The 468,000-nt window shown below is 43.5% G+C and overlaps 1 protein-coding gene across 1 annotated transcript; it reads right to left on the bottom strand.

Annotated features, from left to right (window-relative positions):
- Positions 1-33,315: 33,315 nt before the first annotated feature.
- On the bottom strand, positions 33,316-428,245 carry LOC114684187 (Down syndrome cell adhesion molecule homolog). The gene is made up of 11 exons (XM_028858685.2): positions 428,111-428,245; positions 320,651-320,968; positions 305,447-305,593; positions 106,602-106,748; positions 102,459-102,737; positions 98,527-98,802; positions 93,235-93,531; positions 92,241-92,516; positions 66,766-67,044; positions 55,005-55,124; positions 33,316-33,965 (listed from the first exon to the last, which is right to left on the bottom strand). Exons 1-11 carry the CDS (start codon positions 428,151-428,153, stop codon positions 33,757-33,759), a joined length of 2,391 nt encoding a protein of 796 aa, XP_028714518.2. The 5' UTR covers positions 428,154-428,245; the 3' UTR covers positions 33,316-33,756.
- Between the last annotated feature and the right edge of the window lie 39,755 nt (positions 428,246-468,000).

Here is a 468,000-nt window from a genome sequence, read left to right as displayed (position 1 = left end):
TTGTTTATTTACATTTTATATCTTTAGAGAATTTATTCATATGTCCAATTCTGATATTCTTTTGTTCCTTGATCACATGACATCACAGTGGCCCTGTACAAGCTAACTTTTCTAAGAAAGGTCCTGACCCTCACACTTTTATCATCTTTCTATACCATTCTTTGCTCATCAATATAAGACCCAGTATGGGGCAGAGGTAACTCCAGCTGATTTAACTTTGTTGCTGTATATGTCACGTAATTGCCTGAGCGTAGAGTAGGAAGAGCTTGTGATCCGATCTGCAGACAACTCCTCTAACCCACTAAATCTTGTTGACCATTTAAAGTTTACTTTGTTATGAGTATCTTGTTCTTGAGTAAGTACAGGGGCATAATTTTAAGAATATCTCAGAGCCTCATAAAGAGACCTCTGGCTTCTTTATGTGTGTCACAACCTCCAAGGCATAAGGAAGGATAAGTAGCTAAGGCTATCTCCCTAAAAGCAGGAGGGGTAGTATGCTCAGGACTTTCCTAGGGAAGCTTAGAAGCAGTATTCCTGGGAGAAGGCATAAATGATTCATAAGGAATTTCCATCAATCCACTATGCCACAGTTGTACAAATATTAACTGTCCCCCTCCCCCAGCATACAACACGTGGAGATCAAAACCAAAAGTGGCATGGCGGCCATCAAGCCTCTCATCAGCTGTTCTGCTTTGTGACTCTGGCCTTTCCCCTCAGATATGGTTGTGCCACAACAGGACACGACAGGTTGATGATGGTGCAAAGGCTGCCACACTCAAGAAGGGTGCAGGCTTCACGGCACCTTCCTCTACCACATGTGTTAGGATCTCTGGGAATGACTTGGCCTTTGCTAGTTGTTCATGTAAATGAGAATGGATGCCATGGAGGTGGGGACACAGCAAAAGGAAGGCTCTAGATAAGCCAGAGAATCATGGCAGCCATACCAGGGAGTCAAGGGAATACCGGGATAAGTACCAAAGATGATAGGGATAATTTTAGCTGAAAAAGACAATCTGACCTCTTCAAATATTCTATGATCCACTCAATTTTCCTCTCCCAAGAGATTGAAGTTGTTATAACCTTTGAGTAGCTAATTGGATATAGCCAATATATAAACTAGCACAAGCAATTTTAAACAAGATTGGTTAAATAAGCATAAATCTGGTGTTGTGGACAGATATATGTATTTTACTGTCTCTGGCAATGTGCACTCAGTCAGCCACTGTATGAGCATGTAAACAAGAAAGGAAAAAGAGAGAATTGATCCTCCATGGAGACAATTACAGCTGCCTTGCAAGAGAGAGCTGAGCTGTTACAGCTTCATCTTATTGCACATGTATGGTGTCAAGATAGAGACACACATGCATGGCAAAGTCCCTGGGATAGGGAGAGATTGCTGGGGAAAGACAGCATGCATCACAATGACATACACACTTCTATTAATTCTATCAATAAATATCTATGCCTAAATGGGCAGAGAGCAATAATTGGCAATAAATAACACCATAAATTCGAATTTGAAGTTGTGGCAATTGTCATGAATAAAAAAATGAAATTTGCTTTCATGCTTTCTGGTGTGGTGTGAATATGAAAAGCTCCCTGCAGGCTCTTGGTTTTGAATGCTTGGTCCTCAGCTGGTGGCATTGCCTGGAAAGGCTGTAGAACCTTTAGGTGGTGGAGACTTTTGAGGAAGAAATTGTTGTGGTGGGCCTTGAGAGCTTTTTGTTTTCTGAGACAGGGTTTCAGGTAGCCTAGGCCAGCCTTGAACTCACTAAGCAGCTTAGGATGACCTTGAATTTCTGATCTTCCTATTTTTACTTCCAAGTGCTGGGATCTGACGGGCCTGTTGCTCTGTGTTCAGGTTATGCAGTGCTGGGGATTACACCCAGGTCTTAATGCATGCTAGGAAAGTACCCTACCGACTGATCTATATCCCCAGCTCCAGCCATGGAGGTTTGATAGCCTGACCTCACTCATGCATGTTCTCTGCTTCCTTCCTGAAGATGCAGTGTGACCAGACACCCCAGGCTCCTCCTGCCATGCCTACCCTGCCATAGAGATGGAGAGAGCCAAGTGTTCTCAAGTCACTTCCTGCCAAGTATTTGATCACAACAAAGAAGAAAAGAAACGGCTACATTTTCTCAAATGACCATCAGAGACAACAAAATCTCCCAAATGACAGCTTTAGGGTGAATATCTCAGAAAAACTATGTCTCAAACACAGAAGCATATATTGACACATGCATGAATGCATGCAAAATAGACATCTACAGAGCATATATGATTTAAAAATGCTAGAAAAGTTATATTTTCTATTTATATATGCTAGAAAAATTCAAAATTAAAAGAGACAGTGGAGTTTTTGTCTTAAATTGAATTACTTGCTATGATATTGAATCTCAAATGCAATTGATGCTGGACTTTTGACACATGAACTCTTTCAAGGAGGCCTGTGAACATTACAATGCACATATGTGTAACATGCCCATTTCATATACTAACTACTTGCTCAGGTTATTTGTTGATAAACACCGAGAATATCCGGTTCAAAGGAATTTAGGTCAAATACCTGAAGGGGATGACTCCTTCTGACTCAGCCCTGCCTTTCAGTGGTGGCGCTGCATAATAAACATATATGTATATTTGCATAATGCATATGTAATTCTCTTCCTGTTACTGCTTTCAACTTTCATTCCCATTTGTGAACCTGTCTTGACTACTTTCCGCCCTGTGTGTGTGTGTGTGTGTGTGTGTGTGTGTGTGAAGGGTGTCAGGGAGGCTGTAGGAAGCTTGCATAAGGAGGAAACTCTTTCCACAGGATGAACTTGTATGATTTAGATTTAGAAAAGCCCTTCTCCATAAGGAGTAGAAGCTGCTTTAGGGAAGACTGAGTACATTCACCTCACACTGGCTACTTGCTGGATTCCTTGCCACAGCCACGAAGGGGCTGATTTGATTGTAACCATGAGAAACTTGTCGGGTCCATCAAGGGCAAGTCCAAAGAAGCATAAAGCCCCTCTAAAGTTGAGACTCTAGAAGTTCCTCATCATCCCTTTGTTTTATTTAGCAATTTATTAGCACGGCCATATCCATGTTCCTGCTCCTTGGGGCTCTAGTAGTTTCTTCAGCAAGCAGCCAGACAGATGTCAGCTGCTCTCCCCCAGTGGGAGAACTCATGGCAACCTGGGTGGTGGGTTCATGTTTGTTTTTTTCAGTGTGACTTGTTCTCTCATTCACTTCTGTGTGGGTTCTGTGAGCAGCTGTTGGAGCTCAGTGTTCTAGGTTTTCTTAGAAGGGTGAAGGTGACTTTATGTGCCAGAGCTGGACTGGAACTCAGTCCGTGTGATCCTGAAGAGATGGCAAGAGCCCCAGACCTCCTTACACATTTATTTCTTTATAAATCTTGTTGGGATGCTCAGAAAGATTCTGCTAGTCAGATGACTAGAGAACTTGAGGAGAAAATCAAATATATGTAATTTATAAATGTGGCTTAATACAAAATGAACAAAGTTAAGATGAAAAATGAGCTGTTTATAAATGGGAGTAAACATTAATCAAAATCCCATTAAAGTACTTACTCGGAGTTGCTAGATTCTTAGATGGAATAATAAGGTTTGTGTGCTGGACTAAAAGTTAGGGAAAGGGAGACTATAATAAATGGTCACATTAATTTCTAACTCCAAAGTAATACTTTAAATATTTTTTCTCATCTAAGAAAAATGGGAGGTCTCTAAAATCCTTAAATGGATATACTTCAATATTAGAAAAAAATATAATCCAACTACACTGAGACCACTATGACCGATTAGGCCAGTGTTTCTTAGACTTCAGAGAAAGACACACATAATACAACTTTGCACAAGTATGGAAGACACTGTATGCTGATATCTATGTGATGATGGGCATTTATGTCCCTCTGCTCCTGTAAACGCACCCTCATTTTCATGCTCACCTTTCAGACGGACTCTGCAGGTATCCTGGTATATGCCACTTCATAGCTGTCTGTGTAAATGCACGATTTCCTGGCACGCACCCACATGCACACACACTTACATGGATAATGTAAGTCTAGGTAAACTTAAAGCAATGTAGGGGGAAAAGGTTTTTTTTTTCCTTAATTTTTCTTCTTAAAATTCCAGGTTGTACACTGTGGTGGTTTGAAGGACAATGGCCTCAAAGGGACTGGCACTATTAGGAGGCATGGCTTGTTGAGTAGATTGGCCTTGTTGGAAGAAGTGTGTCACTGTGGGGTGGGCTTTGAGGCCTCCTTTGCTCAACCTACACCCAGTGAGGTAGACCGCTTCCTGTTGCCTGCGAGAGTCAAGATGTACAACTCTCAGCTACTGCTCCAGCACCGTGTCTGCCTGCACGCCATGTCTCACTGTGATGGTAATGGACTGAAACTCTGAAACTGTAAATGAGCCACCCCAATTAAATGTTTTTCCTTTATAAGAGTTGCCACGGTCATGGCGTTTCTTCACAGCAATTGAAACCCTAACTAAGCTACACACCATCATTGTGAGGAAGTCAAGGCAGGAATTCAAGCAGATAGTAACATCCACAGTCAAAAGCAAAGAGATGAATGCATGCACATTTAACACTCAGATAGCCTTCTCTACATTTATACAGACCAGGGCTCAAAGCCAAGGAATATTGTCAACCTACTTCTTAGATGGGTATTTCTGTATCAGTTAAGGCAATGAAGACCATACCCTACAGACCTGCCCACAGGCCAACCTGATCTAGACAACCCCTCATTGTACTGGTTAGTGTTTTGTCAACTTGACACAAATTAGAGTCATCCCAGAAGAGGAACCTCAGTTGAGGAACTGTCTCCATCAGATAGGCCTGTGGACAAGTCCATGGACCATTTTATTGGTTGATTATTGATGTGGGTGGACCCAGCTTTTAGTGGGTGGTGCCATTCTTGGGGAGGTGGTTCTGGTGGTCTAAGAAAGCACACTGAAGAAAGAAACAAGCCAGTAGACAGCATTCCTCCATGGCCTCTGCATGAGTTCCTGGCCTGACTTCCTCAGTGATGGATTGTGACGTGGAAGTGTAAGCCAAACACACTCTCCCCAAGTTGCTTCTAGTCAAGGTATTTACCACAGCAGTGGGAAGCCACTACACTAGGGTTCACCGAGACTCTCTTGCCAGGTTCTACATTATGTCAAGCAGACAGTTAAAACTGTGCCTCACAGGGTATAGCACCAGTTCACCTTTTGGCACTCCAGGCCCCCACTTGTAAGATGCTTGCAGGTGCATTGACATCCAACAGCATTGGTGAGGACCATGTGCTCCTTTGTGACTCTCTTCAGCTGCCTCGTGAACCACAGCACTCAGGATCTGTCTACCTCTCACACCTCTTCTCTCACTTCTTCCTCAGAAGTAGTGCCAGTGAAGAGTGATACAAAACAACCTTTGCCCCAAGTCCACATGCAGAGCACATAGAACCAAACACATTCATGTTCTTATAACACTCTATTAGTGTAATAATGACTGTCTGGTTATCCATCTCAGCCCTGTTTTTCAGAGCTGTGATTTTTGAAGGTTTGGAATTTTGAGTAAAGGCAGTATCAAATCATCCTATGCAGGTCATGGATGTTATAAAAGAAGGTGGGCTTTGGACCTACATGTCCTGATGTTGCTTTGCTTATAAGCAGTTAATATGGGAAGTGATCATATGCTTGACATATATGGTTTGGCTCTCATAGCTTGCACATGTGGCTGGCGTTGGATCTTTGGAGAGAAAGGACAGATGGAAGCTGTGACTGGAACCCTCATCTCTACTCTTCTATGATGCTCTAGATCTGGTTTGCTGTCTCTTTTCTTTTGCTTTCCTGTAATCACATGGTCCATGTCCTCTTTGTACTTCATTTAAATCTCTGTAGTTGACACTTCTTAGGGCCAAAATAATACAGTTCAGTTTTCTATGACTTGCTGTGGGATGCTTTCTGTATACTGTGAATGTGTGTGGCTCTCACTGGATAATAAATAAAGCTGCATTGGCCTATGGCAGGGCAGGATGGAGCCAGAAGGGAAAAATCCAAAAGAGACAGTGAGAGAAGAAAGGTGGGGGAGACACCAACCTGCCATCCAAGGAGCAGCATGTAATGGGACGCAGGCAAAGCCACGGAACACGGGTGATACATAGATTAATAGAAATGGTTGAGTTAAGTTTAAGAGCTAGCTAGAAAGAAGCTTGAGCCATTGGCCATACAGTTTGTAATTAATATTAAGCCTCTGAATGATTATTTTATAAGCAGCCGTGGAACCGCCGGTAGGAGAGATTGTCTGGACCGTAGGCTGGTGAGACCGAAGAAACTTCCAGCTACAATGACTTCTGCTTTTGTACCCTGAGTGTTGTTCTGGGTATTTTTCTCTGACAGTACAAAGTGCATGGGAGGCATGTTGTGAACCTCAAGTTCTGGTCTAGCTTTAGCTTTAGTTCCTCTCTCCAGCTAGTGTCTAGAATCAACTAAATTCTCAGTCTCCTTCTAATTCTGACCTCTGTGAGCTCAAGTTTATAACTTGTTCTATGCCAATTGTGGCCATATATCTTATGCATGAAATCACCGTCACTGCTCTGTTTGTGTGAGAATATAACAGTGGTCATGCTAGGAGGATCTCACGGTCCACTACTAAGATCCCACAAAGATGCTCACAAGAGCAAAGCATGTGGAGTCTAAATTTTGAATCGTTTTGTGACAAAAGTTGTGCATTACTATGGGACCTCTATCTTCATCCCTACAGGAATTCAGTATATGGATGAGGGCCAGACCCTGGCCAGAGAACAAAGACAGATGAGACCCAAATTAGTGGCCTCACTTGGCTCCCAGTGTTTGCTAACCATTTGTGCTGACTCCTACAAAGAACATTAATTCCCTTATAGTGTGTGTGTGTGTGTGTGTGTGTGTGTGTGTGTGTGTGTAACACAAGAGAGGAAAGTGTCAGTTTGCAAACATACAACCATTTATTTTCTCTCACATTTAGCTTGAAGAACGCCGTGTCAAGACCTATAATCAAGGCTACAAGCACTATTGCTTAAGTCTACCTGAAGCTCTTTCTGAGTGCTTTTAATCACAGAAAGCCTAGCAAAGGTGAGAAACAGAATTCAGCCCTCAAGGGCCATTTAGAGGGAAAAAATGGTGTCTTCCACGTGAGAGTCAAAGGCTGCCTTCTGTTCAGAGAGACACTCTGTCCTCTCTACATCCTTCCAAATGTATATTTGCAGGCGAGTTTGGCCTTGCTCCAGATGATAACGCAACACTTTAATGAGGATGCATCAAGATGTATTTCTTTTCAGAAAAAAATCCATTTACACCAGACTAGAGGCCTTCATCCTCATATGAGAGCTTGTTCCACCAACTGTGACAAACATATGCTTGTATCATTCATGAGGCTAAGGAAGAAAGCTCATTGTTGCAATTGGTGATTTTTCAATTATTCCCAAGTAAAGTTGTTTGGCTAAAAAAGTCAAAATCTCCATAGCCCAAGTGATAAAGTAGTCTATCAAGGTTGGTATCCTGTGGTTTGTGGTACATTTCCACTGTTAAATGTCCTTTACATGGTGCTCTCGAATACCAACTTATTTATGTCCATGCACACTCTAGTCTACGAAAGCACTGTAAGCCTTGAACTTGGTTGCCCATGTTTCCTGTCTGCATTTTAGAAACTGCTTTCGGGGGGCAAGTGACTGGCAGCTTCATTCCATAAGTATCTCAAACACGAATTCCAGCTTTAATCCAAAGGGAGACTTAATCAATACCTGATGTCTGAATGACCCGAAATCTGCCTGTCTTAGGGCCCAGCTCCCTCTCCAAGAACATCTGAGCAGTCTATACCTTCCTACCATAGTACAGACCCCTTTAGCCTGTGGCAGAAACACCTTCCTGTTCTGGCCAGTCTCTGTGACTTAGCAGTATATTGTTGATTCAACTATTTGATTGAACTTCCGATTTTATGAGGTGTATTCAAGTTTAATACACATGGGGCCTTGGACCGAAAGCAAGGAAGAACCTAGTCCAGGCTGAGAGCACAGTAAGGGTCCCAGTAGGCTCCTAGGGCTGGGCTGCATGGATAGAATTATAATCTTAGCGTTCAGTAAGTTCTCCACACCTCTGTTTCCTCATCTCTTAAATGAGTTAGTAATAACACCCATGTCTGAGGATGAATCACAAGTCAGAATTTCTTGACATCCTTAGACAGAAGATGTGAGCCTATTTCCTGCCAACAAGGGAAGTTTATTCAAAGGGAAACAAAAACCTCTTGAGACCTCTGGATGCCTTCAGCCTAAAGCTGACCTTGAGACTTGCTGTGGTATTTCACAGCAGTGGATCTTGGGCTGCAGAGAAGCAGAATGTGGGAGACCTGTGCCAGACACAGTGGTTTAAAATATATATATTTTATTATTTCAAAATGTGACACTCAAGAAGCTTTTTTTTGGGGGGGGGGCGTCTTAAAAGTTCCAAAGTTGAAAGCTTAATATGTGACTCAGTTGGTAGAATGTTTGCCTAGCATGCATGAAGTCCTGGGTTTGGTCTCCTGTACCACATAAACTAGGCCTGGTGTTGAACAGAGGTGACAGCGAGGACATGAGCCATTCCCAGCTACACAGAGTTTAAGGATACCCTGAACTGAGCCATATGTGAGACACCGTCTTTAACAAACCTTCCAAATTTCAAGTGTGTGTGTGTGTGTGTGTGTGTGTGTGTGTGTGAGAGAGAGAGAGAGAGAGAGAGAGAGAGAGAGAGAGACAGACAGAGAGAGAGAGACAGAGAGAGAGACAGAGATAGAGAGAGACAGAGAGAGAGACAGAGAGAAGGGACTAGGCTTGTAGCTCAGTGATCTAGTACTTGCATAGAATTCCTAAGGCTTGGGATTTGATCACTAGAACAATAACAACAACAAAATTAAATCCAAATTTCAATATCTGTTTGCTCTTATGTCAGAAACTATGTATGCTCTGTCTGGTAGGAATCTGTCATGACCACCTAGTGAGACATTTGAACCCTTTCTTGTACTATTAACCTGGGGTGGGGGGATTCAGGGACTGTCAAGGTCAGAGACCCAGAGGAGAGTCTTTGTCATAAGCTGTCCCCTCAGTTCTTAACTTTATACCCATGGATGGTGCATCCCTCATCTGAGAAGCTTCTTTTGGTAGAAGATGATGGTTAACACAGTGAGATCCACAACACTATGCAGAGAATAAGAGACTGTGGGATGTTGAGCTCTAAATGAGACACCTGTATCACACCTACCTCCAAGGCACAGGGATCATTACGGAAGGGGCGCAGACAAGAGTTAGAGAGCAGCAGGAGTGGAACTGGCCAAACGTGGCAGTGCAGCCCCACGCCTGAACTTACGGCCGCGGTGACTGCAATGCTTAAGAACGGCACAAGACAGGCAGGAAAAAAATTCCAATGTGGACCAGGGAGAGACGCATTAGGACCTACCCCTCTCTGAGGAGCTATTGGCAACTGACAGCTGCTGGAGGAGGGAGAGTCAGTCTCTCCAGGGATGCAGGCCTGAGAGGATACCCACGCTCCCTCCAGTCGATGGCTCCGTACCCATGCACACACAGGCGGCACTGGAAGGACTCAGTGGGAATTAAGAGAATGTTTTAAAAAGAGAGAGCACATGCATCTGGGAGGGGAAAGTGATGAGGGGGTAGGGAAATAATTATAGGAGTGAGAAATAGGGTGAATTTGATCAAAACACCTCAGATACTTGTTTGGATATTAAATAAATTTTAAAAATATTTTTTTTTCAATAAAAGAGTCAACATTTGAGGCTCCTACCCAGTGCATCTCACTTTGGAGTTTGAACAGTGAGAATTCTGTATGCTCATTCAGCTCTCTTGTCCCCATTAGGGACAAACTAGCTCAGGTGTGGCAGTCCAGGTGAGGGAAGTGAGATCTGGGCCAGCTCACACTCATGAGAGCCTCTTTGTAAGCAGTAGTACACAGACTTCTGTAGTGGACAGCTGTTCTGTCTATGACCTTAAAGCACTGCCCCTAGAAATGTAGCAGGTAACTGCTCTGCCCGCCTATGACCTTGAAGTCCGTGCCCCTGGGGCCTGGCCTGGCAGTGACCCTTAAGACCTGAGACTCAGGTGGGCACCCTCTGTTCACTGCCTTGTGGTTTGGATGTGGGACTGAGACAGGCGAACAGAACAGGGTTCCAGAACCTGTGACAATTTTCTTCTGTACAGTGAGTTTTTCTCCCTTAATAAATTCCTTTGCCCTTTAAGCAGACTCTGTGGATTTCTTGCTTTATCTGGTGCCCATTGTGGGGCATGAACCCACAACCCTGGGATTAAGAGTTCCATGCTCTACCAACTGAGCTAGCCCTAAACAGCAGGAAGCAATTCTAAGAAAACAGTGCCCCTCTCCCAAATGTTTTATTTTTCTCAGGGTTATAGATAAGTGGTTTTAGTTGGGAGGGGGAATAATAAAATTTAGACTCAGTATTCTTTTTAAGAAAGGAAAAAAGGGGATGGATAGGTATAGGATATTAAGGTAGATTATTGTATGTACTAGTAAACTAATTTAGCAAAAGATCAGCCTTGGATAATTTGCACTGATATGGGTTGTTGTATATGGATACAAATGTAAACTATTTTTATATTCTCATTTAAGATAATTTGTATATTGATAGAAATACAAACTATATTTGTCATATTGTACATATGTTCCCACTCCCGTTTGAAATATTTTGTATATTGATACAAATATAAAATCATATTTATCATACTGTATGTATGTTCTACCTCTGTTTAGGATATTTTGTATATTGATACATATTAAGGATATTGTTGTCATATTACATATTGCACAATATATTTCTGCCTCTGATTAAGATATTTTTTGTAGATTGTCACAAGTTCAAGGTCATTGTCTCAATACTGTACATTTGTTTACAGATTGTTTATTTCTCTAATGTGAAGCCTTAGTCTTTAAGTTATTTAGGTTGGTAAGAATTACAGGTTAATAGTTACCTATGCCTGTCATTTCTATAGTTACATTAGTTAGGTTCTCCAGATTTACAGATACATAGGTCAGATGGATAGGTAATCTTCAAACACTTCATAGACCTAGAGAATATGGCATTTAAATGTTTCGATAACTTAGAATTCCATTGACGTGAGACATGATTGTTCCTGGCAGTACTGATCTGATCCGGAGAGAATGTTGAGCTTCTAAGATATTTCCGTTTGGAAGTTTGTCTTCTTCTTGGCACAAGATGGCCTGCTAGGCGAAGAATTACCCTTGCCTGGACTGCTGGCAGTACAAATGCTCTCCTTTCCAGACGAATAGGACACAAGGAAAAGCAACTACTGAACTCTGCCAAGACAGGGTGAGATGGTCTTTTAAAATTCCTGCTTCTAAAAATGGCCTGTCAGATATTCTAGGCCTGTAGCCAAAAATGGATGCCCAACCTTGCTGAGAAACATTAGGTGACTGTCCAGATTGCCAGCTGTTTCTGTCTATTCTTGCAAAATTTCGGAAATTGCTTGCTTGCATTTTCTGTTTTCTCAGGTATTATTATGCCCCTTCTCAGGTCTTTGATGGGGTTAAAGACTAGATAGTTACAGTTATGAGCCTCTCATATCTTAGCTAAGAACATTTCAGATATTAAAGTTAGATTTTTTTTTTTTTTAGGATAGGACAGCTATTGGAATAATAGCTCTGTAACATGCCATTTACCTATGTTCTGGACATCTCTGGATTTTAATATGTGTCCCTTGTTTGATGTTCTTGCTTGTTATATTTTTATTTTTTGTTTAGGTTATTAACTTTCTCCTTTCCTGGATAATACTTGATAATCATTCCTATTGTATATAGTTTTGTATTAGGTTAGGACTTTCTTATTTAGACAAAAGGAGATGTAGTGGATAGCTGTTCTGTCTATGACCTTGAAGCACTGCCCCTAGAGACACAATAGGTAACTGCTCTACCCGCCTATGACCTTGAAGTCCGTGCCCCTGGGGCATGGCCTGGCAGTGACCCTTAAGACCTGAGACGCAGGTGGGCACCCTCTGTTCACTACCTTGTGGTTTGGATGTGGGACTGAGATAGGCGACCAGAACAGTGTTCCAGAACCTGTGACAATTCTGTTCTGTACAGTGAGTTTTTCTCCCTTAATAAATTCCTTTGCCCTTTAAGCAGACTCTGTGGATTTCTCGCTATAGACTTCAGTTGAGAGTTTCAGAGCCAGGACTGTGGAGAGTTGGATGCTTCAGGGACATGCGAGCCTGCCAGCACTCAGTGGGGAGGAGGAAGTATTTGAGTCATGGAGTCAAGCTGGCAGGTGGGCTGGCCTTAGTAGCCTCTGCAGGGAAGCTGAAGTCACCAGAGGGATCTAGTAAGGAAGATTTACCCGTGGCTCCTTCTCTCCAGGATCAAGTGATTTACATGTGGTGCCCAAACAGCAAGGCCACCCAGCCCACAGCTTCTCTTTTCCATGCCTAGCCAAATCCAGCCAGAAAGCTGAGCATCCCTAATCCAGACAACTGAACTCCCAATCCTTCTGGTCATGAACATTTGAGGTAAGGGATACTCAACTTTTACTGGCTTTGCATGGTCTTAAATGAAACGTGGCTATTCTTCAGTGACATCCACCTGAGGTGGAAGCAGTGTCCCTGGGAAGATTAAAAGCCTTTCCATGAGTTTCTGGAAGCTTAGCCTTTTCAAGTGATAGCATGCCTGTGCCCTTCTCACCTGGGTTCTGACAGTGATGTCAGCCCCACATGAGGTGACAGTTCAACTGACTTCTATTGAGAGGGGGGCAGCGATTTCTCTCTGAAGAACGGTGGATTCCACAATGCACGTGACATGTCTCATTCACCATCTAATTGTCAATCTTTTAAACTCTCCCCATGAATGACTTCAGAGACAGAGAACAGTCATGTGTCAGTGCAGAATCAGGCAATTATGATGGATTTCTGTAGCTCCTCACCAGCCCTGTCTGTCTCAAAGGCTTTCAGCAGAGAAGACTATGCACCATTTCAGATGTCAGATTCTAAATTCCCTGGTGCTGAAAGGTTATTTGGTGCTCTTGTATAAGAGATGGAATTAGTAGGTTTTCTTTTTCTTTTTTTCCAAATGAGAAGACACAAAGGCAGAACACACTGGAAATAGAATACTGGGCTACATAAATTTCCTGGAAGAGAAAATGCCAAGGACCGTCCAGTTGGCCATGGTACTGACTTAGATGAGAAGTGGGTTTTCCTATGCTCTGAAGCTGAACTTTCTTAAATATGAATTTGTTATCTCAGCAACACTAAACTAAGATAAACCTAAGTTCTTAGGGACAAAGGGAATAATTCCAAAGGGGGAGGAGAAAATTGGGATGTATTTCCTGCATAAGGGAGAGCAATCATTCAGGCAGGCAGGTGTTAGATGTGATTAATAGTTGATTCTGTCTAGAATTCTAGAGGAAATTCCAAAATGCCGTTGATGTAGAAAAAGAGCTCACTAAATTCTCCACAGAAGGCACAGTGTTTGGGAAATAGAGAGCTCTTTGTCTGATGCTGCTGAGAGTCAGGGTTGCTTGGTGCCAAAGCTCATCCCATCCACGTGGCACAGATCCCATGGTACCTCCTCGCTGCTTCTTTTCACTTTAGGCTCCACTGTCCCAACTGTGTTCCTATCCCCTGACTTGTGGCCCCGAAGGTGGGCCCTTATTACCTATCTTCATGTAGTGCCTGAATGACTCCCCTGTGTCTGGGACTTTCAGTGCTCTGGGCCTCCCAGATCACTGCTGCTCACTCTAACTTGAGCTTAAGACTCAATCCTGTGTCTAGAGTGCTACACTGAGTATTGTTATTTGTTCATGCCAATTTCAGAATGTTGAGAGATCTTCCTGCAGATGTCTGGTCACATTTTATGCTATAGAATTAAAGCAAGTAAAAGACACACAGAGAAAAAAAAATAGCTTTACAAGATGATATTTTCAGCAAAATAATTGGTTCATGGAGATGGCTCAGTGGGTAAAGTCCTTTCCAGGAAAGCATGAGGACGTTATTTGGATCCCCAATGCTAACATAAAAGCCAGATGCAGTAGCATGCATCTGTAATCCTAGCACTCCTATGGCATTGATCGGGGGCAGAGACAGAGGAATCCCCAGAGGCTCATGGGCCAGCCAGCATGGTGCATACAGTGGTGAACAGCAAGAGATCCTGCATCAAACAGGGTGGAAGATGAGGAACAACACCTGAGGTTGTCTTCTGACCTTTCCATGTGCACTGTGGCACGTAGTCATCTGCATTTACACAGGAACGCACCTGCACATGAGTGCTCGTGCGCGCGCGCGCGCGCGCGCACACACACACACACACACACACACACACACACACACACACACACACGGGGTGGTAGTGGTGGTAGGGTGGGGTGGGAAATCAAGTCTTCAGGAGAGGAAACATGCTGAACTACTGGCTAATTGGGTCTCTTGGCTTTGGGTATTTCTGGGATCAAAAATGTAGAATCTGTTTTCCACACAGATACACGCACACATGCAGATATGTTCTGTCATGCATATATGTGTGCATATATATTCTTTTTTTTTTTTTTTGCTAGTGAAGAGGAAGCAAAAGGGAATGGAACTAGCATCCTTATCATTTTCCTTATGTGTATTTAAAACTGGGTGAGGGGGTGAGTTATGATCAAAATATGTTGTACAAAATATTGAAAAACTAATTTAAAAAAAACCCCACTGAACAGTCAGTTCTGGGTTTCAAAATAGGATGTGACTAGTGTTTCTTCCGAGGCTTGTTTCACATCATACCCATAAATGGCAGACACAGATGCAAAATGCAGTCGTGGAACTCTCCAAAATTATGAAGAAATGCTAAGAGGACCACAGCAGTGCTTTAATTCAGCGTGGGTAGTTTCTGAGCACAGGGCCCCTGGGGTAAGCACAGGTCACCAAGCCAGCTGTGAAGCCAGCCTTGACTACAACATAGCAACCATTCAGGGTTTTAGAATATTCCGTTTTTACATGTTATTTCAGTATTCTATCCCATGGCCTCTAAAGGGCCAGGGCTCTGAAATGGATGAGTACTTCTATAGGAGAAAAGGGAGACACAAAGAAAGGGAGGACTCCCTTGGGATAGCCCCTGCTACTTCCTACCACATTAAGTTCCCCACAGGGTCCTAGATACAGTGACGCACCTTGGTAGCATACAGGTGGGGGTGGGCTCTGGAAGGTCTGCCTTGCATTTACATCTGTGATGGTCATTTCATCCCTCCAACCCCAGAATGCTCAGCTAAAGGAAAACAGATGATGCACATTCCTGAGGCCCAGTGATTTTAAATGACACAAGGAGACCCTTTGTGATCGACTAGACTGCAGTGAGCCTGGCCCCTCTCTCACTGTGGCTCTGATTTTCTTTATCGCACATGCTCCAGTCCAGGTCTTATTAAAATTCACAATTGCACCAGAGTGGAGTATTCTCTATTTCCTCATTAAGTCTCTGCGCCTCCCTTGCAGTTTATTTGTTATGACACAGATCTAAGAGGCCTCAGAGATGAATTCCAAAGGAATGGGGGTGGGAGTGGCTGTGAGGGAAAGAATGCAAGTCGCTGAAGGCATCCTAGATCCAAGCTGATCAAGCAGCAGCATCTCTGCTTAGAAATCCCGAACATCTGCAGTGAGAGCCACGCACAGCTGGAGGTGAGCGAGGTGAGGCTGCACACACGCTGTAGACCTCAGTTTCTGTACGCCCTTGTACAAAAGCACCATTTATAAAAGAGTGAGACAAGAGAGGCTGAGGTGAGACTCACCAGGATGCACTATGTACATACATGGGTAAAATGGCTGAAGTCCAAAGAGAATTAATTTAAAAGAAGCGAGCAAGTACAGCCTTACTGTGACTGCTTGCAGAAGGACTAGATTCTGCCCTGGCAACTTCTCCATAAGACAGTGAACCCCATGGCTGTTCGGCATCCAGAAAACCTGACCAGGCATTAGTAATCTATGAGCAGAGAGATGTGAGTGGCAGTGAGAATTCTGCCCCTCCCCATCACTAGCATTCCTGTCCATGTGCCCAAAGGCATCATGTTGCCCCAGCAATGGTTCAGCTGCCAGCACACAGCTGTGAGGGAAAGTCAGTAGAGGATTATTCCAGTGACCATCAGTGACATTTACTGACATGTATGTCATGTGGGCTACCACTGCCTATTGGGATGATGGACACAAAGTGCAAATCCTCAAACCAAGGCTGCATGGATGCGCTGAAGCCCTGAGGTGGAAGGACTTCATTTCTAAGGAGACTAAGCCTTATATGGAACATTGCCATGCTATTGGGCTATGACTTCATTCCTCCTGAGGACAGGGAGTGCTCCTGGGCTTCCTGGGTAGTTAGCTAAGGTTTCTAGAACCCAGCTCCACAGTTCTCTGTGCCTACACCTCCATCCACTGTGCATGCCTCACCTGTACTATTCCTCATTGGTACTCTCCTTGGCCTGCACTTCCTCCCGGCAGCACCTGTCTCCTGTTTTTCCCACCCTTACTTCCCTCCACAGGAATAGACCCACATGGGGTGGGACAAAGACATGTATGGATGCCTGAGCTACCAGCGTCTGTTCTCTCTTGTTTTTAAGAGTTGCTGCTGGCAGTGAGGGCTGTAGCAGGTGGGTTTGACCTCTCCCTTCCCTTGATCATAGGTGCTACCAAATGAGGAAGCCTTATGACTAGACTCCTCTGACTTGGGGAAGGCAGACTGCTATGTCTCGTTACTCTGCAGGGGCAGTCCGGAAGTTTCCACAGATAGAAGGAGGACAGGGGTGGTTGGTGAAGAGCATCCCTAGTGTTCTGGTGAGCTCCAGGTTCTTGCTCCTTAGGGTCATCAGAAAGTGCCTACACCCTCCTCAGGGCAGCAGGTACCACAGGAAAAATGTCCCCTGGGGAGCAGGATACTGGCACGTCCCCTGTTCAGTAGCAACATGAGGAGAGGCACCTCACAGTTGAACCAGGAGCCACTTCTCCACAGGCAGACAGGGAAAAGGGCCCCTGTGCAGGCTGCTCCATATGCTGAAGTGATAGCAGAGGCTGGAGGTAAAAATAAGATTAAGAGTTAAAATGGTGGAATTTGGAGCGTTGAGGAAGCTGAGCAAGAGGGCTTGTAGCTGGGTAACGGTGACTGAAGATGGGTTAGAATCGTGGTGGGGTTGAGCCTGTGATGGCAAAGAACAGACAGGCCCTATTGTCTTATGTGATGTCCTTTCTTCTAATGCAGCTAACTGTAGCAGACTGAACTGGAAGGGGGGATGGCTTCTAACAGGAAGCTTCCACCTAGGACACCACCCCAGACCACTTCTGAGACAAAGAGGAATGGACAGCAGCAGCCAGAGCTTGGAGGTGGTGATAGACTTCACTTACTCTTAACTGGGTACCCAGCACATGAAAAACCATGGGCACATGTGCAGAGTGTGTGGACCCACCACTGGCCCATCACAGCCAGAGAATTAACCAATCTGGACAGGAATACCTCACTTTTTTCCAGTTTCTGGCATGGCCCTATAAAAACTGAAAAAGGGAAATTCAGTTACCACCCCCCCCCCCCCCCCCCGTAAATAACTCCTGTACTCAGGACTTCCTCTTGCTTTTACTTAATTTCTGATCATCCCCAAATTCCAATAAGCTTGCTTTCCAATTTATGTACTCCCCTGAGAACCTGTTAGCAATCAGCTTTGGTGTGAGCTGATAATAAACAATAAACTTGGAGCCCCTGCCTCAGGCCAGTCTTTGAAGTCTGTTAGTGACCAGCATCTTAGGGTCCTGGACCAAGTCCAGCTGGGTCAAGAAATGTCTTGTCACTCTTAAAACTCCCAGAATCACAGTGGTTAAGAGAGTTCTGTATACTTCTAGAAAGACAGGTGGAAGTCCATAGCATGTGGACTGGAAAGCCAAAATTTGTATGTCAGCTCTTTGATTTCTTACTGTCTCGGGGCCTTAGGAGGTCAGTGTTAGAACTGAGAGTCCCATAGAAACTGGGACAGTTGGTCACCATATGTGTGACCTTAGGTCAACCCTTAATTAAAAAAATGAAAAATGACTGTGTGTGTGTGTGTGTGTGTGTGTGTGTGTGTGTGTGTGTGTGTATGTGTGTGTGTATACATGCACGCGCACGGGCAAGAGAGTGCATGTATGTTGTATGTGTGTGTGCACATGTGTATGTGTGCACTTGGGTGACTTGCCACAGTGTGCTTGTGAGGTCAGGGGACAACCTTGGGTTTCAGCCCTTACCTTTTAATGTATGTACTAGGCTCTCCAGCTCTCCAGCTTCTGGGGATTCTTCCATCTCTGTTTCCATTCTATCTTAGGAGCATCTAGACTACAGTGCTGAGAGAGTGCACACACACACACACACACACACACACACACACACACACACACACATTTTCGGATCTGTGTATAGCATCACACGGGTCTGGGGATCTGTCGTCAGGTCAGTTGTGAGCATTGTGTGTAGTCTGGGACACAGACTTGGGGGTAGGGGCACTGACTTGAGGTGTTGAAGGAGAGCGGGGAACTGCAGATCTGGTGGGCAGCTCCACCCAGGCTGCCTCATGCCTGGAAGGGGTAGCGGGGTAATTTTACAATTGCTCAGAACAGCCCCGCCGGCAGAAAGCCCCAACCCATCACACGCTTGAGACCATGGTAGACACGTTTTAAAAGAGGCTGGGGTCTCCCTGGAGTTTTAAGCTCCATCATAGTCTACCTTATAAATTCCACCCTTGGTGACCTTGTCATTTAAAACTGTGCAGACAGCCTATGTACTTGGTTGAGTCTTCCTCTGAAGTGCTGTGGCCTGCAGCCTGACCTGGAGAGCTCAGGGCTCATGGGCTCTGTTGCAAACTTGGTTCCTGCGGCATCTTGGCTTCTTCCTGCAGGCTTACAGCATGCCTGAAAAAAAATATCCTGCAGTGGGAAGGAGCTTAGCTGCTTAAAGAGAAATCAAAGCATGGATTCAGAGACGGGGAAAGGGAGAGGCTTTTGCCTTTAAGAAGTGAAATAGAAAGACCTGTAAAGCCAGGGCAGTGTGTGGTCCATGTGGAAAGCTGGAAGTAAACGTCTCAAGCTGGCTGCTATATCATCAACGGTCCACCGTAATTGCTTTAAGATTGCACACTTACAGTGGACTTGTTTGATTGATGGCTGCTAACACAATGCAATACATGGCCATTTTACATTCCCCACTGAAGAATCGACCCTGCATTTCTCAATCCCCTGATGGCTTTTCTGTGGTCTCCTTTATCTCTGCTGCTCATCAGAGAAAGGGCAACACACACATTAAGACACCCCTGAAGTGCCAGGTGACAGCTCAGTGATGGCTGCTGAGCTGCGCTGGGCCAGGGCTGACATCCCCAACCTCACCACTAATGAGAACATTTGAAAGATTACTGACATCTTCTGCCCACAGAGGTTGCCGGAAGTAATTAAGCGCTGCTTCCACAAAGAGCTGCTTCGGAACACACAGGACTTGAACGGAAAAGAGCAAGTGACTGGGTTGAAAGCTGATGCTACCTGGGTTTCCAAGTCCCACCCTTATGACTCCTTCCCTGCTTGCCAGGCCAGCTCTAGGATTCATAAAATCACCACACACACCCTCACTCTCCTTCCAGCTGTATTGTGGGGAAGCAGGGGACCATCTGCAGGTTGCTAGGCTCCTAGGCATCTTGGTCTGCAGCATGCTGTTTATCCTCTTTCCCATTATCAGGGAAGCAGGGCATAGGATGCTCTGTTGCCAAGGAAGCTGACCTTGTAAAGGACCAGATGCACAACAAGCCATCAAGAGCAGGACTATGTATTCCCCAGGCTAGGGATGCGGTGGGGCACACAGAGCACTAAAAATCACATGACATGCAAATAGTCAACAAATACAAAGAGGCCTGACTGGAATAGACTGTGAAACATTTAGATGTTTCCAGTTATGGGAAAACAGACACACAATCATAGTACTGAAGAGCACAGTATTTGCCAGTGTGTCTGAATTTGGGGGGCGGGGGTAGTTCCTATCATTCCCATGCTTTCTGCCATGTGAGTCAGCCCTGATGGAGTGTTTCTTGTTTCTGTCTCTTATATTAGGGGATTTTTGCATTACTATAATTAAAGGCTGATGTTATAAAGAAAAGGTTATTTAGGTCACAAGGTTAGATATCCTGTGTGTGAGTGAGGGGCACCACAGAGAAGGCACAGCCATCTATTCCATGTCCCAAAACTTGGGGACTGTGCAGTAAGGAGTTTGAAAATTCATTCCTTTCTTTCTTTCTTTCTTTCTTTCTTTCTTTCTTTCTTTCTTTCTTTCTTTCTTTCTTTCTTTCTTTCTCTTTCTTTCTTTCTTTCTTTCTTTCTTTCTTTCTTTTCTCTCTCTCTCTCTCTCTCTCTCTCTCTTTCATTCATTCTTTCTTTTTTTTTTGGATTTTTTCAAGACAGGGTTTCTCTGTGTAGCTTTGAGCCTTTCCTGGAACTCGCTTTGGAGACCAGGCTGGCCTCAAACTCACAAAGTTCCACCTGCCTCTGGCCCCTGAGTGCTGGGATTAAAGGTGTGTACCACCACTGCCCGGCGGAGTTTGAAAATTTCTTATCAAATAAATCATATATATGTGGTTATGTGACCCAATAAACAGTATAACTGGAATTTATCCTGGTTTTCTGGATAAGGCTTCAAAACCCTTTGGAGCTCCCTGAGTTACCAATGCATTCTGTTATCTTCCTTTCAGCCAAATCTGAGTTTGTGCTGTTGAAGTGACTCATGATGGGACCAACTAGTTTTCAGGCTTGGGTTATCTATCCCAGAAAGAACAAGTCTACAATTAGAGGGCTGAAAATTCAAACCCAGCTTTGACATCTGAGAACAGGAGCAGATGGAGTTCAAGTTCACACATGTGGCTAATGATTTAATCAAATCATAGTTCTGGAACATAGATATAAGCTCTGGACATTAAGACTCAGATTCCTTGGCGGTGGTATAACAATATCCTCTCAGGTCAAACCTTCTTTCATGTTGGAGGGAAGCTGCTTAGAACTTTCAGGATGTTCTAAGTGCTGGTGAAACATTCCATATTGCAGGGAAGCTTGTTAAGCTCATGAGATAAACAATTTAATATCTCCAGGAAGTCCCTGAAACTGACCAGAACAAGGTCTGACAAGTTCAGCTGGCTAGAAGAAGCTCAGACCAGCTGAACTGCCTAGAAGAATACTCCCTAAGCTGCTGAGGTACTGGCAAGCTGCACAGTGTCCTCCAGGTTTCCAGCTTTCATGAGTGTCACTCATGCTGGGGTGGGCTTTGGTGATACAGCTGTCTTCGAGTGGTTTCTGTTTCTGTAACTAACCCTTCACCCATATTTCTGCAAATAATCCCAATAAAGCTCATTGGTTCACCAAGTTGTACTTGGATGATTGTTTGTTTGTTTATGTTGGCTGCCTATCTGTGGTGACTAGACATTTGTTCTCACCTCCCTAGGAATAGTGTCACATAGCAAGTGACCACATCAGTGTTCTGGGATAGGGACATACCCAAATCCACAAGCACAGGAGCTCCTGAACTTTGAACTGAGGACCCTTCCAGATATTGTCACATGTCCCCATGTATCTGGCTATTCATTTGGATCCTCTGTAATAGTGTCACTGAGTACAATTTTGAGTTCCATAAGTTGTTCTAACAAATTATCAAACATAAAGAGGTTGTGTGACCTTTAACTCAGAACTTGCCAGGCAGAAGAGGAGGCCATCTGAGAACTCCAATTACTGCTGGTGTCTGAAGTGAGGGAAGTCTTGCTGGGACATGATGCTAACTCCAGGTCGTTAGTGTGAGAGTTGAACTGACTCACAGGACACTGCCTGGAGTATAGAATGGCATTAGGATGTAGACCATTTGTCAAACAGAGGGCTTTGATGGTTAGCAAGCATTAGAGAAATAGCCAGTGCTAAGGTGAATAAAAGATCCTTTGTCCCCCACTGTCTTCTTGTGTCACCCCAGCACAATAGGAGCAAGCAGTCCTGAATGAAAAGACTTGATGCTCCAGGCCAGGGGAGAGCAGAATATCACAGTTTAAATTGGATTGACCATTGTGATGGGCTAGAAGATAGCCTAGAGTGCATCTGAAGTCAGTGACAGGAGAAAACAGAACGAATCCCTTCCTAACCAGGACCAGATGTTTCAATAAGTTTGATATGCAAACATATCTGTACACATAGATTTGAACAGTGTTCAATGATTGCTTTAGAGGTCTTCAGCTGATGAGACCCATTGGTATTATGGAGGGCGAAAAATGCACTTTATTCATTAGCTACCAATTGAAATGCTAATAACATCTGTGATAGACCTTCATAGTGTCATCTAGGATGGTGCCTGACCACACATTGAGGAACCATGCCTAGCAAGGTGACACATAAAAGAACCATAGTGGTACAGCCTTCAAGACCCACATCTAGCAACCAACTTCCTTCAGTTAGGACCCACTATGAAATGGGGGAGGCCTAGGCAGCTCACCATTCTCAAACTGAAAATCCAAAGACTAAACTCCTGGCTCTAGTGATGAGACCTGAACAGCATCACACCATGGCCAATGTCATCATGGAGGGAACAACCCAATACCATGTGGCATTGTCAATAAGATTTAAGCGAAAGGCATGACTGTGAACTTGGAATGGCAGATACTTTCTGACCATGTTTCCATCCTAGCAATGGCCCATTCTGCATCAAGCCCACACACAAGGCACAGAAGATGAGGCTGTTGGCCTGCACACCTGAGATGGGAAGTGTCCCTCTTTAGCTGTGCTTAGAAGTCTGCAGAAAGCAGAGAAGTGAAGGGAATCCACATCCCGAAACCTCTCAGTGTCTGCTGTCTGTGGTCTGGTGTCTCTCCATCCTATAGCACACACTGGCTAGAACATGCTAGTTTCCCATTTCCAGAGTAGCTGATTTCAAAGGGCATGAACACAGGACATGGTCTCCAGGATCAATGAATATGAGATCAGGTTCAAATGCTACCTAGACATGCACTAAAATACTGCATACCAGGCATGAAGATGGAGATGGAGTTGTGTGCATTTATCTAGAACGATAACCTTGACAAAGCATCTGTCTCCTGTCCAGTGATGACTCTCCCTTTTTGATATGTCCCCACCATGATGACATCTGCCATAGTGTGGTGCAGTTTAGGGTTCATCACCAGAATCAGGACCGTAGTCTTTCAACTTCCAAAATTATGACCTGACTAGGTTTATAGACAGTTAGGTATCTGGCATTTCATTATGTAACTAAAATAGACTAAAGTTACAAACAAGAAAATTAGAATCCCCAGAGTACCTTTTATCTTATAGCTCTTTCTACAGTATAGATGAATACCTCCACTGTATTTAAAAATTTTTATGTATGTCTTTTTAATATAATATAATGATCATGTAGACCCACAGTTCTTTGATATGAGATGAGCTACAAACTAGCTTCCCAGCTCTGTGATGGCAAGGTTCTTGTTGGCCTGTGGGTATGTGGGCCATTCTCCACTACTGTTGGCTTTAATATCAATAGCTGAGAGGCAAGGCATAAAATGTGGACATCAGCATTGTGTTCTGAAATCCACTGGTTCAACAGTGTGGGAATTTAGACGAACAGGAAGAATGTGTGTGCAGAGCTCTACTGTCCCCACCCCTGCCTCTGCCATTCTGCTCAGCCAGGTCTGAACTGCAAAGAGCAGATGGCTGGTTCCTGCCCTGATGGCCTTGGACACCCCACCATGACTTGCCTTGCATTACAAAAGCTCATCAGCAAATGTGCTCTGGGGATGCTGACTTTGGATCTGTCCTAACACAAGCATTCCAGATTGTCTCTGCAGAGGTCATATCTGGGTGTCCTCAAGGGAGAGGAGAGAGTCGTGGCCCCAGTCTGTGCTCAACTATGAATGAATCACAGGAGGGAGTTTTCCAAGTTCACCTTTCCAGGAGTGCATTGGCATGCTTACAGGACAGATGATTAGACAGCTCTTTTCAGCTGAATTTACAGAATAAAACTGGCCCAGGGGCCTTTGAGGATGACATGGGTACAGAGCCAGCCTACTTCAGTCATAAATAAAGTTGGGCATTGTTGTCTGCATCCTTTCCAAGATGGATTTAGTTTAAATTAAATGAGTGATTATAAAGATTAAAAGAAGCAAGAATATAGAAGGACCCAGGATCTGGCCAGGAAACACCACTTGGACCTTCCTGTTCTCCTGATGAAGACAAACAAGCTTCAGCAGCAGCCTCAAACAAAAGCAGTTCCTTCCTTCTTTTTTTTTTTTTTTTTGGTTTTTCGAGACAGGGTTTCTCTTGTGTAGCTTTGCGCCTTTCCTGGAACTCACTTGGTAGCCCAGGCTGGCCTCGAACTCGCAGAGATCCGCCTGGCTCTGCCTCCCAAGTGCTGGGATTAAAGGCGTGCGCCACCACCGCCCGGCTCAGTTCCTTCCTTCTACCAGCAAGATCTGCTGGTGCATCCAGTCTCCGGCCTGGAGACATGAATGCCAGGCTGGAGCTGAGTGGGAAAACAGCCATTCAGAACAGCCAATAGGCAGCTGCTTGCACACACATGTGGTCTGTTTGATGGCATTCATGTTACTGTCTGTATTCAGACACAACGATGAAAGGCCTTCCTTTGAATTGTTTCAGCTACATAAATAAGAGGGGAAAGCATAATATCATTTTCAAATGGCATAAAATTCAATTGTCTGAGAAAAATTAATAAAAAATATCTAAGCATCAGGTAGAAAAAATCTATCTCTTTCTTAGGGGACATCAAGAGCACCAGAGGCAAAGGGAGGTAAGCTTTGCACTTGGGGCCATCAATTTTAGATAATAGTAAAAGGGAGGATGATTAATAAAGGGTTAGAGGAGGAGAAGAATGTACTTTAGCATAGCTTCAACATAAAATGCAAATATTTAAAATGCCATGATTCTGATGCGGAAATTAAAAAACAAATCAAGAAGTCCCCAGGATGAGCTCAGTGGGTAAAGGCACTAGCCATGTGCAAATCCTGTGACCTGAACTGGGTAACTGGAACCCACATATAATAGATAGAGAGAACCATCTCCACAAAGTTGTCTTCTGCCCTCTACATGTGCCATAGCATGTATGACCCTCCCCATCTCACATCATGCACACACATTAATAATACTAAAAAAAAAAGTCTGCATGAGTGCCAAGGTTATGACCACAGCAGCTTCCACCTATGAAGGGTCAACCATAATTCTCTGACCCTCTACTGCCAGAGCATGCCATCCCAACTCCTGAACATACAGGTAGTTAATCCCATCTTACAAATGAGAAGCTTGGAGCTTTTGAGAGTGTTATAACTTGACCCTAGTTCACACATGCTGTGGGATAATGCTTTTATATACTGGTTTAATTAAACGCTGATTGACCAGTAGCCAGGCAGGAAGTATAGGTGGGATAAGCAGACAAGGAGAATTCTGGGAAGAGGAAGGCTGAGTGAGGAGATGCCAGCCCACCGTCCAGGGAGAAGCATGTAATGGCACACAGGTAAAGCTACGGAAAATGTGGCGACATATGGATTAACAGAAATGGGCTGAGTTTAAGTGTAAGAGCTAGTCAGTGGAAAGCCTGAGATAACAGCTGAGCAGTTTAAATTAATATAAGCTTCTGTGTGTTTACTTGGGTCTGAGAGGCTGTGGACTGGGCGGGACACAGAAAAACTTCTCGCTACACACACAAGTTTCTCATAGGTGGAACTGGGGAGCGAAACCAGATAATCTAACCTCAGACCTCAAACTGCTAATTGCTACAATCCATATTAGAAATTGCTAACTATAACAGTCCTGAAAATCATAACAAAAAAGCTCTGTTGAAGTACAATTTACATTCATGTTTTTACATCACATAATACAGTAGGGTTTGTATATTTACAGAGTATATATATTTAGATCTTGCTAAATCTAGAATATTCTTATTATATGTACTAATCTAAGTAGGGGCTCCTCTCTCAATTTGCTTTGTCATAAAGATCTGAGGGTTCTAGTAGCAGAGTAAAGAAGGCTGTCTAAGAATAGATGAAGCTCTACACGAAAGAGAGAGTAATGGGTTATTTTCTTTCCAGCCTAACATGACCATGAAGACATGGTGGGACTTCAGAAGCAGGTTTGAGAGTTGTCAAGACCCCAAGATCTATCTGGTAGAAGTTAAAAGACCTGGTGTGAACATAGATGTGCACACCCAGGAACACACATATGCTAGTTGGTATCTTGTCAGCTTGACACAAGTGAGTGTCATCAGGGAAGGGGGGAACTTCCATTAAGAAAATGCCTCTGGGGTTGGGGCTTTAGCTCAGTGGTAGAGTGCTTGCCTAGCAAGCACAAGGCCCTGGGTTCAATCCTCAGCTCCCCCCCACACACACACCAAAAAAAAAAAAAAAAAAAAAAAAAAAAAAGAAAAAAAAAGAAAATATGCCTCTATCGGGTTGGCCTGTAGGGAAGTCTATGGGGCATTTTCTTAATCCATGACTAATATGAGAGAGCCTAACTCACTGTGGGCAGTGCAGTTCCTGAGAAGGTGGACCTGAGTTTGCACAAAGAAAACTGACCAAGCCATGGAGAGCATGCAGCACTTCTCCACGGTTCCTGCCTCTGCTCTTGCTCAAGTTCCTGCCTGTCTCCCCAGTATGATTGGGATGTATATGCCAAATAAACCCTTTCCTCTCCCAAAGGTTGCTTCTGGCCAGTTTTCTGTGACAGTAACAGAAAGCAAAGGAAAAAGCCATACACTCTGGCATCAGAGTTCTGCCCAGGCTGAGCATGAGGGAAGGGGGTGGCAGGTCAGGCTGTACTGCGGCCTGTGGGTTGCTCTGGGGCTACAGGCTTCATCAGATCCCAAGAGTAACTGTCTCTCCAGGGATGTTCCTACCCCTGTTTGATAAGTGATGTTCTTTCATGCTGCATGAGGGGATCAGAAAGGATTGAAGCAGAGAGGCAGACAAAAGAAGAGCTGCTTGCTCAGTGTGAGCTGCTGCAATCAGTGTTCCTCGAAAGATACAGCCAGTGGCAGAGCTCTGGAGGGGGCAGGTGCAACTTTGGCACCTGAGGGAAACATTAGGAATGCCTTCCGTTTGAGAGCCCTAGTAGTTTGGGAATTATTTTCTCAGAAAAATCACCACGTTCCTGAGACTCCAAATAGCCCCTGTTACAGCAGAAGAGGCTTGGTCTGGGTGCCTGGTTTGCTTTTTGCATTTGCTGCCCACGGGTCTAGAGGTAGTGTGGCCTGAGAGCCCAGGCTTGATCAGAGGCAGGGCCCTGCCATTTCTGTGTTTGCCACCAAGGCTCCTCTAGTGTTTGATTTTTTTTTTTCCTGAGAGGATTTTTGGTAAAAGATAAATTAGAACTGAGATGGCGGTGTAGACTCAGAAGCATGAATGCCAGCTGAGTTGGAAGGCTTTGCACAGATCAATCTTCCATCCTGTTGATGGCTTTCCCTGACAGTTCCCCACAGTCTGCCTGTTATCTGCCAGGCACCTTGTGCCTGCTTCCTAACAAAAGAGGGCTGTGGTGGATGTCTGTCACTAAAACACCTTTTCTGACACAAGTCACTGTGTGCAGTAAGCAAGCTGGACAGAAGGGTAGTCAGTGCTCACACCCAGTTTCCTGCTGTAACCCCATAGTCCTCAGTAACAAACAGGTATACATTTTGCAAATGTGTTTGAAGCTTAGCTCCAACCAAACCCTAAGTTTCCCTCTGAGCAGCCACCTCCATCCCCTCACGTTGCCCAAGGAAGTGGCAAGCTCTTCCATTTAGAAATAAGTGCAGCCCCTATACGATAAGACCAGTTAACTAGAATATATAAAGAACTCAGAAAAAGTGAGTCATCCAACCAATAAATGAGCAAATGAATAAACAATCCCTCTTTTGAAAAAAAAAAAAAAAACAAGTTAAAAACTACCAACAAATGCATGAAGATCATTCCCCTAGGCATCAGGGAAATGCCAATGAAAACTACCTTGACATTATTTTTATCTTACCCTAGACAAAATAGCTTGCTTCAAGAAAACCAAGGACAACTAGTGCTAGTGAGGAGTTGTGGGAAAGGAGCCTTCATACAAAGCTGGTGGGGATGTAAATTAGCGCAACCACTGTGGAAATCAGTGGGGAGGTTCTTCCAAAACTAGAACCAGTATGCTTGGATGACACAGCTATACTTCTCCTGGGAATATGCCCAAATAAATCAAAATTAGCAGACTATGGGGATGCCTATTCACTCATGCTTGTTGCAGCAGAATTCATTACAGACCAGCTATGGAACCAATCTAGGGATCCATCAAGAGCTGGATGGATAAAGGACATGTAACACACACACACACACACACACACACACACACACACACACACAGGCACAGTGGAACACAGTGGAGTTTTATGAATAAGCAAGGATGTACAGAGAGATAGACAGAACTGGAGATCATGTTAAGTGAATTAAGACAGAACCAAACCCCCCCCCCAATATTACATATTTCCTCTCATATGTGGAATACACACACATTTGAAAGTTAGAGGGAACCACTTGGACTGTTTGAGAAGAATAAGGAAATTAGTGGACAGGAGGCTAGGAGAGGGTAAAGGATGTGGAATGTGGTTAAGGCACATGGCTACACTTGAATGAATTGTCATAGTGAAGCCTATCACTTTGTATGATGAATATACATTAATTAAAATAATGGAAATAAAACTGAGCAATAGAAAAGGGAGTACACTTAACAGATTTATTTGCAACCATGCAATCCTTATATTTATTTTTCTTCCATTTGGAAGTCTCTGGAAACTTGGATTCTTCCTCAAGGGTAGAAGAGGCTGGCCAAGAGTCTGGAGGTGTTACCCCAGGGATGACAGTTGGTCATGTCATGGGGACCATGTGAATGGTCTCTGAAGCTGGAGGTTCTCACTCCTCTTCCTTCCTCCTGTGCTCTGGCATTTATGTTTTCTTCTCTAGAATGATTTTCCTGAAAGCTCCTGTTTCTAGAGAGTCATTATATTTTCCTTATCTCCATAGCCCATGATTTTGTTGTTTTATAACACACTAATTTTATGGTTTCAGAGACCCCAGGACTTGGCTGGTTTGAAGAAACACTTCCTAGCATGCCTACAGCCAACCTCTGCCTCCTCCCTCCCCCATGTAAATCACATGGAGATACCTCTTGCTCCAGTCTGTGAACAGTGTGCATCTTTCCCCTTCTCCTCTGTTCTGCAATGACCCTTGACCAGCCTCAAAATGCTTTAGATGCTCACATGCTGCAAATCACAGGAAAATGTAATGGAATTCAGCTACTATCACAAAAGCTACTACTTGGAAAAGTCAAGGACTTTTCTGAAGGTCAAGCCATGGCTTAAGAAGTCTTGGTGATACTTTAGCTTATATATATATATATATTATATATATATATATATATATATATATATATATAAAATCTGGTTCCTAAAATGATTTTCTTGTGTGATTCCATGAACTCCTAACAGTATATTTATCTAAAATACCTATCAAGCATTCAAGGCCAAACGATCTCCTGGACTAAGGTAACACCCTCATGGAAACAGCACCTGTCTCTTAGGTCAGGCAGATAGCTTTATTTTTTGTACAATTAAGGTGAGACCCTCCTTTCTTAGACAGCCTTACTAACGTTATAGACTCCTAACTTCTTACATAACCATTTCTAGGAATGCAGACTGAGCACATAAATTCCCTTTCTGATATACTAACAGATCATTAGTTCTCAGTTGACCTCCTCCTTTACCACTCCCCTATGGGGTGGTAGAAGAAAGCCTGGTGGTCACTGCCTGAGGAAAACTCTTGTCTGCCTTTATGACCCTGTAAGAACTCAAGCCTAGTGACCTTGCTCAGTCAGAGGATTGTTATTGCTTGGTTTTATAACTGAATACCTGAGAGATGAGGGAGCTGAGAGGTATACGGAGACTTAGAGGAAGATTTGAGAGAGGACTTGAGGACAAGATGGAGAAGAGACAAGAGAAAGGAAGAACTAGATGGGTAAGAACTGGAGAGGAACGAACCAGATGGGGAAGATTAGATTGAAGGGCTAGAAGAGAGTACCAGAGGAACGAGACAGAAGATGAGGAAGGGCCAGATGAGGAAGAACAAGTGAGAAAGAAGGAGATGGGAGAGGAGCTGAGATGGGAACTAGATGGATGAGAACCTAGATGGGGCAAAATTAAGATGAGAGAATTAAGATGGAACTTAGAGGGGACAGTAAATAAATGTAGAGAGAAATCAGGCAAGAAAGGAGCTAGGCATGAGAGCAGAATAGAAGCCTGTAGAGAGATGCTGTGTGCTCCACAAGACCTCGTGCTGTTAGGTCTTGACAGATGTTTGGTGGAATGCAAAAATTGTTTTACAAATTAACAAAGTAACTATATTATAATTACATATGATTTTCACCATGCAAAGACCAGCTGGTGTCAACATGGCTCCCGGGGTTCAGGTTAACTGAGTATTTCAAGACTCACAATTTAAAAAAAAAAATCTTACCATTCTAAAATTCGCTGATCTCACAGTTTGTCTCTTGGTTTTTTCACATAAGTTTCTCCAGAACAGAGTCAGGAAGCTCAAAGATCATGCATTAGATAGGTACGGAGTATATATTTCAAAACCACCTCATTTCAGAATTGTGGTATGCCTTGCCACACAAAAGTTTAGCAACTAGCTTGAAATTCATATTTTTCTGATAGAATAATGGACTATGATAAGTTCCTAGTGCATAGCGTAGGTACTGAGCCATATAACAAATCTTTGAATTACACATCACACCACACACACTAAAAATGAAGTCCCCTAAACAGATGTGGCTTCTTAACTATCAATAACAACATTAAGTCTCTTCAAAGCAGGGAAAGTCTGGACAAAGCCTTGTTGTTAGGAGGAAATCAAAGCTTATCCAATAGGAAACAAGTCACAAGTGGACACAAGCCGTATATAACCACACAAGCATTGCTCAGGGAGAGATGGTCCACTCTGTGTTCTTCCTCTGAGTGTTCAGTGACCAATGTGCAGAGAAGACTTCCCAGGGAGGAGCCCTCTCCCACCCACTGGGTCGACCGCACAGACCCTGAGCTGGCACCCATGCCCCACCCACACTGCAGCTCTGTGGCTGCCATGAGGCATCCAGTTGCTAGCGGTATGTTTCTACATTTATTTATTTTACTTGGACGGGTGGAGGGTTAGCATGAGGAGTATGGGGGGAGAGCATGGGGAGTGGGGGAGAGTGTGGGGAGTGGGGGAGTGGCGGAGAGCATGGGGAGTGGGGGAGAGTATGGGGAGTGGGGGAGAGCATGGGGAGTGGGGGAGAGAGTGTCGGGAGTGGGGAGAGTGTGGGGAGTGGGGGAGAGAGTGTCGGGAGTGGGGGAGAGCATGGGGAGTGGGGGAGAGTGTGGGGAGTGGGGGAGAGCGTGGGGGTGGGGGAGAGCATGGGGAGTGGGGGAGAGCGTGGGGAGTGGGGAGAGCATGGGGAGTGGGGGAGAGCATGGGGAGTAGGGGAGAGCATGGGGAGTGGGGGAGAGCATGGGGAGTAGGGGAGAGCATGGGGAATGGGGAGAGTGTGGGGAGTGGGGGAGAGCATGGGGAGTGGGGAGAGCATGGGGAGTAGGGGAGAGCATGGGGAGTGGGGGAGAGCATGGGGAGTGGGGAGAGCATGGGGAATGGGGGAGAGTGTGGGGAGTGGGGGAGAGCGTGGGGAGTGGGGGAGAGCATGGGGAGTGGGGGAGAGCATGGGAGTGGGGAGAGCATGGGGAGTGGGGAGAGCATGGGGAGTGTGGGAGAGCATAGGGAGTGGGGGAGAGCGTGGGGAGTGGGGAGAGCATGGGGAGTGGGGGGAGAGTAGGGGAGTGGGGGAGAGCATGGGGAGAGCATGGGGAGAGCATGGGAGTGGGGGAGAGCATGGGGAGTGGGGAGAGCATGGGGAGAGGGGAGAGTATGGAGAGTGGGGAAGAGCATGGGGAGTGGGGAGAGCATGGGGAGAGCATGGGGAGTGGGGGAGAGCATGGGGAGTGGGGGAGTGGGGGAGAGCATGAGGAGTGGGGGAGAGCATGGGGAGTGGGGAGAGTATGGGGAGTGGGAAAGAGCATGGGGAGTGGGGGAGAGCATGGGGAGTGGGGAGAGTATGGGGAGTGGGGGAGAGTATGGGGAGTGGGGGAGAGTATGGGGAGTGGGTGGGGAGTGGGGGAGAGCATGAGGAAGTGGGGGAGAGTATGGGGAGTGGGGGAGAGCATGGGGAGTGGGGGAGAGTATGGGGAGTGGGGGAGAGTATGGGAGTGGGGGAGAGTATGGGGAGTGGGGGAGTGGGGAGAGTATGGGAGTGGGGGAGAGAATGGGGAGTGGGGAAGAGCATGGGGAGTGGGGGAGAGCATGGGGAGAGCATGGGGAGTGGGGGAGAGCATGGGGAGTGGGGGGAGAGTAGGGGAGAGCATGGGGAGTGGGGAGAGCATGGGGAGTGGGGAGAGTATGGGGAGTAGGGGGAGTGGGGGAGAGCATGGGGAGTGGGGAGAGTATGGGAGTAGGGGAGTGGGGGAGAGCATGGGGAGTGGGGGAGCAGGGGAGTGGGGAGAGTGTGGGGAGTGGGGGAGAGAGTGTCGGGAGTGGGGGAGAGCATGGGGAGTGGGGGAGAGCATGGGGAGTGGGGGAGAGTATGGGGAGTGGGGGAGAGCATGGGGAGTGGGGAGAGTGTGGGGGTGAGGGGAGAGCATGGGAGTGGGGAGAGCATGGGAGTGGGGGAGAGTGTGGGGTGAGGGGAGAGCATGGGGAGTGGGGGAGAGTATGGGGAGTGGGGAGAAGTATGGGTGAGTGGGGAGAGCATGGGGAGTGGGGAAGAGCATGGGGAGTGGGGGAGAGCATGGGGATAGCATGGGGAGTGGGGGAGAGCATGGGGAGTGGGGAGAGCATGGGGAGTGGGGGAGAGCATGGGGATAGCATGGGGAGTGGGGGAGAGCATGGGGAGAGCATGGGGAGTGGGGGAGAGCGTGAGGAGTGGGGGAGAGCGTGGGGAGTGGGGGAGAGCATTGGGGAGTGGGGAGAGCATGGGGAGTGGGGGGAGAGTAGGGGAGTTGGGGAGAGCATGGGGAGTGGGGGAGAGCATGGGGAGTGGGAGAGTGTGGGAGTGGGGGAGAGCGTGGGGAGTGGGGGAGAGCATGGGGAGTGGGGGAGAGAGCATGGGGAGTGGGGGAGAGTGTGGGGGTGAGGGGAGTACATATACCACAGCAAGCATGTGGAAGTCAGAGGACAACTTGCAGGAGTTGATCTTGGATCCTCTCCTTCCACCACGTGGGCTCTGGGGACTGGACTCAAGTTGTTAGTCTTGGCAGCAAGCGCCTTTCCCAACGACTACTTCATAAAGGGAATCTGTGGCGGAGCCGGTTTCAGTGAAACACAGGAAACAGGCTTCCATAAGAGTATCTGCAAGGTCACGTGCTGGACTCTTCCACAGTAAGATTAGTGCTTGAAAGAGTGGGTACTAAGGCCCACCAATCAAACAGAGTGCCAGAGCCTGAAGTCAATGACCTAGAGAACCAACTCCTGACAAAAATGCTCTTCTACACCCAGGGTGTGGGGAGCCCCTGGTGGCTGCTGACAATTCACTGGCATTTTTCATTCTTTTCAAAAGTATTTCCAGTGCTGAAAACTGGAAACATCAGCTACAGATAAACCTGTTTTGTTTTGCTCTGAGACAAGTATGCATTGAACCAACTGAAAAACTCAGCCCCCAAAAACCTATGTAGGTAAAACAAAGCATTCTTCCTCCTTACTTTTCACAGTGAGGTACATGGACTTGCTGACGTCTGCGCCCACATCGTTGCTGACCTTGCAGAGGTAGTAGCCACTGTCTTCTTCCACAACATGCTTGATCAAGAGTGAGCCATTACTCAGGACCTGGATTCTGCCATTCAAGGCAATTGGCTGGAACTGGGGGACCCCAGCACCTGGGAGAGAACCACAAAAAAGGAACCATGATGCCAAGGAGTGATGATTAATCTTCACTGCCTAAGATGTGACCGAAGAATTCTCTCTGGATGTATCTTTGAAGGCACCCAGAGAGCTTCAGCTGAGGAAGGAAGGATTCTGTGTGGCCAGGGTGGTCCTAGGAACTAGGATCCTACTGATTACAAAGGGAGAAGGGCCAGCTGACTGGCAGCATTGTTTCTTATCAGTTTCCCAGTCTGCTGACATGTAAGAAGTCCCAGACACACATCCCACTGCCATGAACTCCTCAGCGTCTACCTCAAGGTAGATGCTATCATATCAAATTGTGGGCAAAAATCAACCTCCCTTGGTCACAGTGGTAAAACAAGAAAGAGGTGTACAATAAAAATAAAGACATGAACAGCAAGATCAAGTTCATTTTGATACAAGGGCGCTGAACACACCTCACACGGGCAGTCTTGGGATGTGCCAAGTCACACCTCCTTTCCTATAATATTAAAATCCTTATGTAGAGAAAACCACATTTACCTAAAATGACAGTATTTCAGAGAATGAGATTAAAAAGGAGTGCTTACACACATTTTCTCCACAAAATGCCAAATTTGATGAGTGTTAAGCAGCTGATAAATTATTCAAAGAAATCATAGTTAGAACAACCCCAGAGTAGATATTGTTCATCTTGTGAACAAAATTCCTCTGTTCCCGGGATTGAATGTGAACGTAAACAGGGGAGTGCTCCTCTGGGGACATGCCATTTAACACCCCCCTGCACATGCTGCACATGTTGGAGGCTACAAAGAGCAGCACCAGCTGTCACAGTGCAGAGCCACACTACACTGTCAACATCGTAGGACGCTGTTGGAGGACGTAAGTCAGGTCACACACATGCACAAATACCTGAATGTTCAGTCACCAAGTGGGCCCCGAAAATGGCAGTGCTGTTGACAGTGTCCTGAGATAATGGCCTAGAAACAACCCAAGCAGGACTCTGGCCAGGTAAACAGAAGCCTAAACTCAGCACTCCTCAGGAATCTCATAACCTCATGGCAAAAATCTGTTTGTTTACTCTCTCTGGCAAAAGGCTTCTAAAACCCGATGAGCCCAAACAACCTGCAGCAGATGAAGTCCCCACACTAACTCTGTGACTGTTCTAGCAGTCCTGCCACCTCTGCTCCCTGCCCTGACAAAGCTGACCAGGCTTCCCCCCTTGACAGCTGCTGTTCCCTACCCTCCGGGCCAGCCTGGCAGCTACACCACTCCCCTGGATTGTTCTTTCTACCCACAGAGTAGTCTAGTTCTGTGGTTTTGCTGTGCTCGCTTACAATAAACACATGCAAACAACACACACACACACACACACACACACACACACACACACACACACACACAGCTGAAAGGTACTCTACTTCTGCTAAGGGTGAAGGAAGCCAGAAAAGGAAACTGTTAGTCTGCTTAGCATCACAATTCTGTTTTCTTTAGAATGAATCTGAATATTGAGGTCCCAGGCAACTAGCTAAACATAGTTGCAAAGAATTAAAATGCCTAGCCGGGAGGGCGGTGGTGGCACACACTTTTAATCCCAGCACTCGGGAGGCAGAGACAGGCAGATCTCTGTGATTTCAAGACCAGCCTGGTCTACAAAGCAAGTTCCAGGAAAGGCACAAAGCTACACAGAGAAACCCTGTCTCAAAAAAAAAAAAAATTAAAATGCCTAAAAATGAGATATGAGCCCTGGAGAGTAATTTACCTTTAGCACGTGGCAGAGCAAAGGGAAGGGCTAGGAAAAGCTGTGAACTACTTCAGTCTCCTCTTTGGACCAGAAACTACCAGAAAGCTATATGACTAACCCCTCAATAAAGCAAAGAAAAAGAAGCACAGGAGAAACAGACTCTATCAGAAGCAGAGGAAACTACTGGGCATAGGATTAATAATTTGCATAAACAGATGGGAGATATTCAGATGAAATATTAAAACTATTAAAAAGATACAAATAGAAAAGAAAATGCAACTATTATCTGTGCAAAATATATTTATGAAGCTTATTATCAGAGTGGACACAGGAGAGGAAATGACTAGCTCAGCAGAATTTATCCATTGTACAACAAAAAGAACAAAGGGGGAAAATACATGAACTCATTCAAGACTATGAAAAAACGAGCATATTCTGGGTAATTATTGTTTTAGAAGGAGAAGAAAGAAATAGATATAAAAATGATTCTTAAATCAGAAAAATTTAATACCAATATCAATTGATTTGATTTAATGAAATTTATAGAGTGTCACACTTAGAAATAGCAGGGCAACTGACTCTAGAGCAATCTCTGCAAGAGATAGAATGCCTGAGCATCAAGAGTCAGTGTTCCAGAGCATCAAGAGTCAGTGTGCCTGAGCATCAAGAGTCAGTGTGCCTGAGCACCAAGAGTCAGTGTTCCAGAGCACCAAGAGTCAGTGTGCCTGAGCACCAAGAGTCAGTGTTCCAGAGCACCAAGAGTCAGTGTGCCTGAGCATTAAGAGTCAGTGTTCCAGAGCACCAAGAGTCAGTGTGCCTGAGCACCAAGAGTCAGTGTTCCAGAGCACCAAGAGTCAGTGTTCCAGAGCACCAAGAGTCAGTGTGCCTGAGCACCAAGAGTCAGTGTTCCAGAGCACCAAGAGTCAGTGTGCCTGAGCACCAAGAGTCAGTGTTCCAGAGCACCAAGAGTCAGTGTGCCTGAGCATTAAGAGTCAGTGTTCCAGAGCACCAAGAGTCAGTGTGCCTGAGCACCAAGAGTCAGTGTTCCAGAGCACCAAGAGTCAGTGTTCCAGAGCACCAAGAGTCAGTGTGCCTGAGCACCAAGAGTCAGTGTTCCAGAGCACCAAGAGTCAGTGTGCCTGAGCACCAAGAGTCAGTGTTCCAGAGCACCAAGAGTCAGTGTGCCTGAGCATTAAGAGTCAGTGTTCCTGAGCACCAAGAGTCAGTGTGCCTGAGCACCGAGTCAGTGTTCCAGAGCACCAAGAGTCAGTGTGCCTGAGCATTAAGAGTCAGTGTTCCAGAGCACCAAGAGTCAGTGTACCTGAGCATCAAGAGTCAGTGTGCCTGAGCATTAAGTCAGTGTTCCAGAGCACCAAGAGTCAGTGTGCCTGAGCACCAAGAGTCAGTGTTCCAGAGCACCAAAAGTCAGTATGCCTGAGCACCAAGAGTCAGTGTTCCTGAGCACCAAGAGTCAGTGTTCCAGAGCACCAAGAGTCAGTGTGCCTGTGCACCAAGAGTCAGTGTTCCAGAGCACCAAGAGTCAGTGTGCCTGCGAACCAAGAGTCAGTATTCCTGAGTATCAAGAAGACTGTTCCTGAGTACAAAGAGTCAGTGCCTGAGCACCAAGAGACAGTGTTCCTGAACACTGCTAAACACATGTTGAAAGCCTACTGGGAGGTATTTGTAGGAGGGCTTTTGGGAAGTGTGTAATTCAGGAGGGTGTGTCCCTTATCACTGGGATGAGTGCCTTTGTAACAGTGACCCTGGAGAGCCCTCCTGTCCACTGTGAGAGTACAACAAGGAGTCAGTAGTGTGAAGCCCAGGAGGAAGCCCTCAGAGAATCTGGCTTGCTGGTTGGTGTCTGACCTCAGATGCTCAGCCTCCTGAATTAGTGGGAGAAAAAATTCTGCTAAGTGAGTCTTTGATCATGTGGCAGAGCAACTTGAGGGAACCCAGACAGTCATCAGAAGACATAGTACTGCAAGTATTGAAATAAAAATCTCAATCAATGTTATAAGATGAAAATAATAGTAAATATTTATCTCTGTAGCAAAAATTAAAATTGATGTCAATGTGAGAAATATATCTGGATAAGCTCCAAGTCTCCTAGTATTTGAAAGCTAAACAATGCATTTCGTTCTTTCTTTTTTTCCCCCAAGACAGGGTTTCTCTGTGTGTCCTGACTGTCCTATAAGGCACTCTGCAGACCATGCTCGCCTTAAACTCAGAAGATCTGCCTGCCTCTGCCCACTAATTGTTGGGATTACCACCACCCAGCAACAATGCATTTCTTAACAACTCATGAGTCAAAGCTGAAACCACTAGAAATGTTAGAAATTACTTTGAGCTGAATAAAATAAAAAGAAAATATATTAAAATGTGCGGTATGTGCGTTAAAGCAATACCTCCATGGTCATACATAGCACTGAATGCTTGTATTAATTCTAGAAAAGGAAAAAGGACACAAACCAAGCATTTTGCTTAAGAAGATACTACAAAAAGAGCAAATCCACACACAAATGAGAAGGAAGAGACTCATAAGGAAGAAAGCTGGAACCAATGAGATGAAACGGAAAAACACCAGAGGAAATAAATAGAGACAAAAGCTGATCTCTGGAAAGGACAATAGAACTGATGAATAGACAACAGAATAGACAGAAATCATAAACAGTTATAATGAAAGAAGCTGTGACTACATCTAAAAAAGGCCAAAAGCAAAATAATGAATAACTTAATGCCATTAAGTTTAGCAACTCCAGTTAAATAGATAAATTACCTTAAGAAATGATCACGATTCATTAATTAATGAAAGCTATCTGATAATTTACCTACTGTGGTTTTAAACACGAGAACTCTTTGATGGGTGCTTTATAGCAATTCAGTTAAAATTAAATGGGATATTCCCATTTTCTGTGAATAATTCTAATCCCACCATCTGGAGAGATGACATCCTTCGTTTTCTAGGATGACACATAAAAATTCATCCCTGTTTTTACACAAAATGAATGTCTGGTTCAGTTACAGAGAAGCTGTGGTGTGGCTAACACCTGGCAAGCAGCTATTGTACAGTGATGGTGACTTCCGGATTACTCCCCCCCTTTTCTTCCTCCATCCCGTTTCCCTTTTCTAGGATGGGAACTATCATGTTGCAAGCCTGCCATGGCATGAGCTGTCTTACCACAGTGCTCCTATAGGAAGGCACTGAGGGTCTGTGACAAACCAAATCCTGCCAACCAAGATATGAGAGAACATGAAAACCCTTGATGTGACTGCATCCCCAGCTGGCTAGTGATAAGACTTCCTTCATGGGGTGGAGTGATGGCTGATGCTCCTCAAGTATGGGACAGCACATAGTAGGCATATTGGCACTGTTGTGTTGATATTTTAATTTTGCTATTATTATTTAGTCATCCTGTGATTATTTGACCTTGTTTTAGGGCCAGTGCTATGAACAAATCCATCTACTTTATCCATCAATATAGAAGATGTGGAACGATAAGCCATCTGTATGGCCAACCTTTGGAGTGACATTCTGAATCAAAAGGAGTGTGCACTTAAATGAGAATATACATTGTTAAATTGCTCACTAAAGAAAGATCTACTTTTATTTCTGCCAGTGCTGACTGCAGTTTTCTTTTCACATGTGCACTATTAAAGTTCTTAATCTTCCTTAATGTGATACTATCTTATTTTAACAGGAACCTTATTAATTTTTGCTCAAAGATGATTTTGAGCATGTTTTTTTATAAATAATTCAGAAATTTTTGCTGTTTGCAAGCAATCCCTTCAAATCTTTTGCTCATTTTCTGCTATACCTTTGCCTTCCTAGCATCCCAAAGTACTTCAGTTTTAAAGAAAATGTCACATTCTTCTTTCACAAATTTCATTTTTGATTCTTGTTATTTTAATAAGATTTTGATGGTGAATATTGTCAGCTTCCCTTTTCATGCATGGAAATAGAACTTTTCTCCTATATAAGTAGATTGCATTTAAAGGATTTTGTTGTATACATTATAAGATAACTGATGGAGAATGTGCTCCTTTAGAAAAGGACAAAGGATTTTACTGAAACATAAAAATAAGAGAACAAGTGGTACATGCCTTTAACCCCAGCACTCGGGAGGCAGAGGCAGGCGGATCTCTGTGAGTTCAAGGCCACTCTGGTCTACATATCTAGCTCCAGGACAGCCAGGGCTACACAGAGAGACACTGTCCAAGCAAACAACAAATAAATAAAAATGAGACAATGAAAAGAACACAGAGCTATGTACCAGTGTCTTCTGGGTAAGGCATGTCTGACACACGCACTGCATCTGTGGTCACCTGTACAAGGCCAGCATGGGATCAGTCCTGATGAGAAGTTCAGCATGAAGGAGGAAGCCGCTCTCAAGGCTCACACTCAGAGTTACTGGCTGCTGAGGGGAAGGACAGCCATCTTTCCTTGTGGTCGTGGTTGCTAGTAGGCTGGCCATGTTACACCGAATGGCTTCAGGCCCCCTTGCACAAGGTCAGCACCAGACTCAGGGGCTATTAATAATAGCTCCTTAAAAAGCAGATGTCAAATTGGAAGGGATAGGAGTTGCCGGAACGGGGAGAGTTGGAGAGTTAGTGGGGGTGGATAAGATAAAATACATTATATGGAAGTATAAAAAATTTAAAGAATAATAAAGGTATTATCTTTTTGATGAAGGGGAATTCTTCAATTTTTATTCAAGTACTTAAATGTGGTCCACTTTTTTACATTTATTATTTGTGTGTGTGAGTGTGTGTGTGTGTGTGTGTGTGTGTGTGTGTGTGTGTGTGTGTGTGCACAAGGATATGCAGGCCATTGCATGGGTGTGGAGGTAAGAGGGAAACTCTTGGGAGTTCTCTCTTTCCATTGTGTGGGTCCCAGGGATCAAACTCAGGTCATCAGGATTGGCAGCACACATTCTCTCCCACTGAACCATCTCGCTGGCCTTTGTCCCATGTTTTGAAAATCTGTTAAAGGCTCCTGGTGTTTTACAACAACTGGAGTGAAATGGAGAGCTAAATCCAGTGTAACACACATGAGCTAAAAACTCAGCTGAGGAGAGAAATGCTCAAGCATGTGTGTGTGTGTGTGTGTGTGTGTGTGTGTGTGTGTGTGTGTGCACGTGTGTGCACATGCACATGTGTATGGGTACACACACACACACACACACACACACACACACACACTGGACTGAATATTAAGACATTACAAAGAGTCATGGAATTTATACATAAAACATTGTTTTAAAAATTCTGAAAATCCAGTGAAATTCTGGTGGACTTTGAGAAGATCATTCAGATCAATAACACATACTTCATATGTTCCTCAAAGAATACTCGCTAGAAAAATACTTTAAATGGTGGAAAATTTATATAGAAGAATTACAAGGTAAACAGTGGGGAAGGGTGATCTATTACTTCCTATCTGGATGGCTATGAAACTGTGCATTATTTAAAAGAGCTAATGAAGATGGAAGTACAGTCTAAGTGCATTTGAATAACATTAAATCTTCCCTTCATTGGGAAAAAAATGAGCCACGTTGAGGGACTGCGGCACGTGCAGCTCTGAGCATGCCCACTACAGGGAGCCAGAGCTTGCTACCAGCCAGTCTGTCCACCGAGAGGACCACAGGCACAGAGGCTGGCACTCATCAGATGCGAGGAAGCGGACTTCAGTACGGCTTCATTGAATTCGCAGACCTCTCCTTTAGAGACATCATTACTCCAGAGAGTAAAGTGTAAATCAGTGTGTGCAATATGCACGCTGGTAATTCTCTTAGCATAAGGTAAGACCCTGTGCAGCGCCCAGGAGACGCACTGTCAGCAGCAGTGGTTGGCCATCAAGAGCTGTCATTTTTCCATGGCTAGCCTGTGGGTCAAGTGGGGACAGCTCTAAACTTCATCACAAGAAATGAAATGTTAAAGCATTTTGTAAGTCCCAGACTGGGTTCCCAATCTTTATACAGAAGATGAGAAATATTTGCACATAGGATTGCTTGTGAGCAAAGAAAACGAGCTTACAAAAATGTGAATATAAACACTTACAAATATATTCGAATAAACTGTTTGAAGAGCACATTCATAACTGGCTATCGGGGTGGAGGGGTGGGTGAGGTGGACTGAAGCACCCCACAGTCGGGGAGGGAGGGAGTCTCTTTGTTCTCTTGACCGTACCCCAGTGGAAGGCTGCTTGCTATTCTTTCTGCCCACCAAGGATCAGAGTGTGTCCTTTCATCCTTGTGAAGAGGGGGTGTTTTCTTGAAGAGTGAGTGGTTTTTAACTTCAAAGAGAAGTTTCTGCTCCTTGAGAATAGTTGGTAGGCTTTGGCAGTATCCCTCAGTGGTAGACTATGGTATAGAAGAGTAAGATGAAAAAGAGCCCGTCCTCCACAAGTTGCTTTTGGTCACGGTGTTTATTACAGCAACAGAAAGCAAATTAAGATCTTGGCTGTCACCAGGTTCTGGGTTCTACCTTATGAGTGAGGGGCATTCAAAATGACATGGAAGGAGCAAGGAAGGAGAAGCCACCGTTCTCCTGCACAGGGGCAGGGGTACAGGCAAATTCTGTATGTAAGATTTTTAGTCCCTTTGAGGATTGTCTGTAAAATCACAGCTGCAGGCATGGATATGAGCAGCTTCTCAAGGTACCTACATTTCTCAGGCAAGCATAGGACAGCTTTCTTTGTCCCATCCATCTTTTCTTAGATGCTGTGCTCTCAAGCGCCCATAATTAAATTCTTCCTTAGCATTGAACCACCTACCAACTGCAACAGCATCTAGGCAGTTTTCTCTTCAAATTTGAAGTTATGTTCAGTGGATAGTTCAGCCCCCTCCCTTTAATTCCATTTTTTTTTCCTGTGAAGAAACCTGTTCACTTAAGATGATGAAGCTTCCCTGGAACCTTCCCTGGCACGGCAGGTAGGTAGGGTGTGAGTTTGGTATACCCATGTCCTGGTTGTAATTGTGCATTTAATAGGAAGGAATTCTTTCTTTATCCCAGAGACTCAATACTGGGTCTGCACTCAGTTACCGCAAAATTAAACTGTGGGGCAATCACATTCAGCACTTGCTGATGTGGCCTGTGCAGGAAGTGGAGGTGGCTAGATATAGTGAATGCTACCTCTGCTTTGCAGTGGGATTCTGGGAAGTCCTGTATCTGGGTCTGTTGGCCATGATCTGCACCACAAATGTGCTGGATAGTTTTATGTTAACTTGACACAAGCTAAAGTCATCTGAGAGGAGATACCCTCATTAAAAAAAATCCTCCCCAAAATTGGGCTATAGGCAAGCCTATAGGTCATTTTCTTAATTAGTGATTGATAAGGGAGGGCCCAGCCCATGATGGGTGGTGCCATCCCTGGGCAGGTGGTCATCCTGGGGTCCACAAGAAAGCAGGCTGAGCAAGCCATGTGGAGCAAGCCAGTAAGCAGCACCCACCCCTTCATGGCTTTTTTTTTTTTATCAATTCCTGCCTCCAGGACCCTGCCCTGTTTGAGTTCCTGTCTTGACTTCTTTTGATGATTAATAGCAATATAGAATTGTAAGCCAAAACAAGCAAACAAACAAAGAAAGAGAAAAAAACAACAACAAAAAAACCTTTCCTCCCCAAGTTGTTCTGGTCGTGGTGTTTTATTATAGCAATAGGCAGCAGAAACCTTAACTAAGACAACACCCCTACAAAAAGGCTCTCCAAATGTTTATATTTGGTATGGATGCCTTTACTCACAAGAAGACTGTTAGAGAGTTCCTAGAGAAAGAACAAAAAAAAAAGAGGAAACCTTGAGGAGTGAGAGGAGAAAGGAGATGAAGTTTGTCTGGAACCCTGGAATGGTTGCACTGGGAGCCTCACTAGGTTGGCCAGCTGCTGACAATTCCTCCCTCTCCTGGCCCTGAGTCTCCACCCACACCAGCTCAAAGAAAGAAGGCTTTTGTGTCTGCTGAGTTTTTCTACTACCCACGGAAGGAGATAAATGCACCAAGCACCCCTTACTCGCTGTTTCCAGCCCCTTTCAAAGAACTCACTGCTTTGTGAGGCTCATGGTTTTCCCTACTTGGGAAACAAACATTGCTGCCTTTGTTGTATGCTCAGACCTATTACTAGGTTTTCAAGTTAGTTTCCTTCTTGGGGGAAAGAGAGACGTCACTGTTTGTTTCCTCTTCGGAACCTTGAGATACCTTGCTGTGTCAACTTAGGATTCACGTGGCACAATCATGCTTAAGCAGGGGACAGGGACACTGGTTTTAATACCTGCACCAGGCTGTTGTGTTCCAGAAAAACAGCAGCACAGGAGAGGTCTAACCATGAGATAATTCTGGGCAACACAGAGAAGGAGCCGGTGCAGTGGGAGCCCTGGGTAGCAATTACAAAGGCAGGAAGTTGGGCAGGTGGAACTCTGGCTGGCCAGTGGCCTTCCTCAGCCAGGCTTCTGTTAGTACCTTGATTCTGGCTATCTTCAAGAAGAAGAAGAAGGAGAAGAAGAAGAAGAAGAGGAGGAGGAAGAGGAGGAGGAGGAGGAGGAGGAGGAGGAGGAGGAGGAGGAGGAAGAGAACAGAATTAGATTGATCGTTCCCAAGAAGATGGCTAAGAAAAGACTTGGGAATAATGCAAGTTCAAAAATGCAGGTTCAAGAATGGGGATTTGAAAAAGACATATCTAAGCAAAGTCCATACAGCTGGAGGTCAAGGTCTAAGTGTAAACAGCCCTGAGGTAAAGAAAGGGGGCTAAGTGCCTTGACAATGAAGAGGACAGATGTTCATGCTTAAGACTGGACATAATAAGACCTGCAAGGTGACAGGCACAGACATGGGGGGGCATGGAGGACCAGGAAGCTGTGGGTCACCCTACCTGGGTCATATAGACTAATTTCCCTTGGAGTTATGTTAAAATTAAGCCCCCCAACCACACAGGGAGTCTTCACTGATGGCCATGTTTGCATTTGAGCATTTTTTCTTTGGAGGGAAATGGATTTGTCTATAACATAAAATAATCTGTCTCTTGTCCAGCAAGGAGGGAGTGATCCCAGTAATTCACCAAGGTCTGAACTTGGGGCTAGAAGAGACCATGTTCTACAGCAAATCTTCTCAGGACACCCAGGCCTGTCCTCTTCTCTGTGTTCCTCATACTCTGAGACAGAGGCCTTGAGTTTCTGGAAGGTCCTAGGGAATACAACCTTGACATTGAACAATAGGGTTTGGCAAGAGCAAGGGAGAGACCCTGGAATAGCCCCTGGTACAAGGAAATTCCAGAAAGGGTGGGTGACTTGGGCATTTTGACCAAGTGTGTGGAGCCCAGAATTTGTTTCTGGTCTAGAATTTCAAATTTTGTATGGTGAACATCCAGATAACTGCTGCGAATCTAGTTTTATTTCTATGAATTTAACAGAAGACAAGTCTCCATTAATCCTATAAGGGGTCTGTAGCCTGAGGAGAAGAGTCCTGCTAGTGGGGTGACATGCAGTAGGGGTTAGGTTTCTGGTGATGGGGTGTTAGGTATGGTCAGCCCTCAGGTGGGCCACACTTCATGAGTCTAGAAGCGTGCGACCTTCAACAGTTTGTCCAGGGTAGGAGGAGAACACAGTGAAATCAAAACTTCCACTACCAGATAGGGACAGACTCTCTGAATTTTCCAGGGAAAGCTGGGGTTGGAGAGATTAGATCCTTAGGTGAATGACTATAAGAGCTGGAAGGACACGGGGAAGGAGCAGGAAGGGAAGTATAGTAACAGAGAAACAGGCAGGAAAAGGAGGGTCCCGGACAAGAACAACTCAAGAGAGAAAAAGGCTTTATCTTGGCTTACAGTTTCAGAGGGTCAGAGCCCGCCATGGCTAGGAAGGTATGCAAACCAGGAGGGAAGACAGGGAAGTAGAGGCAGGAAGCTGGCTGATTGCAAGCATCCACACCCAGGAAGCAGGAGAACAAAAGTGGGATCAGTCTATAAGCCCTCAAAGCTCACCTCCAGTGACATACCTCCTCTAGCAAGACTCCCTTTCCTAGTTCTTACAACCTCCCCAAACAGCACCACCACCTGGGAACATTTCACATCTAGACCATGGCACCATTCCAGTTTGAACGTGTGTGTGTGTGTGTGTGTGTGTGTGTGTGTGTGTGTGTGTGTGTTATGTGCACTGAGGAAAGGAGACACAGGAGCCTGAATGAACAATGTCCTGACCTCCCTTGTATCAAGACAGGGAGATATGAGGGTCACAGAAGGGCAGGAACAAGGGGTTATTGCTGGCAAGACCTTTTACTCATAAAACCAGAGAGGAAGAGATAAAACTGTAGGCAATAGCTGCTGTGCACCCCCGCCCCCCAATAAACCTCACAATAGGAATGGGCATGTAATTGCTAATACCTAAATGGAAACACCAGCTGTAGTGCTGGTACGAAGTCCTTATATTCTAATGATTCACTGGCCTTTGAGTCAACCCCAAAAAGTCTCCAAGTTTTCCAGAATAAATTTTCAGAAATGCAATTTCCTTGATTAAATTCTTCATGTAGGAAGAAAAGTCAAGCAAAGGAGACCTGATGAGGCAAGAGAGATGTATCTGAATGTGTGTGTGTGTGTGTGTGTGTGTGTGTTGACATCATTAGAGTTTCCACCCTCACAGCGGTGGTGCTGGGGCAAGAATGGGTAGCTCAGTTCAATAGGGAGAGGACTAAACCAGAGTACCATGAGTGCATGCTAGTCCAGGTGACACAGTGTTTCAAGCCAGGAGCCATGCTAGGCATCTGGCTAACCACGCAGTAATGATGACTCTAGCCATGAGAGGAATGATAGGCGACGTGTGCTGACTAGCTGCAGTCAGACACTGTAAGCAATGCTTTCTGTGAATTTCTCACCAGATCACCACTTCTACCCCATGTCTGGAGACAGGGTCTCATTTTGGCACCCAGCCTGTCCTGGAACTCGATGTGTAGACTTGAACTTGTGGCTAATCCCATGCTTCAGCCTAGCAGAGTGCTGGGACCACAAGCAGGACTCACCACACTTGCCTTACGCATCATCACTGTATTAATCTCTTCATTCTGTTCTGCACAGGAGGAAATAGGCTCACACAAACTGAGCAGCTTATAGCAGGGATATAGCAGATAGTGCTGAGGGACTGATGCTGTCCATCCATTCTCTTTGACCCCTGCATCACTTCCTTTTCTAAAACAAAATTTAAAGCTAATGACACTTTATGTAAGAAGAAGGGTTTGTGATTGGAGGGTAGAGGCATAGAGCAACATTCCTCTCCACTTCCTGGGAGACACCCAGAAGCAGATCAAAGAAAGAAGGCTGAAAACTGCAAACTCGGTTTTGTAAGAACTAGGAAAGAGCTATGCACCAATGATAAAATGGGCGTCAGCTGACAATCCATGTGCATTGAGCAGAGGTGCAGATGGGGACAGGGAGCTGGGTGCTGCCCACCTTGGCTAGCATTGACAAAGTAGGACCAAATTTGATGAGGCAAAATCTGCCTCGAGGGGTAGTGTGTGAGCTTCTAGGTGTGAGCTTCAGAATCAGACAGGCAGCTTTAAGTGACTTCTCTCTAGTCACATGAACTTTCTTTGAGTATTCTTACAGATTCCAAGGTCTAAGAATGGCATTATAGGAAAAAATGGAAGAAAAGAAATTATTCAGTTGAGGAAATTTCACCAGAAAATATATGTGAATTACATGCGGACTGGACAGTCATTTGTCTATAAAGAGTGCACTGCTAGCCGTTAAAACTGCAGGAAGAAGGCAGGGAGCAAAATGATATTGTGAAAGACAAGTCGCAGAGTTCACAAAGGAGCAGAGCTTTTGTTAGAGAAAATAATAGAAACTGGAAAATATCAAATTAAAATGAGAACACATGAATAGTACCTCAGAGAGAAGAGTGACGGCCGCAGGTGACAGGGGATGATGCCTGACCAAGGGGACTGGAGAGTATGGAGAAGAGGGCTGAAGAGCATGAAGAGAATAAATATTTTTCACAAAATAATCTAGAAATGAAAAATGACTTGAGCCCATATTAAATAGGCATATCACATCTATAGGAAAAGTGACCCTGTATGAACAGCACCAGGGACACACTGTAAACATCTTGACTTCACACTGATTTGGTGTACACAAGAAAAAAATCAAGTCTCTTCTAAAGGAAAACGAGGCAGCAACATCCTCTTCCACGACAGAGTATGAGCCACCGAGCTCCCAGGAGAAGGCACTTTGTGGTGAAAAGGCGGATGGAAGAGTTTGGATGGCCCTCCCAAAAAATGCTGTGGCTGAGAGACTGGAGGGGCATAAAACAAACCCAAGACTGTGGAGAACTGAAGGGGGCCTGTGGTACCAGGTAAGAAAGTGCTCAGCAGAGAGAAAGAAAGGAGAGGGTAGTAGAGGAGACAGACAGACAGACACAGAGACAGAGACACAGGAAAAGAGGAAGTAGATGGAGAGAATAGAACAAGGAGGAGAGAAAGGAAAAGAAGAGATAGGCAGAGAGGAGGAGGAGCAAAGGAAGAAACAGTGAGAAAGGAAAGGAGAGAGAGAGAGAATGGGAGAGAGAAGGGAGAGAGAAAAAGGGAAAGAGAAGAGGGAGGGAGAAAGGACCGAGAGACAGAAAGAGGAAGAGAGAGAGAGGAAGAAGGGAGGGAGAGAGATGGGAGGTGCAGGGGGAGGGAGGGAGGAGAGTGGAGGGGCAGGCAAGGGAGGGCATTTAGGACATAAGGCATTGTTGCTATGGGAACTCACGGCTGCTTCTGCAAAGAGAAACTCCTTCCCTCCTTCCCAGCCCAAGATCTGCTCCCTGGATGAGTCCGTCTCTTCTCTCACAGCTCAGGGCAAAAGACCTGGGCACATTGCCCACTCCTCGTTTCCCTCACACACACACCCTGCCTGCCAGCCAAGAAAGCCAGCTTCCGAGTCCTCGTCCTTCTACCCTGCTTCAAGCCTCACTGTGACAAATGTTTCTGAGCAGGTCGAGTGTGTTTCCTGCCTCTTTCCCATCTGCTCTGGGCACACGCCAGCTCCAGTGTAGCCCTGTTGTGGCATGGGCTGCTCTGGCTGCCTCCAATGTTACAGAACAGAGAACACATTATCACCTCCAGCACAGCGGCCCATGACCCTTGGCAAAGCCATATGCTCACGGTGATTGACAGAGGAGTCTAACCTTGCAACACCCTGTCACTTATTTGGCTCTAGACACTGTGTCCCCCTTGATGTTTCTGGAACATTCCAAACGTCATACCTGTGATGGCTAATCTTGAGTGTCAATTTGATTATGTCTATAATTAACTAAAACCCAAGCTTCTGGGCATAATTATAAGAGATTTTGGTGGTTTTTTTTTTTTTTTTTTTTTTTTTTTTTTTTTTTTTTAAAATAAGATTATTTTAAGTGGGATCCACCCTAAATCTGGGTCACAGCTTCTGGTGGCAACCTACATACATGGAGAGGGAAGAAGGAAGCTTTTGCTTTTTGCCTGCTTGCCCTCACTCTCACTAGCAAGTTCATCTATCCTGTTGCTGAGGCATTCCTTTACTGGTATTAGAACCTACTTCTTAAGGATGCCAACATAGACTAAAGATCAGATGAGACATCCAGTCTTGTAGACTGAACAACTAAAGAATTTTAAGCCTTTTGGTAGTAAGACAATCATTGTTGGAATAACCACATTACAGTCTGTAAGCCATGCTAATAAATGCCCTTTATCTATCTATCTATCTATCTATCTATCTATCTATCTATCTATCTATCTATCTATCATCTATCTATCTATCTATCTATCATCTATCTATCTATCTATCTATCTATCTATCTATCTATCTATCTATCTACCTATCTATTATCATCTATCATCTATCTACCTATCTATCTAGATGATGCCTCCATTAGATGGCCTGTAGGCAAGTCTGTGAGACATTTTCTTAATTAGTGATTAATGGGAGAGGTCCTAGCTCACTGTGGATGGTGCCAACCCTGGGCAGGTGGTAGTCCTGGATTCTGTAAGAAAGCAAGCTGAGTAAGCCAGGAGGAGCAAGCCAGTAAGTAGTGTTACTCTATAGTCTCTGCATCAGCTCCCACCTCCAGGTCCCTGCTTTGCATTTCTGTCCTGAATTTCCTGAATGATGGATTATAAGCTAGAGGTGAAACAAACCCTTTCCTCTGCAGGCTTCTTTTGGTCTTAGCATTAATAACAGCAATGCAAAGCAAACCTAAGACATTACCCCTGGCAGGACCTTAATGATCAGTACTCTATCTTTGCCCATATGAATGGTTCCCATCAGCTCTTTCATGCCTTTGGTAAGTTCCCAGTTCCTGATCCTCCCTGGTAATATTATTTTAACTGCAGACTCCTTCCTGCTTCTTCACTCCCAGGCATGCTCAGACCTTTGTCTGTGGACATTCCTGGATGATAGGAAATCTGTGGACAGTCACTGAGAGCAGAGAGTGCCCAGGGTCTCTTCTCTCACTTTAGCAGCCTTCCTTCAACTCCTGGGCAACTTACAGGGCATAGGACAAGTCCCTCAGACCGTGCCCGAAAGCAGTTTTCTTCTGTTATAAATGGAAAATGTGCAAAGAATGTTGTTTGGCTATGACTGTCAGGAAGCCCAGACCACCAAGCAATTGAGTTCGTGTACTGAAGTCTTTTAGAGGAGATGATGTTACTTTTATGCAAAAAGTAACACCAGGGGATGGAATGTAATGCCATATGTTTTGTATCTTCAGAACCAAGTTCAAAACTGTAACAAGGTTACTTTTCAGCTAAGACTGTTTAATTTCTGCTGTAGGCACCCTATGCTGCTTTGATGCACCCACGAATCCTCAGCCCTGAGACCAGTTGCTGTAACCTGTCTCAGGGTCTGGGGCTGTTTATCTGCACTTGCTCTGCCATTTAAAAAAGAGATTTACTTTTCCCCAGTCATGTCTCTCAGCACTGTCCCCCTCCAGCCACCCCCAACCCGATCCCTCAAGTTCCCATGCCCACCTGGCCCCAGTCCAACCAGGGGGATCTCTATTTCCCCTTCCCAGGGAGAACCATGCATCCCCTGCTTAGGCTCTCCTTGTTACCTAGCCTTTCTGGGTCTGTGGATTGCAGCCTGGTTATCCTTTCCAGTTAATGTCCACGTATGCGTGAGTACATGCCATGTTTGTCTTTCTGGGTCTGGGTTACCTCACTCAGGATGATTTTTTCCTAGTTCCATACATTTGCCTTCAATTTCCTGATGTCATTGTTTTTAATAGCTGAGCAATACTCCATTGTGTATATATGCCACATTTTCTTTATTTGTTATTCAGTTGAGGGACGTCTAGGTTGTTTCCAGGTTCTGTAGCTTGGTCTATATGTGGGACTCCCAGCATTGGGAGCAAGAGCTGTCCTTGAACTGGCTCTTGAGAATCTATTCCTCATGCTAGATTGTCTTGCTCAACCTGAATACAGAGGGAGGTGCTTGGTCTTAGGGCAGCGTGATATGTCATGCTTTGCTAAAGCCCATGGAGGCCTGGCACTTTCTGAGTGATTACGGAGGAGGAGTGGATTGGGGTGGGCAGAGGGGAGGACAGGGGAGGGGAGACTGTGGTAAGTAAAATTAATTAATTAAAAAGATTTACTTTTATTTTATGTATATGAGTATTTATATGTCTGTGCACAATCTGCATGCTTTCTGCCCACAAAGTCAGAAGAGGCAATTTATGACCCCCTGGAACTGGAGTTACATATGGCTATGAGGCACCGTGTGGGTGCTGGGAACTAAACCTGGGTCTTCTGGGAGAGAAGCCAGTGCTCTTAACCTCTGAACCATATCTCCCAGCCCTGAGCTCTGTCATATTTAAGGGAACTGGACTTCTGCCTCCACTGACTATCTGGACTATTTGAAACATATTCCATCATTGACATAATTTTTAATGTGTCATCTTTATTGCTTCAGTAAAATAATAACACAAAACATTCTTCTATTAGTTTGGAAACCATTAAGAATCAGGCATAAAATGCAGCATTATTTTTGTTCTAGGAAGCAGGCACTACTTCACACTAAGAAAGTCTGTACAAATGAATAAAATGCTGGCAGACTGTCAATGTGTCTAAAAGCTATAAAAATTGTTTACTCTTTGAGGCAGCAATTCTACTTACAGAAAATAATCCCAGGGGAAAAATAAACACATCTACAAAGATCAATGTAATGGAACACAGCATGACATTTTCTAAGAATAAAGAGCTGAAGGAAAGCAAAACTCAATGAAGTACTAGAGACACCTGAAATCTAGTAAGATACCGTGCTATGGCGTGATAGCATGCCTAAGTACAGCACAGCTTGCTGATTCCTTTATGGTGTGGGTGAACTGGCATGGCTGATTAGTGATGAGGTTCTGGAAAGATCATTAAATGGAGCAAACCTAGGTTAGAGAAGTAGTCATTCCTCCTGGCCCTTCCTCCGTGGGAATGTAGCAGTTGTTCCTTAGCTTGGGAGACCTCTCTTGAGGGTTACAGAAGCTTGAGGGAAATTGCATAACTCTCCTGAAGGTCTGAGGTTAGGGCCTCTGATAACTTAGGCCAGCCAGAAGAGAGCTTGTCATTTGTGATGACACAGGCATGAGCCGAGGACATCATGTTGAAGGAATATGGAGGGACTCAGACAGGTTGTAGGACTTCACCCAGTTATGGATTATAAAGCAACTGATCTCACAGAAAAGGAAAGCAGAGTGTGGTGGACATCAGAGGCTTAGGAGGGAGGCTAGGGTGAGTCTAATCAATGGACTGCAGATCTGACTGGAACGGACGGGTGCATTTTGTCTTTCTGTTTCACTGCAGGATGACTCCGTAGCAACAATCCACCATGCATTTCAGAGCAACCAGGGGAAAGGACTTTGGCATGTTCTTGCTACAAAGAAAGAATAGTGGGTATGCTGATTCTTCTGATATGATTGTGACAATGCACACAAGTGTGAAAAATGCACATTGTATGCTACATGTGTGCAGTTACCTGTCAATCAAAAGCAAAACTTAAAAGCACAAGTGAAACTCTAGTGCTGAGCTCTCTACACAGGGGGAAGAGTAACTCATGTAAGTCTTTGCAAAGCCTACCTCCACCTTCATTTTTCAAGATAGAGTTTCTCTGTGTAGCCCTGGCTGTCCTGGAGTTCACTCTGTAGACGAGGCTGGCCTCAAACTCACAGATCTGCCTGCCTCTGCCTGTGTAGTGCTGGGATTAAAGGTGTGTGCCACCACTGCCCCGCCTGTAAACTTTGTTAACTCTGGCAGTGCTGACTTGTTAATATAAACCCACACAGACTTTTCAAATGGCATATTGAATATCAATATCTGGTGCCACCAAAAGAGATCCACAGCATATTTTTAACTGGAAAATTATGATTATAAGACAGAGGGGATCACATGATCAGATGTTAGGAACCATATCTATACATATCTGCTACTGAGGACAGGCCTGACAGCCCTGACTAAAAGCAACAGCAATCATTCTTTTGTTTTTCAATCAGCCTGTTGTTTGTGAGATATTTCACCTTCTAGAGACTTCTTTTTTACACTGGTTTCCTTTTCTCTCTCCAAGAATCTGAATTTCCATGGGAAATTTATGGATGAAAATTCAACTATGATTTAATGTGGGTATCAGTGATGACAAAAGATAAAATTTTTTATCTTATATGTGAGTAACATCCTAACCAGTCAAGGAGTGTGTATTCTGTACAGAGTGTGCTCACAAACAAATAAGACACAGAGACATGCATGAGAGCACCAGGTCTCAGAAAGTCCCCAAAAGAAATGTCAGTCAACAAGGAAGGAAACTTTTTAAACACATTTAGTAATCTAAATATGCAAAAGAAAAGGGGAAGCCATTTTCACAAGAGTGTAGAGATAACAAAACAAGGAAAAAGAACTTATCTATTGAAGAGAAAAAGGGACACATAGCCTGACACTGTTGGGGGCAAACTTCCCCCAGCTAAAACAGACTAAGGGCCTTCCATGAAGTCACGCTAGGTCACTTCTAGGAAGTTACCTGCACAAGACAATTACTCTCATGGGCACTGAAGTGGATAAAAAGAGGTTTGTTGCAGAGGTGCAAACGTCTGGAAATAGCATCAGGGAGAAGCAGAGAATGCATGGGAGTGGCAACATTAAAAATAATTTTGACGGTAAATGCCAAAGAAAATGTTCACACAATCAAATATGCTGTGGATAGGAGCTAAATTAAATTTGTTCTGTTTGTCCATTTGAATATGATCATGCAACATGGGGCTCCAGAGACAGCTTAAAGTAAGTCTCAGGGGAAGAGACAAAGTAGCAGCTTTTATCTTTGAACAGGTTGATTCCCACAGGTGGAAGGAAGAAGAGCTACAACAGGGAAGGTTTTTCTTTCTTTCCTTTTTAATTAATTATCTTGCTCTCCTAGTCACTGCCTGAAGCCCTTTTGGTCTCTCAGCTGATCTACACCAAGAAGGTGACGGCAACTTCACCATTTGCTTTTCCTTCCATTGTGGTTGTTTACACAGGAAGAAAATAATTTACTGTAAAAAGAAATGCCTAGAATGCAAATTGCAGTTAAGCGAACAGGGAAACAAATATACTCACGATGATTAAACATGAATAACACATCTTCGCTGGGTGGGAAAAAGATCATGACTGACTGGCTGACTCATTTTTCAGTAGATGCCTGGTTCTTGGAGACTGGATGAATAAATCACTGAATGTGAACAGAGAATTTCCCTGTTCGCAACAGTTGGGGGAACTTGCCTGGAGAAGACTGTATCATGAATGGAAATGATTTTTCTGATGTCTAAAATGGTATTACCTTCAGCATCCATGGCACACATTGCAATTTTACAAATGCTGAGCCATCATCCCCTTGTACAGAAGGCATGGGGCGTGAGGTGTGGGAGCGGGGGAACTCCTGTCACTCACCTGAGGACTGTTGCTGAAAGTATCACCTTGGGGTGACAGTAAGTACTGTTCTAAGTTATCCAGATAAATCTGAAAAGTCAGTTATTTTAACTTTAGTTCTCTAAAAAAAGCACAGAGCACCAGGTATCTAAGGAATAATTTCCAACAGTGAATAATTCCAATACCAGTGCCTCCCTCCTTGTGTTGTGTTTGAGTCGCTAAGTAAACTGTGGTCATTATACAGACGAGAAGGTAGTATTTCCCAGGTGTTGAAAGTCTTTCGTGATTTGAATGATAAGTCCTAGGTGATCCACTGGGGTGTATATGAGAAGGATTATGAGAGAAGATGGCATGTCTACCTGCAAGAAATATCTCCAAAAGCACAAGTATTATTGACAACATGCTGTATGTTTATCACACAATAAACAGTTCAAATCACTTCATACCTTTTGAGAATTTCCACACAATTGTAGGCACAGGATAACCCTCTGCAGAGCAATTGAGGATCACTGCTTTGCCGTAGATCCCATCCTGGTCCCGGGGCTGCACCACAAACTTGGGAGGAACTGAAAAGAGAAATGTTGTCATTCAGACAGGGCCACTGATTAAAGCTGTGATATTATGAAACAATTATCTCTGTAAACCTTCAAGTAAAAAGAATGTTTCACACAAATATAAAAGCAATAGCCATGTTTGCAGTTCAGGACAAGTGGGAGAAACAGGTTGGGTCCTGGAGGGTCTTCTACAAATTGTTTTTAGTGGAAATTTTGTTTTGTAGTAGGGAAACTGGCCTTTCATAGATGTGAGGGGCACTGGCCAACCCAAGGACGTGTGACACTCAAGGAATTCACTCCACACAGAATAGAATAATATCCACTGTATAATGAAGAGGTAAAATGTATGTTGTTCCCCAACATACATCCCTTGTACTTATCAAGGATGAGTGTTTCCTCAGTTAGGAACTGGTCAAAGTCTTGCTGACTTTCTTCTAGCAGAGATGAAGGGACTGACAAGCACTCCCCAGGGGCAGCAGAGATCACGGCATGGTGATGCATTTTGCCCCAGACATCTCACCAGGACACACGAGCCACTTTTCTAATAGATATGCAGTGGGCAGGGCCAAAGTATAGCCATGGAGGTTGGTTAATGGAAGGTGCCAGGATCACTCTAGTGTACTGACAACCCATGAGATTAAGAACCTGGTTGTGTAGTGAATTCTGGAAGGTGCTGGATAGATCCATCTTGACATAGAGCATACTCAGCTCTTTACTTACAACCCAATGCTTTGTGCTAAACTACTAGGAGGTTAGTAGTGTTTGAGTCTTAATGAACAGGTCAACATTCTTCTAGAAATAGTGCCATTTGACAGTGGCCTACTCTTAGCACATCTGCAGCAGACTGGAGATCCCCTGTGGGGTGGACCCTCAGTGAGATAGCTATGTCCTGTGAGGGAGATGGGTTACATTAAACATGCGATAAATAAATGGTGCTCCATTCCTTCCCATACCTGGTAAATTAATCTTACTTGTTTTAGATGCTAGAATTCCCAATATTGAGACACATGTGTGGATCTTGGAGGTTCAGAGAGATGGGAATTCCAGCTAGCACATGCTATAGACTGGAGGTATCTAGGATCTCACTGAAATAAGCAGTTTAGAAACATGCTGTATGACTCAAGCCACAGTGAAGACTAGTTGTACCATGAAGTAACCAAGGATGTAGGAACTATATCAAGACCAGAGAAGCAGCTGGAGGTAAAACTCAGGCTAATGTTTCTGTAGAGAACAACTCTTTTTTCCATTTTTTAGTCCAGTTCTTTTTTTTTTTTTTTTTTTTTTTTTTTTTTTAAGAAGACATTAAACATGGAGAGGTAACAGTGGCAAGGAAGAACACAGCTCAGGATGAACACATCAGTCTCTAGTTCTGCTGATTCTTGCATTTGACCTTGTAAAGTTTACAAAATGGCTCAACTTCCTAATATGTAAATTAGGGATAATTGTGGTACTCATTTCATAGGACTGTTTTTCAGGAGAAAACGAGTTGAGATTCAGAGAGTTCAGGACTTTGTTGGAAGAAAGAAATGATTCTAAGAGTTGCTTCACTTAGTAAATTCAGATGCTCAGTTTTGAAACAAGTACTCCACATAGCAATGGGATCCGGAATATTTGTAAACTGACCAGCAACTTTACTTCATGTAAATAACATTTTGAGAAAAATGAATTGAATCAGATGTATATATACTTAGAATGAATTAATAAAAGTCAAATGCCTTAAGGCCAGGAGATTATTCCTAGGAAAACACTAGAGATTATACATGGCTATTTTTCTCTTTCTTTTTCTCATTTCTCCCCCACCTCCATCTTTCCTCCCTCTCTTTCTTCCTCCCATCCTCTTAAAAAAATATTTCTTTTAAAAATTTAAAAATTTTGCCTAAATGTCATGTGTCTAGGGACCAAGGAGGTCAGAAAAGGGCATTGGACCCCTAGGACTGTAGTTACAGATGGCTGTGAGCTGTCAAGTGGGAGCTGAGAATAGAACCTGGGTCTTTTAGAAGAGCAATCAGTGTTCTTAACTGCTCAGCCATCTCTCCAGCTCATGTTGTTAGTTTTGTTTTATTTGAGACAAGGTTTTGCTATAGAGTTCAATTTGGTTTCAAACTCTCTACCCTCCTGCTTCTGCCTCTCAAGTTCCAGGATGATGGGAGTACCACTGCATGTAATAAAAATGATCAACAATCTTCAGGGTAGGTTAAAAATTAAAACACCACACTAGACTCATGGTCCATGGTGTGTGAGGCAAATCTGCAGCTAATTTTGCCGAGAGGAAGAGTTCTATTTTTACTGGATGAGACATCCAGCTGGTACACTCTCCGTTATCACTCATCCATGACCCTCCACTCAATTTGGCTTTAAGCTAAAAAATTCTGCTTAAAAACTCATCAAAGATGTCTATATGGGATATTAACACATGGTAAGTATAGTGTAATTACAGATGGAAATGGTCCCTGATCAGTAGAACAATTCTCCTATGTCATTATTCAAGAATTTTCCACAAACTGGCAAGGATAGCCCGTGGGCTCCCTAAGTAGGCTTTTCTCTCTCACAATAGAACTCCCTCCTCTGATTTCCACGTTGATTCATGATTTCATGAAAACCTGAGAAACAAATAAACAGGTTTCTGAATTTTTATGGTAAAGAGAATAACTAATGGCTCAATTGTCCACTATTCATATACAATGCTACTTGAGACACCACGGAAGGAAATATATACTACTGAGCTCATAACCAAACCATATCCTAACCTTTCCCATCACAGGGAGGATGGGAACCTCATGGGCATGAGGTACAGTCTCAGATTTTGCTTTTCTTATCATCTCCCAGGTGATGCTGAGACTGTTGGTCCTGAAGTCACACTTTAATAATCACTGTTCTGGATGTCTCCTTAGAAAGCATCAGGTATGAATGAGCTCTAGCTGATCACAAAGGCAACTCACTTATTTAAGCAACTTTTAATGCTTTCTTTGATCTTAATCTTTCCTACTCTCTTACTCTGGAATGCAGGATTTACATCCCAACTAAATGATTTGCAGCCAGTTCTGAATACACCTTGCTCTCAAGAGAAATAAAAATAGGTGGTGAGGGCACTATTGTTCCTTATCTTAGCTGCCTCTGTTTATCACTTCTGTCTGGTGCCATTCCTGTCACCAGTGCCCCACTTGAATCCCTTCTCCACCCAGCGACATAAAGGATGCTTGGAAAGCCATCACATGCTCCCACTGGCCCTTGATCAGGCTCAGGCTCCTACACTGCTTTGCAGGCTCTTAGCAACCCCTGGCCCCACAGGCTTTTCTGAAGCCATTCCAAAGTTCTTCCCATTCACTGGTCCCCAGGATGGTCTTGCTTTGGGCTTTGACAATCTCTCCATGACCTTTGTGTTTGACGTATGTCATTTATCACTGCTTCCATCTCAGCTGAAAGCTCACCCCTCTCTGGACCCTCCACCCTCACCCTCATCCGTACCCCCCCCCACACACACTTTTACTACAGCTGCTCGGTGTTGCTTCTCTGATTGACTGTCTCCCACATCAGGTTCTGCACCCTGTGAGAACAGAATCTAAGTGCAGGACGTTCACTAAGCTCAGGGGATATGGGGGCTCTTCTGGTAACCACATGCTTCAGCCAAAAAGTTTGTTAACTCCTTACATCCCTTGAAGTCACAGGGTAACTCACACTATGTATAGATAAGAAGGTCAAGGCTCAGAGAAGTCAGCCATGTTTCCAAGCTCACGCAGACAGTGCATATGCAGCAATGTGGGCCTGGTCACTCTACAGAAAGTTCTAGCATTATGTCTGCACCTTCCTTTTCTCCCTGAACCCGCTTACATATCAGGGCCCACAGAGTGCATTCCTCTGTGAAGTCGTCTGTGATCATATCAAGAACACCAATCTCCCTGTTATCAAGGTATGTTTTGCTCTTGTAATTAATAGCCTGTCACTCTAAGAGTCCCAAACCACCCTCTCAGTGACAGGCAATCTCAAGACCTCTAAACTTCTCATTCTATTTCTCCTTTTCCCAAGCTACATCTCAGACCAAGACTTTAAAGCATGTAAGAGAGAGACATTCCTCAATTCCAGTGAAAGATTAAAGTAAAAGGCACAGAGCAATTTGCTATACCTTTTTTTTTTGTACTTTCATGTGATGTATCAATTTAATGTTTGCATCTTTCATGAACCAAGTGCCAGATTGTGCTCTGAAGTTATTGACTAAGGCCCCAGTTTTCAATGTGGAATGCTCTCTGAACAGTGACAGTGAGCAGGAAGAGTCTTAATTTCACCTAAAATTTCTATTTCCATTTATTCAGTACAAGCTGTAGCTAAAGCAGTGATTAAAAAGTTCCTGACTCAACTTGGCCATTTACATCAAAAGCTGGAATTCTGAGCACAGCTGCACAGTTTCCAGACCCCAGAAAAGGGCTGCCGCTTGCAGTGGGTGTGAGCCTGGAGAGCACGCCTTTCCTCAGCTACTTTGTATTAAGGACAGAGGGGATGGGACCATCAGGAAGACAGCTCAAACACCCAGGACAGTGGTGGGCTGGCTGCTCCCTTGGGGAGATGTGTCATCAGCCCTTCTCACACAGACCTGACACAAATGGCCACCAAGGACAACAAAGGACTTTCTGCAATGACCCTGGACTCCGGGTCCTTCCTGCAGCCACCGCCTGGGTCCCATGTCTCTTCTTCTCATGGGGAACAGGGAGTCTTCTGTTGTAGGCCTCTGTGCTTGCCAGATCACATCATTCCAGAAGGTGATCCATGCTTCTAATTGATTCCTATGGCCTTGAGACTTTCCTTAGGACCCAGGACCTTGAGTGTGTAGTCAAGTCAGCCATGCAGCTGATCTTCCACATGTACCTCAATTAGCACCTTCTGCTCTCTGCCACCCTCCTCCCTCACAGGCAACAGGCTTTCCAGAACATGTCTTCCTTGCTCTCATCCCTTCTAGTGGCTGTTTGCTAAAACTTCAGTCCCCCCCCTTTTTCCCCTTAGGAATCACTGCATGTGTCCCCTAAACCAAGTGAAGTAGCCCTCCTTCCTTTGGCGGAGGGTATGCTGCTTGCCATGTTGCTTGGTCTGTTAGTGTCTCTGTCCTACTGGTCCAGAAGCTCCCTGCAGCCAGATGAGCTTCTGTCACCTCAGCGACTACTCCAGGTGCTGGCAAGTATGTATGCCAAGTAAATAGTTGCTAGTGATAGAAGAAGCAAGGAATGAAATAAAAATACAAAGTATAGTCATTTGAAAACAAGTATAAAGTATCAGATTTACAAATATCCATGGTTGTTTTAAGAATTTACAGCCAAGAATAGTTTCTTTTCTCTTCAGAAAATAAAACACAAAAACACTGAAAACATCACTAGGAAGATTCTTAAGAAACCAAAACAAAGACTGCCATGGATAAAGACTTTAAGAGAGAAAGTATTCACTGAGCTTCATATCCGACATTTTTTTTGGCAGTTTCTTTAATTTTAGTCATTATCTTGATGAAATAATGAGACAAAAATAGTCAGAAGAGGGGCTGGAGAGATGGCTCAGAGATTAAGAGCACTGGCTGCTCTTCCAGAGGACCTAAGTTCAATTCCTAGCAACCACATGGTGGCTCACCACCATCTATAATGAGATGTGGTGCCCTCTTCTGGCCTGCAGGCACACATGCAGGCAGAACACTGTGTACATAATAAACTGAACTTTAAAAAACAGCCAGAAGGACCTTGAAATTGGTTACTTGTAGGGTTCTTTGCTTGTTTCATCAGATTTTACATTTTTTATTTATGTGCATGTGTAATTTGACTGTATATATACTGATGCACTTTATGCATGCAGTGCTGGAGGCCAGAAGGAGCATCAGATCCTCTGGAGAAGTCACTGATGGTTGTGAGCCTCCACATGGGTGCTGGGAATTGTACATGGGTCAACTGCAAGAGCAACCAGTGCTCTTAACTGCTGAGCAATCTCTCCAGACTCAGTAGCCAGTTACAAACTATTCAAGGTGACTTGATTTTATGACAGGACAATGACCTGTCATGAAACCTTCATGATAGATATAAATTCCCAAACTGGTTATGTTGTATTTTTTTAGTTCAATTTTAATTGAGATTCACCATTCCTCCCTCCAAACCCTCCCACAAATACTTACGTGCTCTCTTTCAAATTCCCGGCCTCTTTTTTTCCATTAATTTTTATTGGATGCATATATTCCTAAATATAACCTGCTCAGTCTGTAATGTTATTTGTTTCTGTGTTTGACCATTTGATATTAGATTACCAATTGGTGTGCTTTTCCCCTGGGGAGACTATGTATCCCATCCTCAGCATTCCTGTAGTTCTTTGTGTATAGTTGAGGCCCCGTGGGCTTTTCCCCATCCACTCTGGATGTCTGTTGTTGACTTTGTTCAGCTCATGTTTAGGCTGTCATGTTGGTGAGACTTTATGGGTATATCTTATGATATTACTAGGAGAATATCATAATATCTTATGATATTACTAGGAGGCTGAAATGTCTTAGGCTTGTACCCTCACCTCTCCCCGCACCATGACGCCTGTGACACTCTCTTTGCTTTGTTATTAGACAAACATGTGCTGTGGATTGAATGCAAAACGTCACTCATGTACTTGGATGGCACAGCCATATCTGAATGGAATGTCAGAAGTCATAATGCCAGCACAGCTACTTGACAAAGATCCAGCAAAGCTGAGCCACATGATGGCTGCCATGCCACTTTTGGTTTTCATCTCCACCTTTCACATACTTGGGGCACTTTTAATATTTGAACAATTTGAGGATATTGGATTGATGGAAAATTTCTTATGAATCATTTACGCCTTCTTCCAGGAATGCTGCTTCTAAGCTCACCCTGAACATACTATTCCCGCCCCCCACACTTTGAGGGAGATATCCTTATCTACTTGAAGGTCTTCCTTATGCCTTGGAGGTTGTGACACATAAAGAAGCCAGGGGTCTCTTAATGAGGCTATGAGACATTCTTGAAACATCTATCCCTGTACTTACACTGGAACAAGATATTCAAAACAAAGTAAAATTTAAAAGGTCAATAAAATTCAGTGGGCTAGAGGAATTGTCCACAGTTGAGATTACAAGGCTCTTCCCACTGTACACTAAGACAATTATGTGGCATACAACTCTGCCCTACATAGAGACATATTGATAAGTAAAGTATGGAGTGGAAAGATGATAAAAGTATGAGATGTTAGGTTCCCTCTTTTAGAAGTTAGCTCATGTAGAGCCACTATAATGACATATGACCAAGGAACAACAAAATGCCAGTACTAGACATATAAACAAATCCAATAAAGATATAAATGTGAACAATGATTGTATTATGTCAGAATTTGAATAATAACTACAGTAGCTTTAGCCTGAGGATTTTTCCTGGGCACTCTGACACTCTGACCACTAAGAGTTAATAATACATTGCTTGAGACATGGCAAAATGCCCAGGGTGATTGAAGATTTTGTTTTGGTCTAGTGTACTTGAAGCAACCAAAGCAACCAGCCTGAGCACACACTGTCATATGCCTCTAGATTCTCAAAAATTGGGTTATGGGGTTAATGAGTAAGAATGATAACTCTGTTTATTAATGATGTCAAAACTTGAGGGAAAATGATTGGAAATGATAACTCTGTTCTTCCATAGTTTATTAATAATGACTAAAAGATGAACAAAAGCAAGCGAAATACATGTCCAAAACCAAAAAAATGATATGATCTATGTTTTAGAACATCATGAATGTATCCCTGTTAACTAAATTCTGTATAAATAAACACTCTGGCTGCTAGTCAGTCAGGCTGCAAGATTCTCCCGCTCACCATGGCCTGGTTTACTTCCTTCTCCCACAGACTCCTTACACCCTATGCAGGACCCATCCACTACCATGGATGGCTCCTAGCACTTGGACACTGGAATCTTAGCTGGAGGTACTGTTTTAGGAGGTCATGGGGACTTTGGGGTAGGGGACAAAGCTGGTGGAGGGCTGTCACTAGGAATGACTCTCCATGCCTTTTAGCTCAGCCCATCTCTCACACAGCAGCAGTGTGATAATTAAAACCTACTACTGTAGACACTTCCTATTATATATACACATATATAAAAAAGAATTAAAAACAGAGTTACTATATAACATGGCAACAGTGCTTCTACTATCCCATCTCTGTGGGAAATTATTAACTTTTTCCCCAAAATCACTGATAAATGTCACAGTACCAGGAACAGTCTTTTGGAGTTGTTGGCCAGTGAGGCTATATAGATCCACAAATATTATAGGTTATTGCCAATGCTATTGGTTGCCCTCCAGAATGTGACAGTAAGACCCCATTACTGAAGACACCCCATGTTTGAATCATAGAACATGGAGATGTCAATCTGGGGCACACCTGGAAGCATCATCCCTACTGGCTAGCTTACATAGTGCCAAAAGTTCTATGAAGGCCAACAGAGGAGAGCAGTAATCATCAGTCTTACCAAGCTATGGATCTTGGGAGCTACAAATCAATGACTGGCCTGGCAAGACATACTGACTGGTAAAATTGTGGTTCAAACATTGTGAGAGTAACCAACTGTTTTATGATGGGATTTAAGGCTCACCCCACAAGATGAAACCTATACCTGCATCATTATTGGGCCAGAAATGGACATACTATTAAACCAGTTCCTAATGACTTATCATTATATCCATAGATATGTGTATCTCTCAACTCTTACCAGAGAAGCTTGAGCAGCTGTGGGTCTCTGTGTTAGCCTATTTATAGCAGATGGTGATTAACATAGAGATCCACAACTGATCAAGGTTCAGAGAACAAGAAAACGAAGACTTCTTAGTCCTGTTGGGATATCTATGTAATATACCTCCTCCCAAGGCTGAGGGCAATTATGGAAGAGGGGACAGAAAGACAGTAAGAGCCAGAGGAAGCAGATGAATATAAGGAAACAATGTCCCCAGGATACTACAGGCCAACTGCACTTATTAACTCACAGTGATCATGACCGTATGAACGGTATGCTTAAACCAGAACCAAAAGGAAGAAAAAAAAAAACAGTATGGAGAGGGAATGTGGACATCAAGTTCTACTCCTGGCTGAGAAGTTACTGGCAATTGATAGCTACTAGGAGAGGAACAGTTTTCTGTAAGGGTGCAGCTCCTTGTAAGTGGACCACACTCTATAGGAAAGCCACACATCCAAGAGTACATGGGCAGCACAAATTGAAATTGATGAGTGTTAAAGAAAAAAAAAAGACACAAAAGAAAAAAAAGAGTCACAAAATTTGGGGAGGGGGGAGGTAAGGAATAGGGGTGGGTAGATCTGGGATGAGTTGGGGAGAGGTGGATAAGGACAAAACATATTGTTCAAAGTTTTCAAAGAACTATTAGGAAAAATAAATAAACCAGTCTATGTCAACACCCTGGTTAGAGTCTCTGGGCATGAAGAGTAGACTTGTGAAGTAACCACATGGTGAAAACCCAGAGCACCAACAAAGGACACGTCAGAGTCAACCTATAAGCTTCATGAGTAGTGATGAGTGGTAGAGACCTGGTCCTCCTCTAAGACGACTGATTCCTTAGCAGCCTTTCCAGCTCCCTGTAACATTGTAAACTTTGGCAAAATATGAGAATCATTTATCAGTGATTTTGGGGGAAAAGTTAATAATTTCCCACAGAGATGGGAGACAGATCTATTTTCAAAGATCATCATTTACTGGATCTGGCTTAGGATCAGAAATCACACACATGTGGCCTTTAATGACATGGGAGTTGCATGTTGCAGTTCATATGAGATTCTGTCCCCCACAGCACCTTGTTGTCTTTGACTTTTCAAGTCACAGTGGCCAGTATGTGACACACATTCCATCCTCATAGCTCTGTTACCCACCTGCCGACACACTGCACACTTAACAGAAGCTAATTTTTGAAGAACAAGTCTATGACTAATGAGATTTAAATCAATCTGTAACTTGAAGAGTGAGGTCAACTCTATTTAAGTTGATGTTGATCTTGGCCAAAATAGTGCTGGTTGCTGTTTCTACTATTGCAAGTAATAATAATAAAAATAATGATAAAAACCCAGCATTCTCTTTTTTTTTAAATCTACTGTTTTTATTTCCTGACCTCGATCCTTCAGAGTAGATTATATTGAAGACAGTCAAGGCACTGTTATATCCTTCACAAACAATGGTAATTCTGCTTGGAGGAAGAAATGGGAAGCAGAGACAAAATGAGGTTCCTATTTTCATTTATCTTTTTAAAAGTAGGGGGAAGGGAAGAAGTTTCCTGATTCCCATAGTCAATGTGTATCTGTTGTTTATTTCTAAATGAAGATCTGGTTTTCTGCTTATTAATTATAAGAGTGGTTTTGTTTGGTTTTGTTTTATTTATTTTCCAAATGTGTGAAGTTGGCTTCTTCCCATGACTTCCAGGTGCACAGTGTTCTCTGTGCTTTGTTGGTGAGCATTAAGAAATGCATTCATTTCTGTCAGAAAAGGAGAGGTGTCAGAAGACACAGCTCCAGACTAAGGAAGGACAGGGGACCCTCTGCTCAAGGAAGACTGTTATTGATGGTCCTGAAGATAATAACCGCACAGAGACCCCAGTGTTTTGGGATTTAAAGGAGCAGATGATCAGTATTCATGTAAACCCTTCCTTCATAGTTACCTTCTCAATGTGCACAACTATTGCACCCTGAGAGAACCATGAAATCGTTTCAAATCTGTGCTTGACAGGGCGATGGGTAACGACTACTGTGTCACACTTACAGCCTGAACCATCACAAGACTCTGGTGTCTGCAGCAAAGATGTGAAGCGAAACAAGCACATCTGAGGAGAGCTGAGATCATGGCCAGTGTTTTCGATATACTAGGCTATCCTGTTTTAATTGCTGTCCATAGATACGATGACAGTAATCTTAATTTAAACCATCACAAAAAGCTTGACGTATTCAACACTAAATAGAACTAAGGAGCAAAGAGGGTAGTATTTGTAAAATCACTGCCATGCTGTAGCTCTTTAGAAAAGCTGTGATGATATATAGCACTGGTCAATGTTATTTTTAAAGGACTTATTTTACTTTTAATTATGTGCGTGGAGGGTTGGGTTTGGGGAAATCTGTGAGCGCAGGTGCCATGAGAGGCCAGAGGCTTCAAGATCCTGGAGCTGGAGTTACAGTTGTGGCTGAGAGCTACTGGACCAGTGCTGGTTACAAAACTTGGTCTTCTGCAAGCACAGTACACACTCTTCACTGTTAAGTTATCTCCCAGCCCCGTAAGTGTTCATTTCAACAGCTATGAATCCAAATGATAAGATATATGATTAAAGAGCCTTATACAAAACTAACATAAGAAAGTCAGGGCTAACAAAATTTTCCCTTTAAAAACACGTGTTGAGTGGAAACCCTGCTTCACCAGACTCCACAGCCTTCCCTTGCATATGTTACCCAGCTGTATTATTGGACATTAGAGCTTAGACAAACGTAACTTTGTTTCAGAATTTAGAGGAACTCCTTCTTGATTTGTATAACTGTGCTTCTTCTCCTCCTTTTTCTTTCAGTGTGGGAATGGAGAATTTCCGTTCCTGATTCTTTTCAGAGTATTTAGAGCCCTGTCGCTGTGGGATACTGACATGTGGGCGTCACCTCTCCACTCACCTCTTACAATCAGCTGACTCTGGTGTTCTACTGCTGCGGCCTCATTCCGGGCGATGCAGGTGTAATTCCCATTGTGCATCAGGGAGAGGTTGGAGATCCTCAGGGAGCTGGTGAAGTCAATGTTGTCAATGGTCACCCCGAGGCTTGCCGGGATCGGCCGGCCATCCTTCTGCCAGGTGATGGTGATGGGTAAGTCCCCTGAGACCACCACACATGGGATGAAGACCCTCTGCCCAATGGAGAATCTTGGGAACTCAAAAGGTTGAATGAAAGGTGGAACTAGGAAGACAAAAGTAACAGAGGGAAGACAATAATAAGTGGCTGGTACTTCACTCTATCTTAAGCCATTTCCCAAAGAGTGTGCAGTGACCCATGGGTACAGCCCAGGAGTCTATGAGCTACAGAACGCTGGCAAGAGGACCTTTGTCACTCAGATTTCCTCAGCATGCTGAATGCACAGCAGAGCTCATTCATCATTCAACAAATATGATTCATCTAATTTCACTCAATACAGCTTTAAACAGAGAATTTATTTTTGGCTGGCAACGTTTGAACTGTTCTGCCGTGTGAAGACCTTAAGAGTGCTCTGGGCCTGGTGTGTCTGTTTTTACACATGGTGTGTGACAGAGGCTCTTGCTCTCCTGCTTTGCTACACTGGCACTGCAGGGCAAGCAGGATCGTGGGGTCCAGTGTCAGCACTCAAGCTCATTTCCATGTCTAACTAATAACAACCACACGTTGCAGCTACTTATCTTAGGTAGTTTGGGTGTTCCTCACCCCTTAATCTCACATGTTCCGTATATAGCATTTTAATTTATGAACGGACCCATGGCAAGGTGCTTGTGTTGTTGGAATGTGTTGTGCTGTCAGTCTGTCCACTCAGGGACCCAGCGAAACCATCCAGACGGTTCTTTCTTATTTTAATTCCTCCATAAACTGTTTGTCTTCTTGCCTCAAGACCATGCTTCCTTATCACCTTCTTTGATGACCTAAGAGACTCTTAGTCAAAGTAGAGCCAAAGGAACCAGGTTTGAACCCTAGGAATGGGCAGTTTATTAATATACTGTCCATAACCTCCCTGCAGGTGAGGAAATGGAGCCTCCAGCAAGGTGCTTTGCACTTCAATTTGGAATCAGTTGGTCTTTTCAGGAGGGCTCAAGCCATCTCCATCTGGCTGAGATTGGAGCCTGTATCACTAGCCATTATTGTATTTTTTGTATGCACTTTTTTTAAGTAAAAAGAAACTTTTTTTTTTTTAAATATGAAGGCTTGGAAATAACATATGATACAAACTAAGCTTCTAAAGCTCAAAATGACTTGTGGTAAAAAGACACTATGCCAGATGAATTGACAGAAGGGGAATCAAACAGCAATCTGGTATCCATAGGGTCTGTTTATTAACCCACTATAGATTTAGTTCTATCATCAACTCAAGGGAGATGTAAGGGACACAGCTGAGAAGTCTAAGCAGAGAACCAGGTATTCAATCATTCATTCATTTAAAGAAATGTTCAGTAGGCACCTGGCACGTGCTTGGCCCCCACTGTATGCGATAAGCCTAGGAATAAACATAGTGTGTGCAGTATTCAGGAAGACATAGGCAGCAGATAGCAACACAGCGGGGTCATGGCTACTTGGGGACTTGACATTATTACTGATGCTGCTACATTCTCTCAGAAGCAGCTGCCAGAACTGCACACACGGCCCAGAGCTAGAGGGTCTACTCTTTAGGAGGCTTGAGTTTCATCTTAACTAGCTTGAGTTTCATCTTAACTAGAGAAATGTAGAAACAAAAACAGTTGAAGGTACCAGTAAGCACAGCCAATGTCCAAAGCATTGGTTTCTCAATGTCGGTTCACAGCTTTGGGGCTACAAAGAGCTGACCTGATGCTAACAGGCAGGGCCTCAGGAGGATGTGCTCTGGGGTGCTATAGACAGGAATGGGCAGGTGAGAGGTGATGATTCACAGCCTCTGCAGGCTGGGAAAAATATCAACAGGCAAGGACATTTGTATTTCTTTACATCTTTACATCTTCTTTACTATGTGTTCAGACAGTATTGACAGTGAGTGGATTTTAATGCTTTGTATTATAGAGGATTGCACTGTTTATGCTTGGTTTCTTACACACAGAACCCCTGTGGTGGTCATACTTAGACAAACACTGGCCCTTACTGCTGGCTTGGCACATGCCCTCAGAATAGCAGATCAGTTCTCTAAGACAAGAGCTTTGGAACTGGCCTGAATAGTTGCCCATCTAGCTGTGCTATTTAAGATCTCCATTTAACCAATCTCTGGGCCTTGGTTTTCCTATCTATGAAATGGCAACCAAAGCCTCAAGTCCTTAATCAGTCATCATAGCGATTCAATAGCCTGAGGCAGCATCTAAGTGAAGTTTTAAGTGTTTGATTCAGTTCATGTGCCCTTAGGAGGAGAACAACAAAAACACATTTAAAGAATTAAATTTCCCTAGGAGTGTTAATAGAAAGGAAAAGCATATATGTGTTTATTTTCTATCTACCATGACAAACATGGACAGTAAGGCGTGTGTGTGTGTGTGTGTGTGTGTGTGTGTGTGTGTGTGTGTGTGTTCTTATGAGAGCATGTATGCACATAGACAGGAGAGCAACCTATGCTATTGTTCCTCAGAAGCAGCTTTTCTGTTTTGCAACAGGGTCCCCCTTTGGTCTGGAGCGCATCAAATATGTCAGGCTGGTTGGCTAGAGAGTCCCATGGACCCTCCTGTCTCTACCTCCCTAGTGCTGGGATTAGAAGTGTGCATCACCATACTGGTCTGTTTCGTGTAGGTATCAGGGATTCAACTCATGCTCTTATGCTTATAAGATACGCACTTTCCTGAGACATCTTCACAGCCTAATGAAGGCCTTTTTATATAGCCATTTAATGACAAAACAAGTTTAGGGGGTAGAGTGCCAATAACTGTGAACTATAGCAATGATCCCTTACACAGGGAGAGTTTTAAGACAGAAGAAAGATACGTGCATTTTCCAACAGTAGAGAGAAAAAATTAGGTACAAAGGAAGCAGCATTTAAATCCACATAAAAACCAAGACAGGGACTAGGGAGATTACTCAGGGGGTAAGAGTACTTTCTGCACAAACGTGAAGATTCAAGTTCTAATCCCCGTTATCCTCGTAAACAGTCAGGCATGGCCTTGTACGCACTTGTAACCTCAGCGTTTTGTGTGTGTGTGTGTGTACGTGCATGTGCGTGTGCGTGTGCGTGTGTGTGTGTGTGTGTGTGATCACTAAGGCTCCCTGGCTGCCCATCTAGCTCCAGGTTCAGTGATGGAGACTCTATCTCAAGGGAATAAGATGGAAGATGGTGGTGTAAGATATCCAATGTCCTCCTCTGCCCTCCACATAGGTTTGTGTACCTACACATAGATGAACATATGCTACCTGCACACACACACATATACAAACACACACCCCAAAACTGAATGCTTTTCAAAAATCTGAAATACTTTATCTCATCAACACATGAAATTATAAGGGACACCATTACAGTTTCATAAGTAATTTCAGACATGGCTTGAAGCCACACTTCTAAAATGTAAGTCAAGGGGCATGCATTCAGCATACCAAGAAGCAAGACCACAGCTGGAGAGATGGCTCAGTGGTTAAGAGTAGTGGCTATTCTTGCTAGAGGTTCAGTTCCCAGCACCCACATGGTGGCTCAAAACCATCAGTAACTCCAGGTCCAGGGTTCTGATGCTTTTCTCTGACCTCCATGATTACCAAGCACAGATTGGAACATATACATACAAGGAAAAAAAACTCATACACAAAAAATAAATAATTATGTATCCCAGAAAACCAGTGCCAACAATCTCATTCATGCATGCCACTCAGACGACAATCCTCTGCTCTGAACACCTTATTTTAAACTACCATGACACCCGGTTACCCATCAATCACAACTTGATCTAACTAGATGCTGAGATACGAGGGGTCCTGACAAGGGCTCAGAGAAGAGCCACAGTGGGAGCTAAGGGGAGGTGAGAAGTCAGGCATGGGTCGGAGCACATGAGATGTCTGGAGTTGGGAGTGCTGTATTGGAACACACTGTCCCTGATTGTCGGTTTTTCTGTAAAAATCATAGACTACAATTGAGACTGAATTGGAAATCATGGCTAGTATATTTAAGAAGATAAGAAGTGATATTCAAAACATAGTGTCTTTATAGGAAAGTCCAAAATTGCTAACATGCACATTTGATTAAAGAAGCAGTGAGTCAGGGGAAAGTCCTTCCCCAGATGGCCTCAGTCAGGTTTGTTATCTGATACTGTGCTGATCACCTGCTTTATTAGAACAGACCACATCTTTAAAGCAGATTCAATGTCTGAGCCGATTAACTACCCACCTCACTTCACTGCCGCTACCCCTTGCTTCAGCTAGAGTTACATGTTCAATGACAAAATGGTTAACATTCTGTCAAGGGTCCAACATGCAGGTCTTGCATTGGTGAGGTATTAAAACTTAATTCCCAAATTGAACCAAGTAATAACAATATTGATAAAATAATCATTAATAATAATAATCATCATCATCACCATCATCATCCCACATCTCTTTTCATAACTTTTTGAAGATGCTGAACCGCATGATCAGCATACCCTGACTGTTCACCTAGTTCAGAACATCCTCTTAAATGAGGCAAAGCTCCCACATCCTGTTGACAGCAAAAGCTGGCAATATTACAGGAGTGGAGATTCTGAGTGTGATATGCACTGGGTTTTGACATAACCTTTCTGCAAGAAGTATGTAAATAACGGTTAAATGTCACCCATTACCAGGTTTGTGTATTTGGGAAGGTGGGGGCTGAGAGCCTTTCGTGACTGCAAATGCCAGCTTCCACTCTTATTCCTTCCAAACTCATATGAGGGGTGTTAAATCAAGTTGATCCATTTCTGTTTTCACCTCCAACAATAAAAACTGTATTCTGTTTAAAAAAAAAAAGAGTCTGGCACATTAATAAAAAATCATGGGTTGAGTGCAGGTCAGTCTTTGATAATTAGAAATGAATGCTATCTCAAATCAGAGTTTGGGGAGTGGGGTGGAAGGTGGGCATGCTCACGCTTGTGAACATGTGTGAGGCCAAATATTGATATTGGGATGACTTTGTTTGGTGGCTTCTCTACATTAATTTTTGAGACAGGGTCTCTCAGTAAACCAAAGACTTAGCATTTTGGCACCAAGTCCTGACATCCCCCTGTCTCTCTTACCCCAGACACAAGGGTTACAGGTGCTGGCCCTAACACCCATCATTCTATGGTGCTGAGATCTGAACTAAGTGCACAAAGACCTTTGCCTTTTAAATCTTCTAGGACACAGAACACCTCTTTTCTCAGTCCTTTTCTTCCTACTTTCTTTGCCTGTTTTATACACTGTTGTTTCTTCTTTTTCTTCAGGACATTTTCTATTTTATTTGTGGGGGGGCATATGTACACATATGTTTGTGTATGTGTACACATATGTGGTAACCAAAGTACATGTATGTGTGAAGAAGTATCTTCTTCAATCATTCTCCATTTTAATTCTTTTGAGACAGCATCATTAAACCTGGAGCTATCTAGACAGGCTAGTTGGCAAGCCCCAGGGTTTTTTCCATCTCTGCCTCCTCAGTTCTGAGATTACAGGTGTGTGCTTCTATGCCAAGTTTCGAAGGTCTGATCTCAGGTCCTTATTCTTGTGTGGCAGTCACTTTGTCAAATGTATCATTTCTTTAGCACACTACCCTGCCCTTTAACAAACCATCTCCTTTTGGGAGAACTGCATCTTCCAAAATCACCCCTCTCTTCAATGTCTATACATTGTAGGAAGGCAATTCCTGTGAACGCTTTATCAGAGTTCAGTCCCAATGACACACCACTTGATTGGTCAGATCCTCATGAGACCTGCTCAGGACTTGCCCAGACACCTCACTGGCCACTGGCCATGCGTGTGCAACTACATCTCCAACACAGCAAATATCATGAAGCTGCTGACCTGCTGGGCTTGAGGCCAAGCGCACTAGCCCCAGGCTGCTCACACAGAGACTTGGCAGGCTTTAAATCTCCCTGCCTGTAGAATATGGACTCAGCAGACCATAGTACATAGGATACAGCTAAGCCCTCCACTCACACTTCAGGAACCTGTGGTTTAAAGACTACTGTGAAATGCATGGTGTTTATGGCTCATGTGACTACTGATTTATATAGAAGCACCCAGAACAGCAGGAGGTAGACCAGTGTTCTTTTTATTTCCCACATCTTCTGGAATAAAAACCTTACACATTTTAATTGCATAATGATTTTTTTTGAAGAAAGCCCTTAATGATGATGGCAGACAAGATTTTATACTCCAAGTAGTAGATCATGTTGAAGTCCTTAAGAATGACTTAAAATAGAGAATGAGACTCATATGTTTGAGACGTCACAGTCAAGACATAAATAGGAACAGGCATGTAGGGCATCTAATTCCTGGTTCTTCCCATCCATGGGGGAAATGGTGGCAACAGATGGCCTCACTCACATGGAATTCACTCCCCTGACCTCTGACCAGCCACCAGCGTGGGCTCGCAGTGAATGAGGCTGTGGGTGGGGTCTGCACCTGCTCCAGGAGAAGGGTATCAGTCCTAGATTTAGGATATGACATGAAAACAGAAGAATGTTGCCCCTAAAAGAACTTAGAGGTCAGACTGAAGCACATTCACAAAAGCTTGGCTCTGTGTTTGGCCTCTCACTCTGAGCTGCCCCTGGGCTTCAGGATGAACTGATATTAAATGACACTCTGATGTTGACCTAGAAAAATAAACAAGGACAGTGAGAGCCAGCAGGGCATCCTGAAGTTCTGCCTGCTGTGGGAAAGGCTGGGGAAGGACGAAGCATCCTGAAGCATGGTAGTGAAGGCCCCTCGGGATTGAGCTGCAGGATTTCCTCAACATTGAATCTTGGCACACTTTCAACAGTCCAAATCATGTAAAGCATAAGATGTTAAAAATGCCTGCTTTCCTTAGAGGTATTTGTGATGTAATTAAGTAGGATTTGGGGGTATATTTGAAGAAATTTTGGGGTATATTTAAATTCTTTGAGGCTTGCTCAAATGAGAAACACACCACTCTAAAAGCTGTTTTCCTGGAGAATCTGCCTACGAGAGGATGCTATATACAAAAGAGAACATATATACTTCGTTAGTAACTACCAGGCACGTCTGCAGTGCTGTGGAGGCTGCAGCCTTCCACCTTGGCTGTTTTACCTACCTCGTACTATGACTGGGAAACAATTACCATACGAGCAATCTCTCCTTCAGCCTGACCCTTCTACACCTGAGCAAACAATGTCTTGCTACCCTTCTTAGGAACGGAAAAGGAGGAAAAGATGCTGGGAGGCAGACACAACTTTGAACTGCTGGAGACTGTTTCTCATTACCTTAGAAGAAAAAAAATGACCTGTGTTACTGTGCTTCTTTGGCTACTTTTACTTAGCTTCTCTGAGTTCAGTAGGAACTGAACTACAACCTTTCTCTGTAATGTTTGTAATAAATCAGTGTTTAAATGGCTAACCCTGTTACGAAGACTGATGTCAGTTAGCGCTCAAGCTGGAGCCTGTTTTGAGCTACTAGACAGGGGAAGAACTAGAAAGCCTTCAGCAGGATGTGTGCAGCAGAAGGTCTGGAAAGTAGCATTTCTCCCCCACTTCCCTTAAAAGGCTCCAAGAATTAATGGGAGAAAAATATTTAAAATGTTTTAGAAATTTTTATAAGTCCTTAAGGCACACAGTAGGACTGTAATAAGGAGAAAGGGAACTGTTCGATTTTTTTTTTTTTTTTTTTAGCATGAAAGATGCAAGTGAGATGTGAAGGCTGACAAAAGTGTGGGCTCTGCAGGTTTAAGACAGATGTGCTCAGAGGACGGGCAGCTCCATCTTTCAAAGCAATCCCAAGATGCACGGCAAGAAAAATGGGATGCCTAGAGTACTGTCACCCAGATGCCCCAGGGGAGCTACAGGGAGCATGAATGACTCCCAAAGCAACCTCTCACTTGTGGAAACTTAGACCATGAGAACAAATCCTCATCCTTGTGTAGTAAAGTCAGCAGAATCACCGTGGGCGGGGAGGAAGCCTTGCTTCCTTCTAACACTGCGTCACTGTTCTGATTCAGCGGTGTTAACCTGCACCGTCGCTGTGGTACGAGACACCACCTGATCCTCATAGTACAGGGGAAAGAAAACTCCATCATAGTTTACTCATTTACACAGGAAAGTCCTGTCTGACGGGCTGGAAAGAGGCTTTCATTTGTTTAGATGTACTTCCTGTGTGTGTTGGTCTGGGTATGTGTTTGTGCATGCAAGTGTGAAGGACAGCCTCGGATGTCATTCCCTGTTTGTTGATCTAGAGTCTCTCATTGGTTAGGCCAGCCTGGGTGGCCACTGAGCCTCAGGAATCTGTAATCCCTAGCTAGGATGACAGCCCATGCCACCATACCCAGCTCTTATTGTTTTATTTTTATTTTTTTGTTTGCTGTTGTTGTTTTCGTGGGGTTGGGGAATGGAGAACAAATCCTCATGCTTGAAAGGTAAGCTATTTCCTAACTGAGCTTTCTCCCAACCCCTAGGGGGACTTCTGATGCACACATACAAAATAAACACCTAGTGAAACTATGAAAATAGAAGATATTCATAGTCAACCTTGGTAATGGAAGAGAAAACCAAATGAAAGCACAGTATTTACACCAGCTCTGTCTCCAGCAACCGAAAAGGCAGCTGAGAGCAGTCCTGGCTGTGATACAGGGAAAGGCTCTCTCTCACATGGTGGGAATCTTGGAGACTGATTAAAACCAGCTAAACTCTGTGACCTATGAATTCTACTTCTGTTCATAATTTCTGTGGACACTGCACAAGACATACAGGATTCCCATGCTAGCATAGACTCCAGAGAGCTGGGACCATGGGGACCTGATTAGTTTCTGCATTTTTAGTGTATGTATTTGCCTGTGAGTGTGAGTAAAGGCACAGAATTTTGTTTAAAATAAACATTTCCTACATTTAAGTGTGTGTGTGTGTGTGTGTGTGTGTGTGTGTATGAAGAGTGATACCAATGTTACTGGAATTTTTAAAGACAAGTTAAAAGAAAACAAGATAGGCTTTGTCTGGACAGATGGCATCAGCGTGGCCCCCACACAAAGTTGACAAAAACCAAACAAAAATCCCAATGGGCAGCACTGTCAGGGACTTTGTTCATGAGTTCCAAACCATGGCTCCACAGCTGGCTATGCCTTCCAACAAAGAGGCCCATCTTTCATGATGGAGGTGTTCCTCTCCTGTTCCTCTGAGACATCAGTAAATGCCCAGAGGGCTGTGTTTCTTTGAGTGTGTTCTCAAAAAGGAAAAGAGATGCTGAGCTCTGAGCACACAACACAGTTGATCAATGTGGTGTTAGAGATGACTTCTCAGGAATGCATAGGCTCCCTGTTTCATATAAGGACTTTGTTGATTTCCATGGACAGAGGGGAGAGCTGCTGAGGACTGCCCTGCATAGGAGAACTGGTCCTGGAAGAAGGGGAGGTTATATCCAGCAGGGGGAAGCATTATTGATATGCATGTCCATGTAGAAAGAGAGAGAGAGGACCTGGGGTGCAGCAGGCTGAGCCTAGAAGTCCCAGGGTGCAACCTGCAGCATGAGAGGCATCATGCGAGGCTGGACTCCATCAATCCCAAGTTCATCAACCCCTCAAAGAGTCTATTATGATATCTTGGTGTATGTATGTAAGCACATACTATATATAGTACTTATGTTTATTGACATATGAATGCAATGTATACATGTATATTGGTATATTTTACCTCATGTGTTTTATTAGCACATTAATATATCTTCCTATTTACAACTAAAAATAATATGAATATTATTGGCCCACATTCATACATAAACTACATATTTTCAATTGAACTTATATACTGGTATAATTTATTTATATTATATTAATTCTCTCTATATATAGACAATCATACTGCATGATTTTGAATAATTGAAAGTTTTTTTTTATTCTGATTTGAAATATCATTATCAGGGACTGGAGAGATGGTTCAGTTGCCAAAAGTACCTATTGTTCATGAGGACCTGAGTTCAGTTCCTACCACCTATGACATGTGGCTCACAGCCACCTGTAACCCTAGCTCCAGGGGATCTGAGGCCTCAGCTTTAGCTGGCACCCATACTCAAATCTGCACATGGACACAAGCACACACATACACAAACACACACACACTCACACAGAGGCATGCACACATACATGTACACAGATAGACATACAGACACAATTAAGAGTAAAATAAATCTTCAAAAACAAGAAAATAATATATCTTTACCAGAACACGATGATCAGTACTACCTGAAGGTTTTTTTAGTGTGTATGCCTACATGAGCATAGGCATTTGCATACATGTGATGTATGCACAGATATATGCATACATGTGCATATTTGCAGAAATTAATTATGACTTTTACAAAGAAAACATATTTTTACTCATTTCATTTCTTCCTGTCTCATCACTAATTGCTTCTACAAATCTCCCATGTTCAGCAAGCATACCAAATATTGGAAAACCCTTCTACATCGAAGAATTTCCACTAAATCAAAGAACTGGATGTTTTGACATGACAGTGAATTGTACATGTGGTCTCCTTTGCTTTTATCCAAGGGAAAGCACTTGGAGCCAATTTTAATGAAACATTCAATCAAGTGTTTCCTTGAAAGACACCTGCTTTCTCTTCTAGAGGGGGAGAGTCCTAAGTAAAGCAGCCTCCGGGAGGAAGGCTTGTGAGCAGAGATGTGTAAGCTGCATTCCAAGCTCAGCTCTGACACCCTACACTGACCAAGACAGGTCAGTGATGGATGCTCTGAGCAGACCTCCACGGGAGCTGAAGAACTAGCCCCATTCGCTCCAACACGTGGGATCCTTCCCCGAGGAGCTGGAGAGAGGGATCTTGACAATCCCATCCTGTCAGCCATCTTAGACCCCACTGCAGTACTGATTTAAAGGCAAATCTAAACCCCAGCTTGTAACACTACGTTACCACAGGTCACACACTTGAATTGTTGTTTCTTCTGTATTCATTACTATGTATTCCCTAAGTATCTGTTGGAAAATCATTGTAAACACTTAACAGATATTATTTTTTGGCCACATACAAATGATCTCTGCCAAGAGGACTGAAAGAGAAAATAACCTGAAAATGCTGTGCTTTCTGTGAAAGATACGAGAGTGTCTCTAGCAACTGGAGAGAAAGCAGACTCTATCTAAAGGGCAGAAGAATGTGACAGCCATTAAGAGAAGAGTTTCAGGCCAACAAAGCCGAGTCTGGACACTTGTAGCAATTGATGATGGTCAGGGTAGGACAGCAATGAGCAACTGTCAGAGACCTTGAGGGCCACCTGCCTAGGGTGTTTCTGTAGGCCTGGGCCGCACGACCACAGTTGTCAGAAGGTCTGGAGAAATGACATCATTAGAAGGTGGCATCCCAGCTGCTCACAGAGGGATGGAACTTGCAGACCCACTCTCAGCAACATCTCATTAGGCAGCCCAGGCTAGCCTTGACCTCTACATCCTGCTGCTCTTGTCTCCTGAGTGTTGTGACTGTCAGAATTTGCTACCATGCCAGGCTCAGCACTGTTGTTGGTGGTGACAATGAGTGTGTGTGTGTGTGTGTGTGTGTGTGTGTCTGTCTGTCTGTCTGTCTGTCTGTCTGTCTATGTGCTCATGTGCATTCATGAGGAGACTGTATCATTCTCTACCTTATCCCCTGGAGGCAACGTCCCTCAGCAAACTGGAGCTATGTGGACACACAGCAAGCCCCAGGGATCCATCCTCCTGTCTCCGTCCTACAACACGAGGGTCATATTACTGGTGTGTGCACGCATGCCCAGATACTGAGGTGGGTGCTGGGGATTCAAACTCAGGTCCTCATGAGTGCACAGCAAATACTTTTACACGCTGATCTAGCTATCCACTACTTACATCTCCACTTTAATTTTCTCCCTGTTGTCATCTTAGATTTGGTCCTCACACTGTTTTCACCCTAGTTTCTGTCGTGATTGATTTGAAATGGTCTCATTCTATAAACCAGGCTGGCCTTTGACTCCCATCCTGATCCTGCCTCAGCCAGGCTCTACGTTCTGAGAAAATATCATTCTCAGCTTTTATGGCAGCTTCTTCACAGGCTTTGTAGCCCTTTGCTCCAACCTTGACTCCTCGGGTGGCATGAGCAACTACTGAAAGTCCCAACAAGGGTGTGCTGGAGTTGACAGCCTTCACCACACTACCAGACACCTCCTCTCCTTTCTCCCGACTCTCTGATCATGCTTCAACTCCGTGACAGAGGCACTGTGAGCATTAATTAAGATGACACATAGGGAAGTGTTTTGTAAACTATGAAGTTTTATATCAATATAAATAGAAGGTGACACTTATTTTTTTTTTTATCTAGCAGCCAATTAACTTTCTTGGCACTGTTGGTCTACAGCAATTAGAACACTCAGTTAGGCAGCGTTTGAGTTCAGGGAGGCACTGACTGGGGAGAGAAAATGCTTTGAGATATGTTACATGAAACACTGCATGAGATGAAATGAAGGGAGGGTCCTGACTTTCCCTTCTGCCTGTGCATTGGGAGTCAGCACAGCCATACCGCCAAGTGTGTTGAACATATTTCAGAACTGCTTAGCCTCAGCCACGATCAATAATTAACAGATTGAATCATCAGTTGTTGAAGGATTTTCCTCCCAAATGTCCAGACATATGCAACAAAATAAACTGAAGGGCCATGACTATTATTTTTAAAAAGATATGCTGAAAAATATTATTTTCTCCTAATATCATCTAAATACACATGCACTGACACATTCCCCAAGGAAATCGACAGAGGTGTGTGTGTGTGTGTGTGTGTGTGTGTGTGTGTGTGTGTGTAAGAGAGTGTGTTTGTGTATATGAGTGAATCTGTGTGTGTATGTCTCAATGTCTTTGTGCATATGTTTATGTGTCTGTCTCTGTGTCTTCGTGTGTATGTATTTCTGTCTGTATGTCTGTGTGTCTTTGTATATCTGTCTGTGTGTTTATCTGTGTGTATGTCTGTATGTGTGTCTGCATGTGTTTGTATGTATGACTATATGTATGTTTGTGTTTCTGTGTGCTTGTGTGCATGTGTCTGTGTGTATGCTTGTATGTATATATGTTTGTATGTTCATGTGTGTGCACAGGTACATGTGTGCATGTATGTAAAAGACAGAGGATAACCTTGGTTATTTTCCCTCAGGTAATATCCACATTGTTTTCTTTTGAGACAGGGTCTCTCAGCACCCTGGATCTAGATGAGCAGACTAGAATGAATGGCCAGTGAACACCAGGTATCTCCTTATCTCTACCTTCTGTTTGAGGATAACAAGTATGTGTCACCACACCTGATTGTTTCTTATTAATTCTCTGAGATTTGTACCATGTGTTTTGATTATATTTGCCCTTCCCCAACTCCTGCTGATTTTCCACTAGTCTCTAAACACCCAACTCTGTGCTCTGCTTTCTAAAAATATCCATCAGCTCCAATTTGTGCTGCCCATATATTCTTGGATGTATGGTCTTCCATTGGGCCACCGTAAACTTGCCAGAGGTTGCAATCTTAAAACTCTCTCAGTAGCTATCAATAGGCAATAGCTCTTCAGCCAATGGTGGGATTGTTGTGCCCCTCATGCTGGTGTTGGGTCGGGCTTGAGCTTGCTCAGGTCAACAGTGATAAACAGCTGGCGGAAGTCTACTGGTGCAAGAGTGGCGCAACATCGCAGGAGCACCCAGCACCTTATCTTTGAGTTCTGAGGTTCCAAACTCAGGTCCTTGTGCCTGCCAGGGAAGCACCACACTGACAGTTGTCTCCCCTGTCCGGGCAGCAGCTTGTGAAGCTTCATACTTACTCTTCTGGAATAATTCAATAAAGCACTAGCCATGCACTCAAGGGGAGGGTAACAGGGCCGATTTATACAAATAAGATAGCAAGAGTGTCTTCAGGCAAAGAGAACATTCATCTTTTTCACCAACCGAGCAGACTCTTCAGCTTCCTTACCCTTAAATCTCATAGCTGAAGGTAGGAAGAGCTGTTTGTTTTAAAAATGTCTTCATGGACAACAATCTCACTTAATATGTATGTTGCATTTCAAAAATGCTTTAAATGCAAATTTAGATGCACAGAAGTCAATTTGGTTGGGCCTTCCCAGACCCAGAGTAAAAGCTAAAATTGTTAACTGTTCATAACTGTTACCTGTATGAGCAATTAGAAGTCACTTCCAACAAGAAATGCCACAGGTACCTTCCTTCAACCAATAACAACTACAGACATCTTGCTAGAGTATATACATGTGAATACAGCCCAAACCATAGAAAGCCCTTAGCTATCATATCAGCATCCAGAAGATTCTCCTTTATGTCAAGTCCTACACAGGCTTACAGAAGGTTGCCCCATCCACTCAGCCTTCCATTTCCTATTTCAGTGTCTAAAATTTTATTTGTCTATCAGGTGTGACCAAACCTTTGAATATTGCAACATGACATTGTCATCTTGACATTTTACACTTGAAGACCACATAATCAAGCACCAAATATATCTTTAAAAAAACTTATAACATTTTAAGTATGATTTTTTTGCATGGGATGCATTCATTCATAGCTCTTCTAGGCTGTGTTAAGTTACATGTGACCTGAATGCTGGACACAGAAAAGGTAAAATCAGATAAAAGCCATGTGAGATACCCTTCTGCATCAGCTGATAGCCAGAGGTGTCAATGTCTGCGGTGACCTGCACACAAACAATCTGCATGCAGTACCCATCTGCTTCAGCTGCCAACAGGACACAGCCCAGAGTTACCTGGGAGGGAGCCCTCCACTGAGTGCAGAGCCATGCCTTGTTTGTAGTGCTTTGACCACCTGTCCCTCTCTTCTCATCATCCCATAACCAGGATCACATTGGCCTGTGGGGATGTCTGTAGGGGATTACTTTGATTAATTGATGTAGGAGGGCTCAGCCACTGTGGGTGGCCCCAGGCTGCATAAGAAAGATAGCTAAGCAGGAGCCTTTGCACAGTGTTCTTCCATGATCTGCTTCAAGTTCATGCCTGAGTATCTGCCCTGACTTCTCTCAGTGCTGGACTGTGACCTGAAAGTGTAAGTCAAATGAACCCTTTCCTCCCCTGAGTTGCTTTTGGTCAGAGCATGTCACCATAGCAACAGAAAGGAAACTAGAGCACCATCAACAGAATCCATAAGTTTCCAGCATGTTTTTACAATACCAGCCTCCTGATAAACTCACTGTTCAAACTCAGTTGTTGGTGGAACATGCTATTCTCATGCTGTGGGGTCTGTGGGGTGACTTAATCTACCTTCTAGAAGGCATTCATTCATCAGAGACAGGTCAGGGATGGCTCTTATGTACATGTGGCTATCATGGGTCAAATACACACTGTTTGGTTTGGACACAACACACATCAGAGGGGTTTCTGACTGTCTGCATAACTGTTATGGGATGTCTTTCTGTATGCTGTGAATATGTGTTGCTCTGATTAGTTGATGAATAAAGCTGCTATGGCAGGGCAGGATGAGATTAGACATTACGTTCAAACTGAAGACAGAGATGAAGAAGGGTGGAGTCAGGAGAGATGTTCTGCTCAAGAAGCAACAAGATGCCAACAGACCGGTAATGCCACTGCTGCGTGGCAACATATAGATGAATAGAAATGGGTTGAGTTAAGTTATAAGAGGATATCTAGCAAGAAGCCTGACCCATAGGCCATACAGTTTGTAAGTAATATAAGCCTCTGTGTGTTTACTTGGGACCAAGTGGTTGTGGGACCAGGCAGGACACAGGAAAACTTCTGACTACAAATGGCACCCAGATGTGGTAGCAAGAGTTTCCACCTAAAACCCGAGAGAGCTTAAGAAGTAGTTATAAATGCAGCTGAGAGCACCTTCCTAGTTCATGTCACTCATGGCAGGCTGCTGTACAGAGATGTGTCCCCTGGCCAAGGCAGGCTTCAGCAGCAATGTGGTGGATTCTTGAGAGGTCTCTGATGAGCCTGGGCCACAATACAAAGAAGCTTCTCCCAGGTGCTGCCTGCAGGCTTGGGAGGACAGCCACTGGCTTAAAAACACAGGCACACTATTTAATACTGCTTTCCAGAACTGGGGAGGTAAGCATCACTCATGGTGCCGTGACCATGTTGAAAAGCCAAATGGGGTGGAGTCAACAGCTAAAATTGCTGCACAGCTTAGCAGTTTAAGATCTCTCCTGGCCAGAAAAGGAGTATAGATACACAATAAGACAGATTCAGATGGAATAAAACTACAAATGGTTTACAGGGTGTGTATAAGGTACATAGGCTTGAGAGAGAGAAGAGAAAGGATATTGATAGTCATAAAAATAAAATAAAGTCTTAAAAATAAAATAATATATAAAAAATAAGTTACATAAAGATGGAAATCACAGAGAGAGAGAGTCTGGTTGTGTTGTCTTTGGGATTTTTAACTGCAGAAAGACATTTGATTGTAGGGGCTACTAAGTTAAACCAATATGTATCTCTTAAAGTTACCTTCACTTCAAAATTTGTGTCTAAGGACATATTGCTTTGGAAAAGAGGTTCTGCTTTTGTTTCCACAGAAGATGAGAATCTGTGGATTGCTTCCAAGCAAATATGGTCTGATCAACCAAGACCCCCTGAAAGGTCTCCCATGATAGCCATGGCCCAGGTGATCCAACATCCAAAACAGCTTCAAGGCAATTGGTTGAGATGATATAGTCTCACAGAATACTACAGCCAAGATTTATGAATAATTCTTAATTTTCTCAGGATCCTCATAAGATTACCAGCACCTCCAATCAGCAGGAAGTAGTATGAGATGCTATGCCCAAATTTCCAAAATATTGTTTATGAATATTTTTATTTAAAGTAGGTTGATTATAAATGAAATCTCTTTCTAAAGAAGAAAAAGGGATATAGATATGATAAAATAAAAGGGCAGATTATTGAATCTACTTTTAAAGAGCAACAACTTGTTTTAAATGCTTTACATTGCTATGGATTTTATTTATTGATACAAATTTTTTTTCAATAATGATAAGATATATGTTTATTTTATATGGATCAAGGACAAGAAATCATGCAAAATAAACATTACTCCAGGGACATTTTCTTATCTTCCCACTTAATCCTGTATCAGCTGCTTTTTACCTCTGGTTAGTGAAGCAGAGAAATGAGTATTTGAATTCTATTACTGATTCTTGAGCACATGTACAGGTTAATCTGTTAAGTTGGTCTAGCCAATAGTCAGTTTAGTGCTCACATGTGGGTGGCTCAGGATGCAGAGGGTGTGGGATGGCACTCTGCTACTTTTCTTTTTCGTCTTTTAGTCCATATTGATACAAATTTAAAGTTAATTTTGTTATACTATATATTTCTATTTTTGTTTAAGGTATTATGTTTATGAAACTCATTTAAAACTGTAATATATAATTAAATACAGAATAATTAGTCATTTATGATAATCAAACTTATTGTCATGTTAGTTAAGTTTTTAGGCATTCAAAGATATATTTGAATTAGATAGATAATATTCAAACACTTCAAAGACCTACAGAATATGGCATTTAAAATGTTTTAAGAACTTAGACTTTTCTGGACAAAGACACACATCTGTTCCTGACAGCACCAATTACTTCAAAGAAGATGATGGGCATCAAGAAACCCTTTAATGGAGCTTGCTTTCTTTGTAGCAAAATTTAGCCACTGGGCAAAAAAGTGCCCATGCCTTGACTGCTTGACAGGATGTTGTATAAACTGGACATACAGGACCAATAGGAATGATGACTGAATTTTGCCAAAACAAGGTGAGATGGTCCTTCAAGTTCCTGCTTTGCAGAGGAGACTGCCAGACATTCTACAGGACACAGGGAAAAGTGACTGAGAGACTACAGACTGAAGATAGATGCCCTAACACTGCAGAGGAACTTTGGGTGACTGTCCAGGTAGCCAGCTGTCTTTGTCACTTCAAGAATTATGGAAGTTGCTTGCAATGTACCTCCTATTTACTCAAGTAATATTATATCCTCCTGGAGTCTTTGAAGTAGTTGAAGATTAGTTATAATTTTCTGTCTATGATAAAAGATAAATTAGATATGAAACTTTAGACTCACAAATATAGAATTGATAATCGAATATTTTCTTTAAATTTGCCAAATACAAATAGACTAGATATTGTAACTGTAATTCTTGCTTGATAACTGTTCTATTATATGTAATTTTACTATGTTAAAGTTAAAAACCTTCCTTTTTGATTAGACAGAAAAGGGAAAGTACTGTGGGATGTCTTTCTGTATGCTGTGAATATGTGTTCCTCTGATTGGTTGATAAATAAAGCTTCATTGGCCTGTGGCAGGGCAGAATAAGTTTAGGTGGTACATTCAAACTAAAGATGGAGAGGAAGAAGGGTGGAGTCAGGGGGATGCCAGCCTGCCATCTGAAGGTGCAACAAGATGCCAGCAGACCATGTGGCAACATATAGAGTTGAGTTAAGTTATAAGAGCCAGCTAGCAAGAAGCCTGACCCACAGGCCATACAGTTTGTAACTTATATAATATAAGCCTCTGGGTGTTTACTTGGGACCCAGTGGCTGCAGTACTGGACAGGACACAGGAAAACTTCCAACTGCACAGAGCCATGGTTTGATTGTGGTGCTTTGGCCCTCTTATCCCTTCCCTTTCATCATCTTGTAACCATGACTCCCACTTGGCTTCTACTGCCTGGGTGGGTTTTCTGTATACTCAGGGTTGGTTTATTATATGGATGATCCTCAACCACTGAGTACTGTTGTGGGATAATCCTTTTGTACACTGTAAAGATGTGTCTCTGCTGAGGCAGCTTCTTATTAGTTTAATAAAAGGGCTGAATGACCAATAGCTAGGCAGGACTTCTGGAAAGAGATGGGAACTCGGGGAAGAAGAAAGGTGGGATTTGCCAGTGAGGCAGGGAACAAGTTGGACTTACATTATGGAGGAAAGGTAACAAGCCATGTGGCAGAACATAGATTAATATAAATTGGGCTAATTTAAGTTTTGAGAGCTAGTTGGGAATAAACCTAAGCTAAGGCTAAGCTTTCATACTTAATAATAAGTTTCTGTGTTATTATTTGGGAGCTGGTGATGTAAAGAAAGTCTGACTACAATGGTGCCCAATGTGGTGACTTCTCAGAGCTGGGGTGAATAGGTGCAGCTCCAGGTCAATGCCCACAGGCATGAGGCTAGACTGTCATGAAAAGGCAAACAGTGGCTGCAGCCCAGAACCAGTGAGGTACCCTGCTGGACTGACCTGAGTGGGGTGGAGCCAGCTGCCTATGCCATGCGCTAAGCAGAGATTTGTGGCGGGTAACCTGGCCATTTAAGGTGTGGCTCACATGGTCAGAGAAGGCTACAGGCACACAGAAAGCCAGTTCCAGACCAAGAATACCTCTGAACAGGGACAGTATGCTTGAAAATGTGCTTAGACACCAAAGAAAGAAAAGAAAATTAGTATAGACAGTCATAGAAAAATAGTTTAAAAATAATAAATATAATCTTTAAAGAAAGAGTACATTAATATAAAAAGAATAAGCTATGTAAAGATGGGAAATACACAGGGTGTCTGGATCCTATATAACATTTTATTCGCTTTAAATTTTTAAATGCCAATGAGCAAGAAAATGACAGCTGCAGAGAGACATTGTACTGTAGGAAAAACTGCTGAATTAAACCAGCCTTTTTATTTTAAAGATGTCTTAACTCCAGAATAGAAGTCAGGGAATGTGTTGCGTTGGGGGAGAGGTTATACCTTTGTTTCCATAGGAAACAAAATGTTATAGATTCCTTCAAAATTAATAAACAAAAATCAGATTCAACATGGGGATACATCATGAAAATCTTGGCTACAGATATGAAGGAAGAAATCAAGAAAAAGTACAAGATGGGTGACATGATAAATCTTGTTGGCTACAGAGTCCTCATGACTTATTACATGCCATCCTTTCATATGGCATGGATGGAGATTTATATTACAGTTTAGTTATACAATCCAAACAGACTCATAAAGTTGACAGATGCCTTTTACTTGCTCAAACATAGATCAGAGAATCATCTTTAGATGACTTTTGTATACCACACATTCCATACTTGTATTAATGAAGATATGTATATTATCTTTAAAAGTTTGTGTGTTTTCAGAAAAAAAGGACCAGACACCAATAAAAACAAGCAGCCCAGGTGAATCAGCCAATAGCTATGCAGGAGACAATAGGTAAGACTTCTAGAAAGAGATAAGAATGAGGGGAGGGAGAGAGATGGGATTCACCAGTGAGACATGGAGCAAGTTGGATATACAGTATAGAGAGAAGGTAATGAGTCACATAGCAGAATGTAGATTATTACGGGTTAATCTAAGTTTGAAGAGTTAGTTGGGAATAAGTTTAAGCTAATTCAGAGCTTTGATACTTAATAATAAGTCTCAGTGTTATTATTTGGGAGCTGGCATTCCAAACAAAATCTGACTCTAGAGTACAGTTTATTTTCTAAGAGATTGCCCTGTGCAAGGGCTTTTCTTATTGGGCAGTTTTAGTGAGTTATATAGACAAACATTCTGAAATCCCTACCCATCCCTCTCAGGATCTTGTAGCAGCTCGACACACCTGCTGCATTTGTTCTCCTCTCACTTGGGAAGCCAAGCTTCTTCCCAGCTCTTTAGGTTGGTGGAAGGGCATGGTCTGTTGAGGTGTTTTCTTTTCTAGTGGCCACTGAAGAAGCCCCACACTCTGGGATATCAGCAGAGTGACCTCTCCAGGTTCCACTCACAGGGAATAGTCAGGAGAGAGCTCTATTTTTTTTCTGGTTGTAATGAACATGAGAGTCCATAGATATTAAATCTCTAGTCTTAAGGAGAGGTTGCTCTGAGGAAGGTGGGTCCTAGTACAATACGGATCATGAAGGAGCTACAGATAAAAAGCTGGAATCATGACCCAAGATCTAGATGAAGCATCTCTGCAGACTTGCCTAATTTCACCATTCTATTCCTTCATTTAACAGCGTCAGGAATTCCAACTATAAATCATAAGTGTAACATTTTAGTTTGGAATCCTGTACTTTCCCTAAGAAGGTTGAGGAGAACACAATGATGATGTAAGGAATTTAAAAGGGTCAATTTAAATGTCACAGTCATTATTAGACTTTGACTTTATAATGGTTGACAGGCAGGTCTTTATGTGAATCTGACAAAGGGGCTGATCAGATTATCAGCCTGCATGAGGGATGGCTTATCTTGTCACATCCTGGGTACAGCAACACACATTGTCTACCGGCTGATGCTTTTCAGTCTGCATGCTGGATTCCTGAGTGCTAGTGTCACTCACAGCTGTCTCTCTGTATCCCTTGGTTCCCAAGACCTGAGAGAGCTGAAGTCTCTTCTGTGAAATGGTCTCATACTGGCTTAAAGCCAGCTTATATCCTCTGTAGACTCGCAGTCATTTCTAGATAACCCGTAATGCCCAAGTAAAGGAGCAGTTGCCATATATTATTGTTTAAGGAATAATGACAAGAAAGTTTTACAAAGAGATGGCACCTGGGGCAGGGTGTAAAGCTACTGTGAGGTGTGTACACACAGCATTCACACGAGACTTGGACAGAATGCTTAGTAAGCATAAGATTTGCTTTGGGGAAATTTCTAAAATATTTTCAAGTGGTGTGTGTGTGTGTGTGTGTGTGTGTGTGTGTGTGTGTGTGTGTGTGTGTATAAATAGGCTCAAGGTCAACATCCAATATCTTCCTCTTTTGCTCCACTTTATTTGTTGAGATAGTCTGTCGTGCACTTCACTGATTTAGCTCGGCTTACTGGCCAGCAAACCTCAGTGGTCCTCCTGTTCTCAATAGTCAGTGCTAGGATTGCAAATAAACGTCATGTCTGATTTATTTTTTTAATGTGGGCTCTGGAGATCAAACTCAGGTCTTCACACTTGTGATCTCTCCAACCCTTGGTTTTCAATGATCAGTTTGCTGATCTGAAGATGAGGAACCCACAATTGTGGAGAGTCTACTGACTATTCCTCCCTAATTAATGTACGCATTTGTAGAATGTTTCAACCTCAGCACTTCTGCAACTGGTCTAATTTTTTCTTTCAGGCTTTTTCCCCCAAATCTTTTGCTTATTCTGTAGATGGAAGGCCTTTTTTTCTCCCACTTTTCATACTAAAATCTGAGTTACCTTGTGTCTTTCATTCTGTCATACTCACATTGGACCCACCAGTGATGATGTAGAATTTGAATCTATCATCCAACTCAAATACGTGTTCCTGGTCTATACTGTTGCCCTCCTCCCCATGACTCAGCCTTTGCCCTGCATGGCCTCTTCTGTTCTCAGTCCTGGACTCACAAATGTCCTTGCCTGTTCTAAATCCAATTCAGGTTTTTTGGCTTCTCTTTCCAAAATCATTGTCAAGCTCTTCCCAATTCAGAGAAGCAGCCCAGGTCCTCACACACCAAATCCTGGCCTACCATATGCTCTATGAAATGGCCTTCTACCATGAGGCATGGGCCCATTATGTTCTTCATCTTCTGCAATCAGGGTGGCTTCTCTGCTTCCCCCAGCCTGCCAGGAGCATCCTCGACCTTTGTTCTGTCTATACTCAGTGATTATACTGCTGCACACACCTGCACTCCAACACTTCACTCTCTCCAAGACCCTTCATTGACCACATCCTTAAACACTGCAAATTGAAAATCTAGCCATGTCTGCCTGCCAATAGTCACTGCCCAAAATGGCACTGTATTGAAATGTAGCATGTGATAACAGTTTCCTCTACATATCCTCACACTGGAATTGATAATTTTGTACTGCATTATACATGCTTCATAGAAACCCCTAAACACAAGGCTGCTTGGCTAAATCCTTCTCTGAAATCATGCATATTGGTTATAAGACCAGGTATATTATTCTTTTGAGCCGAAGATATTTTGAGTTGGTTTATGACAATTAACAGCATATACATTAGCATATCAATTTATGATGGTCCAGCAAGTTTTAAGACTAAAAGTTGATTATTCAATTGGCCCTTGCTTAAATTTGTGTCATCTCCAAAATTTAGTACTAAAATATTTACATCAATTTATATCTAAATGGTCATGTTTCCATCAGGTGCTCTTGAAGGAACAATCTTGCTAGCAGACAAAGATCAATGGGAAGAGCAGACACAAGTTCATTTGTTGTAGCCTTCATTATAACTGATCATTAGAATTTAACCATAAGAATGGGTAATTCTTAACTAGCTACATTTTAAGCGATTTTAAATATTTTCAAATATAGCTTAAAAATTTCTGTGGAATCTGCACAGGTGAGGGGGTTCACAAGAAGAAAAAGCCTCTTCCATTATAATGCTGAGATGTCACCGGCCTGCCTCTCTGTGCGGGCATCTGCACTGTGCCGTCACAGTGTAGTAGATGAGACACTGGGGCCTCAGCATCAACTATGGCGGTGACACTGAGACACAGCCGTGATCATCAAGGGCTTCCCACCATGTACTCCAGGGGGGGGTGTATTTCTGGGTCTCAGTTGGTTTTATTTGATTGCTTGATGGAAAAATGGCCAGGGTTCTAAGCAGCATGAGAGGACAGTCATCTGTAAGGAAAGTACAGTGGCCTGTGTGAGTTCAAACAACTAGCTGCTTTGCTCATAAAATTCCAACTGCTTTCTGCCTAGAATGGCTCCCTAAAATGATAGCCATGCAGACTTGTGTATTTGGCAGACTCTGTTGGAAGAGAGAGGCTAGAGGTTGTCATCTCCTGGAATCACAGATGATGATGATGTCACAAATAAAAAACCTCAAGTTCCAGTGCCTATGAGATCACGTGATATTAATAATGTGATATTTTGATGTCATACAACGAATTGTGTTAATATTCAAAAGAGCCTCACATCTCAGTGAGCCAGTCATCTGCAAATGTTGAGCCAATCAGGAGATGATGTGTGGGTGAAACCCTCATCTGAGGGTGTGATGTATCTTAAGAAATCGAAGTAAAAACATTGAGTGATGTGGCTCCCACGTCTCCATGGCAACATACCCTTATACTACTGCTGTGATTTAGTTTTCTGCACAGTCATGTACATACTCAGGTGTTTTATGGCTTATGTATTTATCTTTTGTATTTGTTTGATGACTGCCTCTCTGGAAGAGAAGAGCTCCTTGATGGAAAGCTCATGTTCTCAGTCACTACTACATCCAGTGCTCAGGGCTGGTACCCAGCAGGGCCAGATGCTTCGTAAGTGATGAAGGACTGAGTAGCACAGAAAAGGACCTTGCTTTCATCAAGTGCTACTCTGTTTTATCAAGGATTTATAATTATTTTAGGAAAAATTAAGGTATGAAACAATTTAAGAAGGATTCAAAATACTACAAGTGTCTATTATACAACATATGACATATTTTTATAATGAAGGATTATTTTGTGTGAGTACATGTGTTTATAGATGTTCCTAAGAATAAAAATAAATCTGATATGTTTTGAAGAAAAGGAGGTTGGGGATATCCATGTGAAATTTATGCGTCTTTGTTACTGGGATACTAAAAGACAGATCCTAGCACCCTGGGAGAAGTCTGACAGCTCAGGGAGGCAGCTCAGCGTGGCTGGAGGGTGCTCACACCATATGTACACTGTTTTAAAACACATCAGAACCTTCTTCATGGTGTATTGCATGTAAAGTATTTACACTGATGCGATACCTTCACTTTCTGCTTGGCGGAGGGAACTGGCGTGGGAAGAGACGGAGGGGCCCCCTCAAGCATCTGCTGTGTACCCTTGGTGGACCTGACACTTCATTGCTTGTGGGCAGAGGACTTAGTATTGCAGAAACTGCAGAGACTATCCTGACTGTTGGAAGCCAGGTCAGTATATGACATGATGTAATGGCTAACTTAGTTGGAAAGACTGTCTGGGGAGCTGTTAAGCCATGGGTCCTCACATGAGCCCTAGGGATGCTGGGTCCTTCTCTTTTTGTTCACTCAAGGTGAGTAACTTGTCCACCATAAAAAAAAAATCTTTTGCCATTGGGATTTAAAGATCTTGCTGATGGTGTCTTCAGAGGAAGGAAGTCACATGTTCTAAAAATGATCTAATAGAAAACTAGAAGGCCCAGTCAATAACATGTCTTCTGGAAACTTCAAAGCCACAAACTCACCTTCAGAGAAAATGGCACCAAGTTCAAGTCCTGTGAGGATCCAGGATCATATAGACAACTGTTAAACACACCTTCATCTATCAGTCTTCATGGCTACCCAACTCTACTAAGATTCTGAGATGGCCCCATCCCAAGAGCTAATCTCACCACAAAGCCAGTCTTCGGAAGGAGCTGTGTGGGACAGGGAGGGGGGCAGGGTTACCTTTCACTGTCACGTGGACACTCTGGCTCGTGGAGAGTTGTGGCTGTACCAGCACGTTACAGGTATATTCCCCCTCGTCAACTTCTTTCTGTACATCTGAGAGTTTCAGAGTCCCATTGTTTTCAAAGGCCACCTGGCGGTGGTTGAAAGGAAGCAGATTAGCGTTCTTGTACCACTTGATGGAGTAATATGGATAGCCAATCACACGGCAGTGAATGTATGTGTCCCGCCCGGCTATTGCAGTGATGTTTTTCATCGGTCTGATGCTTGCAGGGCCTGGAGAGACACAAGGAAACTCTTGAAAATAATTTAAGGGCACATCTCATGGAAGGAAATGGGTACACTTTTCCTTTGGTGAAAACCAATTATTTTTATGTAAGCACACCCTTTTTTGTCTCAGTTTCTCGCATTTGGCATTTTCTACTAAAAACATTTTTTCCCTTTTACTACCCTCAACTGAGTCAATGAATGCTGAAATCTTCTCATCAGCTACTTCTATGAAAATATTTTGAATTACAAGATAAAAAGCAGTTTAACTAACGTAACTAGTCTACACTGCACCGCCATGCTCTTCTGGTGAAAATGCCGACAGCCACTGATTGACTGTCAGGAGGATAATGAAGATGGAGGTTATGCCGCCGCCGCGTTATGGATGTGAGTTAGGTACCCTGGATGTGAAGGCTTACCATGGATGTCATGAGACGGGAGAAAAGGAAGGAGAAAAAGGGCATGCAGAGCATAAACCAGAAAAGAAGGATCAAGTGGATAGGTGTAAAAGGACAGAAAGTAGACAAGCTGACTACAGAGACCAAAATGCCATTTTCCACACCGGCCCATGAGCGCCATTCCTGAGTAGGGAGGAGAGGGCAGGGAGAAGGAGGGACCGCTCCTCCCTCGCGCATCGCATCGCAAGGCTCAGCCCAGAGCATGCAGCACCCTGCCCCCGCTACAATGAGTCGTGTGTGTTTGTTCGAGGAGCTGATTTGACAAGCACCTCTTACGTTTATTCGAGCCTGGTACAGGACGACTCCGGCCGAGTTGTTGGCGGTGCAGCGGTAGACACCCCCGTCCCGGACCTGGGAGCTGGAGATGTTCAGGTAGCTGACCACGTTCCCCTCAGATGTGATCATTTGGCTGATGCGGTGGCCACTGCCCTTGAGGATGGGGTCATCGTCCAGGGTCCAGGTGACCGTGGGCAAGGGTGTCCCCTTCACATTGCACACGAGGGACACCGGTTCTGCAGGGCTCACCACTTTCTCGCTAAAGGCAGAAATGATTTTGGGAGTTCCATCTGCAGGGAGACAAAACGAGAAGGGAAGTGGCACATGCCCACCGTAAACTGCTGCCAAGTTCATTGTGTATTGCTCTGGATGAGTGGGTGGTCAGCACCTTCCCAGGGGGCCCTGCTGCAGGGAAAAGCCAGTGCCTGGGAGGTAACATCTCCTTCCCGAGGGCCTTACCAGAATGAGATAAATGATGAGAGATCCCATGACTGAAGTTCAAAGCATGCATGCGCCCACCCGAAGCCACAGACGAGGATTCTGCACCCCCCAGAGCTGCTTTCTCTATTTTCCCCCCAGTGTTTGTAGAGATTGCCCATAGTTTAGAATAAAAAATAAAGGTACTGGGAGAAATACTCTTAGCCTTATCCTCTTACACATTTCATTTCTCCTCACCGGGGTTCCTGAACCCTTACTTCTTCACTCCAGCTCAAGTGTTCGTGGCTGGAGGAGGCCCTCAGACAATTGCGGGTCTCCTCTGTGCTGGTTGGTAGCCTAGCACCCTCGGGATGCAGACATTTTACTTCTATGTTCGGTGATGAGAAAAGACCTTTGAAATGTTAAAGAAAATTCTTTCCCAGTACCATCAGCATTATATATTATATTTACATCTATGTCTCTTTAATTCTCTGGAATCTAGAATATTCTGGAATGTTTCATTTCTTGACTTGAAAAATTTAGAAGAATATTTTTTAAGTCAGTTACAAATATTGAGTTTGTCTTATATTTCTTCATATTTAAGTACTTGTCCATTTCTGCCAGACACAGCATAGGGACATTTTAGGTTGTTTGGTGGACTGATTGGTTGTGTTTGTACCTGGAGATTGAACCTAGGACTTCATGTTTGCTAGCCAAAATTATGGGATTCTTTTTTCTTTTTATTTTTTAGCATTTATTCATCATTTTTGTGTTTTTTTTTTTTGAGGAGTGTCACCCAAATTTTCTACTCATTTTTCTTTTTTTATATTTTTACTTTATAATTAACTTAATTTCACAAAACAGCCATGGATTCCCCCATCCTCCCTCCTCTCATCCCTCAGGCCTCTCCCCCAATCCCCCCCCCCATTCCTACCTCCTCCAAGGCAAGGTCTCCCTCCCCTGGGTAGTCAGTCCAGCCTGGTAGACTCAGCTGAGGCAGGTCCAGTCCCCTCCTCCCTATACCAAGGCTGAGCAAAGTGTCCCAGCATAGGCCCCAGGCTCTAAAAAGCTAGCTCATGTACTAAGGACAGGTCACGGCTCCACTGCCTGGGGGCCTCCTAAACAGTACAAGCTCATCAACTGTCCCACTTATCCAGAGGGCTTGGTCCAGTTCCATGGGGGCTCCTCAGCCACTGGTTCACAGTTCATGCGTTTCCACTAGTTTGGCTATCAGACTGACTTTTAGTTTTGGATTTGTGGATTTTGTTTTGTTTTTTTCAAGACAGGGTTTCTCTGTGTAGCTTTGGAGCCTGTCCTGGAACTCACTCTGTAGACCAGACTGGCCTTGAACTCACAGAGATCTGCTTGCCTGTGTGTCCCAAGTGCTGGGATTAAAGGTGTGAGCCACCACTGCCCAGCCACAATTTATTTAGATTAATATTTTTAGGTTTTTCATTCTATTTCATGTGTATGAATATTTGCCTACATGCATATATGTATATCACATGTGTATAGTGTCCTCAGAGGCTAGAAGAAAGTGTCAGGTCCTCAGGAACTGGGGTTACAGGCTGTGGTGAATCACCATGTGGGTGCTGGGAGCCTGGGTTCTCTCCCAGAGCAGTCAGTGCTTTGAACAGCTGAGCCATCTTTCCAGCCCTGACTTCTAAATTATATAAGGAATACAAGTAAATATTTGCTAATTTAAAAGGATCTATTTGTTAGGTGTCCTTTGCAAATTACACAGGATATCTGTCAGACAATCATACAATGTACAGAATACCTGGTAGTGTGTGAGTCTAAAACAGTTTCTCCCAGGTGGTCCCCTTTATACTTTGACTTTTGCGTTTCTGTGTGCTGTCTCTAAATTAGGAACAGTTCTGTATTCCTTTAACACATTTATGGTTTAATATTATACATTCAAGTCTAAAATATATATCAAATTAATTTTATGTAAGTTCTAGATGTTGGTTGAGTTGTTTATTCACATTTATATATGCACATGGCTGTTGTTGGCTGTTGTAATCTTTATCTGTTGATTATCTGTATCCTTGTGAAATTCAGTTGACTACCCATGTGTGGACACATCTCAAGATCACACCTACCATGCTCCATAGTGAGACTTCAGAACTAGTGGGAGGAATCCTGCAGCTTGGTTATTTTTCCAAGCTTGTGCAGTTTTTAGTCTTTTAGCCTCTTATATTTACACTGTAAATCAACTTCCCACTATAAGATCCCTACTTTCCCATGTCAATGTAAAATTCATATATATAGATATCTATCATCTACCTATCTATTTTATACACACACACACACACACACACACACACACACACACACACACACACCTTTAATAAGGTCTCACTATGTAGCCAGGATGGCTCCAAACTCATGACCTTCCTGCCTCAGCCTCCCAAGGGCTGGTTTTCCTTACGTGTTCATTCTTTACAGACTTTATATTTTCCTTTAAGTCATCATATACATTTCAATTTGGAATGATATACTTTGTTCACTAATCCTAACTTATGGGTAGCCCTAAGTCTTTTTCTGTTGTCTGCTTTGGTTTTGTTTTGTGAATTGGTGTTGTTTTCTTTTTAGTGTCTTTGAGTGGCAGAATTAGATTCCCATCCACACTGCAGTCCATGTGCCAACCAAAGTTTTCTAAGATGACTTCGTGAAGGTGTGGGTTTTCTTCTGTATCTTTCCTTCGCGTACCTTCTGCTCCACTCTCCCATGGAGGTGCCTGCCCCTCTTAGCTCTGCAGGCTTGGGCACTTGGCTTTTCTTCTAGTTTCTGCACCACTGGACTTGAGGTGTCCTCAAAGTCGCGTGGATGCTGCCGTCAGTCTATCCCTGTCCCTTCTTCCCAGTGACCAGTCCATCACTCTGTTCACTCTGGGGTTTTCTCAGTTCTCTGTATGTTGTCTGTCCTTTCAAATGCCATTTTCATGTGCACGAAAGCTCGTCTTATAGGTGCTGTGTCTTCACTCCCAGAGCATGAATCTCTTGTTTTCCTTGTTTAATCACAAACCCACCATTACAGGTTCCAGGGAATTCGGCCTCCTGGCAAAGTCTCCTAGACTTTTTACTCCATCCACAGTCATGGAGAGTCCACTGTATGCTGAGATTATTATAATCTTAAATTAATCCAGCTCTTATAATGGGAACCATAGGAGCTGCCTGAGAGAATGATGGTCAGGCACAGTTGTGCATCAAATTCTAGATATGTATTCTTTCTTTTGTGACATTGGCCCTACCACCTCTCAGAAGAAAGAAAAATGAGATGAATCTTCTCATCTTAAACAGAAAATGACTTGAGATAAATAAGTTGGGGAGTGTTCTCAGCACACCAGCCCTCTTTCTCTTACAGTGACTGGCCTTGTGAAGATGAAGGCAGACATTATTTTCCCAGTGAGACCTGAGTGTCTTTGGGATCGGCCTAGCTGTCACTCTGATAACAGGAACCCTTTTGACATCATTGTGGGTGATCAATATGCTCTTTACGTTTTCTTAGTTACTTGAGACAGTTACCGAGGTAACAGGACCTAGACAGGTAATCACTTCCTTTTCTTTCCCAGAGAAGCTAAAAATAGTGACTCTGGGAGGACCCGGGTGCATCCTGACTAGCAGCTCCAGCTCCATGCAAATTGATTACTTTTTGCTCTTAATTATTATGTGTGAAGTGGTGTCAGGCATTTAACACCAGGGCTGTGCCTTCGAGTCCTTTCACCCCTGCGTTCAGACCTCACTGTCTGGAGCAATGCTTGCATCATCATTGCTGAGCGTGCCGCTTCTTACAGAGCAGCTGAGGCTAAAGGCACAATAACGGAGCTGTTCTCTTAGTGTCAGGCAGATTTAACCTACTCACACCTGGTAATGGGTTTTCCTTATTCTAACCTTGGGCTACAGAAAAGTAATTTCATCACTTTCACCAATTGATAATGGATGGATTTTAAATGATAGCTAATGATACAATTCCCATCAAGACACACACATACATAGACAGGAGCCGTTTCAATTATCTGGTGATAAATATATGCCTTGCTTAAATGTCACCTGTCACAGCTCCATTCCCTGGATGATGGATGAGCTTGAAGATTTAAGTACTCAGTAACTAATTAAGAAAAGCAAACAGAGCCCGAGTTATTCTACCCCAAGGCAATTCCTTACACATTCCTCACAACTAAGTCTGGGGACATATTGACCAGGCTACAGACAATGGCACCAAGCAGAGGTCATATTTTTGTCCAAACAAACATCCTGCTGAAATTGAGATTATTACTGACACTAATTTCTTCTTAAGTGTGGGACAGTCCTGTCAATGCCCTACAGCTCAGGGAAGATTTGCTCATATCTGGAGACATTGTGTGTGTGTGTGTGTGTGTGTATGTGTGTGTATGTGTGTGTGTGTTCACAACTTGGAGGAGGAACTATTGGCATCAAGAGAGTTGAGGCCATAAATGTCCCTAAATATCCCACAATGTACCTATCAGGTAGACCCCAAACAAACATTCTATTCATGCATCCCACAGCCCCCAAACAAGGTAGTACTGAAACTACATAACTAAAAAATGAACTGGCAAATAACCCAAGGCTCTAGTTTCAAGTGTTGATCTTTTGGCAAGTAACTTCAAACATCAGTGGGAAACATTCATACAGTTCCAGATCACACTTCTTATCCAACACTGTGTCACCCTCCCTTATCAGAACACTCTCTCCCCCTTGCCTGATCTAGTGAGGTCAGAGTCAATAGATGGAGAGACAGGTAGTGTGGCCTGTCTTCTCCCATTTAGTGGGCCTGCATGGCTCTCTCCCCATCCCATGCTGCCCTGGATTCTGTTTGGAGTGCACCCTCCAATGCTGCACACTGACCTTCAAGGACCACCTGGACATAGTCTTGAGCAGACAGCTTATCGTTGCGCACAAAGCACTGGTAGGCGCCCCCGTCACTCTTGACCATGTGATCCATGATAAGGTTTGCGTGGTTCAGTCCTGTGATCCTCACATTTTTCCCAGGATTGAGGATTTCACCATTTCGATACCAGGAGAGTTCCTGGTCCTCGTTTCCTGTCACGCTGCAGGACAAGGAGACCTGGCTGCCCACGCTGCTTTTAACCTTCCTGGGACTGATGGTTGCTTTCAGTGGCTCTGGGGAGTTAGATAAGAGAGAGAAGGAGGGTAAAACATCACTAGGTATTGACACTGCTTAAATAATACACTGGGGTGTTGCTGAGGCCAAGGTGTAACTGCCAGAGCACTTCACTTGGATTCCACATCAGTTACTTGGGGGTTCCCATGTTAGTGCTATGTTGAGGGACCACATCAGTGTTATTTGGGGGTAGATCTTTGCTTGGATAGACTCTCCTTGCTGTTTTTTTTCTGGGCCTCTTTCTTCATATATATCAAATAGCACAATGGTGGACACACTTCTTCCTCAGAGCACACGTGGTAGTTTTGATCCACATATACTAAGAAATGTAGTATGCTACTTACCAACAGGTTCATGAGTATGAAAATATAAACCCTGCTGGTGGTTTTGTCCATTCCCACATTTGGGCCAGTGACACATGGCTACCAAGAAAAGGACTGGGTTCAGATGTGTGACCATAAGTGCTTTGCTTTAATGTATGGCTCACTCACAGGAACCAGGATAGAAGTCCCATCTTTAAAATTCCTCTTACCAACTCTACAAACCTACCTGAAGAGAAGATCATCTAGACATCACTTTAGCAGGTGCCAAGGTTTACACTCACAGGTGACACACATGAGCAGCTATTCTGTGGTATAATTAGCATGTGCCAAAAACAACTAGATGTTCCTCAGAAGCAGTCCCCACAGAACTTTGTCATCCTCACAGCCAGGAAAAGAAAGAGTTACTCAAGGGGTTGATATGTCTTAACCAAATTCACAAGACATATGAATAGACTCAATAAGCCTCATCTACCTTTTCCCCCAACGTCTCACCCTTTTAGAGTATAAATCTTCAGCTCTCAAAGTGTGTGGATTGACCAAGCAAAAAAGAATGATTGTAACAGCCAAGCAGAGTGGCATATCAGATGTGCAACAAGGACCAGGAAGTCCTTAGATGTCAAGAACTGGCCCAGAGAGCAGAAAGGGGGTTTCAGAGAATGGGGACAGCAGAGATTAGAGGATGGAGCACAGGTATGCCAGTGTCTGATTCAGTCTGGATGCAACAGAAACTCTTACAAGTATAAACGTGGGAGGCAAACTGCAAAGGCCATTTGAAAAAACTTTATAAAGGGGCCTCAAGATTTTGGAACATTTTTAATGCGTACGGATATCTTGCCTGCTTGTGTGTCAGTGTGTCACATGCATGCCTGGTGCCACTGGGGGCCAGACAAGGGCACTGGAGCCCCTGGAACTGAAATCACTGATGGTTGTGAGCTGCCATGTGTGCTTGGAATCAAACCCAGGGCCTCAGTAAGACCTGCTACTGCTCATAACCGTTGAGTTATTGCCCCAACCTCAAGACTAACCTAATCAATTTAGTTAAATCCTGCCTCAAAAAGTAAGATTTAGTAGCAAAGTTGGAAGCACAGATCATTGGGAAAAGCCTGAGTTCAAACCCCTGTACTACAAACAAATAAACAAATGGTTATTGAAGACTGTTGACTAAGTAGATGGAACCATCAACTATCTTCAGAAGAATTGATGGGTCACATGATGCTGAACACTGGGGTGGAGGAAGGTAGTCATCAAAGAGGCATTATAAAAGTGGAGTGGAGATAGATCTTACAGTCAGCCCCATAGCAGTTCAGAACCTGAACCCCATAGCAGTTCAGCACCTGAGAAGAATCAGTGCCCAGGACTTGGCCTGGCTAGGACAATGAAACAAAGCCTTGAGGAAACACAAGACTTAAACCTTTCTTATGGGAGTGAGAGAGGAAGATGTTCCTAACAAGAAGGGTTATTTGGGAAGCAGAGTTTGTGGTGACTCCATTCTGGCTCTGTACACCATTCTGTTGAAATGTCAGCTGAGCATCTGCATAAAGCTTGTATCTACACTTATCTGTCACTTAGGAAGAAGCCAGCCATACTTATGGGCCCAGAACCCAGTAGAGTGCTTTCCCTCAAGATCAGAGCGTCAGGAGGGAAGATGTGATATTCCACAGGCCGAATGAGCCATCCAGAGGAAAGAGAGAATCGTTAAAAGGTCCAAAGGACTTCTCTGGATGTGGCAGAGGCCTGTAATTATAAAAGCCAACATAGAAGGAATCTGTAATTCTGCACCGATACCTTTGAAAACACAGCCAGTGGTAGACATCTTTAGAGAGAGAGGAAGCAAGACAACGCTGGGAGTCAGTGCTGAGGACAGGGGGGGACGTGTCTTGGGATGATGCTCTGTGCTAGAGGAGGGAAGATGAGAGGTTTTGGACACCTGAGATTAGAGAACAGGTCAACACTGAGAGTGTAGCGTAAACAAGGTCACTTGTACTCTGACACAAAGGGATTATCTAATGATTTGAAAAAGGAATTTAGATTCATCAAGATATATTAAAGCAAAAAAATAGGTACACATGACCAGAGTTTCACTGAGATGCCCTAAGATACAAAGTTACTTCAGGATAGAACAACAGAGAACTGCATTAGCAGGGGAGCATTTGGAGTCTGTTGTCCCAGCTCTGGTGGCTGTCTGATATTGAATTGTTTTATTGAGATGAGACACAGCTCTTCAAAGAGGAAAAGACAGCTGTGAGGCAATACTCTCCCACTACTACCCAGCCTTAGCCTGAGCTTGATGACTCTGAAAGTACAGCTGATTCCAGATAGTCATTCAAATCTCTGATTTAAACACATTCACCTAAGGTACCATGAAGGCATGTGGGCTACCTATGGTTGATCCCATACTTAGGTGCTGGGTTGGAGAAAAAAAAAAAAACCATGCTAACACATGCTAACCCAGCACCTCTATCTTAAGGGTGAGAACCTTGAGGTTCACCCTGCTTAGCTCAATTTCTCCAGTTCAAAAATACATTTTAAAGATAATCGCGGGGTTTTGTCAAGGAAGGAACATCTTATCTAGCTGTGGTTTTGTTGCACCCTTCTGGGCGTGTGAGGTTGGCTAGTTCACTTTGTTTGGGTTTCCATATTAGTAAATTTGAAGATGTCTAACTAGGTCAGAGTGCAGGCCACAGCTACACCTCCTTGCTTCCCAAACAGGCTGTCAGCATCTGCTGTACATTCCCCAAGGCCATGGCCAGGATGGAGTGAAGAGGGACCTTGGAAAAGATGAAAAGAACATTCTCTCCACGATAGTACAGGGTCAATAAGATGGCTCATCCGGAGAAGCTGCTTGCTGCCAAGCTTCACCATCAGAGTTTGAGCTCTAGCACTCAAAGGATGAGAGGAGAGGACCAGTTCTTACAGGATGTTTTCTGACATCCACACATGAGCTATGGCACGTGAGTACCACCCCAGCACACACAAAACAAATAACTGTAAAAGGAAAGAAAGATAAAGAAAGAAACTGTGCCCAAGTCTAGTGTCTGCATAAGTTAGAACCTGCATTTCTGCTGATAGCAGTCCCCTTGAGAAATTTAAAGTAACTTCTAGAAAGAGGCTAAGATAAACCATTTGCCTGACTTCCACCACGGAGCTACCAAAACCAGGCTGTGTAACCACGAGGGCAATTTTCTGTCTGCCGGGCAGGGTACCATGGATGTAGGTCAAGTGCTGTGAGGTCAGAAGAAGGCTGTGGGGAAAGATGAAGATTAGCTTTTGTCCGACACCGACCATGCGGCTAGTGCCACCTTTTCCAGCTACCTTCCAACTGTCCAACTTACGTTTCACGTGCAGGCGGCCTATCACCTTGGCAGTGCCGTATCGGTTGGATACTTCGCACACGTAGCTGCCTGAGTCTGAGGGGCGGCTGTTCTCAATAAGCAGCCCCGTCACTGTCTTCTGGAACCTCCCAGAAAGTTCCAGGGGCATGTTGTCCTTCAGCCAGCGGTAGTCTGGCTCGGGGTGCCCAAGCGCTTTGCAAGGCAGCTCCACACGCTGCCCCGCCATGGCTTTGCGGTGGTCAAACCCATCCAGGATGGATGGGGCTGAGTTCGCTGGGTCTGCAGAAGAAAAATGAAACAATCAAAAACCAAGGATGGGGAGTATGTGTGGCCACTGAGAACCACACGTGGGCTTTCAGACAGCATTCCTGTACCTTCTGTCCACTGTGGCCACAGATCTCTAAGTCAGACAGACAAACAGATCTATCCTCTTCATAACTTACAAAAGTCTGAACCCTTGTCAGAGCTCTGGCTGATGATTCTTGCTTTGTAGGAAATACCCAGAGTCAGCGTGCTCTGACAGGAGTTGTCAGCTCAGCCAAGAAGGGGTTATCTTGTGATAATGGAACACATCACACAGCTCCTCTCAACAATGGCAAAGAGAGCTGTTAAATTAGCAAAATTCATTTCACAAGATAAAGGGGTTTAGTATAATATTTCTTTATTCATTTTTAGATGTTTTAGACTTATTTACTTTTGGTTAGTAGTATTAACTGTACATATATTGGGCATTTGGTATAATATTTCAACACATGTATGCAGTTGGTATTGATCAAATCCAGGCCTCTTTCCATCTTCTAATAAACTAGTCTACGTTCAGTTTGATTTTGTTGTGTAACAGTCACATATGGACGGGAACACAAGGTTCTTGTCTTTCCCTGCCTGGCTGGTTTTACTTCACATCCCTACTTTTGTTCATGGAGCTGCAAATATTGAGGTTTCATTTCTCTCCACAGCTCAAGCACACCGTACTGTGTGTGTCACATTTTCCTTTTTTTTTTTTTTTTGTTGTTGTTGTTTTCTGTTGATGGCCGAAGTTTATTTCACATCTAAGCTAGTATAGGAAGTTCTAGATCAATGTGGCCATGCCAGGATCTCTGTCACATGCCAATGTCATTTCCTTTGGGTCTATATGCACAATAATGGGAAAGCTGGATCACACAGCAGATCTGATTTTAGCTTTGCAAAGACTTCCCATGTTGTTCCCTGTGGTGGGTGCACTAATTTACATTCTCACAGCAGGAGGGGGAGAGAGTTCTTGTTTCTCTACACTCTTTCTATCTGGAAGAAGATACTTGTCAACTATTCATCTGACAAAGGATCAATTTCCAGCATAGATAAGGAACTACGGAAACTGAACAAACAAACAAACAAAAACCACTTGAAGTATTTTTAAAATCCAAATAATAATCAATTTAAAAGTGAAGAGATGTTTATCAAAAGGAAAAAAATACCAAGTGACAACAGGTATCTATCAATAGCCAACAGGGAGATGCAGATCAAGCGGTAGTGAAATTCCATCTCACTTAGAAAGGCTGGTAAAAGATAATCATTCTCTCTCCTAACAGCCAAGGCCCTGGCTGGGCTCAAAGTTCCAAGAAAGCAGCTAGGTGTACAGTTTCCAAAGACGGCAAAAGGAAGCAGCAGACCCTCACCTCAGACACCCAGAAGTTACAAAAATAGACAATGTACCATGTCCCCAATATCCTCCCCTGACAGTATCAAAACCAGCTCATCTTGAAAAGCAACTTACTTCCCCATTCTACCCCTAAGGAAACCCTGCCACCTTCTTTACTCTTAGCTACAAACCCCATTCCAATCATGTACTACACATTCTCTCCCACCTTGGTCATGGTATGTCTAGGCCTTGAAGTACCCAGAGTTTAGAACAAGCACCCACAAAGTTTGACCCTAGAGACAGAAAGGTGAACAGGGAAGAGGGAACAACTCCCCTGTTTTGTAGTTGTTACCTCAGAATTGAAACATTTCCTTCAGGAGGGAGGTGGGATGCTTCCAAGATTCAGGAAGCTCCTGAAACTTACAGGACTTAGGAAGCTCATGAAAAAGTCCCAGAAAGACTAAATAAAAGGAGAAAGTAAGGGGACCATGAGCACTGAGAGAGAAGCCAGTCTCTCCTGTTCCAGATTCCAGCATGCTTATTTCAAGTATCCCCCAAGCCTCACTGTCCTGAGTCAACCTGTCCCCTGGCTCTGGAATGTGGTAAGGGCAAAACAGCAAACAGTCAAGGGGATTAATCGTTGCACCACTGAGAACAGATAGAAGGCAAACTACTTCCAACCCAGGTCACTATACTTATCCCATAATATAAACGTGCCTGCAGTGGGAATGAGAAGCCAGAAGTTCAGGCATGGGAAGCTCGGCCATGGAGAGAGAGCTCAATGACAACTCCAGCTGATGCCTCAACTTTCCCAGTTGGCTTCTGCTGAATGATGTGAGTACCCAATCTAATGACGTCATCTTTATCTATTGCTATTTGCTCTTTCACCCAGAAACCTTGTTATAGGAGGCATTCTGCTGTCCCTAGAACTCTCACAATTAGGAGCTAGAGCCAACTAACCAAAGAGGGCTTCCCTACTAGACATTTTGCTGTGTGTTTATACACCCCTTGTTTAATATACTTTTGTCTGTGCTCTCTATCAGACCACTCTAGTCATGCCTGCTGGGTGTGAGCATCTGCTTCTCTCTACCCACCTCCTGTTTATTCCTTTACTTTTGCTTGCTACCTGTGTATCAAACTCACCATTCAGAACACAAAGCATCACTGTCATAAGCCATTCTAGACTGCACGGAACAGAGGGCAAGGCTCATCCTGGCTTAGGTTTCAGAGGGATTTCAGTCTGGGGTGCACAGCTGTAGAGTGCACAGTGGCACCTTCTCACACCACAGCAGAACAGGAAATGGAGAGTAGACTGGAAGCAGAGGCAGGCTCTGACTGCAAAGGCCAGGCCTGAGACCTTAGTACCCTACTTCAGCCTCCTGAGATCCACCTCTTAAGGTTTTCTCTCCCATTTCCCAGGGAACAAGTGTCCAAAATATAAGCCTACAGTTGACTTCTGAAAACTACAACATTCTGCTTCTGGACCTCAGAGGCCCATGGCCATCCTACAATACAAGATGAATTTAGTATAACTTTAAGAGTCTCCCTAAGTTTCACAGTCCCAACATGGTTCAAATGTACAGTGTTTCTCTAGAAACTAAAGGCAATGTCTTCACTGTGGGCCTCTGTAAGCATTGTACCTCAAAAGGGAAAGACAGAGTCTAGCAAGTTAAGAGAGGACCAAAACCCGTCCAAATTCTAGTATGGTAAACACCAAATCCTGTGGTTCTCTGGCCTGTATCCAAGGCGAGAGCTCAAATAGTCTTGCACATCTCTGTTGTTGTAGCCTTGGCCTCCTGCATCACACATGACTTCCTTCTGGGGCCAGTCCAACCCAGCACCTGCAGCTTCCCAAGAAAGATCTCCCACATTCCTGGCATCTCTGACACTCTGGGGACGCACTGCAACGGGAGCTTCACCTTCCCACCTTCATGTGTAGTCTTCTGCACGGAACCTGACCACACTACACATTGTCTGGCTTTCCAAGCTTTTCTTTAAAATGTTGGTATAAATCTCCATGCTCTCCTGACTCCTGTACCTGACAAAAGTAGGGCCGACACCATGTTCTGACGCCTACTTAAGGAGTAGCCATGAACCGTGTCCACAGCAGCTTCTGAGTGCCTAGGTGGCTGGCCTGAAATGAACTCTTCAAAGTCCTGAAAAGAGCTTTGTCCCAGCAGGGCCTTTGTGACTAGTAGGACTGGAAGCAGGCTGGGGCTGGCTGTGTCCCTCAATGAAAAACAAAAACGTATAAATATGTAAGACAAGGGCACAGAACACACCTTCCAAAACTGAAAATCATTTCAGTCAAAAGAAGGTACAGTCTCCTAAACTGTAAAATGAGTTGGAGTATTTGTGTTTGTATTGCTATGTGGATGCTGGCTTAAAAGACACTTGTGACCTATAAAATTCGAGGCAAAAACTGCAGGTTTCCACTTTGTTACAAATCCTTCCATCTGGATAAGACATCAAGAACTAACAGAAGGGTAGCAAAGAAAGCCACAGCCCTGGGAGAGCGCTCTCACCTGATACGAACAGTCTAGCGCTGTTACTTTGTCTCGTCTCCCCCGTGTATCTGTGCCGCGTGATGCAGCGGTAGTTGTACAGTCCATCCTCGTTCTGTACATCTTTAATATACAAGGCTCCCGTGGATGTGATGAGAAATCTAGATCCTGAAACAGAGAGAAGCAAGGGCTTCATGAAAACATGGTAGAAACAGACCCCTAACAACTTAGCATTAAATCTGTAGATCAGTGTGTCTCTCCACCCTCATCAGAAAAGCTTCATTACGAAGTAGACATGGTTAACACAGAGGCCCACAAGACAAGGGGCAGAGAATGAGACTTCAGAATGCTCATCTGTAAACAAAACACATACTCCTTACCCCTCCCCAATAGCTGAGGGGTCTTGCAGAAGAGGGGTCATCCTGTAAGAGCCAGAGGCACTGGATGGCTACAAGTATCTCTGGATACAGCAGGGCAGATGCAGGAAAGCTGTGACAGCTTGAATAAAACCTGGCCAAGCTCAAACCAGACCAAATCCCAGCATAGGGGGGAGCTGGGCACAAAGTTCCGCTTCTAACTGAGGAGCTACTGGTGACTGGCTGGGAGAGGGAGGGTCAGTTTTCTTTAAGAGGGCAGCCCCTTGTAAGTCAACCACTCTGTAGGGGAAGACCATACATCCAAGAATATATGGGCAGCACAAATTGGATTTGAAGTTTGAAAAATAAAATAGAACACAAAGTTTGGTGGGTAGGAAAATGATTGGATCTGGGAGGATTTGGGGGTGGGAGGAGTATGATCAAAATGCATTGTCTGAGATTCTTAAAGAATTAATAGAAAAAATTAAAAATAAATTGAAAAAAAAAACTTGACCACATTAACAAAGTCCTCTGAGAATTACTTATTCACTCAAAGAATCTTCTCACAATGATTAAAAGCTGTTATGTATTTACTTAGGGGTCCAATCTGTTTCAGCTTTTCAACCAGAGTAAACTGGTATGTTTTCTTTATTATATTATGTACATACTGTCTAGATAATTTTGCTTTACTTTCTTCAAAAGAAAGCAATGAGAAATCTTTTACCTCCTATTGTGTGTCATTGTATGGCAAGTACCACAAGTACCTCTTATTGATATATACTGTGCAGAACAGAAACATGTTTTCATTTTCAACATATTTTACATGGTTGTGTAATGCTCCAGTAACACCTTCTTTTGAAGTGCAGTGACAGACAAGAGGACAAAGGGGAAACATGTAGATTCTGTCATCTTCTGAGCATGGAGCATTTCCCGGAGAACTGGCAGGCCATCATCTGGGAAGACATACGTGGATGGCCATCTGTGACGGCTCTTTAGCAGGGGAGGAGTGAGTCCATGGTGGCAGGACCAGTGCTGCACTGGTCCTGGGTACGATCCCTCTGCACTGCTAACTTGGCACATGAAGAAGACTCATAGGACATTATTTCAGGAGAACTGGAATCTTCTATTGCTGCGAACACTTTCTGAGAAGTTTAGAGAACAGGGAAGGAGCTGACCTAGCTCTTCTTTTATGACCTCTCCTTTGCCACTAGCCACTGAATTCCATCTTGAAATTGATCGACATTTAAAAACTGAAAACAAGGTAGAAGAATAGAGGCTTTTCATCATCAGAGAGCATGAGAGCCTATGGCTTCTGGGTCATCTCAACTTCAAGGTGTGTGGAACCCTTAGGGGACAAAGAGAACTGAGCAAAGCCCCATGATGCATTGTCTCCATGGTGTCAAAGACTCCTCTATTGTCCCCTGGCTTTCTGCTGCACTCAAGAGAGGCTCTTGAGCCACGTGCAAGGATGGTTTGTTCAAACTCTTCCATGGGTTATAAACTTCTTTTGACATAAGCAAATAAGCAAACATGGATTATTAGAGGCAATAAAATATGTCACCCCCCTCTCTCTCTTACACTTACACACACACACACACACACACACACACACACACACACACACACACACCTTGACTCTTGAGAACTGCCTGGTAACACAATTGCCCAAAGGCAAATTTTACAGTTAACATTATTTTTTGGTGTAGGTTACATGGACAGACTATAGAGTTCTAATGGAAATACTTCTCAGCTATAGTTTGTAAATTCTGGCATGTCAGACACTCAGCAAACCAGAGTCACCAGGATAATGGCAGTGAGCAGTCTTTGACTTTGAGGTTGTCACTGTGAACATCATTGATGGCTGGATTGCACTATCTTGGTATCATGGGATGTCTGAGAAACACTTCTGCCTTCTCAACATATACTAAGTGGCTCCTGAGCTCTTCAGTGCTTAAGCCCCTGGACCTGATCTCCATCGCTCTTCTGCTTCTTGCTTCTCTGACTGTTGCCAGGGTTACCAGTATCCCTGTCCTCACACTTGTGTGATGTGTTTAGTGTCCGGAGTGAAGGAGCAGGTGTACAGTTATGACTCTGAATAGGCTGTTGGGAGTTCTTGAGCCGCCTTGCAGTCACTTAATGTGAGTGTTATTCTAGGGCCACTAAAATACGTCTGTGACAAAGCCCTCATCCCGCTGGCCTGCCTAGATGTGCCAAACAGGTTGATGGGGGTATTTCTATCTAGAGATACAGGATTATCTCAGAAACTGGACATTTGCATAGTAGTGGCACTGCAGGACCCCTTAGGATGGGGGGTTCTACATCCATGTGCTTCCGTGTTGTGGTGCTGAGGTGTGGAAAGCCCACAGGGCAATGAAGCTAAGCCGTGGTCTGGTCCAGTTGCACCAAAGGCACAGATTAAAAACATCAGATGCACAAGAGCTCTGTTTTAATGTAGTATGGGTAGTAGAAAGGCTCAGGTTTAACAGCTAAGCTGCAAAAAGCTTGTGTGTGTTGAGCTGATTATCAATGCTCCTGTGCTATGTGTGGGTGAGCAGGTAACCAGGGCCCAGCAGCATGCTCATCCCTTGAGTTAGCAACCATCAGAGCTCCAGGAATGCAAACTATCATAAGCCACAGCCATATCATTAAGGAGCTTCTATCCTAAACAGCCTTGAGTCTTAGGATTAAAAATATGAAGAATAAGAGAAAAGAAGTTGGAATTTATCCCCAAACCTGTATGTTTTCTTTATAACAGTCTAAATGTTTAACTACAGCCAGTATGATATCTAGTATTAATTGATATGCTCACTCTATTTGGCTACTTTGGATCAGTCTCTAATAAATAATCAATTTGAAAGCTCTTTTCAATGGTATGAGGTAGACCAAGCTTCCTTACTTTGAGAGATCTCTTAGGGTCACAGAGAAAACCCAGGGTCCAGAATCCAACAGATATGAACAATAAGCTATCTTGTCACTTTCCTGCCATGTGGTGTCATTCAAGACATTCAACTCTCTAGACTTTGGTCTGTTCTTCTAAGACAGGCAGGAGATCAGTTCTACTATTGAAGGTTGGCTGATGGTACAGATGTCAGGCAGACACCTCAATTTCCAGGTGATAGCAGATGGTCATAAGGTATTGTATATCCTGAAGTAACTATGAGAGAGTAAGCTTCAAACAGCTCATCATAAAGAAGTCTATGCATATGGGATATATGTAAATGAGCTCATTTTAATCATTTCACATTTTGTACACATATACATAGAAAAGATTATACCTCATAAATATGTGCAACTATGATTTGTTAACTAAAATAGTATTGATAAGAATAAGTAAAAATAAACAGAATCATTCTGATCTGATAGGCACTGATCAACATGTGTATCCAAGTTGTTCCCATGAACACTGACACAAACATGGTATGGTTCCTTTTTTAAAGGTATTTTTTATTTAACGTATATCTCTCACCTCCATTCTTAGCTCTTTGAGAGTTTTGAGTTTCATACATGATGATTGGCCTTGCAAGACATGCTCACTGGTGTAGCAGTGAAACAGACCACACAGGAGTACCCAACCACTTTCTGACTGGATGTAAGCCCAACACCACAAGATAAAACCCAAACCTGATATCTTATCAGGGCCAAGGGCATATGGCTAGATAGATAATAGGAAGAACCTAGCACTATTGTACTGCTAAATGGACACAATATTAAACTGACTCCTAACGACTCATTATTCCCTTAAATCAATACACCTCTCGCCCAGTATCTGAGAAAATTCTGTTTTCAGCAGATAGTGACTTACACCGAGACCACGACTTTCCAGGGCACAGAGAATAAGAGACTACAGAATCTCAGCCCTAAAGGGAATATGTGTGCCACCCCCACCCTCTAAGGCTCAGGGATCATTGTAGAAGAGGGAGCTGAGTGCAAGAGCTAAGGGTGGTGGGTGACTACTAGAAGGTATCGCACTTAGCAGGGCAGCTGCACATCGGGTCTCACAGTAGTTCATTGTTATGGTTTCAATCACAAGAGGCAAACTCACTTACTAGAAAAGTCTAACCATGGAAATGACATGGAAGAGACTTATACCACAGTTCTGCCATTTGACCATGAGTACAGCTCAGCAAAATGCTGCCCTAGCATGCATGAAGTCCTGGTTTTTGATCCCCAGCACCACAAATATACATGTGTATGAATATGGTATGGTATATGTGCATATGTTCACATATGTGTATGTGCATATATATTTGTGTGTATGTATTTCTGTCTTTTGGTGTCAACATGGCGAAATGTGTGCCAATCCCATGAGCCAGTGTTATATGACCTGGCTGTGTTTTCTGGGGTAATAAAAGATGTAATATGTCCAATAACATTTTTATACATCCCAATGACAGGCTGTGGGTCAGGAGAGTCACATAGACATCTGTTAGACATTGAATGCATATCCATCTAAATTGCATACAGAGACACTCTAACCTACAGTGTGATAGTACTTGGAAGTAATGGTTTGAGAAGGCAATTAGGTTATATGAGAGCATGTGGGTGGGGCTCTGCCATGGGGTTTGTGCCCTCATATGAAGAGGAAGTAAAGCAAGCTCATCCTCTCTGTGGTGAGAATACACAGTGAGGAAGCAGCTACCTACAAGCCAGAAAGGGGTGTTCAATAAGAAATGATTCATCAGACACCCTCCAAAACTGTGAAATAAGAACTATATAACTGTTATTTAAGCCATTTATTTAGTGCAATTTTATCACAACAGCTGTCTTCAGAAGCCTTTGCATCTGTCCAGAGGAATCGTGGTGGGAAGTCAGGGGCTTTCTCTGATGTCATTGTCATGTTGCTTCAACTGGCAGACATAATACGTACTATTTGAACATGAGGTACGTGTCAAGAAGTCCTGAAAATTAGTTATTCTGCACCCCTCATAGTGCAGCCAATAGCAGGGCTCTCTTTTCCAACCTCTAGAGTAGTTATTGATCCATCTGCATGCCTGCTTTGCACTGCATGATGCGTGTGTAGAGATACTTAGTGCTAGGCCTGCATCTCCAGCCCATTTCCCACTCAACATTCAGGATTTTTGCAACCATAAAGACAGAGAATTGACATCTCTAGATATTGTGATGAAGTTCTACCACATCAAATCGTCCCTAGGTGTCAAGATGGAGTCCCATCACACCAGGTCACATGTGCTACCTATGGAGGATTGTACTGTAACCATACCCTGTAGACTCTCCTCTATTCCTCCCTCTCCTATCAAACCTGAAACTCCCCCCTTCTTTCACGTGCTCTCCTCAGAATCTTTGAGCCCCATGCTCCCTAGATGCCTCCTTTTGTATACTCCTAGTCTCAGCTCCTACATTGAGTTTTTAGCAGTGTTGTTCACATTCTCTGTGCCCAAGACCTCTCCTTACCCAGGCTGAGCTTTATCATATATTGATGGGAATTAATGTTGTTCATACATATGACTCTGGTTCAGTGTCCTTCTCCTCCACTCAGAATAGCAAGGCATCATTGCATGTTGTTCAACTTCTTATCCCCATTACCCAGAACAGCATGTGGTTATACCATCCATCTATTTGTTAAATAGATATCCATGTAAAGCAATCTGTCATCATTGCTGCATTTAAAATTCTTTCCTAGGCTCGGGAACAGCTCAGTAGTGAAGAGCTTGCCAGACAACCATGAGGAGTATGGTTTGGATCTCTAGAATCCACAAGCAGGTGTGGTGGCAGCCTTAATCCTAGCACTCAGAAAGCAGAGACAGGGCATTTCAGGGCAGGCTGACTAGCTTGAGTAGCTAGAATCAACAACCAGATTTAGAAAGAGACCCTGTCTCAGAAAATAAAGTGGGGAGTGATCAAGGAAGACACTGAACATCCAACTTGAGTCTTCACACATATGTGCACACACATGCCCGTGCTCCAGATTACATGTGTGCCTACTACATACAAACAGGCACACAGATATACATACATACACAGCAATACATATACACATGTAAAAACATCTTCTATTTAGTTTTAGGTAAAATGAGAGAAAGCTAAGATATACCATTTTATAATCAAACATGATTATTTTCTCATGTACAATCCACAAGAAAATACTTCGCCCCTCTCCTGGAATGATCTCAGTTTATTACCTGAAAGCAAGCCCATTTTAGAATTTGGATATTAATTATTCTTTCATTAGACTCTCTGGCTTTTTGCTGTGCAGCTGGGCTAGGTCTTCAATGGGGCTGGTACAATTTACAGAAAGATTTTTAAAAGCATGCTTGATTTTTTTCTCTCCAAACCATTTCTTCAGTTTGCTTTCTTTCTTCTTTGCTACTTCCGTCTGAACTGAGCCAATAATAATTAAAAGAGCAGATGGCTCTGCTAATCAGATGCTGCTTGGTAATGCCACATAAAGAACCTGTCTAGGCTTTGCCTGCCACCTCGCTCCGACAGCTGCACCCCCAAATGACAGAACTTTCCCTAGGTTCCTCGAGACAGTTTGCACAGCAGCGTCAGGAAATCAGGGGACCGGAGTCAGAATCTAAGTTCTAAGTCTATATGGTTAGGAGCTGATCCTGGAAATGAATGTATAACTTTTTAGAAATGGGAACGCTCAAATAGCATTAACTAAATTAGAAGGGGAAATAGGGTGACTTTCAAGCTTTCAATTTCTCTTAGTTCAGATGTAGGTCAGAGAGGAATTAGACTCCCGGCAGGGCTCTTCTGTGCCCTCTGCTCTCTGTGTTAGAGACACCAGCAGGAGCTGCAGATGGGACCTCAGAGAACAGCCTGAGGACGATGGCTCCTTGAAGAACTGCATTGGCAGCTTCATCTGGGAGAGCTGAAGGAGGGGTGAATTAAGATGACTGGTATGGAGGTACGGCTAAAACATTCTTCATCTAACATTATATGCCGAAGTTCTCCAAATATGACCTTATTTGGAAACCAGGTCATTGTAGATGGGCTACTTCAGGATGAAGTCACACTGTCGTGAGAGAGCCCTGATGCCCTGTGACTGGGATCCTCATAGGAAGTGAAAATTCTGGCACAGAAATACCTGAGTACAACAGGAATCCTCATCAAGCCAGAAGATACTATGTTCTCAGTGAGGGCCAGAAAAGACCTCTGGGTGGGTGAGGGGCTCTGTTGCAGGAGAGGTCCCTAGAGAGCATGACTGACTGAAGCAGGCTGCACAGGAGCTGGTCTGTGTGTGGAGGAGCAGCCTGTCTCAGAGACTGATGTTCAGAACACTCACATGAGGGAATAAGAGAAGAGGGCCAAGACATGACCCAGCAAAGGAGGGGGCAGGAGACAGGGGCCCAGGGCAGTGACCAGGAGGCCACAGAAGGGAGACTTTGGAAACCACAGTTGCTACTGCAGCCTCAGCCCTGTGCTTTCCTACTGCATGACCTGGGATGTGCATAGAGCTTAGGGTCTGGCTTTCCTCATCTGCACCAGGGCTACGTCAGGGTGATGTTATCTTCTTGGAAGCATTGTTGCATGAAGTGAGAACTTGGAAGAAAGCCAGGCTGTGTCACCATCTATCTAAGAAAGATTCTATTTCTAGACCAATAATAACATTAAATATCCAGCTTCAACAGCTATCAATGTACAAAGTAAGTGTAAAGAACGCTCTAAACTGCCGGGCGTTGGTGGTGCACACCTTTAATCCCAGCACTCGGGAGGCAGAGCCAGGCGGATCTCTGTGAGTTCGAGGCCAGCCTGGGCTACCAAGTGAGCTCCAGGAAAGGCGCAAAGCTGCACAGAGAAACCCTGTCTCAAAAAAAAAAAAAAAAAGAACGCTCTAAACTATTCCCCAGAACAAAGTCAAAGACTAGGTTAAATGATAAGATGCCACATTCTAAGAACAGATGATCTGATATTATGAAAATGTCAATTTTCTGAAAATGAAAGAAAGCAATTGATCTTCCTCCCTTTCTAAACTGCATTGATTAAAATATGCTACTCCCACCAAGGAGATTAGAAAAATCAATAAGACATTTGAGAATATGTAATCTTGGTGAGGGTGAAGGGAAATGAACATATCTTACAGAGTATTTCTTGGGACCAACTCATGTGATTATTTTTAGTCATAAGTATTGTACATACTTCAACCCAGTGGGTCCTCTACAAGACTCTGTCCAAAGTAAATCCTCAGACACAGCCACATATTAATAGATAGCACTGAACTGTAGTGCCCTCTGACTCTTTAGAAACAGTAGAATGCTAACTGAGGGGTAACTGAGTAAAACAATTAATATGCTCAAACTCACAGTGATTGAAAGGAGAGTAAGGCAGAGCTACCACAGTTCTGGAAAGATCTCCAAGGCAGTCTAGAGTAATAACAACATGATACGTAGATCAACAAACTACATATGTATGTGTCTAAGCATAAATTTGATTATGCAAATGAACACAGGTATTGAAGTAGCAGATATTTGCTGAAGTGAGCTGGGAGAGGAGCTCACACCCCATGCTCTCTTACACACTCTAGTAGCCTGCTCCTAGAGGAGTCTGGGGGTGTGGCACATGGCACATGCAGACCAAAGGCCTGGTAGCTTAGAGACATAGGATAATCAGGAAGGCTGGGATAGGCAAGGTGTGTCGAAGGTGACTTGATTTTCTCTTGCTTTCCAAGCTGGTCTACTGGTGGGTGCAGATGTAGCAGAGAGGGATGCCTCCAACATTCCTTTGACCTTTGTTATCCCTGCCCTCCAAACACCTAACTGGCCATGCTCCCACCTCCTCACCACCCACGGCTGCTTCGCACCCTACGACTTTGCACCTAACTGCATTCACCATCATGGTTCTTCAGTCAGAATGTCAGCCACGACAGAGGCCTCAGGGAGCAAAGCCACCCTCTTGCTTCCCCTGGTTCTGCCCTTCCCCTTACTCTCTGCATTAAATGATTGGACATTCAAGATACACAGATCCTGTGGTCCCCCCTGCCCCACCCCACCCCCGAAGAGGAGGAGGCATTCGAGTCCAGGCAGTGACCTCACCTTGCCACTACTCTTTGCTGTAATCTGTGCTGTTGAAGAAAGCATCATCAAGGCAGCCAATGCACAGCACAGGCCAGGCTGCCTGGAAAAGTCACGGCACTGGAAGTAATGATACACTATAGTGGGGGCATGTGGACGCCTAGGCTGGCTTCTAAGTCCAGAGTCCTCCAGCACAGACATGTTAAAACACTCTGGAAGCAATCTCACAAAGACATTTTCCTCCTGTAACTAAGATTTGCTCAGTGTACTTCTCCCACAGTTAAATGAGGCTCAATTACACACTGCTAATTTAAGCCTGCATACTGCATTCAACTGTGCACCTAATTACCCTGTTTAGTTTGTTAATGATCAGAGCTTTGCCTGTGCAGATCTTGGAGTCTACCATTAATCTTTACTCTAGTTAGATTTCTCGTGATTTTTTTTCCAGAATATATCCTTCCAAAAAAATTAGATTTTAAAGGGATTATTTAAGGATTAACACCACCACCACCAAAGACGCTCAAACAACTTACACAGTTCTCATTCATTCGTATGAGGAGGGGACACTTGTCACTCGCTATGGGCCACTCATGTCCAGGGGAAAATGTTTTAGTTGGAGACAAGAATAGCAATTAGACAAAGGAGAGAAAAGTGAACAGTGGTTGGTGCATAAGTGCAAAAAAGAACTAAGAAATGAGCCAGAAGAGAGTGAGTGCTTCCTCAAGAGGGAGAGGGGCCAAGGGGGAGAAAGAGAGAGAGGAGAGAGAGGGGGGAGAGGGGAAGAGAGAGAGAGAGAAAGAGAGAGAGAGAGAGAGAGAGAGAGAGGGAGGGAGGGAGGGAGAGAGAGAGAGAGAGAGAGAGAGAGAGAGAGAGAGAGAGAGAGAACAAGCAGAGGAGAGAGATATGACTTGTGACTTGAAGGGAGTTTGGCAGGGTAGAGAATCCAAGGGCACTAGGGAGGCTAGACATGATCAAAGCTTAATGTAGACAAAGGAGGGAATCCTATCCATCTGTATAATTACGCAGTCATCATAATTTTTAAAATAAATACTTCTAAAAAGTTAAATCTAGATAGTTATAACTATTAAAAGCAACATGTTCAAAAACGAACGAACGGTGGAAGGAACTGAAGGGGAGCGCGGAACCTCAGGGATGGCCTCTCCAGCTCTCAACAGAACAAGCCACTGTCCATGTGCAGCCATGTTGGCCTCTTTCTGCCGCTGTGATAAAATACCAAGGCAACAACAGCTCAGGGGAGGAAGGGTTTCTTCTGTTTACAGAGTGGATACAGTCCCTCATAGCAGTGGGAGCCTACCAACTGCCTGGCGGTCAGAAAGCCGACGACAACAGGAAGGGCCACGCTGCACACCTCCAAAGCCCACCCCAGGGATGCACTTTCTCCAGCAAGGCTCCATCTCCTAATGCTTCCATAGTCTTCCCAAACAGCACCACCATGGGTGGGGGGCGGTGTTCAAATATGAGGGGGGCATTTCACATCCAAACCACAATGGAGCCTGTGATGTGCTGGGAGAGCTGTTCTATCTTCCTGGCTCCTCAGCCTCCTCAATGCCACTGATTCATTCAGAGAAAAAGCCACCAATGTCCATCCTGCTGCCTCCCGAAGGATGCCTCATGTGGTCTCTCCCTATTTAACACTTACTATCCTTCTTTCTGTAAACACAGGAAAACTGACCCATAGCTTAGAGTCTTTGGGAGATAATTGCATCAACCAGTAGTCAGTATATTTGCATATGTACATATATGGCTGGTTCTATTGACTTTACATTTCAAGGTAGCAATACAAATATTCTTTACACATACTTTGCTTTAGACAAACAGGGCTATTTGAAAGACAAAAAAGAAGTAGGAGTGTAGATGGGTTAGGTGATTGCAGGTAATCCTGAATGCAGTCCAAGAATAACCTGGTATTGTGAAGCTTTGCATCCATGTCTCTTCTGACACCAGGTAGGTAATATATTCTCAACATGAGAAAGGGGGCAACTGCTGGTTGCCAGAAAGGAAAGATGGAACGATCCAAAAGGATGAGGCCATTAGAAAATATCCGGTTGTGTGCATGCCGTTCCAGAAGGCCAGGCCAGAGAGTGAGGAGAGCATAGTGGTTGGGGATGTGGAAGCCGCACCTCTGCCTTGATGGGTGGGAGAAGAGTACCAAAAGCCCCAGGGTTTGAAGCCAGGGTGGAGGTAGGTGACTGCTATTTCCTGATGGTGAGACAAGAGGTAAAACACAATGAAATGGGCAAAATTGGGTGGAAAACAGGTGAGGCAGATACAGAACTCACAAAGGGTGGGGAATGCAGCCCACCATGGATGGCAGAGGATGGATGGAGAAAGTCAGAAAAAGCAGAAAACGGCTTTTAGGATATGGTTGAATTTTCCTGAGATAGGTTAATTCAGAGTTGGTCCTTTAAGGGGGAGCCCTGGTACCTCCCCCTGCTCTCCCCCAAGGCCTTTCTCCCATGTCTTAGCCTGGCAGGCATCTAACTTGAGGCTCTCATGCTTAGTACTTTATTTTTAGAGCCAAACCATGAACTCATTCCATTGTAAAGAGTGCCTTTCTCCACGGATTAGTCAGACCATGATCATTAATATTTTATGAGTCTATATACAATGTGTTCAGTTCCACCTAACGGCTTCCAAGAAGGGAAAAGCACACAAAAGAGTTAAAAATGGGGTGTGAGTTCCCTGCTCTGGAGAAAGCCCACCCTGTCTTTTTATTTCACTTTACATATTTTCCTTCCCATATATTTGCACTTAGAAACAGTTTATATTAGCTTTTATATCAGCAGGACACACTTTCTGTACCAGTTTTCTCTAGCAAGTCTCATATAGTAAAACCACTCTGTGCCCTTCACACACCCTCAGAGCAGAATATGGTAAAGTTGTCCATGCCTTTGATGCAATCCAACATGTTTTTAATAAAGGCAGAATTTCCCTACAGCAAAGATGAGTGAAAGTCCCCAGTGTTCCAAGATAATTCATCCTCTTCTTGAGATGGAGCGCAAAAGAGTTTCCTCAGATGTATATGTTACTCACCTTAATATCTCTGAAAATTACTCTCCTGTCATGTTGGGAAAACTTCAACTTGTCACTTAAATAAGAATAAAGTGAAGCCATTTTAAGTGACTTGCAGTGAGGCCATCTTTTTTTATTTCTTGATAGTAAATTTTAATTAGAGGATATCTTTTAAAATAACCAATATTTTATCCTAAGAAATAGTAAAATGAGGACCATAGAAAAGAGCATTATTTCTCTTAAGTGGGCACCACTTATTTTTTTTAAACTATGTATATGTGCATGTATTTGTGTGTACATCAACAACAAACTTCCATCGTTGATAGTTTAGTATTAATACTGATATTAAATACTTGGGCCAATCTCTCAGATCATGAATCTCACACACAATAGGCAGGAGCCTGACAACCACATCCCAGACAAGTCCTCCAATCATTTTAACCTTACAAACCTGGTAAGGATCTCACCACAGAAACTATAACTTCAGGCTTCCACGAGTTAAACCACACATCCCATTCTGAAGGGCTGTGACATGCTACAGTCACCGGAGGGACAGGAACTCCCCCAGAACCTTCTCATGTAGGCACAGATCATTACTGTTGCCTACATTGCCATTTGGGGACCTCCCTGCAGATTGTCACAGCACACCTATCATGGAAGGGGAAACTGGAGAGCTCAGGCTTGGGAGGATGGAGGAGCGAGAAGACAGGAGTTCAGGTGAGGGGAGCAAATGAGAATCTTATATCCTAAGAAGACAATCGTGCTCATTCTCCCAGGCAACTTAGTCAGGGGTCCTTGGGAAGGAACCCTTTGTCACCTGCCCATCACTGACTCCATCTCCCTTCCTTTTCAAAGTCTCTTGGAAAGATGCCGATGTGTGTGCTCGGGAGGAAGAAATTGATGGTGCCCCACGTAACATCTGCTTATCCAGTCTCCTTTGATGCCCATGCTCCATCTCACCCACGTTGGAACTCAGCCTCTGTGCTGGTGGGTGGGTAGATCTCAAATATTCAGCTAAAAGCTGAAAATGTTGTCCATGTGTTTTTCACTGCACAGGAGTGAAAATTCTAGTCTCTCAGTCAGCATTAGACAGCAGCAACTTTAGATGGACCTGTAATAGCCAGGTAAGAAGAAAGAGTCCTCCTTTTCCTCCTGACAGATGTGAAGGAGATTTTCATGACTCATGGAGAGAGGCTGGAAGAACTTGGATGAACTTCATTGCTGTGATAACCCTCTGCATGTCTGCCATTGGCTACACCATTCTCTAGGTGAAGAGGAGTTCAAGCCCAGTGTGAGCAACAGTGAGTTTGAAGAAGCTAGCCTAGGCTACATGAAACCTTAGCTAAAATAAAGCCCATGAGAAATGATATTTATACTTTTTCCACTAAAGGTGAAAAGAGGGATTTCTCCAAGGAAATAGCTTTATCATAGAAAAATGCCAAGGGATATAACACCGCTGTTGGATGATATCAATTGCAGAAATCACCAGGCCTGAACTGTGTGGAGCCCCGGCCCCTCCACGGCTGCTGCCATAGCTGTAGTTTGATAAGCACAAGTATTGCTGCTGCCTTGTCATGGTTATAGGGATGAGTGGAAGAGTGGGTATTACTCCAGATAAGCTCTGAAGAAGCCAGTTCTGCATTTAAAAACCTGCATGCATGAACACCAGGCAGACAGCTGGAGGCAGATAGAATATCACAACTCGCTTCACATGCCTCCTGTTCACAATAAGAATGTCAAGGTGTGTTTGTCACTTCTGTCACCATGACAAACATCTGAGCAAGACAACTTGAAAAGATGAAGTTGAACTTGGTTCATGGTTTCAGGCCATCGTGGCAGGGAGGGTGTGGTGGGCAGCTTACAACATGGTGGACAGGAAACAGAAAATGCTAGGCTGTCTGAATTTTTGCTTTTATTCTCTCTCATTCCATCTGAACACTGGAGAGGTAGCTCAGGAGAGTAGCACAACATGTGCAGAGCCCCTCAGAATGGTAAGAGAACAAACAAAAACCTTCTAGCTCTATCTGGGACCCTACCCTGGGAGGAGGTGCCACCCACATCCAAGGCAGGTCTTCAATTCCTCTCTAGAAACAAACTCATGGGGGTTTGTTTCACTGGTCTATGAGCTTCTCAACCAATAAAGTTGATGCTCAGGATTAACAGCCACATAATTCTTGACACAATGACTCAGCCAGTAAAGGCGCTTACTGTGCAAGCCTGAATACCCGAGTTCAAACCTCAGAATTCAGGGTGGAAGGGGAGAACCAACTCTTGAATTTGTTCTCTGACCTCCTCACATGCACCTCTCTCTCTGTTTCTCTCTGTGTCTCTGTCTCTCTCTGTCTCTCTCTCTGTCTCTTTCACACACACACACACACACACACACACACACACACACACTACAGACTCTCTCACACACACTAATAAATAACCAAACATGACAAGAGAGCAGCTCAAAGAGGAAACAGAAGAAAATCTGTGTTGAGTGAAATGAAACAACAGCTTGAGTGTATTTAACATTTACAGCTTTCAGGGAGTCTGATGCGTCTTTGTTTCTTTCTCTGGGGCAAACAATCTCATCAAGCCTCCTGCTGTGACATATCCCTGCCTCTAGTGGGATTTTCTCTAGGCAAGTGCAAGAGTGAATACAGTTCAGTGGTGGGGCACACCATGCCTGCACTAGCACGTGTCAGTGGCCCCACCCCGGTGCCACATGTCACGTGACACACACTCATTCAATCAAGGCTTGCTCAAGAATGCTACCTAGAGAACAGTGCCAGCCTATTACTTCTGCTGGAAACTCCTTACTGCAAATGTCTAAGGAACTCTTCACTCCAGAATGAGCAGGATACGTGGCTGAAACCTGCTTATAGTTGCAGTGGGACTGTGACTCTGGGTATCTGAGATGAGAGTCAGTTTGGGGTTTCTTTGTTCTTTGTGGGGGCAGGGGGAGGAAGAGAGAGAGATACAGAGAGTCAGACAGACAGATAGACACAGACAGAGACACACAGAGATACAGAGAGCTTCTCTGTAGCAGACATGCAGAAAAGAATGGAGCCAGATGCTCTTCAAAGACAGTTGCTGTGTCACACTTGAAAAGTACCTTCCTTCCCTTAGATTCTCCATGATCATCTTACAGATGTTTAGTAAACACCTGATGAAATTCATTCCTTTACTGTGGCAACCCCCTCCTAAGGCTTTGCTCATTTAATACATTTCTAAATCGGTTACTTTATTATGGAACAAAAAGAGGAATCCCTGCCTTTTAAATCTCTGGTGTGTCCCAAACAAGAGAAGCCTAGTAAACTCCTTTTAAATGTCTCAAACTCACAGCAATCTCCCTGTCTCAACCTCTTAGTGCTGGGATTATAGTGTGAACCATCATGCCAACCTCAATGAACATTATTTTAAAAAATAGTTAGAGACTTTAAACACTAATGAAACAATCCTCAGATGTTCTGGTTACAGGTGGCAGCCTTCTGAAACTGAAATATATTTGGAAATAGTTACAGATGATGGTGGGCCAGAAAACACGGCTCTTACAAAGCCTGAGCTTGAACTGATTTCTAAGAACACACCTTAATAAAATGTAGAAAATGATAGCATAGGAATATGCGGTAGATAACCATCAATACATGGGACGGGTAACCACAGATTCTTATGAGATCTCAGTAAAGCACTTGGCAACAAGCTGACAACCTGTTTAGTCCTAGGGACCCACAGGGTAGGAGAGAACTACTTCCTCTGCTATCACTTGTCATGATACGCATGCATACACACACACACACACACACACACACACACACACACACGCAGCCACACACATTCCTCTAAATAAATGTAAATGTAATGGGAAAACTATTTAAAGATGTCGACTTTCTGGATACAGGTTTCCTGAGCTGATGATTCGAGGTGGCGAGCACCAGGCACAGACCCAGTTCCCTTCTGTGTCTGGTCCATACACTGAACCTCTCTCCCTGGGTCAGCTGATCTCTAGATAATACTCTGAAGAATGCTTCCTGCTGCACCAGACAGCATCAGGAAAAGAGCAACCAAGAGACCAGGCTTGGCCACCGGAACTCCAGATGTTCAAACCCAGACACAGATGAAGCAAAGACTGAGCCTATGCCACCAGCAGCACCTGTGTTCAAGTTCAAGTCCCACCCCACCAAGTGAAAGGACTCTCATACTGCACCACCTTGACGTGGTGGAGTGACTCATCGAGCAGACACACAATCATTTAACTAACACATAGAAGGTGGGAACTCCTAATGTCTCACTACTGTGAGTGAGATGAAGCTTTATACACAGATCTTTGCCCACATTTCTGATGATTTCCTCAATATGGTTCCATGAAGTCCCTGGGATCCAACCTAATTCCTTTTAAAGAAAGACATTTAATGGGTAGCTTGGTGACATGAATTATATAGTAAGGTTATTGAGTGGTTTAATGATCTATGATGGTGATCTACTTAGCGTCTAAACACAGATGTATACCCACATTATTTATCTACCTCACCTAGAACATTTATGAGCACAGAGAGGGGAAGGGAAGTGCTGTGATCTCTGCCGATTGACCCAGGGATTCATATCACTTCTTGTTTTTTTTTAACCCATTTGATCCATTTATTCCAATGATGCCTCAGAATGCAATTATGTACTTGTCTTTTCAGTCATCAAATCAAACAAATATTCTAAAATAAACAGAAATAATAAGTAAAAAATTTAAGTATATATGTACATAAGAAAAGAGACAGATAAGAAGACATTATAAAACATTTGAAAAGTACAAGATTTCAACTTCAGGTCTGTCTTGACTCAAATCTCATGCTCTAACTACTGCAGCTATGGCCTTAAGAAAGAAAGTTTTAACAGGAGACAGAAATGGAATTCAGTGATTGATAGTCCTCCAAGTAGATGGAGGCTTTCTGCATATCACTTCTTTTAATCCCTCAATTCTGTGAGATGTGCAGGATATCTGAGGTTATAGGGCCAATCATTTGGGGATGAGGCCACACAATCTAGATCTCCCTGATTCTGAGGAACACTTTCCACTGCATCAGACTGGATTACTCCCATGGTCAAGGTAACAAACTGAGGCACTTGGCTCTCTATAAGTCAGCCCTTCCTGTGCACAGACCCCCAGGTCTGGGAATGCCCAAAGCTGAAGATGAATTGGGCCTTGTACACACCATGTAACTGGGGATCAGTGGGGACTTGAGGTAAAGTGACAGGCAGGAGGAGGAGGAGCTTATGACTCAGTGGGCTTCAGGTCTTTGTTAATTATTTCCCAGGGGGATAGAAATGGGAGCTTTAAGAGTCAGTGGCTTTTACATGGCAAAATGTGTGACAATTCCTTTACTGTCATAGTTCATATAAGTGCATCGAGCCTCATTATTCTAGTTTTCCATGAGATTTCCTAGACTTGAGAAGAAAAAATATAGTTGAAAGTTTTCTCCAATCTCACCTGGCCTAGTGGTTCCACAGCCTGCTTATAAAATAATCACTCTTATTTTATAAGCAACTTATATTAATTATAACTGCTCAGCCATTAGCTCAGGCTTACTACTGACTAGCTTTTACACTTAAATTAACCCATAATTCTTATCTATGTTTAGCCACGTGGCTTGATACCTTTTCTCAGTTCTGCCTTGTCATCTTGCTTCCTCTGTGTCTGGCTGGTGACTCCTGATTCTGCCCTTTCTCTTCCCAGCATTCTCCTAGTCTACTAACCCTGCCTATACTTCCTACGTGGCTACTGACCAATCAGCATTTTATTAAACCAGTGTACAAGAGCATTATCCCACAGCAGAAAAATCTTGATCCAATAACCAAGGTTACAACATCAAGTTTCAGCCTCCTCCTCCTCCTTTCCCTATCCTGGATGGTTCCAAATAAATAATTTCATGTGGGACCAGATTTTGAACCTGAGAGAATAATTTTGGGCATTCTTTTGTTATTTTTATTTTAATGAAAGTCAAACTTGAAAATCAGAATTTTCCCTCCTCAAAGGTCAGGTCTATTTTTACTCCCCTTCTGGATATGTTTTTAATCAGATCTTCTGTTCTCATTGGTACCCAGCCTTGTTACAAAGCAATTTTATCCACCTGCAGAGTATAACATTTTCCCTATTTTAAGATGAAAGAAGTTCATAAATACATATATTTTCTTAGGTCCACTATGGTGGGAGTATGATTTGCAGGTTTGTACTTGAGTTCCATAATTCTCCAAGAAATTTCTTTCTTTTTCTTTATCTTCAATCACAATTCTTTTTTTAAAATATTAAATCCTGACATATTTATCTTTATATTAATGAACTTTTTAAAAAGTGTGCATTGAAACAACTTTAAAAGGGTCGACTTCTGTGAACAGAGACTCCTGGGCAGAACCCTGGGGCTGGCTTTATCTTGATCCTTTTGTCTCATCCTTCACTCTGAGGTCCGCATGTGAAGAGAAGGGTTGGGGATGTTGGCATTTGCCATGTGGCTCTTTGACCTCATCATCTGTTGTTTGAATAGCTCTTGTACCAAGCAGACAAGATTGCTGATGCCCCAAATTTGAGCCTTGGAAACTACATGGTGGCTGGAGAAAGCCTGCTCCAGCAAGTTGTTCTCTGACTTCCACACGCTTATGTGGCATGCTAAGTGGGCACTCAGATACCTACACTTAAACACATACACACTCTTGACACCAACTTCAGGGTTTGGGCAGGAAAGGGTTCTGTGCTGGAACTTGAGTTCCTTATGGTTCATAAATGGGCCCAGTGCCCTTTGATGATTCCACCTTTTCATCTGGAGTGTGAACTCATCAGGTGCTATGACACTAACCACTTCACAAGGCTCCTTTGGCATTTTTAAAATGATAAGGGAAAGTCCTAAAAATGAGACCTATGTCCATATATTCCATTTGTGATGTGACTTTGCCTTGGATCACAAATTCAAAGGGAGGAGACTCTATAACTTTGTAAAAATCATTTGTTATTTCTGGCATTTCCTGTGGAGATAAGATGAAGTCCTGAGTGAGTGTGTCTTGTTGACCTGAACATAGCCATGTCAAGGACTCCAATGCCTCAAACCCATGGAAATTTCAAAGTTTCTCCCTTCCTAGCCTCCAGGTCCCACTACCTGTCTCAGAGGATTGGAAAGGCCCAGCAATTTAATAAGATAAAAGAAAAATATGTACAAATCAATATTGCAATGATGGGGACAGATATAAGGACATGACTGGCGTGTAACTAGGTTTAGAAGGGCTGACTCCCACCCCTGTACCAACAGTGTTGGTTCAATTGTGCTGCCCAGGTGAGGTACAGGGCCTCCTCTCCTGAGTTTTGCAGTTGGTGGGGGTCAAGGATGGCTCTCCCACACTTATGACCACAGGACCAGCTCTCCAACTTGCCTCAGGTGTTGATGGGTGTGTAGGGGGAACAAGAGACACTTTCATTACTACCACTGGCTATGAGAAATTGAAGCAGATGCTGACTTCACCTTAAGAGCTAAACTTTGCACTTCTCAAAGAAAGCATTAAAGAATTAAATTGAGCCACCCTTGGAGTAGGCAAAGACATTTTACTGGGGACACAGTGAAAAGTGAACTGCAAAAGGAAGATCTTTATAAAGTAAATTTAATGACGATGATGACAACAACAACGAAAACCTTCACTTTTTCAAAAATACCATTAAGAAACCAAGAAAGCCAACTCAGGTTCAAAGGAGACACTCTCCAAGCATTGCAAGAATTCAAGGATTCAGCTCTAAGACAAATGTCCCAACTCAAAGCATTCATAATATTTGAAGAAGCACTTCAAAGAAAATATAAGAATGGCCATGAGCATATTTTAAATGCTAGTGTATAAAAATGCATAATAAAACCACAGTTTGATACTAAAGAAAAAAATCATCTTCCTAAAAACCAAGGCCCCAAACTGGGCTCAGAGTTCCATAAACCCTGTTATTTGTATAGTTCCCAGAGGTAAAAAACCAAAAACAAATAAAAACTAGCAAAACACAGCTGACCTCAACCTGATACCAAAGGTTACAAAGGCAGATAACAGTCCCATCCTCACCTGCACAGTCGCAAGCAAGCAAGCAAGCAAGCAAGCAAGCAAACAAACAAACCCCTGCTTACTTTTCTCCATTTTGCCCTTATTAAAACGTTCTCTTTTCCCTTCCCGGCTACAAACCCTACTCAAATCACATACTGAGTGCTCTGGATATCTGGACAGCCTTGAGGTACAACCTCTCTCAGGGTATTAAAGTCAGCTTTTGCTGTTGCAGTAAGTGTGAAATTTCATTCCTTGCTTCCTCTTGTAAACTTAATCCTTGAAGATACAACTGCACATCTCCAGGATGAGCTACAGCTCTAATGTGTTGGTGAGAGAGTGAAACAATCACATCTTTCATCTGTTACTTACAATCATGCAAAAATCCTCATTAATAAGCCACATACAGGGAATTCAGTCTGATGGCTAGCTCATGCTACTTCTCTTCTGTGTCGTCTTCTAGAATGCCAGAGTTGAAATCATTGCATTCACTTCATCACTCAACAACAGGTGGTGACTTGCAGTTTAAAGGACATGGATTCAGAAAACTACACAGGTGGGCACATCTTTAAAAAATATTACTAAAAAAAGTTCATACTATCCAAGTGCAGAGATCTTGAAGAGGTCATTCACTTGCCAGCATGAGCCTGACTACTACAAAGTTCCCTGACAAGCACTTGGGTAAATCACTAGGCTCAAAGCTAAGGGGATTTCCCCAGATATGGCACATGGGAAGGAGACACTGGCTTGTCTGGCTTCATTCATGAGTAGGAGTCACAATGTTCCTGCTCTCAGTCACATCTATCCACAGTAACAACTGCAGGGCTCAATGTCTACCTGGACCTTCCTCCAGGGTCAAGGCTACAGAAAAGACAGGCAATACAGGGAAGAAAAGGGAGGAGCAAACCAAGAGACAAACACACAGGGTCATTTTGGACATGTTTATACATGGTTGGCACTCAATACAGCTTATTTATTTATATCAAAGCTGCGCATTGTGTCAAAAGGAGTCAGACTTTTCCAGTCTGAGGTTGATATTACAACTGAATGAGGGAGTCACAATTTTACCGTCATTTTTTTTTTTAAATGAAAAAGATAGATTTTTAACTGGCTTATACTTTTGGGCAAAATAGTAGCATGATGTATCTGACTGGGAAAGGCACTGGCAAGTGTAGCCTCCTTGTTAGAACTTTCCAATAGGGGTAAGTGCCACTGCTGGCTTATGATGGCCATTACTGGTTGCCAATTTCACTGCAACTGGAATTAACTAAAACCCCCCAAATAGAGGGCACACCTGTGAGAGATTTCTGCATAATTTGAAGTGGTAAGATCTATTTCTAATCTGGATCTTTGAGGTAGGAAGAAAGACACACCTTTAATCCAGATCTTTAATCTATTTTTAATAGGGGCCATGCCTTCTGCCGGAAGCCTAAGTAAGGACATGGAAGGAGGAAGCTTTTGCTCTTTTCTTGCTTCTTCTTGCTCCCACTAGCAAGTCCACTCCTTAGCTGGCATTAGAGTCCACTTCTTCAGGACTCCAGTGTATACTGAATATTAGCTGAGACATCCAGCTCCATGGACTGAGCAACTACCGGATTCTTGGACTTTCTGTTCATAGCTAGCCATCATTGAATTAGCTGAACCACAGTGTGTAAGACACTCTAATAAATTCCATGTGGTGATATTTTATTTGTGCTGAAATGTGGTGATATTTTATTTGTGTGTTAATAAATAAAGCTTGCCTAGAGATGGGGGGGGGAGGCCATCCATTTTAAGTAAACAAGAAGTTAGGCAGCACACGCCCTTAATCCCTTAGCAGGCAGGATCTCTGTGTGTTCAAGGTTATACTAGGGAGCAGAGCCAAGTGTGGTGACACATGCCTTTAATCCCAGTACCAACCATAGAGTCCTGGAGGTCTGTACAGACAGTAACAGAGCTGTGTAGGAAGAAGAAGTGAGGTAGTTGGGCTAAGAGTCAATGAGAGGGCAGAAAAGCAAGACATATTAATATTAGCCCGGGTAGACAGGATCTATATTTCCCTGATATCTCTAAGGCTTTAACCCAAGTTTCTGGCTTAATGTTTTTTATTTAATAAGACCATTTAGAAATTCATCTTCAATTACCTTTCTAGACATAGAGAGAGAGAGAGTCGTTCTATAAATTCTGGTACTAGAGAGAACCCTGACTAATACAAGCCCTTCATTTCTACAGACAGGTAGTATACCAATTCACCATGCATTTAGAGAGGCGTTAGCCAAATAGTGAAGGGACTAGGGAACTTCTCTGATCAGAATGGTCACACTGTCTGGTGGTAGGGAAACAGACCTCACGTTTACAAGGACCATGTTATAGCTGGTGGCATTGACTAGTAGACAGGGTGGTGGATAATGGACATGAAGTCCAGAATCCTTCAAGGATGAGAGAACCAGGATAGGCTTAGATATCATAGACATCACATAGGGCCCAGAGAGCCCTGCACAGCTACCCCTATCCCTGAATCACAGATCCTATACATTGGCAAGGGACTGCTGTGTGATACAATTTGAGTCAGCCAGGTGAGACTTAGTTGGGAAGTTTTCCTCAGCCTGTAGAGGCCCTTCCTCTATCTAAACCAGTGGTTCTCAACCTGTGGGTTAAATGATGCTTTCCTGGGGGTCACCTAAGACATATGCATATCAGATATTTATGATTCACAACAGTAGCAAAATTACAGTTATGAAGTAGTAATGAAAACAATTTTATAGCTGGGTATCACTATAACATGAGGAACTGTATTAAGGGGTTGCAACATTAGGAAGGTTGAGAACCACTGTTCTAAATGTTTCTACTCTCGGCACAATTCCTATAGTCAGAACTCTCTATCTCCGCATGCAAGATCTACAGACTGCACCAGTTATAGATTCAAATTTACCAGGAAAGATATGCAGTTATGCTGAACATGGACAGAAATTTTGCTTGTGATTATCCCCTAAACGAGTGGTTCTCAACTGTTATGAATCATAGTGTAAATATCTGATATGTAGGATATCTGATATGGAACCACTAGGAAAGGGTCTAATCCCAAAGGGTTTGTAACCCACAGGTTGAGAAACACTACCTTACAACACACAGTGGCTACTTGGCTAGTATTTGCAGTGTGTCTAGAGATGACTCAAAATACATGAGAATGTACACAGGTTGCATGAAGAGCATGGAACATCCTTGGACTGTGATGTCGGAGGATGTGCAAGTGGTATAGCACTTGGTCCCAGCTTGCCCTTCAAGGCTGCTTCCTGACCACTTCCCTCCCCTTTCTATGGTGTCTTCCTGATGGTCCAAGCTGTGTTGGCTTCTTCCTCTTTGGAAACTTGGTCTTCTTTGTCTTCGCTGATCCCTCAACCATCCTGGTCAGCCCGAGTTCCTTCCTTTCTTTGCTGCCCATGTTTTAACAACAAAGAGGAAAACTATGGTTGTATGATTATGTGGAAAAATAACCTCAGTGGTGACCTGTGCCTGGTCTGTACTGTATGCTTAAAAGACACTTGCTGAATTTACCAAGCTGATGAGTGAGCACTCCCCTGGTCATCTCTTAGGGTAATGCTGTTACTTTACCAAGGTAAAGTCGTATACAGAGGATGGGAATAGGACTAACATGTCAGCATTCCATTTAAGCACAAAGTAACATCACACAGGAAAAAAATGATAACTCTTCAATTTGAGGTTAAAAAGCCAACTATTTACAAAGAAAATTATGGGGTTGATGTTAAAGCCAATTGACTTAGCACAATTAGTTAAATAAAATAATAAAGATGTTATGTGAAAAACTTAAAATATTCCAGAACTGGTGATGTGGTCCTAGACTACTCTCTAGTGGCTGGTTACAGAGCAAGATGCTTTCAGAATAAATTCCAGATTTCATATTAATAGAAAAAAAGGAAGGGTAAATAGCATTGACTTTGAGTCATGGAGTTCTTTATTGAATATTTTATTTATCCAAAATATGCTGGAGAATTTTTAAAGCCAAGGACTTGTATACCTAGTTGTTCTTAGAGGAGCCAGTTAAAAGATGATGGAAGATGTAATTTCCATGAAGATTGTGTCAATGGAATGATGACGATGCCCTGACCTATCTGAAGCACTTGATTATGTCCACAATTGTGACATTCATGCTTTTATTCCCTGTGATGGTTCCAAACCAACTGGGAGATTTCCCCAAAACTATTCCCTGAATAGAATCTTAAAGTTGTAAAGGTTGAGTAAAAACCTTTAATATCCTTTTTGCTGCTGTTTTGCTTTGCTGATGTATGTTATTTTAATAGTTTTTAAGATCCCATTCCTTGTCATGTAAAATCATTTTCATGACTTTATGATATGGGAGCAAGAAGGTGGCCTTAATCAGCTATAATTCTATAGTGGAGATTTTACAAGGAAATCATTAATGTCTGAGTACAATAGAAAACACACTAGAATTCATTTTAGAAACCTGACCACAAACTAAGTGTTGTCTCTAACATCATAGGGCAATCATAAAACACTGGTATTTGATTAAGACAAGAAAAATAAAGGGCACACAGAGATGGGTCCACATCCACTTCACAAGGAGGTCACTCAACTTTTGTGATATTGTTTTAGCATTAAATTAATCTATTTAATTATCTGGCTATTTCTATCATAGTTCTTGGGTATAAACCATCTTCAAATCACTTTAACTCAATAAATAATAGTGTGCTTTAATTATTATTAATCAAAAGAAAGATGGGTTTCTGAAAGCAAACTCTGCTAGATAAATCAGTCAATGGAGACAAAGGACATGGCTTATTGCCATCATATAAATCTTTGGTCATAGACATGATCTCATTCACTCCTAAGGGCAACAGTCTTGTGTTCTCATGACTGCCATGTATGAATACACAAAATGATGCTTCATTTGATCCAGTCTGCTCCCTAGAACTCTTCAGTGATGTAATGGCTCACAGAGATGTGACATTGGGACTCTTTTCTTTTTCCTACACTGAGGACTAGATTGTCATACTTTCATGGGGGTAAGAATTAAAAACTATAATAACCCAAATGGGAGGAGAGAGCCTCTGCTTGCATGAAGTAACCAGATGATACCAGAGAATCAAATGGATTGGGCTGAAGAATTCAAAACTACCCACCTTGGATTTCAGGATATTATTTAGTTAGAAGGTGTCTTAGCTGGCTTTAACCATTAATTTGACACGAACTAGAGTCACATTAGAAGGTAGGCTCAATAGAGGGATTGCCCAGATCTGATTGTCTGATTGTCCCATAGACTAGTTTGTGGGTGTTGAGGGGGCGTGTCTTGATTCTTAATTGATGTAGGAGGTCCAGCACAAGATAGGCAGCTAGGCAGGTGGTCTTGGGCCATATATAAAAGTTAGCAAAGGGACTGGAGAGATGGATCAGTGGTTTTAAAGACTTTCTGGGTTTGGTTCCCAGGACTCACATGGTCATTCACAACCACCTGTAATTCTAGTTTGTGTTCTAGTATTCTCTTCTGGATTCTGTGGGCATCAGGCATGAATGAACATGGTATATAAACATGCATACAGACAAGAAACACATACACACAGAATAAAAATAAATACATCCCTGAAATTTTGCATGGCATCTAACCATGGGGATAGCTTGCAGGGGGGAGCCTTTCTCTGGTGGCAGCTAGCTGCTTCATGGACACAAGGCTCTCATTACCCTCTGTGCTCCTACAGTGATTACACAGAAAGAATTCTACTAACACTCACTTGGAACAAAGAAAGGGTATAAACAATCTAGTTGGTCAGTGATGGGAAACACGGTAACTGATTTAAAAACCATAAGAAGGAGAAAGGATAAGGAGTATAGGATAGGATGGCCTGAGATATTCCCTGAGTGACAATGTCAGGTAAAACAAAATAAAGTGACATAAGGGAGAATTGAAAGCTGGACACAAGCATTCAATGTACTTTTGCCAAAAGTTCTAATATCTAAGAAGAAAGAGGAAACAGAAAAACAAACAAACAACCCTGTATTTCAAGCTAGAAAAAGAGCTCAGGTGGTATCAGGTAGTTTATCTGAAAACAGACTATTAAAACACACATTGAAGACATTTTTAAAGCAGAAGTTAAAAATCTCATCTAGTTTTCAGGCTGATAAAACAGGTTTATAGAAATGAACAACATTGACTTCAACATCTAAGGAAAACACACCATCCTCTGGGTAACTTCTGTGCACAGCTCTCCTACCTTTTGTGTATAAAAGACAAGGAAGAAAATGTATCAGTATCACAGTCTCACCAGGTATATCATCCATGTATGCAGAAAAATGTTACTCTCATAGATATGGCACTCTATGAAAAGATTAAATACAGTAACTAAGAATATATAACATGATTTAAAACTAATACATCTCAATGCAATTGTCAAAATATGTGCAATGATATGCTAATAAAGTTTAATAAAATCAGTTCTACCATCACCATCATCACCATTATCATCACTCTAAGCAGTACTATCAGCAGCTGCAGCTCCAAAAATTACCATCATCATAATTATCACCAACATTATCATTATTACCACCACAATCACCAAAATCAGTATCATCTCACAATTAAAATTATTATAATCACTATCATCATCACCAAAATCACCCTCAAAATAACTACCACAACATCATCATCACCATCATACTCAACAACATCAACACCATTACCATCAGTTGCAGCAGCATCAGCATCAGCATCAGCATCAGCATCAGCATCAGCAGCAGCAGCAGCAGCAGCAGCACCATCATCATCACTGCCACCATGGATATCATCAGCAGCATCATAGTTATCACCATCAACACCATCACCATGAGCATCACCACCACCACCACCATCATCATTATCATCACTAACACCATTGACATCATCACCACCATTATAGCCATCAAATCAACACCATCACCATCAGCTGCAGCAGCATCATCATCACCACCACCATCATCGTGTAAAGCTCTACATTACTCCTACTGAAACAATGAGCTTCCTGGAAAAATATAAGAAGCATAATCCTATTAAATTTCTCAATTCTAATGTGAATGCTTCTTTATTCCTGGCTTTGAGAGTAAGAGAAGTGTACATGTTCCTAATATTAGGGCAAACATGGGCTCCACAAACCCTCAAAATGGCAGTGTCACTGACAATACCATGGGTTGTAGTCTGGGTTCTCAGCTCAGGCTGGATTCTGACCAGGTAAATAGCAGAATTGATACTTAAATCAGCATTTCCAAGAAACCTTGTAAAGTACATTTCTGTTTGTCAAGGCCCCCATTCCTGTTCATTCACCTACCATTTTTTATAAGAACAAAGAGTTTGGAATGTTAGGATTCCTAGCCACTCTCCCAGCTATGTGACCACACATGTGCTGTCCAGTAGCCAGGCAAGATGCTTAGTCACCCTAGGGCCTTGTGTCCTCCTGGATCTGTGCCCTGCGTGATCACATAATTTGTGTACAGTGTGATCACGTAATCTATGCATATGTGTGGTATAGCTATGTAAGCCCCTATGCACATGTGTGGGGTAAATCTATAAAAGTGGGTTCCACATATCCCTCCTCATCTTCCTGCAGGATCTTTTCATAGGCCTAAGTACCCCCTTCTATTTCCTCCCCTTAATAAACACTTATAGTGGGTTTTGTTGTATCTTGTGGCTTTTCTTGCACAGTAAACAGTGCCACTTAATGAATAACATTGAGCTGCTTAATAAATAACATTGGTACAGTGAACTACCTCTTGGAAGAGTATCTAGTTCCCTATTAACTCAAATAAGCTTCCTGCAGATCAAAGTCCTATGCTAGTTGCCAGTCTATTCTAGCTAACTTGCTTTCTCTCTCACTGCAACATAACTCCTTGTAACTGGCAAGACTCTCCCCGCCATTGTACTTTTCTCTCGCTCCCAAGAGATAGCCATGGCAGCTTTGAATTCACCCAAATGAACCTTTTCTTTTCATTCTTGGGGTGGTCTGGTTTGGTTAGCATTGCTAACACCTAGGAACTTTGAGCAATTATTCCTGAAGACTTAACACATGACCTGCAAATCTTTTCAGAAAAAAATGATTATGGAAATATAGTCACATAGAAAAAGTTTCTATGAAAAACATGTTAAAGGAGTAAGAAGAGATGAAATAAAAGCCATTAAGAATAAAACAAAAGAACAAGAAGTCTACTGTGATGACTTCATAGCTCAGCAAGACTCATATTTTCAGTAGTGTTGAACAATTTGATGAAATGATTATAACACCACAGTTGTTGAAATTATCTTGGTGATAAATTATACATAAAGTTCTATTTTCAAATATATCTGTAATCATCCAGAAGATTGAAATACATGGTTATACATGCACATAGAGGTCTGGCTGCAGCTCTGTGTCTGTAGTTTGCAGTTCTGTGGTTTTCTTTGTGCCTCATCCTTCATATTTTCCTAATTTTCTAAAAGTAGAATACATGAATTTATAATAAAAACCACATTTTAAAAGAAGGAAACAATTAAAAATCCTAGAGAACTGAGAAAATCAATAACTCAATGGAATAAGAGAGAGAAGAACTGCTAGAAATCCTGCACATTCACAGAGAGCTGCTCCTATGGAATTCTCCTTTGTTGAGAGAGCTACAGGATCATGATCATAGTCATGATGGTCCTTGAGGTGCAGGAGCATTACGAGAGTTGGGTCACATGTAAGCATGACAGGGATCTTAAAGGGAGAGATCCATCAGTTCCTGGAATGTCTTTGGAGATAGAGAGCATAATGGCCACAGACAGCCATGAGAGGCCCTGATGGGAGAAATAGGAACCTCTAGACCCCTCAGTTCTCTGTAGATTCCAACAATAAAGCCAGTTTAGAAGAATGGGCAACCACCCTATTATGTGACCTAGCCTGGCCTAACCTGCATGCCAGAAGTCAATAAGGCACTGATCAAAGTTGACTATAATTGAAGGCTATCTCACAGCTGCAGGGAGAAGGAAGGACACTGAAGAGAGACTGCAGGGACATGGCCTGATATTTGAGAGAGAGAATACCAGCTAGATGATTCATAAAGTAACAAGAATAAAGAGAAGTAAATGGTTTATACAAAACAGGGCATTAATAAGGATTGAGCTATGTCCTCTCACAATTTATATGCCCATGTCCTAACCCATTTTAGAATGCAATCTTATTTTGAAAGAGTGCCCTTGTAGATGCAATTAATTACACTGTTTAGGATGAATCCTTACACAAGAGGGAGTTTAGACACTAAGAATGCCATGTGGAGATGAAGACAGAGATGGGCTAATTTCATGATTTTGCCAGAAACCCCAAAAGCTGTAAGAGAGGCCCTGGCCAGGTCCCCTGTATTATTTTTCTGTTTCTCTGACAAAATATCATGATGAAAGGCAACCTAAGGAACAAAGAGCTTATTTTGGCTTATGGTTCCAGAGGGATAAGAATCCATAATGCTAGGGAGGCATGGCAGCAGGCAGCCAGAGCAGGAAGCTGAGAGATCACATCTTCAACAACAAACAAAAAGCAAAAAGTAGGGCAAAGCTATAAAGTATCAATGTACCTCAAGTAACATGCATCTTCCAGCAAGACTGCATGTCCTAAAGGTTCTATAACCTCCCCAAACAGCACCATCAACTAAGGACCAAGTGTTCAGATATCTGTGCCTATGGGGTCATTTCTCATTCAAATCCCCATGCCCCCCCCCACTCAGAACATCAGAAAGAGTCAATGAAGCTAACACCTTAACTTCAACCTCTAGCATCCAGAATCATAGCTAACACCTTAACTTCAACCTCTAAGCATCCAGAATCATGAGACAATGTACTTCTGTCATTTAAGCTACTTGGCTTGTAGTATCTTGCTGTAGTGGTCTCAGGAAACTAATGGAGCCATGTAATAAAGAATGAGCCATCTCCTGTAATCAGATTGGTGACTACCCAAATGTCATCAGAGAGCCTTCATTCAATAACTGATGGAAAAAATGTAGAGGCCCATAGCCAAGCACTGGGCCGAGCTCCAGGAATCCTGTTGAAGAGAGGGAGGATTATCTGAGCCAGGGGGGGTCAAGGTCATCACAGCAGAATTGACAGAAACCACTAACCTGGGCTCATAGGAGCATATAGACTCTGGGCTGACAGTCAGGGAGCCTGCATGGGACTGACCTAGTCCCTCTACATATATGTGACAGTTGTGTAGTTGTTCTATTTGTGGGATCAGGGCCTGTCCCTAACAGTTGAGATGGATTTTGGGAACCCATTTCCCAAAATGAATTGCCTCACCCAGCCTTAATACAAGGGTAGGAGCTTAGTCCTACCTCAGCTTGATATGCCCATGAAAGCCCTGCCCCTTTCTGAACAGAAACAGAGGAGGGATGGGGCAGAGGGGAAAGAAGTGGGGAGGGAGAGGAACTGTGGTTGGGATGTAAAATAAATGAAAAAAAGTTTAGTTAACAAAAAAGCAAAAAAAAAAAAAAAAAAAAAAAGAGTGAGCTTGGGGACAGCTGCACCTGTGGGCACCTCCATGCAAGTGTGGTGTTCTCAGTAATTTTCCACACAATATGTCAACCTGAAAACTGCTTCAGTAGTGCAGAAATGTACAAGAAACCACAAATGCTCCAGATGCTGAGACCCAGGAACAATGGTTGGCACCACTACTGCCCACAGCACAGACACACTCACTCTCCTGCTCCTTATCTGGCTTCCCCTAGACACTGACATTAGAAGCTGAGTTACCCTGGAAACCAGGATGATAGGACAGAGAAACCAGGCACCTATCTCTTCTTGTCAAAGATCGTGCTGGCCTTCAGGAAGCTTAGTATTTGGCGGGGCAAATTCAGCTTACTCAAGGATAGAGTGTGAGAAGCTGTCAGCTTATACTGTGACCAATTACTACTTTAATAGAATTATTAACTGAGAAAAAGACACCAAGGTGGGGAAGAATATCCAAAGCTTGTGGATCTAAAGACAAATGTCAAAACAATTTCTCTGGTGACCAGACAGAAACCAATAGCTCTATAAGAGGGGCCGCTTTTGTTTTCCTGGGTTTCTTGTAGAGAGGTAGGCCAGTCACAGATCTAGAGAGTTGCCTCCTTCAGAAACTGGGCTATAGTTTCTGTGCCAATGAACAGCTGTGTTTCAGATGTCTTTGTGTGTGCACAGGGAGGATGGGGACATTTCTCAAAACAATACCTAGCCTACCTGGACCCTTTCATCCCCTTTTCCCCATGGACTTGGATCCAGGATGATAGCTATGGTACACCCACTGTCACATGACCTGCTCACACCCAGGGCAGACTTTCATAATCAGTTTCTCCACTCTTTTCTGGTGAGTTCAGATAAGACCTGCCATGGATATAGTTTGGATGTATCTCCAAAGGGGTTTGCTTACAGGCAGTTTGGTCCCCAGAGTAGCCCACATGAGACATGGTAGAATGAATTTTTAAGAGACTGGACCCACTGGGAGGTAATTAGGTCTCTGGAGGCATGTTAACCTTGGAAAGGGATTAATGTGAATCTTGGACTTTCAGACTCCACAGCTCTGAGGTAAGTAAGCCTCATTTTACACCATGCTTATCCTCAAGTGGATTGCTTTAGCAGAAGAAAATGGACTAACCCAAGGCCCAGAGCACTTCTCAGCTTTGTAGTCCAAGCAGACACTTACAGTGGAATGGATCTGGCATTCAAAACACAATTTATTTCATCTTTAATGGCATGTACTCCAAAGGTCAAAAATGTATGTTAACATACTTACATATTTTAACCTCATGTATATGAATTAAAAGCCTTATTTGAAAGCTAGTGTGTGAAGTCTAACTTTAGAACATTTTATATATTGTTATTGTATAGATTTTTTAGATAACAAATTGCTAAAATCACATTGTTGGTTTTTTCCCCCCAAATGTGACAGCCTCAAGCTAAAATCTCAATGTTGCAGGTTTTAAGTCTTGCAGAAAATCCACACTTTCAAATATGCCATCAATGTAACATGCAGTAAACCCCATACACGTGTCTATAGACACAGAACACTGTGGCCTAATCAGGTCCTTTGCTAAGTAATTACCATGACACGGCATTAGCAGCAGAGGGGAAGTGTCTTCATCTGAGTGCAGCTCCATGAAATGAGTCTTGATGCAGTAACTACCATTTGTCAGCATGAGTGCAGAGGCTGTTGACAGGCTTGCCGTCTCCCTGGCAACACCACAGTCCCTCTTCTTTTCCAGTAACCTTGGACACTAACGAGGCATGCGAGTCCAGAGGGCATAAAAGGTATTTCTAATCTGTTTCCCTGTTTCTGACTTGACCAGGCAGAGGCACTCAGACTTGGCTGGAAGCATTTGAAGCAGAGAGGCACCCACTCCCCAAATCTGTCTCTGCCCATGAACATATTAAACAGAAAATATATTTGTGTATATATGTATACATCTTCATTAACAAAAAACAGTACTAATTTTAAACTCATTATCAGAGAGAGGGAGAGAGAGAAGAGAGGGGAGAGAGAGATTAATTTAAACCATAAATGGTGTTAAAGTAAATTAAATGAAGGCCAGGTCTAAAAAATATCCCTAAGTAAAAGTGAATAAGTAAAAGCATTTCTGTGTGGAACTTCAGCACATGCTGAAAGTACCTTGAGCATTTGTTGTTGAAGCATTACCAAGGTTAAACAAAAACAAACAGCAACACAAAGAAAAAGAAAGAAAGACAACATCAAGGGCAATCAAACACAAACCCAACATAAACTCATCTGATCAGAAGTTGCCAACAGTCTCCTACCCCCAGAGTCCTGGTATTGGCATGAAGCAGGCAAGACTGCTGAAGGATGCATCAGCTCTCCTCCCAACTCTTCACTTCTGCCCTATAAAATCCCACACCCTGTTCATTCATCAAGTTTAACCCACATCTCTTTTAGAGCAGTCTAGTTCATAAAATACTCTATGTTCTTTAAACTCTTTAAGCATTTTATTCTGCCTCAGTTTATCCTGTTAAAATTGAATATTTAAATTTCTGCATTTCATATGTTTATAATAACAAACACCCAAGACCTAAAATGAAGTAACAGATACATTCACATCTCAAATGAAGACCTCATGGAGCCAAGCACCCCTTAAACATCATGTGAAATCCTCACCTTTAATATCTTAGTCTGTGGCTCCCTTTGAAACCAAGGAAGTAAAAGCTTTTAAAAGACCGAGGAACAAAAGTGAATAAGATACTAGAAGATGGAGAGAACTTCCATGTGCATGGGTTGGTAGGACTAATATTGAGGTATCAGTACCAGACATGGTGACAAAGGCCTTTAATCCAGCACTCAGGAAGCAGAGGCAGGAGGATCTCTGCTGTTTGAAGTCAGCCTGGTAAGGTAGTCAAATTTAAGCAAGGTCATTAGGTGCATTCTAATCCAATGAGACTGGTGTCCTTTCTAGGTTTAGTAGAAAAACAAATGCATACAGAGGGGGAAATGACTGGAAACACAGGAAGAAGCCAGGCAGGAGCCTGGAGAGACACCCACAAGCCTGGTGGGGCCGCCAGGATCATGGGAACCAGCAGGGGCTGCACAGGGCAGGAAAAGAGCCTTCTTCAGAACCACAGGGGTGAGTATGGCTGGCTGACACTTTTGTTCAGAAGTCATAGCCATGAAAACTTTGAATACACACTTGTCATTGTAATCTACCCACTTTGGGGTCTACTGAGTCTTTCATACCCCCAGGTTCTGTGCCTGTAGATTGATCCAATCATGGATCAAAACTGTTTTAGTCTCTGCCTCCTTATTCAGGGGTCATTTTGGGGGTATTTTCCTAAGGAGGGGGTCTAGGGGAGCATAAGTGATATGTACTTAAAATGGGGGATACTGGGAAAGGAAAGTTCAAACAGGAGTAAGATCTGGGGGGGGGCAGAGACGGGATGGGGAGGGAGGGTTAATCAAGAGAAAAAATGCATGAAAAAGCCACATGGAAACTTACTGTTTTCTAAGCTAATTACAAATATAAGTTAAAAAAAATAGTCAGACAAGGCATACCTAGCATGGCTGGGTGATCTTGCTCTTAGATGCTAGTTTATTAAACAAAAATTCCAGTCCCCAATGTGGGGCATCTCCTCATAAACTGTCAGTCAAGAAAGACTCAGAAGTTCCCCTAAGTAATAAAGGCTCCCATGGATATTTCCAAACCCATAGTCACATGGACAGCCTTGGTTAAAGTCAGTGGGTCACAGAACCAAGTGAAGAAACATGAATGTGAAAAAAAAACTGTGAGGGGGTAGGAAGGAGATGAGAGTGAACAGAGCACAGTCCACAGGTGCCAAAGAATAATTGTCAAAGAACAAATGTAATCCATAAAGAAGTTTGGAGTTAAAACGTACCTTTAAAAGGTACATATGTACTGAGCATGCAGACTTTCATTTGTACTGTTATTTTATCCCTAAAATGCAGTGCAAAGGCTCACCACACAACATTGTATCAGGTACTGGAAATAACCCATTGCTGTGGGGTCTAACTGAGGGTGTGTAGATTCTTGGCAAATGCTGTACCATTTTATACAATGGATGTGAGCATCTGTACAATTGCTCTTTTTGTGTCTGAAGCAAACCATGATTCCTGTGGAAATCAATGTAATGACTAGCAATCACTCTGAGCAAGCACAGCCAGTGAGCACTGAGCACAGCCAGTGAGCACTGAGCACAGTCAGTGAGCACTGAGCACAGTCACAGCAATCAGCACTGAGCAAGCCAGCAAGCACTCAGCACAGCCAGTGAGCACTGAGCACAGCCAGTGAGCACTGAGCACAGGCAGTGAGCACTGAGCACAGCCAGTGAGCACTGAGCACAGCCAGTGAGCACTGAGCACGCCAGTGAGCACAGCAGTCAGTGAGCACTGAGCACACATGAGCACAGCACAGCATGAGCACTGAGCAAGCCAGTGAGCACTAGCACAGTCAGTGAGCACTGAGCACGGCCAGTGAGCACTGAGCACAGTCAGTGAGCACTGAGCACAGCCAGTGAGCACTGAGCACAGCCAGTGAGCACCCAGCACAGTCAGTGAGCACTCAGCACAGTCAGTGAGCACTGCAGCACAGCCAGTGAGCACTGAGCACAGCCAGTGAGCACTGAGCACAGCCAGTGAGCACTGAGCACAGCCAGTGAGCACTGAGCACAGTCAGTGAGCACCCAGCACAGCCAGTGAGCACCCAGCACAGCCAGTGAGCACTGAGCACAGTCAGTGAGCACTGAGCACAGCCAGTGAGTGAGCCATAGTGAGCACCCAGCACAGCCAGTGAGCACTGAGCACAGCCAGTGAGCACTGAGCACAGCACAGTCAGTGAGCACTGAGCACAGCCAGCAGTTAAGGTGGGTATGGCTTCTGTGCCAACTTACTCTTTCACCATCATGATGAGAGAGAACCGGGTGCAGGGGATGTAGTGATAGGTGGCCACTCTGTGATGGGAAAACGGGGCCCCTGGGTCCAGAGTTACTAATTTTAAACATGACACTATTAGCTTTCTAAATCCATAAGTACAATAGCTTAAGTTACATTTTCCCAAAAAAGATATTTTGCAAACACTTGAAAACATTCACTTAATAATGAAACATTTTTCCTCTGATGCTATGACATGGCAGCTCAGGTTTTGATATGACTTTAAGCTCCTTGACATCAGACATGTCTTATGACCAGCTTTACTTCCCAGCCCTGCTGAGAAATAGATTCTAAAGTTCTTGTTCATTTCATAAACTTAAGATAAAAATACATTTTTTTCTGCTTTAATAAATTCTAAAGCATGAATTACTTCAAATCTCATAGTTCCTAGTCTGTGTTTAGCATAGGTCCATGTGGCTGCACATGCAAGTGCATGTACTCATGTGTGCTCACACCTATAGAGGCTCATACATACATATAGGCAAATACACATATACTTATTGGTACACATGTGTGTCTCTGTAACAGCTGTGTGCATATGCAAGAATATATACACATATCTGCCGTATATGAGGGAAGACAAGGGAAGTTTTTAATTTATTCCCTTTGTGTCTGTCTTTACATCACCATCTCCCAGCTGTCTTCTTGACTTCTCTTCTAGAAGGGTCCTGTGGTCCTCTTAGTCAGGCCTAAGTCTGATAGTGGGGACAGCCTCCCACCTCAAGATGTCTGATGGAATCACATCTGCCAAGCCCCTTTTGCCATCTCATGGGACATTCATGGCTCTCAGAATTTAATATATGGTCAGTTTTAATGGCTGGGGCAACCTTCCCTCATTCGTGTGAGGTGAAGTGATTCATTTTACCCTAAGGAAGAAGCCAAGCAGTGAGCTGTAAACAGGTTATCACAGAGAAGTAATGAGTATCCTTTGCTTTGCCATGAATACAACATGTTAAATGTCAACACAATCCTGTGGCTGAGGCATCATCATCCATTATAAGGTGGGGAAACTGAGGCCCAGAGTGTTCCTGAGCTTCTTAGATGGAGTTTCCTAGAACTGGGCCCAAAGCCTGCTCCCTTAACCTGGATGCCATGTCTCTCCTCTTGTTTATTCTTTCATGTTTATGAAAAGCATTTGTCCTCAGCTATCAGCATTTTACCAGTACGGCAAAACTCAGCAACATTTCTCTTCCATGAATGTATACCTCAGAAGTAAAATGAGACCATCAGAAATAAAATGAATTGGCCTCTGACACCTGGTGCTGACAGCAATGGAGCTGTTAGGGAACACAGAGAAGCTGATGTCTGCCCACCGGGCCCTGTCCTGCTGAACAATGCCACATCTGCAGCCCCCTTATACAAATCTGTTTTCCTTGGAAAACCATTTTTCTATAGTCCAGTCAAGCACAAGGGAAGGCAGGAGCTTGGATAGGGCTGGCATACTCACACTGTCTGCTGGTAGCAGGCATGGGCTCAGTCTTTCATGTCCTCCCTTTTTCCCCTGGCGAGGAAAATAGTGAGTGAAGGACTGGGCAATGTCACCCAAGAAAGATGATGTCACCTGAGGTGGACTCCATCACCTGATGTAAAAGTTATCACCTAAGAAGTTGGCCCCCTTTAAGGAGGACAATATATCTAAGGTGGATGATGTCACCTGGAGTAGATGATGTCATCTGGGGTAGATAATATCACCTATAAGTTATTTATCACTAGAAATAGACAATGCCATTTGAGGTAGATGATGCCACCTTAAATGGACTTGTCATCTGAGGTATACATTTCACTTGAAATGATGTTGTCCTGAGGAGAGCGACACCATCTGAGGTAGACATTGCTGTTTAAGATTGACAGCAACACCTGAGAGGGAATTATCACCTGAGATGGACTACATTGCTTGACCCAACATAAGACAAATCTAAGTGTTCACCCTAGAGGAGCCATGTCTTTCAGGGGATGCTGGGGGCTCTTTTGGTTCCAAATAGCTTTTCATCCTAGCCCCTTGGATTGCCTGTCCTGAGCCTTTAAGCCACTACCCCAGGCACCTGCCTTCTTTTCAACTACACCATCACTGTCTCCTCGTCAACAGGATGCAGTGTCAGGCACACAAGTTTACACATACATGCCACACAGCCACTAGGAGATGACACCATAGCAGTCATCCTGATGAAAATCAGTCAAGAGAAGCTTACCCTTTCATCTGGCATCTCCAGAACCTGGAGTGGCAAAAGTTCCCAGACAGAAGACCCACAATCACCATGCCAATTCTGGAAAGCTGAAGATGTAACCATGAGCAAATGTAATGAGTCTACCAACTAGCAAGGGTCTCTGAGTTAAAATAAAACAAAACAAAACTGTCTTATACTTTGAAAACAGATATTTTAATTTAGGCTTAAAATCAATTAGTTGGACCTTTTGGCATGGTCGCACTCTGGGGTGTTAGCTCAGCTACATGGTGGAGACACAGGCTCTGCTGTAATCATTCCTCATAATGGAACATTATACAGGAAAAACAACACGAGCAATTTCCCCTAATCAGGCCATCGAGTGAAAATAATTAAGCAAAATAATGCACACTAATTACAAAAACTGATTCTGATGGGCCGTGTTTAAGGAAGCAGGGGTGTGCTTCTATTTAGACAATTACCGATTATTATAAATTCATATTGATTATCAGCAATATTCAGTCACAAGAAACACCTGGTTCCACAGTAAATATATATGGAGACATGGAGAATGTCCCACCTCCACATCCACAGGACTTCCCCCAGCTCTCAAGAGCTTGGTGACTTTGCAGCAACCTGACCACAGCTGTGATTGCGCCTATTGCAGAGGGAAGCCAGCAGGAGATCAATGAGAGTTTAGCCTAGGATGCCTGCCTTCGAAGACTTCCATTTACCTCATGATATGCTAGAAAGTTTCCAAATGATGAGATGGACCAGCAATGCCCAAATGTCAAGGGCACAGTGAGACCTTTTCATAAGGTCCACGAATGTATCAGACAAATCATCATGTTCTGGGACTTAGGTTACAGCCTCCAAGCATAATCAGCATAGCTTAAATGAACCTTTCAGAAGCTAGCCAGTTCCTGTTCATATTAGCCCTGGTCCAACCCTAGTCACTGGGACTTCTGATTAACTTGCAGAGTTCTTTCTGGCTTTTAAATGATGTAATTTTCATTTGACTTATTTGAGATTACATACTAACAAAACAATACGCTTTCTGCTTTCATATGTTATATGTGAGTCTGTGATTAATTGGTTTAGTTTCTGTATTAATACAAGATACAAGGCCTAGATGAAGGTTTTTGCTTTATATCCTTATAAATGTCTGCTTGCATCTCTATTGTTTTTGGAAGCCAAGGCCTTTGCTTCACTGAATCAATTTCACACCTTTGTCAGCAATGGTGTGGGAGCCATTGTATGGGTCTTTCTCTGGGGGAGATCTGGTTTGTTTATCCCTCTGCCTATTGTGGAGCTTTCTGATGTGCTTGTGTCAATCCAAAATGTTTCTAGATCAGTAGTAATAATGCATTTCTTCATCTAGAGGTAGACTTATTATCCAGAAATCTACAGAAAGACTTAGAGACATGCCCTGAGATGCTCAGCTTATACAAGAGGCAGTCAATCTTTGATGTCTATGAATGCTGCTTTCAGGACTCTCTTATGAGACAAGGTCATGGATGTGTAGCACCCTTTTCTAAAAACACATCATTTTTTTGCATATTACCTACACATACTCTCTCATGTACTTAGTTCTATCTAATAAAACAAAAAGCTAAATAAACTAGCATTGTACTGTACCATTTAAAAATGGCAAGAAAAATCTTAGTATTTTCAATGTTGACATGTTCCCCCCCTGTAGTGGGTAGCCATTCCAGCTTGGATCTGGAAGTTCTAACCCCCATTGAGACTCTGGCCACTGTCACACCTACGAGGCGGGGCCAGGGGAGGCACCTGGAGACCCAAGAGCTGGATGGGCCAGCGCTCTCTCTGTGCGCTCTCTCTGTGTGCTCTCTCTGTGCTGGGATGCTGAACGGTGAAGGTGGACTATGCAGAGCTCCGGAGAACACCGCTGGATTGCGATACACCTTCCCCAGACCCTGCGACCTACCTTTCACTTAATTTGTGAATTACGCCATTAAATAAATATCCTTTTAACTACGTGGAGTGGCCAAAATTAATTTCTCCAATACCCCCCCCCAAAAAAAATATTTTGATCTGAAGTTTTGTGGAATCTACTGACACCTAGGATTAACTGCTAACTTGTATTTTCTGGTTGCAGTAACACCCCCCCCACACACACACACACAGAATTCTTAGGATTAAATGCTGAAACTCAGGTCCTCTAAACAGGGTGGCTGACTGCCCTGGTGAGGCTGGCATGCAGTGGCATGTGTACACGCAAAAAGACCCCACTCCTCACTAAATTTACCTTTTGCTGAATGGGTGGTTAGAAACAGACCTGGGGCACGTGCCAGAAGCCATGTTTGGTAAGTTTGTCTGTAAATGAGAAATGATGTCGGGGCCAGTTTATGAGCCTAGAGGAGCCAGCACAAAGCAAGACTGCTGCTCCCTTGGGAGAAATCAATTAGCCATAGAATGTCATGCCCCACATTAGCTTCACTGGAGAGTGAAGCCCTGTGTGGTTGTCTGGATTTTACGTCTGTGAGGCTAGATTGAATGTTTCTGTTGTTTCTTCCAAAACAGGCTACAGAACCCATCTTTTATTATGGCAGACCTAAGTTATTGCACATTTGGAGTTTCAAGAAAGGACTAGTTTTCAAATGGATTTGCTTGTGCATATATATGTACATACATATTCACATGCTTGTGTGTATGCATTAACTATATAGAAAATGGTCTGTTAGACCAAATGAAAATATTTCTAAACATATAATAAGATGCAATAGACACAGAAAATGGATTTTATTTAAGTGAAAGAATGGTTATTTGTTTTTCAAAGTCCTGAAAAGGCTCATCGTCAGGAATGTGGAAACAGCTCTTTTAAAATGAAATCTCAGTACTGGAGCAAGTCTATAAATGATACATGAAGACCCCAACTCTTAGCCACCCCCTAGGTGAGGTCTTTGAGCAGCCTCATTGGCAAGTGGGGAGCAAAGGCACCCAAGGGCTTGAAAGTTCCCAAGTTCACATTCCTGAAAGGAAGAGTTGGACTGGAGTGGCAGTCTGGCCTGAGTCAAATCCTCAACCTGACCTGTAGCACTATTCACGTCTTAGCTGACTGCACACCCGGCCCAACACAGACCTGGCGTCACCATCCCATTCCGTCCTCTCCAGATGGATACCAAGGCCTGATTTACTTGACATGAAGTCTTTTTAGGAGTAACATATTTGGATTAGGAAGCTGGAGATACCAGGTGTGAACTGTTGTCTTCACAGACTGACCATGACTGAGGCACACAGTTGTTACTGGGGTTGAGTTTGTAGCATAAGATAGTATTTGAGTCCATTTTCAATCCTAAATTCCTGCAATCGCATTTAATTGCCAAACACAATGTAAACTATATCCTGAGATTCCTTCCAAGCAAAACTACCCCAGAACACAAGCCAATGGAGATCGTGCCTGGCATCTTGCACATATCTTGGAAGCATGGAAGCAGCCTGAACCACAGCAAGTCTCAAGCTTATGAAGCTGGTAAGTGAACCATGAGTGAAGAAGGGAGCTGCATGAACATGAGGCAGCAGCAGATCACAGAGGGACAAGCGCTGCCCACCTGCATAAGCCCCCCAAACTGACTCTTGTGATTCATTATGGTCTTGGACAATCTCAAGGACAAAGGTCTCACACCATTAGGCTTACCACTTCACAAACAACGTTCTACAAAGTTCCTGGGTGGACAAACAATTCGTTTGCTGTTGTTTGGTGTCAGCAACGGAACAAAGGAGCACTGACCAAGCTGAGTGTCATGCTTGCTCTCAGAATGCTGTCAAAATAAGTAGACCTTGATTTTCCCAGTCCCTAGGGACTGAGTTGAGGGTAAGAGCATGGCCATGGACAAGCTATGTGCTCTGAACAAGCAGGACTTGAGACTTCATTATCTAAAATAGAGATTGCAGCCAAGATCTTGTCCCCAATTTGTTTTAGTAACAAAAACAGCTGATGCTCAGTGCCCCACAACGTGGAGGGCTAACTATGTAAGGGTAGATCCACCACTGTACAGTGAAGGGATATTCCCCTTACACCTCAATCCCCTGGGCTTTTTTCTGCCAAGGTCACCCATGAACTTCTTGTTCTGTGAGGTCACTCCCTGTCTCTTGCCTCTAAGACACTAAATGAGCTTCAGCATAAAACTAAATTTGCTATCCTCCTATGAAGCCTCCTAAACACTTGTGTGTCTTTATATCCCCTCATAGCTTTCTGTTCCCCTTTTGTTGTGGGGCCTGTCCACACAAATCTCAGTGTGTAGGCATCTCCCTCACTACTGGTGCCTCTCCTGCTTGGGGCTTGGCTCATGTGGGTCTCTCTGACTGAATTACTCTACAGCTCTTGGATGCCCTTTTCTCTCTTCTTCCCTGGTACACTACCCCCCCCCCCATCCTTTCACGTCATTTGTGTGGATTTCATAGTGTTCCCTACAGGATATGACCATGTGGCTCCCTTGTTTGATTAATGTATGTCTTCTCCTTTTAACCACATCCAAAGCATGGAGGTCATGAACAAAACTGAATAATTTAACCTCCAAAGGAGGAGGAGCAAAGGGCACATTTTTACAGGACTTGTTAATACAAAGAGCAATTTACACTATGCAGATGAGGAAACAGTGTTAGGAAATGTTAGGTCATATGTGTTCATGTTAAAAACATAGCCTGAAGATTTGTATATAATACCTATATATGATCCTCTGTCAGACTACGCACAGAACCAGCATGGAATCTGTCTCAAATAGTGGTGTCAGAATCCTTTGTTAAGTTAATTTTAATCTGCATGTCCATGTGTGTGCTTGTGCACATGCTCACACATATACGTGTAAATATATGCATTTGTGTGCTCAGGCATGTTTGTGTTTGTGCAAGCATGAGTGTGGACATGTGTGTACTTGATGTGTATGCTCATATATGTGTGTATATATGTGTACCTACGCTCATGTATATGAGTGCATGTGTGTGAGTGCTTGTATGTTTGTATGTACATGAACAAAAGCATAAGGCCAGCAGGTGCAACACATGATTCTCTCTCTTGTCAGACACCATGTGGTTGCTGAGGAAACAGTGTGTCAGCCTTCTTCTCACATCTGTGTGGCCATATCATGGGGATGAGATATGTTTCGAAGGTTGAGTATCCTCTAATTTATGCATACCACTTAACTGTGTAACTTCTTTTACCAGCATACAACACTAGCTCCTTTCATAATATGAGTTTCAAACAAAGTTTAATTAACTTTATATCACTGTGAGCATAAACACATATAATGTTCCTGGCTTGGATTTATGCTACATTAGAGTGTCCATGAAGCCATTGAGAAGCCTTTCTTTCAGCAATATTCAGTATCTGGCAAACTGTAACATCTCCTAATTAAGAAGACTGCTGCATATGGCTTCACTGAACGTTAGCAGGCTTGGAACTCCAGCTGCATTCTGGGATGCCAGTCGGGTGGTCTGTGCCCCCATCTGTGTTCCTGCTGGGGAAGCCAGACTCGTGTGGCACCACGTCTCATGACTAGGGTCCTTTGTTATTGAGATAAAAGTCAGGTCTATGTGATCAGCTGTTACATAAAAAAGGAGTTCATCAGTAGTGTGTGTGTGTGTGTGTGTGTGTGTGTGTGTGTGTGTGTGTGTGCATATGTGCTTCTGTGGGTGTGAGGGTGCACGTGTCTGAAGAATATATGCACAGGTATTCATGCCCATGTGGAGGTCAGAGGTCAGCCTTCAGAAGCCTTGTACTTTGATATTTCTAGGATTTATTTTTATTTTAAAATTATATGTATGCATATGTGTCATTGTGTAAGGGGTTTGGAATAGGGGACCATGAATGTAAAAGTCAGGGGTATCAGAATCCTCCAGAGCTTGAGTTAAATAAAGGCAGTTGTGAGCTAGCCATCACGGTTGATGATAAATGACCTCTGGCCTTCTGCAAGACCAGTGCACATTCCTAATGGTGTTTGAAGCAGTCTCTCCCTAGTTTGGAGATCACCAAGTAGGTGAGGGTGGCTTGCCAATGATCCTAGAGATCTGCCTGTCACCATATCCATCCCCAGGGCTGGATTTGCCACCCTGCCTGGCTGTTCGCACAGATCTGGGAGACTGACCTCAGCCCCTTACACTTGAGCAGCAAGACCTCTACTGACTTAGTTACGTCACCACTGGTTTTAAAGAGTAAAACTCACAATACTGGGGCTGGAGAGATGGCTCAGCAGTTAAAAGCACTGCTTGTCTTCCATTGAACCCCGGTTCAGTTCCCATCATCCACATGGCAGTTCACAGCAGTCTCTAACTTCAGTTCTAGGGAATCTGACTGTGTTCGGGCCTCTGAGGGCTCTGCATGTATGTGGTGCATATATGTACATGAAGGCAAAACACTCATCAAGAGAAATAAATAAATATTTTTTAAACAGCATAAAACTTCAGACTAACAATCTATGGCATGCTGGGTCAAGGTCATTCCACTAGCAAAACAAACGAACAAGACACCAGTGTCCTCACACAAACACCAGAAGTGACATGTTTACTGTCTCAGCAGAACTTAACTATGCTTTACTAATAACCTTAACTCTTTCCCCTCACACTGTGGAAATAAAGCTTAAACAGAAATATCAGTGAGTTTCTAATTCCATTTGAGGCCCAACTATCCAATAGTCACAGAGAAGTGACATCATGATTCCCTAAAGTCCTGTGGGTCCCACATATTCCTGAGGAATCATCAGACTCCTATAAGTCAACAGTGCCAGGCTGGATTCAGATGGATTCCCTCAGGAACCACGAGCAAAAAAACATTCTCTCTTCCTTAAATTGTCTTGGTCACAGTGCTTCATCACAGCAGCAGAAAAGCAGCTAACACAGAATGTGAGGAGGGTCTGGGAAGATGCCCAGAGAATTCATCAGTTTAACATGAGATAAACAGTACTCAAAGCTGATTTCTGAGGAATTGTTACTTTTCACAGGCTAGTCTGTGGGAAATATGTGTAAGAACAATAGAAAGATTTAAGTTACTTATTGAAGTGGATTTTTAAATAATACCACATTCAGCTCTTATTTCACTTTGTGAAGTTTTTGCATTAAAAACAACAGGGGCTGGGACAATGGTTTAGTTCACAAAGTACCTACTGTGCAGGTGTGAAGACCTGAATTCTGATCCCCAGCATCCATGAACAATCTGGGTACAGAAGTTTGTGTCTATGCCTTAGCACTTGGGGCAAATACAGTAGATCCCTGGAGCTTGCCAGCCAGCCTGACTGACTCAAAAACCAACATGGAAAGAAATAGATAACTGACGTCAATCTCAGTCACCACACCCACGCATGTACACATGCACATGTACTTCCCACATGTGCATACACAAATGATCATATAGGTACACATATAATACATAATGAATTAAAATAATTACAATTATCCTAATAAACCAAATTTTACACAAAGCATGAAATACACCAGCTGACCGCCAATGGGAAGTTCCAGGTTTTATTCACACAAAGTGTATGGTGTTTGTGCTTCAGCAGACAGTGGGAGGCACTCTGCCTGAGACACCAATCTGTGGGAAACTCCACTCATGGGAGAGAAGAGAAGAAACACCAGGGTTGTCTCGATTTTCTTCTTTTTCCTTTTTTGATGCATGAGGCAAACAGCTCTGTGTCAGAGCTGGCACCCAAGTAACCCAGCTGCAAAGAACGTCTGAGCTAGGATCTGTGCCAAGTGCTGTACTAGATGCTGGAAAAATGGGGGGAAATCTGCAAAATCCTGGCTTGGGCTGAAATTAGTAGCTTGTGTTCTAGTTGAATTAGATATAATCAGATAATTCCATATTAAATTTAAAATGAGTTTTTGTGTTAGAGAGGAACATGGCTTTCTCACCAGCTTCTGAACACTATATGTGTGTGTACATATGTGTGTACATGTGTGTGCACATGTGTGTGTTCACATGTGCCTGTGTGTGTTCATACACATTCTGCATAGTCCTGCACACATGTACACTATCACACATATGTTATTGCTGTATTAGATGAAGTTCAGTGTATCAGCTGTGCATCTGGTTTCTAAGCTCATGGACACACAGATGACGAACAGCCTCCCTCTCATTCAGGAAGCATGCTTTCCTGAGGAGAGAGAGGAAAATCCACTGAAAAGTGGCTCTCACAATCCTGTCACCTAGTCCCAGTGTGACAAAAAACAAGCCCCTGGCATGTTACTCTGGAACAGGCCATTCTGACAAGCAGACGCGTTCAGAGCTGGTGGATTTTGTAGTCTGACTGGCAATGACCTCATTTATCCTATGTACACAGTCCCAACAACAACAAGAAAATGAATTTTTTTCTTTGCATTTTCAAAGCCACATCAGAAAGTTTTCACCATCTTCTGCCATTTGCTGCCGTGTCTGGTGGTGCAGTTTAATTCCACAGCTGTGATAAAACACTGACCAAAAATATCTCACAGGGAGGTATTTCACTCTCCATTTAGAGGTCATAGTTCATCACTGAGAGAATTCAAGGCAGGAACTGGAGCAGAGGTCACGAAGGAGTGCTTTTTACTTTCTGGCTCCTAATCTTGCTCAGGCTGCTTTCTTGTGCAACCGAGGACCACCAGCCCAGGCGTGACCCCACCCATGGTTACTGGTTCCTCTTCATCAATCAACAATGAAGACTGTTGTGGGATATTTGTCCACTATGTGAAGATCTATTGGTGTGACTGGTGTAATAAAAAGCTGAATGACCAATAGCTAGGCAGGAGGTATAGGTGGGACTTCTAGACAGAAAGAGAGCACTCTGGGAAGAAGAAAGGTGGAGTCTCCAGCCAGACTTGGAGGAAGCAGGATGAGCAGTATGGAGATGAGGTGATGCCACATAGCAGAACATGGATTAATACAAATGGGTTAATTTAAGTTATCAAAGCTAATTGGGGACAAGCCTAAGGCTAAGCATTCATAATTCATAATAAGTCTCCATGTCGTTATTTGTGGGCTGGTGGTCCCAATGGAAAAGTATGACTACAAATGGCTTCCACCATGCTCCATGTACACAGAGCCACTGATGCAGTGTACAAAGAAGCTGCTATTGTAAGAGGCCATGCTATGCAACAGAGCACTTGTGGGAGACTAGACAGAAATGCCTACCACAGTGTGGACCCCAAATCTTCCCAGTGGTGGGGCAGTAAACACTGCCTGCTAGTACTGCTGGCATGAGGCTAGGCTCATGGAATGGAGGAGGGCAGAGCCAGCTGCCAGAGCCACATGGCATACCCTAGTTTAAACCTTGGCTCATGAGACAAGACAGAAAACACAGAAAACCTCTAAAAAGGTACAATTAAAAATATGCTTAGGTGCTAAAGAAAATGGGTACAGATAGTCATAAAAATAAATAGTTTAAAAATTATGAAGTAAAGTCTTTAAAGAAAGAGTAAAGTAATATAAAAAATAAGCCAGGTAAGTATGGGAAATAATATAGCACAGGGAGTTTGGACCTTATATGCTTTGTTAATTTAAAATTTTTTGAATGCTAATGACTAGAGAATGACAACTTCTGAGAGAAATTGGATTATGAAAGGGACTGCTAAACTAAACTAGCATATATACTTTAGAGATGTCTTGGCTTCAGAATGGAAGTTGGAAAACATGTTACATTGGGGAAGAAGTTTTGTTTTTGTTTCCACAGGTGAAGAAAAGCTATGGATACCATTAAATTTGGTAAAGTTTAAATTCAAACAAGAGAGACCTCTTGATTAGGAGAGGTAATAGTTCATAAAACAGTGTGGCTATTCAACCTAACTAACTTATAAGACTAACAGATGCCTTTCATTTAATTATATATAACCTCCCCAAAGTTAGAATTGGTGCAGGGTTTTAATTTTTGTCTTCACAAGGAAAATAAAAACATCCAACTAAGAAATCTGAAGACCACTGGACAAACAAGTCATCTGAAGAAGGATGAATCATTCAGAGAAAATGTCCTAAGAAAAAGAGTAAATTGGCCTAGTAGTACAGCACACTTCCAACAGGATAAAATTTTATGACTCTCCCCAAATGTTTGTTTCTGCTGTTCTTTACAGACATTTAAGGTAAATGGTCTTTTGTAGTCCCAATTCAATTAAAAATTAAAGCTGGCTTTGGAGGTGGAGCATGGCTCTCTCCTTCTCTAAACTCAAGCATGCTTTTAAAAAAAAATCCAAAATCTCTGTCTCATATCAGAAGAGCCACCTGGGATGGAACAGAAGAAAAACTGAAATTAAGGGACTTTTCTACTTCCACTAATCCTATAACTCTTTGATCTTATTTTGATTCTTTAAAACATTTATTGAGATATAAAAATATCTCAAAATTTATAATATATATACATATATATTTAAACTTTCTGTCATGATATTAATGGTCATATAGAGTACTAATTCTAAAAATAGGCTTCATCTAGCTTCCTGTACATGATTTCAGGCTTGAGTCTGAGGCAGGTAACTAAGATTTAAGCTTGTGTACCCCAGGTGTATTTAATTGATTGCAGTCCTTTAACCTCTCTGAGACCTGCTGCATACGACATTTAAAATGTTTAAATTTTTTTTTTTTTTGGTTTTTCGAGACAGGGTTTCTCTGTGTAGCTTTGCGCCTTTCCTGGGACTCACTTGGTAGCCCAGGCTGGCCTCGAACTCACAGAAATCCACCTGGCTCTGCCTCCCGAGTGCTGGGATTAAAGGCGTGCGCCACCACCGCCCGGCTAAAATGTTTAAATTTTCTGCAGTAAACTGTGACCATTCATATCAGTGACCTTTGAAGTCTCCAAAAGGATGATGGGGTCCCACTACAACAATTCCACCCAAAGATCAGCTTTGGACTACAAACTGCTCAGGACAATTTCAAGGTGGCTAGCTGAGATGATCTACCCTCACAGACTACTCCAGCCAGGACTTCAGATAAGCCCTGCACTTCTCTATCATCCTGAGACTGGACACAGGTACTTCTCCTAGGACTTGACCATTATCCCAATTTTCTCAGGGTGTCCTAAAGATGCTGTTATCCCCAGACAACAGAAAGGAGTCTAGAAAAATGACACCCACATTCCCAAGAGGTGGGGTGGGTGGTTTTTGGTTGTTTGGTGGATTATAGATGTTTGTCATCATCTAGGAGAGTTAAATCCAAGTTATTATTGGTCACTGTCAGGGTGGAAACTAAGCCAAAGAGATTAGATTCAGGAGTCATGTTCTGAAAAGAATAGAGGGGATTCAGAAATGGTAAGATAAAAGGGTAGATTATTGAATCTGCTTTTAAACTAAAAAACAACTACTAGTCTCAACTATTTTATACTGGTATGGTTTTTTGTATGTTAATACAAATTTAAGGTTATTTCATTAGAACATATTCTATATGTGTTTCTACTCTTGTTTAAGATAGTTTTTGTATATTGATATAAATTATTGAATCAATTTTTAAACTAAAAAACAACTGCTAGTTTCAAATAGTTTACATTTGGTATGGATTTTTATATATTGATACAAATTTAAGTTTGTTTTTGTTAAAAATACTCTATATGTGTTTCTACTCTTGTTTAAGACATTTTTGTATATTAATACAAATTTAAGGTTATTTTGTATATATGTTTCTACTCTTGTTTAAGGTATTGTACCTATGCAACTCTTTAAAATGTAATGTATAATTAAGAAATACAGGTTAGTATTCATCTATAATAATCAAACTTGTAATCATGTTATGTATGTTTTCAAGTTTAAACAGAGAGGTAGTTTAGGTATATAGGTGGTCTTCAAATACTTCAGAGACCTACAGAATATGGTTTTAAGATATTTTTAATAACCTAAGACTTTTCATGACAGTGAGACACATCTGCTCCTGACATCACCAATCCACTTCAAAAAAGCGGATGGGCATCAAAGACCCTCCCTCCATATGGAGTTTGCTTTATTTGTGGCAAGGTTAGCCACTGGACAAAGAAACTGTCCTTGTTTCAACTGCTGACATCATGCTGTTCAGACTGGACGAGCAGGACACAAAAGAAGGTGACTACCAAGCTTTGCCAAGACAAGGTAGGCCAGTCCTTCAAAATTCTTGCTTCACAGAAAAGTCTGTCAGATATTCTGGGTCTGAAAGTTGAAGATGGATGTCCCAACAGTGCACAGGAACCTTGGGTGACTGTCCAGGCAGTCAGCAGTCTTTGTCATTTCTATGTTTTGGAAGTTGTTTGCTTTGCACTTCCTGTTTACTGAGGAGACTAGCTGAAAATTCTGGGGGAAATTAGAACCATACATAATATTTTTATGTGTATGAGTGTTTTGCCTGTATATATGTATGTGCACCACCTACACACCTGGTGCCCATGGAGTCTGGAAGATGGAGATACTTGCCATGGAGCTGAAGCTACAGACAGTTGTCATCTGCCATTAGGTTGTGGGGAATCAAACGTAGAACCTCTAAAAGAACATTTAGTGTCCTTTACTGCTGAGCCATCTCTCCAGTCCTGACAAATAATATTAAACTCTAGTTAAGAGTAGGTATGTCAATTTCTCAGGATAAAAGCTGATGGTACCTGGAAATTATTTCAAAATATATCAAGACATAAGATAAATCAACAAATAAAAGGATTGATGAATGGATATCTAGTAGGTAAAGCAAACAGCAAATATTGACTGTAGAATATAGGGAGCAGTTTGTGGATGTATATCATTTATTTTCATTTTTATGTCTTAAAAATTCATAATAAAAATGAATTATGGAATCCAGTAAAAGAACTGGTTATCTCCATTTACTCTGCTTAGCTGTGGTGTTTGGACTAAAATAGCTGGGGAACTTTGAACATAGCTGTTATTGTTACAACAGTTAAAATACTACATCCAAAGATGAAGAGCCACAGCTGAACAGGGGCTGCTGTGAGGAGGACTGGTCTTCTCTAGGGATGAACCTCCTGATAGGTTACCCAACCCCAGTGGTCAGCCCTAAATACATGTACATATGAGTAACACTAAAAACACTCGGCAGGTATTGTCTGTCTCTCAAATATACGTATGATTCATATACATATATACATATATATACATATATATATGTGTGTGTGTATGTGTGTATGACATGCATAGCATATATATGGTGATAGGTTGTTTAAGTGGCATATATATATATCATTTATATAATTTATATATATAATGTATGTGTACTTGTGTTTAGGGCTGACCAATTGGGATTGGATATAAACATAAATATGTAACCATAATAATTAAAGAAAAAAGGTCATGAGTTTGAGGAGGAATTGTGAGGGATATGAGAGGCATAGGAGGTGGGAGAGGGAGTTGTTGAAATGATGTAAGTATAGCAGTCACGGATGAAATTCTCAAAAATTTTAAAATGTAAATGAAGAAATTGATAGGGGAAATCAGAGATGGGTCATAGAGTGATATTTGTAACAAGGTACCAAATGATTCAGATCCGTTAATGAACTAACATCATGACCTAAATGGGGCAGGAACCAGTACAACTATCCTCAAGTAAAGCTGGGTGGGGCTCATACCCATTTTCACTGCCCACGGCTGATATCCTAGAGGTGAAGGGCAGGTATAGCCTATCCCTGTGTAGTTACAGCTAGCCATTACAACCACTAAAACAGCCTGCATCGTTCATACTCCTAGAGAGTACATACTCAGCAGCACAGAACAAAAGAGGAGAAACCACAGGCAGAAAGTCTAAGGCAAAATTGGGTGTGGTGCACTACGAGTCTAAAAAATTTTTCTCATGTATCAGACATCCAATTTTCCATTATTTTGTCAAGTGCTAAACTGCCTCAGCACTCCGGCATTCAGAATGTATAAAGGCATAAGAAGTAGGTGTGCATACACAGCTATAGCCATTCCTTCCTGCAGAGCAGATAAGCTCAAGGTAGGGTCAAGAGCATCTAAGTGACAGAAGACAGAGTTTATAAGAACATAGGGTGGAATCTGCCAGAGAAACAGAAGAGATGTGAATGTCTGTCCCTCCTGCCTCTCAGGAAAACCAAAGTAAAGCAAAATGTAAGAGACAGAGGAGAAAGCAGAAATCTGGTGGCAGGTTAGATCAGACAGTATCCAATGGCAGAGACAGCAAGGGTTTACACAGCATGATGAGTAGACCTACAACCCAAGACAGATCTCTCACTTTTCTTTTCAGTACTCGAGAAAAAAAATGTCAATCTTGAAGACATTATGTCAGAAAGAAGTTCATTAAACTTTGGCAAGTGGAAGCAGTAGAGAGCAGAATATACTCCCAACTTTGTGTGATGAAACTAACTTCACGGGATTTTTCCACCTGGAGTCTCAAAGGAAGCCAGAGTAGAGATTTAAGAACATATGGAAAATTGTTCACCAGCTCGGCTCATACCAGAACCCGTGTGATGCAGCCAACACAATACTTGGAAGAAATCTCATCATCTTGTATATTGTACAAACAATGTGAATGAAAAGAAATAGTGAAAGCAACTGATTGAAAGCTTTAGAAGGAAGATGGAGAAAACCCACACCGCAAGCAAGAGGAGTCAAGAACAGAAAATACACATGAGACTCAATGCACTTGTAGGCAGCCTTCAGAGCCACCAAAGACATGGGAAGCCACAGGAAAGGGGTAAAAATACAAGTCCAAGAATCCGTATTAAACAGGCTGAACGGATGTGAGAACTGATAAATAAATCTAAAGTTTTAAAATAATTAATAAAACATACATTCTTGGTTAACCATGTAAAGGAGAACAATACATGAAATGAAAAAGGAGAAGCAGAAGAGATAGATAGTAAGGGGATGGAATGTTCTAGCACTCAGCTTGAAAAGAGGAAATTAGAAGCATGCATATTTAAAAAGAAGAGGGTAATTATCATTATTTGCATACAATGAAATTACATAAATGAAAAATGCATGAGCACCAATTGGAAAGCTGTCACAAACAGGTAATTCTGCAAAGTGACTGAGACAGTCAAAGGTAGAACGAGGCTGCCCACATGTAGACAAACAGCACTCTGGCATCTGGATTTTATATTTCATTCCCAGTAGGAAAAAAAGGAATGCACATGAGGAATATATAAGAGTCACATGAGCACCTGACATAGAGCTTTGTTAAGAGGACATTGAAGATGAGTGCCTAGAACACCAATATTATCATTTTAACCCAAGAAGTCCCAAACAAGCTCATGTGTTTTTATATTTGACCCAGCTGGCATCACTGAGAGAGGCTATGGAGCCTTCAGGAGGCAAGGTCTCGTTGAAACAATGAGTCAGTGGGAATCAGGTCTGAAGGACCATAAGTTGTCCCCACTCCATCTGTAACTCTCTGTTCACTGGTCCACCAATGTGTAAGCAAGCTGTCTTTGGCTCCTACTGCTCTAGCTGAAAGATGAGCTCCAGGTTCAGGGGGAGACCTTGCCTTAAAGGGTTCAGTGGAGAGTGGTAGAGGGGACACCTAAGACCCTTCTTTGGCCTCCTATGTGCATGTGTGTACACCCACACCTACATGGGCATAAATGTGCACACACATACACACACTCAAAATGTTCTTTTAAAAAAGAAACAAAAAGACAAAATGTGTAGCTTATATTAGTTGTGTGTGGATAAGACATGGTTAAACACCAATCACTATATTTGGCTTCTGACCACCACACCCTTTCATCTCAATTGTCAGAACTTTAAGCCTTGGTGGTCCCCTGGGACTCCTGCCCTGGAGCTAGCGACCACACACCTTTCAACTGGTACCTCCCTCTGTAGAAACATGTCTTTGGGCTTACCATTATCCCAACACAATTCCTGCTTCTGACTCCCCCTCCACCCATGGCATCACTCAGAAGAGAGCTCATCAATTCCATGACTTCATCATAGCTACATGAATATGTAGATTACTCCAACTCCCTCCTCTGACATCAAAGTTCCAATCCAAGCGGCTGCTGATCATCACTGCAATGGCTCTGTGAGATGCCTCTGAGATTCCAGAAAATCCCTGTCCACAAGGACGAGAAGGGATGAATAAGATAAATGGGTTAAGTCACCTGTCTGTGGGAGAAGACAGAGAGCAAGGTCTGAACAAGGTAAATGGATTCTCGCATGTGCTCTGTCTGAGTCTAGTCTTGGTCTGCAAGTCCCTCATCTACCGGACTGCCTCTCTATTCAACAGGAAAGTGCTATCCAAGTGGAAAGGATGAAGCATTGGGATTCTTCTGTCTTCCTTAAGCACTACATCTCTTCTCTATTTTGCTTGAAAATCACACCCCGGGCTCTCTCACACTCTCCATCCTCACATGTGGCTCATATCCAAGTGCACCTGGACTCCTTCTTCCCCCATTCCTGTGCCTGCATCATCTCATCCTCTAGCCAATAAACAGAGTCAACTTTTAAACACATGAATAAGATTATGTTTTATTATCTCCTGCTTAAAACAGCTATGGCTCCTCTCAGTGGCCCCTAAAATAAAACCCAAAGTCCTTGCATGAACAAGACTCTCAGCACCTTCACAGGTCAGTTTATACACCCCATAATTGGCTTTCTGTGCATCGTTCTTCACAGGTAGGAAACACACTTAGTTACTTTTCCTGTTGCTGTGATAAAATGTCCTGACAAAAGCAATGTATGCTAGGGAGAACTTGCTCTAGCTCACAGGTCAAGGGTGCAGTCCACCATGTTGGGGAAGACCCAGCAGCAGGAGCTAGGGCAGCTGCTTACATTGTGTCCATAGTCAGGAAGCAGAGGAGTGATGAATGCTGGTTGTTGGCTATCTTTCTCTACTTCCAGGGTCCCCTGCCCAGGGAATGCTGCCATCCATAGTGGGCTGGCCTTCCCACTCTACTTAACTATGATCTGATAGTTGAGGATCCAGTTTAATGGCTTCAGCATACGTGTTGCTGAAACTTTGATACTGAAGAAGAAAGTCTACTTCCAAGGAGGGGTAAACTGGGGCACTGAGTGCTTGAAAATTCTGACTAGGTTGATACAAATCAATTCTAGTATCTGTATACCATTACAAATAATCAGATTAACTTCCTCCATTCATTCCCTCCAGAATAAAACCATGTGCCTTCTTCAAATGTCATTGCAGCCAACTGGTGATACTTGAGGGAAGAGCATTGACCCGGACAACATGATCAATTATAAACACTTTTGGTTAAGGAATACTTTCAGTAAGATTGTCATCATCTCAGGTCTGTTTGCTTTTAACACATGGGAGAAGAATAGCAGGCCCTTGCTGTTCTATGTGACAGAATCATGCCCACGAAAACCTCAAAAGGACTAAGATATGCAGACATGGTCACAGGGCCTGCCATACAAAGGCAACTTTTACTTCATAAGCAACACCAGCCTCCCACAGTCTATGTGAAACTCCAAACAACTGGATGTTGAGCAGAAGTTAGCCAGGCTTTATGCTCTCAGCAAAGACACAAGGCAATGTGCGTCCTGGATCCACCTGCCCCCTGAAGCTGGAGGCAGATTACATCCACCCAAGTCTAGACTTGAGTCTTCTCACGCCCAAGTCACCTTTCCAGCTTAAAACACTTGGATTAATAATGTTCTAGCACCATCAGTTTCCACATGACTGTTGGTCACAGCCTCCTCAGCCCCAGGTGGGAGGGATGGAAGAGTCCCTGACATCTAGATAAACCTAGAGCAGGAGTCCCACCTCAGTGTTAATGAGCAATGGTATCTGTCCTCTGCCTCAACATTCAATGATGGGGAAATCACTACCGTTAAGCAGCCTATCTCCACTTTTTAAAAAATGTTTTTAATGCTGATTTCTTCTTTCCATGGACATAAAACCTTTTCCTGACTTCTCTTCCTGCCTTCTCTGACCATGCAAGGAGTGTAATCCTTACAAAGATGGCTTTCTGACCACACAGATAGTCAGTACACTAGTCTGCATGTCCTCATTCCACTCAGGGACTCTCAGAGATCACGAGACCATTCCTCCAAGGATACTATATTGCTCTGGGACCCAACATGCCACTGTCACATGCTGCTAGTGACCTGATACACTTGCAAAGACTTGGTTGTGCTGGTCAAGATCACTGACATTTCCCAGATGCGGCTGCATTGTAAAGTACTTAGTTGGCTCTGGTCATCTGTTTGGTTGTCTTTTCTTCTTGTAGTGCTGGGGCTGGATGCCCCCACCCCGGTCCCCAGGCTCCTGCCTGGTAGGTAAGCTCCATACCCCAGATCATGCCTCAAACAGTTTCTTTTTAGTTTACATTTTCAATAACTTTAAAATAACTGAATCTTGAGAACAGAGAATTTAAGCCAATGAAGAAATATCTAGCTGACATCTAAAGCCATTTATTTTGGCCACCAGAGGGCTCCCACATTTATCCTTAACTGTATTAATCTGTATTGAAACAGCCAGGAAAATGACACTTAGATGTTCAGCAAACTCATCAGAATGTGAGATGCTTCCCACCCTGACACGTAACTTTTATAAAACCATATGATTTATCTTCCTTTTTGTCCAATGAAAAGCTCCTTAAACATGCCCAGCACATCATATGCACAACCATTTAACCCCTAAAATAATGACCTCGGTTTACCTCCATGCATACAGTGATTGAAGCTTTTGCTGCTCACTCTTGGCTGCATCCTTGTACACCATCAGAGCAGGTGCTTTATTTTCAGAGGTATGTACTTCACTGAAAGCAGACATTGAGAAGCCTGAATGACAGCATGGAATTAATTTTCTTATCAAATTGAAAATGAATTTTAAAGAGATAATGCTTAATGTGGGGGGGGGGTGAAGCAAAGAATCAGCACTTTTGTACATACTAGAAATTAAATCTGATGGTCTTGTGTGTTGGGAAGAGTGATGTGTTAACTCTGCTGTACTGTTGTGCTGCAAAATGAGGTTTTAACAAGCAGTGGCCTGTTGAGGGGCTGATTAAAGAGAAAAGGCTGATGTTGGAACTCTTATCAGGAGTGTTGGAAACAGTAAGAACAAGGGAGAACAAGGGACCTCCAGACTAAGCAATGGCAGACTAGTTTAGCAGTGAATAAAAAAAAAAAAAAAAACTTGAAAAGGAAGGGCAATACCACTGAGAGACTCACAATGATTCCGAGTAACTATGGTATGTCCGTAAACACAACTCCCCTTCTCTGAAACCAGGAACTAGAAGGGCTGACCATGGAGACCTACCTTGATTTGGCCCATAGAACCCTGGAGCAATTCAGGGAATGGAGGTACCAGGCATGTGTAAATTTCACAGTGAGGTAAGAGCTGAAACCCCAGGTTCTCATTTCCTACCTCCCTAGCCGCATGGCCATTCCTCACTCAGATTGTCAGGAGTCAGGCCGTTTATTTGGGAGCTGGGAGATGGTACAGGGGTAAAATGCCACACAAGACCTGAGAATTGGAGCTCACATCCTCAGGTCCCAAGAAAAAGCCACGTGTATACGGCAGCCTGCCTGTGATCCTAGCTCACGCAAGGTAGAGACAAGCGACCCAAGCCAGGCTGCTAAATGTGTTCTGTGTCAGTGACCTATAAGAGACTAGCCGGAATGTGAACTTCGGTTCAGTCTCAATATAGACATTGGAAAATATTTGAGGAAGACCCCAACACCAACCTTGGGCTCACATGTGTGTAAGCATACAGGGGCACGTACATCTGCCACACAAGTGCACTCACATACAGGAAGAAGGAAAGGAAAGGTTCATCTTGGCTGAGAGAAGCCTCAGTCAGTAGGGCACTTGCCATGCAAACATGAGGGTCTGAACATTATTTCAGAACCCACACAGGTGGCAGAAGGCTGGGGGACAGTAGTCTGTCTGCATCTGTCACCCCAGCATGGAGAGGTGGAAACATCCTGGAGCACCACATAACTGAGCACCATATATCTGGAGTACAACATGTCCTGAGCACCATGTGTCTGGAGTACCACGTGACTAGAGTGCCACGTGACTAGAGTACCACGTAGCTGGAGCACCATGTGGCTGGAGCATCACATGGCTGGAGCACCACATGGCTGGAGCACCACATGACTGGAGCACCACGTGGCTGGAGCACCACATGACTGGAGCACCACATGACTGGAGCACCACGTGGCTGGAACATCACGTGGCTGGAGTATCATGTGACTGGAGCACCACGTGGCTGGAGCATCACGTGGCTGGAGTATCATGTGACTGGAGCACCATGTGGCTGGAGTGTCACGTGACTAGAACACCACATAGCTGCAGTCGGGAGTATTTACATGGTTAGAATAGACCAGACCAAAACTTTTAAAATATGATGAGGATGGGGATATGAGCTAAGCAACCTCTATATGTGAAGTGGTTAAACACAAGTATGATTTAGAAAAATCAAAGTAGAGGCCTGAAGACATAATAAAAAGGATGACAGTAAAGTCATGTAGAAAGGGAGGTAGGGGATGCAGTCTCAATTTTGTTGTAAGTTCTTTATAACCATATGTCCTGACAATGATCAAAGGCAGAGCCAGTGAGCGGAACACCAGCACGTGTCCGTCTGCCCCCTCACCTGACCAGCTGCCTCAAGCTGCTGTTTCCAGAGCAGTTAACTGTATTCCATCATACGATGAGCCAAAATAAACCTTTCCATCACTAAAAATGATTCACAGACAGCTCTCCACAAAAATGAAGTACAGATACTCCATGCAATGGAGCTTTAATGGATTCTGTGGGGAAAGGTATTTTAGAAAAACCTAGTTCTCTACATGTAGGAAAATAACTGAGCAAATCTCTTCCAACATGTTTAAAATTCTTATCCCCTGGGTATAGAATTGTAGGGGCCTCCTACTTTTTAAATACTCGTTTCTATTTTCTGAATTTTATTTTATTTTAATTTTACGTGCATTGGTGGTTTGCCTGCATGGGTGTCTGTGTACCATGTAAATCTCTCATGTCAGCAGAGGCCAGAAGAGGAGGGTGTCAGATCCCTGGGACTGGAGTTACTAACAGTTGTGAGTCACAGCATAGATGCTGGGACCCAAGCTCAGGTCCTTTGAAAGAGCAGACAGTGCTCTTTACAGCTGAGCCACCTCTCCAGCCCTGAATATCTTACAGTGCATTCTCTTTCTAGCTTGTTCTTTTTCACCTGAATAACCCATAACAGTGTAATTGGTATACATGCTATAATCAATGTAAAATAATTAAATGGATATGTTTGTATTTATTTCAAATTTACATGGAGAAAACAAGGCTCTTCCTTCAGTGCAGAAAGCTTTTCTACCAATGGAGGGTCAGTAGCCTCCAAGAACCAAGAATTATTGTTAAATTCAAGTCTGTCTTGAAGGAAAAGATCAGGACAGAACACCCAAGAGCCTGGAACCCGCCTATATCTGTGCTTGAGACACAGCAGCCACAGAGTCACACGGAAATCACCTGCATTGTTTGCTCCCTGCCTTACCTAGCAAAGCTGTTATATCCACAGGCAAACAGAGTGTAGGAGCGTCTATCAACCCCTCTACCAACAGGCTCAATGCGTTTGAGTCCAACCCTAAGGTCACTTACTCATGCAGCTTGAAGGGATGCTTGTAAACCTGATGTTATTGGGGCAGGGGGATGACTCAGTGGATGAAGCGCTTGGTGCACATGAGGGCCAGAGTTTGGATCCTTAGTCCCTATGCCAAAGTCAGGCATGCGGTCTGCTCCTGTAATCCTAGTGCTGGGGGATTAGACAGAGACAAGAGGATCTTGGGAGCTTGCTAGGCAGATAGTCCAGCCAATCAGTGAGCCCAGTTCCAGAGACCCTGTCTTAACAAGTATAGTGGAGGGCAAAAGAGGAAATATCCAGTGTTGACCTCTGGTCTCCACATTTATACACATGCAGATCTCACACACACATACACATACATACATATATATATACACACACACATACTGCACACACCACATACACACATACACACACACACATGGCACACACAACACAAACCACACATACACACCACACACCACACACACACACACCACACACATACATACACACACACCACATACATACACACACACACCACATACATACACACACACACACACCACATACACATACACACACACACACAAACACATACACATGTTATTAAGGTTAACGAAAACTTATCTTAACTCATTCATTTTGGGATGGCCTTGTCTGTGAAAAAAATCACTGTGAATTCTCTTATTCCATCTAATGGTGGTCTTTATTTACATTGTAGATGTTATCATTATCTTCTCTCTCTAGAAGGGATGGTGACTCTTTATTGATTCATCTATCTTTCCACGTATCAAGAAGGTAAGGTCACTGGTATGGACCCATGAATAATGTCCTTCTCAGAGGTAAGGTTCAGATGCTGGACATGAACTCTGACTGGTCAGTGCTCCCATCCATGGAGATTGTCTTACATCACATGTAAAAACGCAGCCTGTTTCCATGGCAGAAGAAGACTCATGTTCACAATGAGAAATCACTTCTCCCAGCTGGCAGGGACACATGACTCAATGATGTCTAGGTCTGTAAGGATACAATATTTCCATCTGAAATGAAGCTGTACCTCCCCTCACCAGCTAGAAGTAGCAGAAGGGACTCTTGTTCCCAGAAGAGACGCTAACCCACAGTGCATGTAGTGGATTGTTTTCTAATCCTCTGCCACATGATTCATGGGAATTTAATACTTTAATATTCCACAGCCACCTGATTTGCTGGGTCCTATTTGTGAGGCTTAATGAGATGATGAGACCCCAGAACCACGCTGAGACCGAAAGACAGCTTTATTTGGGGAACGAACTGCTGGGCTATCTCCAGAAAAAGGGATAACAGATCCACCACAAAGGGAGCTTGGGTTTTTATAGGGTGGTTTGAGTTCGGTGGGAGAGTGGTGGCAGACAGCATCATGGGTAAAGGAACTGCTGTAAGCAAACTTTTTACATTAGGAGACTTCTGGTTATTAAGAGAGCAGGATGTGGGATAAAGGTCAGGTGACTTTTGAGAACTGCAAACATTCTGTTTCCATTTCTCCCAAAGAGGGCTGGTTCCCACACAGGTCATTCATCCTGATGTCTTAGGGAATTCCATTTTGGACCAGCCTAACACTATTTTTCCTTGGTTTTGTAGATGGGGAAAATGAGGCATGATCATATAAGCCACATCTGCACCCAGATCAGGCAGCTCAGAAGCTCGGAGCCTACACCAGATCCACAGAACTCTATACCCCCAGAGCTGCCATCAGATCCCCAGCTTGGATGAAGGGGCGCCTGCTGTAATTTCCCCAGTTTGGCTCTGCTGAGAGGAGGGCAGATCTCAAATGTGGGGTGCTGATCATCCGTCTCTTTGTGGCTGTTTTTGGTTCCATTATGTCATTTGCACGTGCTGAAGAAATGAGCTCATGTTTGTGCACACACAGGGGATGTGGACACTGTGTCCTTCCCCGCTCACAATTAGAAGGGAGGATTACATCACATTTCAAAACATATGCTCCAGAGAGCTTTTTTTACCCACCTTTAATGATATTTTAAATTCACTAAGAACTATTTAAAACAATTCTAAAGAAAATAATTTCTTTAAACTAAAGAAAACTTTGGGGAAGTAATCATGTTTTATTTTATCATATCACATGCATGTGAGCCAAGCACGCTGCACTGGCTACATCCCCAACCTGGAGCCTAAATCTATATAAGTTTATTTTCTTTTTCTTTTTTTTTTCTTTTGGTTTTTCGAGACAGGGTTTCTCTATGTAGCTTTGCGCCTTTCCTGGAACTCACTTGGTAGCCCAGGCTGGCCTCAAACTCACAAAGATCTGCCTGCCTCTGCCTCCCAAGTGCTGGGATTAAAGGTGTGCGCCACCACCGCCCGGCCAAGTTTATTTTCTTTACATGGACACACACACACACACACACACACACACACACACACACACACACGCACTTTGACTTTTAGTAGCAAGATCACTCTATAGACTCTGAGGTTTGAAGTGATCCAGCAGGTAGTTCAAAATCAGATATGTGGGCCATTGATGTGTGTGTGTGTGTGTGTGTGTGTGTGTGTGTGTGTGTGTGTGTGTTGTGGTACTTTATTTAAAATGCTTGTGTGTTAAGTGTGCATGTCTCTATCCAGTTATCTGAAATCTTCCATTCCATCCCCCTCAAAGATAACTGACTCCCAGTGTGGCTCATGGTCTAGAACCTGGGTAGCAGCTGATGCCTGTGACCATGGGTGTTGATATGAGAAGAGTGTATACACAGTTCCCCACACTGATTGGCATGGGCATGGCCATGCACTTGATGTGTTTGCTGCTGAGGTCATGTGGGCCAGTCCTCCCAACAGGTGTTGATCCTATTTCCACAACAAATAAAACAGTCACGTGGACAATGGTTTATTTAGGCAGAAGTAATACTGGTAAGTCTAGGAGGAGAAAGGCATAGTTTACCAAACCAGCAGAGACAAAAATCAGCTATAGCAGCTTGGTTTACCTGCCAGCAAGAATTTCCAGATGCATCTCAGGTGTGAACTTGACAGCCACACTCAAATAGAAAAGCAGGTCATCTGCACAGCATGAGAGATGGGCGTTCTCCTTGAACCTGATATGGGAATCCCTGAGGAAACTTACAGAGCATAGGCAGCCACCAGGAGCAGGAGGGGGTGTGAGGATCTACCTTTGCTGGAAGAGCCAAACCAGTGACAGTCAGGCTTCCTGCCACTCCAGAGCGGGCACTCTGCCCCCTTGGCCAAACTACCCATGTCAGCTTCATGGAAAATGTGTTGTCCATGAGGTCAAGGTCATCTGTAAAGTGACCTCACAAGCCTATGGGACCAGGAGTGTGTGGGTTCTGCTGCTTTTAATTATGTTATGTATCCAGTCGTGCCTGCCCTCCAAACTTCATGTGCTGAACCCTCAATGTCCTACAACACAGATGCATTTGGACTATGTCCTTAAAAAGGTGGTTGAGGTTAAAGGAAGCCATGAAAGTGAGTCTTAATCCAATGTGCCTGACCTCCTCCTCAAAGGCGACAGAGACCAAGACACTCAAGAGACAACCGTGTTTGGACACAGGGAGGACACAGCCATTGCTGTGATTTGGATGCTGTTTATCGCAAGGTCTCTGTCAGCCTGATTGATGATTCGCAGATGCTAGCACCCTTAAGAGGGACCTACTGTGAGGTTCTTGGACTTTAGGGTGTGTTCTTGTTCAGGTGGTTTTGGAGGAGGATTGTACTAAGCCTCGGTCCACCCAACATTCTCTCTTCTTCTGTAAGCTCCCACCATGGGCAGTACCAACACCTGGCATATCCCAGAGGACCCAAGTGGGAACTGAACAAGGTAGGAGCCAGCTTGAAGTGCCGCAACCATAAGAGAAGTAGGACTCTTTGCTTCATCAATAGCCTGCCCTGGGTTTCTATTATAATGTGGCATAATACTCTTACAGCTATCTACAAGCCAAAGAGGAAGGAATGAACCCCAACCCTGCTTCAAACTCCAAATCCCTGTGAAAATAATTTTTTCTTGTTCAGCCACACATTGCTGCTGTTATGGTAACCCCCAATGAATGCAGATGGCCCCCAGAATGGACTCATAGGGTATGGAGTGCAGCTAAGTGCTGAAGCACTTGCCTTGCGCCCACAAGGCCCTGGGTTCCATCCTAGCACTAAACAGAAACAAAACAAAACAAAGCAAAGCCCTGAACACACATGCATGCCTGGAAAAATGGTCCAAAAATCCGCTGGCACACTCCTTTGCATCAGGGGCGCTCTATTTGAGATAAAAGGCAGGATTTCTTTTTTCTCTACAGATCACATGCACTTTCTTTATCCAAATCTTCATAGGAGTGATAGACAAATAAACATAGAGCCAAGCAAGCTCAGAATGGAGGCTCTGCCACAGGAGTTCCGCCCTCCTCCTGCCTGGAGTCCCCACAGCCCCTGGGGCTCCCAGGGAGCAGGGTTTGAAAAATGCTGCTTCCATCCTGGTGTCTTGCAGAGATCTAACGTGTCAGCAAATTACCTCCAGTTCCCACATTATCGTTAATCATGGGCCTCATGGGATGACAGTGTTCCCCCAGACATGATAAATAACAATGACCCAGAGGCTCCTGTGTGCAGATGTGTGCCTGTGTGCCTGCAGAGGGGGTGGGCATCCAGGAGAGATAGAGAGAAACTTTGTTCTTAATGCTTCTCTGGGGCTTCCTGCAAGGAGGACAGTGCAGACTCCAGGAAGGGCACTCACAGCATCCTGCCCAGAAGCCTTTCCAGCGTCCCAGAGGTGCTCAAGGACATTTGAGTATTTCCAGGTCTATGGAGAAGAAATGCCCATCTCACCAAACAATGAGTCATGCTGTCACCTTACCTATTTTGGGTTTTACAGAGCACCGAGGTGAGGCGAGGCCTCTAGAAATTCCCAGTGAGCAATCTCTGCATTCTCCCTCCCTCTGTCCAGTTAGGTGGCAACAAGCTTTCATTGACTATGTATTAGCACTTCAGTCAGCTCCTCAGGGGCCCCTCACTCTCGGGTTGACCTTGTGTTCAGTCAGCTCCTCAGGGCCCCTCACTCTCGGGTTGACCTTGTGGTTGATTCAGGGTCTTAGCAGTCAGGGCAGTGTCCTTCTGAGGGCACTGAGCTCTTGCTGACACATTTCCCAAGGCTGGGGGCAAACAGCCTAACTGGGTTGTGGTGAGATGTGGTCCCCAGGCTTCTGTAGCACTGGGCGGGCCTCCTGGAGATGCTGGCCTTTCTGCCTTTCCCACTCTCTCCTGGCTGTGCTGCATGCTGTCATGTGAGTGCAGCTGCTCTTTGTCCACAGTCAGCTTTATCTCCGAGAAGTGGAAGGTTCCCTTAGGACCTCAGCCTGTACTCCAGACTCTGGAGGGTATTTAAACTACCCAGAATGCTTCTGTTTACCCCAGAGAACAACAACCTGATTCTACAGAAGCCTCCTCTGTGCATCTGCTTCCCTCACAGGATGGACTGGGAACTTCCAGGGAGAGGGCAATACCCAACCCCCACCCCCACCCCCAGCCACTGCTTGCAGCCTCTTTGTCAACACACAGCCATTGTTTTAGACAGAAAATATGAAGAAAGAGCAGGCAACTCTGGATCACAGTCATTCATTACAAGTTGTGAACTTTCAAAAACATACTTAATTTTCTTGAAGCTCAAAGTTGAGGCTAGTACTGCTTACTGAGTCTGAGTTGTGTGGCTCCACTCTTTGTATAATGTTAATATTTATGTAACATGCAAAATGCACAGGTAAGTACCTGGTGCACCATAATCCGCTCATGAGGACACTCTTGAGGGTGATCATAGTAATTACAAATAGTGTGATGGAGGTTCAGAGCAGAGATGCTCATACGGTGTCAGTTAAATGTGTGTTGCCTTCACTGAGCAAAGAACTCATCAGACCATTCACCAGGAAAGCAAGAAATTATAACCTGGGGCACAGGGTCAGGGGAGGCTCAGAAGTTAGAAGGACAGCACTTGCTCCCTTGCCTTAGTCTTTTTTGATGGGGGAGTTTTTGTTTTGTTTTCTGAGACAGGGTCTGTCTACGTAGCCCAGTCTGTCCTTGAATTTACCTGCCTTAATCTCTGGAGTTGCAGGGTCACAGGCATGTGCCACCATGCCTGACTCTAAGCTAAGCTTTAGGACAAAGAAACTGACTCTAGCAATGGTGATCCCCTCTATATCACTGAGAGGACACCCACAACTAATTATAACTACAACCCAAGAGGTAGAGCCTGAGCCTTCTGGTGTGCCTGGTGGTGCTAAGCTTTGTGCTATGAGAGCCACCAACCACTCTGGAAAACCTAGATTTGAAGTCCTTCCCTGCGGCTCCTGCCTAAAGTGTGATGAAGCTAGATACAGATGCTGGGGTCATTCCAGAAGATGGCAGGACTTCCCCCACCTGATAGCATGCACACAGGCACACAGGCACACAGGCACGCTGCACACACACACACACACACACACACACACACACACACACACACACACCTTGTTAATAACAAGCATAACAAGAATGAGTAAGTGAAACAAAGCTTTCTGTACCAGGCTATGCACCTACCTGTGCAGAATAAAAGGCTGCACAGTAATATTTCACCTCTAAACCCAGTGAGCCAAGACAGAAACTGACTCAGCAGGGCATGAGGCAGCAGGCGTGAGCACCCCAGGTCAGCAGCCATTTCTCCCTGAGTGTGCTGCTCAGGGTCCTGTTTAGAAAATGTCTGTCTAGGTGTGGCTCTCTCTACTCTGACATGCACAACAGCTGCCAATGCAGCATCTCCAAGGCCTTTGCAGGGTGCGGAGGATAGGTTATTCTCTCATGGGATCTTTCCCTTGGAAATCCGGAAGTGGGAGCTGCGGAGATGGTCTGGTGGGAAGGAGCAGCAAGCATTGAGAACCCAAGTTTGAGCCCCAACACCACATAAAAGTCAGCCGTGGCTACGGAAGCCTATAATCCTAGCACGGGCAGTGGTGAGGGCAGGGACAGGAAGATTGCCCCGGGTTCCTCACCTCTGCCTGGCTCAAAGACAGGGGAGATCCTGTCTCAAGGGGAGAAGGTAGAAATGATAGTGTGGAACACCAACAGTCCTCCTTTAGCCTCTGTACACACACACACACACACACACACACACACACACATACATGGATGTACACAACCCACACACATGCACATACATCACAGATAACACACATACTTGTGCACACACCACAACATACACTAAACACACACACACACACACACACATCTCAAAGTGGCATGAATAAGTCACACGTCGGAGGCTGACACACTCCTGTCTGTAGGGTTACATATATTGCCAGATTTCACACATACAAATTGGAAGCTATTTTTTTCAAAACTAATAGATTTTGCTTTAGAACTAATACATCAAATACCTAAGATCTAGGAAGCCTGTTTGTGGACACTATCCTTCTCTTTGTATACATTCCATATTAACACATGTCTTAACATGTCTTACAAGCTACATGTTCACCTGTGATCATTTAAACACTGGGGCTGTAGTTTCTGATCATTAGTAACCATGGATCTGATGTCACTGTTCATCAGGATTACCGCTCTTAACCACCAGCCACAGCTTTGTGTGAAACAGGATGAGTGATAAGAGGAGGAGTGAGCACAGGCAGAAAGATTCCTCAGACCTGGATATTCAAGAGGAGGTTGGTTTATGCTTAAAACAAACAAACAAACAAACAAACAAACAAAAACAAAAAACCATTGGCTACTAGCTTTTATACACATTTTTCTCTGATGTAATCAGAAAACATTTCAGTCAGTTTACCCATATTCCCGATGTGGGAAAGAAGCAACATGCATATTTACATAGACAAATACATGACTTTAAAATTGTTAAGCTCATTTTTTAGGCTTCAACAGAAGCTCCTCCTGTGGAAAGCTGGAGTTGAGGGGAGCCTTGCTGGAGAACAACCACCTGTCCTGAAGGGCCCCAAACTCCTTAGCAGTAATGGCCAAAACCAGCTCAGCAAGGTCAATAGAATGTGTGTGGTAAGGCTAGAACTACTTTCCTGTGAGTTCAGGTGAGTGCATACATTTGCCTGTGCTCATGTGAGCACCTGTGGTGGAGGCCAGAGGTCAACATCCTTTATCACTTCTATCTTATTTTTTGAGACAGGTGAAACTGGAGCCCATTGGTTTGGTTAGACTGGCCAGCCAGCATGGTTAGTCTCATCCTGTCTCTGAGGCCCAGCACTGGATTATGGACACACCAAACAATTATGGACAGACCAAACAAGACTTTCATGTAGGTGCTAGTAGTTAAACTCATGGCCTTTTGTAGCAAGAGCTTTAACAACTGATCCATCTCCTCAGCCTTAGAGATACTCCAACAGTGCCAATGGTAGATTATCACAGTAAACTCACACCAGAGCTCAAGTGCCATACCATGCTATTCCCCTGGAATTGGGAATTACTTTGGATACTCCATACCATACCAGGCACCTGTGGCAGCTGGGACCAGCATCAACCAGTTCTGGAGGAGGAGGTAGCAGAGTGAAAAATGGAGGGGCTTCAGGAAGCCACCAACAGATGGCTCCTGAGCCAGAACAGCTCACCTACCCCCAGGTTTTTGATGCATGATGGGTCCTCTCACCCACACCCATAGGCTGTTGATGTAAGGCTAATTCTCTCACACACATCCTATTGGTGACTCACTGCCAGGGTGGGCAGTCACACTGGATCTAGAACATCTCATTCTCTCTGTTTACGTTACATGAGAGTTCCCTCCTGTGTCCCCATAGAGTTTTCACAAGGCAATTTGTAACTTTTAGCACTTGGCCCAACACTGGCGAAGGTGTAAAATGGAGAGGCTGGGGTGAGACAGTGTGGAGGTTCCCTTTCCACAGACTTGTGCTTGCAAATGAGGTGAGGGCATGGGGGTGCCATCAGGGAGGCTAACGGCGGGAAGCCTGCCTAACCATGACTGCCATGTGGGCAGAGCATCTGCACTGAGCAAGAAACGATTTTTAAAAGTACATTGGACTTGAATGTTCATGTAGATCACCTGTGCCAGTGAGAGACAGACCTCAGAAACTTTGAGAAAAATGATGACCTTTTTTTTTTTAACAAAATCACACATTATTTGTAATTTTCAGGAGGTAAAAACATGTACTAAAAGGCAAAGAGGCAGGAGAGACAACCATTTGTGTCCAAATAAGCACTGATTCCTAATGATTATCCCTTACCTATAAACCAGCAAACATTTTAAGAAATTCTGAAAGGTTTTCCTCTTTCGAAGTCTTCCTTTAATTTAGTGTTGAATCTATTCACATAGTAAGGAAGCCAGCCCTTTATCAGGCAATCTGTGATGGATGGATGCCATTTAAGGCATTTAATTATTAATTGCATAAAATCAATTTAGGCATTTAATTATGATGCTTTTTTATTTGGAGGGGAAAAATCAAGCCAGATGGTCAATATGTTTATTTAAGAGGTTAACTTTGCTCCATTATATAATTTAATAAGGGCACCAACACATGAATAGTGATGCCTGCCATTTGGATATTCCAAAAAGGAGGTGGTTTGAAAGGTTTACTTCAAGAGAAAAGGTTGACAGTTTTCAATGTAAAATCCAGAATGTGTGTTGAACCTGTTGAGGCCTACAGTACAATGAGATGCATAGACAAGGAGAAATGTTATTCTGAGGCCTGCCACTCAGCTTAATGTTTAATTTACTTAATTTACTAAATAGTTCTATTGACTTCAGTTACTATTAACTCTCTTATCATACCTATTTTGAAAGTTAAATATAGATTACATGTAGGAAGCTGAACAGTACAAACAGGGTTTCTGTAGATTCGTGGTCCTGCAGATACAGGGGGGTTGTGGCATGAGGGGGTCTTTAAACCATCCCTTCAGCACTAAACTCGAGAGCACAGATATTACGGAACTCTGTGAGTTAGAGAGGCAGTGAATGAAGGTGTTAGATATTGGTCCCCTTTCAAGAAGCCCTACCAGCACCTGCTAAACTACAGTATTCTTCCTACAGGTAAACAAAGTCAAACACCAAAAATATGTTAATATATAAAGATTGAAGAGATGGATCAGTGGTTAAAAGAAATAGCTATTCTTCAAGGAAACAAGGGTTTGATCCTCAGCAGCTCCTGGGGCTGTGGAGAGACACTGCCCACTGGAGACTACAAACCTCTGTGGGTCACACCTTTAGTGGGAAGAGCTGCAGAATCTTAGTGACTGATTCCCTCATTAGTTAACCAGTTAAATGAAATCTTTGATAATAATGTTATTAATTGCAGGCAGGTCATGAGCTACTTCTTAGAGTCCAAGTAGGCTTTCTCTGTGGCTTCCTGCAGGCTGTCGTCTCTTGCAGCTCCTTCTTTGATTCACCAAGTTGGATGCCAAGCAGGAAACATACACCTCTCTCTCCCCCTAACAGATCAAAGGGTGGCTGTCCCAGGTGACTCCTTTCCAGGGGTCACCAGAACTGCAGGCTGTGCCTCTTTCCTTAATGTTGAAGCTGCTCCTCTTTTCTGTCTCTCCACCTGGACATGTCCTTTGGATGACCTTGAAACTTTCTGTTGTCTCTTTAAAGACCTTTCTCAAGTCTTGGAATTTCACAACCAAATGTTGTTCCTGGCCTCATACCTATCCTGGGCTCATCCATAACCCTTGTAGAGATGCCTAAGTGAAGATAAAAACCCTATTTCCTTCCCATCCACCCACCAAAAATACGATCCACCATAGTTTTCTTTGGTACAGAAGGAAAAACAGAGAAATCTAGCCTTCATTAGCTTTTATATAGAACTGTAATAAATAAATGAGGCTATAGAGATGGCTCAATCATGAAGTGCTTGCTTTATGAGTATGGGTATCTGTCTGGGTTGGGATCCTCAAGCTGGGCACAGTGGTACGGGGTTTGTAACCCAAGCACAGGGAAGGGAAGCAGAGATTGGCAGGTTCTCAGGGCTAATGATCTCAGGGAGAGACCCTGCCTCAAAAATAAAGTTGGAGAGCAGCAGAGGAAGATCTTCAATGTCAGCCTTTGGCCTCCTCATGCATACACATGGGGCAGCTCTCCCACATACACCCATATACCACACACACAGAAAATAAATTTTCTAGATGATATGTATGTAAATTTAAGGATTAACTATGTTAAACAATTAGTATAATTAGATATAGCACTTATTATTCATATTTAATTTTAAATTGTTTTGAATATGTTTATTTAAATTTAGTTTGTGAAATTTAAACAATGCTACTATATATGCTACTATATATAAATCCATACATGTATACATATACATATATGTGTGTGTATACATACACACATATACATACATACTTGCTCAACTTTTACAGGTATATGCATGGAGTCTGAAATATATCTTTTGAGAATTAACACTAAGTCAATTGCTATTATTATTAAAGATTTTAAAGTAGAAACCTCACTAAAAATCTACTGAAGTTTCTTCTACCATGCCAGTATACCAAATTATTTAAGACACCAAACAATTATGTGTTCTATAAACTCACTGTAGCAAAACTAAAATGAGCCCTGGAATATGGTGGGTATTGAGAGCACAGATCTTGAGATGCCACGCAGTCCCTAGAGGTCAGGCCTAGATGTCTGGGCGGTCACCTGACACCAGCCCCTAGTTAGTGAATCACAATAGTGCAGCCATCTCAGCGCATCTTAGTTGTGGGGTACAGCCTGGGATGACAACATCAGCCAAATCGTACTGTCCTCTCAACACTCTCCCCACCCTGAACCCTGTTCCTAGCTGGTTCTGCAAACTCAGAGTCTGACACAAGGCAGCTCATGTTAAATAGGCAATGCATATTAAATGAAATGGCTACAGTGATGCCGTCTTGTCCTAACTCTACTTTGTGTCTGCTTAGACACGATTCAGCCTTTCACATGCAACAGCCACATTTACCTTGGCAACACTTTTGGAACTGTCCATGACCCTGACCATGGTCCAGACATATTAACCAAAATAACTGATGTTGGTGCAAACTAAAACATAAAACTAAAATTATTAAGAGGAAGTGTAAATCAAAAATAATTGTCATGTGGTGTCTAAAAATACGGTTACACTTTTAAGAATCACATGTTACTTGAATGCCCAATTCCTCATTGATGCAACCTTCTCCCTTGAGTACTGGTTAATTGTGGTTTTTGTCTTTAAAATTGCTGTACCTGAGCTCGGGCACCAAGAGCCTCTGAGGCATGAGCCTGCTCTTGGTCACTGGCTAATAAAAGGATTCATATACTTTTAATTGGCTTAATTAGCATGGCTGCCAATAACAATCTCATGTGTATTATTTCAGTAAACAAAAGAGGGAGGAAGACGAGAGGAGGAGAAAGAGGGAAGGAGAGACTGCTGGAAACACCATGAGCTTCCGTGCCTGGGGCTATAGGACAAGAGGCCTCTCTTCTCTTGATGGTATGAGCTTACATTCTCAGCTTCATGTATTAGCCTGGAAGAGCATCAGCATTCTGACCCACAATACAGCAGTGCTTTGCATTGAAACCAAGGGTTTTTTTTTTTTGTTTGTTTGTTTTTGTTTTTGTTTTTTTATGGTGTGGCATCAACTAACGTTCTAGGCAGGCATGCTGAGCATCCCTCCAGTTTCTGAGGTGACCTGAGCTGCATGTCTGCAGCCATCAGGGCAGCGTTCATCATTAGGCAGAGTTGAAATGAGCCTCATTAGAGTGGACATTTGTAGGACATCTGCACCCAAGAAGGCTCCTCGGAGCTAGAACTGATACAGGGCTCCTGGAGTACGCCATTCTGTCACTGCCAACTCGCCCAGGCTGATGAGCACTTGTACTGGACTTTAGCAGCCCTGCCTGCCAGCCAGTTGTCTCGTAGCAGACTGGGAGCTCAGAGTAAGCAAAGAAAAATCAGCCATCAAACTGAGGAAACCCATATGTTTAAATGGAAAATCTTCAGAAAGGATCTGTCTCCTCTCAGGGTATGCTGTGCTTATGTACAGGTAGAAGGGAAGTATTTCAGACTATGTCTAGTGAAGGAAACTACTGATTTACCTGAACAGGCCTGGTTTCGCAAGAAGTGATAGAAAGAGCTTCACATGGGTGACATCCCTAAGGCCTTAAAGGTGGTCAGGACTCCTGGAATGATGGGAACCACTCAGGCACATTCAGAAGAGAGATAACGGAAGCAGATTTTTTTTATTTAAATAACATTTTTTTCATGTATTTTATATACCTACTGAAGTCCCCCACACACCTCTTCTCCTGCCCACCCTCCCCTCCACCCCGATTCCATCACCCCTCCCTTCCACTCCTCCTCTGTCTCCATTCAGAAGGGGGCAGACGTCTCGTGGGCTTGAACAAAGCATGGTACGTCCAGTTGAGGCAGAAATGGAAGCAGATTTAAATGTCAGCAAAACCAGCCTGATGACAAGGGAGGGAATCCTTTGGAAGAGAATCCACAGATCAGAGGTGCAGGGGCTCATCCCAAAGCTAGTAATCTGAGTAAGCCAACAGGAGCAGGTAAGTGGGGAGGGTGGGAAGCCTGTGGTGCTGCTCAAAGGGGAACTAGCTGTCCTCACTCTCAAACACATACATTCCGGAGCCCTAGCCCCAGTGTTAACAGGTGGGTCTGGTGCTCACAGAGACAAGAAACACGGGAAATAGAACTGTGGTGCCTGGACCAGCTAATGCTCATAGAGAGTCCAATCCATGTATATTCTTGTTCTTATGGGTTCTAGAAAGGCTCCACAGGTCAAGGTACGTTTGATTGTCCTAATGTGTTTTGTAAACACATCCTGCTTCACAAGGGCTGTAGTAGGACAATGCCTCCGCTGAACTGATTGCTGCTGCTGCTGCTGCTGCTGCTGCTGCTGCAGGTCTGGCATTTGAATAAAGGCTGTATGTCCATTGAGAGCTTTCCTCTTACACTCTGTAAATTTACCATTGTTAACCCACAAGAGCATTATCAGCAGTCAGCTGTGCTTTGGCAGAATACAGGGCTGAGCACCCTGAGCAAAGGCCTGCACAGGGAAGGATGCTCTGCTGCAGTGCCTCCCAATGGCCTGCAAGGTATCCATGGAGACTGTGGCTTCCCCCTTTGCAGGGAATAGAAGAGAGTACACTTTCCATCATCGGTAACTATGTGTGAAGGCATAGCAATGCTCAAGATTTCCATTCCACGTCAGAAGCTCTCAGCTCTGAAGTCTGATTGTGCCACTAATGGTAGTAGTGAGTCCTTTCCTCTTTTCTAACTCTATGGGCACAGAGCAACTTATGCATGGCCACCAAGAAGAGAAAGCCATCCACCCAAAGGAGAAAATCTATTCACCTAACCACTAAGGATGCAAATCAAAACCACAATGAGACCTCACTCAACTGCAGTAAGTACAGCTGTCTTCAGAAAGAAGACAACAGGTGCTGGAAAGGATGTGATGAGAAGAGACCCTCACACACACAGCAAATTACACAGTCATTATGGAAAACAGTGTGGGGTTCCTCAGTAAATGTAAAATGAAATTACCACATGATCCAGCGATCCTGCTCCTGGGGATATATGTCCAAAGGAAATAAAATCCGTCAATGGGAGAGACATCTGCAACTCCATGTCTGGTGCAGCAGATTATATTCATAGCAGCCAAGAAATGGGAACAATTTGAACCCACCTAACAAATGAAGTACATGTGGAGCATATGCAGCATGAAATATTATTTGGCCATAAATAGAATAAAATCCTCTCATTTGTGATGTCATGGGTGAATCCAGAGATCATTTTAGAGAATGAAACAGGTCAGCTATATCAAGAATTACCACTTGATTGCCATGTGTGGCAGATGAAGACATTAATCTCATAGAGGACAATGGCATGGCAGTCACCAGAGGCTGGGAAGAGTTTGGAGGGAGGAAGAAGGGACAGGGACAGACTGGTAACTGGACCTCTTATATCAGTTAAGAAAATGCCCCTACAAAAACCCCACAGGCTAATCTGACTGAGGCAATTCCTCAGCTGCAGTTGCCTCTTCCAGAGTTACTCAAAGTTGTGTCAAATTGACAACTGAAGCTGCAACACGAGGCAAAGGGAAAGGCTTTGAGTGCTTCTCTGCAGAGACAGGTGTGTTCAGCTTGCTGTAAACATTGCACAGTGGCTGTATGTGTCAGCATGTCACATGGCTCCCCTTAGCTATCTGTGTATGCATGTTAAAATAGCCAACTTTAAATAAAGGCATAATTTCACTCAAAGCACTACTCTGCTGAGAGTCCTCCATATTTTTGTGGAGCTCTCAACCAAGAGGGTGGTTGGAGTTGAAACAGTGATGTGGAAAGTCTTTATTTCAGGATTTTCTGCTCTAACACGTACACTTACTGAAAATTATGTGCTCAGTATTCCCTTGGTTTCATTTCTAGAATCTCATTGCCAGACACAATTGAAATTCTAGTTATTTCTCCACCAAAACCCACAAAGGCACATTCAAGAGAGCTCACAGAAATTTCAAAGGGAATCCACAGCAATGTGACAGCTAGAAACAGAATCTTTTATGAGATTCCATAAGCCACAGTGCTTGCAGCACCGATGTCTAAACCAATAGCCAAAGAATAATGCACACCATTCTAGATTCATGCTTCAAAACGAGCAAGTTGAACCAGCACTTGAGAGGCACAGGCCCTCTGAGGTCAGCCCTGGCTACAGCAGTGAGATGCTAGCTCAAACAAAACAAACAAACACCAGTTTAAAAAGATTTGAGGTTTCTTTAAAACCATGGGTGACATATAGTGGCTTCATTTTTTTCCACATTGCTCGACACAATGAGAGAGTAGACACACTGCTTCTTAGCTTGTAATATCAGAGTCTCAGCCCTTCTTTAAGGTATTTATAATCTTGAAGGGCTTTTCTAATGATACTTTAAAAAGTATAATTTTAAGTTGAAAGTTAATTGAATCACACACACCAAAGCAATCCTCTTTTTAAGATAAATGTTTGATCAGAAATCTATTTTTCTCTTGGACAGTTAGTGTCCATGTGATTGGAGAATTATTAATAAATTTGAACACATCCATTCTGTGTAAAGAGGCTGAATTGATAACAAAGTCTCTCATAGATACTCAACAAGTCAGAGTGCTAAGAATAAGAGAATGAGAGTCAGGCCTAAATGGGACATCTACATAAATCCACCACTACCCGGGCTCAGAAAATATTGCAGAAGAGTGGTGGACAGAATGTGAGAGCTGGAGGGGAGAGGGCTGTGAGATGTGTCTTCTAGAACAACATGGATGCCACACTTGTGAGCTCACAGCAGCTGCGCTACCTTAAGGCCAGGTAAAACCCCACAATAGCAATGTCCAGAGCCTCCAGTCCTGCACTGCGGAGCTATTGGAAGCAGATCGTCATGGAGGAAGGGAGAGTTATTTTATGAGGATGTGGTCCTGGTGGGTTGCCATGCTCCAGAGGGCAGCCACACAACCATGCACCTGTGGGCAGCATTAACTGGACTTACTGAGTTGTCAAAAATGAAAAAAAGTGAAAAAGAGAGTGTGGTAGTATTGTGTTCCCAAATATTGTGCACCCTAATAAATTATCTGGGGTCAGAGAACAGAACAAGCCACAATATTAAACATAGAGGATAGGCAGTGGTAGCACACACTTTAATCCTAGCATTCCAGAGGCAGAGATCTACCTGGATCTCTGTGTGTTCAAGGATACAGCCAAGCATGGTGACTCACACCTTTAATCCCAGGGATTAATTAATACCAGAAAGGTATATAAGGCGTGAAGACAGAAACTAGAAGCTTTTGGCTGGTTAAGCTTTTAGGCTTTTGAGTAGAGGTTCAGCTGAGACCCATTCAGATGAGAACTCAGAGGTTTCCAGTCTGAGGAAACAGGATCAGCTGAGGAATTGGCGAGATGAGGTGGCTTTGGCTTGTTCTGCTTCTCTGATCTTCCAGCATTCACCCCAATACTAGCTCCAGGTTTGTTTTTATTAATAAGCACCTTTAAGATTCATGCTACAAGAGAGACTTGAAGTTGGACAGGGGTGTGTTGAAAGGGCATGAGAATTAGAGGGGAATGGAGGTAGAAATGATAGTATTTCATTACGTACATGTATAAAAAGTTCTCACAAAGAATTTGAGTCAAAGAAAAATCTAGAAATGATCAGTGTTTGAAAAGAAAATATGTGAAATCTGATGTAAGCTACATCATGACACATCACTTGGTATCCCATAAATACACACAAAATTATGTCTGTATATACCGGCTGAGATGGGGGTATTTGGAGGAGAGGAATATGGATATGTGCAGGTATACTGTACATATATATGTATAACATGTCCAAGAATAGTAAGAATTAAAATTAAAATAAAAGTTTAATTTAAATACTGTAAGGAGACAGAAGGAAGCCTAGGACTCCATGTCTGTCATACTGTGTCTCAACAAACATCAATGAGGAACTAACACAAAATTTTCTCAAGTTCTCCCCTAGAAAATTCCAAATTTATTTTCCAAGGTCAGCACCAGAAAGAATACCACAAAAGAAAGTTGCATATCCATAGACAGGAAGAACAGGCACCAAAGGCCTCAAGAGATACCAGCAAATTGAATCCAACAGTAGCACACTCCACAATGAGTTGCAATTCATCTCTGGTATGGGAACAGGATTTGACATGTGCAAATTTGTAAATGCTCACAATTTTATAAATGAAGAGGACAAGACTGGAGGCCTTGTACCCCTGGTTTCAAAACAGACTACAAAGCTATAATTATCAAAACAGTATGGCTTTTCTATAAAATAGAAAGGTCATTAGAGTGGAGACATGAGAAATCATTACATTTATGCTCAGTTGATTTTATATAAAGATTCTGAGAACACACACACACCGAGGAAATGGTCTTTTCAACCACACTGGAAAAAAAAACTGATTATATGTAGAGATATGAAAATAAACCCTTGTTACACATCCTATGTGAAACACCACCTCACAATGGATTATACACACAAATGTAAAACTTGAAACTAGAAAACTCCTCCAGGAAAGTACAGAGGAAGGCTGAGGAGACAGATGTTCAGTCAGTAAAGTGCCTGATATGCAAGCATGGTTACCTGAGTTTGGCTTCTGAGCATGTGGTGGAACACATCTGTAACCAGGGATAAAAGACTAGGTGTGGCACCACACATCTGCAATACCGAGGCTAGGAATCCAGAGATGGGCAGACCCCCTTGAACTTAGTGGCTGATCAGCCAAATCAATGAATTCCAGATTCAGTGAGACCCTGTCTGTGCCCCAAATAAGGTGGAGAATGGTTGCAGAAGATATCTGATGTCAATCTTCACACATGTGTATATACATGTAAACATATACATATACCACACATAGAGAGACACGTGATGTAGAAGAGAAACCCATGGCTTTGGCCTGAATAGTACTTTTTTATATAATCCTAAAAGCATATAAAATGATATAAAAATTAATAGGTGAGATTATAACAAAGTAAAATCTATAATATAACTGATATTATATGTTTCTCATATGCAGCAAGATAGTGCATTTGTTAGCCAAACCTATGATAATCAGTTAATAGCTGAACTATGTAAGGATTGAAACAATTCAATAGAAAGAAAACAAGTCAAAAACAGGCAAAGGGCCTGATTAGACATATCTAACAAGCAGACACACAAATGGCCAACAGGTGTATGAAAGAATGTTCAACCTGTTCAAGAGATACCACCTATACTTGTTAGGATGGCTCTTGTCAGAAAACAAAGATAACAGAATTTGGAGAAAGGTGTAGAGGCACGTGGATCCTAGCTTACTGCTGACAAGGATGGGGATTAGAGCAATGGGTATTGTCATTACATCACTTTATAGTAGGAGGTGGGACGGAGAGCAGGGGAGGGGGGACAGGGGAGAAGAAGAAAGGGAGTGGGCTTTCTACACTCTAGGGTCTCTTGAGGATAACTGAATTTGGACACTCCAAACCATGTATGAAATGACCTAGTGTCTGCACAGAGCCACACATCTTCTGATGGACTTCAACCTCCCTTAGCTTACTTGTAAAATAATAATAATATATGTGTATATATCCATATATATAACATATATATCATTTACATGGGTATTAGTATAACTAGCATAGAGAAAATATGCTAGCTTTAAAAGGAAAAGCAAACCCTCATTTAAATCCGAAATGGACTTTGAGGATCCATAGAATTTGGATTAGAACACAGGATGATTCCCCTCCACAACTATGACAAAATCCACTCTTCACCAAGTGAGTGCTTTCCCACCATGTAGGATGAATCATCACTCCTGGCAAAGTCAACCAGGAAGACAGTAGATTGTGATATGATATTAAATGAAATGTTGTAAGCTTTCTAGGCCAGAGAGACTCCACCGAGATGGATGGCACATATACACCTAGACTAAGGGGTATGGACAAGGCAGCTATTCTAGCTGGGTCTGTGGCTATGAAGCCTATGGGAGTGAAGCCCAGCATGCCAGACATGCAGACAGCTGGAGCGGAATCCCTGCTCAATGGGGCCCGTCATCCCAGCCACAGAATTCCTCAGACTTGAACAGTTCTGACAAAAGCCATCCATCTCTTTGGCTGGCTTCTGTCCTGCCCTTCTAACACCTTCTCAGACCAATTTAAACAAACAAAAACCTGGGTTCTACTCATCTAGGACAGAGCAGCTGGGCTCCAGAGTGTAGCATCGCACAGGCGAATGACTGGGTTCTTAATTAAGAATCTTCCTAGTGGCAAAGTGCTCATCCTGTTTAATATGTAGGTGACACCATGCTTCAATACGCCTGCTAATTCTCTGCGAGATGTTTAGAGAGATAATGAGGGGATTTATTCCTAGTTGTCCCCCACCACACACAACTCACCTTTTAGACAACTAGGTCAAAGAGCAGAAACACAATTAAATTTCGCAATTCTGGAAGGCCTAATAAAGTTGCACAGAAATAAAACTTAGCTAAGTCTCCGAGCTGGAAGTAAAGGTTTGAGCACACAGTTCATTCTGAAGAGAACACGGTGGCACTCAGTCAAAGAAAACGGAGCACAGGCAGTGGGAAAGGAAACTACAGGACAAAACACAACAGGAGTTTTGCTTTTGCTCCTATTTTCTGAATATTTGCGACATACTTGCTAAATATGATACCTACAAATTCTGATTAAAAAAGAAAAAACGACGCCCACACAGACATTTCCTGTAAAGATGGGATTTATCGTTTTATGGAAGATGGGAGAATTACAGAGAGAATGGCGTATTCTCCAGACTGTTTCTCTATCTCTTTCGAGTGAATCAAGACTCCTCTTTCTCTTCATCCTTCTAGCAACATGTCAGGAGCAGATGGCATCTTATTTGTTGGACAAAGTGGCCATCGGGACCTCTCTGTTTGAATGCCAACTGTCTTCCTTCTGAACCAGCTTTTCTTTCCATGCCTTCATGGATATAGATGTACCCCTGATGACCTTGGGCCTCTGTCTCCTACAGTCTAGAGCAGCAGTTCTCAACTTTCTAATGCTGTGAACCTTTAATACAGTTCCTCATATTGTGGTGACCCCCCCAACCATAAAATCATTTCATTGCTACTCCATAACTGCAATTTTGTTATGAATTGTAATGTAAATATCTGGTATGCTACCCAAAGGAGTCATGACCCATAGACTGAGAAACACTGGTCTATAGAGACGAGACCTCCTTGCAAGTCCCTGACACTGAGGGAGAATCTGAAAAAGGAGCAATTTAAAAAATCTGGTGTAGTACCCTGGGCTTAATAAGTGGCTCAAAACTATTGCCCCCTGCAGGCCTAGAGGGGTGATAGGAGGAGGCTGAGGTGTACAAACAACTTGACCAAGAAGGAGCAGATGAAATAAAATCAATGCTAGCCAGCCCTGCTCTCTATCCCTGTCTCTGGCTGATGTTCTCATTGGCTTCCACTAGCTGCAGGAGACATTTAAAGGATATGCCTGAAGAAGCACATGACACAGGCACTCTGTCCACTGAGCAAGTTCAAAGAGGAAACATCTACTGCAAGCAACACTCAGTTTTCAGTCTAGAGAGAAGGAGCTGTGTCCCTCTGTTAGAGGATTATTAGATTAGCTAACAAAAACATAGAAATCTGAAGTCCTAAATTCAGAGAACAGATACATTTTAGAGTATCGTCCCACACTGAATTGGGGAAGGTATGAAGTATTCCTTGCTATTTATCAGAAATTCACATTTTACTTGGTGCCCTGCATTTTCTCTGACAAGCTTCCTCCTGAAATTGTTGTTTCTGTTCCAAGGATGAGAGCGCACTGAGCTCCTGACAGGCTGGCATATTCTACTCAGGGTCAAGCCTGTGAGTTTCCTATTTTTTCCCATCATTTCCACTGTCACTGTTGGTTCTCCCTCTTAAAACAATGTTTCCATTTCTGTTCATCCTGTTCTGTAAAGACCACCTCCACTGGCTTGGTAGCCCATCGAGGTAATCTGCATATTGACTTCCTTTTCATAGACATACATTTTAATAAAAGCATTAAGTCCAGCATTATGCAAGTCTAAAGATTTCTCACCCATCTCTGAGCACAAATGGGACCCAGGAATTTTACAAATGACCCCTCCTCTGAGAATCTACTGTAAACTTCCTTGGGATTCTCTGGAAGCAAGAGAGGCCACAGTCCCATAGCTTTCCAGGATTGTAGCTTATTGGTGAAATTATTAAGGCCACTCCACGTAGTTAAAGGGAGGTTTATTTTGTGGGGTAACTTACAAGTGAAGGGATAGGTAACAGAGTCTGGGAAAGGCATGGCACAGTCTGGTGGTGTTCTCTGGAGAACTCTGCTCCGTCTACCTCTAGTGTCCAGGGTCCAGGAACTAAGAGAGCCCATGCATCTGGAACCTGGTCTTCAGCATCCTCTCTCAGCCCTGCTTGTATGCATGACCATTACCGAAGCCTCAATGGGGATTGAGCGTCCAGGTCAAAGCTGGAATGGCTACCCACTACATCTCCCCGTTTTGTCTAAATAAGAAGGTTCTAACCTAAGACAAGGCTATATACAAAGGAATGGTTATCAAATATTGTCCAGGAGTAATGAGGGATAATGACCTAGATAAGATGGAACTACAAAAATGCGAACAATATCAAGCAAGAAACACATACTAAAATCCAGGGAAGTCTAGAGCATAGGTAAATGGCATGTTACAAAGATCATTCCAAAAGGTGTCCTATCCTAAAGAACCTGAATCTAATATCTAATGTTCTATCTAAGATATTATATATATTAAGTTGTAACTATAATTGCTGTATTCAATTCCATCAAAGAACCTGAGAAGAAATATAATGGTACCTGAGAAATGGAAGATGGATGTTCTGTATGTTACGTGTGTTGCTCTGATTGGGTAATAAATAAAACACTGATTGGCCAGTAGCCAGGCAGGAAGTATAAGCAGGACAAAGAGAAGAGAATTGGGGGAAGTGGAAGGCTGAGGCAGAGAGACCTGCCAGCTGCAGCCATGACAAGTGAGATGTAAGGTACGGTAAGCCACGAGCCATGTGGCAACTTATAGATTAATAAAAATGGGTTAATTTAAGATAGAAGAAGGAGATAACAAGAAGCCTGCCACGGCCATACAGTTTACAAGTAATATAAGCATCTGAGTGATTATTTTATACATGGGTTGTGGGACTGCGGGGCTTGGTGAGACCTGGAGAGAAGCTCTCCAGCTACAGTAGCTGTTATCTGAGGAAAGTCACCTTTCTGATGGATGGTGTGGGAAGGTCTTTGACTCGCTTTTGTGACCTGTAACCATTCCTTACCTTGTTCATAGTGGGGGATGCTGGGGTTGAATAGGGCTCTGGTGGCCAGAGCTGGATGGAGAAGGTAGAAGTGATGGAATATCAGGTCCAAAGCTGTGTCCGTCTGTCTCTCCAGCCAGTGTGCCCTCTTGTTTGTTCCCATCTTTCATGGCCCGCCCTCTTTTCCTCCTGCATGCTCCCTCTTCCTCCCTCTCCTCTCTTCTACTTTTCTCTTCTGCCACACTGATCTTCCCAGAATCTTCACACCTGTAATTTTCACTCCTCTTCACACTCATTTGCTTGCTATAGCCTTCCCCAACCATCTCCTTTAAAATAGCACTCTCATTCCCTAACCTATTACCTTGGCTTTTTATTGGGGCACAAATTACTCATAAAATTAAATAAATTTAAAATTAAACAAGGATGCTATGTCTTGACCCAAGCACCATTTTCATTCTCAATGAACTCAATACCAAGAAGTGAGAATAATTTCCTACCCCAAGAAGATGGGATTTATACCAATTAGATGCCAAATCAGTTATTACAGCTGTATAATTCCAGGCATGAGACTTTGAAAAATTATCTCTTATAATACATTTTATGTCACACAGGGGTGTGTAAATGAACATAACTCAAAGGTGATCCACCTTTCAGAGCATAAGTGATTGCTTAAGTCAGTGAAAATGTGATGTTCACAAAGAACATGGGATGTTCAGGGGAAGGACAGCAGAGCAGCAGTCTAGTAGGGTTCTACAGACTCAGGGTGGGTGGGAGCATCTGTCTGTCCAAATCATTTCACGTGAAGGCTGTGACCCAGACACTGAATCCCAAAGCAGGCAAGCAAGAACTTGTAAGAGAAAAAAAAAATGAAGTGTTGGGGCCTTGCAAAATTCCCTCATCCACACTGGCATGTCAACTGGTATGGTCCTTATGCAGTTCTTGTTTAGGCAGAGATATTGTTAAGAATTCACAACCCTAACCCTAACCCTAACTGAGTGTAGCTTCCCTGTCATGTCTAGTGACATTATTTAGCACCAGATATCCTGGTCTAATATGCATGAGGGAAATCTCACAAGGTCCTGCCTTAGATGAAGTGCTACAGAGACAAACCCTCTTATAGCTCATACAATCCCAAGTGATCAGCTTGTGTAAGAACAAAGCCACGGAGCCAGCCCAGGTGTCCAACAGCAGAAGAATAGATGAGCACAGGACATACACCTACACAATGGCATTCTTTTCAGTTATAAAGAATGACATGCTGCTTGTAGGATAGGAATGCAAATGGAGATAATCAGATTAAGCAAAGGAAGACAGTCTCAGACAATGTATGTTCTTTCCCCCATTTTGGGGTTCTAGATCTCATACAGCTACCTAAAGCATATGTGCTTGGGTTAAATAAAATGAATTTTTCTATAGGAACAAACAGGCCTAATGGGAGGGAGAGGGTTGAGAAAGGGATGGGGTGGAGGAACTGGGCAGGGGATTCACTCAATATGTAATATATTCCAGTAAGAAAACTGACTTTAAAAGTGAAAAATCATCCACTTTAGAAAAGCCAAATTTAAAAACTCCAGGTGAAAGAACTCACTTTTTCCATTCGTGGTTGTTTTTACACCTTATTCCAAGGAATAAAACAGTAAAATTTTGGGAAGTCAAAGAGTCATCATATTTCTAGGCACTCAGCATGACCAGTAGAGTCTTGTTTTGCTGACTTAGAAATTGATTCTGCAAAGTATATTTAGTAGCTGTTAAGAGTATGCTGTGTCTAACAGTATCTGATATGACTTTTGACTAAATTTATATCAATATGCTATGTATTTGGCAACAGACCATATTTTTAAAGAGTTACATCGAATGTTTTATTTCCTTCTGATGATGAGATGGTTAACATTTTGGGTGGTGGTAGAATGACTGATGACATCATCTATGAACTAATCAAAAGAAAACCAAGACCCTCCAAACTGACTTCTATTGAAATTAATTTTTAATAACTGCTTGGTTTGTATCACTACTTCCCAAATGCTAATTAATTCTAACTCTAAACTATGTAATTATAATACTTCTGCTGAAATACAAATTATCTGATGCCCTGGGTGAAGGAGTTAGACTACATTTCGTGTTCCACTCAATGGAGGAAACGTGCTGTTTCCTCGACCGTGGAATCGTGGGATCCACACAGCACCGACTCCCACCCCCAGCCTCTCACTTTCCTTCCTTTCCATTTAGCAGGAAGACAGACCAGGTTGACAGTTGGCATCCAGCAGACTTAATGCCTCTTTCCATGGGGTGGTGAGGAACGGTGGCCTGCCAGGTTATTTTTGGCTGGGTACCGCAGCATGGGGCCTTCAGCAGCCTTCATTCAGTCAGTGGCCTTAAGTGGCAGCCCCTGTACCTGCAGAATGTGAATTGACGTTGCCATGAGACAGAACAACTCTTCCTGGTTCTGTCAAAATCCATCTTCTCTGTGAGTAGGCAGGGTCAGGGAAGAAACCCCAGTAGGTGCCTGGGAGATGATGGGGGAAGGGAGGGACTGTACAGTGCCCTACGGAGTGGGAGAGACTCCAGGGGCTTTACCTGCTAAAATGGCCCATACAAATCCCCCTGTCCTTTGTCTCTTAGAACCCAAACAACCCTTGCAGGATGATGTAACGTATTAGGTCTCTATGTCCTTAGCTGTCACAGATGGACCTGAGAGAATCGCTCAGCCCCTGTGTGTGTGTATGTGTGTGTGTGTGTGTGTATGTGTGTTGTGTGTGTGTATGTGTGTTGTTGTGTGTGTGTGTGTGTGTGTGTGTGTGTGTGTGTGTGTGTGTATATGTGTGTGTGTGTGTGTGTATTGTGTGTTTGTGTGTGTGTGTGTGTGTGTGTATGGTGTGTTGTGTGTGTGTGTGTGTGTGTGGTGGTGTGTTTTGTTGTGTGTTGTGTTGGTGGTGGTGTGTGGTGTGGTTTGGTGGTGTTTTGTGTTGTTGTGTATGTAGAGGCAGAGGACAACCCTGGTGTCAGTAAGCCCCAGGCTCCCGTCTGTCCTTACCTCCTCAGTGCTTGGATTATAAGTACGTGCAACCACATCCAACTGTTTTACATGGCTCTGGAAAGGAAACCAGGTCCTTATTGCTTTCAAAAAAGCACTTTACCCACCGACATAACTTCCCAGCCCCTTACTCTTTAACTTCAAATTAGAAATAAGTTTGTTTAATTAAATAAAATTCTGTAAGTAGCATTGCTAAAAGCTGGATTCATAATATTCATATTTATCTCTCTTCCCATTTTCAGTGTTAACATGCATTAAAGCTCATCTACCTATAGCTTTAGCAAGAGTGAAGTATGGCTCTGTATGTAATAAGGAAAAGCACATAGGAGTCTTAAGAGAAGCCACAATGATTCTCACCCATGTTCTCTTTGGGAGTCAGTTCTTCCATGTTACTGTGAACTGACATGCAGGTACCTAAAACATAGCTCCTGAGATAAAGGAGACTGGTCAGAAGTGTGGTGTCCAGGCAGTCAGGGCTGACTTCCAAGCTCTGCTCATGGGCAGTCTCTCCCTGGTGCCTATTCTGGTTTGGTTCTGGGTTCAGCCCAGTAGCCTCTCTCTTAGTTACCTATTTGGCCCAGAATATAACTCTGAGTGCTGAGCTTTAGCTTTGATGTCTCCTCTAGACTCCTAACTTGTAGGAACAGTGAGGGAGTACACCCAGACTGCCAGAGAACAGTATGGAGGAGCTATGGAACCTTAATGATGGGTGTTAGTAAGTGCATGTGAATTACTAATATTCTGATTTAGTAGGACTCTGTGCAAACATTATAATATGGAGAGGGTATCATGTTTGCATTCTAAACCCTTTTCAAGAGTCCGCAAATACTGGGACATCCTGCTTCAGTTTTCAGTGAGAACCAAGCTCAGGCATTAGCTCACATGTAGAAGCCAACTTATCACTTATCAGAAGGCCATATACAACACCATGCATGTTTTCAAACAAGGATCTGCCTTATCTGTGTATAGTCACCACCCCAAATCCACACAAAGACTTAACTTAATTACATTTAAAAAAAGGAAGTCCATTCATTGCAGTATTTATGAATCAGATAATTAAAAATATGTCCAAGTAACCTTCCATTTTCCTCTTTCTAGATGTATTTATACACAGACTGTGAGTTTTTGTGTTGGTTGGCCGGGCTATAGAGTCTAGCTACTTAATCAAATTCTAATCTAGGTATGCCACGGTGAAGTATTTTGTAGACACAGAAAACAACTGTAATCAAACAACTTTATGTAAATGTGGTCAGCCTGAACAAGAGAGGCTGGTCTCATCTAGTCAGTCAGTTGAGTATCTCAAAAGCAGCAGCCAGAGCTATGTTCTGAATATTTATTTCCCACCAAAGCACATGCTGAAACCTTCACCACAGATTAGTGGCCCAAAGGAGTAGCCTTCACAAAAGAGACTAGAATGAGAGCCCTGTCTTCTTCTTCGACTATCTGAGGACACCAGGAGTATCACAGGTGAACCAGGAAGTAGCCCTCACAAGAGTCAGCCTGTAGCATCTCAAAACCAAGGACTACCATCAACAACAAAATGGAATACATATTTTTATGCTTCTACTGGTTTTTAAGGAAGAAGAAAACCAGGGCACTGACACTAAAATTGGAATGGATAAGGAGATCAGAAGTGTGTACTGGAGTACAGCAAAGAGCTGTATGTGTGTGCACACATGAGGACCAGTATGGGCAGCTGGGCTGCCGCTCAGAAAGGCTAACGAAGCAGGCGACTTAAAATCTCTCCTCCTTTGTTTTTACACTGACCATACAAGCTCTGCCACATGTTGTTCTCAACCAGAGGCCATTTTGACCTTCAGGGAACACTTGACAATACTTGTAGCCACCTTAGGGGCCCACAACTGCAAGTAGAAACTAGGGAGTCTTGACATCTCATGATGGAAGCAAGGGGTACTACTACAAATTTAAAAATTCATGAGAAAATCCCATACCTCCCTCTCTTACAGCAGAGAATCATCTTGCCCAAAATGTCAAAGTGTTGACCTGTGAATCCTTCTCTAGGACTGAAGCCCATAGGCAGTGTGTGCTTCCATGGGTGAGGGGACAATTAAACTGAAGAGAGAGGGAAACTCAGCGTTAAAGCATCGGCCACTGGAGCAGTGAGGAAATAGGAAGCAAGTCCAAAGAAAGAGGCAAATGTCATTCTGCCCTTAGGATGAGAGCTAGCAAAGAAAGGCCACCCACTCACTGTCACGTGCCAATTCCAATCAGCAAGAAGAGACCCTGCAATGCAATTTGTTCTACTTGATTATAGCTCATTTGATTCAGAGTCCATGTTTATAATGATCAAGTGCAAATCCTACAAACTGTGTTTAACAAGAATGTGGTGTCCATTAATGCTTCATTAATTTGATTTCCTCCTTTAAACAGAAACTGTTGATAACTAAATTCAAGCCATGCCATGTCTTTGGGCTTCAGTTCTTCAGTCTTACAGTAGAGAGGTTCAGAGTGGACTTGCACGCCCAGCTGATCTAAATGGATGTCCAGAGGAGAGTCTGCGCAAACCTGGTAAATACTCAGTGCAAGAGAAAGTCATCTTTTCACTTCCAACTTTTGACACCAGAGCCTACAAACATGTGGCCAAACCATCTTTAGATCCAGACATTTGATAACATCCCAGTAAGATATTTTGTTTTGTTCAAGACAAATCACACATGCTACCTTCTTATGTTTGTTCATTTTTCATTTCTTACTTCTTGTCTTTTTTAGCAAGGAAAAATGCCTGTGGTGCATCTGCCAGGGATTGTGAATTTCAAGGTGTAGTGTAGACTTGAGCATATTCCTTATAATTGTCCTATGACATAAAGTTAACCACTAGCAACATAACATTCAATAAGCAACAGACACTGATGGGCAAGCACATTGCTCTTTATTTGTTTGTTTGTTTTTAGTAAATTCATAGATTATTTTATTCATAGGAGGTTAGAATGATTCTTTACTGTGGTCCTCAAGAGGAATCTTGTTCTCTGCAGTCCTGGCTGACCTGGGATACTTGCTCTTCAGTCTGCATCAGCTGAGACTGTTTGTCAGCACTACCCAGCTTTGAAGGACACTGTGAGCTTTTAGTGTAAGCAGCCAGGCAAATCTCGTGAGTGCCAACTCTTCATCTTTTAAGCATCAGTAGCACAGAAACAACTACTATCCTCTCAAGTTCAGTAAATACATAGGTTACCACATTTAGTGGTCTCAGTTGTATATTCAGTTGAGATCACATTCCCAATTGGTGCAGGGTGGGCATATGGCTCCAGTGGTCACTGGTGCTGTTGGGGTGACCTTGGAAAGGGGATGGGGAGGAAGTCTTTGGGGCTCCAATAGCCACACATTGCTGGTTTTAAGGTCATAATTCACATAGTGTAGGAAACTCTTCACTAGAGGGTAAGAGACCAAGGCTCTCAGGAAAGCCTTTTATTTTTATTAGCTGTGTGTGTGTGTGTGTGTGTACATGCATGTGAAGGCCAGAGGATAAATTCATAAATGCCATCTACTTGTTTGTTGAAGCAAGACAAAGTAAAATGAAATAAAATAGAAATGCACAGTTTCTATTTGGCCATGGAACAGTCAGTCAGTCCCTCAGAAGCTTCTTGTGTGAACAATCAAGGCTTATTTTACAATATGAACTTGAATATAACAAAAAAAACAAACTCACACTATTTAAAGTAAAACAGTCTCTTAGTGATACTCTGAGATACCCCTCTTTTCTTCCCTTGCAGGTGGCTCTGGCCTCTGGCCTTGGTGACCTTTGCTTAGTTTTCCCAATTTCTGTTCCTGGTGGTGATCCTCCATTCACACACTGTGTGGACCTCATTTCCTAGACTCTTCTAGCTCCACTTCCCTTCAGACACAAAGGTGGACTCCTCCATGTCTTCCAGTGCAGGATTTTGCACAGATCTTTGCAGTACCTCCTATCAACAATTATAGCTTTCTCTGCTTCAGCACAGGGTCCACTTTACAGCTCATTGACTCATAGACACCTGCTGAGCTGCCTGTGACAAGACCATACTCACCTGCTGGACAACAGGACAAACCTCTCCCAGTATCTATCTCCTTGATGCATAGCCAGCCAATCTCCACAGCAGAGCACCTTGTGAATCCAAGGCTGCTCACAAATGCATGGCAGAACCCTGCTGAGAGCAGAACCACTACCCAACTGAGCACAGCCTTAACTGCCAACCAACAGAATGTGAGCTATATATCAACATCTGTTGTTGGAAGGTGCTTAGTACACAATAGATAATAGAGAAACTCAGAAGAAATCCAATGCAAACATTTCACAGTGTAATTTTTATGTTACTGCTAAAGACACAAAGCAAATAGGAAGTCTACCTTGCCTCTAAAAGAGGGACTGTATGCAGGCCTGAGATATACACCTGTGTGTGCCTCTCCTTTCCTTCTCCTAAAGACTGTACTCCCCTGAGCTGTGGAGACCTAAGCTTTTAATCAATCATCTCCAGACAGGCCACTGTGCCAGAGAACAGGGCTGATGCCATGCTTTCAAACTGGCATGGCTCCATTTGAAACTCAAGTCAAAAGCAAAGCGAAGCCATTTGGCATGGCATTGAGATGGTGCCATGACTAGGACCATAGTATTCTGCAAACTTCTGGGGTGATTTTACAAATTATAGTTATTGACTTTATAGAGATCTTCAGGATACTGGCATAGCTACAGCCACAGTCCTAGTTAATATTTGGTGGGGAAATACAAGGATCCATTTGCTTGTGTCTCAGGCTTGTCATCCAGTTACTCAGGGGCTGAGACAGAAAGATCACAAGTTCAAGTCCAATCTGGCCATCTATATAGCTCAAGGTCAGCTTTGACAAACTGTCTCAAAATAAAAAAAAAAAAAAAAGTGGAAAAAATGGGAGGGAGATAGAGCTGGCACTCAGTGGAAGAACACATGCCTAGTGTGTGCAAGGCCATAAAATCAATCCCTAGTGCAGGCAATAAAAATAATAGTAAATAATAATAATAAAATCACATCAGTAAAGATTTTATTATGTGCTAGAATTTTCCTCCTCCTTTTATGTGTCTCAAATAAGGCATAAAAAAGAAACACAAAGCAAGACTTGCTCTATAATTTAAGAACATGGCTACCAAAATGGAATCGATTTTTAATATTAATCCTTGGTATTGTGTTATGCATGGTTAGATTGTATAAATCATATTTATAGATAGACAATGCATAGCCAGTGCTCTATATTTCCGAGCAGGGTGCTGATGAGTCATCCCTTCCCACTGTATACTGGATGGCATCTTTCCTTGAGAGAAAGAATTGCTTTGCTAGCCTCCACATATCAATGACCCTTCTCTCTGTGTCACATGGCTGATAAATTTTGCATGTTCACTCCTCTCTCCAAGGAAGGGTTCAGTTGTTTCAAGTCCCAATGTCCAGGGGCTGCTTGTGCAACTCGTCCCCCAAAGCTTCTCCCATATTTAGGATGCTCTTGGCCTTTGCTCTCACCTGCTGAGTTAGCTGTCACTGTTTTCAGAATTGCAGATAAAAGAGGAGAAAGTGACCACCATCAGCCATGTTCACAGAAGCCAGAATCCTCACAAGATGACTGAAGTCATGCTTTACTTTTGGTGATATGAAAGTTTCTGTTTTTAGCCCCTCCTCTTGGCAAAGCTTTCTATGACTCACCCTTGGGAGGTCCACCCTGTGCACTGATGCTCAGAGGCATCAGCATATATCCAACCTCAGATCTTCAGGCTTCCAACACAGAGCATGCTGGGTTCTTAATAGCGTAAATAGATTTTGTCTTTATATGAAGATAATACTTTCAGTAGTGATAGCTTATATTCATTAAGATCTGCTTTCAGCCTTCCAATCATTCCACTACCTTTCAAATTCATGCACAGCAAATATCCCAGACTCAGTACTCAGTAAACCAAAGGAGAGTCTGTGTCTGGATCCCTCGGAGACCAGTCCCTTCTTTCTATCAAAAGATAGAGTCATTTCTCTCACCCTAGCTCTCACCTGACCCTGATTTTGCCAGGTAAGAAATCTCAAGTTAAATCCCAAAGCTTCAGTGAATTTTTTCAGTATAAATATAAAAGCTTGTATAATATTGCAGACAGGGCTTTCAGTTTGAAAGACTTCATAATTGGCTGCAGAGCCTACCCTTCATACAGCAAAGCTTTCTTTCATTATAAAACATCAGAGAAGTGGTAAATCTTGGCCACCTATTCCCCTGGGACCTTCTTTCTTCCCCATCTGTAGGAAGAAGGAAATGGACATTGTTTTACCTGGAAATCATAGTAAGAACACTCAATCAGGATTGTAGACCTGCCTTGCCATTTTCTCTCCCCTTCCCTCTAGCAGTTCTTGAAGGAACAATTTCTCTGTCACTGACAAATGCTTTAATTCTGAAAGTGCTGTCATTCCTGAGAACTGCCTTCCTCCTGAGGAAAAAATAAGAACCAGGTATAACATCAAACACCCCAGACCCACTTCTCTGCTGCTCCCTGACTCAGCCTCAACAGCAGCTTTCACCACAACAATACCCTAAAATGTTCTAGAATGTAGATATGTTGAGATACAAATCCAGTAAAAAGAAAGAGCTCACGCTTTTCCACGTGAGGCCATCTTTTAAAAATCATCAGCCTTGGCTGCATGTGAAGCATCTCTCAGACATTCTCCTCCCTCTGATTACAGCAGTGAGCAACAGGATAGGTTAAAAACTGTTTGAAAAAAAAACATGAACAGAGTTCCTGGCCTCTCACTGACCAGTCATCTACAGTAAGTGGTCCACTGGGAGCTAACTAAAAGAACAAAGAACTTAAAATCACATCTCTTTGTCTTGACATTCCTCATACAAAGATGGTCTTTCCTCTATTGGAAACCCAGGACATTCACAACAAGAAACTAAAGTCTCCATCAGGAGAAGCCAGCACTTCTTCCTCACTTTGTGCCCTGTCTTCTCTCCAGCGCCCACAATGTCTCCCGATCTGTGTTTCTACTACATGCCTCCTATTTCTGCCACTCTTCTGCCATTTCCCAGGCTTCTCCACCCCACCATGAGCTTCCCCATGCTTCCTTGGACCTTGACCATTTCCATTTCTATGACTCACTAGCCCTGCCACACCTCTTCAGAATACAAGATTACACTGCAGATGTGGTCACTTCTTTCCAGCTGCAATACCTCTGTGCCCATTTCCCCACGTGTAAAAATGCGATGGTTTGTTATGTGCTGAAGGTCATACTGCCTGCACCTGCAGCCATACCACTTGACTGAACTCTGCCTCTCTGTCTCCTGGGATGTCTCCCAGTTCAAGGGCCCATGCTCAATGATTCATTTTGGAAAACTTAATTCAGGATGCTATCTTCTAAGAAGCTAGAATACCGGAAGTGATAACATGCTGTAATCATATGATTGTTTCTTCTGTCCCAAGAACACTAAAGCCCCCCGTGTTTTGTCACAGCCCCTCTGTGTTACAACCTGGGGTGCAAAGTCCTTATCATTGTGTCCCTTGCCAGATATACTGACAATGTCTCAGTGAATTTGCTTGGGGAGGAAGCCATCAAAGGTGATCTACCAGAAGATTAAAGCCCAAAAATTCCCAATTAGCCTCCAGAGAGAGAGGGAGAGAGTGAGTGAGTGAGGAGAGAGAGAGAGAGAGAGAGAGAGAGAGAGAAGAGAGAGAGAAAGAGGAGAAGAGAAAGAGAGAGAGAGAGGGAGGGGGAGGAGGAGGAGGGTGTGTAGCATGAATCTTAAAAGTTCTTATTAATAAAATCAAACCGAGAGCCAGGTATTGGATGAAGCTGTAAGTTCAGAGAGACAGAACAACCACAGTTACCTCACCTCGCTGGATCCTCAGTTGGTCTTGTTTCCTCAGACTGGAGGCCTCTGAGTCCTCATGCAGAATGGGTCTCAGCTGAACTGTGCTAGAAGCCTGAATGTTTAACCAGCCAAATGCTTCTAGTTTCTGGTCCTCACGCCTTATATACCTTTCGCTTTCTACCACCACTCCCTGGGATTAAAGGCTTGCTTTCTGGATTAAAGGCGTGAGTCACCATGCCTGTCTGTATCCTTGAACACATGGATTTCTGCCTCTGGAATGCTAGGATTAAAGGCGTGTGCTACCGCTGCCTATCCTTTATGTTTAATGTTGTGGCTGCTCTGTCTCTGACCCAGATAAGTTTATTAGCATGCACAATATTTGGGGAATACAATACCACAGAGGTGTGGGCAAAGGAGTTTACTCCTTGTCTCCAAAATGCTCCTGCCATCAGAGTATAAATTCAGTAATGTCATGGAAACACAAGTGGCTAAGTTAGATGAAGTCTGGCCATGTGTGTTCTAGAGAAAGAAATCATTTAGTTTGCTTGCTTTATAAGATGAATGGAGAAATATCTGCTAGTAGATGCTAAGAAAGAGCAGGGAAATGAGAGGGAATTTATTGTTTCAGCACATTATAGAGACAATAAATGATACTTGCTGTCTTGACTTAATAATGATTAATGTCTTCAGATGCTTGTGTGTGAAAATAATCAAAAATAATTTTCTTTATATCATGTTACACAAATGTTTAACTATGTATAATATAGAAATCTGTATTTTAGATATTTTACATTTTCTAAATCCATTAAGATGGTTCTTTCTTCAGTTTCTTTATTAAATTTCCAAAGCATAAAGCATATCCAATGTACTAGTATTAAAAAAAGAAATTAATCTAGCCACATGTGCAGCTCTCTATCATCCACACATCCACCCACTCACCCATCCACCCATCCATCCATCCATCCACCCATCCATCTGTTCATTTATCCACCCACCTTTCCATCTGTCCATCCACTCATCTGTCTACCTACCTACCCATCGTTTTATTCATCCATCCGTCTATCCATCCAAACATCTACTAATTTAATCATTTGTTCACCAATTCACCCATCTATCCATCCATCCATCCATCCATCCATCCATCCATCCATCCATCCATCCATCCATCTATAAATCCATCCATTAGTTTGTGCATCCATTTGCACATTCACCCATTCAGTCAACCTGTGCATACATTCTTCCACTGGCCGCTCATTTTCCCTTCCATTTAACTAAGTCTGGAAATAAAGTGTCACCTTATCTAAGTGATTACGGCATCATATCACTTCCAATATTCTAACTTCTTAGAGGACAGCATCTTGAATTAAGTTTTCTAAGATGAAAATCTTCAATTAGCTTTTATGTTAAAGATTTTATTTATTGTTTGTTTGTGAATGGTTGTTTTATCTGCATGTGTGTATGTATGTACATTGCATGCATATGGCACTCAGGAGTCCAGAAGAGAGTCTCAGGTTGCCTGAAACTAGAGTTATAAACAGTTTTGAGGGGCCATGTAGGTGCTTAGAACTGAACTTGGGTCCTCTGTTAGAGGAGCAAGTGATCTAACTACTGAGACATTTTTCCAGCCCCTAATTATTTTGATATATATTTCAGTTACTGATCCCTGCCAAATCAGAAATTATGATCTTATTTTAAAGCATTTTGTACTATTTTAAAATTGACTTGAAAGAACTGGTATCAGCTTCACTGCTATGAATTATCAGAACTTCAGGAAATAAAAAGCAAAGCAAAATATCAAAGCTTTGCATTAAAAAAAATCAACATTGAAACAGGCAACTGTATGGTTTTTATCCCTTGAAATTAGGGTATTCCCAAGTTAGAGTGTAAAAATTTTTTATGAAAATTGACTTATGACTAGAATAGAAAATTTGACCCCAGGTGGCAAAATCAATTCAAATTCTTTTTGACACTTTCTAACCTTGGAATTTCTCCAGGAGCAAGTAGCTGTATAAAGACGATATTCTTGGATATTAATTATTTCTAGTAGTTTCCATTGGGGAAAAAAGTCAATGTCATTTGTGACAGTGCAGAAGAAAGTCACACTTTTTCCTCCTCTCATCTATAAAAAGGGGGGAAGTGGAAGATTGACTAGAAAATGCACATGTCTTCAGCATAGCTGAAGGGAGCCTCACCATCAGTAGCAGACTCAGGGGGATGACAAGAGCAGACCAACCTCAGGAGGAAACCTGAGGCCCTGAAGGCACCTCCCCAGCACTCACATTCCTGCCGCAGGGCAGTGGCACTCATCATTAAGTGTTCATGGTTATGAATATACTTCATGCCTGCTATCTTAAACAATGCTCCTTCCTTCTGCCCCTACCCCCTTCCTTTTGCCCCAACTCCCTTCCTCTCCCTCCCTTCCTTCTTTGCTCCTTTCTCTCTTATTCTTTTTGTTTGCTTTTATTGACAGTGTCTTGTTGACCTGGAGCTCACTGTGTAGCCTGAAGCTGGCCTCAAACTGAAGACTTGGTCTCCTGCATCTGGGATTTCAGATGAGCACAACCATACCCAACATGGTTTGATATTCCTTTTATTTAGAGATAATTTATCTTACTTCCAGGACAGTAATACATGGGAGTTATGGATCACTTAAAACATATCTATCATGTTACTCCATACCTTGACATAAGGCAGTTAACCAGATTGTTTTCTGTAGTAAGTCAGTCAGTGGTATCTGCCATCTGTTATTCTCTGATGTCAAATGGTAGATGGATAACATGACCTCTCCCAATATTACCCAGAGATACTTAGCATTTAAATTGGGTTTCATAATATATGTTGAATAATCTAGAAAAGGATAGGAAACACAGAGCTCTGGCTTGGATCAGAGAAGAGACTTTTGTACTTATCTTGGACATATATGACATGAGTCATTTCTCCAAGAGGTAGTCATCTTTACTAGAGTGTAAAAATCTGTGAAGCCAAGTTCCTGGATTCCTGCTGACCTGAGATCCACTTCTTACCTCATCTGAATATTCAAACACTCTCTGTACAGAACTATTCTCATTAATAAAATGCATACCTGAATGCCGCACATCTTACAGACCTGAGGAGAGTTAAATGAGATGGATGCATCTCATCTTGAAGGCATTGGAGGAGAGTTAAATGAGGTGACACATATTAAAAGCTCAGAGCTGAGCTTAAGAACAAGGTAAGTGTTAAAAAACAAAGCACTTGCTTTCTCTCTTTTCTATCTGTCTTTGTCTATTTGTTTTGTTTTTGAGGCAATATTTCATTTGCCTAGGTGATGTCAAGTTTACTATATATCCCAGGCTTGTCTTGATTCTCCTGCCTCAGCTTCTGAGTGCTGGGATTACAAGTGTAAGCCATGACACCTGGCCTCTTCTTTTTTATAGGATGCAAGAACTTAGGCAAATAACTTCCTTAGATTTATATCCTTGATCATAAATTCAGGCAAAAGTACAAAGTTAGGGAGAAGTTTACATAAGATAACATATGATAAATTCTTGGCAAATCTTTGTTCTACTGCATTTTAGTCTTCTTCTAAGTTCTAGTCCACATTTACTAATCAGCACAAGAGATTTATGATGCCCAGTGGGGTTAGATAGAAATCATTAGCATCGTGAATTCTGAGAAGGATTGCCTTTAACTTTCTATGTGCAATACTATATTCATCTCCTTTATTAATGCATGGTAGGAAAGCATATTGCATCCTAGTAACCTGCTAAGAGCAGAGGATACATGGACACATAACTGCCAGCCCCCTGACCTTTTGAAAAGATCAAAGTCTAGTGTGAATGATTGGCAGATGTGATGCTAGAGGGATGCCAGAACCTTCTGCAAGATGCCTGACTGGGATTGAAATCGGGGAAAGGGGCCTTTCAGGCAAGTAAACTTACCAGCCTAGAAGGAATTTTAAAGCAAGATTCCCTAAACACAAAGTACACAGGACTCATAATGATTTGGGCAAAAAGCATCTACATGTTGAGAAGTGTTTACAGGACAGAAAGAACTGAGTGATGTGGTCCACCCTCCAGGAATGACTCCAAACTTCTCTGTTCTGTGATCTTGTCCTGAGAGAAAGCACTCCATCACTTACAAATTCAGTCTCAGGATCTCCTGTGTGTCTGCCTGAGTGTCAAGGAAGATCGGAAGCCAGTGTGTGCATGTTCTGCTTCACACATGGGGAAGCAGCAGATATGGGTCTGCAGGAGGCTGGGTTAGTGCTGTGGGCTGAAATGGGCTCACCAGCAAATCATATGCTAGAGTCCTGAGTCTTAGAACCTCACAAAGTGACTCCCTTATAGTAGGTTCTCTGCGGTGGTTACTGTAAATCAGCTAAGATTCAAAAGCCTTCCTAAGAACATGCAGATTAAAATAAATATTAATCACTAGATTCTAATTTAGTTCAAGTTCAGGATAAACACTTGAACATACTAATATTTTAGCAGCACACAACTTAGGTCTCCCCCTTATCCAAGGTTTTGTTTTTTTTGAAGTTTTAGTGTCTCTTGTCAAGAATGATATGAGAAGATGACATAGAAAATTCCAGAAACAATTCACATTCATGTAATCTTCGTCACAGCTTTTGCTACACTTGTTACATTGCATTATGGTTAGCTGCTGTGCCCTCCTGATGTGGTCAGTTTATAAGTACAGTGTCACAATAGGTGTGCCTTGTTAGAAACATCCATCTGTTTTTATGTGAATGTTTCTATGGATGTGCTTCTGTTTTCTATGTGAAGAGGGTCTTGTAAGAGCAACAGAGGGCGGACTATTGCATACAATCTGACACAGACTTATGGTTTTAGGAGGGGTGAAGATGGCACAGTGTTTCATCACTGACCTTTTGACCTAAAATACAATGATTTCAAAGGTAAGTCAGCCCCAATGACTATGGAGGCTGGATGCTGGAGGCGTTGCTGCTTACCTCCTATTCTCAGACCAGCTCTGGCTCTGTGGAAGCTGCCCCTGGATTTCAAAGCTCTCCATTGATGATGAGCATTTTGTGTGACGGTTCAGAGTATTTCCTCTCCTGTTCTGAGCATCAGTCTCGTGTATGGTGGAGACTGCTACTTGACCTGACTCTCCAGGAGAGCACTCCCTGGTACAGTGCTACCTCAGAAAGCAGTGGGTTAAACCCTCTGAACAATGCACTCTTAAACACCTCAAACCACTCTCTCCCGCTGAACACAGATCCTTAAGGGGGTCCCTGAAATATTCTATCTACTCAATGCAATTTAATCTGAAAGTGCTGAGGGGGAAGGGAGGTTGAGAAAAAGGCAGGGCGAGACATAGAGAGGCAGATATAGTGCCTTACGGTGCACACTATTACCTCTTATGAAACTATTCAGAAATGAACAATGCTTCTGAGAACCCAAACTCCAAGGGAACTAAAACTGTTATCTGACTGGTGAAATCCACAAGAGGAAAGTAATTGGAAAGAATAAGCCATTTTATGAGTGAACGGAGCCTCTCCAGCTCCAGCTCCTATCCAAGCATTCCTATGCTGACATCTCTATTCCCAGGACCTACACTCTTACTAGGAAATAGGTTTTCCGGAGATGTCATTAGTGGGGGTAGGATGAGCTTCTGACCCAACAAAACTCATAGTCTTTCAAATAGAAGAAGTTTGCACAAAGGAATAGACACATAAGGGGGACGCAGTGTTTAGATGAAGGCAGAGATCCATGTAGTGCCTCTACGAATTAATGGTGATCAAAGAAGGCCAGCACGCTCCAGAGGCTGAGAGAGACAGAAGAGGCTGAGCTCTAAGCCTGACAGAGTCAGCCTTGTTGATACTTCCATCTCAGACTTACCAGACTTCAAAATCATAGCTGCTGCATGACCAGGGCCCTGGCACCTGGCGTGAAGTGGTCCTCATCCTCCCATATGGCTTTTCTGGTCCTTGACAGAGGTCCAGGTGCTGTGTGTCTGAATCTCAGAGTGTTCAATACTCAGTAGTGGTGAGGAAGGGTTTTGAAGGAGAGAAAAGATGACTGATGATGGAGAAGCAGAGCAGGACACCCAACAAGAATCTGGGAGGCAGCTGTGCATCACGGAGCTAATCCTCCATCCCCCATCACTCATGGAGAGCCCTTAGGCCTCTCAACTGAGGGCCCGTGTTCCACAGATTCAAGGGTTTGGTTCTCTTTCATTTCTAGGCAAGAGAGGCAAGAGGATACTTGCCTAGTCCCAAGCACACCTGAAGGAGTGACAGTTCCCGAGTCGGGAGTGTCCATCATCAGAGCTCTCCCACAGGGGTGTGAACTGCCTGCCAAGGGCACATATACCTCATTCAGATGTGTTTCTCATTATAACCCCCACAGATCTATAACACCATGTTTAAAGTCATTCTTGGGAAACAGTGAATATTTGGAAAAGAATACTAATTTCCTCCTTTTTATTCTAAATAGAATTTTGTCAAGACCTAAAAGAGCAAATCCCAATTACAAAATTACAGTTTCTTTGCTGCTTGGCTAACTTGGTTTCTCTGTGAATTCTAGAGTAGTGGTTTATTTTATTTTATTCATCTTAACTTTTTTTTTTTTTTTTTAAAAAAAAAAAAATGTAGTCCTGTAGGTAGAATCCAGGGCTTCTCACGAGCTAAGCAACTGCTGTATGGCTGAGATGTTTCTTTGGTCCTCTTGTGTCATTTATTTTGGGACTACATATTGCTCAGATGATGCAGAGGACTCCTGGTTTGCCTCACTTTCCTCCAATAGATTCATTAATAAATAGACAATTTCTTACTTATTCATACATATTTTATGTTCTATTTTCCTCAAATGCTATGGGAAAATATGATAAAAAGAAGATACTGTTCCTGTATGTACAGCTTCTATTATATTGGTACAAATAGCCTTGGCCAGAGCTATATGTGTGTCCTACCCTACACGGGGATGCTTCCTATTCAGTGCCATCTGTCATCATGTTCTAATCACAATCCATGATTCCCTACCAAGTACTGACTGACCATCAGCTGTCAGACTTCTGGGACGGTCCTTGTATTTTTGATGTCTGCTTGCCTCCCTTTCCCATGCAGCACTGAAACATGCAAAGCAAAGCAATCTCATGAATGAGTTTGCTAACCATTAACCAAAGCTCCCTAGAAGCTAAGCTGTGGGTCAGATGGCAGTTCCTCTAAGAAGCCATGTTGATTTCTCAGGAAGAGCTTATTTCTGTCCCTTTCTCACTCCCATGGGACTCAGGGGTTCTATTTTCACACCCCGCATAATCTTCCCACTGTCATTATCAATTACCCAATATCTGTGGCCCTCCAGCCTCTCTACACAGATCCTGGAAAATGGATTGCTATGCAGCTACAGAAACTGGCTATCAGGAGAACATTTAAATAGATAAATAACATTTGGCTAACAGTCTTAAAGCATGCCTCCCAAATGACAGAAAACTGTAGAATTACTGATACCTTCAAGAATGCCACCTGCATAGATGAGCCACTGAATTCAAAGAGAAAGCCAGGCCAAGGCACAAAGGAAGCCAGAAAAAAGCCACTGCTGCCTAATGTCATCCCAAGGGTGCCACACTTCCTTTTCACCAAGGTCACATTTTTCTACAACATTGTTCTATATATTTCTAAAGATGTACTTGGTCATTCCAAGGATGTAGGTTATTTCCAGAAATAAACATCTAATCCCCCAAACTGGAAGGCTATGGCTATCCATAGTCATGGTTATAAATGACCCACTCAACATGAATTAGAAGTAAGAATATTTTCAGGAGCACATGTGGGGTGTCTTCTGTCATACAATGGAAAAGCAATAGTGATGCAGCCCCAGAGAGAAATCAGCAGGTAGAGGTGTTTGCTGCAAAGCCCAACATCCCTAGTTCAGTTCCCTGGCCCTGTATGGTGGGTGGAGAAGCTTTTGGAATGTGAGGGCAGAGCCCTTAAGAGGATTAGTGTTTGTATATTCAAGAGACTTGTGAGCTAGCTCTCCCCTCCCCCACCACTCTATGCCATGTGAGAGCACTCAAGTGCAGCCCTGTCCATATGCTGGAGTTACCAGTAGTCTGGATCTCTAACAGGCAGGTCTATGAGAAATAATTATTAAAGACCACACAGTCTGCAGTACACAGGTCAGCAGTCCAAGTCCACCAAGATACACATTTTCCATTAAGGAAAGAAGACTCACAGAGGACAAGATATTTAAAAGCCTGGCCATCAGATATTCATATCACAGCTAGACTTTGAGCCTCTGAAGGCTAGGGCCATGTTCTGTTGTGTGGCTAATATAGCAAAGACCATGGAAGAGATGGCATCCTTGTCTGTACACGAATAACCTGCCTACCCTGATTACACAGTATGATATTTTTTTGCACAATAAGCTCTCTAAGATATCTGTCTGACCTAATCCTAAAGATTGCAAACTGAATTCACTAGGAAAAAAATCCCATGTTGAAGATTCTATAAGACCAAATGACTGAACTTCATAATTAAAGAGAGTTAAAATGTGGCAGACCAGAGCCAAATTACATTTGGCTATTCTCAGTCCCTTGTCCACCCTGTGTCTAATCTAAAATCTTGATGACTATCAAAACTTCAATATATACTCTTAGAAGAATCCTAGATTCCGCCAATCCTACGCTAATGATGTCATCAGCTCATGTGTGATCTATAGAAGAGCTTTCTGTACTTTATTGTAATTATATAACTGTGGTTCCTACCAATGTTTTAATAAATATCTTGGTTTGTGACTTCTTTTCTTCTGCAATTAAAAAAGAAAACATCATTTATCTACTTCCACAAAGTAACATGATATTTGGGGCAACATGAATCCCTTTTCCTAGGTCATGGTCACTCATATTCAGCTCTAGAATAAACACTCTGTTACTTCTTTTGAGGTGAGAGCTGTGGTTTTACAACCAGTTAGATAATAAGTCCAATAAAAGGTAGTGGACCCAAATAAAAGATAGAAAAGGATGCAGAAGGCATATCTCTTACCTACAAAATAGATGGCAGAATTTACGATATTTCATAGACCAAGAACCTTAGACAAGAGAAAGTCTTTCCCCAACTGGGAGTATTTTAAGGCACAAACAGTAAAATATCATACACTCACCACTAATACCTCAATTTTATGCAGGTCTTTATCAAGAAAAGTCGTTCCTAAATCACTGAATCATTGAGGCAGGGACAAGGAATGCAATGATGACTGCTTGGAGCTTCCCCTTCTGTCCAGGTGGTCTGTAGCAGCCAGAGTCAGGCACACTGCCCTCCAGGCCCAGGACTAGAATCCTGAAGAGACGTGGCTGTCCACTAAAGGCTATCTGAGGGACCCACAGCAGAATGGGAGGCCTTATATAGAGAACTGCCTTCAGTAACCAGCCCCAGAAGCGACTGGGAGGTGAGGTATAGCTCTCATCCTTGGTAGCTTTTCTGAATTTGTGTCTACATCAGTCCATCATGCCCAAGCCCTCTTATGTGCCACCCTGGCAAGTCTGATGCCCCAAGTCTCAGTTTCTACATGGGGATGATTGGGGCAAAGTAAAGTTGGCACTGCAGCATGTCATCTCCTTGGGACACAGAACAACTGAACAAGTAGTGGAAGGGAGCTCCTCGCCCTATCTGTGCACATGTCTTGAATGACTGATGTTTGGTGGGTGTTTATATGACTGTTCATTTTAAAATTACAATTGATTTAATTTAATAAAAGTCTGCAAGTGCCTTTCCCAAATTTGGACTTGTGACACTGGCCTCACTCCAACCACATTCAGGGAAAAGAGACTCTCGGGGAAGTCATGAGTGCTCCTGTGCCTTTTAGGGTAGAGCTGTGAGAAGGTGGCTTTGCTCTATGTTAGGATTCAGCAGGGGCTGGAGGGCCCTTCACAGAGTCTGACACCTATTATGGGGAGGGGTCACTGGGCAGCATTTTTTCTTTCAGTCTAAATCAACATTTTTTTTTTTTTAGCCTACTCTCTACCCACCATTCCTCCTACCTCTTAGGGGACAGACCAGGGACAGAAACAGGGGACACCTCACAGTCCCCACGCTACTTCCACTTCCATGCTGCTTCTACACCACTAGTCCTTTGGCTTTGCACATGCACACCATACTCTCTGCTCCCAGCCCTTATCTGAGGCCTACAGTTGGGAAGGTCTCAGACCAGGTGTCTAGGAGGAAATACAAAATGGTTTTCCTAATCACAAGGACCCAGATGCCACCATGTTTCCCATCTCCTGAAAGCTCCTGAAAGCTAATTCCTTAAAAATCAAAGGCAGTCCACTATGCTTCAAAGCTCTGGGAACCAGCTGTCAGACCACATGAAAGCCAATCTCTTCATGGTTAAAATTTTAATGTACTACTTACACAGGGAAACTAAAGGGGTTTGCATAATTAACAGAGCACAGAAATCCACAGACAACATGAAATGCTGTTTAGAGGAGGAAACAAGAAAGAGACTTGAAAGAGGAAGACATGCCCCTCCCCCTACAGCTTTCCTATATATCATCAGGGGGTGCTGTGGAGTTCAGTACAGGGAACCCCACTCCACATCCTGCCCAGCCTTACTCCCTGGACCTCTGCTGCTTGGTTTCCATAGCAACACCTCCAGCATCCTTCCGAAGAGCTTCACACTGGCAGACCAAACTCAGGACACCTCCGACATGTTCCCTGAACAATGGTTGTTCTGACTGGAAGAAGCAGAGAGTTGGGAGGGAAAGGGGGGCATTTCCTGGCAGCCCTGACTCAAGGAGGAAATCCTTGGCTTGGCATCAGCAAGGGGTGCTAGTTCTCAGCCTGCTGGCTCAGCAGAGGCAGCCTGGCATATGGTGTCTCCAATTTTTCAGTGACAAGCGGTATGTTAGCATCGCTGGGGAGAAGCCGGGAGAGAGCCAGTTGGCTGATCACTCCCTGCTGCCTGCACCCTCAGGCAGAATCATATCGCTTTATGCAGATGAGTTCCTAACAGTTTCTTCAATTTGGCTTTTATAGAAAAAAATAAATAAATAAAACCAGCTCCTCTCGCTGTGTCAACAGCCACCCCAGGGCCTACCACTTTACAACACAAGTGTATTACTATTTAAAGTCAGGCTTTTAGCTGAGCACCAGTGCTGCCTTTGGAGTTTAATTACCACCCTCCCCACGGGGCCCAATGAGCCATCCACTCCTCCCAAGGGGCTTCTGCTAGTGGTAATCTTTAACTAAGTCAGGAAATTCAAACCTCTCCTCTTAAAGCGCCCTTGTCTAATGCCTCCTCTGCGGCAGGACGGTGGGTGACAGTCCCTGAGTCACAGGCTGCAGAGGATTTCCAACTGGAAACGAGCCAGCAGAATATTTGCATGCAATATACATACATAAAATATGTAATTGGATGTGTAAGTATTTTCAATTTATATTTCTTCTTCTGAGTCACCAGAAAATGGGTTCAACTGTAGAAGCAAGCTCCTGACCCAACATTATTAAAGCAACCATTCCACCCTGACACCAAGAGGGCCCACTCTTTCTTTTCCAGTGTGTCTGGCTGAACAGAAAGTGTGCAAAAAGCCAAAGCTGCAGTTTTCCCATTTCCTAAATACTCATTAAATCAGACCATTCCTCTAAAGTATCATTAAACAGGCATGACTTTGGGACATATAATTGTGTCCAGAAACAGATGAAGATGTCAAGAGCCATGTTATCTGAGATGGGTCCACAGTTTAAAGTCTACTGCATTTCCCAAGAACCACCAGAGAGTCAAACAGAGTGGATGCAAAAAATTTTTATCCTGTTTGTTTTGAAATAAGAAAACATATATAAAACAATGTTTATTAAAAGAAGGTTGGTAGAATATTCTCTGGGTGTTGACTGAGATTGTGGTACTAGATGGTATTCTTAAGACTTACACAAATACCTGGTTTCCCCATTTGCACAGAAGGTGGCAGCTGGAGAGTGGGACCAGAGATATCAAAGCAACTCTCTCCTAATGAGTGCAGGGCATGGCTACCCTGAAAGGTTCTACCCCTCTTGTCCATTCCTCTGGAGACTCAATATGGCATGAGTTAAGGACAACCCTGCTTTTTTATTCTTTCGGCAGAGAGTATTTAAAGAGAAGGGGTGCTGGAAAATTGTTAGAGAGTAGAAAATGTAGAAAGGAGACACTAGAGTCTACTGACTGTGAGATTAACACTTTCCCAGAGCAAAAAGGTTAGGGTATCAGAACTAGAGACATGGAAAAAGTGTCCACTGAGGTGGGAGTCTGACCATTAAGTATGCAAGATGATATCATAGAAGGTGACTGATCCTTTAACCTCGGAGGCCAGGAGAGGACCTTGTGTGACCAGACATCTAAACAGGGGGCTTCTGGACAACACTAGTGACATCCAGGAGCTAAGAGGAGTCTTAGAAATCATGACCTTGCAAACTGAAGCCAGATGGGGCTCTAGAAACACAGTGCGGTGAGGATATACTGACTTCCAGGTGCTCTGTAAGAGGGGCCGCAGGTGGGAACAGCCACTTCTTCCGTGAGCCTCCTAGCCATTCCTGGGTCCCTTCAGACAGAGGCAGATGGAGCTGAGGAAGCAAACGGGCAGCTTTAGAATCCACGAGGGTTATTACAGCGTAGAGAGGGGAGTGTGAGCCTGAGCTGACACACTAAGAATTGGAAATAGTCTACTTGACAGCAGAAGGCCTGGGCAGTCCTTTTCTGTGCCTATGAAACAAATCCACAAAAGCTGAACAGTTTGCGACAAATATCATCAACCACACACCACACAACTGCACTATCAGACGCCTAGCAGAGTGGCTCAGTCCTGCCTGGACCTTACAGGGCTGAGTTCTCTTGTTGACGGCTGTCAGGAAAGGTTCACTCTGATCCTGATTCCTTACTGGTATAGGGCATGGGGGAGAGAACTCCTAATTCTTAGATGGCTGCTAGAGGCTGCTCTCTGTAGAACTATCTGTCTCCTTTGACTGGTAGCTTCCTCCCTCTATCACTTCTCAGACTTTGACTTCTCCAAGGTCTGATCGGTTCATGTGCTATTGCTATTATATGACCAGGTCCTTTGGGAACTTATGCACATCTGTGAAGCTGGTTTTTGCATATAGATGCCACTCAATTTAGGATGAGGTTACCTCTTGATAGAATCATTGTAAATCAAAAGTATTCTGTGCTGAGACAGGATCTCTCAAAGAACCTGGAGCTCAACAATTTTGCTAGACTGGCTGGCCAGTGAGCCCCCAGATCGTCCCTTCACTGCCTCCCTGAGCTACAATAACAGATGTGTACTGCCATGCCTGGCTCTTTCATGGGTAACGGGGATCTGAACTCAAGTCCTCATGTTGGGGTGACAAGCACATTACTGAGTCACCTCCCTGGCCTCCAGGGATTTTGTCATAGAAGCCCCACGGATGGTCTGAATTAACCTAACACCAGGCTCCAGAGGAGGGAGCGGCAACAGCTCCGCCGCAAGTGGCCATTCTCAAGTGGTAAAGCAGAGTCATGGCAGTTCCCGACGTTTCCTAGATAGTTCAGTGAATAAGACAGATCTCAGATATCAGCACGCCTCATTCCACCATTCTCCCTCTGCCTCCTGGGCAGGAGCACCTCTCTCTAGAGGCACCTGTCTCTGAGGAACCCCTGTAGAACCATCTAGTGTTGGTGCCACGAGAACCTGCCACTTTCCGCACATTAACAGTGTTTCCATCTTCTTCAGAAACCAAATAGTCTACATCAGCATTTCCAGCTTCCGGCTGCTGTCGAGGGTTAAACGACTCATCTCTGTCCACCGGAAGCAGGTGTTAAACCGCGTTTAAATTTAACACAGCCGACCTATCCTCAGGCACCATCTTCCTTTACTTTTTGCTGTCGTGAAACTGACACTGGCGCAAACTGATGTCTCTTCACCCTTTGGCCCACCTTTACGAACCAATCCACCATGACTTATGCCACACAAACTGTTTAGAGATGACTGTCACATGTAGAACCTAAAAGCTCTCTTTTCCCACCACGTAATCAGAGGCATCAATTCCTCCGCTCAAGGACTGAAGTGTGTGGCTGTGACTGTAGTTAAAGAACAGGAGGGAACATCTGGAGAGGGCTTCCTAATGCTTTTAGACCAAGATTAGGATGTAAATCCAACCCGGAAATTGAACCCTCACTAAGCGTCTTTGTTTATCTGATTACCACTCAAAACCATCTGCACTTAATTGTAAGACAACAAATTATTCCACAATCAGCCAGGATTAGAGGACCAAGCCTCTTACAGATAGTTTTCTATGGGCGGCATATAAAACTAAAAGATAGGGTGTGTGTCACTCTTATCTAAAGTTTAGAAAGCCACAAAGTATTTTGCTTGTCTGTTTATTGGAAGCAAAATGGGTCCCTAGGCTTTCTGGTCTATAAAGGGCATGTATGCTGAGTAGAGACTTATTCCTCCCTTCTGAGAGTTTGTGGTGAGAGAGGATCACAGCAGGTGTATGTTTCAGATCAATATTGGGGTACTTGTGAAAAGCAGAAAGCCACCATACCCCACCACCATGGGAGTCGGCCAGGCAGACTATGTCAAGGGCACATCCCAAGGTCCTGCAATACTTCTTTTCTTAACTACTGGTGAACAAATAAGACCTGTACATTCCTATGTCATTACCCAAGACCATATTCATCTTTCTTAAACAATCCTTTAACCAGGAATGGAGGCAAGGCACCTAAATAGTTCTCCTTGTTAACTGTCAAGATATCACACTAGTTTGAACCCCAAACTACTATACACACCTTCACCACCAGCACTTGCTTCAATTCTCACAACCACTTCTACCTGTAGTTATTTGTTTTGAATTATTTCTTCTGACATTCTAGGACAGAATCACTCAAACAAGAACTAAAAATGGCAGGATACAGCAGGGCAGCTGTACATACGAACTCACCGGGACTGTGAGAATGCACAAGACCAAGCCAGGCAAAAATACCAACGTGGTGCTGGGGGTGGGGTGGGGTGATGGCCATCAGGAAGCCCCACCCCTAGCCGAGGAGCTGTTGACAATTGATGACTGCTAAGAGAGAGGGCATCAGGATGAGGCCCCCTGTGCCATTGGGTGTTCCCCGACACATGTGCACCCTGGCAGTGCTAAGTGGACTCCTCAAGTTTAAAAACAAAACAAAGAGAGTACATGAAATTGAATGGGAATAGTGGTGTGTAAGACAGAGGAAGATTGGAGGGGAAGGAATAGAAGGAGGACTTGATCAATACCATCACATGCATGTGTGAGATTCTCAAGCAATGAGATTTTTAAATATAGATATTTAAATAAATAAATAAATAAAAATTTAAAATAGAGGATCCTTGAGAAACTACTCAGCAGAATTTTTTCACTCAACTTATGACAAAACTAAGGTCCAGCATATTACCTGACCTGGGCAGAACAGATGATCAGGCTCTTCCCACCACAGCAGGCAGCAGAGCCACACCTGGAGACAGGAGGTGAGAGGGAGGGGAAATCACAGGGCCTCACACCCCACAGGAAGGTGTTTTCCATTGCAGTTCTTGCAGTAGATTTTCTGTCATTGTTTTCCATTTGATAACTCTTTTAAGATATAATAATGCATTGAACTAGTCAAATGGCTTTCACTCTGTAACTGCATAGGAATCAAAGTATCCTGTTTTCTGGAGAGGTGCCAGATTCAAGGTCTAGCAGGATATGAGCATTGTTCTCATGAAAATGAAGGCAGTCTGATTACAGAATGGTTGAGACAGTGGCAATCTTCTGTGGCTATGCTTCTGCAAACTCCGGTCTCAGGCCCCCTGGTGTTTTATCTACAGGTGATAGCAATTGGGGCCAATCTTGAAAGTCATCTAGGCAAGGGCAACAGAAATACTCCTACACCCAGAGCATGGTGTTGGAGAAAGAGTATGGCAAGTGATCCGTACTCGGAAAATGGCACATTATAGAGAGGACTGCTGCACACAGCAGTCCATGTGTCCTCCTCCTGGCTGTCTGCCACTGAGCCCCTTCCTCTTAGCAGGTGGCAAAATCAACATGTAAATGCATTTGGTAGCCTTCAGGAAGGAAAGGAGTGCACATTCTTTCCTCCCATGATCTCTCATACTTTGGAAGGAGCAACCATTAACATAATTTAGCACTTCACACATCATTTTAGAACTGTGTATCTCCTTGTCAACTTTCTCCATTATACTGTAAACTCCTTAATGACAACGTCTCTCTAATTTTTCAGTGCCTAATCCCAAGCTCGAACAGAAGCGTCTGTAAATGATTGATAGATGAACACAGGACCAAATGCCAGAATGAATGAGTGAATGAGAAGACAAATATTCTACATTCCAGAGACCTGAGAGGTTTGTTTTCAGTCACATGGGTACTTTTAAACCCAGTATCAAGTCATTGGTATTCTCTTTTATCCTGAGCTTGATGAGAGGATGTAACCAGCTCAGGTTGGTAAGCATTCCAAAAAGGCCAAATCCAGAATCCATGCAGGCACCATTCCATGTGCTGGCCACCCAAAAGAAGGGAAGAGTGCACATGGCCCTGAGCACTTGAAATGCCTGGGCTATTCCTCAGGGAAGCACTTTACAGGCATACATAAACTCCTTTATAGATAAAAATCCAAAGAATAATTGTCATTTCTCACTGCCTGAATCGATGATGTATCACCTCAACCACAGAGGTACTGTGGACCCATTTAATTGGCTTCTGAAATCTGCTCAGAATCAAGGTTCACTTGAGGTAGCACCTCTCAATGATGCCAAAAGAAATATAAATCAAAATGAAATTGTGATCACAGAACCACAGACTACCCTATTTCATTATGGGAGATGACATATTAATTTAACTCTCACATATAAAATGATTGCTTTTTAAGTGAGCTCAGGACACTCACTGATTAATTTTAAACCAACTTCTGTTCCAATAGCGGCAGATTTATCAGTTGGATTAGGGAGATATCAACTGAAAAATATCATAGTGTTAGTATTTAAAAAACACTTTCATGAGAAAAACAGGATCTTAGAAGGAAAAGCAATTCATAATCCACATTTAAGTTTGCTTCCTCCTACCTCCAAATCCAGACCAATCACTGCCTTGAAGTAAAGGCATGGATTTGATGCCTGTGTAAACATAATGTCCAGTAAAATGCACATATATTCATGGATACCAAGGTATACTTTATCTGGTATCTCACTAGAACATGCCAAAAAGATACAATACGCACCATGAGATTTTCACTGCCAGTATTAAGAATTTTTATTATATGGTCCTACTGTGTCAAAATTTGTAACTTCATTTAACTTTCACCTTTGGGCAAGTACCTTGGGCCAGTGTTTCTTGAAGACATTTTATATATTAGTATATTGTTAGTATAGTGGACATTAGTATAACTGAGTAACCAGCATATAAATAATTAATAAGTAGTTTTAATTTTTAAATGTGTGTATATGTATGTGAATATGAATGCAGGTTTCTGTAGAGGCCAGAAGAGGATGCAAAATTTCTCTGAAGGTAGAATTACAGGTGGTTCTGAGTCTTCTGACATGGACACTGAGAACTGAAGCAGGATCCTCTGCAAAAATAATAAGTGTTCTTAACCACCTTAACTCCTGACATGGACACTGAGAACTGAAGCAGGATCCTCTGCAAAAATAATAAGTGTTCTTAACCACCTTAACTCCTGAGCCATCTCCCCAGCCCCTGAGGAATTAGAGTCTAGAGAGCATTAGTAAACCACTGAGTACCTCTTCCTTCCCTCTCTGAGACCTGATACCATGGTATTGATGCCACTGTAAGGCAGTTATCACTAAAATGACCTGTGTTGGTTTTATCTATAAGTACAGACTCCTGTCTTGTAGGTCAGTTTGTAGTGGCTCTGCTTGTGAGAAAACAAAAGCTAGTCTATGGACTGACAGTCAGATGACTTGAGGTCCACTCCCAGGGCAGGTATCAATCCTAACAAGACGGAGATACTGATAGTTCTTACTGTAGCCCCACAGGGCATTTAATAACATTGCTTCCTGCCATCAGATTTGCAGGAAATGACCAACCCTTCTCTCTCTGAACCAACTTCTCCCTTTTCTTACATCATCCTGGTCTCCTTTGGAGGTAATGTTGAAATTTAGTGTTGATTGACAGCATGTAGAGGCACGACCATCACTGTCATCACTGGTGAGAGTGAGATGATGAACCTGTAGCACATCTGAGATGTGGTAAGAAACCCTTTTTGTTGAAAATATCAAGCAGTTCCAGAATACAAGGCAAACACCTCCCCTAACAGATGGTCTGTGGCACTACAACCCTCAGGGGGCGGCCTTCCATTCTCAAAGTTCACCTTAGATGAAATGTAAAGTTTACACTGCATCATCTTAAGAAAGGCTACAGAGCATGCATGTGGTGATATTATGTTCCCCAAAATATTGTGCACCCTAATAAACTTATCTGGGGTCAGAGAACAGAACAGCCACAATTTTAAACATAGAGGTTAGGCAGAGGTAGCACACACCTTTAATCCTAGCATTCCAGAGGCAGAGATCCATCTGGATCTCTGTGAGTTCAAAGCCACACTGGAAACAGCCAGGTATGGTGACTCACGCCTTTAATCTCAGGAAGTGATGGCAGGAAGCAGAAAGGTATATAAGATGTGAGGACCAGGAACTAGAGCTGGTTAAGCTTTTAGGCTTTTGAGCAGCAGTTCAGCTGAGATTCTTTCGGATGAGAACACAGAGGCTTCCAGTTTGAGGAAACAAGATCAGCTGAGGAATTGGCAAGGTGAAGTTAGCTATGGCTGGTTCTGTTCCTCTGATCTTTCAACATTTGTTCACCCCAATATCTGGCTCCCGTGTTTTTTATTAATAAGACCTTTTAAGATTTGTGCTACACATGCATTTGGAATAATACACATAGTTAAGTATGGTAAAAACAAAGACAAAGGATTTCAAGCAGAATTCACTAAGATTAGTCCCCATAGGGTCCACCATCTTCATGTTCATGAACTGACAGCTTCCCAGGTGAAAGAACTAAGTTGATCCATAGTGCCAGTCCCATGAAGAGTCAAGACCCATCATCACTGGAGACAATGCATGTGCCACAGTTATAAAACAATAATCAGATTTGACTGGATCTAGACAAGCAGGGCATCTCCTGCTAATCTGTGTGACAGGAGAAGAAAAGAGAATAAGGAATGAGATAACAGTTGATGCTTTGCTGTTTTAGCCTTACAGAAATGGATAATTTAAAATCCACAATAAGGGAAACAAAACTATAGTCCATAGCTAATGACACTGCTGAGGAAATTAAGATGGAGAAGGGATGAGCTCAGACAGTGAGGGCACCAAGTGACAGGCACATTGCAGATTGCTTTGGGATATTTTATGATAGTCAATACAAATGTCTCATGATTTGTATGTTAAAAAAGACATACATTCCTGAGGACTCAGGGGTGGCCTTGATCTGGAGGTGGTGGGAATTGGGGGTGGGCTGGGGGAAGGGAGGGGGGCAGGAAGGGGGAGAACAAGGGAATCTGTGGCTGTTATGTAGAACTGAATAGTATTGTAAAATAAAATAAAAAAAAATTAAAAAAAGACATACATTCACCTTTTACAGAGACATACACGTGTGCATATGTGTGTGTATGCATGTGTGTGGGCATGTGTATAAGTGGTATTTGTATGTGATGTATGTGTGTACATATGTGGTATGTACAAGTTGTATATACTTATCTGTCTGTGCATTTACAAGAAATCACTGACTTGATCCTGAAGAAGATATCAAGTTTTTCAAGAGCATACATGACCAAGAGCAGAGGGTACCAAAGTTTAAAAAAAATCTCAGTTCTCATCCTCTTAAAGGTTTATTGATTCTGCAAGTGTTCATCTGAGAGTGCAATGGTGTTATATAGTGTATTATGTATGGTTCTGTGTTTGCAGGATGGGCTCTTTGTAATTACTTTCTGCCTATAAGAAAATGGTGAAAGTCAACACATAGAAATTTCTCTTACAGTTTGTATTTTTAAAAGTCCTTTAAAAAGAGAACTTTTGGTGGTATTAGACAGATGCTCAAATATTTATCTTTACTGGCTTTTCTTTGTATACTGGGTTTTGTTGGCTTGGGTCATTAAATTGATGTAGCAATGGAGTCCAGCTCCTTCTTGATTGAAACATCATGTATTAAGGTATTACTTGATGTAATGTTGAAAAGAGTTGAAAATTTTCATGTTTCAGAATTTTTCTTTCTTTCAAAGTAGCATTTATCAACATTGGCAGATGCCGGACCATCCTTCCTGTCAGCTTCATAATCACAGTAGTCCCTGCCACCCTCTGCTTTCTTCAATGTGTGGCTATTTGTAGGCTGAAAATGCACATATTTTTACACCTTGCTGAGTCTAGGCTATATGGCAGCATCAGAGTGCTGTGGATACTCACAGGAAATGAAGATGAGGACTCTGGAGCTGGCCAGGAATTTCAAAAGCACATTCTCCCATTCTCCCACTTTCCATTCAACCTAGCATTCCCAGGTGTTGTGAGATATTTTACACTATGTGAAAATGTATTGCTGTGAATGATGTAATAAAAAGCCAGATGGCCAATAGCTAGGCAAGAGGTATAGGTGGGATTTCCAGGGAGAGGAAGGAAGAGGAGGAGGAATCTAGGCATGTGGGGGACACCAGCAGACACAGAGAGGAAACAGGAGGTGCAAGATGAGAGAGAGGTAACACCACATGACAGAATGTAGATTAATATAAATGGATTAATTTAAGTTATAAGACGTAGTTGAGACATGCCTAAGCTAAAGGCCAAGCTTTCATAATTAATAAGAAGTCTCCGTGTCATTATTTGGGGCTGGTAGCAGAAAAGAAAGTCTGTCTATGCTCAAGAGGCTCCTTGCCTACCCGAGTTCTTCCAGACTCTTTTGAGATTTCCCTGGGTAACTCTGCTTTGCAGATTAACCCATCCTGTGCCGTGAATGAAGAGCCTCTTGTGCATGGAGACCACATGTATGCCCAACCCTGAGAATCCTGCCTCTTCACATCCTCACATCTTGATGTTCAAAGAAAAGTGATGGATGAGAAATTGAAAGAACAGAAAAAAGACAAGAAACTGAAACAATCATCTGTGAGCACAGTACTCAAGTGTCCCCACACTACTGCATTCATTAACTATTTCAATAGATTCTGTTGAGATGCTTTGTAGGTCTTGAATCAATCATACTTCACACCTGCAAACATTGTGCATTGTGTAGTTGAGATCAGTCCCAGAACTACAACCTAGACTCCTAGAAAGTTCCACTCCTACACTCATGTGTTGGTAAGTTTCATTTTCTTATATAGTTCCAAGATAACCAATAAAGAAGAAAAACTATCCATTTATAATGTTACCTTTGGTTTAAAGAGAGGTGAGGAACAATTTTAATGGTGGATTCATACATTTTTTCCTTATTCTGTTAGCAACAGACTCGTTTGTCAAGTGAGCTACAAGAGAAGTAAAGAGAATAATAATGAAAAATAATTTCTTGATGTGAATTCTGAGGGCTACTAGCTGGAAGAATTTCACTTTGGTCTTCTCAGTATAGCTTTCACAGATTTGTCCTTTTCCTTACCATGTATGGCTATCCAAGAGATCACCAGAGTAAAGGACATTAGACCAATTCTGGTGCTTGAGCTGTCTGCTGGCTGGTTTTATGTCAACTTGACATGATCTAGAGTTCTCTGAATGGAGGGAACCTCAACTGAGAAAATGCTTCCATAAGATCTGGCTATAAGGCATTTTCTTAATCAGTAATTGATCGGGAGGGCCCAGCCCATTGTGATTAGTACCCTCCCTGGGCTGATGGTCCTGAGTTCTATAAGGAAGCAGGCTGAAAAAGCCAGTAAGGAGCACCCCTCCAAAGCTTCTGCATCAGCTCCTTCCTTCAATTTCTAGCACTGCCTGAGTTCCTGTCCTGACTTCCTCCAATGATGGACTGTGATCTGGAAGTCTAAGCCAAATAAACCCTTTCCTCCCTAACTTGCTTGCAGTCACAATGTTTCATCGCAGCAATAGAAACCTTGAGTGGAGGAAGCCAAGATGGAGGTCCCCACAGCACTAGGTCCAAAATCCCTCTGAGCAGGGTATTTCATTCACAAAGGTGAGGCACAGAGAGAGTGTGACATTGGCAGTCTTCAACAGTGATGAGGGCCATGTTGGAGACTACCTCATTTCATATCCAGCATTGTGAGAAGTCAAAGAGGAATGTGGGGAGCCTTGGGCTGGGTGCTAAGCACTGAATTCTGCAGTCCCACTCCACCTCTGTGGCAGTGTGCTAGGATTGAAGTCACTTGGCTCCATGCTGGTCTCTTGATGTGAAAAGCATCCTAAACCCACATGTCTCCAGAGGCGGGTATGAGCAGTTCACTACCATTGTGGACCCAGAGTTCTCAGAATCAGACGTGAACACATACATTTTTTTCTGACTGCCCATCAGATTTGGCTCAATGAAATAATGCTTATATTCCCTGGGCTACTCTCTAAACTGTCTGTATCTTAATGACATGTGGGTTTAGGGTGCTTTACAACCACGGGATAGTCTTCACTTTTCCCTTGTGTTTAGGTTCTAGGTTTCTCAATGACTTGCTTTCATGAATCTTTATGCTGGCATAGGTGGGCAATGATGATGCCTGCTGTTTAGGAGATGCAAAGACAGTACAGGGAGTCAAGGGAATTGCTTAAAGAAAATAAGATCAAAGTCACACAGGCAGCCTAATGTGGGGGCCATCTGTGTCTGTCCTAATCTCATGTAACATCTGGGCATGCTGTACCCTTTAAACTCCTCAAAGCACAAATTTTTATTATTGAATATAAATATTTGTGGCCTCAGTGACTAAGACAAAGACAGGAGATCTGCAGAGCAAGCTGGGTAAGCTAGACTAGACACATCAGTGAACTCTAGGTTTGATTGAGAATGCCTGTCTTAATGAATAAAGTGGAAGGGCAATCAAAAATTACTCCTGCCAGTGGTCATGTCAGAAAAGCAACAGATGGCAGTCGACTTCAGGTGTCAGCCCACCAGGAGGTGAATCCCTGATGGGTGAATCTCAGATAGGCAAGGCCCTGAGACCAGAGACTCCAGAAAGTCTTTTGCTTCTGCTCTGCCTTTACATGTTTGTCCCTGCTTCCTTTCTCTGGTATCTAGAATGGTGTGAATGGGTGTGGGGAGACCCCCACCTCCTATAATGAAGTGTGTTTATATCATGGATACATCCTGTTCTACTGGGGATTTTTTACCTGTGGACCATTATGAAGATGATTTCTTCCTAAGCTGTACTGTCTAATCGATAATAATAATGTTAGTTTAAATAGAGTTTTGATAATGAAAAATAAAACAAGGAAGTGTCACACTGCTACAACACATGAGTTTCTATTGAGGAGTCTTGTATATAGACTGTGACTTAGGTTAATGATTAAGAAAAACAACTGAGTCCCAGTAGCCCAGCTAGCTTGAATTCTTTTAATCTTGATGTTGGGAGATGTGTTGACAGATTTCAGAGTGCACCATAGTTGAAACACAGCTTTGAAAATAACTTAAAGTTAGACTAAGATGTTTTTGTCAAATAGTTTTGAGGTGAGAAACCCAAGAAGACGATCTAAAGTTTTAGAAAGGCACATAACTGGGTGGAGGAGGACTTGTTAAGGTCAGGGAACAAGAACAAAGCAGCCCAATTATCATTAACTGACATGCCTTTCTTGCTAGGATTGGTTGTTGACCAAAGGTGATGAATAATTTCTTATATCCATTCCTGCCCTCAACCTCCTGATGCAAAAAACAAACAAACAAAAACTATTGATGGGTGCATATGCACCCTAAAGATTTAAAGTAGAGCTGACTGATTCTTTTTCATATATAAAAGTTTAGATTTGTGATTCCCTGTTAAGATAAGTAATAAAGTGATTGGTCAATTCTGTGAAACCGCAAAAATGCAGCCTGTCAGTAAAAGAGTATTTTGCTTGCTTACATTGTGTTAATCTATAACAAGATGCTTGGGTATGAATATACGTGGGTTCTTGGAATAACTTGTTTTTCACCTGTAATAATGCGTCATGTTTTATCATGTAAGGAATATGGAAAACATGCTGGTTTTTACTTGTATTCATTGTAATCATTCACTTAAAAAATAGAATGCAACCACATTGTGATTTTTATATTGCCTGAAAATTTTTCTTGGGTATACAAGCTATAAGGGTAAGAATAAATATAGAGTTAAAATGAGTTAGAAGGAAAACATCACAAATGATAGAACTAGAAGGAAAACATCAAGAGACTTAGAAGGAAAACACCAAGAGAGACAGAAGGGTCATTTCTGGACAGAGATAAGAAAAGAGAATATAGAATACAGAATCAGAATACAAAAGAAGAACAAAGGAAAATTCTGAAGGAAACTGTCAAAAGAGTGTGTTGAGTGTCCTTTTCCCTTAAGCCCCTCAGATAAAAAAAAGTCATAGTATGTGTGGACTCTGTGGATTCCCTTCAAGCCCTGAGATGCTTGAGGCTGGTCCCCCAGGCAGCAGAAGACTTCCAACAGCAACCATGGACTTTGACATCCATGCTCACACACATTTCCATGTGTGTACACCACACACATGCATGTGAAGATGTAAAAGGGAAGAAATGTATATGATGTTGTTAATAACATCTTCAAGGACTGAAGAAGCTTGGCCCATCAGCTCTTCCTGACTTCCCCATGGCAGCTCTCCCTTGTGGTTGCGCGTTCTCCTTTTCTGTCTGCTCAATCTCACTCCCACAGCCCTTGCTCCACACAGCTCTCATGTGGAGAAAGCTGGCCTGGGTTCCTGGCTGCTTCCCCCTCTCCCCTCTGCCAGCCACTCAGCTGTTTATCTCCTTACATCATCATCTCTCCCTAAACTGCTTTTCCTGACACCTCTGAAAATAACAGCTCATTAGAAAGTGATCAGAGACTGAGTGAGCAATTGAATGTAATTACACAAAATTACACAGATCTTAACCCAGGCACTCTACTGTGTCTCAGCTTGAGAAAGCTGAAGGCCTATATTTACTGGCCAGGCTTGTAGGGTCACCTCGGTAGTCCCCAAAGGGAAAAGGGGATGACTCCTGGGTGCAGTGTACAGGAACCTCAGAGTTTACTACTCTAGGGAAAGGAACAGAGGCAGGGAGAGAGAGCGATGCCTGGAGCCGTACACAAAGTCAGCAGACACAGACAGCAGCCTGCAAAGAGAGCTTGCAGCAATGTGGTATGGGAAGCCGCAGAAGAACCACAGAGGCCGCTGACTTCAACTCATGAAAGCTTCCATAGACTGGGCAGAATGACCATTCCCACAGGATCCCCGCAACTCAACTCTAAGTGACAACACAGCCAGGATGCTCTTATATCCTCCACCCCACTGGGTGGCTCACTCTCCCAGTGTGCCCAGGGATGTCAGCATTGGTCTCACAATTGAGAGCCATGCAGTCTGGCTAGCTGCTTGGCCCCTGCTGAGCCAGGAGGCCTGGTCACCTGTTCAAAGCCACCTGAGTTCTTGCAAATTACTTACACATGGTATGAAAAACGGATTATGAAAAAGCCATTCTAGAGTCTATGAAATTCTACTGGATAGTGGATTTTATAATGAAACCTCCTTACTCATAATGCTGAGTACAGAAGCTGTTTCACAGTATGGCGCTTTCAGACTTGAGAATATGTGCATATACATGTCTTAAGGCTGGAACCTAAGTTCAAATATAAAATTCTTTTGTGTTTCAGAGATACCTTATATCCAGAAGGCAACTTTACATGATATTTTTAATAATTTTGTGTATCAAACAAAACTTCACAGTTTAGGATTACCCACTTGAAGGTTATGATGGTACTCAGAAAATTTTGGATTTTGGAGGACTTCAGATTTAAATTTATGAATTGGGGTTTCTCAACCTGTGTCACCTGGCATTTGGAAAAAATATATATATTCATATATCACATATATTCACATGTCTGTATATAATACATACACACATATTATATATTTATCATATTATATTATGTTACATTATATTATAGTATATTTACTACCCATGCTTGTTGGGTCACCTCAGCAGCCCCAAAGAGAAATGGAATGATACATATATAATTTGATTTTTGTAGTGCTAGATATCAAGCCTAGGACTTTGCACATTCTAGGCAAGCACTCTACTACTAGACTACATCCCAGATCTAAACTGTTTTTTTTTTTTTTTTTACATTTTGTTGCATTTATTTATTTATTTATTTGTTTGTTTATTTATTTATTTATTTATATGGTGTATCTATGCACGCATGCATGCACATGCGCGCGCGCACACACACACACACACACACACACACTCTCGAGTGCCTGCTTGTACACACGCCACAACATAAATACGGAGATCAGAGGACAAGTGCAGAGCTGGGTGTCTCCTTCCACCGCAGGGATCCTGAGGTCTGCACTCAGACTGACAGGCAGTCTTGGCTTCAAGCCCCTGTACCTGCTGAGCCATCTCACTGCTAACTAGACTCTGAGTGAAGGGAGCCTTGCAGCTGGAGGGGGTTCACTTGCACGGTCAGAAAAGCAGCCAGGAAAACAGGAAGTTTAAAGTGAAGAACTTTTCTATCAGAATACATTTCAGTGAAGAAAGAGATGCAGAGAGAAAAGTTGAAGCCTTGAGTTCAAGACCAGGTCACTACAGGAGAAGGCTGGGGGGTGTATGCACTTCCCACTGGAAACCAAGTGCTGTTCAAAACAGACTATCCACAGACAAAGGACCATTGCAGAGATGAATGTTGCTTCCAGGATCAGCACAAAGGCCTTGGCACACTCATCTCTTCTTTGTGGATGCAGGTAGCTGGTTGTCACAGCAAACATGGGCAAACTGTCCTGATTTTGCCCACAGACAACAGACTGGAGCACAAGAGGCAGGGTTGCTCCCATGCTCAGCCTGCCCACCTTCACTCCCTCTTCTCTCCAGCTCAACACTAATCAACACTCTCCCCATCTTGCTTTGGATCTTGTACCTAGGATGTGGATGGAGGTGAGTACCTCACCTTTGTGGTACCAGCCCCACTTCCTTCATGAGGTTGCTTTGAGCTCTTCCGCTTTCTGAGCCTCCCTTTGCTTCTGGGAATATGTCCAAGACTCATGGAAGAGGCAGGAGATGTGGCTCAATTAAGAGAGTGCCAGCCTAGCATGCAGGAAGCCCTGGCTTTGACCCTCACTCAGTACTGCATTAACCAGGCCTGGAGGTGCACATATGTCATCCTAGCATTTATGAGATAAAAGCCTGAGAACCAGAAATCCAAGGTCATCCTTGGCTACATAATGAGTTCTAGGCCAGCCTGGTCTACATGAGACCCTGTTTCAAAAGCAAAAAGACTAAAAGAACAGAAAGCCAAACTATGGGTGTGAAGCCTGACAAGGGATAAGCTGTCAATCATTGTCTGCTTGTGAGGCTCCTACCCATGGGATGGCACAATCCTAGGCATGTGCTCTAGAAACATGAAGGCTTGGTATTTGCATTCCAATGGGACCACAGGGGAGCTGCAGAGTGTGGGTAGTCAAGAGTTGAAGATAAATCACCTTGCCAGTTTCTTAACATTTAACATCCTGTGGATGTTCAGGTGAGTGAAAACATTGCTAATCTCTATCAAGATCCCAAGACACTGTTTCACTTACAAACACAGGAGTTTGTGTTGCTTTCTTACATAAGCCAAATTTGCCATGAGTCCATGTCCTGTGTAAGCTGTTCATTTTAATTCTGAGTTAGAGAAGAAGTCACTTGCTTCTAAGGCCTCTGAGGTGGTTACCTGGGTCCTGGAGCTGAGTAGTGGGCAGGGGACGTCAGGAGAAGTAATGCTATTTATACATTTCAGGATGCAAAGGATAACCTCTGAGTATTTGCTAACAGAATAAATGTGGCTTGAGAATATTGTGAATAACTGCTATTATTTCATTAGATCACCCCAGGTGGTCTCTCTCTTGTCTTCCCTCCCTCTCTTGGTTTGTATGTGATGTTGTGCATGGCCACATGTTTTCTTGCACACAACATTGAATCATTCTAGAAATGAGAAAACTGGACTTCAGAGAAGCTGTCAAGTGGCCCAAACACTCACCTTGATTCATAGCAGTCGGGGCTCCAACCCCAGTTTATCTGCTCCTGAAGTCTCTCCTCTCACTGACAGAGAAGTGTCATTGAGCTCTAGATATCTCCTGGTTGTCACATTAAACAACAACATTTGGTTCTCAAAGCTTATTTGAGGGATAAATGCATAGCGCTGCGTTGGAATGCAAGAGGAGGGATGACAGGAGGAAATGGGACAGAACAGAAAACACGGCCTTGGGAAGAGAAAGTCTTGCCGAGGAGAATTACAGGTTGGAATGACCAAGCTACTCCTAGCATCCAATGCTCCCCACTGCCATCAAGACATTCAGAAACGCTATCCCTGAATTTTCTCCTGAAGGGAGGGCCATGCACTAAACTTGAATATAGCTATTTGAACCAGAGATGGGCCAGCAGGGGATGGGGGGTGTCTTGCCCTGGATGCTGAGCTATACACCCTGTGCATGGGTGTTCTGAATGGTGACATGGAGTCCTCTAGATATGAGCAGACTGGAGCTTGATTCAGAGAGAAAGGAAGAGAGATTATGTTGGCAAGGAGAGAGTAGCACAGAGAGGCTGGGGCACCCTGAGGGCCTCCTGTCATTCTGAGATGGTGATGGAACCTGGCAAGGACAAAGACCTACCACAGGTGCTGGATTTCAGGCTGTTTTATGTCTTGCCTTAAAAATGAATGAAATCACATTCAATTCATAATGTGTGATATATGCAAATAAATGATTATTTCAAATACATGATTAGGATAAGTGACACCTTGGCACTAAGACAAAGGGATGTGCCACCAGGATGCTCCATGCAGATCTAGTTAGCTCACTTGTATTCAAGGGGTGGCCCTGGAAGCTGGAGGTAAGAGAAGTAGAAGTGGGTGGAAGGACAGCCGAGTTCTGCTCCTCCACTCACACATCCACCCTGTGCCTTTGAGATGGTTTCTCTGGGTAAGAGGACAGTGTGAGGACACATGGAGGGGGTCATGAGCACAACCTTCCACGATGTATTCCCTGTCAGTCATACATGCTCTGGTGCTCCATGGTGCTGGGCATGTAGGACTGGGAGACGGAAGTGGCTACTGAGACACACATCTGAACACTTTAGCAGCCATGAGAGGCAACTGGACAAGAGATGCCATGGCTCAGAGGAGACAGAAGAGAGTCAGACACTGTTAGCTTCACTATACCAAAAAGGCTCCACAGAAATTTAGTATTTGTCTCATCCTGTCAGGATACACTAAGCTATATACTATATCATGTAAATGATACACCATATACTATACTAAATACTATGTACCCACAATACACTATATACTGTCCTATTTGCTATGTACTATATAATATACTGTACTACATGTTATATGCTTTATACTATACACTATGTACTATTCATTATACACTATGTACTATAATCTATATACTATATACACTAAGCTCTACCCTGTCATCTCTTATTGCTTGTTTACTGCTTTTCTTTAATGGTGCGTGGGGGGGTGGGGTGGTCAGCTGTCTTTCACTCTCCGCCTTTTTTTTTTTTTAAACAGGCTGTTTCACTGAACTCTCTGCTCACCAACTGACTAGACTCACTGGCCATTGAGGTCTGGGAATCTGTCTGTCTCCAAGCCCTCTACTCCCTCCCCCTGAAACCCATGCTAGGGTTAACAGGCTTACAACCACAATCGGCATTTTTATGTGGTGCTGAGGATCTGAACTCAGATCCTCATGCTGTGCAGCAGGCACTTTGATCACTGATCCATCTTTCCAGAGAGTTTTCTATCCTCTTTACCACGTTCTTGTTCATTAAGCGCCTCCTCTACCTCCCCCATGGAACACAAGCTCCGCAGAGCCAGCATCTGTGGGCCTTGTTACTGTGTACCATCCCAAACTTGGGCTGATTCTTGGCATTGAAAATTACTACAAGCCGGGTGGTGGTGGCATATGCCCTTAATGCCAGCACTCGGGAGGCAGAGGCAGGCAGATCTCTGTGAGTTCGAGGCTAGCCTGGGCTACAGAGTGAGTTCCAGGAAAGGCACAAAACTGCACAGAGAAACCCTTTCTTGAAAAACGAAGAAGAAGAAGAAGAAGAAGAAGAAGAAGAAGAAGAAGAAGAAGAAGAAGAAGAAGAAGAAGAAGAAGAAGAAGAAAACTACTATTAAGACTCATTCAAACAAAAATTACAATTCATTCTTTTAGAGGTTTGTTCCTTTCTGTGAACCAGAACTCACTGACTCAGCTTGTCCAGCTATCCAGCTTGCCTTAGGAATCCTGTCTCCTCCTTCTCAGCACAGAGGTTACAGGTAGGCCACCATGCCTATCACACATTTTCATGGGTGCTAAGGATCTGAACTCTGGTCCTCAGGCTTGCAAGGCACACGCTGTACCCTCTGAGTCATTGCTCCAGTCCTAATTTGTGAAGATTTTAATATTTCATATTTCAGGTTTCAGGTTGTGGGTGATTGCTTACATTTATATAAAAAAAAAACTTCAAAAATATGGAAGATTAGAAAAACAAAAAAGTGAATCCTAATCTACTATGAGAAACAGTAGCTTTTGTCATTGGCTGTCCCAATCTGTTCCAGGGACTTTTCCTAAGCAATTGGCAGGGACTTGAGCATAGTCTGGGAGTCTGCTCGAAGAGCTTGAACAAAGAGTCCCCTTGGAAGCAGCAGCTCCTCTGAAACCTTAAAAGAGGCCACATCTGTCCACAGCAGGACAGCAACAGGTCACAGTGTCTCTGGACCAGGTGATGGCTGATGAACCCAGACAACACCATCAACAGCTGATGCCTAGCCCTAAAGAGCTGCTATCTCCCTGATTGTTGGAAGCTGTGAAGAAGGATGAGTCCTGAGCAGCAGAAAGGTCCTTCCAGTGGACACAGACTGATCCACTGCCCAGAACACCTACCTGACCCAGCATGTCCATGGGAAAGAATCATGAGTCGTTCCATTTTCTTGTCTGTATTTTTTAAGTGTCCTCAAACAGGACAGTTCAGATTGTCCCAGATTGACTTATTTGCTTTTTCTTAAATCACCATTGTTTATAACAAAGAAATTTCCTTAAAATTGTAAAGGGGAGAGGGGAAAGGGAGATTGGACAGCAAAGCCTCAGTGGCGAAGTGGTTGTGCTCACTCTTTTCTCCTTTAAAGGCCTGACTGAGCGTCTCAGCTCTTTGAGAATACGATGCCTTCCCCGACCCCCTTAAACTTTGAACATTGTTTAGGACTCCAGGAAGAATGCTTACCTCTTGAGGTAGGCACACCCCTTTCCCACTGGCACAGGGCTGGCAGTTAAGCATGTAGCACTTGTCTTTGGGCCTGGCCAGAAGCTCCTGGAGAGCTGAGACCTTCAGCTAGATCCAGTGGCCCACAGTACCATCCTTTGTGAAGATGGGGTCAGAACTGTGCCTGCAGAGGCCTCAGGATCTGAAGCCTGGCCAGACTCTAGGGGTCTCTTTGTGCTTCCCATGCCAGCCACTAGCTTTGTGAACTGTGGAGTTCTCTTCCCACTGTGCAGCCTGCGGCACTTTGAGTCTCTCTCTAGGCCTGTTCTTAGCTCTCTGTACCTGGATGGGGGTAGGGGGGATGGAATTTTTTGGTCTTAGTTCACTACCTCTGCCTCAGCCTCAGTCCTGTAGGCCAGTGTGGTGTACCCCAGAAGATTCAGCTCAGTTTTTCTGCCCAACCCTCAGCTCTTGGGAAAAAATATAAATGTGTACACACACACACACACACACACACACACCCCTAAACTCATATATATACAAGCAATACTAAAGGGACTCATCAGGTTGTGAGTGTACCAATAATTAAAAATAATAAGTCATATACACTATGATAGCTAAAACTAAAATTACTGTCAGTGTTAAAATTTGGGGAGGAAATGGAACACTACAAACAATCATGCATTTCTGGCAAGAGTTTAAATTGTACATTTTGATTTTTCTTATGAAGTTAAACATGCAATTTCAGTCTAGTATTTACCCAGGAGAAATGCTAACATATGTTCATGAAAAGACTTCTATAATAATATTCCTGCTAACCTTTCTCATTAATCAAACACTGGAAAGAGCTCAAAAGTCTGGGAACCAAAGGATAGGGGTGTGTGTGGAATAAAGGAAAAATTCTTTCTGAAACCAACAACACGTGTAATTTTCAGTGGTATTATCTTGAGGACGAGAAGCCAAGGAATACACACACAACTTGATTCTATTTATAAGGCAGACAGACCAAAGCAATCCATGTAGACACACGAGAAAGGGACTATGTGCTGGTGGTGGAGGGAAATCTCACTGGAAGAAGGAGCAAGAAACATACTTGGGTGGTAAGAATTGAAACACTCTCCACAGTGCTTTTAGGGAGGCATTGCTCTAAGTACAGACAAATGACAAAATACATTTAACTGAAAAATTAATCATTTGTACTTAAATAATCAAAATTCACTTCAGATAAACTATGAGATGGTGGTACACACCTAAAGTCAGAGCACTTGGGAAGTTGAGGCAAGACGATCTCCCTAGATTCAAGTCCAGCTTGAACTATGTAGTGAGATCACGGCCAACTTGTTTAGTCAATGAGACCATGTGCAAAGTTCACATATTTATGTAATAGAATAAAGTATTTGCAATGTCTGAAATCATCAAAATATAATACTTAGAATATATACCAGCCTCCTAAAATTTGAAAAGGAAGAGATTTCAGCTATAACTCAGACAAAGGCCAGGCAATTTTTAAAAAGAGAAAACTCAAAAGCTACCAGTAATTAGAAAGAATCAAAGCAATGAAAAAACCCATTAGTCATTTTTACTTATCAAAGAATTGAAAGGAGAGAGGTAGGAAAGAGGGAGGGGGAGACAGGAAGAGAGAGAGAAAGAGAGAAAGAGAGAAAGAGAGAAAGAGGGAAAGAGGGAATATGCTTCAGTATATTACTGACTGAAGCTTAGAAGAAGACAGTGAGAGAGACAGTATTTAAAGAGGTGGAGCCTGGAAGAAATGCCCAGAACTGATAAATAGCTGGACACTCGGATTCTAGAAATTGTACAGACCTAGCAGATTTTTTTTAATCCATATCTTGGCTGTATGAAACAAAAATCAGATTCTGAACAAAGTCAGGTAGTATGCTCAAAAAACAAAACAAAACAAGTCAATATTTTTCTATACTCACAAAGCAGAACAAGAGACCGCCAGACACAAAAAGGCTTCTCAGTCCTCACAGAAAGAACTGGAGAAGAAAGTGAGTGACATATGAGAACCTACTCTTAGCTACCCTGTGTGAAGGCTGCCCTACAGCAGTGCTGAGCTAATTAGGACCAGGTCACGCTGGACCTGGATGATTCAGCTCACCCCACAGGTGAGATGTTAAAAAGAGGAACTCCATGAGTGCATGAGTAACCCTAGCTCTACCAACTTTAATTAGCTTTTGAAAGGGCCAATAAGGGTATTATTCTTATTAAGTATTATTTTAATTATACACATACATGGGTACATTGTGATAAATCACTATATCTACTCAATATGTAATGCTCAACTCAGGGCAATTCGCATAACCACCTCCTTAAATGTGTATTAAAAATATTACGAGCATGCAAAAAGAAAGAAATATTAAAATTCTAGTCAAAACTTTGAAAGTTGGAAAAGAAGTTCTGAATTTAGGAGGCTAGAAAGAGAGCTCAGTCGTCATCAGAGTTTGGTTCCCACACTGGATGGTCAGGGACTCGGAAGTCATCCTCTGGCTTCTGAGGATGCCTGCATTCATATATGTGTATACACACATGTACACACATATACACATAATTAAAAATAAAAATAAAGCTTTCAAAGAAAAGTTTAGGAATTAGAAACTGTTAAGCTCTGTGCTCATTATTGAAATCACTAGCTTTAAGTTTTGTGGGTCAGGTACCCCCATGACAGTCCTTAGATGCAAGAAGATTAGAGACTGTTCAAATGAGAACTCCAGCAATTCCCCCCAAAGAATGACAGGGAGGTGGGGGAGGAATCCAAGATAGAACATTGACTGCAGCAGAAATCCAAATGAATGCAGATGTACATATATGACCTACAGAAGATCAACAGCATTTTGTTTATCTATTCTCTCATGTGGTGTGTGTGTGTGTGTGTGTGTGTGTGTGAGAGAGAGAGAGAGAGAGAGAGAGAGAGAGAGAGAGCATATATATTACTTTATATACATATATATTACTTTGATCATATTCCCTGGCTTATTATCCTCTCTTTCAGTCACACTAAACTCCTTCTTCCATAAAAGTCCCCCTCCCATGTTCTTGTCATTTTTATTTATTTATTAATATAATAAAAATTTATTATTTGAGATCTATGTCACATCGGCAATGCTTGGGAAACATTAAAGAAGAAAACCCAGAGGATGAGAGTAGTGTGTTAAACTTTGTCTTCTTGACACGATTGCACTCTTGAACAGCAGCACTGTGGCCATCTGCATAAGATCTACACAGGATTAGGCTGATCAACAACCCATAGTGGGTAGGGGTGGAGCTCATGAGGCCCCACCCCTCCCTGAAGAGAAGCAGTTCCTGGTTGCTGGGAGAGGGGCAGTCAGTTCCTCAGTGGCATAGCCAATGATAAGTTGTTCTTGCTCAAGTAACTAACCCCTCATCCATGGCCACAGAAGGAACCCTATTAAAGTGCAGTGGTTCAAAAAAGAAAATGGCAAAATATTTGTGCAAGAATCCCACCAAGGGCTGCCTCACTTGTGGAATGGAAAGAAATGTACAGTTTGAAATTATATCCATAAGGAAGGATGGGAAACTAAGTCACTGGATATTAAATTTAGGAAGCTGGGAAGGTGATGCAAATGCCAGCAAGTTTAATAGGACATGAGTGAGAACAGGAAAAAAGGAAAAGAAAAGCCATGTGGGAAGAGGGAAGCATGGGGTCCTTTGGTCCTCCTGGTCCTCTGGGTCTTCTGGGTCCTCTGGGTCTTCTGGGTCCTCTGGATCTTGTGGGTCCTCTGGGTCCTCTGGAACTTCTGGGTCCTCTAGGTCCTCTGGATCTTCTGGATCTTCTGGATCTTCTGGGTCCTCTGGGTCCTCTAGGTCCTCTAGGTCCCCTGGATCCTCTGAATCTTCTGGATCTTCTGGGTCCTCTGGGTCTTCTGGGTCTTCTGAGTCTTCTGGATCTTCTGGGTCCTCTGGGTCTTCTGGGTCCTCTAGGTCCTCTAGGTCCTCTGGGTCCTCTGTGTCTACTGGATCTTCTGGGTTCTCTGAGTTCTTTGGGTCCTCTGGGTTCTCTGGGTCCTCTGGGTTCTCTGGATCCTTGGGCCCTCTTGTCCTCCAACTCCAGGGTGATGGTAGGAAGCCTCATGTTCAGTCCAGACCTTCAGATGCCACCATCTGCCAGTACCACTGAAAACTGTGTTGAGCTAAGTGTCAGGCTGTGGGCCCAAAGGCTTTGCTGGTTCTTTTGGAATCTCCCAGGTAGCCCGGGAGGTGAACATTCCATCCTTATTTTCTAAAAGGCCCAGGAAAACAGCACACCCAAATTCAACTGGCTAGCTCATGGGAAGCTGAGCTCTACCCCAAATTTACCCTCCTCATTCCTAATATCAAGCTACAGAATTATTCTTAGTTGTTTCAGAAACAAGTGAGTGCAGGGACCAAGTGAATGCAGGGATCACATCTAAGGCAGAGGCAGGAGGACAGTGCCAGAAGGCCTGATTTACACACGGCTTCAAGCTTCCACACAATGATGTCTCCTCAACAGCCTGGAGTCTGACTTTCCTGCCTGTAGGTAGTACAGGAGGTACCTAATCTTCCCAGGGTATGCCAAGGTTTACAGGGAAACATCTCAAATTAGGTCACTCACAGCCTGTGTTAATCCATTCTGATTCTCCTTCTAACACCTTCCTATTATGAAGACACATTTTGTTTTCTCCTTAAACAAACAAGTAACTCATTCAAATCCACTTGCACATCTAGAATAAAAGATTATGGCCTAAGGATACTGTAAAATGCAATTTATTTGATCTGCTTATTTTTTAATTCCCTCACCCCATATGTTGGTGAGATTAGCAGAGTGAAATATGGTGGAACCACAAGGTGATTACCTCAGAGAAATCATTCTATGGCTTAGGATTAGGTCCTAAAGCCCAGGATTTAAACAAACCCAGGTGAAGCAGCCTTACATCGAGTATACTGTATTGGTGATGGGGGTGGAGTTCTAATAAAACTGCAGAAAGTAACATAGTCACAAACAAGTTATTTTTTCTGCATACAGTGATGTCAGATAATAGCAATAAATACAAGATGGACTATTTCTCGTGGCTGTGTTAAAATAGTGGGAATGGGGCCAAGGAGCTGGATCAGCAGATAAGAGGTGCTTGCCACTAAGCCTCAGGACCCGAGTTTGATCCCTGCAATTCATTGGTAACAGGAGAGAAATGACTCCCAAAAAGTGTCTCCCTACTGGCAGGAAAGTCAGATGCTAGGCTGTCAAAGTAGAAATCGTTGTGTGAAAGACTGAAGCAGAGTGTAAATCTCAGCCTTGTGTGAACTGTCCTCTTGGTCTCTGCCATAGCCTGGTACCCACAGTCACTCCTGGAGCAACTGAGAATAACTTTGTGTCACACACACACACACACACACACACACACACACACACAGAGAGAGAGAGAGAGAGAGAGAGAGAGAGAGAGAGAGAGACAGACAGACAGACAGACAGACAGACAGACAGACGGACAGACAGAGACAGTGAGAGATGTCTGCAAAATAACATTTTTACAATGTTCTGATGAGAGCTTGTGATATTTAAAAATACACATAAATCGATAACATGCAGAAACTGAAAGGAGGAGATGCAGGGTACCTTGAAATTAGCTCAAAGTTTGAGTTGCAACCATGAGAACCACACAGGCTCAGAAGTGTGAGCAGCAACAGACTTGAGGGTCCAGGAAAGGCACACACCTACCTATGCAACCAGAAAGAAGCACACGATGGAAGAAGTGGAGCAGAGGATGCCCTGTGGCAAAGTGTGGGGTGGGAGAGGGCACTTCCATGTTCATCACTGAGTAGGAATAAAAGGCTCTACCTACAGCAAATCACTGGATACTCCCCAGGAGCTCTGCCCATTGCCCAAGTTCTTGGGACCAAAGCCCAAAAGAAACACTAGAGCCAGGACCCATTGGGCCAGAATTGTTGAATATCCATCCTGCAGAGTCTGATGAACCACAGTGGTGAGAATACAAATGGTTAGGGAGGTGATAAGAGGCACTGGAGCCCATCAGAACCAGGACAGGATAACAGGAGTCAGAGGGAAACTTTTCACAGCATAACAAGTCTGCCAAGCTGTGTTGTGACCCTGTTTTCAGCTCATCTATAGTACAGTGAGAGATGTGGGCTGTTTCAGAAGGGAAAACACTTCCAGCACCTCTTAGCATTATCAGCTGATGAAATGAAATGGCCAGACTGATGCTCAGTGGCCCGGAAGCACAGCTGAATGAGAGTGACAGCGCTGCATGGGAGCAGGGTGCACTGGGACACATCCATCTCTGTGACCAGGCTGAAGGTCAGAGACATATTAGCCCAGAGCTCCTGCTTCTTCGATTGCAAAAAATCACTTGTTAAATGAAAATGCATTTGTCCTAAACAGGCCTCCATACTTGACTGCTGAATGTTTCTCTCCAAGTGGCCTCTGGGTATTCCGAACTGCAACCTAGCTTGCTGTATAGGCAGCTGTCACCTGAATACACTGGTAACCAAGCAACTGAACATCAGCCAATCAGAACAGCCCATCCCTCAGCCATTCCCAACCCACAGACTCCAAAATCATGTCCAAATAAGGTAAGCCTGGTGCTGCACCCACCAGCCAATCTCTACATGTCATTTCCTGTACTGCAGGTGCGGAATGGGCTTCCTTGCTGCATACCAAACCATCTTCCCTCTGGGATGCTCTCTGTTTCTAAAACCTTTCCTTTCTTTGACTAAAGTCTGTTCAATTCTAACTGGGCTCAGTCTTTCTTTGGACTCAGGAGGGTTTGCTGGAAGGCACTTTTGACTCTGAAGGTCTCATGCAGGGCCTGGAGCAGAACCAGTCAGCCTTCATCTTGGGCTTAAAAGCCATCTTGTGGTAAAGACAAACTAGGTTCATTCCTGTTTATGATTAAACCTGTCTCTCAAGGACTGGGCTATTGTGGTGATATATTGTGTCCCCCAATATATTATGCACCCTAATAAAGCTTATCTGGAGATTAGAGGAAAAAGCCAGCCACTATATTAAACATAGAAGTTGGGCAAAGGTAGCACAGGCCTTTAATCCTCGCATTTGGGAGGTAGAAATTCATCTGGATCTCTGTGAGTTCAAGGCCACACTGGGAACAGAGCCAGGCGTGGTGGCACACACCTTTAAATTCCAACACTAGTTAACCATGAAGGTCTGGAGGTCTGTACAGACAGACAGGAAGTAACAGAGCTGGGCAGAGAGAGGAAGTGATTCAGCTGGGCAGAGAGAGGAAGTGAGATGGCAGGGACAGAAAGGCATATAGATGTGGGTACACAGGAAGTAGGTCTCTTTGGAGGCTGAGGAGTTGGTGAGGTGAGGTTGGTTGTGGCTTTTCCTATTCCTCTGATCTCTTGGCTTTCACCCCAATATCTGGCTCTGGGTTTTTTATTAATAAGACTGTTTAGCGATTCATCTTACAGGCTATGCCCCACCTGTAACCTTAATTACAAATGGTTCTGCACTGTCTATTTCAGGACTGACAGTCATGCCTTTGTTTCAAAAAGTTGTTCACAACCTTCTTGCAACCCTACCTTTGTTTCAAAAGGTTATATGACCACTTATGACTACCTTGCTATGACTATGACCACCTTGCTATGACCATGACCACCTTGCTATGCCCACCTCGCAACCATGTCTTTGTTTCAAGAGGACATTAAGACTAACTTGCTTGCCCCGCTCCTATAACCCTCCCGATTTTGCCTTCTAAACCCTCCATTTGGAAAACCCCTACCCCTGAGCCATAAAAGCCTTGTCTTCCTCACATGCAATGCTGACCTCTTGAACCCCACCTCAGGGAGAGGCAGCAGGGTACATGAATAAAAAAGCTTGATTTAATGAATTGCTTGCTTTAATTAACCTGGTCATGATGATTTGGGTTGGCCTTTCTCCTCCCATCTTTGGGATTAACACCTGGTGATGCTGACAGCTGCAGACCCTCAGGCTGACCCAGAGTCCCTGACAGTGCATCTGTGGGCAGCCCCAGGAAAGGAGGTAGGGCTTAGATGAAGGTCTATGCTTGAAACACAACTTTGCAAAGAAATTCCAGAATATCGCTTTGCCTTGTCCATAGGTATGCTGGACTCAGTTTCTGAAGTAAATTTCTGTACCTAATAATTGCATATAGCCTTGTAACTCAAGAGTAGACCACAGAGGAATGCTAGGACCTTAGTGTAGATGGACTGGCAGAAATGAAGATATTCTAAAAAGACACTCCTCTCTCTCAATCTATCAGATTGTTGAAACAGTGGACACCAAAGAAATGGAAATTTTCTCAGGAATCTCATGCTAAGAAGAGAAAAGGGCACCAGCTTGTCTATCTGAAAGAGAATCCACTCGGTTCTAAGAGTTTGGCAGAACACCTTACAGGATGAGGATGAAGCCCAGACAATGATGGGCAGTGGTGGGCAGGACCACACCTTCACCAGGACAGCTTAGTTGTGCACATTCCCTGGCCCTTTATTTAAACTTTGGTCCCAAAGACAGACTTGAGGGATTTGCTGGACTCTGTCCCTCTTCTCAGTGTGGCAACACTGAATAAATCTTTTGTAATTTGTATTTGACTCCTTAAATTGTTTTCTTGAAGAAGAGCAGCCAGACCTGACTTGGGGTGCAGGTTGTGCCCCCCTGAGTTTGATAATATTAGAAGAAAAATGATGTGGGCATCTGTAACCACATCAAGAAGCACTCACGGTTGAAAACAAGGCACCAGTTCCATCATCAAAATATGAGCAGATAAGCGATTCACACACATTCATGTTGGAAAGTTCTATATTCATTGAGTGTCACATTGAATTTTATGAACATCCATCACTTAAAGAAAAAAGATAATAGGGGCCAGGGCTACAGCTCCGTGAGGAGTGCTTGATAAGTATGCATGTGTTGAGGCACACAGGTTCAATGGCTAGTACTTTAAATGGATAAATAAATAACTATAGCATTTGGTCTTTTAGTGACAGTATTAGAAACATGCAAGGAGACAGCTTTTATTTAAAATAAGTAATTTATTATTTGAGAAATCATGCCTAAATTCTAATAAAACCTCAAGATAATATCTCTCTACTTAACATGTATCTCCATTCGAGTTTCCACACATTCATTGGGATATTCTTTTTAAATTACTATTTTCCAATTTACAAGGCAGATTGCTCTTTCAATGTACTCGCAGAGCCTTGGGGCCTAAGCTGGAGTTGAAAGTTAAACATTTATTTGCATTTGGGTTAGGAAATCCCTGTCATGGTTCCATGAGGCTTTAGCTGTCTCTGTGGATTTGGCTAAGATCAAAGCCCCTGCATTAAGCGATCCTGTATTTTCATGCTCCCAACAACCAATCACAAGACTCTATTTCTGCGTACCACGTGTAGCACTGCCTGTCTGTCTAGTACTTCCCTCAGCCTGTGTTCACCTGCTTCTGTTTGCCTGGATGCATAGGTGCTGATGTTGCAGACATCTACAAAACTGAGAGTAGGCAGAATCTGAAATGTAGCCATGTGAAAGACAGAGACAGTGCAGGTGCAAAAGCCTTGTCCATATCCCAAGGTGGGGGGCATGGACAGTGCACAGCCAGCCCCCGGGGGCCTCCAGCTGCTGGTTCTGGACCCACAGATACAGATTTGTGGACACAAAGAGCACGACTCTCACATCAAAATGAATAAGGGATAGTTTAATGCTTCTCCAGCTAAATTTGAGTAACCATGTTCCAAGTAATTCAGTTACCCTAAATTCCATGTTCCAATGTGGAAGCAAGTTCATGAAGTTATATAGTTCTACAGAACAATGAAAGTCTTCAGTCAAGTCAAGGGAAGTTTAAAATACAGTTGTTGGGTACATCAGAGAGGCAGGTATACCAAGATGAGGGAAGCTTTGCTATAGTCCTCAATTGCCATCTGATCGCATTCTTAACTGTGAAGTTGGTGGAAGTTATTTGCTGGGTAAGTTAATAGATTATAAAATGATTTTATCTATTAGTTACAGGATGTTAGTTCTAGCACTGGGGTGGATAAGGAATGGATGTCCAGGGGGCTAAAGCTAGCCTGTGATAAGGTAATTAGCTTCTAAAACTGCAACACTCCAACCTCTCTAAATTAATGCAGTTGTCAGTCAGTATCTGCAGACAACAGCTTCTTTCCAGAAATTCTCAACATGTCCTTGGCAGTGACCTCAACACTCAGGAAGAGGCAGATCCTCTGGCCTTAGAGTATACCTCCTACACATACACCAGGTAACATAAATATTATATACTTTCATATGCTCAACAAAAACAACTGTGTGATTATTCTTTTTTCCTTAATTACTTCCAGTTGTATTGTTTATTATTTTCCTTATTTTTTGTATTATTTCTGATATAACACGTTATCACAATTTTAGCAGTTTAAAATAGCACACATTTATTCGTTACACTTCTCAGAAGTTACCCATCTCAAAGAATTCTAATGTCCATGGGTCAGCAGGGCTGTGATTCCATCTGGAAACTTTAGCAGAGAATCTGTTTTCTCCTCTTTCTTTGACTGTGAGACTTACTCTGTGAGACTATTGTCCCTTCAAGCCCTAATGAGAGAAGGCTCCTGAGCAGGACAAAGCCACACCTAGTCCCCCTGCCACTGGGGCAATTAAGTGGCCTGACTCTGGTCACTTGGTCCACTGTGTGATTATTCTTAACATAGCAAATAGGAATGTTTAAATGGGATAATGTCTTTGTAATTAATCTCAGACATGACCCAGAATGGTAAAGGTGTTTATTCAACATCAATGTTGGATCAATAGAGGCAATAAATTTCACCTAAAGATAAGAACACTATGAGATGGAATGGATGTATCTAGAATAACAGATTCTCATTGCTATTTTTATTTTATTGCAGGCTCCTAAAAAGTGATGGATAAAAATGATTACAAGATGATAAATATGATCTTGTCTAAATACTTGCAGTACAGACAGCTCCTGAAGATTTCTTCCCCCATGGCATGGCCCAAAAAAAAAAAAAAATCAAAAGAACTTACTTTTCTGTGGATATTACTCAGTCTTGCTATTCAACATTCAGGGAAGTGTTTCACAAGATAACTGAATAAGGACAAAGAAAATTATGTTGACCAAGGGCAGGGACAGAAAACTTTGCTCATGGAGAAAAGAAAATGAAACCATATATTTCAAGAAAAGGAAATGACAATCAGCCACTGTCACTGGGTGGTCTAATTTTCAGGACATGCATATTCCAACCTAATAACTAAGAACTAGAGACTTGCATTTGTAAGGAAAAAGAAGATGGGAATGCTAGTCCATGTGACACATCACAGCCCCGCAGGAGTATATGTCTCCTCATTCTTCAAAGGCCATGAAAATAACTATTTTTCTGCCTCATTCTTCAAAAGCCATGAATATAACTATTATTCACAATAGAATCGCAATCTATCAACAAGTCACTTTTCCATGGGGATAATCATTGAAAAGCCAGCAATCTACCTCACAGCTCTTACCTCCAAAATACAATCTTGAGACTTCAGTAGCCAATTAATGTTTAATTCATGTTTTTTTCCTAAAGAAAATCAAAAGAAAAAAAAACACACCCAGTTTCTAAGATAGAAGCATCACAACTAAGGAAATGCAACCTGGAGATTTTAGAAGTGGTCTTTGTCCCTATGTGGTGCTGCAGTGTATCCCTAGTGTGGTGCAGAACCTAGAATCCCAAGCCTACAACCACCATGCAACTATCTCACTATTGAACTTCTGAACACTAACCATTTGGAAAACAGATACACTGTAGTCTTCCACCCTCTAATAAGTTGGGCTGGATGATGCAGCTTAGAAATCTTTATGAAGAAAATGGTTCTAGGCCATAGAAGAGAGGCAGAAAAAATAATGTAGAAACTGGAGAACAGAGGGATATACTCTGCAAAGGCCTCTTACAAACAAGGTATGATAGTTGCATTCATGAACTCACTGCAGCTGTGGGTCCTAGAACAAGCCTTGTGTAAGATTAGGCAGGTCAGCATTTCATCCTGGGAAGTGTGTGGGGGGCGGTGCTGAGACCCTACCCCTCCCTGGGGGTCTACTGACAGATGCTGGAGGAGGGGTGTCAGAAAAATACACTGAATCAAAAGTAAAAAGTACCATGAAACACTGAGATCTGCCTTTTATAACTTGTTGAATGATATCTTAATCCTGACCATCTAGTTTTGGTATCACTGTCTGTCATTCAGATCAGATGGTACCATAGACAGACTGGGCCATCATCAACTCACCTTGGGGTCCCAGATTCTTGTCCACAGTCATGCTTTAAAAAGTCATGTGACAGAATGCCACAAACTGGATGGGTAGGAAATATATTCCTCACAGACTGGTGCTGGGGTCTAAGAACAAGGAATTGGCAGTAAGTTTAGTATCTTGTGAGGGTTTGTTCCTGAAAGGTGATAGCCTTTCCCAACATGGTGGTCCAGGTGGTCCAGGCAGGGCAGTTTTCTGGGAACCAACTCAGTTGTGAGGTTCTGCCCACATCACTTACTTACACACACACACACACACACACACACACACACACACACACAGAGAGAGAGAGAGAGAGAGAGAGAGAGAGAGAGAGAGAGAGAGAGAGAGAGAGAGAGAGACTTAGCTCATAAGAGCAGCACACTGGGAGTTTTGCTAACATAAAAACTGTGGAGAACACAAGTATTCAGATCATGGTAAAGACCCTTCAGAAGGAAGCAGCAATAGGAAAAATCCAATCTTCATCCACTTACACACTTGTACTCAAGCACTGCTCTTGGTGTTGCAGACACCACCATGAGCATAATCCATCTGTAGTCACCTCCCTCTGAAAGCAGTCAGGCCAATGAACACAGAGGTTCTGATAGCGAGGCAGGATCTGCTCTTCAGAAAGGCAGAAGGAGATGGCTGTGGTGGTGGCTAGCAGCCAGGGAGCAGAGAGAGACAGAGGGCATTATGGATGAATAACTATAGGAAGAGACCACGGGTCTCATCACAGTGTAAGAGAAGAGCTTGGGAAGATCCTTCAGTTCTTCTCATATCTCAAGAAACTGGCTTCCCCAGGCCTCTACACTATCCTCCACTCAGAAGACTGGTGAGAATGCACAGTGCCCAGGGTGCTGGCCAGTGGCCCATGCATCTAGAAAACAGATGTGGCTGCCTTATGCCTCCTGGACAATGACCATCCTTAGATAAGGGGACCTAGAGAGGTGGAGGAACTGACTGCAGATCTGCCTGGGTTAAGGGCTGGTTTCCTCAACTTGAAAATTGTGTCTGTCTCACTCTACTTCTGTCCACTGAGCATGGAGGACTTGGCACCTACTGGAGCCACCCATTAGTGACAGTGAGAATGCTATGGAATGTAGGTCCCTATTCATACCAGAGAAGGAAGCTGATTGATGCAGGTTCTTTAGACCTGTCTTTGGGGAAGGGACTGTATGCATGAAGACCCAGGATACTTGGAGACAATGTCTCAGCTTTGTAAAGGCTAACCAGGCAGGACTCAATGTATCAGCCTGGAGGATGAGATCATCTGGTCTGTTCTAGAAACTCACAGTAAAGTAACAAGACCTCACATAGACCCTGTGTGACGGCAATTGCCTTCGGCCCTAGTGGCCCGATAGTCTTCAGAAGGCGACACAGGCTACATGTAAAGGGAGGGGCTGCATTTCTGAACTAAGGGCACATTTTATTATATTTTTTCCAGGTGGAAGATTACCCTGAAAATGCAATAGTTCCCCCAAGGAGTTCAAGACTGGATGCCATCTATATGGGATGATGGGGGAAGCTCCCTTAGGAAACTATCTGTCAATCACCACATAAAGTACACATGGGCTTGTGTACTTTAACATTTTTAATCAGAAGAAATGGCCACACGCTGGCAGGGAAGGTCAAGTCATTGGTTTTGTAAGACAGATTCCTGCTGTGATTTAAATAACATTCGAAGGCATACACGGTTTGCATGGCTACAAGGCTCAGCTGATGTCATCCTGCCTGTCTGTCCCACCTCACTATGAAATGTCCTCTAAACAAACTTTCTTCCCTCCTCCCCATGTTCAGAACTCCCTCCTGCCTATTCACACTTGCCACGCTATTTCTTCTGTGAGTCTCTCTGCTCTCTCAGATCTTAGCTAAAACACCTCATTCCCTGGAAGCCCACAGAGGCCTTTCATGACCATCATATCTGTCATCTTCTCCTAGGACATCTCCACCTCCTTCCCTGTGCTAATTCCTTCCTCACAGTTGTAGGAATCACCTTTGAGCATAAATTGGTCTTGTGTTTCCCTCATAGAATATTTTCCTCATGAAAACACAGATCTCTGGTACCAGAGAAGATAGAGTGCTTGCAAGCATAAGGACACATATTTGATTCCCAGAACCCAAGTAAAAATGCACAGTGATGCACGCTGTAACCCCAGCTCTGGGGAAGCAGGGATGGGAGAATGCCACTCAGGCCTATAAAAAGACCTTATCTCAGGGGAGATAGACAACATCTCTGAAGATGACTCCTGAGATTTTCCTCTGGCCCTCACACATACACATGTGTACATACCTGTGCACCCTCATATACACACAGCATTAAAAAAAAAAACAGAGACCTCAGCCTTACTTTTCACCATTCCTAGAGGGTAAAGGAGCTGGTGAAAGTTCATCACAGGCATTTGATAAACATGGGATGAACTAATGGACTGGAGATGCTGGCCTAAGCTTAAAGTTCAGAGAAGCTAGGAGATGCTCAAAACAGACTATGTGACCAATTACATGCTTCATGGACCAAATTGATCCTGAACTATACTTCAAAATGAAGACTAAAAGCATTTTTTTTTGTTCCAAACTTAAGCTTGATTTTCTTTCCCTCAGAAATCTGATAATACAATTATAACATGTGTGATTAATTTAAAGACCCTACCTTCAAAAGCCAAAGGGGGTCTATCTTCCTTAATGAACAACATTAGCCAGTACCAGACCTGGAACAGTGACACACTGTGTAACAGAGTTGGAGATGCCTGTGGAACCAAGAGGCCCCAGAAGGTGACTTGTTCATCTTCTTTACAGCATGGCATAGATCTATACCACAGTGGTCAGAAGTCTGGGAGGGTGGTCAGCTCACCTAGATAATAACTGACCCTGATAAACACAAGTGTAACCTTGGGCAAGGTACTTAAACTTGTTGGGACTTATTCTGATCATCTGTGAATTAATAAGCATTAATAATTTCCTTAAGAGACAGTTGTATTAGTTGTTTTTCTCTTTTATGGCAAAGTCATTGGCAAAAGCACCTTCAGGAAGGAAGTTTACTTTTGCTCCCAGTTTGAGGGTACAGTCCAGCGTGGGTGAAGAAGGCATGGTGGCTGTGGTACAAGGCAGCTGGTCACACTGCAGCCACAGCGGTAGCTAAATGCTGATGCTCATCTTGCATTTTCATTTTTACTTATTCTGGAACCTCATCCCACAGAGTAGTGCTGCCCACTTTCAGGTGAGTCTTCTCAGTTCAGTCAAAGCTATCGTGGACTGGTCTAATCAACAGACCAGCAACCATGTCTCCCAAGCCACTCAAAATCCAGCCAAGTTGACAATCAAGATTAACCTCCATGAGTCCTTTGACTTGAAATCAAAACAAGTAGCCTGGAAAGCCATTTGTATTTGGCATAGAGTTGGAAGCAAGGGACACGAGACACTGTGTGGAGATGGTGGCTTGAGGAGGGCACTGGGTGGCTGCCCACGAGTGGAATTGTACATGTTATAATAACCAAGCTGTCTGTGATGCCAGGACACGGCGGTGTGCAAAGAAGGAGAGCACATTGCCACAGTGTTGGCGTTATTCAGAGGAGAATGAGCAGAAGCACACACAATCCTTACAGAGCACCCCACACACTGAAGAGGGTCCCATGGTCCGCACCTTAATTCTGGGTCCAGGGTCTTCTAGAGCCCTTGTCGCTAAATGCACAGTGAGGATCTGAGTGCTGCAGGGTCACAGCTTAGCTCAGAGTGTGCCCTTTTAGATGACCATCCCCAAGCTCCTCATACATCCCTCTTTGGTATATTCTTGCTGATAATTTATCTTTCCCATAGGTAAGGGTCAATTTTCTTTCCCTCATGCAGAATTTGTCACCAGTTTTTGGGGTGGCATATATCTGGTGAACATGTTCTATTATTTTCTCCCGTTCACTAGAGCTCTGACTAGCTAACGCACATCACAAAACAATAAGGTAGTAATATAAATATATCTAATAAAAGCTGTTCATTAGAGATAAGGTTGTTGAAAATAGCAAAACTACACAGACTCCAGAACCTGTGTGTTCAATTTTATCAGAATTACAACATAGATTTACTTATGTTTTTTTTTTAGAACCAGAAAAAAGTAGTATTTGATTGGTTAAATTTTTATAGGTAAATTTGTTTATTTGTTTGATTTTTTTGTTAAGAAAGGCCCTCACTCTATAGCCCAGACTTTTCTGGAACTCATTCGGTAGCCTAGATTAAGCTAGAGTCCACGATGATCCATCTGCCTCAGCTTCCCCATGAGCCAGGACACATGGCTTATCAGTACTTGGTTTTTGTTTTGGGAGGATTCCACAGTGAGTACCGCACTGTGTATTTGCATGAGAGGGACCCATAAGTGGTCAAAGGGCAGAGAATATGTGACTATGGGGTGCCCAACCCCAAGTAAAATCTATAACCCAACCTTAGGAACATCAGGGGTGAGACACAGGGGAGCCCTTTTCAAGAGCCTGCAAGCCTGGGTTGCCTGTCGTACGGCAGCTTCTTCCAGACACAAAAGGATGCTGCTTCCATGAGTTCTCAACAATATGGCTGCCTACACAAGACCCGCACTCAGTCTGCCAAAATAAATAGAAGGGAATTCACAAGGCTCCGCCCACAGGTGAAGGAGAGCTACTGGCTCCTTGGTACTTTTTAATTGAAATTCTTCCATCTTGGGGAAGAACAAAGTCAGAGAGAACTTTGCTTGTCAAGTCATCCTTGGTTCATGTCACAAGCCATGGTCTCTTTGTTCTATATATGCCCATCCTGATTCTCATTGCCCCACAGGCCTGGTTTTCCTTCCTGAAAAAAGACCAACACAAGGCAGGTGACAGTGAGCTACATATTTGGCCTACAGCAGTCTGCCTCACACATCTCCTAAGCTGAACCTGACAATGGTTCACAAGAGTGACTTGAGAAGTCCCAACACTGTCGCATCCAAATGGGTGACTCACAACACACGGCTAAGACTACGTTCTACTCTGAGAAGAATGGCCATGAACACCTTATCTCCGTGAAGCTGATGACACCATTATGCTTTCCACTAGTCAGCTTCACACTCAGGGCTGTAAGATTGTTTCTCCTGAACAGCAACCTTCTAGGGATGTATCAATAATGAAACATTAGACATGACATGCCCACCTATGCCTGCAAGGGATCCTAAGAAACTCATCACATCAAGAGGAACTAGCCAAGAAAAGGAAGGTATGGATGGGAATGATGAGGGGATAAGAGAGAGTAACAGGGTGAATGTGAATTTTAAAATGCATTATGCATATAAAAATGCTATGATGAAACCTATTAACTATAATTAATATATGCTATTAAAAACATATTAAAGCCAGAATTCTGATATTTGCTGACAGATGCTGGTGTTGGATCTGAGGCCTCATGGAGGGTCTTGAAGGCCACATTTTTGTCCAGGAATTATTGTTTGATAGTTATGTGTTTATTCAGGTATAAAGAAAGTGCTGTCTGCTCAGATTTCTATAACACAGGGAACAAATGTCTGTGTGAGAGGGCAGGAAAGTGTGCACAGCCTCGAGCTCACCAGGTAGCCCATACAGCCCCATGGAAATTATTCCCAGCAAGAGAACATCTTGAACATTCCCAGTCAACACCCCAGGTGTTATTAAATACGCACAGTAAGAAAAACTATTGAACTCAGATGGTTTTTAAGGGAAATACAAGTGATTTGAGGGTGGGCTCACATTACAATTTTATAGTTGAAATTACTCTTCGGGGAAAATAAAATTGCTCATTTGTGCCTCATCTCTTGAAAATGTCATAAATATGTATAGGTGAGCATGGCCCATCACAGAGTAACAAGGAGTCAACAGGAGGCCACATAAGAAGCAAAATCAACAGCCTGCTTCTGCACTTGTGTTTGTCCCTGAGGTGAAGCTCCTTGTCAATCATTCATCCTCAAGACACTGACTCTTAAAAAATCATTTCTACTGACTGCTTTATTTCATCATCTAATTTGTTAACTTCTAACAGATTCAGAACCCACCTAACACAATCTCCTAACACAATGCTCGCTTAGATGGAGGTATTGGCAATCCCCTGGGCTGCCACTGGCTTAAGGCACTTTGGTCGGACTAGAGGTCTCTGTTGGGTCTTCAGTACAAACAGTAGATAGGGTGGATCAGAATAATTCATTTCCCTATATGATGACCTTGGGTGGTGGGGAGGTCCTACATTTGAGTTTGATTTTACAAGATGATGTGACCTCTGTGAGTTTAACTGAAAAAAAAATGGGGTAGTGGTGACATCCCTTCTATACAGATGCATGATTTTCTCAGTCTTTCAGTTACAGAAGTCCAGTGAGCTTCAGAGAAACTTTACAGCATTAGATGGTAGTTAGCAAATGTTCTTTTTGTCTATTATTTTTGCATCAATAGAATAAGAGATTTAGAGATAATTTGACAGCAAAGAGCAATGGATCACTGTGCCTTGACACCCCTACACAATGCCCTTGGTTATGAAGACACAGCATGGGTGCCATAAAATTCACCATGCCCAGGTGCAGCAGCACAAAATGGTAATTTAGCTTCTCAGGACGCTGAAGCTAGGAGGTCATAAGTTCAATACCAGCTGGGCTACAGGGTGAGCTTAGGGACAACTGGTCAACTTACCCAAAACAATGTCTTAAAATTTGTTTTAAAGGAACATTGTGCTTGCCCAGAATGCATGATAACCAATACATTAAAGAATACAAACCAAATAATAAGCAAAAAAATTCCTTATAGCTGACAATCCTATATTGACCAATATTAATTAAAGTCTATCTTTTAAAATATTATTCTGTATGTGCATGTGGGTGTGGGGATGGGGACATGTATAAGTGCAGGTAGGCAAACCCATGTCTGCACACGCAGCAAGCAGAGCTGTCTTCCTCTACAATTTGCCACCTTATTTTTTGAGGCAATATCTCTCACTGATTTGGACAGACTGGCTGGCAGTGAGCTCAGGGATCCTCCTGTCTCCATCTCTCAGGATTACAGACAGGTGACACTGGGCCCTGGTTTTTACATAGGTTCTGGGGATCTGAACTCAAGTCCTCATGCTTGTGCAGCACTTCATCCCCAAGTCTGGCTTTTCACAGAGCTTCTCTGCATCATACACTCCGTGGTTTTGACAAATGAGCAACACCAAGCATTGGTTGACAATATAAGACAAGACAGAATCAAAGAACATTCTTCCACTACACCATTAACCCATTTCACTTATTCATCTCTCCCTTCCCCAGGCCCCCAAATACCTGGACATCACCGATTTTCTTACTCCCTTTATCATTTTGCATCTTCTGGAATGTTCTATAATTGGAATTATATGGTTGGAGTCAGGCAGCATTTTCAGATTGGCCTCCTTTGTTTGACAACAGACATTTAAGATTCCTCCATGTCCATTAGTAACTTGACAGTTCACCCCTTTTTTACTGCTTAATAACATTCTGTATATGAATGTATAGTTTTCTCACCCCTTTAATTACAGAAGAGCATCCTGATTGACATTTTGAGTGATTATAAATCAAGCTTATTTCAGATGTTGACACGCAGGCATTTGTGTCCCTTCTCCTGCATTCACTAAACATTTGTTGCTCTTCTTGTAACTGCCCCCCACCCCAGTCCCCAGATTTTCTTTTTCCCACTTTTCTTCCTCTTTGCATTTCAGGTTGAGGAATGCCAATGTGGGCATGCCCATGCTAGCTGATTCCCCTCCACCGTGTTTGGTCTTATGCCCATGAGCCTACTGAAGACATCCTTCACTGCTGTCCTGTTTGTGTTTCTAGCATACTTGTCAATCAGTCTTCTACACCTGCCTCTGTCACCACGGGCTTCTGTCACATCATCTACTTTGTTCCGCTGGTAATCCAGACCACTATCCATGATTAATTTAAATATCTATACAATCCCCCCATTCCTGCACTATCTGAGCCTAGTCAACAATGTTCCTTCTTCCTTTCCATATGAATTCTTGCTTCTCATTTCCTGAATGTGTTATCACTGAACACCAGACCTGATGTACTGGGTATCCAAAGACAATACACTTAAGACTCTGAATGTGGGGTTCTGTGGTGCTGGCCTGGAACCATGTTTGTTATACTGTGGTTATGGGTCCAAGAGACTTTAGTTTCATCTTTTTTTTCTCCCTCTCCTGTTGTCCTGGTGTTTCTCTACAAACTCATTCTTAGATGCTTATGGTCTGTGTCTGCCATTCTCTTAGTTGTGGTAAATTGCTATTATTTGGGGTCCCACTGATGTGGTGGTTAAGTGTTGGGAGGTGAAGCTTTGTGCTCTCGTGCCCATATTCCAGCTTATAACGTGTCTGAGCCTCAGCACAGTAGCCCCTAGAAGGGTTCAACTTTGGGAAGTTCCCCCTGATCCTCACCTTCTCATCTTTCTCTTCATGTGAGGCAAGGAAGCTAGAGGAGGCTGCACACCTGGCTGGCTGTCCTTCCTTCAGGTCAGAAAAGGACTTTGAAAAGCATTTTTCTTTTAGCGTATAGTTATAGGGTAGGCAGAGAACACTGGGCTTATTTCAAAGGTTCTTTTTCCACTTGCTATGACCCCAACAGTGTGGGGTTTCTCTCATATCTGTGTGATAATCCGGTAAGGTTCCTGAAGGTGAAACAAACGTAGAGTGAGGACTCCCAGGGCACTTTAACTCTCAAGCTATGCATACTTGTTCCTGCTCATGTAGGTTGATCTTGGCTGTCACTCTCTGTACTGATCTGTACTTCCAGATTTCAAAGTGATTTCAGCCTTCTGATGGCCCCACAAAAGTCACTGGTTTTCAGTTTGTTCTATATTTGTTTGTTGTGAGAAACAAGAAACCTGATGGGTGACGATTTCCAAGCTCTGTGTGTGACAGCTAAAAAATAAAGGTCTATGAACTTTGGGAAAAGGACAGAGAGCAAGAATGTTTGACTCTGAGAAACATACATTACCTCTGGCAGCCACTCAAATGTGATCTTATCATCTGAGAACAGCTGGAAGGCAATGTACACTGAATGGATGAATCAATAAACCTGCATTTACGAAAGCAGGTGAGGACCAGGCTTGCTTGGCAAACCACAGTTTTCCAGATCCCGCTCTGGGGCCAAAGGCCATGAATAAGAATACCATCAGGGTAAACTTGAGGAAAGTTGGATCAGTTTTAAGCAGAAAAGAAAAATATTTAGTAAATATATACTGAAGACATTGTTTACATAGAATATGCTGTCTCACATTTTTCTTGAAGGAAATATTTTACTTTGGGTAAACATTTATAAAGCAATCAATACTTCCCAGTTGCTATATGAGAAGGTGATGGGGACACTGGAGAACAGAAAGAGTAGGGGTGCTGGAGACCAGGGTCCCCACTAACTGCTGCTGGGATGGGTAGGAGGCACACTCAATAAGAACTAAACATCTGGATTTTTTCTATTACATTTATGCACTGTGTTTGTGTATGGGGAAGGAGGACATGGTGCACCATTTGCAGAAATCGGTGCTCTTCTTCCAGCTTGTGAGTTCTGGGGATCAAACTCAGGTTGTCAGACATAATGGCAAGTGCCTTTATACACTGAACCATCTTTGTGGTGGTACTGTGTCCCCGAAATATTGTGCACCCTAATAAACTTATCTGGGGTCAGAGACAGAACAGCCACAATATTAAACAGAGGATAGGCAGTGGTAGCACATGCCTTTTATCCTAGCATTCCAGAGGCAGAAATCCATCTGTTCAAGGATACAGCCAGGCATGGTGACTCATCACCTATGGAGTAATGGTAGAAAGCAGAAAGGTATATAAGGCGTGAGGACCAGGAACTAGAGGCATTTGGCTGGTTAAGCTTTCAGGCTTCTAGCAGCAGGTCAGCTGATAGCCATTGGGATATAAGGACACAGAGGCTTCCAGTCTGAGGAAACAAGACCAGCTGAGAAGTTGGCCAGGTGAGGTTAGCTGTGGCTTGTTCTGCTTCTCTGACCTTCCAGCATTCACCCCAATAACTGGCCTCAGGTTTGATTTTATTAATAAGACCTTTTAAGATTCATGCTACATCTTACTGGCCCCAAATCTAGATTCTTACATGACTATTAATAACTTAAATGTTGGCAAGTTCAAACACATATTCCAACATGGAATAGATAAACAATGTGTAGACCAAACACAAATGCCCAAAGTGGCTCAGAGTGGGTTTTGCTTGAATATGGACTCCAATGCAGTTCAAACCCAACTCTGACTTGAGGAAGCACAGTAATTAAAGACCTTGTCTGAGATCACACAGCCAAGGGACAGCCAAGGGGCTGGGTGCTGAGGCCACTAGCACACTGCTTTCCTGCATCAAGGCACAGGTCCACTCAAGTGGACCTTTCCTCCTCCATGGAGCTAGTGGCCGCTGTGTAATCACCAGATTACCTTCTTTCACAGACAATATTAATGGTCTCCATGTTTACATTCTTAAAAAGCTTTTAAAAAGCAACCAGCTTCATCACTTTCCCCCCAAGGAGCATAATTATATTTTACTTAATCAGCAAGGAAAAGAAAATTCTAATCAAACAGTCACCATTTTGCCTGTGCTGTGAAATCACAGCAAGATAAATGGTTCCAATCAGTCACAGGCCATCCACGAAAGACTATGGCATTTAACGAAAAAAAAAAAAAAAAGGCTTCGAGCTACTTGGATCCAACTTCCCTTCTGCTTCACTGCCCCCTCTAATTCTGAATCATCCTAGAACATTTCAGCTTGCCAGGCATGGTAGCTTTCTACAAAGCAATGTTAAATCTCAGTGGCCAAAATGAAAAATAAATGAATGGGCAGAGTCTCCTGACTTGGTCAGGTTTTGCCCACTATGTGCTGTCCTTGATGGACAGAGGAGGATGCTGAGAGGAGCGTATGAATGAAGGGTGAGTGGGAAAAAATGGGTTTTGCAAGTAGAGAGTTTTAGGAGAAGGCACCATCCACACACAGTGTTGCCCAGGTCCTGTGACTGAGTCCTACAAAGACAGACACATAAACTAACAGGCACCAGGAAGCCAGTAGGACTGGAGGTAGAGTTGCTATTGAAGTTGTTCAAGCCTGAATTTTTTTAAAATTTTAATCTATGTGTATTGTGTGTGCCTACCATGTGGGTGCAGATGCCTGCTGAGGTCAGAAGAGGGAGTCTGGTCCCTTCGACCTGGAGTCACCTGATGTGGTACTGGGCACCAAACTCGAGTGCTCTGGAAGAGCAGCAAGTGCTCTTAACCACCCAGCACCCATTAAAGTTACCAGGTGTATACAAATATACACCGTCATAATAAACTCTGGTAAACTATTCTTTCCATTGGCAGCCAAGAAGGCATTGCCCTGGAAACCTGGCCGCAGGGCATCTCGTGACAGACACGCCTCTGCTTGGTGTGACCTCACATTTCCCTAACCCTACTGTCATTTTAAAATATCAAGTGCAAAATGCATTTAGTACACCAGAGAGCCACTGCTCAGGAGCACAGAACACAGTGGAGAGTACGCTGTGGCTGGCTGGACACTGCAGGTCACTGACACCACCCATGCCATAAAGGGATGTCACACTCATACTGCTAATCCAAGGAAAGGCTGAAACTCAAAACTGTTCTGAGTCTGTAGTACTTCCACAACATCCTGATGTCAAAGGCCATGTGCTGTGCCGCCGTCATTCAAGGGAAGACTGCCTTTTACATGGTTGTGGCCTTGGCATGCCATAAAAGTGATATATCACAGAGGATCTTTCAAATAAAACAATCAAACACTGTGATTGAATACAGTAACTGGTGCCAGGGAGAAATGGAGAGATGTTGAGCAAAGTATCCTCAAAGGAGTTATTTCATCACACATGCACAATTGCCAGGCATTTCAGCATTCCTTAAGCTAGCATTCAAGAAAAACTAAGAAATACAGCCCCAAATAAATTGCTCTCTGCCCACATCAGTTTTGATAATGAAGCTCAGCCTCAGTGAAGCAGGCTCCATGCCACAGGATGGGCCACAGAGACAGTGGGTGGCACCGCTGGGTTCTCTGGCTGAGAAAGCGGGTGAGGCTGAAAGTACTGAAAGAAATCACCTAATAGAATCACCTTCATGCTGCATATACCACAATCCACCAGTCTCCACTCACCCTTCAGCTCTATTGATCATCCAAGCACACACTGAAGTGTGCTACTTCTAAACTGTTGTTTTTTTTTTAATCTTCTATTTTCATACATAGGTACAAGTGTCTGTGTCTTCATGCCATTTGTACAGCAGCCCAAAGGTGGCCAGAAGAGGACTAGAGTTACACATGGTTGTGAGCCACTGTGTAGATGCTGCCCCATGTAGAACTGAGCACTGGTGGAGCACCACTGAGCACTGGAGAATGAGAGGATAAACCCCATCCCTGCAAACAGACCCTGGTTAAGTACCCCTGAAGACACAGGGCAGACCCAACCCTGGGATCCTCAGGAACCTGCTCACAGGAGAGCAGGCCTCAGCCTCCTCCAGAGTCCACAGGGGCAGGCCTGTTCTGGGCTCTACTCCCCAGGATCTGGTAAGCCAGCCAGGGAACTGCCTAAGGGTTGGTTTCGGGCCAATACCAGACTGTGTGGTGTTTTTCTGTGCTCTGAGACTAGAATGGGCTAAAATCCCAATGAAAAGTAATAGAAGACTTAGAGCCAGTGGGGCTTTCCTTAAAGGTTTTTATAACAAGCAGAAGCTACTCCAATTATAATGAAAAGACATTCATGAACACCAAACTACTGGGGCCTTTTTAGAATTTCTAAGTGCTCTCATATGTAGGTTGTGAAGAATGGGTCCTTGTGTCACACTGAAACACGTTTCACAGAGGAGGATGCATCTGAAGTTTTCACTTCATGGCCCCAAAGGTGAGCTTTCCTCTGTAATTCCATCATTGAGACTGCAGAGAGCAGCAAGATGGCTCCAAGGTACAAAGCTTGCCAGGCAAACATGAATACATAGCTCCGTCCTGGAACCCACAGTGGAAGGAGAGAACCAATTTCCAAAAGTTTTCCTTGGACCTTCACCCATGCGACATGATGTGTGCAGGCATACTAGCATACACACATACTAAATAATAATGAAATCCTAGGTGTCCCTGATATAGATATATAGGAGGATATGGAGATGATAAGATAAAAGGGTAGATTAATGAACCTACTTTTAAAGAACAACTTGTTTAAAATGTTTTACATTGGTATAAATTTTAGTTTATTGATACAAACTTGAAGTTAATTTTGTTATACTGTATATATATATTTCTATTCTTGTTTGAGGTATTATATTTAACTCATTTAAAATTGTAATGGATAATTAAAAATAGATTAATAATTAGTCATCTATGATAATCATATCTGTAGCCATGTTAGTTAAGTCTTCTAGGTATACATAGATATATTTCAGATAGATAGGTAATCTTCAAACACTTCATAGACCTAGAGAATATGGCATTTAAATAACTTAGAATTCTGTTGACGTGAGACACAATTGCTCCTGGCTGCACCAATTGATCCCGAGAGAATGTTGGGCTTCTAAGACATTTCCATTTGGAAGTTTGTCTTCTTGGCACAAAATGGCCTACTGGGCAAAGAACTGCCCTTGCCTTGATGGCTGACAGTACAAATATAATGTTGTCCTTTCTGGACAAGCGGGACACAAGGAAAGCGACCACTGTACTCTGCCAAGTCAGGGTAAGATGGTCTTTCAGAATTCCTGCTTCTGAAAATGGTCTGTCAGATACTCTAGGCCTGTAGCCAATTTGAATGCACCAACAATGCTGAGAAACATTAGGTGACTGTCCAGGCTTCCAGCTGTCTTGGTCTACTCTTGCAAGATTCCCGAAAGTTGCTTGCATCCACCTACCATTTCTCAGGTACCATTATGTTCCTTTTCAGGTCTTTGATGTGGTTGAAAACTAGATAGTTGTAATTTCCTCAGTTATGATAAAAGATAAGTTAGATATAAAACCTTAAACTCACAAATATAAGATAGATAGGACATCTTCTTTAATATTGTAACTATAATTCTTGCTTGGTAATTGTTTTGTTATATGTAATTTTACCATGTTAAAGTTAAAAACCTTTTTAAAAAAATAAAAAAAGGGGAAGTACTGTGGATATTGCTCTATATAAATAAAACACTGATGGCCAGTGACCAGGCAGGAAGTAGGTTGCCAGGCAGGAAGTAGGTGGGACAAGGAGAGAGGAGAATTCTGGGAAGCAGAAGGCTGAGGAGGGAGACACTGCAGCCACCACCAGGACAAGCAACATGTAAAGACGCTGGTAAGCCACCAGCCACGTGGCAAGGTATAGATTTATAAAAATGGGTTAATTTAAGATAAAAGAACAGTTAGCAAGAAGCCTGCCATGGCCATACAGTTTATAAGTGATATAAGCGTCTGAGTGATTATTTTATAAGTGGATTGTGGAACTGCGGGGCTTGGGGAACCTGGAGAGAAGCCCTCCAGCAACATGTCCCCATTTCATTTTTATTGATGTGATAAAAATATCCCAGTGAAAAGGAAATATAAGGAAGGAAGGGTCCATTTGGCTTCCAATCCCAGGTCACAGTCCATTATTTCATGGAAGTTAAGGCCGGGATCGAAGCTATCACATCTACAGGAAGCAGCAGGTACAGGATAACAGGTGGAGCCTTGCTTTCTTGTTTGCTCACTCTCAGCTAGCTTTCTCCTCTCTTATGCTGTTCATGACCATCTGCCTAGGGAATGACGTCACCCATAGTGGGCTGTGTCTTCCTACATAGATTGTCACTCAAGATACTTTCCCACAGACATGTCTCCAGGCCACTGTTGTGGATATCGCTCTGTATGCTATGAATATGTTGCTCTGATTGGTTAGTAAATAAAGTGCTGATTGGCCAGTAGCCAGGCAGGAAGTATAGGCGGGACAAAGAGAGAAGAGATTTCTGGGAACAGGAAGGCTGAGTCAGGAGACGCTGCCAGCCGCTGCCATGAGAAGCAAGATATAAAGATACCAGTGAACTACAAGCCACATAGCAAGGTATAGATTTATAGAAATGGGTTAATTTAAGATGTAAGATGTAGCTAGCAAGAAGCCTGAGCCATTAGGCCATACAGTTATAATTAATATGAGCCTCTGTGTGTTTACTTGGGTCTGAGTGGCTACAGGACTGGTGGGTGAGAGAGATTTGTCCAGTCAGGACCTAGGAAACCTTCAGCTACAGGCCACCCTGGTCTAGATAATTCCTCTTGAAAACTCTTCCTGGAGTGATGCTATGTTGTGTCGTGGTGATATTCACACTGCTGCACACTGACTTGATTGAGAAGATTGTTGCAGAGGACATGGATGGAAGGTGCTGCAGATCCAGCAGCAGACATCCTCACTGTGGCACAGCAGAAAGGGCAACCTCGCCTTCTCTATCCTTCAAAATGAAGGTGAATATTTCATGTGATCCAGCATCAATAAGCCACGTGTTAGCAGCATGAGACAGATTACATTCAAACTGTAGAATCTACTGACTATGCATGTAGCCTTATTTCTGCACACTTTATCCTCACTTGTGAACTCATACCCAAACAGAAATGTTGATAACTAAACAAAAGGGACAAATCCAAGAAATACGTCATCTGGGATTTCATCACTGCCCTACTTTCATTGCGGCTGTTATAAAAAAAAAAAAATCTGACAAAAACAACCTAGGGAAGAAAGGGTTTATTGGGTTCACAAATCCAGGGACAGTCTCTGATTACAGGGAAGTCAAGGCAGGAACTCAAGTAGCTAGTCATATTACATCCACAGACGAGAAGGCAAGAACAGGGAGAGAACAAGTGTGCACATGCTTGCTGGTACTCAGGCCCCTTTCTATTCTCATACAAATCCAAGATCCCCCACATAGGAAATGGTGCTACCCACAGTGGTCTGGGTCTTCCCATGTCAATTAATGTAATTAAGACAATCTCCCACAAACATGCTTACAACCCAACCTGATGTAGACTCATTGAGACCCTCAGATGATCATAGGTTGTGTCAAGCTGATAATGAAAACTATTAAAATCATTGCATGGCAGTTGTCAAGGGGCCCAGAGGAAGATAATTGTGACATTAATGTGCTCTATTTTCTCTTGAGATCATCACACATTACCACATTATATGCCACTGCTCACTGACAAGAACATCATGAGTCTAATGACTATGATTATATGTTCTGTCTGCGTGTGCTGTAAGTGATCAGGAGGCTGAGATGGCCCAACACTTAAGGTAGTTTGCTACTTTTCCAGAGGACCTGATTCCAATTCCCAGCACCCAAGTCAGGCAGTTTACTGCTACAGGGCCATTCAGTATTTTGAAGGGGTTTATCACTTCCTAAGAGACTAGGGTGTGTCTTTAACACATCCGTTCTATGGATGTAGTTATTTTGTATATGTGACAGGTAGGATGTCTGTGGCTACAACAGTGCTAGGCCTTGTCAGTGGCCTGGGCTGTGTGAGAGATACAGATGCATGAAGCTAAAGTCAGGTCTCTGCCCAGATCTTCATACCACCATAGGACCCAAATATAAAATAGACAGTCTTTGCATATATCCTTGTCCTAGATCTACCAAAAGAATAAAGAAAATACTATGTGCCCAAATTTTTAATTTTTATGTGTATGTGGTACACATGTTTGTGTGCAGCTATGTGTGTGGAGACCAGGGGACGACCTTAGTTGTTATTCCTCAAATGCTGTCCAACGGTCTGGAGATAACCAAGTAGACTAGACTGGCTGGCTAGAGAGTCCCTGGAATCTGCCTGTCTTTACTGCTGCAGCACTGGGGGTGGGGTGGGGTGCGTACCCCACTGATACAGCACTGGGGTGGAGGTGGTGCTTTATTGGGGCAGTGCTGGGGTCAGTGTGGGGTGGGCGCTCTCACCCATCTTCACATTCAACTTTGCATCCTTTCAAAAGAGAATCACAAACCTACACCCTGAGTCTGAGTTTGTTCTGCCTAGGAATTTTCTGCACAATTGTACTTTGTCTGATCTAATTTTCTGCTTGACTTAGTAAATTCTTGTTGACTTAATTTGAATATTGTGAGTGACTAAATGTTATTTAGTTCAGATGAACCCTCCAGGTAGACAGGCTCAAAGCCAATCACTATCTGGACATAACAAAGGCTTGCTGGGTTTCTGCTGTTATTTTAGTTTTGTTTGTTTGCTTTATTTTACTTGATTTCTGTTTCAATAAGGCCTTTATATTTCACAGTGTAGCCAGGCTGACCTCTGACCTGTGATTAGTCAGGTACATGGGTTATAAGCATGTATCACCATGCTGAGCCTGGAGACAATGATTTTTAAATAAAATGTAATTCACTCTATTTTTATATAACCTATTTCTTCATTTTTCACAAGTATGAAATAAAATATTATATCCATTAAATTATCCCAATATATAATGAAATTAATTATTTAAAAGAAAGGAAATTAGGTTTGTTTGCATAACTTTTTCCCAGTGAACTCATTGTGTCTTTTTTTTGATTAGTACTTTATTAAATATCTACTTATAATAAGGCTACAAATAATCTGCTCTATAAATTCATTTTCCGTTATGTCTGTGTTACAAATGTGGCAATGACGATTTCTATAGTTAACAAACCTTCTTTATTATAAGATTAAGTTTGAATTGGAAACTATTTTTAAATAGCCCATATGAACAACTAACTATATGCCAAGAAATTTAATGAGCAAAAAGAAACTGACATATTCTGGACACATACTCCATTAATGTGAGGCTAAATCATGAATGAAAACAAAACTGATAACAAGTAACGATTGACTCAGTAATTTAACCCCCCCCCCAATCACACCTGAAATCAGGTAATTTCACTATTTAAGTCTACTAATCATTGAAAGCAAAGTAATAACAATTCTTGTTAAATTATTCCAGATACACAGCTGTGGGTTCTCCCAGATGTATTCTAGAAGGCCAGCACTACCTTAACACTAAAACGAGATAAGGACAAGAGAAAACAGAAAGCTGTTAGCCAGCATCCTCGGTGAACATTGGTGTAAACGTCTTCAAGAAAGTAACAAACCAAATCCAAGGGAGTATTTAAAACTTAGTGCCATGACCAAACATGAATACCCAGGGATGTAAGGATGGCTCAATATCCACAAATCAACAAACAGTATAGCACATCTACACAAGAGAGAGAGAGAGAGAGAGAGAGAGAGAGAGAGAGAGAGAGAGAGAACTCCACAGCTGTCCTTATGCTGAACTGAGAAAATCTGAATGCTGTCAGTTTCACGACTAGAACAAAATGAAGATATGCACCTTCACCACTTTTATTCAACATAATACTGATGTCCTTCCAGAGCAATCAGTCAAGAGGGAGAAACAAAGGCATCTTGATTAGAAAAGAGGATGCAGCTAGGTGGCGGGGGCACATGCCTTTAATCCCAGAACTTGGGAAGTAAAGGCAGGCAGATCCTGAACTACAGAGTGAGTTCAGGAAAGGCTCCAGAACTACACAGAGGAACCCTGTCTCAAAAAGAAAAAGTAAAGAGAAGATGCATAACTGTCACTGTTTACAGATCATGTGATCTATATAAGAAATCTCAAGGACTTCAACACACACTTCTAGATCTAGTAATGAAGTCAGCAAAGGTACCAGGCGCAAAGCTGGCACACAGTGATGAGTGTTTTTGCCGTATGACAACCACCAAATATCTGAAATAGAAAGTGACCTCATTTCAATAGCTGTAAACTACACTAGAAAGAAATTCAACCAAAGAAGTAAAGGATGTTACAATAACATCTACAAAACATTGACAAAAGACACTGAAAAAGACACAGAAAGCAGAAAGAGGCCTGATGTTCAAGGACTACTAGATCATTATTGCAAAAATGCTCAGCACAAAAAGCAATGTATAAACTTGAGGCAATTCTTATCAAGACGGTAATGGCAATCTAGGCAGCACTAAGAATGAGGCCTGTGTTTGTGATGGAGTCACAAAGGAAAATTTAAAACTCCCAAATAGCCAAACAACCTTGGTAATGGAAGGAATAAGGCAGAAAGGTGAAGATGGACACATAGACCAATGGGACAGAACAGGGATAGTAAGTGAATCTGCAACCAATTGAGTTTTGACAAAAGTGCTAAGAATACACATTGGAGAAAAGGTAATCTTTTAAATAAATGTACAGAAGAAACTAGCTAGCCACATGTAGAGAAATGAAGTCACTCAAATAACTCAAAATGCATTAAGCCCTTAATGGTAAGGATTCGGACTGACACTGTTATATGAAAACTTAGGAGACATGCATTCGGTGCATTGAAATGGACAACAATTTAGGGGAACAAACCCTCCAAAGCATAGCAACCAAAAGGAAAAAAAATAGGCAAATGGGGTTCCATCAAGCTCATAAAAGCCCACATATTAAAGAAAAATAAAACAAAATGAGGGTAGTTTTAACACTTACAAACACACAACTCAGAAATGTGGGTCTGTGTTCCCATAAAGCCTGCAGATGAATGTCTGAAATGGCCACATCTACACTCTCCCATAACAAACAGCCCACCCGGAGATGTATTTTCTCAGTGAGAAAATACAGCGGTCCATCCATACAGCAGTCTCTCAGCAGGAACAGACATAGACAGATGCATCCAGGGAGAGAAGCCAGGCCATTTGAGCCACCTACTACATGCCCAGATATCCTTCTTGCCACAGGCAACATATGGGGTGAAAACCACAGCAGAAGCTGTAAGGGCTGCGTGTAGATGAAGAGGGTGCTATGGAAAGGGACAGACATGGAGGCTAATATATTACCATCATGCTTGTAACCCCAGCTCTCCTCACATGCACAGCATTTTGTCAACATTGTCCTGAGTGCTAGCCCTGCCCACAAAATTAACCAAATAAATTTAGATTCACCAAACCCCCTTTGCAGGAGGCACAATTTTGAAGAAAAAAGGAACTCAACAGGGAGCCCTTAAATATATATTTAAGCAATTCAAGGGAAACTCATGAAAACAGCCTTCATAGTGGGGTTAAGTAGTAGACATCTTTAGAGAGCAGAGACCCCTTTGTTTCCTAAGATGTTTCCTGAGCCCAGTGAACTTATTAGACACTTTGATGTCACGAAAAGTGTGATGTGCATACGTACAAATGATCCAAACATGGCAAAAAGCAGCTAAAATAAAAAAAAAAATCAATAAAGCAGCTTTTTAACAAACGCATTCTTCACTGGATCAAAGAGAATTCGGGCAGCTACACGCTGCAGATCTGACACCCATTAGTTTTCCATTTCAAGGAGACAGCTTGGCAAGAGGAAGGCAAGGCCTGTCTGTAATGTCTGTAATGAGTTTCTCTGGGCAGAAATGAAGATGCTTTCCAGACAGAGAATAAACGCACACACAAGTCAGTGTGCACCTCCATATGGAGAACTCACCTTCCAGAGGCTTCTGGAAGACACAGAAGACTAAAATCCCTTCTTCAGGGTCTCCTCACACTCCTCTTTGTCCACAGAACACACTTCAGATGTAAATGTGTGTGTTTTCTTCAGTTTTTAGTTCTTTAAAGCATCATCAAACCAAGGAAGCAGGCTGCAGACGAAAGCTCATCCAGGAGAGATGGCTTAGTGGTTAAGAGCACTAACTGCTCTTCCAGAGGACCTGGGTTCAGTTCCCAGCACCCACATGGCATCTCATAGCTGTCTATAACTCCAGTTCCAGGGCACCTGACACCCCTACCTAGACATACATGAAATGAAGGCAAAACACTAATGTACAGAAAATAAACATAAATAGGGAAATAAAATACTTTAAAACAAGCTCATCCAAACCTGGTGCCATGGGCACCCCACTGCCACTCTTACCACACAAAGACTGTGCTAATTAACAAAGGAGCTGCTGCAAACATGGGATTTTTTTAAAGGACTTCACTCCCAAGGGTTTTTTGTTTCCAACAACTAACCATTTGGGGGGGCCATTTTGGAGGTTCACACTGGTAGACAGACACTCACGCCAAGTTCTTACCCGGAGTTGCCTAGCTCAGTGAGACACAGTCCCCAAGAGCTCTCCGAGAGACCTCACTGATCCTCCATTTCCATTTCACTGCTCTCATGACCAGACCTTGCCTATATGTTGGGTTCAGAGGAAGCAAAATGCAACTGAATCTTGTTCCTTCCATCAATGCAATAAAAGCAAGAGACAGATGCAGGCAACTCAGAGTCAGTGATCTGCTTTTCCACCTGTCTAACCCAAGCATCTACCCAAAGGAGAATGCCACCAGCCCTGCTAGAGTATATCCAGAGGGGACAAAAGGGGCAGTGGGGACCCAGGAAGTATGAGCAGTGAGCATTTCTGCTAAGTCACCGGGCAACACTTACAGATACCTTTCCATCAACCCAGCCCCCCGCCCCCATCCCAATATGGCTTAGGCCCTCCTCTGTGACTCCTCTGTGCACAAAGGAGAGTCCTCTATGGTAAATGTTCTAGGAGATGCGTGGCTCTTTTTGACCAACTGCTTCCATATGATTGACCCATTTCTGACCGCTGGTTCCTGCCCTTTCACTAATCTCCTCTCAGTTCCAGTTCTTCCATCCTGCCTCTACCCTCACCAAACTACTTTCAAATTACCTTTCAAACTGCAGTCTACTGACTTTCTAGGCAAGCCCTTGGGTGGCACTGGGCTCTTCTTGGCTACATCTGATTGAAGAATCTGATTGAAGAAAATATGTCACCTCCCCATTGGCTAGCCCAAAGCATCTCTGCCTAGCACCACTTCCCAAGATCCTCTCTGCTCCATCATGTCTCCTGTGAGTATAATGACTGGGATGGTAGGAAGAAGTCACAACATAAGAATCTATCACAGAAGCTGAATGACTGTTCACTTGGGCACATGGCAGCAAAATGGACTGTCGTTGACATATTGTACACCCCAATAAACTTATCTGGGGGTCAGAGAACAGAACAGCCACTATATTAAACATAGAGGTTAGGCAGTGGTAACACATGCCTTTAATCCTAGCATTCTGGAGGCAGAGATCCATCTGGATCTCTGTGAGTTCAAGGCCACACTGGAAACAGCCAGGCATGGCAACACACGCCTTTAATCTCAACCCTTGAGATTTTATGTCTTGCTTGTGAAAGACACATGCCTTTAATCCCAGGAAGTGATGGCAGGAAGCAGAAAGGTGTATAAGGCATGAGGACCAGGAACTTTAGCCTTTTAAGCTTTTAGGCTTTTAGCAGCAGTTCAGCTGAGATCCATTTGGATGAGGACTCAGAGGCTTCCAGTCTGAGGAAACAGCATCAGCTAAGAAGTTGGCGAGGTGAGGTTCGCTGTGGCTTGTTCGTTTCTCTGATCTCTCAGAATTCACCCTAATATCTGGCTCCAGGTTTTTTTTTTTTTTTTATTAATAAGACCATTTAAGATTCATGTTACAATGGACCTGACTGGCAGATGCTCAGAACTGAAGCAGGGTGAGGAAGAACAGGATGACTAAGACATCCAACTCAGACCCATGTGCTGTAGCTAGCTAACCAGACTAGCCACTGTTGGGCTTTGTGGGTGCTTGTAATTTCATAAAACTTACAATATATATGAAAAGAATAGAGTTTATAATAAAATTAAAAAGAGAACAGTATTTATACATCAGTCAGGATACACAGAAATTAGTTCACGTCATAAATGGAAGACAAGGTGGAGGAAGTAACACACATGCATACACACTCACAAAACATATACATACATCCATGTGTTTATTAAAAGGCACATATATAGCAAGAGAGAGCACTTGCTGCTCTTGCGGATGACATGGGTTCAGTTCCTAGACCCCACATGGTGGCTCACAAGCATATGTAACTCCAGTTCTAGAGGACCCTATGCCCTCTTCTGACCGCTTCAGGTACTGCATGCATGTGGTGCATAGACACATATGCAGACAAAAGACATGTGCACTTACAATTTAAAAAAATTTTAATACTAAAGTAGGCACACATTTACTCTTGTACTTTTGTATTTGGGGTTGTGAGCCTAGCTTAGGAGCTGAGCCACCTCTCTAGCCCTTGGCACACATGTACTAAAGGACAGTTCTGTATATATACAAGAAAGTATTTCATACACAAGTATGTACATAGTCACCTTAAAGAATATATAGTTATATATTAGTAAAACATATACATAGTTTGTGTGCCATGGATGATTAGGATAATTGCCATTAAATACTGTAGATGGAAATAACATGTGTGCCTGTTGGCAACCTGATCATACTCAGGTCCTGAAGCCACTCAGCTGTAATATGTAAAGGGCTCTGCCTCTTTCTTTACTTCCATAGCTGTGGCTTCTTATCCTGATGGGATTTTGTGCAATATTTTAAGAGAGAGGAAGCTGCTTCATTGCACTAGGGTGAATTGAAGTTGAGCAGTCTGGGACTGAGAGGCTGTGAAGGGTATGTGTGAATCCTCCTTGCGCACTGTGACACAATAAATGTAAAGTCACATTCAGTACAGCACTCCTAGTATTTGCCTGCTTCCAGTTCTTACACATCTGGCTTTTCATCCACCTCCAGGGAATTCATTCTCACAGGTTTTTTGAAATTATGTCTCAGGGAGCTAATTATCCATCTCTTGGCCCTTGCCTACATTAGCTGTTCTGTCTTGATTTGCTACCCCTCCCCATTTTTAGGGTGTTTACTGTCATCTTTATACTGTGGCTCCCTTTTATTTACTATATCACTGGGACTAAAATAAATGTTCAATTTTTTTTTTTTTTTACTTGAATGGAATTCAACTCTGAGTGTGATGCTGGTAGAGAAAGGGCATCTATGATGTTTTCTGTGGATCCATGGAAAACATTGTTCATTCTTTTTACAGAGGAGTCATACCCTGTATGGTAGTTTGAATAAAACGGTCCCCACAGGCCCATAGGGAGTGGCATTGTTTGAAAGAATTAGGACATGTAGCCTTGTTGGATTGGTGTGACTTTCTTGGAGGAGGTGTGTCACTGGGAGTAGGCTTTGAGATTTTAGAAGCCCAAGCCAGGCCCAGTGGCTTACTCCTCTTCCTGCTGCCTGCCAATCTGGATATAGAAGCCACCTCTTTAGTACAATGTCTACTGGTGTGCTAAGATGCTTCCTGACATGACAATAATTAACTAAACCTTTGAACCTGTAAGCCAGCCCCAGTTAAATGTTTTCCTTTATAAGGGTTGCTGTGGTCATGGTGTCTCTTCACAGTAATAAAAACCCTAAAACACCCTGTATAGTAAAGGTGCTGACCCCGGGAGGCAGGTAGTAGTTCTGTAAGATTAAACAAGATGGACCTTCATATCTTTCTGTGACTTTGGGGTTCAGGTCAGGGAGAACAAGGCCACTGCAATGCCACAATGTCCTAAACATTCCTGCTCTTGGAAAACCACATTTGAATTCATCAAATAAGCAACTAGAAAAATAAAGTACATACAGGTCTAAGACTGTGTGTATTGGTGGAATTCTTAAAGAAAGTTATTGATTCAAACAAACTTGTGGGAAGCCTGTGAGCCCAAAGCAATGGCATTCACATGCATACACACAAGTTCTCCACCTGGAAAATTAATCAAAGAGAAAGGAGGTGGTTGCTTCAAGGTAAGATTGTTATCCTTAGGGGCATCAGTCAGCACTGTTGATCAAGAGCATGTGGCCGGGAGGAACTGAGGAAGTGTGGGGGCCGTGTATATGTATAAGAAGTTTGGGGCTTTGTGATATGAAAGGATAGCTAGAGTTTTCCTGCCTGGCCCACAGTCAGGATAACTCTTTGTCTTCCGTCAGTCCCACAGTCGCTCAGACCCAACCAAGTAAACACAGAGACTTATATTGCTTCAAACTGTATGACCATGGCAGGCTTCTTGCTAACTGTTCTTATAGCTTAAATTATCCCATTTCTATAAATCTATGCCTTGCCACGTGGCTCGTGGCTTACCGGCATCTTCACATGCTGCTTGTCAGGGTGGCAGCTGGCAGTGACTCCTTCTGCCTTCCTGGTCTTTTATTTCTCCTCTCTGTTAGTTCTGCCTATACTTCCTGCCTAGCCACGGCCAATCAGGTATTATTAATTGACCAATCAGAGCAACTTGACATACAGACCATCCCCCCAGCACAGCCAAGTGCAGATCATCTCAGACACCTGCACTCAGGCTTGTGGTCCTAATCATCCTCTATGAGGACCTGCTGGGTAAAGCCATGAGGAACCCAAGAAGGGCTCCCATAGGACATACAGAACATCCCACAGCAATGCACAGAGTTGTTTTCTTCTGAAGAGATAACATAGTCAATTTTCTCACTCCATCCATCCATCTATCTATCTATCTATCTATCTATCTATCTATCTATCTATCTATCACTGTCTATCTATCTATCTATCATCTACCTACCTACCTACCTACCTACTATTTATTTATTTATCTATTAGGGCATACACTAATTGAAAATTGAAAATAAAACAAAAAGGAAAACTAATGGCTACTTATGCTTAAGGATATTGGCATAAGATATCTCAAAGATTTTAAAAGGCACAAGCTTTCCTCTTTAAATGTTACTGGTTTAATGTTTGATGGAGAAATGAAAGAAAAAATGTTGTGTGTAAGAACCTGTAAAGCTTGGGCAGAAAGGAGACACACATGGAAGATTTAGGAGACGTGGCCTTGTTAGAGGAGGTATGTCACTGGAGAAGGTTTGAGGTTTCAGAAGACCACACCTTCCCCAGTGTGCTCTCTCTGCCTCCTGCCACCACATCTTTACTCTGTCATGCTGGACTCTAACCCCCTGGCACCACAAACCAAGTGAAGTACCTTCTTTAATAAGTTGCCTTGGTCATAGTGTTTTAACACAGCCACAGAAAGTAATTAGGACATTAGAAATAAACAATTTTTAAGTTTCATGTGGGTTTGTGTGGTGTAATGAAATCCCCATCACCCTACCCCATGTTGCCCAAGTCACAAGCCATCCCTTTGTCCAGACTAATCATACTAATCAGAAGGTTGGTTGGTTGTCAGTCAGCAGTTGTCTTGGTTATCAGATCAACTGTTGTAATATCAGAGTGCTTATATTCAAAGATATTTTATTGGATAATGAGCCCCACACACATCAGCAGTGAAGCTGGAAATCCAGAACTGCCAAAGAGAAGCTGTGCCATGCTACTTTCAAGTGAAAAGACAAAAATTCCGTGTGTGTGTGTGTGTGTGTGTGTGTGTGTGTGTGTGCGCACATGCATGCAGATATGCACATTTGTGCCCCACGGAGGCCAGAGGAGGATGTCAGTTGTGCTGTTCTATAAATCTCCAGAGTCTCACTGAACCTGTAGCTAGGCTAGCAGCCCCCCACCCCACCCCATCTCCTCTCTCCACCTCCACAGTATTGGGGTTACAGGTTCTTACACATCCAAATCTGAATTTTTTAAAATATGGTGTATGAATCCCTTTTTTGCTGCTGAAAACAACCTAGAGGAAACGTTTAATTTGGCTTATAATTCTGGAGGACATCATGGCGGCAGGAACAGGAAGTGGAGCAAGGCCACAAACCTTCTAGCCTTCTACCCAGTAATGTACTTCCTCCAGCAAGGCCTCATGTTCTAACGGTTCCATAATCTCCCCATACGGCACCAACAGCACCAAGTATTCAAATATCTGAGCCAATGGGTTCTTTTCTCATTCAAACAACCATACATGGAGCTTAGGTCTTCCTGTTTCTGCAGCAAGCTCTCGTACCCATAATCCATCTCCCTAGAGTGAGATGAAAATTCTTAATAAGGAAAAAGTAAACACTGTGTGCTAAGGCTGCTGGGATCTCCTGTAAGGGTAATCCTTTATCCATGGGGTGGCTCTATGTTATTAGTCATTGTTAACCTCTCCTAAGTGCAGAATACATAAATTAAGTGGTATCTGGGCATGCATATAGAAAGGATATATAGCACCTCAAGGCCAAGCAGTTCCATGGTTTTGAACTTCTCACTGGGAGCCTTGAAATAGGTCCCCTTCTGATGAGGAGAAGCTTCCCCAGAATGCAATGTTCTTTCCTGTCTGTACACCTGCCTGGTGTGAAGATGCTCTCCTCGCGCACTCATGGCTTCCCCTCCCCCCTCCTTTCTTGCCTTCGTGCCTGTGCTCAGATGTCCACCCTTCAGAGGCTCCCTCATGACCCACTCCTTCTGGCATGTTTGGCAGCCCTGGATTCCTGTCTCCTACATGAGACACTTACCTGTCTGTTATATGTCGGGGTCCAGCCCTGACCTATCAAACAGTCCTTGAAGGGGAGGGTGAGTAATTAAAAAATGCTGGATAGGAAAAAATATACTTATAGACAAAGAAAAAGACAGAGACACGGGATAGCTTCAGGAGGACCTTGGGTCAATACCCAGTCTCCTCGAGTTTATTCCTAATGGGTTTTTTATACACTAGCAAGGGGAGAGGCAAAAGACCTCCCCATTTCAAGATCAAGGTACAAAGTACAAACAAGTGTAGACCCTTTCTTAATTTTCTAAATACCTGGTAACCATGCCTTCTTGTAATTAGGCCTTGAAGCATAAGATACCTGGTAACCATGCCTTTGGCCAAAACATCCTATTATGCAGCCTTGGAGAGTAGCGTGAACTCTGACTCTCTGACCTTGAGTCAAAATAGAAACAAACGACAAGTTGGAATCTTTGTGGGCCCCCACAGTTATAATAGTTATTTGCCTTCCCCCACTGAGGCACAAGCACCATAAGAAAGAGGACTGTGTCTGGTTTCTTTTACAGCGTTTCCCCATGTACCAGGAACTGTACTGGGTAACACCATAGGGTCATTGAACCGTACTGGCTTGTTGAATGAAGGATGGAAGAGTTTGGGGGAAACTGGTGTAGAGGAAACAAGTGAAAAGAAAAAGGAGGGAGTGGTGAGAGAAGGTGGCAGAGGTAGGAGGTACAGGCAGGGAACCACAACAACAGGCAAGTAAGGAGAAATACAAGAATGAAGAGTCCCCTACAGGGAGCTTCAGATTAAAACAAAATGAATGTACAGCCAAAATACTGAAAGTGAGTATGAGGACTGAGATATGGAGACAAATGGAGTGTAAAATTAAACAATTGAGGTTTGATTTTAAGTGAGTATTTTATGGCTTTGATTGCCTGCACAAGACCTGAGCAAGATCAAGCCAGCCATCATTCCACCATGGGTCAGGGAGGACACAAGGGTCCCCACCCCTAGCTGGGGAGCTACTGACACTTGACAGCTATGTGGGGGGGACTGTCTTCAAGTGTGGCTCCTGGTTGGATGGTCCCACACCCATCACACATTGGCAGCACCCACTGGACTTACTGGAGACATGTGAGGGGAGAGTTGGGAAGGAATGGAAAATGGATTTGATCAGAATACAGTGTACTGCATCTGTGAAATTCTCAAAGAAGCAAATAAATATTTTCAAAGCTTTGATAAAATAGTGCAGTTAAAAAGTTGATAAAGAGTTAAAGAAAAAATGGAAAACTTAATGAAAACAGTCTAATTAATGACAGAAAGAGATGGGGAGGCAAGGGCTGGCCAACCTTATCAGCTTGCCACTAGGGAAAAGTATGGTGGGAGCTGAGAGAGAGAGAGAGAGAGAGAGAGAGAGAGAGAGAGAGAGAGAGAGAGAGAGAGAGACTGTGTGTATGCACATGCACACACATATGTGTGTGTTGTTTGACAAACTGCAGGCTGAGAACAAGCTTCATTGTGGTTTCCTGATAAGCCAGTTTGTGAAATCACCATGCAGCTAAAATGTATGTGCTGTAGATCTGCCTTCCATCTCTATTTCTATTCCAGGAGATAAGATGGCACAATTTTCACAACTGCAATTTATTTAGGGCCTTTTTAGATAAAAATTTCATAATCACTCAGAACTAAGCTTCCCAAGTCAAAAGAACTGATCTAAACATGGAGAGGGCACAGGGACAAGGCCAGCCCTTCAAACATTACCCTGCACACAAAATAAATATATTAATAGAAAGCCCTACAGGCCCCCAAGATACAGGCAAAATGGATTCTCTGAAGAGAAAAAATACATTTTGTCCTAATATTGGTTTAATAGATTTTTTTTTAATGTGATAAGAAGACTGGAAGAAACCTGGGTAAGTCTGGATGGATTATGCAAATACTCATTTCATTCTTATGCTCCGGGTGAAGTATCTGGACCGCTTTTTTGCAGGCTGTAAACCCCAACACCCCCTATCTCTGCTTCACAGCTGGTAAGCAGAACCAAAGGATTAGGCGTGATAAGCACGTGATGCCTCAGGGAGCTCAGAGGAGTCTCAGATGCACAGTCCCTTGGGGCTTAGGATGTGGATTTTAAAATGCATTTCCCCAATCTTCAGCAGCTTATCTCAAGTTAGAGGTTCAATATTCTCCCTCAGAGAGAGGGAAATGAAAGGGACGGAGAATGTGCTACATCTGCAGCAGGGATGACAGAAACTGTCCTCTGTAGGTTATCCCATGATGGAGAGACCTTCCTTCTCCTTCTGAAAGTGTGAGGTTTATACTGTGAATAATCCATACAAGTTTACCATGATTGTTCTTTTTGTCTAGGCTGTATCTCATTAGCCCCTCACTAGCCCAGCATCATTCGGGCTAAAAGAAGGATGGACCTAGCTCACTGCATCTTCATCTTCTGTAGACTGAGAGCTCAGAAGACTTGTTTGCTACAAGCAGTTCCTCTCCAGTGTGACTACACCAGCCCAGAAGCCTAGGGATGTCTCTTCCACATCTCATTTGGCAAATACACACACACCTGCCATTGGTGACTCACTACACATTCAGGCTTTCCAGGAAGGCCTGGGATCCCAGAGACTGAGGCAGAATCAAGCATGCTTCGTCCCCTCAACACTATCCCCACCTGCCAGGAGCTAGAACTTTCCATGTAGATCAACAAGGAAAATGCTAAAAATAAATCAGACCAGCAATGTTTACCCTTGAGGAATAGTCCCAAGCTGGGGCAGATATCTACATACTCCATTTTCCTGATAAAACATAACAGCCTGTCTTCAGTGAACCTCTGAGATAAATTAATGGATGGACACATCAATCACAGCTGTCTGCCTTTATGCTCTGATGTGGATGAACAGGATTGATTAAGGAAATTTACTTTTTTTGTATTTTCCCTGTCGTGGAACCTGTACGGCTTTGTGCAGAGCACCCTAGTGATGCCCCGGGCTTCCTGATGGGGACTGTCTGATCATAACATGTCAACAGAACCACTAACAGACCACTGGATAGAGATCAACAGAGTGTGGTCTCCTTGGGATGTCATCTAGCAAAGATGGCTTTTGAATGCACCATCAGGGAAGGATTTAGATGGAGAGCCTAAAACTCAGCTGGCACTGAGACAGATTGCAAGCACCAAGGCCTAACACTTGGGTGGTGAGGGAACCGGGCGTGTCTGTGCCCAGTCTGTGAAGGCAGATAGGGTTAATGGCTCCTTCATGGGACTCTGGGGCTCCCTGATTTCAAGCATGGCAGGGCTGGGGCTCTAATTAAGAAATGGGTAGTGCTGTTCACCAGTTGTGTGTAAGCTTTAAGCTAATAACTCAGCAATTACGAGAAAAATGAGCAGTAATTACACCATTTCACTCGCGGCTAGACAGATGGAACGCGCTCTCGTTATTGGCAAACTGTCACCACATTCAGCTCCTTTTTGCTGTTTACTATTTTTGTATTTTGATTAAGAGTAATTATAGGCTAGAAAAATATGAAAAACATGAATGTTGGGCATTCTTTAAAAATAGAAGGCCCTTCTCCCCGTTCTGTGTTGATGGGTTTGCCACGAGGTCCGTTAACACGGCATCCAACATCAGCACCCTGCATGCTCAAGATGGTTGAGGCGCGTCTGGGTCTCAAACGGCTTCGCAGAGATTTCCAGGCCGGTTAACTAGATTTCCACAGACCCCACCCCTCCTCGCCGCCGCCGCCAGTAACCTGCATTTGGGTTCTGCTTCTGGTTTTTGTTTTGTATTTGTGGTTCTGTATCAATCATGCTCCCTCATTTCACATCCAGCGATCAAGCGCAGAACTCCATCTGCCTCTGGAATGAACTAACGGCGGGGGAAACTCTCCTGACTGTGGTGCCCACGGCTCTGGGGCACAGAGGTTCCACCCTCCCCATGGTGAAGAAGTTCAGTAAATTTGTCCAACCACAAATTATGCTGGGCATGGCCCACACATCTCCTTCCAAGCCTTAGAGTATGGGCGATACCAGCTAAGGTCATACAATGTTGACCCTTCGGTTCCTGACTTGTGGCAACATGGAGAGAAGAGATGGGGATTCACATTCAACAACTATAATTCTAGCTGGTAATATTTATTCTCATGTGGGCTAGAAGTGATTTTAAAAGAAACAGCAGTGACAAATGAGCATATATTGAACACATGGACTTATTATTGGCCAATAAGTATGAATTTTAGCTAATATGAAAAATGTCTACTTTTAGTTAAGTCTGAAGTGTGAATGAATGTACTGTTTCCATGGTTCTATGAGTCTCTCTGTGTCTGAGAACGTGTGCGCGTGCGCGCGTGTATGAGGGGAGAGGGAGAGGGACAGAGAAGAGAGGAATCTGGGTGTAGGTACATGAGTGTGTGTATGTGTGAGTCTGTGTGTGAATAGCATTGAGCCGGGGCACCATGATTCCGAGCCTGATGCCTGTGAAGCTGCCCTCCCAGGATAATCTGATCACACCCACTCGGTCCATCACAGCCCACACTAAGCATGACTTGCAGACAAAATTACTTTTTCCTTCCTAAAAGGCAAACCTGGGGACGTCTAAGAAGCTGTTTGTGGTGCATTTTCTTAATGGGAGAAAAATGGGGGCTTGTTCTACACAGGCTGCATATTGATTCACAGAATGGCTGTGTGTTCACACTCCCACTTGCTAATGGCCCTGCCTGTGTGGTGATCTGCTGAGCCAGCAAGAGGCAAAGAATTGATTGGGTCCTTTAAGGAGCCCTGGACTGTGCTTCTCAGGGGATGGGTATACAAGGCAGGATGCTTGTGTGGATGGAAAACCTGCCTCACAGCAGCCACTGCACAGGAGCCAAGAGAAGCAGCAGCAGGAAGTGGGGGAGGGCTAGGGTGGGCAGGGAGAACTGTGGACAGGGTTGGTTTTTTTTTTTTCTAGAAGACTCTGCAGCTGCTACATAGCTGGCTTTCTTCCAAAGCTGGAAGGAGAGGATCAGAGCAGTGACCAGGTGCAGCCTGGAACGGGGACCTCAGATCTGACTCTCTCTGCTCCTGGCCACCTATGCTGCCTTGAACCTCCCTGGACCTGCATCACTTACACAGTTCAGGGGGAGGGGCTTGTGCCTCCTCATCTTCATTTCTGTACAGCTGCACCATGAACGTTTAACCAAAAAACGAACAGTATAAGGCAATTAGGCAAGTCAGCTCAGCTAATGGCTTCCCAGTGATTGATGGAGTGAGCAGGAGGTGGGGGAGGGGTGCCCTAGGGAGCTAGTTGCTAGGGGAGCCCAGGAGTGCACCTGGTGCAGGGGAGAAATTGTCTCAGACCCTTTCATCCATACCAGGGCCCATCTGCCCTTATAGTCTGCACACTTGGTCTACACTAGCTGAAAAGGGCCAGTAGGGTATGCAGGGTCCCTCTTCCTCAGCCCAACCCCTCCCTGATATACACATATATACCCCACAGACATGACAAATCCCACATACCCATTTCATATGCATTATGTACACATTATACTGTTTACCACCCACACATGCACATGGAAGTTCGCATCATATACTACAGGGTACACACACACACACACACACACACACACACACACACACACACCCCATACTCCAGAACTCCTCAGAACTTCCACAGTTTTAGCAAAGCAGCTTTGTCTGGTCAGTTTTTTCTTGTGGCAGTCCAGAGGCCAGAGCTTACAAAGACTCTCTTTTCACCTTCTTCTGCGCATATATTTGCACTTGTATCTACTTGTACAGATGGAAGCCAAATGATAATCTTGGATGCCCTTCTTCAGAACTTTGATTTTTTTGAGACAGGGTGTCTCATTGAGACTAGGAGCTCCCGCATTAGGGCAGGCTGTCTGTCCATTGAGCCCCAGGAACGCCTATCAGTCTCTATTGCCCCAACTCTGGGATTACAAGCACACACCACCACACTTAACTTTTGTAATGTGTTCTGGAGATCAAACTCTGGTCCTTGTGCTTGTAAGGTACACGCTCTGCTAACTGAGCCATCTCTGTGGTGATATTGTGTTCCCCAAAATATTGTGCACCCTAATAAACTTATCTGGGGTCAGAGAACAGAAGAGCAACAATATTAAACATAGGGGTTAGGCAGTGGCAGCACACGCCTTTAATCCTAGCATTCCAGAGGCAGAGATCCATGTGGATCTCTGAGTTCAAAGCCACACTGGAAACAGCCAGGCATCTCAGGAAGTGATGGCCGAAAGCAGAAAGGTATTTAAAGCATGAGGACCAGGAACTAGGCTGGTTAAGCTATTAGGCTTTGAGCAGCAGTTCAGCTGAGATCCATTTTGGATGAGAACTCAGAGGCTTCTAGTCTGAGGAAACAGGATCAGCTGAAGAATTGGCGGGATGAGGAAGCTGTGGCTTGTTCTGCTTCTCTGATCTTCCAGAGTTCACCCCAATAACTGGCCCTAGGTTTGTTTTTATTAATAAGACTCTTTAAGATTCATGCTACACATCTCCCTGGCTTCAGGTGATCTTTAGAATGAGCAACATGAGACTTCATGTGAAGTCTCAACGTCCCTAGAAGAGAAGTTTTAGGTTCTAACCTGAGGACAGAAGACTATCAACACAACAGAATTTCATCTCAGCTCTGTAGATGTACTGAATCTGATATTAAGGGCCTCAACAGATTGATTGATAAGATCAGGTCACTGTGGTTCAAAGATAAACAGTAGTTAAAAGAAAAAGAAGAATCATCACTGAGAGTGCCTATCCTGAGTAGTGAGTCCCAGTTTGGTCTGTCTGCCTTGGAAGCATCTGGAAAGATTTCAAATAGATCAGTATTTCTACACACAGCTCCCTGCTGAGTTTGTCAGTCCAGGGCTCCCCTGTGGTTCTCATGTGCAGTGAGGATGGGAATGGGGAAGGATCTAGATATATCCTGGTAAGAGCATGGAGCCTGGATCAGGACATCCAGGACAAAAGGGTGTACATGATGGTTGGGTTGGGGATGAGTGTCCCTGAGGGTGGATTGTAATAAGGTGGTTACAGGGAGGTAGGATTGGAAAGGGAAGTGGAGCTTAGGCCCTTGAGGGTGTGAAGCTATTTACACATGATCCTGTGATAGTTCTCATGTGACACTCACATTCAAGTTATGGAGCAGAGGCTGTGAAGAAAACAGTAAGCATGGTCCCACCTGCTACTGCTTCCTGTCTGGAGATGAGATCACCTCTTCGTTATCTGCCACCTGCCATAAGGCCCTCACCAGAAATAAGTAATGCAGGCACCACACCCTTGAACCATCAAGACCTGCACTAAATTAACACCATTTTGTTCATACATATCCTGAGAGAATGAAAGACCTATGGTTAAGACATCAGGCCTGCAGCATAACCATTCTGAACATCAGCACAACCCCCTGGGTGCTGATTTCCTACCAACAAAGAGAAAGGGGGTGTAGCTGGATCTGAGCCTTGCAGGAAAGAGTGGAGGGTAGAAAGGGTTGTGGGAGGAAATGGAAAACAATCAATATAAGAGGAAAAGCTGGGCTGGATTTTAGTGGGACTGACAGCCTAGGCTAACAGGGGTGTGGGCTCTGGTGCCAAACACCACTCTACCTGCTCTGCAGCTCCCCTTCCAGCCCTCCAAATGGACAGGGTCACCTGAAGATGCCACCTGAGAGCTTAACCACTGAGCCTTCTTTCCTCTCCGGCCCCTAATCTGTGTTCTGTATTTTATAATATCCTGGCTACGAATAGCAAAATTACAAATTACCAACATTTCAGAAAGATTTTAGCTTCAGGTTAAAGACATAAAGCAAACTGTGATGTGACAGTCAAACTCATGCAAATTTTTGTTATTAGTCAATAACTTTGAAGACCTCTCCAAAATTCTATACTTGAGCTATATAGGTCTAGTTCCTCACCAATGGTGGTAAAATTGCTAATGACAGACAGAGACCTAATAACTGTAGCACAGTTGAAAGACAGATAATCTAGAGTGGAAAAATTTAAACTTGCAGAGGACCTGAATCTTGCCCATTCAAAAATTCTCTATGAAACTATTTACCTTCAAAATTCATCATAAATGTCATAGTAGCTAGAAGTCATTTTCCCTTTCACAGTGCAGAAGCTCTTGGACTTTTCAACTTTAATTAAAAATGTGGCTGGTTTATGGGACACCGCATATCCACATGAAAAAGAAGACATCGCCAGCTGCTTCTAAGCATCCAGATGCTCGTGAATGATCTGCCCATGTGTCTTCCACATTGAAAGTGCCCCACATGCAGAGTGGGAAGGAATGTGTTACATACAGGGGGGAGAGATACTGACATTGGTTCAGAGATAGAAAATGAGTTAATTCCAGGCATGCAAGACAGTATGTGCCTCAGAGTGGTGAAGAAAGGGAAGAGAAACGGGGCTGATGATGCTGTAGACTAGGTTATATTTTGACATAAAAATGATTATTTTTAATTCAAGTGAAAGTTTCAGTAGATGCTGCCCTACCCCTCTTCCCAGGGTTGGTGTGAAAATGAGAGAGCAACCTGTGCAAATGCCTGCCTTAGCATGTAAGTCATTCTAACTATGCACTGACACACATGGAGCCCCATATGCCCAACAAATTACTCCTCTTTAAAAATTGTCAGGGGGACCTTACTTTTTTTTTTGCAGAGGCCTGGGGATACCATTGTCTTGGCCAAGCTATCATTTGTCCTCTTGGTCTTCAAGCACCTCTCATTAAAGAGAATGTATGGGAAGGGATGGCTGGAGAGTGGATTAAGCAGGGCTCTGTGTAGGAACTGTCTGCATTCTAGACAATGGATGTTTCAGGTTGACCAGCTGTCCATCTCAGATGTAGGTGCCTTACCCATGCCTGAGGAATACACTGGATCTGGCCTGTGACATCAGGCCTGAGATTCAGGTTAGGGTGCTGCTGGTGCTAACAGCTTGAGCCATTGGTTCCTGGCACACAAACTTCCTCCAGATAGCCTTGGCTAGTCCTAGGGCTGTCAATCACAGTGTTTAAGGCTGCAAGCAATTGCAGGTATTCAGACTGATTGTAGAGCACAGTAGTGAAGATGGGACTGATGAAACCTTTGCAAATAGTAGCAGAGATTTAATATGTGGTTCTAGTAAGCGTGTTTTCTTTCAGTATCCTTCAAGACTCAACGTGCCCTATGTGTGATAGGGGCATGTATGTACATGCGGGGAGGGTGCCTGTACCTGTGTGCACAACTGCAAAGGCGAAAGGATGGCATCAGTGTCTTCTCTACCATTCTCCACCTTATTCCCTTGAGACAGGGTCTCTCACTGAACCTGGAGCTCACAATTTCCAGCTGGGCTTGCAGTCAGCACACTTGAAAGATCTGCCTGTCTCTACTCCTCCTCCCAGTGCTATGGTTGTTTGTGCATTCCACCACAGTTGGCATTTTACATGGGTCCTGGAAAATCTAACTTCTGGTCCTCATCTTTAACACAAATACTTTGACCTACTGAACCATCAGCCTAGCCTCAAAACACCTTTCTGAGTTTGTCTTTAAGAGTTGTTGACGTACTTATCTAAGAAGCATATATATTCTAAGTATTTGTTTACATCCCATTTGAATTATCCCAGCAATGATTTCTACTCCTGCCCCCATTATTTGCTAATGCAACTCACCTGTTTTCCCAAACTGCAGCACTGTGACACCTGGTCATTTAGCACAGGAAGCTCTGGTGCACTGAAAACTGACTTCACAGCAGCTTATTGAGGTGCAATGCACACCAGTTGTATTTTATGACACACACTGTCAGCTGATGTCCCAAGAAAGATATTGGTTCTGTTTTGGTTGAAACGTGATCTGTTTTTGGAAGATGTATTGACTTAAGTAAGTCAAATGCAACAAAACCAAACTCCCTCTGCTGGTGACTAGTCTCAGGTGAACAAGCTTTGTGGCCATTTTTCCATTTGAAATACTATTTCAGGAATGAACTACCTGAAAAAGATTTTCAGGCTTCAAACCCTCCCAGAAGAGGCTAAACTGTTTCCTTGCTTATCAGGGGACAAGGGGAGAAGCCTCATTCGTCTACTGGCCACTGTCTGCAGCTCTAACCACGGTTGCCTACAGCCACAAGACGTTGTTAGCTGTTCCCACTCTTGGGAGAAAACTAGAGATTTTAAAAGAATGAGATTGTCTTCTGTTAGATGTCAGGCTCTTGTGTGTGTGTGGGGGGGTGTATGTGGTGTGTGTGTGTGTAGTGTATGTGTGGTGTGTGTGTGTGGTGTGCATGTGTGTGGTATGTATATGTGTGGTGTATGTGTGGTGTGTATGGTGTGTGTGTGTGGTGTGTGGTGTGTGTATGTGTGGTGTGTATGGTGTGTGTGTGTGTGTGTGTGTGTGTGGTGTGTGCGGTGTGTAGGTGGTGTGTGGTGTGTATGTATGGTGTGTGTGTGGTGTGTGTGGTATGTATGTGTTGTGATGTGTGTGTGTGTGTGTGTGTGTGTGTGTGTGTGTGTGTGATTAGAGGACAATGTTGGGTGCTTCTCAGGTGCTCTCCACCTTGTTTTTGAGACAGGATCCTTTATGGGTCAGGAGCTTGGCAAATAGAATAGATGGGCTTCCCAGTGAGCCCTGAGACGGGCCTGTTTCAGCTCTCCCAGCTGTTCTATTTCTCTCTCTCTCTCTCTCTCTCTCTCTCTCTCTCTCTCTCTCCCTCCCTCCCTCCCTCCCCCCTCCCTCCCTCCCTCTCTCCCTCCCTAATTTGGGTTCTGGGAATTGAACTTATATTCTTCAGCTTCCTAGAAAAGCATTTACTGCCTTGATTATCTCTCTAGCTCCTGAGTTAGATTTTGAGCTTCAAATGCCTAAACTTTATATCCTCCTGGACATATTGCTAATGGCATGAGCAACAGACTCCAAACAGACAGCATGCTCTATCAAAGGTGGCTTTGAGAAGCCTGCGAACTAATGACAGAGTTCCATATGTGACCCTGGGAAAAGGTCATCCCCACAGCAGCCTCATCTGATAAAACAGACATAATATAACCACAAATAGGTTTATGATTACCTGAGAGTCAGAGAGTCTATACCCATGGGAAGGAAAGGGTTAACCCAGCATGCTGGAGTGTCCAAACCTTATACATGATAAGGGATGGAGGCATGCTCAATTGACTTCCAAGGCCTTGCAATACCCACCTGATAGTGTCTGTGTAGTTGGGACAAGGGGCTATGCTGAAAGGTTAGAAATAGCCTTTATTTGTTCCTTTGGGCTCCTGGGCCATGGTCTAGTTACTAGGGTCTAGTAGGTCAGGCTTGGAGATGCTGGGACAGAGCAGTTTAGGTCAACCAAACAAGCACTGTAAAACTATGTCACTGCTGATTTAAAAAACAAAACAACAACAACAACAAAAAAAATCTCTGGACACCAGGCTTGGCATAGAGTTCCTGATGTTCAGTCATGTTATGAAACATGTTTCCCTCTGGGGTGGGCCACATGGAAGATGGCGATCCTGTAAGATGACATCACCTGATGACCTCATAGCCATGGTTTAAGTAAGTCTTCTCTATGAGGTTTGCACAATGACGACATTACCCAGGGGTGTCCCTGTCATCAGGCAGCATTGTCCACACTCACACATCTGCCAGGAAGAGAAGAAGCTGTTCCCACTTCAAAGCAGAGGCAAGTGGAATCTTTTGTGGTTTGCATGTGAAGTGTGTGAATACTCGGTCTCCAGCTGGTGATATTCTGTTGAAGATGGTTGATCCTTTATGGAGGTGGAACCTTACTGTAGGAAGTGGGTCACTGGGACCAGGCTTTGAGGTATTACAGCCTGACTCTACATCCTGTCCACTCTCTGCTTCCTGATTGTCGACACCACAATTCATCAGGCCAGACTCCTATGTGCAGTAGCCTGCTTTCTTGGCCATGGTGGTCTGCATCCTTTCTTAAGCTGTGAGACCGGTTAACCATCCTCTTGTTTCTTCTCATCAGTGTTTGGTCATGAAGACAGAAAAGTCTCCTGGACTCTCACAAGGTGTCTCTTCTGCTGCAGATTTAATCTGAGGCCTTTTACTATAATGAGCTTCAGCCATGGAAAGGGTTCTCTGGGTTCTGTAAGCCCCCCACCCCATCAGCCCTTTAAGTTTTGGGTGACCTTGTGAATCCTAACACACTGTGACCTTCCTATGTGAGTTCCTACTGTAGTGAGGATCATTAACTGTCTCCCAAAGGCCTAAGTGTGAACATTTAGCCCCTGACCATGAAGCTGCTGAGAGGCTGTGAAGCCATTGTGTGTGTGTGGATTTCAGCTGGAACATGTTCTCAGTGTAGGCAGAGGGACCCTGTCCACTCCTGCCTCTCTTCCCAGTCTCGAGAAGAGGTGTTCTGCTCTACCCTGCCCACCTGCTACTCTGTGCTCCCTGGCTACAGGCTGGACAGCAACAGACCAGTCAATCAGGTGCTGCGGCCTCTAAGACCTGGAGCCAACTTTCTAATGTGCTTGCCTTAGAAAGCTGACCAGCACAGTTCCCATTGGTGGGGCAAGCCTCAGAGCATAGAGACAGAGTGGCCACTTCAATGAGCTCAGGCAGAGAGGCCTGTGTCAACTGAGACCTCTGAATATAACTGAAGCCCCCCTACGTGGTGTGGGAGACCCTGAGTCCAGGGATCCATCCCTGAATTGACTGAGATCACCACAAACTAAATGAAGTTAATACTCTGCCACCTGGTGTACTGAGGTGTATATTACAAATTGACTGAACTACACAAAGATAGAATGTAATTTCTAACATACATAGTGTCTGTGCTTTAGGAATCACACCCATGTGTAGATATGCACTCTTTTAACCCAATCAACCACAATATTCCTAGGGCTATAATGTCCTTTTATTTTTCTTGACAGAACATATCGACTGTCAGGGAAACCCACAGCAAAACTGCAAGGCAGAGTCCTGCTGGATACACTGTGGAGAGGTAGAGATAGCCGCGTCCTGAGGCTGTGCTCCAGGAAGCACACTTCTGCAGTCAGTGCAAACACCCGAGGTTTTCAGGAGCCTCTCTGACCTCAGCTCACCTGACGGGTTACATAAGGCAAGAGGTCCTTCCCGGGCAGTGGTTCATGGTATTAATTTTCTGTTGCTGCTGTAACAAGATATTTCGAACTTAGAGGCTTCAAACAACATGGCTGGGGGTTACTCAGTCAAGTATTAGCCTTCCAAGTGGGAAGCCTGAGTTACATCCTCAAAATTCACATTAAAAAAGGGGGAGGGGGGGGACGCTGCTGCATGCTTATTGTAATCGCAGCACCAGGGAGGAGAAGAGAGGCAGATCCCTGGTCCTAACTGGCCAGCCAGCCTGGCCTACTTTGGGAAGCCAGTTTGCTATACAGATCCCCTGCCTCTGTCTCACAGGGCTAGAATTACAGGGGAGCCACCACACTCACCTGGCATTTATGTGGGTTCTGGAAAACTGAACTCTGGTTCTCTGTTTACATGGTGAGCATTTTAACTGCTGAGCCTTCTCCCTAGGCCCCTTTCTCTGTTTAAAGAACCACACAGAACATTCTGCTGCCTCCACACAGCACAACTCCGAATGACTTTCATGAAAGTTCCCAATGCATTTCAACAATCTGGTCTCTCTTCCTAGCTGCCTTTGATGTTGTTAAGGGTTAAGTTAATTACATGTGATGCTTGGGTAAAAATGGTCATGCTAACTCCTTTCAGCCAGTGAGGAGGAAGGTAAGAAATAGAATTCAACTGGGAGGCTCAGAAACAGCTCTGTCTGTAAAGCGCCTGCCACACAAGCTTAAGGACCCACATATTTTTAAAAAGAAAAAGGAAAAAAAAGGCAGGTCTGTAACCTAGCACCAGGGTCGCAGAGGTGGAGACAAGAGGATTGCTGAAGCTCATTGGCTACTGGGTGCAATCCTGAAGCTCATTGGCTACTGGGTGCAATCCTGAAGCTCATTGGCTACTGGGCGCAATCCTGAAGCTCATTGGCTACTGGGTGCAATCCTGAAGCTCATTGGCTACTGGGTGCAATCAAATTCATAGGCTTCCAATACAGTGAGAGACTGTCTCAAAAGGAGGTGGGGTAGAGAGAGATTCAGAAAAACACTGAGCATTGAGGAAAGACATCTAACATAACCTCTGGCCTACACACACACACACACACACACACACACACACACACACACACACACACACACAGAGAGAGAGAGAGAGAGAGAGAGAGAGAGAGAGAGAGAGAGAGAGAGAGAGAGAGAGAGAATAGATACCATCTTCTCATTTTAAGTAAGAATGAGGAGCCAGAATGTGTCTGATTTTATCCTGTTTTACCTCAGATAGGTCAAAGGTGGGATTGTAGTTATTTGTTCAGTGAGCAGGGACAACTGCATGTGGGGGGTGGCTGCCTACAGGGACCCATTTATTCAAGAAAGGGACCTCAACTACATGTCTGTCTGCCTATCCAAAAACACCCATAAGACTAAAACCATCACTTGGGGGAGATTTTAAAGTATATAATTTTAAAGTAATTTCAAATCATTAAAAAAAAAAAAAAACAACCTCTTGCCTCTGGGTATAGTCTGGCATTGGTACAGGCTGTCTACACTCCTGGTGGCTGGACACACCTCTGGACCATTATGGTAAAATGAGCGTGACAGGGAGGGGGTGTCGGGAGCCTGCAGGTCAGGAGCAGCAGATGTTCTTGGGCCAGGTTATTCTGTTTAATCTTCCATCTCTACAAGTTCATTTGAGCTTGCCCAAGGACTACATCAGCAGTCACCATTAAGATGCAATTCTCTGTTGAACTAATTATCCAAGTCATCTTCATAATCAATAAGAGCAAGTAACTCAGGGCATAACCTCACCTCTGAAGTCTTACCCCAAAGCAGCACATGAACCATTTTCTTGAAATAACATCGAGAGGGTGAAAAGATAGCTTCTGCAATGTGGCAGTTAGCTGGGGGTGCTTCTCTGGAAGATCCATGATGCTGATTTTGTGAGCACTCCTGACAGAAAGATGCAGCCCTGTGTGTTTGTTTACATACATCGTTTCTAGAAGGACAGATGGCTAAAGACTAACAATGAGTATGCATCTGAGGGTGAGAGCTGGGCACCTAAAAACTGGGGAATGAGAGGCTGGCATGGCTAGAATTAGGTATTCTTTTGAATTTTGAATGATTGCTGATTTAAAAAGGAAATAAAATGGCATAAAAACACGTGATTAGTAATCCACAGTTCAGAAGATGATCCCTAGTGGAAACAAATGGGACCAGGGAGGCTTTCCTTGGATATCTTTGAAGGAATGCTGTGCTGTAAAAACAACTATTTGGCAAATGCAGGGGTTCTATAGGGAACAAAAAAAAAAAAAAAGAAAGAAAGAAATGGACCCATTCTAAGACTGTTAGGATGAACCCAAGTACAGAAAAAAGAAACCCAGGGAAAGAGGGCTGTGCATAGTCATTTCCTGGTGTGCAGAATTTACTCTCTGTTCTGAGCCTCAGATCTGGAACAAAAACACTACCCCTCCCCCCTTTGTCAATCCCTTTGGTCTAATGCACCCTAGACCTGAGCATGGTCTGCATCATGTTTTACGTGAGCCAAGTTCCCATGCTCAGGGTCATAGTGAGCTGAGAAAGAATTTTACCATAAGCCCTCAACCTCACATCATGGACCATCATGGGAATTTCCTAAGGATTTTCATATTCATGAAACTTAATTATAGCCAAATCACCAATCTGTAAAACATGTCTGCTTTTGAGCACTACTTTCAAGTCTGAAACAGAGCAAAGAGACAACAGCCCCCTGGAGATTCCCACAGTTTGTGTAGAGAAGCACAAGACAGAAGTGGGGAGAGAAGATGGGGAGGAAGGAAAATACAAACACATCCAGAGGGGCTTTATTTACCCAGAAAACCAAAAGTCCCAGTCACAGGAAGGATCTAATTATGATACTGTAATCAACTATAATATTCAACTGCTGAATAAAGAGTTAGATAAAGTCACCAGTTTAAGATATTAGCCCTGAAGACCCTACAGATTTTAGCTCCTGGGTTTTGGAGAAGGCTGTGTAGACTACAAGCACACTGTCTGCTCTGATAACAGGAAGCAGAATGGGAGGTGTTTGAGCCCCTGCAGTAATCACTGGGGGGTGCAAAGCATGGCTTGGAGAGGAAGAAAAGCCATCTGAAATACCCTAGAATCTGTGCTGCACCAGCATATGGATAAAATGATCCATAGGGTCTACCAGTGTGCAGAAACAAAATTACACATATGCTTCTAATCCTTTGACAAAAATTGAGGCAATCAGGTTGTGGTGCAGCTGTGGTTTCCTACCAAAGAAGTAGTCATAACCACAGCCTGGCACATGGCTCTTCCCCGCTTTCAGAGAGATCTCAGTAAGCTCCGGTCCAAGGCTATTCATGAGCTTGAGATTCTGGTGACAACCCCCTTTAGTTTGCCTTTCCATCTATACCTAGGGTTCATATTCAGCCTGTAACTTGAAGGTTTAACCACAGGATGGCATGCAGTGTGCAAAGGGCCCTACACTTAAAGCAAGAAGGATGGAACATAGTGGATGATACTTTCAGACAGAGATTTTTACACAATTCACAGTTAACAGATGTAAAATAACTGGAAACTTACAAAAAATAGATAAGAATAACTCCATTGCTCTGAAGAGATCAGCCAACCCCACCTGGTATGATATGAGACCAGTAGCAATGGAAACAGCCGCCTCTCCCTGGATGATTGATTGAGTACTGGGTTCAGTGCCTCCATCTTTGGGCTGTGACTCTGCAGCGCTGTAGGCGGGTAGGTGTGAGGATCTACCTCCCCTCCATGGAAATTGCCTAGATCAAAGGTCAAAGGTCACACTCTCAAGGAGAAGCAGAAATCAGCCACAAACCTGCTTCAAAATATGAGCCCTTGAACACTTTACCTGGCTGACTTCCTCCAGTCCTGAAAGAATGACCAAAGGGAGCAAAGAGAGGATGAGAGGGAGACACCAAAATGGCTCACTGCGGAACAGCAGCTGAGGATGCCAGCAGCAGGCCACAGAGGGTTTGGATTCATGCTATCTCTGCAGAAATGGCAGCACACAGCTTCTGTCTTTCATCTGCCATCCCAACACCCAAAGACATATCAACAACCAAGTATTTCCTTGGTTCCCCTTCACACAAGACTGGGTCCAAACGGACAAGAGACTTCACAGGACCCCAGTTGGTTTCAATTAAAACCGAAAGTCCAAATTCTGTTTCAGAAATGATGAGTCCTTGCTGGCTGGTGACCATAGGGGAGCTTGGAAAACATGTAGACCACAGTGTGAAGACAGATGCAGGCCTGGCTAAAGCCAAGGAATCAGAGACTCGTGGCTCCTAAGGTTGGCACAGGGCTGAGAGTAGAGTATTGTCTGCTGACCAGGAATCCTTCAGTCCTTGGCAGTCGGAAGAGCTAGAAAGCACCTGTGACTCCAAACAACCAACGATATCAGAAATGCAGTGAAACTCCCCAAACTGATGTCAGGCCACTGGCAGGAAAACAGTTGGAACCAACCGAGGTTTCCTAGTGGCTTTACCCAGCAGGACTGCATAAGAGGATGATTGGACCACGAGCCTCGGTACAGGCGTTTGGAAGGGTCTGCACTTGGTTGTATCTAGCATGGGGAGGTCGTTTTGCCTTGCTCCTTGGCATTGTAATAAAAAAGCCCTTTGGAATAAAGTTCTGGGCTGGTGGGTTCTGACCCAGCCCCTCCCCCAGGCTATCCTGCGTTTCCGTCTGTCTCTCTCCCCTCTATACTTCTATCTAAATATTTCCCACTTCTCCCTGCTCAAGAGTACCCTGGTCATGAAAGTGGGGGCCGGTCCCCCACAGAAAATGTGTGTGCTGGGAGCTAATCACAATAAACAGTGGATCAAGTCAGTCCTAGAGAGATACCATGTGTGCTTTCTCATCTGTGGATCATGGATTCTATATAGATTTGTAAACACATACGTGTGCAGATACCATGAAAACAGAAGGAAAACTTTCTAGGGAGCAAGGAAATGGGTGGTGGAGGAGGAGGTGACAGGGATAGGGGGATCCACTATAAGTATATGTTTGCATGAGAGTGGCCTTAGTGACCAGTGTGATCAAAGCCACACCTCTATTCCAAGGAGAACCCCAGGCAGCACCTATGTGTTGAGATCTGATGTCATCCTGTCTCCCTGCAGACCCACGTCTTAACTGGGGTTAGTACGAGCCCTCTTTCCACCAGGGTCCCTGACCCTTGGCCACGAGGTTTCAACAAAATAGGACATTTTGCTGTGTGGTTTCCATTGCAAAGTAGAGTGGCTTTGATTTGAAAGGATGTGTAAGCCTCTTCAGGTTACTCTTAAGCATGTAAAATATTGTCTACACATATTTAAAGAAACATATCAATGGCTCACTCCCATAGCTTATAGATTCACAAACATACCCCAAACACACATAGAAAATGTCCACAGTCCCAAGGGCTGAGAAGTCCGAGATTGGAAGGCAGCAATAAGAAAGTTTACATTGTAATGGATACTCTGCTGGGTCATGAGCAACATGTGGCCTGAGAGCACACTTGATAAACTGTACCTGACTCTTCTTTTATGAGCTATTAAGACCCTTTCATGACTTCATCTAATCTTTATGTGTTCATTTATGTGTAGGTGCATGCTTATGTGCAAGTGTACATATCTAGTAGTCACCATGCAGGCTAGGCTCTGGTCAGCAAGACTTGGGATCATCCTGTCTCCACTTTCCTGGCACCAGGAAAACACATATGTGCCATCACACCCAGCTTTTTACATGGGTTCAGGAGATTGAGTCTGGATCTCCTTACAATGCACACACTTTACAGACTGGGCCATCTCCTAGGCCATCCTCTGTTTTCATGTCTCATCTCCATAATCTGCTTGAATTATTTATTCTGGAATAGAAAACACTTAGCAACCCAGAGCTCAGTGATCAGCAACCCTGTGATAAATAGACATGGGAACAGTGTGTGTCTAGGACTATTGTGTGATTAGTCTAATCTCCTACACCAGATGCTCAAAGAGTAATTAGCACACACAGACCCTGCCCTGTATTCAATAAGAAAATATTCTCTGTGTTCACACCACGCTCCAGTCACCGCTCTGGGCATCCACACACCAACCTGGCTCTGGTGTGGAAGCTCCTGTCCCAGCACATTTGACTCAGGCTCCACAGAGTTAAAGGCTACATGTTCCAAGAAAAGCATCACCATAGTCTCCCCAAATGTTCTTACAGTTTCAATTTCTACATCTACAATTGATTTGTTTTTCATGTCCTCGTGGCTTGCTGTTTTCAGTATATGGCTGTGATAAAAACTAACCCAATTTGGCTCATCAATCACGTTCTTGTGTGTGTGTGTGTGTGTGTGTGTGTGTGTGTGTTGTGTGTGTTCTTTTTTGTTGTTTTGAGACAAGGTCTACTCTCAAACTGAGAGCAATCCTTCTGCCGCAGCTTCCTAGGTACTGAGATATGAGCATCATGTCAGGCTCAGTCACCTTCTTTTACCTGCCCTAGGAAAAGATTTCACGATTTTAAGGTTGTTTATAAACTATTATGTCACCACTTCATACTATTCCTTAGCTAAATTTTTATGTGACAATCGGCTTCCTCCTGTACTTATTTAACCTGAAAAGGTGTAATTACCCTATGTGCTGGTTAGTTTTTTAATTTGACACAAGTGAGAATCATTTGGAAAGAGGGAACCTCAGCTGAGAGAATGCCTCCATCCTGTAGGCATTTTCTTAATTAATGATTGATGTGGGAGTGCCATCCCCATTATACATTGGTGCTACCCCTGGGCTGGTGGTCCTGGGTTCTATAAGAAAGCAGAGGAGCAAGCCAGTAACAGAACTCTTCCATGGCTTCTGCATCAGCTCCTGCCTCCAGGTTCCTGCCCTGACTTCCCTCAGTGATCGACTGTGATCGAGACACAGAAATCAAAGAAACCCTTGCCTCCTCATGTTTCTCATGGTCATGGTGTTTATCACAGCCATAGAAAGCAAACTAGGACCCATTTTACTGATGTGTTTGTGTGTGTGTAAATATGGACATTCACATGCCATGGCATGTATATGGAGATCAGAGAACAATTTACTCGTGGTCTCAAGGATGGAATTCTGTCATCAGACTTGGTGACAGGTGCCTCTATACAGAGTCACTCTGGTCAAAGATGACTTTTTTTTTTAACTAACCATGGCCCATCTTAGATAAGTAACCCTTTAGTGCCAGAATTTCAGTGCTCCTAACTAGCATGAAAGAAAGCCTTCATTTAATTCGTCATCAATTTTTAAAAATTAACATTAATAAGCTTCTCAGTCCCAGACTGGTGGTGTGCCAACTGCTTGCGTTAACCAAAGACCCTGGAAGTTCAAAAGTGGTGATGACTTACTTGTCACTCAGATGTTTCCTCAGCACATCATCTAGATTTCAGAAGCATTAAAGGATCACAAGAGGTAGAATAAAGTGCAATCTACCCACCCTCCCCCAAGGGCCAGCAAGTGCTCCCCATTGCCTCTCGTGGAGTTAGATACAAGCAAATCTCTGGAGCCAGGGGTATGGCTCCATTCCCAAGGTGCTCACTTTGGAAGCAGAAATGTCATGTCTGGTGCCATGAATTTTCAGCTCAGAACTGGAGAGGCAGAGACAAGTGGATCCTTGGAGCTCAATGTCAACCAGCCTTGACCACTTAGTGAGCTCAAGATCAGAGAGACCTCTTCTAAAAAGGAGAGAAGATACACAGTGCTCTGAGGGACAACACCTGAGACCATCTTCTAGCCTACCCATGCATGTGTACATGTGCATACACACCCACACATATATGAACACACACATACACACACACACACACACACACACACACACACCCTACATCCTTTGTTAACTACTTCCTGTCTCCACTGCTGCTTCCTGGACAGCCCTTCCACATCATTTCATGGTAAGGTTTGGAAGTATGGGTTGGTGGGTATTTATCTGTTCAGTGTTCAGCCACTATTGGTACACCCTCAGGGTAGAACACTCATCACTGACTACACACACTAACATGTTTGCACACACTCCTGTATCTCATCCACACCTGTCAGCAAAGCCAGGCCAGCAGGCTAGAGTCCACAAGAGAGAAAAATCAATACCTCTTTGAATTAATCATGCAGCCCATCAGACAGGATTATGGACACAGGAGGTAGAACAGGCATGCAGGACCCTGTGCTTCTCTTTCCTCCAGTTTTTCTTCGTTTCCCTGGACCTCTCCCTGAACACTTGTCATTGATTTCCAATACCTGCCTCTCACTCCCAGGTTCTGTCCCACATAATTCTGCCCAGAAAGGATCTGAGAGATAAAAAGGAAGACTCAAATGTAAATCACAGGGAAAGGTGCTTTAAATTACTGTTTCCCTTAATGTTTAAATGCTGGTTACATGTGACGGCTAGAAATGAACTAAGTCTCCTGCTGTTCAGTCCTATCATGGTAAGGTGGTGTACATGAACAGTGTGTGTGTGTGTGTGTGTGTGTGTGTGTGTGTGTGTGTGTGTGTGTCATATGCATGTTTACATGTGTGCATCTCTATGTGTGCATGTCTGTGCACTGCATTTATGTGTATATGCTTACATGTGTTTCTGTGTTCATATATATGTTCAAGTGTTTGCATATATGTTCTGTATGTGTGTGATGCATGCATGTGTGGGAGTGTGGATGTGTGTATGTCTCTGTGTTTATATGTGTATATGTTCATGTGTGCATGTTTGTGCATTTCATTTATGTGTATATGCTTATGTGTATTTATGTGTGTTTGCATATATATTCATTTGTGTTTATATGTTCATTTTGAGTGTGTGTGTGGTATATACATGTGAGTATGTATCTGTTTATGGCACATGCATGTGTGTATATGTAGTATATGCATGTGTGTGTGCTGTACACATATGTATGTGGTGTATGAATGTGTGTGTGTGTGTGTGTGTGTGTGTGTGTGTGTGTGTGTGTGTTATAATCACAGTCATGGATATACTCATTCACAAGGTTCCTAAGAGTATACATGGAAGCCAGAGGCCAGTATGTCAGGTGCCTTCCTCAATCACTTCCCCCTTAAATTCTGAGAGTCTCTCATAGAACCTGGTGATCGCTGTTTTGGCTTCATTGGAGGGCCAGAAAGCATTGGGGGTGAATCTGTCACCCTAATGTCCTGGTGCGAGGGTAAAGGCACATCCATATGCCCAGCTTTTATGCGGGTATTAGAGATCAGAATCTGGGTGCTTGTGCTTCTGCACCAAGCACTTTTCCCATGGAGCCTTCTCTCCAGGATTACACAAAAATGTCTGCTAAACCACACCACAGATTCCAGGTCCATCTCCAGAATGTCTGTCCTTCCCGTTATCCAGGTGGTTAGAACATGAGGCCTAGGCTTCACCTCCTCAACCTCAGTAGCTTTCAAGATCAGCATATGCTTTATCACCCACAGCATCCTTTCCCACCCCGCTCTGTTTAACGGCCCACAAGGGCACCTAGAGAATCCGCATCAGCAGGGCTGAAGGGAGGCAGCTTTGCTCAGATCTAAGATTCCAGAGATGAGCAAAGAGGCACACGATCTCGGAGCGAACGGGAGATGTGGTAAATGTGAGTTTTAAACTCATGAAATCGGCTTCCCAGCTCCACCATGTTCCTTGTAAAGATTACTTGTATTCTGACTATTCATAAAGGATTTGCTGGGAGTGGAGTCGTGGTTCAGTGGTTGAGAGGTCTTGGTGGCTCCTCCTCCCGAGGACCTGGGTTTGATTCCAGCACTCACACTGAGGCTCACAGCTGTCTATATAACTCCAGTTCCAGTGGGTCTGATACCCTCTTCTGGCCCCCACCTGCACTAGGCACACAGTGGTACACAGACATTCAAGCATGCAGACCAGCCAAACATACAAAATATAAAATAAGGATTTTGTCATTTTAAAGACACTCGTAAAAATCATTTTGGTAATTTTGATAAAGACATAATAGAGGCTCACATGTCTGTGTTTCATGTCCAGAGGTCATAACCAGGAAACAGAGAGCAAGGGCTGTAGAAACAAACCTGATTCTTACATCCAGATCTGCAAGTAGCACATGTAAGAAGCCCGTGGAAGCTGCTCAGACATCTCAAAGAAGCCAAAGGATGTGCACAGCTTCCACCTAAAACTGACCCCAGAGTTCATGGAAGCCGCTGCAGGAGAGTCATGGGCAGAGTGAGGCGTGGCCAACAATGGGATGGGGGGGACTGCACTGACTGACTTATTTCTCCTGACTTATTGGCAAGTGTAATGTTACAACACATCCAGGAAATCTTTGTAGATTGATGTAAAAATGATCTGCAAGGTTAAGACACACTTCCTTCATCACTCTGTGTTTCCTAGAAAGAACATGAAAATGGACATCTCGCAAACATCCAACCCTGGGAAAATACTGTTTCAAGAGCCTGCTCACTTGGAAACCGTCACTGCAGACACATATGCGCACCATGCCCACGTGCCCTTTGGCACTCCACCAAGGTATCTGGCCTGGCTGTGTTCCCTTCTGGAAAATGGCCCTCCTCAATTTCAGGTTCAGTTGGCTTTTTCAATGATAGGGTTTCAGTCCAAAGGGATAACAGTGCTGAGAACTAAAAATGTCACCATCTAATTAAGGAAGGGGGTGCACATTATGCCTTTCTCTCCTAATACAATCTTTGGTCTGAAAATGACTCCATGAAGGCTTTATAAAGCCCTTTCTTTTCCTGGTGTAAGAACAATGGTAGCAAGAGACACCGTGGGCACAGAAGGACAAAGGGATGCCACAGAAAATGAGCAAAAAGCAAGAGTAAGTTATGAGAAGAGCTGGAAAGTTCGCAGCTGTTTAGTCAGAAGTGAAGGATGTATTTGCCCCCTGCATGCAAGGCTTCCCTGAGCATGAATCTCTGTTCAGTCTGGGAGTGGAGGGGAGTATTGTGAGGGCTGGCCTGGTGGAAGGGAAGTATAGAAAGCCGAAAAGTCATGACATTCAGGTGCTGACTGGTGTTGTGGCAAGCCACCATTCCACTGAACTCTTCATTTGCCCATGTGTCTGTCATACAAACTCAGAAAACATTCAGCTAAGAAAACTTCCATCTATCACAGAACATTCATATGTGTGTGCCTCCAGACTCCTAAGTTGAACATAAACAGAGGTAGAACCTGTGGAAAGGATGAGATCATGAGAACTTTATCAGAGTCCTCAGGAAAAGACCCCAGAGGGGTGTTCTACCCTTCATATCATGCAAGAACACAAGAATATGATTGTGAACAACAAGATTCTCTAGGAGTGTAAGAAATAAATTCCTATTTTTTCTATCAACCAGTCTAGAGTAATATGTTATAGCATCTAAAATGGACAAAGACCATGAGTACCCTACACATGTATATACATGTTTTCATGCACGTGTGGATGTATACATGCACACATGTACACACACACACACACACACACACACACACACACACACACTTTATCCACAGAAACATTAGAAAACCATCTAAATACATATGCACAACATTTTTATTGGCATCAAAGTGTAATTTATATATTTGATATTGAAGTAAGCTCTGAGTTACAATCTATTTCCAAAGTGATTCAATAAGGTACATGTGACTTTCACGGAACTATTAAAGAAACAGCTTTTAAGCCATCAGTCTCTGGGCTCGCCAGCATTAAATAAATTGTGCCTGGCATATCTCCATCTCATCCATGCCCTTGGTAAACAGATCGTGTCATTTTTTTAAGTGGCCATGGTTACAGTGGTGTCTTACCCATCCCACATGCTTAAATCACAGTCATGACACCATTTTAAGTGGAGTGCAGTGACAAGAAAGAGAAACAGCCACAAGACGGCCCTGGCCATGCTCCTGCTCTGCACTCACAGCCCAGGTGGTTTGGACTCTCTGGATCCTTTCTGCATCTCCACACAACTTCCCAGCACAAACCTGGCCTGCAATGTGATGGGAAGATGTTCTTGGGCCATCTTCATTCTCACTTTGGCTCATAGGCATCCCACTGGCCAAACAACTGTCCCCTCTCCTTCTCTCACCATGTGACCCTCTCCTGTCTTCTTTGCCCAGGTCATCAAGTTGGTCTGATGTTGTTCTTTCACTGACATCCTACGATTTTAACACCCATGATCGTTAGTGAGTGTAAAACACCCATGGCTGTGTGATGTCATGTGGATCCACATGCAAAAGTCATGCATGCAGAGGCATCTGTCTCTTAGATGGAGGGACAGGTGCAGCCTTTGCGCTTACGGTTTCACAGCCTCCACTGTTTCCAGCACAAGTTCTGTACAAGATGGAGCCCTTCAACATTCTGTTGCCAGTGTGGGAATAGCTCATGAGATCTGGCCCCTCTCTGAGGGTCTATTGGCAGTTAATGATGGTAGGGGAAGGGAAATAACTTTATGATCATGGAAGTAACCATAATTAAATTAAGTCGTATACACACACACACACACACACACACACACACACGCACAAAGGAGGGGATGTTATTGGCAAGAAGGGTCTCAGCATGAGGGGAAAGGGAGTAGAGGGGACAAATGCTTGGTAAAAATAATCAAAATACCTTAAATACGTGTCTAAAGTTATCAAATACTAAATAAAAATGTTAAAACAACCCAAGAGATGATGATGGATATGCAAATTTCTCTGTATAATCTAAATATATTATACTTTATGAATCTATATAATTACATATCAACAAAATGATAAATAATAAAAAGATTTTATCTTTGTCTTGGGAAATTTTGTGTATTTGCTTTTTCTTTAGATAATATACTTTTAAGATATTAATCACATTACCCTGAAAACATAAATACCCTAAATACATCATATATCCAGAGTTAAATCCAACTAGGTTCATGTACTTATAAATATCTTGCCTTGCTTTAATAAATCTCTACCTTAAGACTTGTTACTGTTACAAGTAGCAGGTCACTCTGTTGGTGATGCTATCTGTGTCATGGGTGAGTCACTGGAGCTCTCTGGGCCCCAGCTTCCTCATCTGTGAAGTGGGATGGAGAGAGTGACTACCTGGCGGGTTTGTAATGCAGCTGTCAATAAAGCGTGGCACGTGCATGTGAGGCCATGGGGAGCTACTTAGTAATCTGCACCCCTATGTGTTCCTGTGCCTGTACTCTGAATCACCCAAGACAGTTAAAGCAAAATACCGGTTTTCTTTCATGCCAGTTTATTTATCAAGTCAGTCAAAAGGTGTTGGTTATAATAAGAGCCTGTACACTGCCAGTTCACAACACCCTGGTACTTCAGTGTTACCAAGACAGGGTTCCAGGTCATTCTCCCACATCTTCTGCACCCTTCACGTTTTGACAACTCTTCTTGAATTAAGTCTGCTTTTCCATTTTAACAAGTACCTCACTGGCAACTGTTGATGCGTTTCATAAATACATTGGGGAGAGTATAGTACAATGTGTTTATGTCAAGCCCCACTCCTAACACCTTACCTATAAGCAGTGTTGTTTTTTATAAAGCACATAGTGATGTGGGGCTGGGATATAGCTTAGTTGGTAGGGTACTTGCCTAACATAGACAAAGTTGTGGGTGTGAGCCCCAGCATCTCATAAACAAGGCATAGGAATGTACTCCTATAATCCCAGAATTTGGAAAGTAGGGGCAGGAGGATCAGAAGTTAAAGACCATCCTTGGTTACATATGGGGTTTGGGAAAAGCCTAGGCTATATGAGCCCTTGTCTCAAAAAATAATCCATTATGTTACTGTTCCTACTGTTTGTATTTTAATGAGGAAAGCACCTATAAAAATATCATGTGACTAACCTCTGATCACATGGCTTGGTCTATGATGGATCTGCAATGTAGACTTTGATGTTGGCTTTAGGCTCCACATTGGTAACTCACAGAGGAAGTGACAGCCTGAGACCTAGAAACACCTAATTGTATAACCTACAAAGCACCTTTCTTAGCTTGCACTGCATAAGCATTTACTTTCTTTATGAACATACTGCATCCCATCACACAAAGGGATGGAGCCGGGTTTCTTTGGGTTCAAATCCTACCCTTCTCACAAACTATTGAGAGTGAACAGAATGCAGAGAGCAGAAGCATCTGCAGAAAGAGTGTAGGACCTGAAGAGAGTGCTCCAAACAGTATGGAACAGAGCACGAGGTTCATTGCCTATCTGCTGCCCTTGTCCCTCAGCTCTCTGCTGGGAGTCTTTCCCTTTACTCTAAGCCAAGCAGCCCACAAGGTCATTTTCTGTTTTCTGTGAAGCTGGATACTGGATGACGGGGCTTGTTTTTGTTTTGTGTAAGTCTTCAGACCTCTAATGACTTCAGATATTTATTGTTCATCCTCCCTGGCAAATGCCCCCTTGCCATGGGATTTGAGAAAACTGAGGTTGAAATGCCCAGTAACCCAGTAGAATTCATCTGAAACGTGGACTGTGTGTCCTGTGGACGCTGTATGAATTATGCAAGCGACAATGCCTTCATTTCACATTCCCCTTCCAGTGTGCCTAATAAATTAATCTCAGTCAAAAACTGTATTTGTAAATCTTGAATCCCATTTTTGGGGGTGTTTTTTTGTTTGTTTGTTTTTGTTTTTTGACTACAATAGACAGCCTAACCTAGTCTTCTTCATGACTCCTGATTTTAGTGTGCAGATAAAGACTACCAAGGGACACGGCAGTCATTCCTGCCCAAGACTGTGTTTGAACCATCCTGAAATGAAAAATCATAGGTAAACATGAGGCCAGAGAAAGTGCTTGTATTCAAAGGAGGTCTGTTGGACCAAGATGGACACCTGTTCCTTACATGAAGATCCACACATCTTAGGGAGGGAGACAAAGTAGGTTGGGGAGAAGATTCCCCCATGGACAGAGTGAAGCCAGTCACATGTCCACTGAGAAGGAGCAAGACAGGTACTTGTAGGGTAGCTTTGGGGACACGCAAGTCATTTGGAGTAAGAGCTCTCTTGAGGCTGGGGATATTCGGACTCCCATCATATTCAATCACTTTCTTAGCAATTTTGATGGTTATAATAAAAATGGAATTGTGGGGGGTGTGAAACAATTGAGCCACCAACACAAAGGAGTTGTGTAGTACAGCCCGGTGGCTCTGAGATCATTGCTGTTACAGAGGCCAGCATGCATGGTGGACCTTTTGCTATTCTCTGGGACAGGGACTTCGAAGGGTCCTCCTGGTGAGAGGGGTCACTTGCCTCCACTGTATAAATAAATGCAGTTTGTATTGAACGCTGCCATCCTGGAGTGTCCGGGATGAGGCACCTGCACAACCTGCCCCTGGAACCCTGGCCCCACCGTGCCTGTGGCTTTGCCACAGCCTTCTGCTGGTAGAACTCAGTTTGTCCGGGTCACTTCGTGGGGAGGGGACTGAACCCCAACCCGGTGTCCTCTCAGCTCTGGCCCTTGTGCTGTTTCTCTCTGCTGACTTCCCTGAGTTCCTCCTGGTAACAGTCTCGGCATGGGTATGGCTAACTGCAAGAGAAGTCCTCTGGGTGCTAGCAAGTGACCAAAGCTGGCATGATCTTAGGAATTCTTGACACAGACACAGAGTATCCTGGGAGATTATGTCTAAGAAGGGAAGTGATTCAGATTGCAGAGACTAAGAGAGATAGGCAACATGGAGTTTCAGTCTCCTGTCCTTTATGGACCTGTGAAGCCATGAGTACCCACTTGAGGACACTGAAGCTAAAACCAGAGAGAGACACCTGTCCCTATGACCCCAGCCAGTGCTCTCAGAGGCAACTGAAAGCCATTTTCTCTTGGAAACACTGCACAGTAATTCAGGAGGGGGGGGAGCCTGCTGCAAAGAGCCCATGCTGAGTTTTACTTACCACATAAGCACATGCTTATGCACTTATACATACATAGCATATAGACACACACAGCATATATATCACTCCCCACATACACCATACACATGCCAAATACACCATAAAAATTTATACACAGATGGACACCTCCAATGCCACTCCTGGGACAACCCTCAGCTTAGGCTAAATTTGCTATTTCACTGTTCTTTTCTCTTTTGCAAAAACATTAGCATGGTTGTATCTTGTGTCCCTGCTTCCTTGGTTTGGGACTCTGATCTGCAATGCACAGCTTCCAGTACCGAGGGTAGAGTTCTTTGTCTTGGAAGGTGGTCGATGGGCCTCCTGGGTTGTTTAAGGACATTGAACCCAACTGTGGACGACACATGACCCCATCTCAGGGTCCTCAGGAAACCCATAAGAATCACAAGTGGCCTGGTTCCAACCACACTTGGGGGGGATAGAACATAGACCACCAATTCAGCGAGCAATAGACTTAGCTGACTATAGCTAACAGCTTTCACACGGCAGTACTCCCTCCCTTCTCACAGGTTTTCTCAGGGAGCAGCTCCAGCAGGCCACACACACCACATCCCCCAAACCTTCAGACTCCAGCCCCTGCACCGAAGCCACTTCCTGTGTTGTTCATCAGGTTCCTGTTTGCTAAAAGTCAATGCAAGTGAAATCAATAACATACATCAATAAAACCTGGACGTAGGAACATTCCACTCATTTCATTGGTTCCTACAAATTCTTCCCTAATGTTTCTTTCACTCAATGACTCCCTGGCACATTTGAAGTCAGACACGAGGTTTGCTGCTGACAGTTTCGTCCTTTCCATCCCATCAATGATAACCTCATTGCCCCTTTGACTCCAGAACGTTATGGTTGTCAACAAGATGACAACCTAAACATCAAAGCGGTAGATCGCCTTGGAAACGCTCAGCACTGGCTGTAAAACCAAACGCTCAACACTAAGAAGGGAGCTGTTGTTTCCAGATTTAGATGTAGTCACAGAGCATGCATACACACCTAGACCTCCACCGTGGTACAGCTCTTCACCCCAGCATCTCACCCTCAGTGAGAATGGATTGTATCTAAGCTACTCTCAGCACAGCTTGGTAAGATGTGCCAAAGGGAAGCTTTTCCTAATTTGCTTGACTCTAGTTATCTAATTATTTCCACCACCTTCCTAAAATGCAAAGGCTTTCTTAAATAATACCCCTTTTCTGAAATTCTCCCTGCTTCCCCAGGCAGCATCATCTGTGACCTGAAGCCTTCTGCCTATTCTCCCTCGCAATGCTGCTCTCGCTAAGCTCTTTAGGACAGAAACCATCTCGACAGGCGTTGCTCCTCAGAGTCACCTCCTGGGTTATCTATGACATACAGACACGGTTTTATCCCAATTCATACACAAAGGCTTCATGAAAACTGCTGGTCTGTGTCCTTTTTTATTTCACAGGGACAGAAAACCGTTCCCTTTTATCCTAAATGTGGGAGAGAGACAGTCATCCTTAGACCTGTACTCACCAATCCTATCAGATAAAGCTCTTGGTTCATCTCAAAACAGGGGTCTTCATCTAGGAAACTCTACAGGGGGAGGCAGCTGCTGCAGACACAGTAGTGTCTGCTTCCTCCGTTTTCCAAATCTGGTCCCCTTTGGCTGCATCTTTAATGTTAGTGTGCCTGAGCCCCTGGGGAGACTCTCACAACTTTATCAGCAGAAACAGAGATGGAGTGCCAGGCCCTCACATCATCGCCTTCCTGCATGGGAGGAAATTCTCAATGGGCACCACGGGCAAAACCCACAAAGAAAGACAGGGCCATTGTTCTCTACAATTGTGTCTTAGGGTTCTTGGCAGCAGCGAGGACTCCATGCACTTTGATAGCCAAACCACTGTATTTTTATGGGATGACATTAATATTCAAAGGGCTTTGGCTGCTCTGCAGGACAAAAGGCGTGACAAAAAGGGCACTAAACCAGGCAGGCAGCCCCCACGACTCACTGTTCTTGTTTGAGTAATGTAAGGAGATAGTGGGTCAGAGTTCACCACATTTACAAGGATGTCAGGTTTGTGGTGTGAACCTGTCCTGTGCACACAGAGCTCTATCCTGCTATCCACTATACCAGAATCTGAGAGCAAAGGTAAAGCCACATGGGATAGGAGATGCCCAGATGACAGAAATGGAGCCAGCAGACATTATGATCTTTGGGGTAATTAGAAGAATCCCACTCTTAGGCTACCAAGGTATTCTTCGCAAAGATAATCCAAAAGAAATTAATGCATTCAATGTCCTGGACAGTGGGAACTTCAAGAATAGGGAAGAAGCAAAATTTGTTTCAAAATGGGCCTCAGGCCACCTGCAGCCTCCACCATCCCCACTCCTACCCCGACCCCAAAGAGAAGTTGGTGCACACAGCCCAGTATGCAGCAAGTTCATGGGGACACATCAGATGCTCATAGCAGAGTCCTTCGGGCCAGTCCTGTTTCTTCTTGCTTATTTTCTCAGCCAAGATGAAGGAGAGCAGTGCGCCAAGGTACAGACACCATTCTGTCACCTCTTGTAGCAGTGCATCAAGGATTCAAATTTCCTTCCATCGAAAAGCAATTTGGAGGGGCTGGGGGGACAGAGATGCCCAGTGAGCAAAGCACTGTCAATGCAAGTGTGAGGACCTGAGTTCCAATCCCCACATGAACTGGATGCAGAACCCAGTAATCCCAACACTCCTGTGGAATGATGGGAGGCCAGCTAGCCTAGAGTAAGAGGCACAGCAGCAGTGGACAACAAGAGACCTTGTCTAATAAGATGTAAGGGGAGGACTTCCACTTGTGTGCTGTGGCACCTGCTGTGCGTGTGTGCGTGCCTGTGTGTGTGTGTGTCCCATAGATGTGCACAAACCTGCTGCTCATATACTCAAAACACTTTGGCTGCTCTGAACTCAAGTGGCCCCTGGGCCTTCAAGGCTGAGCCCCACAGAACCCTGGAGACCAGGATGCCCACCCAGCAGGCAACTTGCCAGAAGCCTCAGGAGACACTGTGCTTGGTGCTACCCTTGGGACCCCCCTGGATGTCACGGGCCTACATCTTCCTGAAACTAACCCAACTTTCTGTACCAGCTCACTGCTATGGAACTGATACCAGGTTTTCCATGAGAGAAGTCACTGCTAAATTGGGTGGTCTGCTCCAAGGAGAATGCTGTCTGGGATAGATGTCCCAACCAGATTCCCTGGAGGCCTAGGCTGCCATGGAGATACAGGAAAGGGGAAGCTGGACTAGATCTAAATGAATCTGGAAAGACTTATAGATAGAGTGCAGGAAACATGTGAGCTCACCTTCTGGGGATCATCATTTCTGGAGCACAGCTTGGATTCAGAATTTCTGCTGTGGCTGGGACCTTGGGCTGTGAAAGGCCTCCATGCCCCACCACCCCTCATCCCCAGCATGGTTCCTCCCCAGAGCTGTCTTGACTTCACATGCCCTGTGCCCTGCATCACCTCCAGAGAGAAGCAGAGGCCTTCTCCACCCTAGCCATCCCAAACCAGCTTATTTATCAAGATACTGGGTGTTGCTAACTGCTTCTACCACTTCTGGTGACCTCATGACCTTACCCCCTCAGTGGGCCTATTGTATCCATAAACACCAGTGGATCTTCTCACCGAGCTATGCTCCTACCCACCTCTACTGACAGAGCTTAGCACAGCTCTGGATCCTTGAGGTAATCAGCCTTGTGGGTCTGTTGGATTCAAGCTGAATGACTAGTCTGTCTGTCTCCAACTGGCTGACATACAAACAAATAGCTCTTTATTGATGGATTCCTTCATAAGATAATGTCCAATGCCATTGCTCCGTCTCTCCTTTCAGGTCCACACTCCTAATCTCATCACTGGACCTTGAATTACATAGGAACAGAGATGACACATGCCACGTCCAAGTACAACTTCACCCAGAGAAGATGCTGAGGACCGAACCGGATGTGTTGCTATGTGATGGAGTAGCCTTCGGTCCAGGCCACAGAGTGAGGGGGACAGTGAGCAGAGCTCCATACACTCTCCTCTTGGGACACACTCTTGTCGCCCATTTCAGTAAGAAGAGGTTTCCTTTCCTGGGATACACAATACCGAGTCACGTCAATACGGGGTCCTTTCTTCTCTCCCACAATTCTCTCTGCTTAACCATGTCAGTCTGAAGGCCCTTTCTCTTCAACACTGAACAAGTACATGATTGTCCCAGAACATCCCCATTTCCTGAGCAGACTCCTAAGGAGAGGAAGCACAGACCATCAAACCATGAATGCTGGGGTGCGGGTCTTTATTCTCATTACCTGATTCACTTCTGAAACTCGGAATTTTTCAGACCATAACAGATTACACGATTAATCAGCATTGCAGCAAGCATATCATCCACTTAGGAGTGAAGACATCGAGTTCTCTTTACGCCACTACTAAAGCCAGGCTCGGTGTGTCACAGGCCTGTAATCCCAGCTGTTCAGGCTGAGGCAGGAGGATTGAAAATTCAAGGCCAGCAAGAGACCCTTCCCCAAATGGAAAGCACAGAAGGGCAGGGTGTGGAGCTGTGTGGTTTGATACTCACTGAGCACATGTGAGGGCTGTGCTCCATCCCCAGGACAGAAAACCAACCAACAAAAAAGCAATGTAAATAAGAAAACAAAACAAAACAAAAAAACTAAACTAAACCTTTGGTCTGTCCCGTATTTCTGTTTTTCTTCCATGTGTTTTCAGGATGACATACCTTCGTTTTCATTAGGGTCTTTCAAGAGGCTATTTCATATGAAGTGACAGGTGACAGATCTCATCCAGGTAATCATGAAGTAGAAACAAAAACAACCATCTCCGAGAAGGGCTGAGCTGCAGCTAGTCTCTGAGCTGACAGGATGTCATGGCTAGTCAGGGGTGGCACTGGAGTGTGTGTGTGTGTGTGTGTGTGTGTGTGTGTGTGTGTGTGGTAAGTATGCATGTGTGTGGTGAGTGTGTTTGTGTATATGTGTGTGGTGAGTATGTCTGTGTGGTAAGTATGTTTGTGTGTGTGCAGTATGTGTGGTGAGTGTGTGTGTATGTGTGCGTGGTATGTGTGGTAAATATGCATGTATGTGTGGTAAGTGTGGTGTGTGTGTGTGTGGTATTTGGTGTGTGTGTTGTGAGTGTGCATGTGGTAAGTTTGTGTGTGTGTGGTGAGTATGCATGTGAGTATGTGTGTATGGTGACTGCACATATGTGTGTGATGAGTGCGTGTGGTGTGTGTATGTGTGTATGTGGTGACTATGCATGTGTGTGGTGAGTGTGTGTCTATGTATGTGGTGTGTGTGATGAGTATGCATGTATGTGGTGTGTGTGTGGTGTATGTGTGTGTGGTGAATATGCACGCATGTAGTGAGTGTGTGTATGTGTGTGTGGTATGTGTGTGGTGACTATGCATGTGTGGTGAGTGTGTGATGTGTGTGTGTATGTGTGTGTGTGCTTGTGTGTGTGCGGCGACCATGCATGTGTGTGTGTGTGTGGTGTGTGTGTGTGGTACGTGTGTATGCTGTGTGTATATGTATATATAAGAGCACATGTGTGCATATGTACACACTCCTGCAAGCTCCTGCCCTAGTTCATGGAGACCACCAAGAGCAAAGGAGTTGCTTTCTCATGTAACCACACACCATGCATCAGAATTATTCCCCACAGCAACTACACAACTTTAAGACACCAGAAGTCACCATGGACAGAGACGCAAGATGGGAAACCTGATTGCTGTGTCCAGCTGGGCTTTCCAGGTCAAGAACACAGGGCAAGAAGCCAACTTCAATACTGCTGGCAGTGGATACACTGTGATCTCCCACGGATCGAGCTGGCCTGGCATTTCTAGACCCAGAGGTTATTCCCATGCAAGCATCTATTTCTGCATAGGACACAGATTCTCCATAGAAACGGCAAGTCCGGTCAGTAAGACAACATTCTCTTACCACTCTTGAAAGCACCAACACAATAGAAACCTAGACTTTTGCTTCCAGCCCAGTTCCAGAATGTCAACACACCTGTATCACTGAAATGTCTCAGGGACACAGTACTCAACTTACCTGATTTTTAAAAGCAGAAATAAAACCACATTTTTCCCATAAAAGTTAGGGCTGTGTGCACAGTACACGTAAATAATGTCCCTTCATCAGTCAATGCTTCAATGAGTATGGGGAATAGACCACCAAACACCAGCAGGCATGGTGACCCACCATATGCACGCCACCAGGCTTATTTATAATATGGAGTCAACCAGGATAGACACACCCTTTGACATAATCAACCAAGGTATTCTTCCCTACCTCTGAAGCAGCTTCATGAAAGGCAGTAACGCTCAGCCTACCTGAGACAAGTGAAACCGTGTCTTTCTCCCATGAGACGACAGTGACGTACGCCTCCACCGAGGAGGGGATAATGCACTTGAACACCGCGACATTGCCTCTCATGGTTTTCTGGTCCTCCACACGGACTGTATAGGGCTCCCGTAAAACTGAAAGGCAGAAGGAGGATCCTTGTTAAGATCACAATGAGTCCATTCCAGCCTCTTAAGAAGATGCTGTTCTAATGCAGAGGGCATGGTTCACAGATAGCAGTTGAATAGAATCAGCAAATGTAGTCTTTCCTCACCTAGCTAAACATCCACCTCATTAGCCATACACTGTACCCTGCCCTGAAGAAAAGAGTCTAACCAGAGACATTTAACTGAGTCCTAAGAAGACATCAGAAGGCCTGGGGGGGACATGGGCTTCCTGAAGGAGGAGGGGAAGATTCTTGGGACTAGCTTCCTTAGTCCTCTGAAGACCAAGGTATAACAGTAGTAAGGAAATGAATACAAGACCCAAGAAACTCAGGATGGGCAAATGACTCAGTGGGTACAATGCTCGCTGTGCAAGTATTAAAGATCTGAGTTCAAATCCCCAGAACCCATGTACAGCTAGCAAAAATAGCACATCACCCACCTATAAACCCAGTGCTCCTAAGGTCAGATGGGAGGTGGAAAAAAAAAGGATCCCCAGAAGCTTACAGGCCAGTCAGCCTGATGTGTAGAGTCACAAAAGAACAAAGAAACTCATCTCAAGCAAGGTGGACAGTAAGGACTAACACTAAGGGTGCCCTCTGACCATGCCACATGCATGCCTGCACTCACACCTGTGAATGTGGAGACTCCATATTCTCTGTCACACACACACACACACACACACACACACACACACACACACACAGAGGGGGGGGAGAAGAGAAGAGGAGAGGAGAGGAGAGGAAGGTGGGGGAGAGGGAGAAGGGATGGAGGAAGAGGGAGAGAGAGAAAAAGAGAGAGGGGGAGAGAGAGGGATCCTTGAAAACAATAAAACAAGGAAAATAATTCCTTTGACATAAATCATAAACTCTTCAAAGATGTTTAAAACCTGTGTGGAAAACCATCATTGTTCTGGGAACTGTCCAAATACTCCCAATAATGGGAATATTCCAAAAAGAGTCCCAAGGGTCTTCTCTGCATATTTGCCACATTAGTGCTCATGGGGTGCTCAGTGCCTGCCCAGCATGCCCAACTGCCTGGGTTCAAATCTTGTTCCTTCCAACATTACTTGTAAGACAGAAGAAAGGCTCTCGTTCCACCTGTACCAAGCAGGTACCTAACTTGCCTAGGTTTTGGAGGTAGCCACTGAGGCAGCTTTGTGTCTACTGAGCAGGTTAGGTGAACCACTTGCCCAACAGTTGGGGATGGAACCAGTCTCTGTGCCAAGGTTAATGAGATAACGATGAACCCTGCTCAAATTATTTCTCTGTACCAACTTCATTCCCCCAACTTTGAATCAAGCACAGTGGAAAGTGTATCTTCAAGGTGTTCATGCTGCGACTAAAATTTTCTAGATAGACAATGAAATACCCCATCATTCCATCAGTTTCCTCAAAGGATGTCCCTCAGTGGACAAATATGGGCCAAGAAAACTGGACATGAAAATAATTTGTAGAGAGGATAATACCCCCAAGGAAGAGAGGGATATTCCGCAATGGAGTGTCCAGTGTGCTGAGGGGACTGTCTCTAAAAGGGGACTGCTGAGGGAGGCTGTCAGTGACATACCATCTTCAGAGACGACATGTGGCCTCTCAATCATTTTATTTTACTGTTTTTTTCTTCAACAATACAAACATACCAGCGCATTCTCCTTATTCTCTGCCACACCCTCCTTTATCCCTCTCCCACCCCCTATCACCCTGGACCTCCTCACTGGTCTCCTTCCCACCTCAACATATTTTATCTTGTGACCTACTATTCTCTTTTTTTACATTCATATTTGATCAATTTTTTTCTCAATTTGGAGAATTTCTTCATTCCTATTTCAACCACAGGTATTCTTCCAACTCGAAGACTTCTCTGAGATCCTGCACCTGCTCTGAGTGTGACGTGACCTGAAGCTCTGCGTAGCATATCAAGCCCATGCCTGCCACAAGAGATCCATGGAGCACAATGGGGGGCACCCAAAAGCTTGTTCTTAGAAGCATCATTGTGGCCAGGGGAGAGGAAGACTTTGTGCAAGCAAATGCTTTGAGTCCAGGGAGAGCTGAAGTCTCATTTCCAGGAGAGGGGCTGTGAAACAAAGTGAATGGACATGACTCAGAAATGAATGGGAACTCGGGCATCAGAGAGAGCAGCAGACAGAAGAGAGGATGGGGGTGAGGATGGAAGAGAAAGGGGGTGGAAGAGGAGAGGGGCTGGGGCTCCTGAGAGCCTGGTAAGTGAGTTCTATGTTTTGCTGTCCTTTGGAATCGGGCAACTTCCTCAGACCTCCGGGACACTCAGCTTCACATATTATACATCACACAGCACACATGGAGATGTTTACCAGCAATCAGGTCAAGGAACCCGATTCCATGTCAGCCAGGAAAGAGAAAGTGCTACCAAGAAGACACAAACAGCATCTTCACAGCCTGTGTGTCTTATCTGGGGTCAATGTTATGTGCTGGAACACCATGATCAAAGCGAGCTGGGGGAAAGGGTTTATTGGGCTCACACTTCCACATCACTGTCCATCCCTGAAGAAAGTCAGGACAGGAACTCAAGCAGGGCAGGTTCCTGGAGGCAGGAGCTGATGCAGAGGCCATGGGGGAATGCTGCTTACTGGACTGTTCTTCATGGCTTGCTCTGCCTGCTTTCTTATAGAACCCAGGACCACCAGCCCAGGGATGGCACCACCCACAATGGGCTGGGCCCTCCCCAACAAATAAACAATTAAGAAAAGCTCCACAGGCTTGCCCACAGCCCAATCTTATGGAGGCATTTTCTCAACTGGGATTTCCTCCTCTCAGATAACTCTAGCTTGTGTCAAGTTAACATAAATCTAACCAGCACAGTGACCCCTTGTCAACTTGACATGTGCAAACACATCATTGTTAAGCCATAACATTTCCTTTCTTGTTCATCTCCATTAACAAAAACATAATATAAAACATTTTACAGAATAAAAATGTCCCACAGCCTTACAAATTCATACACTTTAAAAGTTTTCTCATTTAAAATCCAAAGTCTCTGTAAAATAAAATTTTTTAAAAAAAATCTCCTTTTTAAAAGTGTAAAGTATTTCAACTCTGGATCCTATAAAATCAAAAATAAATTAGATACTTTCTTATTTCAAGAAGGAAGAGCCAGGGCACAGTCACAATCAAAGCAAAGCCAAACTCAACTGTGAAAACTCAATGCCCAATGTCTGGGATTCATTTGTGATCTTCTGTGCTCCCCCAAATGGTCTGGGTCAAGTCTCTAGTTCCACCTGCTGCAGCACACACAGCTTGTGTTCTGGCTGCCTCCACTCCACTGTTAACTGCTGTTCTTGGCAGTCATCCCATTATACCAGTGTCTCTGAACTGCTGGGGTCTTCGGTTGCAGCTGGGCTGTACTTTCACCATTGGCCTCTCCTGGGCTCTCTTCATGGTGCCACAACTCAACTTCTCTGTGTGACCCCTTTAATTCTGGGCTTTCAACTGCTACTGATGCTGAACCTACACCAACAGACTCCCCTGACTTTTGACAGTGCCAAGCCTCAGTTACACTCCATGACCCCTTCATGCCTTCAAAATCAGGACCATCTGGGTGACTCCAAGTTTGGCTGCTAGCATGAGGTACAAACTTGGCCACCTCTGAAACACAGCTTCTGTGTGCTGACTCTGAGGAAACACTTCCCAGAAGATTTCACCTCAATGATGATGATATCTTCTCAATCACTGCTAATTTCTCAGCTCTAGCTAACCAGCATCAATTGTCCCAGTAATGAAATGATTTCTCTTCAATGGTTCTGGTATCTTATTAAACACAGTTAACTCTTCAGGCCCAGCTGTCCAGACCACAGATTCTTAATTCAAACTATGCAATGGCCTTGATAGTCTAAATGACCCTCAAACTTCCCTCTGGAACTTCACAAGCAAGGCCTTCATCCTCTGAATTTCTCTCAACATTCTTATCTTCCACACCCCCATAGAACATCTCACCAAGGTTTGAATGCTCAATGGCTTTTCTAGCCTAAAGTTCCAAAGTCCTTCCACAGTCCTCCCCAAAATACATGGTTAGATCTGTCATAGCAATACCCCACAATCCTGGTCCCAAGTTCTGTCTTAGTTAGGGTTACAGCTGCTATGATAAAACAACATGACCAAAGCAAGTTAGGGAAAAGGGTTTATTTGGATTACACTTCCATATTATAGTCCATTACTTAAGGAAGCCAAGATAGGAACTCAGGCAAGACTGGAATCTGGAGGCAGGAGCAGGTGCAGAGGCCATGGGGGTAGGGGTGGGTCTCTGCTTACTGCTTGCTCCTCATGGCTTGCTCATCCTGCTTTGTTATAGAACCCAGGACCAACAGCCCAGGGATGACATCACCCAGAATGGACTGGGCCCTCCCTCATCAATCCCTAGTTGAGAAAATGTTCTACAGGCTTGCCTACAGCTGATCTTTGGAGTAATTTTCTCAATCAAGGTTCCCTCCACTCAAATGACTATAGTTGGTGTCAAATTGACATAAATCTAGCCAGCACAGTGTGCAAGACTGTTCCTTAGGCTTGAGCTTCAAGGCCCCAGACTACGAGGTGACCAACTGGAGCCTATCCCCAGCTCCTGGGAGACCCTTCAGCCTTAGGAGCCTGCACGGACACTGTGGAGTGACTTCTCTTCTTTGGCCACCTTGGTCTCTCTAGTGCAAAAGCTGCCTTGAGAGTCATGATTTTGAGCCTCTGTGACTATTGCTTCTATCCTCTATTAGTTCAGCTCCAGGTCCTAAAACAGTGATGTCACTTGGTTCACTAATACCTTGTGTCCAAACATCTCCCCCATCCTTCATTCTAAAGACCAACAATGGAACAACCTGTCTAAAAGCCATCATAGGGGCTGGGGAGATGGCTCAGTCAGTACACTGCCTGCTGGGTAAACCAGAGGACCTGAGTTCAGATCTCCAGCACCCACATAGTGCCGGGGACAAGGAGACAGGAAGATGCCCAGAGCTCACTGGCAGCCAGCCTAACAGAGTTGGTTCAATGAAAGACTCTGTTGTTGCTGGAGGGCTTTTTTCCAGGTTCCACCAAGCCCCGCAGTCCCACAATCCACATATAAAATAATCACTCAGATGCTTATATTACTTATAAACTGTATGGCCGTGGCAGGCTTCTTGCTAACTGTTCTTATATCTTAAATTAACCCATTTCTATAAATCTATACCTTGCCACGTCGCTTGTGGCTTACCGGCGTCTTTACATGCTGCTTATCCTCACGGTGGCTGCAGTGTCTCTCTCCCCTTCTTCCTGTTTCCCCAATTCTCCTCTCTCCTTGTCCCGCCTATACTTCCTGCCTGGTCACTGGCCATCAGTGTTTTATTTATATAGAGCAATATCCACAGCACTTCCCCTTTTCTTCTTTTTTTAAAAAGGAAGGTTTTAACTTTAACATAGTAAAATTACATATAACAAAACAATTATCCAGCAAGAATTACAGTTACAATATTAAAGATGTCCTATCTATCTTATATTTGTGAGTTTAAGGTTTTATAGCTAACTTATCTCTTATCATAACTGAGGAAATTACAACTATCTAGTCTTTAACTACATCAAAGACCTGAGAAGGACCATAATGGTACCTGAGAAATGGTAGATGGATGCAAGCAACTTTCGGGAATCTTGCAAGAATAGACCAAGACATCTGGCAGCCTGGACAGTCACCTAATGTTAAAGTTAAAACCTTCCCTTTAAAAAAAAGAAGAAGAAAAGGGGAAGTGCTGTGGATATCACTCTATATAAATAAAGCACTGATGGCCAGTGACCAGGCAGGAAGTATAGGTGGGACAAGGAGAGAGGAGAATTGGGGAAACAGGAAGAAGGAGGGGGAGACATTGCAGCCGCCACCAGGACAAGCAACATGTAAAGACGCCAGTAAGCCATCAGCCACGTGGCAAGGTATAGATTTATAAAAATGGGTTGATTTAAGATATAAGAACAGTTAGCAAGAAGGCTGCCACGGCCATACAGTTTGTATAAGTAATATAAGCGTGTGAGTGATTATTTTATACGTGGATTGTGGGACTGCGGGGGTTTTGTGGAACCTGGAGAGAAGCCCTCCAGCAACACTCTGTCTCAAAAAACAAATTAGAAAACAACTGAGACACCTAACATCCACCTCTGAGTTCTGCCTGCAAAGCATACATGTGCATATACCCTCATGAACACGAACACACACACACACACACACACACACACACACACACACACACACCATTGTAGATACTTCTGACACAGGCACATAGCAAATACTCAGTATATATGGTCATCCCTCCTTATCCACAACCCTGCATTGACTCCAGTGACCTCCTAGGAACGCAGGTCTGTGGATGCCTAAGTGCACTAAGCTGTGTTCTCCCTAGAAGGAGCTCTGAGAGATGTAGGGTTAAGGACATGACCCCAGACAAGCTGTGAGGGGGAGGGACACAGGGAGTCCAGAGAAAGTAGGTGCCCAACTGTGGGCTTGCAATGGAGTCCCTACCCCCACCTCTTTTGCAGCACAGAATCCCTCCCTTATCTGTGCAGACCAGGTTCCAGCAACCCGTCTCGGGCTCAGTGCTGGGCCTGCAGTGATATTCTCAGGACTGCACAGTCTTGCCTGTGTGCCATGGTGCCAATCACCAAGCAGTCCTCCAGAGGCTGCAGGTCCAAGCTCAGAGTAACTAATACAGATGCTCTTGACCAAGGGCTACCACACCTCCATGCCTCTACTACATTCACTAGGTCTTTCACCGACTATGTGAGGTGTGGAGTTAGGAGTCAGAAGAAAGAGACTGTATTGATTACTAGAGAACAAATCAGGACTACTCGCTGAACAAGAGGAGTAGCATGGATGCATCTCTCCTTCTTTTGCTGATATACGTCTCTAGTAGGCAGCACCCCTTTGAAAAATGATTTTAAAATAGCCTGTTGTACTGCAAAAATTAATTTAATTCAAAGTTTGATTAAAGTCAACTATACAATTTCTGGTGCCAAGAGAAAAAAGAAATTTGGGGTTCAGTTAAAAGATATTAAAATAAAAGGGCTAGAGAGATGGCTCAGTAGTTAAGAGCATTGGCTTCTCTTCCAGAGGACCTGGGTTCAGTTCCCAGCAAGCTCATGGCAGCTCTCACTTGTTGCTCCAGCTCCAGAGAATATGATGCCCTTTTCTGGACTCCATAGGCACCTGTGCACACATGCACATGCATAAAGACTCATAAACACAGGAATAAAAGTAAAAAATATGTTTTTAAATATAAAGATATTAAAATGTACAATTTTCTTTCTTGTGTGGTTTTTCTCTAACCCTGTTTTTATTTGTTACTTAATGTCATACTCCTGAAGAAAAAGGGACAGTTACAACGTAAAGATAGACTCCCAACTGTGCTCAGAGCCCTTGTCCCACAGTGAGCACTCTGCACACCAGCTGTGAGGTCACCCATCCTGACAGCACTAGCTGCGGGCATAATCATCTATTACAGATTATGTAATAGGTAAAGTCACATGTAGGAAATCTTCCACACAAAACTTTATGTAGTTCTTGCCATTTCTATTCGGTGATTTCCACAACTGCTGTTTGGTGTTTAGATACAGAAATCACTTTGAGTTGGTTTGAACATTTGCTTGAGGCCTGGGTCAAACCTTAACTTTTAATATATGGATATACAAGTTTATCAGCCTCATTTATCGAGACAGCTGTCCATTATCCACTGGATTACCTGGGCATCTTTCCTCACTTCTTGCTATCCATAGTGCTGTACTGCTTTCATTTATAATCATTATCCATACAGTAAATATTAAGATAACTGATGTTGGCTTTCCCGAGTAATTATTCACTTTCTAAGATTGTTTTGACCATTCTAAATACTTTTTGTTTCTTTATGTGTTTTAAAATTGACTTGATTTTTGTTTTTCAAAAGCCTTCTGGGCATCTTGGGGCTTCTCTTGAATTCATAGACATTTTGGAAAGAGTTAACACCTTAACACTGAATCCCCAGCTCATGAAAAAAAATATTATTTCTCCTTTGATTTCTGCCTCCTTTAGTTGCTGCAGGCTTTTGGAATTGTATGTAATGTTCTTTCAAATTTGGGGTGAAATTTATTCCTGAATATCACTTAGTTTTGATTCTATTGTAACCACTACTTTTAAAGATTGTTTGTGTTAAGTTGATTGCCATGGTCTTGACAGACCTACATATTAGTCCCAGTAGTTTTTTTTTAATGGATCATATCAGATTTTCCACACTCATAATTACATTGGCAAAGATGTATGAGTATTTTTTTTAATTTGGGGGGAGGAAGTAAGGTATATTGCATGTGTGTGTTTGTGGTTGCTTGATTGATGTATATTCATGTGTATGCGCAGGCATGTGGAAGCCTGAGGTTGACATCTAGAGTGTTTCTCAATCTCTCTTTATCTTATTAATCCAGGGAGGGTCCCTCCATGAGTCCAGAGATCACTGACTGAACCTGCTGCAGAAATCCCAGTTCACCTTCCCAACTGAATTACAGGTGGCCACCATGCCCACTGGGCACACAGTGGCGACCCAACACTTCTCTTCATTCTTGCACAGCAAACTTTGCTCACTGAGCCTGGGCCCCATCCTAAGCTTCGGTCTTTGTAATATTTTATTTCTTTTCTTATCACACTGCTCTGGCTACAACTTCCAAAGCAGAGACAGTCAAAGCAGAACCCGGTATTGTTCCTGAGTTTTAGGGAAGCATTTACTCTTTGGCCATCATTTCTGATGTTAAGCAGACCCGGATTTCTGCCTTTGTTAGAATGAGAAAACTCTCGCCTACTCCAAGTCTTCTGAGATTTCTGCTTCCTAATCATGAGATGCAGAGCTATCTAATAATTTTCTGCATCACATAAAATGATCTACTTGTTTTCACTTTTATTTAATATGGCAATAGAGTGAATTAACTGATCAGTTTTCAAGTCTGAAGCTATCTGTGTCTTCCGGAGATACTCCTTGCATGGAATATCTTTTATATGTTATTTGATTCAGTTTGCCAAAGGTTTGAAAATTTTATAGCCACATTTGAGAGACACTTGCTTATAGTTTTATTTTCTCATAATACACGTGTCATGTTTGAATCAGGGTAATGTTAGCCAAGAATGATTTGAGGAAATATTAATTCTTGTTCAATTTCCTGGAATAATCACCTTAGAATTTTTATTATTTCTGTCTCAAATGTTTATTAGAAGTCAAAGTGAAGCTATAAGATCCTTAGATTTTATCATCAGAAATTTTTACCCACAAATTCAATTCTTTAATTCTCAAGTGAGTTTTGAGATTTTGAGTCTTTAGAGGGATTGTTCACTTCATATATGTTATGGAATTTATTGATCTCTATTTGTCCTTAATATTCACTTATAGTCATTTTAACACTTGTAAAACGTGTGAATGTCCTTCCCAGTGTAGAGAAGTTACTTTATTCTCTCTCATTTCTTCTTCCATCTGCCCAGCAGTATGTATATTTTATCAACTCCTTTGAAAGAATCCATTTATAATTCCATGAGATCCTCTCACGTTTTCCAGACCAGATCCAAACAAAAATCTTCTCTGTGTTTCTTACTCCAACAACCTTTGTTTTCTTTTATTATATTTCTAATGTATATATTACATATTCTAATTTCTTCTTTATATTTAACATTGAAAGTAAGATCACCTTTTGAGACCTCTCTTCACATGTAACTTCATAGGTGTTCAGAGCTATAAATTCTATACTACTTTGGTAAGATCCCAATTATTTTTGTAACGTTTGTATTAATATATATTAATTATGCATGATAATGGGTTTGATTGCATTTTCATACATGTTCATAATGCATCTGATCACATTTACCCTATTATCTTCTCTTGTCCTCTTCCCAACTTATCCCATCTCCCTTCTACTTTCATGTGTGTTTTATTTCCTTGGTGACCCAATGCATTTTGTTAGGGTTGCTTACAGAAATGTGAGATGCTATTACAGGAACATGAGCCTCTTCCTAGCGGCTACAATACTAAAGAAAATGTATCTCCCTCCCCCAGCAGCTGTTAACTGCCAATACATTCTCAGGGACAGGTGGGGCCCTGTCAGTCCCTTCTCCTCCTAATACAGTATCTTGCACATCAGGTGCGAGTATTCACAGCCGAGTCCAGGAGTGCTAGAGAGCAGCATTCCACAGCACTAGGCCCCCCTCCTCCAGGTCCCCTAGCCCTGATTTTTTTTTTTAACTTTCTTGTGGTCCCTGGGATTGATCCAAAGTTCAATTATTTCTGTAAACTTCTAAGTTTTCTGGAATATAAACCATGGTTTATTATTATTTATGTGTGCATATATGTCTAAGAACTTGAATGTGGGTATCCACAAAAATCAGAAGAAGGTGTTGGATTCCCTGGAGTGGGAGTTGCAGGTATATTGTGAACTACCTCATATGGTGCTAGGAACCAAACTCCAGTTCTCTGAAAGAAAAGGAAGCACTTGACCCCTGAGCTATCTCTCTACCCTAAGACATATATCATTTAGAAGTGTATTTTGTACTCAGATATTTTTTCATAGGTGATTTCACAGAGATTTGTTATTAATTTCTAATTTAATTCCACTTTGATCAAATAGCATGTATTATATGATGTAAGGGTCATCTAAAACTTGTTTTACTGCCCAAGATGTTATAATAAATGTCTGTGTATTCCAGAAGAGAATGTGTGCTGTGCTGTTGGATAGACCATTCTTTATTTAAATATGAGCTGACCAAATTGATCGGTGATCTCACTCAAGGGCTCTCTATTCCCACTTGTTCTGTTTCTGCCTCTATCAATCACCAACAGAGGGGCACTGAGTTCCTCTGCTATAATTGCAATTCTTCTTCTCACTGATGTTGTACCAGTTTGCATAAAATTTATGATAGTCATACCATCTTATTTAACTATCTTCTTACCTTATGAAATGACCTCTTTAGCTGTATGTTATTCTTGGATAGAAAACATACTTGCCTGATAATAAACAGTAAATCTACTCTATCTTTCTGGCAGTGGTTTACCCAGATTTGCCTGGATGACCACGGCACTTTCCCTGCCCTTTTATTTTGAACCTACTTGTTGTGATTTGGACATGGCAGGAGCGTGCCCACTGAAGGTCTGTGTTCCGGCATCTTCCTCCCTGCTGTGAGGGTGAAGACAGGTGTTGGAAGGTTAATGAGGTGCCAAAGAGCGGGAGATGACTGGGTTATCAGTGGTGTGGCTCTAGAAGGGATTCATGTACTTCTTGTGGGATCCCAGTCAGTTCCCATGAGACCAAGTCGCTATGATAATAGACTTGGTCCTGAAACATAAGCTTCTTGCCTGTCCCTGTACTAACTCCCCTTCCATTTTCTGCCATGGTTGTGACCAGGTTAAGTGGCCCTCACTAGGTACAGCCATCCTACCTTGGATTTGCAACCTTCAAAAGTGTGAGCTAAATAAACCTCTTTGAGGAAAAAAGTCTGTGGTCTCAGGGACAAATAACTCTCTGTGTCTTTGTTTCAAGAGAGTTTCTCTCAGGAGGTGTTGAATCTAGTCTTGCTGTCTTTGCCTTGTGATTGACATGACTTGAATGTTCACATGTGACTCTGACATTGAATATTCTTACATTTAACTTCATTGTTTTGCTCTCTGATTGCTTTATCATCGCTGATATCTGTTTTATATTTTCTAATTTTCTTTCTTTGGGGCTATTGTTGCTTTAGATTTGTGTATTTTTACATGTATGGGTATTTTGCATGTATTTACAGTAACAAGTGTGTGCAGTGACCACAGAGTCCAGAAGAGGGCATCAGATCCCCTTGAACAGGAGTTGGTTGTGAGCCTGCACCTGGTTGCTGAGAACAGAACCCAGGTCCTCTGTAAGATCATCAGTGCTTTAACTGCTGCGCCATCTCTCCAGTCCCAAGTTTTAGACTATTTTTTTAAGGACTACCATTTCCCTTCTTGGTTGACTTATTACCTAGTGAGTTATTTTAATACTGCTTCAGACTTAATAGTATGTATCTTTAGCTCATCACCATCCCAATAGGGTGGTATTATGCCATGACACACTTAGTAAAAGAATCGTGTTATTGGATTTTCCTGACTTTATGTTAGGGCTTAATGCCCTGGCTGTCAGACATTTCCCTTCTGCATACCACACAAGACACAGGTATCATCTTTGCTTAAATGTTCAATTATGTTTTATGATATAAAATTAGTACAAAGAGACGTCAAAGATAGGTAATTCTTCTTAAACTAGCAGAGTGCTATTCTTGCTACAGGCACACCAAAAATGTATGCATTAAATGGAGGAAGAGTGGCAGTAGTCAAGAACTTAATCAAATATCAGAGAATGGCTTAGCAGCATTCCTGCTAAAACTAGACACTAGGACAATAGACATGGGAGACTATGGTTGAGTATGGCTGAGAAGACAGGATTCAGAAGAGCCCAGCTAACCATTAATACAGAAGAGACTCTTCATCATTACCTGTCCCCTTTAAGGACAAGAGCTCTCTCAGCAGCTCTTGCTGGCACACCTATGAATAAAGCTGCTGTGGTATCCACATGTGGATTTCTGTGTCCTCCATCAAGAAAGATGAGGTATTACAGAGGCAAATCCCAGGCAGGTTGGTTCTTGCTCCTCCAGGGCCCAGTCCAGGAAATTGTAGGCTTATGTATTTGTACCTTTCTGGGTGTTTCCTTTGTTTGCTTTGTTGTTTGTTCAGATAAAAGGCTCCTGCTACTCCACCTGGGCCATAAGTTAATGCCATTAGCCACAGTTTGCTCAGGAGGAAGCATGTGCTGGATATGTTTGACCTTCCTGAGCTCCTACAACTCACTGCTATTTGCTAATTGGCACACGCAGACAGGCAAGAGACAGCACCATGACAGTGGCCCATGTGCACCCAGTCTTTGGACAAAGAAGTGTTTTATGTTAGAACTATGAATGCAAGTTAATGAGGCACAGTAAGCAGAAACAGCTCCACTTCCAGGTCCCTAAGCCTAAGTCAGAATCATGCAAAGACAGTAAGAACCAGAGGTCAGAGCGGATCAGGGCAAAACAGGAGAGGTCTATTGTACTCATAAACTTCTCAGAGCTGTGGTTGCCGGCATTAAACTACACAAGATTAAACCATACATACAACATTTCAGCATGGAAGGGGAGGGAATCACAACCACTACCACCCCACTAAAGCTGAGGAGATTTTGGCAGCTGATAGCTACTGGAGGAGGGAGAGTCAGTTTCCTTCAGAGTGTGATCTGTGATAAGTTGACTATGATTCAGAGGAAGGCCCTTGACACATGTATATATGTATACATGGGCAACACTAATTGGATTCAGTGGGAATATATATATATATATATATATATATATATATATATATATAGAGAGAGAGAGAGAGAGAGAGAGAGAGAGAGAGAGAGAGAGAGAGCGCGCCTATCTTAAACAATAAGGTAGAAAGTGACCGAGGAAGACACCCAACATAAGTGTTACATGTACATACACCACTCACCGCCCCAACACCAAAAACAAGTGAGCACTGAGCATTGAACCAGTCTACCTGATAGAAAACCCAAGTCAGAAACCATGGATCCAAACACAGAGAAAGCTATCTGAACTTCCAGGTCTTTCTATAGTTGTATTTTGTAGACTATAAATAAATGCTCTTGGCACCTCAATAATATGCTCAGCTGCCAAAGGTATCTGGGATGTCAGGCTACGAGGTTCCCTACCCAATTTCATTTGCTTTATTTTAGCAACTTGACACATTTCATGTTCCCAGCTCCCGACTAAAGCCAATCAATCTTCTGCTTGTTCTTAGTACATTCTTTGCAGGTTTGTGAACTGAGGAGCTGGCAATGTGAGTCACTCCTGAATGAATGCTTGTTTATATCAAAGTGATCATATGCAGACTTTCCAAAAACATCACATACTTTGTTCATGCCCTGGTGTCTTCCAGCAGCGCCTCCCCACCCACTGTAGAAACAACTCTTAAGTTTCCAGCATTGACCAGTACAACTGTGAAGATCACACATGGTCATTCACTGTGTTATTCCACCACCATGCCCCACCACTCAGGCATTTCTGATACCCAAATTCTGTTTGCTAGCAGGGCTCTCCTAGCTGGGAGTTTACATTACTGGACTTTGTTGACACCATAGAAGGCCATGGTATGTTCTGTGCCTCTGGAGTCTGTGAATCTCAGGTGGGATATAGGAGCTAACTTTGTAACAAGAGTGAGTTTTAAAAGATACAATATGTTCTTAAATGGAACACATTTCAGTGACATGTAATGCCATCAGGAAGGTGAACACAGCCTTTTTATATCAATGGCAAAGTGAGAATATTGGACCAACTCTCTTTCCATTATAACATGCATTTAGGCTGCTTGTTTTCTTCTCTGCTCAAATAGTGGCCTTAATTTCTCTCCTTCCCCCTCCCTCCAGGAGGCATATGGGATAGACAAGCAGGGAACTGGGTGGACGCATACACAGGGGTGAGCCACTGGAAACATGAGTCATGTTTCCAAAAATGTACCATCATGTGAAAATACAATAAAGTTGGCACGGTAACCATTACATTCATATGAGTGTAATATTTGGACACATGAGTATACATATATGTACTCATGGCACAGGGCCAGAGGAAGACATTGGGTTCTGCTCTATCGCTTTCCACCTTATTCCTCTTGAGACTGGACCTCTCTCTGAACCCTGAGCTAGGCCGGCAGCCACAAAACCACAAAGACCCTCCTTCTCCACTCTTCACAGTGCTGGGGTTACAGGGATGTGGCCACATATGCCTTTTTTATTTCTATGTTGCTGGAGAATACAAGCTTAGGTCCTCATGCCTTCTTCCCTGTCTACAAATCATTCTTTTCTAGATTTAGTTCCTGGGACACTAAAATCTAGTGAAGGAAACTGTAACCACCAGGACCAGCAGTGTCCCCATGAGCTAACAAGGTCCACGGGTCCTCAGCCATTCTGTCTTTCTCCCCCCATCCAAGTGGACCCAAGGAAGAGGGCTACTCACCAGCCTTGATGTGGACATCCTGACTTCTAATTTTCCCTGAAGGGTTTTCAGCTGTGCAATAGTAAGTATTGTCATGGATTAAGGTGCTGAAGCTTGAAGGAGGGAAGGGGAAAATCTGGAGAGTGCCGTTGGGATGGACGTGGCGGATCCCGGGGACATCGTAGATCTCCTCGCCCGTCGCTAGGTACCATCTGAGAGTCACAGGAGGGATGCCTGCAGCCGGGCAGGGCACCAGCGTCCCCGACGTGCTTGCAAACACTACCTCTTGCAGCGATGCATTGACAAAGTAGAGGCTGGAGTGGGGCTCTTCACTGAAAACTGCAAGAGAGAACAGAGACCTGTCAGTCACCTTGGCCTCCCCGGGTTACTCTGAGAAACAACAGGGGACTCCACTGGACTGGAGTGGCTTAGCATTACTCAAAGCACTACAGAGAGCCTGGGCCTGGGAGGGAAGGAGTGATACTGTGTTCATTCTCTGTATGCAGCAGATAGGCAACCTCAAGGGAACTTAAGTGTGTGCCCCATGACCTGCTCTGTCTCTGGTGACCACAGCTGTATTCTGTATTAATTTTAGATGCATGGATTCCCCTCCTCCTCCTCAATAGAAGCTATGTTTCCTGGAGAATAGGGCCTGGCAGTTTTCATTCTGGGGAGCAGGCTCCAACTACAAATGGGCCCTCCATAACAAGAAGCAGGGAGTGAAACCCCACAGCCAGGCCTAGGATTGAAGGCTCCATTTACCAGCTACACTGAGACCCATTTTTGAATGAAATCAGCCACTATTTTAAAAGGTAAAAACTAAAGATGACATACAAAGCATTTTAAAAGAAAATGAAATGTCATAGCCACAATGCACAAGGCATCACGACATGCTTCCATCCTGCCATCTCTGCCCTGACCTGGATGCTTGTCCTTGCAGACAATCTACCCAAGTGCCTATGCAGTTACAACATGTCAAATCATACACAGAACCCCAAGTTTCTCTACAGAGATAACAGGAGTGTCTTCATGTGCATATTTGATACGAGATTACTCTCAGAACTATTTTACTCATCTTCTGATTCAAATAATTTCTGTTTTAATGCCCAGGAATCAAATCTACAACCTGTCCCTGCACATCTGGTTGTTTTGTTTGTTTGTTTGTTTGTTTGTTTGTTTTTAAGCTCATTTAGTGAGTATCTGTGTTTTACTTCATGTCAAACATATGAGGTATAGTGTTTGTATGTGAAACTATGGAACTCAACTGCTAGAGCCCAAAATACAAACATGTGTAAGTACAGTGAACAGGGCTGGTCAGACACCTTCCTTCTAAGAGCAGAAACACATGCCAGCATGCAACTCAAAGAGAGAAAAAGTGCTGGTCAGAGACAAGAACACTAGAGTGGAGTGTCTATTCTAGGCAACCAGCATTAGGACCCAGGGTGTCATCCCTTCCTCTCTGAACAGCAGTTCTGTGAAGTGAAATGGGAGCCCTTGTAGAAGACAACATGGAGGTTCTGATGAGTGTCCTGATGAGGGACAGAAGCTATGAGTAACAGAACCAGGATTCCGTCTTTCTTTTAGGATTTGTTTTCTCATCTTTGGATTAGGTGCCAATACAGCTTCCCTCCTGTGTGTGGGTTTCTAAGGCTGGTCCTCACAGATGGATCAGGACCTGTGCATTCTCATCTAGTTTTTCTCAGGACTGTGTGACAGAGCAGATGTGGGCTTTGGAGTCAGGTGCAGTTGCTACTAAGTCTGATAAATGAATGCACCCAGCTACTTACAAGTACTCAGTTGAGATGATTTGAGGTGAGTGACTTGGCACTGTTTATGTAGATCATGGGGATGGAGAGATGGCTTGGTGGTTAAGGACACTGACTTCTCTTTCAGAGAACCTGGATTCAATTCCCAGCACTCACATGGTAGCTTACAACTGTCTGTAACTCCAGTTCCAGGGGATCCAACACCCTCACACAGACATAAATGCAGGCAAAATGCCAATGTACATAAAATTAAAAAATAAAGATAATGGAACTGGTTTTGGACAACCAAGACTCAGTCTACTCACTAAATATGAGGGTATGGTGGGCCATACCCTGCTAGGAGCAGAGCCTCAGAGCTCTGGAGGGAGGCTGAGCATGTATATGGCTCAGATCACAGCTAAACAAGAGCACCACATGTGTAGACATTTGTCTTTCTGCCACTGAAGATGTCCAGGCTTCCTTACAGATTCCAGCATTGTGACCAATGTCTTCCCACATACCTCTGCTAGAAATGCCATCAGTGTTGGGACATTTATTGATGATACATGACACTTGCCAGATTCATGATCTACCAGGTTATTGGTTTAACCACTTCCTGTATGCACAGTTTGCCAATTTACATGAAAAGGGCTTACAATGAGTAGCATGGCATGAAGCGTGACCTGGCAGCAGCCCTTCCTAGTACTGACCATGTCACGTGATTATTAGTGCTAACCTTATGTAGATCTACAGTGAAAAGGTGCCAGCAGGGCAAAGAAAAACGCAAATGAACCATTTGAAGAGAAAAAGAGCACCAGGCTGTGTAATGCTGGAGCCAAATCCTGCGTTCATGGAGATAAAAAATTAAAAGAAAAGCCTGATGCTAAATGGGATAAAGGGAATAGTAACCTCGGGTAAGACACTATGCAGCTAAGCTTTCTAAATGTGAGAAGGAATTAAAGGAAAGCTTATGCAGTGAAAGAAACCATCAAACAAAAGAAAGCTGATGCAAATGTAATTCAAGGAAGGGGCCAGGTTTCAGCCCTAGCAAGACAGATTTAAAGTCAAGAAGGACATAAGAAATAGATTGTGGAATTTCACTCCATAGTTAAGAAAAGCCACTGTGGCCAGGCTTGTGGCAGGGGTATCCCTTCATGGAGGGCCAGAAAGGCCATTGCCTGAAGCTGTGAAGGCGAAACCTGGATTATGCTGGAGACTTGAAGATGTCAGAGCTATGGAAAGCCTGCAGAGGAAAGCTGCAGGCCAACCATGGAACCAGCCCGAGAGAGAGAGAGAGAAGTGTGTTGCAGTCAACAAAGCTGAAAGGAGAGCTGAGGAGTACTTTGACATCAGACATGGAGATGCAGAATTTGGAGTTTTCCACATTGAGTTTCTGTCTTGCTTTGGTCCAGTATTTCCTCACTGTGCCCCATTTCCTTCCTTTTGGAATAGTAATGTATATTCTGTGCCATTGTATGTTGGAAGTATGTGATCTTTTTTTATTTTAATTTTACAGGGGGTTACAGTTAAGAGACTGTCTTGACTTTCACTTTGGGCATTTATATAGTGTTGAAAGCTTATGGGGACTTTTCCAGTTGGACTAAATGCATTTTGCTTTATGATATGGCTACAAGCCTATGAGAGCAAGGTGTGGAATGTGGCCTCATAGGTTCACAAATTTGCATGCTTAGTCCCCAGACTGGGATGAATTAAGAGGTATGGCCTTACTGAAATAGGCATGGCCTTGTTGGAGGAGGTGTGTCACTGGGCATAGGCTTTGAAGTTTCAAAAGTCCATACCAGGCCTAGCACCGCCCCCCCATACATGTGTCTGTCTCCCTTTGTCTGTCTCTGTATCTCTCTCTGCCTGTAGCTGTCTGTCTGTCTGTCTGTCTGTGTCTCTGTCTCTCTCCTTCTCCCTGTTGCCCGTGGATCAAGATATAGAGCTCTCAGCATATAAAGCTCTCAGCTACTTCTCCAGGGCCATGCTTGTCTGTGTGCCTACCACCATTCTCCCTGCCCTCATAATGATGGACTAGGCCTCTGAAACTGTAAGCACACCCTTAATTAAATGCTATGGCATCTCTTCACAGCAATAGAACACTAACTGAGACAATCTTGTTTTTCATGTTTCTTGATCCTATCAAGAGGTCACCTCAAGCCACTGACCAACACCATCAGAATACATATGTTCATGTACTGTATTGTGGGTTGTTTCTCAGAATGCATCCTCTTCACTGATTGGCACAAGACTGTATTCTATGGATGCTTTTATTCTATAAAAGTTTATATGCAAAGTAAGTATGATTAATTATCATCCACTTGATTGGGCTTGGACTATCTGGGAGACACACCTCTGGGTAAGACTGTGAGCGTGCTTCCAGAGAGCTTGGACAGAGGTGGGAAGACCCACCTGAATGTAGCAGTGCTGTTGTGGACTGGGTCCTAGACTGAATCAAAAGGGCAAACTGAGCATCATCTCTTTCTGATTCCTGACTGTGGACACAGTATGACCAGCCACTTCACACTCCTGCTGCTATGACAAGTCCAACATGATGGACTGTAGCCTCAAACTGAGGCAAAATAAACCCTTCCTTCCCGAGTTGCCTTTATTGGGTATTTGTCATAGCAAATGAAAAGGTAACTAATGCAGTGATGAAATTTTACTGAACTCTAACATGTGGCATTGTAAAAATGTCTAACAAACAAATGCTACTTGCCCACCATATTTCCATTGCCTCATCTCATATTACTGTGGTAATGCAAATGCCCATTCATAATCTGTCAATCTTTCAGAATTTTCTTTATGGAACTTCTCTTTCACAAAATTACATCTGTTTTAAACATGCTGGGACCATCATTCACAATTAGGGAACAGACTATTTATGGAAACTGAGAAAGACAGACTAACTCCCAGCAGACATACAGGTACCCAGAGGTTTAAGACAAGCCTCAGCCCTTCACCGTGGAGAGGGAGGTGAGAGTTTGATCCCATGAGGCTTACACAGTCTAGATGAGACACATCAGAAGATGTCATCAATCTATGCATGTCAAAACACCTGGTGGTGGACAGCCTTACACACCCACTCCCCAACACTTCCTAGAGGCCAATGGAAAATGACCTATATAGGCTTACAGACCCAAAATTCAGGAGAACTAGTACCAATACCATGAAGCCACCTGTAGCACCAATGGTACCATACAGACAGACAGGTGCCTGTTGATTAGTGGCAGACTTCTCCAGGGCACTGAGATACTGAAGAACCCACTGTCTAGTGCCCATACGTGCTGTAGCCTTCTGTCTAGGAAAATCTTAACATCACCAAAAAGAGACAGAAGGGATGGCTTCCTCCCTTGTAAAACATACCTGACATATTCATGACCTCATTCACCCTGGATTCAGCAACCATAGTTAGTTGGAGCTGAGTTTTTTCACTTGGTAAAGTGCTTGCTTTATAAGGACCTGGGTTTGCTACTCAGAACTCATGTTTAAAAGGCCAAATGTGGTATTACAGGCTCACAATCCCACTGCTAGGGAGATGGAAACAAGATTCCATCTGGAGCTTGCTGGTATCAACATAGCCTACCTGGCAAGTACCAGGGCAGTAGTAACCTTAGCTCAAAGGTTAATGTAGGGGCCATCAAGACTGCTCAGCAGGTAAAGGAGCTTGCCCACATGAGCTTGATGACCTGATTTTATTGCAGATTCCTCATAAAAAGAAGCCAGATGTGGTGATTAGCATGTGTGATCCTGGTACTCCCATAGCAAGATGGGAGGGAAAGACCAAAGAATCACCTGGAAGCTCACAGGCCAGCAAGCCTGGAGTACAAACTATGGCAGACAGAAGAGGGACCCTAAAACGACAAGGGAAAGACATAGAAATTATTTCCAAAATTTGTCCTCTGACTTCCACACATCCTCTGTGGCATGCACACACACATGCACACGCGCACACATTGACCCACCACATACACCTGCATACATGAGCATACATACTTTTTAAATTTTTTAAAGGTTTATTGGTTGGAGAGCATCATGAGATGCATGGCTGTCATCAGACCTGATAGAGAGCTCCATCAAGCAGTGCTGTTAGATGGTTTCACAATGGCCTATGGTGGTGAGCAAGTAGGGGCATAGGACATGCTCTCATCTGTCAGCACTATTGCTTAGGCAAATAGATCATCCTATAGCCAGTCATTTCCACACTGTGCACCAGCACCATGTCCTAATAATGGGAGAACAGGGAGGCAGGGAGAGATGAAGTCATCTGTCCCTTACATTCTGTTCACTCTGCCCTTCCATGACACTCAAAAAGCCATGCCAATGTCATTCTATACAGTCTCAGCACCTTCCATGTCTCTAGGTTACTTTAGTAATGTGGTTGATTCCCTTTTACAAAACCCATTCTCAGGTCGGCTCTGTGCATGAGGCTTGGGCTTCCCTAGACTTCTGACCTGGGACATGCTTCTTTCTCTTGGTGATCCTGAGTCTGAGCAAGGCTAAAGGAAACAGGCAGGAGGAAGGATAGCTGTGATCCCCGAGAACAGCATGGAGAAAAGCACATTTGTGAACATGATATCCACTAGGGGCTCATTGGAGAGTGGCTTCTCTGACACTGCCCTCCTGAACAGAACTGAACTCTTCAGCAAAGCGTCCTAAGTCAGAACATGGAAATCATCACCAGCTAAGAGATCTGCTTGGATCAGCACAGAGACTATAGTTCAACATTAGTTTTCAACTCAAATAAAAACGTGGGTGCTAGCACTGTAATTTTACATTTGAGCTTTCTAAGAAACTGACATTACCCCAAACATATTGTTAGGAATGAGGTAACTGTCATTCTTCAGGGCTAATTAATTCCACCCAGATTTCCGGGGATTTTCCCCCACATTAATCTTCTGCCAATTCAATTGTGTGTAATGTGAACTAAATAAAACTTGGTCATATCTGGATTTATCCTTCCCTATCCTGAAAGTGGTCTTGCCAAGAATAGTAAAATCTTTGAAACTATAAATGTATATAAGAAATATTGCTCAATTAAATATATAGTTTGCTGTTGAAGGTCACAATCCAAGAGCCAGCTTGTGAAATCCTTTAAATGACTGTACAGAAAAGGTTAAAATCATTTAATTCTAATAAAGAAATAAGAGACGTGGAGGATTCTGGCCACCCCTCATATTTTTAAGACTTTTCAGCCCTCTCTGACCTCACACCACTGGTCTTAATAATACAACATCAATATATTCTTTATGCTATGCAGCCAAGCATGGTGGTGAATGGCTTTAATCCCAGCTCACAGGAGGCAGAGGGGGGCAGATCTCTGTGAGTTCAAGGCCAACCTGGTCTACATAGTGAATTCTAAGATAGCCAGGACTATGTAATGAGACATTGAAAGAAAGAAAGAAAGAAAGAAAGAAAGAAAGAAAGGAAGGAAGGAAGGAAGGAAGGAAGGAAGGAAGGAAGGAAGGAAGGAAGGAAGGAAGGAAGGAAGAAAAGGCCTGCAATCTCCAGTCTCAAGCAAAAGGAACCCCAGACTTGTCCGGACATATTTTGTGTCTACTATCTATGGATCATGTGTAAACAGAATAATGGAATTTCATGCTATGGAGTGGCCCCTTATCCCTCTGTGATCTAGGCTTCTTCTCCTCAGGGCTCAGTCAGCCTCCAAGTGAATTACATATGTCAAAAACAACAGAAAGCTAAGCAGACTGTTTGGCATGAGCTTATGTGAGATCCTGGGGAACCCACTGAAAGCAGCCAGAGGGTCGAACTCTGGAGACGACTTCTCTCAGTTGCAGACTTGGCACTATGTTACAGTTATCACATATGGCACAGGCTCCAGCGACAGAGACTGTTCCACACAAAAGAAAAACAAATCCACGTTCAGCTTTCTTAAAATGTAGACATGGTTGGGTGACATGGTGGGTTGGGGAAAGGTCATAAAAAGGCAATAACAAAACCCATCCCCTCAGGGACATTCACTGAGACTAGCTCAATGGACCAGGCCTTGGGTAAGGCCCTGACAACACACATGTCTAGTGCCATACTTCGGGACACTTTAGCCTGGAGGCCTAAGAGAACAGTTAGGATTCTATCTGCTGAGTGCTCCAGAGGAATGCATGACTAAGCAACCCAAGCCTGGGAAGGTGGAGAAGCCTTTCCATGTGATAACAGAAGATATAACACTCTAGAACTCTGAGTGTCATAGTCAGGAGAGAACTGGGAGTCTCTGTGCTTGACAGCTTTGACTGTCAACTTTATTAAACCGAGACCCACATGGGAAGTCTCAATGAGGAATTATCTAGATAAGGCTGCCCTGTGGGCACGTCCATGGGGGTTGTCTAGATTACTAAGTGAGGTGAGAAGATCCAGCATGAAGTTAGTAGCCCTGGATTTTGTAAGAAAGAGGAAACCAGCTGAATTAAAACAAAGACAAGCAAAGGAGCAAGGATCTATGCACAGATCCTCTCTCTTCTCCTGACTGTGGACATGGTGTTTTCAGCGCCTGCCTTGACTTCCCCACAGTGACAGACTGTAACCTGGAATTGCAAAGTGAACTCTCCCACCCCATCTGTCACAGTAAAAGAAATGAAACTAGAATAGTGCAGACCACAGCAACTTCAGGACATGGCTGAGCTGTTGTAGAATATTATTTTAAGGTGTTACTTTTGTTTATGGTGCATTTGTTTAACTCTGTGAAGTTGTGCTACTGTGCCTGTCTAAAACAGCTGATGGTCTAATAAAAAACTGAATGACCAATAGCAAGGCAGGAGAAAAACAGGTGGGGCTGGCAGGCAGATAGAAGATATAGAAAAGAGAAATCTGGGAGGAAGGAGAAGTAGCCAGAGAAAGAGAAGGACTCCAGGGGCCAGCCACCCAGCTACACAGCAAGCCCTGGAGTAAGAGTAAGATTTACAGAAGTAAGAGAATGGGAAAAGCCCAGAGGCAAAAGGTAGATGGGCTAATTTAAAGTTAAGAAAAGCTGGCTAGAAACAAGCCAATCAAGCCCAAGGCTGGGCAATCATAATTAAGAATAAGTCTCTGTGTGATTTATTTGGGAGCTGGGTGGCAGGCCCCCAAAAGAGCCAAATAAACAGCACTGAGCCACATAGAGGTTTCCTCTGGACTAAGCACCTCCATCCTGAATCAGTAGCTTTGAAGACCCACAGAAGACCCTCACAAGACTGTGTCTATTCACAGCCCTACATGGAGGGAGAAGATCAGTCACGAAGTTCAGGAGATCCATAGAAAGTGTCCTATGAGATTAGAAATGAGGTAACAGATAGGTGAGGTGGGGCTCTCTCACACTACAGCCATGTTTGAGTCACCTGTGCTTCTATAAGTAATGCTGATAAGCTCACTAGTTTGCCAAGCTGGAACTGAACAGAATTCTTCCTTTCGTGCCTCTCTACCTAGGGTGAAGAGATGTTTCTTTATGCCCCCACAGGAGAAGCCTAAAGTCCTTACATTCCCCTTTCCTGTAAATACTTACTCAGCGCTAGTTCAAGATCCAGGCATATTAATAATCAAGGCTCACAGTATCACCAGTGCCATTGGATACAGCAAAAAGTCCAGGCAAAAAGCTGTATGGATTATTCTCAATTCTATAGAAAATAGGTAGTTATACCAGTAGGTGCATTCTGGAGAGAAATGAAAATATGTCTACACACAGACCAGTATACAAATGTTCAAATCAGCATTGCTTATAACAGTCGATGTGGACATAATCTGTGTGTTCATTAGCTGAAGAGCTGATAAAGTGTAGTTAATACATACATCAGAATGTTATTCTGCAATTTAAAACAAAAAGCAATTAAGTACTAACATACGCTACAGTGTGGCTGACCCTGGATGATACTATACTGGGATTTGAAAGCTGGCCACAGAAGAGCACAGGCCATGTGATTACAGTCACGTGAAGTTTCCAAGAGAGGAAATTCTAGAGACGAAATGTAGGTCAGTGGTTTTCCTGAGGCTGGAATGGGGTTCAAGGGACCAGGGAGTGACGGCAAATGGCGCAGGGTTTCCGTCCGAGGTGTTAAAAGTGCTCCAAAATGGACCATTAAAGGCTGCACATCTGTGGATAGACTAAAACCACGGAATTACATACTCTAACTTGGTTCATTTTATGGCAAGCAAATTATACCTCAAAAAAGCTGTATTTCAGAAGTTGAGAGTCATTTGCAAGTTTTGAAACAGAGCAGCTTCCCAGGTCAGAGATTGAGGAGGGAAACATGGCATAGACAGGAGCAAAGCCAGAGAAGGATGCCTGGAAGCTACCACGCCAGCCACGAGAACAGCCCGATCACACGGACACATCTGAACATCATCTCCCCAGAGTACGTGGACAGAGCCCTGGGAGAAAGTCTGTCTGACACAAGGGTGACAGCGTTGTTGTTTGGCCACAAAGGTGAGCCATAAACAAAAGGGACATACAAGATGGAGGTACTTAATGAAAGAAAAGCAAAAGCCACATGGTAGAATGTAGATTTAAAAATATGAGTTAATTGGGCTATTTAGGAACAAGCCTAAGCTATAGGCTGAGCTTTCCTAATTAATATGTCATTATTTGGGATCTAGAGGCCTGAAGAAAAGTCTGATTCACAGCTCCATTGTTCCTCTGTTTCCCTTCAGAAAAGAGCAGCCTAAATTATAAAGTGAGATCCTATCGAGCCCTCACACTCCCTAAAAGAAGAAAGAAATGAACAGATGGCATTATGGGTGTCACAGAGACTTCAGCATGTTAATGGCTTCTGAGATGTCAGAATGTCTGAGAACTAAGGCAGAACACTGGATTTACAGGTCACAGGCACTCACTTTGAGTGGATATGTCATTTGGGTTCAAAATACTTCTGTTGACTTTACAAGAACCTATGAGTGGATATGTATACCACTTTCTGTAAAGGTCTTCCAAAATGAGAGGAATATAACTCAGCCTTGGGTAAATGTGTTAGGGAAGTATAACCTTTTAGAGACTCTAAACTACTTTGAGTTAATGCCTTCAAACTCAGCGTTACCCAGATCTGACCACTGAAATCATATGAATGGTAGTCTTATCGTGACCTGGGAATTATCCAAGTGTCTGAGAAGTAATTCCAAGTGAGGTTATAAAGATGTGTCTTATATGTTTCAGCAACAGCATGCTGAACTCTAATGTATGTTGATGGTACTTGCTGGTCCACAGTACTGAAGTCCTGGTTCAAGTACCTCCTTGTGAAATAAGAGCTGGATAAGACTTGACCTTGACAGACAATGCAGGGAGTTCCTGTCTACTGATAAAATAGCCACAGGTGTGGCACACACCTTTAATTCCAGCACTTGGGAGGCAGAGCCAGGCAGATATCTGTGAGGCCAGCCTTGTCTACAGAGCGAGATTCAGGACAGGCACCAAAACTATACAGAGATATCCTGTCTCAAAAAAACCAAAAGAACAAAAAGAGAAAAAGAAAAAAGGAAAAATAGCCACAGGCACAAAATTAAAAACTGGATCTGACCCCTGCCTTGTGCAGCCACGCACTCAGGCAAGCCAGCCAGGGACTGTTCACCTCCTGACAGAGTTTCAAACGTTTTAACCCAAAGGAAAAACAGAATTGCTGAGTTAAGATGACAGTGTGAAGGGCCAGAGAGATGGTCCCGTGGTTAAGAGCACTTACTGCCCTTGGAGATGACCTGGGTTTCGTTCCCAGCACCCACATGGCAGCTCACACCATCTGTAACTCCAGCTCCTGAGGATACAATGCCCTTTGCTGGCCTCCACAGATACTATCCCCGCGTGCGCTCACGCACACACATACACACACACACACACACACACACACACACACACACACACACACATATGCATGCACAAGATTATAAATGAAACATTTTATTTTTTAAAGGACCCTAATACATAGACAGGGACATATAGAGAGAGAAGTTCAAAGGGCTGGAGAGGGTTTCCCGATGAGTCTTGGCATTTGCATGTGGTAATGAACCTACCAAGCAAGGGAAGGAGAATTGGAAAACAAAGCAGATAGGAAATCTGAGATAATTCACACCATAACTAGCCAGAGCACAGAGGACATAACACACATAACTGTATTGGTAAATCATTATGTGCTGCTTGCACTCACTGAGAAGCTGGCACTGGAACCTGGGCCCTGCCCCCATTTCAGACCCAACCATTTCAATCTCAAAGCGTCCTCCAAGCCCCCTTGTCTAAGGATAGCTGCTCCTAACGCTGTGACACAGAGAAGAGCAAAACAGCCCAAGAGTAAAAACACCATGTCCTTGGGGACAGCTAGAAGGTGAACCATTTTCAATAGAAGTCTCTTCTGTTTACCCCACAGTATAAAGATGCTTGCACTGAGAAAAAGCAGCCAGAAGGTCAGCCATGGAGAGAAAGCTCAATCGGGAACTCCAGCTAATGTCAACTTCCCCAGTCAGTGTCTGCTAGAGTTGAGAGCCTGACTTGATGACATCATCTCCACCCTCTGCCATTTGTTCTTTCACCTGGAGCCTCACCAGAGGGAATGTGGGGACACTCTAATATGCCTAGGACTCTCAATGGGGGACTCCAACTGACTGTCTGGGAGGGGCTTCCCCAGCTGATTTCTGATGGATATTTTGAGTACTTAATTGGATATTTTGCTTCTTTCTTTCTATCCATCTATTTCTTTCTTTCTATCCATCTACTTCTATTTACTTTGGCTTGCTATTTACTTAATGAATTCATTCAAAACCCAAAGTATACCTTGCAGAGAACATTCTCTGGACTATACAGCAACATGTTTCAGACACAGCATGCAGAATGCATCCCAATGGTAATGGTGGTCAATATAATCTCCACAAAGTTCATAAGAGAGCCTATGGGGTCTTATTGATCCAAAATACCTTAATGGCAAAATAAATTCCAATACTAGTTAACAGAAAACAACAAAACCTGACAATTGATAATATGGATTTCTAAAGAGTGAGCTCATACCATGGAGATGGACACAGAAATGAGAGATCGGGAAACCATCAGGCAGAGACATTGAAAGAACTGTGATAAGATGTCCCAAAATGTACCAGCCAATACAACAGAAGAAAAGCATTCTAGGGTGGACAGGGCATGTTGGCTGGACACTTCACTAGCCTCTGCCCAGCTGTCTGCTACCCTTTCTTTGGTTCTCGACTTAGATATCGCTTAGGAATTTAGTTCTTATTTGCCTCCCAACTAGACACCACACCTTCCTCTAGGCTTCCTAAGGCAACCTGTCATAGCCACATTTGTACCATTATGAAATAGAGGGCCCTGACAAACAGAACACAGGTGATGGTGCAGCCTTGATCCTGGTACTCAGAGCACAAACCTTTGCTTTGCAGAAGTCTCCACATGTTTATGAAATAGATTATTAAAGTCTAAAAAGGTAAAATATGATTTTTTTCATACTCTACATAACTGAATAGATTCATTATAAGGAATAATTCCTGGTGTGTATTTCTTAGACATCATCTGCTACAATGTAAAATCCATCATCTAGCTCCCTAGGACCATGAGTGACTAAGAATATGATTCCTGAGATGCCCTAAGAACTCACTCTGAGATGTGAGCTGCTTTGTAAGAGTGCTCTTTATAGCCAACATTCTTCCAGATTTTACAACATGAAAAATAAAGATCATCTTTCGCTGTGTATTTTACAAAGCTCCAGAGGGAAAAGTGTTTTACCCAGAAAACAGCTCTGGAATGACTATAATACCCTTCTAGAAAATTATCTCATATGTGCACAGGAGTTCATTGCAAACATAAAGTCCCTGGGTCCCTTGGTACATCTGAAAATTGCTGTTACCATGGCTGTGGTTGAGTTATGCATTTCAGGAGAACACACACAGGCCCTCAAGTCAGCCATGTGCATGTTATATATGACATTCTAGCATTTAAATTCTAAGTTCACAGGTGTCAAAAGGACACAAAAGTGATTAGCAATTTAGAAGAATTGGAAGCCCATGGAGGAGATGGGTTTCCAAAAAGCAAATGGACTAACCTAAATCATGAGACTGGTTCTGCTCTGGTTTGATGTGATTTGAGTTGACCACTGAGGTCTGTGCGCTAGAAGCTGTAACCATGTGCAAGGTTGTCATAGTTTCTTGCTGCTACTGTGACAAAATACCCTGACAGAAGTAACCAAAAAAAGAAACAGGTTTTGTTAGCTCACAGTTTGATAGCGAAGTCAAAACAGTAGGAGCTTAAGGCAGCTGGTCACGTGGTACCCAAAGTCAGAAAGCAGACACCTATGAGGACCTAGCTTTCTCCTTTTTACATAGGCCAGGACCCAAGGCCAGGGAATGGTGACAGTCACTTTTAGTGTGGGTCTTCAAAGTTCAAGTGCTCTACTATTTTCTAATTATTCAGCATAATTTCTTACAAGCCTGATAAAAAGCTAAATGACTCCTCACAAGGTGTCCTGGAGGCCTGTCTCCTAGGTGATTCCAATTCCTGTCAAGTTGGAATGGGTATCAACCACTGCAGTGTGGCAATGTGGAGACAGTGGGAGGGTCAAGAGGTGGCACCTAACGGGAAGTTGATAGAATGTTGGGCTTGCCACCCTTGGACTAATATAATTCTCATGGGACTCCAGTCAGTCATTAACAGAGACTGGGCCTTCATTAGTCTCTGGCTTGCTGTCTCTCCACATGACCTCTCCCTCACACACGTATTCTGCATGATATCATCTGAAACCATGTGATATGGCCAGGTTAGTCCTAACAGAGCCAGTGCCATGCTACTTCTATATACACCTCCCAAACAAGCCTCTTTCCTTCATATATGACCTAGCCTCAAGCATTTTGTTTTAGTAATGAAAAACAAACTAATTCAAATTCCTGGAATTTGGAAGCATAGATACTTCAGGGGGCATAGAGTAAGTTAACGAAGGAAGTAGGATGAGATCAGAATCGTGTGACAAATGCGAAATGAAGGGAACAGGCCAAAATAAGAGCATAGCAACTAATACCAACATTATAATCATGTTGAGAGGGCTGCCTCTTAATTATTAAATATTAACGGAGACACTGTGGCGATTACCCATATGAGGTATGGTTTTCAACACGGCTAAAAGAACTGTCATCCAGCAACACAGCAAAGAAATCACACAACAGCATGGGGCAGGGTTGGGGAGGCTATGTTAACAGAAGCCACCAGCATCTATACAAAGAACTGAATGAACCACAGCAGAGTCTGAGATGCTGTCCCCACATGAGAACAAGACCTACACGTAGTGACCACCACCCCAGCACCAGTACACAACAGCAAGCCCCACACACAGTGGTGGAGAAGCACGCACCCTCCTCAGTCTCACAGTCCATGGTTGTGTTGGGCATCCTATACTCTGTTTTCCATTTCACTCTGGCCTAGTGGCTTACTGAAATCTAATTTTGAAGTGGTTTCTTTGGGCAGGTAATGCACATGTTTTACTTCATGCTTTAGAAACAAAGAAAATGACCATTTTTGAAGTAGGCTATGGAGGGAATGACTGCGGTCTAACCTGGTTCTTCCAGTTCGCCATCTTTTTTCACATCATGGGCTGAAGCAGAGCTCTGTGTGGAAAGGCTGTAGAGCCTTTAGGAAGTGGAGCATCTTTAGAGGGACTTCTTGTCCCTCTGCTTCCTGCCTGTGGGTGCAATGTGAGCACTGCCATGTGTCTTACCACTGACACCTGCATTCCTTCCTAACCTGTGACCCAGAATAGACCTCCCCACACCCCTAAGAGGCTTCTTGTCAGTCATGTGGTCACAGCAATAAGAAAAGTAACTAACACACCAGGATCACCATAACCGAGTGCAAACCAGTCCAACCAGGAATAGAAGGCATGCTCCACCACCCACCCCCATTCCAGAGAGCAGCTTCTGAGAAAAAGATCAGTGTTCAAGGACCATGATGTGTCTGAATGTATTGGGAATGAAACTGGTGAATTAGTAACTCATGCTATAAAAGTTATGTAAACAAAGAAGCGAGTGATTATTTTTCCTCTGGAAAACACAAAGCTACAATAGAAAAATCCCTCTTGATTGCATATGGTTCCACAGTAGCTAATGTTTACACAGTCAAACTAATGTGACATAAGTTCCCAGTTCTGACTTACCTATCTTACTATCATATACAAAGGATAGGGAAGGAGATGCATGGTCTGTAATGTTAAATTAAATGCCTACCTGAACCTGGAAGATGATTTCTGTGTAACTAGATAATCTAGGAATCTAGAGTGAATATTAGAATACACCTTGACAGGGGGCCATAAGGGGCTGGAAAGATGGCTCAGCTGTTAAGAGTGTCTGCTGCTCTTCCAGAGGACTGGAGTTCAGATCCCAGCACCCACATTGGGAGGCCCACAATTGCCTGTTACTTCAGTTCTGGGGAATATGATGCCCTCTTGAGGCCTCCATGGGCACCTGAGTATGTGACATACATGCACACATACACATAAATAAAAAATAAAATTTATTAAAGAAAATAAGGGGGTATAAATGAATCACTGTTAGATAAGTGTGTTGGTGATTATCTATAGACTGCCTTGTTTCCCACTTTGTTCAGAAGCAGGGAATTCTCACACACCACAGAACTGTCTACATGAATGGACCACATTTCATATGCTTTTTACTGTCAGTCAACATGAAGCCTCACAGAACTCCGAAGGATATAGATCAAGATGTAGAAATCTCACCCAGGGAGATCAAGATGAGGGTGCATATGCATGAGTGAGCACCTGAGGAACAGAAGCTGATACTAGGTTTCCTCCTCAATCACACTCCAACTTAGTGCATTGCTGCAGGCACACACATGTGCTGAGGATGCTGAGCATCTTTTTCTACCATCCTTGGCTTTATTAATTTAAAATGGGTTCTTCCACTGAACCTGGTGCTGGGCTGGCCACAGCAATTCTTGTTTTCATCCCCTATAGTGCAGGGGTTACAGGTGTGTGCACAACAATGCCCAACATTTTATATGGATGCTGGAGATTCGAACTCAGGTCTTCATGCTTGCCTATCACACAATGAGCCATCTCCTCGGACATCTTTACCTTACTTTTGGGGCAGAATCTCCCACTGAACCTGGTATTCACTAATTTGGCCAGGCTGGCTTTCCATAAAGCTCTAGAGACCATCCTGTCTCCACCTTCCCAGCCCTGGGATTATAGACATGTATCTCCATACCTATGTTTTTATGTAGGTTCTAGGAGTCAAAAATCACATCCTGGTGAGCCATCTTCCCAGAACCAAGATACTAGATTTTTACTGAAACTATCAAAGGTCATGATTTTCTTGATGGTCGCTCAAGCCAAGCTCAGGGAGCTCCTACACACACACACACACACACACACACACACACACACACACACACACACACACACACCTTCCCTGCATCTTGAATTTTAAAATCTGCCCAGAATGTGCCACTACCTCTCCCCTTACCTCTGCCCCTCACTTGCTCCAGTGCTGGCTGATGGGTTGTGCTATCTCCATCCTCCTTCTGGCCACATTTCCCACCTTCCACCCTTCTGAAGCAGCGACATTCAGACCCGTTACCTCTCCCCTTGCTCTGAGTCAAAACTAGTCTTGGTCTTCCTACAGGCTCTTCTCCACTGTTACTTCTTGGGTGCTACCTCCTGCACCCCTCTCTGCTCATTCCCCTCCAGCTACAAGGCCCTGCTGTTACCTATGAACATCCCCACAGGTTCACATCTCTGGACCTCTGTATGTGCTCTGCCTCTCCCTGGGATGTTCCTGCTACAAAAGCCACTTGCTCATCTCCTTACCTTGTGGAGTCTTTGCTGGGCCTGCCTTTCCAGAGAGAGCCTCTCCTCAGTCACCTAGGTCACAGCACCTGCTTCTACCCTAGAGCTTGGTCCTTGTGTTCCACTGTGCACCACATTCCCATTTATTCATCTGTTTGCATGATCTGTTTCTACACCCACCTAAAACAGCTTTCTAAATCACAGATATTTTAGGTGTCTTATTCCCTAATATATCCTTCATTCCAGGATCTCAATAAATATTTCTTTGCCACATGACTGTTGGGTAAATTCAATTGCATATAATTATATCTCAGTGACAGATGATACTTTAAATTGGTCTTTCCCTGCAGATGATTCATTGTGCCATTTATGGAGTATTTAGACACTTCCAGAACTTCTTATCCTTCCAGAGACTCCACACCCACTCTGTCTCCTCTAATCACCTGAGTGCTTGGTGTCACAGACTCGGCTGGTTGAGATACAGTGGGGAAGGGACCTGTTTATCTGAGCTCCCAAATGTTCAGTCTGCACAGTACAGTGACAAGGTGATTGCTTCACTGAGTCCTGCACACCTATACATGACATTGTTCTAACCTCCACTTCGGTAAGTGACTAGCCTCTCTCCAAGAAACTGTTGCCAATGCATTATGAAACTTTATAAGGCTTTGGAATGAGCACCAGGAAACACACCGTGGGCCTAGCAAAGCACACCTCCTTGTGAGAGTCTTACGGTATCAGCCTACAATACTACTTGCAAAACCTAGGTCAGGGCTGTTACAGCTGCTGAGTTGGGCAAAACTGAACTGAATAGCTGCCCTCTTGGAATATTCCTTGTGTGGCAAAGATTATGCTACTCTCCTGGTATCCATTATAGAGAGCTGGAATTGTTTTAAAATTGAGATGGAAAATCTGCAGGAACACACTTTGCATTGTTGTGAGGCACAGATGTGGAATTTTGGTTCAAGGTCTTAATTTAAGTAGGGACTGTGTTTGACCTCAGACTATTTAAGGAGGAGAAGAGAGCTCAAGGACCTGCTTAGGAAGGAAGGCAGAGGCCACAGGAGTCTGAATCCCTGTCAAAAATCCCCTCCTGACACACCATTTGGTTATTCCACCAGGCACATCCACCTGCAGGCCAGTGGGCCACACATGGCTGAGGATAGCTATGAATGTGGCCCAACACGAGATCATAGACACACTTAAAATGGTATGAAATTTCTTAGCAATTTTTCTTCTGTAATTAGAGAGTCTACCATGAGCTTTATAGATGTCTAACACCAACCGTTGTCACAATGTCAATAGTCTGAATGCATGCACAACACTACTCCAGAATAATGACTTAACAGCTAAATCGTCCAGCAAGTCCAAGGGCAGCCTGTGCTACATTACTGAGTAAAATTTCATCTCAAAAACAAAATCAGAAAAGGGGTCTGAGAAGATGGCTCATCTTGTATAGTGCTTGCCACTCAAGCACCAGAACCTGAGTTCTAATTCCTAGCACTCAGGTCAACAGCTGAGTGTGGAAGGAAGTCTGCAACCTGCAACGTGGAAACAGACAGGAGGCTTCTGGGGCTTGATTCCCAACCAGTCTAAACAAAGAAGTCAGCTCTAATTTCAGTGAGAGACCCTGCTTAGAAAACTGGTTTAAGCCACCGGTGGTGGCACATGCCTTTAATCCCAGCACTTGGGAGGCAGAGGCAGGTGGATCTTTTTGAGTTCAAGGCCAGCCTGGTCTACAGAGCGAGATCCAGGAAAGGCACAAAGCTACACAGAGAAACCCTATCTCGGGAAAAAAAAAAAAAAGAAAGAAAGAAAGGAAGGAAGGAAGGAAGGAAGGAAGGAAGGAAGGAAGGAAGGAAGAAAAAAGAAAGAAAGAAAGAAAGAAAGAAAGAAAGAAAGAAAGAGAGAAAGAAAGAAAGAAAGAAAGAAAGAAAGAAAGAAAGAAAAAGAAAGGGAGAAAGAAAGAAAGAAAAATGATTTAAAGCAATTTTGGGAATATTCAGCATTGATCTCCACAGGCATAAATGTGCTGATGTGCATGCACAAATGCATGTGCATATGCACACACACAGGCTGCTACCTTCCTTTATAATCTCCTTCATTTGGACAAAATAAGGCTTTGCAGCATGTCCTTCCATTAGAGCTGAACAAAAAAATAAAACAATTGAATTCTACAAGGAATGTCTTTGACCCCAGCATTTATTTTCTGTTTCTTTTCATTCTTATTGTTCTATAGAATCCATATTCTGAGTAGGTCTCAGAATTCAAAGTATGGTCAAGGATGAAAACAACCAAACCAGGATTCATGCTTTTCGAAGTGCCTTCTTCCTCCAGGTCTGAATCCAAGTGAAAAATGTCACACGTTCAAAGGCACAGTGGCATCAAAGCTAAATTACAGCCACACTGGGCTTCCGTGGAGAGACCAGACCTCAGCTGGAATTCACTGGTTTTTGACAGTTTGCCTTTCACATAGAATGGATCTGCTGAATCACAAAAGCTCATCTACAGAGGAAAGGACCTCATTCCCTTTGCCATGAAGTATTTGTACCAGAATGGATCTTGAACATCCTCCAAGCAACAAGACACTGCATCAACAACCCCAGAATCTGTGAAATGGGGCATGAACTTCATTGGGCAGAGACCCTGTAGCCACCCAAGACATTGTCTCATACTTAAAACCCTCTGTCAGCTATGGAAGAGCCAGCTGTCCCTGCCCCCACCACCAACCACACAGGGAAAGCTCATAAGGAAATTTTGAGTTGATAATGGACTTGACACATTTGAAGAAATGTGCCAGAAACACGTCTTTTCTAGAAGATTGAGTTGGCCTGGAATCCTGCAGAACATGTTTAAATAAAACAAGACTTTAAAAACATTTCCTTGCTGATAATTTTTGAAAACCAAATTGAGCTGTACTGCCTAGAAGTTACTACCAGAATATTTCAAATTAAAACAACTCAGAATCACCCATTTCCAAGAGAGTATGAAGACAGCAGCAGACACAGCATTTGCAGAGCCTGATGAAAATCATCCTTTAACAGACAAAGCTGAGATGCTACAATAAGGAACCCTTGCAGTCCTGCAGGGGATGCCTCAGAGCCAGAGTAGATGTGTTGTCCAGCCCTCTTTCTCCATGGCTATTTGCACATGAGTGAGATCTGCTGTGAGATATTGCAAGGCTGTTGCTAAGGCAACAAGAGTGCAGGAGATATGGAGCAGGAGCTAGAATCCACTCACATTGCTTCAGAGCCTATGTCACTAATGTCTCATTTATATACAAGGGGTCATTAAGGCATCATATTATAAAGATCATGCATACATCTGGCTTAGGTGTTGTGTGGTTACTCTTCACTGACAAGTTGACAAGACTTAGCATCACCATGGAAACATACCTCTATGTATGGGCCTATGTTCTGAAAGATTTAAATAAGCACAGAAGACTCATCCTGAACGTGGGCTGGTCTTTTTCATGGGCTGGGTTCTTGGACTGATTCAAAAGGAGAAAGGGAACTGAGCACCAGCATTCATGTCTCTCTGCTTCCTGACTACAGATGCGATGTGACCAGCTGCCTCACAATTGTCACCATGCCTCCCCCACCATGATAGACAGACTGTACCACATGAATTAGAATAGACCCTTCCTTCCTGAAGTTGCTTTTGGCCAGGTATTCCATCACAGCACCTGAAAAGTAACTGAAAATACCAGCAGGATTGCTGAGGCTCAACATAAATACCACATAGGGTAAGGAATTTTCATATTGTCAAAAATCATCTAGTCCTTAGAAAGTTAAGCTATGACCCCCAGGTCACAAACTATTTTTATGTCTGCACAAACAGATTAATTCTATTCATTAAAAAAAGTTAGGTGATGGTGTTGTTTATCCTTAATACCAGCACTAAGGAAGCAGAAGCAGATGGATCTCTGAGTTCAAGGCCAGCCTGGTCTACAGAGTGAGTTACAGGATAGCCAGGGGTACACAGAGAATAAAATAAAATAAAATTTTAAAAAATCAAAATAATGAGTTTTGACATATAAGGCCAGTAATTTGGAGCATGCCCGAGGCCACATGCATACACCTCAAGGAGTAGAAAAGTGATGAGTTCTGTCATCTTGGATGTTCTGAAGAAGTCTACCTCAGGAACCTGTGAGCCAACCTCACTGCACTTCTGAAGAGACATGGGACTGGACGGGCTCTCTATTTGTCTTGTTTAGCATTTGATCACTTAAGCCACCAGAATAACATTAGCAAGAGGTGACACTGGTTAAACTCTGTGGCATATGCTGCTCAGTATTTTGTGTGACCTGATCAGCCCTATGAAGCAGGTGTATTGTGTTTCTTATCACAGAAGGGACAGTAGAGGCCAGACAGGAACGTGGTATACCTCATGGAGATGGAGAGTATACCAGCTTGCTAGGTCACTCTGACAAAACCCCACAGAATCTGATAGCGTCAACCACAGAAATATATTTCCTTCCACTTCTATCACAGTTTTAAGATCAAAGTGTTGCTGTGTGTGTGTGTGTGTGTGTGTGTGTGTGTGTGTGTGTGTATCCACATCCTGACCTCTGCTTCTCATAATTACATAGCAATGGTGGGTTAAGAAACACCTTGGAACTCTCTTTTTGTTTGATCATCTCTTTACAGGCCCTTTCTCTGTATATGCACACTCTAAGGCACTTGGGTTTTTGGTTTCAACATAATGGAATTCAAAGGGAGATATTTTAGTCTGCTAACAGAAAGAAACAGGGATAGTCAAGAAGAATCCTGACATGGTAGTGATAGAGTCCTGGATATGGTATGGTGAGTTCTCTGTTCAGGAAGACCAGGTGTTTTTACATGGCCCTTTGGACCTAAAGAAGTCCAAATGAGGCAAATTTTTGTTTCCATGTATAATAAAATGTTCTACCAATTAGATGGTCCCCCAGCACTGAAGGCTTTGCAAAGATGTTTCCAATGTACAGGCAAAGTCAGGGGCCTTAAAGCTTGATTTGGTAATACCTAGGTTCTCATACTTTCCTAGTAAGAAGTAGAGACTAATGAAGCTGAAATGTATCCTCTGCCTTAGAATAGATATCATTCCTATAACTTCATCTCCTCAGAGACTCCTTTTCTAGCTGATGTGAACAAGGGTCCCATAATTAATTACATGTTAGCTCTCATTCCTAAAATAGATTATGCAATTATTGAGACAATTTCAAGTGAACATGCTTTGCAAAATAAGTTACTTTTGCCCCTAAACTAGTTTTAATTAGCTACATGGATCATAAAACTGGAAGATTCCAGCTTGGATCCAAGATAAAAGCATAAGAATGATGGCTCAAAACACTTCTAGAGAAGAACTGGAATGTAGAGAAGGCTGTATGTGATGATTATCACTATTTAATGACACTTGTTGCTTTTCCTGGGCTGGAAGCCAACACCATGGATGTGAATATCATTTCCTATCTATCCCTCCACTGCCTAAGAATACCTGCCTTTTCCTATGATTGGCATTCCAGATGAATGGACAGAATGATTTGAAAGGATAATGCTGACAACTGATTATTAATAGAGGAATATGTCCACATCTAATTTTTCTTCCAGTATCTGAAAAACTGTCTCTTTGATCAGCATTCTATGACATGTACACTTGTACTTATACTATGCGAAGGACTGCACTGGCCATGGAAGGAAACCAGAAGTGTATACAGATGAGGTGGGATGCACAGCCAAGTGGCTATGGTCTCCATCTACAATGCACAGTCCACAGCACTTGCAAAAAGGGAGGATGGGAAGCATGGGGATGCAAGCAGGTTGCTGAGGAAAAGTAAAGGAGGGTTGCTTCCAAGCCACAACAGTAAGCACTATGCTGTTTGTGGTATATACCCACATGAAATTCCTCACTCTGAGGGTTTTTGTTTTGTTTGTTTGTTTTTTAGACCTTACACTGGAGAAGTCATTCTCTACCCAGGACAGTTCTGCCTACTAGGGAATATCCAAATAGTTTAAAGTTGAGGCTGCCACCCCACCTCACCCTAGCAGCTCAGGATAATCCTCCACCCCCATTACCACCTGGCAGTTTAGGACAATACTCCATCCCACCTCACCCCAGCAGCTTAGGACCATCCTCAGCAGCTTAGGACCATCCTCTACCCTACCTACCTCACCACAGCAGCTCAGGGCAATCCTTCACCCACCTCACCCCAGCAGCTCAGGACAATCCTCCATCCCACCTCACCCCAGGAGCTTAGGACCATCCTCAGCAGCTCAGGACCATCCTCTACCCTACCTCACCACAGCAGCTCAGGGCAATCCTTTACCCACCTCACCCCAGCAGCTCAGGACAATCCTCCATCCCACCTCACCCCAGCAGCTCAGGACCATTCTCCACCCCACTTCATCCCAGCAGCTTAGGACCATCCTCCACCCACCTCACCCCAGCAGCTCAGGACCTTGGTCTTTTCAATTTCTTACACCTTTCTTTCCATTAGTGTTTCATCTCCCTATGGACACTAAATGAAATTGTAAACAATGGAGGAGAACTTTCTGTTTACTTATCTCACACAATCTCCACACACCTCCTGGCTTTGGTGAACTCCATCTTGAGCTCCAAAAGCCCTCAAACATGCATGGATGAAAACACAAATGTTTTTGGCAGATAAAGTTGACAGCATCTGAGAAACCAGGACTTAGATCCCTCACCTTTCCCTGTATGTATGACAGAAAGTAGAAGCAATCACTAGTTTGAGTTGAAACTGGTCGACTCTTTGCAAGTCAGTTTTCAAAATCCCTAGGCATCTTCGAGCACACTGATGAGGGAAGCTATGCCTCTCTGCCCTTCCTGTGTACCAGCCTTACTTCACACATCACACTGCAAGGAACCCCAAGCCGCTGTCATCCTCTGCACATACTGCAGTATAGTGACATGGGGCTGTATCCCTCACTTCTAGAAGCTCCACACAGCAGAACACCGAGCCCTATGCACCCTGTGTTTCCAACACCTGGCCCCACACTGATACAACCTACAGTCTCTGCTTTATTGCAAGAATTTTCCTGGGGAGATGCAAACAAGCACCTTGGAGGGACACCGTGACCCTGTAACTGGGGTCATGCCACTCATCCCCATAGCAAAATTGAATAAAAATGTTTGGAATGTTGGAGGCAAACCATTCAAACATGTGCTATCTGTTTGTCTTCTCTTCCAAGATCATGGGAAAGGTCTTGAACCTCTTCATTTTACTCCAACTTCTCTGCATAAGAAAACTCACTCACTCATGCATGTCACTTAGGGCAGCCCAGCTTCTGTAACAAACTGACCCATGCATTTAGTGGCTTGTGCTAACAGAAGTTGAGATCCTGCTGGAGTCAGTTAACAAGATGCCACTTGGTCTCCGCAGTTGGTGGACACCTTCCTCTATACGGTGATTCGGGAACCTTGGTGCTTGTTCTCTGGGCCTCTTCTTGTCCAGTGCTTCCTAAACTATAGCTTCATTAGTATTTCCCCAAGGGCTTGTGAGAATACATGTAGCTGGTCCAGTGCAGAGTGTAGTGTTCAATAGCAGGTCAACAGTGGGGTCTAAGCTTCTGTACATCTGGTAGACCAGAGGGATACTAATACAAAGGTTGGGGGACCACACTTCAAGAGCCACTGCCTGTAAGCAGGCATAAGAAGGATGTTGGGCATGGAGGGATACACCTCTTATTGGAGTGCTAGGCCCATATCAGCATTACTCAATTGCCTGTCCACCATCAAGAGCTAGTCACATAACTACTCGGTGGGAACAGAAGCCTATGTGTGTAGACCTCTGTCTCTGGGCTCCATGAAGAAAAGGCAGTAGTGTGGGTACTAATGGGGAGTGGATCATCTCTGATATATGCAGTTGTTCTTGCCCTGAGCAGGCCATCTGTCCAGTGAGTTCTGTCAATCACGTCCCCTTTATCTGGGTCCTATTAATGCTTGTTCTTTGCACATTGACACTGAAGGTGGGAACTATAACCCCACCTCTTGTCACCTTTCACTCAAGCCTTAGACAGCCAGAAAGGGACAAAGGGATCAAAGTAGAAGCAGGACCTATGGCTACATTGAGGAAGGAGAGGGCCTGCTGCTGAGAACCCGAACAAAGATGACCCACCTACTTGGGAGAGCAGGAACAGATAGCTGCCTATGAAACGAAGGGTAGAATCTCCACTGGCCTAAAACTCTACATTCTAATACTATATTTACTCTGAGAGCACCAAGCTACTCAGGCTGCTGTGACAACATGCTACAGGTCTAAGGGTTCCAGTGACAGATACTTCTAATCCAAGCTCAAGGTGTCACCAGGTCTGGTCCCCCCTAGAGCTGCTCTTTGGGGTTTGGTGCTGGAGACTTCTGTGTTCTCAATGGTCTCCTTTGGTATGTGTCTTTATCCTAACTACCTCTTTTTTTTTTATAAGAATAGACAGATATGCCCAGTCATTCAACATCATAACACAATGAACATCTGCAGAATCACATCTGCATAGCTCTTTCTCGACAACCACATTTGAAACGCACACACACATACACACACACACACACACACACACACACAAAAAAAAAAAAACCATGTTCCAAGTGAGTTTACTATTTTGCATTCATAGGTATCCCTGGCCTGATGTGGGCCATAGGTTGGACAGCCTGAATCATTAGAGCCCACACTGATGACTATTTGCTGCGGTTACTGCTGCCATATCTTGCCTCTGAATCTGGTCATGTAAGAAGGTCCAGTGTGAGGGCTTCAGGACATCTGAGGAGCCCAGGTCAGCCCATAGCTCTTAGGATATATGATGTGGTTTTACTTCCCCGAGTCATTTACTTTCTCTAGCAATAGAAATTTCATGTGACTGATACTTTTGTCTCAGTTGCTAAGGCCCTCCAGTCTTTGGTTCTCAAAAATAATTCTTGCATCCCTCTTGTTCAGGAAAGGCTGTCTATGGGCATTAGGCGAAGCTGCTTCTCCACAACTGTTGGGCCAAGAGTGCCTCCAACCCTTACCAGATCTTTGCCACCAGTGGCCCTTAAGTCTCACCTCTATAGGAAAAAAAACCCTGTGCTGACAATCTATTGATAGGAATCTTCCAAACCAAATCTATGGATTTATACATAAAATTCAGATATCCTGTGAGGAGGAGGAACTCATCTGCACATGTCGTCATCCAGATCTGAGACTTAAAATCCCTGTCTTCAGTTAGCTCTGACCCTCCAAGTGAGCTTCCTAGGAATGTAAAGGCAGAAAGGAAGATGTAGGGCTTGGCAAGAGACTAATGCTGGTGTCTCTAGTCTCTACTGGCCATCCAGATAATGAAGCCAAGAAAATGCCCATAGCATGTCCCTAGGGACCCTCCCCTCCCTCCCTGCATTCTTCCACACTCACTGGGAATAGTAAGCACCTCTTTAAAATTCAGTATCAGGCCTCATTTACATTCGAGAGCAAATTACTTCAATCATGCAATTTTCTGCATCTGTGCAATGTGGCTGCATTGCAAGAACAGACTGTTTTGGACTGGGAGAGTGATGGAGAGGAAGGCTGGAGCCCATTTGGATGGACTTGAGGTCTTAGACCTAAGCAAGACAGCTTGACTTCAGAATGGCAGGTGAACTGCTGAGTAAAAGTGGACTCAGGAATACAGAGAAGCATGGTGTGAGTGCATTCAGCATCCATATCTATACCCTGCATTCTATATCCACGGATTCAGCTAATCACAGATAGATGTTGAGGGTGGATGGCATCTAAATATATGCAGACCTTTTTCTTAATGTGATTCTCAAAACAACACAGTTTTTTTTTACATGGCAGTTGCATTATAGTAGGTGTCATAATTAACCTCAAGATGGTTACAGTGCACAGAAGAGAAGATGTGTTTTGGTTTCCAGGGGGAAATGGAAGGGACTAGATTTTGGGTGGGACTAGGTTCTAGAAGCAACCCTCACAGACAGAGAAGAAGGTCCTCTGAAGTCTTGTTTGCAAGCTTTCAGAGAAGCAGTGCAATCCTGAAGTGTCCTCTAATCCAGAGAGGTCCCCATCCAAGTGTCGGAATGATGTTCCGCTCAGCAATCTTGAAGTAAAATCATTCCCAGAGTCTAGGACTGCCACCAGGCAGTCCCTTGGGTTGATCCAGAATATCCTGGCTAAATAACCATTTTGTACTATGCAGGGGAATGGTGGCTGTTCTACCATCCTGGAATCTATGAACTTCAGGTAACCTCTTTCAGAAGATTTGCCTGGTGTCAGAGGAGAAACCTGATTGCAAATTGAGAAGAGAGTGAATACAGAATAGTGACAGTGGCCTTGAGTTCCCAGAGAACGAGAGCCAATGACACTACGTGAAGACCCAGTGTGGTTCCGGCTATGTGGTTCACCTTCCTGGTTTTCTAGCTTGACTCTGGGGGAGGGGGCAGTGAAGATTAACCATTCCTACCTTTAGGCTGTTGGGCTAAAGGAATGAAATTGTATTTTTAAAGATTAGAGAATACTGGCTGGAACTGGAGAGATGGCTCACTGGTTAAGTACTGGCTGCTTTTCTAGAGGACTTGGGTTTGATAACCAGAACCCACATGGCATTCATAACCCTCTGTAACTCCAGTCCAAGGGGATCTGACACCCTTTTCTGGACTCCATGGGCACTTCACATATGTGGTATATAGAAATACATATAGCGAAACACCCATACACACAAAAATGATAAATAAAAATGTTCCCAAAATTACAAAATAGTTGTTGAACATCTATCTACATGGACATGTGACACCCTCTCCTTCTAGAATAGCACAAGCTATTTGGCCCTGTGCATGTCAGGGGAGTTATCTTTAATGGCACCTCCTGAGCAGTAGCTCTCAGAGCACATGTCCTAAATCCTCAGCCTTACCAATAGGATTGCTAGAAATGTATATCTCTCCCTCGGATCTATAGTGTCACAAAGCCAGCTGTGATTTAACAAGCCCACACAGCTGAGTCAGAATCTCGGCCAATAGGACCCAGGCTCAGACCTTTATATTTAGAAATCTCCTTTGTGATCCTGTTACATAAACTCTTTTTTTGGGGGGTGGGGCATGAACACCTGCCTGCCCCTGTCCTTCTTAGATAGGGCACTGAGAACAAACCAAAGTCCAATTCCACCAAAGCCCAACATGGGAACCAATGGGCATATTGGGTTTTTTTTTTACAGAGCATGAGTGGGAGGTTATGTAGAGGAGCACAGATGACCATAAAGCAGCAACAACACCAGAAAGATTCACCCAGTGTGGATGAAGGCTTTCTCAAAGCTCCACAGAGGGAATACACCTTAATGTACTCCTGAGAGAGGCCAACTACCTACTCGTGTGAGAGGCTAACTACCTGCTCCCATGTGCAGCCTGGTATATGAGTTTTATGTAGCAGTTTCCTCCCAGATTGATACACTCCATCTTGCAAGGAAACTTCTTAATGAAGGTAAATAACTCACAATAGCTTCAGGAAGTCCCTGAAACTGCCAAGACTCACTAGGCCCCTCCCTCCCTAAGTTAGCAATAAAGCAGCTGAGTGTCAGTCACTCTCAGACAAGACAAGCAGCAAAGAAGACTCTGAAACCAGACCAGCTTCTCGGAAGCAGAAGCCAGCTGAGTTGCCTGGAAGAGGTTTAGACAAACCAAGTCACTTAGAAAGGATACTCTTCAGCCTGCTGAGCTGCCCGCAGGCCATGCAGTGAGCTCCAGGTTCCCAGCTTTGTGAGCTGTCACCCATGCTGGGGTGGGCTTTGGTGATGGAGCTGTCTCTGAGTCATTTCTGTTCCTTCAAGTGACCCCTCACCCATATTTCTGTAAGTAACCGCAATAAAACTCACTGGACTTTGGTGGTACCTGTACTTTGGTCTGTTGTGGGCTCCCTACCTAGGATGAGTAGATGTGTGTTAGGTATCTCCCCAGGAAACCTATTGTCACACACCAGTGAAGGAGAGGTAGGATGGAAAAGGTGCAGAGTTGGGTAAAAGATGCTGGGAATATTCATTAACCAGAAGTAGAATACATTCAACCACTATTGCTTATCATACAAAAACCAACCAAAGAGGAATTAAGAACATGGTGAATTAAAAGGTAACATAAAATATGGTTGACCCTCCATATCCTTGGATTCTGCATTGATGGGTTCAACCAGCATGGATCAAAACTGTTTATACAATATTAAGATCCATTGAACATGCATAGAGTCTTCTCATCTTCATTTCCTATACACTGCTTACACAGTTCTGACATAGAATTGGCTGTTAAAGGTGTTAAATCTGCTAGAGATTATTTAAAATACCCAGGAGGAGGTGCAAAGTAACATCAAAACACTACACTGATTATAGAGGACATCTAGGAACCCATGAGACTCCTGTACATAGGAGTCCTGAAAACAATTCCTGGCAGATGCTGAGGACCACTATATTTGAAAAAAAGAATGCTTCTTTAATTTAAATTTTTTTCATTTTACATATCAACTACTGTTCCTCCTCCCTCCCCTTCTCTTGTTCCCCCCACACATCCACACATCCCACCCCCTATCCACTCAGTTCTCTGAGAAGGGCAAAATGGGTGTCTCTCTTGTAGTAGTATTTTAATTGTACTGAAATGTGATTTTGATTGTATGTTAATAAATAAAGCTGCCCGGGGGTCAGAGCTATTAGAGCCATAGCAAGAGTGTGGCAGTGGTGGCACATGCCTTTAATCCCAACACTTGGTAGAAGAGCTAGGTAGATCTCTGTGTGTTCAGGGATACAGTCAGCATTGGAGACATATGCCTTTAAGACCTGGGGGGCTGAACATACAGACAGTGACGAGGCAGTCACGTGTTTGGGTTTACAACCAATGAGAAGGCAGAACAAAAGACTATGAAATGACTTACACACAGGAAATAGCTCTCTTTCGGGAAGCTAGGAGCTCGCAGGAGGAAGGGTAAGATTTTAGCTCTGAGCTCTAACCTCTCGGCTTTCTCTTTTACATTGGTTCTGTGTTTCTTATTTAATAAGATGGTTGGTTACATCTACACTCTCTCACAAAGGGCCATTTATCCACAAGGCCCTTGCATTCAGGGACAAGGTCTAAGCCAGCCTCACAATGTCTCAAGGACAAATCCAACAGCCCCTTCTGAGTCATGTCCAAACTTGCCCAATTTGTGGAAGTATGTCCAAAAACGGGAAGACTAAGCCTCGACCAATTAGAAGTATACTATGTATAACTGTTGTTTGCTTAACCAATTATGTTTAAGATGACCTAACCATCCCTAAAATTCCCCTACATGTGTGTAAAAGGAGCCTTCACATTATTCTTGGGGTCACTGCCATGTTGTACAGGTGAACGACCCCACATGCATGCTGGAAATTAATAAACGCTCTTTGCTCTTGCATACTATTTGAGTCTAAGGCCTTCCTTCAGTGCTTCTTTGGACTCAACAATAGTAATAAACAACTCAATCACTGGTTTGAATGGTGTGAAGACACTAGGAAACATTTCACGGGTGAGAGACAGGCAGTGTTTATGCAAAGTGTCTCCTAAACTAAGGGGAAATAAAGATGATTGTTGAAAAGGTTCACCTTTCACACACTGATTTGGTAAAAATTAGAAAGCTGGATGTTTTTAAGTGCTAGGCAAGACATGAACAATGAGAATGGAAATATATGACTATTGTTCATAGAGCAAATGCTCTTCCAGATGAGCAAAACCCAGAAGCTATGGAAAGATAGCACGCAATGGAATGTGTTCTTGCCAATGTGGCCATTCAAAGTAATGCCTATATATCATCTACCTATCAACTTATCTGTCATCCACTTAGCCATCTGTTTTCTATCATCTCTGCCATCTTTCTATTATTCATGTATCATCCATCTCTACCATCCATCACTATCTTCAATCTATCTACCTACCACCTACCTATTTATCATCTATCTACCTATTACCTATCTACCTATCAACCATCTATTTACCTTTCAGTCATCCATCTACCTATCAATCATCTATCTAGATATATCTACCTACGTATCATCTATCTGTATCTACCCATCATCTATCATCTTATTTATCTATACCTACCTATCATTTATCTACCTGTCTATAATCTACCTACTTACTTACCAAGTGTTATTAACAATGCTGTTCACTTTTATCTCACTAAACTCTATCTTTCCTTAGACTATTCCCATCAGCATATACACATCAGAGATGTTTCTCCTCTTCTTGTCTCCCCTCACCCCTTCCTTTGCTTCCCTGCCTCTTTCTCCCTCCTATTCTCTGCCTCTGTGTCCCCTGCCTGCCCAAGGGGCAGTGTCTGGAGTTGAGTGGTGCAGACTCTTCTTTCCTGCATCTACCTGTATTTTTGCATTCTTCAGCTGTCCTTGTACACCATCTGTTGCTCCAATGTCCATCACATGTTTCTATTTGGAACAGTATACTCTACTATTCTGACTCTTCTCATTCACTTCATCACACAGAGGAAGCTTCTCATCCTATACATCACCAAAAGTCCCTGTTACCTGACCATAAGGGAATATTTGCTCCTATCTGCTGCCATCAATATACATTACAGTGGTTCTCAACCTTCCCAATGCTGCAACCCTTTAATACAGTTCTTTACGTTGTAGTGACCCCCAACCATATAATTATTTTGTTGCTACTTCATAACTGTAATTTTGCTACTGTTATGAATTGTAATGTAATTATCAGATATACACGATACCTGATATGTGATCCTAAAGGAGTTGTGACCCACAGGTTGAGAACTATTGCTCCAGAAGGTATTTCAGTGACCTGGGGCTACCATGAGTTTATAGTTTATACTATCTACCATCAAGTTATCATTACATTCTAGACAATAAACATGTATTGAGGAGAAGAAGTAACAAAGCCAAGCAGCAGAAGAAAACATGGTTCAAATCTTCACAGCTGTCTGGTAACTCCACCCACATCTACACAGCTGGCCACCTACCCCCACTGTGAGCCCCCAACACTGGGGAAACTCACACCTCTGGGTGGGCCCACCAGCGGACTGGGATGCATCTTGTCATTCCTGCTGTGGGTATGGGTGTTCAGTGAGCTTATGGTTTTTGTTTTGTTTTGTTTTGTTTTTTGTTTTTTTTTTTTAGTTCATCTCCATTTGGGGAGACTTTGAAGAAGATGAATCCACTTCGCATGTGCAGGGGCCTTCCTGGCCATCAGCCCCTAGTGAATGACCCTGGTCTAGGAAACTCTGGTCACTCATGGCCAGCTTGATGTTGTAGCATGAATCTTAAAAAGTCTTATTAATAAAAACAAACCTGGAGCCAGGTATTGGGGTGAATGCTGGAAGATCAGAGAAGCAGAACAAGCCACAGTCACCTCACCTAGCCTATTTCTCAGCTGATCCTGTTTCCTCAGACTGGAAGCCTCTCAGTCCTCATCCAAAATGAATCTCAGCTGAACTGCTTCTCGAAAGCCTAAAAGCGTAACCAGCTAGTTCCTGGTTTTCACGCCTTATATACCTTTCTGCTTTCTGCCATCACTTCCAGGGATTGAAGGTTCACTTTGTAGGATTAAAGGCCTGTGTCACCAAGCCTAGCTGTTTCCAGTATGGCTTTAAACTCACAGAGATCGGGATGGATCTCTGCCTCCAGAAGGCTAGGATTAAAGGTGTGGGTGCCACCATTTTCTGGCCTCTATGTCTGTCTAGTGACTGTTCTGTTCTCTGACCCCAGATAATTTTACTAGGGTGCACGATATGTTGGGGACCGCAATATCACCACATAATGTAGTGACACTAAATGAAGATCCTTAAAATCCCAGAAGGGGCTAAGTGACTTAACGAGGTTCATGGAGGTAGAAACGCTTTAAGCCAAAGGAGAGATGAAGACACCTAAGCCAAGAGGAAGGATGCTTCTCTACATGAAGGTGATATAAGACCTGGATCCCAGGGCTAAATCAAGCCTCATAACTTGAGACCTATGTTATACCAAATTTAAGCCACAGACTAATCAATTTCTTTGTCAGCAAGTAAATGAATCCATTTACAAACTAACTGGATTGTTAGGTGCACAGTGAGATAGTCTGAGATAGCTCTTCACACTAATGGCAGTAATTGCATTTCAAGTACCTTAGATGAAGTTCAGGCAGCTTAAATGTTCTACTTAACTCCCCTTTCCCACTGTGAAACCTGTGGTTTAAATCATCCTAACAGTCAGAATACACCACACACACACACACACACACACACACACACACACACACACACACACACACGACACTGGGAGAGTCAGGAAGTACAAAGGAAAAAACCAAAGCTTTGGAGAAAGAGCAGAGGCAGGTGGAAGCCATGCTGCACTTGGAGTAGAGCTGGCCCTGGTCACTCTCCATGGTCTCTGGCTCTGCAGCTGGCTAGACTCTGAGCCTTCCTCTTCATCCCTTCCTACTTCCAACTTCCAACTGCAAATCAGGGCCTCTGCAAGTCAATGTTCTGTCTCTGTAGGCACAGGAACCTCAAACAGGACAAATGGGAAGGAATGGTGGTGGGTCCTTTACTCTCTCTGGACTCCACTTCCATCAGAGGGGCTCGCCTCTTCCTGCCCATCACACAGACACCCTGACTCATTCCTGCTTTGATTCCCACACAGGACCCTCCCAGGACAACAGCAGTGGGCTTCTCACCAACCCACTGCTAACTGATATTTCTCAGAAGGCACACACAACTGGGGCAGCAATCATAATGCATCAATCCCCAGAACACCTCGACTTGGAGGTTTGTATGAAAATAGTTAACTTGAAAGGTAAGCAAGGACAGAGGTCAGTGCTCAGAAGTCGGTGTCAAGCAGTCACCATTGGGAGCAATGGAGACTGAGGTTCCTAGGACACTGGAAGCCTCTGTAGAAGCATTCCTAAGGACATGCTTGAGGACCTCATGAGTGCAGTGTGCGTAGCCTACTTTTCTCAGAGGCCAATCTCAGGCACATCCCACCTCCCAGAGAGTCCTGGGATAAAGCCTTGCTACTGCACAGCTAGAGTTCAGACAGCCTCCAGGGAATGGACTTCAGTGAACATTCACAAGCACCTGTGCAGCAGCTACAAGAAGGGGCCCACAAATCCCGCAGCCCTGGTTCAGGGGAATGGACCCAGGTAAGTGGAAATGTGTGCATGCTCTGACTCTTCTGGGCATATAGATGTTCCTCAGTTTCAGAGGGAGACTGTTCACAGCATGTGACTGCAATCAATTCCAGTCTCTCTAGTTGTACTCTTCACAGTGTGATGCTGTCCCCCAACCCAGGGATCTGGGTGTGGCCACAGTTTCTTCACCCAGACAGATATTGGTAAATGGCAATGAAGCAGAGGCTTGAAGAGGCTCGCACCTTGGGGTCTTGGGCTCATTAGAGTCATGGCATGTAAATCAGTAAGGCTGGGCAGAGCTCTCTGAAAGCCGAGACACATGACAGAGTGCAACCTTTCTGCACAGCCAAGTCCTTTTGGAAGAGCTGCCTGACTGGCCCAAAGAACCCTGAGAAATACTAAGAGTCTCTCACTTAGATCACTCAGGTCTGGCACAGTAAGAAGTGTCACTATGGCCCTTGGAGACTTTAGAGACCACACTGTCTTGGCTCGGCATTCCAGGCTGACTCTGAATCAGACCCATTACTATCACTTTATCCTTCCCTCACACAATAGACATTGTGCCCTGGACACAGCCTGGTCACCAACCCCTAAATACACCTTGTGCTCCAGATTGTGCCACAGTGGGCAGAATTGTATCCCTCAAGAAGATAGGTTCAATCTAATACCTTGTCCTTGGAAGTGTGATATCAGGAGAATATAAGTGTTTATGCATTAAATAAATGCCAGGAGGGGGCTTTAATTCTGACAGGTTACCTTATCCGAAGAGGGTTACTTGAAACAAGACAGAGAGGCAAAGGTAGACACAGGGTAGTGCCACGGTATGGCAGTTGGGTGACACACCTTCACCCAGAGGAACACCATGGTGGCCAGAGCCATCACATGACAGACATGGAAACTTCTCCCCAGAGGCGTCAGAAGTACCTGGGCCTGGCAACACTTTTAGACTCCAGAATTGTGACACTGAACAGTCATTTCAACTCAGTCCAGCTGTGTTACTCTGCAATTGCTGCCTTAAGAGATTAATACATATATTCCACTAGACATAGAACAGGGGACAGGCGAAGACAGACCACAAAACAAACCAAAAGTAATGCAGGAGGTTCAGTGAAGTCTAGTGAGGTTGAGCGGCTCACTTGGTTACTTTCGAAGTTACTGTTGGTTCTGCAGTCTACTGCTTGGGTGAGGATAAGGAAACTAGCTTACATCTCTTGAGAGTACAAGTCCAGCCCCTCCACCAGGCAACTTTACCTCCCAAATGTTCTGGCCTCACTCCCAGTCAAGGCATACCCAGTACAAGAAAAAAAAAATGGGCTGTATGCATGTATTTATATGCTTATGCATTTGTATGTGTACACATTCATGGGTGTTATAGTTAGGGTTACTATCTCTGTGATGAAACACCGTGCCCAAAGCAACTTGGAGGAGGAAGTGTTTATTTGGCTTACATTTCCATATCACTGTTCATCACTGAAGGAAGTCTGGGCAGGAACTCTAGCAGGGCAAGAACACAGAGGCAGGAACTGATGCTGAGGCCATAGAGGGCTGTTGCCTACTAACTTGATCCTCCTGGCTTGTCCAGCCTGTTTGTTTATAGAATTCAGGACCACCAGTCCATGAGCTGTACCACCTACAATGGATTGGGCCCTCACCCATCAATCAATAATTAAGAAAATGACCTCCAGGCTTGCCTATGGCCTCAGCTTATGGAGGGATTTTTCTCAATTGATATTCCCTCCTCTCAGATGAATTTACCTTGTGTCAAGATGACATAAAACTATTCACCACAACTGACCCCTTGTCAGCTTGACACACAAATATCACTGTAAAGCCACAACCCTTCCTTCTTTGTTCATCTCAGGATTACACATTTATACGATTAAAAAAAATAAGGTAAATACTTACTTATTTCAAGAGGGAAGAACCTGGGCACTGTCACTATCAAATCACATCAAAACCAAACTCCAACAGTGTAAATCACTCAGTGTCTAATATCTGGGATTCACTCACCATCTTCTGGGCCAGTTCAACAGATCCACACTCTGCAGCACACACAGCTTGTCTCCTAGACTGGAGCTAGCTTCACATCAAGGCTGCTGCTGTTCTGGGCAGTCTTCTCACAATACTGGCATCTCCAAAATTCTGGGGTCTCTGCTACAGCTGGATTGCACTTTCACCAACAGCCTCTCCTGTGATCTCTTTATGGTACAGAGCCCCAACCTTCTCCATGACCCCTCCAATCCTGGGGCTTCCACGGCTACTCCAGCTACACCTTCACCAATGGCCTCTCCTGGCCTCACAGTGCCAAGCCTCAGTTGCTCCCCATGACCAATGTGCCTTCAAAAATGTACTACCTGGGAGATTTTTTTTTACACGACACAGCTTTGGCCACCTCTACACACAGCTTGCATGTGCTGACTCTGATAAAATACTTCCCAGAAGATTTTACCTCAATGATGCTGGTCTCTTCTTAATCACAACCAATTTCTCAGTTCCAGCATCCATTGTCCCAGTAAAGCAAAGGTTTTACTTCAGTGGTTCAGGTATCTTGTTAAGCACAGCTCACTCTTCAGCCCCAGCTGACCAGAACCAAAGATTCTTAATTCAAAATAGCAAACGGCCCTGATAGTCATTAAGGGACTCTCAAGCTTCCCTCTGGGACGTCACAAACCAAGCCTCTGTTGTCTTCACTGTTCTCAGTATTCATGTCTTCTAAGCTCCCACAGAACTGCTCATCAGGCTTTAAACGTGAAATGGCTTTTCTTGCCCAACGTTTCAAAGTCCTTCCACAACACTCCCAAAAGCAACATGATCAGGTCTGGCACAGCAATACCCATTACCCTGGTACCAATTTCTGTCCTAGTCAGGATTACTATGCTGTGATAAAACACCATGACCAAAGCAACTTGGGGAGAAAAGAGTTTGTTTTACCCTTCCATGCCACTGAAGGAAGGAAGTCAGAACAGGAACTCAAGTAGGGCAAGAATCTGGAGGAGGAGCTGATACAGAAGCCATGGAGGGGTGCTGCTTACTGGCTTGCTCAGCCTGCTTTGTTACAGAACCCAAGACCACCCAGCCCAGGGGTTGCCCCACCCACAATGAAGTCGGCCCTCCCCCATCAATCACCAATTATAAAAACGACATACAGGCTTGCCTACAGCCCCATCTTATGGAGGCATTTTCTCAATCGATGCTCCCTCCTCCCAGATGACTTTAGCTTGTGACAGTGACATAAAATTATTCAGCACAGTGTGTGTGTGTGCTTTTGTGTGGGTGTGGAGTATACACAAGCACGTGAAACCAGGATATAACATTGGCTGTTGTTCCTTAGGCACTGTATATAGTTTTTTTGAGACAGGACCTCTCAATGGCCTAGAACTCACCAAGTAGGCTGTGCAGTGAGCCCCGGGCATCTGCCTGTCTCTGCCTCCCCAGCCTGTGCCACCACATGTGGTTTTTCCCCCATGGGCTCTGACAATCAAATGCAGATCAAGCACCTTAAAGACTGAGCCACGGCCCCAGATGGGTTTCACAGAAGAGCCTGGTGAGAAGGCTCTGGCCAAGAGATGACAAACCATTACAGGAAGATATCAAGGACAGTTAGCCCTTTATCTGACCTGCAAGACATATGTATCCCAGTAAAGAAAGAATCACTTTGGAGAGGGGGTTTCTGACATCCTACATCTCTGTGACCTCCAACACAGGCCTGGCCTTACCCTCGGGATTAACTGAGGCTGCAAGCCCGGAACTCAGAAGATGAGCTTGAAGACTGGATAACCATGGCAACTGCCCAAGTCTCCTGAGTTGACCCACGTCCTCTCCCTTCACCCTTCCAAGAGCTGGGCTGGAACCACGTGGGCTCATAGCACGGTGGTGCTCCCTGCTTCGGCGACACCCTCCTCCACGCTCCTCTCCCCTCAGTGCCGCTGAGCCACAGCAAACCATAGCCATGCTGTCTGTCCACAACCAAGACAACTTTCCTTACTGGGATACATATGTCTTGTGGGCCAGATAAAGGGCTAACTGTCCTTGATATCTCCCTGTAATGGTTTGTCATCTCTTGGTCAGAGCCTTCTCACCAGGCTCTTCTGTGAAACCCATCTGGGGCCATGGCTCAAGAGGGACCTTCACCTCTCCTCCCAGGAGATGCTTCCCCACCCCACCCCCGCCAGCCAGCCCTTGTGTCCATCTTGTTTCCAATATTACAGGGTTGCCCTCATTTTCAGACAACTAAACTGAAGCTGAGATGGGTACCCTGACTTGGGCACAATTCTAGACTGTCCCTTACCTCAGAAACTCTGCTCTTGTGCCATACTTAGAAAGCCCACCATTCCTGAAGCTAGAAAGTGCGATTTACCAATGTTCATGGCCACATTTAACAGGCAAGGACAGAGAGTGACCCCAGCTGGGAAGCATTGTCACTGAGATAAGTGATTGTATTTCCCTTCCTATTATTCATACCGCTGCCCTGCTTTGATGTCCCATCTCCTGGGGAGTTAGATGTCCACCAGATGCATGGTTAATGTCCCTCTCCCAGCACCCACCGCTGTCCCTGCCCCAAATAGCCCTCTAGTCTATCTTTCCATCCTTCTATCATTTTACACAGAACATTGACCCCTGACAGTCACTTCAGTCATACCTATTATGTTTAGGTGTGTGTGTGTGTGTGTGTGTGTGTGTGTGTGTGTGTGTGTGTGATGATGATGATGATGATGGTGGGATTCTCAGAGGTTGAAAGGACTTCCAGAAAACCACAGATTCTCACACTCCAACTCTTCCTCCTTCCTATCTGGGGATGCCCGCATCACTGTGCAGTTTCCATCCTCAGAGCTTCAGTGCCTCCAACCCCACCCGGGAGCTAATGGGACCAGCAGCCTGGCTTAAGTCAGTGGATCCTTGGCAAGGGGCCTAGAAGGGGCCACATGAGCCACTCTAGGACAAGCCTAGGCCACAGCCCCCTCTGTCTAAGCCACTGGGGGGGGGGGGTATCCATTACCCTTGGTCCCGCCTTATGGAAGGCATGCAGTAACTCTAAGCTGAGGACAGCTTCAGGCCACTCCACCTCCCCCAGCTTTCCTACCTGCATTGTTTCCCACAGCTGCTGCAAAGAATCACCGCAAACTTACTGACTTAAAAACAGCCCAAATGTATAATCTTTTAACTTTATGTGTCAGAGGTCCAGTTGTCTTGACAGGGATGCATTCCTACTGGAGGGTCCAGGTGAGAATGTGTCTTATTTTTCCACCTGAGTTCCTTGGCTTGCTGCTTCCTTCTCTAGCTTCAAAGCCAACAGCAGAACAGCTGTATTTCTCTTCATCCTCCCTGTGTTCTTCCTCCCCTCTCCAGCTCCCTCTCCAGGATGTCCACCCCTCTCTCCTTTTCATCTCCCATTCTCATCTCCATCTCTCGCCGGCCTCTCTGTCCTCTCCTGCTTTTCATGTTCCCACCGGGAGATGACAGCAAATCAAGGAAAGGACCAGTCAAATCCTTCCCTGGAGGCTCTCAGAATAAACCAGGCCCATGCATAATTAGATTTGGACTTCCCTGGCACAGTGAGTTTTTCTTGGGCAAGCCATCTAGAGTTGGGGTTTGGCTGCATTAGCCATGAGACATTGACAAAGAGGAAAATTCCTAGCTGACGAGCATTCTTATACATTCGAGTAAGAGAAACCAAACCTGTCTGAAAGCTCATGCAAACAGCAGTCTAACTACCATTTTTTTTGGAGAGGCAGTGGTGTAGGGGCAGGGCAGATGCTCAGGGCTCAATTTCCTAACCAGCCTGGCTCTCAGGAAGGTTGTGTGCTTGTCTCTCCCAGGGGAGCTATGGACACAGCTGAAGCAGCTGCCTTGGCCTGCTACCTCCCCACAGAGCTAGCCTAGAAGAGAACTGCAGAACAGTCTGGCCAAGTCCAGCCTCTGGTGTGTCCCCTTCCTGCCCACTCTTTCTCCCCCATCCTCCTCCTTCTCTTTAAGCAAATAAAAACAAAGTCCCAAACTATAGACAATGACAACAATGATTCCGTGGGCTAGAGAGATTGGCTCAGTGTGGACTAAAGTTCAGATCCTCAGAGCTTATATAAATGCCACATGGACATGGTAACCTACCTGTAACTCCAGCACTCCATACTAGGAAAGCGAACACAAGAGATCACCTGAGCAAACTGGCTAGCTGTCCTATCCACATCAGTGGGCTCTGGGTTCAAGGGAGTGACCTTGTCTCAACATATAAGGTGGAGAGCAATGAATTATGACTCTGACATAGGCCTAGGGCCTGCACACAAATGTATGCACATTTGCACACACACATATGTGCAAATATACATGCACACACCATGCACACCACACACACATACACACTTCAGAAAAGATCACTCTGTTCCCATGAGAGATAAATTGGAGGTGCCAGAGCCTGAAGTAGTATCATTGAACAAACCATCCTTGCAGGTAGGACAGCCCCCACCCCAAGACCACCACAGACACCTCCCAAGATTTGTACGATGGTATTTTTCCAGAACAAATTAGTTCAGGGACATTTTGCAAGGAATAGGGCAATTATCTGCTAAAGACATCCATAAAATAGATGTTTGCCTTAACTTGCAAGCCACCGGCACCCAGATACTCAGTGTCTTTTATTAAAGGCACAATGGCCTTCATCTCCACGGTGTCAGCCTCCACTCTGATCCCTTCTCTAGACAGGCCTCAGTGCTCCTCTTACCTACTGCTGGTCAACTGCAGGGAAATAACGGGCCTGCATCTACGCTGTGCTAATTACGGAGCGCATCATTTACTCAGCCTGGCAGACTGGGCCCTCCTCCTTCACAAGCCCTCAGAGGCAGGCAGCCGCAGTGACAGCTGGCAAGCCAGCCTCTGGGAATAAAACATTTTAGCACTTCATAAATTTCTAACAAGGTTTCAAATTGCCGCCACTTCCCTTCTTCCAGCTCCATCAACTAGCGAAGGGGATAGAGACTAATTAAATCTACGGGGGGGGGGGGGGATGTTCAACCAGTAGGATAGATACTTATTAAAAATAATGAACTGTTCGGACCAACCTGCAAAGTAAGTTGAAATTCTCCCTGTGGCCCCTACATATATAAATATAAAACACAGCCTCTGACTTTGTGTGCATTTGACATGGAGCTTAGAGATGCCAGAGAATGCAGTACCAACTGGTAACGAAGTCACTGAGGGATGACCTTTGTAAACCTACCAGAAGGTGACAAAGAACTAGAGTGCCGAATGGAAACACAGGACTGGCTTGTTAAAAAATAAGTCATTTCAAATTCATTTCCCCCTATGACATTTTTACTGCAAACAATTGATTGCTGGTGGGTGGGACATTAAGACAGAGCAACACAGTCTTCAAATCCTCAGGCAGTGAAAATTTCCAAGGTCTTTTTATGTTTATTTTATTTTTTTTTTGAGAATTTCATACCTGAGTACTGTATTCACATCATTTCTAGCCCCACAATCTGCCCCTCCAATTCCTACTGTGTCTCCCCCACTGCCCTCTTTACTTCCAGACCTCTTTAATTATTATACACATACATAGACTACACACATATATTATACACACACATAACATATGTATGTACATATAACTCGATCACCATCCATTACTTTGGAAAATGACCAGACAGCAGCAGCAAATAGCCTCTTCATTCCGTGCTGCAATAGGAATGATGTTCTGTTAGTAACAGAAAGTGTGCACTCGGAAAGCATGGGTGAGAAAAGGGGAGCGTGGGAGTCACACAAAGATGCTTCGAGGACAAAGAGAACAAGCTGGTAGTATATAGAGGAGAGGTGGCTGCAGACAATGAAAGATAAAGTCTTAACTGAGGAAGGCAGCATCCCTTTCCCTACTTATATGTGTAGGTAACCATAGACTGGGGTGCGAGCCCCACAGATAGCTCCCTGGCTGAAATCAGGTGGTCACAGGGATGGGTTGGTCACATGATGATACTAGCACTGAACTATGGCACTGAGGATTCCCAGCAGCCACTCTGTTACCAAGCCCTCAGCAGCCCTGCCCTGCCCAGCTGCCACTGTGTAAGAAGGATGCTCCACGGTCTTACACCTTCCTTTCCAGCCAGGCAATGCTGACCTTTACGGTCCCAGATCCCTGTAAGGCCCTGCAGTGTGGCTGGGGAGGAGGGTCAAGGTGCCCACTCTGCTCCTGGTTTCCAGTAAACACTCCTTTAAATATCAGTTTGACTGCCACTGAGGACAGAGTATGCTGGAAAGAGCATCTTAAAGCTGTTCCTGGTTGATTGGCAGGTTGAAGTGATATCTCCATATTCATAGCAGTCTTGCTAATGTTTGGTCCTGGGCATCACAGCTAATTGATGGGATGAATTAAGAGTCCTGCTCATGGTGTCTTCTGTGACATTTGGGAAAGAACTCAAATGATCTGAAATGGCCAATTTGCAAATTAGTATTTTTGGTGCATGACTCATCTCACCAGTGTGTGTGTGTGTGTGTGTGTGTGTGTGTGTGTGTGTGTAAACATGTGTATGTAAACATGTGTGTATGTGGGTGTGTCTGTGTTTTGTATGTGTATATGTGCATGGACATGTACCTGTGTATGCACATGCACCTGGGTGTATGTGTGTATATGTGTGCATGTGCACCTGTGTGTGTTCACTAAGGGATGAATACTATTTTATTTTTCCTACATATGCACAGGTTTTGTTACAAGGACAAAAAAAATCAAGCATAATAAAGAGTGTAATAAAGCAGAAAACTATGCACTTATAAAACATTTTGAGACCTGTAAGATGACTCAGCAGGAGTCACCAGCTACTCAAGCCTGGTGACCTCAGCTTGATCCAGCTTGATCCCTGGAATCCATGTAAAGGGAGGAGAGAAACAACTACATGAAGTTCTCTGACATCCACACATGTACCTGCAATCATACATGCATATCATGCACAACAATAAATAAACTAACTGGTTTAAATAAAGACCATTGTGATGTTGAACATCCAAATGCAAAGCACAGCATGGTCTGTGACATAACTAAATGATACACAGTCATCTAGCCCCACACCACACCCCAGATTCCATGTCACTAACCCATGAGGCTGCACTGCAATCAATATAGAAACAGCCCCGTGACATTCTTGTCTCACATTCTTCTACAAACTCCCAAGGAGTCTTTTGTCCTCATCCATGTTTCCTATGGTTATGTCATTCCTTCTGCTAAAGGCAACACTTGCTCTCGCTTCCAGCAAGTCCTGCAGGGTACAACTGTGAAGACAAGGTGGTCCTGGCCGGTGTCTGCGTGTAACTAATAGCCTTGTCTGAGCTTATTCCCAACAGACAGCATGCCCTTCCTGATGTTCCTGAGGGTGAGTTACCATGTGTGGGGGTGGGGTGTCTCCCTAATATACTTGGGGCCACATCTACCAGAACACCTGTGTACCTGATCACTCAATTTAGAATGCTCTCTAGACCAGAGCAGCTTCCAAGGAGCACATTGACAAGAATCAGCAAAGTAGAACCCAAAGCAGTTAGTCATTGGGAACTCAAGCTGAGTCCTGGATGGTGGAGGACCTCAGAGCCGAAGCGCTCAAGGGGGTAGAAGGAGAAACCACTGTACTTTGGAGAGGAAGGCAGGTGGAGGCCCTGGGAGAGGAGACTGCAGCTCACTCATCAGGGAAGTGGATCCAGTGCCCAAGGCTGTGGTATTAATGAGAGTTAAAGACATCTTTTGATGTCAGGATGACTTTGGTGACCAAAGAATTAGAGCCTCCTCTAAAAGGTGCTGGGGGCCTATTCAAATTAGCACATGGAAGCCTTGACCTTTGGAGGTTTTCCAGAATCCTCATGCTGCATTAATCTCCTCACACCCTATAGGAACACTCCAGAACAATGAGTGACATTTTCAGTCTGTGATGAAAGACTTGTTCACAATGGTTCCATGTTCTGGGCTGGGTATTATAAAAAGAGGATGGGGCACATATGAAAGTTCTAACAAAATGTGGGAGTCTGGTGACTGGCTCAGAGATGCTCTCCACTAAACATCCCACTTGCAGAGATGCATTCATGGGGCCAGAAGCGGTGAGACTCGAAGTGCTTTCTGGTACTTACAGATGAGTGTGGCCAGCAACTCAAGAGCCCTTAAGAGAAGCCCAAATGCAAGGCAGGTCTCTTCGGGTCATCCCCCAGAGAAGAGCTTCTATCTGCCATCCTGGCCCCAAGTCTCCTATCCAGCTGTGGGAAAGTGACAACAGAGTGACTCACCGCCAGCCTCTAGGGGGGTTTCTCTGAACTCTCCTTGATTAGTCACACAGTTTCAACTTCTGAGTTCATGTTTTATAGTCTCTAGGCTTAGCAGATGTGATGGATAATCTTGGTTGTCAACTTGACCACATCTGGAATCAACTAAAATCCAAGCAGCTGAGCACACCTGTGAGGGGTTTTCTTGATTGCATTATTTGAGGTGGGAAGACTCACCCCAAATCTGGGTCACACCTTCTGGTGGCAGTGTATATAAGAGGACATGGAAGAAGGAAGTTTTGACTTTCCTCGGCTTGATGAGCAGCTCTCTAGGAATCCTCCAGGAATCTAGTACCAGACTGGGGTGGCTGAGACATTCATTTCATGAACTGAACAACTTCAAGTTTCTTGGTCTTCCCACCAGGAAACAGCTATTGTTGGACTACTCAGACCATAGCCTGCAAGCTACTCTAATAAATCCCAATATATTTATTTAGTTATTTCTTTAGAGAACCTAATACAAATACTACAGAATTCCTGCCAAGATAACAGAGCCACCCTCAATATCTGGTCACCTGGGATGTCTGAATGGGTTTCTTGGCCTCTACTATCTCTTGGCGAAGTCTAGTGACCCTAGCCTGCCTTCAGCAGGAATCCCGTCAGGTCAGGCTAGCCTCAGCCACACCATCTCCTCCTAATCTCCCATTCAGACCCCTGATCCTGGACTGTCAATCCTAGCTGCCCCTTGCTGCATTGAGAGGCAGGCCAGTTTCTCTCCACTGCCAAGCTCCCTGCCTGGTCCTCATGCCTGCTGACCTCACTTACTTTTCCAGTAATAGCTCTGGGCTCTTCTACAGGGAGAGCGAAGGGATGTCCTTTGAATGCACCCTCATGAAGTTTCTAAAAACACAAGGGAGTCATTACAACACTGCTTCCATTTTTTTCCTCAGCCAAAACAGGAAGTTGCCTTTGACATTTCTTCAAAGAATAATTTCCTTCTTTTTTTTTTTCAGTTTCTCACTTTCATTGAAATATGAAAGCCAAATTTGGAATTGGTTCTCCAATTTCTTTACACTGTTTCCCTCTATCAGCAGAGTCGTATCAAAGGACAAAAATGTAAGGATCTGATTTTAAAGTTTCCCATTTCAACTTCAGTGCCCAGGGATTAGAAAATGTAGTCACTGAGGCTCTATCTGAGGCTGTGGCCATGGGTGCATGGACCAGTTTGTGGTTACTGGAGACCTATCCACAGCACTTGGACTGGTGTTTCTTCATGAAATCAGGTCAGTGCTGTCCAAGTCCCTGGCAGTTCCAGGCTTTCAGAACAGCTGAGTATATGTACTAATAGGTAGCATTTAGCACCTGCAACCTACCTACCAGACACTGGCTCAAACGTCTGTATGTGCAGACTTTCCTCGTTCTTACACCAACATGGGATAGATATTTTCAAGAACACCCACTCTCCAGATGAGGGGACTGAGGTGCGGGCCACATAGCTGTTATGGAAGGGAACAGAACTACAGAACTGAACACTAACCCTACCCGGAAATGTATCGTGGTAGTTACTAAAAAGCATGATCATTCTGGGAATAAAGAAAAATTATAAACAGGAGTCAAGAAAGGGCCAAGTGAAGGAGTTTGGGAGGACCTGGGCAGCCTTTTTCTCCTACAGACTTCTAGAGGACTTGGAATGTCCTGAAAGGGATGAGGCAGACGAGAGGAGTCTTTCAAATCTGAGTCTTTCAAATCTGTGATGATTTGCATTGGGCCCGAACATGCACAAAGCTTGCTCCTCACAGCTCTGCACTCAGAAGCTAGCTCCCTCCAGACGAGGCCTTGAGGTAACCACAGAGTCTCAGCCAGTGGAAAGCCTGGGTAGACCGCAGTGGGCTCCACCCGATACTGCCATGCGAGCCTCTGGTTGAGGGCCAGAGGGAAAGAGGATGGCTGCAGCACCCAGCCATTGTCAGCAGAGGATGGGTGTCTCTGGAGAAACCCTGACCTTCTGGCTGATATCACAGCTCTGAGCCGTGATGGAGGGACCCAGATGGGGGAAAGAGGTATTAGGACTGACCTGGAGTCCAGGTCACCTCAGACAATTTCTGAAGAGAGGCACTTTGAAATAGAAATTTGTGAGCACCAGTGCGGGTGTCCCCTGGGAATGTGGCCAAATTCTCCTTTCCATCCTTAGATCCAGGAACAGGATGGCTGTTTTGACCCATTTTCTGACTCCAGAACCTGTGTTTCTTCTCTGCATTCTTGGTGTCCAGTTCACTTCCACCCTTACTACAGCTCCTTGTAAATCAAGCACAGGCTAAGAAAACATGAAAGTGTGGAGAAGACAGAATCACACATTTTTTACTCTCAATTACTTCAGGCAGAACTCTGAAACCAGTTTGTCTGATTGGTTGGTGCTATTGCTACAAACTTCAAACCTGGACACAAACGTTTTAATTTCCAGGGGAAATACACACATGCCACACCATGAGGGGAGAAGTCAGAGCCTGGAGTTGATCATGGAATCTCTGTGAATTTTATTTACACATCATAAAATGGGGCTATATCAAGGGGACTGAGGTCATGGAAAAACCTTCTTTTTGGCTTCATATGCTGATCAGTTCATAATAAGATGGATGAGAATTGGTATAGAACTTATGCAGAAAAGATTGATTACACACTCTGTGTCAATGCAAATTAAACTCTGATTCTCCCTCTTTCCTATGGGTTACAGACATTTCACATCTGGCTCCCCACATATGGTTCTGTGTGATGTCCACCCTGCGTGATGGTTGACACTGATTGTCAATTTGACAGGACCTAGAATTATCTAAGAGATGAACCTCTGGCATTCCCATGAAGAAGGGGTACGGAGACTGAGTAACCTGAGGTGGGAAGACCCACCCTACATTTGGGCAGCACTATCCCACAGGGGGTGGGACCCCTGGCTGCATAAAAAAGTAGAAAGTGAGCTGAGCACCAACATTCATCTCTCTGCTTCCTGACTGCAGGTGCAATGTGGCAGCCGCCTCAACCTGCTGCTCATCACATCCTTGCAGTGACACACTGCACCCTCGACCTGCTGCTGCCATCTCATCCCTTGACACACTGCACCCTCGACCTGCTGCTGCCATCTCGTCCCTGCAGTGACACACTGCACCCTCAACCTGCTGCTGCCATTTCATCCCTGCAATAACGCACTGTACCCTCAACCTGCACTGCACCCTTGACCTGCACTGTTCCCTTGACCTGCACTGTACCCTTGACCTGCACTGTACCCTTGACCTGCACTGTACCCTTGACCTGCACTGTACCCTTGACCTGCACTGTACCTTGACCTGCACTGTTCCCTTGACCTGCACTGTACCCTTGACCTGCACTGTACCCTTGACCTGCACTGTACCCTTGACCTGCACTGTACCCTTGACCTGCACTGTACCTTGACCTGCACTGTACCCTTGACCTGCACTGTTCCCTTGACCTGCACTGTTCCCTTGACCTGCACTGTTCCCTTGACCTGCACTGTTCCCTTGACCTGCACTGTACCCTTGACCTGCACTGTACCTTGACTTGCACTGTACCCTTGACCTGCACTGTACCCTTGACTTGCACTGTACCCTTGACCTGCACTGTACCCTTGACCTGCACTGTACCTTGACCTGCACTGTACCCTTGACCTGCACTGTTCCCTTGACCTGCACTGTACCCTTGACCTGCACTGTACCCTTGACCTGCACTGTACCCTTGACTTGCACTGTTCCCTTGACCTGCACTGTTCCCTTGACCTGCACTGTACCTTGACTTGCACTGTACCCTTGACCTGCACTGTACCCTTGACCTGCACTGTTCCCTTGACCTGCACTGTTCCCTTGACCTGCACTGCTCCCTTGACCTGCACTGCACCCTTGACCTGCACTGTACCCTTGACCTGCACTGTTCCCTTGACCTGCACTGTTCCCTTGACCTGCACTGTTCCCTTGACCTGCACTGTTCCCTTGACCTGCACTGTACCCTTGACCTGCACTGTTCCCTTGACCTGCACTGTTCCCTTGACCTGCACTGCACCCTTGACCTGCACTGTACCCTTGACCTGCACTGTACCCTTGACCTGCACTGTTCCCTTGACCTGCACTGTTCCCTTGACCTGCACTGTTCCCTTGACCTGCACTGTTCCCTTGACCTGCACTGTACCCTTGACCTGCACTGTACCCTTGACCTGCACTGTACCCTTGAACTCCAAGCCAAAATAAATGCCTCCTTCCTCCAAGTTGCTTTTGTCAGGTTTTTGGTCACACGATAAGAAGAGCAAGTAATATACACGCAGTTTGGGAAACCACCTGAGACTCATGGCAGAAGTCCCCCTTCTGTGCTTGTCTTGGCTTCCTTTTCTGTGTGTGTGATGTGTGCTGATGTGTGGTGTGTGTGTGTGTGTGTGTGTGTGTGTGTGTGTGTGTGTGCATGCACATACATGTGTGCACTAATGTGTGTGCATATGAAGGGAAGACGGCAACGTAAGCTGTCTTCCTCCATTGCTCTCTGTAGTTTGATACAGTCTGCCACTGGACCTAGAGCTTGCCCAATGGCTAGACTGGCCAATGAGCTCCTGGGAACCCACCTGTCCCCTTCTCCTATGCAGTGCTGGGGCTGCAGGTGTGGAATCACTGTGCCCTTTTGTTTTTAATGGAGGTGGTGGGGATCTGAACTCAGGTCCTTGTTATTGTAGAACAAAGTCCACCCAGTGAGACATCTCCCCAGCCTTTAGGCGTCCTCAGCTGATTACCTTTTATCCTATACCAGGGCCTGGAACAAATTCCACAGCATAATAGGATTTGGATTAAGAAACAGTATGTAAGGGTCAGCAAGCTGGCTCAGTGGGCAAAGGCATTTGCTGCAAAGCCTGATGATTTGAGTGCAACCCTTGGGACTCCCTTGTAGAAAAAGAAAAACTCCTGAGAATTGTTCTCTGTCCTCCACCCAAACTTGGTACTGTGTGCGTGCCCCTCGACTCCACAAATAAGTAAATAAATAAGTATATTTTTAAAAAGACAGAAACAGCCCTTCAACTCGTAGAAGTTATGGTGGTGTGGCAGTGAGCTCTCCTGTGCTGCAGGTGTGGTTGGTCCACAGCAGCACATATTTCAGCAGTGACAGCTGTGGTAGAATATTATTTTAAGGTGTGTTACTTTTGTTTATGTTGCATTTGTTTAGCTCTGTGAAGCTCTGTTACTGTGCCTGTCTAAAATACCTGTTAGTCTAATAAAGAAATGAACAGCCAATAGCAAGGCAGGTGAAAGGATAGGCAGGGCTGGCAGGCAGAGAGAATATATAGGAGGAGAAATCTGGGAGGAAAAAAGAAGTAGCCAGAGAAAGAGTGAGAAGCAGTAGCCAGAGAAGGAGGAGGACTCCAGGGGACAGCCACCCAGATACACAACAAGCCATGGAGTAAGAGTAAGATACAGAAGTAAGAGAATGGGAAAAGCCCAGAGACAAAAGGTAGTCAGGATAATTTAAAGTTAAGAAAAGCTGGCTAAGGCTGTGCATTCACAAGTAAGAAAAAGCCTCTGTGCATTTATTTGTGGCGGCCCCCCCAAAAGACCCAAAACAACAACAGACAGCCTGCCAGATGTGCACCTCCCTGTAAACCTTCTTCTTCTGGATGAAGATCAAACCCCACAGCTAGATGCTCCTCACCCTCCCCTGCCCACAGTCAACCACAGACTGATCTCACTCACAGGCCATCCTGGTGCTATGCGATGGATGGGATGATTCACAAAGGGAATCCTGGAGCCCAAGGTCTCCTATAGGCCACCGTGAGGACATGCCTCAACTGAGCTGTGAACTTGCTGAGGCAGCCTTTCCCCACACACACATCCTTCCTTCCCCAGCTGCCCTTCCAGTCAGTTTCCCCCACAGGAATGGCCCCTCCCAGGCTTTGCTCCTGGGTACTCTGTCCTAATCAACTGTCACAAACATGAGGTGTGGGTGATGTGAGTGCTCCTTCCTCATAGCTCTCAGCTCCTGGCTTTAGGAGCCCACCTCTAGACACCCTTCCCTTGCTGACACTCCAGTTCCTCCACTTCCACACAGCTTTGATCCTGAGGCTATCTGCCTGAGCCCATGCCCCTCCCTTGACAAGCACATTAGCTTGTTTAGGGTTCACCCTAAATCTTAGCAGACTTAACCTTCAGATCCTTACTTAATTATATCTGCAAAGGCTCTGTTTCCACTATGTAGCATCAGATGAGCATGGATCTAAGATAGCGCCACTCAACCTGACTCATGGACACCAAGCCAACTGCCCATAACCCAAGCTTATCGAGAGCAGGCTCAAGTCTCCTGTTTGCCCTCAACCATACCAAGAGGCATTTGGGACCAAGACACTGCAGTTGGCAGCGTGTACCTGGAAACTTCAGATACAGGGCGTCACCCATTAAGCTGATCGGCATTTTTATCAATCAACCAATAAATAAATAAATAAATAAATAGAAAGTGTCAGTGATCTTGTGGACAAGAGAGCAGGCAAGATGCTGGCACAGGGAAGTGTGGGTTTAGATGCCAGCTGTTTGCAGTCATTGTTTAGGGAGGCCAGATGCCCAGCATCTAGGGCCCTTGGGGATTCAGCTGAAGCTGGGTCCAGATGCATCCCTCCTGCTGGGAAGGAAACCATGGCCCCTTGGGTAGCTGAAACTGGGTTGAACCCTACCTACTGAGAACAGGGCAGCACGCCAGCTGAGACCCTGCACAGCTGAGAGCGTCTTCTGAGAGTAGCGACTCTGACACCAATTAGGTGTGATGGTCCACCAGGCACTCAGTCACCACAACAGCTCTGCCATAAAGCCAATCTTGTTCCCCTGTCTAAAATTGTAATATTAAGGCATAGAGAAGGGCCAAGGTGGTTCAGTGGGTGAAGCCACCTGCTGCCAAGCCTGAGGGTCTAAATTTAATCCCCGCAGGACTACCACTGTGAAAGGATAAAACCAACTCCCACTGCTGGTCATTCAACTCCACACACATACCATAGTATGTATGCACCCATGTACATGCACACACATGTACACATGAATACACACATATACTACACATACATGTATATACAGACACATACACACACGTACATACACACACATTCACACTTACACAAATACATATTTGCATATACATATATACATACACACATAAACAAATATACAGACAACAGACACATAAACATATGCACAAACACACAAATACACACCTACATATGTACACATACACATATACATACATATACACACATACATACACACATTCACACTTACACAAATACATATTTGCATATACATATATGCATATACACATACATAAACAAATATACAGACAACACACACATAAACATTTGCACATACACACATACATATGCACACATATACACAAATGCACACCTACATATGTATACATACAGATATACATACATATACACACATAGACAGACACATAGACACATGCACACACAGGACAGCACAGATCAAAAATGACCAACGTGAAGAATGAAGGAGCGTGCACATTTCAGGAGCATGAAGGGAGAGACATGTGGGCAGAAGCTGCTGTGCCAACACTGAGTGGAGTCAGTGGGGTCGCAACACACAGTCCCGTGCATCACACATGCAGAGTCCAGGGGACAGGCTGGTCTTCAGAACCTCCTGGGAGCGTTAGTGACCTCTCAGTCCCGGTTTCCAAAAGGTCCATCTGGGCACTCTCCTTTCTCCCCTCTGCCTGGCCTGCAGCTGAGAAGTCCTGTCCTCCTGCTCTACCGTGGCACTAATGATAAACTCCAAGGCTGGAGTCGGACTTACTCCAGCTCATCCGTGTGAATTAGCACACTCTCCTGTAAAGTTATGAAGATAAACTAGTGTAAACATGTGAGACTACAATAAAGCTTTGAAGATATTCTTATGTATATATGTGTGTACATATGTATGCATTAAAACAGTGTCTTATTATGTAGCCCTGGCTGGCCTGCAACTTACAGATTCTGCCTCTGCCTCATGAGTGCTGACACTATAAGCATGTGTCATCATGTGTCATCTTTAAAACCAGTTATGATATGCACGTTTAAAACACTGTTACACACATGAGGCTTCTTCATACTATACACCATATCAATTATTATCCTCACTTCTGTCCCTGGTGAGTCTGATGTTAATAATCCTCAACAAGATCACTTGATAGTCACAAACCAGACCTCTTGAGTATACTGTAAGACAACTGGTCAACCATCCACAGTCCTTGATCACCACCCACCCCTCAGGCTCTTCTATACCCCTTCACGCAATAGAAACTAGGAAAACTGCATCTCTTCCTTATCACCATCACTCTCAGATTTATGGGCAAGATGGATTTAGTCAGACACAGACACAAAAGTGAGGCTCATCTCTGATGAGCAAGGAAGTGTCTGAGGTGTGAGGCTGGAGAAGAGGGTGACTGGACCTGCTGTGGATGGAGCTGCAGATCGGGGGTTGAGCAAAGGATGGTAGTAATTGTGTCTCTGGAAAGATTAGCTGACAAATGGTGACAGCGCTCAGTGCTAGGGCTGGAACTGCCTAGCGTGCAGGAGGCCTTGGGTTCCTGCTCAGGTACCATGGGAGGAAAGAATTGACAAAGGATAAGATAGCTGTTCTCCTTTAAAAATCATGAGACTTTTCATTGACACTGGCGGAATAAGCTTAGTAAGTCCCTTCTCAATGAGAAAAGAGGGAAACCCTTCAAGGAAAAAGAAGCAACCACGACCACAAGATCTCAGCAGACTCTGAAGTGCAAACCCTTCTCATGGCACCTTCCTTCCTTCACCCTGCCTAAGACAAAATCCCAGAGACCAGGCATCAGCTCCTCACTTCTGCGGCCTTAAAGAGCCAAAGCCAGGGCACAGATGTGTGCTGTCTGCTACCACCACACACTTAGTCCCTTCTTGCTGTGTTCTCCTCCGATGGCAGGAGCAATGAGATGTCCTGGGCCTCCTGGGAATGGCTGACCCCACTCATGAGTGCTCCACACTCAAATTCTATCCACCTCCCAAAGGCTGTATTTCTTAATACTAACAAATCAGGCATTAGCTTTCAACATACAGGTTGTAGGGGAACCAAACACTTTAGTGAAACAATGTCTATTCCACAAATCCTGAACACTTATATGTGTTTCCAGTTTCTTTTCCAAGCTGTAATATAGTATCTACTAGACATTTGTTCACAGTACAAAATAGGAATCCTATATTTTTAAAAAACCCTAAAAACAAAAACTGGGATGAAACAGAATTCAGAATGTGAAATAAAATAAAACTATAATTCTCAAGAACCATAGAAGATAATTTATAAAATAATAATAGAATGATGATGAAAAACATGAATAAGACATTAAAATAAATAAATAAATAGAAGATCAACTATACATCAAGCCAGAATCTCAGAACACAAAAAAGAAAAGGAATTCAAAAGAAAATAATATAAATATTTCAATTTTTCAGTAAATGTGGATAAAATCCAAAAAGATCAAATATAAGTGAACCTAAATAATATATAAGTAATAGGACATATAAAAATAGATGCATTAAAAAAAATAAATAAAAAAAAAATAGATGCATTACTATATGCACCTCAACAAAATGATAGTAAGCAAAACTTGAATTAGATAATGAGTCCTCGGAATAACTCATGGAGAAGGGGATGCACACTGTTGCTTCCCACTCTACTGGATGTTACCATTTCACTCCTGATCATTTTGAAAGGAACAAACTCTAAACAGGAAAAGAAAGTGGAAAGACAAGACTCCTGTCAGGATGCTGCTGGGGAGCCCAAGAGATGAAGAGCAAGTGCTGAAGTGCTATGCCATGGATTTTCAATGTCCTCTTGTTAGCCAACTGTGGAGCCAACAGGAAGTGATGTAGTCTTCAGGAGGTGGGCTTTGTGGAAGAGAGTTATGTCTTGGGGAGTTGCTCTTGACAGAGATAATAGGTGTTCTCTGTCTCTGTCTCTGTCTCTGTCTCTCTCTCTTCCCATCCCTCCAGCCCCTCCTCACCCCCTCTCTCTCTCCTTCCCCCTCCTCATCTGTCTCTCCCACCCTCTTTTTCTCCTAGCTGACTTTGATGTGATCAGCCTTTCGGCACAGTATCAATATGTTTCTAGCCATGGTGGCTTCTTTGTTTATATCTAACCTGTCTTTTACTTCTATAGGATCTATCTATTGCAAAATAAAAACCAGTGTTATATTTAAAGATCCTATCAATAGTTAGAAAGGTACCCCATGTACATAGATTAGAACAAAGAATACTGTTAAAAATGTCTATGCACTTCTCAAACTTACCTGTAGACTCAATACAATCCCTATTGTAATATCAGTATTATTCTTCATGCCAATAGAAAAACATGGAAAAAACGTATGCAACCACAAAAGATCATTAATAGCCAAAGTAATCTTGACTTAAAATGTCAAAGTCAGAGAATCATATTGCCATACTTCAAAACATTCTACAAAGCTATGATTCAAACAGCATGATTCTGGGGGAGAAGAATGCATCAGCCATTGAAACAGACAGTAGGGAAGCCATGCATGAGGCACATGCCTGTGTCCTAGCACTTGAGGGCTGGGATTGGAGAATCTCAAGTGTAAGACCATCCTGGCATACACAGAGAGACCCTGTCTCAATGAATGGAGAGAGGAAGAGAGGGAGGGAAAGGAAGGAAAGCAGGCAAACAGAGAGCTAAGAAATAAACCCTCATTTTTAAGGTCAATTTATTCTCTTCCTTTTTTTCCTTAGTTTGTATTCATCATATAAAATGATGGTAATTATAACCTTCTTCTTAACTCAGACAAATATCTCATGTAGTGTGCTTGTGTGCACATCCCATTACACTTTGTTCATCTCCACAGTAGTCTTCTTCCTGCCTTACCGTGTGTGTGTGTGTGTGTGTGTGTGTGTGTGTGTGTGTGTGAGAGAGAGAGAGAGAGAGAGAGAGAGAGAGAGAGAGAGAGAGAGAGAGATTCAACATATGTCAGAAAACCAAGCGAGATAGAGAGAGCTGTGGAGAATGCTCTCACTGAACTGGTGGGTCAGCTTTCTCTGGCTCTTGAGACCTTCCCTGTCCTGTGGAACTCCTCAAAGCTCCAAGTATCCTCCTCTGCTAGTCTTGGTTGTTGAGTTGGACTTTCCTTCCCCACAAAGCTCAGCTAGATGTTTTTTTCTTGCTGGTTTTCTCTCTTTCTTGCACACAGAAAGGTGCCTCTGGTTTGACTGACCCACATCTGTGGATGGCACAGGAGTTCCTAAGGGTTTCAAACAGCCACAACTTCCTCCTGCCTTTCCCTACTTTCTATTGGAAGACAGGGTTTTAGTTCTGCTCTACACAGACTGGTGAATACTTCCTTTAAAACAGAAGTCCTGTCACTTATTTATTGCAGATTGTAATCACAGGCTAGTTCCTCTATGGGAAACCCTCCAGAGCAAAGGCCTCTAATGTGAGGACAGCAGTTAATGGGAGGCCAGTAATTGTTGCCATCTGAGGAGTGCTGAGGATAAAGTTCCCAGCTTAGTGTCGCCTCAGTACCTCAAAAGCATCTTCAAATGTTGACCCTACTTGTCTTGTTCCAGGTAAGCCATTATTCAGTTAGAGGATCAAGTTTGGGGGGAAAGCATGTGCCTTGTATGTACAAGGTTCTAAGTACAATCACAACTGCTGTGCACCCAAGTCCAGTGGAGCATGCAAAATGTAAGGCCCTCCCCTCTTCTGAAACCCACATCAGCCTCCTTACCTGACCTGTACCTGCCATTTAAGCAGCTACCACATCTGACTAGCCCATCATGCTGCTCTAGACCATGAACCAAAACAAAGATCTCCTTCCCTAAGTTGATTCTCTTGGGCATTTTGTCACAGCCACAAGCCAACTAACACAAACACACTTAGTAAATTTCTCTAAAACATCCTCAGTAGTTGGATAAATTCTAAGGAATGGAATTTTTGTAGTCAAACAGATGTCAGTTTACCATTTTTAATATGAATTGTCAAATTCTCCCCCAGAAAGACTGTGCCTTTTAATGATGTTACAATATTTATTAAAAATATTCTCATTAAAGCATTCATTGCATATGGCACTAACACAGGCACTGTCTTGGTTCATAGCAAGGAGAGAGACAGGCAGTCTGTCTTTCCAGAACTGAGTTCCAGGGTTGATAAGGCAAGGACAGTGTGCAAAGTTAATGAATAGATACTTTCAGGTAATATAATTCAGCCAAGAGAATAAAGAGGGAAGCTGATGGGATGTGACTTCAAAGCTTATCATCGGTGATGGTCCCTTGTCTAGCAACAACTGACTGATCTAGAAGGATGCTGCCTGAGCAGAAAGCTGATACCCAGGAGGAGGGGTGGAGTTAAGCAGGAGACAAGCACCCATGTAAAACATGCACACTGGGCAGTGGGGTGAGAGATAAGCAAGAACCGGGTGGCAGGGAGTTTGAGTTATCATTCAAAAAAACAGCCAAGACTAGGCCATGTGTATCCACGGAAGGCAAGAATGGAAGAAGAAGATCAATCCAGATGACATCTTTATTACACAATGTTGGTGTCCAGCCCTTGAGAAGCAGTGCTGTGAGCTTAGGGTTTCCTACTTGCCCTATGTCTATTTATGCCACAATGACAGAGGTAAATAGTATCATCTCCATTTGCACATTGAGAATCCGGGGTCAGGCCAGGATTCATGGTATGTATGTAGTGGCTTTAGAGCCACATGGTACTTAAGTTCACACTCTTTCTACCAGGAGCCAAGTAGCTACTGCCCCAGACTATATGTTGAAGTCTTAGGAATAGAAACATGAGCACCTTTGACAGGTGGTTAAGAGTTCAATGTTTTATTTATTGTGGATAGTCCTTACCTTGCCTGTTGCCACATTATCCACCAGATTATAAGCTGTCTTGCTCATAAACAAAAAAAATATGAAAAGAAGCTGGAGAACAGAGATAAGGATGGCCATGTCTCCCGGAGAAAGGTCACCATAAGAAGGAACTAAACTTAGTACTGGTGGAACTGGAGAGAGGACTCAGAGGTTAAGAGTACTTGCTGCTCTTGCAGAGGACCCAGAACTCAGGTCCACCTGATCACAAGTTTCCTCTGATTGTTGAGCATTTATAAGACCTTGACTTCACTTCTCAGTATCACACCATCTTAGCTTGTATAGAATAGTTTCATGTGAATCCACATATGTAGCTGAGTATATAATGTTTATATGCTTTAGAAATACATAAGATTACACTATGACACAGTAGCACCTGATTTTTGTCATATATAACCTGTGATTTCATGTTGATGGACATCCACACACTTGGTCATGTTGATGGCATTGTTATGTCTTACTATGTTCCCCTTAGCTTTCTCAGCTTGCTTTCTTATACTATCCAGAACTACCTGCCCAGGGTGACACCACCCACAGTGGTCTGGATCCTCCAACATCAATCATTAACCAAAAAAAATGCCTTTCAAATCAAGGCATTTTCTTGATTAAGGAAAAGTGAAAACTATGTAAGCATACAATATAGTAAGCCCTAAACTAGGAGCTAGCAGGCTATTTCTAGACAGAATGCTGAGAACTATGTCCTTCTCCAAAGCTGTACTAATCAATAATCTACCCAAAATAAAATGTGAGGGGCTTGCTCTACTACTGGCCTGAACATGAGACAAATTTACACTCTTACCAGCATGTCTGTAGATAAAGCATGGGAAGGCATGACTGGCTTTGCCAGCAATCATTGTACTGTTAGGAACACCATGCAGCTTTCAAAGTGTTCACTGGACAGAACTCCCTGGGAGTGTTTGCCCATTCCTGTGGTGTGCTTAATTTTGTGTTGTTGTTGCCTCATTCATTTTAAAGACCATCACAAAAGATTATTTCTTTGCTATATGAGTCACATGTTATCATAAATATCCTACAGAATTCCATGTATATTTTTATAATAACTTATAGTACTCATGCAATATTTATTAAATTATACATCATTTTTGAGATTTTTGTTATATCTGAGGAAGCATTCCCTACCAAAAGATTATTTAAACTAAACAATTTTTATAGTATTTGGATCCACATTTTAAATATAAACATTTATTTCATCTATTGGGACGCATTTAATGCATTTGGGAATTAGGACTAATAAGCAGATTCAAGTTTATTCTTCTAAATAATTACTAAATGCCACACTTTTATTCACTAAAGCCATCTTCCCCACCTAGACTGAGGTTCAGATATGGCTCTGGACTTTCTTACATGACATTCAGCTATCTCTGCACTTGAGACAGCTGTTAGTGGTACAAGTTAGCATGGTGCCCACCCCACTTGTTTCCTTGTATTTCTCTTTTCCAAAAGGCAAAGAAGAAAAAAACAAATTCAAATCCTGGCTCTTACCAGGTGTGTTTCTAATTAGAGATATGTGACTGAACCTCTCTCCACTTCACCAGCCTTATACAGAAAATATTGATGTGAAGACATCCTACTACACACAGTTCTAAGTGAACATAACAATAGATGGTGTAAGTGATTGTCCATGTTATCCATTGCCATCATTGCCAAATTATTATTTTATAATTTCATCATTACCAATATTCCCATTGTAATATTTAAATTGTAAATGATATTAAGTTGTTGTTGCTTCACTTAGTGAGATATTAACTCAGACTACTAACATCCTTCTTTCCTTGTATTCCATGTTTAATGTACATCATTCCATATTAAATATTTATATTTTATAAACATACTTATATATTAATGAGGCTTTAAAAGCTCACCAGCACTTTTATTATCACTATTTCTGGAGATATGAGGTCTTTTGGATCATACCTCATTTGGCTGGATTATACTTCCTTCTCTACAATGAATTATGTCCCCCCAAATTAATATCTCTTGACATTCTAATCCTTCAAATCTCAGAATGTGTCTGTATTTGGAGACAGAACCTTTTAAAGCGAAATTAAGATAAAGATTGAGGCCAGGCTCTAATCCAATATGAGTAGTGTCTTTATACAAAAGAGCTAAAGGGCTGGAAAGATGACTCTGAAGTTAGGGGCACTGGATGGTCTTCTATAAAACCCAGGTTCAATTCCCAGCACCTACACGGTAGCTCACAAGCATCTGTAACTCCAGTTCCAGGCTTTGTGTTTTATGTGTAAGAAGACAAAGGCCTCTGTTTAGACTCAAGATTCTGTTTTTCTCTTTTGTATGGGATGCTGGAGATTGAAACCAGGACTTTGTACATACTAGGTAAACATTCTACCCCTGAGCTATTTCCCTAGCATATGCCAACACCATTGTCACCAAGTATCCATTTTAACCAACCAGTTACAAATATCAAAATAAGAGGGGATAAACTTGCAAATTGGCTACTGATTGCCCCAGTGAGCACAGGCAAGGGACGCATCATATCTCTTCCATAATTTTAAATTCTTGGAGGAAAAAAATCCATAGAGAAGAACATGGATTTTTTTTATGTAGACAACTTCTCTTTCTGGAAGGGCTGAGCTCTAGAGATGCTTTTCTTGGCAAAACCCCAAACACCGGCTCTATCTTCAAAAAATGCCACACACATGAAACTGAGAGATGTATGGATTTTTTCTATGTTTCTTTTGAAGGAAGATGAAAAAGTAGAGATGATTTGAAGAAAAGAAGGAAGGAAAATTCAAACATGTGACTTGAATTTACAATGATTTGGTTTATCTGTATATTCACATAAGGCTCCACTCTAAGGAACTAGGTTTCCTTGGGCACACACAGGAGAACCTGATGTTTTCCTATCCATCAGTAGCAGGTAGTGAGGTCCCAAAGTAGGCCAGAGCAGGACTCTGAGATCTAACCAGACAATAAACAAGACAACCTGTTGTTGAGACAAGGTTGCTCTTGAGAACAGAATCATTTCCATAGCTCCATCCCCAAAAAGACAAATGTGTTACCTAAAAATAGAGGAAAAATCTGAGATGGCAATCTCAGAATAAGGTTTTCACAGACTTTGAACTTGACAGTTCCTGGACAAAAGTCCTCTAATTCAATTGTTTCCTAACAACATTGATCCAATTTTCTGTCTTCATACCCCCAGGAAATGAATAGCCCAAAAACACAGAATATTGCCCCCCAAACTGTATCTTTCCAGAATGTATATGCTCAAGACCTAGTCCCCAACTTAGTGTGACTGTATTTGGAGGCAGGACCTTTACAGTTGATGGTGGTAAAGTGAGTTCATTAGTTTGGATCCTAATCAATTTAACCAGTGTCCTTCTAAGAAGAGATGAGGATGCAGGCACATCCAGAGATGACCGTGTGAAGACACAGGAAAAATGATGCCATTTACAAACCAAGGAAAGGTCACAAGAGGAATCAGATCTGTTGGCACTTTGGTCAAAGACTTAGTTTCCAGAATTGATGAAAAGTAATTTTCTACTGTGTAAATCACCCAGCCCATGGTATTCTATTACAATATCTCTGGCAAGCAAACACCTGGAGTATTTAGGCAGCTCAAGGTGACAAATACTAATAGAAATACTTTTCAGGTCATGCATTATGATCTAGAAATCAAGATAGGTCGTTAAGAGTTTATTAAGAACTATTATGGGTAGTTTAAAACCTCAATAATAACACTTTGCATTTATTTTAAAATTCTTATCATATGTTGATTTTTTTCAACATCTAGAAGGCAGAAGTTCAGACTTACAAATGGCTGTTATCACTGGGACTCTAATATTAGAAACTAACTTCCATTCTGTTTCCATGGATGCTACCTAAGCTAGGCACTTACTCCTTCTTGGGAATCTCAAAAGTCATTTCGATTTAGATCCTGTGGCTATCCAGCCCTGCCTATCATCACTGAAGCCACCACCACCCTGTTCTTACAGTCTACCCTTACAATGCTTGCTCCTTGAATCTTGAGTTGCATAGGAGCCTGAGGCCAAGGCCAGCTCCACTGGTACCACCTCTGGGTTTTTCTACCAACCTTCTCAGCCTCTGTCTTCTTCCACTCACATTTCACCTTGAATCAACAATTCAAGTTCATGTTGGTTAGTGGGTCAGGCATCTTATTTCTCCTACTAGTTTTTAAGGGGGGTATGGCTTATGAGTCTTAAAGCACCTTCTGATTTGTTCATAGCTGGGGTCCAATATACATTTACAAAATAAATGAATTTCATTTAAAGAATTGGTTCTCTATAATGCAAGTAGCCTGCCACATTTTGTGTGTAGGTGTGTGTATCCATGTTGGTGCATGTAGAGGCCAGAGGTTGGTTGACATTTAGTATTTTTCTATGACTCTCCACCGTATTTTTTAAGAGAGAGTTGCTCATAGAACTTGGTCCTCATTGTTTCAGTGAGTAAATGGGACCCACCTGCCCCACCCTCCCTTGTGCTGGAATTGTAGGCACACAATGCCACAACCAGTTTTTTTTTTGGGGGGGGGGAGTGGAATCTGAACTCAGATCTTCATGCTTGTGTACCAGGCCCTTTACCCACTAAGCCCTCTCTGCACCCCAACTTAATTCATATATATTTTGGCTGGAAATCCAAGCAGTTCTGCCTGAGGTTGATGACGAAGATGATAGTTCTTGAAGCTGATAGGCTGACATATGTCAATACTTCATCTAAATAATTGCTCACATGAACGATTCAACATATTCACTAATGGCTCAGAGAGGACCAGCAAGGAGGCCCATGACCTTTAGCACCAGGATTGTATGGGAGCTTCATTTTAAATTCCTAAGAAGAGCAAATAGTAATCCAAACTGCAGTGTGACTAAGACTTGCAGACGACTCTAATGCAAGGACAAACATGAACGTGCATATAGAAGCATATTTAATCCTCGGCTGATCCACGAATTAGGATCAGAATTACTACTCTTGTTATTCAAATTAGGAATCTGAAGCTTGGAGAACTAAAATACTTTCCCTTGATGGCACTGCTAGCAGTTAGCTAACTAAGGTTAGAACCCAGCCCCACCCAAGCCCAAGGACTTTGTGTGATGTCAATGACTTTGTCTAAATACTTTCAAAACTTGCCAAAGATCATCAGGATTGTGATCAGGATGATATCATCTTCCAGTGTGAATTTGAATATGTGACTTGCATTCCAGCCATGCAGATGGTCAAAAACCACTGCAGATTTTCCTCTAGGCCTGGGATATTGATTATACCCTGTCAAGTCATTTCTGCTTTTATTGGTGCCACTATCATATATAACTCATAATTCAAAAATCGCATGTGGCCTCGTCCAGACACACAGGGATTTCTGTGGTCTCCTCCCACTCTCAGTAGGCTGTCACTCAAATCAGGCCTCTGATTCCCCACCCACCATTTCTCAACTACAAACACACCGTCCTCATGACATCAACACACCTTGATCATAGGCATTTATAACTGAACAATGGTTCATCTTAGCACCCACTTAACCATGGAAACTTAGATTCACCTACCTCAATTAATCTGTTCTATCTATATTTATTAGGTTCCCATTATGCACCAAGAAGCAGTTCAGTACAACGTAAGATTCCTTGTGTTAATGATCATGAAATCAAGTAGTTATGGGATCACAGCATTTATAAGTATACTCTGGACAGAAGCAAGGCATGTGAGGATTGGAATTCCAGGCCACATAAGATGTGGGTGAAAGGAATCAGGATGTGTTAGCAACTTTGTTCATCACAATGACAAAACACCAGACGCAGCAACTTAAAGGAACAAGGTTTTATTTTGGCTGATGGTCTCAACAGTGACAAAGAAGTTCAGAGGGGATGGTGTGATGGGTCTGTGGAGGGCAAAGCATATTATAGATCCTTCACATTATGACTATCAACCAGGAAGCAGAGAGAGCTAGAACAGACCAGGGCTAAGCTCCAGCTTCCAAGGACCACCCCCGGTATCCCGCCTCTGCCAGTGAGGTCTCAGGCTCAAACCTTCTACAACCTCCCAAGACAGCAGCACTAGCTGGGGACCAAGTGCTCAAACACACAAATGTCCTGTGGGGACATTTGAGGCCTCAACCATAACAGAATGTGTCATTAGTCTTCACCATTCCCTCAATTTCATCTTGAGAAAAATCTGTTTTAAATGATTCTCAACAGTAGGAAAAGAAGCCACAGGTAAATGCCCATCACAGTGCACAGACTAGAAAAAAAAAAAAAAACCTACACCTGGCTGTTGGCCACATTCCCATGTTGAGGCTAGTGTTGGCTCCCTAGAAAGCTGTGACTATTCCAGTAACAGCCAAGCCAATCAGCACCTGAATCACCCATGCCCTCTGCTCCTCTCACATCGCCTCTGAGCATCCCCGAAACACTCACACTTGAGTAGGTGTGCCTGGCTCTAAAATGAATCTTATCTACTAAGAAAGCAGCAAGTAGATTTGGACTTCTTTCCTTCTAAATTGGACTTTTCTAAATTAAAAAATAATAATAAAAGGAGAACTTAAGGGTAGGAGAGTTGACTCAGGGTTTAAAGAGCACTTGTTGCTCTTACAGAAGGCCCAGGTTCAATTTCTAGCACCCACTTGGTGGCTTAGACCCCTATATAACCCCAATTCCAGGGGGCTACAACTCACTCTTCTGACCCCTGTGGCCACCAGGCACATATTTCATACACATACATACACACAGTTAGAATGTCCATATACATAAAGTAAATAAATCTAAAACAATTCTAAATGAACATTTAACTGGCACACAATTTTTTATTTGTTTGTTTGTTTGTTTGTTTTCAAGACAGGGTTTCTCCATTTAGCTTTGGAGCCTGTCCTGGAACTTGTTCTGTAGACCAGGCTGGCCTTGAACTCACAAAGATCCACCTGCCTCTGCCTCCCAGAGTGCTAGGATTAAAGGCGGGTGCCACCACTGGCTGACACAGTGTGAAGATGAGCATGTGTTGTGTGTTTACACATGTGCAAACATGTTGTCTCTGGTACAATAAAGCATTAAGGATACAAGGATGATAAAAGATGGAGAACCACAAATAAGTGAAAAATTATAAAATCTCCCAGGAGATATACAGTGTCTAAATATCCCACACCCAGGCATTATTCTACCTAGGATACACTGGAAGCTTCATGCAGACATGGTCTGCAATGATTGGCTGGTGCAGCAAAAGCTTTTACTATTGTTCACAGGGATGGATGGAGGACAGAATACACTTATATCCATCTTCCAAGAAGCCTTTATAAATCAAAGAAGAAAACAGAGAGTGTTTAACGTCTGACAACATGCCCCTCAGGAGTCAAAATAACACTAGTCATTGCTATAAGAATACACAAATGGAATGTCAAAACACAGAACGTGCGGGTTTGATTCTCCGAATCAGGATACAGTCAAACATCCTCTCATTCTGTTTAGAAGAGGCTGCACAATTGGCAAAGTGATAAATAAATAATTTGACTGTCCTTGTTTACAATGTTTTAATCCCAACCTCAGAGACCAGGCCACAAGCCTAGCTCTGCAGGCATTTTCTCAGCTCAGTGAGTGTGGACCAACATGGAAGGCTGACAGGCACTGTGATTTTCAAGGTGGAGTTACTTTCTCAGTACACTCAGGCTGCCATAACCAAAGATCATAGCCTGAATGGTCAATGTAATAGAACGTATCTCACATGACTCTACACACCAAGTCTGAGATTAAGTCTAGTTCAGCTGACCGACTTCTCTGCTTACAGCTTGCATCCCCTCTCTACCTTCGTTCTATCTCTATGTTGGCCTCTTCCAAGGATATTAGACAGAACGGCACAGGGCTCACACTTAACATCTTCATGTAATGCCCCAATATAGTCACACTGGGTGATAAAGCCTAAATACGAGAAGTTGATAGGACCAAGTTTCTGTTTATGAAAGGAAAGACAGAAGGACATGTGCTGGGGAAGACAAACAGTTTGGCCACCAGGAGTCATGGCGCCTATAACCTCAAGATGTAGCTGAGATTAGAATAGTGGGCTGCAGAGGCCTCAAGGGTGGGGCCCCCACATACTGGCTACATAAACGGCCAAGTGAGCTACTGAACCAGGAAGCACTTCTAGAGGCTGAGAGTCAGTCCTCTCTGCCCCATTTGTAGACTTGTGGATGGGTTTTCAATGCAGAGTGAAGACAGGCTGGGCAGACATGTCACCAGCTGGTGTTTGCTCACGGTATAACCCACGCTGAGCTTGCTTTCCAGGGGTGAGGAGCATTACATTTGTTACAGTATGGGTGCAAGGAGGCTGATTCTTAGTACACATTTTGTTCCTTCAGATGAATATTTATCTCAAAAGGTTTTTTTTTTCCATGTATGAAACAGAAAGAATAAATTTCTGGAGTCTGATCTAAATAAGATCATTGATGTTTACATGAAATTAATTAGCAAAACAAATTCAAATTACTTAACTACTCAATAAGATGCTCCTGCCCCTAAAGACCTGTAAACTGAAGGTTTGGTTACCAGCCTGGAGCTGCTAGAAGTGAGTGAAAACGTTAAGTGGTAACATTTCCTGGGAGGAAGAGGTAACTAGAGACACGTTCTTGTGGAGATATTGGGACCCTAGTTCTTTTATGCCTCTCTCAGTTTCCTGGCCATCATAAGGTGAGCAGCTTACCCCAGCATGCACACCCATTATAATATGCTGCCTTGCAACAGGCCTAAAGCAACCCGGTGAGCATGAGCCAATCTGAAAGTGAGACCAAAATAAACATTTTCTTCTTCTAAGTTGTTTATCTCAAGTATTTCATTACAGGGTTAAACTAGCACACTTACCAAACTCTTAGCTCCTGAGCCAGATGATAAGTAGGTCTAACAGCACATACCCAGTTAGCAGTGGGTACCTGAAGCCCTGAGATAAGAACTCTGAAGTTCATGCTCATCAAGCATCCATATCTGACAGCCAGGAATAGTTGTTGCAGTATCAGGTGTGGAACCTGACCAACCCTTACAACTCTGCCCTTAATTGCACCCAGTACTGTTTCAGCAAGATAAATCCTTTGCTCTGCAGGTGGAACATTAGAAATCACGATCCTGCTTTTTATTAGGTCAACAACGACAACAAAAAGGCCTACCTAAGCATAGAAAAAAATTATGGAGCACATATTTTATTATTTTAAGATAAAATTCAAGCACTTATTAGTTTTGTGGTATAGGGCTGAAAGTTAGTATTTTATGGCTTTGATTATTTTTATTAACTCTACAGCAAGTAGGTGGATTTTTTTTCCTTTTAAAGTAAACAATATTCTGTGGGAAAAGGCTAACCTTGCTTGGTGCTGCCTCTTTTTCCTAGGGATTATTAATATCTTTTTAATAGAGTTCATACTGCAGAATCAAATTTTTATATCACAGAGGGATTTTCAATTTATCTCAAGTTGCACGCTCTTCGTCGTCTATCAAACTGAGTTTAAGTTTCTAATTGAAATAATTTTTCAAGTGTTGAGCAATAAAGAGGCAGCAAGTGATATATTTAAATTATTTATCCATCTTATTTATAATTAATTCACTTTCTTCCTTGCTGCACAGTGAGGCTAACCCATTGCATTTGATTTCCAAGTCTTTGCTATCATTAGGCAACAATAGAAGTGGCTGATTTCTTTCCACCCGGCTTGTGCTTCATTGGTCTCTGGGGACTAAGGCAGCATCAGTTTAAATCAGTTAAATTTAATGCATCAGTTCTGTTGTACAACACTCAGCTCCAAAATCAAGAGCACAGTGAGGAGGTGATGCCTGTGCATAGACAAACTGGGAAGAATCAGCCACCTGATAAGATGCATGAAAAGTTCTCACCCTGGGACTTGCAATGACCGCACATCCTCCACTTTATCCACTTTTTTTATTATCAATATGGATTATTAATATTGCTTGGTAATTGTTTATATTTCTTTCTTATATGTATACATTGTAGGAATCTTCTACAGTAGTAGAATTTCATATGGCTTTTCAAAAGGTCTTATGTGTTAGTTGTCCTTCCCCATATTTCCTCCTTTACACTGCCCTCCCATTCCCTACTAAATTTAATATTCCTAGTATTGTCTCCCCTTTTCCTTTTATAACATTATTATCTATTCCCCTTCCTTGGAAGATCCTCTCCTCCACCCTACCCTGATCCCTAATTAGGTATCGAACTTATGTGGGTATTCTGAATGAAATACATATGTCTAAAGTTTAAAGGCTAACATCCACATAAAAAGAAACATGCAATGTTTGTTTTTCTGGGTCTGGGTTACCTTACTCAGGATGATTATTTCTAGCTCCATCCATTTTCTTACAAACTTCATAATTTCATTTTTCTTAACAGTGTAATAATGTTGTGTAAAACTACCATTGGCTATTCATCAGCTGATGGACATTTAGGCTGGTTCAGGGAATTATGAATCCAGCAGCAATGAACATGACTGAGCAAGTGTCTTTGTAGTAGGATGTAGAGTTCTTTGGGTATATGCCCAAGAGTGGTACAGTTGGATCTTGAGGTACATCAATTCCCAGCTTCCTGAGGAACCTCCACACTGATTCCCACAGTGACTGTACACTTTGCACTCCCACCAACAATAAATAAGTGTTTGCCTTTCCCCTCATCCTCGACCACATGTGCTGTCATTTGTTTTATTGATCTTGGCCACTAAGACTGTTAAGGTATCACTTAAGCAGTTCTTTCTCTACTCTTTGTCCTTTATGCTGCCTTGTTGATTATCTGAACCATTTCCCAATATCTATATTTTCATGCCTCATCATCAACAAATCTTCTGCCTCTGATCACAAACACGGCCACCTCCTTCCTTACATTCCTCCCATCTATGTTCTTTCTTGTTACGACACCTTGATCATTTTCAGAGCTTTGCATCCATTGGATACCTCACTCTCCTGCAAACTCAGATAGCCACATTCCATTCACTCCAGCATGCCCTGGTTCACATTCCTATAATTAATTCACTTTACCAAAGGCCCAAATGCCATCCATTCTGACCTCCTACACATGCACATACTAAGCCTGTAATCTTTTCCAAAGATTATATATGATATTACATATTATATATCCAAAGATACATATTATATATATTTCCAAAGGTTATATATACTTGTCCTGATATGAGCCCAGTTATCTCCTAGGATATGCTTCAGCTTCCTAGGCTTCCCTTCACTCAGGGCATGTCCTATCTTCACTCCCTTTTCGTCTTAGTTAGGGTTACTGTGGCTGTGATGAAACACCATAACCAAAAGCAGCTTGAGGAGGAAAGGGTTTCTTTCACTCACAGTTCCATGTAACAGTTGGTCATCAAAAGCAGTGAGGGCAGGAACTCAAACACGGAAGGAACGTGGAGGCAGGAGCTGTTGCAGAGGCCATGGAGAAATGCTGTTTACTGGCTTGCTCCTCGTGGTTTGCCCTGCCTGCTTTCTTAGAGAACCCAGGACCACCAGCCCAAAGCAACACCACCCACAGTGCTAATCACTAATTAAGAAGATGCCCTGCAGCCAGATCATATGGAGGCATTTTTTCTCAAGTGAGGTTCCCTCCATTCCAGTGACTCTAGCTATGTCAATTTGACATAAAACTATCCAGCACACTTTTCTACCAACATTCATCAATTAGCAATGAATGGATACTCATATACAACAGACATTGCTATTCCTCCATTCATCAGTGGGTAGTTTAAATACAACTTTGTTTCTCATTCAATATCTGTCATATGCTGGGTACTCAATAAATGTCAATAGAGGTGATCAGAGAAGGCCTCATGAGGAAACATGGAGAAAGGACTAAGACGGCAAGTGATCTGGAACTTCAGCTAAAAATCTCAGTGACTAGAACGTCTGAGAAGAGGACGCCACAGCATGAAGAGATTTGGAAACAGTTGCTGGTGTACATTCCTGCTATCCAGAACTGACGAAAATATTCGGCAGGGTCAAACGCCTTCAGTATGTTTCACAGATCACAACAGTTACAGAGTGAGGTGCAGAAACTGTGCCATGAGGGTCAGGGTTAGGTATAACGACAAAAACAGTATAAATGATGATGACAGTGACTTACTGAGCTTGCTCTACCTGTTGGGTACTCCGTGTCTTCTATTTTTAGCTCATCCAATCTCCAAAACAACCCCATGAAAAGAAATTTGCAGGAAAATGGATGAATCTGAACAGTATAACATTTACTGAGGTGACCCAAACACAGACAGAAACCACAAGTTCTCTGTGACATGTGGATTCCAGCTGTAAAGTATAGGGGTGTGTGTGTGTGTGTGTGTGTGTGTGTGTGTGAGAGAGAGAGAGAGAGAGAGAGAGAGAGAGAGAGAGAGAGAGAGAGAGAGAGAGAGAGACTGAGACTAGAAAGGAGACTAAGGAAGGGTAAAGGTAAGATGAGTGACAAGGAAAGACAGGATTCATAAAAATACATGAGCATAAAAAATGAAAAGAAACTTCAGGGAAGGGGAGGGTACAAGGAGAGAGTAGGGTGTCAGGGGATGCAGGAGAGAAGGAAGGGGAATCTACTAGAACTTGCTTTGTTAAAAATTTCATAATGATATTTAATACCTTGCATGCTAACTAAAATGTTTCTTAAAGAGCCCTCCCCCCGACACACACACACACACACACACACACACACACACACACACACACACACACTGAACTACTAAGGCAAATAATGTTTCTTCCTCATCTCTTTCCTCTCTCACCTGTATGGACTGGGATCCCCACCTTTAGAGAGCTCTCCTTGATTTTCCTGCTGACGTCAGGTTTAGTCATATGATGTTCCCTGACCAATGGCTGGGAATACAGACTAAATCTCTGTTGCCTTGCAGAAACAATGGCCTTGGTCAGTTCAACACAACACCTAATCATAGAAGCAAGAACAAGGACTCATGCCACATCTCTGCCTTATTAATAGCATGCCCCATTTTTAGAAGGGGCTACAGGTCTACTCAGTTTGGGCTCCACTCTCTCCATCCTGGAATCAGTGTTGCCCCTTACTGTGTGATCCAGGGCCCAACAACAGTACATGAAACTCTTGGCATCTGGTTGGAATTGCAGACTCAACCCCCATTTCAGAATCTGCATTTTAGCTAAGTCTGGAAAGCACGTTCATTCCAAAGTCTATTAAGTGCTGCCTTCTACACTGCCTTAAAGCATGCTTCTGGGGTTGGCGATGGCAAAGAGTCATGAAATGGAAATGGGAAGCCCATCCTTGTCTGAGTCCAATGTGCAGCTGGGGGAGGCAACACACTCATTTCCTCACCACACATGGCTTTACAACATGGTAACATTTGCTTCAGTCACCAGCAGGTGCCTCTGATGGGGCAGCTCATACCCCATGTTGGCTTTGCAGCTCTCTTCACAACCCAGCTTCTTACCTCAGGCCTGAGCCTGTCAGTCTTCTCTAGGGACTGTTATAATGTGGAGAAGGGATCACCTGTGCACCTGTCCTCTTGCCTATACCAGGGTCCTGTCATTGGTTCTTTATCATTTGTAGGAGTAAAATGGACCTGTAGCCATAACAATAAACACCCCAAGGGGCACTGAGCTAGGAGCCCAAAGACATGGACACTTCTCTGCTCACTCCTGACACTCAGCCCAGTGATCTGGAACACCCAAGAAATAAAAGAAATGAGTGCTGGTGGTTCAAGATGGCAGAAGAAGCAGTTAGAGAGATCCCTGTGCCTCTGAGCCATGCTTTCCTCAGCGAGCATGAAGGCTTTTGACAGGCTGGTTTATGAATAAAATCATGACATGAGACTTTTCCAAAATGTCTGTTAAGAACCACTTCGAAATGAAGTCATCAAAATTACTGCAAAATGTAGACTTTAAATGCAAACAGCCGGGGGAAGGAGGGTGCTTGTTATGTAGAATTCATTATCAGTGTTTCTGAGTGCAGCCACTAGAAGCATTTGAATGGGATTGCTTGTATGCAATTGCTTGGAACATGAACAGAGAAAGAGCTGAATGTGGAAATTCCAGAATCCCAAGGCTTACTCAGGTTTGAGTTTTCTCCTGTCTTGTCAGAAAGAAATCTTGTATGTACATTTTTTTTCCTCTAAAGTCCTCAAATTTTAATATAACAGCCCATCTGATTTTATTTGTCTAATTGGGTAAGTTATTAACTATTGGTGCATCACTAAAGTGTGGGGGTGGGAGACCATATATGAAGTATTTGATCAATACCATTTGGGGAAAATCAATCATGAGATGCAAGTTACTTTTCTTAGAAATCTAACTGATATTGTAGGAGTGTATATAGGTAAACATAAGACTGTCTATAAAAGTTGTTTAGAGCTGGGTGGTGGTGGTGCACGCCTTTAGCCCCAGCACTTGGGAGGCAGAGGCAGGCGGATCTCTGTGAGTTCGAGGCCAGCCTGATCTACAGAGTGAATATCCAGGACAAGCATCAAAACTACACAGAGAAACCCTGTCTCAAAAAACAAACAAACAAAAAGTTGTTTAGACTCATCTTAGATCTGCAGATCTATGTAAGGATGAGGTTACCCAATAAACTACCAAACAGGAGGATATATAGGGAAAACTCTGTTAAGTATAAAACTTCTTAAAATGGAATAATTTAAGTGGTGGGTAGAGGATTAGAAGTAGCCCTACCCACCACAGAGAAGAATACGGATATTTCATATCAATGAGAAGGCGCTTTGGATCTGGTGGCATGCCACCAATATGGGAGAAATGAATCTTCAAAGAATGGAGAATAAAAAATGGCCAAAGGAACATCCCCAAATGAAAAGCCAGACAGTTCAGATTATGTAAATTTAATGAAATTCACATATCAAAAACTCACATCCACATCCAAAGGCAGATGAGAGCTGTCAAAGTTTGAACACATCTGTTCAAGAAAATAACTAATATACAAAAAGGGTGAGGAAGAAGGGAAAGAGAAGAAAAAGGAGGGAGAAAGGAGAGAGAAGGGGAAGGGAGAAGAAGGGGAGGAGGAAAAGAAAGGTGGAAGAGGAGACAGGGGAAGAAGAACAGAAGGAGGAGGAAGAGAAGGGGAGGAGCAAGAGATCCATCAGAAGGTGAAGGTCTTCTTCTGCTATACAGGGATTTGGGGGCAGCCTGGGCTAGAACCCCTGTCTGGGAATAAAAACAATCAGAAGGGAAAGAGAAATTAAGAAATACCAATTTTAAATATCTCACAAAAGAAAAATATCAGTGTTTTCAGAGTCTAATATCTTAAAATCTGCAAGTATTTTCTATTTCTTTCTTTTCTTCTCTCTCTCTCTCTCTCTCTCTCTCTCTCTCTCTCTCTCTCTCTCTCTCTCTCTGGCTTGTATATTTCAAATAGTTTATAACCTTCAAATATTCAGAATACACTGGGTTTTTTATTCAGAAAAAAGTCCCAAAACAGATTTAATACTAAATTAACAGCTTAAACTTAAGAGTTTACATGAATTTGGGGAAACTCCATTCCCAATCCTATAAAAATACAGGATAAGCCTTTGAGATATTTTATGTTCAAGAACATGACTGTTTGGTCATACATCGACAGATATTCTTGCTCAGCAACCATACTTGGAGGCAAAAGACAATAAGACACATCTGTAAGGAAAAATGTTGGATTAAAACAAAAAATTCATTTGCCTTATTTCAGAACCTATGTTCTGTGGTTCTCTTGAGTTCTAGGGTAATCAAGTTAAAAGTCCAGATTTCTGGGTCTTTAGATTGTGTCATTTCTCATTAGTTTTGAGTCTGTAACTGTCAATCAGCAGAAATGAGAGCTAATACACAATCAAGTTTATTCCTTTCATTACGTCTCTGTGAAGGGTGATAAAAACAGAAATTCATCCAGATAACTGACCAAAGAAATGCAAGAAAAAACCTTAAAGTAAATTATATTGCAGCATCAGTTTCCCTTTAAGGCTCTAACAAATTTAATGCTTGAAACAACCCATGTTCATTCTCTCCCATTTCTGGAGGTCAGACATCTACAGTCAGTTTCATGGCGCTGAATGCAGAGGGAAGCAAGCAGGACTCCAACCAGGGTCTAGGCAAAAACCCATGACCATGCCTTTTCCTGCTTCTAAGGGTTTTCTGTATTCCTTCGTTTGTGATCCATTCCTTACAGCATCTGAATTGTTTTTCTACCATTACATTCCCTGCTGTCCTGGAGTCTGGACTTCCTCTTCTAAGGATCCTCATGATTGAGCATGTCTAGCGTAATGAATAACCTAGAACAATGTTGCTGTCTTAAGAACCTGGACGTATCACATGTTGTAGGCTCCCCATTTCCACTCCTGATGAGGTTAGAACATGGTGGCATCATCCTGTTGACCGCACCCAACAGCCAGACAGTGAGGCCCAGGTGACAGGGGTCTTGTTGGAGCAACAGCTTGGTTGGGAGAATTTTTTTATTATTATTATTATTGCTGGTATTTTAGATTGACATGAAATCACTATTTCTTTGGGAGAGCTACATTAAAGGTAAGCTAATTCAATTTCTAGAAAAAAGAATTCTCATTTTTAAGCCTCTCTCCCTCCTTCCCCAGCCTTCCAAAGGTGCTGCAAAGCTGACAACTCACCCTTTTGAAGAGCAGTTACAGAACATCTGCCATACGGTGGATGCAGATGTGATCGCTCACTTTTGCTGTACAAACCAGAATGATGGTTCTGCATCTTACCTGCTCTCATCTCCAAAAAGGGAGCAACAGGATTAGGATTGCTCTCTGCCACGTGAGTACACTAGACCTTAGGAAACCCCCAGGAAGGGTGATGAAGGCAGTCAGCGGAAGTGATTCAGCTCTGTTATTGAATATACAACGCCTGATCACATAGGAAAGGCCCATGGCACAGGGGTCTGATTACTCGTGAGATGCTGTGTTTTCCCACAATACTCATGGTATTGTCTGCTCTCCACACCAATCCTCCCATCCTGTTCTCTCCTCTAGGCTCACTGTCTGTAAAGATGGGCATGTTTGTGTTAAGCCTCAGAGTGTTTTGTGAGGTTAAAAAATCACTAAAGATACTGCTATAGAATCGCACAGATGATAGAGCACACAGAAACCGCCTATGTTAATCAGGTCACTGTTGCTGTGACAGAATGCTTGAAGCAGTTTAAAGGAAAACATGACCTAGTTTGGCTCATAGCTTCAGCCCATCATAGCAGAAAGAGTATGGACTCACAGAGCCATCGACTCTTGGCAGCCAAGTAGCCCATCAAAGACAAGACACACTCCACTGCCCTACTTCCTCCAACCAGGCACACCTTCACAGTTCCAATGACCTCTTATTAGTCCACCTGAGGTTTGACTCCATCAGCAGATTTAACTGTCCATTAGAGACAAGGCTTTGTGGTCTAATCACTTCTGGAAATGGCTGTGGATGTTCTACCAATCTCCTAAGTATCTCTCAATCTAATCAAGCTGAAAATCAAGACTGACCATCACAGGTCCACCCTTTGCCAACGTGAAACCACAGCACACCTGTCTTTTCCTCTTCTTTTTAAGCCATGTATAATTTCAAACAAATATAATAATAAAGCAATAATCAATCCTACCTGATACAACTATCCTGCATACATCCAGAAATACACTTTCCCTTCCCAAAAGGTTAACATTTCAGGACTGCTCAGGGGGTTGGATTCTTCCACAGCATAAGCCCACTGCTACTCTATGCCTTGTGGAATGTGACCTCCTGGGATACTGAAGCTTCATCCTGGGCCCGGCCTCCTCCTCCTCCTCTCAGAGATGAATTCTGCACCCTCTCCAGTGTCACACCACTTCTACCACCATCATACCACCTGCTGTTGTTGCCATGGCGTCCCTCTACAAGGCAACCATACCCATGGGTTGGTAAAGGGTGCAGACATGAACCACTCCAGAGACGGTTTCAGGCAACAGTATCTGCTTTCTTGCATTCTTGCACATAAGCAACCACTTATATAGTGGAAACCTATGGACTGCAGTTGCTACATTTCCTCAGCTTGGACAGTGAGCACTCACACCATCAGGGTCTCTATGCAGAAGCAGCACATTAAAGGAGGTGGAGAATGTATGCTCATCTGCAGGCCAGCTACCCACTACTCACACTACTTCAGAATTCAGTGTTGCCACTTTGGGAGCATGGAGTCCCATGCTTCTTACTTAGAAGTGCAGTGTGTCAAGTAGGCTGGCCGCCAGGTCATGCCTACATTTTCTCCTACAACCAACTTTGAAAATGTTAGTTTGACTATTCTTGAATAAGCCTTGATCCTGTTGCTTCTTCAGATAAAACCATGCCCCACCCTCTGAGTCAGGCCACATCTACAAGCTCTGATTTCCTAGAATGTTAGGGTGCCTCACATAACTCAGCCACATTTCAAAGAGGAAGAATAATAAGCAGGTGCCAAAGTTATTCCCAGATTTAAAATACCATGTGACTTCATTCTCACTAAAATGCCTACAAAAATAAGATCATCAATATAATACTGACAAAGATATGAAGAAACCAGGGCCTCAAATCCTGATGGTGGCATGTAAAGTGGAGCACTCATTCTGGAAATACTTTCACCATTTCTTTAAAAGCTACACAATAGTTCATCATTCAACCCAGCAAGCATCTCACCTCATATGTTCCTACCTAAGAGAAATGAAGGGGTATGTGTAGATTAAACCTTACATATGAATTTTCATAGCAAAATTATACATAGCAGTCAAGATTATAAACAATCCAAATGTCAGTCAACTACCTAATGAATAACCAGAATGTCACACATCACATGATGGAATTCTATTTGATAAGTAAAAGGAAGTTAGCACAGATGATTTCTGCACAGTAAGCCTTAAGGATACTGTGCTAGTGAGAGAAGACAGGGACAGCAGAATCCACATACATGAATCCATTTCTATGACATTTACAGAAAGACCTGATCAATACATCAGAAAGGAGAAGAGAAGGCTGAGTGCTGGGATCAGGGATGGGGAGAGACTGAAAATGTACACTAGGTATTTGGGGTGACTCTAGGACTAGGTCTCACTGACAGACTTGCAACACTGTAAACCAGCTAAGAATTAGTGAATTACACACATACACATGCATATACACACAGTATAAATCAAATGAAGAATTGGTGAACTGCTTGACTTAAACAAGTGAATGACATTCTGTGAAAAGCATACCTCGGTGGAGATGATAAAATTACAAAAACAAAACTAAGTAACGAATAAGTGTCTGATAAACTGAGGCTTCTAATTGCCCAGTGCTGACCTTTCCTGCTTCACACTATAGGCTTTCAGTGTGTTACCTGTGTCCCCTCCCAGACTTTGTCAACTGACATAGTCTTTCTTGTTACAATCATAGCAAAGTCTTTGCCTATGGTGATCATTCAATGATAATTTATTGAATTGAACTCTGATGGTGAGGGGAAAATGGACGTTATATTCAGGACATCAAATTATCCTTGCAAGGGATTCATAAATACACCATCTTGGCAAAGAGCAGTGGTGCAGGCTGGAGAGAGGCAGATTGTTCAGCTAAGTTCATATCGTGTGAGTCTTTGAGGGGAAAACCCATCAGCATGATGTGTAGTATTGCTGGCTGACTTTGGGCCAGAGGACTGTCACTGGAAAAGAACAGTGGGTTAGGCACTCTGCAATGGCAGAGGCTGCAGGTTCCCCTGAATTTCTGACAGCCCACATGGGTGCTCTTGTGACAGAGAAGGCAGAGAAGGGGCTTTGCATTTTAACCCATCTCTTCTTTGGGCATCATTAGCCAACACAGCCCCCATGCTGTGAGAAACTTGCCCTTGATCTATCAGAAGTTCCTAAGCACCTAGTATGTTCCACCCTCCAACTGTGCATGGAATGCACAGTGTTGCTGTAGAATAATCCTCTTGTACACTGTAAAGATTTTTCACTCAAATTTGGTTTAATAAAATGCTGATTGGCCAGTAGCCAGATAGAAAGCATAGGCAAGGCAACCAAACTAAGGATGATGGGAAAGAGAAAGAGAAGGGTGGTATCAGTATCAACAGCCAGATGCAGAAGGAGCAGGAGATTAACATGCCATGCTAATAAAGGTACCACCATGTGACAAAACATACATAGAAATATGGGTTAACTTAAAATGTAAGAGCTAGTTAGTAATAAGCCTGAGCTATTGGCTGAGCATTTATAATTTATATTCAGCCTCTGATTTGGTTATTTGGTACCAGTTGGTCAAGACATGGAAATGTCCATTTAGACAGTGTATTCATCTACAGGGAGAAGAGTCAGGGAAACCTCGGTACCTGAGTTGCTTTTTCTTAGAGGTTCATTGAAAACAAAGGCATGACATACCCAAAAAATGCATTCACAGGATGTGTCCCTTAGCATGAGTGACCCTGAATCTATTGAATAGTTTGGTGAACCACAATGTCAGAGGTTTGGGTAGACTTTTGCACCAGGCATATCTGAATTTAGATAGCATTAGTAATCAGTTGTCCCTATCCTGGAAATCAATCTCTCAATCTCTCTCAATCTCTCTCTCTCTCTCTCTCTCTCTCTCTCTCTCTCTCTCTCTCTCTCTCTCTCTCTCTCTCTCTCCCCACTAGGACCATCTGGCCTAGCCTCTAACCTTATAGTCCACCTCAACTCAGCATCCACAAAGTGTTTGGCTTTCATGTCTTCAGCTCAACACCTTATATGAGAGATGCTTGCACTGGCCTCTGATCCCTGACCACAGGCCCTCTATCATAGCAATCACAGTCACACCAGGGCACTGTGACAAACTCTTCCCTTCCAGTGATATATTTGGATATTTGTGAATAAGTATCACCCCATCCTTCATGGTATTCTCCTTCTCTGTTACAGAGTCAGGACTGCCCTCTTTGGAACTGATATTGAGAGTTCTGAGTAGACATGACATATGACTAGACATATGCCAGGTCTGCAGCTAGAAAGAAAGATGGCAACAGTGAGTTGTGCAGGTTCCATTTCATCCTGGCCATTGGTGAGAAGACTGGGGAGACCCTGGAGATGGCCTTTAAGGAATTCTAACATTTTAAAACCCAGCTGGGATGATCCTTTTGCAAGAGGGTGCTGCTGAATGACTGAAGATGAAGGTTCATTGGCTCAGAGGATTGTCACCCACAGCAGATAGTTGAATTTGAACCCATGTCTCTGAGGTCTAAAGACTGTGGTTGAACTAGAGAATTTGTGTAACTCAAACTGCAGCCATTAGAGACACAGAGATCTCTAATGGCAGATCCAATCAGGGAATTTTTTAGTCCCTGGAAAATGTTCAGCACTCACAGGCACCACTGAAACTCACTGCTGCAGCCAAGTGGCCACTAATGTCTGAGAAGAAGCAGAGAGCAGAGGCATGAACAGAAAAAGCACACAGCCATGAGAAATGCAACTGGAGCATGCAAAAGAGCAGCTGCATGTGTGCCAGCCAGCAAGGGGAAGACTAATCCACCTGATTCCCTCCCCCCACCCAACACAGTACCACACTGTTTCCCCAGCTGGTGATACTTCCCAGGGCTCTTTTTGTAAGACTTTCAAAGCATTTTTCCAACATTTAGCCTGAGGCTAAAATTCTCACAGGATTACTTACTGTGTTGTCATCAAAATGATAAGAACAATTCATGAAGAAGCCCAAAGTCTTAGCATAGGAGAGAAAAGCCCAAACTGGGTAGTGTTGAAATCTCCCCAGAAAAGAAATGACATGAGAAAAGAAATATTGCTTTCTCTCTTTTAGATGTAAGAGTGTTTTTCAAAGTTCATGCGAAGACATGGACTGGTGTGAGTGAGAAAGGTCTACCTTTCTGGTCCATGTGAAGTCTGAATAGCAACACCGAATGTTAAATGAGTGGTTGATATGAAAAGACTTTACTGAATGCTAATGAAGGCAAGACAGAGAGAAGGGATATAACAGAACAGTAAACTGAGCTGATTATGAGTGCATGTGACAGGTGTGGATCACACCCTACACGAGGAGGAATCAAAACACCTGGACTACCCATCATCACCAAGATGCCTTCTGTCATGGGAAGGAGATCAGAGAATGCAATGACAGGAACCCCACACTGATTGACCTCCAACTTAATGAAGAAAAACATTGGAAAGAGCAACTGGTTGCATATTCATGTTGCTAAAAAAGTGACATAAGAAGCAATTGCAGTATTGCTTGAAAGTGGGGGTTCAAATATAAATAAAAATGCACAGTTGACAAGGGCCACAGGTAGAATTTTCTAGACTTTTTTGATCTACATCAGAAGGCTAGTACTCAAAAGCTACAGTGCTAAAGGGCAGGGCAGCTGGGAATGTAGACGCTCTTCCCTGCCAAATCTCACCTTTAGGATGCCACCATTTTATTTCTTTTTGGCTTTGCAAGTGCTCCAACCTCAGTGAATGTAGAACACAAGGGGCCAGTCCTCCGGTGATTATTTCAGAATGAAAGCTAATGGACAGATCACCATAGGCAAGGCTATCTTCTCCCAACATCAAGTTCATCCATTTCACCAGAAGGCCCATTCTTCTTGTAGCTACAACCTGGGCAGACATAGATAGGGCTTCCAAGGCAGGCTGCTTGGAAGATACAGAGCCTGCCCCATGTGCAGGAACAAAGGTGGGTAAATCACCCTGGGTAAATCTAGCAGGAAACTAGAAGACAGGAAACTGTCTATTCTACCAGGAAACTAGAAGACAAGTGCATCAATACATGCCTAGGATCTCCTGAAACAGCTATGATTAGGCCTGCTTTCCAAAAAAAGGTCTTGAAAAAGTAGTAGTAACGGCATGACAGCACCTGTGATTTCCCTTTTCTCAGGGTATTTTCACTGTTTTATGATCATTGTACTTCTTCATAATCACTTCATGAGGCAGAGACAATGGGGACTTGAGTTGGTAACATCCCAATGTTGATTTGGGTTTGCTTCTGTGACCCTGGGCAATCCTTTGACCTTCTGTGATGCAGAGTGGCTTTCTGTGACAATCAGAACTAAGAATCAGATATCTTAGCATGAGGTCTTGGAGCTGAAGTTTTCCTGTGTCCCACCTGGTCCTGCAGCCGCTTGAACCCAATTAAACACACAGAGGCTTATATTACTTACAAAGTATGGTCTATGGCAGGCCTCTTGCTAGCTAGCTCTTATATCTTAAATTAACACATTTCTATAAACCTATACTTTGCCACATGGCTGGTGGCTTATCAGTACCTTTACATCTTGCTTCTCCTGACGGCGGCTAGCAGCATCTCCTTGCCTCTCCTTTCTCTTCCTCTCTATCTGTTTGGATTTCCTGCCTGCCTCTAAGCTGCCTTGCCATAGGCCAAATGGCTTTATTTATATCAGATTTATTATGTCAGAGCAACACATATTCAACACATACAGGAAGACATCTCAAAGCAGAGTCTAGCATTTAGAAAGAGTTTGGTCGATCAGAACCACCTGTGATCCATTACCAGAGTAAGGCAGGATGGCCAGGGTCTCCTAAGACCCCAAAGTCAAAAACATGAACAGAATAGTGCTATTCTGTAACTCTCTTCAGTCTGCCATGGAAACAACATCAGAACACACAGAAATAAAAGTTGGACTTAAGGGGAGGGTCTATGTTTAATATGACTTTTTAAAATAATGGAAATCACTGTGCTTTTGGAAGGCAGTGTGGTGTAAAGGTTGGACAGGGGTTCAAAGGAAAGTCAGTGATCTATCCTGCATCATTCTGAGTCTTGTAATGAAGAATTGGAGACTTCAAGGGGCAGAAAGTCCTCTCTGTCCCCAAATAAGAAAAGGGAGGAAGGGGAGCTGATGATATCCATGACAGAGGAGAGGACAGAGCTATTCACATCCTCTTCGGAGACCATCTCTTCCCAGGAAACCTAATCCTCACCCACTATTACTGATCACTGCAGAGATATCTTTAGAACAAACCTGTTTTCTTTCTCATTTCAAGAGTTCTGGTGTTCATGCTTTGAATGTGCAACTAATATTCCTGAGCATGTGACCACTATGCTTTTCCTAGGATATAACCAGATTCCACAGAGAAGAAGAAGATTAAAAACAGAATTCTACAGGCAGCTTGGAGCCTGCTCCATTTTGACTTTCTATCTGATGCAGGTGATATTTGGATCCTTTTTTTAAAAAGGAAACCACTCTCTTCACCTCCTCAATGGGTTAAAGATTGAAATCTGGGACAGCCAAATAATGGGTTATCCTTACTTAAAGACATTGAGTAAATTAGATCTTAAGAAAAAAAAATGGTACTAACAATTAGGAATGCATACTTCCTGTTTCTAAGCAATTTCAGGTTTAATTAGGATTCTCTAAGCCCCATTTGTCTTAACAATTTGACAGCTCTGGCTTCCCCTTCTACACCCACACTTCTCCTTATTCATGCTCCTTCCCGTTTGTAGTATTTTATTCCACACAAACGCCAGGAGGGAAGCCAGCAGCCAGCGTGAGTGCAGATTGCATCGCTCCTTTCTTCCCTGGAACGCGCCACTTTCAAAGCACCTATGATAAAAGGTTATTTCCCCCTGACTGACAATGATCTCTAAGCTAATTATTAAAGTGTCTTACTAAAATGTATGTGTTTGGGAGGCTTCCAAGGGAGGCAGCCGCGAAGCTCCTTGGAGGAAGAATATGACATCACAGGGGTAATGCGCGGGAGAGCACCCGTTTGTCCATTTAAATTAGTTTCATCATCCATAACAAGTGTTTAAAAGGCAGAAGAGCAAGAACTATGCATAATGCACTGTGCGTAATGCATAACGCACTGTGTCACGGTGCATAGTAATCAGCCCAGCTTGCTCCCGCCACCCAGCCTCCCAAGACTTCTAAATCTCTTCCAGTAAGCATTTTGTGAGAAAGGCTTTGATAAAAAATGCCATTTAGGGACTTTCAAATTTACAGCCAGGCAATTTGTCATCATTTAGAGGAGCGAGAAGACGGAAAACGGAATATCACACTCTCATTTCACAAACCTCCCAGGGGCAAAAGCTCCTGGCTTCATTGTGGAAGAGCACTTGCCTTCCTTAAGGGACTTCATGTGGGCCTGCCCTGCCCATTGGTGAGTATTCTTTTAAAAATAAAACAAACTCTTTAATCACACACATACAACACACACAAATACACATATATAAATTCAACCTGCTGATTATTGAGTGTGTGTGTGTGTGTGTGTGTGTGTGTGTGTGTGTGTGTGTGTGTGTGTGTGTGTTTAGGCCTGACTACTTGAGAATGGATAACCTATCTGGGGGCTTGTCCCAGGAAAAGGTAGATTCCTCCTCTCTCAGCAGTCATTGATACCTCCAACTCTTGTTCTTGGGGGGAGCTTGTGAGATTTCCTCTATCCACATGGTCATGTCACCTGGTGTCATTATGTAGGAATTTGAGAGAAAATGGGCAGCACACAGGAAAGGTTGAAGGGGAAGAGGGTAGGGTAGAAATGATGTAAATATAGCACTCATTTCGACATTCTCAAAAAGAACAACATAAGTTTTAAACAAAATAAATAATTAGACAAACATTTAAATGAATGTTTAAGACATTTATCTACTAACATTTAAGCCTCCTCACAACCACTTGCTTAGAATAGGTGGTTGTCCAAAGACTTAGAAATAAACTCCCAACATCATCCACTCCTCTTCTACCAACTCTCAACAGAGGCCAGGGTGAAGACAGAAGAACATTAAAATATCTGTCACTCAAAAACAATATTATCTAGAATATGTAATAAAATTTAAGATAGTACTAACTGTCCATAAAATATAAGTGAACTCAGAATGAGATGGAAGGTTCTTCAGAATGATACTTGGTTCACTTTACTTTGAACATGTCTTTATTTTATAAGAAAGATTTTCATAGGTTGAAAATAAGATTTAGTAAATCATTATCCATGGAAGCAGAAAGAGAGTTGATGTGATTCCTGGTAAGCCATGCCTGGAGCAGATTTCCAACCACTCAGGGCTTGAACTGAGAAATAGTCTAAAGTTGCTAGCTCCCAGACCATGGCCCCAAGCTAATTGTGCAGAAAAAGTCTAACAGATGACAGAAAGCTTAGCATTCAAAGGCTGGCTAGAATGGGTTAACACGAGTGATTTAATTATTGAATGATTAATGAAGTCTAAAAGGCAAATTCAAGTGACCAGAAAAATTGTCTTTCAGCTAATTTAACATTTTGCCATAATTGAACACAGATCGCCTCAAACCACAGCTGTGGTTTGCACCCAGAGAGGAACACTTAGCAACCATGTGAATCCTTTCCAGATGACAGGGCAGGCTGCATCATCAGATCATCCTCTGGACTTTCACCTTAGAAGGCACACAGTCCTGGGAGGAGGTGGGAAGAGCAAGGGTCACATGAACAGCTGTGTGTGTTTCCAGAAGCATCAGTCAGTGCCCACTCTGCTGGGGATTAAGGAATATACAGCTAATGCCATCAAATTACTAATTCCTGAAAACTTCTAAAAAGAACCTATCCAACCTGGGTAAGGACACTATGGCCTACACTGTTGGGTTGTACCATGCAATATACCATGCATATATTGATGTGCATTGATTTATACAGTGTGTGTGTGTGTGTGTTTGTGTGTGCCTGCCTGTGCACGTTTGCTTGTGTGTATGTGTATATGACTGTGTGTGTGTGTATGTGTGTGTTCTTGTGCATTGCATCTGTATGTGGAGAGGTGTATGTGCATGCATGTATACCAAAGTCAGAGGACAACCTTGAGTGCTGTTTCAGAGGCACTGTCCAACTTTCTGTCTGAGAGAGGGTCTCTCACTGGCCTGGAGCTCACTGATAACAGCCACCAAGTGTTTAGAATCCACTGTTTTCCATCACCTTGGCACTAGAATTATAAGTTTACACCATGTCCAGCGTGTGTTTTAACTGAGTTCTGGGGACTGAACTCAGGTCCTCATACTTGCAAGGCTAAGGTTTTACTGACTGAGCTGTCACCTAATTGAGCACAGCCACAAACCACAGCTGAGCTGAGCTGAGCTGAGCTGAGCTGAGCTGAGCTGTACCAGGGAGGTTTCCAATTCCTTGCAAGAGCCCACCAATCACATGCTTGGCATGGTAAAATTATTAGTAGGGAGATGGTCAGCCTGGCTTGGGTTCTAGCTCTGCCCAAACCATCCTGGGTTTTGTTGTTGCTGTCCTTGTTTCGTTTTGAGACAAGAGTCTTGCTATACAGCCCTAGCTGTCCTGGAACGCTCTGTGTAGTCCAGGTTGAGCTTGAACTCGCAGAGATTACCCTGTTTCTGCTTCCCACAGGCTGGGAATAAAGATGATAGCTAGTGCTACCATGCCTGCCATACTGTCTTCTTAAAGCAGTCAATTCTTATCTTTTATCTTCACCTCCCTCTTGTCCCCAAACAAGAGTTTACAGGTGACTCCTCCATCTCCACTGGCCATGGTTCTAGGACACACAGGTCTTAACCCTCAAAGAGAGCTTTGCCACCACTGAGAGATGGGGTGAGGTGGGAAGGTGACTCTGTGGACAAAGATGATTATGTGTTATGATAGTAAAAACCTTGCTCACGTGAACAGCAACCTAAAAGGCCCAAGCCGTAAAGGTAAGTCAAGGAAAAATGCAAGCACCACCTACAGCTGAACCCCACAACCATGAGAAAAGACAAGGAAGTAGCAAAGCAGATGCAGGGCTCCCTGTGGCCCTGAGCTAAGCACACTAGGACCGGGTCAATTTAGACATCCTTGGCAACGAGGAGTTAGTTTCCTTGGGAAGCCATTACTTCTCTGTAGCACATTCAGAGGCATGTTACCAAGCCTTTAGTTTAGCCAACTGCCTCAAAATGTCATCAGTAATCTTGGAGTAACCTGTTCCAAAGAGGTACATATGTTCACCCCTATTTTCCAAGTTACTTTCACTGTTTCAACATGGTCAAATTCTTTGACCTTTCACCTTGTATAGTTTGGTCATCTTCATTTTCACTCTGTGTGTATGCGTGTGCGCACATGCATGCAAATGGAATCAGAAGACAACCTTCCACATTTTTTTTAAAGATAGGGATCTCTCCTTCTTTTTTTTAATCACTAAAAACTCACTCCCACTTCCCCTAGCTTTCATAGCACTGGGAAGTGCCGTGCAAACTGCCAAAGGAGAAAAACAATCCGTTGTCCTGCCCAGCTGTAAACATATCCACCACAACAATGACTGGCCTGGCAAGAAATCACCACTGGTGTAATGGTGTGACCTTTATCTTGGGGTAACCAGTAGCTGCCTAACTTAAGATCTGCTCAACTGGAAAGAGTTCGTGCCTGGTGTTACCTCTGGCTGGAATTATCATGAACCCTAGAAAAGAACCTACTACTGCTATTTTCTTTAACCAACATAATTCTAACTATATTCTAAATACCTATCCTTTATACCTACAGGAACTGTAGCTCTTATCCTTCATCAAGAAGCTTCTTTTTGTAGCAGATGGAGACCATTACAGAACACCACAAGTGGTCAAAATGCAGAGAACAGACCCTGGGTTCCCAGTTCCAACTGATACCACAGCAATGCAATCCCTACTCCTAAGGCTTACAGAAGATCTAGGAAGAGGGATGGAAAATTGTAACAGCCAGAGTACCAGGGCAGTTAGGTAGTGTCTAGACACGACAAGGGAAGTTGTACCAGGAAGTCTCGACAGTGTGGTTCTCCTATACCAGACCTGCATAATAACACCAGCTGACATGGCAGCCAGCGTGATGCGGGAAATCTCTTAAGGCTCCACCCCTGTATAGAGAGCTACAGGCAATCAATGGCTGCTGAAAGAAAGAGAATGAGTTTTCTCCAGGGACAAGCTCCCTGATAGTTTAACCAATCCCAAGTGGTCAATGCTAACCACATGTACATATGAGCAACATTAAATGACTCAGTAAAGTGTGTGTGTGTGTGTGTGTGTGTGTGTGTGTGTGTGTGTGTGTGTGTATGGTGTAAAACAGTGATAATTAAAGAAGTGGTAATAAATTTTAGAGGAAGGGGAACACAGGAGTGGTTGGAAGGAGGAGAAAGAGGGGTTGGAATGACATACAGTGCTCACATATGCAGCTCTATTTTTTTATTTTAAAATGATGTTGTAATGGGAACCAGCTCAATGTGCTATGGAAATACCCAGAAGTCCACGGCAGATGAAAGTGGGGAGCCAGGCATGGCCAATCCATACTGAATGCCTGCTTCCATCCTCTGGTGACACCATGGACAGAGGCTTTGCAGGCTGGGATGGGAAGATCTTGCTTCCTTACCAGTGGGAAGCTTCAAGCAGAGGAAGAAAAAGACCCACCACCCGTTCTAGGGATCTCTCTCTGGGCCATGGTGAAAACACGCCTGAGGGAAGCATGAAAGCTCTGTGGCAGGTTATGGCCAGAGGGTGGCAGGGAGGGAGGCGAAAGCAAGGACTTGGGCAGGCTCTGGGAACAGTCACTCGGATGCGCTGGCAGTTTAAATACAAGATGTCAACAACATGTACAGATGGAACTGGAGGGCGTCATGGGAAGTGATAACAGCCAGAGTCACAAAGGCAGGTGAATCAATCACTGCTCCGTTCTGGGGATGGAACGGCATGGCAGAAGCAGCTTAGAGGAGAAGGGAGATTGTTGTAGTCTACAGTTTCAGAGGGAAGACAGTGCATAGCAGTGGGGAAGGCATAGCAGCAGGACCATGAGGCTGGCCTGGCACTTAGGAAGCAGAGGGAGCACATTTCATCCATATACATGAAGTAAAGAGAAGAGGAGGAGGAGGAGGAGAGAAAGAGAGATAACAGGAAGTGAGGGCAAGATACAAACCCTCAAAGCCCACCCCCAATGACATACTTCCTCCAGCAAGGTTCCACCTCCTAGAGGTCCCATAGCCTTCCCAAACAACATCACCAACCAAGGATCAGGTGTGCACACACATGAGTCTATAAGGGACATGTTTAATCCAAACCATGACATCGCATATAGGATGCTTCCATTCATATGTGGAATCTAGAGGAGAGAGGGTCATGAATGTAAAAGGATTATTAAGGAGAATGGAGGGGAAGAAAGAAAAGAAAGGAGGACAGTAGTGAATGTGATCTAAGTACCTTATACACAAACACAGAGATGTCATCATCAAAAGATGTCACTTTGCATGACTGACATATGCTAATGAAGATAAAACATGTGAAGAGCAAGGGGGATGGGAGCATGGCCCAGAGTTTCTGTGTTGTACAAGTGAAGAGCCATGCAGATTTTGATGCCAAGACCATGAGGTAGGAGCAGGGGGAGGGAAAAATCCAGACTCTTGTTTTTGACAAGAGGAAGTGTGAGATATCTAGAAGGTTCCTAGGGGAGGCATTGAGTCAGCAGCTAGATTTGAGGGTTTGCATCAAATGTCAGTGCAGTGGGGAAGATGTGGACATACATTTGATCATGGCAGTCATCTCAGGAACAGACATTTATTCATTCACTCATTCATTCATTCATTCATTCATCCGATGTTTGCACCTAAGTGGAATGCTGTAGGAAGAGAAGGAAGGGAACTAAGCCCAGGGGCATCACATTTAGAGTCTCACAGAGAATAAGCTGCCAAGGAGACCAAAGAGAGTTCACAGAGCATGGCACCCAGGACCCACGAGGCTTCCCAATGAGCCACTCAGGGAGATCACAGTGAAGACTAGAACAGCAAGGTCACTCGGATGTTGACAAGAACAATTCCAATAAAGTGGTAGAGATGGTTAAGCACATAGCCAAGACTGAAAGGCAAAGGCAGAAAATGAGTCATGTTGGCCTCAAAATGCATGCCAATGTCTTGTCTGTAACAAGAGAAACAGAGACATGGGGATGTAGCTGTGGCAGTGATGTACAAGGGTGTGATATGCAGGCTTGGTCCAAATGACTTTATTTTTGACACACACACAGCAACAGAGTGTAGAGCAGGAATACACATCCATCTGTCACAGAGGGAGACTTTGCTAGGGATTCTCACCAGTGTAAGCTTAAGGGGCACAAGCTTGTACACCCATTTTTCATATGTCAGTTATAAAAAGCATCAGAGAAATAAATGAGCAAAATGTGTTAATGGGAGTGGGGCCTTTATTTGTTGTTTCAGGTAGAGAGACACCAGCATGTTAGAGTGTTGGCCCAGAGAAGGAGGTCAAGGCCTCTGAGGTCATGCACTAAAGTTCTTGGGGGATGGTAGATGAAGGATGTAGACTATGGTTGTCAGTCTGAGCTTTGATAGGGGCAACGCTGGGATCTATACCCTCACTAGAGCTAGGTAGTGTAGGGGGGGGTACTTCAGCATGGGGCCTGTATTTACAGTTCAATATTAAGTGTTATCTTGAAATAATTAAAAACAAGAAGGACCTCAAATGACTTACTGACTCATCCTCTTGTTCCTCTGCTTCCATAGGTAAGGTTCCCCGTCCACACTGTCCCCTTACAATTAGGCCAAGAATATGGCTTTAGCCCTGAACAGAGGCTTCAGCTCCTTGTTATTGTGAGGAGTTTGTCCAGTCCAACAAACCAATCACATCTCCCCAAGGCAACCAGGTAGCCTCATCTGTAACAAGTACAAAGACTGCTTCTCCTGGTCTCTGGTTGTTACACTGATCCTGTATAAAGTCTCATGTGACACTGTGTGGTATGACTGAAGTGTTCTCACCCAGGATGAAAGGTCATGAGGGTAAACTACTGTTGCACATTTCATCTGGCTTGTGTTGTGTCCAGTGTCCACCCATCCATGCAGCAAGTCCCTCCTTCTCCTGTGGGTTTAAAGGCAGACAACAGAGCAGGTATGGGTGCTCACAAGTTAAAAACTGAGAGGGGCACCTGTGCACATGGGCAGTGCCATGGTCTTCTGGTTCTTCTAATGTCTCGGTCAATGAAGGACATCATTGGCTGAGAATCTGGAGTGGGAAAGGTACTCTGAGGTCTAGGGAGGAAGGAGAAGGTCTGGAGGGGTCAAGAGGTGGTCTGAGGAGGAGAGGGACGTAAGGAAGGAGGAAGAGGTGTAAGGAAGGAGGACAGGGACAAATGGGTAGAATAAGGTCTGAGGAGGTGAGAGGAGGTCTGGAGAGGTAAACAGAGTTGTAAAGCCAGTTGTCTTTTCACAAAATGGGTCCAGCAATGTGGAACTGAGGGCATAATGAAGGCCCACTCAGCTCTGTGATCCTTCTTAGTGGCCTGGGGGACCTGGGCAGTGGGCAGCGTTTATCCAGTGGAGGCTGGCTGCTCTGAAAAGTGCCAGACAGGCTGGCCTGGTTGGTTAGTGGGTCTTAGACTTCTGAGACACAGGAATTCAGAGAAGGTATGAGAGGTCAGAGGAAAGTCAAGCTAGAGAGAATGCAAGTCAAATGCCTGGGTGACAGATTAGTATTTTCTACTAAAATTGGGAGGTTTCATTTTTTATACAAATGCCACAGAAATGGATATGAGAGGATACTAGTATATTGGGATGTGGAATTGATGTGGGCTCAGTGGATCGGGATAGTTAGTGTGAGGTTAGCAGTATCCTATTGACTGAACAGTCTACCTCAGGGATAAGGTGACAGTCAGAAATTCTGTCACCAAAACTAATCCTGAGATCTGGGGATGAGGCTCCATTGGGAGAGTGCTTGCCTCACATGCACAAGGCCTTGGTTCCAGCACAGTACGCCATAAAACAGGGCGGTGGATACCTGAGAGGTAGAGGAAAGAGGATCAGAAGCTACATAACAAGTTTGAGGCCAGCCAAGGATCCATGAAATGCTGTCTCAAAAACAAAAACTCTAAGACTCCTCAATCATGCCCACATTATACTTTCTTCTAGCATTTCCCTTCAAGGAAACACTAAAGCAATGTTTGAATATTTGGACCCACTATCCCAGCTTCTGGCATAATGTATCTCCAATCCTCTGCGTGAACACTGTCACGTGATCTGGTACTTGTGCTCCATAACCAGTGTCAATGGCAGGAGCTCATTGCTTGGTGAGTGTCAAGTGTGAGCTCAACTCAGGTTCTGAGATTAAACCTCCCAGGTTCAAAGTCTGCCTCGACCAGCGGTGGCACCTGTGGCTTTAGGATAGCCACTTCACCCCAGTGCCTTGGTTTCCTCTAAGTGTCAAATGGGGATAACACTAGCAAGCACCCCAGGACTTGTTTTACAATCAAATTATAAATAACATAAGCCTAGCACAGTTCCCAGGACACAGTAAAGGTCAGCAGTTATGATAAACAGGTTCACCCTAAGAAAGGGACTCTATCAATGATATCATAGCTATACATTCCTGTTCACTCATCCAGCAGAATCCTTTAAGCTCTCTGCCATCTGGCTCTTCTAGGGACCAATATCCAAAGTGTATGAGATGGAGGAGAGGACCAGAGTGAGGGGTGGGGGTACAGAGCATGACTCCATAGGAACACTGTGCTAACCAGCTCCACATATTGTGTGTCATGCAGAGAGGATACCCAGGTCAAATGCCATACTCTACCACCGTGAACCCACCAGCTAAGTCATGGTACTACCCAGGAGGAATTAGTACAAACAGCACTTGTGGATGAATACATGTGCACTGCACATGCACACACATATAGATTGTGCACACACACACACAGGCACACACTATTCTTAATAGGAGAGCTTCCATTTGAGCTGAATACATGAGAATCCTAGGCAATGTTTTCTAAACTTTTCAAGACGTGTGTCCCAGATCCTTCACTAAGACACATAGACAATGGCACTGCGGGAGGACTCAGACACGTCTTAACAAAACCAATCTGTGTCTCCTTCTGATGAGCCATCACTAAAAATACATTCCCATCTAATTTTGGTCTCCAATTCAAAATTTACTAAATGTTTTGATTCTAACATTTTTGGCATTGAGAAAATTGATGTCTTGTTCAGAACATCTGAAATGCAAAGTGCTTAAAGAGAGATAGATAGAGTCTTTGAGCTTAGAGTTGGAAAAAATCCTGGCAGGTAGCATGCCTGTGATATAAATCTCAGTCCTCTCCAATCTCACTCTTCAGCAGGACCTAGAGCCATGAGATATTTCACCACATCTTGGACAGAAGTCCATTTGCCTACCCCTTAGTTGTCTAACTTAAACAAGGTGGTGACAAGAAAAAAATAAATCTATTTTCCATATGTTTATAATGAGTTCAAAGTCAATATCTCACTTGCTCAACATGACTCTTAATTGCTCAGCTTGAAAGCAAATTTCACATAGCCATCTGCAGCGTAAAATCTGCAAAGGAATCAAAGTGGCTTGATTCAAGAGTCAAACAAATTTGTTGTGAAGAAAGTATAAGTCATACTACTGTACCATATCACGTGGGCTCTAAATGCCTCCCTGGAACTGCTGGTGACTGGCCTGGGACTGGAATCCAATGACAGACATCCAGCTTCACCCTCTGTGAAACTGATGTAGAAGATACAGTGAAGATGCCCGGAGGTAGGGCCCTCACTCTGCTGTCTGAGAACCTTGCTATCGTCAGCCCCTACTTAGTCCTACCTCCTTTACTGTTCGATGGCCGTGCCTACCTCCCAGCTTTGGGCACGGTACGAAACACTCTGGATAAATCCTTAAGGTGGAAAACTTCAGCTACAGCACCTCCATCCTGGTGATGGACAGCAAACTTCAGCTATGGGCAACCGTCACCATCACTATATAGGGACCAGGCACGGCCAAGGTCATGTGACCACGGAAGCACCTACGCCTGAGGCAGCTCGCGCTTCTGTCCTTTCATGTTGGGAGGAAGAGAAGAATTACAAGACATCTTTCTTCAAACAAAGATAAGAGATTTTAATGTCTCTGAATGAGACACATATGTGGTGCTCATGTAAACCTTTTCCTGAGTGTGTGTGTGCATGACTGTGTATGGCTGTGCTGTGTATAGAGGCCAGAGGTTAATGAGGTTAGTGTCGGTGACTTCCCTTATCACTCTCCACCTTATCTTTTAAGTCAGGGTCTCTCGCTGAACCTAGAACTCACAATTCAACTAGCTGTCCGGCCAGTGAGCTCCACCTGTCTCTGAGTCCCCAGTTCTGGGATTAGAGATGCACCCTGCCACACCTGCCTTTTGTTTCTTTAGTATGTCTGCTAAGGATCTGAACTCAAGTCCTCAAGCTTGCATAGAAAGGCAAGTGATGATTACTTACTGAGCCACTTCTCCAGCCCTATGCTGTTTCCAACTGCACTTTCTTTTTGTTTTGTTTTGTTTTGTTTTAGGACAGGGTTTCTCTGTGTAGTTTTTGGTGCCCATCCTGGATCTCACTCTGTAGACCAGGCTGAACTTGAACTCACAGAGATCTGCCAGGCTCTGCCTCCCGAGTGCTGGGATTAAAGGCAGAGTCACCACTGCCCGGCTCTACCTGCACATTCATCAGCTCATTGATTTTGGTAGCCCAGTGGTTCTCACAATTATGTAAGCAATCCCAAGGATAGGCAGTGTCCTGTGCTGCCTGTGGTGGTAATGTGTTCCCCAAAATATTGTGTACCCTAATAAACTTATCTGGGGTCAGAGAACAGAAAAGCCACTAGATACTTAGGATAGGCAGTGGTAGCACACTGCCTTTAATCCTAGCATTCCAGAGGCAGAAATCCATCTGTTCAAGGATACAGTCAAGCATGGTGATTCAAGCCTTTAATCCCAGAAAGCGAGCCTTTAATCCCAGGGAGTGGTGGTAGAAAGCAGAAAGGTGTATAAGGCGTGAGGACTAGAACTAGAAGCATTTGGCTGGTTAAGCTTTTAGGTTTTGATCAGCACAGTTCAGCTGAGATTCATTTGGATGAGGGCACAGAAGTATCCAGTCTGAGGAAACAGGACCAGCTGAGAAGTTGGCGAGGTGAGGTTAGCTGTGGCTTGTTCTGTCTCTTTGATCTTCCAGTTCACCCCAATACTGGCTCCGGGTTTGCTCTTATTAATAAGACTCTCTAAGATTCCTGCTACAACTGCCTACTCTGAAACAGAAGATAGCAGAAGTGCCAGCCAGACAGACCAAAGCACATGCACACTTTGACAGAAAAAGTTAAAAACCTCTTGGAATTCCAAATGCATTTATGGTAACCAGACTGCTTCTCTATTCTCACATCAAGCAGGGGGCAGTGGGGAGTGCTGGGGTATGAAGAAAAACACGAAACTCCTCGAACTACACAAGGAGCTGAAACCTCTGGCCACTGGTTCCCTCACCCTATCTCCTAAGCATCTCCCATTTTCTTATGTAATTTACCTTCACATACTTTAGTACTCTCTCACCCAACTGAAATACTCAGCATGGAAAAACAAACCCAATACATGAACTTAGTAAGGGCACCGGCACCTCCAGCTGTGTTCTTACAAAAGCAGAGTCAAATGACAGAGATGGGATTTATCAAAGAACACTCCTCTCAGAGCCACCACAGACACAGGTAAACGCTAGGAAACAGCATCATGAAAAGGAAGAGGTATCATCCAGCAAGATGACTGAACGCACCTTCTGGCCCATGCAGCTCCCACTGAGTATGGTTGCTCTCATTTCCAGCACATTCCACATTTAATGTCTCCAAGTAATTAATGATTTCCATCTAGGGTTTACTTGTGTCTAGAGGCTTCTCCACTCTGGCCTCTGCCTGAGCAACAGATGATATTAATATCCCGTCCTAATTACTGGGTAACAAGACTCAGAGCACTTTGAAAACACAAATTCAAGTCTGCAGCAAGAGCAGGCCTCCATCAAGCAGGCAGAACTGGACACTCTAGAAACAAGGCAGCCAGATGAAGGAAAATGCCTTCTGAGTGGTTAGCACACAGGGTTAATCACATTGTAATTTAATCATCTGATCAAACACAAATTAGCATAATCACTTGAGAAAAAAAATGTCTGGCAGAACCCAGGCATACCTCCAGGATCCCTGTCCTTAATGATATAAAAGGGAACATGGATTTGGTTTATTTTTTTTAATTATGAAAAAAAGTAATCAATGGGTAATGGATACAAGCCCCATGAGCTATTGATTTTAGTAGCTATGAAATTATAACTGAGATTTGATTGAGAATATCTTCCTTTCTCCTTCCAAGATTATTCGGAACTCACAGTCATGACATAAAACTGGGGGCTAAGGATGAACCAGGCATAGAGAATATATCTTGGATGCCAGCACTTGGGAGGTGATGGCAGGAGAACCAGAAGTTCAAGGTCATCCTCAACTACACTGCGAATTCCAGGCCAACCTGGGACAGATGAGACGCTGCCTCGCATTAAATAAATAATTGTGTTATGTGTAGCAAGGCTCTCAGCTAACATGCAGGGCCTCACTGCTAATAATAAACTAGACAAGATCATTCTTTGTTCTGAGGGCCATCCTGAACATCATGGGATGCTGAGCAGTATCTCTGGTTTCCACCCTCCTGTTCAAGTACCAACCTCCATTGCCCAACCAGACCTGCGACAATCAAGCATTGTCCAATATCACTGTGGCTGCAAAACTGCCACCAGAGGAAACCTTGGGACTAAACTGAAAATGAGAACACCAGGGGCATATTTCCCTTGAAATAACCAGTTTTGTGAGAATGGGTGCTCTGTTTCTTGACTGCAACCTGTCCCAAACCAAGAAACCCAGACTAAGAATTACCTGGCTTTATGAAGTCCACTTTATATGTCGTGGCTCTTTCTGAAGCACCATAATAACTGGTGATACTCATGCCCTATGCTTCAGAAAAAAATAAATAAATCATTCAATGCCAGTTCTCCTTGCCTGCTTGCGAATGGAGGGAGAGCAGTCTTCTAGGGGCACCTGAGTGGGGTGCATAGGCTGCAGGACCAAGACACATTGCTCTCAGATGGTAGTAGGACCCCAGCAAGTGAGAAAAGACAGCCATGTCTCCACTTCCCTGGAGAACAACAGATCACCCTGCATTTAGACAAGCACGGAGCCTGACAAGGCCTCCAGGCTCCTGAGGAAACATCACCATTTTTTTTTTTAACACTTTCCTCTTGTGCAAGGAACCACTGATGGTTTTCTCCCAATGCCCAAGGAGGGAGAGAAATAAAAAGAATTTGGGTTACAAATGGAGGCAGCTCTTCAGTAGCTTCCAAATAGTCCCCACTCTAACGGATGTGCCACGGGGACGCACACCTCCGGTGCCCTGCCTTCCACAGGTGGGATGGGTCCTAGGAACAGCCATTCATACTGAAAGGTATTGGAAGCCCCAGTGAAAACCAATGGACTCTCAATAAACTATATAAGAAGCATTTTCCATGGGTTGAGGTGATGATTTGTTCTAATCTGAGTCATACAGTGTCTCATTTTTATATTCTATAAAAAAAAAAATGACTCCCTATTTACAATTACTCCTGGGTCTCTCACAGGTTATGAAGGCTGGTGATGGAAATATTTATGCCCTTTCTGTGAAGGAGAGATGAGAAAGGCTGACCCAATCTACCAGGAACTTCCAAAGAGAACAACGTGTGCTGCGATGTGCAAGCTTCAAAGCTCCCGATTGGAGAGGACCTGCTGCTATTTTAAACTGGCATCATCTCCCACGAATTCCCTCAGAGGTCTAGACTCCTCAACATAATCTTCTTTCTTAAAAAAAATTTAAAGACACAGAGGTTCAGGAGCCTATTGTTGCAGAGAAGCAGGCATGGCCCGATTGTCCCAGTGATGAGTAAGCAGAAACGGCAAGCCTTCGGCTGGCAAAGCCTTTTGTCCAGTTCTCTGAAGCTCCAGCTGACAACAGCTGCCCTGACGGGTCATTTCTGCAGTGACTCACAATAGAATGGCCAACAGATTAGAACATAGAACTCTTGAAGATGCCAAGAAGGGAAAGGCTATTTTTAATATTATTTAAAATAAGATCTTAGGACAAAAAAAAAAAAAAAACAACCAAAGGTATTTTTAAAGGTTCTGAATTTAGGCCTTTCTCCAGCACACATTCAAGTCTATTTTAGTTAAAAAATCAAGGACATGATATTTGGGAAAGATAATTCCACCACTAATCAATGCCCTTAATTTTATCATATGTGTGGAAGGGTATACAGTGAGTGGCAGGAGTTTCCTTGTGTGCTATTTTCTCTTTTCTGACAACATAGTGGAGAGTGCATGCATTGGACAATAGACAAGGTTAACTTGGTCACTTGTTTATAAGAGGACAGTAGCCACCAAGAAAACTCAATAGCAAAAATGATCCCAAGCCCCTGCTATCTGGATTTGGTATGAGCTTATGCACAGACAGTGGGCTGCAGGCATGTGCACTGTTCCCAGGGCAGCTTAGAAGCAGCATCTCTAACTACAAGTAAATCCATTCCTCTGACTGGTCTCATTCTAATCTGGCTCATTGTCTAGCTTGTTCAATATTGCATCCTAAAGGGCTGCCTACTGCCAATCTCTTGCCTAGAGAAATATGGCTATCTTTAGGCTCCAAGGGGCTTCTCTGCTAGGCTTCTAGATGCTAATAAAAAGGGAGTCAGGGGAAGAAATACAGCAGGGTCAAGTCCATCAATAAAGCTTCTACCTGCAATTAAACAAAGCACCAAATATACCAGAGAAAGAATGGCATTGATCAGAGGGATTAATAAATCAATAATAATGGACAGGTAGAGAGATGGCAAATAGATGGATAGATAAATGGATGATTGTAGATAGATAGATAGATAGATAGATAGATAGATAGATAGATAGATAGATGATAGATAGATAGATGATAGATAGATAATAAATAGATGATAGATGATGATGATAGGCAGATAAATAGATATATCATTGTCTAGCATTTAGCTTTTACCTGCCAATCATCTATCATATATCTACCTATTGTCTATCTGCTTTTCATCTGTCTTCTACATGCCTATCTATCATCTATCTGATATTTATCTCTTTTCCTCTTAACCTCTACTTCTAGGATCTCTGAACATCTTACACTACTGAAACCTATAAAATATTTTAGCCTAATCCTTCCATCCTTTGGGAGGTGTAATACAAATTGCTAAACTGTCTTATTAAGAAAAAAAAAAAAACAGAGCCAGATATTGGAGTGAAAGCTGAAAGATCAGAGAAACAGAACAAGCCAGCCATGTTCTTATCTCTATGAAATCCTCAGCCTCAATAGAGAGACTTCTTGTTTACTCGCACCTTATATACCTTTCTGTGTCCTGCCATCTTCCTTCCTTCCTAGTGCTGGGATTAAAGGCTGTGTCACCATGCCTGGCTGTGTTCCCAGTGTGGCCTTGAACTCATAGAGATCCCGATGGATCTCTGCCTCCTGAATGCTAGGATAGTGTGCTACCATTGCCTGACCTCTATGTTTAATATAGTGGCTGACTGTCCTCTGACCCCCAGGCAAACTTTATTGGAGTACACAATATATCACCACAGGGAGGGAATGACAGAGGTCTTTGGGGTGGAAGGGATGGATGTGGGGTTTCTTGTGACTGTGCATACCAATGAGATTGCAGCTCTATTGTGAGATCCCCTAGCAATGGACAAATGAAGTAACACCTGAGCAAAGCAAAGTACCCCAAACCAATACCTAGATCACCTCTAGGTCGATATTTATCTCCCCGGATTACTCCATGAATTTCCAATCAAGCCTATTCTAAACAGTAGCCAGCAGAGTTAGAAAATATTGGTTTTGGTGAGTCCTAAGATACATGCATTTGTGTAATTTCCCATATTGCTCAAGGTCTACTGTCCTGACAGACAGACTGCCAAAATAACCATCTGATGGAAAGAGAGTCCCAGACCTTTGAAAGCACTTGGTGTCTTCTGTACTTTTCTTCCACTGCACAAAGACATAGATGAATGACTTTCCTTGCTGGACCTGGTGGTTAACAGCACTGGCTTCTCTTGCAGAGGACTGACTTTAGTTCCTAGCACCCACAAGGCAGCTCACAACTGTGGATAGCTCTACTTGCAGGCAATCTGACCATCAACTTCTGGTTTCCGTTGACACTGGACATGCATATGGTGTACATGCATACATTCAGGCAAATGCTCATACACATGAAATAAAAATAAATCTGTTTATAAAGAGAGTTTCATTTGTCTTACAATTCCAGGTTGCAGTGCATCATTGCAGAGAGATCATGGCAGAGATGAGGCAGCTACTGACATCCACAGTCCAGAGCAAAGAGGGCATGTATGCTTGCTGCTCAGCTCACTTTCTCAATTCTCAGTCCAAGACCCAAATATGGGAATGGTAGTCTTCACACAGAGCTCTGAATCCCCACATTAACATAATCAAGAAAATCTCCTACAGACATGCCCACAGGCCACCCTGATCTAGACGATCCTCATTGAGACTCTCTTCTGCATTATTCTAGATTGTGTCAAGATGACAATTAAAACTAACCAGCACCCACATTTTAGGCATTTCCTTTTCATTAGCCAAAGAAACAGATCAATTAAGTGACCACCATTTACAGGAGTGGACCCAGTAAGAGATGCGAGCTGGAGGAGGAGGAATGGTAGCCATAGCATCTTCTGGGTGTTACACAGCCACCCACTTTCCCAGCATTGCCAGTTGTTGGGGCTCTAGTTCCTTCCTGGATTCTCACGAGTCATATAGCATTGTTATTTGTACCCCAGCTTCTATGCATCACTTATTAAAAAATGCTCTGCAGCTGATATCAAGAAATAAACACTGTAATTAAGAAGCCTGGGATTTGGGGTTTTCAGCATCCTAGGGGAATCCCAGATCAACTCACACCACAGCAGTGTGGCTGTGGAGAGAAGAAATGAATGTGGAGTTTCCTCAGGAGAAATATGTTTACTTAATGTGAAGTCTCCACAATACTTCAAGAGGAATAGGGTCTGGGCAGAGGAGGGCAGCACCCCTCTCACCTCCGTCTGTACCTGCCTTTGTATTGTAATAAAAGCACAGGCATTTACCCATACCACCACAGTCCACACAGAGACCCTGAGAAGAATCAGTGTTTCACTCAAGGACACAAGCCTCCACCACTAAACAAGTCCACCTCACTGGTTGCGACCCATTCACACGGGGTGCAACCCCATCTTCAATCTGACCATCATGGTGACCCCACGGGTGATCAGTGGGAGTGACAGCACCATGTTGTGGCTTTGCAGCAGCATTCAATATGGCAGAGTTCAGAGACCTAGAAGAACCAATGGCTCTGATTAAATTGCAAGCAACGCAAATGAATTGCTTACACTCTGCACAAAACCAGGCTAAATGTTGTTTTCTGTTTCTCCGTTAATATTAAAAGAGTCAAGGGTGGCAGGAGTCAAAATCAAGGATCACTCTGCTTCTGCCTCTCTAATGTGGGCTCTTCACAGTCTGGGAAGAATAGCCTCTATAAAGTTACCAGGTTACCATAGATCTCCCTACAATCAAAGGCCAGTGATCCACACACTGATGTGGGAAGGACAGATGTGACGCTAGTACAAAATTCCTACACATGTTCAATGTCTAGACTCTGAACAGAAAAAAAAAGTACCATGGGAGGAGATAGCAAAGCCAGAATGAGGACTATATAGCATCTTAGAGAACATTCTGTTCCCTTGTTTAGTGTGTGTGTGTGTGTGTGTGTGTGTGTGTGTGTGTGTGTGTGTGTGTAGTGGGGGTATGCATATGGTTGTGTGAATGTGTGAATGTGTCTGTGGAGGCCAGAGGAAAACCTTAGGCATCATCCATGGGAATGAATCTACCTCCTTTGGAGGAGCTCACCAATTAAGGTAAACTCTCTGGCCAGCAAACCTCAACAATCTTCTAGTCACTCCCCCCCTCTCCCCCGGCACTGGAACTGTGAGCATGCATCCCTCCCTGCACCTAGCATTTTTATGGGTTTGGGGCTGAACTCAGGTCCTCATGCTTGCAAGGTGAGAGTTTTACTAGCAGCCATCTACCCAAACCCATGTTTTTGTTTTTTAAAATATGTTTTAACTTGGGCATATTTAATGGACTTAGAAGACGGTCTGCTGAGTGAAATAAGCCAGGCACAGAAGGTAAAATGACTATGCTCTTACGATACACAGAATATAAAATAAAAGGAAGACTGCTGTATCTAAGAGAAGGTGTGTTCCTTTTCCCTTGTTCAATAACACTTATGTCAATCACACAGCCTGTGGCTGTATCTCCTGCCCCACCAGATCTGACCAATTAGAAGTGTGTGTATCTCAATTTAAATATTCAGAATTTAATAACAGGTTAGCAAGGAGGAACCTGTGACAATCATGAGATCCTCGGTGTAAGCCCTTCTCTCTCTGTAATTGCTGTTCTCTGGAAGCGCATGCTGATTCCATTCCCCTGGTGTTCCGCTGTGGAGTCTCTAGGGGAGACTGTGCCACAGAGACAATGTCCTCCCTGAGCTTCCAGGCTCCTGTTCAGACTCACTAGAGTCTCTTCCCAAGCTAAGGGAGGACTTAACAGTGATTGAACTTCCAGAATATTCTGTAGAGTCAGGCACAATTTCTCACCATTTTCACAAGGGTGATTTGCTTTGTCTCTACTACAAAGTTCAGTACTGTACCAGGAACATGGGGAAAGCCCACGTTTAGAGCGGAGACAATCCCTCTCAGTTTCTATTCCGTTCTTTCAGGTTCTTTGCCCCTGCATTTCAAACTGTCTTTCTATAAATAGGACTGCTTGCTCACTCTTAAATCTTACTCACTGTCTTCTGAAGAAAAAAGTGTATCTTAAATAGGGATGTAGGCAAGATTCATCAATCCCTGTCACTCCATCTCCCTGAGTCGCCCCTTTCCTCTTATCTCATCATCCACCTATTCAGCTTCGTCCATCCTTTCTCTATTAAGTGGCTTTAATATTCATATATTTACATAATCTAAGAGAGTTAATCATCCATGCTGATCAACACAGAATAAATGTGAATCTCTAAAACTCAAAAATTGACTGTAAGCTTTAAAACATTAGATCCTTATATATAACACTGGGGTTTTAACAATGATTAAAATACAATTTTTTATGTTACTCTGATGAGATTCCAACTTTATATTCAACTCTGCTGCTAAAATAAGATATTGACAAGAGATCTGTAACCATTTGAAACTTAAAGAAAATAGTAGTAGTGTGACTTTGAAGACATGATGAAGGCTTTAAAACCTTGAGTTTTATTTATTTATTTATTTATTTTTATTCTCAGGAGCTGGTGGGAAGTTTAAATGTCAGAAGTTTAAATGCTGTTTCTAGCGAGAATCCAGAATAGACAGGCAGTACCCAAATCTTGTCACTTGAGAACAAGGGTTCCCAGGCTTTGATGAAGTCACTGACTGAGACACCAGCCCCACTGCACCCCCAAGAAGGGCACCTGGAGATATCAGAGCAGGCTGTGTCACTAAAGGAAGCCCCACCACATGCCACACGTGAGTCCCTTTTGTAAGACAGCATGCTCCACGGTCATTCACAAATGCTTCCCCTGCCACAGGCCAGCTGCCCGTCAGAAAGCAGGGGCATGCTGAGGGGGGCCACCAGCTGCTCACCCACCCTTCTCATACAGCTGAAGCAGAGGATGAAGGCAAGAGAGGAAACTGGGTGAAGAACCTAGGATGGGAAGGAAGCTAGAAAGAAGCCAGAGAGGAAAAGTCAGGCGAGAGGAGGGGAGGCCAGAAAGGAGCAAGGCTATGTCTCACCTGTTCTCTCGTTCATTTCCACCTGGGTTTCCATGTGCTCTGCTTTGTGCAAAGGACACACTTGGACACAGTGGACATCTCAGCCTCTTGGTCACTTCTCTAGTAAGCCCCAAATTGGCAAGTTATAGATTTCCCTGAAGCCATCTAAGAGAAAGCCAAGGCTTTAGGAAGGATAATGGAGGCTGAACCCAGACCTCTGAGCATCTGGGCAGAAGCTGTCTGACCTTGGAACCAACATCAGGGATCTGCCCTTCCCATTGGCTCTTTCTTCCTGCAGCCCAGGTGGAGAGCTTGCTATCAGCAGAAGGAATTCACAACAAATTATATATACCACAGGGCTGCTGGAATCTTCCATTCTCACCAAGCATTTAGCAAAGGAAGTGCAACTCTGAATTAGCTTGTGTTTTCAAAACATTAAGGAATGTGAATATGGTGGAGGTGGGGGTGGGGGGAACAGCCAGAAGCGAGAATTTCTGCGCCTAGATCCTTGGAACATGAAGAGTTAAGGGTGAATCCAGAGGAACAGGTGCTGTCCAATTTGCTGGCGTGTGGGTGGGGGCGCGGCTCCAGGCCCCCAGAGCTTTGCAGCCACAGCTGCAGGAGATTGATGGGCTGTGGGCAAGCAGCGCGCCGCATCACCCCTGCCACCAGCAGCCCAGGAGAAGCCCCGCAGCTCCTGGGATGACATTGGAAGGTCAGCCAATCGGGCAAGGAGCTGCCCCCTTCAAGATTCACAGGCCACCCCTGGGCTCCCTCTCCAATATGCAAAGGGGGACCCTGTGGACTCTGTCTGGGACCATCGGCTCCAGACACCTCCCTTCCTTCTGCGCATCTTCTGAGATTAGAGACATTGCTGCAAGCCGTGTCCTTCTTTGCACAAATGACAACAAAGACTGCTGCAGACCATTCCTGACCTGCCAAACCCTGAACATGATCGCTGTGTGTAAACCCCCACCTCCTGAGCCGTGGAGTCTGGGCACAACGAACTTGAGGGACACTGGGGAGGCAGCTTCTTAGGGAACCCCTAGACAAGTGTGTGGAGCATCCTCGGAGGCGGAGGTTTGCCTGCTCTGTTGAGAGCTTGCTGCAGGAGTCTGGCGTGGTTTGCCGCCCACTAGTGTCCTATGGCGGGGACACAATTGACATGCAGGTAGCAGCAGCTCAGTGTCTCCCAAGCTGACAGTGCCTGCCACCTAGCCCCAGCATGTACCCGAGTGCCATGGTCAAAAGAATGCCCACTGTATGCATGGGCAGCAGCAGGGTACCTACCCAGCTTAGGTGAACCTCACTAAAAAGCCAAGAGAATGGGATGCTCATTCTCAAAACATCCCCAATGCCCTACCTATTGCCACTTTATCTATGCTTAACCAAATTCACTATCAAGGTTTCAGAAATGCAGGAAATAGGGAAAGTTGTTGCTTTATTTAAAAACAAACAAAAACATACATTCCCGTATCCCATGGTGCTCATAGATCTTAAGATGCCCCTCCCCCTTTACATCAAGTTTCTGTGGCACTGAGCTGACTCCTGTTCAGCCTTGGCCACCTTCCTTGTTTACTCCAGACAAATCCATGATAAAATATTTTGTCAGCAATGTGGAGATTCGGGCCTCAGGGATTCGGGGATTTAAATGGGCAGGGTGTGTGTGTGTGTGTGTGTGTGTGTGTGTGTGTGTGTGTGTGTCTGTGTGGTGTGTGTGTGTGTGTGTGTGTGTGTGTGTGTGTGTAAAATTACATCCTTCCTCCCCCCCAGCAGCACAGGTGCAGGGCTTGCCCTGTGATTTGCTGATTCTCCCAGGCAGCAGGGAACCCTTGGTGACACCCAAGTGGCAAGGAGGATAGTCAAGGAGAGGAGGCAGATTGGCTGGCATTTATTAAAGGTCTGCCTGGCATTTTGTTTGCCTACAGAGGGCATCTTGTAGGGGCATGCAGCTTCTGTGCAAAGGCCCAGCAATTTTAGATGAACTCCACAATTATCAAAAATAATCTCACTCTGTTCTATATGGGAGAGAAAGAATTTTTTTTTTTTTTTTGCTTGTATATGTCTATGGAAACTAAAATTTAAAATGTCATCTTGGAAGCCTTCAAGATACACCAGTACTTTCAAAGGCCTACTTCTATGGTTGAATAAAATACCAGGTGTCAGGTCTATAATGCCCTGTCATGTGATCTGCAGAGTCCCAAAGGTGCTCTACACCCGGCTTGTCCTTGAGCCTCTCACCACCATGGCTCTACTCTCTTACCACAGCTAACTAGGCTCGGGGCGCCTGAGAGCATAATGCAGTGAAGCTCAAAATCTCATGGCTGAAGAAAAGTCAATGTCAAGGGTGCGTGTGCATAAACCCAAATGCCAGGATGCATCATTAGCACCCTCGATATAAACCTGTATACCATACTATCCCCCACCTCTGCTCTTGACAGGAATGTTACACTAGAAAGCACTCACTGGGGTTGAAATCAAGAGACCATGTTCAGAGAAATGATGCAGCCGCCTGTTCATGCTGAATACACATGCAGCAGCGTGTCTGTGCACACATGTGCTCCTAAAGCTGCCCTGTGAGTATTTCCAGGGTGTTAGAGAGCACATTGACTACATCACAGGCTCCCTGCATTTTCTCAGGTGAGGTCACTCGCAAGCTTTTAACCCATGCAGGGACTGGTCTCTTGCTTCTGGCCTTTGCCCCAAATACTCTCTGTAGCCTGTCCAGCAACAATGCTTTAATTAAGAAAGGAACATACCCCCCCATTACAAGCTTTCTACTCTTCAGATGAAGACAGGATATCTGAAACACGCACTGAGTAAGTACATCTACTCCTGCTTCTTACCCCTTCCACCAAATATCTATTTGCATAATCTTTTGCAAATGAAAAAGAAAAATGACTATAATGGGCATTTTAGTGTTTGAGGCCTAGCAATATAGCAATATTCAGTTTGGGTCTTATCACACATCTGGGTATTTTTCAAAATGAAGACAGGCCAAAATATTGCAATTATTGACCCCCCCCCCAAAAAAAGTCCATTCAGATAGCATTTAGTTTCAGATTTTTGAAAACTGTAGTTTTACGAAAGGCAGCATTCTAAATCAGGCTCTTATTTTGACATGAGTGTATATTTTATGATATTTGGCATAGTATATCTTGAACACCATCCCTGGAAAATCCAACCCCCCCCCAATGTAAAAGCCCAAACCTCCAGGGTCAGGCCTTTCCTTCATGCTTGCTCATATAAAGGAAGGGCCATTTTTACATAAGGCAGCTCCCTGGCCTTCAGATGATGGGGTCAGAGCAACTTGCCTGTGCATTTTACTGCAACAATAACTGATTTTCACAACAGATGTTAAAAGTCTTGCAAATAATTCTTGCACGACTCTACCCAGGTGCACATGAGCAATCTATGCATATATTTTCCATATGGTAGATTTCACTCAATTTGAACACTGCATAGAATTCTTTATATAGTATTTTATAGTTATGAAATGCTGATTTAAAAAATCATAGACATTTATAGCATCTATGTATCAGAGACTATCATAATTTCTTCTTTACCATGCTCACCATATATAACTCACACTGAAATATAGATACTGGTTGGCTGACAACCAGAACAGCCTGGCTCACCATCCTGAATCACCTATTTCTCCCCAGAGTGGAAATCTCCCTTCATCCAATAGCCCAGGCCTTTGCAAGGAGTCCAGATATGTCACACTGACAGGGGAGACAGGCCATCAAGGCATGTCGGCTTTGGAACACATCTGTGAACATCTGGGCCTTTTTTGTGCTTCCCCCATTAAATCAGCAAGCAGCAAGGGCTGCTCTCCAGACTCGACTGCATGCTCAGAAACACATCTATCCCCCAAGATAAATCCCCTGGAGGAGGCAGGACAGGTATAGTGCCCTCTGGGAAAGGGGGCTATCTTGTCAGAACTTGCTCTAATTTTTCCGCCTGGGAGGAAATCTCAAGATGAACACTCCTGTCACTTTGCTTTTGGTCATATTAAAGAGCAAAGTGCCATTTTCATGTGAATTTCGGGGTACCTTCTTCATTTGGCTCCATCTTTTCTTAGTCATCATTTTTTTTTTTTTCAAACATGGTAAATATCATGTCCTTCCTTTGGCCACGGGTTGGTTTTTCTCTAAGTACTACAAAGGTCTGCGAAAGAAAATGCAGCCAGTGCTTACAGCTTCCCTAGGTATCTTCCAGAAAAATCTTACAGCCTCCCCTTGGATTCTCCTTCTCCTGTTTTCTTGTAAGGACCAGATATATCCATTCTCATTCTCTTGTATTCATATATTCTCCCCGCGGCCCCCCCCCCGGTATAATGGTTTAATTTTAACTGTCAGCAGGTTATACGTTTTATGCAGATGTTGTTCCAAAATTCGAAATGGGGATTGAAGCCCTAGATGCTTCCAGGCGATACCAAATGATGGTGACAATTCTCCCTCTCTCCAACATGAGAGAAAACCATTCATACATGTAAGTTCGTATTTGCGCTGTGTGACAGGCAGCCTAAGGTGCACACACATACACTTATTAATTGGGTCTGACTCCATCAAGAACGATAGCTTTCTAAATACCAGGAAGAAAGCGTCTCAATATGTAAGACTCAGCTGAACATGAGAGGGTGAAAAACCATGCACAACGTTCACCAGTTTCACTTTTACAAGTATACAGGTGATTTTTTAAAATTTGTCAACATTACAGATGATGTAATGCTTAGCAGTGCATATTTTTACATACACTACTGCGAGGAATATGTAGTGTCCAGGGGACGAGGGGATTGCAGAAAGACGCATCTTTCCCACAGCCTTCAAGGGTGAACTATAGCAGAATTAAAGCGAAGGCTTTAAGGCTCAAGAGCGCAGAACCTGAAGGCTACACTGTCTTAATTGACCCCTGCACCTGCCTGCGCTCCTAACGCCATGTCCCTTTTCTGGTTGTGATATTCCCCTCTCCTCTCCCCAAATCTGGCTGGCTCTGATGAGGTAGCTGTCTAGCTCTGGAGTTGGGCTCTGAGCTGGCACTTGGCTAGCTAGCTAGGTAGGTTGCTTCCAGCGATTGCAGAGCGATGCCTCCCCGGCCTCATCTCAGTACCGCCTAACCTCTCCAAAGCAATGCAAATATATTTTTAAAAATAAATAAATAAACGCATGCATGAACATTCTAACCCGGATAGGGAAGGAAAGGAGGGAAGACTTCACCCATGCATCCAGCCCCCCACACCGCACCCACTCCCCGGGCCCCTTCCCAAACAGGAATCAGCGCAGACCGCAAGGCTCACCATTCGCGAAGCTCTGGAACAAGGAGAGAGCCAGTATCCACATGCCCCTGCTGCTGCCCGGCCTCCCGCGAGCCAGCGAGCCAGCGAGCGAGCCACGCGCCGGCCTCGCCCCCCGCGCTGCGCTGCGCTCCGCCGCGCCCGGCCCGGCTCCGCTCGCCGCCCGCCACCTGCCCAGGGGCCGCCCAGCCGCCCAGCCGCGCTCCCCACACGCTGCGCCCCCGCACACCTGCTCCCGGGCGCCGCGCCCCACGCCGCGGACACAGCCCAGGTGCGCCGTGCGCTCGGCTCGGCTCAGCGGGCCGCGGCAGCCAGGCGCGGGCGCACAGCCGCAGCCGCGGGCGCGAGCTCATGCCGGGCGCCCCCCGATGCGCAGCGCGGCCAGGCGGCGGCCTCCGGGGCGCCGGCCTCACCCTCCGCAGCCAGGCAGCAGGCGCGCAGCCAGGCTCATCCTGCTGCGGCGGCCTCGGGCGCCGGGTCCCCTGTGCTGCCCTTCCCTGCCTGAGCCCGGCGGGCCGCGCGCGGAGGCGAGCGGGGACCCCTCCCCTGCTCTGGCCGCTGGGGCGCTCTGCAGTCTTAAAGCAGCAGCAGAGGTGTGCGGCGGATCACGCAGTCGGAGGGACCCAGGGCTCAGAGGCTCAGAGACTCTTCCCCACACAGCCCATCGTGTGTAGCTCGTTCTTGCAGGTTGCTAATGAGATGCGGCCGGGGGCTGACCACTCCGGAAGGGTGCCAGCTAGGCAGAGGTGACCGCGAGGCCTTAGCAGTTTTGATGCGATGTGCAGCAGGATTCGGAGTCCGTATTGACTCTCTGAAAAGTCTAGTCCATCTGCCTAGAGGGAAATGCTGCCTCCGAGTCCTCGCAGCTCCTGGGAAGGGCTCTCTGACTTCACTGGCTGATTTTTAATTATCTTGAATACATACTAGGATACAAACAGGAGCGATTCTAATTTTGATCTCTGAGTGGTGCATAAAAACTGATTAAAATAGCTGATACTGTGTGTGAGCCCCAACATGTAACCCCTTTCTTGGCACTATACAGACAGCAGACCGTGGCCCAAAGGGTCTGCAAAAGGATTCTGAAGTCATGATATTATTCAAAAAAGACCCTTGAAAGGGTACATGTCCATATCCAGCACTTTACAAAATAATGACCTACAGGCTCAGAATGTGCTACAATTTAAGGTCTAATATTGAATACACACAGGCAGGGCAGTGGACTGGGTAAGCCTTGAGGGAAGGCAGAAAGGGACCATTTCATGAAATGGAGACGGTTTCCCAGTCATCAGGCATCTTCTGCCAGGACTGAATGTGTCCTTCCAGGTTAGGCACCCCTAAGATGGCTCACAGAATAACCCAGCAAAAGCAAATGTCAAGACAGAAATAAAATGGTGCTTTACCAGGGCTGGGCACAAGATGGCCAGGCCCTGTGTGCTAGGAAGGGTCAGCTGAGCCCTGACGCCGCACTGGCTGCCATTGCTCTGCAGCTGTAGGTGATCACGTGCTGCCGCCCACGCAGGCTGCGCCTCCAGCCCTGCCAGCCACACATGGAACCCCAGTGTCCTCTGGCTTTGCATGCAGAGCGTGTTCACTCCCTGATCCTTGAAGCTATGTGTGGAGGCAGGTGGTGGGCCTAATTTCCATTCCCGATCCTAGTTCCTTTAGTCCACAAATTCTTCATGCACTCCAGCCATCTTAAGGCTCAGGCAGGCCTTGGTAGCCAAGCACTCAAGACAAAGCCAGGACAGACATGTCAGGGTCAAATTGCTGCCTCCACTTACAAGATCTAGGCATACATGCATGTCTCATGAGCCTCCCTGCCCTGGCACTCAGATTGGAAATATGAGCAATTCTAACTATCATGGTTGTGGTGTTCTAAGGCCTAGCCTTGTGCCTGGTCACCATAGCCAGTGGTGGCTAAGATTCTGAGTTGGAGCAGGGCTGGCTATATAAATTTGGGGATCTAGTATAAAGTGAAAATGCAAGAGGGAGGAAATGCACCATTTACAATGCCCTAGTGAAAATTTTGTTCTTTCCTCTGCAGCATCTTCTGCCTGTCATGATGTTTATCATTTGCTGTTTACTATTTCACTGTTAGAGATAGTTGGGAAAGGCACAGCTACACACAGATGCCAGGCTGCTACAAAGCAATCCAGGGCCATACAAGGGGCCCACATCTGCCTCCTTGTCTCCTTGCCTTCCACCCGGCCCATGTACTGGGCATAGCCATGATTGAGAATAGGGAAACCTTCTCCGTTCCCCAGGGATGACTGCGGTACGGTGACAGGAGATGCCCAAATGATTGCATGTCCACACTGGGAAGCTGTCCTCGGAGCCTGGTTCAGAGGTGGCCAGAGGCTCCAATGGCTTGTGTCACATGCATGGCAATGCCAGTCTGGGGTAGGACAGTCAATGTCAAGCCCTGACCTGGCTGCCTCCCTGCACACAGCCGACCTAAATCATCCAGATTTCCATCAGAGACAGTGAGGAATGGCAGACCTTCCGCCGAAAAGAACGTAACCCACGGAGAGGAACAGACCCACAGTGGCAGAGCCTGGTCAAGACCTGGAGACTATGTAGAGGTGCGTGTTGTCTTCGTTACTTTTTTCTTGCTATGATTAAAAAAAAAAAAAAAAAAAACTGACAAAAGCAACTCAAGGGGGAAGGGTCTATCAGCTCACTGTTCAAGGACACAGCCGTCGCTTCAGGGAAGTCACGGTGGCAAGAGCTTGAAGCTCCTGATTACACTACACTGGCATTCAGGAAGTGGGACGTGATGAGTACTTTCACTCAGCTCAAATCCTCGTCTTTATTCAACCTGGGATCATAGCCTCAGGAATGGTGCCACCCACTGCACTCTTTCTTAACATCTTCATTAACCTAACCAAGATGATCTCCTACAGCACACCCAGAGGCCCATTTCTCAGGTAACAGTTGAGATTAGCCTTCATAGATGGGCAGCCTAGAGCCTTCCCAAAGAGAAGCTTATGGGGATGGCTCAGAAAGCAAGGCCTCATTGACTTAGAAAACATGTGTCCAAGCACACTATCATTGGAAAGTTCAATTTGGCCAGTGCACTGTCTTCTGAGCAAAGCTCTCAAGACCCTCAGAGTGTGGAGGGTGGTGAGACATCATGCAGGGCATGGGTTCCAGCCCTCAAATGCATCTTGATGGGATTGGATTAAAGACCCATGCACCAAACTCTCCTTTCAGCTATATTCAAAAGAAGCTTCAATACAGAAATGAGTGTAGCCCCCTTAACTGTGAGCCTCATGAGATCAAGACTCACTCCTGGTCAGCAATAAATCCACAAGGCCTTGCTCATACAGGCACTGTGACAGTTAATTTGTTTGTCAGCTTGATTGGATGAGGAATTGCTTAAGAGTTTAGTAAGGCACCTCTGGGGCTGATTGTGAGCCTTTCCAGATATCATTTGACACTGAGAGTCATGACCTAATCAATGCATCAATATATAATAATGACTTCAGAAATGGTGAAGAAAAGTAGGTGTGGCCTGGGTGAAGAAGTAGGTCACTGTGGAGCCATGTCCTGGAGGTTATATTTTGCCCTAATTTTTTTTTTCTTATATGCCTTCACATCCATGTTTGAACAATGTCCTCTGTCACGTGCTCCTGATACTGCAATGTTCTGCCCAAGCATATGGTGCCAAGCAACTGTGAGCTGACCCTCTGAAACTGTGAACCAAAATAGCTAGCCCTACTACCACCACCACTGCTTAAGTTGCGTGTATCAGCTATTTTGGTCACAATCTCAAGAATGTAGTAAGCATCCATGGAGTGGTATGGGAATCACTAGTGTAGGTGGATCAGGGAGCTCACCCTACAGAATGTGCACACAAACACTGGAAATTCAAGACTTCAAAACCCCTCGCCAAGAAATATTTGGAGGACAAAGCATTGTCACCTAGACCTCCTGGGCTAGTAAGATTCCATGTGAAAAATTGAATCAAGAAAGGGCCATGTGCCCCAAGGATTTGAAAATAGTTAAATCCATCATCATAAGATACCAGGTCTCATGAAGTTCTTTCTTTTCTAACCCTTACAATGAGACCTGATCAACCTACACCTGAAACCATCCCATATGGATAGACTGCCTGCCTAATGCTGATTTGGTCCTTCTGCATAGCAGGATGGACGGACGGACACACACACACACACACACACACACACACACACACACAAGTGGCTGGCTCTGTGCCCACTGGGGCTGTGTTAGGTAAGAAGCAGGCACGTGGGGCTGTGGGTGTGCATCATCCAAGGAGCAGTATCTACTCCTCCTGTTTTCCTTGAGGGGTCAACAAAAGCCATGTTCTTATAAAGGGCTGGACCCTAGAAGGACTGAGGGCAGTTGAAGCAGAAGCCTTATGAAGACAGGCCTCACTGTCAGACCCATGTAGTTAGCTCTGGTCAAGACAGTACTTATTTAACCAGTTAGGACCTCTCTGCATTTCCCAGGGCTCTTAAAGGAAAGGACTAAAAACCAGGTGCCACACAACAGGAACGCACTGTGTTGTAATCATGAGGAATGAAAGTCCACAATCACGGTGGAGGCAGGGTTAGCCTCTGCACCTGTAAGGGAGAATTTTCCCTGGCTTCTAGTGGTGGCTGGTGACCTTGGCATTCCTGAGCTTGGGGCTTTATCACTGCCATCTTAGCCTACAGCTTCAACAACGTTGTCTCTGGGTGTGTGCCCCTGGGTGTCTTCTCTACTCATGAGGACATCCTCCTAGGAAATTAGGGACTCATGGTACCACAGCATGAACTCTGTCCGAGTCAGTTTTATTTGTAAACTTGGCATAGCCTAGAGTCACTCGAGAAACATTATTGAGGAATTTCCTCAGATGGTTATGTCGGTATGTCTGATAGAGATACCTTGATAATTAATAGTCCACTGTGGGCGGCACCACCGTTAGGCACTTGGTCCTGGGTTGTATAAAAAAGCTGAGTAGGCATGAGCCTGTGAGAAAACCAGCAAGCTGTGTCCCTCCATGATTTCTGTCTTCAAGTTCCTGCCCTAAATTCCTGCAGTGATGGACTGATCTGGAAGAGTGAGCTAAAATAACCCCCTTTCTCCCCTAAGGGGCTTTTTGGCAGAGTATTTTATTGCACAATGGGAGAGCCCCATCTAAGCTAGTTACATCTGTAACCTGTGATGACCCCACTAAGGCCATGTTGTAAGGCACTGTGAAGGATTTTTGTCTACTGATGGGCAATTGAGGAATCCAGTTTTACTCAAAAGACTGGGATGCCTTAAAGCAGGGGTCAAGAGGCCTAAGAAGACATTCTGAAACTTGCACAAAGACACCAACCCTCATTCATACTGAGTATTTCATAAGCCAGCCCTGGGGACACAACCTGTGATCTCAGGATTTAGAAGGCTAAGGCAGAGGGATGGTGAGTTTAAGAGTAGCCTGGACTACCCTTGCACACGCAAGCACACATATGTGTTTATGTGAGTAATGCTTGAATATTTTTATGTCTGTGCACATCTGTTCATCTGTGGACTGTGTGTTTCTCTGTAGTATGTTTTCATGAGCATGTATTATTATATTTAAGTACTGGAGGTGGCTTTGTGTCTGTGCTGGCTAGTTTTATGTCAAAATAACAAACCAACAAGTAACAACAGCAGAAGTCACCTCCAAGCAGGCACACACCAAGCTTAAAGTATGAGCTCAGACTTCATCGCTCATCCTCAGTTTCTGGTCATAGAACATGGGGTCACAGTGCCTGATCTCCTCATCTCAGATGACTGCTGAGGTGACTGAAGGGGACATGGGAACTGCTCTGGTGACGATGAGAGAAAACTAGGTACACAGCCACAATGCTGCCTCGACTGCACCTAGAGTGAACATGCAACAAGACAAAGACTTATCTGAAGGGGGTTTTCATCTTAAGCTGAAGCCAGGTACTGTCACCCCTCAATCTCAGCTGCAAAATGCAGAGACAGCCAGGGATATACGCAGTAACCTTCCTATTCCTTCCTCCCGTGGCCTGACAAAGTCCTCAACAGGAACTTGGGACAGGTCTGCTAACCATAGCTAACACAGTGGTTTCTGGGATCTCAGAGGTGTATAGCAGTCTGCGAAGAGGGAAAGGCAGCCTCTGGGCTGTCTGGACTGTCCTCCATCTGATTTTGGGCTACATAAGATTATATGTATGTGTAATTCATCAGTACATACAGGGTTGGCACTTCCTACAACTTCAACTCCTTGTAAAGAATTCAAGAAGATGGCCAAGACAGTCGCTTTAATTCTCCTAATTTAGTGAAGAATTCAAATAATAATAATAATAATAAATTCAGCTAAGTGTATGTGTGTGTGTGTGTGCGAGCATGCATGCACACGCAAGCAGACACGTGTGTTTATGTGAGTAATGCTTGAGTATTTTTATGTCTGTGCACATCTGTTCATCTGTGGACTGTGTGTTTCTGTATAGTGTGTTTTCATGAGCATGTATTATTATATTTAAGTACTGGGGGTGATTTTGTGTCTGTGCTGACTAGTTTTATGTCAACATGACATGGGCTAGAGTCATTTTTTAATAAGGAACTTCAACTGAGAAAATGACCCCACCAGATTGACCTGTGGGCAAGTCTGCAGCACTTGCTTGACTGATGATTGGTGGAAGAGGGCCCAACTCACTGTGGGTGGTGCCACTTAGACAGGTAGTCCTAGATACTATAAGAAGACAGGCTGAGCAAGCCATGAAGATCAAGCCAATAAGCAGCACTCCTCCATGGCCTATGCTTCAGTTCCTGCCTCCAGGTTCCTGATTTGACTTTCTGTCCTGACTTCCTTTGATGATGGACTGTGATGTGGAACTGTAAGCGGAAACCCTTTCCTCTTCATGTTGTTTTTGGTAATGATGTTTCATCACAGCGATGGAAACCCTAACTATGAGTTTCACAGTGCTTGTGTGTTGCATCTATATGGATGTGTTTCTGGGTATTTTTATGCATATATCTATGTGTATGGTGTGTGTGTGCACGTGTGCGTGCACGCGTGCGTGTGCGTGTGCGTGTGTGTGTGTGTGTGTGTGTGTGTGTGTGTGTGTGTGTGTGTGTGTGTTGGAAACAGGCATGCAGACTGGGCTCTGGGATGCTCCTATTGGCTTTAGATTCTGGACACAGATAAGAGTACCTTCCTGAAGAGCTAAGCAGAGAGTAAACAGGCAAAAGAAAGAGAGAAAATGAGAGAGAGCAAGAGTGAGAGAGAGGCTGCAAATAGCACTGTGGTGGCAGAGCCCCAGCAAGAGAAACAGGACTTCATCACTGATGAGCAGGGAGGCAACAACCAGAGTTGTATCTTGTTTCCTTTAGGGACCCAGTGGGGATGTCTGAGGGCACATAGGACACATAGACACCTCTAGGAAATCCTGGTCACATGCAGCAGGTGACAATGAGAACCAGTGAGGTAGCAGTGATAGGGTAGACACACTTGTATCCTCTGACACTGGGAGTACTTGAGCTGTGTCGAATAGTCCGTCTTTTTCAACAGGAACCTTTTGGTGCTATGTGGACAGCTGCCTGGAGGTGGCTTGTCCAGCTCAGAAGCAACTTCTTCATGTGCTCACTGTACTCCCTTCTTCTCGATGAGATGGGCACTGGCACTGTCCTTCCAACCCCCAGATGAGGAATCCTAGGCTCAGATAGGTCCAGAACCACGTGAGCCAATACCCAGACAGTGAAGGGTGATCTCAGCTCATGGCTGGCTCAGAGCTCAGACCCAAGTGGTGCCTGGTTATTTCTGCAAGTGGAGAGGCAAGCAAGGAGAAGATAGGAGACTACCAGGCGAGCCATGGGCCCGTGGAGGACACCTGTATGGACAGATGTCCCTTCAGAAGATTCCAGGGCATCATTTGTCAGTGTCTTCCCCACCTCCGGCCTCACACCATGATCTGGTAAGAAACTCTGCAATGCCTTTCAGTGTCATGAAGCATCATGCCCAAAGTCCTCCCGTGGCAGTGGATCCCACAGTACTCCTTATTCCTAGCCGGCAGTACACCAACCACACTTCTGCCTTCTACTAGACACTGGCTCTTTGGATGATTCTCCAAAATACCCAGCAACTTTTCCATAAGGTCCATCCAAGGGTCAACATACCACTATCACCCAAGATCAAAGCCTTCCTAACAAATACCTGCCTCTAACCATACCTTCAATGGTTTCCATTTTCATGCTCAGAACCCTCTCCAGAGAGACTCCTTAATAGAAGTTATTTCTCCATTGGCCTCCCAGGTCCAAATGGGAAGAGGAAATCATGTGTTTAGTTCTGGACTTTCAACATCTGGGGAGGATCTAGGGTGGACTTGGGGCAGAAGAATGAGTAAGGAGTCCAGGGATCAGAGGCTCCTGAATCTCAAGCCCCAGGTGGGCTGTATGGTTTCATGTGCACTTTGTCAAACACAGCAGAGGAGGTGTGGTGGGTTGAATGAGAAACGTCCTCCATAAGCTCACAGATGTAAGAAGCACTTGAGCTCTAGTTGGTGGTGCTGTTTGGTGAGGTTAGGTAAACTTCAGGAGGTAGAGCTTTGCTATACATGCCACTAGGGGTGGGCTTTGAGGATTTGTCACTTCATCCAACCTCCTGTTCCTCTCTCTCTCTCTCTCTCTCTCTCTCTCTCTCTCTCTCTCTCTCTCTCTCTCTCTCTCCCTGTGTGTGTCTGTCTGTCTATCTGTATGTATGTATGTATGTATGTATGTATCTGTCTATCTATCTATCATCTACTCTCTCTCTCTCTCTCTCTCTCTCTTTCTCTGTGTGTGTGTGTCTGTCTGTCTGTCTGTATGTATGTATGTATCTATCTATCTATCATCTACTCTCTCTCTCTCTGTCTCTGTGTGTGTGTGTGTCTGTCTGTCTGTATGTATGTATGTATGTATGTATGTATGTATCATCTATTCTCTCTCTCTCTCTCTCTCTCTCTCTCTCTCTCTCTCTCTCTCTCTCTCTCTCCTCCCTGCTCCCTGAATGATGGTGGGGATGGGAATGTGATCAGCCAGGTTCCTGGTCCTACTACCTACCATTCTTTCCCTGCCTGGAGCCTTGTCTTCCTCACCACGGTGGACGCTATAAGTCAAAGTAAACCTGCCTTCCTCACGTTGCTTTTGTCGGCATATTTTATTACAGCAACAGAAAAGTAACTAACAGAGGAGAGTGGAACAGGAACACCTACAGGGTTACCATCACTTCTAGACAGAGAGGAATTGGGGTGTCAAAGCACTCAGAGGGGTGAGTGAGGGGCCTGTGTTCCTGAGAGGTGTGCCATGGGCCTTGGCCATGGCAAATATAACCGAGACTGAGCAGTCAGACCCCAGCATGCAGCCTTGCTGTAGACCTACACAGATAGCTTAGCTGCTGACCTCAGAGGATGTGCCACGGAGTTTTTGGAGTGTGTGAATGACTTACAACCCATCTAGAGAAATGTCTGTGAGTATCCAGCAAGCAGCCAGCAAACACAGGTACCACCATGGTTACTACTGGCACAGTTCCGTCATAGCTGTGGTTGGTAAAGTCTTACCGCTCGAGTTGAGAATGAAAGCGCAGAGGAGAGGGTCAGCAGTCACACAAGAAGACCCAGGAAAGATGGGAAGGCCTGTGTGCTCAAAGGTTGGCAGGGAAAAAGGAAGAAAACTGCCCTGGAACTTCCTTCTAAGTCACACTAGTTCAGCTTAAGGAGTTATGGAAAGTCATGTCAGTTGGAGATAAGATAAAATTGGACCCATACTCATTTCAGACATTAAAAAAAAAAGTGCTTAATTTAAAAACTAAGCAAAGGTCGGTGGTGTAGCTCAGTGGTAGACTGCCTGCTTAGCATACACCAGGTTCTGGGTTCAATCATCTGTACCACAATAAATGAATGAATGAGGATTTTTAAATAACTAAACACTTAATTAACATTATTTAAATGACATATTTAATATGTAAATATTTAATTTAATATTTAAATGACAAAAGTAATAAGAGCAAGTAATTCAGGTGGTAGACTATTCCAGAGAGTATGGGTCAGGGATACATTTTATATCATGACAGAAATACTATCTTTTTTGCTGTAAAGCTTGCTAAGAGAAAAACAAAGTGAAAGAGAAGGGAGAAGGGGATGGAAGGAGGAGGGAGGAAGGAGGGAGGGAGAGAGGGAGGGAGGGAGGGGAGGGAGGAAGGGAGGGAGAGACTTTTCAGTGGATGGACAGATAGAGAACTCCCCCAGCTCAAGTTATCAGGTATAAATTGGGTTGAACCTTCCTCTGCCTTTTTGTTTCATTCACAACTCAGCAGATTAGAGGGCTGTTACACTGAGGAAACTTATCTGTTTTACTTAGCCCACACATATTCAACTGCTAATGCCTTCAGCTAGCTGAGCACCCCAGGGCCCAGGAAAGTTGACCTAACAAACTAACAAACACAATCCTCCATCATGCTGGCATCCCCACTTTCCTGTGAGGGACACAGCACACAATGCCAGAGCCACTGAGTCAAAGCCCCACAGGAACAGCACTCAAAGGCAGAGCACATGATTATAGGAAAAGGTCCTGTTTCCTGAACTTAACTCTAACTAGAAATGACCTCCAGTGATGAAGTTGATGCAGAGAATAGGAGGTGTATTGAGAAATAATAGATAAATTACAGGGAACACATGGAGGGCTGACAGGAGAGAACAAGGCCAGACATAAAGTCCATGTTCTTATCTTGCCCACGGCATCTGATTGTTAGTTTACAAGATCATATTAGAGTAGCCAGAGCACCTCCAAGAAGGCACTTGAGGTGGGAATAGAACACAATAGTGACATCATTACATCAATACCTATGCAATTTTGTCACAATGTAATTTTTAAGGGGAAGCTCTAGATCTTTATAAGATATCTTAAAATCTTTGTTATCACTATTATAGGAATAGTCCCTACTGGTTAGCTTTTATGCAACTAGAAGGTGCTATGCAGGCTGCTGGAAGAAAAAGTTATCAACAGTCTTCCTCAACTGTGAACCCTATGAACTACAGTAATGACAGACATGGGAGGACATGCCTGTGGGTTCAATGGTGGCATGAATGTTGTGGGGGTCATCAACTTCTTTTTAATTGGCTTCAAGGTCTGTTCCACAGGTAGAAACACATGCCTGGTACTGAAAATCTGGCCAAGAACACAGGGTTGGGGAGGTCAGTGACCCCATGGGTGAAGATACTATTATTCTGCTAAATAGACATAGTATCAACTGTCCTCTATCATAGATTACTGTAGCTCTCGGGCCTCATCATAGAAGTTTCTTTGTTGGATGTTCGCTAATGCAGGAACTCACAACTGGTCAGAGTACAGACAATAAGTGTCTGTGGAGTCCTCAGGTACAAGTGGGCATTTATATCACTCCTTCCCTAAAGGCTCAGGAACAGTCACAAGAAGAGGGGACAGAAGGATTGCTAAGAGCCTGGAGTTTAGGACAGAATAAGTGAAACAGCATCTTCTGGTCATGAGAGAGTGACAGCATTCATGAACTCACAGCAGCTGTGGTTGGCCACACAAAAACTTCCACAAGATCCAGCCAGTCATGCTGTGGGATGTTCTGTATGTTAAATGTGTTGCTCTGATTGGTTAATAAATAAAACACTGATTGGCCAGTAGCCAGGCAGGAAGTATAGGCGGGACAAGGAGAGAAGAGAATTCTGGGAACAGGAAGGCTGAGGAGAGAGACCTGCCAGCTGCCGCCATGAAAAGATATAAGCCACGAGCCACATGGCAACTTATAGATTAATAGAAATGGGTTAGTTTAAGATATAAGAACAGTTAGCAAGAAGCCTGCCATGGCCATACAGTTTATAAGCAATATAAATCTCTGTGTGTTTATTTGGTTGGGTTTGAGCGGCCGGCCGTGGACTTGCAGGTGAGAGAGATTTGTCCTGACTGTGAGCCAGGCAGGACCAGAAAAACTCCAGCTACACAGTCATCATTCCAGATTGGGAGGAAAGTGAGCAGTTCACAAGCCCCAACCTCTAAATGAAGAGCCATGGACAGCTGATGGCTTCTGGAGGACAGAAAGTGAGTTTCCTTTAAATGTGTCACTCCTGATAGGTCAAATACCATCCAGTGGATGACCCCACTCTCAGGAGTAAATGAACAGCATAAATCATATACAGTGGGTTATTTAAAAATTAATAAAAGAACAAAAAGTTGTAGGGTAAGGAGGTGGAGTCGGACTGGGAGAGTTAGGAATAAAGGTGGGGTGACTATGACAAAAATACCTTGTATAGAAGTCTCAAAAATTAATAAAAAAAATATTGTAAAAGCCTATCCTCTGGGGACTAAACCTTCCACACAGGAACCTGCAGGACATGTTTAGATTTAAGACACAGCAGTAATGAGTCCTCTCCAGGGACAGGACTGAAGTATTGAAATTGAATCTTACTTGATTGCCAGCATATCAACAGAGTTGGCTGTTTAAGACAAGCGCAACCCGTTTCCTCGTCAGCAAACCCTTCTGAAGCAAGTGCACTATCTCCATGCATCACATATAGCCAGGACATCTGTTCAGTCATTAGCAATGACCGCTGAGCCCCTGCTACTGCGGGGACCATGGGCACACAGGGTGCACTGGGAACCGGAGCATGAAGGGTTTATAGGTAGGATGAATAAACAAAAACTGCTTCTCTCATGATATGGCAGTCAAATTACACTTGTTGAGGGGTGGCGAGATGACTCAGCAGGTGCAGGGCACTGGCCACCATGCTGGTGACCTAAGATCAAACTCGGGAGCCTATATAATGGAAGGAGAGGACTGACTCTCACAAGTTGTCTTTTGACCTCCACTTGTATCACACACACACACACACACACACACACACACACACTAAAAGAGACACATAAATATATAAAATGTAATCAGCTCATATACATTTTATGGAAACTATACTCACTCTAGTTTATTTATGAGAAAAACTCAAGAAGACATCTTATTAAACCCTGAAATACTTGTATTCTGATGTCTCTGTGATTTATTTCTTGGGCAATTTACAACCAGAGAAAACATCAGTCACGTTGCACATACAAAGATGAGAGTGGATGGTTACTGTAGTGCTGCTTGTGAATAACACAATTACCCACCAGTAGAGCCCAGATTAAATCAGCTGTGGTGTATCTGCTGATGGAATATTATGCCATCCTTAAAAAGCTACTGAAGTGCAAGAGACCAAACCTCAGGATGTGCCGAATCCTCAGTGTTGAGTAAAGGAAGGGGAGCACTCCCATCCCCCACTTACACACAGATGTGCATATGTTTATATGCTCTCTCTCTCTCACACACACACAGTCCTTGTATGAATATCTATAAAGCCATTATCCATCCCAAAGTAATAGAGGAGGGACACGTAACTTCATGACACAATTATTCCTATGAAATGAATATTTCTTCACTAATTTCAGTTTGGTTTGCAGTTTGGCTAATTTTTCAGTTAAAAGTTATTAGCACCAGATAATACCAGTGAACTTTACGAGATCACTGCACATAGGGCCAATGAGATGGCTCAGCAGGTAAAGGCCATTGACACCAAGCCTGAGCCTAACCTAAGTTTGATCCCTGAGACCCTAGATAGAAGAGAACCCACTCCCACAGATTGTCCTTTGGAATCCACAGGTGTGCACACACATGCATATACACACAATAAACAAGGAAATAAATAAACTCCAAGAAATAGATTACTGCATACAATTCAATACTATCCAAACACACCAGCCAATAGCCACATTAGTCTTCCTAGATTTAAATGTGAGGTAATGAAAAGAAGATTTAAAATGTTACCTGAAAGCAAGGCATGGTGCTAGAATGCTGGCACTCAGGAGATTGGGGCAGGAGGATCATGAATGTGAGGCCAGCCTTCACTACATAGCCAAACATTCTGAAAAAGTGAGTTTATTTCCTAAGTTATGCCATCCATATTTCCCGTGCCAGTCACCACACCCAGCTAGTGACTGGCACATTGGGTAGCACAGATTCAATACATTTCCACTACCGTGAATAGTGACTTGGGATGACCTCAACCCAGAAGCTCTCACGGTCCCAAAAGACACAATTCTGGAGTTGAATCTAAATCTCTGACATCTCAGATCCCCAAACTCACAATCCTGAAAGTTCAGAATTCCAAATGTTGAAATCTTGGGAGCCCCAGACCCCAAGTAAGAATTCCTAGAAAGACAAAACAAAAGAGGCTGTTCTGGTTTCATTCTGTTGTCGTGACAAAAACAAGCAACAAAAACCTGAGCAGAAAGCAAATGAGGGAGAGAAGTTTTGTTCTGCTTACAAGTCTGAGTTGTAGCTCATTACTGAAGGGAAGTCAGGGCAGGAACCTGGAGCAGCTCACTGTAACATGCACATAGTCAAGAACAGGGAGAGGTTATTGCGGAGACACCATCTGCTGCCAGCTCCCATCCCCCTTCTCCTGTCTCGTCACTGAGCCCTCTGTCTAGGGAGTGGTGCCGATCACATTGGGCTGGGTCTTCCCATATCCATCAGCTTCACTAAGACAGTCCCCCGGACATAGCCACAGACCAATTGGATTTAAGCCATCCCTTCTCTTCTCGGGTTATTCTAGGTTGTGACAAGTTGACACTTAAATGAACCAGCACAGGGGCTATGCAAGAAGGGAAGGAAACTGAATCCCAGGTGAAATATTGGTGACATGTTCACCAAAGATGAAAATTGTAGTTTCAAACTAGAGTTTTATAGTTCTGTGTCCACCTTGGACTCTTTGCTGGTAAATAAAATTCCTTCTCATGAGCGACAGTCCTTCTCATTCTTCTAAGAAATCAGGGAACTTACTGACTGGTTCAAAAATACTTATAAGCACACTATGATGAGGAAACACACGTGCTGCTGTTTGGTGGATGCCTAAGTTGCAAAAAGACTTTTGAGGAGTCCTTGTTTGCTTTACGCACTTCCTTACTGATTTGCCTTTCTAAAAGTGTTCTATCATGATGTTCATCTGAGGATGGACTGTAGTGGGCAGCTGTTTCTGTCTATGACACTCAATCCCCACCCCTAGGGAAGCAGCAGGTAACTGCCCACTTGACTATGACCTTGAAGTACATGCCCCTGGGGTGTGGCCTCGCCAACCCTTAAGACCTGGGATGCACGTAGGCAGTTCTCTCTCCCTCATTGGTTTGGATGCTGAGATGGACCAGGCAGAAGAAGAACGTGGACCATAGCTGGGCTTTCCAGGACCCAACAACAAATCTCCTGTGCTGTGGTGAGTTTTTATCCCGTAATAAATTCCTTGCCCTTTAAGCAGACTCCATGGATTTCTCACATTAGTGGACATTCATCTGACTATGCATATCCATAACAATGTTAAAACCTTCTCAATAAATGAAGATATCTGTACATCTGCCTCTGTAGAAGATAATACTTCTCAAAATCTTGGTTTTGGAGTTGCTGTACAGGAAAGCCCCTTATCAGCTTGTGGTCCTTCTCGCCAACAGACTGAAGCTGTCTGTCACAGTATTTCAGATGACTTTGGTTACACACCTGTTTGCTCACAGCCTCCAGCCACAGGCACACATGCACACATTTTGCTTTTGGACCTATTTCTTCATAAACACAGCCACTCATCCTAAGTGTTAGACCCGCATGACATTGGGCTGTTTATTCTTGAAAAGGCACATATGTTATTGTTTCATATTTTATTTTGTAAAATAACCTAATGTGTGTTCTATTGGGTTTTTCTATGTTTCTCACATCAATCCCCCTTTGAAAAATGTAAATTCATGTCTTTTAGGAATTTAAAGTTATTTTTCCCAAAATTACATTTTCAATATTTTCACCTTTTAGGATCTTAATCCTCAGGAATCTTGATCTTTAATAATTAGTCTTCATAATGGTACCCTTTGAAGGTGTGACCCAAATTCACTCTGGATACTTTTCAGAGACCTAAAGCTAGAGAAGTTTTCCTGAAATACCAAAGCCTTTGCTCCTCATTCTAGAATTGATGCAAAAGAAAGATACTCAACAATATTTCCCATGACAAAATCAAGAAGAGCATTTACTTAAAATGACACAGCTCTCTCCTCTTCTTCTTTCAGGGACAGGAAGCCCATCCCCTCCACCTTCTACATTGTCATGAGGTCAAGCTTTTGGTCCTTTTACAATCTGCATTTAAGTGTCTCAGTATCCGGGCCCTTTTACTCTCCTGCTACTTCAGTTAACCGAAGTCTAGTGAATGCTGCTTGAAAACATAAAGCCATGGCACACTCAAGCCATGATATTCAGAATATTTAATTTTGTATACATACTGTTTTTCTGAGTCATCATATTCTCATTCATTTGAGGTCCCTTTCAACTCCCAGAAGTGAAACTATAAGTCTAGCTGAAAGTATATTTGGTAACTGTCAGGGTCATGTGGCTTAGTGTGATGAAATGTATCAGTGCAAAGTTCGGAGCTGGACCATCCATGTATTCCCCATGAGGATGACACTTGTGTCCCTTAATCACTATTGTATAAACTTAAACCTTCCCTGGCCACCAAAACAGGGCTCTCATTCAGCCAAATGCCCAAAAAGCCATGTTTAAAACCTCAGTATATCTGCATTCAGTCCAGAAGTTTCAAGGACAGGAAACGCATTATCAGTCTATGTATTTCTTTATTTATTCATCTAAGGGGTCTGCATAAAAAAACTAAATATGTACTGGAAATGCACACATTTCAATCACTATTCAATCTACTGCTATGAAAAAAATTTAAAGTAAACATAGCAACGTTCATAAACAAGACACAGGGTAATCATTACCTTTATAAATAAATTTTTCCTAATATTTTTTCTGTTATGAGAAAAAAGAACTTCAAATAAAGATGGCTGTCATTACTCTTAGATAGCATCATCTTCAGAGAAAAAAAGATAAAAGATATTGCATCTAGAGAAACAAAGACATGGTGGTTTTTAAATGCACATTCAAAGATCAAGTTGAGATCCAAGAAATCAAAAGCATGATAGTGAAACTGAAAAATCCCAAAGAAAATATTATCTAGAAGAAGGAAGGAAGACTCAAAAGGGAAAATTTGAGAGCATAGCTGTTTTGCAGTTTAGAGGAGTAGTCTACCAAGCCTGACATCACAAAGAGAGAACCTCTTACAGAGGGGAGAGATCATAAAAGCAATAACTCAAGAACTTCTCAGAACCAAATGATGTGACTTATGTGCCCTGTACAGCAAATGGAAACAGGCCTGCATCAAAGTATAGTTATGTAAAATTTTAGATTGCCACAGCAAAGCTTATATACAGCAATGGTGAAAAAAACAGACTTGACACAAGAGATTGAGAAGCAATGCAGGTATGGAATTTCTTAAAATGATTAAAAGTCAGAAAATAAAAGATCAAGTTACTTAGAACTGAGCAAAATGATCCCTTATTCGGAATTCTGGGCTTAAACTCTTGGTAATTCTAAGTCCGTTTTTATAAAGTAAGTCCTCGGCAGTTTGTGAACCCTGTGCTCTCTATCAGGGGATGACTGCAGGTGGACTCCACTTAAATGAAGCTGGAAAACAGAAAACAGGAGATCCAAACCAAGACGAGAGGGAAGGATGACCTAGCGTGAAGGTACAGACCCTGGTACAGCTTGTCCTGAACTGGCAACAACTGGTTCATGCTACATCTGGCCAGCAGCTCCTAAAGAAACTATAAACTCCTGGCTGTTGGAGTTATACAAAGGGGAGAAATCTGAATTAGTCATAGGTTCATGGGAAACCTAGCAAGCAGATGAGATGACAGATATTAACACCAGGGGTCACCTTACTTTGAGACTTACTTATAACATTGAAAACACTGGGTATGGAAAGTACAAGCATGTAGTGTGGTCAGATGAACACTGCAAGCTCCTGAAAAGACAGTGGTAGGGCTGCAGGTGTGTGTGTGTGTGAGTCATTGTGTGACTTAGAGTGCACTCTTCCTCCACTATCATGAGAAGTTAACAAACTGTGATTATACAGTAAAAACCTTTCCTCAGTACTTATGTTGTTTCCAAAAAAAAAAGATAATATTTAAGTCAGTGGTTCTCACCTTTCCTAATTTTGCAACCCTTTAATACAGTTCTTGTTATGGTGATCCCAAACCATAAGATTATTTTCACTGCTACTTCACAACTGTAATTTTGCTACTGTTATGGATTGTAACGTAAATATCTGTTTTTTTCCAATGACCTTAGGCGACCCCTGGGAAAGAGGTCATGACCCACAGGTTGAGAACTGATGTTCTAAAGGGAAAAGAAAGACTTGAAATGAGGATACTGTATGTAGCAAACCTCATAGCTATGGTATTAGCTACTTTACTGTTGCTGTGATAAAACACTGTAACCTGTAGTAGGACAGGCCCATAGGGTCAAGGAAATTGACTCAAGCCAGTTGCCAATGCATGCACATGATATACTTCCTTAGGAGCCAACCTGGAGTCTGCCTGAGAGCCTAGCAACAAGAGTTGTCAGAGTTCCTGATCGTGCCCAGCCAGTGAGGGATGACCATGCAATGTTACCAGATTGAGACACAGCCTGGGTGCTGGGAGGAGGGCACATAAGGCCTTCTCCACTACTAAATAAATGAGTCTGCCTTCAACTGACTCCTGGTGTCTGTTTTGTTGATGCCACACCTTCTCACCCCCTCCCCTGAGGGAGCCATTAGAACTAAGCAACAATAACCAAGGCAACTTACAGGAGAAAAGTATACTTGGGCTCACAGTTCAGAATGTACAAGCCCATGACTATCATGGAGAAGAAGTAGAAGCTGAGGGTTCATACCTTGAACCTCAGCAGGAAGCAGAATGAGAGACACAGAAATGGCTTGACTCTTCAGACTCTCAGAGTTGGCTCTAGGGACATACCTCCTTCAGCAAGATGACACCTCCTAAACCTCTCCAAGCAGAACCATGAACTGGCAACCAAGCATTCAGACATCTGAGTGGGTCCCCACTCCCCTCCCTCAGCCCAACTCAGACCTGAGATGTCTAGTTTCTTCTCAGAGCAGAGAAGGCATTGACATTTCTCACCTTGGTCAGCTTTAAGAACCCTGCCTCCCAGTTTACTCTATTAAACAAAGAGGCTGAGCTTCCAAACTGCTACAGTTTCTCCATCTGAGAGCCCAGACCACCCAATCCAAGCTTCCTGTCTCTGTGTCTGTCTGTCTGTCTTGTCTTCATTCCCTCACCCCCTCAGTCAGTCCCTGGTCTGAGTAAGGACTCAGCAATGAACAGTTATAAAAGTGCCCAATCAAAGGGAAGGTCTGCCACATCGAACAAAATAAAAGCAAGATCTGACCACCTCAATCATCTGAAAGCACATCTCAAATTCAGAGGCATAAATAAGCTCAAGATAAGAGGGTGGGAAAATGATGAGCAGGAGAACTGGGTTTGGGGTATAACTAAGAAATGCAATAGATTTTAAAACAGCAAATGTCTAGAGATATAAAATGTACTCTCCCATTTTTTTTATTGTCTGGCAATTTCATACATTTTTATAATGAATCCAAACACTAGAAATCAAGTTTAAAACCACACAAAGCAATTTCACACCATGACTAAGCAGTATTTGTCACAGCCTGTAAGCTTGGCTTAACATTTATAAACCAATTTTTCTGGGCTGGGAGATGACGTGGTGGCTGAAGTGTGTGGCATATGCCTGAGAACTAGATATTGGATACCAGAACCCATGTAACAGCCAAGTGAATGAGAGGCGAAGCCGGGGCATCCCTGGAGCAAGCTGGATAACCAGATGAGCTGAAGCAGCCAGTTCCGGTTTGAGGGAGAGACACTACCTCAATATATAAAATGGAACATGATCAAAGAAGACTCTGGACTTCAACCTGAGGCCTCCACACACATGCACCTCTACACACTTGCACCTATACATATGTGAACATGTGAATATACTTGCATACATACACAAAAATCAATTTACATAATATACATTAGTAGAACAAATGGCAATAAACATGGAGTCATCTGAGTAGAAGCTCAGCATCTTTTATGATAAACACACTCAGCTAACCAGGAATAGAAAGGAATATTCTAAATGGTGTCTAAAGAGTTATTTTATTTTTAATTGTGTGTTCATTGGGAGGAGTATGTACACATGAGTGCAGGTGCCCACAGAGACCAGAGACATTATATACCTTGGAGCTGGATACAAGTGGTTGTGAGCCACCTGCTATGTGGGTGCTGGGCATCAAACTCAAGTCCTCTGCAAAAGTAGGCAGCACTCTTAACCACTGAGCCATTTCTTTAGCCCCAAGGGTGTCTCAAAATAGCCCATAGCTGACATCACAATTACTGGTGGAAAACTGGATGTTTTTCCCCCAAGACCAAGAACATGGTCCAGCCACTTGTAGTTTGTGTTAAATTTTAAGTTTTCTCTAGGCAGCTGGGCAGGAAACACAGCCAAGGGCATTGTGATTAGAAGGAGAAGTAGTAAAACTCTCTTTGGAAGGGACTTGCATCCTTAAGGAGTCTACTCTGAAACAACCTGAGCAGGGATGAAAGGTATTAAATCAACACATAGAACTTAATTGTTTTTCTCTGCAGTTTCGCCAAACCTAGAAATGAAATGAAGATGAAGGTCACTACCTCACAACAGCATCAAAAGGAACAGGAGGAAAAAAAAACTAGGTATATGTCTTTCAAAAAAAAAATACAAGACACACGTCATAAAGACTATAAAATGGTAAATGGGACCTAAATGAATGTAAAATATCCAGGATTCATGAAACAGAATCGTTAAGATGTCACCTGATGCTTAACATGATTCAATCAGGCTGGCTAGATAACTTCAGATGCCTTGTTTCTGGGTGTGTCTGTGAGAGTGGTCCAGACAAGATGGTTGTGTGACTTGGAGCACTGAGTAGGGAGGACACATCCCAGATGTGGGCAGTCACCATCCTGTTGATAGGAAATTCAGACATAACAGGTCAGAAAAGGAAGGAAAATTGTCTCTGCTGTCCTGCCTGCAGAGGGACATGCCCTACTGTTGCAGCTTCCACCACAGTGACTAACCTTGGACGTAGACTCCAGGTTGGTTGAACTTTGGACCCTGACAATTGCATCAGCACACCCTAACCCTTTGATCACAGTCTGAGGGCTGGCTTCCTGGATGTGAGGCTTCTAAACATGGCCCGCGTTGCACTTGTAGTTTCCTTGACCCTCACAAAGTGCTTCTTTGGCTCTCTACTTTGCAAATAGTCTCTCATGAGACTTGTCAGCACGTACATACAAACACATACATACACATAAATGTATGTGTCTTCCATCCATTCTGTTTCTTGAGCCCCTTGGCTAGCATGCTGCAACATTCTTTGAACTAATCTATATATTCAATGCAATCACTGTCAAAATATCAACTGCCCTTTTTTCCTAGAAATTGATAAACTGAGCCTAAAATTCATGTGGAATTACTAAAATAAGACAATTTCAAGAAAGAAACAGCAAAGCTATTTCCAGTTCCCAGGCTGACTCCACAGGTATAGTAACCAAGACAGTGTGGTGCTGGCCTAAGGACAGGCATAGAAATCAATAGAAAGTAATTGAGATCACAAATAAACCTCAATAATTAGAATCAGGTGGCTTTCATTAAAGGTGATGAGTAATTCAAAGAGCTGCAATCAGTGGTTAGAGACAGCTATATGTGGACACACTAAAGAATGGAGTTGAATCTCTCTATACCATCTCTAAAACTCAGCTCAAAATAGATTATAGATCTAAATGTAAGTGTGTCTGTCAAACTCAGGAAGAAAATACAGGAATATATATATATATATATATATATATATATATATATATATATATATATATATAACTTGAATTAGATGAGTATTCTCAAATATACCAAGAAAGGCATCCATGGCCAAAGGGAAATTTTTACAAAGCAGACTTCCACAAAATTAACGTCTCTTGTGCTGCAAATTATTTGATCAAGGAAGTAAAAATGCAGCCCACAGAATGGGGGAAATGCTTCCAAATCTTATATCTGAAGAATGGCTTTTATTCAGAATTTATAAATAACTCTTACAACTCAATAATTAAAAAATAACCCAATTAAAACAGAGGCAAAGAATGTGATTAGACATTTCTCCAGAGAAAATATGCAAATGGCCAATAAAACACAAAAAGGCTCTCATCACTCATCAGTGAATACAAACAAAACCCACAATGAGATACTGCATCATAAATCATCAGAGGCTCAGATTGCCTTAATCAGTCTGTGTTGCTGTGACAAGATGCCTTGGTCACTCCTGTCAGTGTTTCCATGCCTTATACACTACTTGCCTGTTAGTTACTTCCCCATCCTCTCAGACATGAGAGCACCTGCTGAGGGGACACTTCTTGTGCTTAAATGAGCCCCTTTTCCTTAAGAAAATCACAACGCACAAGAGTTGTGTGCCCCCCCACACACACACGTAAACTTTTTAAAAAGACTTTATTAAATATACAAGTTCTTGACCTAATGAAGAAAAATTTTTTGTAGGTGAAGGTTGCTAAAATCCAGCACAAAAGATATTTTAAGATGGAGGGGAAAAAATTACATAAGTTATTCACCTAACTTTTATTAAAATGTGTTACTATGATTATCCTGTATTGTTTATTATTAATTGTTGTAATCCTCTCCCTAGGATGTAGTTCATTAATTAATCTGTCCCTGTATGTGAAAACAAAAAATAAGTAGGTTAGGTGAGGATAAGGTAAAGTTACAGGTGAAGCATGTGGGAGATTGCCCAGGACTCGGGCTAAGTGGAGAAAGGGAACAGACTTCTGATGGATATGAGGATACTGGGCGGGAGTAATACAATGTACCATTTAGTTTAATAATAGTTGTACAATTCTGTTGTACAGTTTACTACCTGCACCAGAGGAGGCCCTTCCTCACCAAAACATGGCCACCTGCACCCAGAGGAGGCCCTTCCTCACCAGAACATGGCCACCTGCACCCAGAGGAGGCCCTTCCTCACCAGTACATGGCCACTTGCACCCAGGGCCCTCCCTCAGCAGAACATGGCCAGCTGCACCCTGGTCTCAGACCTTCAGCTGTGAGGAGAGGTGTCTGTTGTTTGCAAACTTCCATTGTTGAGCAGTGCTTCCCTTGGGTACTTCACCTACCTGATCACAAAAGAACTGAGTCCAGAAGAATGGAAAATGGAGAACAGATGAGCACAACCCATAATGGGAACAAGGGGTGGGAAGGAACAGCTGCCATTAACTGGAGACACTGGGGTTTCTCCTGTGAAGGATTATCACTAAAGGTAATGAGAGATGGGGGAGGGCATAGATGCCCCACTAACAGCACCAGGTGCTCTGAAGATGTTATCTTTAAAGCCAAGAGCCCTGGAGTGGAAGGACAGGCCTATAAATCCCATCACTCAGAAGCTGAAGGCAGAAGACACAGTTCAAGGTAAAAATATAAAAATATAAAAACACATGCAATAAAATAAAATCTTAAAATGAAATAAAATAATTATTTTTTTTTAAATCATGGAGTAACTTAGGTATGCCTTCCCACAAACAGCCTGGGGTGGAACCTCCCAGAATCTGGCATGTGCTTAGACACCAGACACATAGAATATGGTTGGTTGTTGCCATGTGGAAAAGGAGAAAAGGCGTGTGGGAAATACTTTGAGAGGGCTGCCATTGTGTTTAAGGATGAGGAACCAATCAGTGGGGTTACTCTCGGAACAAGGCAAGTGAGAGAACAGAAACCTGGGCTCCTGTCAGAGGTAACACAGTGTGTATGGGTAATATGCACTCTGAGGACCCCTGGGCTTGCCATGTAAACACTGAAACCAAATCTGAAGTTATTGTGGGGGGTGGGAGGGGAACTGCGCCCTCCTGTTCGGTGCAGGAAGCTAAGACTCTGCCTTGCATAGAGGAAGTGAGCAGGTGGTCTCTACACCTGCACAGGGGTTGAAGGCTGGTGAAAACTATGGAAGTTAACACCAGGGAAAGGGTTAAAATGGAGACAGCCTGCCTCCGGAGAGTGCAAGCTGGAATGAGGAGGATGAAGCACTGTGTCTACTGAATTTTGTTTAAACTCCAACAATACAACTTTTAAAAAGACATTTAAAGGAAGTCAATGGTATAAGGGTGAGAGTCAGACTTTCTGAGGCCAGTGAATGCCCAGCCGAGCTTACCTGTGCCCCAGGGTCTGGGCCCTGGCCATCGGGCTGGTCTTATATGCAGCTGTGTCCCACTGAGTGACGGGGCACCTGTATGAATGGACTTCTGTGTAAGAAACACTGTATAGCATTTTTACCTCAAGCTATGTTTCCAATCAGATCATTTTGTGTGTGTGGACACAGTGATGATACATCAGGCGTTCAAGTTCAAATTAATACTCTGAACTCAAACTTTCTCTTGTGCTTTCTTCCCATGGTCCTCTTGGATATCTCTGTACTGCACCTCTCACTTTTATCATGACCTTTTTCTAATCGGTGTGTGAAGTACTTTGGAGATCACAACTTTAAGTTCCATAGCTGAGAGACAGGCCCTGGGGTTATGGGCTCAGCGTGAACACTGGAGACGTGCAGAGACCCTAACACAGTCAGGTCATAGTCTGGCTGATGTCCGCAGCTCCTGACAACTGTCCACTTCTACCCCCTCATCTGTCTCTGTCTGTCTCTCTGTGTGTCCGTCCCCCCCACCTCTGTCCCAGCAAAACCACACATACTACATTGTTATTTGATATAGCCAGTACTGAGTGCCAGGAACCCAGGTAAGGGGTCAGAGCTAGGCCTGAGTCCTGAGTCCTACTCTCCCACTTATTAGCTATGAGACTTTGACAGCATCACTGAGCTTATCTGTACCTTGGTTTCCTCCTCCAGCAAATAGTGGTGGTAATCGTACCTGCTTCCCAGAGATGCTTAAAGGTAAATGAGATCTAGACAGGACATCTGATCAAAGCATAACTGTGAATCCTGTCTACTGTAGTAATTACTATGATCATCAGTGTATACTCACTTCATGGCCTGTCCTAGTTAGGATTTCCATTGATGTGATGAAGTACCACGACCAAAAGTAAGTTGGGAAGAAAAGAGTTTATTTGGCTTATGTATCCAGAGTTACAGTCCACTGAAGGAAGCCAGGGCAGGAACTCAAACTGAAGAGGAACCTGGAGGCAGGAGCTGATACAGAGGCCATGGAAGGGTGCTGCTTATTGGCTAGCTCCCCATGACTTGCTCAGTCTGCTTTCTTATAGAACCTTATAGAACCTAGGACCACCAACCCACCATGAGCTGGACCCTCCCTTATTAAGAAAATGCCTTACGGGCTTGTCCATAGCTCGATCTTATGGAGACATTTTCTCAACTAAGGCTTCCTCCTGTCTGATGACTCTAGCTTGTGTCAAGTTTACACTAAACTAGCCAGCATATAGTTCCTAAACCACATTTTATGAAAACCAACTACAGAAAGATTATGAATCTTCTTAGATCTCACAGGTTCCCCCAGCATCAGGCACATCCTGGGGCATCTGCACCAGAAGCACAGAGCATGATACTGTTTCCTCAGCAGCAACAGCAGCATGTCCCCCTCAGCCCAACAGCTGCTTGAGCTATTAGAGATTGTGGAGCCAAGGAGGTTATAGACTGGAGTGGATGGTCCCAGTGGCAGCCCAGGAAACTGCGGAGACCCTAAGGTGATGCTGTGAGGTTGTGTGGCCTGCTACAAAGCTTAGCTGGCTATGGGACATGAAGAGACAGAAGTAATGACTCCTATGAACAGAGGACTTTAAATGGTCCCGTCACAAAGCAAGGCCATGTATCTCTGATATAACAGACATGCCAATCAGCCTGATCATCATCAGACGGTGTGTACATGCATTTAAATCCAGTATTAAACTATTAATAAAATAATGAATTGGAAAGGATGCCATGAGTAACATAAATACCTTTAGCCCTTTGTGCTCGTGGGTTCCACATCCATGAATTCAATCAAGCCCAGAGTGAATATTTGATTTTTTTATTATTAATTAAATTTATTCATTTATTTTACATTCTGACTGCAGTTTCCCCTCCCTCTTCTCCTCCTATTCCCTCCACCCCTCCCCCCATCAACTCCTCCTCTGTTTCTGTTCAGAAAGGGGTAGGCCTCCATGGGTGTAAACAAAGCTTGGCATATCAAGTAGAGGTAGGAACTAAGCTCCTCCCCTTGTATTAAGGCTGGGTGAGGAAACCCAGTATGAGGAATAGGTTCCTGGAAGGCAAAGTGTTAGGGACAGGCCCTGCTTCTACCACTAGGAGTCTCACAAATAGATCAGGCTACACAACTGTCACATATATGTAGAGGGCCATGTCAGTCCCATGCAGGCTCCCTAGCTGCTGGTCCAGAGTCTGAGTTTCTATGAGGCCAGGTTAGTTGTTTTCTGTGGGTTCCTTGTGACAACCTTGACCCTCCTCCCTTGTACAGTTCTTCCTCCCTCTCAACAGGACTCTGAGCTCGACCCTGTGCTCAGCTGTGGATCTCTGCATCTGTTTCCATCAGTCAGATAGTTGCCAAGCTGAATACAGGAGAAGGATGTTCAGGCACTCTCTTTACTATTGCTAGGAGTCCTAGCTGGGGTCATCCTGGTAGATTCATGGGAGTTTCCCTTGCATCAGGTTTCTACCTGGCCCCCAAATGCCCCCCACATCCAGACATCTCTCTGATTACTCTCCCCTCCATCCACTCTACCAAACCAATCCTGTGGGGACTGGAAAGGTGGCTCTGCTGTTAAGAACACTTCCAAAGGAACTTTGGCTTCCCAAACCCACATGGTGTCTCATAGTCATCCTCAACTCCAGTTCCAGGAGGTTCTAGCACCCTCTCTGGTCTCCATGAGCACCGGGCACATACATGTGCACTTACATATATATATAGACAAAATACTCATACATATAAAATTTTAAACAAATAAATCTTTTAATTGTCTGTACTAAACAAGTACAGACATTTTTCTCATTCTTACTCCCCAAACTAACAAGTATTTACAGCACTTTATATCCAGTATGTGGTGGTATTCTAATTGTGCTGAAATGTGATTTTGATTGTATGTTAATAAATAAAGTTGCCCGGGGGTCAGAGCTATTAGAGCCATAGCAAGAGTGTGGTGGTGGTGGTGGTGGTGGTGGTGGTGGTGGTGGTGGCACACACCTTTAATCCCAGCACTTGGTAGAAGGGCTAGGTAGATCTCTGTGTCTTCAGGGATACAGACAGCATTGGAGACATATGCCTTTAAGACCTGGCGGGGGGGGGGGGGCGGCTGTACATACAGACAGTGACGAGGCAGTCATGTGTTTGGGTTTACAACCAATGAGAAGGCAGAACAAAAGACTATGAAACAACTTACACACAGGAAATAGCTCTCTTTCGGAAGCTAGGAGCTCGCAGGAGGAAGGGTAAGATTTTAGCTCTGAGCTCTGACCTCTCAGCTTTCTCTTTTATATTGGTTCTGTGTTTCTTATTTAATAAGACAGTTGGTTACATCTACACCAGTATGTATTGTAAGTAATTTAAAATATACTGGAGAAGGTTGATAGGTGATATGCAAATAATATTCCATGTTATATAAGCAACCTGAGCCACCTCAGATTCTGCTATTCACACATTCTAGAATCAAGTCCCTGTGGATATTTAGGAGTGATGAGAGTTCATTTTAAAGTAAGGAGACACTTTTCTGGGCCAGCAAGGTGGCTCAGTATGTGAAGGTGCTTGATGTACAATTGTGGTGATCCCAGAACCCATGTAAATGTGGAAAGAGAACACTGACTCCACAGTGATGTCCTCTCATCTCATCTCCTCATGTGTGCTGTGCCCACATGCGCGCGCGCGCGCGCGCGCACACACACACACACACGGAGGAAAGAGAAAGAAATAAAAATTACTTAATAAAAAATGTTTCTGGAGGTTTAAAACTTTTAAATGCCCTTAAACCATAGCTGTAGAGATGGCTCAGAGGTTAGTGCATACCGCTCTTCCAGAAGACCACTCTCTCCTCTCTCCCCCTCCCCTCTACCCTCTCTTTTCTCCTTTCCCTTCTCCCTTCTCTCCTCTCTTCCCTCTTTTCTCCTCTCTCCTCCCTTACTGATTGTGGATGCAATGAGACCAGCTGCTTCAAGCTGCAGATGCCTTGACTTCCCCACCATGATGGACTGTATCCTTGACCTGTAGGCAGGATAAACTCTCTCCCTTAAACTGCTTCTGTCAGAGTATTTTATCACAGCAACAGGAAAGTAACAGAGATACTTAATTATATGAGATGATGGATTCATTGCTAGTTGCTGGATTTCACACCTAAAAGTATTTAGTTCAAAATACTCATATTTGGAATTGCAAATGAGATCACTTCATGTTTATTTTAAATGGCACAATGAGAAGTTTTAGGTTATGAATCCTAAAATATTAACACCAAACATGTATACCCTTTCTCAATCTAAGTTAACCAAAATCATCTCATCTTATCTATCGATGAAGCACTAGAATCCTAAGATCCCGGGAGTGGCCTCTGTGTCCTCCTTACTACCTCCCCGTTACTCTAGAATCACAGCTGTACAAATTGCTCATGATATCATTCCTTCCAGGTCAGCAGCTCACACAACCTCTGTGAGTCCTGTCTCTGTAAAGAAAAAACAGGTATCAAGTGAAGAGCAGAGAGCAGCTTCAATTTGGTTAAGAAACAAAGTGTATTACAAGCCACGAGCTTGAAGCGGGAGTGGTGGCCACACCTTTAATATCAGCACTCCGGAGGCGGAGGCAGGAGGATCTACATAGCAAGTTACAGGGCAGCCAGGGCTACACAGTGAGACCTTGCCTCAAAATTAATTAAATTTAAGGAAAAAGGAATTTTGATGGGGATAACCTTGAAACTGTAGACTGCTTTTGGTGGGTGGCCATTTTTATATTAATTCTTTCGATCCATAAGCATGGGAGATCAGAAAGTATAAACAATCCAGGGAGAGAAAGAACTTGGCACATGGTGATGTGAGAATGCTAGTCATGACTGCAATGATTATGTTGACAAGAGTAGTGATAACACATAGTGTAAATAGTAAGTAGAAATGAATTAAGTGGAGACAAACACTGGGATTGCACTGGTTATCCTGGATGGTGGGACTGGAGACAAACACTAGGATTGCACTGGTTATCCTGGCCAGTGGGACTGGAGACAAACACGGGGATTGCACTGGTTATCCTGGCCAGTGGGACTGGAGATAAACACTAGGATTGCACTGGTTATCCTGGATGGTGGGACTGGAGACAAACACTGGGATTGCACTGGTTATCCTGGCCAGTGGGACTGGAGACAAACACTGGGATTGCACTGGTTATCCTGGCCAGTGGGACTGGAGACAAACACTGGGATTGCACTGGCTATCCTGGATGGTGGGACTGGAGACAAACACTGGGATTGCACTGGCTATCCTGGATGGTGGGACTGGAGACAAACACCGGGATTGCACTGGTTATCCTGGCAAGTAGGACTGGAGACAAACACTAGGATTGCACTGGCTATCCTGGATGGTGGGACTGGAGACAAACACCGGGATTGCACTGGTTATCCTGGATGGTGGGACTGGAGACAAACACTAGGATTGCACTGGTTATCCTGGCCGGTGGGACTGGAGACAAACACTGGGATTGCACTGGTTATCCTGGCCAGTGGGACTGGAGACAAACACGGGATTGCACTGGTTATCCTGGTGGTGGGACTGGAGACAAACACTGGGATTGCACTGGTTATCCTGGATGGTGGGACTGGAGACAAACACTGGGATTGCACTGGTTATCCTGGATGGTGGGACTGGAGACAAACACTGGGATTGCACTGGTTATCCTGGATGGTGGGACTGGAGACAAACACTGGATTGCACTGGTTATCTGGATGGTAGGACTGGAGACAAACACTGGATTGCACTGGGTTGTGACAATGGGACTAGTTCTTCCTTCAAGGTGATGTCATCAATATCAGCACATCTCCAAGTGCTGTGAAGTGAAGAGATTCTGGCCTTACAGATTGGATTGTAAGAATACTTTACAGTTCCTTTGTTCGGTCCCAAGCGTCAGCATTCTAGCTGTAGTAGATTCTGATGTGTGCAGAGGCCATTCCCACATTTCTCCACCACTGAGCTCTGGGTAGATTCCAACTGCAATAGGCTCTCGCCAGCTGTCTGGAGGGAGGCCGCGGGTCAGAGGAAGGCAGGTGTGTAGGTACCAGTCCAGGGCAGAAAGGCAGGTCTGCCAGTGCCAATGGCTGTCAAGCCTTACCTCTGGGGACACACACTTTGTATCTGATAGCACATGAAACCTACCCATTGTCCTGACGGAGCCCAACATAGAGCTGCTGAAAGGAAGCAGGCAGATTTCCAGACAGAAAGTACTCAGGATGACTCTGGCCACACTGTAAGCAAAGAGTAGATGCCACCTGCCATGGTAGACTCATAGCTTTCTCAGTACAACTAGCTCATCTGTGCGTATCAGGATAACGGAACTAGCAAGCAGCTCAGATGTCATCCACAGGCCTGGAATGAGCCCATTGTATTCACCGATGCTCAGCAACACAGAGACCCTGTGAGTGCAGGACCAGGCAGAGCATCTCAGAAATGCAGAGGGAATTTAAATGATAGGAGCCGATCACATTCACAAAAGCCAGCAGAGTCTTCTTGTTGATCTCTGGCTGCAGCTGCTCCAGAAAGAGGGTCGGGTACCAAATAAACACAAAGCACCCCTCTCAGGGACACCCTGCTGCTCAGCATCTCAAATGGGGCTCACTTGTGGAGAACAAGCATGAAAATTCAGCATGATGTCAGACTAGTTTTTAGATTTAATTGAAGTCACCTTATACAGGCAAAATAAGTTAGGGAACTTGAAGTTAGATCATGGGAAGCAGCAGCTATGAGAGCTGTAGTCACCAACTAAGTGGTCCAGTTATATCCCAATCTGTGGTCCATCAATGACCAGGTGATTGAATCTGCATCACTTGCAAGGTGGCTGTCCTCAAAGGATGCACGTGTGGATACTGTGCCCATCATATGCCTGCTTGCCCACTGATGGGACGAACACACACGTGTGCCAGGAAGAACAGACAATAAGACTCAACATTGGGGCTGGAGTGATGGCTCAGTGGTTAAGAGCACTTGCTGTTCATGCAGAGGACTGGAGTTTGATTGCCAACAACTAGTTAGTCAGTTCACAACCACCTGTAACTCCAGCCCTAGGGTATCCAACACCCTCCTATAGCCTCCATGGGTACCTGCACACACAATCACATGTATACACCTACACATGAATAAATAATCACATTTTTAACACCACCCCCAGCCATTCGCATCACTAGGGTGTTTTTCTTGTAGAGAAAGAAAAGAAAGTACTCTTTCAGCCGGGCTTCTCTGTCTCAGCCAGAGGAGAATACCTGAGGGTGGATCATTTATAAATTATAGAAGCCTGTTTTTCCCTCTTCTGAAGGCTGGGAAGTACAAGATCAAGGCCCTAGCATTCAGGTAGAACTGCTGTCTGCCTCCAAGACAGTGCTGCAAATGCTGAGACCTTGAGTGGTGAAAGCAGAACAAAATAAAAGGTGTTGCAGGTTGAGATTTCAACACACAGGTTTGAGGAAGCACACTGAGGTCATAACAACCTTCAAAGGTTTTGTTTTAGTTAATTATTTACTTATTTGTTTTATGTGCATGTATGTGTCTATGTATGTATATGCGTGTGCGTGTGCAGTGTCCATGGATGGCAGGAGAGGACTCTGGTCCCCAGGAACTGAAGTTACAGGAAGTTGTGAGCCTCCATGTGAGAGCTGGGAACTGAACCCAGGTCTTCCGTAGGAATAATGAGTGCTCTTTACCACTGAGCCATCGTATCAGGCCCCACAGCTGAATTTTAAAAGCATAAGCAGCAGTCATTTGTGCCAGACATTCCTCGTGGATCCTGTTTGTGATGGTAAGGACAGTTTCCCCCCATCTCTAGAGCTTCCCTTTGTCAGCCTTGTCCCTCAAACGGCTTTCTCCATTGAAGTGGTCTGGGTCATCATTCCACCAAACCCAAGCCTGAAATGGGCTCTGAGCCACCACGGCTGTTATTTCTATTCTATGATCTCTTCCTGAAAACAGATACTTCACAGTTACCCTGCAACCATCCCACATTCAGACATTAAGGGTTTAGTCAGGACAGATTTGAGAGCAGTTATATTTTCTACCCCCACTTATCCCTCCAGGTTTTTATGACACTATAAAAATGTGTCATAAATGTGATCTTGAGTACTTAATATAAATAACATAAAAAGCTAAATCTGAATGAAAAACATGTGTTCTAAGAATTATACATATACACAAGTGAGCTGCATGAGAAAAGTAACACTTTTCGACCTCATATATTCTTTTTTTTTTTTCCGACCTCATATATTCTTAATTGAAATGGGTGTCTATAACGAAGGGCTGATTTACAGAATCAGATGAGTGAGATGAGAGACTCCGGGGTTTAAAGAGGCCTCTTGACCTCTCCATGGACTTTCATTTCGCAAACTAAATCCAAAGTTTGGGTGACCAAAGAGAAGAAATTGCACATCCCAGGAAAAGCCCAAGCCCTTAGAAGAACTAAGGACCTAATATCCAGACTCTGAGACCCGACTAGGTCCCACACTCCGGAGAAGAGACAGGATGGTAGCTGCTTTCCTAGTGTGATCGTTAACCTTTCCAGGACTCAGCTCCCTCCTGTGTTGCTTATGATTCTTACTAACTAGTTGTGTTGTCAAACAAACATGCAAAGTTCCTTTACTAGATCCTAGAAGGTAGCAATGAACGAGAGAGGTGGTATCTGGTCTGTAGCCTTCACATACATACATACATACATACATACAATCATAGGCGAATACTCTCCGGAGACAGTTTGTGATGCTGGACTCAGCTTCCAGGAAAGCCTGGAACTGGGGATTCCACCTTCCCAGAGCAGGTGGGAAGCATAGTGTTCAGAGAGGAATGACACCAGGCTGCACAGGATGGCCGATGATGGTCAACCATCAAAGACACAATATGACTGACAGCATAGAAATTCAAAAAGATGCCGGTACTGTGAATGCCTCAAGCATAGGAGTGAGTGGCAGTGATCCACTTGCCAAGTATGTCTCTGACATGACTGACCTATCCACATCTCATCTGGGAGTCACTTGCAGCTCCATGGTTGCCTGAAGTCTGAGGGTTGCATCAGATGGTCTAATAGTCACCCATTTAAGTGAGGAGTGTCATACGCTTTGGGTTTTTTTTCTAAGTATGTGTTTTTCCACAGCACCATCATCATCAAGATGAGAGATGATATTTCTAGGTAGTGATTATGAAGAGAAAAAAGGAAGATGTCATCTTGGAATGCACGCTACATCCTACCCTGAGACACAGCTTGGTTATCTCCACTGCCAAAGGGGCCAGAAGTAAACTCACCAAGCCATTTGGGTATCACCAAGATCAGTATAAACACGACTGACTAAATATAAAACAAGAAGGCATGGTGACTATCCTAGTTAGGTTTACCATTGCTATGATGAAACACCATGACCAAAAGCAACTTAGGGAGGAAAGGGTTTATTTGGCTTACAGTTCCAGATCACTGTTCATCACTGAAGGGTATCAGGACAGGAACTTAATTAGGGCAGGAACCTGGAGGCAGGAGTGGATGCAGAGGCCATGGAGGGGTACTGTGTACTGGCTTGTTCTATGCAGCTAGCTCAGCCTGCTTTCTTATAGAACACAGGACCACTATCCCAGGGATGGCACCACCCACAATGGGCTGGGCTCTCCCCACATCAATCACTAATTAAAAAAATGCCCTGTAGGCTTGCCTACAGCCCAACCTTATGGAGGTGTTTTCATAATTTAGGCTCCCTCCTCTCGGATGACTCTAGCTTGTGTCAAGTTGACATAAAACTAGCCAGCACAGTGACCCACTCCCTAAACTAGGCATTGTACTATAGGGACATCATGGCTTATGTACCCATCATGACTGGCAGGGCCATTCAGAAGATTTCAAGATATGTTCCCTTTTACGTGAGCAATGTGGTTTATCTCTTGGTGTTTTCATGTAGAAAACTGAACAATTTTTGACATTAAGAAGAAACAAGAGAGTGAGGAAGGATGAGAAGGGACATAAATGACCCAACTGTATCTAAGACTGATCATTGGGTGCTACAGTGAGCATTTCACTTACCCACCCACTTGCATGAGCTTCAGTTCTTCCGACTTTTCTTCCAGGCCCAAGTGTGTTCTCAACTCCAGCCACTGTGCCTATTTGACATCTCCACACTTCCTTTTGTGGACCATTGGCACAATGACACCCCTTCCATGCTTGTTCTCCATACTTCAGCTCCATGTGTTCCTTTTCTCTTCTACCTAAGAATAGAACATAATTTGCCATACACTAAAGATGAGCTGTCAGCTGCCGCCCACCTGGATAAATGCTGTTGGCAGGCTCTGGATGACATCAGCTGTCCAGTGGATAGAGGCATATTCAGGGGTGAGTGTAGAAAGAGGAAGGACCTCAAAGTGCACTAGGGTGGACTTCTTTTTCCTGCAGGCTTCTATAAATCCCACCTACAAGGAATCAAACCCATTGATCTGTATCCCACACTTGAGCTAAATGTATCTCTACCATAGAGAGCTCCTGGCTTCCACCCTGTGCCTCACTGTTCTCCACCCGTTCCGTGCTGTTCCGTGCTGACCCTTCTTCAGCTGGCTTCATTCCAAGACCCACTGTTCCCCACTCTCATGATGTGGAACCTGCACCCTGCCTCCCTGTCCTGTCTTGGAATTTCTTATAAACAAGTTCTATAAGAGACACCTCTGCCTCCCACAGATCGACTTTCCTTCTTTCTTTTCTTTTCTTGCTTTTTTTTAATGTTCATGTGGGGGAGGCTCACCTGGAGAGTCAGTAACATCTACCATGAGGCAGGGAATGATTCTGACATGATCTCCTCCGGAACTCTCTGACCAGGACACACACAGCCTAAGGGACATTTGTAACCTGCTGTTTAAAAGAGCTCTGAGGGCTGGGTTGGACCAAGACGCTCTGAGCGTATGTCAAACCACACAACCTTTAAACCTTGTTTCTGAAAGGTGTGAATCTACAGTTCATGTCAAACATGTCAACCCAAGATGGGGAAGAGGTTCAGTCATGTCTACATTTTCATTTTGAAGTGTTCAGCTATAGACCAGCCATGTTAGGAGGGAAATTAAATATCATCAATTAAACCAACAGGTAGCATAAACATTAAACAAGTCTCAGGAGACATAGTTTGCCCAAACTATAAGCAGAGATCTGCTGTCTGTCCTCATCACTCCCAGAAAGCCCTTAATCTCTAAATATCTATCGAAATCAACCATTCCAACTTCCCTAACCCCATTCCAAGATAGCTGAGAGTCTGAAACTTTGATTTCTGAATCTGTAAAATGGGCATGATATTGCTACCCATTCTCACTTCCCCCAGGGGTGCTGTGGATTCAGTGAGACCAATTATAAATTCCATTAACTCGTAATGATGTGTTCAACAACAGTCCATTCTGTTACATAAATTCTATGGTAAGGCAAGTGCATGGTCAGATAAATAATGGAAAGATCCATTATTAGAAGTGTCACAGAAAGGGAAACCAGAAGAAAGGACTTGGGTTCATTCTAACAGTGACTTCTGGCAATACAGACATGAGAAATGAAAATTTTTAAGTGACCTGTTTTAAGAACACAGGAAGTAAGTCAATAATGAGGAAGCATCTTTGTGGTCCCCTGAAGCTGCCAGTTCCAGCCCCTGGTTTCCCATGCCTGAAACAGCAGGGTTCAAGGTACCTTTTTACCCTCCATAAGTTCTTTCTTTACTAAAACTTTCTCTGGATTGTTTTACTTGGTAAGTGAGGGTAGAATTTAGTCTTTTCTTATGGAGGGCTGTTTTTTCTTAAAGGGGGTCTGGATGAAGTTCCTGTGAAAATGAGCAGCTGTGTTATCTCATGTGAGGAAAAAACAAATATGTAAGAATATAGACCCGACATATTTAGTTAGAAGTTCTGAAAGGAGGAAGTGGAGTAATGATTGTATTTCAGCTGTTGAGTTGGCTTTGTGGATTAGCTGAGACTTCTTGGTTACTTATGGACCAATTTTATGAGGGGGTCACCAAAGTTAGCCCATTTCCAAGGTGGGAAAAATGAGGCAGAAAGATAAGGTGATACAGGCATTACTCTAAGAATGGTTACAGTTTTAGGACAAATGTATGCATGATCACTTCTCATTTGAGATGATACAGCAAAGAACATGGAGTAAGAAGAGAATGGACTTGCCTGTGAGAAGCCTGGGAAAGCACCTCTTGTGGGTCTTCACCCACAGCCCTGGGGGTTTCTACTGTAGAAGCAGAAAGTAGAAATCCCCCTGTGTGAGAACCCCCTACCATATCATTCCCTTATCAGTGGACAATTACTCTAACTGCCTAGACAGAACTGGTTTACTGGAGAGACACTCACAGAGCACACACCAAAGAACCTGAACAGCAGCCCAAGGCAGCCTTGTAGCCTCTCATTTCCTGGGCAAATAGCCTCACCCAGCTAGACCTAATCCCTCATCTTAACACATAGTAGATAAATACTGCGTACCTCAGTGGTTGTATGTGTGAGAGAGTTTAGAAAAATGCCTGTCAAGGGGTACATGTTGTCTGAATGTTTGCCAAATAAGAATTTTTGAAGCCCTTTCTGAGTGTTGGAAGAAACTGAGTGTGGGGTTCTAAAGTTTATAATCATGCAAGGAAAGCAAATGTGGATTAATCCATAGAGATCAGGCTGATTTAGAATATATAGATTTAAGCCTTCTAGAAAATTCAGGAGGAATGCCAGTGGTGAATGTCAGCACCTAAGAAGCTTTGAGATCTGACAGGCAGCCATGATACATGATACACCAGGCACCAAGATACTGAGTGGCAAGACCAGGCCAGGTCAGACAACAGGCAGCCAAAGGGATGAGGCACACACTCAGACAACCTCTTTAGAGATGAGAATGCTGGTCCTCTCGTTTACAGAGCAGACATGGGCATCCTAGCTCATCCTTCCAAGACAAACAAGTAATCATAGTAGACACATATAGCTCATCTTTGCAGTGTGCCTGAAAACAAAAGGCATGTAAACAAGGGCAGGCACAGGGTCACTAAAGGAAATTCTGTGGATAGCATCTTCTTTGGAAGGCAAGATCCCTGGGCTGCTGGCTCAGACCTTTAGACCAGAGGGAGCCATCCATCTATCCCAGAGACTTTCTCATATTCATGTAGGCACAGTCAAGATAAGAGGAGATGTTGGTTGTTTTAACTCTTTGGCTCTTTACTCTTTGCTCTTTTGGGGGGCCTGCCACCTATAAATAAATCACACATGGAGGCTTATTCCTAATTATAAATGCCCGGCCTTAGCTTGGCTTTTTTCTTGCCAGCTTTTCTTAACTTAAATTATCCCATATACCTTTTGCCTCTGGGCTTTTTCCTTTTCTTACTTCTGTATATCTTACTTTCACTCTTACTCTGTGGCTGGCTGTGTGGCTGTGTGGCTGACCTCTAACATCCTTCTCTCCTTGTTCTCTTGCTCTTTCTTCTATCTTCTCCCAGATTTCTTCTCCTATTTATTCGCTCTGCCTGACAGCCCCACCTATCCTTTCTCCTGACTTGCTATTAGCCATTCAGCTCTTTATTAGACCATCAGGTGTTTTAGACAGGCTCAATAACAGAGTTCAACAAATGCAACACAAAAGAATGCAACACGTCTTTGCATCACTACACAAATGTTCCAGAGCATAAACAAATGTAGCACATCTTAAAATAATATTCTACAACAAGGAAAAATTTAAAGTAGTTCAAGGGATTGGGTTAACCTGCAGTGCTGGCCATGGCTACCACAGAAATCAGCAATCCCTACTGCCATGCGAAGGAACCATGACCCTGACTTCATGCATGTGGTGGGAGTTGGGGAGGACCCTGTGTGTGTGAACTGTCTTATAGCCCTAGCTCTCACAGCTGAGTAGCACATTGAGTGGAGATCAAACTTCAGAGCCTTGCTGTGAGGTGTGCAGTCTCAGTCTGGGAAGATAAAAATGTGAATATGTTTAGTGGCACAATTTTGTTGTAGATATTTTCCCATAATGCAAAAAATATTTTATTTAAGATAAATTGGTGATCTAAGTAAATTATCCCTACAGGCTCATGATATCCCAGATCCAAAGCCAAAGTACAATGTCTTATCTAACCTTTTATAACAAATATGTGAGATTTTACCTTATACATTAAGAGTTTGAAAACAAGAACAGCTTAAAATGGGGTGAGGGAATCCTGTGTCATGTTTATGCTATTTTCAATGTACATGTTGCTTAAATTCAATGGGGGGCATCTTGTAAAATGGGGACTTTAAATCCTCATTGTGAATGATATAACAAATTCAAAGCAAAATGCTATCAAAATTATGCTTGGACTATTTGTTTATAAAAATTATGAGTGAGCTACTCTTAGAAAATGTATTATTTATAGACATTTTGCTTATAAGTTTGGCTGAAAATATGAGTACCATGAATGTGTTTTCTTTTTACTTTATATATTTAAAGATTTTTCTCAATTTTTCTTTATATGTATATGTTTGTGCCTTTAGATGAGTGTGTTCATGTGAGTATAGGCACCATTGAGACCAGAAGAGGGCACTGGATTCCAGGAGCTGGAGTTATAGGCGTCTGAGCTCCTCACATGGTTGCTGGGAACTAGCTTTTGTCCTTCACAAAACAGCAAGCTCTTTAATGGTTGAGCCGTATCTCTACTCTACATTTTATTTTTAAGTCTGTTTATTTAACCTCTTTAGCTAATTTAATTGAATGCTTCTATAAAGTGTAGAAATGTTACCTCATTGCTTGTTTACAATATCAACCCCAATGAGTCCATCACACACTGCACTATTGCTGTGAAAAGTAATCCAGCTTCTTTCAAAGATGGTTAACAACTAAGAATAGAATTCAGAGCATCTTAAATTAGATAAATGACTATAAACAGGTTTTAATACTCATTTCAAAGTCTTAAATTAGCGGGGGGGTGGGCACCTTTTCCATGCCTCAACGAGCAATGACACCCACTTGCAAAACAGCATCAGAATGCAAGATGAAAATTTTTACAGAGATAAATTGAAACTCAGAAAAGTTGAAAGAATATTAGAGGAGCACATCATCATGCTGGATGAGTGACATGGACAAGAACCCTGAAGTGAGCACCAGGTTCTAGTATGCCATAGCTGTGTGGTCTAATTGACCCCCACAGAGTTCATCTGATCTGGAAAGACCCTTGACTGGGATGCCCTCCTCAGCTAGAAGGTAGAATTGACTAGAACAGGGCTCTTTTTGCACTTGGCTTCCTTCCTGTTTGTCCTTTACTGAAATCCCCACATGCTGAGTTTGGAGCATGTCTGAACCTTCTGGGCACAGTGTCCTGGAGCCTAAAGGGGGTGGAAGCCCTGGGCCTTCAAGCCAGGTGCAGTACCCATCAGGTGGAATCCTCACTTCACCCGAAACAGTGGAGTCCCCTTTTCCCTGCTTATAGACCCAGCTTCCAGAAGTCACTCTGTCCCCAGCCAACGCTGGGACTCCTCCAAGACTCTTCGTCATGGCTGCTGCCAAGTTCCTCTTTAATAAATGATCTCTTTATTTAGACCCATTAATACCATCATTGAGTTACTACTGTGGGTCCTAGCAAGTGTTAGTGTGTGTCTGAACAGCAACAGCTGAAATGGTGTCACACCTGGTCTTCAATCAATCCTCGTGTCACTTTCTGGCTCCTTTTGGGGAATCCACTGTCCACAGATTTGTTATCAGTGGCCCAAACACAGAACAGAAAATGCACTTGAAATTCTAATGAGCTGGATTCTGTGGGC

The sequence above is a fragment of the Peromyscus leucopus genome, chromosome 12 (assembly GCF_004664715.2).
Source record: "Peromyscus leucopus breed LL Stock chromosome 12, UCI_PerLeu_2.1, whole genome shotgun sequence".
Lineage (NCBI taxonomy): Eukaryota > Metazoa > Chordata > Mammalia > Rodentia > Cricetidae > Peromyscus > Peromyscus leucopus.
Note: the sequence above shows the minus strand (reverse complement) of the source record. Positions and strands in the feature narration are given on the sequence as shown.

Excerpts from the sequence above, each read along its gene's own strand:
- LOC114684187 (XM_028858685.2), bottom strand. The coding sequence starts at position 428,153 with ATGTGGATACTGGCTCTCTCCTTGTTCCAGAGCTTCGCGAATG. Across the intron at positions 67,045-92,240 it reads TGTCCACGTGACAGTGAAAG|TTCCACCTTTCATTCAACCT; the intron begins GTAACCCTGCCC and ends TTGTCTTCCTAG. Across the intron at positions 33,966-55,004 it reads TGTGTGGAAATTCTCAAAAG|GTGCTGGGGTCCCCCAGTTC; the intron begins GTATGAAGTGAT and ends GTTCTCTCCCAG.